Source organism: Triplophysa dalaica, chromosome 18 (assembly GCF_015846415.1).
Source record: "Triplophysa dalaica isolate WHDGS20190420 chromosome 18, ASM1584641v1, whole genome shotgun sequence".
NCBI lineage: Eukaryota > Metazoa > Chordata > Actinopteri > Cypriniformes > Nemacheilidae > Triplophysa > Triplophysa dalaica.
The window spans coordinates 3848383-4324616 of NC_079559.1; the positions used below are offsets into that span (position 1 = coordinate 3848383).

The 476234-nt window shown below is 38.0% G+C and overlaps 13 protein-coding genes and 2 non-coding genes across 31 annotated transcripts; 4 read left to right on the top strand and 11 right to left on the bottom strand.

The window, feature by feature from the left end:
- Nucleotides 1-661: 661 nt before the first annotated feature.
- On the bottom strand, nucleotides 662-22974 carry fnbp1a (formin binding protein 1a). Of its 3 annotated transcripts, XM_056772476.1 has the most exons (17): nucleotides 22679-22974; nucleotides 21406-21521; nucleotides 19348-19404; nucleotides 18336-18483; nucleotides 16579-16641; nucleotides 15847-15951; nucleotides 14699-14713; nucleotides 11741-11869; nucleotides 11472-11618; nucleotides 10306-10485; nucleotides 9729-9911; nucleotides 9457-9471; nucleotides 9006-9115; nucleotides 7138-7270; nucleotides 6788-6912; nucleotides 5780-5922; nucleotides 662-5685 (listed from the first exon to the last, which is right to left on the bottom strand). In XM_056772476.1, exons 1-17 carry the CDS (start codon nucleotides 22751-22753, stop codon nucleotides 5507-5509), a joined length of 1923 nt encoding a protein of 640 aa, XP_056628454.1. In that variant the 5' UTR covers nucleotides 22754-22974; the 3' UTR covers nucleotides 662-5506. The 3 variants fall into 3 exon arrangements, with proteins under 3 accessions (XP_056628454.1, XP_056628455.1, XP_056628453.1); XM_056772477.1 differs by lacking the exon at nucleotides 14699-14713; XM_056772475.1 differs by lacking the exons at nucleotides 14699-14713; nucleotides 21406-21521; nucleotides 22679-22974 and adding an exon at nucleotides 19919-20435.
- Nucleotides 22975-23501: 527 nt separating this feature from the next.
- ift81 (intraflagellar transport 81 homolog) lies at nucleotides 23502-44750 on the top strand. Its single transcript, XM_056772473.1, has 18 exons — nucleotides 23502-23943; nucleotides 25325-25428; nucleotides 25639-25819; nucleotides 26170-26259; nucleotides 26373-26438; nucleotides 27280-27390; nucleotides 27497-27581; nucleotides 27701-27864; nucleotides 36144-36239; nucleotides 36661-36807; nucleotides 39046-39195; nucleotides 41110-41238; nucleotides 41980-42069; nucleotides 42188-42274; nucleotides 42526-42597; nucleotides 42670-42755; nucleotides 43263-43308; nucleotides 43863-44750. Exons 1-18 carry the CDS (start codon nucleotides 23800-23802, stop codon nucleotides 44043-44045), a joined length of 2031 nt encoding a protein of 676 aa, XP_056628451.1. The 5' UTR covers nucleotides 23502-23799; the 3' UTR covers nucleotides 44046-44750.
- A 768-nt stretch (nucleotides 44751-45518) lies between these two features.
- atp2a2a (ATPase sarcoplasmic/endoplasmic reticulum Ca2+ transporting 2a) lies at nucleotides 45519-65683 on the top strand. Of its 2 annotated transcripts, XM_056772605.1 has the most exons (22): nucleotides 45519-45767; nucleotides 45859-46016; nucleotides 46651-46668; nucleotides 46759-46841; nucleotides 49517-49621; nucleotides 50188-50326; nucleotides 56416-56496; nucleotides 56579-56664; nucleotides 56918-57382; nucleotides 57939-58027; nucleotides 58110-58212; nucleotides 59320-59451; nucleotides 59529-59648; nucleotides 59737-59955; nucleotides 60054-60389; nucleotides 60532-60752; nucleotides 60852-61054; nucleotides 61144-61229; nucleotides 62887-63020; nucleotides 63114-63231; nucleotides 63581-63701; nucleotides 65041-65683. In XM_056772605.1, exons 2-22 carry the CDS (start codon nucleotides 45899-45901, stop codon nucleotides 65052-65054), a joined length of 2991 nt encoding a protein of 996 aa, XP_056628583.1. In that variant the 5' UTR covers nucleotides 45519-45767; nucleotides 45859-45898; the 3' UTR covers nucleotides 65055-65683. The 2 variants fall into 2 exon arrangements, with proteins under 2 accessions (XP_056628583.1, XP_056628582.1); XM_056772604.1 differs by lacking the exon at nucleotides 65041-65683 and having other exon boundaries at nucleotides 63581-64712.
- Nucleotides 65684-65741: 58 nt separating this feature from the next.
- anapc7 (anaphase promoting complex subunit 7) lies at nucleotides 65742-70238 on the bottom strand. Its single transcript, XM_056773113.1, has 11 exons — nucleotides 70017-70238; nucleotides 69277-69466; nucleotides 69045-69164; nucleotides 68786-68897; nucleotides 68535-68688; nucleotides 68322-68464; nucleotides 68113-68230; nucleotides 67840-68036; nucleotides 66811-67035; nucleotides 66513-66663; nucleotides 65742-66437 (listed from the first exon to the last, which is right to left on the bottom strand). Exons 1-11 carry the CDS (start codon nucleotides 70115-70117, stop codon nucleotides 66248-66250), a joined length of 1701 nt encoding a protein of 566 aa, XP_056629091.1. The 5' UTR covers nucleotides 70118-70238; the 3' UTR covers nucleotides 65742-66247.
- Nucleotides 70239-71479: 1241 nt separating this feature from the next.
- On the bottom strand, nucleotides 71480-91916 carry rapgef1a (Rap guanine nucleotide exchange factor (GEF) 1a). Of its 3 annotated transcripts, XM_056773452.1 has the most exons (25): nucleotides 91756-91916; nucleotides 88035-88180; nucleotides 87704-87882; nucleotides 87048-87204; nucleotides 86051-86139; nucleotides 85794-85940; nucleotides 84159-84279; nucleotides 83777-83957; nucleotides 83222-83593; nucleotides 81799-81995; nucleotides 79520-79684; nucleotides 77323-77409; nucleotides 75763-75839; nucleotides 75580-75685; nucleotides 74864-74939; nucleotides 74518-74606; nucleotides 74333-74421; nucleotides 74024-74209; nucleotides 73779-73863; nucleotides 73592-73686; nucleotides 73430-73508; nucleotides 73233-73334; nucleotides 73047-73144; nucleotides 72827-72955; nucleotides 71480-72686 (listed from the first exon to the last, which is right to left on the bottom strand). In XM_056773452.1, exons 1-25 carry the CDS (start codon nucleotides 91781-91783, stop codon nucleotides 72536-72538), a joined length of 3231 nt encoding a protein of 1076 aa, XP_056629430.1. In that variant the 5' UTR covers nucleotides 91784-91916; the 3' UTR covers nucleotides 71480-72535. The 3 variants fall into 3 exon arrangements, with proteins under 3 accessions (XP_056629430.1, XP_056629431.1, XP_056629432.1); XM_056773453.1 differs by lacking the exon at nucleotides 79520-79684 and having other exon boundaries at nucleotides 91756-91914; XM_056773454.1 differs by lacking the exons at nucleotides 77323-77409; nucleotides 79520-79684 and having other exon boundaries at nucleotides 91756-91914.
- An 11620-nt stretch (nucleotides 91917-103536) lies between these two features.
- On the bottom strand, nucleotides 103537-143007 carry med27 (mediator complex subunit 27). Its single transcript, XM_056772288.1, has 8 exons — nucleotides 142797-143007; nucleotides 142125-142269; nucleotides 130826-130956; nucleotides 120120-120213; nucleotides 111468-111575; nucleotides 108559-108600; nucleotides 105686-105763; nucleotides 103537-103826 (listed from the first exon to the last, which is right to left on the bottom strand). The coding sequence occupies exons 1-8, from the start codon at nucleotides 142997-142999 to the stop codon at nucleotides 103692-103694; spliced, it is 936 nt and encodes a 311-aa protein (XP_056628266.1). The 5' UTR covers nucleotides 143000-143007; the 3' UTR covers nucleotides 103537-103691.
- Nucleotides 143008-143623: 616 nt separating this feature from the next.
- On the top strand, nucleotides 143624-195173 carry ntng2a (netrin g2a). Its single transcript, XM_056773069.1, has 8 exons — nucleotides 143624-144179; nucleotides 144770-145352; nucleotides 151832-152475; nucleotides 174130-174302; nucleotides 174718-174741; nucleotides 188892-189059; nucleotides 191438-191572; nucleotides 193562-195173. The coding sequence occupies exons 2-8, from the start codon at nucleotides 145122-145124 to the stop codon at nucleotides 193777-193779; spliced, it is 1593 nt and encodes a 530-aa protein (XP_056629047.1). The 5' UTR covers nucleotides 143624-144179; nucleotides 144770-145121; the 3' UTR covers nucleotides 193780-195173.
- Nucleotides 195174-196786: 1613 nt separating this feature from the next.
- endog (endonuclease G) lies at nucleotides 196787-198742 on the top strand. The gene is made up of 3 exons (XM_056729557.1): nucleotides 196787-197436; nucleotides 197803-197912; nucleotides 198138-198742. The coding sequence occupies exons 1-3, from the start codon at nucleotides 196909-196911 to the stop codon at nucleotides 198415-198417; spliced, it is 918 nt and encodes a 305-aa protein (XP_056585535.1). The 5' UTR covers nucleotides 196787-196908; the 3' UTR covers nucleotides 198418-198742.
- trnag-ucc (transfer RNA glycine (anticodon UCC)) lies at nucleotides 197600-197671 on the bottom strand. Its single transcript has one exon. It is a non-coding gene; the product is annotated as a tRNA-Gly (tRNA).
- A 2044-nt stretch (nucleotides 198743-200786) lies between the features above and the next one.
- Nucleotides 200787-200858, bottom strand: trnag-ucc (transfer RNA glycine (anticodon UCC)). The gene has a single exon. It is a non-coding gene; the product is annotated as a tRNA-Gly (tRNA).
- A 1266-nt stretch (nucleotides 200859-202124) lies between these two features.
- Nucleotides 202125-279387, bottom strand: dab2ipa (DAB2 interacting protein a). Of its 12 annotated transcripts, none has more exons than XM_056772964.1 (18): nucleotides 278841-278966; nucleotides 278180-278301; nucleotides 277671-277797; nucleotides 252958-253064; nucleotides 245549-245667; nucleotides 227536-227689; nucleotides 225248-225346; nucleotides 224143-224697; nucleotides 216987-217131; nucleotides 215610-215754; nucleotides 215271-215507; nucleotides 214986-215187; nucleotides 212374-212552; nucleotides 210135-211023; nucleotides 208736-208888; nucleotides 205902-206104; nucleotides 205428-205515; nucleotides 202125-204570 (listed from the first exon to the last, which is right to left on the bottom strand). In XM_056772964.1, the coding sequence occupies exons 1-18, from the start codon at nucleotides 278890-278892 to the stop codon at nucleotides 204403-204405; spliced, it is 3744 nt and encodes a 1247-aa protein (XP_056628942.1). In that variant the 5' UTR covers nucleotides 278893-278966; the 3' UTR covers nucleotides 202125-204402. The 12 variants fall into 12 exon arrangements, with proteins under 12 accessions (XP_056628942.1, XP_056628941.1, XP_056628944.1 ...); XM_056772963.1 differs by having other exon boundaries at nucleotides 227536-227692; XM_056772966.1 differs by lacking the exons at nucleotides 277671-277797; nucleotides 278180-278301; nucleotides 278841-278966 and adding an exon at nucleotides 275160-275312 and having other exon boundaries at nucleotides 227536-227692.
- Nucleotides 279388-279884: 497 nt separating this feature from the next.
- phf19 (PHD finger protein 19) lies at nucleotides 279885-302623 on the bottom strand. The gene is made up of 15 exons (XM_056773091.1): nucleotides 302427-302623; nucleotides 299993-300192; nucleotides 299637-299718; nucleotides 299455-299550; nucleotides 296248-296342; nucleotides 295981-296129; nucleotides 295020-295115; nucleotides 294176-294244; nucleotides 293520-293640; nucleotides 293095-293162; nucleotides 292555-292704; nucleotides 292317-292383; nucleotides 290383-290468; nucleotides 287551-287646; nucleotides 279885-281762 (listed from the first exon to the last, which is right to left on the bottom strand). Exons 2-15 carry the CDS (start codon nucleotides 300164-300166, stop codon nucleotides 281429-281431), a joined length of 1683 nt encoding a protein of 560 aa, XP_056629069.1. The 5' UTR covers nucleotides 300167-300192; nucleotides 302427-302623; the 3' UTR covers nucleotides 279885-281428.
- Nucleotides 302624-304041: 1418 nt separating this feature from the next.
- Nucleotides 304042-310777, bottom strand: traf1 (TNF receptor-associated factor 1). The gene is made up of 10 exons (XM_056729605.1): nucleotides 310427-310777; nucleotides 310057-310138; nucleotides 309816-309914; nucleotides 308534-308695; nucleotides 307997-308056; nucleotides 307838-307906; nucleotides 306448-306867; nucleotides 305423-305600; nucleotides 304742-304890; nucleotides 304042-304533 (listed from the first exon to the last, which is right to left on the bottom strand). The coding sequence occupies exons 1-10, from the start codon at nucleotides 310630-310632 to the stop codon at nucleotides 304315-304317; spliced, it is 1644 nt and encodes a 547-aa protein (XP_056585583.1). The 5' UTR covers nucleotides 310633-310777; the 3' UTR covers nucleotides 304042-304314.
- A 4582-nt stretch (nucleotides 310778-315359) lies between these two features.
- On the bottom strand, nucleotides 315360-409668 carry fibcd1a (fibrinogen C domain containing 1a). Its single transcript, XM_056730076.1, has 7 exons — nucleotides 409046-409668; nucleotides 385740-386219; nucleotides 373062-373227; nucleotides 372661-372797; nucleotides 349738-349834; nucleotides 324324-324503; nucleotides 315360-317171 (listed from the first exon to the last, which is right to left on the bottom strand). Exons 1-7 carry the CDS (start codon nucleotides 409115-409117, stop codon nucleotides 316909-316911), a joined length of 1395 nt encoding a protein of 464 aa, XP_056586054.1. The 5' UTR covers nucleotides 409118-409668; the 3' UTR covers nucleotides 315360-316908.
- A 57215-nt stretch (nucleotides 409669-466883) lies between these two features.
- On the bottom strand, nucleotides 466884-471432 carry slc2a6 (solute carrier family 2 member 6). Its single transcript, XM_056773059.1, has 10 exons — nucleotides 471248-471432; nucleotides 470995-471142; nucleotides 470672-470878; nucleotides 470094-470193; nucleotides 469324-469535; nucleotides 469018-469167; nucleotides 468826-468934; nucleotides 467957-468133; nucleotides 467546-467691; nucleotides 466884-467360 (listed from the first exon to the last, which is right to left on the bottom strand). Exons 1-10 carry the CDS (start codon nucleotides 471304-471306, stop codon nucleotides 467199-467201), a joined length of 1470 nt encoding a protein of 489 aa, XP_056629037.1. The 5' UTR covers nucleotides 471307-471432; the 3' UTR covers nucleotides 466884-467198.
- Nucleotides 471433-476234: the final 4802 nt, after the last annotated feature.

Here is a 476234-nt window from a genome sequence, read left to right on the forward strand (position 1 = left end):
TGAAACTTGATAAAATCTACTTTCTCTAATTATTAGACATAGCCTAGTTTCAATAAAATGTGATAGCTATAATTTTTGTTTCAGGACGAAAGAGTTCCTAAAAATGTTTTTGGAAAAGAGGACAAAGACTTTCAGAGAAAGACTTTTTATTAATAAAATTTGCTGGAATTTTTGACTAAACCAATAAATATACAATTAAATTAAATATTATATACTATTGGATAACCACAAACCCAGTTGGGATTGTCCAAAAAACGCTTCATACATGACAGCAGTTATTTGGATGTACATCTGATGCCCTCTTGTGGTCATACAAGATTTACCTTAAACACTGTCAGTATCAGCATATCTCAACCAGTCTGTCACACTCACAATCCAAAAAATACACACAAACTAAATAAAGTACATGTTTCCTTCTTCAAACGACAGATGGTTTGTGCTGACCTTTTCTGCTGTTGCCTATAGAGATTCATACTTTAATAATTAACACTTTTTTATTATATTAAAACAATTACAATATCATTTAATTATTAAGATTTATGGACATTTAACTTTTGTACGATAAACAATTTTTGTACCGTGTCAGCTCTCGACCAATTCAACATTTTCAAATCAGAAACTAACAATGAAATAAAACAAAACTAAGACAACTAGGATGGTTTAAAATGACCTTTAATTTGTTAAACTTCTACATAAAAACTGCCCAGTTTGGCAGACATACAACTTTGTCTTTTACAATATGAATGATTCGACAACTCAAAAGTTTATATACTGCTTAGCATTTGCAAAAAATGCTAAAAAACAAACAAACAAGCCTTTCGCACTTCATTTTGGCAGTTTTATGTTTATGAGGTCTTTCAAGGAAGAAATCCAGCAAATTCAAAGCACAATATACAGAAAAACACACATGTCAGCTCTGCCGCAGTGTTTCTTTAGAAATGATAAGACAATATTAGTCACATTCAGAACCTATTATTATAGAGCAGCCCAAATCTATCTGGAATGAGGTAAATACTTGTGTTTAACACCAAAAATGAAATCGGAATGATATCAACAGGGTCCAAAATTAACCTTCGGTTATGAGTGAAATGACTACATTTACCACAAATGTAAAATAAAGTATGAGTCAAAATAAAGATTTCTGACTGGTGATGACACGAAAAAGAAAAACATTTTGTCGCCATGACAATATAAATATTTTTGCTATTTTATTCTCATTGTACTGTACATGACACAGGTCATTGTGTTGCACATGAAAAGCTTCTTGTCTTATACAGACATTTATGTCATTTTATTAGGGCTGTCAAATTATTATTTACGATTAATCCAGAATACAATTTTATATGTCTATATATATAATATATGTCTGTGTCCTTTGCATATTAACTTTGTATTTATTGACTTACATATTTATGAAATATTTATCTAAATGTATTTCCATTGACCAACCATTCAAATTATATATAATTTTTTTTAATTTTTAGATTTGATAGTTTTCTTAAATATATGCATGTGTATGTTTTTACACCAAAAAACAAATACGCACATTACACAGACATATATTATGGAAACACAAACTATTATTCTGGATGCGATTAATCGTGATTAATCGTTTGACTGTCCTACATTTTATCAATATTTTCATTTCATATACCGTATGCCTCTGAAGAAAAACAATCTTTAAGATGCTAAGTAATAAGACAGATAGATTCAAAACAGTAACGGATCAATTAGAAGAGCATTTTGTCTAAATAGAATAGCTTGTGTCATTGATATTAACGTTGAATGTCATATTATCATTCTTATAATGCAACTTAACTTAATTTGGGTTTTACTTCTAATAAAATTACTTGTCGGCAAATTTAATTTTGGACTCTTGCACATTAATCATTCAGAAAATCTCAAAAGAAGAAAAACAGTGTAAACACTTCAAAAAAGTAACTCGAGGGGGTGTAGACGAGTGATCATGCAGATCTTTCAAAAACTAAAAAAATAATAGTAATAAACACTCAAGATACAGTAGAATGAAATAAAAACAGGCACAAACACAGTTTCCAAAGCTTAAGTTCAACCGTCAGAAGTCGAGAGCTTGAACTTTATGGAGAGAACTGGACCCCCTAAGACTGGCACACACACAAAGAGACAGGGCAAGCATGCATGCGTCGAAACACAGCACCAGCTGAGGACCACCATCAACATCTACTGAATCACTGCACCACTACAGCTACACCACACACAGCCACGTCCACTGAGATGAGAGAGATGAAAAAGAGAGAGAAAAAAGGGAAGAACAGCAAAGAAAGAAAGAAAGAAACCAGTTTTCGTGAGTGAGAAAACGAAAAAGCAAAATGAGATTTGGAGAAAAATAGAAACCTGCTGTTGTGACAGCGAGAAACAAGTTGCAAAGACAATAAAGTGAATAAAAAGCAAGAGAAGTCAGTTGATAGAGAAAAAAAATTGAGTAAAAAAACTAAAATCTTATGGTGAAATAATAAAAAGCAAAGAAAAAGTCCATTTGCTGGAGAGTAAAAGAAAATAAAGGGGCACAGATGTCAGGTGTGAAAATGAAAGGGAGAAAGAAAGAAAGAAAGAAAGAAAACAGTTGATATTGAGAGAAAGAGAATAAAAGTAAAAGAAGAGACTATTCTAAAATATAGAAAGGAAATATGCACTATTCAGACGGGATTCATTTCTGATGCATGAATGATCCATTTTAATTTTCTTAACATAGACAATATGAACATCTGACACTAAAAAGCCAAATGTACCTATATTTACAGTTTTTGATAATAGTCATTACAAAGAATAAAAAAGGTATAGAATATACTGCAATCACAGGCATTCCCTACTGAGATCTGAGTTATTGTACTAAGACATGATTAAAAAGTCTGCAAACTGTAAATTTAAACATGAAAGCTAGTCCCATCTGAATAGAACCCTGGTAAAACAGGAAAGATGCGAGAGCAGAAATAGAGAATATGTCTGAGAAAGCCTAGAACCGAAAGAGAGAGCGTGTCTGAGACACGTGTGAGACAACAGAAGAGACGGTGTGAGAGTGTAGGGTGCGGCTGTGGCGTGTGCACACATCGCAGAAAGAAAGTGTGTATGAGTGAGCGAGCGAGCGAGTGAGGTGACAGTTCTTTCTTCCCCGGGAGGAAAGAGTGAGAGAAGATGCTTACCGCTTCACCTGCCATGAAGAACTATTCATCTACAACAGCACCTCACAGAACACTCACACCAGATGAAGGGGGAATATATGCATTCATTAGAATACTACTACTAATCATTAAATCTACATTTACATTTCCTGATGGAGAAACCAGTGCTTGCAAGGCAGGAAAAGCAGTGTTGAAAGTATATAAATACATATACAGTATACAGTGAGAAAAATAATAATGCAAACATTACATTGATATAAATGTTTTATTTTGAATTCTGAGCGTTTGGCTCCGCATAAATCAAAAGACCTCGTGAAAACAAAAACAGACTTTTGGGACATCTACATATGTTAGTGTACTCCTAAAAGTTGACAAAAATGACTTTTAATTGAAACGCATCATTAAGAAGTCACCGCCGGGATGATAGAGTGTTCTGAATGATTATATTCAAAAAGCCCAAAATTTTGTCTTTAAAAAAGACCTCCCGGCCCAACGCCACGGGTTCTACGTTGATGGCATACTTTTTGTACGCAGGGGGATAAAAAACTGCACGGATCAGGAAGTCTTTATGACTGCAAAGATGATGATGATGTCATCATGATGAAATTTCAGAACATTGCTGCCTTGCAAGCACTCCATTAACTGAACAAAGAAAAGCGAGCCTAATGCGTATCAAATCAGTCCCCACATTTCCCAAGTTTTAGGATTTCACAGAACTCAAGAGTCCGCACTGACAAATATTTATGAAACCTAAAATCTTCACGAGGAAACTCCTCGGGGCTCCGAAGCAAAGCCAGGCAACAACAAAACATGTACATGGCACTTGATCTGTGCCTCTGCGAACAAACCTAAGGGCTCTGGTCCGACAGCAAGCGGCTACGGCACGAGGCTAAATATTCTAGGTCCATACGAGAAGCAAGCGTTTGCAAATAATCACCACGCTAGGCATGAAAAGTCAGGATTCGTTTTGCGGCGGAGGAGAGGGTTCGTGTTAAAAAGGGAATCTCCCGTCCCCCACAAGCCATTTCTCTGACTACAGTAACAAGAGGAAGATGTTTGACGCAAGGACGCTTGCCCTGCCACTCCTGTGCCAGCCAAACACTTTTAGGGATCTGCAAGAAAGAAAACAGAAACGAAAAGCAAAGAAAAAAACAGAAAGAAAACACCACACAAGACGTGTTAGACGGGTTGCATTTGAATTGAATTCTATGACAGTCGTTGACAACAGACCAGATTCACAGACAATGAAAGTACAGTATGGGTTAAAAACATTCAGTAAAAGCACTGAAGGGAGTATAAACCCACAAGGCTTGTGGGAATTAAAGACAGGGATCATAAAAACTATACAAAACTCTTCGTATTTAACTTGCAGCACTATTGAGCAACTGATGCGTATTTAATAGCTGCAGATAAAGCGCGTGAAGAAAAAATGACACCGCGATTAAAAGCCTGACATGCATGTATTCCTATCAAACACTGCGTTGTGATTTTCTGTCCTAGAAATCTCTATTTAGACACAGAACTTCATATTCTGTTAGTGGTTCATGCTGGTCAATGTACGAATAACATGCAAGCACTTTTTATTTCATTGCGTAACTACACAGAGAGGCTCATAACTGTATTTTTTACTTCAAAACATGATGTTTGTACAGCGGTCACTGCAAAGCTAGAGAAAGCCTCATAGATACATGCAATCATTTTTACAGTTTTATTGATACGCCTTGAAACCGAAGGCGATTCGCTGCGGGGAAAGAAAATCCCAGATATTCATGAGGTACGAGCATTTACGGTAAAGTAAATGTACCTGAGAAATTATTATTCTATTCATCTCTCATGCAAAAATCTCTTAGTCTCTTAAAAAAAGGACAATTAAAAACTAACTAATCTGTAGTTTTGAGGCCACGTCGCAGGGCAGGAAATATTTCTTATTGCCAGAGTTTCAAAGTAATTGCTTTCTCTGTCAAGACATTATTAATTAGGTCTTAAAACATCTTGTTGGACGTAAAAATGAAATCTGAATAAACCAAAAGTCTCGCAGAAGTAAACGGATATGCTAAATATGTTCGCGAAATATGTTATATCAACGTGATATGTTGGTAAACCAGCCATTTCCATCTGATATCAAAATGACACAGCAGCTGTGTCTTTATTGCCTAATATGCCCGTATGATTCCAAAACATATCTGAGGGTGAAATAATTCAAAAAATAAATACAGACCAGAACTGTGCAATAAGCTATATGGTATAAAAACAGGAAGAGCTCTGCTTCCTCTTTTATACGAGTACGATGACATTTCACGGTCTCGTCTGCTGTACTGTATGTACAGTAAAAGCACTGTGACGTGGGATTATATGTATGTCATAGCACCTTTGGCACCGGCGTCCAAAAAGAGTTTGATGTATGATGTGGGCACGTATCCTTCCTCGTCCTCGTTTCTGCGCACACGAGTCCAGCCGTCACCCTTGTCCTCCTCGATCACGTACAGCATCTCTCCCTCGGCCATGGATATGGTGCCCTCGTTCTGGCCTACAGACACAAACAGAGATGGCGAGCGACATTATCCAGAGGCCCGGAAACCACTTTTTAGGCCTTAGAGAGATTGTCTGGCTTGTGCTTTTACCTTCAAATGGATAAAGCGCCTTGCAGGTTCCAATGGTGGGTAGAGGTTCCTCATCATCAAACTCTTCATCAAACTCAGTGCTGCGGGATTTGAACTGCATGCCGGTCTCGGTGCTGTGGTCTTCCGTGTAGCTGCCATCCGGACTATGTACAGAAGACATGCAATACGTAAAACAGACCAAATTACCTTTGACGTTACATTCAGATTCTACTTTATTTTTAAACTTAATTTAATGTCCGAATTTGGGCTATTACATCTATGGGATTGTCAGTACAAGGTTTCCCTGACAGCAAGTTGCCAGTCAGTACCAGTATTTTAGGATCATTTACACAAAACTTTCCTCAGAATACTTGTTGTGCGATTATGCAAACATATAATATAAGAGCCTCTGCTTTTAAATAAACCACCCAAACATTTTTTTTCATTGATTCATTTCTTATGTTAATGTCGATATTTTCATAAAGAAAATAACTAAAAAGCAGAGAAATTGTGTTTTTATCATAGATCGAATTCAGAATGATGAAAAAAATTAAGAGACCTTTTCAAAATTGTTTTACATTTTTCTGCATTTACGTTTTATAGGTAGCTTACTGTATGTGTTTAGGTAAAATGCTCATTTTTGTTTCATTCTGTGAACTGCTAACTGTCATGGTTCCGCCATCTTGTCTTGTTTATTCTTGGTCCTGGGGCAATACAACAGTAATCTTTGTACATGTTTTAGGAAAAGTTTCAAACATGATTTTTTATGTGAAAACCTTGCTTCATTTTTGTAACAGTTTTCATGTGGTTTGTCATGCTAGTCAGTCGTTCTCATTGCTGTTGGATGACTTTGTCACAAACACTGGACTGCCCACAATACATCTAGAAATGCTAATTCAAAAAAAATTTGGAATGGTCTCTTAATTTTTCCCCGGCTGTAAATATAGCTTTCGCTTGTTTGGGATTTGACAGCTTGATCTTATTTATTACATCATCTTCTGTGGCCCTGCTGTCTAGGGACTGAAGTACCTCTCACGGTTTTGACCGTAGTTGTTGGTAAGAGGCGTGTTTCCCTGCGAGTCAAAATGTCCACTCTGTCTCTGAGGCTCGGATCCCTTTTCAAGTAACTTTCTCTCCACTTCCGTCAGCCAGCCCTGAGAAAACACAAACAACATTCTCATTTACTCTAACCGGTCACGTCAACCACTTTATGTCCCATCATCCCTCAACAGAGGCCTAAAACTACTAAATATTCGACATAATCCTACATTAAACATCGATACATATATTCATATTTTTTAATAAAACACTCAAAATATGATGAATCTTTTGAAATCTTATCATGAAAAAACAGAAATGTTGGTAAGTAGACAGATTACCTCAAATTTCTGCCCTTCAAGCTGCAACTTTTCCAAGCTGTGCATGATCTCCTCTAACCGTGGATCTATACTGTCTGGATCCCCTAAGTGAGGATTCTTAATGTAAACATCTTTCATTTTAGTCAAAGCATCCCTGCAGGAATCACAAGAAGAGAGTTGCACAAAAAAATCAGAAATCTTGTAACTAGTGGTGGGCATAGATTTTTTTTTTTAATCTAGATTAATCTAGATTAATTCCAAGATTAATCTAGATTAAAATGGCTCATTTGAATTCTGCCGAAGGCATTCAGAATATGTGTGCTACCCAAATAATGACTAAAAGTAAGTCTTTGAGAACGGGTTTCTCAAGCCAGGTGGCGCATTAGACCAGGGGCTCATCTCCTGTTTCCAAAATGCATCACAAACTGCTTGAGAAAGCTGTTCTACTATGATAATTGGTGATGAAAATTAAATTATGTTCAATAAGATGAACTTGTGTTTACTTCCGCATTAGCTAAGGGATGATTTGCGTTTAGGTGGTACTTGAGACTGGAAGAGCTCCTACAGTACATTTACATTTAGTCATTTAGGAGACGCTTTTATCCAGAGCGACTTACAAAGAGTGAGGGAGCAACAAGCGATATGTCATACAGGAGCCATAATACATTAGATCTCAATACAAAGTTACTGGTTTCAACTAAAGCTAGACCACTACCTGTTGAGAGAAAGTTTTTTTTTTAAACCAATTCCGCATTGCACAAGGTGCAAACAACCTTAGTCTTGTCGATGTTTCTATTGGGAAGCTTCTTAAAAATCAATTTTCCCTGAAGCAAACCCGGCGGCTTCATAGCTGCATCCATGTTAGCCCGTCACGTTTGATGCGGTAATTTCACAGTAACGTTATGTTGTGTTCAGACCAAACGCGAATGGCGTGTCAAGCGCGAGTGATTTATATGTTAATGAAAAGAGCCAATAGACCTACTTGCTGCGTGAATCGCGCGAATGAAGCCCTGGTTATGAGATGATGAGGCGGCTTCTGCTTACGCGAATGACGCGAATCACGCGAGTTGAAAAATCTTGTTCTCGCCCCGTACAGTGCAGTTAAGCTGGTATACATCCGCGCTAAAATATCAAGGTGAAAGTCATCATAGCTTGCGTAGTAGACCCAGCTCCCAACCCAACTTTGAGAATAGATTAACGGCGACATTTTTTTTATCACGCGATAAGAGTCTCACAGCGTCGCCGTTAACGGCCCACCACTACTTGTAACATAAAGCTTGTTTCATTTGTGTCGTGTTACGAGAGACAGTATTTGAGGCCTGAAGGGAAAAGGTGGTTACCAAGATGTTCCAAGCGGTTGCTAGGGTGTTACGTGGTTACCCACCATGACACAGAAATATAACTCTTCTGGTGAAAAAGAGCCGGCTGACAATTCTTTAAAGGCACAGTTTCACCCAAAATTAAAATTCTTTCACTATCCGCTCAATCAAAACTGTGTGACTTTCTTCTGCAAAACACAATTAGATATTTAAAAAAAAATTGGCAACCAAACAACATTGGACCCCATTACTTCCACTGGATGGGCAATTTCTCAAAATAGTATTCTTATCTTATTTTGTGTTCCACATAAGAAAGTCACATACAGGTAATGAATGATATAAAGGCAAATAAATGATGACAGAATTTAATATTTTTTAGTGAACGGCTTTATCCCTTCGATAAGAAATGTATTAAAACAATTTGCTGTAATAAGACAATAACTGAAGCCATGAGTAGTATAAACAAACAAAAAAAGTGCATTCTAAACTGTTTTGTACAGTAAGGTGCATGATGGTTTTGGCAGAAAGATTGATGCAGAAAGCCAGCACAGCAGCTATGGATTGATTTACCTCTGATCCATCTCTTTCTGGATGTCCTTGTTGATGTCATTGAGTTTGGCCTGAAGTTTTTTTCTTCTCTGTTCGGGTGGGAGATGACTGTAGTCCTCTTGGCCTGTTCCCTGTAGATATGAACCGCATTAAATCAAATACTGCATTGAGAACAGGGCTTTCAATTGAAGACATTAATGCACTGCAATTGATTATCCTGAAAAAGTCAATAAAAATAAATGCCTTTTCAATGGTGACAAACTTTACGTGTCGTCTTAAATAAACATAATTCATGGCACAAAGTTTTAACAGTGTGTTGTCCGTCTGCATAGGCTTAAGATTCAAATAAATAAAAGTCTCTGCTGCGAGATTGTCAGACTATGTATTATTTTTTATAAGCTTTAACGTTTTCAGTACTATTATAGAGTTTTGAGGATTTTGATAGCACATTTTAATAGCAAATTAAACTTACCAGCTTTAGAGAAAGCTGTGAACGTTAAGACAAAAAAAATGTGTTAGAAAGCACAGTTAATACACAAGAAAAGATTTATGATGCTGTTAAGACAAACAGGTTTAAGATGACGCTGACAAAGCGTGAATAAAAGACAAACACCTTCACATGAACCCGAAGGCACACTTCACAACTTTTTAATCAAACCGAGTTGATGCTTTAGTTTTAGAGTCGTCCAATCAGAACAACCCGTAGGAAAGACACACAGGTGACATGGAGGATTGTGAACTCACCCCTCGCTTCAGGCTCCGCAGGCAGTGCATTTTGTGTTTGGTGCTCATGAAGTCATTGAGGCGTTGGCTCAGGGGCTCCTTGGGCTGCTGAGGGGACTGGGGGCCGTTCGGGAGGCCCTCAGGGGACGGGGAGGTGGGAGGAGGGGGAGGGGGCTGACGGGGTGATGCTAACAAAGACATAAGCTACAGATGAGGGTGTGATGGAGCCACATTGAGAAATGGAATGGAGGAAGAGAGGAGATGAAGAGAGAAAAACATTCAAGAACAAAGCCAATGTTCAGCTGTAATACAATGTGACCAAAACAAAAATCCTATTAAAGGAACAGTTCACGGCAAAATGAAAATTCTGTCTTCATTTACTTAAGTTGTTCCAAATGTTCCCAATGGTGGTCCCGAGTCTCCTTCCAAATATCTTTCTTTGTGTTCATCATTGATACATTTGAAACAACTTGATGATGAGTAGATGATGACAGAATTTTCATTTTTGGGTAAACTGTCCCTTTAAAATAGTTTCATGCTAAATTGTTAAATGCATTTAATAAAAACTCCCACGTGCATCCTGGTGGTGGTGTTTTACCTTGTTCCTCTTGAGTAAAGGCCACAGTCTACTCCTGCTCCGGCGTCTGTTCTCTCCTCGAGCATTTAAGAAGCTTGATTCTGACACCGCCCTCTTCATAGACACGCTGTAGTCATCGAACTCCACATCGCCCGGCGGCTCGAAGCCCGATTTATACGACTCAACCACTTGTTTGCTGTCCTGAGATTAAAAATAGTCAAACACAAAGAATGGTAACTGTAGTACTGTACGGCATATACTATCGCCTATAAGATTCACAGTCACCATAGAAATACGACCCCTGATCTAATCCATCTACTGCAGTTCAGATTAAGAGTCTGTTTCTGGCACGTGTATGCCATCCATAACCACGATGAACAAAGAATATTCTCTATTGTTTTTTTGTGTAGGGCTGCTCATATGGGCGGCACTCTCTCTTAAAGAGCCACAAGCTCATGGCTCAAAAGCCACAGAAAGGCTTAAGAATTTGTTGCTAAACCACTTTAAATCTGCAGCGAGACGCAGCTCGTACGAGTCAATTAATGCTGCTGCAGAAATCAGACTCCCCATCTGTCACATCTGGACCGCATAGCGCTGGTCCACGTGAATGCTGAAAACAGGATTTAGAAGGCAAAGGACGAGCACGTCAGCCCGTTCGCTGCCAAAAATCCCCTGCATCTGTAAATTATATATCTTAACCTGTGTGACGATGCTCAACACTGATCACTGCTCAATAGCAGCGATCTAGTCGGCATTTTGCATTTGTGTCATTTCAAAACACAAAAGTTCAGTTTATTGCAGATATACAGGGTTTGACTTTGCATCCACTTAAATGGATAGTTCACCCAGAAAATTATATTCACCCTCATGTCATTCCGAATCTGTATGACTTTCTTCTGCAGAACACAAAAGAAGATATTTTGAAGAATGTGGGTAAACAAACAACATTGTCCCCCATTGACTTCCATTGTATGAACACAAAACCGCCAAGAGATTTCTCAAAATATCTTCTTTTGTGTTACACAAGAGGAATGAGTCATATACAGGTTTAAATAATATGAGGATGAATAAATGATGACAACATTTTTATTTCGGGACGAATTATCCCTTTAACTTCAATATTTCCGATAACATAACACCGTTCGCTCAGTAGAGGGAGCATTTATAATCTGTTAAACATTACCTACCATTTTAGGCTCAATGGATTCAGCAGCTTTGGTCATGCCGTCCAGACACTTGCTGACGATGGGCAAGACTTTCCGCTCGACCTCGCAGTACACACGCATGCTCTCTCTCACTCGGCCCACTCGCCGCTCCTCCATCTCCTGTATCCTCTGCAAAGAGAAAACGTGCAATATTGCAAAATAACCAAAACTGAATACACAGTTTGTTGATGTGTATTGAAAATAAATCACAAATTATTGGTAATTCCAGTAAATGTGAAGAAGACGTTTACCTGAAAGATATGTGGTATGAGAGTGTAGTAATGCTCATGCTGATCTTTGTTGAACTTCTGCAGGTAGGTCAGGTACTCATTTTTACTGTCCTCGGCTATCTGATGTCTCAACTGAGCTTGCTGTTTCGCCTAGAAAGACAGAAAGCAAGAGAGACAAAGAGAAAGACATGAAGATTTTCTTTGAGAACGAATAAAACGAACGCTTCCCTAATATGACACGAGCGAACCCTGAGAGTCAATTAAAACATTACATAAAGATACAATACAACTGTGCTGTGGCGTCAACTTCAGATCAACACAACCAGCAATCTACACTCTTAACCGAAGGCTCTGTGCGATAGTGAGGTGAACACACAACGCAAACGATTCACACATAAATACAGTCATATGATGTGTTGCGTAAAAGAACGTTGATTATCAGGAATTCATTCAGCACCTAGAAATTGAAGGGCTGATGCGTGAAGATGATCAATTCTTTTACTTTTGTAGAAAATATCTACATAATGTTTGCCATTTGATAGGAAAAATTGTACGTTGGAAGAGCTGTAGGTTGAACTGCCACATGGGGGCGCAAGTGGCTGATGGTTTGAATGTAGAGGAAAAGGTTACTGCACATAGAGTGGTGTAGAGATGGCGTATTGTTGTAGGTCAACCCACTCGAAAGTCCAAAAGACTTTTGGAAGATCGCAAAAAATAAGCCCACTAGTGAAAAAAGGTTTATGATGCATGTTTATATTATACGTCATAATATTTGCAAATTAACACAATATTTGCTATTTTTGAAGCATAAATATAATCGAATTAATAAATATTAAAAATTAAATTAAAAAGCTAACAGGATGCTACAAACAGACTACACTTCAGTCGCTCAAAAATCAACGTCACGATCAAATTTTACAAAAATTGTGTTCCCTGATTAGTAATTTCTCCGTAAATGAATCTCCATCCACATTTTTGGATTTTTGTGTCCATATTACATTATTTGTGATGTCTAACATCCACGCCCATGTATGATGTCGCATTCAGCCACTTGTTAGCAACCGCACTTTTAAGGCAGAGAAATGTGGATGGGGATTAATTTACTGCTTTTAAAAAAACACGAGCAGGTTATTACTGGTGTGTTTTATGTCATAGATTAAAAAGTGAAAATATTTGGAGCTTTTGTTAACAACTGACCTTATTTTGGGCATTTAAGCCTAAATTTTTTTACAAAACAATAGACTTTGGTCGATGGACCAGAAGTGCTTAAATGCTAACTCGCTTCCGGGTTTTCCATACAAAAATATGTAATCTCTGCACCACTCCATTCAATAACAAAGTCATATTTCAAAGCAAACTCAACACTATTACTGAAATATTTCATTCAGAAACTTTTGCTCTAATAATATTGTCAAAAGAACGCAACGTGCACAGACTAAAAATGCCAAACAGAATGCAAATTGTAAATATTTTTAAAAGTAGTGTTAGTACGTGGCGTGTTTAATTATTTTGTCGAATCAGTTATAATCTTTGTAATAACAGTTAATATTTTTATCCAATTTTGTGTTTCATTCATAACAATGGAAATGGAAAGTTATGCTGAACACACTGCGTTAACCATACAGTAAATACAGAAAATTAAACACGTTACACTTCGGAAATACTATTATTAAGGTAATATGTTATTCAGAAGATGAGCCTGTGTAACAATGATGAAAAAAGGTAAGAAATGGTTGATGGTAAACTGGTTGAACTGGTTCAAAGTCAGATCTAACAACATTTACAGAATATTATAACATATCCTAGTTAATAAAAGCATTCTGCTGATGCTCATAAGACAGCCTGTAAGCTAAAATATTTTGTGATATCAGTGAAATACTGAGAGACAGATGAGGACAATGAGAACATAATGGTTCCAACAACATCATGTGACAAGACAAATACACATACACACACGATAATGGCAATGAATGTTCCAACTTGTACATAAGATGTTAAAATGAATAATGACATTAATTTTTTTTACTGGTGTACACCACAGACATCCATTCATCATGCTTTCTAACTAAACACATACAGCTGCTTTTAAATGTATTTCGGCACTTGAAGTCACACTTAATGCATGAATGTCATTGCATAAGATATCAAAATATCAAACCACTGGCTCCTGTAAGCAAATGATCAGGATCCCAAAACTAACAGCACTTTTTCAGTCCTGGGTAATATTTGCTGAATGTATGAAGTTCACATGGTTTTCCTTACAAAGTACAAATCACATTAACCATTAACATGTTCTGATCATGTTTGACAACCAGAAAGTGTCCAAATACTTTTGTCTTAGTATATCGATTGTTTTAAGCTTAAAAATGTATGTTTATGGTATCTAATTTACTGTATATTTAAAAATAATAATACAAAATAGCATGCACTTGTTGTACTGTGACAATACCTAACCATCCTTGAAATAAGAGAGGTAATATTTACTTACGATTTTAAACTTTGTTTATAGAGAATACGATTAGGTTCAAGTATTTTCTTACCCTGCTGGCAAATGTTTTTTTTTTATTTTAAGCATAAATTCTACAAAAGGTTATTAGGTGTATGCTTGAAAGATAAAGGATTTTTTGATTTTTAAATGTAAAACTAGACTTGCCACTTGGTTTGATATTTTCTTATATAATGCAATAAACATAAACCACACAGTGTGCACATACCCATGTGGTTGACGTTAAACTGTGCAGAATCACTTTTGATTTAGTCTTCACTGTAACCCTAGAAAGTATTTTCCATAACATTCCCCAAAAAGTCTCATTCTGTACGAGGTGACTACAGGAAAGATTCAGAGGTACGCTGCAAGCAAAGACGGAAACGTAACAAAAGCTAAAGACGAAAACAAAATTACGACAAACACTCTCGTTGATATGGTTATACACCGAACAAACGGCCCACCGACACAGACGACTCTTGGTTTAAACCTACCTTGAGAGAACACCGCTTTAAGACATGTTAAAAAACAAAGACACAGTGAATTAATGTCACAGTACTGATAACAGCAGGTACTTCAGAAAACATCTACACATGGGCATCTGCAAAAGCACATCACAATGCTTTTCGCTTGGATTTATATTCATGACAGATTACAAACAGATACCTTATCATTGCTGTTAAATGTTTTTGCTTCTTATCGTTGAAAGAAGCGTTTATTAAAAGGGCCATCTAACCAAACTGCTATTATTGCCAAGTAGATAAAAAAAGGTTGAGAGTAAGAAGTCAAGTACAAAATCTAGTAAAAGTTGTGAGCATGTTTTTAGTTGAAAGGGACAGTCCACCCCAAAATAAAATTTCTGTCTTCATATACTCACCCTCGAGTTGTTTTAAACCTGTGCACATTTTTTTATGATGAACACAGACAAAGATATTTTGAGGAATGTAGGAAAGCAAACAGTTATGGCCACCACTGACTACCATAGTAGGAAAAATTACATTTGCAGTTAAAAACGTGTTGCTTTCCTACATTCTTCAAAATATCTTCTTTAATCTTCAAAAGAGCAACAAAATATATAAAGCAATTTTTCCTACAATGGTTGGTCAATGCTGGTCAAGAACCGTTTGGTTACAAACATTCTGCAAAATATCTTCAGAACAAAAAAAATTATACAGATTTGGAACGACTTGAGGTTGAGTAAATGAAGACAGAACTAAAGTTTTTGGTGAACTGTTCCTTTAATATTGCCAGAAAATTATTGTGGATTTAACATTGAAATGATCAGCTTCAATCGTTTCAAAGAAAAGATTATTACAGTTTTAAAACCTGCCTCACAAAGCTATTAGAAATCACTTGGTTTTTTTCTCTCTAATATGGGCCTAACAAAAACATTTCGTGCATATACCGATATGTACTGTACATAATGCATCTCGGATCCAACCTCCCTGTGAACTGAGCAAGTATTTTCTGCAGTGCAGAGAGCTGACAAGAATGAAAAGAGTGTCCAACACCCCCTCCTCTCTCTCAACAGAGGGAATCCTCAGTGTCCACACAGACTCACAGCAGAATGACAGCAGTGATGGAGAATGAGGGGTGTGACAGCAGCAGTCTCTCTCTCCTCACACACACAAAGGCTTCATACCTTCTCCACATCCGCCTTAGTCACGTTAATGTCGGCATCCATCTTGTCGAAGTAATGCTGAGCCCGATCCGCTTCTTTACAGTCCCGTTCGAATCTTCTCTTACTCTGAAAGAGACACAGAGGAATTAACCTCAAATTGAGGATGTTCTTGACAACAATGCATATTTTATTTTATTTAAACGCCCTCAGCATTGGCGCTAGTATTTAGCAGAATTCCTCAAGCACAAAATCAATAAGGTATTACGGTGACAGCATTTGAACAGATCGATTTACACTATAAAAGGTTAATATAAGACCAATTATACAACATAGCAGTTACAGTGACAGCAGCATGTACATTTATAATAATAAATATATAAAACCATGCAAGGCGATTTTGTTTTTATTATTTTACCGACTGAATGCTGCATATAAGAAAGACATTTCATGTGGACATATTGCCTTAATTCACAAAGAAGTAAACCTGCATGTGCCAGTACTCTGACAAAAATATAGCAATATACAGTAGTGTTTTGCAACATGCAACTCACTGGAAAGGCTGTAATATTAAAAACAATATAACTACTTACTAATTTATTGAAACCAGTAGCAGTGAGTTGTTTTTTAAATAAATGTCTACTTTTATTTCAGATAAATGTTATTCTCACACACGCAGGTTTAGTGTAACTATAGAGGCCATCGGTAACATGATTTGAATATTCAAACTATTTCCTGTTTAGTTTACAGACTCACCGATTCCAACTGCTTCCAGGAATTTTCAATGTGTTGCTGCGCTCGACGCCCATCATGAAAATGCTTTAAGGACAGAAAGACAAGCACAATAATTAAAACAATTCAAATAGCATAATTCTGCTCATTATACTGGTATGGCTAACATCATATAACTTCAATATTTTTTTTTTGTCTGTATTATTGTTTGATCAAATGTTACATTTGACTTCTCATCCGATAAGACACATATTTTGAGTTATTGTTTGTGTCCGTCGTATAAACAGTAAAGCAATAAAGTCTCGCTAATAGTGTCTGCTCGATATCTTAGCAAGCATGTCTACCCTAAACAATTTGATCTGAAAAGTAGCTTCTGTTAAACTCTTCTATGTCATATGCAGGGCTCTATCTGAGTGGAGATGCGAGGGGATGGCATCCCCCTTGCTAAAAAAATGACAAAAAGCATCCCCTCCCTAAACCACCATCCCCCTCACCATCCCACTCATAATGGAATTTATTTACCATAATATACATTTTATAATGGAAATCGTCAAATATTTGACCACATCATCCCCCTTTAAATGTTTTTCCAATCGACCTCTCGTCATATGTACAGTATAGACAGTTTCATCCGACGCACGCACCTTGCCCGAAGTTAACTTCCGGTCTGTGTTTAGTTATAAGATAACAATTTATTTGAGATTTAATTATATTATTGATACGCTATATTGATATTTTATTGTATATTAATTGTATTAAATTTTAAAACTACTCAACACTACAGCTTGACTCAACAGTTATAGATTCTTTGCGAAAGTTTGGGCCAAATAACATTTGTTTATGCTGTTGCCCCTAAAACCGTCATTTTCAATTTTTTGTAATACAGTATATATAATAGATCGGGATTCAATTCATTGATTTTTTTTTTACGACCAACACCTAAAAAATGCCAACTTGGTGCTTTTGTACGTTTTAGGGGCCTTACTCTGAACTTTGGAAAGCAGTTATGAATAGTGTGCTGAAAAGACATTTACCGTAATTGAAAACTAAGCTGATTAAATGAAAAGCAAGACAATCATTCGGGACAGCAGCTGTAAGAACGATTATAGTCCAGTGCTACTGCACGATCCAAATCCCTCCTCATTCCACAAAATTCAACAACAGAAGCAAAGACGTATTCTTGCACAATAAATATTAATTAACTGCAAAATTCCTCCCTGGTACACAAATCATTGATGTAGTAGCTCTCATTAGTGACACAGGCCATTGCTTGTGTCTGCCCACTCACGACACAGCACAACTCGCTTTATGAAAAATACATAAAGACCACTTTCTCTCAGCGTGACATTTAGACACAAAAGGCCGACAAAATGCATAAACGGAGGACGGGGGGAGAGCGGAGGCAAACGAAGCCGGGCTAGACCTCGTGTCGTCTTTTACGCCGCTGTCGTATTAGTTCCAGCCACCGGCCTCAGACACTGGCTTCCAAAACCTTTAGATGGGAGAGGGTACGAACGGGGGAGGGTGACCTGCTCAAACTTCACTGACCTCAATACGTGACCCACATCGGGTATGGCTCTATTCCACAGAGCTGGCAGGAAATCATAAACAAAACAACATATTTCTAGACGATTAACATGGATTTGTAAGAGGTTAAGGGAGTCAGAACGGAGGGAATTATGTTTGGGGTCTTCAGGAAATGTTTTCGACCGAAGATTTTTTTAATCTACAAAGACGAAAGCAGGATTAAAAGATACAATAGAGTCATAAAAAATATATACCGATTTGCGTTCCGCCTTCAGTTCTTGAATGTACCGAGTCAACTCTGCCATGATCTGAGAGGATAGATTCTCAGCGATGACCTCATGCTGACCCGCGTAGTCGTTCAGTTCATTTAAGGTCATGAGAAAAGCTCGACATGACGTGTACCTGAAGAAAACATAAGAGAACATAATAATGCAACATGTGAACTGCGTCAGGAAACCTCCCCTTTCAGCTACATTCTTACTGTCGATTTTGAAAAATGCAAGTAAAATGGGTGTGAATGCCGTGAGAAGAAGAGAAATGTCTTCTCATTGGTCAGGAAAACAAAATCTCACGAACAATAATGAGACACCGACGCGTCATCTATAGTACTATAGTACATCGCCACAACTTTTGATGTTGCTAGATGAAGATTTAAAACTAGAAGGCTTAGGTTGCGTCGCGCTTTAAAAAAAGGTAAACACAAATATATGGTAAAACAAAAAAAAGCTCTCATATCATTTTGTAGTTTATAAAAGTCTTAGTCAATTTAAACCAGGTAAACTAGTTAAATGGCAACATATTGCTGCCACTAGCGGCATCTAGTGGTGAGGTCCTCTCCACACCTCCCCATCGAATCAGTAAGACAAAGGACAAAGATGTCGTCACGTTTCCGCTTCTTTGTCGAAGGAGATTTACAAAACGCGCTCTCTAGAGCAAGGGTATCCGCGGTGTATGTAGATAGAAATAGCTCATTCTACGATAATAAAAACATAACGCACGTTTACATAAGGTCTTTATATACCTCTGAAGACATAGTAAGATACAATATAATATATTGCATTTCTATCAATAGCTCTTACAAAAAATTACACACAGCACCTTTAAAAACCATGAAAGAAAACTACAAAAACCATGAAAGAAAGAAATTACCCTGAAAATATTAAATAAATGTTAACATGCAGTGAGGATAAACATTATTTTATGTACTCTTGGTCCTGAAGCAAAACCAGTCAAATCAACTATTGAAAGGACTTCTCTGTTACTCACTTGAATTCATCTTCTTCTTTGGAGTTCTTCTTAAGCTGATATTTCTTGGACAGATTCCTAAATTTAAACAGATATAAGACATTATTTTTACATTTTACAGACACGAATGAACGAAAAAACATTTATTCTACCAAAAATGTGATTAGGAGAAATTACAAACTAAATAGATTTGATAGTTCTCAAAGATATCTTTGTCTTGCTATGTTTTGAATGAATAATAAAACGGCGTGCGTCAATGACCAATAAGATGGAATAATGGTGCTCGCGGTGCAATGAGACCCTTGGGAGCTAACAAAAGCTAATATTGTCACCAACAGAATAATCATATCACCCCACTGAACAAGGCCTGCGATTCACCAGTCTGAACCTCACAAAATCAGAGCGAAAATCCAGCTGCCGGACAACGCGAAATAACCCAGAGAAATGGAGAAAATAACTGCTGCGTTGAATGATTCTTGATGAATTTCAAGAGAGCCTATAAATGGCTTAAAATCAATTATCATTGTGACAGTTCCGCCCCTTAACACATTTTTCTACAGCCTTTCCTCATTCTCTCTCTCTCCGCACACACCAATGGTTGCTCCCAGGAGTCTGATGTGTTGCTAGGCAGATCCCCATCTTGCGGTTTTCTTGACAAGACCACACCAATGCAAGCGCTTTACCGTCTCCTAGTTTCCTTACATCGGACCTAAATGGGCCGCACCCTGCGTCAATACGTAACAATAAACGGGAAACGGGTTGACGTAAATAAATCCTCATTAGAATAACCCATCCCTCCATTTTATTTCTCCACCAGACAGGTCCACGTCGATGTTGCTTATCTGCTAACATGTGTTTAGCACTTAATAAATCTTTCACCCGTTGCTCGAATCTGTATGAAACAAACACATTTTTGAGAAAAAAATACAGTCCGGCACATGTCTTAAAAATAATAATGTGCTGATTGACAAGCAGCAACAAAGAAAATGCAAACTGTAAGGCCTATTTGTCAAATCGTTGAGCGATGCTGCTGTGAGCTCCAGCTGTGTGGTTTATTATAAATGTGTGTGTTTGAGCAGGAGGAGACAGTGTCCTTAGGGTCTGGACATCTATTGCAAAATGCTGCTGAATAAACTTCCAAAACACACAAAAAGAAATATTGCAGAATCAGTGCAGGACAACAGAATGTGGGTCAGAGCCGGTATCCATGGTAATATACGACGAACATGTGACCTGTTTTATTTTGCTCGTTACCACTGACATAACATATTGTCACCATAAAATAACATTGTTATTCAAATTTGAATACTACAGTCTTATTAAAGCATTTGATATCATATTCTAAATTGAATATTCACCACATAATATTAAAATAGCATAACGTTTTATGTACATCTTGTACATTGTATATTCAGTCATCTTTCTATTTAGAAAACAATTAAATCAAATTATTTTCGTACTTTACATATGGCTAACATACACCTTGTGAAAAATTTGACACTCGCTTAATAGCATTTTGAAAAGAAATGTCTTATAACAATTCCACAGACTATTATTTTAAGTCAGTTCATCAATGTTATTATTATGTTTTCACCTACATCTGACAGTACTATTTGTATATGTTTTACTGAGTAAACTGTAAAAAAACGCTATAAAAATGTTCTTGAAATAATAATAATGAAAATGAATTGTTGTCTTAAAATGCTGTACAAAACATACCTCCACATACAGAATATTTACACAGCTAGTTACAGTAGACAGGACAGTTCTATGCTATTTTCACCTGAGCATTACAAGAAATAGGAGACGTGTCCCAGACAAGTCAAGAGGAAGAATAACTTGTTGTTGAGAGCTGTTTCCTAGTAGGCACATTAATAGGCCACATTAAAATAGTATTCAAATAATGTGCAAACACAAGTCTGTGTGTGTGTTTATAATAATTTACAATGGCTCAGAATTTAAAATCTATCTGTCAAAATATTAGCTTCCCTGTTTTGAGTCTTTCCTATAAACTCAAGTCTCACATAAAGCACAATATGTGATTTATACAAATGCAACTGATCCTTAACATCATCTTACCTCATCTGCTTGGCGTAGCTCAATTCGATTTCAGACCGCTCCTTTACAAATTTGGTGTAGCGTTCCAGAAACTCAATGCCCCATTGAGTGTGCTTCTCTAGATTATCAAACTGATCCTTCAAATGAGAGAAAAACGTTCAAGCCCGACAAAATCACACAACACTCTCAAGACTCAAGTTTAGAGTTCATCACAACGAAATCTGATGTAACACATCTGAAATACGGTTACCTTGCATGCATGCATATACACTTATATATATTGACTGCTTATGTTATTACTTTCATAGGTATTACTGTGTGTTATTTTAAAGAAAGGGCCCGAGGGACAGATATGAAACACCCTCGGAATGCCAGTCATCCTATATAGTTTCATGACTTTGCATTATCTGCTGACATTGGCAGTATGTCAGATCTATCATTCAGCACTGTTGGCCTTCCAGCTGTAATATATACACATGCTACAAAAACTGTACAGATGCTATTGATCTTTAAGCAATCATTTACCTGGCTTTTGAAACCACAGATGGAAACGTACATTTAAGGTAGAGTATTTTTTACACAATTCAAACAGTACACATTTTATTACAGAGTACCTACTATATAACTTGGTGTAATTTAACTAAAACTTTCAATATACTTTTATAAATGGCCTTAGTAAGTAAACTTTAAAAACATCTGATACCACACACAGCTATGCAGTATCTATGTAAGTATATTTAACAATTTCCAACAACATGCACTCATAATGAAAGACAACATGAGCCCACAATGGAAGCCTGTTACATTCTCACTTTAAGTAATAAGTTTCTTCGATTGTTACTTTGTTGCAACATTAGGTCTGAGAAAAGAGACGTGCATGGGAATGATCTGAACACCTGCTACACTATGACCACACGTCTCGTCCTCTTGGCATGTTGTAAGGGAAAAGCATTAGACTGGGATTATTTCCATCCAGGGTATTTAGTCAGCGCTTCTAATAATTGCATGAAACGCGTTTTACGAGGCAATTGCATGCATTAACATATCTGGACGTGCATGAATAAGATACAATGCCCAAATCGGATATAAAACGATTATTTTAGCTAGAAGTCATGCAATTTGCGAGACTGTAAAATGGGCGGTGCGGAGCATTTCACCTAAGCGAGGTGGGCTATTGATCGCACATTCTGGTTATTAATGGAGACGTTTACGTATTTTGTGTAATAAAACGCTTAATATATCGCAGATGCATGCGCTTGCATGCACATCAATCCATGCATCGGGCTGTACTCACCCACAGCTCCGTCCCCCAGCTGCAGTTCATGGTTTCGAGGCAATTCCTCCGCGATAATCCTCTATTTGAATGCATGCGTGATTCTTTACCAGCAATAGCTTTCAGATCAGTAAAATAATACTTACTGGTATATTACCAGTGTGTACCGTCAAGGGTTCGTACCTCGATCGGCGAGAGCGCGCGTTTTCACCTCCGCATTGTACAAATTGCCGATGAAACTGGAAATTAAGGTAATGCCTCTCTGTTCTCGTGCATTCACGCGCCTGAGACAGGACTAGACGGCCACGCGCAGAGCACCGCGCAGCGCCAAATCCCACACAACACTTACTGAGATACTGTATATACTGTTCCTAATATGTATGTTAGGTGTGCGACGGATAAATTATTAAATGGTAAAACCAAAGACAGATAATAAAGAAAGATTATTTATTGTTTTTTTTTAGTTCTGTCTAGTTTAAAAACAATTTTAGTTACCTAGTTATAACATGTCGATTTTAAGCAAATGTATGCATTAAAACGCACAACTGTGTTATTGTAGAATAAAGAAAACAGTCCTTTTGTGTTAACTGCGTAGTGTAAGAAAAATTAATAGCAAATGTATGTTTTGGGGATTGCAATTGAACTTGCGTTTTCTCATAATAAAAACGAACATATTTTGCGTAAAGTCTTCATAAACAAAGCTTATTTAATATAGCTAATGGGTCTAGTGTATGTGTTCTGGGGAGTTACTGTTACGCACTCAAATTTGATTGTTGCAGTTGAAAAGACTTTTAATTAAAAGATCGAGACTTTTAAAATGCTTTTATTTTGGAAGAGAAAAATTCAGATGACCAACTTCCCGTTAGCAACCTGGCCTGGCGTAACGGTTCCTATGCAGGATTTGTTGACGTTGCAGTACTCACCGTTTCTGTATGTAGCTTATACAATTAATTATCATTTTTACCGAAAGCATTTACTACGATTAAATAACAATTATCGTGAAAAGTGCTTTAAGAAGGATTACCGTAATTCGCCAAATAGCTAACGTTAGACGAAATTTTCCGTCTTTTTAGGCGATTTTGCATTCTCGTAACTGTCAATATTAGATATTTTTGGGGGATTCAGCTAACGCAGTTTTCAAGATGAGCGAACAACTGAAGTTTATCGTTGAGCAGCTGAACAGAGAGCCTTTCAAGAAAAATTTCAATCTTATTACGTTTGACTCGCTGGAGCCGATGCAGTTACTGCAGATTTTAAATGATGTTCTGTCTGAAATCGATCCAAAGGTAAGACATTCAAACTTCAGCAATACTGATGCAGAATATCAGCACTTACTCTGACATGACATCTAAAAATCTGAAACCTCAATGAAAATCTTGGATATAAAAGTTTTAAATGGCAAAGTTTTAAACCTACCAATGATATGACATGAAATGAGTAGGAGAATATAATATAGATAGCATATAGATAATGATGATAGATAGATAGATAGATAGATAGATAGATAGATAGATAGATAGATAGATAGATAGATAGATAGATAGATAGATAGATAGATAGATAGATAGATAGATAGATAGATAGATGGTTATAACATGTTGCCAATATTAAGCAAAGGTATGCATTAAAATGCACAACTGTGTTATTGTACAATAAAGAAAACAGTCCTTTTGTGTTTACTGCATAGTGTAAGAAAAATAAATTGCAAATGTACCTTTTAATGATTTCAATTAAACTTGCGTTTTCTCATTATAAAAACGAATATATTTTGAGTACATTCTTCATAAACAATGCTTATTACCTCAATGAAAATCTTGGATGTAAAAGTTTTAAATGGAAAAGTTTTAAACCTAGCAATGATATGAACTGAAATGAATAGGATAATATATATAGAGAGCATATAGACTAACCTAAAGGATTATTAGGAACACCACACTAATACTGTGTTTGACCCCCTTTCGCCTTCAGAACTGCCTTAATTCTATGTGGCATTGATTCAACAAGGTGCTAAAAGCATTCTTTTGAAACGTTGGCCCATATTGATAGAATAGCATCTTGCAGTTGATGGAGATTTGACGGATGCACGAAGCTCCCGTTCCACCACATCCCAAAGATGCTCTATTGGGTTGAGATCTAGTGACTGTGGAGGCCATTTTAGTACAGTGAACTCGTGTTCAAGAAACCAATTTGAAATGATTCGAGCTTTGTGATATGGTGCATTATCCTGCTGGAAGTAGCCATCATAGGATGGGAACATGGTGGTCATAAAGGGATGGACATGGTCAGAAACAATGCTCAGGTAGGCTGTGGCATTTAAACGATGCCCAATTGGCACTAAGGGGCCTGAAGTGTGCCAAGAAAACATCCGCCACACCATTACACCACCACCATAATTGCATTAATGAGAAATTAAACAGGTGTTCCTAATAATCATTTAGGTGAGTGTAGATAATGAGAGAATAAAAAGATAGATAGATAGATAGATAGATAGATAGATAGATAGATAGATAGATAGTCTATAATAAAAGATAGATAATCTAGTCTATTGCGTTCATTGGTTTCATTGAAGCACAAGATTCAGATTTCACACACCGAACACGTGTATTGCTAAAACTATAATCTTTACATGTCATCTTATCTAAATCTATGAGATTTGTTGTGTTTCAGCAAGCAATTGATATACGTGAGGAGATGCCTGAGCAGACAGCCAAGAGAATGTTCACTCTTCTGGGGATGCTGAAATACAAACCTCCTGGAGGCATTTCTGAAGTGTAAGACAAGGAGTGAGAAATAATGTAGATCAAAGATGCTTTGGTCAATCAAAAACAAATGTAGTGTGCCGTGAAATGCATAAAAATGTGCAATTATTTTCTTCTCATACAGCCATCCGTTTTAATCATCTATAGATGAGTTAGGAAGGGCTGTACTGGTTGAAACTCTTTACATATCCAGTCACATTTTACATTTGTATGGCTCAACAGAAGCAGTTTTCGGCAGGGTTTAGTGATAGGCAGTAAACCAGCAGTGCACCCCATCCTACACTGGCTGCTACAGAGGATTCCCGAGCTGAAAAAAAGGGCATACCTCGCTCGCTTCCTAGTCAAACTTGAGGTGCCTGCTGAGTTTATTCAGGATGATGTCATCGCTGAGACCTACCACCAGGTTTGTCTGCAGAACATTTGCCTTAGTGTTTACAATGTATTTTTACAAAGCCAATTTTGGTAAGTAATGATATATTCTGTAATTTATGAGAAGTATATTTTCATAATATCAACAAACATTTGGTTCTTAAGTAGCTAATTTAATTTGATAATTATAAGTGCTTATTATTTAATTTATCTACACAGCAAAACAATCGTGCAAGTCAGGGGCACTTTTCTCTTTTCATTGGCCCTCATATTTGACCCACCGTGTTTCAAGGCATGCTTTAGAACTATGCACTTAGATCCTGTAATGTGTTTTTAGTGGTACTAGAGGGTTCATCAAACTATTCATATTCCATTGTTTAACAGTATGAGGAACTTGTGGAGGCATTCAAGAATATCCACAAAGAGTGTGAACAGCTGAAGAGCTCAGGTTTCTCCACAGCTGAGATCCGCCGGGTAAGAGAAACAGCATTACCGGTGACATCTTGTGTGGCCTCATCTGGCCTGTGGCCTTCCATATTAAATAAACAATGATAATAATAATAATAATAACAAATGTGTCGCTGCAGGACATTGGGACTATGGAGGAAGAGAAAGACCAACTCATTAAACGGGTGGAACGTCTTAGGAAGAGGGTGAGGATGACTTATAATGTTCAAGGCTGTCAAATGATTAATCGTGAGATTAATAGAAGTTTGTGTTTAGGTCAGGTTAGCTTTATTTGTATCCGTAGGTTGACTTGATTTGCAGTGTTGTGAGTTCACATATACAGACATCACAAACATTAAACATTGCAAAAATTAATAAGTTTGTTTGGTAAAAATAAAAAGACCAATGATTTCCTAAAACCTGTCCTTATTCAACTGAGTTATAGCTGCTGGCACAAAGCTGTTTTTGGTTTTATGTAGCTGTTTACATAATATATGTATGTGCATTGTGCATATACATTTAGTATTTATATGAACATACATTAACATGCATATATTTAAGAAAAAGATAAAATGTAATAAACATTGATATATAACTTGAATTATTGGTAAATATAAACAAATACATGTAAATATTTCCTAAATATGTATAGATTTGTGCGTATGTGTTTATAAATACAAAATGAATGTACAGTACACAAACATACTGTATATTACCTGAATGTTAACACAAATTTTTTTCTTGATGTGATTAATCGCGATTAACCGTTTGACAGCCCTTATAGAATTACAAACAAATTATAATTTATATAACTTACAATTTATAACCTATTAGAAGGCAGTTCATCCTGACTCTGCACCTGCAAAACTCTGAAAACTTTGCATCTGCTACACTCTATTAAATGTAAAGATTTTGTTAAATGAAAATAAATTTGATGGTATTTCTTTTAAGCACAGTTCAGTAAAACACATTTCAGTGTATTTAAACAATTTTACAAAAGTTCCCTGTCGAATAAGGACAGAATGTCGTTCTACTTTTGTCCACTAGGTGGAGGCGGTGTCAAACCACCAGCGCATGCTGGAGCTGGCCAGACAGTTAAGAGTGGAAAAGGAGAGAGAACAATCTCTAGCTCACCAGAAACAGGAGCAGAAGAATCAGGTAGAAACTATGTGTATTCATCTGTGAATCTGTTGATTTTGACGTAACAAAACCTGTTTTTAAGTCCACTGGATGTTTGATGGCATGTGATTTCTTTTTGGTGTAGCTCTTTCAGGCAGAGCAGAGACTGCAGAGATCTCAGCTCCAGCTCAAAGACTTGCAGCAGGCGGCCGCAGATGCAAAGCCAGAAAGTAAGTCTAGCAATGTCTGGAATATGTCCCGATCTTATTCTATAATAATTTCCTGTAGTTATAAATGTGTTATCATTGCAAATGAATGAAGGGTAAAGGTGATGTGATCGTACTCACAGGCCTAATGAAGAGACTTGAAGAGGACATCAAGTTCAACTCGTACATGGTGTCCGAGAAGCTGCCCAGAGAGGTGGAGAACATGAGAAAGGTGGTAAAGTACTTACAGAAGGTGGCATCTGAACCAGCGATGGGCCAAGCAGAACTGAGAGAGCTGGAGGGGAAGGTCAGCACATATCTGTCCCATCACAATTTCTTTATTTTTGTCTATAACTAAGAAGGTTTAAAGCAAACCTACAAACTTTTACTTTTCATCTGCACAAGGGCTTATGGGCAGGGATGGGCAGTATTTCAAATACATGTATTTAAAATACGTATTTGAAATACAAAATAGTATTTTGTATTTTGTATTTTAAAGCCTTTGGAAAAATCTAATGTAATTTGTATTTAAATACATTTAAGATGAGTATTTTTGTATTTTCAAAATACTCAAAATACTTTGAGCCAGTCAACCTTTTTATTAGGGGGTTTTCGTGCATCAACCAACATAATTCAGGCCAGACACGCCCTTCCCCCAGCAATCATGCACGTGAGCTTCAGCTGTAGATACAACCCAGCATTGGATCTGCGACTTTTCTAGAATAATGTGAGGATTTCATGGTCAATTTTATTTGTGTTTAAAATATTAACGTTACTGCGTGTTAGGTATGGGTGATGTCATGACAACATCAACATGTCGTAGATTCGTAGCGATTATATAAATTGATTTAACTTTTTTTAAATAGTTTATAGAGCTATTGGGGTAAGTAAATATTTATGTTTACCTTTTAGTGGGCAGGAATAATTGGAACATGAGAGTGGAAAAAGAAACAAGTGTGAATGAATAATTGTGATTTGTTATTAAAAGGAAAGGAAATTCTAATTCTCACTTTTTGTGCACTCCGAGACGGAGAGTCACGTGTGACGCGGTAAGCGTTGGAATAAGCGCACAGTTGCCGCTTTGTCTTGTAGTTCCCTTTCTGTCGGTCTCTCGACGTTGTGTCGAGAACGACAGATGGGGTTCGCCCTTGAGAACCAATCAACTCTGACTACTATAGAAAAGGCCAATGAAATTTGGCGAATGCAATTTGCATGCCGGGCTCCGCCCCCGGAAATCCGGTATAAAAGGAGGCCGGCGTGCAGCATTCACTTACCTTTTTGTTCTTCAGAGCCATCGCTCATGAGTACAACTCAGGATTCAATCCTCTACAACTACACGCTGGTGCTACGACGTGTTACAGCGGATCGTCCCTTCCTGCAGCGACCTTCCCCTGGGCGTCTCGGCGGTTCCGGAGGTGTTAGAGATTTTTTTCTAAAAGTCCTTTTCAGGACTGACTGAGCATTCTCCAGCGCGGCATGTCCCGCTGTTCTCTTGGGTGCGGCACCCTCATCGAGGAGGGGGATGGACACGATCGCTGCATTAGGTGTCTGGGCGTCCAGCACACTGAAGCAGCGTTCGTTGACACATCTGCCTGCACTGCGGGCAGATTGTCATTCAGAAGTTGCGGTCACGGGTGGCTGTCTTCCTACGGGAACCAGCCACCATTTCGTCTGCTACCCGGGCTGTGACATCTGTGGCTACGGCCCCGATGACCACCCACGTTAGCAGCGTTAGTGATATGGGGAACTCTGCGAACGTAAACCCGCCAGCCAAGTGCTCACGGGCCGATCGCACCCCGATTCGCTCTTCTGAACGTTCCCCAACCGGCGGTGGCATACCGTCCGGATCCTCACGCACACACTCGGAAACGATGTGTGACGTAGATGAGATGTCGCTCGCAGCATCGGAGGGAGACTGGCATCCGACTCTGCCGAATCCAAACTCCACCCCCAGCGGTCGAGTTCAGGAGGAAGCAGAAGTGATGTCATTCGTGCTAACCCGGGGATACGTGGTTCCCGTGGTCGGTGCGCGGTGCAAACCGCGCCCACCCAGGGTGCCATGTTTTTCCCGGAGGTGCATGAGGAGCTGTGTAAAACTTGGAACGCTCCACTCACGGACCGTTCCAGTGAAACCAGCTCTGGCTCCCTTACTTCCCTCGATGGTGAGGCAGCCAAGGACTGCGTCGAGATCCCCCGGGTGGAACGTCCGCCCGCGGTGCACCTGTGCCGCGGACGGCTACCGCCTGGGGGGGGATCGACCACTCCTACCGTCCAAAGCACGTAAGACTTCGGCATCACTGGTGTCGAAAGCTTGCGATGTTGCGGGCCAGGCTGCCTCCTCTCTCTATGCCTTGGCCATCCTGCAGGTCCGCCAGGCCAGGGCGTTGAGAGGGCTCCACGAGGGTAAGGCCGACCCGGGTATAATGCAGGATCTCCGTGCCACCGCTGACAGCGCTCTACGGGCGACTAAGGCGGCGGCACGGGCCCTGGGTCGGACGATGTCCACGGTAGTGGTCCAGGAGAGACACCCCCGGCTATACCTTGTGCAGAAGAGTGACAGCAAGGAAGTCCGCTTTCTTGATGCACTCATCTCGCAGGGTGGGTTGTTGGTAACACCGTCGAGGACTGCGCTCAGCAGTTTTTTGACGGCGAAGCAGACCGTGGCAATTAACCACATTTTTTTCACGCCGCGACTCGGCCGCCTACAGGCCTCCGAGATCTCACGTGACGTCTGCTTCCCTGCAACCCAGGACCCTTTCGACATCGGCTCCGGTTCCTGTGCCCCCACAGGCGGCACCCCGGAAGCAGAGGTCGAGGGGGAAACCTCCACCCCGTCAGCAACCTCCTTGCGAGAAGGGACACTGACGGGAAGACCCCAGGGAGAACAACATCGGGCCCGAACCTTCACAGCCACGGCTCTGATCAGGTCGGTACGGGACGACTCCTGCCTCGTCACCAAAGCCGGGCCCTTGTTAGGGCTTGGCGCCCACTTACTCACTGAGTTTTCTGTTCTCCCCGGGTTTACTTGCAGCCGATCGCACACTCCACTGGACTGTGCTCGGCGAACCGACCTCACACCCTGGCGAGGCGTGAGGTCGTACACATACGACAGCCGTCACCACTCTCAAACCGACAGTGCGTGCCGTTGTCCCGCCAGGCAGGTAAGTAGGCGGAGCAAACCTTCCCTCCAGGGACTCCCCACGACATGGTAAGCTCCGCCAGCCGACGAACCACCCACCGTGGGAATGATGAAGCAGACCGTCCCCTTGGTCACCCTGTCACAGTCCCTGGGAGCTCGAGAGCTGCCCACACTGTCTCGCTGGCTAATGAGGGCGGTCCGTCTTGGTTACTCGATCCAGTTCGCCAGAGACTCACCCAAGTTTCGGGGCATCATCTCTCCCTCTGTCAGAGGCAGGGACGCATCCGTACTTCGGGTAGAGGTCACCACCCTTCTGGCAAAACAGGCATCGAGTTCGTCCCTCAAAACCAAGATGTTCAGTGGGTCACCACCCGCACTTCATCGTTCCCAAGAAAGACGGCGGGTTGCCCCCAAAGGCTGCGTACCCTGAACAGAGCACCTTCACAAGCTGCCATTCAGGGTGCTCACACAGAGGCGCGTCCTGACATCTATGAGGTGTCAGGATTGGTTCGTGGCAATCGACCTGAAGGACGCTTACTTTCATGTCTCGATCCTCCTCGACACCGGCCGTTCCCACGGTTCGCGTGCGAGAGGCGGGCATATCAGTACAGAGTCCTCCCTTTCGGTCTGTCCCTGACCGCCCTTTCTCCCTGAGAGGAGGAAGGCGAGCGGGTACTAAACTATCTCAGCGACTGGCCTATCTTGGCACACTCGCGAGATCTGTTATGTACACAAAGGGACCTGGTGCTCCGGCACCTAGGTCGATTGGGACTCCAGGTCAACCAAGAGAGGGGCAAGCTCTCCCCAGTGCAGAGCATCCTCTTTCTCGGTATGGAACTCAACTCTGTCACCATGTCGGCACACCTGTCTGCAGTTGTGCCCAACCAGTGTTGAACTGTCTGAAATGAACATTTTAGGCAGACAGCGGTCCCCCTGAAACAATTCAGAGGCTCCTGGGACACATGGCGTCCTCGCGGGTTAATACCCCTCGAGTTGATGCACATGACACCGCTCCAACACTGGTTTCAGAGTCGAGTTCCGAGGAGAGCGTGGCACACCGGCAGCAGGCGCATGGTGATGCCGCCCTGCTGCCGACGCACCATAACCCCTAGTCTTTATGACTTTTTCGACGGACTCAGGTCCCTCTGAGCAGGTTATGAGGCAGGTCGTGGTGACGACTGAAGTCTCCCTGCAGGGGTGCGGTGTAGTGTGCAACGGGCACGCAGGTGGGGTGTTGGACGAACCCCCGCCTGCGCTGGCATATCAATTGCCAAGAGTTGTGGGCTATGCTACTTGCACTGAGCAGGCTACGGCCTCTCGTGCGAGACATGCACGTGCTGTTCCGAGGACAGCACTATAGCTGTAGCGAATACAGATCGTCAGGGTGGCGTTCGCACACAGCAGCTAAACACAACTTGCTCGACGCCTCCTCCGGTGGAGTCAACAGGTGACTCGTTCCCTGCAGGCCACACACCCCGGGCAAACTGAACTAGACAGCCGACGTGCTTTCTCGCCAGTTTATGCCTCGTGGATAGTGGCGACTCCACCCCCGTGCAGTCCAGCTCATTTGGAGGCTGTTCGGGTAGGCCCAGGTAAAACCTGTTCACCTCCCGTAACACCACCATTTGCCCGCTTGATAGTCCCTGCCCTCGGCACGGATATCCTTGCGCACAGCTGGCCGCGGGATGGGCGGAAGCACACCTTCCCCCCCCCCAGGAGCCTTCTTGTACAGACTCTGTGCAAGGTCAGGGAGCAGGAGCACCAAGTGTTATTGGTTACACCACACCGGTCTAACCGCACTTGGCCTCAGAGCCGATGCTCTGGACAGCGACTCCCCCTGAACCATTCCCCTGACAGAGGACCTGCTCTCTCAGGGGAAGGACACGTTCTGGCATCCCAGATCAGACCTCTGGAACACCCATGTCTGGTCTCTAGACGGGACGAGAAGATCCTAAGATGGCTACTCCCCCTATACGGCTGAGACCATCACCCAGGCTAGGGCCCCATCTACTAGGCGGTTACACGCCTCTAGACGGTGCCTCTTCTCGTCCTGGTGTCTTTCTCAACGAGAAAGACCCACTGAGGTGCTTGATCAGGATTGTGTTCCCCTTCTCACGAGACTGGAGACTAACATCTCCCTTCCACACTGAAAGTGTATGTATTCGCTATTGCCACTCATCACGACTCAGTCGGTGGAAAGTTTCTAGGGCAACACGACCTGGTCACCAGGTTCCTAAGCAGCGAGAGGGCGGAATCCGCCTCATCTCCGCTCCATACCCTCTTGGGACCCTAAGTGGTCCTGGGGGGCCTCAGGGCCCCCCAAAGAGCCCCTCGGAGGTTCCGATCTTCCTCATAGAGTAAGATGGCCCTCCTGACGGCGCTCACTTCCTTCAAGAGGGTAGGGGACCACCGAGCATCCTCCGTGTCCCTGGATTGCCTTAAACTCGGCCCTGGAAACTCTCACGTTATCTTGAGACCCAGGCCCGGATGCGTGCCCAAGAAGTTCCCACTACTCCCTCCGGGGCCAAGTGGTGAACTTGCAGGCGCTCCCCATAGGGGAGGAAGACCCAACCCGACTAGTGTTGTGTCCAGTACGTACTGGACCGCACGCAGAGCTCTGAAGCTCTGACCAGCTCCGTGTCTGTTGGAGGACAGCAGAAGGGGAAGGCTGTCTCCAAACAGAGGCTGGCGCACTGGGTCGTGGACGCCGTTACGACGGCATTCCGATCTCAGAATCTCCCATGCCCATTGGCAGTGAGGGCTCACTCCACACGGAGTTTAGCCACCTCCTGGACACTGGTAGAAGCGCCTCTCTAGCAGACATCTGTAGAGCTGCGGGTTGGGCAATGCCCAAACACCTTCGCAAGGGTTAACAACCTTCGCGTAAACCCGGTGTCAGCCCACGTCCTGCGTGGCGACATGTAGGACTGGCATCCGGGGGGGCGTATGCCTGCGAAAGCACCTTTCCACCCTCTAACAGGTTGGGTCAGTGTGCTATTTACCTTTTCTTCTTACCCGAACACATCGCTAAGAAACTGGTACCTCACCAGCCTCCCTTCTTACCCAGACACTGGTTAAGAATAGGCATTCCATCCATCACCAAACAAGCACCCCCTGGGGGCTGGCTGGGCAGAGCAGCCTTCCCCCTTAGGCCGGGATACCATGTGAGCTATCACAGATAGCTCTAACCGGACCTAGTGCTACCGGACGTCTGTAACACCCCCTCCGTGGGCTGTTCCGTCTGATGTATCCTCATGAGAATGGTTCCCACTCCTGGTAACCCATGAGCTTCCCCAGGTGGGCCTCCACCTCGCGGTTAACTACTCAGTCCGCACGTTCCATGCGTTCTCCTCCAAGGACGAGACCATACCTATATCCACCATATTCCTCCCCACGGGTAGGAGGTGGCCTCTGTAGCGCTTCCCTGATTAAGAGTCGCGCTTACCCGGTGTAAACTGATCTGGACGGCCTCTCGCCTATAGAGAGCTAAGGCCCCGTCCGTGAAAGTTACCGGTCAGGGCTGTACCCATCTTTCTCCAAGAAAGCTCTGGAACCCCCCAACCACCACACTGGAAGGTTACAGTCTCACGAAAGCTTCGAGATGACACGCCCAGGCTTGTTACCGTCGCTTCGCTAGAGATTGTGACGCGATACAGCGTTGTGGCGTTTTCCATAGGCAACCCCATCTGTCGTTCTCGACACAACGTCGAGAGACCGACAGAAAGGGAACGTCTTGGTTACGTATGTAACCTCAGTTCCCTGATGGAGGGAACGAGACGTTGTGTCCCTTATGCCACGAACACGTATCGTATTCTGCTGCAGTTTGAGAGGTCTCAGGCTCTTCAGAACAAAGGTAAGTGAATGCTGCACGCCGGCCTCCTTTTATACCGGATTTCCGGGGGCGGAGCCCGGCATGCAAATTGCATTCGCCAAATTTCATTGGCCTTTTCTATAGTAGTCAGAGTTGATTGGTTCTCAAGGGCGAACCCCATCTGTCGTTCTCGACACAACGTCTCGTTCCCTCCATCAGGGAACTGAGGTTACATACGTAACCAAGACGTTTTCTGCAGTTGAAGCCTTGTTTATACTTTACAATTCACATAAATACTCCGCGAAACTGTTTACTGCGCGCACTCCTCATTAAACCGACGAGGCTTTTATGCTTGACGTCCTCTCCGTTGTATAAATCTGTGAAACGACGGGCAGCGACTCTGATAAATTCTTCTCCAAATCATCAAAAAGGAGCGATGAGAGAAAGTCATTTGTTTGCCGAATAATTTGTGAAACACTCCTCTCGTGATTAATGGATTTCTTCACATATAAATTGATTAGATTTTGGGTCATTTTTAGGTCATTATGTGAAAAAGGTTTTGAGTACACTTCTTAAACCCTCAGTAAAACCCAGTTAACTTCAAATTGTGACATTATAACAAAACATATCAATATATGATAACATTAAACACTAAATTGAAAAATACTGTCTTATACATTTTTAAATGCATTATTTTCTTTTAATTAACGATTGTATTAAACAAAATAATCTCCATCAGTTTAGTGTATTGATTGTGTGCATCTGTGATGACACTGATGAATGATACACAACACAAAATCTTTATCTTTCAGTAGAAAAAAAACAACTTTGGGCGAATAATGCCAAATTCTAATTTTATTTATTTTTTATTTTAGACAAAATTTCTATTTTTGTTACTGAGTTCGAAGTTATGATGTTGATAAAACATAATAAAATAAAAACATTTATAAAGTGTCTTTTTTTGTAGATGCGTATTTCCTACCGGGCAGGGGAAGGGAAGCGGTAAATAAAATGAAAACGAAAGTTTCTTAGCAGTTAAACACATCATGCTTTTGGCATTTAGAATAGGCCCAGAAAGATTTCAGCCTAATAGGGGTACCTGCACTGAATCACCAATTTCACATGTATTTTGAGTATTTTCAAAATACAAAATACTGTATTTGTATTTAAATACATTTTTCCACACAGTATTTTGTATTTGTATTTAAATACACTTTTCCACTCAGTATTTTGTATTTGTATTTTAAATACATTTACATGTATTTATGCCCATCCCTGCTTATGGGTAGTGTTAGTGTACTATTTTCTTGGGTGCGTAATTTGAAAAATCTACTAAAATAATACAAAAATATTAGGGAATTTCACACTTGGATTTCTAGGCCTGAAGATGAACAATTGAAGTTAGGCTTAAAATATTAGAAATTGATCTCTGTGAGCGCTGTTTCCATAATCTGTGTTCAGCAATGGAAGTTTGTTAGTAGCCCAAGTGAGCTGAGCATCCGCTGTGCTAAGAAGTGTATCTAATTTAAATGTCTTTCAGTCTCACATTCACACAGACAGCTGTTTTCATCTTACATCACAGGCTAGTTTGGTGCTTTCACTTTGTTTAAATTGAAAATGTTTTTATGCTCATTAGATCAAAGAAACCAACACTGAGATCAACCAGCTCATTGAGAAAAGAATGGTGCGGAACGACCCCATGGATGATAAACTCTCTCTCTTCAGACAGCAGGTCAGTTGCCATCATCATCGTCACCTTTTACCACCTACTTAGATGTCTCTGAAAACTGAAACAGGTCTTGCTCTTCACAGTTTCAAACTTCTATATTCTATCTTAAATCACAGAGAGGTGAGTAATGTGTAATTTAGTGTTTGCCCCTTCAGCCTTGTAAATCAAGGTTTCCCAGAATGGAAACGCGGGGTGTAGGTGAACATGTGACCACTGGCCTTAATACCCGTATGGAAAGATGTGCTTGAACTTGTCCTGTCTTTGAACTTTAGAATTATATAATGAGACGAATATCAAAGAGTAAAAAAAAATTAAAAATAGAAAGTTTTATTTCCTTCAATATCACTGACATTTTAAATTAAAGATTTTCAATTTCAGAAGCTTCAAAAGAATAATTTATCATTTCATAACTTGTTGATTGTAGGCTGCTATTATAGTCCGTAAGAAGGAGAGCAAAGTGGAGGAGTTGCAGGAGGCACGTGAGGAGCTGGCAGCTGTGGAGAGAGAACTGAACATGAAGAGCAGTCAGGCTCAAGAACAGGGTGGAGCGGAGCTAATCCGTGGAGATGAGGTACAAAACGGTCACATAGAAATACTGGGCCGTGTGCTTTAATGTTCACTGCCAAAGTGTTCACTATTGGACTTTGAAGTCTCTATGATCAAGAGTCTTTATATTATATAAAAATAAAACATGTATTTTAAAGGTGCAATGTGTAATTTTTTGGAGGATCTATTGATAGAAATGTGTTTTATGAGGTGTATAAAGACCTTACGTAATTAAGCGTTATGTTTTTATTACCTTAGAACAAGATATTTCTATTTCTCTTGGTTAGTTTCCAACATTCTTTAAAATGTCACATTATTTTGTGTAAATAATCAAATAATTCGTTTTTTTGGGATGAACTATACCTTTAAATTTCAGCTATGTCTCTGGATGAATTTAGCTTTAACTGTTTTTCCTGATATGTTCCACTTTGTCTCTGACACCTGTTAGCTATCTTGTCCTTGCTCTTCTCTGTCTGTTTGCATGATTTTTGTATGCACACGTTCCATCCCTGCCTGCCCTTGTGCAGAGATATTGGCAGTCTAAGCAGATAGAGCGGCACCCTGCTAAAATAGACTCCTGCCCCCCTCCCCCAATCCTGGACTTCCTTCGATTTTATCAGCATCCCCTCGATAACGCTTACTTCTGTCCGTGGGCCATCCGCCTGTGAACAGCAAGTGATGGATAGCTTTAACAGTGGACAGAGTGTGTGTATATTAAATGTGACAGGGATGTGCAGGACACTGAGATAAACAATATCCATGTATGGTCAACCTGTTGCACAATATACAGAAAGAAAAGAAAGGGAAGGGTTTGAAACCAGTGAGACAACTTTAAGGGAAAGATCCCAAACAATGAGAGTTCTTTAATTATTTACTCACCCATATGTCTTTCAAACCTGTATGGCTATCTTTCTTCTCCAGAACACAAAAAAAGATAATTGAAAAAGAAACACAATGTTTTCTTTGTAAATCATGTGAAATTTGTGATAGACAAACCCACACATTCACAGCCTGCTTAACTCAATGCATATAAATGGGCATTTGTGACTACTTGGAGTGTTTATGATGAAGACGCTCAAGAGAACACCGCCCAGTGTTATTGCTGCCCCCACCAATCCCTCCAACCTTGTCTGCCCTTGCCATCCAAAAATACACAAAGCATAAATTCTCACACACAATCTCTGCATGCTCCAAATGACATACGGCACATTGTGTGCGTGCTGGGGTTTCTTTTGTTGCCATCCACAGAGACGTCCCAGCGGCCACTTGCCCCTTCTTCGCGCGCCCTCTCAGTCCTTAAAGCCGTGTTCTCACGAGGATTTTCATCGGTGCCGTAAAATGAGCCAATGCCACAATGTTCTCCTGACTTTGTCTCGTTACACACGCCACAATGACGTGCTGTAGGTTTTATGTGCGTCAGATTTCCTGTCTAAGATGCAGCTCTGCTATGTGTGCTGTAATTATGAGATATATTCACTGAGCCGGGGCACATTGTATTGGTGATCTGTGATTTTCCCTTCTGAAATATCCCATCATCCCACTGTCTCTCCTCTTACCTCAGCAGATTCTTCTGGGTCTCTTGTATGAAACTGCTTGTATGAAAGAATCTCACTATTTAATGTTTGTGAGTTTCTACCAAGTCTTTGTTCCAAGAACTAGCAAGAACTAGCTTGCAAGCTATGGAATTGCACAATCTAAATTGATCTATTGTTTGTTTTGTAACAGGTCCAGTGTGTAATGTTTTGGAGAATCTATGGACAGAAATGCAATATAATATACATAACTATGCCAAAGACCTTACATAATGAAGCATTAAGTTTTAATACCTTGGAATGAAGTATTTCTATTTAAACACACAGCGGGTCCACTTGCATGGAATTCGCCGTTTTGTTTCTACAGTAGTCCTTAATGGACAAAATGTGCATTTTGTAACTACGTTATCTCATTTGGCAAAGAAGTGAAAACGTGATGACATCTTAGTTCTTTGTCAGCCACCAAAGTGCTTCAAAAGTGAGGGGGGAGAGGTGGAGTGAGCCATTGGTTGCAATTCGCAACCTCAACGCTAGATGCCGCTACATTTCATACACTGGAATACTGGAAGTATTACAGATCGGTTTTCCAAATATTATGAGTGTTAAATATTTCCTAACCAAATTTATTTTTTATTTTTTTATTGATGTACTATCTGTGCTTGAGTATTATATAACTGCTTTCTGTCCATGTGTTTTTTATATCTTGTCAAATTTGTTGTGTTTTGTTGTAGTTTAAGCGGTATGTGGCTAAGATGCGAGGAAAGAACAGCACTTACAAGAAGAAACGTCAGGAGATGGCTGAGCTGAATGCGGAGTATGGTGTTCTCCAGCGGACTGAGGAGATCCTGAAAGAACGACACACAACTGGACAACAGCAGCTGGTAAACACGCAGTCCCACACGCCCTCATGAATGTCCTTTAAAGTTTTCTGATGTATTTACACTACACATTTTCTTGACCTATTTGACATTAGATTTAGGGTTGTTTGGTAGGTCTAAGAGTGTTTTTTCAAACATGGATGTGTACCAAATATCTGACACTGGTACTTAAGGTGGTACCTGCATTGGTGACGTAAACATGTCGCAATACTATAAAGTGAATTGTGGTGAATGGCTTTACTTGACTGATTTCTGTTCTGACAGCCTGGAATAATTCTCCCACCCAAATCTCTTTTCTTAGAGGGCCTAATGGATTGTGTGTGACCACAGCCCTTTTACATTCGCTGGGACACGATCTGCCCTCCTCCTACCCATCTCTGTCCATTCAAATTGCATTAACGCTGAAGTTACTGCATCTTCCTGGAAATGATTTCACACCCCTAAACCGTCCATGCCTCCGACTCGCCGATAGCCCATTTGACGCAGAAAGGCTGAGCTGGAGCTATTTGTGATCGCGCCATTTGCTCGCTGTCTGGCGCTGTTATTTTTTTCATAGGGGGAATTTTCTTCCTTCGGATTGCGGTTGGTTACACGGGCATGGGCCACCCCTCCTCTTGGCACCTGATGTTTAGTTTTCCTCACTCACTAGAACAGAGGTGGCAGTCCGGCCATCCATCAAACCCCTAACAAGCTCTCCATTCACCGTTCACATGTCATGTCATAGCATGTGCCAAGTGCATCTATATAAAGAGCATCACAAATGCATTAGCCAATAAACATGAAATTGCGTTGAAAGACAGACCGACGCCTTCAAGTATAACAGAGTTTGGCCGGTACAAATCAAGGACCTTTTTGGCTGAAGGTGAACTATTCGATATTTTATATCCTCTATATTTTCACTTGTGATTTCCAGACAGGTTTCAAATTGTCAAGGCACTGAGGCATAAAAATATGATTAGTCATATAATCTCCACAAGATTTATCGTGCTCAGCAAATTCCTACCTTACAACAAAGACATGCGTAGTCCCTTCTGTACCTGAAGTGCTTTACACTGCAGTTTGTGGCGCTGAGCCCTGGCTGTCGGCGCAGACACAAGCATTCAGATTAATGGTTCAGTTAAAGGTCCAATGTGTCATTTTTTTGGAGGATCCATTGACAGAAATGCAATATAGTATACGTAACTATGTCTTCAGAGGTGTATAAAGACCATACATAATGAAGCGTTATGTTTGTTTACTTTAATATTAGCTATTTCTATAATGTACATACACCGCTTGTTCACATCATGGAATATACTCTGTTGTTTCTACAGTGGCCCTAAATGGACACACTGCTCTACAGAGCACGTTTCGTAAATACGTTTTCTCCTTCAGCAAAAAAAAAGAAACCTGACAACATCTTTGTTCTGTGTCGGCCTTTGTAGTTCTTCAAAAGGGTGGGATGGAGTGAACCAATGGCTGCAATAGGCAACCTCACCATTAGATGCCGCTATATTTCATACACTAGACTAGGAAAGTCTTATGATTTGAAAACATTGAATATTTTGAGCTTATTTAGCAAAAAAAACACAAGTGCACTTAATTTAAATATTGCACTATGTCGATAACTTAAAAAATGAATGTTTCTTGCATGTCTCGTGACAAAATAGGATATGACAACTAGTCTGAAGAAGTCAGTAATATATGAGGAGATCTTATTCCTTTAAACAACACATTAAGGATATTAAGAAGCTATTCCATTTCAAAACATTTGTCGGCTGAAACTATACTGCTTACGGCTAAAACATTTAGCAGGTTTGCAATAATGAAGATGGTTTACTTTAAGCAAACTAAAAGGCCTTTCAGTAAGCGAATGTAATTGAATTTGCGAGGGGAATATTTGTTTTATTTATTCAATGCTTATGTTCTGGTGTTCAGCAATCTCTGGAGGCCCAGCAGGGGATCTCGGGATACAGCGATACTCAGGAAGAACTGGAGAGAGTTTCAGCTATCAAGAGCGAGCTGGATGAGATGAAGGGACGGACGCTGGACGACATGTCTGAAATGGTGAGCTTGGGTGAAAGAATATTCGCCGGCACAGCATGAAATGCGACATGTGTTTTTCTTAGCATTCTTTCAGTTTTGTTTGGGAGGATGTCAATATACATATTGTGCTGGGGAGCAGTTGGATGGGCTTATTTGGTCATGGGTTGCTTGATTTCACTGATACAATTCTAGATAGACCCCCCATTGAGATGTACTCGTATGTGTTCTTTAATGGAACCTGTTTTGATCACAGACGGAGAAGACGCAAAAGCAAAAAGAGTCTAATTAGAATAAATGTTTTAGTCAAGAACACCTCTTGGGGTCCTTCAAAACTTGGCCTAATAATGTGATATATAATAACGGCGCTATTTTTTTGTGGGTGTATTTCTTAAAGGGATAGTTTACCTCGATAGTACCTTTATTTACCTTAATGTCACTTTCTTCAGTGGAACAGAAAAGAAGATGTTTCGAGAAATGTCTCAGTGGTTTTGTGTCCATAGAATGAAATTCAATGGGGGCCATGTTGTTTGGTTACCAATGTTCTTCAAAATATCTTCTTTTGTGTTCTGCAAATAAAAGTAAGTCATACAGTTTGAGAATGACATGAGGTTGAGTAAAAAGTAAATAATTTTCCTTTTTTGGTGAACTATCTCTTTAATTATTTGTACACAATAGAATCAAGTGAGTTTTTAGCTGCACCGTGAATGTGATTGCCAAATGGAATTTGGGTTTGGTAATAAAGAACACCTGTGTTTATTTCAGGTAAAGAAGCTAAATTCAGTAATCGCAGAAAAGAAGTCTGCACTATCTCCTCTGATAAAGGACTTGAGAGCTTTGAGACAGCAACACGCGGTGCGTGCACCAGGACTGATACTGGAAATACAAGCTTTTTGTTTCTGATTCCCATACTGAGACGCTATCAAATACAGCGGGCATTTAGCATATCAGATAATACTTTTTTTTAAAACAGGAACTCGCTCCAGAGTACGAGCAGAAAAAGGCTCAGTATGACAACTGTGCCGCAGGATTGGAGAGCAACAGGTCTAAGTTGGAACAGGTACTGGGGCAGTCTTTAAAATTATGATTCAGTTTCTAAGTTGTAACTGATATATCAAACAAACTTCAAGTAGACGTCTTACAAAATATTCCCTTTTTTAATTTTCTATTCTATTCTATTATTTCTATTCTAATTTTCTCGACAATTCCAACTTTTCAATTCTTACTCCATACAAAGCATTTTGTGAAATATTACTTTTCATATTTCAAAGCACAATCTGGTAGAAACTGATTGTCATGATTTTTTTACAGGAAGTCAGGACTCTCCGGGAGGAGGTGGCACAGGAGGAAAGCCGATATCATTACCTTAACTGCACGAAAGAGGTAAAAACATCTTCCTTGAAACCTCAGGTCACATGCGTCCGTCTCACACTTTTCTTGGCTTCTCCTGTACAGATTACTGAGAGTCAGATTGAGAGAGCAGCCAATCAGAGTGAGATCAATCAATCGATGGACCTGCAGGTGCGGAGGACGGCTCTCAGGTAAGAAACTGGTGATACATCTGCTTTAAAAACAGCCGTGCCAAAATATGTGTGCTCTTCTGTTTTTCTAACCGACAAACACACGTTCCCGAGAGACTCTTTTGAGCTTGTAGCTCTCAGCATGCCTGCCTGCTGCTGCTTAGAAACGTGGGTTTTTCTTCATCCCTTTTGTTTCAGGATTGTTTGAAGTAGCTATTCACCCATTCCTGATCCGTGCTGCCTACACATTTGTTGCAGTATTTCTGTTAAACGTGGGGGTGGGCGGTGGCCTTATGGTTAAGAATCTGAGCTGCTAACACAAAGGTTGCGGGTTCAGTTTCAAGTAGGAGTGACTCAGTAGCTTGTGATCATGGGTCGGCTCTTTTACCATTATATGACATTTGCTGTAAGCTCTCTTTTTAGAGACGTGTTTAATAGAAAGCAATTTAAAATGAGATTACAGGTGTAAATAATAATGAAAGTTCTTTAATTTTGGGGTAAACTAATCCTTTACATAATCCTTTACAGGGAGAAGTACATTACACACACAGCAGAACAGGATTCCTTGGGCAAGGTGAGAAAAGCATCTTCTGATCATCTGTGGTACATAATCCACCAAGTCCTTCGTACTGGCCTTAGCTCCCATGTCGGGAATCAACTCGCTGTTAGTTACGAGTGGGGTCTTGCCCCTGTCATAGTCCTCCTGCCAAACCGTGTGAAGCATGCGATCGCTGTCAAGGCACATTGTGCCAGTGTTAATCAAAGCTTGTGAAATCATCGCATTGATGAGTGAACGGTGGTCCAGCCTCTTAGCGCTATGCAAGGAGAGATGACGGTATTCCAAGCTCTCCCATAACTCCTGGCACTGCATTTGAACTTTTCACTGCTGATGCTCTAGAAGCCCTTTAAAACAACAACATTTGATTTAACATGTCAACAACGAATATAATGGCTCGGCAAGAATTTAAAATTCAGATAACGGCTCAAAGGTCAGATTTTGTCAGCCGTGCTTTGAACTTATGTAAATGTTTGTTTTATCTTCAATTAGCATTGGAAAAGGCAGGGCTGTGAATGGTTTTCAAAGGTGTTATGAAAGACGACTTACATTGTGTCTCTTTGGGCTCACAGGTTCTGCGTCAGCAAGTGAAGCAGGTGCGAGAGAACCAGGAGTCCAATATGAAACAGATGAAGATGTGGAAGGACCTGGAGAAGCTGTTGGAGTGTAAGAAACAGTGCTACCTCAAGGCTCAGAGCCAAGCGCCTATTGGACACATCATCCAGGATGTTGGCAAGGATATGCTGGTTCTGTAAAGCTATTTGTCTAGTAAAAGTGATTTAATAGAACCTTGCGATTTCAGTCGTTCGACACTGTATATATGCATTAATGGTCATTAAGATACATATTTTTATTGCATATTTAACCGTCTGTGTTTGATCCGCAGAAAAAACTTGATAATTTTGTATCCTTCTCTTCAAGTTTTTGTATTTACTATATTCCAATTAACAAATATGCAGTCTAGTATTGAGATACAGGAAAGATAACCTCAGAGTAGTCTAGGTATAAGGGGTTAAATCTCTCAGGCCCACTAACTTCAACAAGTTCATATTATTGGTTTTGACACGTCTGTTTGTCTAAAGATAACGCCTTACAAAGTGTTACACTTTGGATGCACCCGCTGCAAGTTATTTTGGGAAACAACAGACATGACATTGAACAAAAGTGCTGTCCATTTTAGGAATTCGACTGGATCTCCTTTTCTTTCACCGGTCAGCGTAGAGCTTCAGAAGTAAACCTGACCGGCCTCTCTTTCGACAGTTTTGTGATCTGTGACCTTTGTTTAATTTTATTACTGTTTTTTTTTCTTATCTTTTCTACTGTGATGAAAAAGAGCAACGACTATGAGTTTACTACCCAAAGTTCAGTTTTGCTGAGTTTGTTACTGTTCTTACATGAAGCTTATATTAATGATTATTTGTTATTGAATATACAATAAATAATACACTGTTATAAATGTTTTCATGTTTTGCAAGTCATCATAATCTAAAAGGTGTTTCTTTCTGCATTTAACTGACACTTTTTCAAAGTGATTTTCATTACATTGATTGCATTTAATAACTATTGTATTAGTTTCTATTGAAATTGAACAGATGGCCTTGCTGTTGCAAGCATCTTGCTCCATCAATTGAGCTGATGTACAGGAACAACTTTTTCTCATATCTGCAGTTATTCTATTTAAACAAAATGTGATGTTGAAATGTGAAAACACAGATGATGACATCTTCACATTAGCCTCAAAATGTCTCTTTAAAAATGCATACGCTAGAGATCTAGGGTAGTAATTTATTTATGTGTTGGTAATACGATAATATGCTAAGTCACCCTGAAAAGTTGTAAGCAACGCGTTCTGTATGCTCTTCATAGGAATATTTCATATGATTGAACGTAAAATATGTAAATTATAATAGTAGAAAACTTTATTATTTTGGCATATAATACATGTTCGTTTTACTAATAGATACAATCCGTAAAAAACGTTCCAGGAATAACGTGTACCTGTGGGTTCGAGATATGCTATTGGTGGGTTCAGGCGTCTACCTGCGCTTGAGGGGCGGGGCAAAGCTCAATGAGCCGCACTGAGTGACGTCCCTTTCAACCACTGAACTAACGGCTCCGCCATTTACGTCAGCGCCCTCCGTGCCAAGGAAGATCGGTTGGATCTTCGCGGGCTCCCAGGACACTCGCTGTCCAATCAGAGTCCTCCACATGCGGTAGGGAGGCAGTAGTGAGACGCTTGCGATAAAACAAGAGTAAACGCCGTTGCGAGTCACCACTGAACGGCAGAGAAACGGGTCCACAGTCACATTTCCAGGCAGGCAGAGGTTCGGACGGCGGGTGAATATGATGTACTAAGCAAGGCTCTTTTTCTTTTGGCTTCCACTGATTTCCAGTTCTTCGGGGAAGATACCAGCCAGGGTGATCTGAACTTCCACTGTTTTCCGCATTTGGGCGCTCGTGGATAAAGCTTCTGGAAGGTGCATATGCTCATCTCAACTTTTCTCGCATGTTCTTCATTGTCATGCTTGCTTGATGTCAATGCACCTGTCTTTTTTTTGACCATGGCAGATTTCTTGCGGGGCATCGGGGTTCTCCTACAGTCTTGACCATGGAGAACGCTCACATGAAGAGCGTGGATGAAGTTTATAGTCATTTCGGCGTCAACGAGAGCACGGGACTGACTTTAGAGCAGGTTAAACGCCAGAGAGACAAATGGGGCTCCAACGGTACGTGTGACACTTTGTATCCTTCGCATCCACCGGCGCGAGTGAAGTTCATACAGAAATGTTACATTTGTTGCAGTCGGTTCGCTGACGTCACCACGCGGGATTTTGACAGTCGGTGTGAAAGACAGCCCGTTTATGAGCTAAAAGAAACGTTTGACGGGTACAAAACGCATGCTTGAAAATCGCTACCCAAAGCCCGCGCCCATTCCTCTCAGTTTTTAGTTAAACGGTACCGTGTGTTTATGAATGACGTGGATAAAATATTCATGTCAGCGGCATGAATATTTTTCATTACCAGCTGCATAGACTGTAAGAGATTGCAAATGTTTTTATATGAAATGTATTTAGCATGAATCTCTTGTCAGCTTGTCATGTTGACAAGTACTTTGACAAAGGTTAATACTTTCTAAAGTAAAGTTTGGCCTTTTTATATTCTCTTCTTAAGCAAGGCCAATTTAATGTATGTAAAGTGAAAGTGGTAATTCCTTGAAATATTTGTAGTATTCATTTATAGTAAAAGTAACTAAATGTGTGCTTTAGGCTGTTGAGACTACTTCTGTTTTTACATGTATTTACTGTGCATATGTTTAACGCTCCTTTCTCTCTTTCATACTCTTAAATAACCCCCACACAGAGTTGCCTGCTGAGGAAGGTAATCTTATATTTTAAAACTGTCAAATTGAATTTTGGTTCCTGCACTTTATTTGATTCTGACACATTCGCATCGGTGTATTTTTGACAGGAAAATCTATATGGGAACTCGTCATTGAACAGTTTGAGGATTTACTCGTACGAATTCTTCTACTGGCAGCTTGTATATCATTTGTAAGTACATGTCTTGGCAGATTTATGCCATTGTTATTTTATAATAACATTCAGTGGAAATTTACACTTATACAACCTGATTTCCGAGATGATTTGGTATTGATACATTGCAGGTGTTGACTGCTTTACACTGGAGACAAACATTGCATGGGTTAAAATAAACATGGACTGTGAGCCAGAGGGGTCAGCAAAGTGCCGATGTCTTGTTAGCTCTTTAAATGTTTCACACCTCGTCTTGGGTTACTCGCAGATCACAGTTTAAACAGCTGAGAAAGCTGGACTACTTTGGAATGGTGACAACAGCATTCATTGAGATTGAGTGTCTGTCACTAACTGCCGAACAAGAAGTGTGATCACTCCGCTCCTGTTTCACCGCTTGTCCAATTAGTCAAAATATATGCTGCTGAAGGGAAATGTGCATTGTTGTTGTTTGCTTTAAATTAGTTACCAGGCCGGTTGTTAATCTTTAAGGTATACTTTACTAGCAAATCAAAATTTCCCCATGTTTCTCACCCTCGGGGCATTCTAACTGAATATGCTTTTCTTGTTGAAGAAGAATGTAGTCGGAGTTATAATGCCACATATAATTTTACTTCCAAGCTGTAGAATGGGAGTGAATGGGTGTTGATTTTTTTGAAGCTCCAAAAAGTCAATCCATGGAACAAGGAACTGCTCGACATGGCTCCGTAAAAGGTCATCTGAAGCGTATCTATGTGTTTGTTTAAGATAAATATCTATATTGACATCACTAGTAACATTGATGTGTAGCATCCGGCATCTCTCGGATGCACGTGAACCAGAGGCTTGTTTTTCTGGCAAATGACTGTGACGAAAGCTCCCACCAGAGTAGACGCTATCCTATTAGAACAATGCAAAAAATGCAGCATTCGTCACTGGAAAAACAAACCTCTGGTTCACGTGCAATCGAGAGATGATGGAAGCTAGACATCGATGTTAAAAGCACTGTCAATATGGATATTTCTCTTGAACAAACGCATTGATTCGCTTCAGAAGACCTTTGTTAAGACCACAGGGCTGTGTTGAGAAGTTCTTTGATCGATGGATGCACCTTTGAAGAAGAATACCAAATTCAGTTAGGATGCCTTGAGGTTGAGTAAAACATGGGGAAATTTTCATTTGCTAGTAAAGTATCCCTTTAAACCCCACATGAAGCAATCCCTAAACAGTTAAAATAGTTAAAATCTAAACGACATCTTCCCGTTAAGAAATCTACGCATGCCGAGATACACATTTCGAGCAGTATGTAGAACGCATCCACATAGCTCAGGGAATGAAAGTGGCCGGCATGGTGGACGGAGAGAGCTATGCCAGCATTGTCCAGCCGAGTGATACTGAGGTGTTAGAGTCCGGTTTGACGGCTGTCTCGTGGTTGGCTGTGAGAGAGGACGTCTCTGCAGGCCAAATTAGGCTGCTGACCTTCAATTGCAAGCCACTCATTACTGTAGACCTTTTACTCCACCGTCTTTTAGAGATGGACTGGAGTTTTTAAATCTCTCTATATGATGTAGGTATGACCTTGATGAGATGGATTACTTGTAGGACGATGAATCTCAAGTTTTGCTCAATATAGCAGTTATAGGAATGGAATGACCCAACCGCTATTTATGTGTACATTTGGACCAATCTGGGAATATAATCCTTCCAATTTGGATACCATCTGTTCTAAATAGTACTCTAAATTATTATTCGTGTGCCAAATTCTAGTAGACTTGAATGCGTGTCCTATAAAGTACCCGGATGGGCTACTGTTTTAAAATGGGTTCATTTCGGTTGAGTCTTATTATATGCATATTATTTTGCCATACGTTACTTATCCATAACAAACACAACATAATGCATAGTGTGGTAAGGCAAATTGAGATGCCGATTGTTTTGAGCATCTTGGTAGTATTGTTTTATTAGTTTTGTAAAGTTTTCCCCATTTAAATACTGGACTTTTATACCCATTTTCTTCACATAAAATAACTGGTGGCATTGCCAAGTTGGCTGACAAGTGAACAGCCACGCCATGCATTATGTTATAGGATGCATCCAACAACGATTGATAAACAAAAATATCTCGTATATCACCATTTTAAGGGAGCATTGCAATTTGAATAAACTTGGGTGGCTCACATTGAGGAGGGACATATTGTCTTTGTTGTATTGAAGATGCTGTATTACCGAACAGAATTATGTAATCATCTCTTATGTGCAGAATAAAACTCCTGATGTGCTCTAAAGTCTGTTGCCTAATGATGTGAGGACGAGGAAAAATGTTATAGAATCTTCTTTTAGAATGAGTTTATATTTCTTTCTCATTTAGATGCACATATGTCGTGCTGTGACTGCAGCGAGCTACAGGAGTTTTATTTCCAGTCATTAAAAATGCTGCTGCGTTTGGCTTTGTCATGCCTCTGTCATGTCATTTTGCTCAGTTTGACTGTTGTTCAAAATATGGCAGTTTACACAATCCAAACAGACTCGTATATGTAAATGGGTTGTGCGTGGCAAAACGGCATATTTGCGTTGAATCTGTTTCAAGGCAAATGCCAGTGGCAGATCGCGCCTATAATCTTGATTTACTGGTCTTGTAATAGGAGCAGTGTGTTTTGAATGTGAAGGACTTGATGAGATGTAAAGGCTTGTCCTGACACGACTCCGTTTTTCTGCAGGTTTTAGCCTGGTTTGAGGAGGGAGAGGAAACCATCACTGCCTTTGTGGAGCCTTTCGTAATCTTGCTAATCCTTATAGCCAATGCCATTGTGGGTGTATGGCAGGTGAGTGAATGATGTATATATTATATACATGTGTATGTATAATGACTTGTTTTCATACAGTTGTAAACTCTACCCATCTGCTGTTGGCCAGGAAATACGGCCGCACCCTTAACTCATGCCATTGGTTAAACTAGTATTTCTGTGTCGTGTTGATTTTGATAGCGCCACAGTATTTACACTTAAAGGGGAAATTAACTTACAAATGACTTACTTCAATATTTCTGCTTCTCCATTTTACGTCGGGTATGAAATTTAGAAGGATAGTTCACCCAATAATAAAAATTCTGTTATTTAGTGGTAGTCAAAAGTTGCCTCTGAACTGTTTGCTTTCCCACATTCTTCAAAATATCTTCATTTGTGTTCAGCAGAACAAAGAAATTTATACAGATTTGCAAGTAAATAAAGACAGAATTTTCATTCTTGTGTGAACTGTCGCTTTAATACTAAAAGTTCATTCCAAAAATACTACGCACTTCACTTTTAACAAGAGTGAAGTGTCTTTGTCCGCAGAGCTTTTCCTCTTATTTTACGAATATATTTTTCATGTATGATTCCATCCCACTCAGGAGCGCAATGCTGAAAATGCCATTGAAGCCCTTAAGGAGTACGAGCCTGAGATGGGCAAAGTCTACCGCCAAGACAGGAAGAGTGTGCAGAGGATCAAAGCCAAAGAAATTGTGCCTGGAGACATGGTGGAGGTGTCTGGTAAGATGTCCACCTCTTATATTTGTCAACTAAGGTGTCGTGAAAAACACAGATTACCCTAACATAGTGCTTTCGGGATTGACAACTGTATACCAATAGGTATAAATTAAACTGTCCACTTTGTTAAGAAGCTTTTGTGTTATTCAGCAGTTATGTAATATATTTTTCCAATGGAATCCTATAGTTCTTGTACTGTTCTCTTTTAAAGTCGAGTTACTTTTAGGTCTTTTTTTGCACCTGTTGCTGTGTCTCAATAGACTGTTTGCATAAATCATCATCACTTCATATCCATCGACTTTGTTAATACTCAGCACCCACCCAGCTCATAACACCACACACAAAAGATAAAAAAATGTTTTAATGTGGAAATAGTAAATGAAAATGTCTCGAATTGTTTAGATATTGAGAAATTAATATTGGAGCCTGGTTTTGTTTTAAATTTTTGTGAAATTACATTTTATGCGTTCTTGAGTTGAATGCATAGAAACACATCATTCCTTCTGTTTCACTGCTAAGAAAATGTGTCTTCTCTTTATTTGGGTTCTAGGGATGGATTTGATATCATTTTTTTTATAGTGGTAGAGCTGTAGTGATTGGTTGTCTAGATTATGGAATGGTTTATTTATAGCTCATTGTGACACTGGTTTAGATAACAGGTGTCGGCTCTGGGCCCAACCCCTTCTTAGATTTCCACCAAATTGCAGCATGTGACGTCAGATATGATCCAGACATCAGAGTCACCTTGAAAGAGGTCACTGGTGGAATGAAGCTCTGTTGCATTTGATATTATACATTGAAATGCTTTTGTGAGGGCATTCTACAGCAATACAATAATACAAAATAATGTAGAAGAATGTATAAAGAGGAGATCACAGTTAAGGGAAGAAAAAAATTTAATATATATTTACATCTTCTAGAAAGCTGCACACCTTTCATTATGAGAAGTCAGACCTTCTGTCCTGTCTGAAGCTTTTCTTGCACATATAATGACAAGATTTTCCACTGCACAAGATCTTAGTCTCGGGGACGTGATTTGAGCAGCCGACGTGTCTCGATGTGATTAATTTAGGAAGATCGAGTCACCTGGAGCTTTTTGGCTGAATCTGGACAGTTTTTAGTAGCGCGACATCTGCGCTGAACGTTTAAAGTGCGGTCTCTCTCTCTACATCTCTGCTTCTGCTGTGGGTCGAGAGGATGACGCAGTCTGAGCCACGGCTCAGCACACCCGCTGCAGAGGACTCTGGGACTGTTTCGTGAGCAGAATTACAAATGCTGCCAGAGGCCCCCCTGACAACCTATCGGTTACGCACAGATCTGAGCTCAGCATGTGGGGCATCTTGCAGTCTGCTCCGTGCACATTCGATGTTTTAATTAGCATAACTTGCATAGCTTTTGGATATTTACAAGCGTGAAGCTTTGATTAATGTCTAATTTAAGAATAATTCTTGAAAATAGGAGTCGTTATGCTAGTTTTGCAATGCCTCTATTTCAGAAGCCCAGCAGCACCTTAAAGGGACAGTTCACCCAAAAATGGAAATTCGTATTTATTTATCCTCATTCCAAACCTATTTGACTTTCTTTCTCCTGGAGAACACAGAAGAAGATATTTTGAAGAACGTTGGTAACCGAACAATTTTGGATACCATTGACTTCCATTGTATGGACACAAAACCCCTGAGGCATTTCTCAAAATATCTTTTGTTTTCCGCAGAGGAAAGAGTCATATACAGGTTTAAATGACATAGGATGAATGAATGATGATATAGAATTGTGATTTTTTTTGAGGGAGGTATCCCCATTCCCAAACTGTTTCAATCTAATTCAACTTCTGACCAATGAAGGAATACTTAAACCCCAATTTAAGCTTTGAGTTATACTACATGCTTTGATTGACAATTGGAAGGGTTTGTAAGGTCAGATCTAACAGCTGTCTCCATTGTTCTGAGAGAGAGATGTCCTTTTAGGGAAGTGACCACAGTGTTCCACCCCCTTTACCTCTCATGATGCCACTGCTCTCACATGGAGCGAGATCGGCCCTGCCCGTCGGCATGCTCTGTACTTTGGGAATTCAAGCACCCAGGATGGCATGCCACATTCTGCTGGACCTGGTAACCATCGCCTATCACTGCGAAGTGGCAGAGGTCCGCAGGTGTTTGTCAGCGAGGATCCACAAGTTGCTGATTTGAAATGAATGAGGGTCAAGAAGATACCAACCATTTCACTGTGACCAAGGTGGACCAGATGTTCCGTAAACCCGGCCACGCTTCATCGTTCCTGAAACCACTCAGTTTGTCAAATGGGCATCTCTAAAAGTGTGTATCACTGCTTTGCAAACATAAATGGAATTCATGAGTACCTTCACCTCGTGAGAGTTCTCTCGCCTCGTGTGAGTTCCCTGCCAATCAGACCCCTGTTGTGTGATGCTAGGTCACGTGTGTTCATTTGACATAAAACAGGAGGAATAAAACACGTGACAATGGTGTTGCTGGGTGAAGTGATGGTTGCATATACCAGTAAAACAAAATGGCACCACATCCCTCCCTCCGACCACCCACTGTGAAGGATTGTGGGTGAGCTATTTGTCTTATGATTGATTCATGTCAAAGCCAGTTAAATGGGTGAATGATTATGCAAGCTACGTCTCAGTGCTTCTCAATTCAGACTGTGTATTGAGGTCGATTTGCGATGAGTCCTTGTGTGGGTGCTGTGTTGGGCTCTCTCGCAGGTTTTGTTCAGGGTCCTCGTGCTGTTGGAGGACAAAGGAGGGGGCGGTGTGTGTGTACAGTGGGTGGATTGATAACTCCAACAACTCAGGTTCAGAGGTCACGCTTGTACCTATAGGCCAGATACACCATAAATAGCTCACAGCAGGAGCCTTGAGTGCGTATACTGTATGAGCGCTGATAAGCACTGCTGTGTTCTGGACAGTGTGGACGTACTTGTGAATTCCACCATCGGGCCTCCATTAAAACTCAATGAATCAGCTCTCAGCTATAGATGCGTCATTCTCACCTCGTTGGACAAATCTACATCGCTGGTTGACTCATTAGCTTTTTAAATAGTGTTGATTTTGAATGTAGATTGTTAATACATTTCCCAGATGTGTTTTAAAATGGGGGCATTTTATAGAAACGCAATCAAGAGGTTATTTTTTTGTCTGGTTAGCATATTGTGGTAGCCTCTGTTAGAGGGTAGACATTGCATGCTATGGTCCGTTATTTACAGATGCTCTCGACTCTACTTTATCACAAATATGGTATGGAAGCAAGATCTAAAAATAGTCAGACGGATTATGTGGTTATCACTTTAACAGTTCACAAAAGAAGTTGAACTAATATAAATGGTGTTGTAATGCATTAGGGGTGTAACAATACACTGATTCGACTTGTGATACCGGGTTTCACAGAATTTTCAACAAAACGTTAAGTTACTCTGAAGTTGAGAACCAATTTATTTTTAAATCATCAACGGATATCAAAAATACTTGTACAATATACATTTAATGTGTAATTAATATAATATAATATTTATATATTTTTTATTTCATGTTTTTTTATTTTTTTACATTACAAAAGGTTTAATTAAATTTATTTTTATTGTTTAAAGGAATAACAACTGAATTCTATTCAAGGATACAACATTCTATTCTATTCGTGAAATGTTCAAGAAAAAGCTGAATTTTAACATAATTCAATTTCAATCAACATGAAAGGATTTTAATGAATTAAATTAAATTCAAACATTTTCATCATTTCCCTACCTCATCACCCTCATGCCATTCAAACCTGTATTACCTATTTTATGCACCTCACAGAAGATATTTTGACGAATGTCTCTGAGATTTTGTGTCCGTACAATGAAATTCAATAGAGGTCAGAGACATTTCTCAAAATATCTTCTTTTGTGTTCAACAGAAACAAGTCATGCTTGAGCGACATTAGGGTAAATAAATTAAGAACCTTTTCTTTTTTTTTCTTATTTATTAACTATCCAGTTGGTGATCTGTACTTCTAATCTTCCACACATCAAGCATCTTCTCTAGCCCAGCTGTTTGCGCACTTTTCTAATTGCTCTTGTTACCAGTCAACAATTCCGAGTGACCTTCTGAGAACTGGACCTCATGTGTAACATTTGTTCCCTATTTAGACGGCTGAAAGATGGGAATGACCACCATTTAAGTCTTTCTGAGAAGAGCTGCTACGATCTCATTTTGTGCTTGCCCGCGTAGCTTCTCTCAGGGTTCACAGGTCCTGGCGAGAGGCCGTGTTAATACAGAGCTCGAAGATCGTGTTGTGAACAGATGTGTGACGACTGTTGCCAAGGTCATGCAGCGACCATTGTTATCATGCCCTCCCATTTTTTTATGCTCCCGTGGATTTGCTGGACTGTTGCTCTTAAGACACACTAATGTTTAACATCAAAGATGCCAACAAAACGCTCAGACTGATGCAAAGCTCGTACTTTGAAGCCTCACAGGTTGACTGACAGCTGGGGGTTAACTCTCGTCACTCTTCCTTTCGAGGGCAGGGGCAGCTGTTCTCATGCCCCTGTGTTTAAACCAGATCAGCTCATCAGAGGACATATCAGAATAGTTTTTCCATGTTTGGCACGGTGCATTGTCGCCAGTGCTATTTTCTTCTCTCGCCCTCGGGGGGCTGATGATTTTTTGTGTCTGTTTTGTTCTTTATCGCCCTATAATTTTTTTTCTGCACCGCTGGATTTAATTTGATATGATTTGGGTTTCTATGTAGTTAATCTTGACAAGATTTGTAATCACCTCTAATGTCTTTAGAAGTCTCTGAGACTTTTCCAAAGGACGTTTCCAGCAAACCATGTGTGATGCATTTGGAGTTTATAGCGTTTACAAAAACGAACAGGTTGAGTTAGATGGGCCCTGTGTACTGATTCATAGTTTATCTATAGTCTACTCCATTATAATATAATTGTATATTATATGCGTGTTTTCCCATGTTGCCTCTAGCACCTTAACAAGCAAGTTAGACATTGTGTGTAAAGCTAAGCATAAAAATCATTTTAGGACTGTTTTTTTGTTTATTTTATTTCTATAGCACATTGCAAAACAACCACAGGTTGCCCAAAGTGCTGTACATACCAAACAAAGCACCGAATAACAGATCCTTACAAAAGGCTTATACAGTAATATATAAAACTCTCTTAAAGGTTAACATAATGAAACAAGAGCATGGCATCTCCATTTTAGCTAGTCGCAATTTTTTCCAATAAGTACAAATTCAACAGGGGTCTAATTTTAGATCTTGAAGATGCTGTACGGATCACAATCGAAAGGTTATCCCATAACATAGGGCCGGCAATTGCCAACGCAGGTCACCCCGGAATTTGAGTCTAGACCTTGTGACCGACAACATTTTAAGTGTTATTGACAAGTTATCAAGGGTAGCGTCAGTTCTGGCAGGTCACGCAAGTCAATTTTTGCATCAGCCAATCACATCAGGTGCTCCTAATCAACGTTAACCAATAGTTATACATCACACACTGGACTGCGTTTTATCTATAAGCTGCTTAATTGTACCGCACTGAAAACACACCTCCTTCCCCATCTGTCTTCATCTGTCGTTTATTCTAATGTTATCCTGTTATGCATCATGAGCGGTTTCTTTGCCCAGAACAGTTTTATTCCGGCAAACTTAAATATTGCTATCGTTTAAATATTTGACGACAGTGGTCCTGACATAAGTGTGTTTATTATACAGTTGACACCTTTTGTTCAAAACAGTTTTCCTTTGTATGGCCATCTGCTTGTTCGTGTGTTTACTAAGGACATATATACACTGTAAAAATGATTTAAGAATGTTTACAATGCGATTGTACGTGATTTTGTGTTGATTGTCTTGTTTTCTGGAAAAAAATGATAAAAAATCCCATAGTATATCATTTTTTTTTCCTTTGAATTAAGTTTACCCCAAATTGACCTAAAACAATCACTTCAGTGGTAAGATTTAATCTTAGATTTCAAGAATTATTTTTTTTTCGAATTCATTTTATGGTATTTTGAAACAAAATATCTAAATTTCGTTGTGTGTTTCATTATTGCGTTTCTTTTCGTCCAGTTGGTGATAAGGTGCCTGCAGATATCCGCATCTGTTCTATTAAGTCCACTACATTGAGAGTGGACCAGTCCATCCTTACAGGTAAGAAACCACCTGTTCCATTTGTATTTAAAGTATCATGCGTTTTGTCTAACCTTTGGTTTACCTTCTGCTTATCCTGCAGGTGAGTCTGTGTCTATCATTAAACACACGGACCCCGTCCCTGACCCTCGGGCTGTCAATCAGGACAAAAAGAACATGCTGTTCTCGGTAGGAACAATGTAACATTGACCACTACGGTTTAGGTCGGAAACACTTGAATCTTGTTAATCATATTTATCACAAGATTAAATAAATAAGACGTACCTGGTTTCAAGTTACAGAAACAACCCCCACTTGATCGGTTTTGTTGACTGCACAAACCATTTTGGTTTTCATACTCGTGCTAAATGTTTCCAGAGTTCATTTTGCAGTCCACCTTTGGTCTCAATTTTGTACGTAATGTTGGACATTTGCATTTCAGGGAACCAACATTGCAGCAGGCAAAGCAGTGGGTGTGGTGGTGGCCACGGGCGTGAACACAGAGATCGGTAAGATCCGTGACCAGATGGCCTCCACTGAGCAGGAGAGGACTCCTCTGCAGCAGAAGTTGGATGAGTTTGGAGAGCAGCTTTCCAAAGTCATCTCTCTCATCTGCATCGCCGTGTGGATCATCAACATCGGCCACTTCAACGATCCCGTCCACGGGGGCTCGTGGATCCGCGGAGCCGTTTACTACTTCAAGATCGCCGTCGCTCTGGCCGTGGCCGCCATCCCTGAGGGTCTTCCCGCCGTCATCACCACCTGCCTGGCTCTCGGCACCCGCCGCATGGCCAAGAAGAACGCTATCGTCCGCTCGCTGCCCTCTGTGGAGACTCTTGGTTGCACCTCTGTCATTTGCTCTGACAAGACTGGAACCCTCACCACCAACCAGATGTCCGTCTGCAGGGTAACCCGCAGTTTTTTTTTGTCCGTCTTGAGATCTGTTTATTCTCAATGTCTGGATGTGTTTTGGTGCAGCTTCCTGTTCTCGGATAGAAATCTTAGTCGTTGGGCTGGAGAAATGCAAGAATGTTCGCTGTGAAAGATGGCTGTAGTGTCTGTAACAAAACATTTTTATGTGGTGTCAGTGGGGGGGAAGGAAGGGGAGCTTACTAAGGTTTCATCTTTGTACTTCTTTTTGCTGAAACACAAAACTTCTGCCTTCCTTCCACTCGCTCTTCTGCCAGTTTCTTATTTATTTCAACAGGAAAACACAAAGGAGCCCAAAACAGATAATCTTTTTACGTTAATACTTTTTATGCTGCATAAATTCCTTCTAGACCCGAAACATACTGACATAGAAAGTTTAGTTGGCTAAACCAAAAATACAGTTGTCATTTCTTGCTCCTCATGTCATAACAAACCTATCTCATTCTTCTCTTGTTGGAGTTTTGCAGAACAAGCATTATGAAATCATAACCCAAAAGAAACTAACCAATGAAATTAAAACTATTGTCTTTCAGATGTTCATCGTAGACAAGGCCGAAGGCGACAGCTGCTCGCTGACGGAGTTCACTATCTCTGGCTCCACCTACGCCCCTGAAGGAGATGTGTGAGTTGACTTGTGCTTAAGACGATGTCTTGTTTGACCATTTGTTGTTTTTGTCAGCTCTTGATGTTGTTTTGTTGTGCAGGTTTCTTAATAACCGTTTGGTGAAGTGCTCTCAGTATGATGGGTTGGTGGAGCTGGCAACCATCTGTGCTTTGTGCAATGATTCCTCCCTGGATTTTAATGAGGTGCGGTTATTGTTTCTCTGTGCAGGGGTGGGTGATGGGAGCAAAATTATTGTCGCAGTTTTTCCAAGCTTCATATCGATATGAGACCAAATATATTTCAAAAAAGGATTTTCTGATTTTACATTTACTATTTATACAGTGGGTATGCGTTAAAGTAAAATAGTATTTTTGTTTTTGACTACTAACAATATTTGACGTCTTTCAAAAATCTTGGTTTTTTTATTATGTTATCATTTATTATGTTTTTCTTGTGTTATTTAGCTGTATTTTTTTAGTTATTGTGGCATAAATCAAAACAAAGCAACAGCAGTTTGATTGATTTTAATTGGAATGCACAATAAAATACATGATTTTTGAAAGATTTTAAAAACATTATCTCATTTTGGAAATAAACTCTTCATCACCATTTGCATTTATGTGCAGAAAATAAAAACTGGTACAAACTGGACAATAAAATAAAAGATGCTCTATATTTTTTCAGACCTCAAATACTGCAAAGAACACAAGTTCAAATTCACTTTTAAGCAATATAACAGTCATATGTATTCAGAAAAAGTTAAAATATGAAAAATGTGATAAAAATCCAGATTATTACAAAAACTCTGGTCTTGTCCTGCTGTTAGTCTTTCACATTGCTGTTGGATTACTTTGTTGCATTTCAACAAAATCAAACCTCAGTTACACTGGACTGGAATAGCCACAAAACACCTTGAAATGCTGATGAAATTAAAATTTTGAATAGTATCTTAATCTTTCCACAGCTGTATGTAAAAACCATACAATAAAGTTTATAAAATTGCTCTTACTTTAAAGACAAAGATACAGTGGAACATTATCATTGTGAACTCGCTTTCTTTCCTAAGTTCTTCTGCGTTTACCCTTACAATAAACATTAAATAAATGTGTCCACACCAAGGGACAAAACAGTTATTGGATGTTTTAAATAGGCCTTTAGTCAAGACTTTGTGTTCGTTCTAACAGTTTTGTGAACTGCCGTGCAACAATTTTATATGAAGAACCGCGTTTGAAAACCTTTCTTCTTTGCCTGATTTAATGTTTGGATGAATGCGTACAGGAAGTAATGAAGGATATGCAATGTTTTTTCAGTCTAAAGGTGTTTTTGAGAAGGTTGGTGAAGCCACAGAGACGGCTCTCACCTGCCTGGCGGAAAAGATGAACGTTTTTGACACTGACGTTAGAAGCCTGTCCAACATCGAGAGAGCCAACGCCTGCAACTCTGTAAATATTACTATCATTATTTAAAGAATGTGAACGTAATGATGATTTCGGAAGACAACGTGTGTGTGTGCTTGTAGGTGATCAAACAGCTCATGAAGAAAGAGTTCACGCTGGAGTTCTCCAGAGACCGCAAGTCAATGTCTGTGTTCTGCACCCCCAACAAGGCCAAATCAAGCTCTGCTAAGATGTTTATCAAGGTGTGTGTCTCCACTGTTATACTAGTGAGAATTGATATTTGGTCAGCCGTGTGTCAGTCTCGCTGCTAAACTAGAATCTCTATCTCAGGGCGCTCCGGAGGGCGTGATCGAGAGGTGCACATATGTACGTTTGGGCGGCTCCAGGGTGCCCTTGACTCAGGGCATTAAGGAAAAGATCATGACTGTTATCAAGGAATACGGCACCGGACGGGACACTCTGCGCTGTCTGGCGCTGGCCACCCGTGATAACCCGCTCAAGAAAGAGGAGATGGTTCTTACCGACACGGCACGCTTCGCAGAATACGAGGTGACTATCAGAATTACTTGATTCCAGCTCTAGAATAAATTCTTGCTATTTTTAATCGTGGTCATTATTTCTAAACGTCATCTCCTCCTCTCTCCCAGTCTGATCTGACCTTCGTGGGCTGCGTGGGGATGCTGGATCCTCCTCGTACCGAGGTGGCCGCTTCCATCAAGCTCTGCCGGCACGCTGGCATTCGGGTCATCATGATCACGGGCGACAACAAGGGTACTGCCGTCGCCATCTGCAGACGGATCGGCATCTTCTCGGAAGACGACGACGTCAACCGCATGGCCTACACGGGTCGTGAGTTTGACGACCTTTCACCCCAGGCTCAGCGAGATGCTGTCATGACAGCCCGCTGCTTCGCACGTGTGGAACCTTCGCACAAGTCCAAGATCGTGGAGTTCCTGCAAGGTTTCGATGAGATCACCGCCATGGTAGGTCACGTTACTGTGGAGATCTCTTCAATATTACAAGAAGTTCAAGCTTTTTTTGGGGGGCTGTTTAAAAATTACATTTTGGTCGAACTACTTGAAAAGAGAATTACTGGACATCAGATTGACTGATTTGTTTGTACAGACAGGAGACGGCGTGAACGATGCCCCTGCCTTGAAGAAGGCGGAGATTGGCATCGCCATGGGCTCTGGGACTGCAGTGGCCAAGTCAGCCTCAGAGATGGTCCTCGCTGATGACAACTTCTCCACCATCGTGTCTGCTGTCGAGGAAGGCAGAGCTATCTACAACAACATGAAGCAGTTCATCCGCTACCTCATCTCATCCAATGTAGGAGAGGTCGTCTGGTCAGTCATCTTTCCCTAATGCATTACAAATGAATATCATTTATTTCTACCTTCATCAGTTTTTGTCATCTGAAACATCTTTTATGATTTCTCTACTAGCATTTTCCTCACTGCTGCGTTGGGTTTCCCAGAGGCTCTCATCCCTGTTCAGCTGCTGTGGGTCAACCTGGTCACTGACGGTCTACCTGCAACTGCTCTGGGCTTCAACCCACCCGACCTGGACATCATGAACAAACCCCCTCGCAACGCTAAAGAGCCCCTCATCTCAGGCTGGCTCTTCTTCAGATATATGGCCATTGGCTGTGAGTCATTCTGTTTTCTCCCAATAACACTGACGTGTGTCGTTTTCGCTCCAGTGTAACTCTGGTTTGGTGTGTGTTGTGTGATTTAGGTTATGTCGGTGCTGCGACAGTAGGAGCCGCGGCGTGGTGGTTCATCGCTGCTGAGGATGGTCCAATGATCACCCTTTACCAGCTGGTAAACCATGTCTCCGTTTAAATTTCTGATGCTGCACGTTTAGGACACTCGTAACCCTCTCGGTCAAATTTAAATTAATCTAATTATTTTTTTTCTTTAAATAATTATTAATTATTGCATACATATTACATAAAAATATGATAGAATAGAATAGTAAAATGGTAGGATTGGGGACATTTTTCTGTGGCAGTTAGTAAAATTGTCACTTTTAGGACTATTTGCCTTTCATTGTGAATTTTGTGGCATTTGCTATGTGAACACAAATCAATAAAGTATTGTATCATTACAGTAATAGCAAAAATCTATCAGACACAACACTTTTTCCTGTTTCCAATTTATTTAATATAAGCAATCAATTGTCATCACTATCAATTAACACAATCATGCAAATAATATACATACAGTTAAAGTCGAAAGCTTACATACCCCTTTACAGGATCTGGAAAATGCTGAAAATTTTGTGAAAATAAGAGGAAATTACAAAAATTAACATTCATTTTTAATTTAGTCCTGCCCAGAACAAGTTATTTTACGAAAGAAATGTTGCATTTATTTACATCTATGCATTTGTCAGACACTTTTATACAAAGCTACTAACATTGCATAATGCGTGCAATCCCTGGGAATTTAAACCCATGACCTTGCCGTTGCTATCGCCATACTCTAACCATTGAGCTACAGGAAAGCTATATGTTAACATGAAGTTCACACCAAAGAATAATAACAGAATTTCTAAAAGTTGATCAGGTCAAAAGTTTACGTCCCCCTGATATGAATACTGTTGTTTAAGAGTTTCTTGTTTGTCCTGAGTCATTAAACTGTCCACTGATCTTCAGAAACATGATCCAGGTCCTCCAGAATCTTTGACTCATGAATCTCAACATCAAACTGTTACTGATGGACATCTGTTTACATTGAGGACAATAAACAGACTCATACACAACTATTACAATTGACAGAAACATTCAGTGATCCTCATGATGGCAACACGATTAATTCAAAACCTCTGAAAATGTTTTTTGGTTTAAATTGTCATTGTTTTGTCAACACTTACAGTCCACCTGACTTTAAATTAATTGTTTTCAAAACTATTTTCTGCATTTTCCAGATTCTGAAAAGGGAAATGTAAACTTTGTGCACATCTTAAGGAAAAACAGATGAAGTCAAAAGTTACTAAATCTTTTGAACAACTGTTTTACTTCTCTTTACTTTCTTAAATTCTGTTTGAAATTATTTTGTGAATTTATGATCTATAGGGCATTTTAAATTGGCTTAGTTTGCATCATTACTGTTTATTGGCCAAAGTCACATCCACCTATCTTTGACTTATAGACATGAATTGTCTTTTAGTTTGATGTTAAAGCAACAGTTTACCTAAAAATGAAACTTCAGTCATCATCTACTCACCCTTGAGTTGTCTCAGATCTGTATAAATTTCTATATTTTGATGAACGCGGAGAAATATATTTGAAAGAATGCTTGTAACCAAATAGTTCTTTGTCATTTTTCCTACTATGGTAGTCAATGGTGGCAAAGGTAGTCAAAAGTGCCCCAGAACTGATTGCTTTCAAAATATACTTTGTTCAACAGAACTATGGTAGTCAAATTTAGTGATTTATCCAGCTGTGTCTCTGACTGTGTGTATCTCTTCTTTCAGAGTCATTTCTTGCAGTGTTCTCCTGATAATCCCGACTTCCAGGACCTGGAGTGCCATCTGTTTGAGTCTCCCTACCCCATGACCATGGCTCTATCTGTACTGGTCACCATTGAAATGTGTAACGCTCTCAACAGGTCAGATCAAAAACAGGTCACATCATCCAGGTTCAGACGATCGGCCTTGAAGTCTTATATAACTCCAGTAAACATGTGCTCTCTCTCCTCCAGTCTGTCCGAGAACCAGTCCCTGATCCGCATGCCTCCCTGGGAAAACATCTGGCTGCTGGGAGCCATCTGCCTCTCAATGTCTTTGCACTTCCTCATCCTCCATGTGGAGCCCTTACCGGTACGCCTGCTGAACTTTATGTAGCATTAAAGGATGGTTCACCTTAAAAATTCTGTCATCATTTACTCACCATCATGTCATTACAAACCTGTGTGAAAAGATATTTTGAAGAATGTTGGTAACCAAACAAAACTGGCCTCCATGACTTCTTTTAAATGAACACAAAACAGAGACATTTCTCAAAATATCTTCTTTTGTGTTAGACAGAAGAGACATATACAGGTTTTGAATGACATGAGGGTAAATAAATGATAAGAGAAATGTCATTTTTGGGAACTATTCCTTGATTGTAGAGCACAAAAATAAAATTGAGTTTTACTCTTAACGTCTCTGTCTCTCTCCATTTTAGGTCATCTTTCAGATCACCCCCCTGAATGTGACCCAGTGGATGATGGTGCTGAAGATCTCGCTGCCTGTTATCCTATTGGACGAGCTCCTAAAATTTGTGGCGAGGAACTACTTGGAGCCGGGTAAAGATGAGGAGCAGGAGGCCGACAGGAGAGGCTGGTCCCTCTCTGCATGCACCGAGGGCATCTCCTGGCCCTTTGTAGCTCTGACACTCCCCATAATGGTGTGGCTTTACAGCACAGACACTAACATAAGCAACCTGTTCTGGTCGTCCTGACTGATCTGAGACCTGACGTGAAGCTACTGTAACCGTGACTCCAAATAACCCGAGAAGCAACATTAACAAGGAACAACACTTAACCACGTTCACATTTGCACACGCATCCGAGCCTAGTTTCAATTTTTATACACAAATGTTGATCTACATATGGCATATTGCTGTCGGAGAATAGTGTTTTGTTTTTTAACCATTAAATTTTTAAGCAATTTTTTTTATCGGTTTCGTCTTATTAAAGGTGTATATTTTCTCAGGTCCCCTTTTTTCAATGTATGAAAAGTGCCGAGATGCAATACTATTTATCCGATTGCTTTAGATATTTTTGGCTCAAAGCACTGAGATGAGATTTATCTTTATAGAACGAATGTGCAGTTGTTTGTTTTCCACTGTAACGTCACAATGTATCTTATTTCATTTTCGGACACAAATAATTTTCTCTCTGCCTTTAGTAGACTGCAGCTACCTCAGTTCTGTCGGTTGCTTTCGTAGGTCCTCTTAACAAACTTAGTTTTTTCGCTTGATCAAGGACTAGCCAAATGCATTAGTTCCCTTGTATACTTAATCACTTTAGTGAATCTGGAAAATGTTTAATGGTGTTTTTTATCATTTCTGAAAGATGCTTAAACTGAAAATGTTTACTTTAGCATTTTTTTTGCTGGATGCGTTTATGGGGACAATACATGCTGATTAACAAAAACATTTGTTTATATTGTAATGTACATGTAAGTGTGTATTCAAGGTGCCGAGTGAATGAACTGAGCACAAAAAGTAAAGGCTGTGATGAATTCTGGGATCAACTATCCTGACATTAGCACAAAAGTGTTGCTGAATAAAGTCTCTTTAATTCTGTAAATACCATACGGATCTATATAGTTTGTCTAATCAGTTCTCTGTAAGCGTGCAGGTGACCCCAGACAACACGCATGATCATTTTGTCCTGTTTGCATCAGAGTGAGTAATGATCACATGACACACTGAATATACTAACACATCACAACCTCACGTTTGTGCGACTGCAAGTCTGGATCCAATGAAGACTGATGACACTTTACATCCTAAAATAAAACGTATCACGTTTGCATGATGGCACATGTTTGTATTTGTACACTATAGCATTTATATTGAAGTTCTTCGTTCATATTTTGTCATTTGTATTTTTACATCATCTCTCTTTCTCTCCTCAGCTCAGGCGGAGTAAACCAATCCGCTCTTTGTGTTCCCTGCAAACCTGTGAGGTTTTCTGGATTTTAGTGCATGAGATTGAGCAGTCCCGACATCATTCTAGGCCTGCATGCCAACTGTGCTACATCTTAATTTTGAATCATTAGTGTAGAGAAAGCTCAGATGTTAGTGAAATTACAGCTTTTTTTAGACCTGACAGCCAGGCTTGATAAAGCCCAGCCGGGTCCAACCCCTCTCTTTCCAATGAAATTCTAAACAGTTCAAAAATAATATTACAGTAGTTTAAATGGTGCATGTCCCCTTAGATAGTTTAAAATGTTGTGTAGAACAAACTTTTGTATAGAACTGCAATACTCAATTTAAAAAAGAAAAACATAAGATGCCATTACTGACAATCCTTAAAGGCACCTTTCTCTAACGTTTTGTGATATGTGTACATCAACAAAAAATTGTTATTGTTGCGTTGCACAGGGATGTGCAATATGTTTAATGCAGAGGCTCATTCAGGTGTGAGGTTTGTGTGACATTGAGCGAGACCGACAGTCTTTACTGCAGTTCCCATGATAACCAGACGATGGTCGCTGCTGAATCAGTGTTGTAATTATTACAATGACTTGTAATTAATAAAATATTACATGTTTGCTTTATTGTCTCTACAATCTTTATATTTTATGTTACTGAAACATGAAAATTTCCAGATATCAAAACTTTATAACATGATTTTATTTCCAAAACATTCAAAAAGTCTTATTTACAATACACGACATAGAAAAAAATAACCTGACATAAAAGCTACACAATATTGACTTAAATGATCATTTAAACACTGGTTTGAAAAAATACTGAAGAATTGTTACATTCCAACCCAACAAGGTATTTTGCAGCATTAAAATGAAGGACATATATTAAGACCATAACGTCGTTTCACGTGTAATTTTTTGCCATGTTTAGAAATTTGCAAGATTCTATAGGACCCACACGTTACCTGCAAAGGATTGAGAATTAACAAAAGATCCAGGGCTAAATGTATGAACAAAGTCAATCCACCCAACATTGTGTCCACCATGAATCCTGTTAGTCTAACAATGTGCATATCTCACCACCAGAGGTCAGTTTTGAGAATCCGCACACAAAAATATGGTTTGGATGTTTTTTAGCTGATCACACAGAACTCAGAAGTGCTGAAAGTCTATTACAGCGTTCTGAGGGTCACTGCATGCCGAACCATTGCTCTTGATCGGCCCACTGCGCCGCTTCGCTGTCACTGCCCTCCAGGTCTCCCTCCTCCCCACTGCCCTCCATATCATCACCATCCAGCTCGACCGTGGCATCTGTGGGACTTTCTTCCTTTTCCATCTTCTGCATGCCCTCCAGAGACTTCTGATCGTTTGGATCGAGGCTGCAAGAATATAACAGTTATGTAGGACTTTAAACTGTCCGATGCAGTTACAACATACAGAAGAGACTTTGTTACCTTAGTGCTATACTGTACTGATCCATGGCCTCCTGATAGTCGTTAACAGCCACGAGAAAATCTCCCAGCATTCTGTGCAGCACACAGTCGCTCTGATTGGCTAAAGTGTTTCTAAGAAGTGCTATCCCTTCATCGTATTTCTGTTCCCGACCTGAAACACAAATCCATGAGTATAAAAATAATCAGAACAGCCTTCACTATATACCAGACTTTATGCCACAAGCCTAAAGGACACAATATACAAGCCTAATACAAACTATAATGAATAAACTAGAAACACATTGAGCGATTGACATACTGAGGAGCTCGGCTTTCTTCACGACAGCTTTGATGTAGTCGGGTCGTTGAGCGAGAGCTTTGTCCAGCAGTGTTTTCGCTTTCTCCTGCGTCATGGGGTCTTCTAGACACACTGTGGCCAAGATGGTGAGAGTCTGGGCATTAGCTCCGAGGGTTTTGTAAATGTTGTTGGCCATTCCCATCGCCTCCCGGATACCATTTGACGCCAGGTAACAATCGATGAGACCTGCAAACAAGCAACGAATACTTGATTCTAAAGGTTGAGTTTTAAAAATAGCTTACCTGCTTTGCCCAACATATCAAAAAGTCACAATATATTCCCGAAAACAAATGTAATGAAACAAAAAAAAAATGCAATTGCCGGACGAGCAGAGTTCAAACTTTGATATTTATGTAGAAAAAGTGAATCGCAAAAATATTCTTTGAACATAAAATAAGAAAAATTGTGTGAAAATATAACCTTGATGCTTTTAACATCGCCAGAGTAAGACCAAAGATTAATCTAAATGTTTAGGCCGCAAACTTTTAGTATTTTTGGGCAAAAAATTAAAACATGGGGTCAATAATTTTTTTATTATGTCATTTAAGTCATATTAGAAATGAAAAACTGAATATCTATAATTTTAAGTCATTGCATGACTATAAATACCTTGATGCTGCTTTGATGATCTCATAATTAGGATTTTCAATTTAAAGGCTGTGTGTCCGATTTCGGAATTATGCTCGTTTAGACAAAGTCGGGCCGAGTACCAAAACAACCTTGTAGCCAATCAGCAGTAAGGTGCTCAGTGCACAGGATGGACATTAGTCGAGCCGAGCGCTGACGAAAGCAAATGATGGGGGTAGGGGTGTGTCTGTTTTGGTGATTTGAACATCAACACCGGCTATGAGAAATCGGACATCCCACCTTTAAGCATGGATTTTACAAACGGGGTCCCATTTATATCACTAATCGATTTTAAGCTTTTTTTTTAAAGCTAGATCTAATTGAAATTAAACACAAAAAAGGAAAAAATCGGGAAACGTGTACCTTCATAGCAGTCCAGACGACAGGGAGCCAATCGCATGGCTTCTCTGAAGTGTATAATAGCTTCCTGCACTCGGCCCATGTTACGCAGCGCTGCCCCCTTTAAGAGAAGTGCCTGAACACTGTTACTATTCAGCTGAATGGCTTTAGCTCCCAGATAGAGGGCCCGAGAATAACGTTTGCCGTAAAAACTGTGACATCTGTGGAAAACAAGTGACAAAGGATTTAAAGTAAATGTTTCAGTTTTCAACAAGGGTTCATGAAAATCAGACTCACCCTGATATGACCCAAGGCTCGGCATGCTGGTCGGATATGTTGAACAGCCGTCCTCCAAGAACTTCCACATCTTCTAGGTGACCCTCCCTGGCCATAAGATACCCATACACGTCCATACCTACGAAACGATATCGATTAAATAATCGAATAAACTTATATTTTTGCTGCGGATCTACAGTTCAATATTATAGAACCGTTTTCCAACGTACCTTTGATCAGGTAAGGATCGAGCATCTGTGCCTGCTCAAACTTCAAGATGGAGTTCTTGGTATCTCCAGCCCGGAAGTACACATCTGCCAACGTGACCAACAGATCGACGTTATCCCTCAGGAGAGACTTCTTCTCCAAAGAGCTACAGGAGATGCATCGGTCATTCGACGGAATCAAAACATTACAGATGTACAACACACACAGATGCTCACCAGATAGTGTTGATAGACCTCTGATTGTCTCCTCCATGTAAAAAAGCATGCGCTTTAATCCACACAGACAGCCAATCGAGATTGGGGATGCTCTGAATCACATCCATCGTCATGGACGCGACCTCCGCCCCCTTCACCGACAGAGACAGAAGCCCTGCGATACATCAGCGGGAGACACTTGAATGTTTAGCGTGAACTTTCAGAACAAAGGCAACAGAAACTGTATCACAAGAGGAAGAATTCTAACTAACCAATAATAGCATCAAGAGCCAGTGGACACTGTCTTAAAACCTCCTTGTAACTTGTCACAGCTGAACGTTCTTGACCCGCCTTTCTGTACAGATTCGCCAACATCATGTTGATCTAAAATTAAAACACAATTAAACGATGAGTTCTTTTCGCAAATATTACATATTTCAACATCGACCAATACTGTGATTTGGGGGGTGGGATTATCTATGTGACAGCCAATAAGAGTGTTGTTTCAGGAATTACACGTCTCATACGGACCTTTGGCGTTCTCTGGCGAGAAGGGATTCCATCCAGCACAGATATGGCGTCTTTATCCAGCTTCAGAATCGTGTAGCACTCTGCGATTTTATATTTCACTTCAATCTCTGATGGTAAATTCTAATAAATAAACAATTGTTAGATTTCATTGACTACATAATTCGAAGCATCAGCGCATCATAGAGACAGAGAAGGCGCTGACAAATTTGTGCAAAGGTTTGGGAGAGCTCACCTGTGCTTGGCCTGCAGATGTTGTGCCACCTGTACTGGACGGCCGCACTTTGGATGTTTTGCTGAGCACTTTCTTTTGCTGCAAAGCCATGTTGTATTTGCAGGCGGCGTTCCTGTACTCTTTATCATGGAAGATTGAGTCCGCGTGATACACCAGCAGCTGGTACTTCTGAGCCGGTGAGAACAACTCCCTGCAAAATGAATGACATGGGGGGGATGTCATGACAGAATTTTCATTTTTGGGTGAACTGTCCCTTTAAGAAAATGACGTTTCACAAACGGACTCAGTTTGTAAAATATACTGCTGTGTTTTCATATGCCATGGTACTGAATCATTTCCCTTCTGAAAAAAGACAAATTTTGATCATTTGCATTACACATATCATCGTAAATAAAACATTGAAAGTTCGCGTTGTAACCATTAAACCAACCAGCATTTCTCTGATGGTTTCTGTTGTTGTTGTTGTTTTTTTTTATTTATAACACACCTGGAATAACACGGTAGCAAATGTCGTGTTACTTTTTGCTACTGGAATAACTGTCTTAAATGATGATGTATTATTGTTACGACATTGTAAACATTACTGTAAATCAGCTTTCACAAAACACTTTCCGCTGCGATTTAAAGGCACCATGTTTAAAATGCATTTAAAAGCTCATCGGTGAATAAATGCACACTTCTGTTTAGACAGGTGTCATTTTAAAGACTTTAATACAGTGAAAGACACATTGGAGACTCACGGGTTGTTGGTACTCATGGTTAGCAACAAACTGCTAAGGATCCGGACATTAGAATGGAGTCCGGCCGCTGCCATATCCCGCACATGATCGATCACATTCATATTCACTTTTTTTATTAAATTTCAAACAACAATAATAGATTATACACGAGCTGCGACACAGCGGAAGTTACTGCGTTGCTGCAGAAGCGAGTAGCTTGCGAGTTTTTAAAATGGCAGGAAATAATGCGCTTTCAAAATAAAAGTCGGGGGAAAAAACTCGCCAAACGAGAAGTCCATACTGTTTTATGAGAAACGAAATATGGAAAGCTCATAAGGTGGATTGTGGTTGAACCACAAATCTTCTCCATTTAACGTTTAGCAATTAAATGTTATCGTTTTAGGACAGAAATCGAGCAGCATGAGCTCCCGCTATAACGTTACGTCAAGTGTGTCAATTTTCAAAATTAAAGTCTAAGAATGAACTATTAATGTATAAAAAGGTATTTTTTATATTTAATTATCCACCTAAATATTAAACCTTTATTGTTTATGCATTGTACTACTGACTCCTATGGTATTCGCTGTGACATTCATAAAAATGTAATGAAATTACGTCTTTTAAAATGCCAGAATTTGCATTTCCGAACTGATATTGATGTTCTGCCGTCTTTATTTAATAAGTAGTATAACTACCACAGCTTTTCCTACTTTATAAAAAACATCTAACACGTTTTGATTATTTTTATATGTAGATATGGGATGTTCTCTGTATTTTTATAGAGAATATTTTGGTTATTCTTAACAGTTTACAAAGCTGATTTATTAATTCTGTATTATGGTCTGTTTGAATACTGGTTTATGATTGGCTGGAAGGTGTGCATTAAAAGCCTTTAATGCAGGGGTAGCTCCAGTCAGTTTGATCACATTTAAAATTAACTTACAAAATAACCATCACTTTCACCTGTTTGATCTAAAATGCCACTGTTAACATCAAAAAAATGCTTTAACTTGGCAAATAACCATGGTATAAGTGGGATAATCAACGGCTATCTGTGCATTAAATGATTTTAATGCACTTGGTGGTTCTTCGCCTCCACATCGTGCAGTAAAATCCTTTAATGTACGGCCAGCCATGGATTATCCCTCACGAATTCACGCCTTCCGAACTTTACGTTATCTTAAATAACCAAAGCTGTGTCCCTAACCCAGACAAATATCAAACCAATAAATGACTTGTATTATTATACCAGATTTCAAAGGATCACCTGAATAGAGGTACATATCAGCTGTATAAGCAACTGAATTGCTATCATGTATAAACGAGTGACTCTTTGGGATTCTGAATGATCTTCAGTCCAGTTTACAGGTAACAGAAGATTCCCACAAAAAGGCTCAAAATCACAGGGCTTTGTGAGGATTTAGCTTTATATGCACAGCTGTCCTCTTTTCATTTCAAAGTGTTACCAAACGTTCATCCCCAAACGACTTCAAAGTGCACATTTTATTATGTCTCACACAACAGAGAAAATCTCTCAGCAAATGTCCATGAAAAATCCTTTTTAAAAACAAAAGGAGAACTGCATTATATATTTAAAAAAATCACACTGACACCACTACACCAACAGCCTCAAGCGCTTGATAACAGGTCACTGTTAGATCTCTGCGTCAGACATAGAAAGAAAAAGATTGTAATGTACAACAGTTACAACTCCCAAGACCTTTCTCACACAAACAGACACATCTGAAGAAAACATACTTTCCAAGTAACGCTAATGATCTTGTTACATAAAGCAGGTTTTCATCCATGTGCATAAATAAACAAATAAATAACATACATGGTTAACATAACAACATGGGTTTCCCTGATAAATAGCAATACTTAATTGTCATTGGAAGACATGTGATTTTACAAAGACCTCAGGAATGATTAACAGAAACACAAGTGACCATAAATGGCTTTATGCAGATGAAACTGACACACTCTTGTCAACAAAAATGAACTTGTGACCTAATCATGACCTTTTATCATACATGCTCAAAGCTGTTCGACCCAGCTTCTAAACATACATCATTCCCCCCAAACCCCAGAGTCTATATGTGCATTTTTTTTTGATAAAAAATAAATAAAAATATCAGTCTTCAAGGAGCATCAGCATAACAAAGTCAATTCGCTGTCCGAGTCATTTATTTCCAAACGGAGCTGCAATCATCCAGATGGCGAGGTGGAAAATCCTGGAATATCACCTTCGATCCCAGGTCACAATCTCAAACCATGTAATCTCGCGTGTCCGACGTTGTGTTCAGTCGTTTTCAGTCTTTTCTCTCTGCACTGTTACACTCCAAATGTACACACGGGTTAAGCTGCAGTGCAATTGCAAAATAAAACCTAATCATGGTTTAAAAAAAGTTTCTGTAAACCATCACAGAAATACAGAATTTCCAGTCTCGTAGCTGCCGTTACGGTAACTTTCGATCGCTGTGTCTTGCAACTTCGTAGGGGCCGGGGTTTAACACAGTTTGTTCGGTGGGCCAAGTCAGCTATGTCTTTTCCTCTCGTTCTGTTTTTCGTCGCGTGATGTTGCGGGGTTTGATCTTCAGAGACAGCTCCCACAAAGCCTCCTCGGCTAGATGATCGCTGAAGTCGTTAAAGAACGAGACAATGTCTTCATTGTGTTTGAGATCATAGTGCCTGTGAGAAAGTAAATACACACTTTGAAAAAACTGAGCTCTTGTCATTGTATTGGTAGAACATTATGTTTTGGAAAATACATGTAAACAAATAAGCTACATCAATAAATGAAATACTTCATATTGTCTATATATACTCACACTTGCTGAAAGCGCCTCATAGTATCCAAGATATTAAACTGCTGCCAGCGTTTGGAAAAGTTGATTTTTCCGCCAATGTGATCAGGATTCCCGAGATGTACAAAAGTTAAGTCCTGGAGTATAAGACCTCTGTATTTGGTGGAAAACAGTGTTATACACGAAATTTGACATATCTATCACAAAATCCAACAAAATGTGTTCTTTTAACATTCATCCTTACAGATACGGTATACACGGAGGATCCACATCTGCTAAAGCAGCCCTGTAAGCTCGGAAGGAGGAGGAACTGTCAATTAAAGTGCAATATTCCTCCAAACCCTGTGAAGATTATAGCAGTAAACGTGAGAAACAGATCACCTAGCAACTGAGAGCACAGAAAAACAGCATCACATGGTGTTTGATTTACTTCTGAAGTTTGTTTCTGCCATTCCAGTCTTCTAATGGGTGCTGAATCCAACGCTGACAATATTGCCAAGTAAGAATTGAAATTATTGAGTTTTCTTAGGTGCTAAAAAAAGAAAGAGACACAAGTTAAACCATTCTACAGAACCCAGTCCAGATTGTTCGATTTAGTTCGTAAAACTCAAACAAATCAATTTGTACCTTCATAATTTTAATAAATTTTAAAAGGAGTTTTTCTCGATCCTGGGCTTTCTCCTGTAAGATTATTAAGGACCGAACCCTTAAAATGAAAAGAATGTCATTAGACTTTGCAAGTTTTGAGCGTTTCCGAAAGTTTCAAGTTTGAGAATCATATCTTTGTACCAGTAAGACATGTTGTTGAAGTGCTCCGTGAACTGCGTCAGATTAGGACTCTTCTCTTCGTTCTGTTCCTTTGCCCAGAGTAAGACCTCGGGGATCTGCAGACAGACAGGAAGAACGTGTCAGAGACTCCTGAACGTTTCAGAGGTCAGGTGAAGGAGTGTGATGAAAGACACAAGACAAACAGCACCTCTATTTTATAAAACAGCTCTGCGTCGAGAAGAGTGAGCTGGTCTGCGATCTCGTGACTACGGAAGTCGTGCAGAGTTCCGGGCCTGTGAAAAGAGTCAAAATCAGTATGGATTGATTCTGCAGTAAACATCTGTATTTTTTAGGGTCCAAAATTAGATGTAAGCGCTCATGTTTCAATGCTTTAAATCAGTAATGGGTGAGTGGAAGTCAATACGTGGCTTCAATATGACACGTAAATGTTACCTGGCGGCCACTCCTCGTGCAGCCAGCGTTTTGAGGGAATTAGTGTACTGCAGCAATTGCTTCTGCTGGACTTTTTCTAGAATGTTCTTGCGCAGAACCCGAGCCAGCGAGAGCTCCCCGTTACGCAACAGATGGAGCACAAGATCCATAAGTTGCTTCAGGATGTCCTCTGTGATTTCCACCAAACTGATGAAAAGACATTTCAGTTCAACAATGACACAAACAGATTTTACTCTCTAGAGGAGATGTATAACAGTGTCCCATGTGATTGTAATGTGTGAATGTGATGTTCCAGTTTTGAGCTCTCACCAGAGCTCATCCACGACCCGCACCAGAAGGAAGAAGGCGTTTTTACTAACACGCTGTTTGGCGCTGTCAGGGCTGTGAGAATATCTGTTATATGTGTTCAGAGTTAAGGCCAAAAAGAGGCTTTGGAGTGTCAAAAGCAAACGTTTGTTAGCAATGCAAAACTGTGTAAGCTGTCCTGAGAAAGGATATCTATAGCGAAGCTTTTTAATGAGGTCCTCTGGGGTTAAAAACGTTCTGTATGTGGTCAGGAAAGCCTCGCAGTACAAAACTCGATCTAAAACAGAGAACATTGTTTAGAATGTGAAACACTTAAAATGATACGTTTTCTTTACTGCCGTATGTAATATTGCAGTGATATGTTTGTTTACATTTGAATATCACTTTGGATAACTTAAATGATGAATGCATGTACATCTCTGGAGCTTCAACACTCATATTCGGGTGATCTATTCCTTTAATAAACTTGTCGTCTTTGAATACAAAACAAGTGACCCATCCTCACAGACACAGGTTGGAAGGGATTAGTTTTACCTTTGCGATCCGCTTCAGTGGCGTGAACTAATAAAATATTCCCTGATCCAGCTCGAACATCAGGCCCGTCATCATTCTGACAGAGAGAGATTGAGATTATACAATTTACATGCAGTTAGAACTGAATCGACAGCTATTTAGAGTATTTTAATAAAACATTATGCAGTCGTTCATTTGTAAACTTTAGGGGTGTCATGAAATCATTTATTCCCAATAGGCCCAGGAGAATGAGTTATGTTGTTAAAAACAAGAGAGGATTAACAAAATGGTAATTACTAAAATTGTAATCAACGTATGATTATTTTCTATGCATTTTTTAGTGCATTAGAAAAACCCTCATTCCCTGATACGCTCAGGATTAGAATATTCAATGCTGTCCAGACTCCAGACATCACTTTTGGTCATGGCTAAATGTAAAGTACAGTCTCTGCACTGCAGTGCTTTGAGTCACAGGCAGATGGCAGCAGAGAGCTCAACTAATATTCTTGACATCTACATTTATGGATTTGGTAGACGCTTTGAAGCGACTTACATTGCATAATACTACACAATTGTATCTAAGTATGTGAAATCCCCTGGGATCAAACCCAATCCCCTGGGCTCTAACCACTGAGTTACATGAAAGCTGACTAAATGGCCTGACTAAATGAAATTTAACATATAAACATCTGCTCTATTACTCAAGATAACAAAAATACATAAACACATGTAGTCACCTCTTGCTTTAGTGTTAAGTGAGACATGATCTCATCGTGATCTACCAGCGAAAGCTGGTCCAACTCCTCTGAGCTCATCTCGGACTCCACACACTTCTGCTTCCATCTGTGGAAGTGACAAGTTACACAATTTTCATTTTTGCATGAACTATTCCGCTACATCGCTAAGTTCAGACATGTTACCCTTCTCTGTCGACCGGGTCTTTGTCGTGTTCTGACGATGAATCTTGGAGGGAGTCCTCGGGTCCACAAGAAGAGTCCTGCGATTCACAGCAAAACAAAAGCACACAGGAGTTATTAAATGTCTTTAAATATCACTTTCGCTGCCATGACTGTCTCAATCACACAACACAGCTGAAATGAGTCACAGGGTTAAGCTGAACAGGACAGCTGGGGTTGACATCCTATGATCTCGGTTCGGGAGATGCAGAAGGGGAACAAATGTTTTCTGCATTGCACTGACCAATCAACACTTATTGATGCATTCGCAATCAACTTTATAAAGCAGCGATACAGAAAACAAAATTATGATCATATAGCGACACCGTATGACCATTAGACATGAGGTTAGGTGTATTATTAGGGTACGAGTATTATTATTATTATGAAAAAAAAAAAAAAATTATTAGACAAAATATACTTTAAAGGGATAGTTCATCCAAAAAAATTAATTCTGTCATCATTCACTTTGAAGACACTTTACGTTTTTTTCTTTTTGCTAAACACAAAGGAAGAGATTTGGAACCAAATAGATTTCATCCCTCATTGACTCCCATAGTATTTATTCTCCCTACTATAGGAGTAAATGGGGGATGAGATCTGTTTGGTTACTGACATTTTCCCAAATGTCATCCTTTTTTTTTGAGCAGAACAAAGAAATTTGTAACGGTTTGGAACAATCTGAGGGTGAGTGAATGATGACAGAATTGTCATTTTTGGGCGAACTGTCCCTTTAATGTCATGATTAATGTTATGATTGTCAGACATCAAGCTTGTCTAATAATAATAAATTAATAATACAAGCACTTGGGACACAATACCCCAAATGATAACTGCAATGATCTGTTGCATGTAAAACATAATCCACGTTCAAATCCAAGAATATTTGAAAACCAAAATCAACGTGCATTTTACAAAAATGTGTCATGGCAATGTAGCATCACAATACCTGAATGTAAACAAAGAAATGACCTACATTTGAATGAACCGCAACACCTCTTGAGAGGTTTCATAAGTTAAGTACTGCAGGCAAAACATCCTGAGTAGTTATTTATAATAATGATTCCTCTTTTCGGTTCTCAAATTCACTCTTGGTTTTGCAACAGAGTCTGCATTTAAACTTATCCACAAACTACACAAATTTTATTTTCTTCCAACAAGAGCAAACATTGCTTGAGAAAATTGTATTTTTCCCCCCAGATTTTTCTGCCCACTCCAAAAGCAAAACACTGCATTATTTGGCAAACATCACAAATAATGAGAGCAAACTTGATCTTTAAACCAATCAGATTTCACTGTGGCGGGGTTATCCAAAACAGCAACAACAAAGATAATTAAAAAACAATGATCCCACCCAGTCCGGGCACTTCATGCAGTATCGCACGCGGCATTTTTGAGTGTCAGTTGTCGGGTATAAGTATTTGCATGATGCAAAGCGAAGCATTACAGTCACAAACGGCACAAGCACAGCACGTGAGGGCAGAGAAAGGGTTCGGCCGCAAACGCCGACAGGCTGTTACTTACTCCATTAGAGAAAGTCACATCTCCATTGGGTTGGTTGGATGAATACAGATTAACGTATTCACCCTCCCCACCTTCATCGCTAAGGCTCTACAGGAGAGAAGAGGAAGGACAGCACAAGCATTGGAAAAGCATCAAAAGGTTCTCGTGTGATGCGTTACTACAATGTCGAATTTGAATTCGACTTTTTATTTGCTTAAAAAACGATGGCAAACATTGTGTGCAAACCACAGAATTATATTTCCAATAAGACCCAAACACACAATGTCACACAAAGCATCGTCACAATAACCAATTTCAAAATTTCATAATCTACGCATTGAATGTTTGCCGTCTAGTGGAACCATTGGACAGTTTTACACTCCTACTACGTTACATGGTGCAAGAAACATGATGCAAACTAATTGTTAGCACAAACCAGACAGGTCACCTAGGTAGTAATCACTTTCCCAAAAAGAGGCGTTGCTCAAAGTCTCCTGTGACTGTGCACACAGCTCAACAGACATAACGTCATAGCTCTGACACCTGACAGCGGGCGGTCCAGACGGGTCCCTGCGGGCTGATGCGTGTTCAACCCTGGATTCTCAAAAGGTCACAGTTGCAGCACCCCTGCGTGTTACACGTCCACGAGTCTTTAGATCAGTGTGCCGGAGGAATTTCTAGTAACTTCAATAAGCTGTTAATTGAGCCTGTAAACTATTTGTCGCCTTTGGTTGTGATACGCGGCCCTCCTACTGCTCTAAAGCCGGATGAAAGAAGGATTTGAAAAGTAAAGCCGCAATGCAGGAAAACACTATATAGATATGGCTTACACAGTCTGAATTATTAGTAAAAAATTCAGTTCTGCAATTCATTTATGCAGAGAATCTATTTATGCTGTGTTGATACGACTTGATTTTCAAGTCGCGACTAATCGTTTGCAGAATAAAGGCTTTTGTTTACATTATATTTGTGTGTGTATATATAAATACATACACATGCATGTATCATTTTAAGAAAAAATGCATTTATATATGAAATACTTATGAATTTATAATTTCTAATATTTATAAATATATATAAAAATGTACACATATACACATGCAAATATTTCTTAAATAGCCCTGGAATGGTGTTTGATGCATTCTGACTTACACTCTCCCAATGATCGTACAGGTTGTGGAAGTTTTTTTTCGAACATATAAAACTGTTTCGTAAAGTTTTTTTCTCAGTCCCTTAATGGACAATTCTCTCGGAAAAGCACGCGGTACGAGAGCAGGAGAAGGAGCATGCGCAGACGTCACTTTCACTTGTGTTCAGGATAGAGAAAGAGCAAATGCTCGTCAAGTTCAGGTGGTTGTTTGTTCACTGCATTTGGGTGATGAATGTTATATAAACGGTGTATACATAGCTGGATTTGGAGATCGTTTGAAACTCACATGGAGCCGACCAGCGCTAGAAGATGCCGTACATGAACCGCATGCGGTGAGTGAAACTGATGTCTGTGTTTTGATGTAAATGGATGCTTTAGTTCGGCCTACCCCTCTCCCCCCGCACGCGCCATATGTTTTCGGAAAACAATCGTACAGCTGTATCTATCTTTTATAAATGTGATCAAACTAAATACTCTCCGAAGATAAAAAGTATGCAATATTACTATATAGGTACTCAAGATTAATATGAGATTGGCAGAAACCGCGTGTGTAACTATAAATATATAAATGCATGTGTGTGTGTTTATATAAACATAATTATTATTCACAATTCACCCATACATATTACGTAAACAAAAACTTTGAATTTTGGACTAGTGTGTTCGCTTCGTTTCAGTTTCACTAAATAAATTCACAACATTCACTGTTTTCTCACACACACCTATCTTTTCTCTTCAGAAGACATTTATTGAGCCACTGGATTACTTTAATGATGGCTTTTATGATGGGTGTGTGAGTTTTATGGGGCTTTACCATATCCCACATATTCCCGATAGTGATGGCATTGTAACATAAAACTCTTTGTTTATGTTTATCTAAAAAAAGGAAGTCACACATGTGGGATGACATGAGGGTGAGTAAATAAATAGTTCAAGAAATATTCCTTCACTGTTTTCAACACATCACTACACATTTAAGAAAGAAATCAGAGATGAACAAGTGCTGTTATTAGTTGAAGAGGAAAACATGGAAAACACATTAGTCAGCGTAAAGAAGCGGAGACTCACCGTGGGAGCAGGCAGGGAACCCTGGCGACTCAGAGAGGAGTTAGATGCAGACAGAGTGAGAGCAGCTTCTGTCTCGCCGGGGCCCGGCCCGGAAGCACACTGCTGGAGGTGACACGAGATAGAGGAAGAAGAGGAGGAGGAAGGAGATGCAGAGTGTGAGGAGGCCTAAGAGGAAAGAGAGAAGCGGAGGTAGGAAGTGAAAAAGGCCAGAGGTCATGCAGATTATTAAACTGAACAGGGGACAGACTGGAGAGTAGACATCCTATTTCATTTGTTTGTGAACATGTGTGATTGTTAGACAGCAAAATAAACTGGACTTCTTCACAGCCATGCTTCATTCATATTCAATAGAATACGGTGTCTACTCCGAGTAAAAACTTTTGTGATGTAGGAAAGCAGCGTTATGTGCAATTTACTGCAGGTATTTGGACAAAAGGCTTCCATTTTTAACTGCTTGTTTTTTTGACAGCTGGTGTGTAGTTTCAAATGGTTGAGTTCACTCACTATCACAAAGTTTTTGTTGTCTGCCAAAAGAAAAATAAGTAATAAAGAACCTATTTATGGTGCGTTCGGGTGTATTGCTTTAATATAATACTGTATAGGACAGCTCAGAGAGTAGAGATATGAAGCAGACCTGAAGCACTTAGCTTGTCAATTATTATGTGATGATGTCACTGATATGCATATTAACGCATGACATCATCTGGTGACATTTAGCGACTTATCGGGCAGGCTTTAGCTACTTTCCATTGAAAATAGTTGGCAAGACTGGCTTGTACTGGCTAACATTATGTTTGGGAACAAAAAGATGAAATACAAAACAAAAAGACAATAAATAAAACAAATAAATGACAAGACAGGCGTGTTCTAGCACAAACCCTAAACTTAGATCTCTAAGCAACACACCTCTGTGAATCCTTTTGCTTGGTCACACATGAATACTAGAAACAGTAGAAATCAAGTCAAATGAAATGAGGAAAATGAGTCAACAAGAAACAAAACTAAGAACAGATGCAAGAATGACACAAAAGATCGAAAAAGCTACTTAAGTAATCAGACCAGACTCTAACAAATAGCACACAATCTACAACATTTCATCAAAACTGTCCCCACTTTTACTGTCCACATTGATAATATGGTCTTTCTGGGGAGTGGAAGATGTTCTTGGTTTTGAAAGGTAAAGTATAAAAATGAACGTCAAGAAAAATTATGTTGACTGTCTGCCATCTTGGAACAGTCAACACAAAAAAATCTATATTTCAAAATATAAAAAAAAGTTATATATCTATAACTCGGAGGGTGACCTTTTACAGCTAAGCATATGTTAGTTTGTGTTTGTATACTGTATGTATAACATCTAATTAAATGAATAAAACCTTTATACTGTGTTAGCTAATGCCTTTCTTTCATTCTAAATGCCATTCCACCATCTAAAGCTGTATTCATGGCGAGAACAAGTCAATCTATACAAAAGGTGACAGCAAACCCCTATGTATTGTTATATTGTTTTAGTTTAGCCATTATAATGTTTAGGTCTAGAAAACACCATGTAACATTTAAAATTCTTATATGTATAAAATCAACATAATCTCTCGGCAAAAACGTAACTATTTAACGATGTAGCTAATTTTGGCTAAGTCGTATGATCAAATCCATAAAATTTGCGGCAATTATGTTTAGGGGCAAGATTAGGGGTGCCGCTTAAGTTTTTTTTCTAGTAATCATTCATTTTGTATGACTTAAAACATACAAATTCATACCAATTTGCCACCTTGTGAAATAGTTACGAAATCCCATGAGATCAGGTCGGTGCAACCAGTTTCGAGCCCGTTATTGGACCGTTCCAATAGAAAATACCACTAAGGCATCTATTGATATATATATCTGTGCCACTGGCAGTAAGTGATAATACTGGATGTTGGCAGGTCCATTAACTTAAAGAATCCTAACTTTAAAACTAGTGAGACAGCAGCTTAAGTTAAATAAATACGAGACAGACACACTCAACACAAGCACAGAGACTGAATGATGTAAGACTGAAAAACAACTAACAATAACCAACACAATAACACACAGATCACTCAGAGCAACACTTTTAATAAGCACTGTGCCGCAAGCTATTTAATCTATGTAATAACTGCTACTTGAACACTGGGAAATACAATACCGTGATGATTAATCCAGAATGTTGGTAGAAGGAAATGCTTGTGGGGGGTGCGAACGAGAGAGAGAGAGAGAGAGAGAGAGAGAGAGAATGTGTGATACAGTATTGGTCTCACCAGCTGTCTCTGTTTGGGCGGCAGCGCCGGAGGAGGGAGGGGCTCGTCGCTGCTGCTAAAGGAGTCGCTGAGACCATACACTTCCTGAAAGCGTTTCCGATTGCGCTGCTCATAAATGCGTTCGCTCTGCGGCATCTGGTAGAAGACTGAAGGCGTCGGCTCAGAGTAATCCTCCATAAACTGCATGTACTTCAGGACTGTGAGCGGTGAGAGAGAAAGAGATCAAATGAGGCTACAGGTGCACAACACTGCTCAACAAAAGCCTGACACACACAGATCTGACAAATGGCCTCTATATTAGCCAGGGCAAGACTGACCTCTGAACACATAAAAGTAAATGGAGGAGATAAAGTTTTGGCGTTAACACAAAAATCACAATGATGCTTACACACATCCTTAGACACAAATGTGTAGTATTATGCAATGTATGTTGCTTTGAAAAGCGTAAATGATAAAATGAAATGACATTTCTCAAACGATTTTAATGTGGGCCTATTACTTATAAATGAATTTTTTTATCTACTATAATTTAGAAATGGTTATTACTTAATTAATAAAATAAATAAATAAACTAGTCACAGTATTTGTAGTTAAGATGGATTATAAATCATTGAGAAAAGTACCTTTTAGCAAAAAAAAAACCATACTAATATTCTTTATGCCAAAAGCTTTGTGTATTGTTCACTTTCCTTCTTTTATAAAAGAAAGAAAATCTTCAATAAAAATATCATCCAATTTAGGGCTGCAAGATATATTGAAATTATCAAATTATCCTGTTATATGTTGATTGTTACAGTTTTCAGTTTTTAAATCTATTTTGACCAACTTTAAATATTAATTTAATGCCATTTTAGAACCACCCCAGGCCACGCAAATACTTTTTACACAATCCTTTACAATGTCACTAAAATCATTCTGACTCACTTAAAAGTAAAAGTCAACATTGGCTCTGTATCTCTGCCCGGCCTACTATAACCTTTTCTGTCAAGACACAATCTATGTCAGATTACTTCAGGATTCAATGGCTCCGCCCACCAACGAGTCTTTCAGCACGAGCTCATTTCCTGTGGGCTTGGGCGAGGCCATGACTATTCATCCAGAGATATATCCAACAAAGGCATTTATTCCATCTGACCTCACACTGAATCTGACATCACCGTTTCCCCACCCCTGCCGTCTACCGAGGGGCTTTACAGAAGAAAAACCTGCATGTGCTCTGTTGCGTCAAATATCGCACACAAGGATTTAAGTAATTGTGCAAACAGAAGCAGAAAAGCCATGGCTTAAATTTATGCTTTGATAGTGAGAATAAAAAGCATCTTTATTTTTAACAAAGAAAGACACAAACCTCTAAGATTTTAAAAGTCATCCACTTCTGCTATTCGCCTATTATAAATGACACATTTGAATTGCTCATACTCACTGTGCCGACTCTTTTTCTCCGGCAAGGGTGGGGGGCTTAGGGGAATTTGCGCGTTCTCAGCGGGACTAAAGTTTGGCAAAAACACTCCACATTTCGAAGATGCAAAAAGAGGGAAGGGAGGGGTGGGCATGTCCTCATCTGGAACATTGTCATATTGAGATTGAAGCCGTTCCACCGGAGGCAGAGGGGCGCGGCGTTCCTTTTTCGGGAGAGCGGGTGGTATCGGTTGGAGCTGGAAAAAGGATGAAGGCGATTCGTTGTTGGACTCGGGAAGGGGGCTTAGACAACCAGTGTGAGCGGTGGGTATCTGCTCGACGCTAGATAGATCCTGATGCAGGAAGTCGTAATCGGGGTCGTAGCTTTCTGCTGTGTCTGAGTAAACAAGATGACAGAACAGAGGCCACAAATATTATAATAAATACTATAAATAACAAAAAAAATTTAGCAACGCTGCTAGCGTGACAATAGTTTAGCTGTTTTCCAAACTTGCAGGAAAATAACGTGTAGCTTTCGAAGTAGTTTTTACAAAACTGATCCAAGCACGGTGTGTCTCACCCAGAGTCTCACAGCTGGTGTTACGAGAACACTGTCCGCTGTCCTGTTCCAGAGAGGAAAGCTGCTCGTCCGATTTACTCAAAACGCCAATACTGCCGCAGGGGGAGAGTCGCGGAGAATCCCCTCCATAAGAGTGACTGCCGCCGGAAAACCGCCTTTGTAAAGCATCTGCTTCATAATCCTGAAGATCAAATAAGAACCGTGACACTCAAGATCAACTCAATAGTTACATCTTACCAAAACCATAAGACCTTAGCCAAGTCAAGAGCCACTTTCTACTAGTGTCCAAGCTATCAACAACAATTTTATAGCACAAAAGCAAAAATTTTATATTGCGTAACTGACCACAATGTCGGGTATCAGAAAGAAAAAATCATCTTACCTGTCGACATATGCCAATAGGAAGACTAGATCCGCTTGTGGTGCGACTCATGGGGGCTACAATGGCGATCCTAGTTGGGGACGGCGCAGATTGACGCTTCTTTGGAGGAAGCGCCGGTGGACTGCAAGAGAAAGAGTTGTTAAGCAGATACTAGCAAACAGAACCATTGTCACACAAGTTATGAAGTTCACTGATCAAAAATGAGAACTGAATTATAAAAATATGCAACCCATCCCAAGCGTACAGATGCAGATTTTGTGGAGCGAACCAGCCCTGGAATCACAGGCCGCGACTTCATAAATCATACAATCATGTTTGTTGCCCAAAAGCAGGTGGTTAACAGAGCAGACACTGCAGAGAGACTGACTGACTCACAGCTAACGGCGGGAATTTCTGACTGACATTTACTTATGCAGAAAGAATATCATCAGATTAACCAGTCATAACATGCCGGGTAATAATAAGATCAAGAGAGATTTTTATGGTAATGATTTGACCAGACGAGAGGTTTGAAAAGAGCGAAAACAAATCTCTTGCTCTGAAGGGAAACTACACCTGTGAAAGCTGTTGCAGTAGAAGGTCTTTCATTTTAAAAGGTCGACTGATGTAAACCAGAGCTGCTGGTAAGGAGCTGAGAAATCTTCACAGCTGTGAGTTGAGTAATTGTTGGCCAGGAAAGCATCTACATGCCATTTCTGTGAGCTAACTGAGCTTCAAAGTACTTCTGGGATGTTAGGGCTCTAACAACATCGTAAAATAATCGTTGAAAACTGATAATTAAAAGAGTCGACAATAAACTTTACTACCAATTGCTTTGAATTTTGTGATGAGGTTCACAGTTGTAAAAACGATTTCCATATATGTTTGACCATTGTGCACGTGACAACAAATGACAGAGAGATTTGCAAAGAGATTTGGTGGTGAGCAAATGAATGGATATGACTTCTAGGTATCCGCCTGAATCATTAAAAAGACCAACTATCCAACAAATATGACGGTTGAAGACACGGTTTTGTTGGCCGGCTTGAAGCAGATCAATCACAGAGCTGTTTTATGCCAGCGGCGCAACTTAATCCTCGCCCGTCTAGACTCAGTATCAGAACATACTTCTCTGTCTCTTCCCTAATTCTCTATTCACACAAGAGCAGAGTTCATTTCTCAGAAAACAGCCGTTTGTCAACGACACTCAGGCAGAGGAAGCCGAGGCCTGTGCTGCTGTGCCGTAAAAGACCATAGTTCTCAAGAACGCCGCTATTTATATCTCTCTTTGACACCTTTGCATTTAGACTTCCTGCAAACAATCAAAAGCGATGGGGCTGTGCGATCATCTGGAGCCGAGCTCTACACCTAAACCATACTCTGCTTCAAAACACATCACCGAAAATACCCAGATGTTTACTGCATGTAACCTAGATAAGATGAGACGATGTGATAACTCGACACACTTTGTATTTCCTCCTGTAAACTTCTCTTCGCTTTTCTACAATCGTGTTTTGTTTCACTCTGTGAAGCTTGTAGAGCTAAATAAATATGTTTTGCAAGCCGATTCTGTTATCAAATCTAGCATTTCAAAGTATCCTATGCTGGTAATTTCTTTAAACAAAATTCATACTTTGAAAAAGTTTTAAGCCTTACAAGTGTTCAGGCACTTTGAGTCCAGGTAGAGGGGGTTTAGGAGGGGCCAACTCCTCATCGGGGAGATCATTTGGAGTCTCTGTGTTCTCAGCCGGGGCAGGGGTATCTTTCACAGCTTTTTCCTTTGTCACAAGTGGATCTTGAACACTACAAGTATAAAGAGATCAAAATGAATGACATTATGTTCTCACGTGTCACCCTCTTTTGAAAGAATAATTTTAAAGCCAAGAAATATTCGAAAAAGCTTTTTCAATTACCGTTGTGGATTGGCGACCGGGGGCAGGGGTTTGACAGGCGTAGTGGGTGAGGGATGTTCCTGCTTCTCGGTGGTGACTTTAACAAGCTCCTACATGAAACCACAGACACGGTCATCTTTGCACACAACGCTATCAACTCGAAACAAATACAGCTGGAATATGTGCAGAGAGTAGATCGGGAAGTCAACAGATGTCAGACAAAACAAAGGAAGCTGTGACAGAATTCTGCTGAATGTTAAATACAATTTTGTGCAAGCTGGATGAATCCTGGCAGGCGTATTTAAAGGTAAATTGTGTCATTTAACTGGCTCTTGCTCAGCTGTGAAATTCAGACAAACAGAGTGATGCTGATTTTGCTAATTCAGCCAACAAATGACTCATTATACACGTCTCTACATTTTAAGATGATCTTTTGACATCAAATCACACACATCACCTTTAAAGGGGGGCATATGACACAGTTAAAACAAATATATATATTTATATTTTTTTTAATGAAATCCAATGTGTATACACCGTGCATGTTTGTATCTCCTCTTTGCCCCTCCTCTCTGAAACGTGCAGACTTTTTACAATGCTCATCGCTCTGAAAAGTGAGGTGTGCCCTGAATGGCCAGTTAACCAGTGCGTAGTGATTGGTCGAATACTGCAAGCATGTGACGGAAATGTAACACCTCTTACCATATTTGGAACGTCGTGTTACGCGTGCTTGTGCACATTTGGCCGGTCTTTGTCAAATCATACCACGAACTGACGTAGATTTGTGGGGGTGTGGTTACAAGAGGCGTTTCAGCCAGGTCTGAGTGAGCATTCCCTTTTAGATAGAATGCATCTTTTGTTCCGACACTTTCATTTTTGCAATTTAACGTGTCTCATACCGGCATGGGCAACTTATGACACACCAAAGACACAGAAAAACACGTTTTCGCGCCACATGACCCCTTTTAATCCCACCCGCTTACAAACAGACATATATGGGTAAGAGATGAAACGATACCTTTACACCATCCAGCACTGCTTTGATCATATTGGTGGCGGATGTTATCGTTTCTTTATCTTCCAAGTTCACGCCCTTCAGCATCACCTTGTCCGACCAGCCGATGAGGTTTGCTAGACTCTGATAGAGTTCGCTTAGACATGATGACACTCTTGAACTGGGGACAGATGAATGAAGAATTCAGTTAAATATTACACAGTAACACTTCGAAGGTCAGGACTCCAAAAGCTCGAAGAGAAATATTTGACATTTTGGCATCTTTTGTACCAAAGTAAGTTGTGTCCAAGTAAGGCAACAGCTTGTTTGTGTCTTTGAAAGTTTACACATCTATTCAGTGTAAAGTGTATGATCTGTACATTTGAAAGACACTTATCTGAAGCGATTTGCAGTGCATTTAACATATACATTTGTTCAGTTAGTGTGTTCCCTGGAAAACAAACCCACAAGCTTTGTGCTGCTGATAAAGCAATACTCTACCGAATGAGCTACAGGAACATGATACAAAAAAGAACATTTACATTCAAATTAGGAAACAAAACCCAAACCGTAAACTATAATTGCTCAAAACACCTATACATGTGAACCCTGTTTGCAGATCTTTAAAAATACTTTTCTACCTCTAAGAGAGTGACTTTAGATAGAGAGGGCAAGTTCACCTGCTCAATATCTTGCTATCGAGTTGCACCAAGCTCATGATGGCCTCCAACACTTTGCTTGCAGAACCAGGAAGCATCTCCAGGACCTTCTTGTCCACCACCATTTTGTCAGTTATTGTCTTGAAGTACCGCAAAGCACTGACCACTTCTTTTTCGTGCTCCTCTAGTCGACTCAGACTCTAAACGTGACAGAGTGAATGTTATCGTAAATATTGTGCACATATTTGCTTTCACACCCACTCTGCATGTTATCAAACAAAAAGCCTGACATCAAAGTCTGACAGAACTTCAATCACTGAAAAAGAAAAACGTTGGCAGCGCCACTACTTACTTTGGTCACAGTCTTTACAGGAGACTTAACAGGTTGTTCTGGTTGTGGTTTGGACTTTTTGTTTGATGCCGTCCTCTTGATTTTGGGAGAGTGGAATTTATCCTTTAGTTTCATTGTAAAGGACGTCAGGTGTGAACGCTGGGACTCTGAAGAGAAACACAAACAAAAAGAATACAGATATCAAGTAAAAAACTGATGCGAAGTACCTTTCCTTTATAAATATTCAGTTAATTGACAATAGTTAACGCAGACAGTGTTCACAATTAGACCTTTTTCTGTCTCCCAGGCTTTTGTGTACAGTGAAATACTCTCCAATACAAACTGTATTGGTCTCAGTGGGAATTAAAGAGCTCTTGGAGCGTGCCACGCTGGAACGTATTCTGGTGATTACACCATCGTCCACAGGCAAAACCATTTAGGAGAAATTTACTTTCTCACATCAGAGGAATGAAGCGCATATCAGACCTTTCTAAGGATATAACACAAAATCCTCGACATTCAAAAACGAGTTTAATGAGTTTTGTCTCATTTATTACATTTTGTGTCACAATGGACGTGGATGCTAGCTTTAAGAGTCAGGGGTGAGTGAATTAGCCCTTAGCTACTGTAAACCCGAATAAGTTGTGAAAACTAAAAAAAATCAACGTAATATCAGTTACCAATTTTAAGTAAGCAGAACTATCAAGTTTTTATTTTGTTGTACTCACGCATGTTTATTCCCTTTAATTTTGAACATTTAGTAAGGTAACTTTTATTATTTACAGTTAAAAAAAAGAAAGGTCTAATTAAGACTACCTAAACAGTTCAGTTATTTTAACAACTTACAAACAGTTTTCATAGAAAGTGATTTAACACACTTGACTGCTAGGTCACCTCCCGCAACGTAAACAGAAGCAGCACTCTTCTGAACTATGGTGACCCCAAAATTCAAAATACAACTCTTCAAAATATCCAAGATAAATGAACATTCAACATCAACAAGGCTTTTTCCTTTCTAAAAACTCATAAAATTACACTTTTTTAAAAATGTACTCTCCAGTCTCACGCAAAGCATGATGGGAACTAAAATGTATCTCAACAAATCAGCTTGAATTAACTTAAAGTAAGAATTAGTCAAAGGAACTCAAAATATTTATACTAGTAAATTTACTGGGGGAAAATTAAGTTTATCCTACTACTAACTGTTGAATTACTTTGAACATTCGGGTTTACAGTGACAACCATATATGAAAGATCAAAGCTTCTGTTTCCATTGAAGGACACTGGGTGGATCAAAAAAGTCATCCAGTTGTTTAGTTTATGAACCACGATTCGCTACTTGACTGTTGGAAGTAACATTGTTATTCTAGAGAGCGTTTCATTGGGGAAAAAAATGGCTACATCTAAACCATAAATGTCTGAAAACATAAATCAATATGTGAAGATCCATTCCTTCAAAAAACTGTAACTTTTTAATGGGTATATCTGCTCAAATTTGTGATTATTTGGCAGAACATTAGCATACAGACAGATGACACATGACATCAAAGTCATTTCAGTATCAGACAAAGTTATTACCTTATATTAAATTAAACTAGTCGGAACATTCATTATGACAATATACTTTACTTGAATATTCTCAGTCATTTGACCTCAGCAACAACTGCTTAAAATATCTGACTCAGGTTACGAGAGTAACCACAAATAAATGCCATGGAGAAAACAGAGTATCTAACCTGTCTCAGAGTATGTGAATTGCTAATCGGAACATGTTCATTTGACCATAAGAGAGCTCCCTGAATGACTGTCTTTGAAAACACTACCAAAAACACCATAAACCATGAGGGGGTATAGACGGTGCTGCACATATATTTAAATCCTCCATCTTATTTCCTCTGAAATTGGCTTGACCTCAACTGCTGAACAGGCTTGTTTCTCAACCAGGTCATATCTTAAGCCCATGTTTCCTCCACCAAGAAGTGAAACAACTAGACTTCATCTGACTAGACTAGAATTCAGGAGATTAGGCACTTTTAAAAACTCAATCTGCTGATATTACAGATGACTGTATAGGAATCGATACTGCTCTGTTTTCACATTTGCATTTGAGGATATTGCAGATGCTTTTATCCAAAGAGCAACAGTGCATTATTCTATTCATTTTTTTATAACGATGTTTGTTCCTGGGGACCGAACCCATGACCTTTGAGTCGCCAACATGACGTTCTACCAACTGAGCTGCAAAACGCTTGCTTGTAAGATTAAAATATAAAGCATCAATACAAGCTTTCAATAAAACAGATTTATGCAAAACTGGTCTCAAGAAAAAGTTAACATAAAAACTTTAAAAATACTGAAACAGATGATATTTAATGCGAACCTTTGAACCTGTTACAACAATGTCTTAAAGCTAAAGATGATGTGTCTTGAGCAGACCACACTGACCACCATCCTCCAGTGTAACCCGGGGTCTACATTAAAAGACCTCTTAGAAACGAAGCACTGAACTGAATTGAAGAAGTGAACCGCTTACCCACAAGCGATTCTCTGAATTAAACCCTCAGAGAGGGAAGTGACTGGTTGCAATCTCACAGTGTAGTTTACGGACACGTATTTGCAAAAAAAACTGTCAAGCCACTGAATGTGTGAGGTTAAATGCGTGACTGCGTTGTATTATTTTATCACCAATTTTTTTGATTAATTGAGATATGAAAGAATTCACAAACTAATTATTTACAGTAAATAACTATTTTACCTTCAAAATGTCTATCCTCTATTATTTTATCTATATTCAATCATAATTTTAATATTACCAATATGCCAACATGACATGTCAAATACTTCTTACCAAATGCAAATGATTGCAACTTCTTCAAACCATCAAAAATGACTTTCTTGCTGTTGGTGTTGTGTTATTTACACAATTATGTAACAAACCAACCCTTTTATCACAAAAACCTTTAAAGTTAACAAAAAAATTGTGTTTCGCTATATCATGATGATCCTTATAGGCAATATTTTGTACATTTCTACAGATCGCTGAAGATAATTTACGCTTTGTATATAGTAAAAACGTTTGAGCTTCTATTGATCTTAACTGTACCTTCTATGTATGTGTATGTAATGTAACGTAGTCATTAGATCCATATCGTTTAGATCTCAATAAGTATTAATGATATATAGTTAAGAACACTTTTTATCTACATATACAAAGCATGTCATTTGTTTGTTCAGTATCTGAACAAATTAACTACAAGACCATTCAATTATCTCCTATGAGGACTTTTATACAGATAACGTTAAATCATAGCAAATGATGATAATGATATGACCAAATACACATAACTAGTCCATTTAAACCCAACACAATAACATAAAAACAGCTGTAAGCCAAACTCTGTACAGGTAACGCAATTTAAAAAACATATATTAAAAAAGAGAAGTGTCAGTCAGCTGAAGTCTACAACAGAGCTAACAGACCCGTCCACACCCAGCCACAGCTGTCTGAAGCAAATACATCTTTAAATTACTATCATACAATCTTACAAATACACACAATTAGCAGACGATATGTTTTACGCTTCTAACATGACGTGTTTAGTTGTAAAAACGAGACAAAGATAAGATGCTCTGATTGTGTCGGTGGCCTTGAACCTTCCGTCTGACGCTAACGCTAACGGCTAACGTTCACTGAAGTTCAGCCTCAGATTGATCATATATGTGAATAAAAATAACCGCTCACCTTGCTTACTGTCTATTTTTCCAGACATGGTGGAGACTGCGAGTGAGCTAGTCACGATGAAGAAGCGAAAGATGGTCGTTTGTCGCCGTTATTTCAGCATCTTCAGGAGACAGACCGGTCGGTGTGGTCCTGCTCTGTCTATGATGTGTCTCGGTTTGGCTCTCTGCCGCCGCCTCCTCCTCCTCCACACACACACGCGCACACACACGCACGCGCACACACACACACACTGTGTAAACTGAATAAACTGTCCAATGAAGTGACAGCAAAACTTCAGCAAAATTACAACCTAGATAAACATATTATGCTAATTATATTATAAAACAAATACCAATAATATAAAATAATATCATATTGGGCTTATTATGTGTGCTGTCACTCCATATAAGTAAACAACTACGCATGCATACCTATGGACACATTTTCACTATATATATATGTTTGCATTCACATCTATGTATGTACAGTGTACATACAGAGATACACAACAGCGGATGAAAGTGATGAGTGGGGGATTTATTCAGTAATGTCGCCCTCATGTGTTCAGATTGGGTCATTGCAGCTTAAAGATAGACCATAAAACGCGCAATTCAACAATGCACTGATATCGTGTTGAAATGTAATTATGTACTAAACTGTACTAAGAAGATGAGTGATATTTAATATAGGGTTTATAGATATCCATCTCATTATTAGGAACAGGTTAGGGTGTATGAAAGGTAATGACTGTCATAAATAACCAATCTTAGAGGCTCGTTTGATTTAGATTTGACCTCAGGACTGTCTCGGAGAAACTGTTGAGAAGTTTAAGCGATCGCTGTTCATTTTCTTTTCTCTGGGAAGGAGAATACCTAAAATAACCCGATGTCATTTCACTTCATTGCCACTAGAGGGCAGACCTTCTCCACTTCTACGTTCTTTCAAGCGGGTTCACATTTACATTTAGGCATTTGGCAGAAGCATTATCGAAAGCGAGTTACATTGCTTTTATCTTATACATATTACATAGGTATTTGCAATCCCCTGGGATCGAACCCACAACCTTGCGTTGTTAACGCAATGCTCTTACCACTGAGATACAGGAAAGCTGTTTCAATAATGACATCATCTATGATCGTTAAACTGTGTAACATGTGAGGTGATGCTTTAGATTATAAATTTATTTATTTATGAATTGGAATATAAACTTTGCATAAAGTGAACCAATGGTAATTGAAAAACAGTGTGATGATTAGCCTACCTGCAACTAAATATGACAAAACCACAGGGCCTGTAGAAACCTTTCTGTTTATAGACCACTTCACAACATGTAAACACATGTCCAGCAGAACTTCCAATTTCAGTTTTATTAAAAAACAAAAAAAAAAACATTACATGTGTAATTTAACCTTTAAGTTAAACATTTCGATTTGGTTATAAATGTTCTCTTGGTTGTTTCCTGTTCAAACGTTTGTACAAAACCTTCACTTTTCAAAACCAAGGTTGGATCATGCAGTTTTGTTTACGTCTTCTGAAGTGGTCTATAATATTTGCTGATTCATACAGTAAAGTACAGTATACCTTTCGAGAAACATCTCTTGCTTCATCCTTTTACTAATGCAATGAAATATTCATCAGAATAAAATAGGTTCACCATTAAATGTTGCACCTGCTGAGAAAGTGCTGTACGTGTTAAATCATTATTACATTGGCTCTCATAACCGATTATAACCCATCATGTAAATGTTTAAAAAAGAACTGCTGGTGGTTTAATGAGATGTCGTCCTCTGCTACACTTTGAAAGGCAGACAAGATGCTCATACTCAAAGGTTGCCCGTGCTTTCACTGCAGTGGGAAATGTCTGTCAGAGCAAATAGACAGTTGGCCTGTATCGCTCATCCATCAAGTGCTGCCACGGCCACTTTGCAAATCTTGATAACAGGGGAATTAACAGCAAGCCCAGAGATCAATGCATTATTTAAGAGACGGCGTGCTGATTGCTGATGAAATTGAATGAAGAGCTCTCTCCCCCTGCCCCCTTTCACTACGGTGTCCCTTATGTACCTTCCCACAAATCCTTTGGAGAATGTAAAAACATGGTTGTATGGATTCCGATGCATTTATAATAAACAAACTTTTTTGACATGATTTGAAATCTGCTTTGTCTGTGTTTTGGTAGCCTCTTAAAGGTGCAGTATGTAAAAAAAACGCGGCTAGGGGGCGTACATCAAAACAACAACAATGTCGTAGCTTGATAACACTGTGAAGGAGGGTGGAATGATGGGATCTGTTGTCTTCAAATCCACCGCTGACGGGTGTCAATCAGACGGGAATTAGAAATCATGTTAGCAGATAAGGTAAAGTTTTATAAATGTTGCGAATAATTATGGTCCATAAATAAGTGTCTGCTCGAAACAAGTTAGTTGCTTGCTGGACACAAGACACTACTTTTACATTTGTCCACGTCACAGTTGTCATGCGGTTTCTACATCAGTAAAGGCAGGTAACAAAGGGGAACGCGGATATGACGCCATTGACAGGCGACTGCACTGCCCGTGTCACTATTTAGAATGCCAAATTGGCGAGTTGGAAACATTTGAGATATTGTAAGTACTCAGCTGAACAAAATATATAACACCATCTTAGTGGTTCTTGGAGAGTTTACTGCAAAATTGTTACCAACTGCACCTTTAACCCATATCAGATTGTTTTTGTTTTTGGTTAACCACCCGATTTATTAATGCAATATATCTTCACTGAACATTGTTGCTCCACCGCAATGACCTTGTCTCCCACCACCGTAGACTTAAAACACTTCAGAACACTTCACATGTCATTTTGTCCCTAGTTCATTTCAGGCTGCACAACATCTTTACTGTCACTTTCTTGAACGCGGTGTGCATCGAGCACCATTTGGTCTTTCAGCTTGAGGAATGGCCCTACGGTGATGGTCCTAAATGGGCTTTTCCCACGAGGGTCTGGAAAGATGAAAGGCCGTGCTCTTAAAGATAGATTCAACAGGGTTTGATATGCAGAGCAGATCAGCTTCTAAGGTAACTCGGGGAAAGACGGCGAACGTTTGATGGATCCACAGGGCAGCTCATTTAAACAGAAGCACGCAGAGAAGGTGCCGGAATACTGATAATTTATAATGATCAGGTCTCCAAAAAAAAAGATGGTCTGTGGCTCCAGACACCTAAAAATCTTTTTTTTTATTTTCATTGAATTACCTGTTTGAATGAAAAAAAACTATTTATAATAAACTATGTGTCAGACCTTTAAGACATTTTTCATGTACTGTATGTCATTTTCGTTTTGAATTCAACTTGACAAGGTCTCTTTTCGAATACGTTTTTGTGTTGTGTTAGACTTTGTGCATTCCCAAAATCTACATTGACATGGGCAATGACTGCTAATATGTCCCCCCAAAAAAGCAAGCAAGACAAATGATGTCATCCCTGCTCTCCCCATCATGCTCTCCCAGTGCTAAACAGTAGCTAATGTTTTATTGCTGGCATCATTTAGAAGTTGATTGTAAAGAAAAACAGCGCTAAAGATGACAAGAATAGACACATGGCGAGAAATTCATTCCAAACACCCACAATGCCACATTTCATCTCCTAAAGTTTAAAGTCACAGTCGGAGACGGCGTAGGCGGGAGCGCTCACATCATAATGATATTTCTAAAGCGATGTATACAAGGCCAAAAGTTTTTTTCCTTGTTTGGAAAATGCTTGTTTAGCGTGAATTCTTTTTATAAAATAACCCCCACAATGTCAAAATTGAGATTAATAATATGAATAAAAAGGGGGGAGAGTGGGACAGCTTGAAAGATATTCAAATACATTTCCTATCAAAAAGAATTTGTAATGACTCCCCCTCATTGGAATGCCATCACTGCAGGGCTGCTTTCCTGCCCTGTTCGGTATTCAATATGAATATGACAGAGAACACAGTGTAATCATGGTAAAGAGTAGAGCAAAGATGTTCATCTTAAAAAAAGAAGATGATCCATGATGCTGCACTTCTGGTCGAGCGGGCACAGTTTGTGCCCATTCTAAACTAACTAGATTCTCGAGGTAATGTAAAACATTCATTATGTATCTGTTCGGTCTGTCTCATCTCTAGGTTTCTCAAGAGTTTTAATCTCTTTGGAGAATGTTCGTTTCAGAACCTTGTTGCATACGGACAAATATATACTCTCTAAAATAATGATGTTACAAAGGGTTATTAGCACCAATGCCATAAGATCTCAACATTTCAGTCATGCGTTCTTATATGAAGAACCCTTTTCCACTTCATGACACTATACAGCCAAACATACCTTTTGCTATCAAAGATAATAAATTTATATATCTTTACAGACATCGAACTATATGTTTTAGCAGTAAAAAAAATATACTATTTAATTATGAATTACTTAAAAAAATAAAAAATAAAGTAAGTATACAAAAATAAAACAAAACAATAAATGGCGACTACACTTCTACTATTAAAAGCACGGTTTATTTTCATAAAAGATTAAGTTATTTAACAAAATATGAACATCGGACAGTACTGCAAACGTAATTTACGTATTTTTACAAACTAAGGGATCCGTCATGTTAATATTTCTACAAAATCCGGGGAAAAAATGAAAATGTACAGTTTTTACTGTAAAATTACACCGCTCCCTGTTTTTCTTGTAAATTTGCAGTATTTTTCTGTATTTGACGTTTTTTGACCATATTTAAAAAATACTTGAAAAAAATTATACAAAAAACAGTAAAATTCATTAAAATTACATTTTTACATTATAGTTATTTCATTTCTTGGCGTATAAGCTTTGAGAATGCACACATTATGACACGTGGATGTGAGCATCAAGAGGATCGTGGTTAATTTTTTGCACATATGCGTAAAATCAATGTACAAATTGCTTCACAAACAGCTGCAAACTGGAAACACGCTGTATCTAGTTGTCATAACTGGTGGCAGGTTGAGGGCCGCGGCTGTCAGCTCTTCAGCACAACTCTTTTATTGGAGAAAAAACCCTGACTCGGCACGAATTCGTAAACGGTCTCGTTTCCTTGACAGTCAGGCTGCGTTTTAAAGGGTTATAGATTAGTTTGTTATGGGATGTGACTGCCTCTCTCACACACTTTAACAAATGTATGATTACATTCAATAGCGCTTTGCAATTTCATCCCAGTTCTTCAAAGGAAGAAAGGGGTACAGGAAACACTCGGCTGCCAGCGAGCGGTCACCACCAAGCTGATTTTATTTGTGATCTTTCTCCCAGATTAATTCATCGCTTTTCTTCTCCCGCCTGTCAGGGAAGGGATTAGGCCTCGTTCCGTACGTGTTCTCGGTTTTGTCTTCACGTTCTCCTTACGGAAGGCTGTGTGGAAAATGCCACATCAGGCCACATCATTTTCTGAGAGTTTTTAAAACAAGGATTAATGCTTTGCCCGGAATCGATCAACGTGTGTCTGATGGAGTTGAACTTTGAAAAAATAAGAACAACAAAAAAAATGAGTGATGAAGGAATCCAGGGATGTGAAATTGGGGAAAAATGAAGTGTGTTACAGCGCAGAGGTCAAGAGGAGTGTATGAGGGCTGGATGTACAGAACCAGAAGGTCAACAAACAAACTTTACATTTATTCACCCAGAGGAAAACTGTTTTACTTTCAGGTTGCTCATTCATAGCTCAGGGGATTTAAGGTTTTATTTAAGTGGAGTTGAACTTTGGTATAAACTAAAATGAAACATCTGTTAAAACACACAAGCATAAAATCAATTTAGAATGTAAACGTTAAATAAAGGTAAATTTGATGAGTTAATTTATGTTTATTTTGAAATCAATAATATTCATTACTGATTCTAGACTTGGCAAATCTGAGCTCAGTTATGCCATCTCTTCTGAAACTCTAATGAAGACATTTGTGAGGTCTCTAGGTCTTTTTCTCACACTAAATATCTAAGACGCGAGCGACTCGAGACCATTTGCTCTCCATTTAACCTCATTGAAATATTAAAGATCTCATATGTGAATTTTCTTATATACACCCAAAGCATTCATTCTGCACTCATTTATAATAACAGTTGATCATTTATAAAATTCATCTTTCTCAAAGCAACACAACACCACTGAACAACAAAAGCCACCCGCGTATGTTATAAATGCAATACAGCCAATCGTTCAAGAATACTAGAAGGAACGCTCTTTTCTATTTATTATTCTTTGTCGTTGTAAAATGAGCGTCTCCTTTAATCGAGAGTGCAAAGAGAAGTAGCAAAGTATAAGCCCGGGGCAAGAAGTCTTCGAGTTTCTCACGGCGAGAGGTTCTGTGTGCTCGCAGCAAACATCGATTGGGTGATTAAGCACAAATTGATTAGCAGGGTCTCATTAGCATCCTATTAGTAATGACCTATACCTACAAACATACAGTAACACACTCGGACTCCAATGGATTAACAAGCACAACAATTCAGCCACAGACAGAAAATCAGTGAACACTCGTCTAACAGAGAGAAATCGATGGAATTTGCATTATTAACCCCCGGCGGACATAAAACAGCACTCTTATGTTGTATCATGGGCACAAAGCCCCATTTTAATATTTGCATTTATTTACATTAACAATCAGGCAGCTCTGCCCTTCTAAAGTCCAAACATCCCGCACAGCTGCTGTTTCAATATAACAATCATCAAACAATCAACGAGAGTTGTTTATTTTTTGTGCGGAAGGGCGAGAACGGCGTACCCGGACGGTGCCTGCTTTTTGAACAGACAGGCCTCGGGACTTTCATTTGAATATATTAAATGAAAAAACAAATATTGGGGAGGACAACAAGCCAGGACTGATATTTTCTCTCACTTGTGAAATGAATGTTCTAATATGCAAAGGGATGACGGGTCAGCCGCTGTCTAATTGCTAATGTTATTATAATCTGATTCTTTTAGAGCTTCATCCAAGAGGAATCGTACGCTCCTCAATGACCAAAGCGATGGTTTTATGAAAAAGGAAGTCAGGACGTTGGCTTGTGTCATGTGATCCAACATGCCGACTTTCTGCTGTGGAACACACAAAAAAAGATATTTCACGAAATGTGACAGTGGTTTTGTTCATACGATGGATGTCAATGGGTTCCAATGTTGTTTGGGTACAGACATTCTTCAAAATATCTTTTGTGTTCTGCAGAAGAAAGTCATGTCATGACATTTTAGGGTAAACTATCCTTTTAAGGCAAAGGTAAATATGCAAACAGTTTTCCCAAAATAAGGCACAAAACACTACACTAAATAACTTAAACTCCTCAAGTCATTTAACCTTGAATTTAATTCATTATCAAGTCAATAATCATATCAAATTCTACTGAAAGCATGACTAATGCTGGCACTACTGTGCCTGGACTCAGAGCGTGTTCGACTTGAGTGCATGAGAAACTTGTCACCATCTGCGAAAAGCTGGTAAAAATTCTGTCTGCATAAGTGCTAAAGTTTTCAAGCATCTGATACATAGTAGGTCTTGTCACCAGTTTTAGTGGGTGGTGATTCAACATGCCAAGAGGGTGAGCTCTATCATTTCAGCCTGAAGCGTGAATCTTAGCTTCCCAGCTCGGATCAATGACACATCAGCGCAAAGCGACACATCGATGCCAAAGAATCGTGCGTGTAGATCGTCGTGTGTCTTTGTTCTTGTCAGTAACGTTTTGGCTGTCTTATAGACTCCTGGATGAACTGCGAGATTGGACACATTGTATGAAAGAACTGTGTATTTGTTCCAACATTGATTTCTACCTTCCTGTAGCTCAATGGCGCTAGCAACACCAGGGTTCAATTCCTGGGATTGCAAATACTCGCAAACAAATGTAGAGTAGAATGCAATGTAAGTAGTTTTGGATAAAAGTGTCTGCATAATGCATAAATGTAAAAGCTGTAATGTGATTTATTTAAACCACTGAGGCAAAATCATGCTTGTGGATTTTTTTATAAAGCTCAATTTTAGTTTTAGTTTTGAGTTATGGGCTGCAAATGCACCCAGCATAATATAAGATAAGCAGGAAACAGATGGAACGTGGATGTGACCAGTGACTGAACATGGTGCCGATGTACACACCTCCTACATAAGCCGGGACTGTTAGCATGGAGATCTTCCAGAACATTCTTGGCATCAAGTGGATCTCATCACCATCTGTCTCTCAGGACAACCTCCCAACATAGACCTTCTCCGCCTCCTGCCGCCCTAGCACGGCGACACGCGGACGCCTGTCAATGCAATTCACGGGCACTTCGAGGCCTTGAGTGAGCAAATATGACCATAAGACAATTCTATTTGGATCATTTGCACCACCTGTTGGGTCTACGAAAACAGATGACTGAGCGCTATTGTTAACACGAGACGTCCATTTTGCCAGACTTGTGTGAATCAACAGGCAAAAACGACGGAATCCAGACACAAAGGACAGCCAGGGACGAAGCTATCGAGGAACAAAGTAAATTCAGTTTCAACATGAATGATTTAAACCCTTTGAAAAACAAATCAAACTTGAGAGGTGGCTTCTAATATACCTGTGGAAATTTATAGAAGCGAGTTGATTTTATCCTTATTTTGCGTTTGGATTTTACCAACCTCAGACTTTGAAATAACAACTAGAACGGTGTTCGATGCTGCACAAACATCTCTGAACTAGGGGCAGATCAATCCTGAGCTATGGGAAAGGAGTCAGGTCCAACATCCTTTCAGTGAGATTAGTGCGCGCTACCTTATATGAAATGTAACAAACAAACTACAATGTATTTTCACAGCACGAAATGATAAGAAACAAAGTCTCTTCTGCAAGTTATTTTGCTAAATTCAAACAATGAATTCCATTTTGCACTCTTGTGGTATTGTATTTATCTGCTGCATTCACGTGCACTCGGAATTATGAGAATAATGAGTTTCCTAGGTAAAAAATACACATGAATCCTCTCTGATGTCCTGTTTACCACTGAGAAAAAAGCCTTTATGTGCTTTTTGTACATATGATAATCATTTTCCGATAATTCAGAGAGAAGGCAGCTTTGTTCTTCGTCTCGCACCATTGCGCAGTCAAAAGTGTATGTCGAATGTGCCAATATTTAAAAATAGTATTATTTTTTTATAAATCCTGAAATGCATAAAAATACAGGCCTACAACGTATGCAACGTTTACATCAGGCTGTTTTCACACATCAGTCTGCGATCAAAATCTAATAAAATAAAATAAGAAAAATATATATTTATGTTGCTTGCGACGGTAAACAAACATGTGACTTTCTTCTTGAAGAATAATGCAGTCGGAGTTACAATACCACGTATACTTTTACGTCCAAGCGGTAGAATGGGAGTGAATGGTTGTTGACTTTTTGAAGCTCCAAAAAGCGCATCCCTTGGCGAGTACCACTAGCGTTTGTCTGCGATTATTCGATCTCTTCTATATAGACTTAACATACAACATTCTGTGTTGACTTGAAATGGGTCAAATATATTAAATTTTCTTAGCGGATTTGCACGTATGATCGACAACGGATATGATAATGTCAATGGTTAAACTGTCTGGATCATCCCCCATCACCCATCGAGTGCATTATGCATCATTCACCATGTAGGACATAATAATTGTGCGAACAAGTGACTGATATGAGGCGCCGCTTCCGCAGCTCACATAGTGAAGGGGGCGGGACTCTTCCGATTTGAAAGTGGATTCGATTGGACGAGAGGCTGAAGTGTGTCGTGATGTGATGGAATTTCTAGATTTTTTGGAGCGCATGACTGTCAGTTTTGAACGCTTATAACTTCTAAATGGGAATTTTGTCAGCACGTGGGAGCATATACATTTATTGACATCCTTAAGACTAACTTATTTTAATAAAAGGAAAAACCATTCATATTGATTTCACTGGGGCTTTAATCATCATTAACAGTTAGGATATGCCATACATTACTGCAATTCTGAAAAAACCCACATCACTTTAAAAAATAATCCAGTGACATTAAAATAGAGACAAGAAATAAGATCCGTGCAGAAAAGATGAATATGAACCTTAAAGCCCTTTCACAGCCTTGGCAAATTTACACTGGGGCAAGGACCGGGACTACAACGCGAGGCACCTGGTATAGAAATCAATCATAAGCTTGGGTCGGGGGCGTAATTATGCGTTCATGAAGGAGCGAGTGGGAAGAGGTGACGGGGAACAGTTAATGAGGCCACGGGCTGGGGAGGGTGAACGGCCGGCACTGCTTGAAACTTCACAACCACGCCGCAATTATAAGACACGATACACAAACATACGATTCAACACCGGAGGAGGTCAGGCTGAAAAATGTCCTGTTGTATACAGTACACGAGAGTCTAACAAATTGTTTATATAGGAGGCTATTTTGGTCTTTTAAGGCAGTCAATGTCCCGTTTATTTTTTCACGAGATGTGAATTGGTTATACCTGTAAATAGTAATAATACATCAAACTTAATTTTGCAGAACAATTGCTGCAAATTGATTTATATTAGTGCTGCTCAAACAGGAGGTCAGGTCCCTCGAGGGAACCTCAACAAACTACCAAGGGGCTTCGTGATGACTTAAAATTATTACATGAAAAGAAAAAAGAACTAATAAAAATAATGTAACTCAAATGTAATATCAACATTGCTTAATCACTAGGAAAAACAAAACACACAACTATTGGCACAACGGCTTCGAAAACCTAATTTAACAACAAGCAAAACTCAACAAATGTTTTGAGGAACAGGCGCGATGTTTACTTTGGAGTAGGTGTGTGAATTAGCTTTTGAGTTGAGAGAGATAGATAGAGAGAGAGACTTCTAAGGGTAACTGAACTCACATTCTGCTGAGTGGGATCTGAAGGCAATGGCGGTTCTAGTCGACCAAAGTAGATCATGGAAAAAGCAAAGCTCTAGGAGTTTTTTTAAAGCTGTAAATACAGAAAACCGAGAATCTGCTCAGCAGGTCTGAACATCCAATCTGTTATACTGTATAAGGATTAGACGATTGAACCATTTTAAAGATGTGAATTCACCTTTTAGGGACTCCTACAGAAATGTACAACTCCTCATACAAAAAAAATATTCAAAAAGTAAAAACAAGCTTTTGAAACGTTATTGAAAAACTTTACACAATACTTAAAACTGAGGAATAGGATTTAAACTTCCAAAACCCAGATATGGAATTTTATTTAAAAAAAGGCCAAGGACACGCGAGTACCCATAAGGTCTCAACTTTGTTTTGATTTCTGTAGTCCCATTTCTGTTTAGTTCATTCATTTATCCTTATCAGGACTCATGGTCACTGTGCTGACTTGTGTTTACAAAATGCCTAAAACAAATAAGCTCAATAATTCAAGCTTGCATGTACATTGTGTCACGGGCAGAAGTGAAGCCACATCAGGCAAGGGTAGAAAACAAAAGTCAACCTCCCAAGCAAACACGCTGATTGAAAGATTTTGTCATCGTCGTGTTAATATTTCATGACAGGAAATAAAAAACAACTGTGATTTCGAGGTCATACATATTGAAGAACGCTCCAGCAGCTGTGTGCTTTGTATTGCAAATTGAACCGCACGCACATTTTGTATATGTTACGTGCACATTTAAAAAAAAAAGAAGTTTGCACGATATTTTTGCATTAAACAAAACCAACCTGGAAGATTTATTGTCAACAATTGTTTTTAAAATAATGAGATTGTTTGGAAAAAAATAAAGAAAATGGAACAAAATTGATAAAAAAATGGAAACATGGTTTTTAAACAGAGAAACCCACCTAAAACACAAAACATGATTGAAGTTCTTGTGCTAGATTGCACGATTATGAAAATATCTTTATTCAGTTTTTTTTTATAAAAGTACAATATCCAGCTGGAGAAAAGTGTGTGTGAGAAAAGATGGGACAGTCTAGTTTTCCAAGGCAAGCTATGGAACACTGTGAGGTCCGGGTCACTGCCTGCAGGTGTCATGGAATGCCTCCAGAGTTCGGAAGTCCCTCCATGTTGGAGGAAGACCGTCCTGCAGGTACTTGCCACAGCGTTGACACGGAGTCTGAAAAAGCTTAATGTAGCTTCTCAACCAGGTCTGGTGAAAAAAGCAAAACATGAGCTGGAGAGTAATTTTTACAGAGCGTGTCGCTATGCATTCTGGGATTGCTCTATTAGCGGAAAGTATATGCAATGTCAACCAAATTATAAAGGTCTGCTATTCAAGTGTCCCTTCACATGGTAGTGTTTCTAGAGAACAGTATATACCCTAAAGTGTAGTCTAAAACACCAGGTTCATCAGTCAACGTAGCCTTCCATATCTAAAATAGAGGTTTTTGTGAGTCTGTCTGGCATCATTGCATTGACATCGGAAGTGTGTTAGCAGCAGGGGGGGGGGGGGGGCTGGTTTGTGGGGTCTCACAGCAGTCATAACTAGACATTGATTAACAGCTGGAGAGGTACGACTGGTCCCGTCTCTAACCCATCTTCAACGGCCTCCTCAGCACAGCCGGGGGTTTACCTGCGCCTGTCAGGACAAATTGACTTTCCTAATTTATCTACTGGCCCAAACCTCTCCCCACTGATGACCGTGTTATTCATACTCCAATTAGCACGAAGAAGGGTGTGCATGAGCCTGTTTACATATACTGCTCTTTCTTTCTGTCATTCGGTGGGATGGGCATGAGAAACAGGTGGACAAAGAAGTATAAACAATAAGATCAAAACATGAAAAAATTCTCATGTAAGCAAAAGACCAAAAGTTATTCTAAATATGTTGTTATGGTTTAAAAAAGCTTGCCTTGCTTTGGATTAAGGAGCTTTAACATTGCATTTCAGCCGTGATCAGAACAGCTTTGCATTGATCTTATGCAGAAGAGATCAATCTCGCTTCAATTTCAACACATTAAGAGCAGAGCTCAGTCGACTGTTCAAAGACAAACCAGACACAATGCTTTTAACATTAAATAAAATACTAAACTACTTTATATAATTTTTGCAGAGAATAAATGGGTTATTCTCACAAAATCTTGGTTTGAAGATGTCAGACATGTTTTTCTTAAAAATACTTCTATCAACAAATTTCCTTTATATTTATTTCAAACAAGATATGACACGTGTAAAGGCACGTGTTTTGTCAAAAATATGCCTTAAAATGTCAATCTCATAGTATGTTTAGCTAAAAACAAGATTTTATTAATCATACATAAGACATTAATTGATTATATTTAAATGGAATATTAAACATGTAACATTTCTGTGGAAAACTACATGTATTGGTAATGACAAGAGAAAATTTAGCTTTTAACTAGAAAAATATAAAGTAATTTGTTTAATTGTTAACCATTTAAAAAGGTACTAGTTGATTTATACTCTTAAAAAAAAGTTATGGAGGATATGAATATTAGGCCTGGGCACTTTTTTCTTCCTTTTTTTTTTCTTTTTACTATTTATGAATATTCTGTCAATCATTTTTTTTGTAATTTAAGAACATCAAGTAGAACTGTAGAATTGTTTTTTTCACAGTGTTTTAATTGTACTCTGTTAAACATAATGCTCTTAGAAAAATCCGGACGTGTCACGGTTAGAGAATTTCAGCAAAAAAAGCAATAAAATACCAAAATAATACATTCTAGTTAATTTCTAAATTATGTTTTGTCCGAGGTAGAAAGTCAAATTATCTTTATTATGATTATTTTTTGTCTAACCCAATTTTATGTTTAATAATTCAAATCTTTACAGCCATGATGATTCGGTGGTTTCGTGAGAATCACCCAAATAGGGTAATCTCACCTAAATTTGCTATATTTTCTTGTCTTGCCCCGAACATACAACTGTAAGAATTTCTTATCACAAAATAGGCGCTTGTTAGAGCACATAGCCAAAGGCTAAATGTGGTAACTGCATGTAATCATTACTGCAATGTGTCTAATTTTAAAAGCAACATACTGTACCCACCATGAAAGAACGAACCACAACATCAGGCATCTGCGGGAGCTGGTAATGCAGGAGAGCCGTGGTTGCATGATCAGTGACCTGAGAAAACACAGCCAAAAATGAACACAGAAATTTGGATATTTAAAAGGTGCAATAACATATAAATTCTTGTACAATATACAAAATTATACCACATTTACTAAAAAAGCTATAATATAACATGGTAATGGTCAATGACAATAATCATCGTTAGGTATGGAGACACGTCTATGTATTTATGTACCTGCCCAGTAATGGATTTTTATTAACATTCATCAATGTATTAACTAACAAACTAACAATGAATAATACTTCTTTAACAGTTACAATAGTTAAAGGAAAAGTTGACAAAAATGAAAATTCTGTCTCCATTTATTCAAACACAGAGAAAGATATTAGGAATAAGGCTTGGAACCAAACAGTTCTTGGTCACCATTGACTAGAATAGAAGGAAAATTTCTTTAATTTCTTTAATCTGTTGAACACAAAATTAGATATTTGTAGGGATGTACAAAGGCTAAAGTTCTGGGTCACTTTTGTCCACCATTGTCATTTTTCTTACTATGATAGTCAAATGGTGGCCAATAACTGTTTGGTTTCAAGCATTCTTCCAAATATCTTTATACAGATTTGGAACAATTCGAGGGCGAGTAAACTTAAAAAGTTTAGGTGAATTGTCCCTTTAATGTATCTGCTGTATCTGTTAACATCCGTTCAGTTAATGCAGTGAACTGACATGAATAATTGTATCGGCATAACATTTACAAATATTAATAAATGCTGAAAAACAACATTAAATAATGCATTTACTAATGTTAACAAATACATCCTTATAGTATAGTGTTACTGATTATTGAGTATTTGTATTATTGAATATATTTGTATTATTAAATATCTTTATTATAAATGTACATAAAAGTTATTTTATTCCTACTGTAAAGAAAAAATGACAGTGTGCACATAACTGTCCCCCTATTTTTTTTAATCTTCTTCTGATTTTGGACTGAAATATGATCGGCACATGTCCTTGACGGATTCGCCCGAACTCGTGGGCACACGCTTGAAGAAATCTTAATTACAGTCCATTTTCAGATCAATCTACCTACACTCAGATTAACTCTAAAGTCCAATTTTGCAGAAGAACACCATAACCTTATTACTTCCCCCAAAATCCCATCTTCCATCACTAATGTAATTACAAAAAAGGAATAAAAACCAAACCACTTCAATCTTCAGTTACGGCTTCATTAGACTGCCAACGTTGTCCAAAGAACTCTTAGAAAAACTGGCCAGTTAATACTTCTCTCAACAGTCTTCCATCATGGAAAGTAACTCAAGTAGTAAAAATTGGAGAAAATGGTATTTGGGGCAATCTGAAGAGCGACGACGATTAATTAAGCGCGCACAGAATACTGGGAGACAGAAGTGACATCTGGGAGGGGAAGATGACAGGCGGCCCATCCCTTCAGTTTGCGGCAGCCCGGGCTCCAGTGAGCGTTCACAGCCAGAGAAATAAAGGGAGTAAACAGGTTGGCCCTTTGATCAGATCGCATGGATGTGGGGTGCTCCGTTAAAATGTGAACGGCTTCTCGAAACCTCTCTCTTTAAGTTCCATGCGGCCCGTCACACGGTGTTCTTTACACTTTGAAAGGAAAGCGAGTTTCTCTCTCTCTCTCTTTGAAAGACCCAGAGTGCCTCTGAGACTTACTGCTCTTTAATTTCAGTGTAATGAGAATCTGGGAGGGTGGTCGTGAAGGCAATGAGCCCAGATGTTTAGTGGGCTGACAAATAATGCCGGAGAGGCTCGGAGTGAAACGGACCAAAAACATACGAACAAAGATGCCTGACGGATGAAAGGGAGTGATTGGCAGCAGAGAGGTGATAATGCATGTGACTGTCTGTGAGAGAGAGATGTACTTCTAGACTTCAATCTGAAAGATAACCATGACAATATATCCGTAAACATTAAACATTAAAGAGAGCCATGTTGGAATTTGGTTTTGCATCAGGATCCAAATGTTTGAGCGTGAGGAAAAACCTATATTTTACATTAAAATGGTTTTCAAATTTTGTTGTGAAATTCAAACAATATTTTCTTTGAAGAGTACATAGCTAGGGACTTTTAAGGTCCTACTTTTGGTTTATGGAGTTTCCAACAACAAGTTTTTGTACATAGAAGGTATAAAAGCACTATTATTTCATAATAATAGGCAGGTAACCTTCCTTTACTTCTTGACTGACTCTCATACGATTCGTTCCACGATTCATCTGTCTAATCCCCTCGTTTCCGCAAGGCTAGTCTGATGTGAATGATCATATTGTCTAGTCTGCTGTGATTGGTATACAGCGAATGAGGCTCACAAGCAACAGTGTTTGGGGGAGCAGTCCTGGCAAAATATTGAGAAAATCGCCTTTGAAGTTTAACTTTAAGTTATTCAATATCCATGTCTAATGATGAAAAATAAAGAGAGCAAATAACAAAAATGTTAAATAAATGATTAAACATGCAATATATTACACGTATAATTAATGTATATTTTGTGCTTAAATAAATGATCTTTACTTAACCAGATATTTGCTTAATTCATTTTTATATTTTCTAAACGTAATGCATACAGGAAGATATATAAATTATTGATTGCATGCATCAAGAAAATTTCCTCAATCTGTCAAAAAATGGCTAAAAATGGTCTGGAATCCGCTGAGGTCCATTTTCTCAAAAAGAAGGACAGCTGACACGTTAACATGACTACATCTTGGCAAGACAGAAACAGCGTTACTGGGGCAAAGCAACTGAAAAGCTCCATCAGTTGAGATCTACTGCTTAAATATTGAGAAACAAAACAGCTACTCACCTTCTGAAATACTTGATAGTTGGACTTAGACCAGATGTCCAGCTAAAAAGAAAGAAAGATAAAAATGTCAACTCAATTTGACATTGCAAAATATATCAGTTTTCCTGGTTCTTTCAAACATAAACTCTTACGTTTCTAGACAGTATTCCTGCAGTCATGCAAATTTAAATTTATGCATTTGGCAGATTCTTCTTTTTATCCAAAGCATTCAAGGCATACATTTTATCGGTTTGTGTCTTCCCACAGGAATTAACTCATGACCTTCAGTCAAACAAAGCTATCACAAGGCCTCAAAAGACTAGGAATATAATGTAAAAATCCTATTGAATAGCTTTATGCTTCTGGAGTTTGACAGCACTGGGCACTGCATGTTTTCCCTGAACTAAATAAAGCAACATAAATGGCTATTTTAAAACCGTGCGCCAAACATTCACCCAATGGCTGCTGTTGGAGGCGGGATACTCATCCACACCTACAAACAAAATCCTAGACAAAACAAAACAAAACCTACAGTGAGACGGCGCAAATAAACATATGAACAAATATTTGACGGTTCAAATGTCAGTCGTGGCAGGCCTTGTGTCCAAAGCCAGGCCTGTGAGGGTGAAAAATACTCGCCACCAATCACTTGATCGAAGGTCATCAGAAGAGTTTTCAAAGACACAACGAATCAAAATCTTCTCTGATTCTAATATCAAACAGGCCCGGTGTCAGCATTTATCAGAGAAATCTGACTCCATCTCCCCTCTGTCCTCGAACCCACCTCTGTACACTGCTGCCCTTTGAAGTATAAAGAATGCCGGATCGCAAATTACCCAAGAGATGTCTCGGATATTCTTTGAAGCCCAACTTTGATAGCATAGTTTCCCTTCTCCTACCCCTTCTCGCTCCCTGTCTTTTTGTGTGCTCGGAGGCTTAGATCGGCTCTGTTATGACATGCATACGGTTATGATAAGTTTTCTGGCATTATTTAGATCGTAAGGCCTGGAAAGGCGTTTAAAGACAAATCTGTCAATATTCAGATGTGAATCCATATCTCCCTCACTCCCAATATAACCTTTGAGGTCGATTCAGAAGCCCAGGTACTGTTCGTGGGCTTCCATACAGATAGCTGTCACATACCATTAACTTACATTTAGACAAATCTCGTTATAATTGACACAAAAAACACATCCATTTAGATTTATATGTATTTCTTATATCTTAGATTCTGTATCCAAGGGAGTACGCACGCTGATAAAAAAATGAATGTAAGTCGCCTTGGATAAAATTATCTGCCAAATGCATAACATGTAAATTTAAAAACAATTTATTATAATCTATGTTGATATTAACTGGCACACTAAAGGGAAAGAAAAAAATCAACAACCATGTAGAAAACCATGTTCCTTTTGCACAGTGCTTTCAATAAATAAATAATGGAAGTCAGCAGAATCAGTTTCACATCTGTTTCTATTTGTCCAACATTCTAGATAAATGTCTGTTTTAACGAAAGGCAACGTTACATTATAATAAATGAGAATGAAACACTGTGTGTTAACTTGCTTTTTAAGGCCACACTTGAACTTGACAAGTTTTTGTGTTTTATCCTTTTCAGACATTTGAGCTTAATTCTATTTTGTTTGTACTCCCTTTATTAAGAGACGGTTTAAAATGAATCTCTACCCAGCATTTAAATGAAATGTTCTACAAATGAATCCTAAACATTAAATAAAGAGTCAGATAGAGTTTTATTATAAATGACATGGCTCTCTGGAATACTTGATTCTGATTGGTCATTAAATTGATAACTGACTGCTCATCTGGGTTCTTCAAGTTAATATGACTGGTGCAGTTTAGTACTTAAAAATAAATTAAATGGAAAATAAATATAAATTATTCATATATGAGATTAGATTTATTAATGATCGCACTGCATGTTAGTCATGTTTGAACTTTTGTGTCTTTCTAGGTATTTCCTTGAATAAGGTCTGGATTTGTTACAAACATCATTTTTTTGTATTCATTTACAATATTTCATGTCCAATTTTTGTCATCGCAAAAGTACACAACAAAGAAGAACACTGCACAAAATCCTGTGTTCCACAATGCAATATATTAAAATCTTGTTTTTGACTAATTTGATTTGACAACAATGAAAACGTGTACTGTACATGCTCAAATGACAATGAAACCCAAAATTACAATTTACAGCATTATACTTTAACTTATTATTTTCTTGTGTAATGTTGCACAATCCATTTTATAATACTATTTAAAAAGACAGCCTGTAATAAATCTTTATTTCCGCTATACTGCATTCCATCCTCATATATATTCAGCAATAAACAGTAACATACCCGCCATAATGAGAGAGGTTTACAGCACTGTTACGATATCCTGGTGCAAGCGTTGCTCCGGCTGTCAGTTCAAACTTTGTCGCGATCCGACGAAGGTTAATTTGCGATTGCTCACCACACGCATTTGTGCGCAGAGGCCCAGCGGCGTGCAGCAGAGAGCATCATCCTGGCACGCGCTTCAGAAGATTCACATTCGCTGCCATAATTATCTATGATCAAGCGGACCGGCAGCTTTGATGGCCACCTCATATTAGCGTCACTGAAGAGCGTTCAAACGTAACTGCTTTTGGGAGACGCGCAGAACGCTTCAGAATGTGAGGCCGCTGCTCAACCTGACAAGGGGGATGTGAGAATAGAGGGTCTTTCACCCGTATATGCTTTTCATGATCAAGAGAGAGCCAAACACATTGTGTGAAATATTAAAAAGCTGCGAAGAGACTTTTAGCTTGACATCCAGGGATTGCACAACTTTACCTAAGCTATGAGCACCAATGCTAGTTTTAAGGTTAACCTAGAATAAAGTGACGAAGATGGGTCCATAACAATGAAATGGTTACATAAAAGTTTTACCTTTCCGTCTTCCATGTACAAGTTCTCATGGAATCCGCGGACAATCGTGCGGTCAATGAATAGGCTCCGCATCACTACAATGGCTTTCAAAACTTTTCCCAATGTGACCTGCACGGAAAGAAAGATAAAGAGGTTATGGTTTCATTTCTTTGGGGGAGTTTTTCTGACAGGAGAAATAAATGCACTGCAACCTCTTCTGACACACTCATTTATTAAATTTGTATATTAACATTATCCAATCGCCCGGGCATCACATAATTGCCAGAGCATTGCATTGGCAGCGCAAAGGTTTTGGGTCCGATTCTCAGAGAACACACATGAAGTACTTACTTATGCATCGTAAGTCGCTGTGAATAAAATTGTCACATGCATAAAATGTAAACAAATGGCATTTTAATAGGAATATACTTTAATATTATTGTGATGGATTATATTTTTATTGGCCCTGCCAGACTTAAAAAAATAATCTACACAAAATGCATTGGAAAATTCGATAACGATGAAGGCAGTTTTGAAATGACCTTGTGTAGAAAAAACTAAATTGCATTCGTTAAAATCTGTCAATAAGACATCCCTCCGGAACTTAAAAGTTCCTAACTCAATAAACACACATTCATTAATCACATTTACTCAATCCAAACAATTTTCAACCCAAATTTATCTTGACATGGAAGTTTGGGCAGTGCTTTTCCACCATTGAAACAAACATGGCAACTCAACTTCACTTCAGAGACAAAGTCTCAGTCTTTCGCCTGAAGCGTCTGCTGTCAGAAAGGGTTTTGGTTGAGTCTTTAGGCTCAAAATGGGTTTAATCTAAGGCAGAAAATCCCAGTACAATTTCTTCAAATCCCAGATTCACTTATGTTTCGCACACTTGTGGCAGAGAGGGAGAGAAACATGGACAGGAGAAGGTGTAAGATCTCTAAACCCACCTCTGTTTTATTTGTCAAAGCTGTTCAAACAATATCACCGTCCTACGAACAAAACAGCGATGTTTTGCCAGAGCCCCGAATCCTGAATAATTGATGTATCAGCACAGTAAGAGAGAGACACCAGAAACACAATCTGAATAGACTCACAGTTGCGATGGGTCTCTTTGTGGCCGCTCTGAGGTGTTTAGAAAGCAGCGGGTTAGACCCACCGCTCACTGTGAGAGGGGAACATACTCAGGTGGTCTGAAAAACCAGAGGACAATACAGACCGGCGTGATAAAGTTCAAGTGAAATAACTCCTGAATGACAAAGTTTAACAATAAGAAAACTCACTTGGGAATTAAACGAGTGTTAAGGTTCCTCAGCATCATGTTCTTATAAATGCCAAACCAATAATAAAATACGAGTCTGAGGCCATCAAGAGGAATTTTAGATCGGAAGACTTTCTCTATGTTTGTTAAAATGGATATGTTACAAAGACCAAAGGAAAAAGAAACGCATTACAATGAAACTTCAGAAGCATTAGCACTGATGGATTGTCTTGCTGCCAATGAAGAGAAGCAAACAGATCGACTGAAGTCCAGTGACAGAATCGAGCGAGGCTTCATGCATATATGAATAAATGCATGAATAGTAAATCATTTGTTGTTTTGGGTGAAACAGAGGATTGTAAACAAAACTAAAGGAGATGTCATAGACGTCTCGGGCTGCTGCCTGGAAAATGTTTTATGAGAAGGACTGAGAGAATAAAGTTTGAGTTTTTTCTGAATTATATAATATATGTATTTTTTGGATGAACTACCCTTTAAGATCATCACATGGTCAACAAACAAAGAACAAAGAGTATTGTGCATGGATATAAATAACAAGATGCCACATTCAAGTGTGATTGTGATGAAATGTCAGCCGTTGTAAATACGACAGCTTATTTCTTCGATAAGACGTCTTTGTGTTGTTTCAGGCAGACCGCTAAAGAATGCGACATGCACGTCTCGCGGAAATCCTGTGAAATTCAACCAATCAGGTGACGGCTTCGAACGTGCTGAAGTGCTTCCAGAAAAAAGTCCCTTACGCATCAGACGATTAGCCAACAGTCTGTGGACGCGAGAATAAGAATGCCATAAAACTGCGCTGCGCAGCCATGGTTATGAAAACCACAGGGATTTAAATTCCTGAAAAATGGGATAACCTTTCATTGTGTTCACGTGTTAGTGTAGGAGATATAATGTTTGAGTTTATACAACAAGAAATTTGTTTTCATAATCGTGCACATTTCGTGAATCGTGAATTTGAGTGTAAACAGACCGGCTCACACTGTTCCAATATGGCGGACGACCTACAGTGGCACCATAGGGCATCTGCCGATATATATCTATAGTATAGTGTATGAACTAATACACACACACATGCACACTTAACATCATGTATGCAGAAAGTGCACCACAGACCTGACCAATCATGTCAACATTCAGTAGAAATACTCTGTGAGCACTCGCAACACATGTTTTTCCCGCTTTGCTTATCAACTTCAGTAACTGAAAGCCTGGCCTCTGCCCAGATCCCCTCTGCGCTGGCAGAGCTGACAGAAACTTTCACAGCCTGAATCCATTACCCCTGATAGCCTTTAAAGTCAGAGTTCTTCCAAATATAAATTGAAATATTATTTTCTTACCACTGGGAAAACTTAGAGGGTGGCCATAAAGAAGAATATCTTGAAGTTCACTGATAACTGTTGCCTTATAAACGTCCCCGTTAGTCTAACAACTAAAGAATTTTGCGAAGGCACAAAACATGGGCCCCCATTGGCTTCCATTGTATAGACACAATAACCACCGGGGCATTTCTCAAAATATCTTCTTTCAAGCGAAACTAAAGAAAGAGTCATTTATTTTGAATGACATGAGAGTGAAACTATTGTGCCAACATTGTTATTTTGGGGTGAACTGTCCCTTTAAGCTGGGTGGTCCCGGGCCGGGTCACAAATGAATGAAATAGAAACAAAGCAAAACTAGGAAAAATTAGGAACGTCACTGGCAATGGGTGAACAAACATAAACAATACAAAAATATTCGTAACATTATGTCATGTTTCAAGAATAAACTAGAGGAGAACAGAAGTAGAGCATATATTCAAGTGAGAAATTAAAGAAAAATGAATATATGTTACAGAAATATTTATAGAAAGTGCTTCTGACTATGGTAGTTGTTTTAATCAGAGAATGTTTACTGGGAACTAATTAAACAAAACAAAATCAAAGGACAGAAACAGTGGTAGAAAAGTTTGAGATCTCCCGTCGAGTAAATGTGCCTTGTGGATTTTCAGGGAGTCCCGCTGAGTGTTTCTCACTGATGAGCGGCCGGGGGAAGCACACAACTTCACACAGACATTTTCCACACACGCTGTGCTTCTTTTTTGTCTTATTTGACCACAAGATAATTTCTAGAAAGAGATCTACGCAGGCTGCCAAATTAAATAAGACTGAATGCCGCTTACTGATTTTGTTTGCTCATGTCTTTACCCACAAAGAAAAATGCAAGACAAAACAGATTCAAAACAACAGTTACTTTTCTATTAGCTTGATCAACTAAAAAGTAATAAAATCAAAGCACTCTTGAAAGACAATAGCAGCTTTTCAATTGAACATTTGGGTATAGATACAGATGGATGGATGGAGTGATAGATTTGGATGAGTAAAAAGACACCTATTATGGCTTTTCCCTAAAAGCAGATTTCGGCAGTTGATCAAAGTCTGACACGGCACTTATAGTGCGTTTTTTATAACTCTGCTTCCTAAAGTACACCGCTAATGTCAAACTCATACTGGCATACTGGCAGAAAAATCAGCCTAAAAAGCCTAAACTTCCGCTCATGAAATCTGAACTTTTCAGAGAATTAGCAAAAGTATCTCGCCAAAGTGACTCAAACCAATTTCTCCTGAAAGGAAGAAACGAGAAAAAACAAATCCCCCGCCTCCTAGGTGTGAAGTCAGTTCCCACCGTCAAAAGCTATACTGGGCATGCTTTTCAACTACGCGGAAAGTAAGTCGCTGGCCCGCAGCCAGAACTACATAAATACAAAGGGGGTGAAAATAAGTTGACTTAGAGTGTGGTAAACGCCAGGGCGTCTTGGAAAGGTTCATTGGCCGATCTTAAGTGCACCCCCCGACCGACTGGATCGCGATGGCGGCAGATGGCACTTTTTATTTGAGGCGAGAGTGGGCCGTTGAGAGGGAGGGGGAAGTGGCGAAAACTGTGAGATTTCACAAAAATGAAACAGTTTCTAAGCAACAAGTGAGATCTCGAATCAGACGCGAACAAGTAAGGGAAAAAAGCCAGGCGCCGGCGTGGCCAAGCGTCCTGCCCTGTACAACCCACCGAGATTCTTGGAGAAAAATGGATCCTCACTGCTTGAGACTAAAATAAGTTCGGATGAAACTCTCTGCTCAATCCTTTTTACTCTCTACATGCATTTCTGAAACACGCTTATATTCACTTTCGCCAGGAACAGGGAAATAAGTCTCATCCAAAAATCTTTGTTTTAGCCTCAGACGACATGCCCAGTCTGCTAGCAAACCGTATGATGCATATCGCAAACAAAACCAAGGATTTAATAGTTACCGCATTGAACAAAGTTTGACAGGATAGGGACTTAAAATAAACACCATAAACTGAACAAAACCTAGGCACTTGTCAGTCAATTGGTCATGTTGGATGGAGCTGCCTTTCGAAAACTGTCAGTTCATCAGATTTTAAGGTACATGAACATCATTATGCACGATTTTGACAATCTTGGAAACGTTAATGCCAGTGCTGAGGTCGCAGGAAGCGGCCACTTTCCCAGCAGCTTACTCTAGCATCAAGCAACATGAGGAACGAGCTGACACAATATCACGTCCCTGACTGCAAAGAGGGGTGTTTTCCAATACCCTGTACCACCTTTCTAAATATGACCCGCTCTGACCCCTCCGCTTCATGCCGCTTCTGTCCTCATCAGCACAATCCAGGACTCAGGAGGTCATTGTGGAATACCGTCAATATTGTGCCCATCCGCCCCCGATGTATGGACTGCGTGGCAGCGACCTTGAGGCGGGAAAATATATATTTCTGTAAATCAATAGCAGTACAAGGTGACTTTAAAATTCAATTAACAAGAAATTGTTTAACTTTGCTCTGGCGTGAACCTCTGAGGTGACCAAAACCAGGGACAACAAACCGGTACGTTTCAGTCAGGGTGGAAACATCAAGAAGAGGAAAATTCTGGTTGCAACATTACTATACGGTTCCAAACAAATCATATGAAAGTAGCTTAACTGTGTGTTCAGAACAAACTCGACTTGCGCGAATGAATCGTGTCTGAACACAAAGTAAGTCCAAAAGTAAAGATAATGTACGACAGGGTGAATTGAAGAAAGAGGCTCTTTTATCATTCTGAAGGGGTTTGTTTTGCAAAAATGACCCTCTGTCTGTACACAAACCAGATTATTATCTGGCTCCTTATCAAATGATCAGAAACATAAACAAGAAATGTTGATATTATTGGGAAAGAAATGGCATATATGGGATGAAAATAGCACAGCTATATAGAAAAAGTCCATTCTAAAGCTTTGTGGTCATTTTTAGCTTCGGATCACTCAGAAGCAAGTATTCGAGAAGGTCATGCAAGTAAATAAAAAGTACAAATATCAGCCAACTGATACGTGATGCTACCCACGTTCTCCAAGCATCCAGACCTTTCTATGACCTACAGCTCCTAAAATTTGTTTGTTCCTAAAGAACCTTTAACGTTCAGAGAACCTTACATGCATTCGGTAAGAAAAAAAGTGGTTCCATTATGAAAAATGTTGACTGAAATGATGGTTCATCCATATAATTGTAAACAATCTTTTCCAGCTTTTTTTTTAAGAATGTACCGATCAAAACCCTTCCCTACCATCAGGTCACAGCATTAAAAAACGCTACATTAACTGAAGTCACTTTAAAGCATCGTTTCCCAGCAAACACCCATACACAGGTTCATTTCCATACTCGCTCTACATCTGTAACTCAGGCAAGCATCCTGTGGGATGTTTCACATTGGTAACTGGCTTTGATCTGAACCGCTGCAGGAGCGACGAGCTCCAGTTTGAGGCAGCATATTTAAAAGTTGGTTTTTAGATCTCAAAATCTCTCTTTCCTTCGATTAAAAAAAGTGTATCATATTTTTGCATTTAATTAATAAAAGTCGCAAAGGTTAAGCTATCGGTAATACAGGGCGATAGAAAGCAGGTAAGGGTCCAGGAAAGATGGGTTATCCGTCGTAATTAACATCCTCTAATTATCGTCCGGCAACATTGTTAGACAGAACGTGCCGTGGAGAGCCGCCTCTTCTGGCCCAATTAATGCCGCCTCACTCTGAACAGGCCTGCCGGTTTACTAACTGGCTTAAAGCGAGTCAGTTGTCGAGCAGACACCTGTCTCTTGTTGGAAAAGGCAGATGTTTTTAACCCTCCCTCACGTTTCCCAACATTAGTACTGCTACAAGAAAGAAAGATGAAGCAAAATTGCGAAAACATCCATTACTAACACACCAAGGTGCTCCAAAGCAATTAAATGATAAAACGTCTGCCGTGTGTTACAAATGAATGACTCCGTGAAAACTTTTATTTTGAAAATCAGAAGGTGCGATCTTTAATTTAATAATCTTCACAAACCGTCCATCAGGCTGAGACAAAGGACACTCCTGTCTAGAGGGCCGTCAAGAGCGTGTCCAGAGAAGGGCCTGGCAACCGAATCGGACCCTATGGTGACGGATCACTTCGGTCTGCCAACTGGGCCATCTGGAAGCGCGTGCCCTGTGGGTGTGAACCAGTGAACTCCCACTGCTGGGCATTTGTAGTCTTCCTGGCTCGGCTGCCAAGATACCTCAGTCTATCTTTCCTCTCAGTCAGCGTTGCCAAAAGACATGACGACAGTAGGAGAAGTGTCAGAAGATGTCTCAGAGGTATGTGTGAGGGCGGGTAACCGTTGTAAATGACCCAATTAAAAACGTGCAGGCCTGATCAATGGTGCATCATCTAAGAATGTAATAAATCAGACCAAAAAACTATAAAATATGGTCTCGGTAGGGAGGAAGTATTTCTAGGAGCCATGATAAACATGAGCCCATTGACCGCACTGAGATGATGACCAATTCATATATTTAGGTCACAAATACTGAATGATACATTGTGACATCTTAATGATGATGTCATACATTACTGTATTCAATAACAAACATAAATGGACATTGTAAAAGACGGCTAAACTAGGGCTGTACAACGATTTGTTTTTTTTACATAATATGAGTGTGTGTGTTCTCTGTATAATGATTATGTATATATAAATGAAGAGTTTGGCCCCAAATGAGATAACTTAGTTTTTATATTTTTTCAAAAATCTTGTTTTTTTTTATTGTGCATTCATGTTCAAACTGGAGTTGGTTTGTTTTGATTTTAGCCATAATTACTCAAAAAAAACAACTAACTAACACAATAAAACAAAATAAAAATATGATAACATAATAAAAAACATGATTTTTGAATTCATGTAGTTATCTAATATTACAAACTCTACAAATACACAAACGTGCATGTATACATCTGAGAAATTTTACTGACATGTGTTTTTATTATTTACACACTTTTATGTTATATATAAATATTTAATGTCAACATTTATAAATGTTGTTCTTGAAATTATACATGCATGTGTTTGTATTTATCTACATAATTATAATACACAGTACACACGTTTATTATGTAAACCAAACCTTGTATTTTGCATACAATTATTGCGACTGATTGTTGTACAGCCCTTAATCTTCAATTACAATTTTTTGCTGTGTTTTAGTCAGGTCAGACAAACAAAATATTTATTGCAAACCAGGCAAAATCAACATATTTAAACATTTAGCATTGGGATCTCAATACTTGAGACCCCACATATAAAGAATAGGATGTCAAACTCCTCTTGACATTGGGTTAAAGAGATATCTCACCCAAAAACCAACATGTGTACATAATTTCCACACCCTCATGTCATTCCAAAGCAGTATGACTTATTTCTTCTGCAGAACACAAAATATGTTTTTTTAAAGAACGCGAGCACCAAACAACATTGGGTTGTGGTGTATCACCCAGTCAATGAGCTTCGCAGTAACACTGGCCACACACTTCTGTCTGTCTGCCTCTCTATTATCATGCATGACTCCTCCAAAAACTTCTGGAGCAACTCCTCAAAGAGACAACAATACAAGCCCCTCTGGGATGTGCTACGGGACAGATCTCAAGGAGGCTCGCAGAGATTACACCCAGAGTACAAGGGTATCCAACGTCAAAATTAAGTCTAATCATACACGTGTCATTAGTTCTCATGTGGGTGAACATCAGTTTTTGATTTCCTCCATTAATGCAACTGGAAATGTAAAATTTAAAATTGTACACTTAAAAAGTGGAAAAATGTTACCAGGGGTGTAAAGTAACTGAGTACTTGTACATGAGTACCATTTTATCAAGTTTGTACTTCAAATACTACTGAAACTAAATACTTAGTAAAATCATATCATATTAAATTATATTTACTACTCTTTACAACATAACTTTGATTTATTATGTGTAAATAGTGGCACTTCTAAATGTTCTTATATGACATCTCAAGAATATGAAATTGCTATAAATACTCTGAATTGCTGTGCGTAGTCTTACCATGAGAACTGCTGACGTCCCGTTGGGCCGGAAGAGCTCGATTGACATATCAGGAAACATTCGTCCGATTCTGGATATGACATCATCCACATATCTGAAACGAGAAAGAATATCTGAAGTAGAACAGCTGCTGACCTTTTACTTTAGGCAGAAAACGTCCTTGGGTCACGGTCACTGTCAATACTAAATCAATGACTTTTCATCAGGGGCTCAGTTTCGAAGAAAGTAATTGTTGCTTTGGATACGACACTATCGACGAAGCATAAACAGTCGAGGTGGTCCGTGTCAGCAGGTGGTCACGTTTGAGTCAACTACATTAAACATCGATCTTGACCATTTCTCTCCCTGCATTTTAATGGTTTACACACAACACACACACAGAAATAGAGCACCACCCAGTACCTTACAGATGGTTTACAGTACATTTTTACTAAGCATTTCAGAACCATAATTCTGCCAAAAAGAAAAAGAGAAAAAACAGCAAGACGTGTAATGCATCATTATTTTTGTAATTGTTTTGTTCCAGTGTTTGATTTCACAACAAACTAATACAACAGAATTTTTTATGAATTTATTTTATACCTTTCAAATACCTTATGTAGTGGTTCATTGTTTTGCCCTTCAACATTTTTAAACTATACAATGTTTTTTTTCCGTGGTTGTGTGTCTCAATACATCGTAACTGTGTGTATTTTAGGTACAATAGTAGATTTCCAAAATGTTTAAAATGTGATTTCCCAGCAAAGAATGCTATTAAACGATATTTGCTTTTAAGATGTGATGGAAATATCTTCCTATTCCTAAACAACATTCAGGGAAAAAAACTTTAAGATAATTGACTGAATTACATTCCCTGTTGTTAGTAGACAAACTAAATTAAACTACAAAGAGTATAAGGTTTGTTTTTAAGAGATAATGTTTTTAGAATTAAACCGGGCTAAAACCAAAATTAGTCCATAGTTCTAAACATAAAACCACAGCTCTAAACATAAAGCCTTAACGCATTGATTTACGTCTACCCTCAACATCAAGGTTCCACTGCACATATCTAACGTAACCTTCAATGTTTCAGAAGAAAATGAATACTGAATACTTAAAACCCTGCCAGCGCTGCTCAACATCCTCGTTAGACATCAATAAACTGAACTCAGAGAGCCGAAAGCCTTCAGCCATCCCTCGAGTCAGCAGAACAGACCCCAAGAAGAGTCGCCCAACATGTATTGTAGGGTCAATGCTAATAAGGGTTTAATGAAAATCTCCGTTGCCATCAGCTATCAATAGACTTCGGGGACCAGCCCCCGCACACAGAGGAGGAAAATAATTCATTAAAGAACTGATGGTGGGCGGCTGGCAGAAGGATTTGTTTAAAAGTCATTTGAAAGTTATTGGACCAACGGAGCCATTCTTTTTTTATGAAAGCTTGTTGTCGCGGACAAGTCGAGTAAACCATATACAGGTGCAAACAGGGACAATGGAGCTGTAAAGATTGACACAATTAAAGTTGTTGCTATACGTCGAACGGGACTGGTATAGTTCTTATGAAGTGATTTTGTGCCTTCTCTCTTCCCAGATGGAAACATTAGCATTTACATTTAGTAATTTAGCAGATGATTTTATCCAAAGCAACTTACAAAGAGTTAGGGAGCAACAAGCGCTATGTCATACAGGAGCCATAATACATTAGATGCCAATACAAAGTAACTGGTTTCAACTAAAGCTAGACCACTATCTGTTGAGAGAAAGTGTTTTTTTATTTATTTGTCCGGTATTCACAGAAAAGTTGGGTTTTAAGTAGTTTTTTGAATGTTGTGAGAGATGTGGTTGACCGGACAGAGTTAGAAAGAATGTTCCACCAGGAAGAAGTTGTGAAACATCAAATGCAAAGAGAAATTGTTCAACATCTCACTGTTTGTTCACTATTTCCCTTGTGGCTCCACTAAAGTTCTACCTTAAATTACATCTATTGAATAGAACAAGAACATAACTATAACAAGATCAGTATTATCTCAATGTAGGCTTATTAAGATTTTAGTATAAATTCTGGATATCATGACTCTACAAAGTCTGTTTTACATTTTCAGAAAAATGTGCCTGTGCAAATAGATTGTGTCTTATGCTGGGCCCACACCCAATTTTTATCTTATAAGAGTTATAAAAACGGTGAGAGACCACTAACATGAGAAAAAAATCCTACATTTAATTGTTTTGCTCCTATAATGTGTGGTGCGCCGTGATGTGATTAAGACAGCACACCAACAGATTTTCAAACAGATTCCTGACTGTTAACAAAGGAAATCTCTCAAATTCTCTCGAGATTTCAGAATACAGTTTATTATTTCACTGTAGGCTATATTTATTATATTTGCGGTTCTTGAGAACTGATGACTGTGGGGGCCATTTTAGTACAGTGAACTCATTGTCATGTTCAAGAAACCAATTTGAAATGATTCGAGCTTTGTGACATGGTGCATTATCCTACTGGAAGTAACCATCAGAGGATGGGTACATGGTGATCATAAAGGGATGGAAATGGTCGGAAACAATGCTCAGGTAGGCCGTGGCATTTAAACGATGCCCAATTGGCACTAAGGAGCCTAAAGTGTGCCAAGAAAACATCCCAACCATTACACCACCACCATAATTGCATTAATGAGAAATTTAACAGGTGTTCCTAATAATCCTTTAGGTGACTGTATAACGTTGTATGTGATCTTAAAAAATATATTTATCGTTGAGAAATTGCTCAAGCAGCCTCACCTAAAAGCATTTAAGGTGGAACAGGACTAGATATAATTTGTCAGAAGGGAAGAATTTGGCTGATTATCTTGTGCTGAAGCCCCGGCATAAGAAAGAGAAATATAAATGTTGATGCATGCCTTAGCAAGCACCACTTAAAAGTACATTTGCATTTATTACTTGAATGACTCGTCAAATACTATAAACACAAATTCCACCTTCAAATATCCTAAAACGCTTAAAAAATGATGTTAAATGATTTAAATTGAGTGGACAGTTGTGAAGTATTTGTACATTATCAAGTATCTGTACTTATATACTTTTCCAAAGTAAGAAGAAATTGATATAACTTTTTATTCCACAGTTCTTCTTAAAAACACGTTTTACCATTCATACTCTATGGCTGGAATACACTACAAGACTTTTACAATCTGAACTGTATTTTTTTTACTTGATATCATACCCTTGCAGACTTTTTGAAAGTTTTAGAAAGAAACACACTAATGACTGGATCAGATAACAGGGTTCTCGGATAGATTTTACCCCAATTATACCCTCCTGAGAATCTTTGAAAAAATCGTATCCATGGCCTTGATCGGGTCCGATGTTCGGTCCAGATTATCACGTAATATGAGGCATTCGCTGATCCAATCTGCAGACTGGCACATACTTTCTGCAACAAGTCAAGGCTGAAAATGTGCAAAATCTGAGCAAAATCTTGTAGTGTATTTTGTTAGTATCATTGAAAATCTATTGTTCTTAGATTTGCTCAAGTATTTTGAGTAATAATATAAATCAGTAAAAGTTTTAGATTTTATTGTACATACTGTAGTTATTAAAGATAAAAACAAGAAAGTAAAAATTTACTCACTTTAACCCTTTATATTTGCCCATCAAGTGGGATATCAAAACAACAATGAATTTCTATATTAATCGAGTGATAATTATTGCCATCACTGAACTCCACACAAACAAAAAACTAATTTCTAGCCAATCACATACATATCAGCCACAATATTATCTTAACTTTTGGCATAGGTAGGCTATTGGCATAAGAATGGATGTAACCATAGGGGGTTAGCAATTACATCTCCATCGGCACCACAGCGGTGTGTTGGCCTGTCACAAGACAAGACATGTTGTACTTTATCAATGCGTCATAATTCATAATCTCTGGAGTGAAAACTAACTAATCTCAATGCAAACTAACTCATCATCTGTGGAATCACATAAAACTCGGATTGTGACTAAAGCAAAGTCAATGAACAAATGTATACAGTGATTTCAATCTGGGTGAACATTTTGATTTTGCTTGGCTTAAACTTAAACAGAAAAACAGATACAGTATAACAAAATAAATATGTTAAACTCATAATTCTGCATATACTCATGATATATTACTGGTCTACGGGTTTTTAGATATTTCTCTTATACTAAATACAAGGGGTCTTGATTTGTTAAACCAACAAAAAAAAACTTAGTTTAAATTCAAATAGTTTGTCAAAGTAATTAGAAACAACTAAAATTATATATTTTTCTTCCACACAGAAGTACACACTTGAAACCTGCCTTATGTTTATAGCTCCTTGTGAAATTGACTCCCTATAGCTCTGCCCCAGGCTTTCTCTCTGAACAGGTTTTTAATTGCCTCCCTCCCATCTGCCCCTTTACACAAGAACAGGATGAGAGTGAGAGGTCAAGGAATCTAAGGAAATTCCTCTGGCATTGTGATAACCGCATCATCGTTGCATACAAATGCCCGTCAATTAACAGTACATTTTTAGAAAACATCAACAAAATATTTTTGGGAGATTGACCACAATTCATAGTACAAAAGGATCAAAATAACCAAGCAACTAACAATAGAGAAAAGGTGGTGCTTGGGACTGGTCACATTTTGGTACACTGTTATTCCTTATCATTTATATACCTCCTTTAAAAATCTGCCCTAATTTACACAAAAAATATATATTTACCTCCTTGAAAGACACGAGTGATTGATATTTAATGATGAGAATGTACAAATCTGTATAATGTGACGTTCTGACACGCTCAAGTCTCGTTGCTTTTTCAAGCATTTATTTTTTGCCTGTCAACCTTGTAATCTAAATGCAAAGTTAATGAATGCTCATTGGACATGCAGGTTCTGCACCACAGTTTAAAAATCCGCTCAGTAGTGTGAATTGAATGTTAATGCATCAGATTATCATCCGGGTGATGAAACGGTTTCAATGGATTACACTCACACGCACGCACACACACAAAAACAAAGCGGCCACAAAAAAAGGGCATCTATAGAGACCCAGGGGAATGATGGGAAGCTGGTGTCGGAGGACCGCTGAAAAGGAGGTGCGTGTACTTTGTTCATCTTGATGTAACGAGGTAACATTGCTCCCCAGCATGATGGATGAGACAAAGTGATCAAATAGCCCTTTCTTGTGACTGCATGTGAGAGTGAGATGAATACTGATACACCAACATTGGCTTTCCTCTAATCAGGGATCAGCGATGACCGAAATTTTCATAATGCTTTGCTGTCTATGGTTGCTGCAATGCAGTACAGGAGCAAGACCCATACGGACCTGCTCTTACTTCAATCTGGAGAATTAACTTGACTACTCTTTGTATACTTCTGATACTACAATACATTTAAAATTATTATAATAGTATTTAATATTTGTATTGTATGTGGTAGTCAATTAGTCATTCGATTAATGCTGCAATTTTTTTAAATAAATAATAAACGCAGAAATAGTCAGCATTTTAATTTGAGCTGGAATTTTGTGATTTTTTGACATCTAAAATTAAGTTAATAAAATAACATGCAGTTTGCTTTTAAACGGTGATAGGGATTGAAAGGATAGTGGCTTTAAATAGTTTTAATGATATAACATGATATGCCTGTTAATCATACATCTTAACCAAAATATAATAAAAAAATATGTATAATTATTATTAAGAAAAGCAAAGCTCTACTTAAAAAAACGCGCTTTTGGGGTCAAATTTGGCAATCCATGTTCTAAAAACCTACTCTAATTAGCTTTTTTCAAGGATTTGAAAACACTGTGCTTTTTAATGATTATGTTGACAAAGCTGACAAGGAATTTTTAATACTTTTTATTGGTTAGATATTTGTAAACAAAAGGGTACCTTATGATTTAGGGCAAAAAAGAAATCACAAAATATGGAGATACAAGGTTACAAGTACAGCAGCAATATGTAAAATAATAAGTCACACATGTAAATAACACATTGGGTAAATGCTTTTTAGAAAAACCAGCAGGTCACATTCGGAGAACGTAGTGATGCGGTCCTAACCCATCTCGCTGATGGGAGCAGGCAGCAGTGAAATGACAACAGCACTCAACATTGATTCCAGAAGAGCTTTCAGAAGATTCCGATGCAAGAGAAACTCCATCTTTAGCGTAACAGATGACAGTCACCACGATCGTATCAGCAGGTCACCTTGAGCTGTCAGCAGTGACCAGCATCACGACCGTCCGTGTGTATACTGTTACATAGGAACATTTTTTTTCTTTGAATGTGCATGTCAACTCTATGGACATTAATAAAAAACGGTCAACTATTGATTTCTTGGAGTCAATAGCGGAACAGTGATCAATAGGAAAGCTCTTCCTAAATTCAGGTAGGGATCAGTGCATAAATCTAATTTTAAAAGGGGCATACTTTTGCTGTTTTTAAGGCTTTTGGGGGTTTAACAATGGATGTTCATGTTTCTCATTTCCAAAAACGCTTTATATATCACATATTTCAAGTCTATTGTTCACCTCTGTCCCTCTTCTAACAAAATGACTGGATTTCTTCCGGTCTCTACAAAATCCCTCCTTCCGAAAACGCTGATTGATAAAGCTGACCCGGTCTGTCGTGATTTGTTCACCGCTTAGAGCATGTGTATGAAGAGGTCGCACCTATACCATATCAACGAGCTTCCACTTCTCAGGCTGTTGTGATTGGTCGATGCCCCTCTCAGTGCACGTGTATTCATAAGCTTTGGCTTTCAGCAATAAACAGTAACAATGGCAACAAATTCAATTCTTCACGGGTCAATCGAAATGTAACAGAGCTCTGATAGTGCATGTGCTAACGTCTATCTTTGTTAGAGATCAATGCAGTATCACGTATCAATGCAGTCATTGGTCCAACGTGACAAAAAACGTTTCTGGACAGGACTGCCTACTCCGCCTTTAAGCGCTCAGCTCAGTCAAATGTTTACAATCTCTGATAACCAAACACTTCTCCAGCGGCTCTTCCTCTTCTCTAAGGAAGGCCTCGCCCTTTTTTGGCGTATTCCTTTAGGGGGAGGTTTTTCAAAAACCAGGAATAGTGACATCATTTACCCAGGAAGTAAAGGGCTGTTGTCGTTTCCAGCCGTTCTCTGTAGTCCTTGAAAAGCTAATTCTGTTAAAGACAATATCTCGCTTGGCATTGAACTTTGAGCTTTATCATTTTGCAGATATTGTTTCTGCTCTAACAGCAACATTACACACTAACTAAAGTTTGAAAATTGGCATCACAGGGAAGCGCACCTTTAAGTCCAAAAATTACAGTTACAGACACAACTAAAGTAAACCCACAGTTACTAAAAGCTTACTGTACATCCAAAGTGCCTTACAGTGCTTTACAATGATGAATCAAACCCATGACCTTGGAGTTCCACAGGCAGTTCCTACGCAGGAAAAGCTCTAAACAAAGCCCTGACATAATCTGATTTACAAAAAGGCTCGATTACAGAACAAAGATCCAGATGTATTTCTCACATCATGTTGCGTAACGGCTGTCTGCATAGCAGGTGGGAGAGGGATCAAGCAGAGCGCAATCACTTTCAGTCAGATTATATGACTAAATGCTGTGTAATTCTGTTTACAGGATTAATATTGTGATGAATGCAGAGGATGAAAACAGCGATCACTGAGAGTCTCCTCTGGGCCTCAATTATCACAGCAGTTTAATATGCCGTTTAAAACACATGAATCATTTTGTGCATCTCTGCACTACAACCAAACTCACGCTGGTTCATTAATATCTACATCTGAATGATTACATCAGACTGATGGTAAAAAATGGATCGATAGAACGTCTTGTTTCCGTCATTCGATTATTTTGAAGGTTCTTCAGGCTGCTATTTGTTTCATCTTATCGCTATAAAATATTTATCGCTACGACCGGGCATCCGTTTGCTTACATGTTACTTAGGGCATCAAATCTGGGCCAATTATCACTGTAATTATTTATCACATTATGATTTATTTACATGGTAAACATTTAAAATGCATTTAGAAGCTTCTGGACGGCATTCTTTTCCATGGTCGGTCCAGATGAGAACGCTATCAAAGAAAAAGGAACATAAAAGCAAACTTGCATGAAGGTTGCGCTGCATAATTCATGCGCCTCTCTTTTTAGAAACGGCAAATTCATCAGGACACTGACGTTTGACAGAGGAGCCACCGGTCTCTGTTGACCTTGCCCGGTTCGACATCCTCTCCCATCCGAGAAACATCACAGCCATTAAAGATCCACAATGCATTGCAGACTGATGGCACAAGACGCTCGAAGCAGATTTATCAGAAGCACCTAACTTCACTTTACTCAAGACAACCGAGAACTGGCAAAATGCCATTGCAGGAAGTAGTCTGACATTTGTGGAAGGCGCTATTTCTTGTACCGACATTATGTGGGAACTCCAGGTTAAGGGGTATATAGGTGGCATTTTGAAAAACCAATAGAGACAACCTGCTCCACAAAGTACAGTGTAGGATATTGTATAGTATGTGGCTCGAACTGATTTGCCAAGTGAGATGTTTTTAAGGTAAAAATATATCTCAAGCCCAAACCACAATTCATCCCTTAAATCAGAGGGAAAAAACGTTTGTGTTTACATAAACTATGTATGTGTACTGTGCATATTAATTTTGAAATGTATAAACACAAACAAATTCACATACATGTATACATATTTAGGAAATATTTACATGTAGGTATTTATATTCACAGATAATTTAAAGTATATATATATATAAAATTGTTAATGTAGGGAATAATCACGGCTAGCCGTGCATTAAAGGATATCCCGCTTAGAACATGGTTATTTGCCAAGTTAAAGCTTTTATTGATGTTTACAGTATGATTTTAGATCATATAGGTTATTAGGGTTATTTTGTCAGTTAATTTTAAATGTAATCAAACTGACTGGAGCTACCCGTTAAAGGCTTTTAATGAACACCTTCCAGCCAATCAGAATCCAGGATTCAAACAGACCATGGTATCATTTTTTATATATTATATTTTTCTTAAATATATGCATGCATGTGTACGTGTTTATAAATACAAAATTAATACACACAGTACACAGACATATATAATGTAATCAAACTTTTATTCTGGTTGTGATTAATCGTTTGACAGCCCTAAATAGGAAAGGTGTAGAAGCCAGCATACTGGTCAAACTTTACATGAACTGTAATGTATCCCTCAAATCGGATTGGTCGATTGCAACGTCGTCCCAGGATCAACAATGACGTTGACCCAAGAGCATCTCTCACTTGGCAAAATCAGGAAAGCCATAGTGTCGCATAGTGTACTCCATAAGAACAAAAAATTTAGCAAATGCACAGGTGAATTTAAATTCCTTTTAAATAATAAACAGATTATGAACTTTATCCAAGATGTTACTTTCAATACCCATAATTTCATTTGTCTAAATTGACCTTATACAAATCTTTAAAGTAAACATTAAAGTTATGAGAAAATTAACTATATTAACTATAATCAGAAGTACAAGATAAATGAGATGCTTTGTAAATCTAGTAGTTAGATTAATTAATACAAATAAATAAGAACTAATAAATATTATGAATACGGACAATACCCCACAGTATACATGTGTATGATGAATAAGGAATGATTACGGGACACTAGCCGTATATACATCCAGGACATTTTATGTGGCACATGTTTGTGCTTTCTTCTTGTCCTTCAACCTCGGACAGAACATTGCGCTACAAGTACCCATAGCAAAGGAGACCACTGCAACTTGAAATAAATGAACAATCACTTTGAAGAGCCTTGGAAAAACATAAAAACGTCGCAATAGAATAAGATTAAAAAGAGCCCATTTGCAAGGAGAAACACAGGAGTGCTATCCCATCACAGGGCTTTTCATAGGAAGACAGACCACCTGGGCTCCGCTCTCATCTGTTCCATTCACCATCCATACTTATTTCATTCCATTCGTCTTTCATCTTCCCTCCTGAGTCCGTGCTCTCCTCGCCGTTCTCCAAATCTCGCTCTCGCTCCTTTCTTATTAAAGCCTACGATCTACGACCTCGGTGAGACCACGCCAGACAATGAGCTATTCTACTCTGTCTCCGTAACCTGACAGACCGGCAGAGAAGAATGAATCAATGGTCACCTCTGACTTCATGCTTGAGGGTCCACAAAAAACAGATGTGTGGGACCTCAGTCTTCATGAATGTTGCTTGTATTGTGCTTCTTTCAACTTGCATGCGCAGTAGGGCCCAAAAGTTCCTGAAAATGCTTCTTTTAAGCGAGGTCGAATTTAGTATAACATTTGTATTTATATTACTTGATTTCTGATTCCAAATGTTTATTTCCATCTTTAAATTTAATTTAAATTCCAGATTTTTGACAGGACTTTGCATTAACAAGCAGGATTAGATGTGTGTTTATCACCAAAGCATGGGTTGGATTTCCAGTGAACAAACATACAGATGAAAAATATACATTGAGTGCACTTTAAGGGACTTTGAATGAAATCACCTTCCAAATTCATAACTGTAAATGCAAATATTCAGTCACAAAGTTCTGAAGGTCATGATGCAGTTGACACCAATACAAGTAAAAGTACAGTATCAATGTAAACATGGAATGTAAACAATGTATTGCCATGAATGCATCAGAAACCCCTAGAGGAAATATGAAGCGATACTCACTGTGTGGGGAGGACAAGAGTGCTGGGCTGGACTTTGGGTCTTCTCTTGGCAGATGTCCCCATCTGATTGGCTGATCGTTTGAGTGACTGTTGGTTTAGAAGACTGGAGGCCAGGCCAGCATGGTATTGTAGCTATGGTGGCAAAAACAACACTGAATGTACTAGATCTGCTGTGATTATTTGTTTCACATTACATACCAATAAAAAATGTATTTAGCAATTCAATTTCACTGTGCATGTGCATTCATTCACTTTATTAAATGTTTGTAAATATTTTGGGCCACAATCAAAACAATTGATGTTTTGATGAATTTATTCTCATCATATTAAGAAGATAGAATAGCAAATTAAGACAATAAAAATAAACATAAAACACAATGAATGCTTGTATAGAATTTGAGACAGAACATACTGGATAATAAATAAATGATACTATTGAAAATAATAATAGCAAACTATTTGAAACAATATAAAATGGGTTTACAAAAAGGATACCGATTAAAAAGTGAGTGGATCAAAACAAATATATTCATACGTTTGTAAATATTTCAACATTTGAAATACTATAATGGTCATATAAGTATTTGTTTATAAAGACTGAAAGGTGCAATAGTAGTTTATCAATGAAACACGCTGTTCCTAAACTTTGTAAACAACATAAAATGAGCCTGAAAACTGGCCAAACAGAAAAGCACTCTGTCTGTCAATCATTCATTCAATCTGGTCTGCTGGGACTGTTTTTATCACTCTTGAAAGGTGGGTTTTGGAGAACGAGCATGTGGTTATAGTAGCAATTATTTATAGAATTTCAACAATCATAATAGAATTATTATATACTCATTAAGTGCCAGAAAATCTGTACGCATCACAATCTGTTCGTTACGGATCTATTCAGCACAGTTTTGGACGACATGTCCAATTTTAGACTGCTATTGCCATTTAAAAATATCTCACGTTGAATTACAAATCCTGCACAAATTGAATTAGAAACAATGCAGAACAAGCGCTGAGAAAACTCTTGCGTGGCTTTACAAAGAGCAGCTGAAAATGTTAAATAAATCATAATAGGCTAATTGGACTTTTCTCTAATGTTTACCCAACGCACAGTTCTAACCTCGTCAACAATCTGTTCATCTGGGATAAAGCACAGTTGCTTGCCTATATGGCTCCATCATGTTTTGTCGTCTCTTCCTCCTCCACTCATGCCCACTTCCCACATCGAGCAAATCTTTCGCTTTGATGTTTCTGTACAGCAGTAGCCTGTCAATGGCTTTACTGCTCAAGTGACGAAATCATGGGAAAGGTGTCCACTACCCAGAATGCACAGGTGTAACTATGTCACTCCCGTCAAGAAAGCTGACGGATGTGACAAAACTATGGAAGCCAAGTACTCGATATCGCAACACATCTCACCAACATCTGGGCAAAACAACAAAACAAATGTAGCGTAAACGACATCACGAGTCATGACTGACCAATCAGAATCTAGTATTCAAAAACGAACGAAAATAAATGATCTACTTTTATACGCAGCTTGTCAAACTACAAAGTAGCGTCTCAAACGCATCTGCCCAGGGTAGCCGGCTTGCTGGGAATTTCCAAGCAAATCAATAGTCCGTGGGTGCCGCTAGCAACACGCTGCTAGTGAGCGAGGCAGATCGTAACCCATCAGGCCCACTTTCTTCGCTTCAGAATTCATCGGCATGCTCTCCCACGTGCGGTGGGCTCTTAAATTAGAGCTCGTACGGACCCGTGTCTCATTAAATGCTATTAAAATATTCCTCCTATTGAGCTAATTAGGCATGTTCGGAAGCAGCGGTGCGACGTTTGCCGAGAGAGAAGCAGACGGAGGAGCACACCCCCTGTTTAATTTGGCTGACCAAAGCAGCTGTGTTAACAGGGAATTATTTTAATTAACCGAAGCTCCGCTTCGTAGCTAATGAGCCTGCTTGGTAAGGGCCAGATCCTGTGTGAGCGTAGCGTTAGTGCTGTGAAGATGCGCTCCAGCTGTGTAAAGAAGTGCTTGCTAATAAATAAAAAGGCCTAGATAATAAGATAAGGAAAACTCACTCGCTGGATGCAGTCAAGACGGCTCAGGTGCCGTTGAATGTCAAGTGACTTGTGCAATTCGATGTATTTGAAAAATTAACAATCACCGTTGCTTTTGTTCAGTTTGATTAGTGTTTCTTAAATACTAGCAGTCTAAAGCAAACAGCACTAGAGTACCTTTTAATATTCTTCAAACTTCACTATAATTCATGACGATTCTATTCTGTCATACAATGCCTTTTTTTTACAACCCAGACCATTTCTGGTTATCACAGAACAATCAAGTAACATCCGAGCATGGCTACAACATGATGCTTTGGGTAGACCGTAGGCAGAGAATATGGTGAAAAGAAAGTGTCAGGGGACAAAAGACGAGCAGGAAAGCAGAAGACGGGGGTGTTAGAGAGAGAGACACATAGGACAAGATGGACATTGCCCAGAATGCTGTCAGGCAGCTGAGAGCGTCATCTCATCGGGGCAGTTGAAGATTAAAGCGCGGGATCACGATCTGACTCGGGAGAGGAAGCACGGGACATGCACACACAATCAATGTCTCCGTCAAATGGAACGAAACAAGACAGCCTCTTTTACTGGAACCAGACACAATTATGGAAGTGCAGAAAAGCCATTGCATCGTGATATAGCGCATTACCGGTGCCATAAACAGACCGATGCTGCTACACGGTCCTCAAGATGGGTCTGTAGGATTGACCACACTCACACAAACACACATAGATTGCTATAGTAAAAGTCTTCATGTACAGTATATAATGTATTATAAGGGTTATTTTTGTAATCTACAGTATTCAATTATTTAAAACAATGTGATACCTACAGTAGCTATTCATGGTTAAATCTTTAAAGGTGCAATGTGAATTTTTTTTGAAAGATCTTTTGACAGAAATGCTATATAACAAACATAACTGTGTCTTCAGAGGTATATAAAGATCTTGCATAATAAATCATTATATTTTTATTACCTTAGAATGAGCTATTTCTACATACACCGCGGACCCCCTTGCATGGAATTCGCCATGTAGTTTCCACAGTAGCCCTAAACAGACAAACTGCTCTACAGAGCGTGTTTATTAATGTTATTTCCTTCGCCAAAGAAACGAAATGATGACATCTTAATCCTGTGCCAGCCACCAAATTTCTTCGAAAGGGAGGGAGGAGAGAGCCGCTATATTTCATATGCTGGACCTTTAATGGAGGACAATCGATAACTAAGAATGACACAAATAGGTCAATTATGGATAGAATTGAATATCATACTATTGTATGTATTATAAAAAAAGAAAAAAAAATTATAAGACACTATGAACAAATGATGATGCATATAGACCTGATGTGTCAACAAACATTTCTAAACAAGATACTTCTAGTCTCACCTCCTAGTCACAACCCCCGGCAAAGGTCCGACCGCTGCACGTGGTATAAGCAGAAATGCAGTACTAGCATTCCTGCATTATGGCATGCAACTAATTGCACACCCTCAATCAAATCCAATATCTTTTCAAAGGGGCTTTGCAGAGCATAGAACAGCCAAATCACGTCATGAATATTAAATACAAGTACAACAACTCTCTTTGATCATACTCTGGATGAAATTCTCTGCCCCCACGAATGATGAAATGCCTGTTTAAAGTGCTGTTTTACCCAGAAATCCCCCAAAAACTTTTCCTTGAGGAGAAATTGGCTAAGTTTGTTCCAATCAATTTTGCATTTGAGAGACACTGTAGGCTACAATAAAACAAACTGAGAAATTGTACATTGATTTGTATTTGTGTGGTTACAGCACAATGGAAACTATTCAAATTCCTAATTTACTTGTGAAATAGTAATCTACTTTTGACAGGCAACATAACTAATTTGGGCATAAAGGAATAGTTCACACAAAAGAGCTGAAAGACATGATACAAACGGACTGAAAGAAGACAAACATCATCATAACTTAGTGAAATCTTTCCTTCCACTGGAGCTCCCAAATCGAATATGGCTCTTTCAGACATCAATGCCAGAGTTTTGAGCTGTCAGATGCCACCCAAAGATGCACATGGGACATGTCTTTCCAAACAATCCACTACATGCAAGCTTGGATAAAAGCATCAAATCAAAACAGATCTTTGGGGAGCTCAGAAAAATACACATTGAAACCTTCTGCACATTTGCTCCACAAATGACAAGAAGCTTTTTCCTGTGACTTGAACAAGAAACCAGTAAACATAAAGAAGTACAGCGTCGACCAAACACATGACATAAATGCCATCCATCCATACACATAATCTATGGTCTCATTAAAAACAATTTAGTCACAAGTGATAATTAAGATATTAATCCCCACGCGAAGAGAGAGACAACGGAGACATGGAAAGTGGGAGGAGGACAGCGAGATTGGCGTGAAGGGATGAGGAGGCAGCGATGCTGCAGTCAGGGGGTTAATTAATTTTTAAATATCAGCCAGGGGTCAAGAGGTCGAGGGTATTTTCTGTGCCTGCTTCTCATAAATCAGGGTTATGGGTAACGCAAATGAGATCAGACATATTCCCAGCAAGGAACCCATTTGGATTCAAACTAGTTTCTACAGGGAGTGATTGAATACGGAGACAGAGGTACGCCACATCAAAACAGTTTTAATAAGATCCAAAACCTGCTTCCGGCGGCGAGACGGGCGCTTTCCAAATCAAAGTAAAACGTCTTATGCTTTTGTTGTACTTATGCTGTCCCAATTGCTTCCATTGCCTACCCCACCTGTAATTCGCTTTGGATAAAAGCGTCTGCTAAATGACTAAATGTAAATGTAAGTATTGTATTCATTAAAATGGGCAAATGCTTGTTAAAGGATTACAAGCCAACAACTGCAACCTTTATCAATACTCAAACCACACAGAAACAAGACATCAAAACTATGTTGTAACAAAACTAGACAGACTAAAGGTTTTTGATTAATTATGTTTACATTTCTCATTTTAATTTAAATCTAACACAATTTATAGTAAGGCTGTCAAATCGATTAATTGTGATTAATCGCTCTCCTCCCAAAATTTGTTTGTGCCTTTATATTATATCGGTGTATGCTGTGTATGTTTATGTTTGTGTATTAACACATAAAATATACATGCATATATTATATAAACACATTTATAAACATTGAAATTGGAATTGATTCATCGCGATTAATCGATTTCGAGTACACTGCATCTACAGCAAGTAATTTAGATGACATCTTAACCAGGCTAAAGTTAAACCCTTCATTATCATCATTGTTTATCTAATTTAATCATCATTCAGAAGCTTAACAGAGTAAAACAAAAGAACAACATGACAACATCATCCACATCTCATACATAAACTATTTCTAAATGAAAACGCTCCTGTACTGAAAATAACAGCGATAAAACTATAAAAGGCTGTAGGACGTCCTTTGCTCTTTTAATGAGGAATTACCAGGCTGAGGCAACCACAGACCGCTATTCTTTCAACTCCACACTCCTTTCTCTTGGAACTAATAAGGAATCGAAGCTTGCTAAAGTTACAACATCAAACATTTTTCTCTGAGCAGTGCATTTTCAAAAGGTCGCTGCTTTTTTCCGCCCCTCTTAGCTGTTTCTCGTTCTCGTCCACCCTTTATCGTCCCTTCGCGCCACGCTGATCTTTAAGACTGACCAGGCTATTAGTCCTCCCTGGCACAGAAATTGCCGGACACATGCTCCATCATTAACCGCGGGGCTGAAAAATGTTGTGGTGGCAAGTTTGTTGCTCTCTGATCTTATTGTGGGCTCCGGGTTTGAGGTCTGCCATTTGTTTCCTGTGACAGCCTCGTTCAAGACATGATTAAAGCGCCTAACCAGCTGTACGGTTTCAGGACAGTGTCGAGTGTGAAAGCCATTAGCCTTTGAAACATTCACGACACTCTTTTGATTAGTTCGAGGGCAAAAAAAAACTGGAAACAGAAAAAGTTGTAGGCTGGGGTGATTATAGAAATATCCATAATGTAAACTCTACAACAAGGGATTGACTTATGACTTGGATCCCGTGCTGGAGCCTGACCCTAGCGCAATCTAAACGACTGATACGATAACATACGGCCTCTGAATGTGTAAAGCGGATACTGTTCTGTACCTGTATAACTGTGTCCTCAAACCTGATCAAGAGTGTGGAGGTCCCCGCTGGTTTGACTGTATGAAAGTGATTTGGATTCGCTCTGTGCATTACGATGATTTCTTAGTAGTCAGTGATTAGATCAAAGTAGGTATAATGAGGAGATTGCTTATGTGAAAGTCTATATCTAAGACGGGGAGATTCTTCTGTGATGTATAAGCAAATTACAAACTTAGCAATTTCACACGAGTGGGACTTATTTCTGCTTCTTAATCTTTTGATCTCATTACTCGTCCAGGTGTGCAAGCTGGTTTGTTAAGTGGAGAAATAGAAGAGTGCCGATGGCAAAGTCACCTTGCATCTGAGCTGCACGCAATCCAAACCCGTGTCTAAAGTTTTCGTCAATGACAGAATATGTTCGCTTGTGATGGTTGCACGTTATTGAAAGGAAACATATTCAGCCCCTGGTTACAAGTTGTCACTTATCATCATCACTTATTGTCTGATGTGGTCCTGGAAATCTCAAGGTGCTTCCTGAGACTTTGCCCTTAACAGGACAGAAAAATTCTGTCTTGCCTTTTTAATATTCGTGTTTTTCTTTTGTGATAAATTACATTCGTAACATAACATTGTTATACAATTGAAATAGTCAGCCCTCATGTTTTTTCACAGCCCTCTTTTCTCTATTTTATATCATAATACATAAAAAGAGATGTTAGATAGAATATGTAATGTAAAAGCTTGCTAAAGTGGATGACATATTTGTTTTTGCACTTGCTTAATTTCTCGCGTGCAGTGACGTCACCATCCACAGTCCATTTTTAATTAAAAAGGCTGCGGGAAATCAGTCAGAAGCTGTATTTTTAGATTCGTTTTAGATTTCGTTTCTAGATTAACTGCATGATTAACTGATACTATACACCTTTTTGCACTCTATAACTATTCCTTGCTTTTTTTGTCCTTAAAATGACATAAGAAATAGCACTTTTATAGTAATTAGATTTCATGGACCACACGATAATAAATACTTAATTCCTTTTTTCCCACGCTTTATGATAGTAAATCTGATTCTGGACTGTCCCTTAATTCATCTGTCCCATAATTCATCTGTTCCTGGCAGTCCAAGGTTTGCTGGCCCTAGCAGAGCTCTGGCAATTATAGCTGACACAATAACAGCTTGATGTCTTCAGTGTGTGATGGTACAAAGATAAGCAGGTGCTTAAACGTCTCTGTTCGCCTGACACCTCTACTGACAGTCCACAGCCACCCGTGTTAAATACAACAATGTCTGCTTAATGATACAGAGACTCTCAAATGATTCAATAAAGATCAGGAAAAGCCTATGGTATTGTAAATACAGAAGCACGTACTTCTACAGTGAAATATGTATTTCTTGCAATATTCATGCTGCCATGCTACAATTAAACTGGTTAGCAGACTCCTAAATTGAAAATGTTCAAATGTATAATCCTTTGATGAATGAATCGTAATAACCATACAACATGTACACCATGGTTTTTTGATGGCTTACAATGTCTGTTTGTTATGATATCAACATCGTAAAAAACCTGACGGTTTCAAAATCTCAGGCAAGCGAATTTTATAATGAGCCAATTGTTGACCGTTATCAGCGTTTTGTTGTACATGTGAACTGCTCATTATTTCTAGCTTTAGGGCATCTAGGGATTTTCCTGCTGTTTTCTCAGAATCTAAGTACCGCTATGCAAGAAGAATTCCCATTTAATAAAATTGAAGCCTCGGGACGGAGTGGACCTTGAGATTTCCGAGACCAAAAACATCAGGAAATAATGACGATGAATGACAGCTAGTAGCCAAAGGCGAAGCACGTTTCAATTTAATGAAATGTTTTTTTATTCACTCTTGAATCCAATCGAACCACCTTAACAGGCTGTCGTTCCTGAAAAGATTACATTTGTACTACATTCTACGATATAAAAGACGTTTCTTTTTTTTTTTAAAAGGTGAGACTGTGAAACTCATCGTGTCAATTAAATCTGTTTCTTTTTTATTCTTAATAACATAATGGTCAAATCAAAAAACTAAAGTCCATCCAACTTTAAATACCAAAAGATTTCTGAAGCACAACAGGTGGATGAGTCAGTTCCAGACTGAGATACAGACTCCAAGGAGACAATGGCCAAAACAGCCCCACTAAAAGCACCCTGTGCATTATTCTGAGGTCATTTGCATGTCGGAAACGTTAGTATTGATCGGGTTTACAGTGGGGTAGGGGTGCTGTCCGAGGCAGACAGTGTGGAAGCATCAACATTCTGAAAGAGAAGCTTGGTTTGGCCTTACGCCCATGTCCGCCTCAACACCATCCATCCGAGACGCACCTAATCCTGCTCTAATGCTCTTCCCATCGGAGTGTGGGAAAACAGCTGGCTGAACACACGTAATGGGATAAAGCTTGTGAACTCGCTCTGCCACAGTATCGGATTCGGACCGGAACTAATGAGAACAACAGAATTAAAACATTTGGAGAAGAAAGTGGGGAAGAAAATTAAGTTTGGAATGATCAAAGACGACATCAAGCTGACAACAATGGTTGAGACAACAATGGATGCATATAGCTGTACATATATATATATACACATATAGTAGTCTCTAAATATAGGAAAAGTATTTCAGCTTCCAAAAAATGGCACATATCTTTAATCAACCTAAACCATTTTGTTGATGCGAGCAATATTGTATGGATGAAGCGAAACAAAATGAAACAGTAATATCGCAGCCTATCATGTCTTCTAAATGCACGATCCAATCAAATCCCAATCAATAAAATAAAATCCACACTATTCCCATAAATATACAGTCTCAGTCCAAAAGTTTTTATATTGTCTTTACAACGAACCAGAATAAGTCAACAAAAAAGGGTGTTCAGGTGTCTGGATAAATGCTTTGAAAAAATTAATAGAAATGCACGGCCACTATATTGAAAACAAATTCAAAAAAGATTAAAATCCTGCGTGACCCCAAAAAAGAGTTTGATACATTGGAGCTTTTTTCGAATAAAGACAACCGAAAAATTGATGTTTCAAGAGCTGCTGCCACAGATGAAATCCTTTCTATGCAACAGCAAAGCTGAAAAGATTTAGTTTTGTTGGAGGAAAAAGACCTGTGTCCACCTACCATTATGCAGAGCGTGGAGAGACCAACGGATCAGAAGCTGCTATTGATCGAGCACTTTCACCCAGTCATTCCACATCAGTACAAAAAAAGCCTGTCACATCAAGCAATTCATGCAAGAATACTGAACAAGTGAAATAGCACCGCAAAACAGTCTTCACCCTATAATAACCTATTATTCAAACCATCCGAGACCTAATCGCAATATCTCATAATAAAACAAATTAGGAATTGAATCACAGATACTCCAAACACAGAGTAAAGAGGCTGTTTCCCATCGAAAACATGAACCTAATCCGATCCTAATGCCACACGCATCACTTGAGGCCAAAGCATCAAAGAGCGCGAGAACAGAGCGCAGACGTCCAGTGAAATTGCATTTACAGTAAGAATAGCAAATCTTGTTCAATAACACTTAGGACAGAAGACCTACTCAAGATCAAAAGAAGTCAAAGCACTCAGCTGTAATGGATATTGAGCAAATGTTGGTTCTGCCGTGAGAACACCCACATCTATTGAATCTCAAGTGCGAGCTCTTCGGGCCGAGACGCCGCGTGCTTTCTATCGAAATTTTTTGCTCACAGACCTTGTGTTTACCCGGGCCAAAGAGAAATCACTTTCACTGCCTTTTTTGGAACAAAAGCAAATATAACAGATTACATTGACAGTAACGCAACTTTGTTTTCTGGACAAGCAAGCAAGACAACTTTTGGTACGTTTCTACTTTTGGAACATCTCACATTGCATTCATTGAAGCTAATCACAGGGTAGAATGCCTCTGATGGGCTACAGAGTTGAGAATTAGATCATCAAAATGTAGACCTGCTTCCTCTTGATAATAGACTAACAGCGTTATTAGGAGTCATGGTGTTGGTTTACACTAGTACAATGATTCCCTGACTCCATTAAGTCTGATGTCCATGATAGTGAAGAATGATTCATGTTAATCTGGAATTTATGAATAGTTCGTTGGCCACATTTTAAAGAGACAAAGGCAAAAGTCCTACAGTTGTCATAAAACTAATTGTTAAACACAGAGGAAACAAAAGCAAAAATATAGAATAAGTCATGTTTTCCACAAACTAAACAACCAAAAATTGAGGGATAGTTCACCCCCAAAATAAAAATTCAGAATCTCTCATCATTTACTCACTCTGAAGTCAGTAACCAAACAGAACTCATCCCCCATTTACTGCCATAGTAGCGAAAATAAATACTATAGGAGTCAAAGGGGGATGATATCGGTTTGGTTCTTCCAAATAACTTCCTTTGTGTTTAGCAGAACATAGAAATATATGTAAATGAAGACAGAATTTTCATTTTTGGGTGAACTATCACACTAATCTAATGTCAAGCTATTGGACGTCAAGAAAGCTGTCAGTCACGATCAATTATAGATACAGCTGTAAGATATCACATGTCAAAATGATGAAACACTGAGAAGCCACTAAAGAACAGCTCTTAAAAACACAGACAGGAAAAAAATATATAGCAGAAATCTGAATGTACACAGGTCAAATGCGAATAAATATAGGCCAGGTTTTGCAAGTTAATTTCTCACAAGCTGAAGGTAACTTGCAGCCCTGAAATATACATAATTTAATAACAAAACTGACAACAGCTTAACAATAGTCCTTGCTAAGTGATTCACAAACTGTCAACTACATACATCATGTGTTATGGCAGACGCAATTCAAGAACTTTCTATCGTCTAGTTAACCATCAGACATCTACACAAATTTCCCACATAAAGGACACCATTATGCTTGATCCGCAAAAACCAAACTCTGTGTTTACAAACCAAACAAGCGTCATCAATAACAATCCCTAACATTATGAAGGTGACCCTTTAAAATGTCAATCCGTATTGATTTTCTGGACTGATGAATGGTCTGTTTAAATTGTCTATAATGCCCATTTAACATGTTCACAGCAATTGTATTCTATTCCACTTGTTCACCTGTGGGTTAAATATAGTCTTTTAAACAGGGTAAACTTACTTTATTGGACCATTTGTATGCCTGGAGCAGTTGGCTGTACAGAGGGGTTTTGTCCTGTACTGGGTCTAGACTGAGCAGCCCGCTGTTGTGTAAGGGATGGCTTTCTGACGGCCTACCGACCAAAGTGCTGAGACGCTCCAGTTCACTGTAGAAACCAAGAGAAATGCTTTAAGGTTCATTGTTCAATGATGTATGTTACTTAGAGAAGCACACACACATTAATACTGCACAATGAACATCCCAGTTTACTCATGCATACGTGTTTCAAACTATTATAACAGTGACAGTTTCTGGTCCTGGATGCTGATTCACGTGTGCATCACCCATAGGTTCTGTTGATGTGGTAAGGACTACAAAGTCCAGCAGAACATCACCGACTGAACTGGATTGCTTATGAAATTAATATTATATAAGAAACCAGTCATCGCTTGCAAGCTCACCATGGCAACCACAGCCAGTCAAAGAACCTCATGCACATTATTGTTACCGGTGTAAAATCTTAAATTAAAGTAACTGTTAAATACGGGATGACCTGATACATTATATACAACCAGTCACATGTTGTCACACACATTTTAACAACGATAATAATCGTGATATTTGGGAAACGACTGTTTTACGTAAACTGTAACATTTTATGAAGGGGTTTCATTGCATCGGCAACTGACTTACTTTAAATCGCGATTGACTGACTGCAAATTATCTTGAAAATCACTCATAAAGACTTTTTCCCGCCCCTCAAGGGTTTCCTTATTCTTCATCCCATCCTTAAGAGAATCAAACACCCTGGTGACGCTCGATCGAAGAGCCTGGATGGCGTTAATCGCCTGCGAGAAAGCTTCCAGATTCACGCCGACATTCATAACATCCGCCATTGCTGCCGCTCGCACTGCACACGACGACGCGCGATGACGTCATCGACTCTGACGGGATGACGGTATTCGTAGTTTTCAGGAGGCAAGCGACGATTGCTCTTTTATTTCAGTCGTCGTTTTGAATCGATGTAATACATATTGTATAATAATACAACGTGTGTCTAAATATTGTAATAATAGTAATTATCGTAATTGTATAACACAAATGACATATTAACTATATATATATGTAATTATTTGAGCTTATGGAAAGTAGTGTGCGCGTCCTCGGGTACCCTGGACAGCTCCATTATCCGAAACACGTGTGCACTATTCAAAAAGCTTCTTTGATTCTGTGAAAAATAACGTTTTGTCACAAATACAAAAAAAAGCGTACAAGTAAACAAAAACTATTGTTGCGATACTACAGCTATTTCCAATATAATATTTGATATATTATTTTCAAATATGAAATTTTGAAAACATATATATTGTGGTGGAAATAAAATAAATAAATAATGTAAGTTATTTCTTGACAGAAACATCGAACAGCCTGGAAAAGAAATCTCTGCCTTCTGCATCTTCTGGCTCTGATCTGTCCCTTTAAGCAGGGCGGGCTGCCTGTTCTGCTTGTGGGACGGTTCTGCTCTCCGAGTCCGTAGATAAACTTATGTTTCACATTACTTCTACCAGTCAACGCAGGCAGTTCGGAGTAGCCAAAATCATTTCGGACCCTTCAGTATTTACAAGAGGAAAGGGATAATGGGATATTAAGATACATGCACAGATAGTAAGCGTGCGCAAAATAGATTGCTAGATAAGGCACAGTGAATGGAGCTGGACCGGGGCAGGTATAAGATAGTCAGGAGAGGTAAAGATGGGAGGGAGAGCATTATGAAGGACAGAGAGATCAGTGAAGGCAGGAACAGAATCGCAAACTTTGAGTGTTTATTAGGCAATGTGTGGGTTTGCTTCGGAGCGATCTGGATCTAGGGCATTTATCTAGAATGCTTTCCAACAAACTACGCGGCAGCCGAGGGAAGCACGGATGGGAACGCGTTCACTGTGATCATTAGACAGAGAGGAGTAACGTTGGCATCTCTTGTCATCTATCTTAAGAGATGTGTCTGACCGAGAAAGAGTTTTCAGAGGAGAAATTAATCTGGGAACAGTAAAGGTGCTGATCTTTCTGGACCGCAGGGTGAGTTTACGCAAGTGTGTTACTTTTTCACTGTAAATACTGTTGTTACTATTATTATGATTTTTTTGTCATGGAACATGCCGACAACTCTGTATGCGTTTCAGTCACGAGCATCATCATTTTTAGACTTTATGATTGATCCGCTTGTATGCTCGTTTTCTATTATTTTGTGGTTTGGAAAAGTACTTAGATCTAAACTTTTGTGTTTTCGAGAGATTTTGATTCAGTTCTGTTTGTCCCGTTGTTTTATATCATTCTTTTACGCAGACCTTAGGGTGATTTATGGTAAGGTGCAAAAAAATTTGTCAATGAAATTAACGGAAAATGCGCTTTACCGCTTTTAGCCTTTTGCGCACATTTCATTTTACGTTATTAGACATATAGTTGTGTATCTTTTGAAGCACAGTCCCTTATGACCTGAACCTTAATTTAACTATCGATAAAGGCAAAAACATATTAAATGTCTATTGTAATAACTCGAGGTGGGAAGTTAGAAGGACGCAAATAAGTGCTCAGCGCGCACGGAGCAATGTTTTAAAAGTTCATCCAATCGTGGGTGTATAAATTTTGATTCTTTTCTATTTCTCTAGGCTAAATGTCTGAAATGAAACAGCTCGTTCTGTATTCACACATGCATCTTGGACTGGACTCTGACACCAGGCATCATCTTGCGCAAAAACCCCAACGTCTATTTCACACCTCTGAAGTGACATTCAGCCCTGAAAAAGTTCAAGTTACTGTCACCTACAAAAAGTGAACATTGAATTTAAAGATGCAGCAGAAGATTTGAGAACCACACAAAAATCATACAGAATTTTTATATCGAAGATCTGAATTTGCCTTTTTCGAAGAAACTGACACGGCAATGGATTTCGCAATCTGAATCATTTCCATGCTGATATTGCTAATAGCTGTGGCACCTCTTGCCTTTCTCTCACACCCATGGACCCATCCAGTGTCATGCTCTCACAGGTGATCCTGCTCTTACAGTGCATTATTCTGACTCTGGGCCAGTACGATATCTGTAAGTCGCTGGTTAGCACAGATGATGGACCAACATGGGAGTACTACGCTTGCCAACCCAAACCTATGTCCATGAAGGAGTATATGCAGATTCGAGTGGAGCCTCCTGATATCACATGTGGGAACCCGCCCGAGAGATTCTGCACTTTGGTGAGAAATAAATAAACTGTTTTGGGACTCTAGAAGGTTCATGGCAAAGAGAGCCAGCACTTCAAGCCTATAGAGACAATGAACGCAAAGTTTGCAAATATAAATTATGTCCTTTTTCTTAAAATAAGTTTGGAACCCACTGCATCAGCCATAAGAATAGTGCATATGTTTAGACTTTTTAGAAAGAAAGAACAATAGTTCCATTTATGTCTTTATGTGATCAGAGAGTTATCTTTTAAGGCCCCAAGAGACACTGAAATGTCCATATACATATTACATAGAAATCAATGTGACGTGTTGGTCGGAGATACAAAAAAGCCAATGTGTAAATGTGCACACACAGCTGTCCACAGCGTAGTTCGCTTCCTTGCATGAGACATCAGTCACCGGAGGATTATACATGCAAATCATCTCAGGTTTAGTAAAAAGCGTGAGGTCGCAAACGATCTGCGCCTTTCCGGAACACATCTGGTGACCAAGGAATGTGATATTTGGGTGACCCTTTGAAACAGAAAGAGGATTAATACAAGGATGCTTTTTATTTTATAGAATACAATTTTCAGGAGTAAATATTATGCAATGTTTGTAAGGTAGTAGGATAGCAATTAGTCTACATCCACGAATCAAGCAACCAATGCTTTGGGCTTTTAGCCAGAAGCTTGATTTCACAATAATCTGATCAAGGATTTGTCCAGCTGGACTGACACCACGCATGGGGCCCGGAGACGGAATAATGCGTCTGACAGGGTGCTAATTCACACATTTAGAGTGTGTGCGGACAGAAAACAGGATGCCGTGGGGGGGACATTGCTTATGACATCATTCTCGCACCTTAAACTGTGCGTCTGGCACACTGAAATCTAGCGGGTAGTTTAGGGATTCTGAATTCAGACACCAAATTTGTTTTCAACAAGCAAACAGTGCCGAATAATAATGATGGAAAAGTGTTTTTATTTAAGAGTTAGCAGTTCTTAAATTCTGTCTAAAGGTTCTGGAAGTTTGTATAATTGATGATGTTACCTTGTTGTATTTTTATATTTGTAGGGATGACAAATGACAAATAGTGGTTGACTAGGTTGTTAAATGATACGCAGTACGCAGGCTGGAAAGGGGGGAACGCGGGGGACAGAGTCCTGGGAGTCAATTTCAAGGGGGGACAGAGTTGCATTGCATATTTCATATGTTAAGTTCATAAAGTGGCATTTTTTGCATCTATCGTTTAAAAATACAAAAAGTATCTATAGTCCTCTCATATATTTACATAACAGTGGTTATATAAATTTAACGCTAGCAAAATTATACTGACGCAAACATTATTCGAAAGCTATTTGTATAGAAAGTAAAAATTTATTTCCTAAGTGGGTATGACTACATAAGGTAATTCTAATAAGTATACCTGTGTTTACACATACACGCACACATGCACGCACATACTGCATATAAACACAAAAACACATATACGCAAATAACAAAACTAGTGGACCAATTTTATATAAAAATTTGGAAACAAATCCCAGCAAGTTTTTCCAGTCGTAATAGAATGCACCGCTTGAGAACTACTCCACTTCATCACTATTCATACAACAACCCATCACAAGGGCGTATATTTCGTGCATACTGATTAGAGAATATTTAGATGTCGACCTCAGGCGGCTTAGCGAGCAAAAGAAACTAGATATGAGTTTCAGGAGAAGGGTGTAGTCATGTCCTTCCCTGTCAGCACTTTCTTCTCAGATCAATAAAAGCTGACTGTTCACCCACTGATCAGCCCGTTCTGCATTCAGATCTTCAAAGAGGGGGAGGGAGGGAAGATGGGCCAGGCACTTTTAAACTGAGGAGACCTTCTGGCATTCACAAGATCAAACTGGCTCCACGTGAGAATTACTCATCTGCCTGTAGTCAGGTGGTGCTTGGGTGCTTGGGTGCTGAGGTTTCACGGCTAAAACTTTGTGTCGAAAAGAGGTTTTTGCGCACTTGTTTACAGAAACTCAAGGAATGTAGTGGGAGATGTCATTTACAGAAAATATTTGGTGTGTGAGTTTTAGTATCGTATTGTTTATTGCTTTTGAGTGATTTGCGTTTGAATGATGTCACACTGTCATGTACGGTATAATAACATGAAATACTGGATAAAAATGTATCCAGGTCAGGTTGAAGGCATTGTTCACCCAAGAATAAACATATATTCACAGTCATGCTGTTCAAAACCTGTATGACTTTCTTTCTTCTGAGAAACACAAAAGAAGATATTTTGAGAAATGTCTGAGGTTGTGTCCGTATAATGGAAGTCAACGTGGGCCAATGTAGTTTGGTTACCAACGTTCTTCAGAATATCGTCATTTGTATTCTTGAGAAGAAATAAGTTATACATGTTTGGAATGCCATGAGAATGAGTAAATGATGAAAGATTTTAGGTTGAACTATTTTTAGGTGAACTATCCCTTTAACACTGACCTAGCCTCTCCATTCATCTCAATGACAGTTGCTCGGGTGGTGCAGGCTCCCTTATAAAATATTATAAAAAATAAAACAAAATGTGTAACACATTCAAATGTGGTTAATAAACATACAAGGTGTAGGGAATATGAATAATTTTGTGAACTTTCACAGCAGGCACGGTGCTGTGAGACAGCAATACAACACGTTCATTTAATCTTGACAACCCAACGGCAAACATTTATTTGATATAGTGAACGTGGGACTCCGTTAAGTCGACTGCAACTGTGTTTACAATCAGCTGTGTTTTTTCTTCACGTCGAGTTAATTGATCCAAGTAAGCCCTCTAGATTTGGCAACTTCACGTTCTTTGGAAAAGCTTTCCGGCTCATTAAAGATTTAGAGGAAATTTCAGTCACTCAGCGCCCACAGGAGATACTACTGCATTTTTACTCAGCGCTTTACTCTCTCTCTCTTTCACATGATGTTAGCTACCGCTCGAAGCTCTCGTTGAATTGCTCTAGCTAATGAGAGAGAGAATGGGAGAGAAAGGAGAATTAAGAATGGGGGCAAGGAAGGTTTTAGCTTAGCTAAGCAGAAAGGTGACCCATTACTGCATACAGTACACATCTGATCGCAGTCTGTGTTTGAAACGGGACGCAAACACTGTTGTTTACCACCTTCGCTCATATTATTTGAATGAAACCTCTCTCTTTAGTCTTAGAGGCATTTGAGGAATAATCCTATTGGCCCGTTTTAGAAACACATTAACTGCCAAGACTAAATTTAGAAGATAGAGTAACTGCACCTTCTTGCAATGCACCATGGGACAACAAACACCCAGGTTGAAAAAATATAAAAAAATGCGCTCACGTTGTTTTTGAATTTGTTTGTCACAGGAAATCCTGTAGCTAGTTTTTTTACCATTCTCATGAATTTTCCATGAATCCAAAGCGCATCCTTCACATCCGGTATTCCCAAAGGGAACGGGGTCTGTTCCTGTGTGTCTACGCACAATAATCCCCACCCGCCTGTCATCATGCCTCTGTTCTCAGAGCTTCAAATCTGCATGTCTTCATGTAGTCATTTTGACTCCTTTAACTGTATTGTGTTTGTTTCAAAAACATCAAAACATATGCATACTATTTTCTTAAAGGCACAGTTCCCCTAAAAATGAAAAATCTGTAATTTACTCAACCTCTTGTCGTTTCAAACCTGTATGGCTTTCAAACAAAAAACAAAAAAGAAGATATTTAAAAAAATGGTTGGTAAATCGGCGGTACCCATTTACATCTATGTCACCAACACAAAACCAATGCCAGTGAAAGGGTACTGCTGTTGTTTGGTTACCAGCATTATTCAAAATATCTTCTTTTGTGTTCTGCAGAAGAAAGAAAGTCATACAGGTTTGAGATGAACCTTAAATAGAACTCTGAAAATCACAAGACAAACAGTCAGAAAACATATAGACAATAAAAGACAGCATTATATAATGTAATATTAAATACAGTATTATGTAGGCAAAGTCTTTTCAATGACAAGAACAAAGTCTTTTTATATCAAATCTGAAATTGTACCGAAGTGGTAAGAAAGTGAACCAGTATCAATGACACCAGTACACCATGCATTTCTCATTGGTGCTTGTCTATAAATTCATGTCTGAGATGCATTTGAAAAGCACTCCAAATCCATTAGACTCAGCAGAAAGTACTGCACAAACATTACTAAGTTGAGTAAATCGGCTAAAATGGTTTCATAATGTATTTGCATATTAAAGTCTTGTTCTGACACTCGGCGGGACAGTTGGAGCTCTTGTGCAAGTCACTTTCTGGCTGGTATAATTAGGCGAGTGTTTCCCTCTGAAGCTGTTCAGCACCAGCTGTTATATGACTGAACGTCCGGCGGGACCTGCCTTCATTGTAATTAACACGGCGCTGAAGAAAGAGGGCCATCTCTCCAGGTAGAGGTGCAGTCTCCAGCATCACAGCCCCGGATCTTCAGTGCTTGTTAGCCTCGGTCAGGACATTTTACTTTGCTACTAAGCACTTCTGTCGTGAATGACTGCTCTTACGAAACATGACAAAGTTCTATTTTGGTTAACAGAAAAATCCTATTTTAAGAAACACGCCGCCTCTCTTTACATAACCGACCCCTGTAAACAGGCTTACTGCAGTGTGTGTTTCCCAAGGCCATGTCATTCTATATTTGAAGCGTGCAATACGACCGGACTCATTAAGGCGGGTTGGGAACTTCCATGGAAAGGTGTGTGAAGCTAATGGGATGGAGGATTATTCATTGGCTTAATGTTATCAGAGGAGTCAGTGACAATTGTACTGGAAAATCTAAAATGTGCCACGTCCTATAGGAAATCATGCATTTTACCACCTCTGTTCCAGGGCATCTGACAACCTTCGTGGTGCTTGCTATATTAATTTTTTATTATATTATATAATGATATTAGGTTGTCCGGGGTATAATGTAATAGCCAGCATCGCCACAGATGTCTGCAGAGTTTATGAAAGACCAATGGTGTCCAAACAGTCTGTTTATTGAGCATTGGGTCATGGGTTCGAACCCCAGCAAGTACACATACTGAAAAAAGCATGCATTTACTTTATAGTAAGTTGCTTCGAGTAAAGGTATCTGCACAAAACAAGTGCACAAACATTTCATTTAGGTTTACGCTCCTCTTTATAGTGACGCTACCATGGAGGAAAGCTGGAGGTTTAGTCTTTAGAGCCACCTGGTGCAGCAGTTGGACTGGATTTGCGTTGCAGGGAAAGATGGCAGGATTGAGGCAGAGGAATGAGTTGGGTTAAGGTGTTGGATCCGAGCGTAATGGTGCTCCAGATGGTTGGGGCAGGTAGCCTCAATTATTTCTTAATGGAAGCTAATGGAGCATGAAAACACTTGGCCAGGGAAACTTTGAAGTGAGCGGGATGTAAAACAATAACTATCGGTGGAGATTGAGCCGTCAGTTGTAAGGCTGCAGCGTGGGCAGCTTTCCTCAAATGCGTGTTGTCCAGGATGGCTGTTGCTTACTTACAAGGGAATTAAAGGTTCAAGGGTGACCAGATGGTAACCGGCGAGCTAATCCGTACACCTGGTGTGTCACTAGAGCAAAGGTTTATAGGCTGAAATTATCAGAAGTCATTGGAACATTAAAACCTTTAAATACAGAGGCGTCTCTGTCATAGGAATTATATTCACACACGATTGTCGGAGAAACATATGTTCTGCTCATCTCTACCGTGACTATCTATAAAAAGTGACAAAAAGCTCAGAAGTAAGGAAATATGTACATTATGACATATGAACCCCTGTTTGGATTTAGATGATGTTGTATCTGAGTTTATTTTGTGGACAGTCAGCTGACTGTACACGATCTCATTTATTGCACAGCTACTAACTAAAAATAATTAAATAAAACTGAAGTAAAATATCGACATAATTAAAATAATTGTATTATTACTATTAGTGAAACAGGAGCACAGTTTGTTGGCAAGGCTATTATAGTATATATATAGCTAATAATTGACTTCAAATAAAACATCAGCCTTAATATTAAAGTATTAAAAATGTTATTTATTATTATTTGAAATATAATTTAATATAACAAAATATTTAAAAACATAAACTAAACAAAAAATGGATTATTCCGAAAAACGGCACAATTTTGCAGCTGACCAATCAGAGATAAGGTAGTAAATAAAGTAAATTCTCCTACCGATATTATGATTGTCTATTTAATTATAAATAATATCATTTTTTGTATATAAACTGTATTAAATGACAATAAAACTACTGTAATTAAAAGTTATTGGGCCACATAACGTTTGTTTATGCTGCTGCCACTGAAACCATCGATAAAAAGTTTTATGACGTCAGTCAACAGGTACCCTTTTTTAGCTGCTCTGGTTTTAAGCAGAAACCTGCTAGAACATCAATCCAGTTTAGACTGGTTAAGACGACTTCAAAGCACAGACTGTATGACACTCTACATCATGTTTCATTTATCTGTTTTTTGTCTTCTTCCCCATCAGGAAAACCCATACCTGTGTAGTGATGAATGCGATGCCGCCACCAAAGAACTCGCCCATCCTCCAGAACTGATGCAGGACCGGGAACGAACTGGACTCATCACATACTGGCAGACGGTGACATGGAGTCGGTTTCCGGAGCCTCTTCTTGCCAACATCTCCTTATCATGGAACAAAAGCCTCGAGTTAACCGATGACATCCAGATAACCTTTGAATACGGGCGGCCCACAATAATGGTGCTGGATAAGTCCCTGAATTACGGGCGAACCTGGCAGCCCTTTCAGTACTACGCCGACGACTGCATGGACGCCTTCGGGATGTTGCCCAAAAGGGTTCAGGATTTGACGGCCACCAACGTGACCAGGGTAATGTGTACCGAGCAATACTCTCGTTGGGTCGGTTCTAAGAATGAAAAGAACGTGCGCTTCGAGGTCCGGGAACGCTTTGCCATATTCGCGGGGGCCAAATTACAAAACATGGACAACTTGTACACGCGCATGGAGAGTATGAAAGGTCTTCGGGACTTTTTCACCTTCACAAACCTGCGTCTTCGGCTGCAGAGACCAGCGCTCGGAGGAACGTATGTGCAAAAAGATAACCTGCTCAAGTACTTCTACGCCATCTCTAATATCGAAATACCAGCAAGGTAATGTTGCACAACACTGCGTTTTGTTACTCATGAATGTCTTGCTTGTATGCATACACAAACTCTTTTCTTTCTTTACATCTTTACATCTGCTATATTTCAAACCAGTTGTTCTTTACATTGAAGTAATCTGTTGGCAAACACAGACATTACAAAAACGTCCACCGCCGAGGGGATCAATGCACGGCCCGAACCTCCGGTAATGTAATCCCTCAATCAATACTTATTCTGGTATGTCAGGGAGGAAATTGTTTTAACGGCGACAGGGTACAGGACGGGTTAAGTAGACAAATGGACATGCGGAAAGCGGCCTATCAGAGGCTGACTGATGTTTCACTGTTTCATAATGAGACAACTGGTGAAGTGGAAATGTTAAGCTAATACCCAGCGGAAAAACGTTGGGGGATATTTTATTCATTCCACAATATTGGGAAGCGTTTCAGCAGAATTTGAATAATAAAAATGGCACAGCCTCCCTGATGGCCTGCCCTGTGCGTTCTCGTCTAGATGGAGTCCACGAGGTTGGCGGGGGGTGTCGGACGGAGTAATCGGATCAGACCCGGCAACAGCCGGCCGGTGATGTTTTCTCCATCATAACCCATTTCCACCGCCATCAGACATTCACTGATAATCATTGCTGATTACACTAAACGGCCTATAAGCACATGAGCCAAGAATCTTAATTGAGGAAGATGAAGTGTTACGTGTTCAAAGCAATTAAGGGACGCTGTTAATTTCCTTATTTACCTCTGTGTTTTGCGTCTTGTTTGGCAGAATAAGTTACGTGAGCTTCGGTAACATGTTCGGCTTCGAAGCATCTGCGGCAGCTAACTAATATTCCTGCGGAAAGCTGCTAAATATAGCCCGGCTAAACAATGAGAACACATTCCTCTGTTTTATTGCTGCTTTGATGCCATTCTAGAAAAATCTTCTTGTTCACCCCATCTTAAAATGCGATGTTTAGTTTGACCTCCACATGCCAAAGAAGATCAAGTACAACAATCACTTTCTCTCTGAAGCTTCGTCTTTTCTTCTTCTGAAGATAGACTTCATGCACACTTCCTCCACCCGGTTTGGTGCAGTCTGACGAGAGAGACAAGACTGTAAAAACATTTCACAAACAGACGTCCCAGAAGATGGAACGGATTTGGATACGGCGGGGGGCGGGAGGAGGTTGGGGGGTTCGTTTTCCATCAGACAAATATCCCAAAGACACTGCTTGAACCTTAATTAAACCTGGTAGGGGAGGAAATAAATAAATAAACCAAATTCCCAGGAATCATGTTAATTTATGCAAAGGCTTGATCGGATGCATCTCTTCTTGTACTCTGGTCCCGGTTTAATTTTTCCTGTATCTTCCCATGAAAGCAGATTTAAAATCCATACAGACTTCCCTGCAAGCACAAAATGTTCTCACAAAATGTTTCACAACGTTGGAAAACATTTCTGAAGCAATATTTATTTCTTTTGATTTGAAAAAGAAGCCACTCCATCCAGGGTGTATCCTGCCTTGATGCCCGATGACTCCTGAGATAGGCGCAGGCTCCCCGTGACCCGAGGTTGTTCGGATAAGCGGTAGAAAATGGATGGATGGATGAAAAAGAAGCTCACAAACAATAGTAAAATGCTGGCTGGGTTAATACAGCACATACAAAATGTGAGAAAACACAAGAAATGTACAATCTGAGTGGAAGTAGTTTTATTAATATAATCATTCATTTACCCTAAAATCATAATTAGCCAAAACATTGCTTTAGACTATAGCTTTATAAACTGACTAAACTTGATGTCTGATTTGCAAACAAACTATTAATTTGAGTCAAATCTTTTAAATGAATACTTTTATTCAGTATCTAAAACCAATTTTAAACCTTTTTTTCACGAATTGGACTTATCCAGTTATTCTTATTCACTTTCGTTATATGGATAAAGTAAGTCTGTACAGGTTTGGAATGACATGAGGGTTAGTAAATAACAGGATTTTCATTTTCGGGAAACTGTTTCTTTATTATACAAAGAAACTGATAGGCCATTAAAGATCAAGGTCGACCAGAAGTAAAATGGCTGTGTGTAAGCCTAACTCGAGGTCTCCGAGATGTCCTTGGGCCTACGTTGGCAAAGAGACAGAAGCTGTGGAAGGAAGGTGAGATGTAGAGAGCAACAGAGGTGCGATGAGGACAACATCAGGATCATGATGTCTTTATCACCAACGTGTGGGAAGAAACTCTATCGTGAAGTCTTACATGAATCTTACATGAAGTGGTGTTTTGTAAAGAATCTTCGGTCACTTACAGATACACACCCACGCTTGAATTGTGCCATAGTCATCTTGCATTAAAAGTAAGTGCTTGTGATGTCAAATGAAATAACTAAAGTGCACATCCAGTGTTTTTTTTATTTTCCAAATTAAAGGTCCAATGTGTCATTTTTTGAAAATCCATTGTAATATAATATACATAACTATGTCTTCAGAGGTGTATAAAGACCTTACATAATGAAGCGTTATGTTTTTATAACTTCGAATGAGCTATTTCTATCTACATACACTGCGGGTCCCCTTGCACGGAATTCGCCATGTTGTTTCTACAGTAGCCCTAAACGGACAAACTGCTCTACATAGCGTGTTTTGTAAACATGTCCTTCAACAAAAAATAAAAATGTGACGACATCTTAGTTCTGTGTCAGCAACCAAAGTGCTTTGAAAGCGAGGGGAGTGAGCCGTTGGTTGCAACTCGCAACCTCACCACTAGAGGCCACAAACTTTCATAGACTGGACCTTTACTGGATATGATACCCAGTGTAATGTACTGTTGGCGATTTTGGATATTTGCATATGATATATAATAACTATTATTCACCGCATGTACAGTAAAAGTAAAGTAAGAGAGAAAGAGAAAGTTAGCATCAACACTTTAGTATGTAACATAAGGCTTGACATGCATCTGTGTGAGGGGTCTGATGGGTAAAACATCAGCAGTCCGCTTTAGCCTCACGATCACTGACAGACAGAACTGTTGGATGTATGTGTGATGCAGGCGCCATCATTTATTCACACTGACCCTTGTTCACCTCCTTCATCGGTCCCATTAGGAAAACGTCAGTCTGTCACAACGGCGTTTCCAGGAAGAAGTGAAATCTCCAGACATCAGGTAGATGAAAGATAGATGTGATGGCATCTCTTGATTCTTCGTGGTGTTTTGTGCTTTGTGAAGGGCACTGAGACTTATATTTAAGGTGTAACGTCAGGAGATAGTGTGAGAGGGCGCGTCTCACCATCAGAGAACTTCAGATGACAGTTTAGATTTAGGCATTAGCTGTCGGGCCGTCTTATTCAGTTTCAAGGTCCAAATGTGCTGTGAGGAAAATATTAAACACACAGTAAACAGCACGTATAGTAAATAAAACATTCTGACTTTTGATGGATTTCTCTGCTAGTCCTTGCTGGTTTATGCTGGTTTGAGGCTCGTATTGGCAACTTTTTTTTCTTTGTGCAGAAGATCCAAACATCCATAAAACAAACATCAAAACAAAGTAGATTAGCTCTATATGCACACAACGGCCCCACGTGGGCCTGCGAGTCTTCACGGTGGTCAGAATCCATAAATCACAGAAGTCACTGGTCATGTTATCAGCATAGCTTTATTTGATATGAGGTCTTGTTCTGCAGGGATCTGTCAATACTCAGACACGCTGACAGCTGCTTGGCGTCTAAAGTGCACTGTGCCGTGAACCACCTGACAGACCCCACCAGGTCTCTTAGAGTACCTTTCCTAACCAGCAAAACTTTTATATTTTACCAGCTTCACTAGAAAGACCGTTGCATATTCATAGGATCGGTGTATACTAAATAGTTACATTCAAGCTATTTTGAAGCAACAAGAAATTATTTTTACATGAAAAAGTTTAAATATGTCATATTAAAGGTGCGTTTGAAAAGATCAAATTTACAACTGTAAGGAGACTTTTTACACAACTTTTTTGTTTTTAAAGTCTTCAAGGGCAGTCATGTAGTAGGCTCGGGGGGCAACAGAGCTGTGTCAACAGATCAATGAAGCCCCCTGTCAGAGCTAAGCATGAGTTCCTTGGACAGAGCCTTGAGCGTGCTCGTGTGCTGCGTTTGAAGTGCACCTGTATGTAGCGTTGCATTTTAGCACAGAGATGGTTTCATCTTACATTCCCTTTATTCCGTCTTATTTGTATCACGAATCAGTAAGACCCTGAAAAATAAAATATATAAATAAATCACAACTTTGCTGCAAGGTTTCAGATATACATAGGATAAAAAAACATAGGACGTATTAATATTTTTGTTATTTTTTTGTTGGAAATTTTGCTGAGATTATATTTATTAAAGTAGATTTTATCTTGGTTGTGAATAACGCTTGCCTATACACAAAAGTGATTCTGGGTTGTTGCTAGGGTATCCCTAGGGCACCATATAAAAAAGTAAAATCTTTCAACAGGCAAAAAATGTGAGAAATCCTTGATGTTTTAGAACACATTATGGGCCCTATTTTAATGATCTAAGCACATGGTCTAAAACGCATGCACTGAAAAAAAGGATCTTTGCTGCCTGTCCAATTTGATTAATTGAAACTAGTTAAATCAACACAAATTTTTTATTTAACTTAATCCATTCATGTTGGCGCTACATAAATGATTTGTGTTGTGTTTACATTTGATTCTTACAACTAGGAAGAGGATTTATATTGTAAGACTGCATTTTGAGTTTTTTTTTTATTACGCGGTTTTAAGTGTTTTTCAGTAAAGAGAAACACTTGTTAGTGTTTAATGTGTATTTCTCTTTGAGATTTAGAGGAGCTTGTTATATTTATTAAGATTTGTGGTAACCATTGTTCAGAAAAGTGTTGCATTTGCTTAGGTAGTGGGCGGTTACATCATACAATTGAATTTTTGAAAAGCTCTGTTAACTAAGTGTCTTGTTTAAGAAAAATTGTCACATTTGTCACAAAAATGGAGTACTTCACTTTCAAAATAAATTTTCATGATAATTTACTCATGGTCCAAAAGGGTTGAACCTATTCTCGTAATGAGTCATGTGTGTGTTTTGGGCGTAACGTGTAATAAACCAATAAGAGTCTCATCTCCCATTCCCTTTAAAAGCCAGATGCGCTTGCACCATGGCGGATTTGATATTTTCATGGCAGAGTATGGCACGAGAAGACCATCCAAGGGACACACCAGATATTTATATTAATGCACACAATAATGATCCTTTACATTTTAATCCTTGAATTCATATTCAGTTATAAAAATGTAATATAAAATGTTTGTGTGCTGCTGCACGTCCTGTGTGTATAATAAGCAGAGTGCGACCGCCTATACCCTGATAGCACACGTACATGTGGCAGACATCTAATTGATAACTGCATTTTCATCTGCAAGACATCTGGCAGATGCTGTTTGCTCGTCTGCCCTACGTCTCTGAGACGTCTGCTGTCAGATGTCATATAGACCTCTAGAAGATGTCTGTAAGATGTGTACGATTTACAATGGATGTACAACAGCTCTTGATGATGTTTAGCAGATGTTTTTACACTGCTCATGTTTTCCAGATCTCCAGATCTTTAGCAGACATCTTACAGATGTACCTGTGCTATCGGTTAGGCGCAGACCACTAATGCAGTAACTTAAGAGAAGGTTTCATTTGGTCAATAGGGCAGTCTATTTCAGCTGCCTCTAAATAGGAACGCACCAGCCGTGCACCTGATCACACCTTGTTTTAAGACCAGCACTCCCATGGTTGCACAAAAGAGTGCAAGTGCATTTGCTATTTAAACAACGTGGCGCAGAATGTGAAATGATAACTGCGTCAGGCTGAAACAAGCAAAATTACGATAGGGCCCTAAAAGCTGAAGTTTATAACTTAACAATAATTTTATTGACAAACATAGACAATGTGCATTTAGAAGATGTGGGCATTCAAAAAACCACCAATACAGATCAATGATTTTTATGACATCATTCTGCACTTCAGCTTCATATGAAGTTCAAAGATGAAAGTCAATTAAACGCTACTGGTAATTTTTTAAAGGGGGAGGAGCCACTGCCCTGCCCTAACTTCCGATTTTAGTGGAAATGGAACCCCTCATGGAACAAAGCTTCACAATTTAAGGAACTTCAGTTGGTCTATAAACCTTGGTATGAGTGATAGTAACCAGGCCTGGATTGGTACTCGTGAATACCAGAGTACCAATAAGGGGCCAGAATAAGGGGGAACCCCACGTAATGCGATCACGAAGGAGCGGGAAAACCCGGAAACACAATTGCGTACAGACAAGCTGATAGGTCGCTTGGCAAAGAAGTCCTGGGCCGCTTTTGCTCCCACTCCAGCCCTAAAATAAATTACTTAGTCTTAGTACTAAAGTTTTTTTGCTGCAATCAGACATGATGGATTCAAGCCAAAGTGAGAGGAATCATTCATACTCAATTAGAGCTACTTTCTCAAGTTCTAAAACAGTTCACAAGCAAACTACAAAGACATCCTATATAATCCCATCATTGGTTTATTTGACCACAATTCTCACCACACTGCGTCGCGTGGGCACATGTGCGATCTACAGTTTTGCCTTTGTCTGCAGTTCCTTTGGTGTGATATAATACCCGCCCTAGTTTCAGCGAGATTATGCCAGCGATACACTGGTACAGTGTGAAGCAGAACGGAGAATGTATTATAAATGCCCAGGTCCAGGCAGAGCTGCTCTTACTGTATTCCCACGGGGGCTCCTTGGGTTTGCTTCTAAAACACCATCAGTGCTGACCATCAAAGTCCTTGGCCCAGGATCGTCTTCTGCTTAGGTTACATTAGCCAGGGCGCAAACTCGGGTTCGCTTCCTCTTTCTCTGCATGCTCGGCGCTGTAACATATGCAAAGATATATTATTAAACACACACAAATGTGCTGTGGGTTATTGGCAGTGCGGATATTCAGATGGCGCTCTCTTCAAAGCCCTGCGGTATATCTGTGTTTGTCAGCTGTACATGCATTTAATTCATAGATATACGTTTCTTTTTGTAACATCAAAGGAAAGTGTTTCAATATTAGCAGTTTATATTCCCGCTATACAGATCAGCATTCGGGGTAATATGTGCATAATATCCACCAGCTGAACCAGGATCAAACAAGCAATGCGCCAGCAAGAACGTATTAACTAGTGGTGGGCATAGATTAATTTTTTTAATCTAGATTAATCTAGATTAATTCCAAAATTAATCTAGATTAATCTAGATTAAAATGGCTCATTTGAATTCTGCCGAAGGCATTCAGAATATGTGTGCTACCCAATTAATGACTAAAAGTAAGTCTTTGAGAACGGGTTTCTCAAGCCAGATGGCGCATTACACCAGGGGCTCATCTCCTGTTTCCAAAATGCATCACAAACTGCTTGAGAAAGCTGTTCTACTATGATAATTGGTGATGAAAATTAAATTATGTTCAATAAAATGAACTTGCGTTTACTTCCGCATTAGCTAACGGATGATTTCCGTTTAGGTGGTACTTGAGACTGGAAGAGCTCCTACAGTACATTTACATTTAGTCATTTAGCAGACGCTTTTATCCAAAGCGATTTACAAAGAGTGAGGGAGCAACAAGCGATATGTCATACAGGAGCCATAATACATTAGATCTCAATACAAAGTTACTGGTTTCAACTAAAGCTAGACCACTACCTGTTGAGAGAAAGTGTTTCTTTTAAACCAATTCCGCATTGCACAAGGTGCAAACAACGTTAGTCTTGTCGATGTTCCTATTGGGAAGCTTCTTAAAAATGAATATTCCCTGAAGCAAACCCGGCGGCTTCATAGCTGCATCCATGTTAGCACGTCACGTTTGATGCGGTAATTTCACAGTAACGTTATGTTGTGTTCAGACCAAACGCGAATGGCGCCTCAAGCGCGAGTGATTTATATGTTAATGAAAAGAGCCAATAGACCTACTTGCTGCGCGAATCGCGCGAATGAAGCCCTGGTTATGAGATGATGAGGCGGCTTCTGCTTCCGCGAATGACGCGAATCACGCGAGTTGAAAAATCTCGTTCTCGCCCCGTACAGTGCAGTTAAGCTGGTATACATCCGCGCTAAAATATCAAGGTGAAAGTCATCATAGCTTGCGTAGTATAGACCCAGCTCACAACCCAACTTTGAGAATAGATTAACGGCGACATTTTTTTTAACGCGCGATAATAGTCTCACTGCGTTAACGGCGTTAACGCCGTTAACGGCCCACCACTAGTATTAACGTATTATACTGATCGAAGATGTATTTTGCAGTCCAGATCAGTATATATATGTACATTACCTGCATATATGCAATAATTTATTCAATGTTGAATATTTCATTACGTTACAGAGGTTTAAAGGCAATGAGAAGCTGAAGTCAAATTGAAATGTGATAAAAAGTGCACCGTGAATTCAGAGCCCAGGCAAGACTTTGAAAAGAAAATACAATATGCGAATGCATTTTGCATCAAAGCTACAGAAGAAAGCTTTGAGATAAATTTGATATTTCAAGATTTTCACCCAACCTATTGACATTTCCATCTGATATTCAAAAGGCACCTACAAAGCCAGCGTGTAGATGTATTGAACGTGAAAATTGAATGAAGCCAAATCCCGAGTCAAAGAACCAGAGGAACCAGCCTAAACATCCTCATGCGAGTTTGCGGCTGCACGCTTGTCTGTTTACATGCATTGATCCTGCTAACCTGTGTTTCCAACGGAGTATGTTTTCTTGCTGCTCAAAAGTGGGTATTATATGACTAATGATGCACTCTCTCGGCTGCGTGTATGATTAAATTAACCCGTGCCTTTTACCCTGAGCCCAGCCATCACTTTTTATGATGGATGAAAATCGGAAACTCCTATCCCCCCACCCTACGACACTCAGAATGTGTCTAACGCGATTAGCAATTTACAAAGCCAGAACACAACTACAGTGGGATTGGAGCGTCTCCAAACCTCAAATGCCTTTAAAGCTCTTGCTGAGGGTACACTGTACAAAAAATAATTTTACAGAATTTTACTGTTTTTTTACAGATTTTTCCCGCATAATGTCCAAAACACTGTAATTTTATGAAATTTTACCATATTTCACATATATTTTATGCATTTTTGAACAAAGTAAAAACATACACAAATGTAAAAAATAAAAAAGGGAAAACAAGTAATTTTACAGGAAAAACTGCCCCAGCCCCAGATGCCAGAGTCTTTTCTTTACAGTTTGTATATATCGAAATCATCATATTATGGCAAACGTAAATTGCAGAATTTCATTAAACAATTGTTTGCAATTACTGAATGATGTTTAAACTTCAAAAGTTATGCATAGTCAAAGTTTTAGGTCAATGCCAGATAGCAGAGACGTAAATGTAAATGTCCATGTTTCGATCCGAAAGAATGCGATATGGTTATATAATAAAAAAATGCATTTAATAGTTGCACTTTATTTCACAAACTTATAGCATTATCGTATTGCATATTGTATGTCATTGTTTTCTATTATGCAGCAGTAGCTGATGGGCCAAATGATAATCTTTATTTTCTTATTTTTTTGCTTAGAGAAATAGCTTTGAAAACTCATACACCCGTTTACATGATTGATTAATATTGACAATTGATAAAATTTGATGATTGAAATTTTTTTTTTATTTAATGCATATCAATTTTTTCTTTCCTTTCTATAGTTCAACCCACATGGTCACTATGAACCACCGCTGTAAAAAATGCTGGGTGAAGGTTCATTAAAATAATTTTTCATCTTTTGATGAAAGCGTGAGCAAACAATGACAACTTCTTTGCGTGCTTCGTGTCTTTAAATAACCACTCGGCATAACCAAGTAAAGGCATCGCGGCACATTCATGTTTCTTCTGAATTACATCATACAGTACCATGTCATAATCACTTTGTCTCATTACTCCATATATCCTGTTAGGCTTCAATCACGCATCCCAGACGCCAAATGAAAGCGTGCCAGCAGCCTCTCTATGAGAAACAGAGTTAATTGTGTAAAGCTTATAGTGTAACCTCATTATAACAGGAGATGAAATGGTGTCTTCAAACGACAGATTGTTGTGGTTGCTTGTTAGGAAAAAACTAAACGTAAGGAATGTCTCGCTGTTCTGTCACTTCACAGATGAAGGCCTCTATTCATTTTTTCTTCAGTGCAGCTTTTTTAGGTCCTGATTACAGCAGTTAGCGCACCTGGGAATGCCATAAACCTTAATTATTGTGTACACAGTAAAAACAGCACATAAAGGAATGAAAAGACACAATGTGTAAATCTAGGAAGCTGCGTTTATGCAGCATTTTTAAAAGGTTATCAGAAAAACAAGAAAATATCCTCTGCCAAATTTTCATTTGCAAGCTGATCTTTTGAAATTGTATTAGGGTTGTTAGGGTTCTGTAGAAGTGAGCACCGCGGGCATAAATATCTCCGCTGCCCAGATCCACACCCTAGGGGCTCCGAATAAAAGCGGGTGTCCCAGGAAGGCAAACAGAATATTTCATCAGAACGCCGTCGCTCATCAAAATTTCATCTGGCCATCCTGTATGAGACTGGATCTGGATCCACACCATCACACCGGGACGTTCCCGTTCAGTCCACTGGTCCACTCTCCTGAAATAAAACATGTTGTTCATTAAAGTCTCGCATCTTCCCATTAATGATATCATAAAGATCATAATGCTGAAATGTTTGCAGAAGACAGATTTCGGTAACACTTTACAATCAGGTTGATTTTGTTAAAGGGATAGTTCACCCGCCCAAAAAATCTGTATATCTGTAAAAATTGGAATTTTACTTTTTTTCATCTGTGAAACACAAAAGGAGATTTTCGAGAAATGTCACTGGGGTTTTGTGTCCATACAATGGAAGTCAATGGGGGCCAAGATTGTTTGGTTACCAATGTTTGTCTAATATCTTATTTTGTGTTCTGCAGAAGAAATAAAGTCATACAGATTTGGAATGACATGAGAGTGAGGAAATTATTAAAGAATTTTCTTTTTTATGTGAACTATGCCTTTAGCATTAGTTAATACATTAGTAAACCAAAAATGTACAATACTTGCATACATTTACATCTTTAATATCTGAAGTTGTACATCTTAACATTACTTAATTCACAACTACCTTAACAATTACGGTGCCATTGACTAACATTAAGAAAGATTAATAAATGTAAAAAAACCTACAGTTTATACTGTAGTTCATTGTTAGTTAATTTTAGCAAATGCCTTAACAAATGTTAACAACCTTATTGTAAAGTGTTTGGTTTACATTTTTGATGAAAATGTGAATCTTCCAAGCCAGAGTTGAAATGCATGATTTTGTTTTTGATTCAATTTAATTCTTTAAAGGGGCCATTTGACACCACTAAAATGAATATTAATCTATTGTATTAGATGTAATGCAATGTGTATACACGATGTAAGGTTCAAAAAACGCTGTATTTCCCATGTTTGTTTCTCCTCTTTGCCCCGCCTCTATGAAACACGCAGATTTTTCACAAAGCTCATCGCTCTGAAAACTGAGGTGTGCTATGATTGGCCAGTTAACAAGTACGTAGTGATTGGTCGTATACTAGCGAGTGACGGAAATGTAACGCCTCTTACCATATTTGAAACATCAGGTTCCAGAGCAATTGTACTAACAGGTACGCCCACCTTATGTGCATATACTGTAAATTTTGGGGTTCTAGTCAAATCATTCCAAAAAGTGACGTAGATTTGTGGGGCAGTGGCGTTTCAGGCAGGTCTGGGTTAGCATTCGCTTATAGATAGAATGCATCTTTTGTTCCGACACTTTAATTTTTGCAATTTTACGTGTCAAATACATGCACGGGCAGCTAACAACACACCAAAGACACAGAACAATATGTTTTCGCGCCATATGACCCCTTTAATTATACTGTTCATTTAGTCGAACTGAAATACTGCTGACTATTCAATCATGTTCAATGAGAATTTTAAAACACGCTTTTTTGTAATGTCTATTCAAAACATTTATTTGATTGGCATCTCATGTAATTAATACATTTAACACATTAAAGGATTGACCGTCCTGCTTTATAAGTAAACATATCAGACGTCTCCACCATTGTGCTTCTCATTGTTTGATTGTTAAGACTTCAGAATAAATTCTGTAAGTGTGATCTAAAGCGTGTGCCCGAATATGCCCGTATTCTGCATGGGATGTCTTGAGGATAGAGCTCTACGGACAGTTACGCAGCAGGCAGCAGAGTTGCATTCTGGCAATAATTGGCCCCATCGCGATGTTTCCGTGGGGGGGAGAAATGAATTATGAAGGGACCACCCTTATTCCTTCTCTCTGAAACTCCTTCAACTTTTTTGATGTGCAGAGGCGAAGGAGCAGCCTCTCTCTTTCTTTCAGCATCCCCTTCCCTCGCCGTCTCCGTGCCGTTAATCCGCGTCTTCCATTTGAGAAGCGGCAAAGCTTACGGTGGGCTTCCGCCCATCCGTTCGGGAGCGCAGAAGAAACCCTTTCCTACATCCTGTGTGAATAATTTACAGGAGCGGCCGGTGCCAAACCTTTCAAGGTCGTCTGCAATTCATAGCGAAACAGCCATGAGCTGTGATACAGGAAAGGCCTTGGGCCTCATGGGGAGGGCATTCTCTCCCCCGTCTCTCCAACCTTTCAGCTTCAAATCCTCCAGGTTGTGGTGACACTAGAAGTTTGCCACCACCATTCAGCGCTTCTTTTGTGTAGCCAGCTCTCGGAGCTATTGGGGGAAAACAGCGGGAGGTTTTTCATTAGCAGATTCCCCAGGCCGATAAAAAAATAAATAAAAGACCATATTCAGAAATGAACTCCCCGTGACTGCCTTCTAAAAGACGGATATGCTATTGTAAGGCTGACCTTTTTTCACAAGTTATACTTCCAAAAAAATTCAGAGAGGGGTCAGAAGACCGATAATAGGGAATATGGACATGTGGATGTCTTGCAGAGTGAGCGTTTTGGAAGAGGTTCGCTGCCGGAGAAACATGAATCAGCCATGGTTTGCGGAGGTCAGGGCTTTCAGGCTCCTTAGAAAGGATTAAGATGAGGAAGAGAGGAAAGCATTTGAAGCCAATTATCAATGCTGGTCTTAGCCAGGCCCCTGCGTGATGCCGTTTTTATAAATCAATATTTTCTTCCTGAACACGGTGTAAACTGAATTGACAGTTATTGCGGAAGAGCTGTCATGTTCAATTTATACTTTCAATGAATAAGATAAAAAATGCAAGCTCTTGTACACTACTGGTCAAAAGATTAGGGTCACTTACTTATTCTTCATTATATTCTTTTCCACATTTAATAATAATAAGCAATAAAATAACACAAATGGAATTTTGGCAATTGCATCGTGAGTGCAAAGTCCAAAAAATAAATAAATAAATACGATTTTCATTGTACTCACTTTTTAAAATCACTTTAGAAACTGAAATTCTTAAGAGCCTTAAATTTGGAAAATTGCAAAAAGGAACAATAAAATACACTTTATTTGTATTTAAGGTGCTATATTTTTACATATTTTGTTCTTAATATAAAAAAAAGAACATCTAAGTGTATTCAACTATTTTGAGACACCACTAATAGAAGTACTAAAGACAATATTTTTAGTATATTAAGTACAAATTTAATGTGTGAATATAGAGCACTTTAAGTAAATGTATGAAAGAGTACTAAGTGTAATTAAATAAAGTGTATTTTAGTGCATTCTTTTCATACATGGGCATCTTGAGGTACAATGCTTTTAAAAATCCGATCAAAAAGTTTGTAAGATCATGAGAAACCTTTCAAAGATAACTGTTGACCAGTAGTGTAATGCATTGGAGATACTAAAGCCCGCTGAATATGAATTCCTCAATGTACATAAATCTTAAAGAGCTGCTATACTCCATAAAACTTTTAACTAAAATCTTGAAAGAAAATGGAACAAAAATATTTATAACTCATTCAGCACAGATCAAACGCTTTCTGCATCCCTTATCTAATATCATATGCAACCAATTAGCATGTCTCTAATCCTGGTGCACAGCTGTGATGTAAATCCTATTGACTATTTCATAAAAGGCCTTTGTGAAATCACCAGCTAAAATGCATCCCAACACACTACAGGCACTGACATTTTCTGGAACAGGCCAAGTCGGTGGTTTTCTCCGAAAGGCCGTTTAAAAACACCCACACGTTACTGTTCCCTAATGGCCGATCTTTCTCACCAGTTCTTTTCTTGTGCTGTTCTTCAATCCGCTTCAAAATGGAGGTAATAAGTCAGTCGGGCAGTGGTGATAATGACCAATCTCAGCCAGCCCGAGGTGACTCTCCGGGCACCGATTGTCCTCGTCTTTCCTCCATCCGTTTTTGTTTGCGTAAGTGCCTGATGATGAGCCCGGCAGTGCTTCTGTGCAAATGAGAATAAATAGTCAGTGTGTCTCGTGAGGGAGAACTGTGGGAAAAATAAATCAAGCGCCCATTAACAGCAGCTTCCAGCTGCTTGGGAGTAACGGACTCCAGTCTCAGCCTTTTATCTGTCTGTCTGTGTTTGTTTAGTTCGCCTGCAATTTATTCAGCCGACTGAGCGCTCGCATTATTTGCACCAGGCTTTTAAACAAATTTTGAGAGAAATGTTGCCGTTATGTCCAATTATGCCATAAACGCTGGTAATGATTCTATAAATGTTCTTTAACGATACTCTGGGAATTCTGCCTTGTTCTCGGGGCATATCTAAAACAAACCTTGTCGCCTGAAGAGAATTATGAACACCGAGAAAGAAATTTGAAAGAATGCTTGTAACCAAACATTTCTTGGCCATTATTGACTACCATCGTAGGAAAGATTGCTTTATAAATTTCTTTGCTCTGTTGAACACTTAAGAAGATATTTTGAAGAATGTAGGAAAGCAAACAGTTCTGGGCCACTTTAGACTAACATTGTTTTTTTTCCTACCATGGTTACAGGCATTCTTCCAAAAATCAGAACAAAGAAATTAACACCGATTTTGATCAACTCGAGGGTGAATCAATGATGATGAACCGTCTCCTTAAAAGGCTGCTGAATTATTTACTATATTATCATGTGTAATATTAACTCAAAATCTATTATCATGGTTTTTAATACCACGGTTAGTGTCAATAACGGTATACTTTAAAAATACCAGCTTTTAAACATCTGCGTGGATTACCAAAGTAAATCTTAAAATTCCAGTCTCGAGCTTTGAATCCACAGCTGAATAACAATCTGTTAGTTACTGTACTCAATCTCTCCTTTGAATTCTTCTGCTGTGCCTCAGCATTAAAGGCCATATGTTAATCTCACACTCCTGATTTTCAGCTACAGATGGCCAGATAGGGGTTTGATCCTAACCCAACAGTAGAGCCTGGCACCAGCCGTACCCATGAGACCTGTTCCTGTCCCAACCGGTGGGGGCTCCAGTCCTGGGGTGGCTGGATATAGATGCCCTGAATCGAGTGCGGCTCGTAAAGACCTCACCTCACACCCCAGAAAAAAGATGCTGGTGCTCCAGCCCCCCACTGAGAGTCAGGAAGCCCCTTGCTGTTTTCCTGCAACCTGCAGTGAAGTCGAACAATTCTCTGGGCTAAAACGCACCTACAGGCTGGTGCAGAAATTACTTTGGCCTCTCTGTAGCCTCCTAAACTGTGGCAGAAAACGATTCCTTCTGTCCTTGGTTTTTTAATCGCAAGACTTTACTGTCTACTTGGCACTTTTTGTTGGTGAGGTGTCAATAGTTTAGAATATTCATGATGACGAGGAACGCATACCAATCTGGGTATCGCTTTCAGTTCTCACACTCGCTATCCAAGCACATTTACAGAACGCCAGCAGGCATTTATTTTGCTGTCAAATCAGACAGAATTTTTTGGAGCGTTGTTTTTACCGTGCAAGAGCTTATATCACTCGCCTGATACTTGCCAGATTACTGCAGCTATCATAAAATGCCCCCTATTCTGTTCTAATCTAGCAAATTTACAATTCCTGATGTAACATGGAACAAGAGGGTTTAATCACAGTAATGAAGGGTTTCATGAGCACTTTTGGACTTACAATACATTTTCTTTACATAATAAAAGTAAGGTAATAAAAATGTTTTTTAAACAAGAAATATGTACACTGTAAACGTTTTTGCTGTAGCTATACAGCTAGTTGCCAGTTACTAACTGTAGATTTATAGTTATCTAATTTATTGGCAACAGTTTGTTAAAGATAAATTAATATTAAACATTAACAAGTCTTTATCTTTACAGAAAAAAATGATAAAATAATCGCCTCATGCAAAGCATTCTGGGAAATGACTAAATGTAAGAATGTATATGTGGATTTCTGGTTCCCAGAATGCTTTGCATGAGGCTCTAAATTGATAATTTTCTGATTTTTTTATTTGGGTTCCCAATATGCTTTGCATGAGGCTGTTTTATATAGTTTTTTTCTGTAAGGATAAAGACTTGTTAATGTTTAATGATTATTTATCTTTGAACAAACTGTTGCCAGTTAATAACATAAATATAGATCTACAGTAGGTTACTGGCAAACTGCTGCCAGTAATACTGTAATTTCTACAGACATTTATTACAGTGTACCTTGATTTTGTTTGGTTTATTCACATGGCACGTCTTTAAGTTCACGTTCAGCTTGTTCTCTGCTGATGCCGTGGTCTCCTCCTCGCCCAAATAAAGTAATTTGGGAAAAAATAAGATTTAATAATCATGATGTAAATAGTGGCACAAAGTGTAAAAATTGGTGTTGTGACACACTGAATTCACTTAAACATTACCATCATTTTTTAAAAACAGTTATTGGAAATATTTATAAATCTGATAATAAAAAAACGTCTGGGCCTGTATACGGGTGAAAACGATATACTATTATATCATATACAATATGCATTCAAAAAATGACAGAAAATATACTTTGTTCATGTTTTCATCAGCTTGAAACAGCACAATGAAACAAAAAAATGTTTTAATAAAAATCAACCCCTGGGACATAAATGTGCCTGCAGATGAAGAAACATTATGCAACACAAGCAGAATAAGCAGATGGAACAAGGCGTCTCAAAGCCTGCTCCAGCTCCAGAACACCTCCATATCTGCATAGCACTCGTTCTCATCTCATCGCCCCTCACAGGATGGGTCCAAAGTCCAATCTGTACATGCGCTGGTTAAGAGGATTTTAAATCGTGGACTTGGTGAGAAATTGACAAGTGCCCGTGTCGCGCTTTAATTGATTAGAGATGAATAGCGCTCAGTCTCAGGAAAGCTAAGAGGTCTCCCCTAAGGCGAAGATCTTTGGACTGAAGTGGTCCGACGCTGATTAATTTGTCATGATAGGAGCTTGATGGGCACTTGGTTCTTGAGAAGCAGTGGAATGAAAGAGGCCGGGATTGACATTGGGTTTTAATTATGGCTCCGAGACCTCCAGAGGGTGAGAGATGTCTGACTGTTTCCTCTGGCTTTTGAAAACACTTAATTAAAATAAATGAAATTGAGTCAAATCGCAAGATGTCCATCCTTTACTTTCGACTATCAGCTGTTTTGAAATGTGGGAAATGAAAGGGTGTGGAAAGAGACTATAGTTCTCGTGATGGAGGTTTGGTATTGGTAATGCATAAAGACCCGGGTTTGAGTCTGGCTCGCGTCATCGTGTTTCCAATCCCTTTTCTCTGTCTGCCTTGAGTGTTCTACATCAAATCATGAGAAAACAAATAATGAATTTTTTTGTTCCATACAATTCCCTGTTATATGCACTATGAATTACTATAAAAAACTTACAAACCTTAAAACTTATTTTCTTGCGAAAAAGACTTGTTTTTTTGTATTTCCTCTACTTTCTTATACTTTCTAATCTTATATGAAATATGAAATATTTAATTCCATTAAAATAACTGCAATGCTGATAGTTAAATGTTTGAAAATCAATTAAAGCTTCTTTTGGTTTTTGTAGTAAAACATAAACTCAATACAAAAAAAAAATGTAATATGTGACTCTGGACAACAAAACCAGTCTTAAGGGTCAATTTTTTCGAAATTGAGAATTATACATCATCTGAAATCTGGATAAATAAGCTTTCCATTGATGTATGGTTTGTTAGGATCAGAAAATATTTGCCCGAGATAATACCATTTAAAAATCTGGAATCTCAGGGTGCAAAAAAATCGAAATATTGATGAAATCGCCTTTAAAGTTGTCTAAATCAAGTCCTAACCATAAAACCTTACAAAGGTTTTATAAATTTACGGTAGGAAACTTTAAAAATATCTTCATGGAACATGATCTTTACTTAATATCCTAATGATTTTTTGCTTAAAAGAAAAATGTATCATTTTGATCCATACAATGTATTTTTGGTAATTCCTAAAAATGTTCCCGTGCTACTAAAGTCTGCTTTTGTTCTCCGGGGTCGCATATATAATTATAACAAAATATGTGGTTGTATTACACAAACCCAAAACTGTACAACACACTGTTCAACGATTGCACAATTTCTTTTAAATCTGATTTTAAAATCTGATTAAGATCCGAATTTCATTTGAAGGAATAGCTTCACAGCAATCTGGCACGGCACTTGACAGCATTTTATTCAGGAGTTTGGTATGTTTAGCTGGAATTGCTTTCATCAGTATCTTCAGATGGCGAGCACAAGGTATGACCTCATTATACGGCAATACGAGGTTTGGTTGTGTGGAGTCCACGTGGAAATGGGTCAGCTTTATAAATATTTCATGCTAATGGATAGCTGTTCGCTCTGGTGGGTACGGAAAAAATCCAAAGCATTGGGATTTACACCCTCATTTGATTAGGGAGATTGTAATTGAAAAAGTCTTGATTTCCATACTAACCCGCTTTCCTCTCCAGACCTTTAATCTCAACTATCCTTAAAGTCGGCAGGAAGATAGCCGAAGCGTTCCTCATGGACTCACAGAGGGGAAGAGGCATTTCTCTGCTGGCTTTTATTATAAGGAAAGACAAAGCCATCTCAACATCTCCCATTCTTTCTCATTATCGATAATAATCATTACTCACTCTCTTTCTTGAGATAGCCCTCCAAAACCCACCCACCCGCGCTTGACGGCAGCTATATTTGGAGTAGAGCAGACAGATGCTGTTTACTGTCCTCAAAGATCTCAGAGTTAAGTCTCAAACATCAGATACTAAGAGAAGCAAATTTTCCTCTACTGTACAACAAACAAGAAAAGCGTACAAACATGAGAAGCCTTTTGCTAATCTTCAGAGATTTTCAAGAGTTTTGTGATTTAAATATTATCCAACTAATCTCTCGTAGAGTGGATGTAAAAGTTTCTGGGCACTGTTGCCCAATGGAATGAAAAGTAACAAAACAAAACAAAAAGCAAAGAAAAGCACGAATAGCCCTTTTTACACTAGTAGTGGATGCAACAAAGTGAAGCAAGTCATTCATTTTCAATGATAGTTGGTGGTTTTCGTGGTGGAATTTTACATTAAATGGATAGTTCACCCACAAACTAAAGTGATTACATAGAAGATATTTAGAGAAATGTCTCAGTGGTTTTGTCTTCATAGAATGGAAGTCAATGGAGTCCAGTGTTGTTTGGTTACCAACGTTTTTCAAAATATATTATTTTGTGTTCTGCAGAAAATAAATAAATATTAAATAAATATAAACCATAATATCTTCTATGAACGTCTCAGGTGTCAATGCAATGATGGTACATACTACCTGCCTGTCAACCTTTTTAACTTCATAACTCCACACACCCTGCTCGCACATTAACAACATATTTCAAACAATAACTATAAATAAGTTAATTCAATTCTTTAGTAATGTAATGGGTAAGACTTTAGAATACTGTTTCTTACTTAATGTGTAACTAAGAAGGAATTACTGCAGAACTAATAAGTAATTCCTCATTAATACTGACATCTTCTCTATTAACTACTGAGGAAGATGTGTTAACTAATCAGTATGGAGTAGCATTTTATCATTTTGTTAAGTAGGCCTAACAGTTTATAAAACAATAGCTTTCAAGTTTACCCATTCCTCCATATGAACTACTATTAGTTATCTGCTTATTCAGATCCGACATAAAGAACTATGATGTAACTACTAATAAACAGTCAATCATATACACAATTGACCATCACAATAATCAAGCAGTTGACATTTCTTCTTATTTAATATTGCAAGTACTACTATTATGAAAAATGCACTACTATTACCACTTTTACTATTACTATTGTAGAAATGCAATACACATTTCATGGACAATTGAATTACAGCATAATTCCCTACATAAATTCCCTAAATTTCTACTTTAGAATACTGTTCCAGGTTCTAAGTAATTCTCTCAGAATTATATAGTAATTCTTCATACATTAATAAGGGGTTCCTTGTATTTTCACTGCCACCAGTCATTGACTTACAAACAGGGTCATCTCAAATGGTAAAGTTACACATTAAGTAAGAAACAGTATTCTAAAGTGTTACCACGTAAGGTTATGTTCTTTATATCATAATGTTGTCTTTGGTGAATGAAAGTTACGTAAATGACACGTGGATCTTTTTATACAGCAGCAGAAAAATATGAAGAGACCGCACCAAATTTCATGTAGTCAGCATTTCTAGATGCATTGTGGCTATTGCAGTCCAGTGTCTGTTGAGTATCAACAAACTCAAACCTCAGGAGGGACATAAAGTCAACCAACAGCAATGTGAAAGCGGCAAGACACATGAAAACTGTGATAAAAATCAAGGTCATCGCATAAGACATTATTTTCGATTTTTGGGTTCGACATAATACAAATTTTAAATAAAAGAGAGAGTGAACTTGTTTTCTTTGCGTCTTTGAGGTCTGAAAAAATACAGAGGATTTTTTTCTATTATTTTTTAACATGTTTTTCCTTTCCATTTTCTGCACAGAAAGAATATTTTTATTTGAGTTTAAGATAAATATTGTAAGTAATTAAACAAAAATGATCATTTAACCTAAACACATTCCTATAAAGCGTTGATTTTAAAATAAGAAAAACTGATTTTTTCTATGGCTATATAAATGACTAAATGTTAATGCAACTTGCTGTTGTAAGCTTACAAAACTGCCTACTCTGCCCCAGAAAAGAACTCAAAATGAATTTTTAATTGGAATTGGAAATGTTCATCTTATAAAAGGTGTACTGACCTTCAAGGTCACTTTTTGTACAAACTGACGTTATGCAGCAGCACATTTCTTGGCTGATGATTTCTGTGTAGTTGTGCTACTGGGTAGCCCCGCCCACAGGCAAATCTCACTGATCCAAAACCTCACCGAACGGAGCTGAAAACAAAAACAAAGGTTTTAAAAATACCACTGCTGTATATTAAACATCAAACATCTTCTGATTGCCTATATGAAAAAAATAACGTGCCTCATATTGCCTCCCATAAAGATCCACGTTATTCCCTACAGCTACTGTTATCAGCCATGCGCTACTGCAGCTAGCTCGACTAATTAGCCAAACTCATTTCATGAGCCAAGTAGGTGAGCTAATGAGCAACCTCAGGTGACCCTCACAAATAAAAGAGGGCAACTGTACACGCTTACGCACTCGCCCGTGGCCGCGATGTAACTAGCGTGCTAATTGCTCAACGTTTTCCATCTCCACAGATGTAAATGTAACCTCCACGCCGGCCAGTGCTCCCTCCGTGACAGGACCCTACAGTGCGACTGTGAGCACAACACGACGGGGCAAGACTGTTCAGCCTGCGAGAGGGGTTTTAAAGCCAAGTCCTGGAAGCCCGGATCCTACCTGCCCACCCCGAACGGATCCCCGAATATTTGTACGTATAATGCACCCGCTGTGTTCACTACACGCACACACACCTAAGCTGAGGTTATGATTTACGCCAGCCGTAAAAAAAACTGGGGCACCTGCGCTCGCTAAGAAAGGCAGAACAGCACTTTCATGTAAACTTTAGTTGTTCTCAAGAAAACGAAGACAGATATATTGAATAAAAGAGGCGAACATAAATACAAACACAGCGGCGCTCATTTCTACTGTACTGCACGCTCATCGCCTGCGAAAGCGAGGCGGGTTTCTGTCTTTTACTTTTAAATGTGCTGCCAGATGCTTCCAGATTGATAGATAAATAAATAATACCAACTCACTTTAGTGTTTTCAAAAATAAATGAGTAAAGCGCTGCCGTTTGTTTCATCTTCCTTCTCAACATTCTCCGTATCTTTTTCTTTTGCAGGTGAGGCGTCGGGGACATCAGGCAGTAAGTGGCATGCTAATGGGGCGCGCTGGCTCCCGTTTTCATGTTGTTGTTTGCATGGGTTCTGTCGCCATCGCTCTTTCTGGCCTGTTTATTTCATGTCGTTAACAAGACGTCGGTTATTATCCGTCACGGTGAAGTCTGATGCCGCGATGCATTTTTCCACAGTTTTCTTCTCCATTAATGTTTCATGTGATGTAAGATGTGGAGCTGTGATGCACGAGGTTCTCCTCAAGGTTACGGGAGGTTTCCGCAAAGCTACCTGGATGTGGTGGTGGTGTGAGGATGTTGTGTTGGGATTCTGAAGTGAGGGCTTATTTTATGAGAAATAATTGAGGTTTTAAGATTATATTCGAGGTGCAGTAGTACATTAGTTTTAAGAGGGAAAAGTTACAAAAATGACTGGCAATGGCGAGTGAATTGTTTCCCATTCAAAATTGTATTAAAACTAGGTTAAAAATAAACACATTTCAGTTATTGGGGAAATACATTACTAAAATCGACTTGATCCGTCGGGTATGAATTTGCAGTTAGTGTCGGAAAATGCAATTTCATGTTTTAAACAGAGGTGGTGATAGTACAACAAAAGTCATAGATTGGACCTTTTTTTACACTTCTAACATATTTTTCTTACATATCCGTGACAAACAGTACAGCTCATTGTATCACTGTCAGCATCATACAGTATCTCTTGACAAAACTGCATCTAACAAGATCCACACAGTTTATACTTCTTAGGGAAATAATTCTATTGATGTTTTTTCTTATTGATATTGCTTTGAATATTAAGCTGTGATGTTTGAAAATATTTTAATTTTAAAATCAGCCAGGATAAGTTTGCATTAGTATTGAGTTTTGACATGCCCGTTTTTCCTTGTTCTTCATTGTCCGTTCCAACACTAGCAGTTTCGCTTGATTCAGTAACAGCACCCACAACCCAACAGACCTCAGACTCCAAACCAGCCACCACAAGATCAGTCCAACCAATCACAACATCACAGATACCGGCTTCAGCATCATCTGTAGACACATTCACAGGTTCGACAATAGAGATTATAGCAGTACTAGAGTGTAGATAATAGATCAGATAGATCCCCTTTGTAATCGACCTCGGACATAGACTTTCATAGCTGAAACGTTTAGATTCCTTAGAAGGTGTTCATTTTCAAGATTATATGTTATATAAAAGTAACAAAAAATTCCTTTTCCAAGTACCTTAATATATTCTATGGTATTTTTTTACTGTTTACTATTTTATATGGTAGTTACCAAAATGCTGTATTCGAAAGGGAGTTCACGTTTTTCATCACTGATAATCTAGTTTTTGTCTTTACTACTATTGTTCTTTTTTCTTTTTAATGATTCTAAATGTATAAATATTCCATGTCATCCCCAAATTATGCAAGGTCATAGAAACCGCAGCAGAGGTTACAGTATCGTATCACAGCACAGGATGTTTTTACGCTTTTTTGACAGTTTCTTTCATACTGTATGCTGCATCCACACGAATAGTTTTCATATTATGTTTATTAATGCTGAAGATCTTGAAGTCACATCACGGCGTTGAATAAATGAATGTGAGATTAGTTTTACGTAAACAATTAATAGTAGGATGTAAAACTCTTCTTGTACTTTGACTAACAAGCTCAAAGTCTTATTTATGTTTACTTGCAGTCCTGATTGTCAAGGAACCCCTAGAGATTGCCTATTTAAAAAGTGTCGCTCTGTATGACTTTTGATTTTAAAATTGTATTATTATTAAGTAAATTCATGACATGACATTTTTTGATCAGACTCCAATTAAATAATTTCTGCATTGTTAATTTTATCACAATTAATGATCCAGACAGATTCCACATTTCTCTTGTAACTGATAAGAATTAAAACATAATTTGAATACATAATTGTACGCTGAAACCCAGATTAATCCCAGAAAAACAACATTTTGACAACATGTCACCACATGTTTTACATGTAAACCATGTTTTTGCAAATTCATGTGGCTTTTCTGTCAGAAGAATGTAAAGAGACAGCATTAACACAAAGAGCTGTCTTTTCTTAAATGAAAAATTCATGTTATGTTAACTGCTCATATACGAAAAACATCATGTGGTATAATTCTGATAGCATCGCTGTACCATGTACCGTTACTGCAGTTTCGCAAGAGTCCCGCGCATACTACTGACCAATGAGAAACACTTACTGGAGTGAAAGCATTCCATCACACGCTTGTGTCGGGCTGAGGAGACTCACACCCCCTCAGGGTCCTGCTGCCTGCCATCAAACGTACATGCAGAAGACATATGAATACATTATTTCTCTCAAAGTAATATGTTGAAATAACTCCATAATTCAATATTATTAGGGCCTGTCAGAGCGGCCTGATTTTGGAGTTTGCGATGCCATTTTTTTCAATCATTGCCAAGATGAAAATATTTAATAACTTTTGGTGGAAGGAATTGAGATTATTTGGAGTGCAGGAAAATAATCTGTCAAAGGGAGAGGAAAAAATGATCAGCGGTGCACTGCAAATTTTAGAAGGTCTGTCAACATTCGTCCCTAAAAAGTAACGTTTTATCCGCGCTTTATGAAGTGTGAGAGGAGTTTTTCTCCTGAGCTTTTGGCGAGATGCTCTTTTAAAAATAGACAGCAATATGTGCGCTGTTACGGAAAAGAACCTGTCGTGTGCTTAACATTTCATGGCCACTTGTAATATTTTTAGACCTTGGAAAAAATCTGTCTGTTTTAAATTTAGCATTCGTAACCTACTAAACAATGACATGTTTCTGTGTTTATTGAATGATTAAATATTTTGACGCATAACACATAGGACAGAAGAAATGAAAATGCTAAACATATTAAAGGGTTAGTTGGAATACATAGCAAAATCAGTGAATAAAAAGCAAAAAAATACAAAAATGGGACATTTTAATGTGAATCTAGATGGAGTATAGCGCAGTGACCTCTCAGTACACTTGACGAAAGGTTATCATCATTCAAGCTTCAGTGAAGAATTAAGGCATCATAACCTCCAAAGAGTCCCGAAATTGAACCCTTCACTTACCCAATTTATTTGTCGTTATTTTTATAAGATTTAGGGGTTTGATAGGTGGACAAATGAAATATTGAAACGCCATCTCTTCTATTCCTTGTTTTGTTTGATGCTGTGAAAGAAAGTGCTCCTTCGGGAGAAGATGACAGGCAGGAAAAAAGAGAGAGAGAACAGGAATTTTGTGGAAATGGATGATGAATGTTTATTAATATTGTGAGCCTCCCATCACGCTAAAAATAACTTGCACATTTATTCAGCAAGGGCGGGTTATTGCGCGTCCCAATGCCCCAGCGTTTCAGGCGGTGCGTGGGGAAAAACATCTTGAAGATTCAGTGAGCAACTGTACAAAATAAAGATGAAATTATTCATAATTACTGCGAGATATTGACTCTCCTGGTCCAGAAAATAGTGAGCTTCCCTTCTGTCTGCTGCCTACATAGACACCTGTCTTCTTAAGCAGCGTACTATCTGAAATGAAACCTCATAAGTGACTGATATGTAGTTAAAGACCCATTACATTGCCTTGAAATGCAAAGCTTTTTTCGATCTGTTTAAGTAATTTCACCTGAAACAGGAAGCTTTTAAAATGTAAAAAAAACCCAGTAGCGTTTAGTTTACCTCACAGCCTGGAATCTGATGAGATGCTGAAGTGCAGAATGATGTCATAAAATTGCAAAAGACTAAGTTTTGAGTCTTCTTATAACTTCAAAATATGAATTTGATCTTTTTTGGAGCACGCTAGTTTATTAATATCCTTAGGTTAATATATTCTTACTAAAAGCCATAAAATGACATGATTTGATTTCATGGGAACTTGACAAAAAAGCAAACATTGCTAAGCTAATATTGTTTAGCTTATACTTTAGATCCTTTGTATGAATCAATTAAGCATACCTCAAATCAATGCTTTTTTTCTTTCTTTGCCATTTTGCATGAATTGGTTTCAATAAGATTGTGACAGTGCATTCTGGGATTGGCTTTTATCTCAAAGATGCCTTAGAATACATACCAAAAGGTTTCTTAAAAAGACACAAACTCTTGCTCTGTCTCTCTCTCCAACCTTTTGCAATAAGGAGAGCGGTTTGATCTGTTTTATCTAGTCTATATGTTCTCTTTTGATTTTGTTCTGATTCAGTGGCAGATGGCAGGATGGGGGGTGGACACGAGAAATCTGCCCGTGTTCCAACTCTCACGTTAACCCCCCGTGGCCATATGCCCTGCCCTCCTGTTACCAGTTCCCTGCTCACTGCCGTACAAACCTTCTCACCCAAAAAAGCTGCTTTATCTCTCTCTCTCTCTCTCTCTCTCTCTCACACACACAACACAAATACACTCTTTGTCTAGAAAGCATGACTTCACTGCGAGAGACTAATTCGATTAGTAATCTGTTAAAGGCACTGGATGATAATGTCTCACTGGACGCCACTGCTGTTCATTCTGTATGGAAATATGTTTAACCTCAGATATATATTTAGAGCTGAATTTGTAAATAAAATTGTTGAATATGGACCGGCTGTATGTAAACGATAAACATGGGCATATGTTATCATGCACATGGTTCTGACATCAACCGCACAATGATTCAGACAAGTATCGGTTGCCTTTTAAAAAATATAAACTAATCTCCATGACCGCATTAGTACAGGTAGGCCATGAGAAACAAATTGTGTTTGTCCACTCAAACACAACGCCAAACAAAGCATCTATCCGTAACGCGGAACATTTTTCATTAGCCAAGCGAATAAATAAAATCTAGTCTATTAGTTAGACACGCGCGCTGGTGGAGCTCACGGAATTAAAGCGCGCCGTCTTCAGCCATGCTTTAATTATGAAACGCTGGGGAGGAACGCTGGCTTAATAAAACATCAGCATGCCTGAGAGCAGGAAGCGCCGGCCTGCTGCGTCGCTCACCGTGGGCTGCCTACGCTGAATCCCAAAGCTCCCATCAGCCCCGGCGCGGTGAGAGCTGACATGGTCATTCCTCTTCCTGAGGGAAGACACCTGCTCCCGCTGAGACGGGTGGACGACTGCCAACAGGCAAACCGCCCGAGAGACGCTAAATGCCACGTTCAGTGTTTGATGTAAAGAACTGGGAAAATTTGCATGTTGGGATTGAGTTCGGTTTTTAGTTTAGTGCTGTGACCCCCTGTAAAGTGTGTTTAGCCGTGCCCTTTATTTGTGGTCATCGAAGTAGCTGAGATCAGGCCGATTCAGGCTATGATAAGCAATACTGTGGTGATATTTGATCCGTACACTGGAAAGCTCATCTATCTGTCTGCTGACTAGATGCAAGCACCTCTAGTGACACATCGACTGCTCCTCTGGCCCCGACAGACAGCACTGCCACTCCTGACCCCCTCACCAACACACCAGGTGATATGCAGAGAGTGCATTAGTTTAGAGTAGATGCGCTTGTGGTTAGATGCTTTGTCTTGATATACTTAGGCAGGTTTAGTGGAAGTGGTTTTAGTTCCATGTTTCCTACAGTACTTTATGAAAGAAACTGTGTTGTTTTAGCCCACGGCTGGGGAAGATATGGACATTTTCTAGGTCAATTTAAACTAATGGTTGGGTTTGTCCGTATTTTACCCAACCGTGGGTTTAAACAACCCAAAACATTCATGTTTTTCATAGAATGGAACCTTTTAGACTTGAATTAAGACAATTTTAGATTTGTGATAGAAGTTATTTACATGAAATGGATAGTTCTTCTGAAAATGACTTCCTTTCAAAACACAAAAGATAATATTTTGAAGAACATGGCAACCACTCGACACTGGACAAAGTGTATGGACAATACTGAGAAATATTATCTTTTGTGTGTCACAGAAGAAAGAGATATATACATGAGGGTAAACAAATAATGATTTTTTGGGCTCAGCTTTCCCTTTAATACGTTGATAAAAAAGAATCTGATCTTCAACAAAAGTACATTTAGGCAAACACAGTCTGCTTGAACAAACACACATCATGTAAACATTCATAGAACTGGTTGGAAATAAGTTAAGTATGTAAAACTGGAGGTGTTGGTCAGTGCCAGTCCTATAAAAAATACACACATTTTAAGTTAAAGTGGTCAAATGGCATGGCTAAAACGAATGTAATCATTTGTTTTAGATGTAATGCAATGTGTATACAAGATTTAAGGTTAAAAAATGCTGTATTTTCCACATACCGTGCATGTTTGAATCTCCTCTTTGCTCCGCCTCTCTGACACTCTCTCAAAGTTCAAAAGCGAGATGTGCTATGATTGGCCAGTTAACCAGAGTGTAGTAATTGGTTGAATACTGTAAGCGTGTGACGGAAATGTAACGTCTCTTACCATATTTGGAACATCAGGTTCCAAGCAATTGTACTGACAGGTAAGCCCAGGGGCGGATTTAGTGATTTGGGGACCCTAGGCAAATCCATTTAGGGGGCCCCAACTATGCGCCATTTTACTTTCCTGCAACCCTTATTTTTCTTCCTACTCAAAGCATCAGCATAAGACATGCAGAAATCTCTGGTCAACACTCTCTGAACTAATATCTCTGCAGACTAAACAAGAAGAGTGTTCATGAGAGACATCATTGAAAAAGTATGAATAACATAAAAAACTGCTGAATGTCAGAAGAAATGTTCTGTACATTCAGTAGATTAAACCAGAGTTGAGTTGTTTTTAAAAAAACAAGTCTAAAAAACACAGAAAATGTGTGGAGCAAAAGGTACCAACTCGTAACTGAAAATGAAAGGGTTTTTAAATACAGTTTTTTAGGAGCCATCTGTCCAACAGCTCAACAGAATTTGGGCGATGCAAATGGACAAAAAACTCAAAGGAGTAAATCAACAACAGAACGGCTTCAGCAGAACTCGAAATGACCTCCAGCCGACTGAGACCTCCAGATAGCGATCCACAGAATATTATTTCTGACCGCTGTGCTTGATCTGTATAGGAGTTATATAGGAGACGTCAAGGTCATTGTTGCTTTTTTGCAACCGGTTATTAAATCAAAGGGTTCACATACATATTTCCACCCTACACTGAATGTCTTTGTGTTTAAAGGAAAGACACGTAATCGGTTGTTTGGTTTGAGTTCGAATAGACTGTGTTTGTCTATGTGACTTGAATACCGGATCAAATTTGATTGCTAATGTATGCAAACATCAAAGGTTCACACAATTGTATATAATAATATATGATTATAAATTCTAAAAAAAACAACAAAAATGAGCAGTTCAACATTTCATTATAGAAAAACGAAACCTAAGTGCAATATTATTTAAAAACAAACTGTAGCAAGCTTTGCATTACACCAGCACTGTATTTTTCACAGGAATTGCATTATTTTACATAAGTCTGTTTTTCCGAATCTAAATCTAAAATAAGAGGTGTTACCAGTAGGAGGCAGTTGGCCCTCTTTGCTTATACTCTCTCGGCTCGATGCTGTAATTTTACTGTCCCAGTGCTACTTGTGACGAGCGATCAGCCCACCATGCCAGCTGCTACCATCTCAAGCCAGACAGACACATCATCTACTACACTGCCATCTCTATCCGGTCCAACACTGACGGAAATGTCTGCCGCACCTGACCAACCAGGTAAGTGTGCGTGCCAGAGAATATTTTATACGTAGTAATATATTCTCTAAAAATTAAAGGATCGATCCAGATCGAGGACATTTTTCGCAAAGACATTTTAACCTTGACACGAGCTGTAACGTATGCAAGAATGTGTCCATCTATTTAACTTGCGATTCTTCATTTATTCTGTCTTACTTGTGTTAATAAGTGAGAGGTGATGTATTCGACAGTTATCGTGTTTAAAGTCATACTCTGAGTTTTGTGCCTTGCCCGGCTGGCTGTGAGAATGCATACATTACAGTTATTCTATTAAAGGGATTTATTTTTGACTTTACAAGCTCCTTGTGTTAAAAAGAGTGTGGCTTGTAGGTTTAAGATTCAGAAAACGGGTAAGGTAATAATAACGATACAAAAAAATGATAAAAAAAATAAAATGTTGGGTTATTTTCCACCCAGCGTTGGTGAAAATTGTGAATTGCTGAAGGAAGTTTGTATTTGACCCAACAAAGTGTTAAAGCAACTTTAGGTTGAAACAACCCAGCTATGGTTAATTTTAGGGATGCACCGATACCATTTTGTAAAGGGCGGATACAAGTACCGATATCTGTTTCTGGTACTCGCCGATGCCGGATGCCTGCACCTTTTCCCAACACAGTGAGCCAAATAAAAATAGAATAGCTCCATAATTACAAAAAACTCCACCTTAAACACATTATGAGAAAATAAATTGTGCTATTCACAAAATGTATCAGGCCCGATATCTAAACTGGTATCGGTGCATCCCTAGTTAATATACACACATACAGAGTCTGCCATTGGGTTTGTACCCTTTTGATTCAACGCTGGGTTGAAAATAACCAAGCATTTTCTAATGTAGCATCTCCTAGCACCTGTTACAAGAAAAAGCAAATCTGAAAAGAGGTGAGTAGGGAGCAACTAGAAGATTTAAATCCTTCAGAGCTAATAAAAATACATTTTGGTACCCTGCTTTCCACTGCGGTACATTATTTTTGTGGGACCTTGCGAAAAGCAGTGCATGCTGGGAATATTCCTGTGTAATTCCCGTCATGATTGATGGCAGTAATAGAGCAGTATTTTTTGTCCTGAGGTAGAGCAGTGCGAGGAGATTAAACATGATTACTGCTGTGCTAAATCACTCATTAATATATATGGGACACGGTGCCAAGTAACACACTGTGTGGCGGCTTAAACTGCACGTCTTCTTGATTCGAATGCGGAGGTCAGCAGGTCAAGTGGAGACCTCCTTTAAGCTTCAGGAAGTATCTTTTATCGGTGGCTGGGTTACGTGATGTTATTATGGCGTGAGGATTACATTATGGTGTGTAAGCGGCGTGTAAAATGTTGCTTTTGATACCTGACAAAATATTGTCAATGTAATTTTGTTTACAGCTGTAAAGGAATTACTGATAATAAAATTTTCAAGGCTTTAAGATGTTGACTGATGCGCAATAAGATGTTACTCTTATGGTATGTTTTCCTGGAGAAATTTCAATGAGAATTTATATAAAAAATTATTTTATTTTGCCTGCAATTGAAAGAAAAACACCTTTATCATAAGACTACCCAAAATATGATTTTATGTTATTTTAGCATTGAGTTTCTAGCAAATCATTATATGGATTTGTTGTTGCTTTAAAATGCCAAACCAAAGCAATGTTTTCCTTTTACCAAGCTGGACGATTTTGAGTCGGACGTGATAAACAGCAGGTGTTCAGTTCTGCTGACTGTGATGAAACGGCATATTCAGCTTCGTTTGTGTAATGTAAAACAATATTCCACCGCCTAGCCTATCCCACCATTTCAGCCCCCCCCCCCCACGCCAGGTGTTTTCATCGCCCGTCTGCGCCTTTCGAACCAAAAGCTACCTGTGTCAGGAATCAAGGCTTGCCATTTTCACAACTGGCTGCCTCGGGCAATAAATCATTAAATACTCTGTTATTGTGAAACACAATCACTTTGAAGAGCACATGGCGTGGCGGTGGGGGCTCAGCTGAAGGCCGGAGCTCCATTCGTTCAGATCTATTTTTGAATAGCGATTGAATGAACGGCTGCTAAATATTTCATAAGAGAAAAGAGAGCGGGTCACGGTAAGGGAGACCAAAAAAGGGCCAATTTATTGAACTTACGGAGAGGGAGATAGATACATGAAACTATAACAGGAAAGAGTCCCGTCCTTGAGGGGGTTGGACGAGGGCAGAAGTTGGGGGAAGTGATTCTATCAGGCCAGTGTATCCCGTTTCTGCTAAACTGGAAATGGCGAAAGGTTGAATCGGTACGAAAGCATCCATTATGTACGGTTTGTAAGCCCACAGTGCAGCGAAGGCAGCATCTTTACTGCTTTTGACAGAACGTTTTAGATACATGACTCCTTATGCTCTCTGCACATTACAGTTTCCTCAGCACCAGATGTGACACTTGATGCGGTCACCGCGGCGACCGACAGTATCGAGATGACAACCGGCTTTTATACTTCAGTTGTTGTAACTGATGCAAGCAATCCATCGCCTGTTCCTCCTGAAATTACTCTGACTGATGCATTCTCCCTATCAACCTCATTTGTAACCATAGCAACGTCTACAACACCTCCAACCATAGCAACTTCAGAAACAATATTTTTTGCATCAACTGCTTCTACTTCGATACAAAAGCCAGCATCCCCGACACTTGATGCAGTTTCACCCGTTGCAACGAATAACGCGGAAACTGTAGTTACAAATGGAGCGGATGCAACAACAGCTGGTGGAAAAGCTCCAGACATTGATGCGGTTGCCCCAGCAACGGAGGTTCCTGTAACTACAGTAACTAACGGTAATGCTGCTACCACTAATGCACCTGCAAATGATGCTGTTGCATCAATCGATCTTATTACCTCAGCAACTAACACAGCAGCGATTCCTGCGACTAATGCGATGGCAAACACAACTGAAGCATTTACACAAACCAATGAAGAATCAGATGAAATTAAAGCAAGTCCCGATGGTCCAGGTGAGGTTGTGAAAGATGTTGTGACAGATTCAAGAACCCTCACCACCTCCGCAGTCCGGCCTACGTCCTATCCAGCTCTTCCAACAAACAGCCCATCGATTGGACCTGAGGCAGCCGTCCCAATATCTCCAATCACTACTTCTGTACCTGCCGCTGCTCCTCAACCTGAGCTTGATGTTAAGACTGACAGTAAACCTTCGTCTGGAGTGGAAGAGAAGAGTGAAGGTCTTTCTGCTGAGAGAGAGGCGAAGAAAACACCAACAAACTCAAAGAACAAAGCTGCAGAGGCCCCAGGTATCACCACTTTTCTCATCTCACACTGTCAGGGAATTTAGAGTACAGAGATATAAAATGCATTGATTTTTTTGCATTATTATAATGGAAAGTGCTGAAGTGGCACATTGTTGCTATGGTTACATTTTGATGTGAACCAAACTTCTGTTTGTGAGCGTACATTTGGCCCCCAGAAGAAAAATGCCTGCAAAAGAAACATGATGTTAAATCAAAGAAGAATAAAACTGTGTTAAAGCAATATATATATTTTTTAATTTACTTATCCATATTTCATTTTTCCACAAAAGAAGATATTTTGAATAACGTTGAGGAATGTTGTTAACCAAAAAAACCCATTCACTTCCATTGTATGGACACAAAACCACAGAGGCATTTCTCAAAATATCTCCTTTTGCGTTTCACTGAAGAAAGACTCCTACACTGATTTTGAACGTCATGAGGGTGCATAAATGAAAATGTTTATATTAAGGTGTACTATCCCTTTAAGAGGCTTGCGCAACAATTTCTTTTGGGTTTGAGCACCCCTCTTTGGCTCAACGCTGCAGCCAAACAGACCTCATGCACTAAACAATGCTCAAAAATATGCAGAGCAAACATTTACAACGCATAACCATTGAATAAAATCAGCTGCAAACAGTAACATGTCTCCTGTTTTTCTCCAAACGTTCACCATGTTTATTACAGTATCAACAGACAAGAACAATGATGCTTGGAAAATGAGAGAAAAGGGGAAGGCCAAAGATGAAAAGGCCAAGGAAAAAAAGAAAGAAAAAGACTATGAGAAGAAAGACTATGAGAAAAAAGGTTTGAGTGTGTGGATAGTAGCTGTAGATGACTTTGTGGTCCTCAGATGCTCCTCTCATCTTTAATTATATCTTCTTCGATAGCTTTAAAATCTTTCAATTTAAAGATGTCAAGCATTTCTGCATGACATCTTCCAGTAATGTTTCTGTGGATGAAATGGGCTGTTTCAGAGCATGTAGAGTATTGACTGGTTAAGCTGCTATTAGATCCATAGATAGAAACTCTAAACTATTATTTCCTTTAGTTTTGGCTTGTTTTGTGTGCAGTATCAGCTGTTAAAACAACAGTAGCATTATTGTGATGTGCTGTGAATGATTTCCGGATGATTTGTAGCAACAGTTTTATTCATGTCCTGTCTATCCCATAACTAATATCCACCAGAGAATATCAGTTTAACAGTCCACGCTTTTATTTCAAAGTTGTTGCAAAGCTTTTGATCCCCGGGGGGCCAAAAACGCAGCTGTCAAGGATAGCGTACATCAGATTTCGAGGTAAGGCGATACTTAAAGTCAAAACAGCAGCGAAACAAATAACCAAGGCTTATTTTGGTCTCTTGCAGACCTTCATTGATATTTTATGTGAGTGATGTATTTATCTGCATTAGGGCTCCTGTAGGCTATGTTTATCAAAAGACAATTCCATTCTTGATTTGCGTTTCCAAGAATGTGGACCGACACTAATAAGAAAACTGTGGAAAAATTGCTGCCTGCATGATATTCATTTCCTGTCTTCCCTCCTGTGCTTTCTTGTCTTTTCTCTTTCTTTCCACTCGCGTGTTTTGTCTTTCGCTGCGACTCATAAGGTAAGCCGCCCGTGATGTATTGTGTTTGCTAGAAAACTGAAGGATCTCCCCTAGGCCGTATAATCAAAATTGTCCTCTTTCGGAAAACAGCTCCTTTGCATTTTCAGCTGTGGAGTGGTAGACAGCTGTCTGTTGAAGATGCACGATGATTTGTGAAACATTGCTCCATAACTCTACCAATCTGGGGAGTAATTGAGCATTTATATTTAATTATCCATCAACCCCCCCCCCACATCCCACTGCTCAGCTGACTGTGACACAGCAGGCCCCTACATCGCAGCATCTTTAAAACATCACATCAATTATTTAAAGCCCCAAGCGTCTGTACAGCAAAGAATTGAGAAGAACAGCTTTTCACACATCAAAACTTTCACCTGCAGCGTATTAATGCTCATATAAAGCTTTTAAAGGTGGATTTATTTACCCTGGTTAATAACTGTGACCTTCTATTGTTCAGTAAGTTGAATCCTAATCATGAATCGTTTGCTTTCTCAGAAAACGAGTATGTTTGATATTAAAAGAAGAGCAAATCCAACACAATCTAATGGCAAGTCGTAGGCTAATTATTTTATGAGATGGCTTATTTGTGTAATCTATTTAATTTCAAGAAAATGTACAGATATCAAATAAAAATAAAGAAAATAAAGTAATCAATGGAAAATTTAACAAAAATAAAAAACGGCGATTCATACTATAAATTAAGTTAACAATTTAACATTATTGTTAAGCTTGTTGACAAAATGTAAAAGAGCCTCTCATTGGACTGGATAAACGTGTCTGTTGCATGAACAAAATTTACATTTAAACATGTTCTTTCATACATTACAATCAACACTGTAAAACTTTGCTGTAGTTTTTGCAGCAGGTTTGCCAGTAACTTACTGTAGATTTAATAACTACTTAATATACTCTCCAATTAGTACCGTTTTCAATTACTTTAAATGTGCAAGAAGAGACTGGCATTGGCAGCAACCCTGAAAAAAATTACATTCGTCCCAAGCATTTTTTTCTCTTGTTTTCCTTAAAAATATTTAATATTTATAACACATGACTTATATTTGGTCTTGTTTTATGAAAGAAAAATATATAAACTAGGTAAGTTTATGCTTAAAACTAAATTTTGCATTAAATCTACATTAAGTTACTGCAAAATTACAGCAAAGGTTTAAAGTGTACTTTTGCACCAGTAACAAATAGGTTTGTTGTTGGGGCTTTATTTTTGCTTATTTATATATTATTTTTTTAATATTCACATTATACAAATTCATAGCCATCTTGCAAAAACGTTACAAATTCCCATGAGATTAGGCTGTCAAAATCTTATTTGATCAAATGATGGTCCGCTAGATCTGTTCATGAACATGTTAGGAACATTCAAGTAAAATTTTATCTGATTAGTAAGATTTTTAAGTCAGTTAAATGATTCCGATAACTGGCATTCGCACGCAGGCCACTGAAATTTTCATACAAGTCTTCAGGCTTCAGAAGTGGAATAGTTAAGCTTGTAGATTTTCTAGAATACTGTCTTCTCAAAGACTAAATGTTATATCCTCACCCCTTCATCCATATGTTTGCTGTGATCCCCCCTCATTCTCCTCCCCACAGACTAACACCTGTGTCCTCTCTCTCCATCAGACTGCGAGTGCAACGGTCACTCAAACCGCTGCAGTTATATTGATTTTATCAACATTGTGACTTGTGTGAGCTGCAAACACAACACTAGAGGACAAAACTGTCAGCACTGTCGCCTCGGATACTTCCGGAACGCTTCTGCCGAGCTGGACGATGAGAATGTTTGTATAGGTCAGTCAGATATCGCCCCATGAAGAATACTTTCTCAAACAGTATTTTGGTCTTATTTTGCTTTAAAGACCATCTAAACATCCATTAATTATGATATGTGTACATGAGAAGCAAAATGCATATTTTGAACAATAAACCGATTTTTTTATTAGAACATATATAATTCATTTAGTTTATTTACAGATTGTTTTAATCCTACAAAATTGGTTGTTTTAACCTGATAAAACAATTCAAGATGGAGTAATAAAAAATGAATGACATTGTATTATTTTCAACATATTTTGCTTGTCAAATAAAGTTATTTAGTTGGGAAGATGTTTATATATTTTTACCGCAAAACAAGACCAATAACTGGTTTTACTTTCCCCCCTTGATGTATTCACAATACACTGCACTGAAATTGTCTTTTTGGCCAAATGATATATTCGGAAAGATCGAGAAATCTGTCTTTTTCTTTCCTCATGTCCATACAGTCCAACATTTGGTCTCCTTTCCATACATTTGACAATTTCTGTCCATATTATTAAGGTGAACTGTGGGTCAGATGTGTTTGGCAAATAAATAACGATTTACCAACAAATATCATGCTGACCATCCCTCTCTACATTAAACTGTTTCACTGTGGTCAGCCAGGAGACCCTTACCCTTTATACTGCTAAAGGTGTAAGAAACTAAATAACCTTGCATTTCCAACCTTCCCGCCTGTATTCCAGAATTATATGCGTATGTTATCCGAGTTGAAATTTCTCCAGAAGTGTCATAATAATGTAAAGCAAACACAGTTTCGCCAACTTCTGCTGCAATCTGGTTTAAAGTCAACATGAAATGCCACCTTTCAAGTGGGGACAGCATTGCCTTAAAGTGTTTTAAATTGTTTGTAAACTTTGTGTTGAAATTTATATTACAACAAAAATAATGATCAACAAATCACGAAAATAGAGTCAAAAATGATATGAAATAGGCCTAATAAGAGTTGATTTTTCAAAGGCAGGACAAGGTGATAAAAACGTTTAAAGATCATTTGTTTTATTTGGAATAATGCACTCTTGCATAATAAGACCAGGATCAAGTGTTCAGAAAATATATAAAGTCAATTTTGATTTCATGCTGGCTAGAAAAAAATCAGGGCAGGAGGTGAATCAGAAATCCTAGTTAATCCCTTTTCTTTCTTTTGATTAAAACTACACAGAGCCGCCAAACAATCTGTAAGAATAATTTGATAATGATACAGTGACCTCTACTGGAAAACGACACGCACATAAATCATTGTGCTGTGACTGACAGCTGCTCAGGGAGGAAATATATAGCTTGAGTAAATACTCGGAGCAAACACTGCTGTGTGACAGATGAACAACTGTCGTTCAATGGTCAGGAAGTAATGAAAAATATAATAGACACCTCACAACTCAAACAGAATTTTAATGCAAAGACATACATTTGCCTACAGGCCTAACAACCTTTCCTTCAGGAAAAAGAATGCAAGAAATGAAAAACTGGATATTGAGATACGTTTAATTTTAATAATACTATTTACTTCTACCACCTAAAACGTTATTACAATTTTTTATAATATAAATGTCCACATTTATTTTATATGATAACTGTATGCCCTCTTTCTAAATGTTGTATTGAAAATGTCCCTTTTACCTGCTGTGCAATGAATAGTTCACCCAGAAATAAAAATTGGGGATTTTTTTTTGCAATCATGTTGTTCCGGATCTGAACATTCTTGCTTCTCTAGAACACAACAGAAGATATTTTGAAAAAAAATCACTTTTTTTATGTCCATAATGAAAGTCAATGCTGTTCGGTTGTCAGTGCACAGCAAAATTGGTAGTGTTAAAAAAGGTCAAATTAACTCTCACAGTGTATATGCAATCCACACTTTGAGAGTGTGGATTATATATACACTGTGTGTGTTCTTTGATTTTTTTAACACTGGCGATTGTGCCGTGTTGTTTTGAGTCCATATAATAAAAGTAAATGTTGTTTGGTAATCAACATTCTTCAAAAAAAAAATGTGTTCTTCAGAAGAAATCCAGATCTGGAATAACATTAGGGAGAATAAATGACTACATCATTTTTATTTTTGGATGAACTGTGCCTTTAAGACTTCCATGTGAATATATTATGTAGGCCTATCTTGATATATAAAAAGAGATTCAACACTTATCTACACAAGATGTTTATGTGTCAAGGCATTTATCTGTCTGACATCACAAAATTGCAGACAAGCTTTTTGTACCTTTGACTAAATGTATTGCAAATATAAATATCAGCTTCAACTTTTACTGCAAAAGACTCCTCCTGATATCACCCCTTAACCTGTTATTAGATCTACAATCTTAACCATCATCAAATGTTTTTTCTATACACAGAGTGTAACTGTAACCAGCTGGGCTCTCTTCACGCCCGCTGCAATGACACTGGTTTCTGTCAGTGTCGAGACGGCACGTCAGGGCAGAAGTGTGAAGACTGTCTCCCTGGTTACACCTGGAAGCAAGGCTGCGTGCGTAAGTCACACATCTTATACTGCTCTTCTATAAATCCAAGAATGACAATAGGCTTAGTCATTAATGACAGTCTGTAATTGATGGCGCCACTTGTACAACAAATAAACGCTGTGAATGAATAGCATATGGGTGTCATTCTTCTCATTTTAAACATGATTAACACTGTTGTACCTCATGGAGTTCCTTGTTGTTGTGTTACTAAATAACAGCCTGCTGGTTTGAGCAGTTGTGAATTGTAAATGCTTGTGGGTGGTACGACACAGCGGATAATACTTGGGGTTCAGTAAACACAAGGTTGCTGGGTCGAGCTCTTCAAGCAAAAAGCAGAGACTTATACCGTCGTGCACCTGGGCGAGACATTTTAACCTCAGGTTGCTTCAGATGCTGGGTGAGGGGGCTAAAATACTTCCAACAAAATATTTATGACCGATTTAAAAAAATATATATCTTTAATTAGATATGTAAGATTGAAAAAATACTTATAAGAAATGAAACAGGAAGTAATTCTGGACCATAGTTGACATCTTGCAAAGTAGTCTGTATTGATGTATTTATACATTTCAAATTTTTATTTCACAAAGATTTAAATTGCATGAATAAAAACATTCCACTCTTAAGTGAACAAGTGCTTTATCAAACTCAGAAGAGTTGCATGTAGTGAATATAACTGCAGTATAGTGAATCAGTCAGCTGTTTAGGACACAATGTATCAGCAGTTTTACACACAGTATTTTGCATGAAAGTGTAAATAATGCATCGCTGCCATCTCTCAGGTGCCGTGTGAGCCGTGAAAGACGTGCTCAAAGAGAACGTTTCCAGTTGTCTGTACTCTCTATATACTGACAGTTACTGTCATGTATTGTATAAGTTAGTCTCTCTTAGACGTGCTGATGCTTTAGTCACTACTACACCGAGCACTGTAGATACAGCAGATAATGTCTGAACAAAGAGATCAGATTTCATCACTTACAAAATGACTGATCCTAAAAACTGGATATAAAACAGTGTGTTGAGATAACTATTTCATCAGATGCAAGCACCTGCCCCGGAGTTAACTTCCACTCTGCGTTGGGTTATAATATAACAATTTATTTCAGATTTAATTTATTATAATAATAATTTATATTAATATTTCATTGTACATTCATTCTTAAATCATACTGATCGGTTATACATTCTTCCTGAAGGTCTACCGGAAGTTACTTTTGGGGCACATAACATTTATGTTGTTACAGCTGAAGCCTATAGAACCTATATCGCACACTTTCAGATATAAAACATCATTGCTGGAAATTTGACCTTCAACTTATCAACAATTTAACCAACTTTCTGTTCAGAAATTCTTGAATTTGGCATCTAGCAGAACTAGCATTTCTTGACACAGTTTTACAGTTGCATCCACTATGTTACCAACTATTTAGACTAATTTAATAGAAGTAGAACTATGAATATAACGGTTTTATTACAACATAAATAATATTTTTTATTAATGTAAACTTCAGTATTAATGCTAATGTACATCTTATCTGTACATCAGTATCTATAGTAGAGGTGTCACAATGAACCGGTATTGACGATAAAAATAAAATTGTTTGACTGATTATTTTATTTAATTTAATTTTGTTTTAATATTTATATCTTTAAAAATAAAAAGATATTGCGATAACATTAGTATCATTAATATGATTCATTCGGTTTTAATATAACTAACTTTTCTTTTTATAGTTATGGCTACTATTTGTAGTTAACAAATAAACCGTAAATACGGCCTGTGAACATTCTTAAACTAACAATGAAGATAAAACTCTTTTAAGCTAGTATTTATATTAAGAATATTAGCATTAATAATTAAAAATAACATATTACTAACACTTTGTTTTCTCAAATTTAGTTGTCACAACATAGGACACATGAACAGCATATTTCTCAACTAAGATGTTTTCAACTAGGCTTATTTAAACTGAACTTTCCTCTGTTCTCTCTATCTAGCAAACGTTTGTGATGACGAGCTGTTCCTGTGTCAGAACGGCGGTTCCTGCATCCAGAACCAGAAGTGCGTCTGTCCGCCCAACTTTAAGGGCGTTTTGTGCGAGCAGCCGCGTTGTCGGGGCCAGAAAGGGTGCGACGGTGCATCGACCTGCTACCTCAGCACCCTGACGCTGCTGCTCTGCCTTCTAGCCAACAGCCTGCTTAAAGCCAGCGCCTAGAAACCCATCCTAGTCCAGATATCAATCCTAGTCTACGCAGGCCAAAGGGCTGAACCCTGGGAATTGAGAGAGCGCGCGCGAGAGAGAGACCTGAATCCCGTAGAGACCAGGTCTCGCGGTGCTGAAATCTATATGGAGAGGAGCTGAGGTCAAAACACCTTCACAGGATGAGTAGCTAGTCGCTCATCTCCTCGCATCACTGATCGCCTGAACTTTATACCAAAAAATAAGGAATCACGTTCGGTTTCAACTCACTCTACACGAGACTCTGAAGAAAGAGGACTGATGTATAGATGAGCTTATACGTTTCTTTTGCATTTCTACTTTCCTGTATAGTTTTGACGCTCACTGAGATACAAGCACTGCAGTTAGCCTGCTTGTTTAAAGGAACAATGTTGATATCACGAAAGCCTACTTATGCCAAGTTATTCTTCTCTGGAAGGCTCGTTTTTACATTTCCTTTCATTGCTGCATTTCATTGCATTTTATTGTCATCGAGGTTGTTAAAGTAGATGAAAAGATGGAAAAGATGTTTGAATCGTCGTCCTGCTAGTACAATGAAAGAACGTTCCTATAGCTAGTTTGTGAGATTAAATTATTCTGGAAGGTAGAGAAAGAGAAGTTTTTAATTGTTACATTGAACAAATATATAAATATATGTCTATCTGAAGGGAATTATATTAATTATTGTATATTATGATCATTATTTACATATTTTTTGTAGAAATTGTTATTTTTGTTCCGAGTAAATGTACCATTGGAAAGACATTGCAGCCTTTATTGCAGCGTCTACGGTATTCATGCCATGGTAAAATTATATTTGATGATACAGCATCTCTAATATATTTGAAATATTTCTTCATTCATGCCATAATGAAACATTAAATAAAGCATTAAAACAGTTCATTACATGCACAGCTTTAGCATTATATAACCCGCACGCCATCTTGATACTGGCATGAATTCATCTGTGCGATTTATTCATGAACTGAGCTGAACATTCAGGGCTCTTATTTACACACTTCTACGATGATTTATCTTGAGTTATACATGGGTGTTTCTAAAGCACAATGTCGCACAAACAGGAATAAAGACAAAAGTGTGTACACAAAGCACATTTCTTAGGACGAAAGACATCGTCAAACCTGGCAGATCAGAAGATTAATTAAGAAAACATAATAAAAGTCAACACATCACATATCATGGAATCAAGTTATTTTTCCAACTCTCCTGCGTGAGTCTCAGAGAATGCCAAAATCGTAGTGGCTCATGAGCTTTTTGATGTATTTCAGATTTACACATGCTTTTCATTCATAAAGAGCCAGGGTAAATACAATACTATGAATAAATAAATATTATAAATGAATAAAACCTGACAATCAGAAAGCATATTACAGCTTGAGTGAATTGTCTTTCTTTAGACTTTGTCCATTTAATATACTGTATATCGCTGCAGTCCTAATGAAGCCTTGTGTCTCCTATGATTTTTATTTTTTGCCATGAATCATTATTATTAGTCACCCTTTATGTTTGTCGTGGGTTTTGCAAATATCTATTGATAAAAAGTATTAAAAAGCGCTCATCAACTTTGACGTGTTTTTTCAACAGTGTTTATTTTCCTAAAATGGACATTTGGACATACAAGGTTTCAGAAGGACATGCATAGCCTATGATGCTGTAAAAGCAATAGATGCTTATGTGCCTGATGCAGCATCGCATTGCATTTCACGGACACTACAGTCACTTCAGCTAATATATTAGTAATTAATGTGAGACCATGTCCACAGAACAACAATCCAATGTGCTGAGCCATTTGCATTGCTTCCACCTGCACTTAAATAAATAAATAAAGCCACATAGCTTGAGTCAGCAGTGTTTATGCCAGGTGGAGACTTTTGCTTTGTGGAAAATAAATCAGGCCCTACTCCAGACGTGTTTTAAATATAAACTACCCATAGAACTACACTCAATTCTTATTTATGGAAGCATAATGAAAGTAACATGAATAGAGAGTCACATGTGGTTGGGTCCAGGATTCCCTAACATTGCCTTGTATTTCCTTTAATCTTCCAAAGAAAGTCACATAATTTTGGAACAAACTCACAGGATGAGGTAGTAGTAAAGGTCATTCTGATACATACTTAATATGATTTATTTTATCAAACTAATTTCTGTCATTTTAAAGTGAGACAAACCCCAAAACAGACTTAGAATCATCAAATGCATTTACTTACTGTTGTTTGTTACATTGAATTCCCTCCAAGGGTGATGTCACTTCCTGTGCGATCATGTCATTAAGGGGCTTGGTTTGTTAAAGACTTGTTAAAGCCTATATTATTGATATGTTAGAATTTTCTATATACTGTTTATTAAATTAAAAGGGGTATTTGTTTGATTCATTTAAAGAACAAACAGTCACAAAAGTTCTTATTAATCTGACTTATATTGATACATTAAATCTGAATAATATTTACCTATTTTAGAAGTTCATAACAAATAGGACCTTCTCAAACGTACCTAAGTTAAATAATTGAACATCACTATGTTCACAATTATTATCAAATTGTCATAAATGAAATGATATTTAGTGATATTTATAAGATAAAGACACGGGTGAATTAGTGTAAAGTGGACCATATAATTTTAACTTTACCCCAAGTATTATTATTTTTAGTTATTTAATATCTAATATTTTAAGGAAATACTACACAATGGCTTAATTGAGTTAGAAACAATTGAAGGAATATAAACAAATATAAAGAGAGATAAATAAATTAACTGTAACTAATAATACAGAATTAATCTTCTAAACACAAAAACATACATGCCAACGAATTCTAAATTACAACAGGGCGATTAGCTTCCTATTATATATTAATTTATTATATTTATTACATCCAGAAAAATCTAATTTTATAGTTTTTTACAGGGCTTTTAGACAATACAATGTACAGTATTTACATGACACTTACGTCATTAGCTCGCGACAAGACGTCACATGCGTCAAATGAATTGCCGGTGCATTTCACCACATGGGTTTTGTAAATACGGTGTGTAAATATTACCACATCATTCTTAAACTGCAGACACTTCTTTAAAATACAGCTAGCTATTTATTAACAGCGAACGATGCATCGTGTATTTTGCTCGAGGTGGGTAGTATCGGGGGTGTCTTTGACTGTTGGCATCGGTGTTGGTGCCACCTTGACCTGCGATCGCCATAACGAACCTCAAGACGGTGGACTTCTGGACCGTATACCGATCATCCCGATACCAAGTGTGAACGCAGCGTCCGAGATCAGCCCCTATCAGCCGGGACAGATCGCTGTAAATAAATCCACCGCTGCGATGAAGTACGGCTTCCCTTCGCTGTCAAACATCAAGACCAGAGAGTCTTACGTGACCTCGTACGACCCCAGAAACAGGACTGCAGCGTGGGTCATAGAGCAGCTCAACCCCGAGACTTTAACCGGGACATCAGACAGAAAAAACTGCAATTTCAAAGAGGACGAAACCGTTCACGTCTACCATCGGTCGACCAATTCGGATTATAAAGGAAGCGGGTTTGACAGGGGTCACCTGGCCGCAGCTGCCAATCACAAATGGAATCAGAAAGCGATGGACGACACCTTCTATCTAAGCAATGTGTCGCCACAAGTGAGTCCCATGATAAAACCTCAAAACCTGTGTTTTTTACATTTCGCGGTTTAATCCATGTAATGCATTATAATTAAACCTGGAAACTGACATAATGTTGGTTTCATGTCTTTTCCTGTAACAAAGTAAGAATAAATATGAACAAACGAACGAGAAAAGTGTTTGCGTTGGCCGGGAATCGAACCCGGGTCAACTGCTTGGAAGGCAGCTATGCTCACCACTATACCACCAACGCCGATGCGTTTCAGCTTTTTCAGGAAAAAGTCAAACGAGTTGTTTCAACCCCACGATGAGATATGTGTGCATTCATATTTCATCGCTTAACAATCGGAAAAAATGTTTAATCGTGCACTTCTTTTCCCACAGAATCCTCATCTAAACCAGAATGCATGGAATAACCTGGAGAAATACTGTCGCTCGCTCACTAAGCATTACCAGAATGTATTTGTCTGCACTGGACCACTTTACTTGCCCCGGTAAGGATCTAAATGTGCTTTAAAATCTGCATTCTGTGTCTAGTTTTGCACATTTTTCATGTGTTTTTAATACTTTTTATCGTTATTTTGAATGTGTTTGGTTGCTCTGTAATGTCCAGTAACAACCATGTCAACACGTCCAGAATAAAGTTTGAAGATGTGAAATGCTTTAAAAATGCTTAACTGATTCAATTCTGAACTCCCCCCCCTTCACTCCACCTACAGACACGAGCCTGATGGGAAAATGTACGTCAAGTATCAGGTTGTGGGAACGAATCATGTAGCTGTGCCGACTCACTTTTTTAAGGTGCTGATTCTGGAAAAGCAGAGAGGAGATGTAGAGCTGCGGTCCTATGTGATGCCCAACATGCCTGTGGATGAGAAGATTCCACTGGAACGCTTTCTGGTCCCCATTGAGAGCATTGAGAGAGCGTCCGGCCTGCTCTTTGTACCCAACATCATGAAGAGAACCAGCAGTCTAAAAGCTATCACTGCAGGGCCGTGATGAGTTTACTGTCATTGTACTACTGAGACTTATCATGTATGTTACTAGAAGAGGATGTGAGCTGTAATATTTGATGTAATGTCTATATCCCATACATACCATTTTTAAATTTTAGGCTATCTTTTTTAATGAATCATTTATGCGGTGTCAAAACTGAATGTGAAAAGGAATTTAACATTAAACTGTGAAATGTTGCTTGTAACTACTGTTATTAAAAAATTTGTTTGGTGACTCCTGTAAAGTAAAAATCTGTTCATCAACTGCATTATTATGTACATACATGGATTATTTATACAAATGTCTCGATTGTCTGTCACAGTATATTTTCATGTATTAATAGAACAAGTGTGCAGAACAACTGCAGACTTTCAGGGAGACGAAACAGCTCGTCTATGAACTCCCAAAAGTGGACTGCAATGGCGCTCGGTGAGCACTAGAGGGCAGTATGGTACTTAAAGTTTAGGTGTGTGCATTATAACTTTGATTTTATTTGTTGTTTTTAAGAATCGAGCAGCAGTCTAAATATTTTTTCGTCTAGGAAAACCCACCAGAAAACATATTTTTGTGCTGTTCATGCATTGTTGCACACACAAACCAAAGTTTATAATAGTAGCATAGATTTGAATCACTTAAATTTATATCCTTTTGAGGTAAAACCATGGTTATACAAATGGTAAGCAATAAAGAAACATTGCTACTATAACTATGATAAAACCATGATTCCTTGTTCAGGGGTTTTTAAAATGACTGAATGACTAAAAATGTAAAATACTGCCCACTTTGATAAAGCTACTAAACAAGTAAATTATGGTATAAACAATCTTAAAGATCAGATATGTCATTCATAATCATGACTGAGGATTCTATGAGAAAAACATAACACTCATAGACAAATATTTCTTGAAAGTGCTCTCATCTTGACAATCTATACATAGTTGACGAATGCATAGTGTGTGTTCTATGGTGTGTTTTTTAAGAAATTAAGAATATTACAGTGTTTTATATAATTAATATGTATTATTTAAAAAAGCATAAGAGAGATTTATCTTCATTGGTAGTTTTTTTCACACCACAGAACACATTTGCAAATAAGTCTGTCAACTACCCTCATTCTGTTCATAGCATTTACTACGATTTCTCTTAAGTCAACAACAGTTTCGATTTGAGCACAGACATTAAAGGTGTAAACACCTTCACCCTTATGCCAAATACGATGTTAAAACCTCATTCATTAACTTAGAAAAAAGTTTGTTTAGAAAAGAAAATGTTTGCATGAAATGTACATTGTACACGTATCAAAAAAAGTAAATGTAAAGTGGTTCTGGCGTATCAGAATATAAAATCAAAACCATAATAAAATAGAGTTTATGCAGATAATTGCACACGTAGGAATCCCTCAATAGGATTTTTATCAGCATGCTAACTTTGAAAGTAAGTGTACAGTTCATTATTAGGGTGATGTCAGGCAAATGGGGCCGTTTAAGGTTTGAGTGTCTTACCTCTTTAAAATTTAACAGCCAACTACTGCAAAGAATTTCAAACAAGCCATAACAGTAGTTGACATTTAGCAAATTATTTTATTGGCCCGAGGTTGCTAAGGGGGCTTGGGGCAATACATCAATTTTAGACAGTGCCAGAAAAAAGTAAGGTGAGTGGCCAGACATATTCAATCTTACTTGTCAATGATACTGTTGATAAATCAACTAACAAATGCACATTTAAACACAATGATTCACAACTCATGTCTTGTTTGCCTCTGTGAGAAAAAACACAGATTTTGCTTAACGATCCAGATTTTATATAAAAAGACTTTTTAGTTACCAGCCCAACTAACCGGATTTGTTTGTGTCATGATAAAATGAGCCATTAATTTCAGTTAAAATAGTCCACCAGTTTAATCTGGTGGTTACTCTTTTTTTAAAGTATTTATATTATTAATATATTTTGTATTATTGCATTACTCACTAAAAAAGGGATGAAAGAGACATTTTGATATATAAGTCATAGGTACTGAAGTAAAGTATTTATACTAGACAGCATAAAAACAGAAAGGAAAGAAACAGAAGAGAAAGGATGTCTGCCAGGGATGCTGCAAAAATAAAATTGGTGTTCATCTGATGCCACAACACTACTTGTTATTGTTAAAAAATCATGAAATTTGTTTTATTGATAAAATTAGTAGAAATGTTTAAGTGTCTTATCTATTCTCTTTGCAATTATTTGCAGTTAATTTTTTCAATTTCGCGGTTCAATCCATGTAATGCATGAGTATTAAACCAGTGACCTTTCACATTGTTGGTTTCATGTTTTACATGTATCAAAGTAAGTAAATGTAAAATAAATATGTACTAACGAACGAGAAAAGTATTTGCGTTGGCCGGGAATCGAACCCGGGTCAACTGCTTGGAAGGCAGCTATGCTCACCACTATACCACCAACGCGCTGATGCCTCAAGAAGTTTGCTTGCGTAACGTCCCGAAAGCAGACTATGAGAACTATACATGCATTTCTGTGTTGTCTAGCTCTATAATGTCCAATAACAAACACCCATGTAAATTTGTCCAGAATGAATTTTGAAAATGTGAAATGCTTTAAAAGTGCTCAACAGAGACAACATTTCTACCCTCCACCGACAGACAAGAGGTTGTGGGAAAGAACCATGTTGCTGTGCCGACTTACTTGAGATGTAGAGCTGCGGTCCGATGTGATGCCCAACATGCCCGTGGATGAACGATTCTACTGAACGTTTGAGAGCATTTGTACCCAACATCATGAAGAGAAAATAAATAAAATACCTCGAAGTACTTAAGTCACTGTCAGACATTCATAAGCGTATTATCAGGCATATAAGGATGCATTGAAAAACTACCGAGTGTAGAAAGTGGACTGCAATGACGTTCGATAAGCACTAGAGGGCAGTGTGGTGCATAAGGTTTGCAGATATGAATGACATTATATAACTTTGTTTTTATCTTTCATCTTTAATGTAGATGTATCAAGAGTCGAGGAGTCTGAATATTTTTACTTTTTTCGACACTCCCTGAGAAAACATATTTTTGTGCTGTTCATCCATTGTTGAACACACAACATAAAACTAATATTTATTGTTGTACCACTGGCTTTACTCACATTTCCATGTAGTCCGTTGATCACTCCATCTGTAATAATCTTATATTACATATCTTCAATATTGCTAAACATTTAACAAAACCGGCTGTTAGCTTAGCTGTGCTCTTATCAGTAAATGTCATGGCAACAATGTCAATCAGTTCAATCGTCACGTGCATATTTGATTAATTACAATGTTAAAGGAAATGTTCATACTATATGTTTCATGACATTATTGCCATAATTGTGGTATATCTATAACGTGGTATGATGGTTAATGCCATTTCACTTTTTGAAGAAAAAAATATAAGTCTGACATAAGTTAGCAAGCTGTCAATTAGCTTTGATTTTAAGGTGGTCAGCTATGGTTAAAACTATGGTTTTGCAAATGGTAATCAATATGACAACAAAAACTTTGCTGCTAACTATAATAAATAGATGATTCAGTGTTCAAGGGTTATTAAAATGACCTGAATAAATACAAAATGTGAAATACGGCACAATTTAATAGGTACCCCATAAAGGTACTAACAAAAGATCATAACAATCCTAAAGATCAAATATGTCAAGGATTCTTTAAAGAAAAACATACACTCATGGACAAATACTTTGCTTTTATTTCAGTGGCTCTTGAAAGTGCTCTCATCTTGACAATGGCATTCTACATGGATATATACATTCTGTTCATAGCATTTACTTAACTTTACACAAGTGAAACAATATATCTTTTAGTCAACAACATTATTTTTCTTGGACTGTACAGTAAACGAACAAATGAAGCCTTGAAATAGCTAAATAAAACTTTAACAATTCTAGAGGCAATTGTACATGAATTGCACAGAATGTTTTCTTCAACACAAATTACTTCTCATATATCGGCATTTCTTTTCGTTCACATATGTACATGTGGAGAACCTCTATCTAAAACAAAGAAAACAAGATTCAGAGTTTTTGCTTTTTTATTCTGTTATTGCATGCCAATCGAGAATTTTGTTTTATTCAAATGTTCAGCCCTTTGACTTCATCATGATGTATATTAATGGAGGATAGGCTCTGTTGTAGTGTTTTAATGCTAATGTGACGTTTTATTCACCTGTTTTCTGTTTGTCTGTATTTTGAGAAGATCAAAATGTGAATTTTGTCTGTCTTAAAGGTGAAATTTTTCATTTCTGTGCCTCTAACATTCAAAAGATGTTTTGAAATTCGACTTGGCATTTAAAACTGGGATGTGAAAAAGGTGAAAATTTAACCATCTCTTTAATGTTGGATAGCTTCGGTATTCAAACATCAACAAGTACGGATAATCCTGGGGATGTTAACAAACAGTTAAATAAATGAATGAGCAGAACATAACTGAAAACATAAATAAAGGAAAATAATTTTGGGAAATGGAGACGTTCAATATGTAACACATCAGAAAACAGATGTTTTCTCTTGTAAATACTCAAAATAACTCCTTTGCTTTTGCAAACATGTTTTTGTGTGTTCTTTAAAAATGCCTTTGTTTAAAATTAGATTTTTAACTAAACACTGTTAATGAATCTTTACCTCTTGACGAACCTGATCTAAGTTTAAATGAAGTTACACCGACCAATAACAGGCTCGCTTAATTTGCAGGGTTGATGCAAGTATTGCCATGACGCGCGGTCTCCTAGTGCTTTTTAGACACCAATTGTATTTGAAGAGCATGAAAATATCACAAACTTTCAGAAAAACAACAGTTCAGATCCGATCCAATATAACAGGTGCTCACTTCAAACTTCACACAGCATCTCAAAGCCTTCTCGTTCAGTGTAAGTGCTGAATGCGACACACTCTGAAAAGCCTTTAGAACAAGTCCACAGAAGAAGGTTTTGGTTAAAGGGTCCAATCTAATGCTATAGAAAGTGCATAGAGCGGAAAAACGACATCGTGGGGGACAGACACTGATTGTACTGTAGCCATATAGCCTACTGTTATGTTCAGTACGGAGAGTAATACTGGCCACGCATACACAGCAAGCGGCGATGACGTCTCTATACGCATCTTTGCAACGGCGTCGACAGTTTCTGATATTGAGCGCAGAACGTTAAAAGCGTGTAAACACCTTCGCCCTGTCTAGAAGCAGCACCTGAATGTACAATCAGAGCTTACGTTGATTATTTTTCCTGTGAAACGCTACAGCAGACTTCACCAAATACACCGTACGAAGAAGAAAATCTCTTTTCTCTGAAAAGTCGGTTTAAAAAAACTATATACAGTAATCAGGCGCATCACCTCCATAGATTAAAATGTAATGCAATTATGCAACTAAATGCGATGTTGAAACCTCTCTCTTTAACTTACAAAAAACGTTTTAAAATGCATCTGGTAAGAAAAGGAAATGTTTACATGAAATGTACAAACGTATCAAAAAAGAAATGTTAAGTGGTTCTGGTGTATCAGAAAACAAACTCAAAATAACACTAAAATAGTGTTTACACAAATAATTACACACGTAGGATCTTGATCATCATGCTAACTTTGTAAATGTGAAGCGTGCATGTACATGTCAAATCTATAGATGACATGAAACCGGGTCACAGTTTGACATCAGTGACCATGCGCTCTTTCATGACGAGGGCTATGAATGAAGCATCATGGGAATATATCGATTGGCTAAAAATCTCAAATAATTTTAAAAGACGCAAGAGTCTTAATATAGATTGAAAAATCAGTTTTAAAACATCCTCAATATGGTGAATTATTTCTAATCCAGTTCTGAGATCCAACGCAAAAAACTTTGAAAGTAAATTTAAACCCATCGGAGTGCCGTTTTCTTGTAGGGTCATATTGTAAGAAATGAACCATAGCCCTTGTCCTCCACTAGACCCGTAGGCCCGTGTGTTTACGTTCACGCTAGCAGTTGCTGCTGTTCCTGAATTCTCCGTTTTCCGTGATCTGCAACTTGGTGGGGTTGGTGGGAGAGATGCCGTTCCTCGTCTGCATGCTGTACCGATCCTTCAGCTGAGACAGAGCGCTCATTAGCCGAGCGTTAGCCGCATCCAGAGACCCGATTCTCTTTTCCTGCGGGGAATGACCATCCATAGAGGTCAGATGAGAGATTAACATTGCGCAGTTTCTAATGTTTGATTAAATTCTATCTTCTTTATAATGAACACAAGGTGACCGGTGCGCTCTTAAATATTACAGACTAATTACTCTGTCATTTCAGCGTGAAAACCACTCATGGAATTTAAATTAAAATTCATTCTGTGGCAGTCATAATCACTCCTTGTCTTGATAAAAGACATCTATGATTGAAAGTTATTTGTCTATGATTTTAAAACAAGTTCTCTTGGGCTGGTTTTGTCGCTTATGAAATTAATTATAAGAAGCTGATTTGCCAATGAGGTAGCGGATGTTCATCATCAAACTATTAAATTCACTTAAATCTAAATTCGGTGTATTTTTATTTTAAATAGAAACTGTACATTAAAGTTTAACGTTAAAGTCACCGTGAACTGGAAATTGCATTCGTGTTTACTTCCGTATTCTGACGCATTTCTGAGTGCAACGGAATTTCGAACAAGAAAAAAATGTGGGTGTGGCTTGTTTTTCCCTGCGATTTAATTGGATGTATAAAAACAGCCGTAGCATTTTGAAATAGGACTGGAGCAGACTGACACTTGAAGGGGAGGAGTTAACAGATGCCCCACCCAAGCCGTCTAACTTACATCATTTAAGATGGAAAGTCACTACAGGAGTGGATTTTCAGATTTTAACTGAAGATTATGAGGACACATGGATTTTAAATAGAGAAGGACCCACATTGGTAAGCTATTTATAATAAACGCTGCAATATTCCATGAAAAAAAGGATTTGATATTTTTAATTTCACGGGGACTTTAATGACCAGCAGTTTTCATGCATTCATAATTTACCTGGGCGTCGATGATCTTCTGCTTTGAGTCCACGATGGCCTGCATGTCTGCATGATCCTTTTTCAGCTCCTCTTCGACTGACATTAACCTACAAAAGTTATTTCACATACATTGTTAAACCACTGCAACCGTGTTAACAAAACACCCCAGAAAAGTTCCCGTTAAGCAATTGTGACCTCTTGCTTAAAACTGTTACTTTGCCAGGAAATGCATTAGGAGCTGCAGCATAATACATGTTAAGTAAGAAGGTTCTGACCGTGGCTTGTGTCTTCTTACATTTAGTATTCAAGACATTTATCCAGCATGTTTATTGCAATAAGCCACCAGAAAATTCAAGATTTTTGCTCTCCCCATATTTTGTTACAGGTGCAGAGAAACTAGCTGCTCTAACACAATAACCTGCACTGTTTGACACTGATCAGAAACCTACAATCTTTTGGTTCACAAACACAAACGGCAGTATGAGATGCTCGCCTGGTGATGATGCTCTTCATCTGAAGCTCCTTGTCGTCCTGCTGTTTGCGTAACCGGTCCTCCGTGTCCTCCAGTCGAGCCTGGTACTCCAGGAGCATCTTCTGTGTCTGCTCATCCTGGCTCTTCATGCGACATTCATACTCCTCCAACTTCTTAGCAGAAATGCGCAGCTTCTCTTGCAGGATGGCGATCTCCTGCTGATACTGAGGAGAGAGTGAATGAGAGACACACCATGTGGGTTATAATTATTTTAATTCCAAACTGTTTGTTGCCATTGTGCTACTCTGTTTTTACAGACAATTATGCCAATAAAGTATCTCGGTCTCTTGTTACCCACCCTTTTACTTGTTTGTCAATTTAAGTGAGGCATAGACGGTGACAGACCAAAAAAGAAAGAGCGAGAGACAGAGAGGCTGTGTGTTTAAAAAAGATGGGAAGGGAAGGAGAGAGAGAGAGAAAAGAAGAGCCAAAACAAAGTGTTAGAGAGAGAGAGACAGAACGAGTGAGACTATGAGAGTATGTGTGTGTAAGTGGAGAAGACTAAGAGAGAGACAGAACACGTCTAATATCAGGATTATAGGACAATAAAGCTCTGTGTGGATGAAGAGTTCACAGCCGTGCTCAGGTCTGATATGAAAATTACATGAATAAAGTCTTGGTAATCATCTCTTATACTTCTGCTAATCTTGTGAAATCCGGCACAACTACATACAAATTTGTTGCAACCCACGAGCTGTGAAAGTAAGGCGCTAAAGATGTTAAAGGGGTCATATGGTGTTATAAATTCCCCATGCAGGTATTAGAGACGTTAAAATGCAAAAATGAAAGTGTCGGAACAAAACATGCATTCTATTTAAATGCGAATGCTCACCCAGACCTGCCTGAAACGCCTTGTGTAACCACACCCCCACAAATCTACATCAGTTTGTGGTATGATTTGACTAAGACCACCAAAATGTACAGTATATACAAGTAGGGTACACCTGTCAGTACAATTGCATTGTAACCTGATGTTTCAAATATGGTAAGAGAAGTTACATTTCCGTCACAAACTTGCAGTATTCGACCAATCACTACGCACTTGTTAACTGGCCAATCATAGCACACCTCGCTTTTCAGAGCGATGAGCTTTGTTAAAAATCTGTTTCAGAGAGGCGGGGCAAAGAGGAGATACAAACATGCACTGTATGTGGGAAATACAGCGTTTTTGACCCTTAAATCGTGTATACACATTGCATTACATCTAAAAGACACCATAATATTCTTTTTAGCCGAGTCATTTGAAACCTTTAATATATAAGGGCAGTTGACAAGTTGTGTTTATTCGCTTTATTGTTAACATATACTTGGGCTGCGATGGATTCCACAAGTTTGTGTAGACCCAGGTAACACAATCTAACACATTTTCTAAAAAAAATGTTTTGTTTCTTTTTGCAGTTTAACATAATGAATTTGAAAATAACAGATACTTATTACAATCAACGGTACTCACAAAAAACTGTACTTTTTTAAACTTTTTTTATACATTTCTGTGTTATTACTCATATGCAGAAATGACAAGGTACTTGCATAACACTGATCTTAAAACAACACTTTAACAAAATGAATCTTCCCAAACTTTAGAAGTGTACATTTGATTGTTTTTGTCTTTTATGACTACTGTCCTCACGAACCAAGTTCCAGACGGAGTAACCCATCATCCCTTTATCCCACTTTCCCTGTGCTACAGAAATTTCAGTGACAATTGGAAAAAACATTTTAATTTAAGTAACAATTTGTAAAGTTTTTGTTTATTTGGAATATACCGATATATTGTAATCAATGATATAAGCTCAAAATTAACTTGAGCCAACTATACACTAAAACATTGATGCTACATATAATTAAATATTTCCACGATAATTAGCACCACAGAATTGTAAAAGAACTATAAAAAGTTGTTACACAGTGTAATTCAATTTATCAAGCCACGATAAAAGAACGGTTCAGAGACGTGTGCTTAACAGAATTTTAAATATCTGAAAATGTTAACAACTTAAATCTCGATCTTTTTTCTTTACATGCTATTAAAATAGTTGAAGATGAAGTACATTATATGTTGCATGGGTGTACTGTGTGTGGCTGTAATTGCTCCACATGTCATGTCAACTACACATGTGAAATACACACATATTCAATATCATGACTGTACTGTCAACAAAAAAAGACTGTTTGTAGACTGTTTCAAAGAATTTCTGCGATGAAATGCTTCAGGCGATCCAGAAACTACAAACGTGTTTTATCTAATATTTTATGTTGTTCAGACAGACAGACAGAATTTCACAGAGCCTCGACATCCGCATTTCAGATTCTCCTTTGTCAAGGGCTTAATAAATACGCGAAGACTAAGAATAATAAGCAAAATGACCAAGATGTTTTTTCCCCTGGCTTTGCATCCAGACTAAAAAGTCACAGCGAATTAAGTCTCGGTTCTCTCACGAGGATTCCTCCAATCTTCAGAGCAACACTTCCATTAACAGCTTCAAACACAGCGGATGTGAGTTCTGCTCGGGGAGAGAGAGAGTGGAGTATGTGGGTGTACAATCCGCCGGGCTTAGCATTCATTAAAGAAAATGAGAGAAACAGCAGACGGGGCTGAACCAGTCAATAGATCTCTTTCTCTCTATAGTGATTTGATCTGAATGCTGGGAAAAAGAACCCTAGAATGTTCTTATTTTTATTTTGGTTTGGAGATAACCAATAAACCTGCATTACATCCTCATATCATACAAACCAGCACTGAAAACCTGCATTAAAGAAGCTGTTTTGATACAAAGGCTGAGCTCCATTATTACCTTTTCAGTTTGTGTAAGTTCTTCCTTGTTTGTAAAATCCTCTCGGTGTTTTGTATCCGGGTCCATGCCCTCCTGATCCAAATACTGAACGTTCATATTCAGCAGCCACGCAGCAGTGCGGTCCAGAGCATTTGGGTTCACAGGTGATGGAGCCTAACGAAAGATAATAGAAACGCAGATGCACATACACATCAGCTTCTGAATCTGGCTACTTATGTCTTGATGTCCACCAATAATTCAGTTCTGCACCCACTCGTTGACTAAAAGCAACACTTCTCTTTTCAAGTGTTATTTTCAAATTGTGATGTTTTTATTAATGCATATTGGACATACGTATAATTGGTTATATAGCATTTGATGAACAAAACAATATAAATGTTATGAAAATAATAGAAATGAATGTAAATAAATCATTAAAAAATATTTTCATTCGCTCATTAGTATTTTTATGAACTTATTTTATTATATGATTATATTTATAATTTGAATATATATATCCTTTTATTATTATATAATATATACTATATTGTTTTTTACCAATTTATTTAATTGTCTTCATTTTTATGGACCACTGGCTAGTTGGATCTTACTGTTATCATCCTTGTGGGGACATTCAGTGTATAAGACAATGTTTTATATACATTAATAAAATGTATAATTGTATAAAGTGTATAAAACCACACACATATATATTTCTTACCTGTCTGCTGTAAATGAGGACATTCCATAGATTTATTTATTGTTTTTTACACAGCTAGTGATAGATACTAACATACACTTAACCCTAATAATAACCTTTTAAAAATATTACATTTAAAAAAATATCTTTTCTACTGTATATTTCTAGGGCGGTTTTACAAACGAGGACCACTGTTGAGATTTGTCAAGTTTTGCTCACTTTTGGCTACAAATTGATAAACTCACACATACAGCAAAGAGAAAGAAAAAGCAGGTAAGAGATGGACAGATGTATTAGATGTTGTCTTAAAACTTTTCAAGGTGACAACAACACTAAGAAGCTCGCTCAGAAAAAGGTTTGATCATGTTTTAATGAAGATTCACTTCAGCAGACATCAAACAAAGAGTTCTGACAATCCGAGCACTCAGCGGCCATTTAATCACAGTGCCGTGCGTGCGCTCCCACAATTAATTCTGCTTGTCTGCTTCGTTCCCCGAGAGTTTGACACGAGAGGGTACGATCATCTCAAATCAAGAGCTCTGTTTCATTCTATTGATGGACCAAACTCTCAGGAGATCAGAGTGCCAAGATGTTTTAAGGATGTGTGCCTAGATTAGAGATGTCCAAACGAGCCAGGGAAAATAAAAATGAGGGTGCCATCAGCATCATGATGCTGGGGTGTTGCTATGCGGTTGCTAAGGGGATAATGTGGGCACTCACCTGTTTGTGCAGGGTACGTTGTTTGGATTCCGGACTGTCCCCTTTCGAAGATGATGACTGCTGCCTTAGTCTGGTGCCACTGCTTGGCCAATCCGGAGAGGATGACATCATACTGCCACTGGACGGGCGGGGATAGGGGGCGGTGTTAAGCATGCTGGGTGGGGTGCGGCCCCTCGTGACCCCTGGAGGTGGCTGGTCTATCCGGCGCTGCGGCCCGGCGCTGTTCTGCCTCGGCACGTTTGTTTGTTGTTGCGTCTCCGTAAGCGAGAGCTGTCTACGGGTGAACTCTCCTGAACGGCGAGCAAACTCATCCCCGCTGCTACCCCCTCCACCGCTGGCACCCGCGCAGGACTGGGTCACAAACGCATGCTTCGGCCCCGCATCCTCTGCGTTACTCTGGGAGCTGATGGAACTCTGGCACTCGGATCCCGAATCGGGCACAACGCGGGGCGACACGGCCAATCCCGCAGCCATATGGTACACCGGGTTCTGGAAAGACAGTGGGGCGAGCAACTGGGACCTCCCCGGGATGATGTCCGAGCTAGGCGTGGTTGGAGTTTGGGCTGGTCTTCTAAGGGTCGGGCCGGCAGGCGTGTTGACCTTGATCGTGCGGGTGGTCCACACTCCTGTTCCCTGACCCACAGACGTCTGGCTGTCATTGATGGGATCACTGAAGGAGGTGTTGGGAGCACTCTCCAAAGAACGGCTGTCCTGAAGGTCCACCATTGAAAGGCTCTTGCTGCCGTTGGGGATAGGAACGTCGGGTTCGTTGGCCTCGGAGTAACTCGAACTGCGGGCAGGCGATGGCTGAATCATGGAGTTCCTCGTTACGAAAAACAGATCTTTGTTTTCGGGGGTCGGCGAGGGCAGGCGAGTGAAATCCACCAACCTGTTGATATGACATTTGGTCAGAATTAAGATCTCAGCTCTTCTTGAAACCATGTGTGTTCGGGTCTGTGGGACACATTTTCAATGTTTACGACTAAGATGCAATTCGATGCTTTTTCTTAACCACCAACTTTTATATTTAAGACAAACACATGTCATAGAGATATAATCTGTTTTTGTTGCATACATATTATGTGGGTGCACCAGAACTGCTAACAAAAACATTTCACAAGGGTTTAAGGCAAAATGTGTCATTTCTGTCCTTCTACCTGTCAGTCTTGACCAAATTAACAACATTAGCTAAACCAATAGTTGAGTTTGGTGTGGAACCAATGGCAGATGTGGGTGGTATCTGAAAGGATCTTTATTTTTGCAATTGTTTTGGTGGCTCTTGTGGTGCAGTAATGACACACTTCACCTTTAATTGAAATCAAACTCATTAACGGCCTATTAGCCAAATCTAAATATCTAATAGAAGTGGGTGCTGTGAAGTGGGTGAGACAGCAGCTCAAAGCATTACATTACTCATCACATTAAAATAGCCTTAGTTTCAGAACAACATTAAAAATATATATTTGATATCTGCCATTGTACTGAGAAACACAACTACAGCTAGAGGGGTTGATATTAACAAAAGAGATAGACCAAAAAAATTATATTAAGTCCTCTACAGTCTATGCATGGATAAAAGCTCCCTTTATAAAATGTACACTTACTCATTTGGCTGATGCTTTTATATAAAAGGACATTTATATTTTATAATTCAGCAGATGCTTATATCCAAAGCGACCCAATTTATGGTTTTCAAAACATGAATCATCAAACGCTGGTTTTATTCTCTGCAAGTAACAAATTAAACTAATGTAGATTTGTACTTTTGTAAAGCTCTTTTTATATTAACGGTTTGTATTATTGAATTGCATTATTGTTTTCCTCACTTTTGCAAGTCGTTTTAGATAAAAGCATCTAAATATAAATGTAGCCACACTGTTCAGGGGTTCCTCGGATACAAGCGTGACACTGTGTCCTAACCACACGACACAAGTTTAAGCCACAGGCAATTTGTCTGTCTGGTTTTTATTTTGTCAAGTCGTGCCCCATTTTCACTTCAATCACAAATCACAGCCACAGAGTGTGTGCAACGCACCACGCAGCGCACAACTACCAACCACGCTTCAATTTCAAGATTACAAGAATTTTTGTAATGACTATATCTTCGTGGAGGTTGTTCTTCAATAGATGCTAAACTGGTACACCGTAATGCACAGCAGGCTTGTATTTGTTCTTGCTGGTACATCGGGAATTTCATTCAGGAGGAAAAAACTCTTGAACAAATGGTGTGTATACATACCCTGTAATCTCACTGTCCATGACCATCTTCTGTAGGCCGGTGGACAGGCTGCTGCTGGGCAGGCTGGGGGAACCCACACGCTCGGTGGGAGATGCCACAGGAGCCCCGGTGGGATTCGTCAGGGCTGCGTTCACATCCCGCAGGATCCGTGCTAAAGGACCCAGTTTAGTGACTGTACTCTAGATCAAAAGATAATTATATATAACCTCATTAATTCAATTACAAAACTTTAAGAAAGATTAGAATGTCATTCCTATTTATATTCCCCTTAATAGATGGGATGCATCTGCTCATTTTGCATTACAACAACTGTCATCAAAAGTATGACATACTAGGTCAGGCAAACCAAGTAGTCAGCATGCATGAAAACTCCATAAATATTCTAGGGGGCTACTTTAAAGAAAAGCAAGTTTTGATTTGTTCAATTAATATTTTGTTAACTTAATAAGTGCTTTCATTTTGTGTAGTTTACTGTTGACTTCACTTTTATTCAAAAAGGTGGAAATAAATAAACAATTAAATAAAAGAGTACCTGTATATATCAATAAATAATAAATCACTATCCAAATCTTAGGCTGTGTTTACATTTGTCATTAACATGTGACCTGTATCTTGATGTTGTCCACATACACACTGAAAAGACAAGTGTAAACGCGTTTCTGATCGGAATGTTATCGGATCACAGTTTAACGTCAACGAAATCAAGGCAGTTTATCCACTTTAACCGGTACAACTTCACAGAAAACCCCACCCGCTATCATTACTCTCATTCGTCTGATGACAATTACAGCGTAAAAGTTTACTCTTGCTCCTGAACGTTGCACAGTCTTTCATTTTCAAGTTTTTTTTAAGTGCATCACAACTTACATGTATGTCAAATCACACAAGACATCTTCAGCTGTATCATCACATATTTGTGACTGCTTCGATCAGGTTTTACTCGCACACACAGCGGTGTTTTTAAACGCACCATTTGTTTCTTTTCATGTAACAGACACGAATAGAAACACTATACCAGCTTGTTTCTAACAAACTTGTTTGTATTTACTGTATATGAGGCAATCAACACTCCGTTTCCAGCTGCGCTGTCCCGAGGGATGCTGAACTGCTGCCAGGGGCCAGTACGAGACACAAGCGGCAGCCACGCAGCTTGAAACGGAGGTCTGAATATACTGTACATATCATTAACACACAGAAACAAGCTTGTATAGTGTCAATGCACTGTCACTTGAAGCCGAACCAACCCAAATAGACGAGAACAATGTACGTGATAGCTTTTAACCATAGTAACTTACTTGCGTGATTTTTAATGTATCTGTGACATTAATAAACAAATGATGTGTTTAAAAACACTGTTAGATTCTCCATGTGTGTGTGTGTGTGAGCAGCTTGAACATGTGTACATATGAAGTAGCTTGTATAATTTCAAATACTGTACATCCTCTGCTTATACTTTCAAACATAAGATCACAAATCGTTTTTATAACTTCAGCGTTGTAGTCCAAACAATTATACTTTTAAAAAAAATGGGTGGGAAACCAGAGATCCGATCCGATATCCAGATGTGGAAGATCTTGACAAGTGTAAACGCACTGTGTCCTAACTGTCTGAACATCCGATCTGCTTGTTCGATCACAGAGATCGCATGTTAATGACAAATATGAACGCAGCCTTAGACTACCTGATAGACTACTTTGATATTGCTAAAAAATAATGTGGTTAAGCCAATAATGTGGCTAAAAAATAATGTGGTATGCAATCACTTAATAATGTGATAAGAGATGCAATAAAGCTTTACGTTCGTAAAATCTATTTTAATTTTAAATTGTTTTAAATGAAAGCATCACTACAATTTCTGAATGTCATTGCGATAAGCACTAGGGCTGTCACTATATCTGATTTTCACATGGTTATCGTGGCAGAAAGAAGTCATGATAACGATATTATCGCATTAATCAAAAACTTTCATTTTGTTGATTATGTTTTATTTTTTATTAATATGTGGTCGTGGACGACAAACCAGTCTTAAGGGAAAATTAGATTTTTACAAAATCTGAAACATGAAGAAATAAGCTTTCTATTGATCCATGGTTTGAAAGGATAGGACACTATCTGGTGGAACAACAACCGTTTACAAATCTGGAAAATATTGCGAAAACCACCTTCGAAGTTGTTAATCTAAGACACTGTAGCAGGCCATCCATAAATAAAGTTTTTGTAAACTTACGGTAGGAAATTAATAAAATATTATCATTTATTTTTGTGAGATCTTTACATAGAATCCTAATGGTTTTTTGAATAAAAGAAAAATCTGTCATTTTTACCCATAGCCTGTATTTTTGGCAATAACTAAAAATATTCCTGTGCTTCTTAAGACTGGTTTTGTTGTCCAGGGTCACATATGTTTTATTAATTATGTTTATTTTAATGAATCACACTCAAAACAGAATTGTAGGGAGGCAGAAAAAGGCTTTGGGATCTTAAATGTTAAATAAATTCAGAATTTTATGATATGTGTGATTAATATTAGCCCAATATTAATATCACAGTTATTGTGATAACCCTAATATGCACCCCAACTACAAAACAAACAAAGAATCTCAGACGCTCACCTGGTCGAGCTGCGAGACAGCTTCTGACAATAAAGACTGAAGAGAAGACAGTTCACGGCCAAGATCAACGTAGCCCTCGAACCCCGCTGTATTTGAGATAGTCTCTGGGTTGGAGATCTCCAGTAAGAAACGCTGCATGTTGGTCCATTCGTGTTCCAGGAACAGATTCATGAAGGACATGTACTCCTCCTTACTGCCAAATCTATAACATACGACAGACTTAAACAACTGTACTATCAACCGCGTTCAACAATTTCTATCAATGGTTTGGACACATGCACTCACTTGGTAAAGTTGGCGAGGTTTTGCGTGACTTTGGCGATGAGAGTGAGCGTGCGGGCGGTGCGATCGTCGGGATACTCTTGCATGAGACTGAAGAGAGAGGGCGACATGATGGCAGGACACAGGAAGCGCAGGAACAGAGACGCACTGATCAGACGCTCGCTGATGTCCGGCCGGCCTCGGTTACTGCACTCCAGCCTCCACGACGCAAACACTTCCTTGAGCTCCCGAGGAAACACGCTGTTGGTCAAATATAAGATAGAAGGAAATCGGAATGAAACGAATCAAACCACTGTTGGCACCATGTGATGTTGATAACAGATGTGAATGTGATGCCGTTACCAGTAGGAGTTGATGATCTTGCAGAAAGCAAGTTCACAGCACATTTTCAAGTTGCTCTGGTGCTCATGCAGGTCACTGGAGGAGCATTTTGATGAATCCACCTCGCAGTTCTCGTCTGACTCGTACAGGGCTTTGATAAACTCGCCTGCGACAAAGATCAAACAAGGCAGCAAGATTAACGACGTGTAGGAGTCTGAATTAGTTCAGCGTACAGGGTACATCAGTTCTGTACTGCTGGTTTTAAACAAGAGATAATGTTAAAGGTGCAATCATAAATGTATCTTTGTTAAAGGAAGAGAATAGTACGTAGACCTTCACACTCATAACAAAAACGAAAAACGTTTGATTTTACATGAAGCAGGTTTATCCTGACAACATCACGATTTTTGGACACGTTCCTTCGTGGATTCAATTATAAAAGTGCATTTCTACGATGGCATCGTTGATCAAATGTTTGGCCACATTTCACTTACATCACTTGTGTCATTAATGCCTCGAAGGATAAGATTTACCTAATCGATGGCTTGATTTCATTTCCTAATGCTGAAAAATGAAACAATTATTTCGTAGTGCAGAAAATTGGCTTGATTTTATAATAAAGATTAAACTACAGTGTGTTTTTAGTGGCGCGGAACCTCGGTAGGTTACTTGTATTTCCAAACAAGAGCCAAGAAATAGTGGCTGAAAAACAAACTTTTGAAATGGCCCTTCACTCCTTTTCACTGGATTTGTGGGCATTTTGTCAAATGGAACGATGTGACATGCATTCTGACTTCTTTACAATGTTAAATGTGCTGTCTTCTCATGCTTAACATGGTCAACTTATCCAAAAAATTGTTGGGCGTATTACGTAGTATTTCTGTGCTCGATACACTCCCCCAGCGATTGTACAGGTTTCGGAAAGTTTTTTTTCGAACATATAAAACTGTTTTGTAACCATTTTTCTTAGTCCGTTATTGGACAACTCTCTCGGAGAAGCACGCGTCACGGCCACAGGAGAGCAGGAGAAGGACTATGTGCGGACATCACGTTCACTTGTGTGCAGGAGAGAGAGAAAGAGCATATGTTCGGATGCCGCACATGAACCGCATGCGGTGAGTGAAACTGATGTCTGTGTTTTGTGCTTTAGTTCAGCCTACCCCTCCCCCCTGCACGCACTATATGATTTATGAAGTAATCCTACAGCTGGTCCTCAAGATTAATATGAGATTGGCAGAAAACCCATGTGTTAGGGCCGCTTTAAATAATTAAACAGAACGTAAAACACACACAAAAAAGTAAATTATTTATCTCTTATTTTCGCAACATTTTTCAACCGCCAAAAACTACATGAGAAAAACACAGAATTGCACTGAAATTCTCAAACACTTTTTATACCTAAAGCGTCCTGCAGGTATTTCTGTCCGACTAGTTTCAGGTATTCCTCTATAGCTTTCGTAGCCAGTGTGTTTTCACGGAATATGAGATGCTCGTTTTCTCCGCATCTATCCACCTCGGACATCATCAGATCTGTCAGAAAGTCCTGAAAGAGAAACATGTTAAGATTTATATGAACATCTCTGATGTAGATCTTTAGTTTAATTTGAAAAATGTTCCATAAATTTAATAGGGAAGTGCTTCATTTTTACAAACCTATCGTGATTGTAAAAATAACAACCTTAAAGCAACGTTATAACGGCGCCACTGTATTTAAACTTAAAACAACCTACTTGCTTCATTTGACACAAGAGAGTTTTTTGATTAAAAAAAAACTAACATCACTGCTATAGCACAAAAGATGAAACGCTAGGAAATATGCTGTTTATATGTCTGCTGTGCTACTACTGGTCTTTCCCCTTCTGCCCTTCTTTGATCACTGTTTTTGAAGTCCTACTTTTGTTGTTGAACCATCCAGAGCCAGGCGTCTCACTAGATGACCTGCAAATAGCAAATACATCTGACGGGTGGATACAATGGCTTTTCATTTGGAGTCTGGGCACATCTCTATTGACTGAAGAAACACTGCAGCTGTAGTCACGGTGTGTTCCAGATTGAGACGGTTATAGATATCCCACGGATGCATGACTCATGCAGTAAAAGCGTATCGATTGTGGGATAATGGACGCTGTGTATCCCAATGAAATTTTCCCTTGGTTTTACTGTATTATTCTTCCCCTCACTTCCTGTTTTTCTTCTCCAAAAGCATATTCCACTCTGACTTGAATGTCTCCATGATGAGTTTCAGCCGAGTACATGCACCAGAAGTTCAAACACAGCACGTAAACATGCTAGTGACTATATAAGGATTTATAAACTTAACATAAAAGTAGACACAATATTAAAAATGTATATGGATGTATGCATGTCAAAAAAGCACAATACAAGAGGCTCATTCCACTGAAACATTGATATTTCAAGCTATGTGCGATGTGTGAAACACCAAAATTTTCATCAATATTAGCCGAAAGTTAAGGAAAAAGGCAAAGCCTTTAACTTTCTTTTTATTCTAGAATGGAACCGTAATTAAAGGTCCACGCCAATATGAAAATCCAGAATAGACGATGAAATTAAGAAGAAAATGGGAGATTTTCTTCAACATACATAACTTTTAAATAGTAGCGAACAAATTAATGCACTTAGTTAAATGCATTTGTTAGACAAATTTTCTTTAATATTATACATATATATTCAAATATTAATATAATACAATCTTAAATTATACTTTTTAAATACTTGATGTTGACATCAAGGAGTAAACTAGATTATTCTAGATTAAACGTGTTCCTTCACTATGCTTTCTAAAATTATAAAGATATTAGGGCTTTCAATTAGATTTACCGCTTCCAAAATAAATATAAACACATATCCGTCCACATCTGTATACCTTTCTTTTTTCTGTAAGTTTCAAATTGTAAATATCATATGCTTAAATTGTAAATATCTATGTCTGATCCTTAAATTAGTTTTATTTGCTCTTGATTTTTTATTTTATATTCTTGTTGTTTTATGTTATGTAGCACTGTAGATTGTCTGCGGCTCGCAACAAGCATTCCGATGCACATTTTGTCACTAAAATTGTACACTCAACAAATAAACTGGAAACTTAAAATGGTCTATAACAAATAATACAGTAAGCAACACCGTAATTATAGCTGGACTCAAATGGCATGTTGTCCGGCATGGGAGTCGGGTGCCTTAACAAGGATGCTAAAGGCCTCTAGAGTCTGTCATAAGAACATCTCTTGCGGTCGGGGACGGAGGACTGCACAGTTCTGACAAACTGGCTGACCTCTGTTACATATGTTTTATATTTTCCATTTCATTAAAAGTGGTTGTTCCAAACAATAGAGCCAAACAGATTTAAAAACGACATGATAAAGATGATATTACATCGTTAAAATTTTGGTGAAACGTTTGTTTAATGCTCAGTAATGGAGAGAGAGATGAGGAACATTTCTCCAGAGATCAGTGTGGGTGGTGCCGCGCTGCTGTCAGCTGAATGTCTGTTAGGGGTGCAGGCGTGCGCGCACGTCTATAGCTGGCCCCGATTTCTGCTGATGCTCTGGCGTGGGATCAATGCTTTGCAGCAGATGTATGTTGGTGTTTCGAGAGATAGAGTCAGACTCATTATTTCACGCCTCAACGAGCGGCAATCTGAGGATTCTGTCTTCCAAACAGGTGTCCACAACAATCTAAACGTTCTCGGACACGTTTGCATTATGTAAGACGGGAAACAATGCACAACACAGAAAAAATGGTTTTGCAAAACACACCACATACAGTAGCTCTCCCACCATCACCAGCGGGAGCAGGTGATAAAGGCATATCTGAGCTGTTCGAAGGGAGCAGAGGGGCATTGTGGGTATGAAACTGAGAGGATCAAATGAGACCCACTTGGCAGGCGCCACAGAGCTCGCTATTCAATTAGGACACGAGTGCTTAACACAGCGTGCAGCACAAGGTCTGCTACACCATGACACTTTTCCTTAGTTTTACCATGAATCAGAAACTGCCTATCACATCACACATGTTTTTAGCTCAGTGCCACAATCAGCACATAGCAGAACTCCACAGAGTAGATTGTGTATGGAGGCTTGTGGACAACTTTTATTTAAATTGCAAATGCATTTATTAGACATATGTTCAAATCTATCTTTAAGTATACATTTAAATACATCATAAAAATATTTGATTTGACTGCCCTCAAAATGCTGGGTGTAAACTAGAGCGTTCTGGGAAAAAGATCCTCCAGAAGAGAATTTGGGTTTTGCCTGTGTCCCACACATATTGTGTGAAATGTATTGCAATGATTTTGTTCACAAATCATATTATGAGAAAAGTATTTCAATGATTATTGTACATGAATTATGTCTAACCTAACTTGAGTTCAAGCGCTGACCAAGTTTACAGAATGTTCAGAACATTGTGCTGCCTTTTGCTAAAAATACTAATGTACAAGGAACTAACTCATGTGAATAATATTAATAGGTCAATGAAATAGTTTCAATGATATAATTACTTCCTCTTTTATGAATATAAGTATTGGAACTATTTTCATTAAACTTTAAACTCAGATTGAACTGCACTTCTGTGTCTGTGTCATTCTTGGTTCCCGGGCCTGCAACTTTGTGTGTTCCATCGACTAGACTCTACAACCTTAGAATATGAATACCTAGACCAGGCTACAAAAAGTAATATTCTTACAACAATACTTCCTAATATAATAAAAATATGAGGGCACTCAAAATCGATTTATCGTTCCAAAATACATGTTTGTGTTTATATAACATATGTGTGTGTGCCGTTTATGTATACTCAAATACACAAACATCTATGTATATGTGTAATATATTTATACATTATAGAAATTATATCATTAATAAATACAGAAAAATAAATGTATATGTTTATGTGTATATTTACATGTATGTTTTTGTGTATAAATAAATACACAAAATAATATACACGGCGCATACACATATGTTATATAAAGCTATTAATCACAATTAATTGATTTGACAGCCTTAAAACTATGTATAAAATATCAATAAAATGTATAATTTTTTATTAAAACTTATTTTATATAATAAAATTAATATTTCCTTAATATTATTTTTATATAAAATTAAATTACTGAGAAAAACAGGCACACTCTCTCACCTAACTGCTGCAAACATTAAGTCACTACTGAATTAAATACCAAAAAATAGACACAAACAAAGTAGGAATATTACATTTGAATTTTTTGTCTCCTTCTCAATTGTAAATAGCTTTGGGTAAAAATGTCTGCTAAATTTAAATGAACAGCACTTTACAAAGCTCAAGTTAATGGTCCTGTTAAAGTAAGCATCACAAAATATTGCTCAATGTTAGGAATGGAAACATCCATTCGGATATACGGCTTGAGCAGACGTGTGCTTTGAAACGCTTAGCACTTATGATTCACACTTATGATTCTAGCCTGGATAGTTATAAAACAAGTAAAACAATCTAATAAACATATCAGACAGATTTGTGGTTAAATTCTTTTAATGTGGACCAGCATGCCAATAGAAAACCACTGAGAACACCTTTGCCTTACACTGTTATTTGTCTTCTGTCTTTTCACAGCAGCCAGCTACAAAGATTGTCTGTCTCACGAGAGAAACCAAAGGTACAAAAATATAAATCAAAACAGCTCATCAAACCCGATACGATGCAAAGTCACTGTAAAACATCACTCAACCTATTCTGATGTTTATTCTACCAAAATCTATAAACCTGAAACTGGTGGACAGCTTCAAATACTGCACATTTAAAATGGCTTTCACAAGCAAATGCCATAACCATTCACATGATTTCCTATTCTTCAGTAGCCTGTGGAGAGGTTGTGAAAGTTTTGGTCAAACCGAATGCACGGCGGAACGAGGCAGGCATGAATATGTAAGTAAAAGCTTGTTAAAATGCCATTTTATGCATCCAAGCATCTGGACCTCCTTTTGGTAACCTGCTAATGACCACCTGCCCACAGGACCCGTTCCCATGAGCACCACCCACACCAGTGCACAAGCCTACTGCTGATAAATACACTTGCACATTTAATCTCCATGTGACCACTTGAACCAGTGGGGTCCTTAAACCAATGCCTGAATTAATATGAGCTGATTAGGATGGGGCCTGACAGCTGGAATTTCCCCCGGGCATGCCGAGGACGACTCCCGGGCACACACCATCAGTTCCATACAGGGGGGCTGAAGCATAATGTCCAAACACCAGCCATCAGAATGATCAATATTCAATACTAATACACAGATGGACCTGTAGCAGCGCGTATTTAATTATTTTTATTTATTGTTTACTATAAACATGCTGAATTTATTTTACAACGGCTTGGATGCAGACCATATTATTTACTAGTGACCAATTCGTGTAGAAATGAATGGTAAATTCACATTCCTTTCATATGCAAATCCACCATATGTTCTCCGACAGCTGTACATTTCTTTATATAATATAGATGGTTTCAGTCGCAACAACATAATCAAATGTTATATGGTCCATACTTAAATTAAATATAAAATAAATGTATATGTTTACCAAACACAGACCGGAAGTTTACTTCGGGCCAGCGCGTTCGTCCAATGAAACCGTCAATAACTTGATACAATTTATCGCTTCCTCCCAAACAAAACGTATGCTTTCTTTCAGCTATATAGCAATCCTCATTTATTTGGTAGGGACTATGGCTGACAAGGCTTGTTCGAATGGGATTGTCGCGCCGCATTCATAGTGGACAAATGTTAAATTATAATGGGTTCTAATGCGTTCTATTTTCTTTCGTAGCGCCGGGTCTGGTGTAGACATAGTGTGAGAGTTTGTAACCATTGTGGATCTTAGGGCAAACTAAACTAGTTTAAACTAGTGCTGAACAATTTATGATATTATCATTTGCATGCGTGTGTGCGCGTAAAATAAACACAATATCAATAATCATGTTTTTTTATATCACAGTTAAGCGGCGATCTTTATGTAATTGCAGGTTACATCCTTTTCTTTACCTGTGTTGAAGTTAAATAATGCCTGGCACTTCTTGGGAAAAATCGTACCCGACAGCTTTTTTTTTGATCATTTTCAAGCTTACAGTTGCACATCAGGGTCAAGTTACGAGACCTTTTTTTGAACAATACATTGTTATGTACTTCCTTCTGATTTTAGTCATTTGAACCCAACCAAAAGTGCTGAGTGTTGTTTTTAGTGCTCAAAAGATCATATTTGTCATAGACGCCTGCAGACAAACACAGGAAGCATACAGGAGCTCTGGTATGCAGAGAACATCAATGGACTTTATATAAAGAAACCAGTCTAATGAAATACAATACACTTGCAAACCAGCTCTGACCTTTTAAATGAAGGTCAAAGCATTGAACGACCAATTAGCTTTGCCATAATGAAGGACTGTGGCTTTATGGATTGCTAATGATAGATCAGCCACAGCAATTCTCAAAAAGAACCCATTATGATTTCTGCAAAAACAACAGCTAAAGAGCTTGAATTGTGCATTGTGGCAGAGTACATTGGAAAACTAATAGCTATGGGTTGCTAGTTTTTCATTCCAAGCAGGGTGGCACATACTGTAAGTAGATCTAGTAACAAGTGCTCTTGTTCAAGCAAATCTAAACAGAACAGACCTTGTCTTTTGGAGTTGCATCAAAAATCCTAAATAAACTCACAGTGCACTCTACAATAATGTGAAACCTGAAAAACAACGAATTTTGACTGTTGTGCTGGTCCACTATGATGCAACAGTGGCCCAGACTGCCGCCAAAGTGCTGCGGGACAATAAACAAATTGGAAGCGCCTCATTCTCGCAGGATTTGATCGATAATGACAGAAGAGTGACAAAGCGTCAGACGGCACAGTTTTGAGTGCGATGTCACCTGATTTAGGGCTGATTTATGGAGACGGTCTGAGCCGCCGGACTGCTCCGGCTTGAGTTAATGAGGAAAATCAAAGCGCTCGGCACTCGCATGATTAAATGAGGAACGGCAGGCCATGTCTACATTGTTCTTCTCTAGCAATGATGTTAAGAGTGAAACATTGCTACACATTGAGCAACTTCTGATGCCAAAATTGAGCCTACTGCTCGACAAAACTCTTTGTTATAGTTTTTAATAAATAGTTAAATAGGGAACTAAATATAAAATAAATATTATATTATAATATAATAATAAATATAACATGCAAATGACTTTTTTTTCTTTTAAAGGTATTTTGAGAAATGTCACGGTGGTTTTATGTCAATACAATGTAAGTCAATACGTGTTAATGTTGCTTGGTTACCAACATTCTTCAAAATATCTTCTTTTGTGTTCTGAGAAGAAACAAAGTCATACAGGATTGGAATGACATGAGTAAATGATAAGTAAACATTTTTGTGTGAACTATCCCTTTAACTCAATGCCTAAACAGCAATCTTGCTATAGGTTCAAGTTATTTTTCAGAAGAAGGGAAAGTTCTCATATTCCCTTCAATAAAATATTAATTTTGCCATGCAAACATCAAATGATTATCTTACCTTTGCTTTGCCGGTGCTTTGCAGGATATGAACAAGCGCACACGCCATCTCTTCCTTGTTCTTCACACTCAGTGCCGGCTCCAGCAACGAACACATTAACATATAATTATTGGTAATATACTCTGCAAACTCCTTGTACAGCTCCATGGGGAGGATGCTCATGCTCTGATATCGTGATTTCATTCGGAGCATGGGTCCTGGACTCTTGCCTTTATTGGGATTCGGCATGCTCACGGAATACCATTTCTCCATGAACTGCCTCCCCGTGACCGCCGCTATGGGGATATTGACGAGGCCCACGTAATTGTTTTTGTCCTTCTTTTTCTTTTTGTCCGTTTCTTTATAAACGTGCACAGTGATGCTCTTGACGGAGGGCAGGTTGTTGAACTCAAAGTGTTCGCCCCAGAAAACGTTGTCCGTTTTGAGTTTGCAGGTAGTCCGTGCGTATAACGTGTCGTCCAGACACAGTTCGCAGAAATATTTTTTCTTGGCTGGCAAGTCCTTGGCCTCGATAATCCAACATTTCAGCATGTTTTCCACTCGACGGGTATTATCCTGTAAACAAAATAAAAGTACTTCTGATGATGAAAATACTTCTCACCGTGTGTTTATATTTACACCTAAAAATGTTATAAAATGTAGTTTCACCATACAATCAAAAATCTTTTTAACTTAGTGATGTCAAACGATTCATGGCAAATTAATCACATCCAGAATAAAAGTTTGTGTTTACATAATATATGTCTGTGTACTGTGCATATTAAGGAAATATTTACATTGTTTATACTTACCAATAATTAAAATTATATATAAATGCTTATTCATTTGTTTTGTTTTCAGTAAAAAAATTTGATTTTTGCCATTGATGCATCCTTTTGTCTTATTGACAAAAACAAAAAACCTGTCCACAAACATTTTCGTCAGTAATTTCTTTGACAAGATTAAACCAAAGATAAACCCGTACATACTCAAAAAAGCAATGCTAGGTAAATACAGACAAGTCAATCAAAAAACATCAATATAACAGACAGGTAACATGCTGACTGTGGTTTAAACCTCATCTCTTCTAGAATTACCCAGAATTACGATCAATCCTCTGATTTACCTTGTTGGGATGCACAGCGCGTCTCAAGTTCTCCATCCATTTGTCTCTCTCTGCAGCTGAACGACAGGAAAAGCATTTGCTTCCTGTTGAAGTAGTTACCTGCAATTACAGATTACAATGATCAGATTTGCGGATAAGGGCATTAATGGAGGCAGAGAGGACTGTAGTGTAGATCATGGGATGGTGGACGGCAAAATCCACGGAATTACAGCACTCAATCAATCAAACGATTTGCAGAAGTGGAAAACCATTACACACGGAGAAAAAAACTCACACAAAGGCGGATAGAAAGAATGCACTTTGAATACACTTGTAGCATCACATGTGAAATTTGTTCTACGCTTGATAGATCCTTTGATCAAAGACGACCTGTTCTTCATCAGTATGTGTGTTTAACTCCCAATTAGTTTTGCATTTTCCGTGGAGTCCATGAGCCAATCAGACCTGATCCCAGTGTCCATATCTGTGTCCGTACCCACCAGTTGAAAACCACTGGTGTAGCCAATGGCAATTTAACTTCCCCACATCTCTGTACTGATATTCCAGTCTGTATAACAAATGCCTGATTAAATTGAGCAAATGGAGCATAATCCATAATGGACCTCTGGCTGACCCCTGTAATACTCAAACTAACACTCATGTCTCACTCTTTCCAGCTGGCATCCGAACGCAGCACGGAGGTCAACAGCTTTAGGTGAAATGGGCTGGTGACACTCACCTCTGGTGAGCACCGAACGGGAATATTTGGAATGTGTCCCTCAGACCAGTGGGGCCGAGGATGGTTGGATTGAAAAGAAAATCTGCATACTGATGTCTGAGCCTTATGACTCGGCTATCGAACAATAAAAGTTGGGCATTTTTTTGTTTACTTGCTTTTAAAATAATGTTTAAATTATGTTGTGGGACTAAGACTGCAGTCAGATGTTTTTAATTTGTTAAATCAACTTTTAAATCAACTTTTAAACAGTCTGTCGTGACAGCCTTGCGATGCGTTTTCTTGTGCTCTGTTTAGATGTTTCTGTATGCAAACACAGTTTTAACCCCCATTCCAAACCTCACATCTGCATGCGGATAACAGATCACAGTATAATTCAGGTTCCCTCTTTGCCTGCACCCTATGACCCAATGATTATATAACCATCTGGTTAAAGCGAGTCTTCCCTGTAGCACACGTGGAAATCATCCAGTAATATGATCTGTGGCCCCTCAATGATCTAGCCGGAGAAAGGCAAGATAGCGCTGCTATTTCTGCTAACTGTTTGATCTTGGCTAATGGCCCTAATGAAGTTTTAATGAGCCTTTGCAATGTGCTATTTTGAGACTGGACCCACATTAAAACTTCTTTCAGAAATGTGTACAGAAATCTGTTTCAACAAACAGTGCGGCGACTGACCCTTTGTTGGTTGGAATAACATTGGCATAAAAATTACTACAACAAAAAACTATGCAATGACATGAATAAAACTATCAAGTGAAAAAAAAGGCTAAACTACTGAACATTAGTTTAAGTAAACAGAACAGTTCCTAATGTTGATAAAAACGCACCATGAACCTAAATTAATATGTCAATGAATTAACATGTTATTAAAATTTGTTTTGAAGCAAATCACTGCTTTCCATCCGAAACCTCGGCCTCCATATTTTGTCTTTTAATTTTTTTGCCATAAATCGTTATTAATATTTTGCCTTTTATGTATGTCGCTAGATTTTGCTTATATCTATTCAATACAGAGTGCTTGTAAACTTTCAACACAGTATTCATTTAAAGGAGTATAGGCCAGGTTTCATAGACAAGGCTTAGCCTTTAAGTCGCTTTTAATAAAATGCCTTAGAAACAACATTACCGATGTGCATCCTAACAGTGGCACTGACATATTTTAAGATATGTCAGGGAAAGATAATTTCAGTTAAAATAGCTCAAATTTCCTTTTAGTATGGGACTAGCCTTAAGGCTTTGTGTTTTTCCTATTTCCTGAAAAACAGCGAATCTGGACATCCGAGGTTTCGGAAAGGCACCAACAAAATATAAGTGTCCCTTCCTGCGCTATACATGTTTATTTGGGAATGCGTGCAGAAACCAGCTTCGGACCTGGCTCTCTTTCTCTGGAAAAAGAAAATAGCTACTGTCCCTAATGTAAGTTTTACGGATAATTTCTATAAATTGATGAGTAAAACACAGCACATTAAAAAAGAGCAACAGCTCGTCTCACTAAACATGCCGAACAGCATCAGTGATAAAACCAAAGCAGAGGTTAGCAAAAGGCAGATGCAGAGGTCAGCCGACTCACCTCGAAGCAGAAATCCTGTCCCAGGATGCTGCTGTGCACGGGTTTGATGAGCACCTCCTCCTCCATACTGAGATCAAGAGCTTCTACTGCACTGCTGGGACTGAGCAAAGACTCGTGAGACCGTGATTCCTTCAGCCTCGGCATCAGATGGGATCTGCTGGAGAACAACAGCAAGAACACATTCACTACAGGGATCCATAAAATAAATCTATCAAGCATATAGTTTAATAATTGGTGAATACAGAAAATCCAAGTGCTCCAGATGTTTGTCCAGGTTTGAACACAAATGCTGTGTTTTATGAAGAACACAGAACACAGTCAGACCAAGTGGTGCACAAATCCAGATAAATCTCAAGTGTCGTTCACACCGAGAACAAAAACTATTAAGATAACTATGTTTGCATTCACATCAACGGATGTTAATGTAATTTATTCTACGCTTGCTAATGCGTTAAATGTATTTTTTGATTGGCTGTCTGTCTCTTATCATTCACAAACTGGGAAAAAATTGCTCTCAAAGTAAATATCTGCATTTTTTTGTATAGTTTTGTTGTAGACTCGTATTCTCTGAAGCAAAAATTCAAAAATCTTTAAAACGTTAAACTTGTCATTATTGTGTAAAAAGGCTTTGACGGCTGTTAGTGAGTTGAAGATCTCTGGAGTGTCACAGTGAGGTGTTGACTTCTCACTGCCCGACTACTCAACGCTTCAACTTTAACGCTGTCATGTTAGCGCACACATACGCCAAAGCTTCCAGGCGTCATTATGACAGTATAATAAAGATCAGTAGGGTGGTGACCTAAAAAGTTACGGAGCCATGAGGTGCTTTAAGCAAGCTGTGATTAACCATCAAAAAACAGCACTATTTAAACTGAAGTGAGGTGCAGCTCATACGGGAAGCGGAGAAACAAAGTTAGCCCCTCAGGCGGTTGACCTTTAAAAACAATGATAATTAAAAAATGAACACAGCTAAGGGTATGTTAAAATGACAATGAAAATATTCACAACACACACAAACATAACGTTAAATGGAGTATTTACATCGTACCATTTTCTTCTCCATATTCACTTAGGAAAAAATCGAAATCTCAATTATTTATACAAACAGTCCGATCTAAATCATAGAAAAGATCTCAACCAAATACATTTTTAAGGTTTAGAGTATTGTCATATTGTGTCCGAAATGTTAAAATTTGTATTTAAACTTCAGGAGAATGAGACAGATGTAATATCTAAATGTTGTTTTAGTATGCTATATGAAAGAGCAATCTCAGAGCAATATGATTCTTCTTTCTGCTCATCTGACATAGACTGTACACTAAAACAGCTGCCGTGTTATTGCACAAAACAATGTTCTTTCCTTTTTAACATTTAATTTGCATAGAATAAAGACAGAAATTGAGAATCCTACTGCTAGACAAAGCTACGATGCATTTTTATTCCTGCTCTATGAATTAAAGATGGCCGTCTCCGTGCTCGTGAGACCAGATTTGATAAAATCTTGAAAGGTGGAGGTCTTTACCTATTATTGCGATTCTTTTGTGGTCTCCATCACTGAGGATATAACAACCAGAAACTCACATGGCACAATTTAGGTCCTGTACAAGCCAAAGAAAAACAATATATATATATATATCGAGCCGAGATACCAGACAATGGAATTACAATCCCTCCAAGGCACTTCGGCTAACTGAAATTAAAGCTGGCAGATTAAATTATGAGTTATTAAATTAAGCACCAGGTAAAAACTCCCTCTGTAAGACACCAAAGCGGACTCATTTAAATGCCGGTTCGTGTCAAAATGAAAACTCACAAGCCTCAGCGGAGCATACACAACATTATTCATGGACAATAAAACTCCTCTCAGCCAAATCTCACAGGAAGTTCCCCATATTACCCTTCTGATGCCCGAGCATCACTTTTCATTTCTCCTCCGACATGTTAAAGTCGACAAGCCACTTCTCTGCTCTGTCTTGTGTCGAAAAGATTGACGGATGACACACTGCGGACAGTGAGCTGATATTAAAACTCATACAGCCTCTCAAAAGCGACTGGCTGTTTAGTCAGCGAATCCGCGAATGACCCGAGGCATATACATGCTGTCCCGAAACAATGCCAAATATAACAAGAAAACAGCTTTGTGTCTTTTTAAAATGTCCGATAAACACAGCGGGGCTGGGAAAGATGTGCCATTAGACATTTTTCCAGTTAAACTTAGCAAATCTATATGAAATGTTTAATAGTTTTTTTTTTCTAAAATGCTTATAAACAGATAATTTCTTTAAATCTATGGCCTCGTAAAGTATCAAATTAGAACTCCAATCACTTTCTTGAGCACCAATTCTCAATCTATATGAGCCACAGTTCTGGGCAAAAATGAAAACAAAAAGGCAAAAAATGACTCATTAGTCGAGAAAGGCATGGCTAATGTATTCACACCATTAAATAATGCAAAGGTCAAGCAGACAGCTGCATGAGCACAAAGTCATTTTATAGGTGCTTGCATTGGCTCATCGGATCAGAGGCTTTGTGATGAGTCATGGGCAGGATAGGACACAAATGCACATTTGCTGTGCAAATGTTTTATCCGTGGGATGGATTTTAAACATGATAAAATTTGTTAAACACATCTAATCGTGTCACACTGTTAATGGCAGCAAAATACATGATTAAATTAAACAAAATATTACATAAAGTAACATGCCAAAAGATCTTGTGAGTATGTAGTCGATGAATAAACCATACCACGTGTCCAATGGTGTGACAGCAAGTATGTTGAAAGCAAACTGTTAATTGTGTATTTTTATATTATTAATATTAATATTTTATATAGAATAGGAGATATTTATCTTAACTGTTAGTTTCTACAGTTTTGCCTTGTCACACTATTGGACACGTGTGGTTTATTTGTCAACTAACCGTGTATGTACTGTATATATGTGTACTGAACATACACTTGGAAGATCTCAAGGTTTTCCTAGTCCTAAAAAATTAAACAGATTTTTATCTCGTATTTTGCCACGGTCTATATTCCCAGTTAAAAACAGAAAACACAGGTCTACAGTTTTGCTTTTTAGGTTTTGGCTTCACTTATAAATAAACAATGACGTTGTATTTGTACATGTAGACAACATTTGCAGTCATATTTTTTTTACTAAACAAGGAGAAGATACTCTTTCAATCTTAACTTAACACTGTATACAGTATTCGTTTTACTAAAGCACATTCAAAAAACAAAACCACTGATAAAGCGTTTACACAAACAAAGCCCGATTTCAAAAAGCTATCAGAAAATATGAAAAGCATTTCGTCTATGCTTCCTGCAACAAAAACGAACGTTGTTTATTGAGAAACAATCATTAAATCCAGCTGATCTGTTAATCTCAACTAACGATGTGTCAACAAAGAAGTCTGCACGTAAAGAACCAGAACAACAATTCTCTCACTTACTTCTTACTGTACTGATTCAACATAGTCCCACAGCAAACAAAACAAGTCCAGAGGCTGCACCTTCAGTACGCCAGTGTAGCGATTATCCTCAATCTTCCTGCGAGATACCAGACGCCAGTGTTTAGAAATCGTGCCTACTGTACAGCGCTTTGCCGAAAACATTTAGGGCAAGGGAGTGCCTTGGTTTCCAAGCACTCTAGGGAACAATCTGTTGCATCTTGAACACACCCAAATCCATATTCAAGGACTTCTATTTAAAAATGCATGTCTCGCTTTCAGAGGAGGGATTTCAGGATGGCTGTCTCAGGTTTCAATTCTTGCAGGGTTTGCATTGCTAATGTTTTAGAAAATGCACAATGTACATGATTTTACAGAAATAATCAACATTTTTAGGAAGTGTGGTAATTAAAAATACCAAAATCATATGGGACTTGCAACTGAATGAACAGTATGCTCACTATAAATGCATAAGACCTAATAAAACAACAAGCATTCACAACGACAGCATTTTTATAATACGACTAGCAAATAAGTTTGTCTTACGGATATCTTCATGAGCCAATAATAAGCGAGGGAGGATAGACAGCACCATATTGTGGACTCGGCAGACCTCGTATGCTGTAATTAAATTTGTGTTGTGGAGTGCAGCATGCCGTCTGGTCTAAGTTTGTGTCCTATATCCAAAGCGTACTCCGCCTCCGACAGTTCCCACACTCCCCAACAGGAAGCGGCCCTCCCTCGAGATCTCTGCTCCAAATAGGAAACGACTGCCAAGGAATCCAGCCATACAAGCAAGGTTTTTGAAGAGAATGAAATGACTCGGAGATGCAAGCGGTGAACTTGGCATCCAAGCGCGTTTCATTGGAAATTCAAATTCGCCCTGTAGCGCAGCTGGGAAATATGACTGCACTAATGTTGTACAAGATATCACAGGGTTGCAATACGAATACACAAGATGCACACTAAATTAAAGAGAAAAAACAGCCTTGCTGTGAACTAGATCAGTCAGCCGGCAAAGCTATCGGCTCCATTATAAAAGGAAGGCACAATTTTATCATCGGAAAATCATTAGGGGCCGGAGGAACAATGTGATTATTCAGCATCCCTTAAGACCCGACAGAACTTGTTACAGCATTTCAACAGCTGCGTGTCGTGCGAGTTCACAGACTAAACGTTATGTAACGTAACCACCATTGACGGGGTCGCTTTTTAAATCTACAAGCTTCTTTTCCAGGAGGCTTATTCGGGTCCTTTTTGGGGCATGGGAAAGAAATGAGTTTTTGATAAAGGCTACTTTGTTCTGGAAGTTTGTAAAATGTACTAAGATTATTGGACAGAGTGCTTTCTAAGATAAGCTTCCTAACATGAAAACTGCAGCTCTCACAATAATGTAATAATGTAAATGCACATACTAATACCACTTTCAGCGATCATATTAAACAAGATCACGAGCCCCTGATGTGTACCCTGGCTTGACTCACAAGTGAGATTTGTCAAGCGGCTATATCGACCATTTCTAAAGACAGATGGTATTTTAAGAGGAAAATTGTTTTGGATTTATTATGGAACGGTTAGCTGTGTAATTCTACATACAGTATGCAACTTTAGCAACTTTTTTGATTTACCAGCCTTTTTTCTTGAGGACCTAAATAATTGGTCATGCAACTTAGTAGGTTAGATGGACTTCATCCCCAATTAAAAATTCTGTAATCATTTATACACCCTCATGTCATTCAAAACCTGTTTATGACTGTGGGACACAAAAGAAGATATTTAGAAAAATTTCTCAGGGGTTTGTGCCCATATTATGGATGTCAATGGGGGCCAATACTGTTTGTTACCAACGCTCTTGAAAATATCTTCTTAAAAAGAAAGAAAATCATACAGGTTTGGAATGACATGAGTTAATGTTAAAATCTTTCTTTTTTTGGTGAACTGTCCCTTTTTTCTTGCTCACCAGAAGCTACACCTATGGCAGATCTTGGGGCAGGCACTCAAAAAATATGTTTTTTTTTACATTTGCGACCATTAAGAACCATAGCAAATATTTGAATATCACCCTGCACCTGCATGATCAAAAGAAAGAACTTTAAACAACACGCGTACATGCTGCTTTTAAAATAACAATGCTGAGCTACCAGCTAAAAATCAACAATGCATGCCAACAGCATTGGTTAATGTACGAACAGCATCTCATGCTTATTGCATAAACCCCAACAGGATGATCAGAACAGTATCCAGATGATCAAATAACTAGAAATAATACATTCATTTTTTGAAGAGATTGCAGTGCGCTAAAAGTCACCAAATTTACTTGTAGTGTAGGCAAATAAGAATGAATCAATCACGAGAATACTTTCTCGAACAAACACGCATACCATAAACACTTAATAATGTATAATGCATCATGTTGTGTCATTAATCTCGGTTGTAAAAATGTTCCCCTTGTTTTCATTATTTGAATGTCTCATGAGATTTAAAAAAACATATGACCTGATGTATCCAGCATGCAGCATAACAAATGTATAAAGGCTATAGAAGACATTGATTTATTTTTGTTGCATAAGACGTGCAATCACAGTGCAAAACAAAGCTATACAGATAAAAAAAACTAACATAAGATTTTCAAATTTACACAAATAATCGGTTTTATTTATATTCAAATTCAGCTGCTTTGATAACACATCTACACAATCACACATGCACACAGGAAACCCAAAGGTGCCAAGAATGAATCTGTGACAGCAAACATCTATCATGGCACCTTATAAGAACAAACTCATAATCACATCCAGCAGAGAGGAAGAGATGTCAATACCACCTGCCCCGGTAACAGGGTGCCATAATGGATTGCATTACATCAATACACATCCTCACACTGCCCCTTAAATGTTACCAAACCAATCGTAAAATCCAACAACGACGATTGGATGTCAGCAGCACGGGAGCCGGTAACACGGTGAAATAATAGATCTCATTAATGTACAACAATACGCAATATAAACAAATAGCACTCGTGAAGACTTGCTTCACATGATCCAAAAACACCGTGTGTGTTCTTCAAACAGAGTGTGTTTGTGTGACATCTGTTCCCACACAAAGGACAGAGCTTTGAGTTAAAAGCTCTGATGTATGCATCGGCACCGTACCTCAGTTACTGCCCGCAGCGCGCGCACCGCCAGCGCCGTTTACCGCCGCGTAACGCCGACAAAAGCCCGCTGTGAATCTGCCCGTTGTCTCTCTCTTTTTGATTCAGCACTGGGGGTTTTAATGAGATGCCATTCAAGCACAATGCGTCGGTGCGCGCAGCGTTCCTCTGAACGAGCTCCGGTCCGAGCGGCTGCTAATATATAAATGTCTTTCGGGACCGCGGGGATTCCGGGACGGAATACTCACCGGGCATGTCGTCAGGATCTCCGATAACGTTAACGCGGCGATGAAAGCGAGGATGAGAGCGAGCTCACTGCTCCATTCTGCACGGCTGGGCTGCGGCCCGACGCCACTGGGAACGGGAGACGGAAGCGGCGCGCATACGGAACGCGCGCACACACAAAATCACACGGCCCCGCCTCCCTCTTCTCTCCTCTCGTTCAGTCCTGCTTGTTTTAGCTGTCACACTCGTAGAGAGGAAGGCACGGGCTGCTGTAGACCCCCACTCGTGTTTAAAGTGGGCCAAAGACAGTGGGCTGCGCAAATCTCTCTGCTGTGCGCATGGGAAGCGGGCTGAGCCTGCATGGTGTGAGCGGGCCCCGCCCCCTTCCTTGTGGCTCTTCTGTGTGTGTGTGTGTGTGTGTGTGTGTGTGTGTGTGTGTGTGTGTGTGTGTGTGTGTGCGCGTGCGTGCGTGCGCGTGGCCTTTGTCATGAGCTCTTTGTGTGTTTTACTGTGAAAACTGTGCTGGGCAAAATCTCCAATGGGGACAAATTATAACAGACCATACTTCCAAACATGCATGTTTGCCAGTGGTCCTTTACAAAAATGAGTCATGTTCTTACTACAGTAATCATGATATTTGTAGTAAAAATGTAGTACAAAAATGGTAACCAATCCACCAAAGGATGATGCACTACATTACTATAAACATGGTTTATAAACCATGTACATATTAGAAAGTGTGGAAATGCATGCTTTTGTTAATAGTAGTGCTTGTTTTGACAACCATCATTATAAAAGTCGCTCAACAAAAACCTAAATATTGGCAATACCTCGTCATCATGTGCGAGATCCAAGTTTTAAGACATACTACAGAGACTTTAGGGCACCCTATTTTGACCAGGAAGGGCCACAGGTTATCCGTCTAGCAACATACATAACCTCCTAGCAACCACAAACTAATTCTAAACTGTAAAAGTGAGATATAAATATAAATGCCTTGCAAAGGTCTTAAAATGCCATCATTTTGAATCACTTGCAGGGCAGTTTGTGTCTTTAATACCAGTAATGGCAATCAATGGTGAGATTGAGATCAAGCTCATTGCTCAACCCCCAGGTATTCTGCCATTAATACCAACTAATTAAGAAAATTTAGCCTAAGTCATGATGAGATGAAGAGGGGCTGCACTACCGCCTACAGCACGCCACTTTAAACTATTAGTGTTATGAGCTTACAACACTGATTCCATTTAATTACTGCTTATCTCATTCTCAAAAAAAAGATAAATTAGCAACATACAGTGGGGGGTTTAAAAAATCTGAGACCACTAACGAAAATGCTTTGTCTGCTTTTCTAATTAAATTAAATTACAAATTATGTAACTAAACATTTGTGTTTATCTAAACACCCAATTTTCAATCCCAATTTTCAATATGATCTCAAACCTTTGGATAGGTTAAATCATTTTATTCTCTAAAAATGCAAATATAACACATACTTTATGACTTTAGGCTTATAATAATGGCCTCTGTCAACACAAACATGTCAAAAAGACAAATTACAAATTTGTTAAGAGCTCTTCTTATCTTACTCTTTGTACGTTTTATGTCCTTCGCATAATACAGCGTATTTTGAGACAAAATAGGCCTGTGCTATCATAGATTTACTCCAGCGCAGAAAAGACTCTATACATCCATTAATAAACATCTATTCAGATGAAAAGGTTTGTAAAGGTCCATTAGGTATGTTAAGTCTATGAATGCGATATCGAGAGTTCTTGTTTCAAAAGGTTTTCAAATGCAGCTAAAAAGAACAAACCCATTTAGACCTTCATCAATGCTTTCTGGCATTAAAAAGCTTTCTGGCTTTCCGGTGAGAAACAAAAGTCGGTTCCATGTACTTCAGGGCTGAAACAATGAGGTCATGTCTTTGTCACAAGCTGGAAACAGAGGCGTGATATGACAGACTACTCTCCGCGTGGGCGCAGGACACTGAATTACAGACACATTTCCAAAACAGAATTCATCAGACGACAAAATATTCAAAAGGAATGCACAATGAGTGGAGCAAGGGAGGGATCAATTTCCTACCACGAGCCCACAAACTCAACCTTTAACATAACACAACGCATAACGCAAGTCACTCGTCAAATAAATTCATGACATATGCTACATCCGCTCTCTACTCCGCAAGGCTTCCCCCTACAGCAAGCCTGTGATTCATTTTCCACCGTCACTCTTTAAACTTTATGTACAGGTGTGAGAAAACTACAAGCAATTACTTGTCATCTGGTAGCTTCAGCTAATGGTGCCTGTCTTATGGAGTTGTGGTAGATTTTTAATAATAATTTGTATTCCTCAGAAAGGACTTTTCAAACATATGCTCCCATGAGTATTAAAGCAGAAGGAGGTTGCTTTGCTTTCCCTGCTCATCCACTACATTGTCCGCAGACTAAAAATAATTGTGAATGCAATAATGCAGATGTGGTTATAGCTGTCTCTCATATCCATCACATAACGGCTCTGCTATTTCATTACAAAAAACAGTCGCAATGAACACTTAAATGCAAAAAATCTTAATCTGTGAATTAAAAATGGTTAATGACAATTAAAAACTTAAACCAATAAATCCTTGATTATGATTGATTAAACAACATTCAATGCTGTTGTAAATACTCAACAAACATACGCCTTTGTGACATCGTTACGTCAACATTATTGCACCACTGCGTTTGTGTGTTGCTGAGCCTGTGTTGCTTGGCAACCATCCGCTTCTGAAGATCTCCGTTGCATGTGTATTCAGAGGGGGGATTTCCACTTAAAACAACTCTCAGTTACTCAAAATTAGCTGTAAACCAGGAATTATTGGGGATACTGAATTATATATTCATCGCAAAGCCTCAGAGGATTTAAGTCGTTAAGTCGTTTTAACTTATTAATTAAAATTTTGATCACGAGTTGCTGTCACAAGTTAAAACTTATTTAGGGTGCGTTTATATTTGTAGTTCGGTTCTTTTGGTCCGGACCAAATAATAAAAAAATAATTGAGTCCTGGTTCGCTAAGTGTTCAGACTGCCATTTTAACAGCGAACCTAAAGATATCAAACCTAACAGCTTACGTGTAAAGTCACAACGTAATTGGACAGATTTTATGATTTATATTTTGAAACAGAACTTACCGGACATCTAAAACAATGCTGTGCACTGGGTTATACATGCTTAGTGTATGACTGCTCATATGCGGGTAATAGCAAGCCGGTTACTTGCAAAGACCTCATGAAGTGTTGGAAGCATTCAAAACGGCACCAGGAATTCCTCCGTTACATGCGCAATCGCAGATCTAATAAACACAACTTTTATTTTACCAAATCTCTTGATTTTCGGGTTGTATATTGTTATCAGTTCCTGTTTTTGCTTTGGTCCGTGTTGCATTCATATTTCGTTTGAAAGTGGAACGAGACCCATCTCTCGAAAACGTAGGGACATTTTAGTTCTGTGTCAGACACTGTAGTGCTTCAAAAGGGAGGAGTGGAGTGAGCCGTTGGTTGCAATTCACAACCTCACCACTAGATGCCATCAAATATCAACACTGGACCTTAAATAAAAGTATTGAATGTAATTTATATAAATGTTATGATATGTATATTTTTTATTTCTTCAAAAATACATATTGCAGGTTTGAGCATGAGGGAAATGGTGACAGAAGTTTTGAGTGATTCCCTTCAGAGGTTAATTTAGAGGTTAATATGCAGCCTAGAATACATTCCCCCAGCAAAAATAATATTCTCCTCCTCTCTTAGTTACAAATACAGACCACTGAACAGACGCACAACCATAAACCGCCCCCCTTTTCACATGATCTTGCTTACAGGCTAGAATTATGATGCATGATATTGACCTAGTTTCCAGTAGCTATGCTAACATCCCACAAGGACAATGAAGAGTTTCAAACTGCCATGTTAATTATAGACGTGTTGGAAGACAAAGTCAGGAGCTTCATTCGTCATAGTCACAGCAAACCGTAACCCATGAAGGATGTTAGATTGGCGCCACAGGTTTTAGAACTTAACCATACACTCAAAGTTAGCGAATGTTTATGTTCATTAAAACACATGTACAGGCTTCTTGCATCCCACCTTATATTGGTCTTTGTTGCTATGGCAACCTGTGAGGATAAAAATGGCCTTTTGTACCCTGCGACTGACTGACTGCTTTCATAACCGGAGCAATTTCATTGGTAATTTCCCTCCATAGACTGCAAGTTGTCGACACAAATTACCTTGCCATTAAGTGAAGTCGACTGCTCAAGATGTTTTGAGAGCCAACAACGCAAAATGCGCACATTGTGTACACAGCGACTCGCATCTCAATAGGACTGTTTGACAAACAAAGTGTCGATAATGAAAGCGTACCTCACAGAGGTATGAGGAATCGCTTTAAATGCAAAATAAAGTTTCAACAAAAAAGACAAAGAGCCTGTCCGAGCATCTCTGTAAGAGTGAGATGCACTGAGCCCTGAAAGGGAATGCCAATTTTGTGCACATGCAAGTGTGGCAATTTACGGGGCTGAAATTAAAGTGGCGTCGGTAGAATACAGAAACAACAGGGGTGGCCAGAAGTGCTGGGTAAGAGATTACTGCGTATTGTTATAGCAGAGGCTTATCCGATAATTTGATCTGTCATTGATCCATGAACCCCAGTGAATCCGCCATACACTGTTACACACTAAGTGTGCTTTGAGCTTGTTAGCTAAAACTCTGAAGTGCATGTCTGCATTCAAATATTCACAGATCGCTGAATTTAGGAAAACGTAACGCAATCCTCGGACAATGATATTCATTTGCTTATTCTCTGAAGTGAACAGATTTTTTATATGGAAACCAGGGGTAATTTAGTGGCTGATCGATATATATATTTTTTTATTATTGTCCTAAAATAAAAAATACATCATAAAACTTAAGAAGCGGAAAATACGTAACACTGTTGAGTAAAACAAAATCCAAACTGCTAAGACTTTTTGTAAAACACAAACCTTTAAAAAGCCAACATTCAGACCAAAGAAAAATTCTCAACATTACAGTCTCAAGGAAACTTGGGTAAAGTGATATTTTTTTGTGTTTTATGACCCACAGCATTGGGTCTAAAATGGTTTGGTTGAAACAACCAAAAATGTATTCGAATGTCCATTTTTGACCTAACACTGGGTTGAAAACAACCCATCGTTTTTAAAGTGTATGTTACTATAGTACATTTCACTTTGCAGGATGTCGTAAATGCAGAGTAAAAAACAGGAAAATTACCAAGGACAGTCCTCTAAAACATTTATTGTCTCCGGAAACGGGGATGTCTGGTCAACCTGTTATGCTTCCTTAAAAAAAAGACTACCAACTTGAATGACAACGTTTGGCTTATGTGTTTTTGGCCATATCTAATATCTCACATTCTATAGCTGAATAAAATATTGGCAAACCATCAAATATGAGCATGGGATATTCAACAAGTTGACAGGCTGTCATGACAGGATCTATGAGATGTAGACAAGCCGTGAGTGACAGCGATTTAATGACAGGTAGTTATGTGACTTCTGATCGCTCACCCAGCAATGCATCATCCACCAAACAATGAGCAGAGAGAATCAGGTGAATCTGAGTTCAAACTGTTCCCATCTCTGTTGTACTCCTGGATTTGGATGTAAATTGGACATAAAATGTCTGCTGGACTAAATCGATCTGCTTAGGTCACTGTCGTTTTAAAAAGACCCTTTACTCGTCTAATAATAACAGCATTCTGAGTGTCAAAATAACATTGCAAATTGAATGTTGTGATTCAAACCAGATAAAAGGCTTGTTCATTATCTGTGGGGCAACAGTTTAAAGATCTTTGTTAAATCACTTACTATAATTTATCTTATAAAGATGTTTTAATTACATGAATCATGTCATCTAGCAGTATATTAAAAATACTTTAAACTGTGTGAAATATACTGTTAACATGACAGAAATTCACAGCAGGATTTAAATAATGAAATGACAAAAGCATGCCAAAACTGTATCTAAAATTAATATAAAAATGAATAAATCGGGCTATGTTAAAACAAGACAAAATAATGTCAGTGGTTGTGGACCGTTAATAGATCTGAGGTCTGATCTGAACCTGTTCTGACCCTATACCACTATTTGAGTTTAATTCCAGCTATACTCCTTTGAATTAAAATTCAGAAGCTGTTCAGCCAAACAATATTTTATCAAGAAGGTTATTCTGTCCTTTAGCTCTAGTATCACTTCACATCATAACAATGAGATTCGGCGATTGCTCAGAATAACGAATTGAGGGACAGACACGGGTGACCTTCCTTGTCCATGAAGATGTCAAACATCACTTCCTACGACACAATGTCATCAACGTTTATCACTGGAAAGCTCGATCTATAGAACGTACCATGGCAAGCATTTACAATGAGAAGGAAATGAAGACGAGGAAAATAATCAATAAACCATGTCATTGAACCAGCCGGTCAAAGCGAAAAGATTACGCAACACAGAACTGCTAAAATACTCACCAGATAGATTAATCATCGCCTTTAGTCATTGTAGTATGAGTTTGAGGCGGACTGATGTGTTTGTCTGACCAATGGCAGACAGGTTTTAAATGAACACTAGTGATATTAACATCAATAAGCGATTTCAGAAAGAGAAAAAATGGATGCTCAATATGTATGCAAGTAAACATCCTGAATCCATGCTACTTCTAAGATTAACAAACCATGCACCATAGCCCTTTGAAAACCAGAAAAAGGTTCATAACAACATTTAAGCCATAAAAGAACCGCTAAGCATCAATATCCATAGAACTACCAAGGTAAATAACCCAGAAAGCTGACTTAGTTTACTTTTAAATGAAGTCCTTGAGAAATAAAGCCTTTGTCTTGCATGGAAAAACATAACCATCATTTAAATAGGCAGTGAAAGCTCTTCTTCCGTCCATGACCAATCACAGTAATGCTCTGAATGGGTCATGCTCAAAGCTGATATTTGAGGCTGCTCGAGGGTCAAAAGCAGAAATACGGTGCAGGTTAATGTGAAGTACATACACAAGAACGCAATAAAGAAAATAGAGGGGATAGAGAGCCTGACAGATAGATGGAGTGTTGTTAGAGAGAGAAGGCGAAGACAGAACGAGAAGGACCGACGTACTGATCGAAGCGCGAACGTGCAGTACTACCATGGGAGTTTCTTTGTGAGGGATGCGGGTTTGCATTTAATGAGGATAATTTACACAGAGATCTCACATCACGTCTTCACACCACAGCATCATCCAGCACTCGCCTCCAGAACCCTTCCCCCATCTCATGGGACAATACATGCTAAGGGACAGTGGATTTCAGGATGTATTTGATCAACATGAATCAAAAGTGACAACTCGGTCATGTATTACTAAAGAGATTAGCTTGATGAAAAGCAAAGCTCTTTATGAAAGCAAAGTCCACGGATGTGCTATTAGAAAGATGACCGGGGCTAGTTGTCACACAAAACATTAAAGCTGTTTTCTTTAGCTGTGGTTCTATAAATTCATAGTTCAAAACTGCATTTTTCCTTAAAATCTACATTCCAGAATGTAATGACTACACTAGCAATAGATATATTGCTGTGAGCTGTTATGTGGGGTGTGTGCTCATTGGGATAGGCTATCAGAGATTTCACACATCAGTAGCGACCACAAGAAGATCTGCATCGCACTCTACAGGTCACTAAATAAATCATACAACATAACAGCTTTTGATGACGACCTTTGTCAGAAACACACTAGCACACACACATGGAGAGAAACGGAGGCAGTTATCTGTGACGTAGGGTGTAGACAACAGCACTGGCACGCCCTGGGCGAGTATGTCTCTTGATATGAACGGAGTGCGGTATAGCCGTGCAATCTGTCCGTTACACAGCTCTCAGGCCTGTAATTAATTGGGACAAGACAAAAAAGCTGAAAGCAAGAGGGAAGGGTGACATGGAAACCTCACTATGTCCAGTTACTGTGGATGTAAACGTAGTACAGTGTTTCAAGCAAGGCCGTTATTTTTAGATAAAGCTAAAGTTGTTGTTACATCTTATGTCATGAACTGCAATGCTTCAGGAATAATATCTTTAGTAAAAACACAGAAGTGTTAGGCAGCGAGGAAAAGAAAATGGAGTTCCACTTTATTTTACAGTACGTGATAGATCCTGTGGTGTAGTTCCAGCCTACTTACCTAAGAAAGCACTGGGCAGTTTAAGGTTACTACACGGTATAAGTTTAGGTTTAGGGGTCGGTTCCGGGTTAGTACCTAGTTGTTACTCAGTTATAACATTTACTGTAATAAGTACACAGTATGTACATGGGAAACAGGACTGTAAAATAAAGTGCTACCGAAAACGGGCCCTGTTTTGAATAGCCCTATTCATCACAACACCCAAATGACACGCTTTATTTCTCGTTCAATTACACCAGATAAAGAGATCTCACTGCTGTTGTTCTACAGAAAATGGTAGTTGGAGAAAAGGATGAAAAAATCAATAGTTTTAGCCAAATGTCCTTAACATTTAAATTTAGGCATTTGGCAGACACTTTTATCCAAAGCGACTGGGATTGAACCCACAACCTTGCATTGTTAACCTAATGCTCTTACCACTGAGCTAAAGGAAAGCTTTCTAAAGGCCACAATGTAAAGGGATATTATGAGGCTGAATGTAATGTCAAAGTCTTATAGTGTCTCTGTTTGATCTGTCTATCTGTGATAAAAGGGATGTTTCTGCCAAACATGACAATTCTGTCATTATTGATAAGCCCCCTAATGTCATTCAAAACCTGTAAATATATACAAGTAATTCTAAGTAACATCTGGTTTTGTGTCCTTATAATGGAAGTCAATGGGGGCCAATGTTTTTTGGTTACCAGCATTCTTCAAAATATCTTCTTTAGTGTTCTGCAGATTAAAAAAGACATACAGGTTTGAAATGAAATGAGGTTGAGCAAATCAAAACTTTCCATTTTGGGTGAACTATCCCTATAAGGGCAATTTATAACTTTCTATAAATACCATTCACAAACATTATTACCAGTAATGCATAACACCCCATCAATTCTTTTTTTATATACAAACTTTCATATTCAAAGGTTTATCGAGTATTTTTCTGACATTTATATGTAAGTGTCTTAGGAATGAAAGTTATCAAAAAGCACTCCCAAATTGAAAAAAATAAAGGAGCCAATAGGTCATGTAAAACATTTCAGCACTTCCTCTATGAAGCAAATCAACTTACCACGTCCTGTTTATACGTTTCAGCTTATCAATAAACCCTTCAGAGAGGCCAGTTAGATGCTTAAGAGCTTATTCTTCACATAAAAGGACATCAGATATCTAAATGGAAGCATTTATAGAGTTATCGCTGAAAAGGTCAAATATGCACAGTAATGGAGTCCATAATGCACAAAACCACAGCTTCTTCTCTGATGCTGGGCATCGCTGTTCCCAACACTGCTTTCTGCAGGCGGAAGGTGCTGCTATTCAATGCAATGATTCAATCCAATGTCTTGTCTTTTTGACATCTAAACCTGGGACTGGAGAACAGAGTCTGTAACGCAAAGCCCATTAGGCTGGAAGCCTGCAATTTCAGCACCATTAGCAACACCAAAACCTCCAGTGAGATGCTGTAAAATATAAGTAAGTTGAAAGACCTTATCTGAACTATTGGACTTGGGCAACCTTCAGGTAAAGGCAAGCTGAACAATCAGGAGAAATGACCCACAACCGACTGTGAAAGGCGGTACGGCTGCTGCATTTGAAAAAAAAATTGTGTGTCACACCTTACTGCCATGAAGTTGATGGTCCCTCTCCCAGGATAATAAGCTGGTCTAATGAGGCATAACATCTCTGGATAACCAAGGCCATTTTTCTGCTAACACCACAGCAACAGACGCAAGACTGCCGTTGAGCTTAGAGGAAATCTTTGGCATAGCCAATTTGTTTGACTCAACAAATTCCCATGTCAGAAAATGTACTCTTGAGATTGTTTATGGGAAATGGGAATACTTTTACAAACACGGACCGAAATGACAGGGGAATGGGAGAAACCAAGACAAAACCTTCAAAGTACCCAGTAAACAGTTCACTTATTCATGTGTGGATTTGGTTGATTGTTTAAAGGGAAAATTTAAAGGGAGAGTTCACCCCAAAATGCAAACGGTCCAACTCCTTCCAATGTTGCGCAAACCTGTATCTCTTTATTTTGCATGATACAAAACCTAAAAAAAAAGACATACAAAGATTCATTCTTGATTTAAGATCACTTTTCATCCCATTTAATCAAGGGAAATGGGACCGGAGCTGTCAAGCTTCAAAATCTTTTATCAGATTTGGAACAGCTGGAGGCTGAGTAAACGAAGACAGAATTGTCATTTTAGGGTGGACTGTCCCTTTAAAAAAGCACATTACAAGCATTATGAAAGTTAATAGAGAATACAACAATATACATTTCGCTCCATGCTTTATTCAAGGCTGCCCTCAAAACAACATACAGACCCAGAACCCTGGTGCCTTATATTTCTTCTCTCGACAGCCCGAACAACTTTAGTCGGCTGAATATTTCACAAGCAATCTCTCGCAAATTAGACGGCAGCCAAACCATTTATCCTCAGACTAATCCAATAGGCTTCTTCACTCCGTGATCCCAATTCATTGGGGGGAAAGATGACTCAGATATTTCAGCACTGCAATAAGTGACTCTAAACAATCCTAATAGAGACGAATAGAGATGCTAAACACTCGGAGAACAACCTGATAAGTGATTTAAGGAAAAACGTGAGCTGTAAAACAAGATGCTTCCCTGTAGTTATTTGTTACACATGAACAACTCGATTAAAATATTCATGTAAACGATAAACAGTGCAGGTAAAGTCAAAATAAAAGTAAATTGCATTCGGGTTAGTGTTCGAACCCCCATCAGCACCACATGTTGGGATTTTAGAGCATGCGTGATCAACCAGGCCACATATTTTTACACATGAATTGCTCAAAACAAAGTATATAACATCGACATAAATGCTCTAAGCTGCACAGATTTCAAAGCAGCGGCTTTCACATGTTCACACAAACAAAAGACAGCGCACATACAAAACAAACGCACACATGCACAGATCTACGTGTTGACTGTACCGTACCTGTCATTCTCCGCGCTCTTGAAGCCCGGTAGGATGTTCCTGAAGCTGCTGTGCCGGTCGAGCTTCGGTTGGCTTTTCGTGCGTTTAATAGACCCCTTCAATTTGCGGCTTAAGAAGCCCTGAGAGGAAAACAAGACCAGAGGAAAATATTACACTCACCAAATTTCACGAGACAGTCATGTCTACACGTCTGCATATAAAAATCAGAGCTGTGTTTTTAATCGGTGGGTTTGCCGTCTCCCTCTCATCTCAGCCGTAGCGTTCGGTTGAGCAGCGCATAGCTGTGCGATTGGCGTGGCGCACACATCTGCTCACGGCGCGATGGGCTGAAGAAGCCCCGCTGATGTGATACTCCCCTCAAAGCCGCTGTTACCATGGAAACTGTTGGCTGGCATGAAAAGGGGGAAAATACTGGTGCACTGCAACTGTGTGGAAGAAGAGCTGAGCTGGTGCTTTCGAGAGGCTGTAAAGATTAGGACGAGATTAAAAGGACCTGAATTATTCTTGAGAGACCAACGTCTGTCTGACGTGAGATATTTGACTAAATCAGAGGACAAAGGGGATGAGGGCAATAGATAGATTTACTGGAGGGTGGTGGTCGGGAGGTGAATGGAGATCTCCTGCACGAATGAAGGGCTGATTGAATTTAAATTACTTAATGGTTGTTGTGGCACAAATAATAATCAGGAGAGCAATGGGAACAAACACAAAGGCCAAAAGAGGCACCAACATATGTTGTATTTTGGCTGCTGGTTTTCACAATGGGATGCTGGTGTGCTGGAATACTTAGAAGGTTTTTTAACAAGGTTCACAAGCTCTTGAGACAGGAACGACAGGGAAATTGAGAAATGGTCACACGTTTTGCGTGTAATTTTTTTTAAAATAAATTCTAATATGTGACTTGTTTCTTTTTTATGTACATTTTTTTTATGTTTTATGTACAAAGACCGTTATCTGGTGCAGCTTTGCATTAAATGCACTGTTCTCCCATCTCAATAATTAATAAAAATCATGGCCATTATCATACCCATATTATATTACAACTGAGACAATAAAACTGCACTAGTAGGAAAAGTTGCAACGTTCCTTATTCTCACACCTAAGTGAAATGCATTGTTACTATTCGGTAAGGATCAAATTATGTTTTTTGTGCATGTAAATTGCTTATGTTCACATCTAGAAAGCAGGGCTGCTGATATAATGCTAATTGTACAATACAATGACAGCAAAATAGACACAAATTAAAAACTAAAATAAAAAAAATTATCTTCACATATATAAAATATACATAAAATTAAATTGTAAATGAATAAGTTTATTACTATTATTTTTGAAGCCTTATCTGGCAAAAATTCTGTGTGTACATTTTAGAAACAACAAAAATACTGTGGACCTTCAATTAAAATACAAATAAATTTACCATACAGGCAAAAATTATATAATCATATAATTAGTCTCAAAGTTAATTTCTACATAAGTATTGCAAGTTGTAAACATCTTTTGCCAACCGAGACTTATTTAAAAGAGATGTGCCGAACCTATAGTGCATGTGAGGTGAGTTGTATATCATCTTTTCCAAACATATCTTTCCTCTCAAGAGTAATCAAAATGTTCCAGCTCCCCATTTTTGGATGCATCCTCCGCATAACATTTGCCATTTGTTTACGTTCCAAGTGGAATTATTCATGGAGCGAGTGAGGGTGAAGGAAGAGAGCTGTTTGATGATACTGTTGTTTGGAGCAGACATGCAACTACAGGCTGCAGCCGCGGTCTGGATCAATGACGCCTCAGATCAACTCAAGAAACAAAGCTGGAGTATTTTATGAAACTACAAAAAGAGATGCTTTTATCGTACATTTGCATATCGTTTATCATTTGGTTCAGAAAGATTCTGCAATTCTAAAAATCCCTGAAAAACAATCAGTTGTATAAAACAAGCTTTGCCGCATACATGCAATGTTCAAATAACGGGATATGTATATATTTATTTTAATGATATTATATTTATTATCACTTGCGAGGACATGAACAGATTTGGAAAGAACTGGGATCTACTGAGGTAGGAGTGGGTTAATATCTGGGTGTGGCCTCATAAAGGTCATGTGACCAGGATGTATCACAAAACACATTAAAAAATAGTGAATTATACAGTGGAGTTTAAAATTTTGGGTCCATTTGAGAAAATTTTTGTTATGCATTTTGTATTAAATTTGATATATTTCCCACTTAATTTTGTAATGACAGTATTGAAAAATGTACATCAATTTAAGAATTTCTTGTTTGACATTTGGTACGTCAGTGTGACATTTCAACCACACCGTAAAAACATAATTGATTTACATAAATAATTTAGAAATTCAACTTAATGACAATCGTACCTCTCATTCCTAATATGCAGCTAAAATAAATACAGAATTTTAAGTTTAACTAAAGATACATTTTACTGAAGATCAAAGGTAATTTTCACAGTAAACTTCACAGTTTGCATAAGAAACAAACTGCTTGATGATAATGAAATTACAATAAGAAAATATGTGTTATGTAACACATTTAATAATCCATCCTAATTGGACAAAAGCATTAAAATATTGATGTTTCTGGCAAACCAGGATGAAGTTTTATATTTTCCCAATATCCGCAGTGGTCCTTTTTCTCTCTAATAACACACCATTCCATCCCCGACCAGCCTAACATGCATTTTTGTTGCCATCTTGTCTAAAAAAATCTGTCAGCCGCCAAAAGTCTGAAGGTCCTCAAATAATTGTATGTCTATTGTGTTCATGGACTGAATTCTTGTAATGCTTAGGTGCTGATGCTGCATTCACCACCAGCCTCTCATCTCCCCCCTCTTCAACCTCTTACCCTGCAATCTTTATGCCTGGCCTCTCTCTGCCCTCTTGTGTCCGAGTCTGCCAGTTTATGTCTGACAGCTTTAATTGTGTGCCTGTCTGTTTGTATGAGCTGACAACACCAGACACAGCGTGAAACGTTCTGAGGCCGATGCACATGGATCTGAGCCCTGTCTGAATTTGTCCTGGACTTTACCTTGTGAGAAAGCAGAAGGTTAAGCTCTGTCATGACCTGCTCTAAAGGAACTGCTAGTCACACCGGGCCTAGTGGCAGAGAAAATCTTGGTCGCTGTTTCAAATTCTAGTGCACTACCTACATAGACAGCATTGTAAGGAATACTAGAGCAGGGGTTTTCAAACTGGGGTCCAAGGGCATCCATGGGGCCACACAGGAGTGATAGGGGTCAGCAGAAAAGTCTTAAGAATAACTTCTATTTTTTTTTGTAAAGAGTAAGATTAAAATTAAAAGGGTACATTAGATCCAAGTAAAAATGTGATTAAAATACCAAACTGCAATGTATTCTTTATGTCATTGATTAATTATAATAAAAAAATATACTAGGGCTATAAGTATATTTTGGTTATTAATATATATTAAAAATATTACATTTAATTTAAGAAGACAAATTAAAATGAAATTATGAGTAAATACAAAATATATATTATTTTAATTCAAATAATTATTTATTTTATATATATACAATTAAAAAAAGTAATCTGTCGTTACATATTATATTTTAATGATTTTATTATAGAAATGTATTATATTATTAAAATTATAACTTATAATATGCACATATATATATATATATATATATTATCCATATTTACAATCATAATATAAAATATATATAAAAACAATACAATATATTGCTACTGTTTAGTGCCAAGAAAAACATATACTTAATAGAAACTATTATAATTTTATTGTGAAATAATACATTTTACATTAACTCATATTTATAATATTTATTATTTAAGTGCATAAAAATGCCTTTTAAATTTGAGGATGGGGGTCCCTTACATAAGGATCATCATCCTTGGATTTCTATCCTTACATTTTACTTCATAGTTTTTTAAATCATTGTCTCAAAAAGAGCTAATCAAATCGTGGTTTATGAAATATCTTTGTTTCAACATTTCTCCTCCTTATAGGACCCTTGAAGGGGTTAAGCATGCTTTGCTCCCTGCAGTTGTGTCTTGACAAGCAACAAGTCAATCCTGCCACAACCGGTGGAATGAAAGCATCAAGTTCTCGCCCTTATCGTGCCAATGTACCAAGGTTACAAGATAAACATTCCTGGAAGACATCTCATTTAAGTTGACTATAACTCAAGAGGCCCCTTATGCCAAGTCTTCCAGATGTCTACCTATCAAGACCTTGTTATAACTCTGAAAACAACGTTTTTTGTGCCAAGAGCATGAATTCTTCAATGAATGCACTAAGCATAACGTCCATTATCAGACAACCAACCAGTCTCCTAGCTCCAGCCTTCGCTAAAAGCCTGAAGCATCTGGTGAAACAATACATCTAATATCATTATCAGTTCTGATCGCAGCCAGACAGTCTAGCCTGAGCCGTAACACAGAGGAGTCCGCGGTATAAAGCTGCTTCCTCTGCGAGACAGCCGGTGCCTGTGGGAAAATCTGTAACCCTGGGCTCCTAACGATCGCGAGGTATCGAACGTCTCCCAGGGTTCTCAAAGTAGTCCGCACAGTACGGGGGTCTTAATTTTGCCCTTCCTCCTTCTGCTCCGACAAGCTCTGGATCCTGTTCAATTAACACAGATCCCGGTTAGGCAGGCTTGCGCGAGGCGCATCAGATTGCAGGAGACAGCGGGACTCACTCCTGGCCCGGCAGGACTCAAACAAACACACAACTCATTGACATGCACGAGGGGCGTTCACGTTCAAACGTGCTTACAAACACGGAGTCATTCTGTGCCTATTCAGTTAACAGATCCTGTCATTAGGTTAGCACTGTAATTAAACCATGTGGGTGAGCGGCAAACATGGAAATAACTGTTTATCTGAGGTTTCTAGTTGGGGTAAACAGTAGTGAAGGAATGGTGTTAATGGAAATACAACACGTCTTTAGGGGAATTATGGACAACAGTACTGAATGAAAGTAAGATTACAGGGTTGCACGCTGTACCGGTGCTTCGATAGCATCGCGATGCCGCTCTATTGTTTTATTACCGTTAGTAGGCTAATGGCTGGAATACACTACAAGACTTTTAAAATCTGAAGAGATTTAAAAAAAAACTAGACATCACACATTTACAGACTTTTTGAAAGTTTCAGATAGAAACACACTAAATGATAAAATCTGCAGACTGGCACATACTTTCTGCAACAAGTCCAGACTGAAAATCTGAGCAAAAGTCTTGTTGTGTAGTTTAGACTTGATGTTAGATATGCGCCTTAACGTTCATTTGAACACAACCCGATTCACGTTTCCCCTCTTTTGCATATTGGTTATTTTAAATGTAGACACACGGCGCGGCACGTTTTTTTCATGCGGTTGTAGGCCCGATTCAAAACGTGCCACTTTCTCTCTTCAAATGACCCGCGGTGTGGCGCGGTACTCTGAGAAGTTGAACTATTTCCATCTCGATGCAGTGTCGACGTGTCTAGAAAAATGTACCGCGTCGCCCCCTTTTTGCGCGTGTATGCCCTGCGTCTACATTTAAAATAAAGAATATGCACACAGAAAAGACGCGAAATGTGAATTGGCCCTTAGACGCGGAATGTAAATCGGGCCATACATCAGCCTTTTTTTCTGTGCTTTTCTCCTAAATTAATCTGTGTTTTGAACGACTCGGACTAGATATGATTTCGTGAGTTCATCAAGACGATAAAATAGCTTTGAACGAATTGGATGATTGATTCACTGACTCAGCAATAAATTGCCCACACATACTGGCCGTTTTAGTTAACATTTCTCTTTAAAAACATTGCTGTAAACATTAAATACGTTGTACATTTGAATTAGTTCCAATGTGAAAAATATTCCGATGTAATTTAGTATTATTTAATACAGTAAACTTAAATACAATTCCTAGACACTAGTGTATGCTACAGTATTTGCTCCGATTTATCCGATCACTATTGTTAATACTAAAATGGCCTCCACAGTCACTAGATCTCAACCCAATAGAGCACCTTTGGGATGTGGTGGAACGGGAGCTTCGTGCATCCCACAAATCTCCATCAACTGCAAGATGCTATCCTATCAATATGGGCCAACATTTCTAAAGAATGCTTTCAGCACCTTGTTGAATCAATGCCACGTAGAATTAAGGCAGTTCTGAAGGCGATAGGGGGTCAAACACAGTATTAGTATGGTGTTCCTAATAATCCTTTAGGTGAGTGTAGGTTATATATATACATTAAAAAGAAAAACTTTAAACTCATATTAAAATAAACCAATTGTCAAATTAATCATTAGTTCTAGTCCCACTCATCAAATAACAATGATCTGGATAGGCTTCTGTCACCATGGTAAACATTCCTAAATGTGTTGTATGTCTAGTTAGACGACAGCAGTACGTAATTTGAGAAATTGTACCTCATACCTCATCAAGTGTGAGTGACATGAGGGGATAGCACCGCCCTTCTCAAGAGGGCATGAAGCAAGCACAGGAACAAACTGGCAATGCCAGCTGCGCCCGCGGCTTTTTAACATCCCAGTTAACCGCATCAATATTCCCTTCCCATCTGTCTCATTTACATCAGGCAGGACTGATCGCATCTCCTCCCAGCATTCAGTTCTGTAAACCAATAACTGTACTCTATCAGGTCGAGTAATCCTTCACTCCTCAAAGGCTGACCCCGGGCGTCACAAATAGCCTTGACCGGGTTGCTCACTTATCTGTGAAGAGAGACATTAGGAGAGGTGATTCTCGCCCCAGGCGGGATACGTGCTGGGTGGCGAAGGAATACACTGACAACCTGCCGTCTATCATCAGGCTGTGTGATGACACCTGCGTTACTCGACTAACAACAACTGGTGGGATTAACCGACTGCAACTTCAGTCGAGAGTTAGCCGACAAGTGCTTTCGAGTGCCCTTTGCTCTTCTTATCTCGCTAAACAGAGTTCTAGATATAAGAGTCAATAAAAGCTAGGAGTGTCACCCGATTGCAGTTATCCAGAACAAATAGAACCTGACTTTGTGTTGTAAAGATGCTTGTTAGAAATAAATACCTCATTTATCAACTTTCTCACACAGGACATCTGAAATGTTTTTTAAAAGGAACATGGACAAAGCACTGTAATGTTGCATTAAGTTAACACAAATTATATTATGTGTCTTCATCCAAAACCCAGAATGACAAAGAAAGAAAATAAAAAATGTTTTGAAAAATTTGATTCCATTTGGAGATGAAAGATTAAGAAATTAAAAAGCATTAGTTTGAAATACACTAGAATAAACATACACTTATAATAGATGGCCGGCTAGATCAGCTAAATGTAGAGCTTGTGAATTGGCAATAATTGGCAACTTTAAGCTGTGTGAGAAATTTAAATGTATTTCTGTGACGTCATAAATGCGTACCGTGACTTTAAAAGGAGTCGACGAATCTGCATCCATGGCGCCCACCGTTTTGTCCATGGTACCGCCGGGCATGCTGCGTCTCCGGCCCACCCTGTCAGTGTGTGACTCTAAAGAGGAGAGAGAAAGAGTAACCATTAGCATATAGACTAGATTCATGTCGTGTACATTTAAAGAGGGCAGTTTTTTGTCAGATCTACACTTTCATATTTTAAAGAATAAAGTATTATAAGAGTTGCTGATTTTGGATAAGCCATCTTGGATACTTTGGTAAAACCAAATGAACTCTAAAGTGAGAGATTTCCTGCAAACATTGCTTCAAACCAAAAAGCCAACCCCAGGTTTCAATGATATTCTGTTTCTGTGATAGCTTCACTGTGTCAGTCACACGATTTATTCATAGCCAGATGGCTGAATTTCTGCCTGAATCAGGCTGTCAGACGCTTGGCATTCACCGCGCGCCCATATCTCTGTCTGCCCGATTGATGGAGAGACGGAGAGAACAAGTGTTTGTGTGGGAAACAAATGAGAAAGTCAACTCAGCCAACCTGAAAGACAAGATCTATGAAACGCATCCCACCGCCTCTCTCTTTGCACCGTTCGGATCATTTCAAAATAAAAAAAGGGCAGGAAAGGTTTCCGTGCTTCGCTGGTTTTCATTCGGAAGGAGGCATCGCTAACAAGATCTGGAACCCTATTTTTGGTCCCTACACCTATCTGTGCCTGAATGGGTTGAATTAGAAAGCCTCCCGTTCTGCAGAGAGGATCACATTGACTCAGGGTTTGGGGGCGAACCGTTCCCCTTATTAACCAACTCCGGCATGCTTGCTCTCGTGTGCGTGCATCTACTTCTACAAAGAGCATCAGAGAAATCAATCACTACTCAAGCAGCCTGCAGATTAGAGGACGTCGGCTCAGATCCGGTCCTGAGTCATCGTATAGTCTTGGCTAAGCAAAAGCAGACGTGATCTGACAACATGGAGGATGAATGATTAACCACCCTGCAGAGGCATCGACATATGAAAATTCAGTCTGTGCGTGAGCGTGTGGGTGTGTTAGTAATTTCATCACTTGCCGCTGAAAAGATGAACAGATTGGAAAGCATGGGAGGGAAATCTCAAACGCAGGCTTTTGCTTATACTGTTGATACCACAACATACTGATGCATATGTTCAGCAAGATCATGATCTGTGGCCTAAATGTAGTGTTTGTAAACAAAGATATACACACAGGTGTTACAGGCAATGAAGTTTGTTTGTTAGTAAGCAAAACATTATAAGTAAAGCATGTTATGTACTGCAAGCTTGACAGATCAGTTCATGTAAATTTGAAAAGAAAGTACATAAATCATGTTTGATGGCATTTCCTTAAGTTTACTAATCTTCGCCTGAAACTGCAATCTGTAACGTTTGTCTTTCTATGACATTCTTAGTTTGAAATCTATGAAATTTAGCGACATCTAGCGGTGAAGTTGCAAATTGCAAGCAATGGCTCACTCCACCCCTCTCTCTCCCGATGCATTACGGTGGCAAAAAAAGACCTAATGATGCGTTCAGATTATAAGCGACTTTGTCGCTGCAAGTCACCACAGTCACTCGCTGCAAGAGTGACGACATCCACAGATCACATTAGCTCTACCATCTTAGTTTTTTTTTTTCATAGTACATGCCCACTGTATAGTATTTTCCTAATATTGTATTCTGTATTTATTAACACTGTATATCCTGCACTTGCTAATTGCACTTCTGGTTAGACCTAAACTACATTTCGTTACACTGTACTTGTATATGTGTAATGACAATAAAGTTGAATCTAATCTAATCTAATCTAATCTATTGGCTGTCGCTTCTGAAAATCGCTCTTCATTTGCATGAAGTTGAAGATTTCTCAATTTTTTTGCTTCGCTAGACACGCCCATCCGGTCACCACCGGTTGCGACTGCTCGTGTCGCCTGAAGTCGCCGGCTCTCCATTGAAATGAATGGGATCATGTTGCTTTGTCGCTTGTAATGTGAGCGAGAAGTAAGATATCGTCACATTTTCTATTCATTGTCAAAGGAGATAACATATTTAGGAAACACATTCTGTAGATCAGTTTGTCCGTTTAGGGCTGCAGTAGAAGCATGGTGAATTCCATGCAAGGGGACGTGTGGGGTATGTAGATCAAAATAGCTCATTCTAAGGTACTAAAAACACAATGTGCTATTGTGTAAGGTATTTATACATCTCTGAAAACATAGGTATTTAAAATTATATTGCATTTCTGTCAACAGATCCTCCAAAAAATGTACACAAGGGACCTTTAAGAAATGAAACAAGGTCATCTTCGATTTCAAGTTGTCTGTTACCTTGCCTTCATGACAAACCTAAGCAATCTGTTACTGGATCCTATGTATCAAAGTAGTGAAAACATGCTGGGCATATATCACAAAAAATGTAATCCTCGCTTTTACTCAACATACTCCACTGGTTGTAGTTACTACAAACAAAAAAAGCACATTTTGCTCTGAATGATAAACAACGCCATTACAACCCACAAACTGCTAATCGATTCTGCTATTATTTCATCACTAAACTGCTTGCTCACGACAGATAAAATGCAGGCAAATAGAAAACCATCAAACAGCAATTTGGAGCCGGCTCCCACAATCCTCCACTCAGAGCCAAGTGCTTGTGAAGAGTCGAGACAGTAAAACGCTTTCATATTGAGAGCACAACTCGAGGGGCTGGAGGAAGCTTGAGAGCCGAGTCTGAACTCTTGACCGCTCTGCTGATATTTGTTCTGAACAAACATGCTGCCAAGACAACAGAAGTTGAGCGTACGTGTTGCTGTGGAAATGTTCTCGCTGTACTTACAAGATAGAGAAGAAAGATCACAGCAGAGGACTCATTAACTGGTTACGGCAATGAAGCCAGCTGTTGTTGTTCATCTGTTATACTGTATGCAAATTTGGTTATGTCAAGCAAGATTTCAGATCAGTGAGATTTTATAATAGACAGGGAGACATTGACACAAAAATAGTAACCAAGCAGCCTTCAAAAATCCTTTAAATGCTTATATTTTTCATGTTACTGTCTGGATGTGGAGTTAGGATGGTCGAGCAAAACAAGTTATGACTGTTTTAGTGCAAGTAACTATGATTAGTATCTGGAAAAAAATTAAGAAATGATATGAAAATAAATAAATCTTGAAATAATATTAGACACATAATTAGCTAAATATTGTGATATGCAATACAATTTATTTAAATTATAATACAATTTATTGGTGATGTGAAAATAACCAACGAAGATTCTTTCTGGGAAAAGAACCACTAAAAGTTAAAACTATGATTTAATGCTGAAAAAAAAGAAAATCAAATCTGTCATTTTAAAAATGCGAAAAAACTTTTTCTTTTCAATACGATCTATTTACTATCTACATCAACTTTAAACTTACTATACAACACATTTTGAAGTATAGAAAACATTCAGTAATTGCAAACCATTTCAATGTGCTCATCACAACAAGAAGGTTTGAAATATTTCAGTAATTTTGATAAATCTTGCTTCCTGCTCGAAATGAAAAAAGAAAACATTCTCGACTAATAAGAACAAACAAGCAAGCAACATTGTGTGTAAGATAATCAATTCAACCCCATATGTTGTGAAGGCTAGGGGGTCACTCACTCACCAGAGACCTTACAATACACCACAAATGCTGAACGCTAGCGGCCCTATTAATCAACACTGAACAAGATACATGACCCAGGCGTGTGCGAGACGGCTGTGCTGTGGTCCCGTCGTCCTCCATCTTATCTAACAGAGGACTGTGTCATTCCTGAAAATTACAAAGAAGTGCTACAGTCTCATTTAGCATTCAAGCGGGGCTATAACTCACAGATCCGTCTCATTTTCTCTTAATCTAAATGCATGTTCCTTTTCTCACGTCTGGCTCGACTTGTCACAGCAGGACACAATGAATCTTTACAGGGTGCTCGGTTTAGTTAGATGAAGGCCAAGGCCACAATGTATTTCTGTTTCCTTAGCTGCAATGCTTTCGGGAGTTGTAAAAGCAAAATAGATAACATAAGCACGACTGCTTTGAATAGAGGAACATTTATGCATTGGTGGATTCATGTAGACTATCAGGTTGTTCATTTAGTATAAATATACATTAGAGTAAATATTTGGTAAATATTCCAGACGATAAATTGCTTGATTTAACCAACCATTCTTTTTGTGTTCATTCTGTAATTCTGTCCACCCACCTAATTGAATAGTGATGTTCACCACGTTTTACTGTGTTTGCTGAATGCAAAAGATTAGCTATACAGATAAATAACAACACACATCTGCCACATCTGGTAAAGGCATGGGATACTTTCATTGTTTGGTTTTTGAAAAAAAAAAGTTTTTTGTCTCTTCATTGACTTTATGTGGCAGTTATGCCGGCCTTTTCTTTCAGGCCAGAAAAATCACCAGCTCAGTCATAGATGATGGCATTTGATCGCTATGGTTACCGCTACTACAGGCACAACCGAGGCAGCTAACAGCTCATCATAGGACCAGGGGGCGAGGTCAGGAGTCGTAGCTGGCTACTGATGTTTGTCGCCTTTCGTAGGGACAGTGAGGTGGACGGATTGGGTCACTATGTATCTGAGGGCGTCATGTCCCCCCATCCCTAGTGGCATCTGTGTGCCTGGATCCAGACAGGTATTTGAACAATATTCGAGTTCTATGAAATCTGTAAAACAACTGCACAACTTTTAGACAGGAATATTTTATGACACTGACGGTTGCAAGTACGTACAGTAGACTGTAAATGCGGCGTCAATCCCTGCATACGTTATCTTTGTTCTGTGAAACAGACACAGAGCCGAACTCTTGAGTGCATCTGTCTCTGGAGGTTCTGGATATGTCAACTCACAGAACTTCTTTGGTCTTCGGCTGATGAGTTCAGGTAAGGCCCTGACAGACTGCAGATCTCTCACGTCAGCCATTATCTCGTGTCTGCCAACCCAACAGTACCTTTCATCTCCGAAACTTCCTCAGCAGGCCTTTATCAATCGCACCAGCTGCCCAAACTCACAGTGTCACTCACAGCGAGACATTTCGCAAATCTGAGCATCGTGCTGTTTCCGAGTAAAACTGAAACGATACAGGATTTCTGCAGAAAAAAGTGCACCCCAGAACAGGCCATGATTTCCAGAAGACTCACCTTAAACTAATCATTTGTTTCTTTATTTGAGATGTCATGCATATTCATAGACTATAATGTTTCTAACTTTCTAACTTAAAGTTAAAAACAAATCCCTGACCCTAAGTGTAAGCAGTAATAAAAGCGATGCTTACCTTAGCAGAGAGAAGAAATCAAGGACAAAATAGTACAAATTGTTCAAGGAAGTAGTGTCTTGCTATGTTCAAACCTGAGTTAAAGGGGAGGTGGCAGTTTCCTCAGTATTGCTAGAACTCCGTCTCTCTCTCTTGCTCCCACACAGATATACAAAAACACAGTATAAATCCTTACTTGTATTAATCAGAGCAGGTATTCAGAGGAAAGGCCCCTGGAGGCTGTAGTTACTCTAGAAGCTTCACTTCACCACAAAAAGAAAACAAAAATACTTGTTTATGAATTCAGTTGTAGCAGGCAAACACAAGAGCTGCAGGGAAATGGGGAGATATTTTTCCTGCAGTATGACTTTGCTATAGTGTTCGACAAAACACGTTCTTTCTGCTTCAGGCTGGCTTAAAGCGAAGCTGTAGTCATTTCAACTCAGAATATAACTTTTCTATATAAACTGCTTACATGAAAAGGATATTTTGGCTTTTGTGTATTTTAAACCATTTAAAAAACAAGTTGCAAAATATTTTTAGACAGTCACAGAGCAACCTTTCAAGCTGGTTTTCTTTAAAGATTGGAAAACGAATTATTAATTTGCATGGCAAGGTTGAGTCACAGTAAATTCATTAAATAAATTAATTTTTTAATTCTAAATATTACTTAATTTAATTTAGTTTATCTTCATTTAAAAAAGTGCTAGTAGGTGTGATGGAATAAAATGTCAACCGCAACAGGTATTTTGATCAAACTAAAGTGAATCACTCCTTCACGTCAGACCAAATGAGACAAAGAAACACGAAGAGAGATAAACACATGAATCGAGAAGCGACAAATCCTGAGAAATACATGCTCCTTATTAAAAAAAGATGCAAAAAGTTAAAGGGATGGTGTATACAAAAATGTAATTCTGTCATGAATTACTCAACCTCTAGTTGCTCCAAACCTGTATACATTTCTTTGTTTGGTTGAACAGATAGAAAGATATTTTGAAGAATGGCACTGACAGTTCTGTGGCACCATTGAATACCAATTACAAAAGTGCTCCAGAAATGTTTGCTTTCCTAAATTCCTCAAAATATCTTATCTGATATCAAATATCTTCACCGCAGAACAAAACAAAAAACTAAAAAATTATACAACAACTTTTCCTACTATGGCAGTAGATGGTGCCACAGAAGTGACACATACTTCCAAATATCTTCCTTTTGAATTCCACCGAACAAAGAAATTGATACATGTTTGGAACAACTTGATAATTCATAACAGAATTTTTTGAAATATCCCTTTAAAAAAGAACTTCTGTGGTGTGGACATGGATTGGGTTTATATCAATTTAAAGGTGAATTAACACTGATCCAACAAACATCAACAAACACTGACATTCCATAATCGTATTCACATTGATCCATCAAACGACAAAAGGGTTGAGAATCCGCCTTAACAATACTACACAACACTACAAATTTAACAAAACTGTATTGGTACTATGAAAAAAATACATCCATAGTTTATTTGCTTTTATTTCTAAGGACATTTTAATAATAGGTCACAACATTCAGTCATCCCAATATGGATGCAACATCATGTCAATGAGCATCATCATAATAAAAAAGACCATGAACCACACAAATCAGGAGAACATTTGAAACCTGGACGCTCGTGTGCCATCAAATACAGCACACTCCATTCTCCTTATAAACTCAAGTCATTCAACCAAGTGCTCTAGATAAATTGTGCAAAATATTGAGTCACAATCATCAGACACGTTCTATAACTCTGCGTTAAATAAAAAACAAATAAAATGAATTCACCCTTGTTAGTGATGCGGAAGCGACTTCGTGACCATTGTCTGTGTCTGGCTGGACCAAACAGTCTGTAGTAATACCACCTCCTCCCCAAAACTCTCTTTACTGTCCCTGACATGCTGTCCTGGTTTCTCTCTCTGTCCACGATCAACTTCTTATGTCACAGTCTCCAGAACAACTGAATTCAGAATCCTGTGCACTAGAAGGAACGCAATCCCTGGCAGACAGGTAGAGATATTTTTATGATTCCTAGGCAGATCCTACAAGTCAGGACTGCTCCTGAAATTATGGGACAGAAAGTTTCAGGATGGGGAAAAGATAAAGAGGGGAAACTCCTCCCCACAAATAACTGTTGTGATTTGGGCATGACACAACTATGAGGTTGTACACATTTTGAAAACACTTAACATTCTTTCCACTATCCCTGTAAACCCAACAACAAACGTGTTTGTAACTTGTACATGGTTATGAAACATTATGGATGAAAAGCAGGAGGTTAGTCTCCCATCCTCAGCTAAACATCCAAAACGTTGACATGTTTGCTCAGACAAGGCATTTGACCCTGTGACCTCCACGGCAACACTAGACGGTGATATAATAAGATTTACGAGGCCGTCTAAGATCATCTCACCTCCCTGTGTCCTGTAATGATGCTGAGAGCCAATGTCAACATTCTCCTAGGCAGGGATGAAAAAGTTCAACAGGAATACTGAATCTTTTATAATGGAAAGGAGATCAGTAAGAACGTTCTTCTAAACATCTCAAATCAACTCCAGACCCACTGTATGGAACAATGGAAATCAAGATTTATGTTGTGACTAGAAACAAATCTTTATATACAACATTTTGCCATCTTCAGTTTTTCACCCTGTGTCCAGAATTGGCTGAAATCTCATCACTTGGCATTTAATTCTTTTTTAAACAGTATTGATGGAGTTACCATATATTCTAGACTTTTACTGGCTGCTTTTTGTTCATCCTTCATTCAAAGTCTAAAGAGAATAAAGTAGCACATTTTGTATCAAATACAAGTTTAGTTTTGTGATCTAATGATAACAGAATTAGATTTTAGTCTTCTAAACTACGTTCAGACATTTAAGCATACGCCTTCAGATCAAAAGCATTGTAGGATGAAGAGAAACATTTCACATAAAATAATAGTACACAGAAATAGTATTTATACACCCTCATGTATTCAAAACCTGTTTATGATTCTTTCCTCAATGGAACAAAAAAGAAGATATTTTGAAAAACGTCTCCATATGGTTTTGTATCCATACAATAGACGTCAATGGGGACCAGCGTCTTTTTGGTTACCAAAATCCTTTAAAAATATCTCTGCAAACAAACTAATACATGTTTGAAACGACATGAGTGTGAGTAAATGATGCATTTTTTGGTGAACTTTCCCTTTAAGTGACTAAACTTTTAAACATTAGTCCAGGTGTTTGGAACAACGTGAAGGTGAGTAATAAGAAAAAGTGAACTGTTCCTTTAAAACTCAAGTGACATGAAGCATAACATCCGGCATTGACAACTTCATTATTCTACAAAGTCACCGATTGTCAGCACTTCTCCAAACTTAGAGACATTAGAGCTACAAAGTGAACAGATTATAAGGAATAATTGAACAGCTGAATTTAAAGTCAGATAAAGTCTGCGTCTGATAGAGAGACAGCAGGGGAGATGATGAATGGGGGTGTGGTGATGAGCTGGAGGCTTGATGACAGAATATTCCTAAAGTGAGGGGGAAGAGAACCTGTCTGATGCATGCTGGGTCTTTGCAGGGGGGTTAACCAGTAATAGATGCCAGAGGAGGCGGCATGAGCCACTTTCAGTCTCTCCTGACGCTCAGATACTCGACCTCGGTGTGAACTTACTCATTGAGAAAGACTGCTTCAATCTGTCTCTTCAGCTGCTCTTATAAGCTCTGCGCTGGTATTATTGTGGGTAATAAAATGTCTGATATCATTACCCATAATGCGGTTCCCATACTCCACCTGAGCCTCCGAGTTCAACTATTGGGAAGAGGGAAATAAAAGTCACTCTGTTTCTGAATGATAGATGCCTCTGATGCTGCATACTTTCCAGAAAACATAAAAAGAAAGATTATGTAAACAAATGTTTTTTATTATAATAATGTGCTTTGATGAATCGTGCATTTTAAGATCAGTAACATTTTCAACGAAAGGAAGCCGGATCCGTTTTTTTACATCTCGAAAGATCAATGACAGGGGAGAATGTACAAGACAGACATTAAAAACCTGTTACGTTTAATGTCTACAGTTTTGCATCAGTTTATATGAAATCCTACGTTGGCAGATTTCACTAGAAAAACCAGCAGCGTGGTTTAAAGATCCTGTAACGGAGGGGCTGGAAAGGCAAATACATCAAAGGGAGGCGGGACATACAATAAAACGTTCCGACTATCAGACCTAGAAGGAATCGGCATGCATCACTTCACATTTTCTGCTGTGATTTGATGGAAAATATGCAGAATTTAAAAACCTTTAAACATAGCCCAATGTGTTAGTCTTTCTCAACCAGTGGACCTTTAAGATGACTAAAATATGATAAAAAAGCATTAAAGCACATGCAAAAAGCAGATTGAACATATATATATAAAATTGTGAATGACAAGTGTTTAGATTCAGCAGAACGTGGAGCTTTACATTGAGTTCATGCAGATTCCATGAGTCTGTTTTTTATGTTATTTAGAGCGCAGTGGAGATATCGGACAACTATTGGTCAGTCAAAATGTATTGTGGTAGGGGGCCCAGAATATATATTATTGCGTTCTCCAACCATCCACATTCATAAGCATCTTTCCCTCAAATTACTTCTATTAGGCAGACATGGCAACCCTGCTTTAACTTAGAAAGACATTTAGTTCATCTGTGTTCTTTGAGCAGAACTCAGGTGAGAGGTTTTTACAGTAAGTATTCCCAAATTGCCTGAGCCTGTTTACACACTGAAATATTTAAAGGTGGGATGTCCGATTTCCCGTAACCGTTGTTGATGTTCAAATCACCAAAACAGACATGCCTCTACCCTCATCTTTTACTTTCGTCAGCGCTCGGCTCGACTAATGTCCATCCTGTGCACTGAGCACCTTACTGCTGATTGGCTACAAGGTTGTTTTGGTACTCAGCCCGACATTGTCTAAACAACCTAATACGGAAATCGGACACCCCGCCTTCAAGGAAGAACAAGGCATATATGTGACCCTGGACGGTAGCACAGGAATGTTTTTAGTTATCGGCAAAAATACATTTGTAGGGATAAAAATTACAGATTTTTCTTTTTCAAAAATCATTAGGATATTAAGTAAAGATCATGTTCCATGAAGTATTTTAATTTCCTACCGTAAATGTATAAAAACTTTCTTTTTGTGAGCGGGTGGCCTGCTACAACACTCAATATTCTAGGCGACTTCTATATTTTGCTTTTTATGCACCCTCAGATTCCAGCTTTCTAAATTGTTGTTCTGCCATATAGCGTCCTATCCTAACAAACCATATATCAATAGAAAGCTTATTTCTTCAGCATTCAGTTGATGTAAAAATCTCAATTTTGAAAAATTGTCCCTTAAGACTGGTTTTGTCGTCCAGGGTCACATATGTAAATGTAAAAGGTCAGCCTCTCACACCAAACACAACACAGAAAGTACGCAGCTGGTAATAACAGGGATCTGAATGTCCAGCAAGCAGGTGAAAACAATCTGTAAATGACTTCAACTCTGCCATGGTCATCTGTCATAGAGTGGACAATTACAGGGAAAATGTTTACATGTAGTGCCCCCTTCTGGAGATAAATGGTACTGTTATGGCTTGGTAAAAAATGAGGTATTTATAAATGACACTTGTCATTTACAGTATAAAACATTTGGAAATACTTTTCATATCCATTTCTTTCATTAGAAAACATCTCAAATTAAAAACTATTTTTGGAAAAGGATATAGACCAAACAATGAATAAAAAGGTGACAATAAGCTCAGAATAAATTGGAACCGCAAGAAGCTTAATTATAAAATGCCAAGAAAACGATTTCGCTAATTCAGATAAAGGGTAGCCACTTTTAAGATGGTAAATTAGTTATAATTTATTTTAGATGCTTTTAGTCACAACATAAATCCCACAGTTGGAGCTGTCTTACTCCAAAGTTTGGAAGATTCCTCTACAGGAAAAACAACTATTTTAAGCATTTATTTAGTATCCTTACATGAGATAAACCAAGGACTAAGTAATATAATCCATCAAAAAATAAAAAAATAAAACATTTTTATGTTGAGCTACATGGAGACCACCACATTTTGGGATCAAATGACTAACATTCATCCCAAATGAGAGGTGGGAAAACCTCTCCAAGTTCAATTCCATCCAGGTTCCTTCCACATAAAACCACCGGGACGATAAAGAGCCAGCAAACCATAAACAAATAAGTGGATCTTTAATACATCATTCAACATGCAGTGATTATGCCACGTATTTACTGCTTAAAAAGCCTACTTTCAGAGTCTGTGTGCCAGCAATCCTGAGCGTGCAGGGTTCACTGAAAGCCACATCGCACAATAACATCCTTGTGCGATTTCGCAAAGAACTAAAACCTATGTATGCAGATGATTTAACACAAGCTGTCACTAAACCTTCTGGAATCTAGAATGGAGAGCAAGACACAACCGCCAAAATGATGAACACACATAATGCCATTCTTTCTGTGACAATGTGAATTAAAGGAGCATTGAGCGCTGGGTGCACAAACACATAGCCGCAATGAAGTATGCCAGAGAAACAGTGTTCCGGAAACCCTTAACTGGAGCGTTTATGGCCCTGAACGAGACACAAGAACGAGTCCAAATTATTGTGCAATAATCGCAATGATGCCAAGATTGGAAAGAGACGTTTCCCCTAAGTCGAAACAGCAATTACACCCAGTTCTTTCCACTTAACGTGTGAAAATACTGAATTAGTCATGTTAGGGCAGTGTGAGGTTTACTTATTTTTATTATGTTTTGCAAACTGTAAAAAAGCGACCAATATGGCAACCATACAAAACCAAGAGGCCACAGTAAGAGCAAGCAGCATAACACACATACAGAGATACTAGTGCACCACATAAAAAAACAGACGTTAAAATTGAAGTCGGTCTCTCTTGTGCAGTAAAACGCATATTTGTGCAACATTTTATAGAACCCTTAAAAATAAAAAATTGAATGAGAAAGTAATTGATGCTACAAAAATGTTAAGATCTAGAGATGCATGTAAGCCAAATCTTTATCAGTGACACCATCAAATAACTATGAAAAATACTGTAGTAATGGAAACTTTTATAAACCAGTTTAAACTAGATGACAAATCCAGCCTTAACAAAACCATGTTGACAAACATGCCACGTAACGTCTGGGACTTCGATTCCTGAGCTACACAGGGCCTTGTTTTACGGATGCTCTCGGCTATTTGCCGCTTGTAAGTGCGGAGACCTTTGAACATCTGGATGTCCCCTGGACAGCGAGAGGCCCTCCGTCACCAGACACCATTAAAAACACGCTACTAAATCCCAGTCAGTCACGCCGCATTTCCTGCAGCAACATCAAGAACCTCATGCCTAACACCAGCAGTCTGAACTGTCACCAGGACATTGAGAACAGAAAGAGTCTCTCGTGCTTTCACACGTTTCGTTTGCAGCATTTACATGGACCACGGCGGAATATCTGTGGTTCATTTAGCTACAGACGAATTATACTATTCCTGGGAATAAATCACTTTAAAGAGCAGCAGCCCTTGTGGGGCATTTAAAAACTTCATTGGTTTTTCTCCTGAAAGTCTGTTAAAAGAAGGCGTACTGTTTCTTTAAGAATCCGCTGGTTTGTTTCCAATCCACAAGTACATAAAACAGATCAAATGATATCTGGCAGAGGATTCTAAAATGCTTTATGGCTAAATCTAATCCCATGTTAAACACAATCACGGCCACGATTGCTTTCGTCAAGCTCACTCCTCTTAAGCAATTATCTAAATTATAGAACAAAGTACAACAGAACTAAACTAATCGTTTTTGAAGAAAAGAGCACCAACATGTTGCCGTTTGTTTCGAAAATGAAGTCATTTACCTATAGGCTCAGTTCCAGAAACAAGCCCTGGGACTGGTCGGATCTCGAAAACACGTGTAGCACATTTCAGCTTTGACCCAGTTTGATTCCAAATTCCTAATCAAAATAATCAGAGACTTACATGTTCAAGGGCTCTTAATCAAAAACAAGGCAGATGTTCTCTTTTTTTTATTTACGGTCCTACAAATCAAGATTTTTAAGCAGACATTGCTTTGTTGAAAGGATATTTTTCCTTCAAATACTGCATGAAAAGTATGTTGTCAAAACATAAGCGTACCGTGTATTGCATTTATAGTCAGGCATCTGGCAACTAACTTCTAATATTTCGGCATAAATATAAAAACTATATATATATATAAGGCTACAAATAGCATTAGGTAACAGACTAACTAAAATGAGGGCTGTCAGGACATTAAATGACTGATGTCAATAACTTGGACTATCTCATATTTTTGTACTTTGTTTGTTAATGCATTCAGCATCTAAACATAATATATATAAACACGCATATACAGTATATATAAAAACAGCATATACAGTATATATATAAATATATGTAGATGTCAGATATAGTATACACACACACATATACATTATATAGACACATAGAACAAACAAGGTTTTCAGCTCATGAAAGCGTAGACAACTGTTAGCTGTGCAGCTGTGGAGTGATGTAGACTGTACTAAATTTAATACTGTCTGGAGTTGCATATACACCTTAGGAATCTCAATGCTTTCTGGCACGATATCTGCTGTCCTTCAGTCTAATCTAAAACCACAGGGCCCATCATCACGGCAGAGGGTACGCACACACGCTCAAATAATGTTATTACATTTAGATCAGGCGTGAGGTTACTTCAAACAGGAAACACATCAAAGCAGGGCATAGGTGGTCCGATCCTGGGGTCTTCTCCCTGGGGCAAACGCGGCAGGTTATGGTGAACATGAGAACTCGCCGTCTATATATACGATCTATAAAATGTGCCGTGAGAGAAACCTTCCCCATTTATAACTCCTTGAAAGTGAATAAGACAGCATTTTTCTGACCAAGGTTTTGAGAACAGGCAACCGTGAAAATATTTACAAATTTTTGCGCTCAGTGGCAGACCTCGAGCCCGCAGCTCTGTTAATTAATCGTTCTTTGGCTTTTTTGCTTTGGTATGGTAATGAATGTCTAGCACAATGGAGTCCATGGCATCAAAGAGCTATGAATAAAAATGCCAAACAACACCTGCTTCGTCCAACAGCTCGGTCACGCGTGCCAGGGTCCGCATTAAACATCAGCATATACCCAACGCTGGCATTTTACGCGATTGGCATTATAAGTTACAATTTGAGATTCATTGTTGCATCCCAAAAACTAGATTTGCTTTCCTAAAGGAAATACCAATGCTTGCAAAGCACTCTCCATAAAAATGTCTGATTTAATAAGGTTGTATTTGTTAACATTAGTTTATTTTTACAATGAACAATACTTCCACAGGCTTTATTAATGTTAGTTCAGGTTAAAAGCAAATGCAAAAAGACATCCTATAAAAAGGAATAGTTCACTCAAATCATCCTGTTGTCATTTTAAATCTCTTTGATTTTCTTTCTTCTGCAAAACACAAAAGATGATATTTTGAAAAATGTTGGTAACCAAAACCGCTGACATCTTTTGTATGGACACAAAACCAATGCGAGTCAATCTGGACCAATGGTTTTCTGTAAACGACATTTTTCAAAATATCTTCTTTTGTGTTTTACGGAAAAGGGGAAAATCATACAGGTTTGAAATGACAAGAGGGGGTGTGAATAAGGACAGAATTTTCATTTTGAAGGTGAACTGTTTCTTTAACAATCAGTGCCATCTACACGTCAAGATCAGCAGCCTGTTCTGCCAGACGCACACAACCATCTCCCACAATGCTCAGGGCCAGCAAAGACCTATATTTAACTGTGCACAAGAAAGGTCTGTGATTTCAGAGCGTGGTTTGCTCGGCTGTTGTCACAGGTTGCCAGGAGACGGGATCAATGGCGGTACTACATCAGCTATTTCTAAAGCAGCAGAGCTTTAATAGTTCAAAGACAGGCTTGAAAAACTCGCTTTGGAGTACAACAACATCCCCACAAACAGGGAGCATATATGAGCGAGATGTATGAAGACAGAGGTAAAAACAAAAACAGAAGCGAGACGGGATTCATTAACTCAGATCGTAGAACAGCACAGCCTTCATCATAAAAACAGAATTGCTGACACAGCTAAGATTCAGAGTTCTGGAGGCTGGCGAGTAATTCCCATGTTTCCATGTGAATTTATTGCCTGTGTAACGCGTTTTTAAAGTGTTGGAACATCTTACACCCCACTGTCCCATTAACAGAGCACACACCGTCATTAACACCAATCCAGAAATCATCATCTTAATCTCATATTGTACTGATTTTCATTTAGAGTTTTGACTGTAGAATCGCTTTGTGTTTCACTACACGCTGTCAAAACGGGCCCAACATCTTATTGGAGCCCAAAACAGCTTCCTCTCACCTTGGTTGCCCCCAAGGGATCTCTCAGAAATAGGCCAGTTTCTCAAGCAGGTCAACTCATGCTGGGACGAGCAAAATCAAGAACAGAGAGCAAGACTTCAAGTCAGGATGCGCCCTGTACTGTTTCGTCTCTTATTGAGAAACAAGACTGCAAAAAACAGCCCGCCTGTTACATCCATTTGCAGGCTGCTCGCCTCCGCAAGAATTCTAACACGCTTTTGGAAAGAAAGGAGGGTGAAAAAAGGGGAACGGTGGTTATTTTTTTCCATCTTCACAAGCGGTAGAGGGGCCTAGTTACGGTATTTTCTCTTTCGCTCGCTCGCATTGTGCACCACCATCTTTTGGGAGGACGAATCCCTTTGGAGTCGAATTCCTCAGGAACGTCAGCCAATCAGAACGCAGGCTCTAGGGAGTGTGTTGTGGGAAGGCCCGTCTGAGCTCTGGCACTTTAATCTCCCTGTAATGTGAAAAAAGCTTATATACATACACAGCAGCTCTTCATTATTGTGCACCAAAACACACATGCAGTTCTTGTTAAATGACTTTGGGTGGGAGAATGCTGTTTATTTACCAGCCAAAAAAGTGAATATTTGTTTATTTTAGTCGCTTTTCGAATCAGTAACATCATCAAATTGATGGCAAAAAAGTGTCAAAACAAACTTTGATATAGTTTTTCAGTAATATATTATTTCTAAGATATCTACTATCTCTTAAGAAATTAAAACATGGTTTTATTACAGTAGAACTATATTTTGGCAGATTGATTTGTATTACAATAGTTTTCCTACAAATATCATGGTTAAATGAATTGTGAATTTGTGGTAACTGGTTTTACTACAAAATAAAACCGAAAAGCTATGGTCATTGGTTTAACCAAGGTTCATTTTAATAAGGGATTGGGATTTTGAAACAGCTTGTAAAAGTTTATTTTAGACATTTATTTGTCTGTTGCCAACTAAGAGTATGACTAAAATAGTTTCTACAAACTGAACTAGTTCTGTAAGAAACAGTATATCAAAGATAATATTCATAAGAATTACGTTCAAAACAACCCATCATATTTCTTTAAAAAAACAAATCAATAACAATTTTAATGTTTGCCACAAATCCATGTCTCCAAATAAAATGCTCTTCTAAAGACCAGGCACCTAAAATAGCTTTTGCTGATTTGTGTGAAAAACGCCTCGCTGACATATGTTTCGAATAACGTAACATGTAAAAACACATCAATTTGATGTGCTGAAAGGGGGATGGGCAAAACAATGTTTCCACGGTGATAAAAGCTCCGGGCACAGGACATCCTAGCAACAGTTACGGCGCTTCAGCAATTTGCGGTTCAGTGAAGGGGGCGCGATAAAATGCTCAACTCACAATGAGTATCTGCTTTACTTCAAGCCACCTAAAACAAGCTCTTAAGAGTTCCTACAGCACTGCAGCAATAAAGGACATCAAATTATCAGCGTCTGAAAGCTGTCTGGCTGCCCAAACACATAATGCACATCAAGATAGCTATTCACAGTTTGTTGGTATTGTTTTTGTGGTAACTACTGTAGCTATTAGGGAGGCACAAAAAATTCAGTTGCCGAAATTTTCGGCCGAAAAACAGTTTTAGACCAAAATAATAAAAAGCTTGAATTTGAGTGTTTTTTGTGTGTTAAAAGTCTAAAATTAATATCGATATAGTACGTTTTTAAAAAGAGACCTAGCTCATCCTGAATTTTCGGTACTGGGCCGCAATTTTTAATTCGGTGCAACACTAGTGCTGTAGCTATAGCTATACTGTTTCACGTTTGCTGTTAAGAGAATGTTAAGAAAATTCAAAATGGGGTAAGTAGAACAATGCAAGTTTTAATATCATAAAAAATAACATAACATAATTATAATAAATTACAAGTAAAACCGTAATAAATAAATATATATATATATATATATATATATATATATAAATATAATTGATTTAATCTAAATAAATACAAAAATATTTTATTTTAATTTAATAATACATTATTAAAAATAATTGTAATAAATATAAAAAATAAATACATTATATAATAAATCTTGGTTTAGGGATGTTTAGATATTTTATAACTATATTAAAAAGCTATATTAGCATCTTCACCAAATACCGACAACGTTATTTTTATTTTAAAGCTAGTGTGCTGCAATCACATTCACACAGCCCTTTAAATTATTATTTAATATTTAAATTTAAAGTTTGATTTGCTGTCAACGTTATATCATTCATTGCAACTCTCATGAAACTTTATAGCTAACATTACAGTCCTTGGTCTAAACGGGCCTCAATTTCGGTAACATTACTGTAGCTTAACAGTTTTCTGCTCTCCAACAGCGTCTGTGAACACATCATGTGCTAAACAAACAGCCGAGTATCTTGACATGCAGTTCTAGCCTAAACATCCTGCTGAAGTTCTCCAAAACAACTAAATGATAGAGAGCTGGAGGTGGACAGCTGCTGTTACTGACACAAAGGCACTTCTGTGAAACATGAGGTGAGAAAATAAGACGGATGCATTAACAATCGTGTTCACATTAAAAAAAGATCAAGAAATATGCCCACATGGATATGTGATCCCAACCACGTCAAAGACCCTTCACATCTCAAACAAACAAAGAGACTCGTTACCATTGAAATAGAGCTGAAAAGATCAGAACATTTTGAAAAAAGCAGTTTGTCAGTGGAGTAAAATGTTTGGATATCTGTACAGCACAAAAAAAAACATATCAGTAGAACGGCATCACAACCTACGTATTGCTATGGTCATAATGGTCTTCCAGTTAAACCATCATGCTGTAAAACCAACTGGTCGAAGCTGCTCTTTTCAGTGGGGAAGTTTTACAGATAAATGAATAATGAAATTTAAAAAGACAAAACCGTCAAGAATCGTTCACTTCACAATGACCTTATTATGTACATCTTGAATTGGAAAGCTGTTCCACCAACCTATTCCCCATTCTGACGCATTTTTACAACTGCCCTTCTAAAAAATGTCCTTTGCTTTAATGACAGCCATTCAGAATTTGGTAAAGGTCAACTGTGTGTGTGTCACATGAAGCTTCAGCGTTACATCGGGATCAGGGAGTAAACTAGACTCACTATAAACACTGAGGGGCTCAAACTGCTAATTTAGATTTTCTTTATAATGTCCATAATCTTATTTGAAAGCTAGAAATTAAAACTCCTTTAGTGTATCTTTAAGTGATTTTTATTATTATAGATTCTATTATATAACCAAAATAAAGCCCTGGCTCGGAGAGCTTCGTTGTTTTATCTTCCCTTCCAATAAACCTCTAATTCATTCTTATAATACTATGCAATTAGGACAGAGCCTTTCTCTAGTCTACAGGCTGAATAAAGACTCCAGTTGACTACCTTCAATTATAACCTAAACCCAGATTTCCCATCAGTGATAAAAAGCCTGGTTGCGACAAATAACCGTTCAGCCTACCCAAGGCATTACTAGCTGGTATAAATGCGTACAGTTAATATCCAATGAAGAAAGACTGGATATTTCTTTTTATATTTATATATTATATTTATATTATATTTAAGCATTTGGCAGTTGCTTTTATCCAAAGAGACTTACATTGCATTATTCTACAAATGTTTCTAAGTATGTACAATCCCCGGGTCGAACCCATGACCCTGGCATTGCTAACACCATGCTAAAACCACTGAGGCACAAGAAAGCTTACTGTATTCGATAACACTTGTATTTAATTATTTGCAGAAAATGATAACCGAAGAAACAGGTCAAAATAACCGTTTTTTTTTCATTTTGTTCTGTATATTGTTCAAAATTCATATTCACTTTTAAGCAAATCATCAGTAATATTAGTAAACTTAATTGGGAAAAGTGAAAAAAAAATGTGTCTTGTTGTGAGTCATTGACACATTGCTGTTGGATGACTTTATGTCACTCCTGGGGTTTGATTTTATTCAAATTCAACAGAGACTGGACTGGTATGGCCACAATACATCTTGAAATGCTGATGAAATGAAGAGAGAGAGAGAGAGAGAGCGAGAGAGAGAGAGAGAGAGAGACAGAGAGTGATTTTACATAATTTCACTGCAAACTGCTATTTAATCTTATGTCATCAACAGATTGGCTTAAATTTTAAAAGTGACACAGTAATAGACAAACTGCAGGGGTTACAATTATACAGCTACAGTACGACAGGACTTTATCATAAATAATACAGCCCTGCAATGAAACAGCTTGTTTGTAAGTTGATTGAGTATTGTGTATCTGGAAGACAGCCAGTCCTCATGCCGGCGAACTATAGTGGCTGATGGTCTAAACCAGAATGTTGCCAACCGCATTTCACGAAACAAAAGCGGACGATTGTCCGCTCTGACAATGATGCTACAGTCATCTGTTACCGCGCCAACCAAACCAAACAGCCATAAAAGCACAAGATGGAGCATCAGGAACATGATGGAGGAAATTATGAATGTTCATCCTTACATCCGACTAAAGGAGATTACCTCCATCTTGAAATAAATCAAGGATTATGTTCCTGACTCAGACTGTCACTATCAAGAACCATGTCTGGGACAAATAATCCTTGGCATGTTGCAAGCAGAATTGCTTTGAGCATTTGTTGAAAGACAACTAAACCGCATAGTCCTTACTAAAGCAACTCACAAAAATCATCAGATGTTTCTTTTGCTTTTTATAAAACTGTCGATTTTTTCGAAACAGCTGTTTCTTCAATACAGACCTATAAGGAAGTCGAAGGAAACATGAGCTGTGTATACAGAAATATATCAGTGTTATAAATCTTTAGCTCTATATGCAAAAGAATCTATTCAATTATTCATTCATTGAATCCAAACATTTAAAGCGCACGCTGAGACGCGAGAAGATTTTCACAAGGGATATGCTGAAGAAGATCTGAACGAGTAAGCGATTCTGTTTGATTCTTTGTGAATTTGAAAGAACATGGCATCAAAGCATTTCCGTGTCATTACCAACATAAAAAATGAACCGTAAATGGACCCGCACAGATCCTATTTTAGTAAGAGCAGCCTTTAGTCAATAAAAATGTGGTCTTTTAAAGGTAAAACAGTCTTAAAAAAAGTCAAGAGAAAGTTTCTTTGAGGATAAAAGTTGCACGGAAAACTTGTAAGATAGCCTACATGGAGTGTCCGCATTCATGTGGTGGTATGAAATGTATGTTTCTTTTTACTCCTGTATTCCTTTTTGTGCCTTTCAACTCCCAAAAATCACTTGACACGATAAAAAAAATGTGGTCTGACAAGCTTTGAAAGTTTCATGATAGTTTGCTTTAGGGTCGGTGATACAGAAATATTAAAGTTCATCTCACACGACTCTCACATCAGTTTTTAAATAGACAAAATAAAAATCTGTCATGAGGGTTTACTCTTGTTTTTTTATTTAAATAAGGTATTAAACAACGTAGCACAACCAGAATACAACCAAACGCAACAGCAGATCATTTTAAACTGACTCATAAGCTTTTAATCCAATTCATTGCAAACTTAAAGGGACATTTCACCCAAAAATGAAGTTGTTCCAAATCTCTATAAATGCCAGAAAAAATATTGGGAAGAATGCTTGTAACCAACTGCTTGTAACCAAACTGTTATTGGCCAACATTGACTACCATAGTAGGATTTTTTTTAAATTAATGTCTTTGTTCTTTTTATCAAAAAAGAAGATATTTTAAAGAAAGTAGGAAACCAAACAGTTCTGGGGCACTTTTATCTACCATTGTCATTTTTCCTAATATGGTAGTCAATGGTGGCCAAGAACTGTTACAGGCATTCTTCCAAATATCTTTCTCTGTGTTCGTCCAAACAAAGACATTTATACAGATTTGGAACAACTCAAAGGTAAATGATGACAAAAAAATATTTTGAGGTGAACTGTCCCTTTAAGCTTGTCAGTTTAAAAGGCAGATTTGTTTTAGTATTTAAAGTACTGCTCCATTCGAATACTTCTGATGAACAAAAGCAAAGCTTTTTATAGATTTTAAAGCTGTAAGTAATGGTTTTCATCGCTGTCAGACACAAATGTCAACTCACGGTCGCTTTAAGATCAAATTTCAGGTAAGATGTTACACATCTGTCAAAATTTCTGCCTGCGTTGAGGTAACAGTAGCTAACTGTGCATACACACATCTGTTCATGTAACAGCATTCACATGTTCATGCCAACACAACCTCTTTAAATACTTTAAGATAAAACACTTTGGGCGTTTATGACTCACATTCCGTACACATCCCAGTTTTTCTGACAAAGTCACAGAAGTAAAAACAGAAAAGTGTTTTATAAATGAGGACAAACCTGACAACCTGCGCTAATCTGTGTCACAGCCCCAATGAAACTCACAAGCTTGCATCACTGTCTGCCTCGCAACACTTTACACGCTTTGTTAAAAGTGATTTCAAGTTCTCTTCTTACCATGGTGGCCGTCCAGCACTAGTTTGTTGTCCAAGTCCATAACTTCAAAGAAAGCTTAAATTACACATGTTCGCAGCGGCAGGGGAGTGAAGACAGCAACAGTTCACGGGGAGGGTGTTTTCCACGGCACGTCACCCGTTTGCCAGAGGAACGCTGCCCAGGCAGCTGCCTGCACTCTGTTCTCGCTGGAGCTCGGCATCTGGCAGCCGGAGCGGATCTGAGCTGGGCTGAGCCACTTCTCTGGGCCCCACTCACTCCCACATGAGCGCATGAGCTCTTAAAGATACAGCAGGGTGTTTTTTTTGACTTGTCACCTGCATTCCCCTCTCTCTCTCTCTCTCTCTCTCTCTCTCTCTAGATATATCATACAGCTCATTTCTGTTAGGCAGAACCTCTTTCCTATCGCCTATATTTACTACATAATGTTAAATATTAAAAAAAATTAAGTTTCAGTTTTATAATCAAATCACAATTAAAGGAACACAAAAAATGAAAATTCTATCTTTATTTACTCAACCTCAAGTTGAAGTTCCAAATCTGTATGCATTTCTTTGTTCTGATGAACACAAAGAAAGATATTTGGAAGAATGCTTGTAACCAAACAGTTCTTGGCCACCATTGACTACCATAGTGGGAAAAAATAAAAATAAAGTGTCCCAGAACTGTTTGCGTTCATACATTCTTCAAAATATCTTCTTTTGTGTTCAACAGAACAAATAATTTTATAAAGCAGTTTTTCCTAACATGGTAGTCAATGGTGGCCAATAATTGTTTTAGCTTCCAAATATCGTTCTCTGTTAATATGTTGTGTTAAGTTGATTTTTTCTTTTTACTTTACATATAAATAATTTGAGGTAATTCATCATTATTTCCTTCTTCTAAAATGTTCAGACTAAACTATTTCAAAAGTTTTAACACAGCAAAACCACATCCAAAGATAAAGTTGCCGCTGTAATCAGAAAAACAAAACTTTTGCTCGTGTTCAGACAGATTGTGATGTCATTTGATTGACAACTCATGAGGCACATCATACTGCATAAGCTTCAAAGGGACTACCGTTCTATTTACTGTACATTACTGTACTATTTTCACATTTATGCATATGCTCTGCCCTAAACCACTCACTCAACATTCAATACATCGTAAAAGCCGCATGATAATGTAAAGTAATGAGAGAGACACAGCTGTAAACTCTTCTGCACTTTGTGTATTGCTGCATCCCAAAGGAAGAAAAGACAATCTGAAATATGAACCGACAGCTCAGACTGAAACGCATGTACTAAAATCCAATTTAAATTGCATTAGAAGTCACATATGGATATGGTTTGGATCAGATTAGCAAAAAATCGAATTAAATCTCTCTTTTTTTGCTTCTCTGAGCATTTCCATTCATCATTAAAGCAGATTCTCAGCTAATGCAAGACCACCTGCATATTGTCATGTGAAATCTGCTATCGTGGCCACAAATGTTTTGAGCCAAACAAGAGCTGTAAACATTATCAAATCCTTCTGGAGCCGCAGAAAGAGACTTTAGGGGCGAATACGGACGTACTGTACTAACCAACAAATGTCTTGATTCACACTACGCAAGACTAAATGTATCTGACTTACTGTAGATATACCTGTTTAGACCATGCTTTAGTTATAAAAACTGAAATAACCAATTCCAAACTTTATAGAAGTGAGCTATGTGATTAGATGCACAGGAGGGTCTGCGGGGGTCTGGAGTAAACACACAGAAATATTTACAGAGTCAGCAGCAGTCATGCTTCAACACCGCCGGAGAACACACCAGACAGACACTATTACAAAGGTATACAGGCTTTGAACATGTTTTGACCAATGAAAATATCATGATATTTCCACCTTTAAAATGAATGCCTTAAACTAAAATAATGTAATTTATATCTGAATGAAACTAAGTGAGCTGTACTGTAAGATAGCTTTTGCTTAGTGTAAAGAATTGTAGCAAACAGACAGACAGTCAGACGCCATGATAAGTAACTTTTAAGAAACCCGTTTACACATCACCAAGTATCTAATTAACAGCGATGACCTATTTAGAACGAGAGTTCTTTTCAACTCGTTCACAAAGCAGACATGTCTGCATAATGCAGGTCGTCTCCGAATTCAAAAGCACTGTGCACCAGAGCTCTTATTAGGCAAATCCAAACAATAGCTGTCCTGTAACACCGTCATAATTATGCTTTCCACTTCAAATGACTGCGTCTGAGATCTGGACCAAAATAAACCAGCTGAATGGAGTCTACGGCATCTCCCATCACGGTCACTTTACTGATCTGTCTTCCTGCATCACATCTGAACTTTAACGTTAGCAGTACACTTCATTGACAACAAGAGCAGCTGTTACTTTACACCAAAATCTCTGATTAACAAAGTTTCAAATAAAATCAGTATGAAGATTCCAGTGTGACAGCAAGACTATTCTCAAAGTTTTTAAGTCTGTTTTGACTTCGTTATCTGTAAAGATGTGTAGAAGTGTAGACTCACTGCAGTCTACAGTTTGGGTGCTCTGGTCCTTGCGGAGCTGAACTTCCTGTGGGATGCTGGTGCTACGGCGCAGGATCCACACGGTGCATGACTCAGCTCGATGCTCTCGAAACAGCTGTGGACTGATCTGAGGACAGTTGTAGAATGCTGCTTACAGAGTTATGCTGTTGGTGGCCAAAGGCCTACGAGACTTCAAACATGTTGGAGGAAAAATCATCCTCTCAGCTGTGACCTGTTCCTGTGAACTTGTTGATATGTGCTGCCCCCTGGCGTTCACAATGTACTACAGGCTACAATCGAGGATTCCAGACTGATTTATTTGAACAGCCCTTAGCAACTAAGATCAGTTGGCCTCTGTGTTGTCTAATGTATACAAAACACATTAGGTATTTTCTGTTATATTACCTCTATCTCAGTATTGTTCAACAATGCTGCCGACAACTTATGTACATTATGCGTATTCTTAAATAATCCTAACGACAAAACATAAAAAGAAAAGGATTAGATACCTCCGTCTTGTCAAGAAGAACTAGTTGACATTCAGCAACCAAGCAAAACTTGACTTTCCATCCAAAAGGCTGTGAAAGTGGTTGTCCACAAGACATCCAATGAACTGATGAGCCCGTCATATCTGGGAATAAAGTATATATATATATAAATATAAAAAAAATTGTGAGACATGTTTTTATTGCTCTTATGCTTTTGTTGTCCTAATGTTTGACCCAATTGCCTCCATTGTTAACCCAACTTTAAGTCGCTTTGGATAAAAGCGTCTGCTAAATGACTAAATGTAAATGTATATGCTTTGGTTGAATTAACACTGTGTAAAATGAGGAAAGGAAGATAAATGAGTGGGTTGACATACATGTATCACCATAATAATAATAATAATAATAATAATAAACAAAGAGGCAGCTAGAACTTTCACTGATTGGCCAGTAAACAAAATCCCGGGTTTTAATGATTTTTTTTCATTATTTTTTGTCTTTGCAACAATGCACAGTGTGTCCTACATAAATTAAATTGAATTAAAAAGTATTCTCATCAGTCAAAAAACAAAGGAGTACACACAGCACAAATATTTTACAATGAATTTATGCATACAAGCCATATTTCCCTCCTAATGTATATAAATGAAGAAGTTACTACCCTAAACAAATGTTTACTCACCGGTCACCCTCATCCAGCCCTGGTGCCGACAGCGCGTCATAGATGCTGCCATAACTCTATAACAACTTCAGCTTGCACGATTCATTGTCAGTTTCACAGCGGATAGACCCATCCTACTACGAATTACTTTTATGAATGAAGACGAATGAAAGACAATGGGTTCAGAATGGTGACCTGTTTAGCTGCCTGAGTAATCGGAGCAGAAAAGTACGCCATCTAATACCATAATCAAATTAACGGATTAAACGACAACAAATCTCCGTCGACAAACACTCTCTCTTACAAAATTATCTTAAACAGAAAAAACAACCACTTGGCTAACCAATTTTATTTTGAGGTTTAAATATCTTATACTGAATTTGGAGAAGAAGGACAATGTTAGATTGAAACAAAAGTAACAAATTTTGATTCGCAATCTCAGTAAATATACCTGTACCTGAATATTGATCACCTGTCGTGACGTAGGCCCAGATATTTGATGTTGTACGTAGGCCTTCCATTGTCGCCTTATATTTTGAATTATTAATCTACACTTTTTGTAAGGTGTATTTTGTTTTATTGTTCATTAATTCATTTTAGAAGTAGAAGCAGTTACTTAAATTTACGAGTTTAGACGTGGCTCATGAATATTAATTGACGTAACATACGTGACTGGGCTTGAGGGTGTTAAAGGTCAAAGGTTTAAAGGATCAAAAACGTCAGCGTCATCATCTCATTAATATTTAAGAGTTAACCTTCTGCGGAAGCTGGCTTTGTAAAGTTTTTACATTATGACTGCGCTACGAATTTACGGTATGCACGTGTTTAATGTAACACAGGCATATTGTCTATTAAAACCCGATTATGTCATTCATGTCTTCTGAAAACTTTTGTACGCAAATATACAAAAATATTCATCTGTTACATGTGTCCACCAACAAATATTTAAAAGTATTTAAAAGTAGTTTTTACGTCTTCTTGAAAAAACCTTATGTACCTCGCAGTGTTTCAATCCCTGTTTATGAAGAAACGAGAATATCAACACATCAGAGGGCACATTCAAAATATTGATGACAAACTGTTTTAATGATTTAAAACATTAATGAATGAATAACAATGTCACATGCACATTTAACATATTTGAACATAGTTTTAAAAACATGTTTGTCATTGTAAGACATTAAATGTGGTAGAAATGTGATCATAAAAAAGTAAAAAATCACTTTCATCCTGGCACAGACATGATCAGAACCTTAAGGCCATAACCAATATATAAAACTCTTGAAACAGATTGTGACATTATTTAAAGCTTACAGTTGACTTAAACAATATTTCAAGCATTGTTTGTTGACAATGTTGCAATCTGTATTTAATTACACAAATGCTTTTATTTGGGGAAGTATGATTAATAAACGTATCAAAATTTTCAAACAGTCTTTTATACAGTTTCCTTTAAACATAGATTAGAAAATATGTCAATTTATCCAATAGCTTGCATAGCTGATAAAACGTTAATAGTGCAATAATAAAATGGGGGCTAATCTTATATCCAATTATATACATGTAAATAATAGAGTATATTTATGTGCTATACTTTTTATAGAACTATAAACCTAAAGTCCAATTACAGAATGATACAACTTTGAAAAACATTCCAGTCAACCCAAACATCTGTTACTGTGAACACATCCACTTCCAGACTCACATTATAATTGAATAATCTTTGGAAGTCCTGTAAAAAGTTTGATTCGACTGTCATCTGTGGGTACATTTAAAAAAAGAGCCTAACTTATATTGCAAATGAAATGGTTTCTCTACAGCTTTCCATTCTTCAACATCTGCTCTGTCAAAGCAAGTTTTATCTAATACAGTATGATATGCCGAAGCATACAAAATAAAAAATACTTTTCAAAAGTCTTAAAACAGTATTTGCATCACTTTGGTTATATAATTTCCTAAACAAATGTAAAACTATTGTTGAACAGGAGAAAGTGCAGACTAACAAGTATTTTTAACGCGACTAAAGTACCGCTGTTACTGACACAACTGTTAATCTCAGGTAAACAAACGTGTACAAACCTCTATATAGACCTTCTGCAAAAATACTGAGTGAGATGACGAAAGATTCAAGGTACATTCAGTAAACTATTGTTCGGAAAAACAATCAATGGCTAATTCAATTTAAACTGAGCATCTGCTGGAATTTGTATGAAAGAGAAACAAGATGCCATGTGGCTTTGAAGGCAAGGACATCACAAACCGATACTCCAACTTCAAACTTTTTGGGTCCAACAACTAAACTGAAATGTTTAATACTGTCCTTTATCTAATAACAGTTACACACCATTATACGGTCTATGCCAAGTATACGTCTCTATACTGAATTAGACCTCTTATCTTCAGGATGTTTAAAGTGCCCTAGCCAAAGGACACTGGCAATGACTTTGAAATGAAAATACTTTATTGTCCCATATGGGACAAGACCAAAATACCAGGAAAACAATGTGTTGATGTGGCTGATGGAAAAAATTAACAAAACCAACTAGAACTCTGACACATGTGACACCTTCTTGTGTGGCTTCATCTCTTTCACACCTGTTCTGTGACTTTCAGTAAGGTGTAGTTCCCTCCCATTCCACCAAATACTGCACCTTCCCTTCAGGTGTGATCCTACGTGCCAACACCTGATACTTCTCTCCGCAGGTGAGCCGACCAGCTGCCCCAAAATAGCTGTTGATGGAAGATTTAAGGTTAGAGAGAGAGGAATCGTCTTCACTGATGCTCTCAAAGGTGTGGCTATCGATGCTGTTCTCCATCATAACGTTGCTCTCCTCTCCGGGCATGCTGATGGGGCTGAGCTCCCTCTCCACCATCTCTCTCTTTGTGGCAAGCACGGTGTAGTTAGAAGAAGGCAACTTTCTCTTCCGACTGCCCACATTTTTCCTGTGAAGAACAGAAAATATTTTGGGGATGAGAACTTTTCATGTTGATTTTGTAGGTATCAATGGATTTATACATTCCATTTATAATCAATGCTTCACGATGTCACAGAAGCGATTTTTGGCTAAGTGGTTCTATAAAGAACACTTACATCCAATGAACATTTCTGTTTAAAAAAATAAAGGTACTTAAGATTACAAAAGAAACGGTTATTTTGAGAGCCTTAGACTGAAAGGGTCTTTAAAAATTGACATTGTTTTCTTTCTGACTAAACATTTTTATTATGCAAATTTATCAAAGCACATTTGTTAAAAATCCTTATTGTCTGTAGGGCTGTCAAAAGACAAATTGCATCCAGAATAAAAGTTTCTGTTTACATAATATATGTCCATGTACTTTGCATTTTAATTTTGTATTTATAAACACAAACGATAATTGAAATTATACATAAATGTTTCGATTTTTTCATTTTTTTCTTAAATATATGTTTTGTGTTTATAAATACAAAATGAATATGCACAGGCATATATTATGTAAACACAAACTTTTATTATGGATGCAATTGATCGTTTGAAAGCCCTAATTGTTTGTTTTCATAATAAAAGTTTAAATTATAATGTAATAATATATATTCCCATGAAATTACTTTTTGCTGCTGATCAAACAGTCTTTTATACAGTTTCCTTTAAACATAGATTAGAAAATATGTCAATTCATCCAATAGCTTGCATAGCGGATAAAACGTTAATAGTGCAATAATAAAATGGGGGCTAATCATATATCCAATTATATACATGTAAATAATAGAGTATATTTATGTGCTATACTTTTTATAGTACTATAAAACTAAAGTCCAATTACAGAATGATACAACTTTGAAAAACATTCCAGTCAACCCAAACATCTGTTACTGTTACTGTATTTATAAACACAAAGAATAATTGAAATTATACATAAATGTTTCGATTTTTTCATTTTTTTCTTAAATATATGTTTTGAGTTTATAAATACAAAATGAATATGCACAGGCATATATTATGTAAACACAAACTTTTATTATGGATGCAATTGATCGTTTGAAAGCCCTAATTGTTTGTTTTCATAATAAAAGTTTAAATTATAATGTAATAATTTATATTCCCATGAAATTACTTTTTGCTGCTGATCCAACTAAGGCATAGTGGATTTTTGGATCTTTGTATGCGTGTTCCTTGGGAATTGAACCTATGGCTTTTGTGTTGCTAACACAATATGATAGCAACTAAGCTACATAAACACCCCAGCCATCTTATCACGATCAAATTAAGCTTCGAGATCAATATACATTTTCACACAATAATGCACTGTGCCATTGCAAAATTGACAGTAAAGATTTCAATTCAAACAAATGCTATACTGCTGCCTCATTACAATGGTAAAGATTTTGCAAATAAAGTTATTTTGCATTGGCTGATAGTGTTTCAAACATAGCTTCTTTGGTCAAAAAGGTGCACCGCAAATGTCCACTAGATGTCCCTCTTCATCATTTTTATCGCTTCCTTTCTATCCGTGTGGGTGTCATGCCGTTTAAAGGTCATACAGCAGAAGTGGACTTTTTGGTACTTTTTTCATGCTGCGATTCTTTTGGGGATTTTCCGAATCTGCATTCACTTCAATGACTGAACATTTCTGCCCAAGGACAAGTGTAACTTGGGAAAAACACAGCACGACAAAAATCTCACAAAGAGATCCTCCAATTGAGAATCGTTACGGCTTCTAAAATAAGACAGAGAGCTAAACAGTATTAGGACATGAAAGCAGATCATGGAAAGCAGATATACGGTTGTGGAGTGTTTGATCTGGCCCTGAACTAGCATGCACAGCAGGGGACAGCGATCTGTCCACCCTTACAACTTCTTCAGAGAAAACCGTAACCCGTGTTTATTTTTCTCCGCCCTCTCATGCTCTCCCCACCCCACAAACACCCAAAGCAGGAATATTAATAAGCAGTCATATCCTAAAATAATTAAGACATTCGACAGGGAAAGATATCAAAGAGAGAATGGGACTGCTCAGTATTTTATAGCGAAGCTCAGTGGGTAAAAAATAATTAGGAGGAGAAGAAGAGAAATTTAAGGGAAGACTATGTGTGGCTCCTATAGCAATTCCTGTAACTGCATATCATCGCAGTCCTTCTGAAACCTTGTACGTCTAAATTTGCTGTTTTGCAGGAAATGGAAAAAAACACTACTTTTTAAATGATTAAATACTGTGATGTCAAAGTTGAAGACCAGTTTTTAATCCTTTTTTTAGATATTTGCAAAACCCAGTGACATATATGATATATATAGTGGTATATATTTATTTATATATATATAGTTTAATAAGTAAACAAGCCTTTTTTTAAACAGACTCACAGTTAAGTGAAAAGTCAATTCTTGCCATTTCTCATCTGCTACACCGTCAAATAAAAAAAATTCTATAATCAAAATGATTTGCCGGTCAATATTATTGTAATAGAAAATAAATGTATATATTTCTTGCGTCAGGTACTCTATGTTTGTTGTTCAACGTGATGATGACAAATTACTTTTACATAACCATTTAACCACAAAAAAATGCATGACAAATTTATGCGTCATGCATCAACACCAGGAATCCGATGAGCTTCAAAAGCAGTGGTGACTTACAGGAATAAAAAAATAACAAAGACACAAACAAGCTCTGTTGTAGAATGGCAATAATACTCAAAGTCTGAAGAACAAAACAAAGCTTTGTGAGAAGACCAAGCAGAAAAGAGACAAGAAAATGACCTTCAGTATCTTTAATAAGTAGGAAAAAATATTTAGAATCAGGGCTGTACAGTGAACCATACATGCCATGAAAAAAGTCTGTGCTAAGAATAAATATAATAGTGTAGCACACGTGGATACAGTTTTGAACGTGCATTAGACAGAGCCGCTTGTTTGTGTGAAGTGCGTTTGTATTTATGCTTGTTCGTATGGGATATTAACTAATGGCGCAGCACTATTTATTTACGTTTATATTTTTGTTTTTCTGGCAGCACTGAGTCTACTTATCTAGAACCCTATGATCAGCGATGTGGGAAAACATGGAAGGAATCACGCAAGCGGGGTTCTACTTTTCAAATATGTCATCTGCATGTGTACGAGTGAATGAGTTTCACACTTTAACACGTTACAAGCGTGAAAGTAGTGAATCTGTCTGTATCTCACTATACGAGGACATGAACCCATGAACTTCATGCAAAGAGCTGTTCCGAGTTTATTTTACGAGCATTTCACTTTTTGAGTGAAGCTACCGTCAAACACACACTGTACCTCAAGCATCTTTGCGACAACCCGCCACAATAGAAGTCTGCTTAATTTGAACCAAATGAAAAAAACAATTGCTTGTAGGAAATGTATAAACTGTTGTAAACAGTATAGTATACTTTAGTATTCTTTAACCTTGCTATAGTAAATATTATAGTAACCAATTATTTTACAATGATGAAATAATTACTATACTATAATTACTATAGTATACTACAGTTTTTTTATGGACAAATGTATTTTGAAAAAACAGAACTCGGAACAATTAAAAAGATCAAACCAAATTGAGAAAAACAAGGAATTATATGGCCCTCATTTATCCATCCGTATGTAAGATTAATGTCCTTTGTCATTTTACAGCCTATTTATGTGATGAATTGTTTTTTATAATTGTGCTACAACTATTTGGCCTGTGCTAAAAAACTTCAAACCTCTGTAACACCAGTGCTATGTGCAAAATTTTTTAACGTACAGTCCTGGTTTTAATAGAAAAAATACTTGTAATGGAAGCCAAATAAGTGGTTAACATATTGCTGCTGTCCTTCTGAAACATTGTATCTCCATATTTAGTTATTTTTTGCCATAAACCATTATGATTCGTAACCCTTTATGTTTTTCACTAGGTTTTGAAAATATGCATTCAATATAGAGTATTTAATCATTAAAAACTAAGTGTGTTTTTTCTATTTCCAGAAAAACTATTTGAGAGTTTAGACATATGGAGTTTTTTAAGAACAGTGATGATATTAAACATCACATTTCTCAAGTCTTATTACAACACAATAATTTATTCAACAGTCTGTCTACAGGTACATACAATATAATTGCTGAAAATTAATATTAAAAATTGTGATTCAATACCATTATTAAAAGGTAATGCTTCAAAAAAAACCTGGTTTATACAACAAACATAAAAATTCCCATTTAACTAATGCCACTGACAGTACTTTTTCTGGACATTTTACTGACTGCATCCCTAAAATAACAAGGGCCAACAAGCACCTATAACCATAAATAATCCATAATCTTACACTATATTTCTCAGTGAGCTGTCAGGTGGTTTACACACAACATCAAGTGTTGATGGACGGCTGTTATTCCTCTTTAACTTGCGGTCGGTCAGGTGCAGCCCCAGCAGGCGAGGTGAAAATCGACAGCGACAGCCGTTTGGCCAAATTGTTCCACTACGGTGATATTGATCACACTGCGGTGTAGTTTTGAAGAGGAACCTTGTGATTGAACTAGATGAATGTGTAGGAGATATGAGCTTGGATTCGAGCAAATACGTCAAGTTGATTCAAAATCATTCATATTTATTAAAGCAGAGTGGTTACGGGCGGTTGCTGACCCGGTGATCGAGCTGGAATCAGTGATGTCACCACTTCATACTGCCTTCCTAGAATCCCTCAGGCTCGTATCGAACGGAAGTGACAGCCTACTTGTTTGCACTCGGTGTGGGTGAGCCACCTGTGGTTTAGCATTATTGGTTTCCATGACAACAGGGTACCACATGGTCAGGAGATATAATGATATGTGACTGCACCGCAGGTGGACTTCAGGCTGATGGTGTGGCACATCCATAGATTTAACCTCACTGATTGCTAATTGAATCAAACCTTTGCAAAAATCCTCCAATGTATGAGTGATTTCCAGCAGTCTGTGGAGGGTTACATCACACCAGAGTTTGCTGAATCTACAGTGCCATGACTACAAAATTGTATTTTATCTTAACTAGCTAGGGAGGGAGCTTTGCATCCTTGCTTTTTGAGAGTGCTTATTGTAATCGAGCTGCCTAGGTTTTTCAGTTTGCGACTTCGAAATTGCTACGATCCTAATAGAAGTGAATAAATAAAAAGGTTCTTCAAAGGGTTCTTCGAAGTGATGCCATAGAAAAAACATGTTTGATTCCACTTATAAGAACCTTTTGTGAATCAGAAAGTTTCTTTGGATGCTAAAGGTCCAATGTGTAATTTCAGAGGTGTATAAAGATATGAAGCGTTATGTTTTTATTACCGTAGACTGACGTTGCTATCTACATACACAGTGGGTCCCCTTACATGGAATTCTCTATGTTGTTTCTAAAGTACCCCTAAACGGACAAACTGCTCTAGAGAGTGCGTTTTGCAAATACGACATCTTAGTCCTGTGTCAGCCACGTAGTGCTTCAAAAGGGACGGGGGGAGTTAGCTGTTGGTTGCAATTCCCAGCCTCACTGCTAAATTTCATACACTTTAACAACATAACACTACTAAATACTATTCATGACAACCTTAGTCATGGTATCTCAATTTTACAAAATAATACCAACAAAAATCATTTATAAAAGTTGTATTCTATGACATAGAGCATAGATGGAATGAGTTTTATCAAAAACATTACATTTTGTTGTATCTGTTGATTATTTATCACAGACGATGGGGAGGCAGCAGATCTGAACATGGAAACAGGGGATATGAGCAAACGTGGAAGTCGAATACCTGAAGTCGTACGAAACGCTGGTGGTGGCGGAACCAGAAGTGCTGGCGGCATCTGTGGAGTCCTGGTCCAAACTGAACGTCTGTCCTGAGCTGGTGCTGAGAACGGAAAGAGAGAGATCAATGAAAAAATGCAGAGACAAAGAAAGAAACTGACAAAAGTTTTCAATGACACAAAGCTGAATCCAAAACCATCAAATGTAGTCAACATGAAAATTTCAGAAGCCATTTTACTGTTATCTGTATTAGGAACATTAAGTGGTGCTTGATTCAATCCTTCAGGAATTTACGACATTGTGAAAAGTGAGTTTTAAATTCCAGAATAAGAAAAAGAGGGATTGGTGACCGCAATACGATAAAACATCACAAAAACAAATGACGTGCACAATATGACATATTTATTAAAGCTTCATTCCGTAACCTTTGCCACTCTATAACCATACCATACCGTTTGAAACATTACATTTCAGTTACTTTAGGTTCTTATTGTATGTTGGTTGAAGTTAAGACATGTGTTTTTGGTGTGTTATAAATTGCCCATGCATGTATTAGACACGTAAAAGTGCAAAAATTCAAGTGTCGGAACTAAAGAGGCATTCTATCTAAACGCAAATGCTCACACAGACCTGCCTGAAACGCCTCGTGTAACCACACCCACACAAATCTACATCAGTTCGTGGTATGATTTGACTAAGACCGCACAAATGTATACGCAAGTAGGGTGGGCGGACCTGTCAGTACAATTGCTTTGGAACCTGATGTTCCAAATATGGTAAGAGGCGTTACATTTCCGTCACAGGCTTGCAGTATTCGACCAATCACTACGCACTTGTTAATTGGCCAATCATAGCACACCTCGCTTTTCAGAGCGATGAGCTTTGTTAAAAATCTACGCACTTCAGAGAGGCGGGGCAAAGAGGAGATACAAACATGCACGGTATGTTGAAAATACAGCATCTTTGAACCTTAAATCGTGTATACACATTGCATTACATCTAAATCTGACGATAATCATTTAAGCCGTGACATTTGACCCCTTTAAATGAGGTTAACCTCATCTGACCTGATTTTTTCCCTCAATGAAAAAACATGTGATGTCCATTTCAATGGATCCAAAGTCTGAGAATTATATTTTGCACAAAATTGTACAGACGGCATAACTTATTACTTTTTAAGTTCTTGTTCATAACTGCTAGATTCTTTATATCCCCCCCCCTAAAAGTTACCGATTGCAGCTTTAAAAGAAAATATGTATTGTAATTTTTTAATACAAGTTCTCTTAAAAAAACAATGTCTTATTAAATAACTTATCACAGCCACAATTCAAACATCAAGGCTAGGAAAGTAACTCTAGAATACAGAAGAAAAGACTCTGTTCAACTTGCCACCCGCTATTCAACACATTATACTCCACTGGGATTGTGACTAAACCAGAATTTATCAGTAGAGCATTCAAAGCATGGCAGCTATTAACTACACTTCACAGCTTTGTGACGAAACCCAACATGCCCTTTTTATTACGGCCAAAGCCAACTCTGAGTTCTTCTTTCACGGACTTCAACAATTCCTCTCAGACACCCTCTCTCGCTTCTGAAAGCCTCAATTGCCCCAGTAGTGTTTACTATTCTCTCATTACTCAGGCCTGTTTGAGAGCTGATAACCTTTATAGAAAAGTATAATTAAATCGCTTGATAAAAATATATTTCCGTGGGGCGGGGCTGTGATCGGAGGGTGTTGGGGGAAACAGTAAGAGACCTTTCCCATTTTTCTAAGGGAAATAGATGCAAATGAGCTTGATTGTTGGAAGGCCAATAAATACATGTTTAATCATTGAATTGAAAAGGTAATGAGAAAAGGTTAAGCGAGCCGTCTGTTCTCGTGAGAGAGGCTGATGAAATGTCTGTGAATTTGATTGAGACCTCATTACAGTCATTATGTACGTTGATGGAGAGGCAATGATTAATTTCTAGACGTTTTAGCACAGGTGAGGTGATTTTATCAAAAAATGAAAGGGCAGACGTATTAAATGAGCCATCAGAGCTGGAGCGCGCGGACATCAGCGTTATACGGTTAATAGATATAATGGGCCTCTGAGTACTAATACATTAAGAAGTTGAGGTAAACTAACGTACTGGTTTCCAAAAAATTTATTATGCTTTAATACAGCCTAAATAAGAGATATTTCCAATTTAAGATTTATCCCTTTTGTTGCTCACATGTTAAATACTAAATACGGTTTCAGAGTTAACAACATAAACAAATGCTATGTGGCCGCCTAGTAGTTGTAATTGAATAAAATAAATATTAAATTAAATTAACATATACATTAATATAAATGATATATAAAATGAAGTTATATTACCATCACAAACTGGAAGTTAACTTTGGGCTAGGCACGTGCATCCAAGGAAACTAACTGTAGTTAAAATACAGACTATTTTATACCTTGTCTTTATCTGACATAGTATGAATACTTTTAAGGGAAGGTTCACCCAAAATTCTGTAATCATTTATTTAACATCATGCCAAAATCTATACCAAGATTAAAACAAGTGTCTATACAATGGAAGTCAATGGTGGACAATGTTGTTTGGTTACAAGCGTTCTTCAAAATATCTTCTTTTGTGTTCTGCAGAAGAAAGTCAAAAACGTTTGGAATGACATGAAGGCGAGTACAATATTTTATTTTGGGTGAACTATCCCTATAACATATTTCTAATCTAAACCCTACATATAACAAAAACTTTACAAGTCCCTAACCAAATCATAAACCTAAACCTAATCCTACAACCTAATTGGTTGTAGAAATGTTGTCCCAAAACCAATGAAGCCCACCTCTTTAAACTCTGCAGCTCATCCAGCGTGAAGTCAAAGATGTTGGCCATGTGATGATTGGAGCTCCAGGTGGAAGTGAGGTCATTCTATATCGGTATATCACAAACACAGAATAAAAAAAATACAATGTTACATTTATAAAACCGCAATGATTCACTGTCATTCAGATGATGACGGTAATCTTGTTTGTGCCGATCACAACAGTCACGCTCTAATGGCGTCTTTGAAGTCGCTCACATTATAATTTGCTACGCTGCCTTCAGTGTCAAGGGTGGGCCCTTAAAGTCAAACACGTCTGAGGACCAAAACTCTCACGAGGATTTGTCAGTTAAATTCTTCAGAGGGGGAATGTAATCCTTTTTAAAAAATGCAGACAGGCAGAATGAGATGCTATGAGCGTGTGTGTGAAGAGAGAGAGAGAAGCAATAAAGATGAGAAACGCGTGGTCTGTGTGGCAGCCATCAGAGGAATAACAGAAAATCACCACAGGGCCGCGGAGAGATGCAAGGCCGAGATGAAGGAGCGCAGGTGAAGATCCAAGAGTAAACTTCAAACTAGTCATATTTAAAATGGCTTTAAGTCAATACTGTACATAAGAAACCCTGTGGAAAGAGGAATCAAATAAAAAAAGCATTTCGACAGTCTGCATGAAAGCAAACCACCGAGAGATTGACGAAGCTTCGGGAAGTAGAACACAGAATCTCAGTGAGGGAGGTTTAGATGTGCATTGACAAGTCAAAAAGCATCTCTGCAGTCCGTCTCTTTATTCATTTGTTTTTCATCTGTAATTTCACATACAAATGGAATTAGGTAGTTTTATCTGAGCTTTAGTTAATAACCGATATATCAACTAGACCCTTTTAAAGTCAGTATGAAACGGAAGTAGCGATAATCTTTTTTTTCTACTTCTGAAGTAGAAGAAGGGACTTGATTTCATCCACCGACAACTGATTGGATTGTTAAAAGGTGAAAGATTTAAACGCCAGTTTGCAATCTGTCATTGCAGCCCCGTCCTCGCGCCATTCCTCGAGACAAGACGTGAAGACAGGTTGTTTCGAGAAGGGGAAGATGTTACTGTTTTTTTGATTAAAAAATAATGATGTGCCCGGATAAACAATTTAGAATAAATACTTCCCCACTGTGTAAAACAATTTGAATCGTCACTTTTCATGCCGATCCTAACAAGATCAAATATTGATACTCAACTGGTCAATTAACAGAAGTGTTGTTTGAAATAACGAAACTGTAAAGTAGTTATCAAAATATGAAATTTTTCACATCATTTACTCACACTCATGCCATTCCGGATGAAGATGACTTTTAAGTTGAACAAAAAAATAATTGTATAATAAATGACTGTCATTTAAATTGTCTTTTACTGGGCTAAAACATTCAAGTATATGGATCTATCATGAAAGTAATCCAAATCATTTTTGTGGGTTAATAAATGTCTTCGGAGGCGAAATGATACGCTTGTGAATGATACGTTGTATCTCACTGGTTCTCACTAGTTGTATCTATGCTTTATCACGATACAAGAGAGAACCAATAAGATTCCACGTGCCGCCATATCTGCTCTCACCGGCCAAATCCGAGCTCAAAATATGACTTATTTTCTCTCACAAACATGTCATTTTGGTTTAGAATACATTTTTTAACCTACTGGTGTTGTTTGGATAACTTCACTGATGGATCTATGTATCACTTTAAGGGGATGCTAGACTGGAACTGGCCATCATCACTCCACCTTTGGAATGCAGAAAACCAAATTGTCCTTTTTAAAAGTCTATGGTTTTGTATTACTGATTTGGGATTAACAAATCCTTGAGAACTTTAATTTCTTAAAGTTTAATAGCATAGAAAAAAACAGCTGAAGTGACACTCTTGTTTGGGTAAAAACTGTGCTTTATCAGCATAACAGGTGCAAATCTTACATTAGGAATGGCATCCTCCAGCAGCCATTTAGACCTCTTTCTCCGCTTCTCTGCAGGACCGGAGTTACTGCAACAGATAAAAATCCCTACATTTCAACATAATGACAAGACAATGCATCTAAATCAACTGTCAATCAATGCATCGTCTCCGCCCACTTAACATGTCATAAATACTGATGTGAATAATAGCAAGCGCTCACAGAGAAAACAAGGGCATGCTCGAGAGGGCATGACTAACCTGTTTCTGCTGGTTCCTTTCTTGCTGCCCCTGTGGCCCTCACTGTTTTGGGCCTTCTCGGGGAAAAGTTTAGAAGGGGGGTTAGGGGGAACCCTTGTCCTTAATCGGAAAATGCATTTCCTCTTCTTGATCTCCTTCCCACAGAGAAACCTGCAGTAAAACCATCAATCTGTTTTTGAGTTGTATTCAAGTTTAGCAATAGGTGTAAATATAAAATACAAAAAAGAAAAAATTATAATTAAAGACATATTCGGGTTGTTCTGATATGCATCCATCTGAATTTCATCAGTCAAAGCTTTGTCATTTTAGCCATGTGACTGATCAATCTACATTTACTTTTGCAGCAGTCATGAACAAAACAAATCTTTCTAGCTGTTAAAATCCACCCTTCATTTATTTCCATTTCAAATATTATGACACAAAACCTTGAACCACTGGTCATATTGGTCACCTTAACATAAAAGCTGAAACATCCAATTTTTCATGATCAGACCACACTACTACTTCAGGTTAAGAATAGAAAGAAGAAATTTGTCTTACTTGCTTTTATAGTTGTTGAGGGCATCAAGAATATATTGGGCCCGTTCGGGCGGCGGGGTATTTGAGAGCTAAAGAGGTAGAAATCGGTAAGAGAAAAAAGTCTGAGAGAAACGATTCTGTGATCGTATCTTATGAGAAGCCTTGAGCTGTCATGTTTCAATGAGGACAAATGAAGCCCATGGGCTTTGCTGTAGTCAAGTCTTTCATACACTGAGCAATTTAGCAACGCTGTCTTCAAAGATTAGACATGTCGGCAAATGAGGGGTTGGAACGACAAGAGAGAATAAAAAAATAAGAAAAAGAACATACAAAACAAATTGAAAGAAGAATGTACTGACGGTTATAACAAACTGACAGATAAACTTCACTTTTAAATCTATTCTTAAACAAAATGTTGGATTAATGAAAAAGTTTGGATATATAACCTTGCCTAGCTGGAAATGTTCCCAGTTGTTGCTGATGAAACCAAGAATCTCTTCCAGTTCAAAGTATTTTTTCTTACTTTGGACTCCCAGGTTATACAGAGCAAGATGGACCACATCAACCCTGCAAACGAAACATGAGTTGATTTAAAAACAAATAAAAAAAGGAAGTGTTATGCAAAACAGCACTTAAAGGTCTGAGACTAATCTAAAGCTGTTTTAGATTTAAAGCAGAAATGCTTTTAGATCAAAGAGCACATTAAATGTCACATGCTAAATGTTTCATGGAGACAAGGCGAGGTCCATTTCAACACAGCCGACTTTTTAAGAAGGATAAAGCTTAAATCTAAACTTAGACTGGCTTCACACCTAAATATACAGTAATCCGCTGCAATCATACCAAATCCTCTCAACACAAACTCTTTGGTTTTAACGGCTATTTTCTGTTCAGGTCAAAGAGCATCAGCTAACGTCCGGACAACTCTACACTAAACATGAATAAACGCCATGCACCCTATTTACTTTCAAAGATAACTCGAGAAGAAGCTTGGATCGAGTGCTTCGGCCAGCATCAATCACAGCCGACACTTTGACTAAATAATTCTGACACGGATGTGGGAGCAATCATTGGTGAGGTGAACAGAAGAGGTGTCATTTACCATCTGAGAGCCAGCCGCTTGATGTATTCCACTCCTTTATTGCACACCGCACAAATGAACAAGTAAAACCTGAGAGATAAAGGCAGAGAATGTGATTTAAACGACACCTTCAAGCTTTAAAATGGCACTGCGTCCGCAAAAAGATGACACTCAACGCTGTCGTTACGAGGTTTCAGTATTCTCATAATGTCATCTTCCGGATATGAACGTTTGTAAAAATCACTGATCATCAACGGATGGATATTGCATATGTAATTTTACATTAATGTCACACTTATTGATCTTTATAAAATACAATATGGTCCAAAATGTTGTAATGTGAATTAAGTTACGGTTCATCAGTTTGGGGTCACTTGACTGAAATGTAATTTTAAACATCTTTTGATCTGAAAGTTATGTTCAAATTTTTGAAAAAAAAATTCTTTAAGCATATTACATTTTTTCATTAGAAAACTAAAATAAATGTTTTGAAGTGTTTGACTTCGAATGAAGAAAAAGCAGCGAATGGGTGCTCAGAATAGATAGGAACTCCTTTAATACTGTTTAAAAAGAATCTGGTTATACACAAAAGAGACGGTTGATAAAATCCCAAAAGTACATTTGAACAAACACTAAAAAAAGGATGAAACAATAAATATGCTAATATATAACATATTTTGATATATTTTGAATATAATTCCCTAGTTTAAATTTATGTTCTTTTAAAATGTAGAAAAATATGAATAGAGATAAACAAGGTGACTGCCGTGTAGTCGATCCTCACTCTATCAATATATTTAAAACAATGAAATACACAGAAAAAAAAAGTGTATATTTCAAAGAGGTTGTGCTGGTTTTCTCATACCTATCTCCAAACATCATGGACTCCTGAAGACACTGTGTACACGCCTCATGAAACCACTGCTCACAGCGAAAGCACTGCAGCATTTTCAGGTACCACCTAATGAGAAAATTAGATGAGATTTAAACCACGTTCCTATCAAATAAAAAACACAAAGACCATCGGACCTTTTAATTCAGAGTTTACAGAAGAGCAGTTACAGCATCACTGTTAGACTGGTATTAACTGGATGTTATTAATGTAATTTCATATATTACATCATTTGGGATGCATAAAATGTTAAATTATTGTGAATGAGCTAATGTAACATTATAAAAAATCATTAGGAAATTAAGATCATGTTCCATGAAGATATTTTGTAAATTTCCAATCGTTAATATATTTAAAACTTTATTTCGGTGAGTAGATGCAGCAAAAGATAAAAATAATGGCCTGAAACAAGACTACACACATCGTTCGCTGCAGCGCACTTTTTGGGAATTACCAACTCAACTTTGGTATCAATGTAAAGCTTAGAATTTTCACTTTCGGGTTCATCAACTAATAAAGAGCATTAAAACAAAACCTGCTTCTTCTTAGCAACAGTCTACTTAAGCACCTCTGATGGACAACTGATGGATTTATTGCACCCTCAGATTTTAGATTTTCAAATAGTTATATCTCGTCCAAACATTGTCCTATTCAGCTTTCAGATGATGAATTACAAAAAACTTTTTTTAATTCAATTTTGACCCACTATGGCCCTTATGGTCCAGGGTCACAATTGTGTTTTTTCTTTCTTGTTAAAAATCAAACAACTTATTTGTTGTAAACAGTATTTATTGGTCAATTATTTTCACACTAAATAAAAAATAGATTTTTCCTGGCACATAAATTTAATAATGATCATTTTTGTGAGAGGCTCGGCAAATCTATATTCAGTAGATGAACCGGACAAAAAGCCTGTGAGACGAGGTGGACTTACTCTCCAGGTCCTTCACAGTAACAGTAGCACTGCTGATGGTTCGTGCGATGCAAAGAGTCCCAATCCAGCTCCTCTGGATTATATGACATCACCTGCTTCATGGCCAGAAGCGCTTTAGCGACCGGCCCTTTCTTTAGAGCGCCCCCTTTCTGTCCGAAAAAGAAACACACATTCAAAAACAGGGTGGAACAGGTCACATTTATTCAACTGTGAACAAAACGCGCCTTGAAAGAACACCTACAGAAATTGACATGGTCTCGATCTTACCCTCACAGCTAAGGCAAAAATGCACTTCCTGCAGAACCACGGCGACAAATCCTCTGAGCTCTCCACCGGGGGCAAGTGGCAGAGCTGGTGATAGCCTAAAGATGCAAGCCAAGCATTTGGAAGCAAGGAGGACAAATATTAGCACGAAAACAGATCGAGTAACACCCAATCAGATGTGTAAATATGAACAGCAGAGCTGCAGACTACGCTAATCCTCGGGACTTCGGTGAGACACTCAGAGTGTCCCCAATGAGTCATTACTGTAAAACTGTCGGAGTGCAATTATTTAAAGTGACAGTTCACCCAAAGATGACAGTTCTATCATCTTTTACTTACCCTCTTGTCATTTCGAAACTGTTTAAAAAAAATTGTTCTACTAAACACAACGGAAGATGTTTAGAAGAATGTCAGTAACTAAACAGATCTGATCCCTCATTGACTCCCATTTATGTTCCCTACTATGTCAGTAAACGCAGTGGCGTAGACAGGGGAGGGGCCATGGGGGCACTGGCCCCTCCTGAAAACTGATTGGCCCCCAAGTGTGCCCCCACCCTTCTACTTGTCTGTCACTCAAAAATTCTAATCATAATCTTTCAGCTTGTAGTAGAATAATTTATGATTCCGCGTCGCGATGCTTCTCAACGAGGACCAAGACTAGCAAACTGTTTTCCAACGGAAAAAAAAACACACGGTAAGTTGATCTATTTTATACAGCTTATTTTCTTTCGATTAGCGAGTTGTTGCAGTGCTAGAGTTTGGTAACGTTACCGTCTTTCAGTGTTAGGACAGACCAGGCTCGATGTATTCTCTTAGAGCAGACCAACATAATGCTAATAATTACATTTAACGTTACTATGCTCCTGAGGCTCAATGTAACAGGGTTTTCCTGCGTTATGATTTTTTTCCCAGCCGATAAGCAAGTGATATTGCAAGCGAGATGCCGAAACAAATCGTATGATGTTTATCTAAGGCTAACGCTCAACACTTTAAAAGCTAACGTTACGTTAACTTTCAGAGGTGGAGGTCTTGAGTTACGTTACTACACTCTAAATAAAGAAAATTAAGTTACATGACATTGACTACGAGTCTCGAGAACGAATATTCTAAAGTCTCGACCTGCATGACTTGATAATGACTTGTTTTTTGGGGTTTAAACATTTTACCTGTTTTTAGTTTATAATTTTCCAGCTGGGCTGGTTGTGATAAAAGGTAAAGTTTTTGTCATCCACCAATAAAACCATAGCATTTAAACAAATAGTAATTTCCTCCTTTTTACCTCTGTTATCTCAGGCAGTGTAACAGGATGAAAAGGCAGGGAGATATTCAAGTATTTTTTTGCGTTAAATATGGATGAGTTTTTAAACCGTTTTAGCAGCAACCATAAAAATCGCAGAATTGTACTTTTTTTAAATGAACCAGATACATAAACCTATTATAAGCCACATTATAATTAGAAAATGAAAATTTGTTTGGTCAGTATTTACAGTTGTGAGGCTAAAATAGAGTTGTATGTAATTTCTATATCTTGATGTTTACTTTTCTTGTTGTACAAGATATTGTGTTGATAAGATATTGCTGTGTGGCACAATCTGGCGAATCGTGTGTCAAGCAAAGTGAATAAAATGAGTCTCAAATTTGGTGTGTAGTGTGTACTGTGTTTTCAGAGAAGTGACAAAACGTCCTTTGATGACATCCAGAAACATTCTCAAATAAAAAAAAATCATAAATAAATAAAAATGCATGATTAAATAGCTAAATAAATAAGTAATACTAAAATAACAATGGATTAATTAAGCCATTCTAAACTGTTTCTATGATCCACATATTTTACGTTAAACTAAAGCTACCTTTTTGAAAAAGTAGCTACTAACAAAGTATTGATATATGATATTTTACAATCAATATGCTCAAGACTAATTAGCCTTCCTCGACATAAGTAGATTTGGTCTATTCATCGAGGCGAATTTACTGCAACTGCTGATATGTAAATTGAATAGGATGTCGGATTTTTTTTACTTTTATTACAGTTATTTGAATTAATTAATTGTGTATTTAATTATTATATGAATGATTAATATAGGCTTATTATGCATTTATATAAATAAGGCTGTTCTATTATTATTTGTGAGTTGTACACTAATACATTGGATTATTTTATTTATTACAGTTTTTCTTTCACTTTTGTAAAGTGAAAAGTTAATATAAATTGTATTTTATTGTTTTGATTTAGAGCAGTGAATAACTGCTATTAAAAGATAATAGGGTACCACTGTTTATTGCTGATTTTAAAGCTTACTGAACTTGAAATGATTTGGATATCTACAGTTCTACATAAATACACAACATAAGAATGGCCCCTCTATATTCAGTTGAAAAAATCCTAGAATCTCCCCTGAATAAACAGGAGATGAAATCTGTTTGGTTACTGACATTCTTCCAAATATCTTCCTTTGCGTTCAGCAGAACAAAAACAGGTTTGGAGTAAATGATGACAGAATTTTCATTTTTGGGTGAACTATCCCTTCAATCACCCTGATATTGTGTCAACCCTGTATAACCTTTTTCTGTGGAACACAGAAGAGACCGAGTTACACACAGCCTGTACGTGTTGTTCAAAGGAAAAGTGTCAATACTTTTCAACAAGTAATCACATTTTTCTTTGCGTTCCAGGGAAGAAAGCCACAAACGTTTGGAACAACACAAGGGCGATTAAACATCAACAAGCATTATATTTTTGTGTGCGCTGTTCCTTTAATCATTTACATCTGCAAGAGGATAAGCTCTCCAAATGATGCTCTGTGTGAAATGTTATAGCAGGTTCACAGCTCATTTTTATTTTGAGCTTCAACATTCTTGGTAGTGTGTTCTCGAAGTGTGCCAGATGGTTGCTAACTAAACCCAAGCAAAAACCTGCCCCACATCTCTATGATATTCTGCTCCCTAGAAACGGCTCAGATGGTTAAATCTAATATGACTGAAAAATCCTATTCACAGTTAAATCTATTCCTTTAACACTTAAATATTTCTGAGCAACAGTGAAAGTGACACTTCCCTTAGGAAGCACTAGTAATACTTTGCACTTTTTGAGTCAATATTTCATTATTATGAATAATTTCTCTTCCCAAGCAAAAACATGCCGTTTTACTGGGAAATATTCAGGTTTTTGTATCTTATGAGATGAACTGGATACCGGCTGGTTCCACTCACCTATTCCACATTTTCCACAGATGAGAATTTTATTACTGGGAACCAGAGACATGTCAGAGCACATTGAACATTTGGGGTCTTCCCCAGGGACTCCAGCTGAGAGAGAGAGTCAAACTTTAGTTAGCACAATACAAATTCTCACCCTGGCATCTCATGCCGTATATTTGTATTATGATGTATACCGTGTTGTATATCTTTCCAAAGCACCCAGAACTTGGAGTTGTCTTCAAACGTCACAAAGCAGCTCTGCTTTGAGATGCTCACCTATTAAAAAGACACAACGAATGAATTATGCATGATTTAGAGAGAATCCTCACAATTTTACTTCTAGAACCGCCAATTTGTATTTGCTCTCCGCAGACGGCATTGTTTTCCTGAAAATTTCATCGTGTTTATAATGCTCCAGGCACTACGAGGTCAAAAAACTGCATTCCAGACTCTTTTTCTGCCTGGATCACAAGAGGACATACAGTGTGTGTAAGAGAAATAGAGGTGTAGATTACGTCTGCGCTTCAGGTGTATGTAGGGAGCGACTCACTCTTTGGATCTTGCCCAGGTAATAAAGGCCATCAGACCAGCGGCACAGCACATACTGGCCCACGGTCAAGTTGGTCTCCTGGTCACTGCAGGTATTTTCTCTTCTGGGAAGCAGCCGCTTGGGTTCCAGGGCTTCCGCCCCAACTGTCAAATAGTCGTCCAACGATTCCAACATGCTGACAGGAAATGACCCTACACTTCCTGTGGAACAGCAGTAACATGCTAAATCAGGTAAATGATTCAATAATAAGCAATTATATCCATACCATCCACCGTTATAATGTTATCAAATGCCTTAATGTGAACTTTAATGTTGATCAATGGGTAGAGCGTTAGCAATGCAAAAGACTGTGGGTTGATCAAATGTTAGGGAGGTAACGATTCACTGTGAGCCGGTTGAAAATCAATTATAATCGATTCAAGTCGGTTGAGATGTTGAATGAATCGCAATACATGTTTTGAACAGCAGTGGCTCCTGTGTTTACTGCAAACTTAGTAAACGTGGTAATGCCAGGGCACACGTCGACCTGCGGGCTCTTTGATCATACCCGCCTCTACATGTAAACAAATTGGACAGCCTAACTATAAAATACAATTATACTTCAAAAATTTTTCCAAAGCCGTTTTATTTAATTTTAGACAGTTTTTATCACGTTGATGTATGTCCAGGTGTTCTTTTTTAACAAGTTTTAGTAAGATGTTACAAAAAAGAGGTGCGGTAACATGAATTTTTCGTTTACGATTGAGTCACAAGGGAATATGGGCAGGACCTTGATACCGCGCTCTACTTTGTGCTCAATACTGCGCAGACTACGTCTCTATTGACGATTCCTTCTGCGCATGCCCAGGCTCCGAACTGAAGTTTTACCATAACATGTCAGCGCCCATCATTGGACATTTTACGATCAGTTCATTACAATGTAAGGAAGTGGTGTCACGCCGTCCAACTTTTTTTACAGTCTATATGGCATATAGCATATACTGATTTGTTTTTTTGTAAAAAAAAATTTTTTGTAAAAGCACGGAAAAAGTCTTAGTTTGTTTACATTAAAAGGCTTGCTATTATTATAGGTTTTTTTTGTATATTACAATACTTTAAATTGGTTTTAAAATTCCAATTTAGTCAATATATTTATTTTACAAAGAAAAGTGCAGCATTTGAGTATAACAAAATTACACTTTTTTTCTAATTTGTCTAGACTCATTTTGTAAAAATAATTGTATCGTGAGATCAGAATCGTGAATCGCATCGCGAGCGGAGTGAATCGTTACATCGTCGCTCTATAAAAACGCGAAGGCTGTGCCAAGACTGACATACTCAGACTGACAAAGGTCAAATTTTAGAATTACAAGAGTTAAAAGCCAGCACATGACAGATTATCCAGCTTTAAAAGCTTGTCTACATGTATGTCAGTTGTTTTTAAAACACCTAGTTACCCAAAATATATTTACACATGAAAAAACGCAACCTTGCCTTGGGCAACTTTAATCGCTTGCGGTTTAAATGAGGTAAACCTCTCCTATGATTACCCTTCAGATATATTAACCATGAATGCAACACATTCTTAATATACCCACCGGGTTTTATAAGAGAAATGTATCCATAAGTGGAAATACAGAGCACCAGTCATCTACATGCATGGCTCACAGAGCATCATTTCAGCTTTAACCATGACAGTCTACTGCCTCATACTATATTCCACTGCTGGTGTGGCTTTAAAAATAGGAACATACTCTCAGGAAGCTGTACTGTCATGACAAGCCCACAAAATTCCTGTAGCACTCGTCCAACCGCAGCAGTGCACATGGGGACTGTTGCTTGACTCAGTATATCAACCCTGCTGAGTTAAAAACAGAGCCGAGAAAAGCAGATCGTTGACTCATCGCCAGGATGTGAACTTCAGACTAAACCGTTCTCGACCACTTTTCCCTCCGCTGCCATGAACTAGTATTTTGCATGCATATATCCAAATCAATCGAAACCAAAAGGCTAATAATCGCACATTTGTTCTCTGGCTAGAAAAAAAGACGCATGCGTTCGATGCATGCCACTGTATCGGTTTTAAACGCATGCACGCCTGCTTGACAACTCTCAAGTGACTTAAACCCCATGCATACTTCAAAAGTCTGTTGACTTGGTTGATATTGTACATAAAAGCAAGCGATGAAACTTTACACGCATTCCTCCCTATCTGAAGAAGTGCAACATCACAACTGCACGCTGGTAGAGTTGCGCACTCTCAAAACTTCTCTCTGGGAGCCAAACGAGTTGACATGTCGCCAGTAATCGGACACAACATACATTTCAATAAAGTAACGCGACTGTTGTCTGACATGCACTACACAGATCAATGCAACTAACTGTTACGCGCTACAATGTTGCAGTTTTGAATGAGTATACAGTTACAGTCAAACGCATCTCGCGCTGAGATTACCGCTTTGATTTGTCTCCTGTTCCGGGGATAAAATGCGCCAAAAGTGTTGATGTCCCTCCTCTGGATGCGCGATATCCCATTCGCGATGTTTATAAAAGTTTGGGGAGTGTTTTTAGAGGAGAAGAGGCGCAGAAATGCAGTCAGTGCGCGTCGCCATTTTTTCACCTTTTCCCGCGAATCATTTACGTTTTGCTTATGTAATTAACATAAACCCATCATCATCATCCGCGTACAGGAAGTACAGCAGCAGCGGGAGGGGCGTACAGAAGCTCGTCCTGTTACAAAATAAAGCTGATAATGATGTGTAGTACAATGAGATGATATAAAAAATCTGTGTACGTCAGAAAAGAAGATCAAATATGAAAGGGTATTTATGCGAGTATTATTCAGATAGATAGAGAGAGAGAGAGAGAGAGAGAGAGAGAGAGAGGGAGAGGGAGAGGGAGAGGGAGAAGGTGAGGTAATTATTAGTACAATATATATATATATATATGATAAATAAAATACTTATAAAATAGAAATTATCCAATACATAACATACTAAAAAATGTAATATAATAGGCCTATATATAAAATTATATTTACTTTGTATTTATATTTATGGATTATTTAGCATGTTTTTGACCACCCTTTAGGTTAAACCGTCAAAATGCATAGGCGTATAATAACCTACAAACGTAACAAAAAACTAAACTGTTAAATTGTTTAGTTCACAAAAGTCTTGAATGGAAATGCACAGTATGTTTTTTTATATATAGAAATATGTTGGCGTATTTCAGATCTATTTTGTCTTGTAACTATAGCTTTTTAGACTACGTTCATTGCTGGCTCTCTAAATATTCAATGTTCTGTCATATATTCTGTAAGTCACTTGGGGATAAAAGCTAAATCAATGAATGATTATAAATGCAGTTCAGTCTTTTTAAGTGTCAACCCATATTAAATTGCCTTGCCTGTTTTTTATTTATATTCATATATTTTACAGTCTTGAAATGTATGATGTTAACATTGAGAGTTCTCTCGTGACTGTGTGATAACAGTTTAAGTTATTTTTGACAGTCGCTGTAAAGTGTTACCTTTTGTTTTTGTAATAATTGGGCAGAGTGAGTGAGCATATCAGCACATGCTGGCAATGCAACTGTCACACTATGCCAGTTACATTTTTAACTCATAGTGGTTTGTACTTGCTGGCATACCAGGAATATTCTTACAATTCTGTGAGACACTGACTGTGATTCATACAGACACTGAAAGGTCACAGCAAGCTGACGAAAATATTTGTCATATAAACATAACTGACCTTGGGGGGCTCTTCTGTGGGCCATGTGACATTGAACATTGTAGATTTGTAAAAACTGTAAAGTGTTTAAAGCATAATTTATCTAAGGACATGTCTTAACAAGGGTGACAACAACCTATTAGGAAAGATTAATGGGTAGCAAACACCTTAATGTATTAAACTGCAGAGATGGTATAACAATACAGAACTAAAAAAATACAAAAGTAAATAATAAATACAAAAGAATACACCCAAAACAAAGCAGGAATTAATCCATAATTGAAACATTAACAGTCAGGTACCAAAACATATTCTTTTATTTATGATCCTAAAGAAACAAAAGCGTTGCAAATTAGATTTTATTTGAAGTACAAAACGCAGCTTAACAGAGCCCTCAAATGAATTACAAACAGAGTGCAACAGAGAAAAGGTTTTGTTTATGAATATTCCAAGGAAATTTGCCTCATTCTTCACCCAGCTGAAAAGGATGGGGTTTGTTTTTTCTCCAAACTCATTTGGTGCGAATCATCTATAATGTCTACAATCTTGTAGTGTGGCAAGGATGCTCTCTTAGATTTCCAGTCCTCTTTAACAGCCAGGCCGTTAGGTTCATGAGGACGTGTCCACCACGCACTTGATATAGATCGTGTCATCCTTGCAGTAGGCGTGCTTAGGCGACCTCAATTTCCCCAGTGGGAAGAACAGGGGGCAGCCGCTGGCCACATTCATCTCTGAGACGGGTTGGTGGAAGGATGCAGAACAGAGGTCTGGACGGAAAGCGTCGATGACATGCTCCCTATGGTTCTGATCTATGAGGAAGAACGTTACCTGCCAGATATTTGCAAGAGAGGTCAGTAGGAGGTCATGGAAAATGCTGATGACACATGACTGAGAAAGAGAAGCAATTCGCTCCTTAACCGAAGCTACTAGGGCTCATAATACAGTATGTCTGCTTGTTATGTTAAATAAAGGATTAGAATTCTTTTCAAAAACACATGCACAAAATAATTGATTCATTGATTGATAATTGTTTTACCTTGTGTCTGAATGGCCATTGAAGAATGCCGTCATATTCTCCTTTCATTATAACAAAGAAAAGAGAGATGTGTGTCCCCTTTCCAACTCCATCTCCGTTTAGATAAAGCCGCATGCATACTTTAAATCCATACCTGGCAGTGTAGAAAGCTAAAAAACAATAATGCATTGTCATTTTCATTGCATGGAAGCATGAAACAAGCTCTTAAAAACAGCCAAAGATAAACCATGCAGCTTCTTTTATTTATATAAAAAAAACAGTTGTAAGTGGAAAGGTTATTTTAATCTTCTATTCTGTGAAGATTGGACAAAAAACAGGCGAGTGAAATTGTTTCTCTTATTCTCTGTTTGTCTGTCTATGGCTGTTGTGCTCAAAGAGACATACAATACGCCAGTCGCCCACCAGGCAAACAACCCTTTTTAAGCCTTTATAACTGCTCCACATTTTCTGAATCATTGAAAACTTATTTTTTACCCTTAACTAGTTCCAACTAGCACTGTTTTCATTAATATATGAATAACAAGCAATGTTATCCACACATAGATCACCTGATAAGAGTCTTATAAAAATTACAGCAGCAGATTTCATCAGGGCCGATAGGACGTCCCCAATTTCACGTGATTTACTTTTCGAAAAAAAATCAATTGTTTAAGTACAAACAAAGTTACAAAGCTCTGGTACCTGGCGAGTACTGACTGATCTTGTGGCCAGTCGCTGCTTCTCTCAGATTCTGTGTGACATCACACAAGCGCCAGAGAAAGGTGCCATCATACGAGACGTCCTGCAGTCCACTGATGCACTGCTGTAAGGAGGTAATGTGAACGTCCTTTCTGATAAGCCACTGCTGTTGCTCCTCTACCTGAAATGTGATGGAAAACCATTATGATGGATGAATAACCCAAAGGTACAGATTGGCCGGCCACTAAAGCGCAATATTAATGTATAATAATGGGCCTTTGGTGCTGGTTGGTGGCACTGTACGAAACATTTCGACAAATAGAAAGATGCGTATCCATCCTATTAGATGCATCTTTTTCCACACCGGTACTTGCCGAATTGTCACACAAATCTGTTTTCTACAACTCATTCCATCAAAATTTTTTCCATAGCCTCTTTTCATTTTCAACATTTCGAGAGTGTCACCACAGCTCCCATGTGTTAAATAACTATTCCAGGTCGAGCTTCAAAAAGCAGCCGCAATCATTTTTTAGCACTTTACAGTGTGAGGATGAGCAGAGGGACAACATGATTAGGTCATCTTAGTGAAGTTCTATTTATATACATATAAATATAAATCTATATATACAGTATGTATGTACAGTATGTATTTATATGTATATGAATGTATGCATGTACCTCAAATTGTAATATAAAAAATAATTATAATAAATAACAACACATTGTAATAATAAAATTTACATTACATTTAATCATTTAGCAGACGCTTTTATCCAAAGCGACTTATAAAGAGTTTAGGGAGCAATAAGAGATATGTCATACAGGAGCAATAATAAAGTAGGTGCCAACTCAAAGTTACTGGTTTCAACAAAACCATTATTAATTGAATTAATAATTAATTAAAATTATACCATATACATAAACATTAAATATATAATAAAATTAATGTTTGTATATAATGAAAATATATATTTACAAAAATGTTTTTTTGGTGTAAAGTGCATGAAATATTTTTTATCTGATCTGACCTTGGTTTCAAGGTGCTGAATGATCTGCTGATTATTGAGGTTGTCTCTCTCCAGTGCAACCACATTGATCTGTGTCTTCTCCACCTCTCGGTTCAAAGCTGAGATGATGTTCTCCATGACCTGCACTCTCTGCTGCAGGGTGTCCAGTTGCTGCCCCACGGCAAGTTCAGCCTGGTCGTCATGGAGGCTGGAAGCCTTATCATTGAGACCAGGTTCTCCGCCATCTGTCTCGAGCTCATTCTCCTCATGAGAAAAAAGAGAAGATCCAGTCTGTCCAGGCTGCAGAAAGTCAAGGTTTTCAGGGATGTCCCTCTCTTGAGAACTTAAGTTGCACTGAAGTCCCCTGATGACCTCCAAGAGAAGCTGCAGATGGCCCACGTGACTGCACGACTCATGTTCTTTGACTTTGTCTGCATTACCCTGTAAAAAGATTTGCATTGTCACTTAATGAATATTGTACTTGCCTCTTCAACATTGAGATGCTTTACAATGGAGCAAACATTAAAGGAATAAAGCATGCTTTTCAAGCACAACATTTAAAAAGCATATTTTTTTGGATTAAAATGATGCAAAAAGGTATATTATTCAAAATGAGAAAAAGTATGGGCACTATCTGGTTGTTAAACATCACTTGAACACATGGTAATGAGTTTAAAAGTGTTCTTGGTGGTGAACGTTGATGTGCACGGGTGGTATAGATGTGACACCCGTGGGAACTGATTTCGTACAGCTACTAAAAAACCACAATGATACCAGTTTGATAAAGTGGTCATAAGACACAGCTAAAACGAATATTATCATTTGTTTTAGATATAATGCAATGTGTATAAACGATTTAACGTTAAAAAACGCTGTATTTTCCACATATCGTGCATGTTTGAATCTCCTCTTTACCCCACCTCTTAGATTTTTTACAAAGCACATCGCTCTGAAAATAAAAGTGTGCTATGATTGGCCAGTTATCCAGTGGAAAGTGATTGGTCGAATACTGCAAGCGTGTGATGGAAATGTAACACCTCTTACCGTATTTGGAACATCAGGTTCTAAAGCAATTGTACTGACAGGTGTACCCTACTTGCGTATACATTTGGAACTGACGTAGATTTGTGGGGGTGTGGTTACACGAGGCATTTCAGGCAGGTCTGGGTGAGAATTCACTTTTAGATAGAATGCATCTTTTGTTCCGACACTTTAATTTTTGCAATTGTACATGTCTGACACATGTATGGGCAACTTTTAACACACCAAAGACACAGAAAAAACAGTATTCACGGCATATGACCCCTTTAAAAATATTCTTTGTCAATTTTTCAAGACTCCTTTTACTGAGCTTTGCAATTAATGTACAATACGGGAAATATTACGTTTATTTTAAACATAAAATACCAACCTTAAAGGGACAACCAACTTCTGAGAAAAAACATGGCTCTTTCTTTTTGGAGCTGCCGAGAGGATTGTTCTATAAAAGAAATACAGACGTACACTTTAGATTTGTTCTCATTTACACAGATTTCAGGACGCGATATTTCAAGATTCACCCAAAATCCACCTTTTGGCGCTTTTCTGCTTTGCCCGTCTTCTTGTCGACTGAGGTGGGGCATACGTGCTTCTGTAAAAACAGAAAATGTCACATTTACTAACAATGTGAAAATACTAACATAGAACGTCATCTATCCTAGTTCTGTAAAATACTCATTGCATTTGAGGATATTCTGGGAAACATATATCGTTTGAGGCTTGATTTCTAAATTCACTGGATTACTGCTTTTTTCTCTCTTTATTTCTCTAATCCATGTCCCGGAGGGCAGGTCCCGAAGGGTGAAACAGAAAAACTATTGGGACACCAGTGGACACTGGAGACTGACTGTGGCTTAAAACTCGAGCCACGGGGTTTCAACCAAGGGCACGCTGACCCAGAACAACTCGAGAGAGAAAGCGAACATCTAATATTATAATCAATATGTACATATATGATTTCTATGTATATGATTTGATGCTGTTAAAGACCCTATATATCCCTTCATTTTTGGATTGACACTTAAGTCAAACATATGTAGGCTTCAAGGCACATTCACACAGAACTTACTTGGAGCTCTCTAAGTGTCAGGACGCCTGAGCAAGAGGTGCATGTAGTCTTGTTGTTAGGGCAACCTCTTTCCAGATGTGTGGCCAGTGTTTTCCTCTGAACCATAATGCCACAGCCAATGTTACAAGGAATCAGGGCATATTCACACTGAGTCTGATGGTCCTGAGGAGACAACCAGTAAATAAATGCTATGGAGGATGGAGATGGGTTTTTAAAAAAGTCAAGGATTTAAAATTGCCATAGGAACAGTTAAAAAAATGAAAAAACACATTTATCAAAACATCAACATTTGTGTTTCCAAATAGGTACCATTTGGATTTATGATCAAAATTTGGAGACGTAAAATTGTTTCGTAAACTATTCTTTTCAACAACTGTGTTTCCTAAAAATCTAAGAAAGCTTATGAAGTTCACTAGAAAAATATAATATCTATAGTACACCACAGCCACAACCTACATGTTGCCATTATAATGGGGTGTCGGGAACACTATGATATTCTGAAAGTCCTTTCCGATTCTCTTGGGTACTCAAGGTAAAAACACAAAAGACGTCCATTAAGCAGCCATGAGGGTCAGAGTCATCGAGCCCTTACAAAATCCTGACCTCTAAAAGTTGTATTCAAGGTTTTCAATGAGTTTCTTTTAGATTATAAGAAGGAGAATTAATTCATTACACTTGGTAACATCTGTGCAACAGTTTGTAGTGAAGACCAGCTGTATGATTAATGTCTTAATGGCCGGTTCTTGTTTTGAAATAACCACAGAGCTACCATGTTAGAATTCCGGGAAAACGGAGTCTTGTGGTTGTAACCGAGCACGATTGCCTAACCCGAACATCTTAGATTTAAAAAAAAAAGATTTTCTATGATTCAACAATGTGATGAAACAAAAAGCAATGGTCGCTAATGTGATTAATACAAAACTATATTCCACATTGATTTGGACTCAGAGTGTGAAAGACATCCGAGAGCATTACAGTTTTCCCTATAGTATAAGTTATACATGGATGTGTATCAGTTTGTGAACATCTTTAGAATTCCCGAATACATATTGTAAATTATCAAACTGTTTTAATCTAGACCAAAGCAAAAATCTTTATATGACAGCTCGGGAAATGGGTTCCTAAAAGATTCACACTCCTACAGAACCACCACAAGGTCATAAAAGATGCTTTGAAGCACACGATTGACTCAAAATGAATCTAGTCCGAATGTCACTCGTATTGGAAAATTATAGTCCTATTTTGAATTAGCACTAAAGCAAACTTAAAGGTAGAAAAGTACCTCAAAGTTTTTCAGGGTGCTTCTCCACGGGCAGCCCTGGTTAGCGCAGTGAACTTTCAGGTCCAAAATTTCCTTATTAATAGCCGCATCATTGAAAAACTGCAAAGTGAACAATAGGGGAAATTATAACAACTTTCCAAACATGAGTCACGATTCCTTTCACTCTGTTCTTTACTGCCTTCATACAAAAGGTGAACTTTAACATATTTGATAGACAGACAGAAAATATGCGTTTTATTACTTGGTCAAGTGTCAGTACACTAGTATCACTTTCAATGCTTTGATCCTCTTTACATTTCGTGCACACGAGGTCTTTGTTGTTTCTGTAAGAGAGAACAAAACTCATTCATATTTAATTTAAAGCGTCCAGAAACATTCTTAACAATTTGAGCAGTTTTAGTTTCACTTGTGACCATGGTCAACATGGCTAAAGTTATCTTCAGTAAACAGTTACCTGCCTTCTACTTGTACAGGTTTTTACTCATTTAGTCACAATAATACTATTAAATTACCATAAAATTACGACTTAATCCTGAAATTAAACATTCGAAATCTTTGAATGGCATCAAGCTGATGAAGTTGCACTTGTTCTGCTTTGATGTCTCTCTTACCTAAGCAGCCAGTTGACGCACGCCAGGCAGTAGCGGTGACCGCACACCGTTTGACGTGCTCTATTCAGCACATTATTGCAGTTACTGCACAAAAACTTCTCTTTCGGGACCTCATCACAGATGCTCTGAGGGAAACCCGACGGGTATTCGTTTTCACCCGGGATAGACGAACCCCCGTTTATCGACGGCTCTGATCCTGAAGCCATTGAGTTTTTAAAAAGACGCCGTGTCTGTACAAACACGTTATGATGACATATTGATATGCTTATGACTTTTTGCTATGTACCCACGATAGAACAAAAATTCACCACGGGGTTCCCCCACATCACCCGGAAATCTGAGTGGTTCGTGTGAGTAAAATTGTCGCGCGATCTTTCCGGTCCTTTTTTTACCGTATTATCATGGGTTGATCGTGGTTAACAACATTTGATCGATTGGGCAACTGGGAGTGAATAAAACGGTTTTAAACACAACGTGGATGCGTTTCCAAAACCTAGTGCGCTGCCTACTTAGTGCGCACCTATGATGCGCATTTGCGCAAGAACACTGTAAGGGTAAGAAGACGTCTTGTGAGTGCATAACGTTACACAATTCACACGTTTTGACACATACTCGCACTTCTGACTCTCTAGCTCTCTTTCTTAGAATTTGTTTAAAGTTCACCGTCATATCCGGTGACGCGGAAATTCCCTGTAGAAAAGAAACTACTTGCGGTTCTATGCGGTGGACAAGCGTTTGTTATTTTTCATGTTCATTCGCGCTGTTAACCATAAACCTGATGAGTTGGACATGCTATTGTCGTGTAAGTTAACCACTAAAAGATGTAAAACCAGTATGCTCTGAATTATAATTTATTGCGTCTATTAATTTATTTTCTTTATATCATTATTCCCACATAACACCATAAAGCAAGCTTTCGTGAACACTAATGACGTTTTTGTCGTAATGTTTAAGTCTAGAATCTTAAAGGTTGCGAAATGAGCACATAGATTAGAATCTCGGGATGGAGGTTTGACCAAACCGGCTGTTGTTTTGCTCTGAATGGCACCGAAACCAAATGGGAAATTAATTCTCTGTAAAACCTTTTATGTTTGAATCACATCTATGGCTTTGACGACTGGATCTAATCGACCTAAAGAGTTTATGCTTCATTTACAGTACATTGCCTCACATTATTGAAGCACTCAGCCAGATAACCCTCACACAGTATATTATTGACTGTGTTAATTGTATGTGCATCATTTAGTTTGATGAGAAAATGGAAATAAATGAATCCGCTCCCTTTCTATCGAGCAAAGAAAACTTTTTCAATGTTTGATCAGAGACTAATCGTGAAGAATAATAATTCTTAAAACTATAAATAATATTCCAATAATAAAACTATAACATGCAACATACGTTAATTTATTATGCTTATGATTTTTTATTATAATTGAAAATAATTGTACTTCTAATAGTTTTTGTTTCTACATATTTCCCCCCCAATGTGTTAATGACGAACATTCATTCTGAAAGTAAAATGACGTTCTGGTGTAACACTGTGAAATAATGGGAACATAAAAAGCAGCATATCGGAGTGTTAAATGAGCAAAATCAAAACTATAACAGATTACAAAACAAGTGTGCAGGGGAACGAGAGAGAGAAATAGAGATCATTTTTTTGCCAAAGAGGGCGGTCAGGGGGATTTCAATATCTGGTTGAGGGGATCAATGACTTGGGTAAAACTATTCACCTCTACGAGGCACATTCTTCACTTCAAATCAATTATCACATAATAGGAGACCAGGGCCTTACTGGCCTGTTTTTCATTAAACAGCAATCACAAGAGGGACCAGTGCATCAAAATGACTAGAGCAGGTGGCTTGCGAGAGGCCTGGGAGGTTTCCGCGGAAAGGAGACGATTTGCACTCCCATGAATCACCGTGAGGAGATGCAATCCAATAATACCGAAACTTCATGATGCAAAAGCCAAAAATGCATTGGGGCTTATCGATCGGAGGCCTAAACGATGTCTAGCAGGCTGAAAACAGAGAAGCAGAGTGTTCAGGGAGCATCTTCTGTAAATCTGTCAGGCCGGCATGGGCGTTTAGGATATTGGGGGAGGCGGATAAGGGCCCAGATGTGTTTATGACTTGCTGAGTGTTGAATATCTGAAGTGTTCAATCAGCACAGCTCTCGCTTGTGATGCATTGTGAGCTTTATTTTGATTCGTAGCTCTGCGTTCAATTGCTGAGCACACGCACATTTCCTGAAACATACTGTACATACTCTTAGTGTCGTTCCTTGATAAACCTTTATTGCACATGTGTGCCTGAGTTAATGCCACAAAACCAGTCAGGGACATGCCATGGATATGTTTCAGCTCAAATAAGTAAATATTAAATAAATAATAATCCATCAAATAAATGTTATAGTTAAACAAGAAAAAAATATTTTCAGTATTTTTAATGTAATAATGTAATGTTTCTTGTGAGCTTGTATTTGAAAGTTAATCATTAGCCTATATTTAAGCAGTTTTGTTTATTTATTTATAATCAGATGGGTATTTTTCCAACCTTGTCAAATCCAAATGCTAAATGTCTAGATTAAAACCCTGGTTTTAGCAGTAAACATTAAATAACAATAAGACCTTTTTGCAGTGTATACAGTATATGAGGCTGCTGTCTCCTTACCGTAATGTTGCGTGATTGCTGGTAAAAAGTGTTTCCTTCGTTATTCCTTAACAAACCAAATCAATCCTCTTGTCTATTTAATGCCATATTTCTTCACCAAATCCCTGAAATAATGAGCAGTTGAGATGCCCATTATGCCATCTGGGCTGTGCCACACTTGTAAATATTTCAGTAAGACTGAATATTCACATAAAAATGTTAGAGATCTATTCTTGGCCTATCTAGTCCAATACCAACTAATGGACGGACCCCAGCTGGCATTCACTCCGGATCTGTTAATGTCCATATGAAATCATAATTGACCCTACTTTGTTAGCATGTTACAAGTTAGGCTGTGAGTTAATTTCTGCAAGTCAATTCATATTTTTTTATACTTTCAATCAAAATCTGAAAATGTGATTTTTTATGGATATCAGTTTGTCGACTTGCAGAACATCTGTTAACCCCTCCCATCCAACTGTCAATCTGCTGGCTTTTCTAGATCCAACCAATTCCTATAGTGAAAAAAACAAGCCATACTTTTGGCATTCGATATTACATTTTTTGTCACAACAATGAAGTGGTTCATGACTTTAATGGACTTCAGGGAGGAATGAGTTTGCTCGTCACAGAAACCATACAGTAACCAGATTAAAGCATGTTAGAAATTGAGGATGTTTATTAAATGTCACTTTGAACATCAAACACATCAAGGATCAACAAAAACAAGGAATAATTGTACTGTTGCTGTCAGACCTAAGAACGGCTGGAATACGAGCACATAATAATGTAATGAAGCATACCAAATGTTAACCGATTGGACTTTCACATTGTTCTGAGTGAAAAAAGTCACTTTTTTATAGCTGGCCAAAATGAATGGGGTTGGGGATGACAGAGAGTCAAACTCTGTTATTTTTATGATCAATTATTTCTCCTACAACGTGTCGATGTTTACTTCTCTGAAAAAAGTTAAACATCTCAACTCAAAAGTAAAAATCTCAACTTGTTTTCACGTTCTACAGAGCTCAACCAATGGAATGAGTTTAGGTGGGACTTTCTTGTTTGACCAATGGCAGGTGCGTACAAAAAACCTGATTTAATAACTGATGCAATAATGTTTGATGATGCTAGTGGCACAGAAATCACACTATGATTTCACTGTTAAATCATTTACAGAGATAGATGACTTGTAAGTACCCTCAGTAGATAGCTGTAGTTTAAAGAGCCAACAGCAGGTGTTTCTGGGTTCCAACAAGTTCACAATGATCAACTGGGGTCACCAACTGAGAATCAGTGATTTGCCACAAGCTCATGCTGTCTAGCACATCCTATCCTTTAGCACAACAAAACAGATAATCTCTCTCATTGCATTCCATCTCACATCTATCGGTTTCACCCCCTCAGAAACCCACATTTTTTTAATATACCTGCAGAGAGCAGGACAACATGGCATAGTGGGGTGTGATGATGAATTTTAAATGTGCATGCTAGTATATGAGGACAGCATTTAAATCCCTCCTATGGCTTTCCTTCGGAATCGACTGTGAAACTCCCGCAGACTTGACCTTAAACAGTTTCATCTCACAGAAATTTCTTTGCTTTGCAATAGCTGCGGTTGCTTTCAATGAATGAGATAATGTGCCAGCTCGGTTGAGCACACGACTTCTCATGGGGCTGTGACATCTGTACATTCTGTTGTAGTTTTAAATTCCTTCGACTTTGGCAATTTGTTTTTTTGTATGAGGTTTTTCCCAATATAAGTAAACCCTTTAATATGGATAAACAGCGAAGCAAGCCGGCTTTTCATTCTCAAAATATTACAGGAAAGTTTTCCTATAGTACATAAAGCTACGTCTTTGAATTTCTTCTGATAAAAGTGATTGTAAACCTTTTTCAAACAGAAATTACTGTTTTTGTTCGTTTTTTTAAAGTGCAGACAACGTTCATTTCTGACAGAATAAACAGTGTACAATCACAACAAATATTAAGATACAAATAAAGTTATGAAACCGATTTTGACATTTTAAACAATGCAACACTAGCTCTTGAGATCATTTTACATACAGATAAAACAGCAGGCTGATACAGAAACATGTTTTAAAAGGTGTTCATTCTCAAAACTAATGTAATGACACAAAAATGATAACAAGTAAACGGGTAACACCGTAAGGTGAGAGTTTGGAAAAAGATCAAAACGCACCTAGTCAATATTGTAAATAAATAACATATCCAGCAATGTGAGTTTGGTTGGGACTGCATAGCTAGAAAACAAGCAAACAAAACGGGGCAAATGTTTTTAATTTAATTTTTTTAAACGAGCAGGAGATAAAGGAATAGTTCTACAAAATACATAATAATAATTTGCCCTTAAGCTCGTCAAAACTTTGACAATTTTCCTCCTTTTACAGAACACAAAAGAAGATGCTCATGGCCTCTATGACATTTTAAGATAAAATATTTCATTCAATATTTAGTCAAAAACATCAAGATTTGAGAAAAAAATAAAACGAATAGAGCAAGAGATCATACATTGGTGGAAATCCGATGTAACAAAATGACCTGTAGGATGACTTTACTAACAAATAATGGTCCAACCTCAGTTCTCTTCCAAGAATTCAAACTGTTGATCCGTCTCTTTGACAACTCCGGTCATTCTGGCCTTTTCAGACCTATTGCCACGCGTGCCAACCAGAGCATAAGATAAAGTCCATCAGCTCTCCTAACAGACAGTAACACCAAAGGGTTGTTGTGTTCGTTTGTAAGTTCTGCTTCTTTGTTGATAAACCATCCAATGGCGGGCACATCCGCTTGCAACCCGCCTGTCAGAGTGAATAATGTGTCTGTGTTGGTCCATCACTTTGAAAGCCCCCACAGTGACATATATTCTCTTTGTGCATCCCTGCTGGCTGGTCAATAACGTATTTTACCTTCCAGGTATTACAGCAGTGGTCGAACACAACAATGCATCCCTGTTACGTTAGCTACAAGTGTTTGATTTAAGGATTACTTCACCCAAACATGAAAATTCTTTCCTCATTTACTCACTCTCGTGTTGATACGAACTGGTGATCTCTTTTTTATCTATGGAACATTTTCTTTTCAAGTTTTCTCTTCAGATTCAATGAATGAAGATGCTGTTCAAGACTTTAAGATTTAAAAACAAACATAAATACAGGCCTTATGACCACATCTCAAGTGTTCAGAAACTATATGGTAATGTAAGAAACAGAGAATAAAAAAATCTTAAAATCTCGCCTTGCTGGTGAGGATCTGATGAAAGCTTGAGTATACGTTCTAGCATGGAAAAGAGCGAGATGCACTCACATTTTTTCCTGTTCTGTGGAAAAACAAAAAAACAGACCGTTTTGGAACTACACGCCGGTGAGTAAATGATGTCATTTTTGGGTGAATAATTCCATCAAGCAAAAGACGAAAATAACACAACACTGCCTGTCGTACCATCAGATGTTTGAGAGAAGTTAAAAGTATTCATTTTTATGAAAAGCTACACGTTCTTTGCTAAATTTCACAGCTACAGAAAGTTTTTTGTTGTATTTTTCCCTTTTTTTAGACAACAACTATTTTTTATCCATAAGTACTTTTTAGACAATACCTGCAAACTTTCATAATGATATTTAGAGATGCGACCAATAGATCGAGAGAAAAACAGCGGCCCTCCGGGCGTCAGCACAAACACTACAGGATGGAGAGGGTGGGGGAAAAGGGATCAAACAGAATCATGACAAGAAGTTCTTAGTTTTCTGCGTTTAGTGTCTCTAACACCTACAGAGTTCCTCTTTGCGCTTCTCCTTGAGTTTTCCAGTTCTCGCTCATTTATTCTCCTCCTTCGTAGGCCTGATCTTCATCTCCGTGAACTTCAGGGAGTACTGCCAGCCCGTCCAGGACGACCACTCAATGCCGTCGGCGTAGGAGGTGTGTTGGCCGCGCAGATACTGTCCGTTGAGGTTGGAGGTGTGGCAGTTGCGGTACCACCATGCGCCGTGGTAGAAGGACGCGCAGTTATTCTCAGAGTGGTCGTTGTCTTTGTCCTTAGTGGTGAATTTCATTCCGTTGTGTTTGAGCAGCGAGTCGCCTGCAGCAACAGATCAATGTGTGATGGGGAGAAAGGTTGACAAAGACAGGGTGAAAGAGCGAGTATGTGAAAAACAGAGATGTAGGAGAAAGGAGACAGAAACAGAAGAAAGTCACTCAACTGTAACAGCATCAAGGACAGTTTATATGACTATGAAAATATATTGTGGCATACTCTACTAATGATAACCATTCACTGCAAAACAGTTTATTGTCAAATAAACTGACGCAGGCACTGGGCTATTAATGTCAACGTGAACTAATTATTTTGACAACAAAAAAATTTACAAACAGTTTAAGTTGGCATACTAAAATGATTAAACTGGAAAAACTAAACTAAAATTGAAATATTAAATATGTTTAACCTATATAGCAATATAATAAATAAATAAAACGACAAAGCGCAATACAGAAATGTTAAAACTCATTAAAATTCATATAAAAACTAAAATCAAAATATTATAATTATATATTTATCATATTTATATATAAAAAGAAAAAAAATCCACTTCTATATATTTATATGGTTGCAAATGAGTTTCATATTGAGTTACTATGCAGAAACTTGGCTGCACTGGATGGTTTGCAGGGGCGTTGCTGTGAGAGTTGCTAAGGATCTCTGGGTGACTGAAAAGGGCGTTCTGTGTGGTTGCTAAGGTTCTCTGGGTGACTGAAAAGGGCGTTCTGTGTGGTTGTTAAGGTTCTCTGGGTGACTGAAAAGGGCGTTCTGTGTGGTTGCTAAGGTTCTCTGGGTGACTAAAAGGGCGTTCTGTGTGGTTGCTAAGGATCTCTGGGTGACTGAAAAGGGCGTTCTGTGTGGTTGCTAAGGTTCTCTGGGTGACTGATAAGGGCGTTCTGTGTGGTTGCTAAGGTTCTCTGGGTGACTAAAAGGGCGTTCTGTGTGGTTGCTAAGGTTCTCTGGGTGACTAAAAGGGCGTTCTGTGTGGTTGCTAAGGTTCTCTGGGTGACTGAAAAGGCGTTCTGTGTGGTTGCTAAGGTTCTCTGGATGACTGAAAGGGCGTTCTGGGAGGTTTTTAGTTGTTGCTTAGCAGTCGCTAAGGAGTTCTGGTTGGTTGTAAGGGTGTTGTTGCTAGGATGTTTAGGAAGGTTGCTGGTTGTTGCTATGGTGGTTCTGGGAGGCTCCAAGGGTATCTTGTGTAATTGCTAGAATGTTCTGGGAGGTTGCTTATTGTTGCTATGCAGTTGCTAAGGTGTTCTGGGTGGCTCCAAGGGCGTTCTATGTGACTGCTAGGATATTATGGGAGGTTGTTTGTTGTTGCTATGGTGTTCTGAATGGTTGCATGAGCGTCCTGTGTGGTTGCTAGGATGTTCTGGGTAGTTGTGTATTGTTGCTATGTAGTTGTGTTCTATGTGACTGCTAGGATATTATGGGAGGTTGTTTGTTGTCGCTATGCATTTGCTATGAAGTTATGGGTGTATTCGTCAGTCTTTGCAAAATATGTATTCCACTTAGAAAAGTAATAGGACACCTCTCCTGAAAAATAGCAATAATGCACTGAATTTTAATATTCTTCTAAATGTTTAACCTTAAGCACTGCATAAGCATTTACAATAACAGTGTTGAAAGTAATGGCTACAGGCTCATGTGCTGGACTGGAAACATATTACAAATCACAATCATCTCTGTATGCTTACAGTCGGATATGCCAGTTGTTGTGGGGAGAGACAGAGAAACTGCAGAGCGGCTGTGCATCTAATGTGGCCTTATTAAGCTGTGTGATGTATGTCTCACAGATGTAATGTTGCAGTGCAGCTAGGCTAATCTAATCCCAGTTTTCTGCCTCCGTTCACTCAGGATGCGCTGGGTCTGCACCACCGACAGGATCAGCTTTTTATTGCCAGGCTTGCAGTAAAACCCTCCTGCCTTCTACAGCTCTAATTCTGCTTTGCTGCAACATGCATCCTGATAGGCGTTTTATTGGTGATCCAATTGATGCTGTTATGTCATGTCGTAAAGTTTGTTCCACATCAGAAACCCGTTTCGGGCATCTAGTACATTCATCATCGCGATCCGCAAGATAAGGAATTGGCGAAATGACGGCTGGGTAAAATGACAGCACCTGGAGTCTTAAAGGAGATCAAAATGAACAGCTGTGGAGATGGAATTGTCAGAAATCAACCCGTCTGGAAAATGGACCTTAAATTAGCGACAGTGCCGTCAGAAGCTCGCTGTACATGCATTTTCAAGATAAATCAAGTTTATGATGGTAGATGGATTTAATGGAACAGTTCATTCAAAAAAATTTTTATTTACTGACCCTGAAGTTGTTTCAAATTTGTTTACAGTTCTTTGTTCTGATGAGGACAGAGAAAGATATTTGAAAGAATGCTTGTATTTCAAACAGTCCTCGGCCTCCATTGACTACCATAGTATTGCTTTGTAAATTTCATTTTTCTGTTTAACACAAAAGAAGATATTTTGAAGAATGTCGAAAAATAGGCTTGTTGCGATAGTCGGTGTCACTGGTTTATTTATTTAACATAAAAGTTTTTCGTTTCGTATTCCCTTTCTTATTCGTTTCTTATTTATTTGTTTTTGCACAGTGTGTGCCGCGATTACTGGTTTTGTTAATACAGGCAACTTATTTAACGTAAAGGTTTTAAAAAAAAATTGTATTTATTTTTTCCTTGATTTTTTGGGCAGAGTTCCCCTTTAAGAAAGATATTGACCCACCATTAATTCAAGCAATTGCCGTTCCCGAATTGCCGCTAATTCATCATCTTCGATCACCCTTAAGCAAACCCCTCACTCCCGGTGTCAACGGTATTACCGGTTCTGCGGCACTTATGACTACCATTGCCATTTTAATAGGTTTTAATAGGAAAAGTAAACTTCTCATACCTGGAATTAAAATAAATGTAGATTGCTTAGGTAAAATAATCTAGATTTCATATATTTAATAAATAGTTCATATTAAAATGTTTGATAATATTGACTTTTGCAAGCATGCATCACAGACTTTTATGAAACGTCTTGGGACAGACCTGCTAAAGAGGGCGCTACAAGTCATTAAGTATGTGCATGAATGCGTAATGGAGTTAATACAGACAACACCGCAACATCACAAAGAAATTATACACCCCTCTAACTTGGATAAGCGTTGTTAAAAAATAATCAAACGCTCGCATGCAATTTCGGTTCGTACGGCGGTCTCCCTAATGGCGGTGAAAACATTTCTGTACGGATGCAAAACTGTCATTAGCACACTTTGAAGTTGCCAGTGTATTAGTACTCAACGTGTTTACAGAGATCAGGGCATCATGGGTGTAAAAACTCATCTCAGGTAATTATATCTTATCAAAGCTCACTGCTGCGGCTCAGCTCTACTTCTCGACGCTATCACACAGGCCTTTTAATAAACGACTGCATGCTCTCCTTATATCCACCGAAGGCAGTTTTCATATGAAACTTCTGAAATAATTTCTTTATGAGGTTGTTTAGAATGTGACATTTGTAATGTTCTTATTTTATTTACTTAAATACTCAAATGTATAACAACAGGATGCCACAGAAGTAACAACTTACAAATATTTTGTATAGAAAATGTTTCATTTAATATTTCTTCATTTGAAAAAAATATTTAATAAGAATATATTCACATATCTTTTATATATATTATATATATATTTATTTATATATTCACATTTTTTTCACTCCCGCCAACACAACACACCTCCACAAGTCCACAAATCCGATTATTCAAATCACAAACTAAGATACTCATGCACTCACGTTTTTTGCTACAATTACTGCAGTAAATATGCTGCAAAACACACTTTGGTTTAAGTTGGTCATGTGCTGGTCATGTGCTCGTTTAAGATGGTCCTAAGCTGGTTTAAACTGGTTTTAAACCAGCTCATGACCAGCTTAAACCAGCAAATGATCATCTTAGACCACCACAAAACAGCTACCATGCTTCAAAACCTACCTAACCAGCATGTGCTGTTTTTTCAACAGGGAGATAAAGTGAGAATATATAAAAGCCGGTTGTTTGTTGAACTTTAAGCTACCTGCCGCATTCAATTGTTTTCACTGCTGATTTCGTGACCACAATGTGCCTTTCATTCGTAACCTTGTGTCACAATTTTTCCTTTCTAATTTCTGTGATGGTTGGACTCTGAGGACCGTCTTGCAATTTGTCTGACAAACCATTATTAAAGGTGTCAAAGATGTCTCACAATCTTGCCCTCCAGAAGCAACAGTTTGGCCCTGAGAACTTCTGCGTCACATGCCTGATTTCTTTTGTCTTTCTTCGTTTGGTTTGTTTCAGACTTGTTTCTTCTCTGATATCTCTCTTTAAAAGAGCCGGTTAAACCAAAATGGGAGGCTTTCGTGACTGTCAGTCCACATCTGTTAGATCTTGGAATAATAAGGTTCTATCTGCATTCTGAGCAGTCTTAAGATATTCTTGCATTCCATTTGACGATAAACCTTGTTGGTTTCTAAAAAAATACCCAGAATGTAAACAATGTGAAGAAAAAAAGAATGTAATGTAAATACATTGTCACAGAAAAAGAATATGCGATTACCTCAATTTTGACAAAAATATGATAAAACCTTAATTCCAAGGTGATGATTTGTCCTCTTCCAGAGGAACAAACCACAAATATTTATGAATCATACAAATAAGCCTTCTATACAAATTCCCATTAAAATTCTTTCCAAGATAAGAATGCCCATCGCTCTTAAAACAACCTGTCATCACGGTTCACAAACTTTGATGCAAAAAATGACAACAAGACAAACAATATGGCACTCATCAAGCGGCCTCCCGCTATTTTCAAAACTGCTTCAATCCATTACGCAAGAATAAGCTGTGCAGCTGAATTTTTGGCATTATATTTGGACAAATAAAACTTGGATGGGCTTGTTTCTTAAAATGGGAACCAGCTCACCTCAATTTGATGTTTGTTTTTATGCATTTGGCACATGCCTCTATCCAAAGCGAATGACAGGACATTTAAGGTAAACATTTGGCATTGAACCTAGAACTCTGGTGTTGGATGTATACGATACAGTAATGCTTTAAACAATGCCGCATGCGTTTTAAACACGCATCAATCACAGCACGGCCACAAGAGTCCAAAAGCAAATGTAATTGATAAGGCTGGGAATCAATGTAGCGTGATTTCTCCAGCACAGTCTGGCTAATTAGATGCGTGGAGGCAGTATTCTCCTCTTGATTTATGTTAATAGGTGTGTTTGTTTATGTCTCCAATAATAAGCGGAGTGTCTGGTTTATTGGGATGCCAAAGATGTATTCTACGGCTTCATTATCTGTGCCCTTTCCGGCAGGCGGCGAAGGTCACGCCTGCGTCCGGCCCCAGCGAGGAGGGCAGTGCTCAGGGAAAGACACCTGAGAATAATGGAGTGCGGGACCCAATTAACGTTAAAAAGAGGCCCCGGCGACAGCACAGGTGAAGCATAGAGAATTGCTCATCACTTTGCCTCCGCACAGACGATAACCTGCGGACCCGTTGCTTAGCTTGCCACAGGAATATATATCTGAACGGGCCAGGAAACTTTAAATTAGTCTTGCGATCCTCCTGATAGATTATATTCTTGGCTGATCTTTTTGTTTTGCTGGGTGCGGTTCAGGGCAGTAAGTTTGGTGCGTGTGTGTGAGCGTTGATGCGGTCTTGGTTTTAACACAAAAACTTGCAAGCTTTGCTAAATGCTAAGTTTATTTTGTGATTAAATATTATAGTAATGTATTGCTTAGATGAATTTTTGACAACCAAATATTTTTTGACATTCAGATGGGTTTAAGGCCTGTTCACACTAAGGACAATAATGATTTAAATGATGCAAAATAAATAAAACATTCTAAATTTAAGAAAACAGCAAACGCTGCAACAGAACTACTGTATGATACTGTATGACTGTATAAACACTATAGAAACCATCACAGAAATTATAATGGTTTTCATTAAAATAACAATATGACACATTCCATTTTCCATTAATACCATTACAAAATTTCATTCTGTAGTGTGTTTTGGACATTATTCCAGTATGATTAAATGGTGTTCTATTGGTTTACATCTGCCTGATAACATCCCACCAATAGCATTCATTGCATACCAGTAAACACCATCAAAAGTTTCCATAAAAAAAAAAAAAATCTCATTATAACCATTCAATAGTTTTGTTTTCAGCAGGGTTAGTATGAATCACCCTTTAAATTTGCTGGTTGTCTTGGTTTGACTGTAATGGTGGCTTCACACATTATGCGGCAGTTGCGATTGTCTAGTTCATTTTCAAAGGGAAATATGCGGTAAGTGGCAAAACGTGGGCCGTTTCGTTAACGGACCGTAGGCGGTGCTTGTGCATCCAAAATCATGCAACTTCAATGGGCACAGCACTTTGCGACAGGCGCAGCTGAAGATAAAATATTTTATCTTTTTGTGAATGGCAGCCACATCGGCTTAAAGAAATTGCTGCCGCGCAGCAATTCCACCGCTCGCCGCGTACTGTGTTAATATCCCGTAAATCAAGAAACAAATACACTGTCTGTGTGCAGAAAGCATAACCTGGCCAGTTTAATTTATTGTGCATTAAAGATATAAAATGACCTTAAAAATAAAATAACAAAATGATATTTGTGAAAGTATTGTAATACATTTTTATACATTTTGCTGCATGAAATTCTTAAAACAATGTTTGTGAGAATATTGGACAAGTTAACTTACAAAAACAAGTTTCAAGGATCATATTTTTTAGGATATTTTCATGTTTTATTGTGTTTTATTGTGTGTGTCAGATGTAGCTTTTGAGTTATTATTACTAAATCAAAACAACCAACTGCAGTTTGATTGATATTAAAATGATTTGGAATGCATAATACAAAAACAAAAAAAAATTCATGCTGAGAAAGGTAACTCTTCATTTAATTTAATTTACTCACCCGCGTACCAATGCTACAAACATTAATGCAGCTCCATTACTGTGTTTCTCAATATCTTATATCATAGATATAATGAGCTTACAAAGCCATACTCTCTATAACCTATCTACTCTCTGCAATAAATGTAACAATTCTTATACTAAAAACATGGGGCCCGCTCCACACAGCAGGTTAACGCTAGCACAGGCACTCTTAGACAAAGACAGACGAAAGCGTGCACGTACCTGCAGTGCCCGAGTAGTCAGAGAGGCTCAGCGGGTAGCCGTCCTCATCCGGATCAACCGAGAACAAACCAACTCCAAAAGAACCGTAATGAGCAAAAGAAGTGCTGTTCTCAAAGTCCTCCAGGTCAATCCTCAACTCATAGTTGGCTTGGATGGTGAGTGCATGGATCCGTTTCGTGCCTGTAAAAGATTTAGATGAACTTTATAACAAGGGCTTGAATAAACATGCGGGCAGGAATGTATACGTTGCAAAAACAGAAAGGGCAACATTGGCATATTGTATGATGGTTTACTGATGTAGGGATGCGTAATTTCATAAATGATAAAATCCTTTTTCTATTTCTGTTAAACGTATAGAGAAAATATATTTAATTTATTAGGTGAAGATCCTACAATACAAATCATAAATGTCGCAACTGATGTAATATTGTAACGGTCCAGTGTGCGTGTCAAAGAGGCAGAGCTATTAAAGACATAACATCTCATTCTTGACTGGGCTCGTCTTGAAGGACTCCCAGGGATCAATATCCCAACAGGACACCCCAATTCCAGTAAATTCTGCTCTTAATATTCCACCCGGTCTTCACCGAGAGGTGGAGAGGCGCTTGACAGGAAACTAATGTGCTTGCCTACAAAATGAATTCCCATTGTAGCCCGTTCACTGGCATATGTCTTGCACCCTCAGGACAGAAAATCAATACAGTTGAGTTTTGCTAGTCCTAAACGTATCTTGCTGCCGGTCTTCAGTTACTGTGGACCGCAACACACGTTTGGCTTGGGCGTTAGGTGCAGGAACTTTAGCTTCATGTGGCCATATTTACAATACAGAGCATGTGTCGCTTAAAAAACAGCATGATGTGTGCAAAAGATGTCAATGGGCCATTGGATATCTACAGGGATTTCAAGAGCTGAGATTTGGAATAAACAAAAAGAGCTTAATGAGGTTGTATTAAATATAAAACACTCTAAGCCAGTGACTCTTAAAGGGGTAGTACGTCAAAATTGTTTGATACTGTCACCAGGTATCACCTTCATGTGGTTCAAAACCTGTATGTGACTCATTCTTCTGTGGAACACAAAAGAAGATCTTTTGAGAAATGTTTTTGTTGATACAATGGAAGACAAAGGGGGTCAATGTTGTTTGGCTGCCAAAGATCTTTAAGATATCTTCTTTTGTGTTCTGCAGAAGAAAGAAAGTCATACAGGTTTGGAATAACACAAGGGGGAATAAATGGTGACAGAATTTTAATTTTGGATAAACTATCCCTTATACTGGTTTGGTCAAACCACAGTAACAAACTTTTTTATTATACAGAAAATGCCTGATACATTTATGCCAAGGGATGGAATGGATGTATGAAATTTGTAGACACCAACAACAGATATAGAAACCTCACAAAAAATAACTTTCTTACCTCTGACTTTTCTTGCTTTCCAGTAAAAATGTCAGAAAAAAAACGTGAATCAAGATGCATTTTCTTGATGACCTAAAATGACCTAAGAAAATAACTCTTGTTTTTGGGTAAACAATATGAAATTTCAGTGAATTAGTGCTTAAAACAAGCAAAAAAATCTGCCAATGGGGTAAGAAAAATAATCTTCACAAATTCACTGAAATTTCATATTTTTTTGCTAAAAACAAGACATCATTTTTCTCGTCAGTTTGCTCATTAAGAAAATGCTTCTTGATTCAAGAATGTTTAAACATTTTTACTTTGAAAACGAGAAATATTCTAAGCAACAAAGTCATTTTTTTGCAGTGCATTTACTCCTTCCTGTCGAAAGTTGATAAGCCTCTTTATAAGCATGGTTAGTTGCATGTTTTTTTCTGCAAAACCATTTCACGACAACAGACTTGCAATGCATGCAAACCAAAGAGATCAAACAGATTTCAGATCCACTTTGAAAACTCAAGGTTTGTAAGAAAGTTTTGCTATTTAAGAATGACATGCAAACTGTCCCTTTTAACAACCGATATTACTGAAATATGTGTCTTGAATAACACATCTCTCTATGTTCTAGACTCTATAATCTTCAAACAAAAAATGTGTCTGTCCTCAGAATCCTTGATAGGCCAATCTGAACACTTTAAGATCCTTTCTGCCTACAAATCATTCCCTTAGTGCACTGGAAGGCCATATTTGGAAACCTGGAATGTTAAACTTACACAAGCTTCAAAAGGGGGCGTGTCTAGTGCATCCAGCATCTAACATGTCTATCATCACATCTATATAAGCCCAAGACCCAGCGAAAGAAAACAACCGTTTGAATCTAATGCTGCAGAGAGAAGCAGAGATTTCATTCCCTGCGGCCCTACAGAATAGACCAACATTTGTTCAGAAGATATTGGCATAATGGCAGGGATGGTTATGATGGCTCTGAATGGAAGTGGACTGGTGTTGTACAGCTTCAGCGGCAGTGGAGCACGACATCAGGGTCTATTAAGCACGAACACCCTTCTAATGGCCTCGGCGCAGAGTAAATGGATGGGCCATTTGCACTCGAAGGTCATTTCAGTTTCAACCCAGGGACCAACAAATGCTACACAGCTGAGGCACAGAGGTGCAATACATCAGGACTGGCACGTTATGGACGGCAGGCTGTCCGGGCAGTTTTACATGTAAAGACTAATGTGCGAATGATCAGTCTATGCTTTAATGGGTCCCCATTCAACCGATACAAGAACTGTGCTCTGGGTGATATGATCTAAAATCTGTACTTGAAAACATTTTACCCACTTTTATTTCACAATGAGTGCCGTAGTCTAGCCAGTTTTGGTCTCTTTATGACGGAGTTCGAGTCTTTACTATGGTTTGGGTCAATGCTACTGTAGATGTAAAATCCGGGATGGGAATCCAAAACAGATGGGAACTGGGGGAACAGGAATGATTTGAAAAGTGGAGAGGACACATTACATTTATGTTACATTTATCCATTTGGGTTTTATCCAAAGCAATTTGCAACTCTCCATGAATCGAACCCATGACTGTTGGCAGGGGCGTCACTAGGCCGTTTTTAGGAGACTTCAGCCCCCCTAAACTTCTGCCCAGCCCCCCCCTAAAATATTATTAGATTAATTAATTTGTAAAAACTAATTTGAAACAGCGGCGCTGCGTCAAGTTTCGAATCCTCCCCTGATCTAAATCTGCATGGATTCAGCGCGTTATTCAATACGCAGGGGCGCTGAGCGGAGCGAAAATCAGAGAGTACAAGATGTTTGTGTGCATTTATTCATAGATTGCTATGGTATGACATCTGCACCGGTGCAGTTCTTGTAATTGCAGTTTACATAATGTTATTGGACCAATACACGGTTCGGTTTCTCATCCAATACCTGTACGTCTTCTCTGCGTTCACCTTCAGCCCTTATCACAGTGTGATAGTTGTTTTTTCTTCAAACAAAAATTAAGGGATTAACACCCATGAAAACATACTTTAGAAAACGATCATGATTTATTTTAATTTACTTTTTAAAATTTAAAACATATTATTGTGTATCTCGGCATTACAATATGCAGCCATGCACAGAAAAATACACACATTATTGTCTGAAAGCAGAGAAACATCATGTGGAGTTATTTTGTTTTGTTTTATTAAACACATTTTTTGTATTAAGTAATAATGAATCATTAGTGTATCATGATGATACATTAGAGTAAGAGTAGAGTAAAGGGATTTGTGTTTTATTTTAAGTAATTGATTTATAGAAGTGGCAAATTGATAATTCCTGTTGTTACTTTTAATGAATATAAATAAATATAGAACAGATTAAACATATTGCCAATAGACAATTACATTAATACATGTTTTGTCTATATTCTTAATGAATATTAGCTGGTTAGTTAAATGATTTGAAATGAAATACATTTTCAGGGGGTGACTTGATGTATAACCAACTGTATTGTTGATTATAAAGGCTAAAAAGCTAAAAAAAATAATAATTTATATTTCAATGTAGGGGGGGCACGGTGGCTTAGTGGATTTCACGTTCGCCTCACACCTCCAGGGTTGGGGGTTCGATTCCCGCTTCCGACTTGTGTGTGTGGAGTTTGCATGTTCTCCCCGTGCCTCGGGGGTTTCCTCCGGGTACTCCGGTTTCCTCCCCTGGTCCAAAGACATGCATGGTAGGTTGATTGGCATCTCTGGAAAAAATTGTCCGTAGGGTGTGAGTGCGTGAGTGAGTGAATGAGTGAGTGTGTGTGCCCTGCGATGGGTTGGCACTCCATCCAGGTTGTATCCTGCCTTGATGCCCGATGACTCCTGAGATAGGCGCAGGCTCCCTGTGACCCGAGGTAGTTCGGATAAGAGGTAGAAAATGGAATGGAATGGAATTTCAATGTAGATGGATATACAACATTTTTTCATGTCGTACGGGAGTAGGTCTGCAAATGAGCAACAGTCAGGTGAGAATAGAACGTAGACAGCCTCTCACACACAATACCACTGTGTTCCCAAGATGCAGTCATTGAACCCTTATGTTTTTTTAATTGTCAGCCAATTTCCACGTACATTTCATAAGAAACAGCAGTGGTATCGTCAAAGGATAAACATGAATGTCCTGACATTATTGTCACTCAACAAGAAATTATAAATTGTCTTTCAGTCAACTGAACTGAAACAAATGTTTTGGTTTCTCAGAAAAGTCAGTGCAAAAAGAGAATGAAGTGGAGACAGAGCAGATTGAAGAAGGCACAACAGAGAAAAGGCAAGATCATGATCCAGGTAAGAGAGTGAACAGAGATGTTTTGGAGAATTTGTCTGGTAAGTTAATAAATACAAACGAAGTCAAGATATCTCTAGTTACCAAACTCCTATTTGTACGTGATTGTCACGGTACAGGGACAGAGAGAGCATGAAGAAGAGGATGACATGAGTCAGGAGAGAGAGGACAGACATACAAAGAAAGAAATGTCAGATGAAGCACAGACAACAGTTGCACCTTTAGATCAGTTTGACTGAGGTGAAAAGGACACAGGCCCAAAACAGGCAAAATTACACTATTATCCCCAGGAGAACTTTGGCTTACAAAAACGATCATTCCAGCCAAACTGGTTTCAAACTTTTGCTTGGCTTGAGTACTCACAGAAGACAGATTCTGCCTACTGCTTTGCTTGCCGTGTTTTTGGTAATAACTTGAAGTATGATGTATTTGTGAGTAGTGGATACAAAAACTGGAAAAAGGCACTTAAAGCATTTCACAAACACGAGGAGACTCAATCACACAATGATTGTATTGTCTCCTGGTAAAGTTACAAGGCTAGTGCATTACAGGGAAATGTTATACAGCAGATTGAAGCAGCAAATGCTGATGAAATTAGACAAAGAAGGGAGTATATGCGACGTGTTGCGGCTGTGACCTGCATGTTGGGGAAGCAAGGGCTACCATTAAGGGGTCATGATGAAACAGCAGAAAGTCATAATAAGGATAACTTCTTGGAATGCATGGGGCTTTTGCAGAAGTTTGATCCTTTCTTGCAGCATTACACACCCCCATCAAACAGCACCTACCTCTACCCTGTCAGTCAGAATGAAAGAGTAGAGTGTTGCTTGAAAGAGGTGACAGCAACTTTTATTAAAGAAATGCCTGAGTCAAAAATGTTTGCCATTATGGCAGACGAGGCCAGAGATGGACACACTGAACAGCTAGCAGTTTGTGTGAGGTATGTCACTGAGGGAACAGTTAAAGAGAGATTCCTGTCCCTGACAGAGCTGAGAAGTTTCGACGCAAAGTCAATAACAGAAGCATTACAGGGAAAATTACAAGAAGAAGGAATTGCTCAATTGAAGTGTGTTGCTCAGACATACGATGGAGCAGCAGTTATGAGTGGAGCAGCTGGAGGTGTTCAGTCTCTTTTCAGGGAGAGGCACCCTGAGGCTACATATGTTCACTGTTATGCCCATGAGTTGAATCTTGTATTGTGCCACACCTGCAGAGGGATTACGGAGGCCGCAGAGTTCTTTAGCCTGCTGGAAAGTCTGCATTCATTTTTTTTGTGTATCCCTGGTCAGCCACCACAAGTTTAAAGAAGCTCAAACAAAATTAGGATTGCAACCATGTGAACTGTGTAATGCTGTTGAAGAGGCGGGCTTAACGCACCTGTCAGTCACCGTAGGGAGTCTGCGGAAGGAGATAAAAGAAAGACGTGGCCACGATCCAGGGAAATTATCCTTACCTTTTATGGGTTTCTGTGCATCTTTGAGTGATTGTAAGTTTACGTTTTATTCATGGACAAACCCTTCATAGTTATAGTATTGGGTTTTATATTTCATTTGGTGTTTTGCCGCTGTTATGACGTTAGTGTATCCCGCAGTGCTAAGGCTATGCTAGCGCATTCGGTTCAGTTTGCAATTATGATAGCTAATTTGTATTGTCACCCGATGACAAGTTTATGCATGTGATGTAATTTAATTTACTTATTGTTTATTGTAGAACCACACACATCGTAAAACCCATACCAGAACTTAATAAACCCCTTTTTTGGAACTTGATCCGTGAGTACCTCTTGTGTTCTGACCAACATACAAAAAGGAAGGCTGGAGACATTTAAACCTCCTTAGAACTACAATCCTTAATCAACTACTATTCAATAGGTGCAGATGTCCAACTGGTGCAGCTGACCTTCCCTAAGCAGTGGCATACAAAGATGCTGTGTGTGACTCCTTAAAGCAGAAACGTAGTGATCCCACTGCTGCAGATATATATGCTAGAGCAAAGGCAGTGTGTGAAGATAATCACATTGTAGTTGAGGAGAAACTTTCTACCCAGAGACAGAAGGAAAAAAGGATGGAGGATTTTGTTGTTGAAACAACGTATGGTGCACATAGGAGAATCAGCACAGATGCCGAACAAGCCAAAACAAAGTTACTATATCAATGTCTGGATAGAATGATAACTGAACTGGAGAACCGTTTTTCTGCTGTAAATGCCGCATTGCTTCAAGGTATTAAAGCATGTAGTCCAGTGTCCGAAAACTTCCTGTCTGAGCCATATTTAGAAGAACTAGCACATAACTACAACATTCATTTGAAGACAGAGGAAGTCATGGTAGCAAGGCACTTTTTGATTCATAAAAAGCAAGCTGGTGCAGCTCCACAGGACATGGTTTCACTTTATAACCTGCTGGATTCTGAAATGTTTCCATCACTGAAATCTGTCATCCAGGTTGCCCTCACTGTACCTGTTATGAGCTGTTCGTGTGAGAGGTCTTTCAGTACTCTTCGTCGTCTCCGCAACTGGCTAAGGAGAACAATGGGTCAGAGCAGGCTCCTTCAACTGGCAGTTATGGCCATTGAGAAAGATGTAGTTGAGCAATTGGACCATGATAAAATTATCAACAGGTTTGCTACTCTTAAGGAGAGAAGACACAGGTTGATGATCCCAATGAAAGACCAGTAACTTGGGCTGCAAAAACTTGTCCTTGTGTTTCACAAGCTACTTCATGTTCACTTGTTTTTCATTCCTTTTGATAGTTAACCACAGACCCCACTTAATCCATTGTTCAGCCTCATACCTGTGTTGTTTATATTGCTGATATGGACAGTCAAAGTTTATGGCTTTTATGTTATTTTCTGGTAAAAATGTATTTTATTTTGTCAGAAAAGTTCCTTATCTATGGTTTCAATGTGAGCATAGAATTGCAAACAGTAAAATGTTGTGTTTGTACTGGAAACGTGTGTACTTGTGTTTGTACAGTGAATAATGAATCAGGAAGTTTTCATTGTAAAAAAAATCTACATTCCACACTTTTCTAGTGACTAGTCACATCTAAATGTTTCCATTTTTTTACAGTGTTGTTGTCTCAGTCAGTACTCCTACTCCCATATATGAAATACAGGGAATACAATGACATAGTGGATAGCAATAAGGTTTGTAGTATACAAAACCCTACCCTAATAGTCAAATAATATTTTTTTAATCATACCCTTATTAGGGGCCGAGCCCCCCTAAAAAGAAAATCCTAGAATCGCCCCTGATCGTTGGTAGTTGGTAGCACAATGCTCTCCGAAATTGAGCTACAGGAACACTATAACATGAACCATTCAGACCTTATCAGACATTCTTTCTTGGAAGCCACAGTAATGTACTGGCCATGAGATGGACACGTAGTTTTAAGAATATGTATGAGTTTGACTCCAAAGGCATGTGAAGTGTTCTCAGGGTAACTTTATATAGCTGCCAGCGTTGACACAAAGCCAGTTTGATCTGGTTTTGGGATGCATTGATCTACTCTTAAACGGCGGTGCGAAAAAACCCTGCAGGGTGGAGTTTATCTGACATTCGCCACACAGCAAACACAAACCCCTCGAATGGTTATTTCTGTGGCAAAATATGGTACTAAATAAAAAAAAATAAATTGGTGATGTGGTTTAGAAAAGTAGCTTGATGTTCCCAAGGGGGAATTGAATAAATAAAGATGTTTCTATTCAAACACTTACTTTGCATCATAATGGACGGTGTTTTGTTTGATCCGCAATAACCTTGTTCTTGTAAAACAAATCTTGGCCTTGTTTTTACTCACACAAAAAGAACGATTTATGTACCTTTTTCACAAACCAAAAATCCCTTTAGAAAAAAGAAAAATGTTTTTGAAAAATTAAGTGTTGTTTAACAATATATGTGCTTTTCCTATATGAACCGATGTATCACATACCACATATTTCTGGTCTTTGTCTACACAAAACACTGAAACACTTAAAATACAACAGCTTTTTAAGAAAGGAGGACCCCTTTACTCACATACAGTCACACAAAGAATACTTTGTGCATGTATTGAACAATATTATATATCAAAATTAAAATAATAAAACATTTAAATTAATAAAAACACCCTTAGGTTATTTAACAAAATCATAGCATTTTGAAAAAAAAGACAAATGGTTGACTGTTGAGAGAGTTTTCAATTCGTTCCTACAGAAGTCGAGCGGCACATTCTCGAGGTGCATCAGAGGATCCACAGGGAGGAAAATGTACTGACATGCCTCAAAGCTATAGCAGTCTGCGTCATGAGTGGAATTGGTTTTCAATTTTACAAGGAATCACAAGAGAATGTGTAGCGAATCTAGCTATTTTTTACAAATGAATAAGATATACTGATTTTCCATATTTTGATTTGCTCCAGACTGTTTATTGAGTCGTCCAAGAACTTCTTTTGGATTTTATTTTAGTCTTTTGCATTTAAGTGCATTCGTATCATCACCTTATATACCTCTTGGGGAACTCTTAGGCCAATTTGGAAACAACTGATGTAGGGGAATGTCTTTTGGCTATTGAAATGAAAATGTACTCATCTCCAAGCCAAAAATGTAACATTTGCTGACATCAAACACAGATGCAACGTAAGTACAGTAGTTACGTTTAAATTGTGAGCTTCCTCTGAATTTACATGATTACATACAGGGCTTTAATGTAGTCTCGAGAGATTCTTTCAACCCAAGAAACAATCATTTTTAATAGATGCAGTACATTAAACAGTGAACATGTTTCTCTGAATCAATTCAAAGTGCTTACAGTAGGTGTAGGTGGTGCGTTACATTAAAAGTGCCATTTAACTTTAAATGACTTTGTATCCGGCATAAACCATTTCATTTATAAAAAAATATGTAAACAGTTGGATTAAAGAAATGATTCATTTAAAAAACAACTCCTATCATCATTTATACAGTGTTATGTTTTTCTTCAGATAAAACACACAAGCTTGTGTTTCTATTTTTCAATGCCACATGAATGCAGATGGCGATATACTGCAACGCTCTATTCTTTGTGCAGAAAAAATTATAATGCAAGTTGATATCGCATAAAAGAAAGAAAATAATAATTCCATAAAGAATCTTTGGCATCCTAAGGACGTGTAACATCAAAGTTCTTTAGATCATAAAAGATTTAAAAAAAATAGTTCTTGAACCATTGGCTAAATGGTTCTTTAGAAAACTAAAACTGCTTTTTCTCTAGCATCTCTGTGAAGAACCGTTCGTTGCATTTTTTGTAAGAGTGGGCTGGTCTGAAACCACATGAGAGTGCAAAAACAAATGACGTTTATTTTGGTAAAATATTCCTTTAAGAAATGGCCAACACAAACCGTTTTCCGAAAAACTCCTAAATTATTCAATGTTTTGATTATCCTGATGCATCTTAAAAAGAAACCAATTTCAATTAAAATTGAAGGATGATGATCATGAAATGGAAGGCTCTCACACTGAGCTGTGCCAGTGGAGGACGGAACTCTCTCTGTCTGTCAGGCTACGCTCATTTTCCCCTCGTGCAACCTTCCTCTGCTATTAATTTTTAATCAATGTGCTCCATCTGTGTTTCAGCGAGGCCTTCGCCTCTCCCCGCAACCGTTCTGTGATGCGTCTCGCATGGGCGCCCCTGCACTCTGCTGTAGTGAGACACGAGAAGTGCAAGAGAGAGGTTTAAGCTTTGTGCATGGGCTTCCCAACAACGTTTCCTCTTATGTTTGTTATCATTGAGCAACATTTTTATTTGAGAAACTGAGCAGATAAGCCAATAGTACCAACCTGTGCTATTTGAAAAGAACAACACAATGAGAAAGCAATGGATGATGACAACACTGTTTTAGCAAAGCTAATTTATTGCTGACAGTGTTATTGAACTGAATATCGATCATTATTTTCCTGTTTTCATGTGTTCTTCTTTTTGACTTGTATAAAAGCTATACTGACTGCAAACCCATTTGCTGCAGTTATGAATGTAAAATTTCTGATCTTCCATGGTACTTTGTTCCACAAATCAATCACTGCAATGTTTCAGTTCCATACTAAAAATCAATGGACGGTTGAAACGATGCCTATTAATTTAACTCTGATTTAAAAAATCAATTTGAGCTCTCCATTTGCGACTCTTTTATGTCTTTTCTGCAGAATCAGAACATCAGAAGATCTGGGAACACTGCAGAGGGAACACTGCACAGGTAAACACCCAAATTCACCTTTCTCCAGATGTGAATGTACCACCCCCTGTGCGCCCGAGGTCGTGGCGTAGAGGTCTTTGAACACCTGCCAGTGGATTGACACAGCATCTTCAGTTCACTGCGGGATGAATCATCATCACACCCAACACGCCTGTCCCTTCCCCGGCTCTCCCACATCAAAGCGCGTACACAGGCTAATTTTCGCGACACTCGTCTGCATAAGAAACGCCGGGTGAGAGCTCTGTCTGTGCCATGCTTTCTTGGAAAATTCCATTTTCAGACACTAAGCTCAATTATATGCAAATCAAGAAAAATAGATTTAATTAGGCCTGATGCTGCTCTTCTTTTTCAGTTTTACATTTTCAGTGCAGAAAAGCAGACTCTGAGCATAGTGTGAGGGTAAAACAAGTGCAGGGGAATAATGTGATATCTATAAAGAGAAGGCATGGATTGAATATTTAATATATAGACTTACTCATTTTTTATTTCCATTTTAGATGAATCAAAACTACGTTATATTTTAGCATATTTAAAGCAGACGCTCTTTGAGTAGAATTTGCTAAATCATTCTCTTGGCATTTTAGCTTCTTGAGGTCCCACCCTGGGAAGCTTTTTTAAAAGAATTAAAGGAGTTCACTTCTATTTAGGGCTCTAATTGGCTGCTTATTCATCCATTATAAAAATACATATTTTTAATAAAATCTTTGTTTTCTAAAGAAAGAAACTGATATGTTGGCACAATTATACTTTTGTCTACCAATTTTCTGTAAATCTGACTCCCAAAAAAGACATTTTGGAGGCACATTCTTCTCAAACTTTTCAAAAAATAATAATATTATATTGTATTATATTATACTATATTATATAGAACTTAACAAGATGGTTAAAATAACAAAGCAGAAAAATCATTTTTGATACTAAAATAACATTTTTGAGCCAGATTTTTTATTTCATGCATCATATTGCATCTATATTTTATCTTAACAGTAATGTTGTTTTTATTATATTACATTTCAATTCACAGACACAGAATTTTCTTTTTAAGTGTAAAAACTGAAAATGTTTTTTATCGAATGCAGCGAACAATGTAAAAGTACTGGTTTAAGTATTGAATTTAAACTGATCCTAGATCAACAGTTATAAGCCACTTTACCTTTGAGCAACAATCAGAAATGTTATCTACAGTTTATGTATACTTTATGCACCCACATCATGTCTGTGGCCTGAGGAAGCCAAAGCTGTCCTAGCCTTACACAAGCTCCGCCCATCTGTCTGTGGCTCGGGCACAGACCTCCAGATGGGATGGAGGGACACTAACACCTCTGTGGCTATAACGGCCATGAATCTCAGAGCTATAGAGACACAAAGGCTGAAAAACATCTGCTAAAGGTGTTCAACCTAGGGCTGAACATCTGTACACAGAGCGTTTGCTATGCATCTGTAAGTACACCGATGCAGTTGTTTTAGTACTGATAAGAACATATGGAGACCTCCCTCCAGAGTTGATCATGGAAACCGTGTTTTCAGAAGCTGTAGAACAAAAAGACTGGCTTTAATATTACTGGCCATTCAAACAGTCTTGACCGATCCAATTAAAGACAATCATAATGAGTTCTGTGGCACCAGTGAAGGGTAATCGCCTATGACTGCCTTTAATGTGATACACCAAATTAAATGAACATTTCATTAGAACGACTTCTCATTGCCACGCTCACTAAAACACGTACACCTCATGAAGCGATTCTAACTGATGTTTTTTTTTCCAGCAATTTCCATCTCCTATCTCCTTTACAATGTAATCGTATTTAACATACACGGGCAATGGCTGTGATGTCCAACTTTGAAAAACAACATCGTTGCTTTTCAAATATACAAATATATTATTGAAGATGTATCAAAAGCTTACATTTAAGGTGTCTTGGCAAGAAATTATAGAAACTTTTCACTGATTCAAAGAGAATGGCTATAGAATATATTACCACTTGAGTAGGTGAATAAATATTAACAATAACAAATAAAACTGTAGTTATGGTTAGCTTTATCTCAGCAAGCTTACAGTTTTTCTATGCATTCTACACGTTTTCCTGATATGCTGTTGTTTGCCTTTTTGTTTTGTCACATCATTTTGTCCAATAAAAACGTTCCCTTTAAGGCGTTATGTCCCTTTTGTACCATGCACCTCATATTATATTGGTGTATTGTACAAATACGAAGCCCCCAATCACAGCACATGAAATCTAAACGTGTCACTAGCACACGCTTTATCATGGCTTTAAAAGTGATTTATTCTATTTTCGGACGTGATAACAGAACATGTTTGAACTAGCACTGATAAAGATGGAGGAACACGACTATTGCCAAATCCATCATGATCTGAATCTCATGTGGGGACCGACACAACACATAACAATTCACGAACATTTCATGTGTGTCCACATCACATTGTTGGGATACTACGGTGCACAGGAGCAATCTTTTCACTCGTCCCACTATACATAAACCATCTTACCCAATGCGTTTCTAAAGGTCTAATTGGATCTAATGTGCTACAGAAGAGCAGCTGGACATTTTCTTGCATTTTACTGCAGGTCCCAGAGAGAGTCGGCCGAAGCGGCTTTAATTTCCCACACCAATGAACGACCACTACTTGTATTATACACACAGTTCCCGTGTGTTTTTTAGCACAAAATTAATCAGTGTTGGGCAATAACGTTGCCACAAACAAGAGATATTTAGCTTTTAAGTAGCGTTCAGTAAAGACGGTGACGTTTGCCTCTCCAGCCATCTCTGTTTACAACATACAATTGGAGGTTACTTTACGAACTTATAGTGGGTTGAAGACAAATGTTGTCAAACTGACATCAAATCTGACAAGAAGGGATAAACCTGTTGGGTCAGAAAGGAACGAACACAACCGTTGTTTTAAATGAACCCAGAGAAAGTCAATATTTGACCCAACAATGAGTTAAACAACCAAGCATTTGGGGTTGAAATAACCCAGGTTCATTTTCAATCAAATATTTTGGTCCGTCTCTTTTTGACCCAGTAGAAAAATCATTATTATTTAAAAGCTTACCATTGTTTTTCAGGGAAATATATAAGGAAAGACGTCAATGTACTTTGTTAACAAAAACAAAGTTATGGACTGCAGCTTTGAGTGTCAACACAACAAACAATAGCCTAAATATTGCCTCACAATATTTAAGAAAGGAAATAATGTGTCTGGTATTTTCTGTAAGCTGTTAAAAATCATAACTCTGGCCGACTGATTCCAATAGATCTGAATTTTTCTCTGCAATTCAGTTTCGAAGATAAACTTTATTAAAATTCCAGGCAGCTTAAAAGAATAGTTCACGCAAACATGAAAAGTATTTCATCATTTACTCACCCTTAGGTTGTTCTAAACCTGTATAAATGTCTTTGTTCTGCCGAACACAAAGGAATATATTCGGAAGAATGTCAGTAACCAAACAGATCTACTAGCGATGAGAACTACTTGAGCAATTCATAAAATTATAATCTCGCTTTTCTGTTTATATCCCGAATTATGAGATGTTGATAGCAGTTCAGTTAGCGCTGTGAAATTAGCTTAAGTACTTTCACAGATAGCATCAGGAAAGCTCTGCGTTGCCGTCAGCCGAAATCTTATCAGGGAAATCACCGTCCTATCAGCGTGCTGACCCGCTTTCATGTCTACAGCTCATCGCCCGACTACTTCTCTGAAACGCTTGACAAGACACACATTACAGCTCATTACCGAATTCAGGTTTGCCTAAATGAATAAACACCACGTGACAGACAAATATGTGGAATATCTTGAAGGTTACAGACACAAATTATCAAAATAATGTCTTCTATTAGCAATATTAAGAATTCATTAGAGCGTTGCTAACACTTTAAATGGATCATGTTTTACACTCACAAGATTTACATGTTTTCATATGCTCCAGAATATAACGCAAACTTTGGTCAGATTCAATTTGAATAAGATTTCCGTGGGACATCAGTATAAACTCACAGAAAGAAAAAATACATTTGATCTTTTAGACTTTTAAGAGATTTCGATTTTTGACTAGTTGTGTTATAGTTTCTATGGAAATTGTAATACAAACTGAAATGTTTCACATTTATTTTTCTCCATGTCCAAATAATTAATCTGGCCAGATGTATACATGAAAAATATAAACATATTTCCTATATACATTTCTTTACTTTTCTTTAAGCTGTTTGCAATGAATTAGCAAATCCTAAAGCTCCAATATCATCGCATTAAAGGAAAAATAAAGAATGCAAAAGATAAGCTAGGACAGAAGGAGATTAGAGGAGTTTCAATTTTACCTTCCATTTCCTTCATTAAACTCAAGGCCATCCGTGCATGGGGCACTAGCACTATACGGTTAACCCGTGGTGAAAGAAAAGTAGTCAGTCTAAAACAATCCGAATGGCGATTAACGGAATGCTTTGTGGATGCTGAGCAAGGCCATGTTTTATTCAGAGCCTCAGGAGGGCTATACTCACAGATAAATCACGGATAAAGACCCGGTGAAAATTGCCAATATTTTCATAGTGCCAAACAAGTCAGTGGGGACCACGTTGATTTGATATCCATCTCTCTCGCTGCATAGATTCATTTCACCAGGCCTTAGACACACTGCACCGCGCTGAATGGAAGGAGGGAATGTTTACTTCTTCAAAGACCTTCCTTATTTATTCTGTCTATCCTTTATTTTCATCCCTCCGAGTTATCTGGGAACTCACCTATGGACCTATAAGGCTATTATGCCACTCGCTTAGAAATGTGAACGCCAGGCCGTTCTCCATTACCATACGTGACACGTGTGAAAATGCCACAAGTCTCTCAGGTAATCCATGAGGAACAACATGCATTCGCATACAAATCTCACATGTACCTCACATATTCCTCACGTTTTTTTGTGTCCGAAATAGAAAATCATATTTAAAACATTTTTCACTAGTGTTCAATGGTCACATTTTGAATATGTAAAGACAGTCATTGTATTATTATTCTAGTTGATTTTGTTCTATACATATTCTTTTATCTAAGCAGAAGTGATGAGGAACAACTTGCTAAATCTAGAAATGCTACTAACATCGTTTTATCAGCACTGTGACAGTATCTGTTTTAAAAATAGTAAATCTCCTCCAGTAACAAGCTGTTTTATCAGACAAGAAACAGTGCAGTGGGACAAACCCAACGTCTCTGTTTTTGACACACTGACTGTATTGTGCAGTCTTACAAGCAAATGAAGAATCCTTATACCCCAATGGTCCTCTTAAAAGCCTCTGCGTGAATAAATATTGTTTACTTATTTGTGTTTTTATTAGCTGTACTTTGTATACATTTATGTGACCGAGTTTGGTGCTCTCACCCTAACGGAGATTCTCACTGGTTCTCAGGGGAGGTTAAACCTTAACAGAATGTTCTTCACATCATGTAGGGTGATTTTATTTAGAAAACATGAAATCACAAGAAAATAATGTAGCTTGGTTTTCACATACTGGGTCACATGTATATTCCCCCTACAATGAAGTCTATGTGTACTGTGAGTATTAATTTTGATTTAAAAAACACATAAACATACATGCACATGTATTTAAGAAATATAAAAATGAATAAGTGTTAATATCACATTTAAATTATTGGTAAATAAAAATAAATACATCTAAATATTAACTAAATATGTACACATGCATATATTCTGTTAACACAAACTTTTATCCTTGATGTGATTATTTATGATTAATAATTTGACAGCCATAAAATAAACAAACAAAGAAATATATATATGTATTAGGGGTGTGACGAGATCTCGCAAGATCCAATGTGTCTCGCGAGATCCAATTGGTCTCGCAAGAACAAAATTTCCTTATGCAATTGGCATGATGAAGTGCTGGGCTCGAAATTGCAACCATTTTAGTCGCATATGCTCCCTAAATTGAACCTGTGCCACATCAAAATATATTTGGGAGCATTTGTGTGAGTGCGTGGTGCGACCTGTTTTCATTACTGCACAGAACACGCTAATAACTGCACAAATGTATGTGCGTTCTGTAAGCTACAGTGAACACAACAGAACATCTGTCTCTTACATATGTGCAATGTAAACATAAAACATGATGCATTTATGTAGTTTTAACTGTTTAAGGCTATGAGGGTTCAGTCAGTGGAGGAAGGAGGATTGACAGTGTGATGTGATCCCCATCTCTGCTTACACAAGCACTATGCAAAAGCATATAGAGAAAACAAGCACAGCTCTTTACTAAAAGCTACTGTTAAGAAAACAAAGCATACATCTTGTGCAATTACTGCCTGTCATTTAAGTTGTGACAAAACATGTTTTACATATTTTAAGTTGAATGTGTAAAATAAAGTACAAGTTGAATTTATAATGCGTTTAATAGAACACAAGTTGTGTTTTTAAGGTGAATACATTTAAAATATTCCCTACATAACACATTACGATAAATGACTTTGACTTCATTGTTTTTGCGCCATAAAACCTCTTGTTGACATTACATAATAAAGATTGTGATGAAACTAAAAATCATTTACCGTTATATTAAGCAGCTATTTCAAAAGCAGTGCTTGAGAGTAATTGAAATGATGAGAACCTTGTCGGTAGGCAGGCTATAGTTAGATACGGCTGTGTGCCAGTGTTGGCATACTGTATTTTCAATTATTGCTCCAATCAATACACAGTCATCTCATAAACAAAAAAAACTATTAGAAGATCACCTACAAAAACTTGTCACGGCATGCAAGATATTCAGTAAAGGATTCTTTCCCCCATCTGTGATTGAGCAGACTACAGCATCAACTGCACTTTAAACTGCTTAAAAATGTACGTTGACAGAAACATTACGCCGGAGTATCTGTACAATGGAGAGCCGCTGTATTGACTCATGTTCTTTGAAATCCTCCGGTCTTTAAACACTGAAGAGGTCACAGCAGTGAATTCCTCCGTCGTGTGGAAGTAAGCAATAATAGTGTGATTCAGAAGGGAGAGCTTACACACACGCGTGATAAAATCCAGAAGAGGAGACATGCGGCGAACTGAAAATATGTTTGTCAGCAGTATCCCGGCCATACATCTTAATGTAACATCCAGGGGATTTTGGGAGTGTAATACTGTAGCGAGATAGAGATAGAGAAAATGAGCGACTGAGAGAACAAACATTGCATTAAAGAGGTAGGGCTGCGATAAAGAGGGAAACCAACAAAGCTTTCATTTACATGAGTCACGAGAATTAGAAGGGGTTTCGGCGAAACAAATGTTGAAAATGTAATATGAGAAGCATTAGAAAGAAGTCCACAGCACGAGCTCCTATCACAGAGTGGTTCATTCTGGATGCTGCCCGAGTTGTGGAATGCATAGCAGTCTATTAACAGAGGTGGTGTGTTGAGTAATGAATATAGAGATGTGGAGAAGCACCCAGGAGAGGCGGCCATCTTTTTAAACCCACTTTTTAGAATTCACTCAGCCAGACGCGGGGAACCTGCATGCAGCCCACATCAGCGGTGAGAAAATGCCAGTGACTAAGTCTATTGAAATCAGCGGGAGTTTGACGTCTGAATAAGAGAAGGGGAAGGATAGATTGAGAGAGGAATCATACTGAGACTCTGAGTGTACTGATACAGTAATTATTGGAATACATTCGTTTACAAAAGATGATGTCATTAACCAGAACACAAACAATACATAATAAAAAAAAAATACTGTCAGGCACGATTTTATGAGAAATGGCAGTTTGACGTAGTTGTACGGGGAGTTATTATAATTTTGCTTTTAATTGTATTAATATTTATTGATTATAAATAATATTTACTATTAATATATTAAATTATCTTTTATTTTTATAAATTTTTAGTTTATATTTTAATTATGGTCAAAATTTTAGCAATTTTGTGACATGCTTTTGTCATTTTAGTATTTTTTCGTTTTTTTATGATGCTAATAAGGTTGATATATTGTTTTTCAGCTTTATTTAATTTTTTATTTTGTAATTTAAGTTTATTAATGAAGTGACATTTAAGTTTTTCATTTAGTTAGGGTTAGGGTTAGAAATTTTGGCACAATATTTTCTATTTGACGTCAATAAAGGAAAACTTGTTCAAAGTTTTAATTTGAGTAAACTAAAATAACCTTGGTTGTACAGAATTCGGACTTCAAAATACATAAATATAAAACTTAACTACGTTAGTTAAGCAATCTGAAATTTTATGTTGAAAACATTAAAACGTCACGCCAAAGCATTTCAAAATACAGCTACATCATACGCATAGACTAAACATATACTAAAACTATACTATTCGAGAGAAAACTGACCTAAATTACATATATACAGTATGTATATCAAAAACCCCAAAATGACTTAAATATGATATTATCATATAAACATTTCCAAAATATGAAATATGACTAAAATAAAAACTGTGATAGTGACACAATAAGCTGAATTCACAAAGGAACAAACACAACAACTCCACGACTTGTTTCTCCCGCGACCAGCCTGAATGCTCGAGGCAGAAACACATTTTTTCTCATGCCAAATATGAAAGTTACATGCTCACATCAAGCACCATAAGGAACCTAGAAGCCATCAACACGTTTTCTGAAATTTTGCGCTGGTAACTAAGTCACTTCACATTAACAGCATGCATCCTTTCTTCCCTTCTTCACTTACATGACACATCTGCTCTGTTTCCTCCACAAAACGCATCGGGTCAAAAAGCCCTCAAGATAGCATCTTCACTTATCGCCTGCTAAAGCAAGAGCTCATACATCTGAATGAATTGCAATTGAACATGACTAAGATGTTGACAGAAAAGTGTTCAGCATAAGTGCAGAATGTAATTGAACAGTGCAGATGTCAACTGGAAGACTGGGTTAAAATGAGTCATCCTCTTAAAGGGACAGTCCACTCAAAAATGAAAATTCTGTCAAGTTTTAAAGAAGTAAATTTCGGTAGTCACTGATGTCCCAGAACAGTTTGGTATCCCACATTCCTCAAAATAGTTTAGTTTGTGTACAACAAATGGGTCTTATTTTTCTGCATAGCATTCTATATATAGACTGACAGCATTTGTCCCGACCCCTGTACATTTTTCTTGCCAAAAGAATGTTCATAGGGTCAGCCAAAACAGTCTGTTGCACTTCTCAAACATTTTCATTGAATAATGTTTTCACATATCTGAGTTAATACCTGTCAGGGCATTGAGAAAGCATTTTAACTCAGAAAAGCTAGGAATAAGTGAACAGCATTACAAAATCATATATATATTTTTTTATGTTAAAATACTTTCCTGTACACACAGCCACATTTAAGTTACAGTCATCAAAATGTTAAACTGTACCATCTGATCTTTGACAAATAAAAATGTGTCCAGTAAAACGAAAAGCTGAATCTGTGCTGTAAAAAACTGTGCCAACTTATAACTTCTGTCAGGGCAAATTTGTGAAAAATTGAGGCTTGTGCAGATCGATGAGATTATAAGTTAAGATGCTCGTTTCTGCTGACTGCAGGCTGGACTGGATTTCGGGAATGTGATATGATGACATCAGGGATTTGGCTGGATTGAAAGCATTCTTTTCTACTGAAAGAGAATGCCGGAAAAAGATTGCTTAAAGTAACTGCCCAAAATGATTTTAACAAAGCTATGACAAAAGCCTATTTAACCAAATCATTTTTAGCTTTATTTTGAGTCGTGTAATATTTCATCAAAACAAAAATCAAATTACTCTGCTTAAAAATAATGCTTGTTTTCTCATTCTGCAAAAATGCAGGAATGTTATGAACTTCCATGTTGAGATTTCTCGCCTTTAAAGGCGCAGTTTGTTATACCCGCCGTCACACATTCAAAACAGATATTTTCAAAACAACAACAACGGCGTAGCTTGATGAAGCTAAAATAAAAAGATCTGGCTAAATCAAAATGATTGACGTGATTTCAGGCTTATTTTTTGTTTTATTTCCTTTGGGCCAGTGAGGGTCTATTTTTTTTTGCGCTGAAGTAAATAAAAAGAATAAAAGATCCGGCCAATCAGAGGCCCCTAAACAGGTGGGGCAGTAGCTGCAGCTGTGTTTTTGGTCACGCGGATATGATGTTATTGACAGATGACAGCCAGGCACGAACCTGTGTCACTGCTTAAAATGACAATTTTCACACGATTTACAAATTGTTGGAAACATTTGAGATAATGTAAGTACTCAAATAAACAAAATATATAAAACTGGCCTGGTGGTTTTACAAACTGTATCTTTAAGTGGAGAAACCAACAAAAAAAGGTATTCTCTGTGGTATAAGGAAACATTTAAAATAGTTTCAAGTAATATCTTCATGAAAAAAACAGCCTGAAATGGTAGTCTGGTAGTAGTGAAGTAATTAAAATGAACTTAATTTAGGAAGAACAAAAGTCTAAGCGGCTCCTCACAAGTCTACATGCACATGTTTGGGTGCGTGAGCTTTTGATGCGCGCTAAAGTTTTTGTATCGGCAGTGTGTAAATATCCTGAAGTTTTAGGGTGGGAATGACTTATTATAACTAATTCAACAGAATTATGAGGAAATCACTGATAAAAGGCTTATTTATAGCGCTCTGGGAGGCTGATCATGAATGGATATGCTAATACACTACAAAAGAAAAATGATGGAATGGTAATTCGAACCTCTCCTTTGATGACACAAAAATACACTCTTGTGCATTAATATTCATAACCCCCCCTTAAAATTCCACTTAAATTTATGCATAGCCAAGTATTTCATGCAAATTGCTAATGGGCCACTAAAAAGATCTCTGCGTGAATCGCCCCAAAGAAGCTCGCGAGTTTAAGTAGCTCAGAGAAACTTCTGATTGGTGAACTGTGCTCCGGATCCTATTTGTCTGAGGTGAGAGGCTAGATTGTCTCTTGCTAAAGGGCCTCTGCCCTCACTGGTTTACCTGTCACCTTATTTTTGATGAGTCGGTGTTGTCGATGTTCTCTGGAACTCATTTCGTCAGCCCTGGAGGTTAATTGTCTCTGGTTTCCTCGGTTCTCTTATTGATTAAGAGCGTGGGTTGGTCCAGCTCACCTCTTTGGTACCAATGGGCATCCTCATCACAAAGCAGTGCCTTGAACCCTGTCACTCCAGGGAGGACTGTTCCATCCTGGACTTCCCCACAGGGACCGAACCCCTGAACACTAACACAAGTAATATCCCATGCTGAAGGGCCTGTGGGATTGCTCAAGGCTGGACTTACTCATTGTTAGGAGTAAAAAGAACAGGCCATGGGAAAAGTCATTCTCAGCCACAGTGGGTGTGATAGACGCTGCTAGCCAGTGCCGTCCTGCCCTTTCTGAAAAGCTGTCAATCTTTCCGAAATGACACTTTGTAACAGACCTGCCACAGCCAATCAGTGCTGACTGAGACACGAGCTCCTGAGCGCGCAGTACAGAAAACAACGGCGGGAACTGGACCCATCACATGTCGGGATCTGACATGATTGTCAGGCGAAAAACAGAAAAACGAAATGCATTCCGAAAGCACTGTCATCACAGGAAATATTTTCCTTTTTCTACGAAAGTAAAGCGACTTTGCGATAAATAAATGAAAATAGATCATAAATGAAAATGACGTTTAGGCAAGCACTTGAACGTGGCATAAAAACATACAAACCACAAACTTTTTCTTAAGGCTATAACATCCTTCAAATTCAAATGCAGTTCACACAAAAATGAACATTTCATTGTTTGCTCATGTTAAGGGTTCAGATCCGTTTGCTGATTTTGACATTTTTTGGTAAGTTTTTATTTTTGACTTTTTTATGTGTATAAGTTGTTAGAATACTTTTTGGTGTTATATTATGGTTTGGTGTTATAAAGTAAGGGCGGGTCTCACCAATAGAGTTTTGATATCTCTTTTATATTTGTTTGAAGAGTTTCAAACTGTGAGACCACTAACATGAGGACAAAAAGTCCCAGATTTTATCGTTTTGCTCCTAATGTTAATGTGTTGTGCGCCGTGATGTGATGGAGACGGCACACCACACACCAACAGATTTTCAAAGAGTCCAGACTGTGAACACAGGAAATCTCGCAAATTCTCTCGAGAATACTTTTATTTCACTGTACGTTTATTACATATGTGCTCATTATAAACAAATGTGTGCATAACCTTTGATTTGATTTTCAAATACTTATCTATGAGAAATTGCTCAAGAGGCACGTGCTCAAGCATTTAAGGTGGAACAGCACTAGATATAATTTAAATGCAACTTTCAAATATTGTTCTATTTATGTCTTCACCGTAATTAAAAAAGAATATTAAGACTCAACAGTACAGCAAAAAAATATCTGTTATCATCTGAAAGAGTCCACTTGCTCAATCTCCAGTGGACCTTTCTTCCTGTTACCTCAAAGCATCATCACACGGACTCCTACCACTATTGTGATACAGCGGATCACTCGCCCATAACCTGATTCTTTTTTTATTATTCGTAAATGCGATGATAGGAATGCTTTTGGTTTGGAATGCTTTTGAGAGAAAATTCACAGGAAAAGAAAAGGGTTTGGTTGAAGTCATGACTACGCTTGTTATGCTTCTCTGAGCCGGCTTTCTGATTGGATATCGTTTCACACCACTTGACAATCAACAGAGTTCTTGTGCGTTTGTCCTCTGAGTTTCCTCCGCACATCAGGATTTCTGATTGTAAATTTTCAAAATGTTTAATACGATTCGCAATCGGGGCGGCTGCGATGTTCTTCTGATCAGGTTTATTCACTATTAACACAAATCATACTACAGGAAAATCTAATAAAATAATCTGTTGGCTTGTTTAAGATCATCAGGAATCTACACAGGAAGGGGAGAAATTGGCCCGATTATATTGTGGTGAGGCTCGGCATTAGGTGTATTAGGTGTATTTTTTGCCAATTTTAAAGCTGCAAATTGTAAATTAATATAGTTAAAAAAGAACAAAAATCTGTGCTTTTTTAACCTTAAACATTTTTTGTAGTCTGAGTTTTGGGTCAGATTTTGCAATACCTTATTATATGGTTACAAATACAGTTATTTTTAAAAACGTTAAGATAAGTATTTAAAGTAAAATGCTATTTTGTTTTAAACAGAAATGGCGATTACGTTATAAATCAAATCTGCACAATAAACTTCATTTTTTGCCTATTTTAAAGATGCAAATCGTAAATTAATTTTGTTTAAAAGGAACAAACATCTGTGCTTTTTTATTTAATCTTAATAAAAATTATAATCTGAGTTTTCGGGTCAGATTTTGCAATAATTTATTAAATGGTTGCAAACACAGTTATTTTTAAAACTTTAAGATAAGTATTTTAAGTAAAATACTATTTTGTTTTAAACAGAGATGGTGATTACATTATAATAAAATCTGCACAATGTACTTTACTAATATGAAGGAATTTGTCGTTTTAACTGTATTTAAAATTTTGCACTGCATTGAATTACATTTTGGCATTGACGTAAATGTCAGTAAAATAAACAGTTAAAGATCTGGTAGAAATTTACCAGTACATTTTCCGTAATTTTTTTAATGTCCATGCAAAAAAAATGTCATTTAGGTACAGTAAGCAAATAACAAAAACAGTTTTAATTTTTGGGTAAACTATCTCTTCAATCTGAAGAAACTCATAAGAAATTATGTAGAATTCAGACTTGGGATAGAAACAAAATCTGGTTTGTTGTATCACTGGACACTGTGATGAGTTTCCTCACTACATTCAGTCTCTTTAACAAAGCATTCCTCCCCGTACACCCACAACCATCTGCTACTGTACGCTCGGCTCTGGACACACAGCTTGGCATTTGGTCCGAGCTGGCAGCTCACCGTGGCAATAACTGAATGTGCCCGTGTTACTTACAGTTGTCAGCACTAAGGAAAATGATTTAAAAGAGTGACAAGCATGTATTTGTGGGCTGAAAATCTTCTCAACAAACCTTTAAAAACCGTTACTGCCATTCAAAAAGCAAAACTGTTGTGTGTGCATTTTAGTTGACATAAAGCCTTTGGAGTTTGACACTTTGTGTATATCACAGATGAGCTACCGACTCTTATAACTGTTATTTGTTCTTGTGATTACCAATTTAAATGAGTTTCATTTGTGGTAGAAAACATAATTGTGATTTATTATTTATTTTAATGATCTTTTCAATGCACACAATCTTTTCAAAAACAAATGTAATTTTGTATTATAGATTTCACCTAATGATTTCTAAATGCCAAGGACTGGACGCTGAATATTTTTTTTATATATATTCCCACAGCACGCATTGCAAAAATGTTTTATTTTTTACCATGCAGCTATTTAGGCTTTTCATAAATAAACAGGTTTTTTTGTAAAGTTTCAGAAACCAGGTGGATACAAATGATGTACTATAAGAACAATTTTAACTGATCTTCAAATTGCTATTCAACAGATTGTGCTCTAGATAGTTATAATTGGAGGTCTTACCAAGCCAATGTTCTCCTGTTATCTTGCCAAAACCCTCACGGTACGCTTCCCAGTCCCGAAAAAAATTCACAGAGCCGTCTTCTCTGCGTTGAATCACCTGTAAGAACAAGAATAAAATATTGAGCCACAGTCAAATCTTTATTATAACTAAATCCATGAATCTGACAAAATGAAAAATTAATTTATAATATATATTGCACTTATAAACAATGTGCAGGGCAGGTACATATTATACAAAGTATAATATGTATACAAACAACCACTGACTTCCATTGTATGCACAAAACACAAAACCATTGCAACCATTTCTCAAAATATATTCTTTCTCCACTTGTTCCACAGAAAAAAGAGTCATATACAGGTTTGGATTGATGGAAGAAATAATGATGACAATTTTTTATTTTTGGGTGACCTATCCCTTTAAGGCTCTGTTCCAAACTTGCTGCATTATGCCAACATAGACAGCTGCTTTCTTAGTCAGTGTCTCAACGGTCAAGAAACCTCACAGGTAATTGATTTTGATGCTCTACATATTATACAAAAACCAGAACTCTGAATCTTAAATACTAAGACTTCTGATATCTGTAATCTTAAACACAACAAAGCACACACAAATAGTGGCTACATTTGTTCATTTTTAATTAAATTGTCTGATTTCTCCGGAGAAACTTTTCAAACCGCTATCTAGGTAAGTACCTCGCACGGCTTTGAAACAGAGAGTTAGACTTCACATGACCTTATCAGACAGGAGAACACAGCACCAGCTGTCATTGTTCTCTGTCAACCAAAAAAAAAACGCTGAATCTTTAGAAACCGGATCTAGTCTGGAGGTAGGTAGCACACTCATCCATTTCTTGCAGGTAGATCCTTTGTCTTTGCTATGCAGATGTATTCCTTACACTGGGAGAAATGGAGAGGAAGCGTGTAAATTGACTGGCGATGGATGTTTCAGGTGTGCTCGTGTAGAGCGTCAGGCTTCTCTGGGGAAGGTGACACACCTAAAATTCCGACACTAATTGACTCCTGATCCTTTTATAGAAGATTAATCAGGCAGCCCGTGGATCAATGGCTGCTGAAAATGCCAGCAAAGGAGAAGTCTTGCCATCAATGTAAATGAGCAGAGCACATGCTCACCAATGCTTGCCAAGAAAACACACACACACCACGTCTATTGGGAAAGAACCCAGAGGCCCCCGCGGCCCCCCGATCGAAATAAGACGTAAAACTGTTTACATAGAAAGAAAAACACATTCTGACCTGAATACTTAAGTAATATAAAAATAAAACACAAATGTTCCTGTTAATGAAGTCAATGATGATCTCAATGTTTTTTTATGCCTCAAAAATGTTAAATGTAACCCGACACAAAAATCAATCTAATAAAATATTCTTGATCTTGGCAAAACTACATGTGTTTTTGTTATAAAAATATCTAATCACAAAAAAATCTAGATTTTTTTGTCGCTTTAGCATATTCTAATGCACGTCTTATTGTAATACATAATTTAATATTTATTCATTTTAATTACATTTTTTTAATGCCAGTAACATACATTCTAGATTTATTTCGTTATTGAGTTGGAACTAAATTCTAATTAATTGTAAAAATTGAATTAATTGTATTAACTAGAATAATTATAATTATAATATAATTATAAGACAACACAATTTTGTCTTGCAATCCGCAGAGCAACCGAAACGATTTTAAGTATTCAAATTAATTTCATTTGTACAATTATGTTAATACAATTAATTAAATTTGTACAATTAATTAGAATTTAGTTCCAACTCAATAAAGTTGTCAACAAAGTGCAATGAACTTTTCGCTGCATATTGTAACCTCGGCACCACTTTATATTAAACTTCAAATTTTATGGCTGCAATTAAAGCTTTCAAACCTAATCATCTGCAACCTCAACACATCTCTGGATGCAACAACAGCGTATAAAATCAAGTATATATAGCTAGAAGGATTTGCATTCTTGTACATTTTCGCACCCACCAGAATTCCGTCCATTCCTCATTACAGCCAATTTCCATCCAGCTAACAGAAAGGGTTTCATGTGTGATGACACACAACATACAGATTCTGCAGAAAAAGACCTTTGAGTGGGACCTCCCGGGCATGTGGTTTTGAAAAACACAGACGCAGCCTCAATAAAACATGCCAACGCTCAGTTCAGGTGCTTTGGGCTACATTCAAAATTAATGGCTGTGGCTCGTCTCTGAATAAATCCCTTCACCGTTTCGTCTTGCAATCCGCAGAGCAACCGAAACGATTTTAATTATTCACCGTAATCACTGTAAATGAACACAGAGTCACTTTACAGCGCCGAGCTCACTTAATCTTGTACCTCGAGTATAAAATAGGTAATTAAAATACAGGGAAATTGCGTGTCACGATACATATTTCATAAGCTCGCCTTTGAATATTCTCACTGGTGGGGCAGGGCCTGATGAGCGTTTAAGGTGGTAAAAAATCCGTTTCGCATTCATGCAGGCACATCTCGGGGCACCCTTGAGGTTCAGAGAAGGGATATTGAGAGTGATTGATATGCATGGCTGTGGGGCAAACAAGTTTACAAAAGCTTACAGTGGAACCACTGACTTAAAGGAATATCTTGCATAAAAAAAATCAACATTATTTCTATATTTACTCATTTCTAAAACCCGTTTAACTTTCTTTCTTATGTGTAACACAAAGAATGTATATAAGAGTTGATTTAATAATATGGTGATCCGTTCCTATAAATAAAACGGGAATGTACTCAAGGAAGATATATAAAAATAATACCAGAATCAATATGTCATCATGATCGCTGCTGTTCTCACTATTGTGTTCCTCCATCTCCATGCCTCTAATTCCAATGAGATGCACTCCAGCCGATGTGTCCCAAAAGCAATTCCTCCCGTTACAATGAATCTCCAGTGCCAGCGGAGCAGACAACAGCAGACGCGAGACCTTCACCGCAGATGAGGCTCAGCTCCAGATCACAGCATAGGGCCGTGAGTGGTCGTGCACTTTGTCTGACAGACTAACACAGACGGATGACCTTGTTCCACACACGACAAGATGTTCTCGAATCACAATTGTCAAAGACTCCAGGTGTGCAACCTGAACTGAGGCTCAGTACGAGAAGGCAAACTACTACTGAAGTGTATAGTTTGAATATTGTGCTTAGTCTGTAAACTATTGAATGCATAAAATACCTTCTGAACTAGACTTAATGAAGGTCTTTAAGCTATATTTGTGGTAGTTTGATTGAGCACAGATGTTTCTCCTACAATCAAAAAAATCTGCAAATCTTGTTGACATATGGTACGGTCAGAGATTTCAAAAATGCTCTTATGGGTCCTTTTTTAAAGATCCAAGCGCGTGGTCTAAAGCGTTGGGTCGGCACGTCCGGGCACATGGTATGCAGGTTTTCCCGATTCTCTTAATGAGTAATGGGTGTTTTTTGGGAGTAATGTGCAGTAAACCAATCAAAATCTCATCTCTCATTCACTTTAAGAGCCATTTGCGCTCATGCCATTGCGCCATTTATACTCCGAAGAGCAAAGACTGACGCTTCTCCATAGAGGAAACACATTTGCTTATGCGTGAGGTTAAAGCGTGCGAGCAGGAAAAGCCAGATTTTTATCATTATGTACACAATAATCATTTTTAGTACTTAAAAAAAGAAATTTGTGTTTAAAAAACGTTTGTGTGCTGCTGAGCTTCCCTCTGTCTAATAAGTAAAGTGAAAGCGCATTGTGGACCCGCCCAGAGGCGCATTTTCTACTAAAGCCTCTTTAAATAACAAGAGAAATACTCCGCCGTTGATTTAGACCACGTTTGAGGTGGTCTATGGCGCAGTCTATTTTTAGTTTGTCAAAATAGCAACGCACCAATAATGCGCCTTAAAACACCTCTCTTTTAGACCAGCACACACACATGGGCGCATAAATGAGTGCAAATGCAATTCCTTATAAAACATTGCAGAGCAAGACAGGAAAAATCAGAACTGCGTCAGGCTGAAACTAGCAAAAGCACTTAGGCTGCACCTTGCACCGCACTACGCCGTATGTACGATTGGGCCCTATATCTCACAATGCAATGCTGGATAAAACATGCAAAATTAAATTTACAGATGAGCTCCCTGTAACATCTCAATTGTGACAACAAAACTAGTCTTAAAGGCGGGATGTCCGATTTCTCATAGCTGTTGTTGATGTTCAAATCACCAAATTACGCTCATCTTTTACTTTCGTCAGCGCTCGGCTCGACTAATGTCCATCCTGTGCACTGTGCACCTCACTGCTGATTGGCTACAAGGTTGTTTTGGTGCTCAGCCCGACTTAAAGGATCAGACACCCCGCCTTTAAGGATCAAGTGTTCAAAATTGAGATTTTTACACAAGCAGAATAAATTGGCTTTCTATCGATTTATGGTTTCTTAGAATAGGACAATTTTTAGAGATAAAATTCAAGGAGTGCTTATACAACGTTACAAGTTTTTATGATGCTGGAACGATACTTGTTGAGAGAGAGGGTTCGTTTTTCACTACTGTAAGTTAATAGTAGTCAACATGTTCCTGTCAAGAGTTCACTGAAAATGTTTTTAATTGTTTTTTTAATGTGAAATACTGTACATTGAATGTTGTTGGCACAATGACCCGAACTGGTATGCGTTTCCCGAACAACAAAATAATTTGCCGCTAACCACCATAGCACGTTGCATCGTTTGCGAAACTAACTAGCTTATCACCGCTGTTTCCCCAAAACATTGTAACTTTGTCGCTCATCTGTCGTTTGAACCAAATTGGTTCAACAATATAGTTGATGCCGTCACATACAGTAGATGGTGGAGAAGTAATACCGTCTTCTAATTAATCTGATTGATCGTTGGAACGATGGCTTCAGGAAACACTTACCTTGTTGAACTATGCTGGAATGACGAAACTTGCGACCATTGTTGGCTTACGATTCTTTTGGGAAAAGCACCCCTGATCTGTTAATGCAGTTCACATGAGCCACATGCTCAGCAAGAGCAAACCGTACGCATCTCCTTGTTCTCTTAATTATCTACATTTGATTCACGATATTACGGCAGACAGCACACAGAGAGACTGAGGGGAGAGTTGAAACACCTCTAGTGAACTGATAAAAATTTATAATTGTTCTCAAAGGCTGAACCTCCTTCATATTAGCTGAACTATTTCATTTTCTTCAGTTTCACTCAATGTAACCGAGGCAGTGTGTGAAAGATTAAAAGAAGAATTATGTTGAATATTCAGACACGACGGAGCGTTTTGGCTCCCCTGAGAGAATTATATTACGAACTTATTTCACTGAAATGACGCCAGTGGCTGAGTTTAATTCCGAAGGTAGAAAATGTGTCTTTATTGCTCTAACAACACTTCTATAATATCTGATTTATCTCTTGGAGTGCTGGAAATGACCTCTGTAATTTCTCAGGAGATATTCTCCTTAATCTGACTCATTTTTCATTGTTGTGCTTTGTTGGCTGGAGGTGAGCACTAATTCAATTGTTCACAGGATAACCACAGGCTATTCGGATAAGAAATAGAGGAGGCCGGGGATAGTTGTCATGCTTTTTAAACTAGTGAAGATTTTTCAGAGTTATTGCCCAAGGAAAAAGATTTAATTGAACGCATGCTGCCCTGTTGTGATAGCACAAAGTTGTCATAACTGTGAAGGGCCGTTTAAGAACCTGTTGCAGGCATTTGAGCCATATTATGACCGTAAAATAAGTACGCAGCACACAATTTAACAGTGTACATCCTAAATGCTGGGTTGTTTCAAAACCACACTTGGGTAAAATATAGACAAACTTTTAGTTTGCTTCAACAAATTGGTTCAAGCCGGGCTAGGTTTGTGCATTTTTATCCGACCATGGATTAAAGTATTTTTTTTGTGTGTAACATACAATAATATCAGGCCAAAGTTTTGGCACAGTTTATCAAATGACAAAAACCTAACACTTCTTTTTAATCCTTAAACCAAACTTTAACAATTTGGTTAAGAATTTGTTTAAAATGAGTCGCTTAAAACCAACATTAAAGCTTTTGCATAATGTAACTTTTTCTCTATGTAATAGAGACTGTTTTATAAACGAAAAAAGAATGAAAAAATATATCATTATTATGATTTTTATTAAATGTACACAAATTATCTGTTGTATTAAAACAGCGTGTACAAAATAGCCAAGAACCGAAATAAAATGATTATATTTGATCACAACCATTGACAAAAAGCATTTAAAATGAAAGAAAGATACTGATATGGAAATTTATTGATAAGTAGGATTGTAATAGGATTAAGCCATTTAAATGAAATGCATACATACAGTAGACACACTTCTGAATTTAATAAAAATGGATCTGGAAAAAAATGCTTTTTCAAAATGCAATTTAAAAAAACAACCATCAATAACTTCAACAACACTCTCTGCATCGCATCTATTTAACGCAGGTGTTTGCAAAAATAATAAAGTCACGCTCCTCAGGTAAACAGACACTCTGAGCTTGTAGTGGAGCATTTATGAGCTATAAATGCTGGCGAGATGTGGGCTGTTTTTCACAGGAGAGACGTTAGGCAGTGGCAGGTCTGGTTTCATATTGCTGAGAGCAGAGAAAACAAGCCTGCTGCAAAAATAACTGAAATCAAATCATGTTGTTCGCTCATATTCCCCGTTGAGACCCCTCCCGCATCCAGCAGTTGCACAACAGACTGTTGGTAACAATCTGCTGGTTTGGAACAAGAGACGACGTTCGGTGCCAAAAACACGGCTTCCTCCTGTCAATCTGACAGGAAACAGAACCTGACCACACACTGGCCAAAGGGGCAGGGGATTTGACAGTGGTCTCCCCAAGGGCTGTCAATCAACTGAGGTATAAAGCAGTGCCATCCGCACCCCTGGTTGTACTGGAGGAGGGTCCGGCGCGTACCCGTGGAGACTAAAAGGAGGCTGTGCCTGAGCTCTACAGATGTGTCCCTTTTTAGTACAGCAATGATGTCTTCAAGAGAAACCCAAAACAAAGACAAAACCCGCGGCAGTGACACGCATTAGCTTCAGAGCAACTCAGTAGACCTGAATATTTCAATCTATTAATATATTACTGATTTATTATAAGTCATGTTTTTTAATTAAAAAACAATTAGGGACACATGTCTTTGCTTGAATATCAAACAAACAAAGTGGCATTTATGTAAAAGGAGGCTAAAACCCATTTCTTTGCAAAAACGATATACTATTGAAAAAATTTGCCAAAATGTATTAAAGAGATACTTCACCCAAAAACTCCAATTTGCTGTTTATTTACTCACCCCCAGGTCATCCAAGAGGAAGGTGACATTTTTTCTTGAGTAGAACCATAAAGAAGATTGTTTGGAAAATCCGCATCCCTCTTTGCTTCATATAATGGGAGTCTATGGGGTCCACCTGTCCAAGAGTCCCTAAAGCACATAATTCCAAAAAAGCAACTGTCGCTCAACACTCCCTTTCTGCAGGTGGTGTTAAACGCACAAGATGCTGGTATGCCATCCGCCACCAGATACTACAAGAAGAAGATCATGACGGGGCGTGTGCAGAGGCTGCACAGTATGACTAATATTATAAGAAAATAGAAAAATATTGAACGATTCGCTTCACAAGACGTCAACATTTTGCCAGGAGGTGCTCTTTTGGAATTATGTGCTTTAGGAACTCTTAGACAGGTGGACCCCATAGACTCCCATTATATGAAGCAGAGAGGGCTGCGGATTTACCGAACAATCTTCTTTTTGGTTCTACTCAAGAAAAAATGTCACCTACATCTCGGATGGCCTGAGGGTGAGTAAATAAACAGCAAATTGGAGTTTTTGGGTGAAGTATCCCTTTAAATGTAGCTTAGTTTTTAAATGTAAGTTAATCATCTCCACAGTTAATGTGATAAACTGCACATGTAAAACATTTGAGAGGAAGTCATTTTGAAGGCAGTTTGTTTAAAATGTTCCTAAAGTTACGCTCTTCTAAAAAACATCACTTGTGTGCAGATGCCACTATTAAATCACAATGATACTCATACATTTTGAAATGTGGCTTTCGGGTCCAAATACTGTTTGATGCCGATGTACATTTGTCAATGCAATGCATCAAGAACTTTTACCTGTGCAACAACAACACAGAGATTAAATTGAATCGAGTCTGGAATAATAGGATGAAAGTAAAACAATTCTTACAATACCATTTCATGGTGCAGGTTCTCTTCTGCATTCATGAGCAGTCAGATTCACCTGTAACAGCTAACCACAAACCACAACGTCTGTGAGATACTTCTTAATAAAAGCCTTGCAGTCTGAGTGGTGACCCTTTCATCCTATATGCTTCCGTCCAAAAAAAGGCTCCAAATTACACAGAAAAGAAACTTTCTCACCGTCAAAACAGATTTCATACAGGTGCATTGAATAACTGGTCCTATATGAGTCAGGATATAAAGCCTGAGTATGACTCACAGCCCCTATATTCCATCTATCAGTGAATAACACCTTCAGTCTGTTCCTCACATAAAGCTCTCGTACATTAGACTTACATTAGATCACACCGCAGTAGTACAACGTTTGTGCTCATTTAATGTTTTTTTCTAGTTTTAAGGTATGATTAACTTGTCATTTTATAGAAAAGGACCACATAACCATTCAATGATTGAGTTCTAACAATTTAACAGGAACACTTTACAAAAAGGTGCTATTATTTAACATTAGTAAATGCATTAGCTAACATTAGCTAACAATGAACAATTTAGTTTGGCAGCATTTATTAATCCTTGTTCATATTGGTTCATGTCAATACAGTTATTTAGGTTATGGTCCATTAACTATATAATGTTAACAGTGACAACATTTGATTTTAATAATGCATTAGTAAATGCTGAAATTAACATGAAATTACATTAACAAATGCTGTATTATTATTGTTCATTGTTAGCTCATTTTAGCTAAAGCATTAACACATTTTTAATAAATAGTCTCTTATCGTAAAGTGTTACCATTTTAACTTTGTGTGTCAGACAGATGTATTGGTATATAGTAGAATAAAATGAAATCAAAATTTTTGGGTGAAATATTTCTGGAATGTATTATTAATGAGTGTGGGTGTATACTGTACACTCAAGCTTGTGATTGGATAAACTAGGGTTCGCGATTGTATCATGATAATTTCGATAAAATGTAAAAAATTTAATTCCTTTATCAGATTAATTTCCAAAACATGAACAATATTTTTTTATTATTATTTTGAATAGAAAGAACTGACAACATTCAACATTTAATTGAACCTTTCGTAAAAATTTAATAGATCTGTCATTGAAAATTAAAACTAAATTTCAATTAAAATTAAATTTTAAAAAGCTTAACCCGAAGAGAAAAGATCTTGAAGAAGTAAAAGCACAAAATTAAACAAAACATTAAAACATTACATAATGTCATGTTGATGCAGGTCACATAATGACCGTTCAATCAATAGGATAAAACAGATGCCATATTGTAAAACAATTGCCTTAGCTCTAAGATGCATGCATACAATTTTATGTATTTATGTATAAATGAAAGGCATAGGGAGCTTTGGAGGCATCTTATCAATTGGGAACCCAAGGATAAAGAGACCATAAACATTTGTATGTCTCACTTTAGTTTCAAATGACCCAAAAACCATCCACTTATCAATATTCTTCCCATCTGTTCCACAGTTTGCTACTGGCCCTGATCCCTGATCAGGTGATTAAGTTGAAGTAGTTAAGCTGCTTGGATTACATCACGTCATGAAGTTTAAGCACATGAAATGAACAGGCTCGGAAATGATCTGAGGCACCTGTGAGAGAGCACACTTCCCACCTCTACAAATCACAGCCATGTAATCCCGTCAATGCTGATTAGCTTCCTAACAAACACCCCTAACCCGATCAGAGCCCAGCTTTACTTAAACACCCAATCCTCACCTCTTATTGGCCTGTGAAATATTACCCTTCACTTCGTCTCTTGCACCAGCTTCCCGAGTTGTGGTCACATAATTGAGAACTTCTGAGCATCGTGTTCTGGGTGTGAACCTGTGCAGTGTAATGAAGGTCAGGTTTTGACCTTTCAAATACAAAAAATGATCAATTTGAAAAGCAGCCAATGTCCAAAATGTACCGCAATGCATGACACAGCTTTTTGACTACAACTTTTACATTCTCTGTTGAGACACTGCAATGTTCTTGCAAAGAGAGAGAGTCCTTCAAAGACAAAGAGAGAGAGAGAGAGAGGAAAGAACACTAAAGTCCCAGTGAAATTAATAATTAAAAAAAATAACACGAAATATTGCAGCGTTTACGGTAATACGCCTATCAGTGTGTCATTTTCTTTTTAAAATTCATGTGGCCTCATGATCTTCATTTAAAATCTGAAAATGCACTTCCGCCCTGAAATGACTATTCACCTCGAATGACGCAAGCTAGACGGCTTGGGCGGAGCATCCGGATACTCCTCCCCTTCAACTGTCGGTCTGCTGCAGGTTCATTTCAAAATGCAACGGCTGTTTTTGTACATCCAATCAATTCGCTGTAAAAACGCAAGCCACACCCACACATTTTCTCATATGAAATTACTTTTCACTTGGAAATGCGTCAGAATACGGAAGTAAAAACGATCGCAACTTCTGGTTCACTGGGACTTTAAGAAACATTGTAAGCCTTTCTCCATTTTCTACTTTCTATCACATGAGTGAAGTTCAAAAGTCCTTTTTTTATTTGCAAATCCAGGATCACGTATCCTTTGTGTGCAGCTGACCCACAAACGTTCATACAGTGGAACACTCCAGCAGCCCAGTTTAAGTGTTCACCCAGTGGAGGTCAGCATGTGGCGAGAGTAGCGAAGTGTGAGAGGAAGAACATTAAATGGTTGTTAACAGGACAGAGGTCATAGTAGAGGGTAGAGAACGCTTTGAAAGGAGCTGCAATGCAGTAAGTTGCAGCTCGCTGAACAGAGAGAGGACAGAATCCATTTAGTTATTGCATTTCATACTAAACCTTAAGTAAGTGTGACGCTTCAGGGTAAAGGTAATACACTTTTTAAAAAAAGGTGCTTCAAAAGGTTCTTCGATGACACGTAGACCCTTTAACATCTGAGGAACCTTTCTGTTTCACGAAAGGTTCTTTGTGGTGATAAAAGGTTGTATTAGTTAATCAGTTTATATGTCTAATTAGTTTTAGTTAAAAAAAAAGAGATTAGGGTTTTTTGAGAGAATGATTCTTTGTGGAATCCAAAAAGGTTCTTCTATGGCATCGATGTGAAGAACGTTTTAAGAACCTTTATTTTTAAAGGGGTCATATTGCCCGAATACATGTTTTTCTGTGTCTTTGTTGTGTTATAAGTTGCCCATGCATGTATTAGACACATACAATTGCAAAAATGAAAGTGTCTGAACCCAGACCTGCCTGAAACGTCTCCTGCAAATCTACGTCAGTTGGTGGTATGATTTGACCAAGACCGCCCAAATCTATACAAGTAAGTTGGTGGTACCTGTCAGTACAATTGCTTTGGAACCTGATGTTCCAAATATGGTAAGAGGTGTTACATTTCAGTCACACGCTTGCAGTATTTGACCAATCACTACACACCGGTTAACTGGCCAATCATAGCACACCTCGCTTTTCAGAGCGATGACCTTTGTAAAAATTCGCGTTTCAGAGAGGCGGGGCAAAGAGGAGATACAAACATGCTTGTTTTTTAACCTTAAATCGTGTATCAACTAATCTGCAGCTTTAAAACAGTAACTTGAGTGTGCCACACTGTCCCTTTAATGTCACCGCATTTTTAAAAATCCCTAGATCCACCACTGAGAGAGACAGAAGGACAGCTTAGACAAGGGGCCATAACTTTAAATCGGCTGCAAACAACCTTTAAAGGATCATGACACTCCATCCAGTGCACTCGTTGCTGCCATCCGACCTGCGCTTCTGGGTTCGGTGAGTCCAGTGGTCTTGAGTCATTGTCTTCCACTGTCGGAGTGTAAATTGATACAAACACACAATACTGTCCAGAAAATACACTGACACTTCAAAGGGCCGGGCTCTCACAGGCCAAAGAGCCATTTCACACCTAATCAAGTCAGCCCATAATCCAGGCTGGGTCTGTGCAGATAACACACTTTGAAGTAAGGATGTCCGTGTGTCAGGAAACCTAGAAAATTGGGAAATGGAACGGATCGGCTCGGCTCTATTCAGTCTTGTACCTACTTATTCCACTTTGCTTCATGGTTCAAGTGTGTGTCAGGCTCTGGGGTCTGACAGCTATACAGGTATAAATAAAGTGTTAAATGTGCTTCTGATATGTCGTTTTAACCTTCTTCTCTAAATTCAAAAAGGCCCAAAGAAAATGACAGTTTAATTATTATGCTCGAGATAATTATTTGTATACCAAGTATAAATAATCAGTCTCTGTGATTCTAATAGCAGTAGCCAACCCAAAACACATCTAGTATTGAAATGAGTCTCAAATGTTCCTCCTGTGATCGGATTTTCATAACATGAGGGTTTCTGGTTTCACAACCACATACAATTCATGTCTATGCACGTTGATTTCAAACACAATGAAAATGAACCCTGAAGTCCAGGGTTGCCAGATCTGTGTAACAAAACCAGCCGAAATGGCCACTTAAGACTAGCCCCAGACTAGAACCCCAGACCAAATACCCAAACTCAAAATATACACAATTCGGGTTCATAAATAACTTAATCTTACAATGAGAATGACCACTGATGAACAAAATCCTCCTACTTTTAGCTTGTGGAATAAGGAACAACTTGTGGCAGCAATTTAATAGCAAATTCTGAAGGAAAACCACAGACTTGGGAACCCTGCAGAAGGCTACATATGTATATATATTCATCGACTTTTAAACTTTATTGTGAAACCAACCTAAGTAAAGTATGCTATCCACCTTAAAAGTATCCCAATTTTGCAGGAAAACCGCTGACCTGGCAACCTTGCCGAAGACTTGCGCATGTATATGCATGGGCATTTAAACTTTATTAATAAAAAAATGATCTGAGCTATGCTTTCCACCAAAATGTATTTTTCCTATTTTCATTTTTTATTATTTTATTATCACAGAAAACTTTGAGATTTAACATTAGCTCTAAACACTTCCAACGGTAATTTGAGATACTGGACCATTGAGCGCATTGTACCCAATTTACACTGGTATTCTGCGCTGTCCATTTGTGATCACATCGCCTGAGACAGATATTAATGCCGCATAAACAAGGCCATTTGATAGGTTTATGAGCCAAACATCATTTCATTGGTCACCGACGTTCACATCTGATGTAACTTTAATTTCCAGTTTGAAACTTTGGCAGTAAACATCCAGTAAAAAGCCTAAAGGTTTATGAATTCTCGTCATAATTTCGTAAATACACATTAATGATGTTTAATATGCGGATCGCACTGCTAAATCAGACCAGAATGAGTCCCCCATTAAAATCAATGGGACCATCTGCAGCCCATCAGCGATTTTACACCCCCTAATGTGGTTCAAATTGAACTGTGGCACTGGACGTTCACACTTCCAACACCAGCAAATCAATAAAAGACAGTCGTGGCGTGAAAGATTACCAAGATAGCATCTGTGGCACACTTCTGTTCCCATCCCAGCTGTGCCACGCAACGCTTTCCCAGAGGAGTGAGTACTTGAGTAAATGTGCTTATTACTACACTTAAAGTGACAGTTCACCCAAAAACGAAAAGGAAAATTTCATTTACTCATAGTCATGTTGTTTCAAACCTGCAAGCTGTCTTTTTTCTGTAAAACAACATCGTAATACCTTATCTCATACAGTGGAAGGGAATGGGGACGGAGATTGTCTTTTGTGTTCCTCCATCCCTTTAAATAACATTTTGTGGATGATTTGTTGTTTACTTAAGTGATTTCGAAAGTAAATACTTGTAGTTACTCAATTACATTCAAAAGGACAACAAACAATTTCTAAATACTTCATGCACTTCTGTGCCATCACAATAGTGTACTATACATAGAAGCACCGTTTATGGCCCATGTATACCAGGAGGGATGCAACCCAGGTGCCACGTGTTTACTTCAGGCGTTTGATAAACTTACAAATCCATGACTAAATATCTCGGGTGAAGGTCACATAGCCGGACAGGTTATCTTTACAGTGCAAGAATGGGGCCAGTTTTCAAGGGCTTACCCCCTAATTCTCAAGGTTAACATTGACCTGCTCCTGTTCTCTGAACCACATTAATCATTATAAGAGTCGTGAGCTATATTAGGACTGTCATTGTGTGTTTGATCATACTCACAGGACTTTAAAAAAGCACAAGGGTGTTTTTATTCTCTTTGTGAATAAGAGAACATAAGTCATAAATGTTGGATTCGTTTTTGTGCGAATTACATAAAAAGGTATGTCATTAAAGGGTTAGTTCACCCCAAATAAAAAATGTGTTTATATTTCTTTCAACCTCATGTTCCAACATTACACAATACATATTTCGAGACATGCCGAAAATTATACTTTGGTGGAAAAACATTTTATAAAAAAAAGATAAAATCTATTGAAGCATAGACTGCTTGACATTGCTAATGGATAAACTCAAATAACTAATTATGAAAAGTATGAAAAGGGTGTATAAAAAGTATTTAATAGCAATTGTATTTTTTAAACAAAAAATATATTTGTAATTTGGGTTGCAAAGACAGCAAATCTGCATCTTTGCAAACCACGCAAATGCGTAGGGCCCCACAAGATTGGGGGCCCCCTAATGGCCACAAGCGGTTATATCATTTGATGATTGCTTTTGACACCAATTGACCTGCATGCACGGCACCGGACGCACCTAATAACAGACAGATCTGTCTCGGTTGATAAACCAATCAAAACTATCAAAACTAGGGGGTGGGTAACCCACGCTTTGACACTCATCCAGAGGCGCAATCGTCGGTTCATTACATGTTGCTAACATTTACAGGAACTACATTCTTTATGTGTATTAGTCCTACAAATAAAGTAAGTCATGCTGGAGAAAAGCTTAGGCTGCAATGGAGTGAAGTGACACAGCGAAATGTCAACATGTGATTTTTAAAGCGTCTTACAAATACTGCTGTCTGATATTGTGAATTAAATTTTGCTGTAATAAGACGCATCTGCGAAAATGATATGATAATGAGATGCTGGCTCCATATAGTGTTAAAAGCAAATATATGGTATATGTATTAATGCATAGTATATGTATTATTGACAAATGAGTCATGACAGAGAAAAGATGATTTGAGACCTATGCCTTGAACTCTGGTTTCCCTGGAAACAGACAGGTTGCTTGTAGGATCAGTTCAAATACCATCTAGCAATGAATCTGTTTACATTTGCCCATTTCTAAAGCACATAACTTGTTGATTTGTGTTTGCTTGAAATTATGTACAAATTGCTGTAATTGCCCAGTTTAAGACAGTCTTTAGTTAGTTAGATCACAGCATCTGTCTTATGTTTTTTTCGGGAGGAAAATATATTTGATACACTTAAATATGTGTTAAAAATTCTTAAATATTTTAAGCAATTACATTTTTTATGAGTTCACCATAGTCTAGAATGCAAACACGGAAATCTTGAGGGTGCTTTAATCAAATTCATTTCTATAATATTTACTTGATTTGTTTTCATGCCATTTAGTTGAAATTAATATTGATAACTCAAATTACATTACATTTTAAATCATCAAAATTTGAAGCGTGCATATCAAATATTACATTCCAAAACATTTTTTTTATTCTTATACCAAACTGTAAACAATTGTGTGTGCTGTTATCACACTAATGACATATACTCGATAATACTGTTGTGCAAGTCGAAGAAAAAATGTAAGTATGCATGTGTCTTGACTTTGCTTAGGGCCCCCAAAATGGTAAACAAGCCTCTGTAGGGTTGACAACATATAAATCAAATACAAATAAACACTTAAATATTGAAAGCATTGAAGCACTCAGTTCAATTTTAGTGTAGCCAAATGAACTGCACACTGTAGCCTTCACTGCGGCTGTATAATACAAACAATCGTCACATAAGAATCACTGAATTTAGAATCTAAAAAATAAATACTAGAATTTTTTATGTTTAAGAATAAATAGAGCTGTAAACAAGAGACAGAATCAAACTCGTTAGAAGTCAAGAAGAGTGAAGCAGATATAATCAAACAGGACAACATTTCCATCCTGAAGTGCCACAGAACACATGAATGAACACAGAAGGGTTTTCAGGAAATAAAAACACTATACGCATGGATTGTTCACAAATTTTAAAAAAACATCAGTCCTGCTGGGCTGTGTTCTGAGTATGGAGAATACCAATGATTTGGCTGGAAATGTGCAGGCTCTTGGAGAGAAAAGCGGCCTAATCCCTCTAACCCAGAAAAAGCACAAAAAAAACATGCAGACAAACGTAAAGATTCACTTCACAGAGAAGACGAATACTTCAACCGAAGCACTTTATGTACCATTCTCTTCCTACTGTATGTATAATAGATAAAGCATTTCATTTCAACCTCTTGTTATGAAAGGACTAGAAATCGTAATAGAACAAATCATGTATTTCCAGAGCCATACAGAGATGTTGTGATTATGCTCGAAATTTTCAGAAAAGGACGGCACAATCTGCATGGAGAATAAAGCGTTTTTACTGTTCCCTATTGAGACTAGCCTCACAATTCCGGCCTGTCTGTAATCATGAAAAATCATTACTCTCTGCTAGATCTCTGTCAGCAGAAAACCCGTCTGCGGTGGCACGTCGCGCCCGCCACCCGGCCATTTTCGAAACAACCTACGGTATGCGGTGGCTTTCTGAATATAAATAGGGCGAGTCTGCAATCGTTAGACCTCTGGACTTTTAGTGGTCATGTAAAATTCAAACTGTCAAGATGGAAAAAAGGTAAAGATGTGAGACTTTCCCCCCTCGGACAATAATGTAACTTTCATCACCTTTTGTGACCTGACGTCCAAACGGAGCCTCACCCTCATCTCCAGAGTTACGCAATGAGATAAATACAGCAATTAGCAAAATTCCAGGACAGAAGAAAACGATTCCTTTTTTTGGAGCTGAGAACACGCAGCAGCAGTCATGTAGGTTAAAACATTCAGGGTTTAAATTGAAATCAGATTGATATATTTCATTCCCCGACATGCCAACAAGTAAACGCTGTCGCCGGAGCAATTTCCTCTCAGATGTTCTGATTGCCGCTTGTGTCAGAATGTCGCACAGAGACCGATTCTTGATGGACTTTCCTGACTGGAGCTTTTAAAAATGACTTTCTGCGTTCTGCTTTCTTAATATCCATTGTTTTGAAGGATATTGTGTTCAGTATACGGCTAAAAACAACTTTAATGTACAACATGCTGCCTCTTAAGGTCAAAGTGCGTTGAAGACAGAGTAATGTGAAAATCTTACAGATTAAGGTGCTGATCTAAAAGGCATGAAAAGAATGATCAGAAATTACAAATACACTTTTTGGGGTGGGTTCCTAAAAATAAAAGCAATTCACTTTGTGTCCCAAAACGGCAAAATAAATGAAGACCGGCAACACTGCTTACTTAAAAAAACCTCAGGGGACTTTGGTTTCCGATATTCTTGACTTTTTTGTCTAGGAGTGCATTGTTATTTTTGACAAATTGTATTGTGAGAAAGCTTCGAACAGAGGGATGAATTGCACAAGGAAACAAATCAATGCATTCAAGTGCAAAATAATCAGAATTTCTTGAAAAACTGCTGGGGGGGGTAATTGTGGGGGGAACAGTATGAAACCCTCAGTGTTAAATGAGCTTTGAAGATCCAAATGTCATCAGTGTCATCCAACAGCTCTGCGTGAGATGACTATTAGGGAACTAGCGGAAGTGCAAGGCTGATGTGCGGCTGAAAATCGAGAATCGAGAACCATTTATCTTACAAAATACTGGAATAAAAAAAAAAAGATATATCCAATGTGTTTTTTTGGAGGATATATCGACAGAAATGCGATATAATATACATGACTATATATTCAGAGGTGTAAAAATACTTTACATAATGAAGCTTTATGTTTTTGTTAGATTGAGCTATTTCTATCTACATACACAGTTGGTCTCCTTACATGGAATTCGCAATCTTGTTACTACAGTAGCTCTAAAGGGACAAACTGCTCTACAGAGCGCGTTTCGTAAATACAAAATCTCCTTCTGTGATTTTGTGTGGCCGTCTTGGCTAGGACTCCCTGGAAGAAGATCTCAATGGGACCTTCCTGGGAAAATGAAAGATAAATAGAAAATAAGAGAAGCGAAAACGCGATGACTTCATAATTTGTTCATCCAATCAATATCCATTCAATTAAAAGGGCTAGCACATTTAAAATGCAAAACTGCCCATTGGTGCGAACGCAGATATATTAGAGCAATATAAACCAAGCAATATTAGAGATTTTTTTTCTGTAAATGTCAACTTTTGTGCATCATGTGTCATGCAAAGCAAATTTCAGACTTGTTTGACAATAAAGTATAACATCATATCATCATATCATTTCATCATATCATTATGTTCATCTTCATAGTTATTATTCACAAATTTGGAGTAAAATTGTCAGAATAAAGTCATTTAAAACTATATTAGATGATATGATTCATTCACTAACATGAGATAAGAATCTCATAGGAATTGTTCACCCAAAAATAAAAAATTCTGTCATCATTTACTCACCCTCATGTCAAACCTGTATGACTTTCTTCTGCAGAAAAACAAAAAAAGGATTTTGAAGAACGCTGGGGAGCAAGGTTATTTCGTTTACTAAAATTAAAACTTTGAAAGCGTTTTTGTTTATTGAAATCAAATAAAATATTGGCCTCAAATTATTGAAATAAAATAAGAATTGAAATATTGCCTCAAAAATAAACTGAAAAAAGTTTAAAGCACTCAAATTGTAATAATAAACAAAACTAAAACTACAATTAATTAATCTTATTTAGCAACATAGAAAATAAACAAATTAATAATAAAATGACAAATGAATATAACAAATTTGCTTTGTATTTAAATAAAATATTTATTTTTTTAATTTAAAATATAAATAAAACTAAAATCAAAACTATCATAACTGCTGGGAAGAACATTGTATATTACTGACTTCCACTATATGGAAACAAAAGGTTTTTGGTTGAACTATCCCTTTAGCTATACTTAAGTGTAGTAAGCTATTTATTTTAGAAATCCTTTCAAACAAGTTGTTAAATAATATAAACAAGTAAAAGAAATAAAAACAAAAGGTAGCTTGAACAACACAATGTCATCAGGTTCTGAGAGCTGATTGAATGTGTGAGGGTGTGAAGTTGGTGACACTCCACTTGTCTGTTTCCTCACCTCTGCACTGACATTTCATGCACAAGCTTCTGACAGTACCACACATCACCCTGACTCGTGTCACAGTTTTTTCCTCGATGCTGCATCGACAGTCAGGTGTCGAGGATTAAGTATTGTAGTAGGATTTGCTAAAATGATGGCATCACACGAAACGAAAGCCCAGGACTGTTCCAGTTCTCTCTGCCGCTGTGGTGTTGTGGTATTGAGTAAAGTGGTGTTCATGAGCGTTTATTCGGGGAGGGGGGTTGCACCTGTGTGCTGCTAAAGGTAGAACAGAGGCCATTATTTCCGATGCGTGTGACAGCCACAGCTGCCTTCCAGATGTTTATACATCTGATAACTGCATAAATGAAGTATCTGCTCCAATTAACCACAGCATGCTGACGTGATCTGTAGTTTCTCAGGTTTTTTACACTTTCTTCCGTGGGCAGTTTCTCCCAGTGGCCTCTGCTGTCAAAAGTCTTGTTTTTACACATGAGAGCAACAATTAAACTGAAAGCAATTAAAGAAGTAGTTCATTTAGTTATTAGTGAGCCTGGTGTTTTTCTAAAGTTGTATGCTGCCCTTATACAGTACTTTTAAAATTAACCATGGTTTTACTATACTAATACATCCCAAAAATATGGTTAATAGTAAAATAAACAGTTTAACCATGGTATTTGTAGTAAATCTACGACTACACAAATGGTAATCCAACAAAAACACTAGATTTGTATACACATAAGAGGATTTTTTAAAGGATCCTCACTCAACACTTTATAGTGACCATAGATGCACAATAGGCTCTTAAAGGGACAGTTCACCCAAATACAAATTACTCATTATTTATTAATTATGTCATTATTTAGTCTCCCTCATGTTGCTTCAAATGTCTATGTTTTTTTTTCTGTGAAACACAAGAAGATATTTTAAGAAATGTCTCAGTGGTTTTATGTTCAAACAAGGAAGTCAATTGTGTCCCAAAATATCTCATTTTGTGTTGCGCAGAAGAAAGAAAGTCGAACAGGTTTATTTTTTTTAACTTGGTTAAACTCAGATTTCAGTCTGTTGGCCACACGTAAAGGCCATTGCACATAGAGTCCGAAATTCCCGCACGTTACAAAATAAATACGACTTCACGTTGTGTCAATCACATTTACATAGTACCTTCGATATTTTCATCCGTCATAAAAAAATTCGGCCTGGGTTCGATTTTCCGCGTTTTCGCATCTGTAGCAAGCATTTTGAGAGGCGTTCTGACCATTCAGAGTCACCGTACAAAAGAGTGCCAAATACATTTCGGACTGTATGTGCAAAGACCTTAAGTCTCATAAGATGCATGGGATACAGCACAGAGTCAATGTGATCTACATACATGGCCCTTTTTCTGTGTCTCTACATAAAAAATACTATTCTCATCATGTTTCACTGGAAAAATAACAGCGTGAGATCGAAAAGACATGTGGCCTGGTAAACAACAACAGAATTTACATTTTTAGGTGAACAACTTCTTTAATAAAACACAAGAGACCAGAAGCGTGTTTATGTGACTTGCACAGAGAGAGAAAGAGAGAGAAATGACAGCTCATTGCATCGCTAACAGGGCATGTACTCGAGCAGAGACCGTGTGCATGTCCGAGCATGTGAAATTACGACCTCGTCCCTCCGTCCTCTCTCTCCGTGACCCCGATGAACTTCTGATCTACTCCGGCAGTAGCAGAAAAGCCCCACATCCTCATCAAAAAGTGCCAGAGGCATCAGATGATGAATAGGAGCGCTGGATCTATTAATTCCCTGTAACGGTTCCTTTCTGCCTCTTCAGATTCCCCCCGCCGCTGGCACGCTTAGGCGATGTGCTAAGCTAATGCTCTCACTGCTGCAAAGCAGCTTTGACTGTAATCAGGGAATACAATATGTCACCCTTTTTATCACCATGTCTGCAAGCCAGTGAGAGCAAATACGGAAAATATGTTTCCTGGCACTCATAAATCCCAACGGTTTTCTATCTGAAGGGAGGCTATTGGGCGTATGGTCTTACAGAACGCGGCAACTCTGTAGCGTCGTCTCCTGTTCTCCTCTGTTATACTGACCTTAAAGAAATACTCTCAAACGCATGGCCATAAAGAAATGACATCAAACATCTTTTCTTGTACTGCAGATGTCTTCCTGGCCTCCACTCTGTCTTTATCAGGATGTACAAAGTCTGGCTTACACCATCTGTTAGTTTAAAATATCTCCTTTTCATCACAATAGCTTAGTGATACAAACAGCGTACAGATACACAATGCAAAGCTTGTGGTGTTGTGAAAGTACTGCTTAAATGATGTTCTGTGAAGATACAACAGTAACCTTGTTTTTTTTAATGATCCATGTAACAAAGAAGTTTACAAAATTTCTTTCCATACCCTTGCAGATATGTTGAATAAAACATGCAACAACCGTCATCCGTCAACAACAGCCTTGAGATGTCTTCCCTTTGATAACAAAACGCTTCAACTGTAATTGCAATTTCACAAGGTGACTTCATTTTAATAATGGTGATGGAAAAACACCGCACATATGTATTTTTTGTGTACTCGGGATGAGTAGTATGAACAAAATCATAAAAGCATAATAGATATTTTTGCTCTAAAAAATATTTAGCAAAAATTGTTTATGTATTGTCGCAGATTGGGCAGAAATTCTATTTTTTGGAAAATTGATAAAAAATATATAAAAAAATACACTACTAAATACAATTGTGTATTGCATATTTATTAAATACATTAATAAATACAAATACAATACAATAAATACATTGTATTGTAAGAGTTGTATCCTTAAATAAATGCATTAATATTGTGCATTTATAAAAATGCATTAAAAGCTATAAAATCATTAAAAATAAATGAATTGTTTTTTATTAATTATCCAAAGAAAAAAATACCTTGTAAACCTTGACGCTTTGACACGTGTGCGTCCGATGAAACCATCTATATTGCTCGGCAGTCATAAACAACGAAAAAGTATTTACACAAACAAAGCCGTGTCCCCAAATCTGTTTATAAAAAAGCTGTACACGCTGATGGAAATGGAGAGGACCATTCTCCTCTTTATTATTTGAATATATCAGAATCTCAATGCATTCCTACCATCATACCTTCCCAACCTTACGTCTTTATTTTATTTAAAGGTCTATTAAATGAGCAAACTTCAGCAGGTATGTATCAAATGAAGAGTCAGTACTTCCTCATGAGGCATTTTGGTTATCCTAATCTACATGCAGCTGTCATAATGAACTGTACACTTGTGATACATCGGTCTGAAGCGCGTTTGTGCATGCGAATGTATCCGCGCATACAGCTGTGACCTGCCTGCCAATGCACGAACGAGCGCGCTCAACAAGTCACTGCCTAATGGAGTGACTCATTACGAGTCATTTCGATTCCTGTGGCCATTCCGTCGATTCAGAAATATAAAGCACAGCTCAGAAGTACCCAGAAACTACATCTGACTGATGCCCTGGTGCACCGGGGGAAATGACACCTAAAGGACTCACCGTCCATCCACCCCCATCCGTAGTCATATCGCAGTACACCTGAAAGCCCGCCGGGTAATGTGTAGGGAACACGGAGTAGATACCATCTTCTCTTTGCCCATTAGCATAGATGTCAGCGCAGTCCCTGGGTCTGGAACCTGTCAGAAGACAGAACATCACCAAAACCACATCAAGCCACGGCACGTCGCTACATCATTTTCGTTTTTTGAAGAACTTGTTCTATAGGTACAGTGAAAAGAATCAGACTTCAAATCTGTCATCTCACACCAGCTGTCTAAGCGATGACAAATCTCTCTCACACTGTTAGAGAGTTTATGAGGGAATAGGTGTGAAACCATCCAGGGCTCATTAGAGCTGCCTGGGAAGAAGAAAATATTTGGTTAACAAGCATGTTTTTTTACCTTCTCCACCGGCGCAGCCCTTGGGCCGGAGAGTGCGCACCGGAGCCCTCTGGAGATCTGCCTTGAGACGGGTCTTGATGTTTCCCGTTTCCTTCTGCATGGAGCTGAGGGCGTCGCTCACGGAGTTCACCACCTTCACCATGTTGATCTGACTCTCCGACAGCAGCTGGAAGAAAGTTGGAGAAAGTATGAAAGAGAGGGAGAAAGCAGAGGCTTAGTGACTATTCACAGAAATAAATCACGGTTAAAGGGCGGCACCCATTGACTTTGCATTCGTTTTGTGTCCATGCAATAGAAATGAATGGGTACCGCCATTGTTTGGGTACTAACATTCTTCAAAATATCTTCTTTGTTTTTTCCAGATGAAAGAAAGTCATACAGTTTGCAGTGACAGGAAGGGGAGTAAATAATGATAAGTCATCATAAATGCACTTTATATTAAGAAATATATGTACATTATTCAATGACATGATTTATACTTTTTTGATGATCATCAATCTTTAATTCGTGATAAAGAAGGAGGTGAGTGTTACAACCAACCATAAATTCATGTAGTTTACTATACGTGGTTTGTAATTTTTAAGTATGCTAGATTGAATGCCAGATTCTGCTGCGCAAATCACATTCAAAGTACTTCACTACTGTATTTAATTATTAATTTGCACTTGACTTGAGTATCATTCAAACGGAATACTTACAAGTTAATTTTGACCTTCAGGAACAAAGTGTATATTTTACTGGTCATCATTTTTTAAATCTATCTTTATAGTGAAAGATATTTTTCAATCTATTACTTTGAGTTTTCCTCAAATACAGGCAATGAAATCTATTTCAATGAGATTTTGATTTAATTACTGAACTACAGAAACTATGGTGTCTTTAGTCACCACAACATAATAAGTTTGATTAAAACATTTTAATACATTAAATGATTAAATATTTAGATCTTTGTTGAATACGTACCCTATAATCAGTTCTATCCAAATGTGCAAAACTACAATTGATCTTTCTGTTTGGAAATAAATGGATAAATGACTTTAAAATAAAAATTGTGTCTTCATTTATTTGCCCTCATGTCATTCAAAATCTGCCTAAAGAGATAAGAAGATATTTTCAAAAATGTCTCAGTGGTTTTGTCTTCATATTGGAAGTCAACGCGGAACGATGTTGTTTGGTTGCCAATGTTCTTTAAATTGCTTCTTTTGTGTTCTGCAGAAGAAATGAAATCATACACTTTTGATACGAAGATGAGTCAATTATTAGGTGAACTATTCCTGTAATCTTTTACGTCAGGTCACTGCAGGATATAGATGCTTCACTATAACATCAGACCTTTACACATTCATTAAAATCTATGTTTAGTTTGTTCATCCACATTGCTAGAAAAATCCTCATCACTGTCTCTTGACTTCATTAATCTCTTTTAGTGGCAAATGAAAACAAGTGCTAAAACAATGCAGACAGTGTGAATTGACAACGCGATTAGCAAGCTCAATTCATTCTTAGTAAATTCCCCCCAAGACTCACATACAGCTTCCAAGCAGACATGCGAGGAGGATTAATTCACCAATGCATTGTGCTTCTCAAACTGCTCTAAATCAATCCCGAAAATGTGATCAATTATTAATAAAACTAGTCAAACATCTGCAAAACAAAACATAACAGATACAGATAAGTGGCGTGCGGTCTGCAACGCATCAAGCGACATGAAGGTAAGATCTTAAAGGGGCGGTTCACTGAAAAAGAAAAATTATTTAATCATTTACTCATCATCGTGTCATGTCAAACCTATATGACTTCCTTTCTTTTGCAGAACAAAAAAGAAGCATTTTGAAAAATGTTGGTAAGCGAACAACAACGACCTCCATTGATTTCCACTGTATGGACATACAACCACAGAGACATTTCTCAAAATATCTTCTTATATATTCCTCATAAGAAAGAGTCCCATACAGGTTTTATACGACATGAGGGTGAATAAAGGATGAGAGCCTTTTTATTTTGGGGTCATCACCCTCATTGTTCCAAACCTGTATAAATGTCTTTGTTCTGCTAAACACAAAAGAAGATATTTGGAAGAATGTCAGAAACCAAACAGACTGACTCCCATAGTCTTACGTATTTTCCCTACTATGGCAGTAAATGGGGGATGAGATCTGTTTGGTAACTGATATTCTTCCAAATATCTTCCTTTCTGTTCGACCAAGCAAATAAATGTATACAGGTCTGAAAATAGTAAATTTGGAGTAAACGATGGCAGAATTTTTAGGCGAACTATCCCTTTAAGATACATTGGCTCTGTGCAAACAACATTTTTTGGTTCTCTTTCCTAATAGCTCAGGTTAAACAATCAAAGTCTGTGTATCAGCATGTATTCTGTTGCACAATACTGACAGAGCTTCAGTTTAGCAGCTTTATGGCTAGCGGGGCTGGAAGTCCCTCGGTTTGAGTTTCTCAGACAGCTCTTTATTGCCTGCATCAGCAAAGCAGCTCAGGTCACCCCGATGGGAACCGACTGTTCTAGAAAAAAAAGCTTGACTGTTTGACTCTGGCAAACCTCGCCATTCTCCAAGGACGAGTGTTCGTGTTTCAGACATCAAACATCACGAGTGAACGTGGTACCCGAGTATGCACCAACTCAGTAGGCGGCCGACAAAAATTAGCTCTAACATTGAGACTGTTTTCCAACGGCATGCGAAAGCGCAAAGTTCTCCGCCGAGGTGTGAACGAGCAGCAGGTCCTTCAAGACTGTGTCGCTAACAAGTTTGCACGTGCACATATGTCGGCATAACAACACCGTGAGCCGAACGTGTGAGGGGTGAGCTGGAGTTGATGAAGTGTGACGCAGCGAGTACTTTCTGTGCGGTTGCTCGGAACATTATCTCTTGAAGCTCGAGGCACGCTTTCTCGCTTCAGTAGGCTGCCATAGCAACAACACCTAAATGTCTATCATTATGAGACCAGCCACCATAAAAAAAAAAAAACACATTCATGAAAAATACATGCCCTCAAAAGTAAAGTGCTCTAACCTTTCTCTAACCCCGTTTCTGAGATGAATCCAAACTCTTGACCTACCCTCCACGTGTGACCTCGGACTCCACGTGTGCTCGTCTCCGTTTCATTAAATCACACAGCAGGACCAATTAGAAGACTGAAACCTTCAAACTCCCCTTCAACTTTCAATCTCGATGTCACGTTATGAAGTATAAAGCCCACCGACTGCACATCCACTCAAGGCCCGTCTACCGTAATCTCTGGAAAAAATGTTTTCGAGTGCAAAAAGTGATGATGGGGGGAAATGAACCGAGGTTAAGAGTCTCATGCCAAAACATTTTAGTAGATAAAGAGGCACGGATAGGCTGTCTTTTGAATAAGAGCTGCACAGCCCATTCGTCATCTCAGCTATCTTCAGCAGGGACTGGGACAAGGATGGCATAAACATTATTTAAAAGAAATTTGCTGCCTGTTTGGGGGGTTTTCATTAATCACGGGCATATTCCGATGCGCTTCCTCTGCAGGACTTTGCATCATCAATAATCTCGCCAACAGAGTACATGTCCAAGTTTGGAACACAGCTCTCAGTTTTCGAAATGAATGATGATAGATCTGAGACGAAAGATTAATCAGCACAATCGAAAAGGAGAATCGCAAACGTAGAAATTGAGCTACACGCTGACACACCGAAATGCTCATAGTATACAAATAAGTTCAGTTGCGAGTAAAATTCCTTTTTTGAAAATGTAAAATTTCCAGGTTTGCTTGTAAATAATATCGCAACAGTTTATGATAATATCCATCAAATTTGATTGGTGTATAAAGAAAATTAACAATAAACTGTAAAATAAAAAATATAAATTACTAAGCAGTTTTGAGATATTGAGCTTCAACGATTTTGGATTCCATTTGACTTTGTAGGTAAAAGCTACAAAATAAAAGAATACGAATATGTGAATTGTTGAACTTTTTGACGAAAATATCAACTAGAACCTTATAATTCCAAGGTGACAAAATGTCTAAAAATTACTAGATCAAGATACATTTACTTGACAAGGAAACTGACCTAAGATATTAGAACTGTTTTATGGAACCAAATATAAGAATGAAGAGAGTTTATTCTTAAAACAAGCAAACTAAAATCTTTACCCAATTCTTTTCCAAAGTACCTTAAGTTTATTTCTAAGGTTCTTAATTTTTTCTTGCGCCATTGGCAGTTTTTTTTGCTTGTTTTAAACATTAACTTAGCTATTTCATTTTTATATTCTCTTTCATAAAACAAAATTAAATACCTCTGGCCAGGTAAATGTGTGAAGATATTTGTCCTAAAAACAAGACCGAAATGCTGAGTAAGAAATTCCTTTTTTGTTGTGTTATACATTCATATAACCACATGCACAATACAGGTTACGACTTATCAACATTGACAACATTAATCATATTTTTACACTTAATACATTTGCGTATCTCCCAAACACAGTTTCTTTTCAAAACTTTTAACATAATCAACATGCTTTTATCCAAGATGACTGAAGGCTTGGTCACACCAAACTATATTAGCATACACATCAATGGACAACAACATTATGTTTATTCAAATTTTAAATGCATGAGCCCTATAAAACCATATTGATTGGTTGTCAATGTTTTATCGTTCATCAGCTATAAAGAAATCACTATATTAACAAACATTCATTATGAATTATCTTTTAATAGTTATCGTTCTTGGTGTGAATGTGCCTTTAACAGACATTCAAGGTATGTTTTTTATCAGCATGTGTATTGATTAACCAATCGAGCGGCAGAAAATGATCAAATAGCTGACAAATCTGCCATTTTCCAGGTACAACAACAATCACAAAGGTTGCGCGATACTGTCAAAGTCAAGCTGGCCATACTTTTCTTTCAAACGACAGATGCGGTTTTGCCAGGAGAAAAGAGAAACTGTCAGCATGTATTAATTTCAAAGTCTCACTGACAGATGAGTCAACACGCTCTCCCTCCACCCACCTACCAAAGTAAAGGGCAAAAGAAAGTTGTTTCTATCAAGGAAGTTTATGATGAGAAAAAAGATCTGTTAGCTCCGCCCACCACTAAGCAATTACCCCGGCAACCATTCTAATAAATCCACTCTCATCATTAACAAGAGGATTCTAATAAGACTCTGCAGAAAGACTAATAGGATCTCCCGCTGGACCAAACTGCTAAATTGGTATAAAAAGGATCTGCAGCTGGTTCCTGGCCCTCACTACACCCTAGGTGTCATGACACACTGATTATGAGTGTTAAAGTGAGGCGTGAACTACTTCACTAAATGTGTGCCACTTGTCTCTTCTGCCATTTCACATGTGCTGCCTGCCAACTTTACAGACGTGGCGGCGACCTAGTTATGTACTCTCCGGTCTGAATGAGAGGCGGAAACAGGTCTTGTGCCGGAGAAGAATTTGAAATTTTGAAAGTCAAAGTGGAAATAATTGGGTAAAAAATGTATGTCTTTTCATTAGAGCTGACTTTGGAATATAAAGTCTGGTTGTAGAGAAAGTTATGATGTATGGGTAGAGCAACACGCTAACAACGGCAAGGTCATTGATTTATTTTCAAGGGAATGTACAGTACTGATCAAATGTAAAGGCTGAATGCACAGAAAGTCGCTCTGGGTAGAAGCATCTGACAAATGAAAAAAATGTTAATAAATTGACCTAGAAGTTCATGTTTAGGAGTGGACTGTATAATAAACAGTGGATTCCAGTTTATGATTAAAATATCAATCACTCTTATTTTTCAGTCATTTCAATCCATATTTTCAGTACGTCTTTGTTTTGAAAACTTTTATTTCATTATTTCATCTCTGACTTTTGGACCGCAGCATGTTAAATTCAAATTTTCCTTTTAAATCTATGTGTTTGCCAAATTATTTTATGTAAAGTACATTGGATAGCATGTGCATTCGCTGCATTGCTAAGAAACACATGTACATTCACATATGTTTGTCAGATGCCTTTATCAAATGAAATTTACAAACCTCACAAGGTATACAGTTTTATCATTATGTTACCTGGGAATCAAACTAACAACCTCTGCTTTGACATAAGATTTATGTTTTGTAAATGTTCAGTATGTATCTTGATTTAATTCTTTTAGATATTTGTATGCAATGAAACAATATTTTAGGTTTTGTAACTAGATATTCTAGATATTTGTACTGTTAAACAAGACAAAAATGCCTTTTCATAAAAAGCAAGAGCCTGACATAAGACATTGAGCCTTGGAAATGTATCTTGATTAAGAATTTCTTGATATTTGAACCAACAAAAAGACAGAAATACTAAGCAAAACATTTATTTATAGTGGCGTGGGACTCAAACCCATGACCTAGGTCGACTGTGTATTTTTTTGGAGTATCTATTAACAGAACTATGTCTTCAGAGGTGAATAAAGATCTTACAGTACATAATGAAGCTTGATTTTTCCTACCTCAGAATGAGCTATTTCTGTCTACATACAACACGGGTTCCCTCATATGAAATTCGCCATGTTGTTTCTACAGTAGCCATAAAAGGACAAACTGGCCTACAGAGCACGTTTCGTAAATCTCCCTCCACAAAGAAGCGAAAACCTGGCGACATCTTGTGTCAATCACCGAAGTGCTTCGAATGTGAAGGGTAGAATGTGCCTTTGGTTGCAATCTGCAACCTTACCACTAGATGCCGCTAAAATCTACACACTGCTCCTTTTAGCTACAGCAAACAAAAAAAACAAAAACCTGAGCTACTTTCACAAACTTGTGCAATGTTAAAGTTACACAGCAGTAACATAAGAAAGTTGTGCTATAAAAGTAACACGTTCACTCTAATGCAACATTACGTTCCGAGTGTTCTAGTTTCTCAGGAACAGTGAGGTGGGATAATGACTAAGAAGGCCTGGATTCAGCCAACCTCATTAATGATCCAGAGCTTTTGCAGAGTCAGATCGCTGGCACTCCGGGATCCGCAAAGGAAACCTTTATCCAGCCTTCAAAGACACCCAGAGGAAAGATTTACTTAGCGTCTATGCGATTCCACTGTCATTGGAAGAAATAAGACTTCTATTGATTAAAGGTAAAATGTGTAATTTCTGCAACACGAGTGACATCAAACAGAATAACAAACATGTACTTTTCCCACTTCATCTTCAAGTTCCTTTTACAGTGTCCCTATGTGTAATTGGGAGGTAATTTCAGACAAACAGGAAGTAATATACTGTGAAAATGTTTTTCTGATTTCATATTTTTGTCTATATGTTGAAAAAAAAAAACTAAATATTGTAAAAGAAGATAAATTTACTTAAAAAACTATGCGAGATAAGATGACTTGTTTTCAGATAACACACAGTATCTTGGGTTTTATTTTCTAAGCCCATTTCCAAACATCTTTCAAGCTTAAACCTCGCTACAATTTGTTAGATTTATTCTTTAAACAAGAAAAGACTATTTGTCAAAGTAGTTTTCATAAAAACTTAAAAAAAGACACTCTCTGAAAACACGTCTTTATATCTTATGCAATGTTTGCTTCAGAAGTTTTAGGCATGTTAAGATATTTTGACTAAAAACATGACAAAAAATTTAAATATCTGAAAAAATATAAACACTTCACTTTTAAGAAAAAACATTTAATAAATCAAATCCAGTGTTTGCTGGTTAGCCACTAGGTACATATTGCATTTCATTTCAATGAGACGCAGGTAAACGTCGGCTACAGACAGAAGGAATCATATGAGCTCATGATATCACCGTATCCCCGTAATTAAGTTTTAAAACTACCCTCCAGGAATCTCATTCTGTATTCCACCAATTCACCTCAATGTCCTCATATCTCCTTTCATATTTGTTTTCAAGGACAGAGAGTGTGCAAACCGGTTTATACCCCTTATCAACTTAACCAAGAAAATATGTGTCTCTCGGGGTGGGAAATCCATCCATATCATAAAGTTATCTCTTGACTCTATGATAAATAATCAAAAGTCCCACTATGGCTGCATAGGCTCAAGTCTGCACGGCTGCGGAATACAGCGTGATGATCCCTATTGATGCGGCTTGGTTTTTATTGTCTTGCTGAGAGAACCTAATGAAAGCAAGGCCCTGGTTTGCTGGCTGAATTCATAAAATACTCATCTAAATGTAGAGGCTACGGATCCCATCTGTTTCTAATTCTGTCTACTGCTCTCCAGGGCCAAATCTGAAATTATGCTATCACAACTCAAACACGTCAGTTACCTTCGGTACTTTGATAAACATTTAAGCATATGGACAATTACAATGTAGTTTATACAATTTAACGGATAATATTCAGCTGTTTAGTAGCCTGTAAAGACAATCATGTGATTCCTGAAGAATAAAGTGGAACTCATGATGTTTATTATTATTATTTCAACCCTTTCATGCATTGAGGTCACTACAGTGGACAGCTATTCAAAACGCCATTTCTTGTGTTCGCAGGGGTGTTGACGGTATAGTTACTCAAAGACCACTATTAGTGCATCATCCTTTGTGTTGTGTTGAACAAAGGAAAATGGAAAAAAGTTCAAATCTTGTTTTTCATGTTATGTGAGTAATAAACACAGCAGAAAATAAAACCGTACCACAGAGATTACTTATTTTTGTAGGCCAACCCAGAAGTTAGCGCAAAACTGGTTCCCTCGACCGAAAGCCTGTGCATTTTTCCTACAGAGTTTTGGAAGATCATAAAAAATAAGCTCTGTGATTAACACTGGTTTATGATACTTACACGTTTTGTCAATCATGATCATCTTTACAATGAACACAACATTTGTTACTTCAAAAGCTTGAATACAATTGGCAGACGTACAAAGCTAACATGAGGCTATAAACAGACTGCAGTACCGTCGCTCAATATCAACGTCCTCACCATCAACTCCCAACAACTTTTTCAAACTTTCTTAAAAACGTGTTCCCTGTTTAGTTATTACTCTGTGAATGAATCCCCATCCACTTTTTTCGAGATTTGTGCCCGTGTTATTTGTGAGATTGGTTTGCACGATGACGTTTTTAAGGCACGAAAAAGCTTTAAAAATCACGGTGGTTTATAACTGGTGTGTTTAATGTAGTGGTGGGCATAGATTGATTTTTTTAATCTAGATTAATCTAGATTAATTCCAAGATTAATCTAGATTAATTCCAAGATTAATCTAGATTAATCTAGATTAAAATGGCTCATTTGAATTCTTCCGAAGGCATTCAGAATATGTGTGCTACCCAAATAATGACTAAAAGTAAGTATTTGAGAACGGGTTTCTCAAGCCAGGTGGCGCATTAGACCATGGGCTCATCTCCTGTTTCCAAAATGCATCACAAACTGCTTGAGAAAGCTGTTCTACTATGATAATTGGTGATGAAAATTAAATTATGTTCAATAAGATGAACTTGTGTTTACTTCCGCATTAGCTAAGGGATGATTTGCGTTTAGGTGGTACTTGAGACTGGAAGAGCTCCTACAGTACATTTACATTTAGTCATTTAGCAGACGCTTTTATCCAAAGCGACTTACAAAGAGTGAGGGAGCAACAAGCGATATGTCATACAGGAGCCATAATACATTAGATCTCAATACAAAGTTACTGGTTTCAACTAAAGCTAGACCACTATCTGTTGAGAGAAAGTGTTTTTTTAAACCAATTCCGCATTGCACAAGGTGCAAACAACCTTAGTCTTGTCTATGTTTAAATTGGGAAGCTTCTTAAAAATTAATATTCCCTGAAGCAAACCCGGCGGCTTCATAGCTGCATCCATGTTAGCATGTCACGTTTGATGCGGTAATTTCACAGTAACGTTATGTTGTGTTCAGACCAAACGCGAATGGCGTGTCAAGCGCGAGTGATTTATATGTTAATGCAAAGAGCCAATAGACCTACTTGCTGCACGAATCGCGCGAATGAAGCCCTGGTTATGAGATGATGAGGCGGCTTCTGCTTCCGCGAATGACGCGAATCACGCGAGTTGAAAAATCTCGTTCTCGCCCCGTACAGTGCAGTTAAGCTGGTATACATCCGCGCTAAAATATCAAGGTGAAAGTCATCATAGCTTGCGTAGTATAGACCCAGCTCCCAACTTTGAGAATAGATTAACGGCGACATTTTTTTTATCGCGCGATAACAGTCTCACTGCGTTAACGGCGTTAACGGCCCACCACTAGTTTAATGTCATAGAATAAAACGTGAAAATATTTAGAGATTTTGTTACTCATATCTTGTTTCAGGCAAATTAACAAAATCCCATAAAAAAACATACAGGCTTACTGGAAGAGCTAAAATGCTAACTCGCTTCTCGGATTTGCATACAGAATTACGTCATCTCTGCGGTGCCCTTTATAAACTATATGATTACAATAATAATTATTTCTAGCAGCTTTGTCATTTCAACATCCATAAGTTTATTGTGAATTCCTTGCCATATGAATGGGGGTCATTATCTTGGTGTTTTTGCTCACAAAACATATTTTTTCACAACTCAAGAAGACTATTTTTGGTCAACAGAAATCAGAGCAGAAATGTCAGAGCGTGAGAATGAAACTCCATAGCTCTGACACTGAGATCTCGGTTCCTTAAAATATATTTGTGCATTTCTCATTATAAAATACGTGCAAAAAGGCGAATCCGTTTATGAAGTGAGAAAGTGGTTAACAGCACTGTGTGCATTTGTTACAATAACAAAAGTGTTAAGATATAATTGCATGTTGAATGATCTTTTTGCTCTCTCCTTACATCAAATTAAACATTGTCAAATATTAAAATGATAACAGGTATCATGTCCCCAAATCTACACTGACTGAAATAATTATTGTATATTGTTGTTTACTTATATCCGTACAGAGAGAGAGAGAGAGAGAGAGAGAGAGAGAGAGGGAAAGAGAGAGAGAGAGAGAGAGAGAGAGAGAGAGAGAGAGAAAGAGATTAATGTTAAGCGGCACAGCCAGCAATGCACATTTACAGTAATAGGTCTTTCTTTATCTTATACAGACATCATTTGGCCGTATGAATTCTTTACTATAAAATCCTTGCGCTGTGCCACATCAAATAAAGTCCTCCACACTGTGTGACAGCACTGGGATCCGGTGCGCTCTGTCATTTCATCTTCAAATGCACTGAAGATGAGGTGCGCCTGGTGGGAATGTTGCCATACGGCTCCTTAATGTGAATTCGCTCTCCTGCTAGCCAGTCATTCGCTCAAGCTCCAATTAGAAAAAAGGCGTTCAACTAACTCGATAAGCTCGTAAAGGGCTTTATGCCAACAACATACTGTTGGGAAAGTAAAATTGACAAATGGCATCTTATGAAGATTTACTGAATATGACTCAAATTACTGTCAAGTGAATATCTATTAATTCAGCAACTGTTGCGCTTATAAATAGTCAAACGTTGGAGAATTGTAGGCTATTATGTGCAATAGTGCCTGTGATTTTGTTTCATGTTAACGTCTTAACAATTCAGACCAAGTTGATAAAGGCTTTCCAATAACGGCTCGACCGAAGGAGAGATACTGCACTGTAATTTGTTTACTTTAGGTTAAGCAATTGTGCAAACTCGTTGCCTTGGTTCAATTAAGTAAGCTTAACTAAACTGTATTAAAAAATGAACGTTTAACTTACTAAAATAAGTAAAATATTTACTTTTCTAACTCAAATTTACTTAAATGAGTTGAAATGACTACATTTTGACTGTAATTTTATGTTAACTACACTCAATTCTTTCAGTATCTTAATTTTACATATTTCTTAGTCTTGAAAATGAGCAAGAAGAGACTGATGGCATCAGCACAGTTACAGTCACTGGTGACATAACACGTTACACGTTACATGTAACCTCCCTCCCCCTAAGTACATGCAACACTCTTCTGAACAATGGTAAGCACGAAACTGAAACATATGTCAAACTCTTCTAAATATCTAATATAAGTGAACATTAAACACTAACAAGTCTTTAACTTGACTGAAAGACAGATCAAATATTCATATTCTTTCAAATGTTCTCTCCTAATGTAATCTAACGCATGCTGGGAATTGGAAATCCTTCTCGACCAATTGTGTTGAATTAACATGTTTGAATAAAGTTAATAGAACAAGGAGGAAATCATATTTTTTTAGTTTTAGTCAAAACTTCAAGTTAACAAAAAGAATCATAAGACTGTACTAAAAACTAAAATTGTGTTTCAGGAACTTAAAATATTTAAGTTAATATAACGTTTTAATTCAATTAAGTTTACATTACTTAATCTGTTTGATTATTTAGAGAATTTGGTTTTACAGTGTGTAGTAAAGGTATACTGAATATTAAAGATATTGGCCAATAATCAAACCGGTTGACAAAAGCAAATTTTCACACTATCGGCCAATAGTTTAAAAACAGCCAATGATCATGGCCGATATCAATGATAAGACAGGAAAATCCAATGAATTTGTGCTCTTTATATGAAAAGTGTTAAGATAACATCACCAGTTTCATGTTCAATATTAATCGTCATTATATGAACATTCAGGAAGTAGTGAAATATACATTTAATCGCTAGAATCAGTATGGGCAGATATCACTCTGAATAATCGGCAATTGATATTGGTGAAGAAATTTAGTATTCCTGCATCTCTACTAAATATATCTAAGTTCTGCAAACAATAATAAATTAAAACAAGAACTAACCTGGATGAGCCTGCCCTGTTCTGACTGAAGTGTACTGAGCTCTTGTCCGATGTTACCTTGGCCCTGTCTAAGGGCATTATATTCCATCTTTAGTTGACTGGCGTGAGCGGACAGTTTGGCCACCTCCTCAGCCAGTTTAACCAGCAGAGCCCGGTCTTGTCCCTTCACTGACTTCAGATCAGTGTCGTGGTCTGTGAGAGAGTGCAGAAGAGAGGTCTGCACGCCCTCCAGACGCAGGAAGTTATTGTTGTAGTCGGGGCAGTTGGGGTCAATGAAGATGTTTATGCGAGAGCCGTCGCCTCTCTCGATGGTTACTAGGGCATTAGCCTCATCCTGGTTGGTGCTGATCAGAGGGGGCCCGTCGGGGCCGGCAGGCGCTTGGTAATGATTCATCAAGAGAATGATTCCGGTTACCGTGACAGCCAGTAACACTGCGACAAAGAGCAGGATGGTGCACAGGAGATAGCTACAGCTCATCCTCTGTAAAGAGATAAAAAAGAGTAGTACATAAGTACATAGATAAACAAGATATGGCTTAAAATGTATCAAAATAACCACTCGGAGACAAAATCACAAAGATGGGAATGTTTTTTTTTCCACTTTAATCTATAATATATCTTTAAAAGGATGATTTCCAAGATACAAGCGATGTTTAAACTAGAAGAATACCATATCAAAAGACATCTCGTGATAGCACAGATTCAGAAGTAGGTTTCCCACATTTCCAGCTTACACGTTTCACATCTACAAATACCTGTTGAGCATTAAACATGTATGGAGATGGTGCTGAAAGTTGTACCTGCTATTATGTAACACCTGGCGACTGAGACACTTGACAGTGCATAAATCTAGACGTTTCATAAAGATGTTCATGAAGATGAAAAGAAAATGTATCTGTCTGGTTGCTTAAACATGTTCACTTTCTCGAGCATCAAGTGATGTTGCCTTCATGTCCTGTACATTTCCCATCATTCTTTGTGGCTGCAGCAGAATAAAATACAAAGATAAAGCATATCTACGCGGCGCTGTGCTTTATTAAGTTAAGAAAAGAGAAAGAAATTCATCAATTTTCCTACATCTTCCAATTATCTTTCTCTTTATTCATCAGAACAAAGACATTTATAGAGATCTGAAACAACTGGAGGGTGAGTAAATGATGACATAATTTATATTTTTGGATGAACTGTCCCTTTAAACGAAACACTACTGAGAACTCCATCAACTCTCCTGAGCTCCAAAAATGCAACCACTGAACAATTCATTTCATCTGGGTCACTTATGTGTACAAGCACGTGTTCCTCTTGTTCTGCATTAAAATGTAATGTAAAACACATAGCTATTGTACATTAGATGGTGGGGCAGCAGCTCATTTATAAACACTTTGTAGGGATTCTGGTGATTGCCCAGGGCTCCAGCAGTGGGCTGGAATATAAACGACAAGATGAGCAGTGTTTCCTTTGAGGATCTGGGAAGGCAAATCCCCACCGGGCAGAAGACTAGAAACTACAGACATGAGCCTAACAGCTCAATATTACGGTCTGGTTAAGTGCCCAGAGTTGACAACTCTCTCATCTCCGAGAGCGCGTGCGGGTGTTTGCGTCCGCATATGGCAACAAACCCAGATATAACAATAAATGAAGAGCATTTGATGGGAAGCTGTGGGAACGGCACGCAGGGACTTAGTTATCTTTTTCTAGGTCTTTTTGCGCGGTGGGAGCTCTTTCTACGCCTGCGTCGTTCCCCCTGCTGTTTTACAAGTGCCACTTCAATATTCCACTCGACAGCGGGTTGCGCTCCCCCACACGAGGTCTGTACGCTTTGTACATTTTCACTGACACACTTTTCCATATACTCCAAAGTGACTCCTGCGTATTTAAATTGAAAATAAAAAACACTCGTGAGCTTCGATGGGCGGCACACGTAAACGCACACCCCCAGAAGCAAAAAGACACAACTCCTTAGAGGTGTTGATTTAACAGTCATTGTGCTGAATAGCGGCCCCTGAGCTCACACATGCTGTAAAGACTACAGTAAATCTAAATTTACAATGTTTGTGTTGTGTCGCTCAGTGATATTATTCTGCTGAGGTTTTATGTTGTGTTTCCGTGCTTGTGTGGTCGTCTCAGCCATGAACAAAAAAGCAATCTGGATACATAAAAAGAGCCCCGCCGCATCCACCGCATTGTCATATTTATTTTAAAGATAATTAATGTGCACAAAAGCCTAATTCATCATGCAGCGGCAGGCGAAAGCGCACTCCGATCAATTTGTTACAATAAAACAACAATACCCGCTGTCTGCTGGAATTAGCCGGGCTTATATCTGACCCAACGACAAGAACGCAGCGCACACAGCCGCGCGGCAACAAAGACGCAGGCCAGACCCGAATTTTCCCTCCAGAGAGAAATCCTTGCCTATACAATGAGGTAGCTGGCTTGTCTATTCTGTGAACGTGCACCCCATCAATCTTGTTCTTCTTTATTGTGATAGAGCCTCTCCACGGACGTTTAGAAGAAAAATCGGGGGCTCTCAAACATTTGGCTGTCGTTTCACGGCCTGCATCTTAACTAGGCGGCGGACCTGTTTCTAAAGCATCCCCGCACACTCGCTCGTCTAGCGGGCAGCGGGTATTCAGGTGCCCCCGGAACAGACACAGGTTGAGATTAGAAGGCCACGCTCGGCTGAGCGCAGACAATATTTGATAAGAGCTTTTATCTGTCGCCGGTGAGATGAGGCTCTCGAAGGAGCAGAGGTGAAACGGAGGAGCCACCGAAACAAAAACAACACGGTATTCTTCCCAGGGCACTTTTAAGACCTACGAGAGCCACAGCGGACTGACACCGATACCGGCTGCAGGAGTTGAAAGAGGTCGAGAGCGATGACATGAAAGGAACATCACTTGACCGTGCCCGGTTTGCTTATTCGGGGAGTGGTTGGTGTCAGGTTCTTCTTGACATTGGCCTACAAACATACAAAAATTCATAAAAGGGAAACCAAAGCATGCTACTATGAAAAATTGACACAATTTTTACACACGACGGCGATAAAAGTCGATGAAATGTTCGTTTGAAAGTGTCCTGCACTACGGAGGAATTGGTTTCAGAGGAGATCTCCACAATATCACACCGATCCTTCAATGTTAACAACCCGAGACACCTCTTTCACAAGCACTGTACAACCTTGATATACTCCTAAAATTAAGAATGCTAATATACTCTCTGCATATTAAATTGCTTGTGCTTTCTTCATTTGTACTGTAAGTGATGAAAGTGTCTGATTAATATTTAACAAGGTATGCAATCGTAAATCAGAGATTTCTCTTTTCTTTTTCCTCCAGGACCGAATTATCTGCGCAATGCTGGCCATATAATCTTTACACTTTTACTTTGTCTAATTTGTCTATATTTATTGTATATCCACCTGAGACCAAACTGACGCTTAATAAACATAACTGCAGAACTCCCTTAAGTCTCTAAAGCTGTGAAAGTACAACTGCACCGAGCAATTAAAAGAAAACAATTCAGTGAGGCTTTGCACAGAACTGCAGTTTATCTATAGTCACATTTGGAAACACCGGATGTGTAAATGAAAAAAAAACACCATACTTTTTAAATTATGAAATACTGCGTTGTCAAAGTTGACAAGCACTTTTTAAAATATTTTTTACTGGTTAGGTATTTGCAGAACGAGTGTAATATCAATGATTTATGGTAAATAAAAGAAAATATGGAGATACATGTTTTCAGAAGGACAGCAGCGATAACATGCAACATTGTTTTTGATATAGTCATCTATCTGTTCTTGAGAAAGTACCTTTTGGTACAGTGTCCTATCCTTGAGACCTTTCCTGTAGCTCAGTGGTAAGAGCATTGTGTTAACAACGCAAGGTTGTGGGTTCGATCCCAGGGGATTGCATATACCTAAGTAAAAGTGTATAGGATAATGAAATGTAAGTCGTTTTGGATAAAAGCGTCTGCCAAGTGCATAAATGTAAATGTATAAAGTGTTATCCCAACTCATCTTATAACTAAACCCGTACATTCTGTTCTGTTCTTATGATCTTTAAAAGCCTCACTATATATTACAAACCATGAAAACAACCATAACATGGCTTTTCATATCGGTCACATGTATAACAAAAGGCGACAAGGTGTAGGCGACTTCAATAGAGATGCATGGACTGAGAGTCAACGTTGTGAAGTCACTTCTTAAGACTGATTCTAAAATGCACAATTACACAGCAGTGTAAACCTTGAAACTACAAAATTTCAATTCAGTTTAATTTCTATAGCGCTTTTCACAATTTTGCATTGTAGCAAAGCAGCTTAACATGCATACGGCAAGATGTTAGTGAAAAGTGAGCACTGCTAAGAACTAAATGTTCAAAGGCCGACTCGAATAAACCCAGACTGACTAATAGTCTGCTCACCTTCTCTAATAAATCAAGCGGCGCCCGACATGTCAATATTTTGTCAACACATTGTCAATACACATAACGGGATACAGAACACCAGGTCTGCTAAAAGAAACACAAGACTTGTTTCGCACATACCACAAAGTGTGAGCGACGCAGCTGCGTTATCACAGGTGCATGTTAGCTGCGGAATCGAGGTGAGGCTCCAACAGGTTATCACAATTAGACTTTCCCTTTATTACGCCCATAAATGACACAATAAACACAAACTTGATCAACATAAAACCTAACTGACATTCACTTCCCAAGTACAAAGTTAAAAATACGTAAAAAAACCTAAAAAGCAACACAACAGGAAGTAGTTTAAAAACTAAAAGTAGTTAACTGCCACACCGAATCCTATTTCAAATAAAACGGTGTTGATGAGTAAGTGCACAGTGCATTCATTGTGTTTTCTGCTGAGTTCGGTGCGTAACGCATGCCAAAAATAGGCTCGGAACCAAAAAACGTTGAAATATGAATGGGTGCACAGACGCATGTGTGAAGCAGCTATTGTTTGCATCCAGACCTAGATGGATAAACAGATGGAAAGGCTTTGGATATAAAAGACATTTTAATGCTAGCAGATGGACAGCGTTCCCAGTCTACATCTGCTAATAGACTCGATGATGTATAACACAACATTCGCCTTAACTCACGGGCCCTTTATCGGAGTACGTAAATCTGCACAACCTGCTGAAATACACGGGTGTCTTAAGGCTGTATCTAGGCTCGACCTAATCTTCTTATAAGAGCTTAAACCGGAAAACTGCTCGCCCAGCTGTGCACACACACACTTAGTGGTTAGACATATGCAGTTGTTTACTCGTCCTGGGGGTCCTGGGGTCTATTAATTAACCACCGTACGAGTAGTGATGAGTGACCTTAATGTTCTAAACGTCTCAGCAGAAAGCCAGATACACAGAAGAGCATCTTCATATGCAACTTGACCTACATACATTATATATTTAACAGGTTTCCTTACATCAACAACATATTCACAGACAACGTCCTCATCCCAAGGCCCCCTCGAGCACTCTTAGGCCCTGACAAAACCGCAAAAGTTTAAAATGTGGTCAAGCTCGAGTTGTTTAACAAATTAGACACTTGTAAGGCCAAATGCCCGAAAGCAACACCAGTCAGGCCGAATTAAGAGATCGCCACGCTATTCGCTTTGAATTACGCAGCAACCCGAGGCCAAAATAAAATCTCACAATAACGTGAGCGTGGAAATCCCAACAAGTAAATCTTGATGTAGGGGATTTATCTTAATCTGCAAAATGGCCCCACCACTCTTCTCTAGTTCATTTATCACTAACGCTGGATGGCAGTAAGATGCGGGGACGAGAGAACCGACTCGCTGCTGAATCCGGACGCACACACACGAGCGCGTTCACACTCACCGGCACAATTTGTGTTGGCTCAGAGCGTGCAAGTTCATTAGCTGGTTTGAAATGATAAATAGTTTATTGTGCGTGGGGGGGCCGTGCCCGGGGCTGTCAAAAACAGGCTGTTCCGACGCCTCCCTCCAGCTCCGCCGAGGCTATTAAAACGCCATATTAAAACTGCTTTTCTGAGCCACGAGGTGATGACATCCTCAAAAGGGGTCAGTTGGAGCTTGTTGTCACCGGCCCTCTGTGTATCTTTGACATATCTCATGAGCGTCCGGGTTTCATACGCTGCAGATAATGGTGGCGCATTGTCAATGAGCGTTCGGAGGATTACAAGTGGGTCAAAGCATCGCATCGCAACCCACATGCTGTAGCTCTAGGTAAATGACACAAACATCTACTTGGTGTGTATGATCTCACAAGGCAAAGACAGGTAAACAACCAGTGGATATGAATTGAAGAAGCCTCACTGTCTGCTCTCAGGTAAAGGAATAGTTTTGAAAAATGAAGATTATCGCCATCCATGTAAATGACCACTCATGTCTTTATCAACTTTTTGGTGACTTTTTGGTACACTTTGGGATTTCTGTGTTCACATAAAACGAATGAAGAATCTGTCAAAATGCAATATGAAGCATTACAATAGGTGTGTGTGATAAACGATCCTATTTTTTTGCTTTTTTTAAAAGTGCTTAATTCAGATATGACAACATGTCAATAAAATAAAATTTCATTGGCTCTTGCGTGATTAGTTATATATTTTGTTAGGAAACATACAGGTACCAATGAGAAGTTAATGAAGTGTCGCCATACCACTTCAGAGGACGTAAACAACGTTGGTTCAATGCTGGTCTGGAAGAACTTTATGACACAAGCTTTTGAACAAAACACAATCAACAAAACATTATTACCCGAATCAAAATGTTAATGAAATAACTTTTAGATTTATTTATATGTAAGATTTAAAATAGAAAAAAGTAAATAAGAACAGATATGCCTCTGTATAAAGCGCCGTATAGGGTTTATATATATCAAACTTCGCTTATGAATAAATATATAAAACGCGCATACACATATATCACATATATCGGATGTTTAAGAAAATACATGTGAAATACATGTGCATTCTAATATGAAATCCATACCAATACATCCTATGTTATTAATGCGTGCATATACACTTGAGAATGACTTGGTTATACAAATAATCTTTGTGCACACATAAACCTATAGACACATATTTAGAATACATATAAACTTGATACATGCATAAACATCTAAAACATTGCATTTGCGTTTACATACTCCCCATGTATCTCTAGCTCCAAATTAAAAGTTGAAAGTGATAAGACTTTAAAATCTTTTGCTGCTAAGAGATTATATACATTGTATATATACATTAATTAAAAACACATTCATATAATTATTATATGAGTTGATAATTAATATTAAATAATTGATATTAAACATATTATTTAAATTAAAATTGCTATATTTAACATTATAACTAATATATAAAGCATTTTAAAGTAATGAAGCATACGTATTATCTCTTAGTCTTATTTAAAAACTATATAAATGATAAAAAATTCTGTATTGATGTAGTGAGCAGCTGGCGAGTTTCTATGTAGCCTTTACGTGAGTTTATATACAGTAGGTGTATGTGTGCATGTTTACATGCAAATGCAAGTTAAAGTATGTTAGTATGCACATGTATTTCACATGTATTTGCTTGAACATCCGATAGATACCTATATACTGTATGTGAGTAATTTATATATGATGGATAAATATAAATTTACATTTGATATATCTATATCATTTTTTTAATTCATATCATATTTCAATAGTTATATATTTTTTTTTATATAATAGATTTATATAATTTAAAAAAGCTATATAGATTTAGCACCAGAGTAAGAAAAAATTATGAGTTTCAATTTCATGATGTACTATTCTTTTAAAATAAAAAGAAAACAATTCTCACAGTTAAGAATTCTAACCGAGATCTACAGAAGCACGGTTCGAGAACTTTCTGTAGCTGTACGGTGTGTGAAGGGATATTTCCAGGAGGTCCTCATTCTCCAAGCTCTGCATTTCCTCACCATCTCAAAGGAAATAAGCAGGCGCCACCAAAAACCACGGAAATCAACACTACGACAGCACACGCTTCTTTGTGAAATTGTCGCCGTTTGCAGCTAAAGTGGGTCTGAATTCTCTGTCATCATTTTTTAACCACAGCCCTTTCTCTGTTTTGAGAGACTATGTGATCACACTGCAGGAATGCAAAAAGTTGAAAACCAAAGAACCAGTAACAGCATGCTTTTTATATACATTTATTTATAAATGTGGCTTAACTGTCAGTATGGTCGATATAGAGATCTAACCATTAGAGTCTGGGATTACATGAAGAGACTGAGAAGGCCTTAATCCATAAGAACGATGGCAACATCCAACAGAAGTTCTGTAAGACTATGTTCACCCAAAAATTAACATTCTGTCAACATTTCTTGGCCAATGGTGGTCAAAAAGTGCCCCGGAACTCGTTGCTTTCATACATTCTTCAAAATATCTTCTTTTGTGTTCAATAGAACAAAGACTTCTTAATCTTGAATGTTAAATCTTGAATGTTGTGTTGAATAAAACAGTTAATGGACATGTTCTTCTTCATATATTTTCTGTTATTTACAAGACAGTGCACTTTGATTGTGTCCACACAACGGTCTGTTGACATGATTTAACCTCAGCGTGTGGTGTGTGCTCATGTGTTTACGTGTGTAACCCGCTCCAGTGGCAAACAGCAGTGACAGTGGCATCTCTGCAGGAATGCCTGTCAGTGCACTCCAAGGACAGGCAGCCATGTGTGCAGGCAGCGATTTGTCTTTCAGTCCTCTTCTAGGCTCCAGAGAGGAACTTCTGCAGGGATGCCATAAGTCACCATTCACACTCTCTTCTCCCTAATGGCTGACACACATAAGTCAGCACTGGCTACGCTCCGGCACGCTGGATCAAAGCTGCGGGGGATAACAGATCAGTCGATAGACACAGACACGCATGCACACGGATATATATGTAGTGTATACTGACAACTCTTCACAAAATGAAATGCCATGTGACAGATGCAAGTGTGCGCGACTTATGCATAAGACAACATGGTTCACAAAAGCCTCACAAGTACTATTTTTTTATCATCTCGGTTGTTTCCCAGTGACTCCGATAAAGGTATTTACTTACTTTTGTTTGGTTCATGAACCTTTGAGACCACAAGAGATCTCAACAATGTATCAAACTGTGCTCCAAAAAGTCAGCAAATTACAGATCCAGTCTGTAATTTCTTTGGATCTATTGACAGAAATGCAATATACTATACATAACTATGTCTTTAGAGGTGTATAAATTCATAACATAATGAAGCGTTATGTTTTTATTAACTTAGAATGAGCTATTTCTCTCTAAATACACCCCTTACATGAAATTCTCCATGTTGTTTCTACAGTAGCGCTAAACGGACGAACTGCACTACGGAGCATTTCGTAAATACGTTATCTCCGTCAGCAAAGAAGAAAAAAAAGGCGACGACATCTTGTTTCTGCGCAGCCATCCTAGTGCTTCGAAAGAGAGGGTTGGAGTGAGCTGCTGGTTGCAATTCGCAACCTCATCTCTAGATGTCGCTAAATTTCATGCACTGGGCCTTTAATACAGTAAATGAACCGTCACAGAGATCTCCGCAAAAGTTCGCTGAGATTTGAAAGCGCAACCTCTGAGCAATAACAAACTTCTGTGCGGCGCATCAGATTTCTATTTGTAAAGAGATCTCAGATGATGCCAGCCCGGAGCAAACACAACTCAAAATGTTATTTCGTTGCGTGTATTTGAGCAGTAAGTACAAATGGGATGCTGGTGTTGTCTCGCGCATGAGGAGAATACAAGATATCTTCTGCCTCTTCCATGCGGAGGTTCAAAGGATTATAAATTACCAGGAGAAATCCATTTGTGACATTTAGTTTGGGAGTCTAAACAGAAAAAGATGCCGGAAGAGCTATATATAATTTGACTGGAATGCTGAAGCTTTTGCTAATTTTAGGGTCCCTGTAAAAGACACAGAGGGTTTGGAGGAAAACAGAACGCTGCGTCCCACAAGGCCAGAACATTTTTAAAAGCACTCCTGTACGGAGGTAACATAGATAGTTTAAGCTCAGCAACTGAGAAAGAAAAGGCAAATGGAAGCAATTTCTCACGAACAGCGAGTCTCAGCATGTTGCGGGTAATTGGGGTCGGCCATTTTTAGTATGTTTTAGCCGTATTCAACAGACTAGTTTTTCCTAAGGTAAATTTGAGTCGTGCAGACGTACTTTGCGATTTCAATCTCGTCCGATTTAAAGTCTGTTTTTCTTTTACACAACCTTGCAAAAAATTACAGAACAAATTACCTTCTGTTTGTTGGCTAACTCGGGCTTCCTCTGAGAAATCTAAATCCCGTCTGGATAGGATTGCCTGTGATTGCAGTATATTAATTTTCCACAACGCTTCTTCTTATTTATTTTTTTAATTCATCAAATGCTGTAACTATTACTACATTTCTCGCTGTGCTGCCTGGTGCACATTCATTATGAATGTTGTTAAGTTTATAGGTGAAATGACAGGTACTTCAGGCATCCAATCTGATAAAAACGAAAATTAAAAGGACAGTCTGGTTACAAACAGATCAGAACAGACACTGTGGTATCAGGAATAATCTGTGACGTAAAACTTTACTCCTCCTAATTATATTTAGACACAATTAACTAAGTTTCAAGATGCGTGTCATTCAGAACATGCGATCGTCCATAACACCTACAGTCTGACAGCAGGCACTTCCAAACGAAGAAACCGATCCTGTCCAAATCCGTGCATTAAATCACAGATTGGTCATAAATACATTACATACTGTACGGATTATTTTCTTAGTCTTTGCAGAGGTCCGTTCAATATCCGGGCTTTCACGCACTTACAGACATCATCACTCAACGCACTTTGCTTTAAAACAAGAACCTTCAAGAATTAGCCGGTAATTTGCGCACAAAACCTCTGAATTGTGTGTTCTGAACCCTGGCATGTGCTGAGCATTTAAAGTGACACAGCCTGTTAGGGCTTCACTGTGCAGAAACTAATTCGATTGTCTATAATGGATTCCATCTCGCTTCCTGCGATACGACTTGACAGCTGCCAAAACCGTCGAGAAGTTTCTCGCGTCCTCGCACGATAATTCTAGCCTCTTTTTCCTCTTTCCTCGCACGTGAATTCCTGGCAGTCGATGACCAGCTCTCCATAGAGGTCGAATCCATTTGCGCCTCATGCAGGGTGACATCGCAGCGGCTTGACCCCGGGTCACAGCTGCATTGAAAACAGCACTTTAAAAGCCTTCAGAAATCCCTCGTCACATGCACAAACTGTAGGATGTTATGTCAAAGCACATGCACAGCTGAAGTCAAAGTGGACTGGGGTTAGAGGTTCTTTCATAGCACTGCTTTCTAAAGGAAACCCAGTGTGACAACTTGCCCCGGTTTTGAATTAGCCATCTATCTCTCTATCATCAGCATCTGTGATTGAATATGTCATTACAATACGATCATGATGACGTTCTGGACACACCACTGATGCAGCGGAGACAAATTTAATCAGCATCGGTCACACGGGAATAAATAAACATTGTATTGTGTGTTGTACCATTAGTGAGGTCTGCAAAAAAACAAGAACAGAAGTCGTAATTTACTGTTTACAATTGACAGGCCCGGCGGTGGTGATATTTAAATGATCAGTTCATTAAAACGATCTCACTTCACACTGCTTGCGTTCTGCTAAGTCTGAAATGCAGTGCAGCAATCATCTACAACATGTGGGTGATTTAACAGCCCTGGTTTTGTTGGATGGCAAATATTCTGCTAATGGCCACAAAAGCGTAACAGTTCACTGGAAGTGCTTTATAATTACCCAGAAAAGCAAAATGGAAAATGATTTTCTAATGATGACACTGGATGATGAGAGACACAGTCATAAAACTAAAGTCTTTCTGTGGCAAATGTGCTTTCTCTGTTGCCATGTTGGCATCTGCGCACGCATGTCAAGCTCCTACTGTATGTACTGTTGTGGGAAAAATCACCAGAAGAAAATTCAATATCATATCGCTGATGCCCTTCTAAAACCTCCATATTTCATGATCTTCATTTGACATAAATCATTATTGTTAGTCACCCGTGTGGAAAGGGAGGCGTGGTCTAGCACGGTCTGCGGCAGAGGGGCGTGTCGGGAGTATGACGGTGAGTAAGCAGATCAACGCTAGACCACGCCCCCCTTTCCACAACCCGTTATGTTTTTCACTGGGTTTTTGCAAATATTTAACCCATAAAAGTATTAAAACGTGCTTGTCAACTTTGAAAACACCGTCTTTATTAATTTAAATAGAACTGTGTTTTTCCATTTCCTGAAAAACAGTAAATTTGGAAATCTGAGGTTTTGAAAGGAAATCAATCAATCTTTTTTGGCTTTTTATGAGATTTGCAGCACAATTCATCCTAGAATTGGCTCACTTTCTTACATCACTACTTAAATGATATGAATTATATTAGCATTATTAATATTATAATCAAAGTCACATTTGTAAAGGCAAGTTGTTTTCACCAAGTGGATAATTGAAAGTGTGTACAACTGTGTTCCAGGAAAATATTTGTAATGGAGGTGAATTTATCATACTGTTAATTTACCAGTTTGAAATATTACATTTTTAATTACTGTGTTTTTTATTGACAAAGCAAAACTCACCAGACCATACTGATGGCAGACATGCAAACAACTGCGACCACTCTGCAGTCAAACAGGTGCACATGAGTTCATACACTGCCTCCAAAGACCGAACAAAATGACTACATTTTCAAGTTGAGCACACATAAATGACAATGTCGTATGTACCAGAAGCTAATTTGTTATTGATCATGAAAAGTTTTTATGTGAATGTTGACAGAACATTCAGTCTCTACACATTGAATGCACTGTTGATGAAGAACGCTAAGAAAGCTAGAAACAAAATATGAATAATTTAGCCAGCTTACGAGGCCATAGACAAGTGCATAAATAACATTTCACATCATCCCTTGTATCATCACAAGCACAACATCACAATATAGATAAAGCAGATTACAAACCTAATGTACATCCTTTACTATTCTTTATGCTAAAGATGTCTTTGTTATGAAGTGAATCCCACCACAACCCCTGCAAACAATATCAATGTCTAGTTAATTCTGTCTCTGTTCACATAAAAAATAAAACTTTTATCCAGTTAGACATGTGATATCGCCATTGCTAAAGGCCTGTGCTGAATTCTGAACAGGTTTTGGGCTAGCTAACAAGAGGCTAAAATAGATTGGGGGACCTGAAAATGCCTTGTTTACTAAACCTGATTGACAGCAGTTTTGAGGAAGGCGTTAAGAAACAGGAATGGCATACTACAGGAAATCTATAATGGCAGTCGGTGGGTGGTTGGCAGTGTGTATGCAATGCTGGATATCTTAATGAGCAATGCCGAGACATAACAGTCTGAGACACATTACACAGGACAGAATGGCCATTACCATCCTCTCAATATAGCTTCAAGCAAAAGAAGCTGTCAGCAAGGTCCACTTTCTAAATTCAGACACTATCATACGGTACTGTATATGCCTTATTGGTGTTTCTGAACTAAAGCTGGAATGCCAGTGACTTCCTACTTTAAATTGGTGAAAAAGTGTAAAACTAGTTTCTGGTGTCTAATGGGATACTGTTACTAAACTGTTTGATCTGAACATATGTATATGAGTAATTGAATAGCCTTTGGTACGGTTTCACAAGCAAGTAAAAATATCAATTTTCTTGGCAAAAAACTAAAACAAAACACGCCGCCTGAAACTGCTTGTCTTACTTGGGCAGTGTAAGACAACGTCCCAAAAACAATCCATTAAAAATCGTATTAAAACATTGTCCCACACTGACTACAGCTGAATGACCTCAGCAATTCATTTCAAGAATGAATGTTATTATTTGTAAAGCTGTTGCCCAGCTACCAGAAACTGTGAGTTTCTTGATGTTGAAAGATGAATGGATTAATACAAAACTACAGATTGCCGTTCAGTCAAAAAACATATGTCGCATCAAATACAGTATGAATCATTTTGTTGTCACAATGAAATCACTTCTTATGCAAGACCACAGGCAAACTTTTCTGACTTCCGTCTTCTGAACATAAATGATATTCTGCATGATAAAAGTCACCATGAAACTGACTTCTTTTCCGTATCGTTACGTATATCCGAGTGAAACGGCTTCTGAAATTTATTTTATTAAAGAAAAATGTTCCCTTTTTGATTGGTTTGTAGGGCATGGAGGGGACGGCTATAAATGCCTGGCCATTGGAAAGTGAGTCCTACCTCTTTTTTGGTGCTTATGTCATGTGGTGAAGAGTTCTCGTTGAGAGAGGAGAGGAGCTTAATGTTTTAGATTGAAGATTACAAGTGCAAATGAATTAAAAAATAATAATGATGTGCACGGATAAATCATTTTGAATAATCACTGCACCGCTGTGTAAAACGCTCCCAATTTTCCGGTTTGGTTTCATGGTGACTTTAAACAAAGTTCAAAAACAAGACTCAGAAATAGAGCTGAAACAATTATGTCTATTTTTAAATAGTTTGACTATATTTGATATACATTAATGTACCGTATTTATGAATTAGCTCTGCAATAGCTTTAGATATTTTGTTTAATGAAACCTGTCTATTGCTCTCTTATACTTAAGAATCTTAACTATATTACAGGGAATGAGCTAGCGGTAAAAAGCTGCATAAAAATGATATAATCAAGCATAAACATGATGTTTTTTAGCAAACTAAACTGAAATTTACACAATGTCCCAGACATTTTAAAACCTAAAATGTAAATGTAATGAAATACAAAAACATCAACAGTCTGTGGAGGGAAAAATGGATTTGCATCAGCGGTTAAAAGCACACGAGGCTTTCAGGATTCACAGACTTTAGAACAGCTGAGTCCCGTTTCACACTGAGTTAATCTCTGTCTCTACATTTAAAACCGCTCGGCTTTAAAATGGCCACCACACTGGAGGAGAACAGAAAGGGAGGTACTGTATCATGTCCAGAATCATTATTGTACCGCTCTCTTGCATTTATTCTTTCTTAAAAGACTGCTGATATCTCATATCAACTCCGAATGATTGACAGGGAACATCATTTACCTGTCCTCTTACACTGCTGAAGTACCTCCAGGTGACATTATTAGTGTCTGTCTAGAAATCAACAGAAATGTGATTGATGATCTACGAGTGCAGGCTGGATCTCTGACGGTTACATTACACACATACATCCACTAAAATTTACAACCAGAATATACCCATGAAGTGTTGCATAACGCCAGTAAAAATCGAAATAATATCAAAATAAATATATGTGTAAATCGAGTAGTTAGTAATTATATTAATCGTCATTAAAGCTGCAATACAAAGCATTTGCGTCTTTATCGCCATCTATGTTTGAAAGATGACAAAATTTTACCCAACAACTGAATTTAGAAACCATTATAAGCTTACTACAGGGAAATGGTAATCCAATTTTTTTTTACAGACACACACTGACTGTAAGAAAGTCAAATTTAAAACCTAAAAATAATTTGGTATGCTTGGGCATGGACACGCCACTTTGGAAAACGTGAAAAGCGCTGATTTAGCAACGGTCAAGAAGAATTTCAGTTCACTGTACAGTGTTAAAATATAACAAACTCACCAAATTAAAATTGCAAACAATATCTTTAAATTTAATTGTAGATGATTTAATTATATAAGATTTCAAAATAAAATAAACAAAAATTAAACCGGAATTGCTCCTTTGAAGTGCTCTATAGCAACTGTCTAAAATAGGAGAAAAAATAGGAGACCATTTAAAAGTCTGATTTTAGAATATACTAATTATAGGTATCTGTTTAGGTAAAATTATCTTTTTTGTTACATTCTGTGAACTACTAACAATATTTATCACATATTTCAAATAAAAATATTGTTTATTTTAGCATTTATTTGCACAAAAGATACTCTGTATTTTTTCAGACCTCGGACACTGCAATTTACAATGTTTTGGAAAAGTTTTTATGTGAAAACCTGGATTCGTATCACAGTTTTCATGCGTCTTGTCATGCTGTCAATATTTCACGTTGCCTTTGGATGATCATGTCACTCCTGAGGTTCGAGTTTGTTCAAATTCAACAGACATCTACAAATTCAAATTGAATGAAAAAGTCTCCTAATGTTTTCTGCAGGTACATATACAGTATGTACACATGTGTGTGTTACAAAATGCTCAATGACCACAAATTACATTTTTAAAAACAATTTTTCTTAGTTTCAGTTCAGTATAATAAAACAACACTTCACAACCCAGAATGTTTCCTCTCTTTGGTTTAGCGTTCACACTGATCTAACAGCAAGTGCAGAAATCCTTGGCTGGTTTGGAATCCTACAGGTCTCAGATTAACTTCCCTGAGGCGTCCTGATAAAGACAACAGCAGCACATATGCTACGGGAATTCCTTGCAGACCTTGTGCAATATGAGCAAATGAACACATTTTATCGCCGCACCAGAGGACATGTTCTTATCGGCCTTACCAGGGTCTCTTATTACTACACAACGGAGGGACGAAAGGCCACTCAAGGATCAATTTCGAACACCACCGCAAATTGCATGTTCTGCCCTTCCCATAAACTGAACAAATCTTCGGCAACCATTGTCATGTCCAAATCCTTGATACTGCAAGATCCAGTCCACTTAGATCACAATCTATCCTCCACAATTGGGCCTGTTAGGAGATTCTGTCTCATAATAACACAATCCGCTACATTCACAATCAGCTTTCATTCCCCAGGCGATAAAAACAAGAACAGACTGCCTTAAGCACTTGTGCGTTACATGATTATTTTTTCTTCTAATACATTTACCTAATAGGATTTTTGGCTATAATTGTCACACTCGCCTGCACATAATAATACGGTGAACGTTTCCGTTTATTTCACAATATATGTGGTTCTTTATTGGATTATTTAGAGTGTATTTAATAAATGCTATTTGTGCAAACCATTTTGGATTTGTATAATTTGTCATATTATAAGATCAATTCGATATCCTTGGGCATGAAAAATGGCATTGCATTATCTTTTTCAAAAACAAAGTGGCATTATTTCAGAGACAGAGAGAATAAGAACCGAATCTTGAACTCACCTGGTCAAGCAGGCATCAATGGCTATGTTCATTGCTCTGGTGGGAGTTGTTTTGCTGGAGAATTATAGTGGCACTTTGAGATGGTAATAAAATCTTTCCTTGCTTTCTCTTGGACGTTCCTGCTCAGAACCCCGAGAGCTCTTTACAAACACTTTAGGGTAAATTCACAGAGACTGCGACCACTGGTTACCTTTATTATTTTAGCACCGGATTCACTAAAGGAATCATGCAAACGCCCAGAAAATCTGCGCAAGCGGTGTGATTTCTGCTCATTCAAGCTGACTAAAGATAGACATTACAAAGGTTCTTCTTTCCTTTCTTCAGGTAATCACTCAGAAAATAAAGAAGAAATGTCAAACGAAAGACAAATACCAAAAGGTGCGTCTGCGCTTCTGAATTAGATAAAAGGTTGCTTTTGGGAAATGTCAACAGATGTGACCCGTAGCAAATTAGACTGTTTACTTCAACACCCCGTTGTCTTTAAAATTCTTTCTTTCTGAAGGCGAGAAATAAAAGATATGATATATAATCCAAATAACGTCCGCTTCGACACACAACCGCGACATTAACAAATGCTCCGGGTGACAAACTGAAAAACGATCAATGACAGTTTGATATACACATGACATCTAGGAGGCCCATTGATAGCCTATAATTATACAACTACTTTTAGTGTGAGTCCCTCCGCTGTGGGACTCCATATATCAGAATTCATACGCCCTCAAATGGCCCCTCGATCCTGTGATGGATATTCTGCGCGGATAACAGTGGAGAAGGAAAAGCCATAAATCTGCCGCAATTTATGGCTTTCACATCTATCCGTGGTCGATGTGCTACAACCAAGGCCAGAAGACTTTATTATGCATACAGGAGGGCTTGACGAGGAATAAGGTGTGGTTGAAAGGATCAGGATGAAATTCTGATAGCTATGCTACATGATGTTTGGCCATGAAAAACATTTGAGCATGGATCAAAAGATGGTCACAAGGATGCTGCTTAGCTTAACCACCAAACCTTATTTGATCAACCAGCTTTATCATAAAGACTGTGAAGGTTGCGCAACACTTTTTGGGGCTACAACAGCATCAAACCAACTAACCAGAATAAACCAAAAGGGCGCTGGGAATGGGCATTAAGGGATAGTTCACCCAAAAATGAAATACTTTCATTATATGCTCAAACGTATGTCATTTTGAACCTGTACGACTTTCCTTCTTCTGCAGAGCCCAAAAGAAGATATTCTGAAGAACATTGCCAATATGTAATGAGTGTTGTTTGTTAACACTTTTTAACCGCAGAGTACCCCTTTAGCGTCGTTTTTCTACGTGCAGGGCGCACAAATTTTACCATCGTTAAGAAATTGGATATTGGATATAATTCGACATAATGTGTTAGGGTTTCATTTAAGTTTAACGGCCAGGATAATTGCAAATGACGCTATTCATACAGTTTTTTCGTTCAAAAAAACTGTTGTTCCAAGGGTACCAACGCGCAACGAACGATTTGTTCTAGGAACAGATGCGATCACCATCCGCCGTAATTCTCAGATCCGGTGAACCACAGATGTTCAAAAATTACCGCCAGAAGAAGAGTTATGTCAGCTTCGATGCCATTGGCTCTACTGTGTCTCCTGACCGATCGAGTCATTAAATTGGCTTTGAAAGTGAAATGGTATTGCTCCTGTGATCGACTGCATCTAGCTTTTGTTCCGGTTTATTTTGAATGGGAGCTGACTGAGGGCATTTGTTGAAACGGCATCTGATAAAGTCTTTATAAAGTTATTGTACGGATACGGTGCAAAAAGGTGTTTGTAGTAATTTGACACTGCTTTAGGTCAATTTGTGCAATAAATACCCGAGACTGTACTTATATTTGCATGTTGTGTTTTATATGGTTGAGAAGTGGTTATGTTTAGGGTGGGTTGGGGTTAGGTGCTCCAAAATATTAAAACCACAAATAATTATGAAATGCTTATAATTGCACGCATCTCGGTCTGGAGCACTTAGTGAACAGTAACACAGTTCACCGCTCATCGAAAAATGATGCCAAAGGGGAACCCTGCGCGTTAAAAAGTGACTCAGAAGGATGCTGACTGAGCGTTAATATGTGAGTCGGGAGTTAGAGCGGGTTGTAACCAAACAACATTGGCCCCCATTGACTTCTATTGACTTCTACCACAAAACCACATTTCTCAAAATATCTTCTTTTGTGTACCACAGCAGAAAAAGTAATATATAGGTTTTGAATGATGTGGTAAATAAACAATGACATATTTTTTTCTTGAATACCCATATGCAGTACATTTCCAAAAACCATAGTTGGTTTCTGAAGCAACTGTTCTGAAACAACCCATCACAGCCCAAACCACATTGTCTAAATAATAAAAACAAAAGGTTCGACTCTGAGAGCAAATAAACAGCTATTACAAGATAGTGAGTAGGTCTTCTTCCGTAATAAAGGACTGAATATACGTGGACATTATGATAGGGGAAAGTGTTTTTAAATCATCATGGCTACACAAGACATACTTTGTAAGCATGTGGACACGCTAGGCATTCTGTGTTTTATCTCGTACCCACATAATGGCTATGTTCAGTCATGCAGTTACTGCCTTCATTACAGAACAGCAGGCTTCCAGATTTGGAAGAGTGTTTAATTGGCAGCACTGCGTTTGACAAGCATCCCAAAGAAATGAATTTCAGCCCACATGTTTGGACTTTATATGCCCATTGTGTCCAGAACAAAATTGGTAAACATCTCTCACATTGTCTCAGTTTGGCCATGTACAATTGCCTTGTGTGTGCCGCGGGAATTGGTGGACAAAACAGACAGCAGCTGTGCTCGACTACAATCTTTAGAAGACAAAAAAATCTGGATGTCTTCCTCGTCTAGACATTTTTACGAAACGCATCTCATCAATCCAGAAAACATTCAAGCTTTGGCTCTCTATCGACACCTGTGGTTTAAAAATAAATGGCACCTTTTTGTTTCTTTAAAGGTGCCAAAGAATTCATTGAAACAATATGTTAAATTGTTCCTCTGATGTCTACATAGAAGGTATGTGGCTTTATTAAGTGCAAAAATTATTCAGAAACAGATTTCCATTTCCATTTACAACCCTAGGATTTGTCCCTAGAACGAGAAGGTCTGTTATTACCCTATTTGGAATGGTCATGAATATTAATGTTGAGCTCTGCTCTGATTGGCTGTTTCGCTGCGCTCACTACTGCTTGTGGCAGTGGTCTTAATGCAAATATACTCGGAACTGCCTCCTTCTTAAGTATCAAAACACTTAGCGAAGCCTAAAGCTTGATGTGGTCCCAGGTTCGAAAAACTGTCCCTTTCACTTTTGTCAAATGGCTCTCACTGCTCGTCAGATCAGACGAGCATGACTTTATAATTGTGCTGCTAGAAGACGCTCAGCTTGTGGAGACCCGCCTGAAAATATAACTGTCACTCCCCAGCTAGTGCCGTATAAAGAAGACGTGTCTCTGCGCGGATCGTGCCTAGACGCGCCTCACCTCATAACGTTGTGGCATATTTAAAGAAGACAACGATGTCAGCGTCTATTGCGTGGTTTCACTGTATCAGTGACACACCAGTGTTGACATTTTCCGATGCCAATTTGGTAGAAATTGCCCAACCCTATTCACAATACCTGCAGGACCTCCGGTGATTCGGCTGTTCACGTCCAGCTGGCCTTGAACATGGGCGGCGGTGGGTATATGCAACGTTGGGGGCCTTCATCTCTACTGTATTGTCACAGTCTGTGTTATTTTGGGATTGGCCTCTTTTTGAGTGGTCTTTTGCATGCACAAGGTTTACACAAGAAGTAGGAAACAAGAGTTTTTGAGGCTCACAAGATGTCATTTCCATGTACAGACCTCTTATTATTCATCTATGCCTAGATAAATACAGTTCCCATTCTATAGCAAATTGTAAGTGAAGAAAACAAACTGATAACACGATATGAAACTTTACCAGGCCGCTATCATCCTGTGCCGGTGTGATATCTGCAAGTTACTTCCAATGCTTTTTATTACCGCTCCACGGGATGACAAATGTCTCCCACTGCCATCGGAATCTTCAATCCCACCAGCCTTTTACAGCTAAAAGCCAACAAGTAAATCAATTACCTAGTGTGAAAAACAACTCACCATGAGCTGTTTTCTGTGTATGAACACAGCTGCTCTGCATCGGGATCTAGGGTTAACAACACAATAGCATTTTAAAGGGATAGGTCTCCAAAAAGGTTCTGTTATTAATGGAATAATACTCAACTCATGTTGCTGCTGTTCACATATGCTTCCGATGAAAAATTCGCCGCTGATGAATCATTTTTAGACTTTAAAAGCCATACAAAAACGTTGTGAGAGACAGTAGCCTAATGAACTTTATGTCATTTTTGACATGACAGCATTTGATCATATTGGAAAAAAACAACGAACTATATTGAAGCAACATGAGGGTCAAAATTACCTTGGATTAACTAACCCTTTAAGTTCATAAAAACAAGATTTTTTTGTTATTTGAGAGTTCTGTCATTGTCATTTGTAGGAACAAGAAGCTAATCTGTCCATATACTATAACCACCCTGTCTACAGCTTAAACCAAGCTAGACATCTACGCATATAACATCACACCTCCCTCCTCTTTAACAAAACTGTGTGGGTGTTGAGTTTTATGCAAACAATATTATGCAATGTAAACATTGTATGTCACCGCTCAAGGAATGCTGAAATATGTAAATTATTTTACCTTACATACAGTCTCACCAAACCATTAACACCACTTTAAACCGACTCTCTCTCTACCGCACACAGGCCACACGCATGCCCCATAATACCCAACCGGAAAAATCAAGTCCTAAAAAGTGCAGCACTGTAAATTACAAATCACGTTCCAAAACAGCAGGTGAGCGGTTTAATTCCTCCCACGAGGTCCCCATGAGAATATTTTATTAATAAACATCAGTCAAACGAATTCACTTTGATTAATTAACAACACCTAAAATAACTTCGGCAGTGCAAAACAAACAAGCCCGGGCAGTTTGGATAAACTGGCACGACTCAGCTGTGCCGTGCGTTAAAATGACTCACACAAGATGAGCAAATAAAGAACTTCAATTAAAAAGGCAAAATCTCACGTACGGCGAAAAAGCTCAAACACAAAAATTCTCCATATTGTCAACGCTGCTCACAAAGCGAGGCTTGGCATACTGAAAGGGCATTGTATTCTGGCCACTTCACACCCCTATTGAGAGAAAGGTTAAAGGACGGACTGATAGCTGCAATAGATACACATTACGGCTGCGATCTGATCCTTAAGCTATAATCAGGATGGCCATGAAGAGCATGTACAGTACATCCATTCTACATGTTCACAACCAATCATAAAGACTGTTAAAAGCAGGCAACTGCAAGATATGTATTTTTCAAACAAGCACTGAAAAAAGGGTAAGCGAGATAGGGAGAGATGAAGGAAAGATCCAACATCCTTTAGCATGCTGGGCTTCACCGTCAGAGCGTCTCTGTGGTGTGCTTTCTTTCTGCAGTGAATGCATGAACTTCCAGGCATGAGTGAGATTTTCTGGCAGACATGCAACCCCTCACACATAGAGGGCTGAGCATAATCTCTTAGTTTGGTGTGAGCTGCATAGAAATCTGTTTCTTTGTGAGCAGAGGGTATGGAGAGGTATTAATCCAACCTATAGCTAAATCACCCAAATGCTTTGTCCTCATCCTTATCAATTGACGATATAAATGCACAACATATTTGAATAATAATAAATAAGGTTCATGTAGAGAGCTAAGTTCAATTATTCTTATACTTTGTATAGCACATATTTGTCATACAGTTTTGGGTAAACTGTAAGGTGCTCACCCAACACTTTCCGATTCAAAGCAATAAGATACAACACAGAAACCATGGAGAACAAATAATTACATTCCTCACTTTAAAATGAAGAGTATCGTAAAAGGTTTGGACGCACGGCACATGGGATTTATTAAAAGTGGGTGTGTTTCAATTGATTTGAGACCGCGAGGACATATCCCACCGCATTATGCCTCTCGTATAATATTTAAAGTTTCTAAGCAGCCCGAGCATCATATGCATCAAACATGATGCGCTCGCATCTTTCCATCAGCGAAAAGCACGACACGCACATACCTGCGATTTGTGCTGCTGTCCATCCTCGAGTTCTGAAACACTGTTCATGATTTTCCATCGATCATTTACCATTCTCCGGAATCCTGACCATCGGCGAGTTCGGTTTGCGGGCAGGAGGAGAAAAGGGGATCAGTCTTGTTTAAATTCCACCATCCGACAGAGAAAAGGGGGGAATGAACACAACAGTCTACAGAAACTAAAACTACTTCACAGATGAGAAGCGGGGCTAAGCACTAAAGATCACAGATCCACAGTCAGTTGACAAAATATACATACTTCTAGGGACTTGTCCCTCGCCCAAAATAAACGAAAAAAAGAGAAAAACAGAACGAGACCAGCTCCGAGCTCTCAACACTCAGATATGAGTTGCAGATGATGCGCGCGCCGCGGGTGACCGCACCGTTCGTCTGTATCCAGACACAAAACTTTCCTCGTCCAGTCTGTAGGGTATTAAAAACGAGACGTGTTTAAATAAGCAGGGCCAAAGTTGCGGGGAATAAGTGCGGGTCTGTCCGCTGTGCTTTATTCCTGTGCTCTGTGAAGGAGGTTTGTGGTGGAGAGCCGCTGAAATCCGCTCCCTGATCCTGCGCTAACACCGCGTCCACTGAACGCGACCGGCTACGCGTCGCGTCGCTCCGGCTTGAGGTGTGGAAGATCGAAGCGTCGAAGTTGCACGTCACCGTAGAACGTTAAATAACCAATCAGCTTTGAGCTCGAGGGTATGGCACGATAGGTAAATTGCGTTTGAAGCGTATTTGCGCAATGGATGGAAATACGCACAAAAATGACTTCGTGTGGGCTGTTTAATAAGGAATGTACTCTTGGTCATTTAATGCTCCATTTAAGCCATATGCGCATTTACACTACAAAACGAGCTGAAATCTGATCTACTCTTTTGGTGCTGAAGGAAAATGGGGTTATTGATCTTAAAATGTTTGCGAAATGTGGAGTTTTCCGTGATTGTTCGCTTACGTATGGACAGTTTGCAGGGTCTCCTGATTGATGACGTAGTTCCTGTGCAGCTCAGATGTATAAAAAAGCCTTTGGAAATGAAGCCTGTTAATGATGTTAACGTCATGTTTTGCATTGTACATTAAAGGAAGGATATCAATTCTTCTTTGTTGTGCTTTATTTTCGTTTTGCAAAACAATTTTCTAGGTGTTTTCATAAGATTCAGAAGGTCTTGATAAAAGTTAAGAATGCCCTTTTAAGTTTTAATTGTCATCTTATTTTTAAGATGGGTTGAAACAGAACTGTACAGAAAAGGTCATACAGTACCTCTATATATTGATGGAAAGTGTTTCTTTGGCTCAGCTGGTGAGTTGCGCTAGTAAAGCCAATGTCCAATGGGTTTGATTTCCTGGGAACTTATAAAATGTATACTTTGAAACACGCTGTGGATAAAAGCACCAGCCAATGAGTTGTTCTATTTGTATTGTTTTACAAATCTTTTTTTTGTGTTATTTTTATACTTATAAAAAAACAATGATGATACTACTGGAATACTTTCTACATTTTGTGCTGGTCAGTAATATCCTCTCATGTGCAAATCCATCAAAAACATAATAGATTAGATTCAACTTTATTGTCATTAGACAGAGTACAAGTACAGAGCTAATGAAATGCAGTTAGCATCTAACCAGAAGTGCAAGAGTACAGTGTTATATATACATGAAAGTGCAGAGTAAGTGAAGCAAAGATTTACAGAATGTACAGTGGAGTTGCTATCTACAGTATTGAGCAGAGTATATACAGAATATAAATAGGAATGCAATGTAGAGATTGTATGTACATTATGAACAGCAACAGTGGTAATAAATACAGTTGGATGAGTGTGAATAAGTATTGTTAAAACGTATTCTATGCAAATAACAGTAGTGCAATGATATTTTTATAGAATAGTTTACTGTGCTTTGTACAATAACAACTTAAACAGTTTACAGTGCGCTAGTTAGAACAGTGTGCAGTCTGTGCAAAATATGAGAAGTGCAAATAAATGTATGTAGAGTACTTTGACCAGTGCAGTAATGAAGCAGGTGGGTCTGTAAATAAACAAACAACCTCAAATAGAACATGTCCATTATCAGTAATGCAAATGTTTTACAGACCCAACATTACTATATGTTTTTAAATACCTGGAGGATGTAAATACTATGAAAATGGAGCTTATTCAGTGTCATGATTTGAATCAAAGTACTGCAACGTGGTAATACCATCTGATACTTTTCCAGGGCATTGAGAATGGTGTGTGAATAGTAAGACAGACTATTCGCTATCAAGGCAACTTCTGAATGTCAAAAATATAACGGGCTGCTTTTGACAAACCCACATGGTAAAGAAACAATGAGAACCTTTTTTGTCAGATGGTAAACACTGTACCATTTCTGCTGTGAAAACTATGCCAGGAGGTAATCAGAACACTGAAAAAATGATGCCCGTCTTTCTGAGAACTGTAACAAAACAAGTCGTGACTTTTTCAAAAAACAAAAGGAATTTCATTTCACATTGAATTTTCAGGTAGAAAGAACTTCAAAAGCTATTGATATTCTGCTGTCCTCCTGACCACAAGAGATGCTGCAATAACACTTATGCATTTGGCATGTTGCTTTTATCCAAATACTTTTGTAATTGGTATCATTTAAATTTTTGTCTCAGTCCACGTTTTCTCTGTGAATCAAACCCATGACCTTGCCTTTGTTAGCACAATGATCTGCCGGCTGAGCTGCAGGAACGCAACGCTCCAGAAAGGCTTCTGGTTAATGTACTGTAATCATTCGCTATGAATCGCTCTAATTTTAGTCATTCTGAACATTTGAGAATGTGCTACAGTATGTTGCATGAAATCTGCAAGCTGTAGCAGGGTGACAGCCCCAAATGTCAACGCTACTCCAGAAACTGAAGAATAATGAACATCTGTTTCTCTAGTTGCGTGTGCAGTGCAGGGGAAGGGAAGAGTAACCTGCTCCATGCTGTCTGCTTGCTATGTAAAGTTGTCAAACCACAGAGTTAGCAGAGCTGGAAACATAAGCCACCGAGCATTGCCGTCTGTCAAAAAGCGGCCTTCTTCTGTATAAAGAGGCTCTAAATAAGATACTAAAAAAAGTGAAGGCACAAGTAGGAGCTTGTTAATATAGGCTACAACAAGACACTTCTCAATGACATCTCAAAGAGGCTGAGAAACAGTGGCGTTTTCGTTTTTATGCTGAAGATAAATAATGAGCTACCCCCGAAATAGCCAAAATGAATCAGAGATGGCGAAGGAATGAGAAGAAAGCATCTTCTGACTCAAGGAAAGACCTAAAAAAACACACAATAAATCAAGCTGACAATCAATAGACCAAACGCTTTGTCAATAAGTTGCTTGTCTACCTGTCCATTTACCTCAAATCCATCACTGCTGTTATGAAGTTTGTGCTTTTGTGTCTCTGTCTATCTCATTTCATTTTTCATTCAATTAAGAGATATATAGGAATCTGATTTATATACAGTATATACACAGTATATACTGAATTACGTCATTAAATACATATTGGTAATAGATACTTATAGTAAGTCATGGCTGGCACACATGAAGATATTTAAATGGAAGTTTGTAATTAAGGGTCACCATTGACTCCAATAGTAGTCGTTTTGTCCTACTAAAGCAGTCAATGGTGACCCAAAAAAGCTACAGTTTCCCTGTAGCTCAGAGATAAGAGCATTGCGTTCAATCCCAGAGTCTTGCAAATACCTAAGTATAAATGTATAGGCAATGTAAGTTGCTTTTCTGCCAAATGCAAAAATGTAAATGTAAAACGGCTTAGTTAAAAAACTTTCATTAAAATATCTTCATTTGTGTTAAGCACAACAAAGAAATGTATACAGGTTTGTAACAACTGGGAGGTGATCAAATGATGACAAAGTTTTCATTTTTGGCTGAACTATTATTTTAAATGTACAAATATCTTTTAACAATACAATACAACGTTTATTTGTATAGCACATTCAAAACAACCAAAGTCGACCAAAGTGCTGTACAGAGTAGTCAGGACAAAACGGGTCAATAAGATTCAAACAAAAATACACAAACTTTAAAACAGACTGTGAAATGGATAAGGTTCATCATCGAACATCTGGTCGAAAAATATAAAATTCCAAAGATAAGACATTTTAACAGTAGACTAAAAAACTTGAAGCCGTTCTGATATGAACTGGGAGACTATTCCACAACGTAGGGCCAACAACAGAATAAGCACGATCACCTCATTTTTTAAGACGTGCCCTGGGAACTTGCAGTAAACCAGAGTCAGCGGATCTGAGCGCTATTGACTGAGTATATGGATGTAGTAACTAAGATAGGTACTGTTGAGCCTGATTATGAAGAGATTTATATACAAACAGGAACATTTTAAAAATAATTCTGTATTTGATTGGCAGCCAATGCAATGAAATCAAAACAGGTGTGATGGATTCATGTTTGCGCTTCCCATAAAGACGCTGACTGAGGAGCACTGATATACAATGAGTTGCAGTAATCCAATCGAGATGCAACAAAAGCATGCATAACCATTTCAAACTTCAAAAATGGCTTCACGTTCGTCAGAAAATGAAGATGATGGACTTGACCAGCACTTATCTTCTTATCAAATTTAAGATCGTTATCAAGTCAAACACCTACGTTTCTTGTATGTACTGCTGTATGGAGAACAAGATTCAGATTAAAAATCATATGCAAAATCATGTTGTTTTGTATTGTATAAAAAAATATATAGTATTTTAATAGTATTTTCACAAAAAAATGTACGATTATAATTTTTGTATCAGAGCCCGTATCACAAATTCAAGTTACAGCATTCTGTTGCCACTCACACTGTGTCTCAGCAGTCTAGACATCAGATCTTGACAGCGTAATTGGCAATTACTTGTAACTTTGCTTTGATCCACATCTTTAACCTTCCAATATGTAACATTTCCTGCAAGGTTACTTCGCTCCGATCCGCCATAAACGAGAGGATGCATGATTTCTGTAATAAATCCTAACCTTAGAGTGAACTAAAACCACACCCTATCATATCATAAACCTTAACTTACAGTAGATGTATCTGTACATTTCATCTTATGTCACTGACGTCAAGGTTTCAGTTGCATTAATATCCCTTTTTGAAACCTAATACAGGGTAAATGTGCTTTAGGACACCAAGCAAATCACTGTAAATTCATATTTCATGAATGTATCTGATTTTATTTAGGGCCTTTGGCTATGTAATATACTGCTGGATGCTATAGGACCGAAGTAAAAATCTTATATCACAGCATGAGTCACTTTGTCAAGGGAACAGCATAGGTGAGACTGGGGATAGTGGTCACACTTCTTGCTTCTGTGAATATATATAAGGGTAGGTTAATTTTGGAAGTTAATACCTGTATAAACACATACCTTGAAGTCTTGGCTACAAACTACCAATACAACAAACTGTCTTTGTTATTGTACAGGAAGAAAAGATATTAGATAATCTTGACCTTTTCTGACCAATGTTGTCACGGGGTAAGCTGTCACAATAGAACCTGCAATACGCTTGTGAAGACTGACGACCTGCACCACCGAAGGTCATATACCGTTTCCAGGTCCAAAAACTCATGCCCTATGGTCTTTATCAGATGCCATAGGCAAAAAATGTTGATGTACACTGATGGAATGCTGAAAAACTATTAAAAAAATCAACGACCCTACCTATAACTCTATTGCAATTCATATTTTTTATTATTAAAATATTGATTCTGTGACCCTGGTGACTACAGTACACAGTGAGTTTTTTAAAATGTTCGCTCAAAGGTCCAGAGTATGAAAATTTTGCAGCATCTAGTGGTGAGGTTGTGTATCGCAACCAACGGCTCATTACACCACTTCCATTCGAAGCACTACGGTGGCTGACACAGGGCTAAGATGTCATATTTTTGCCCTGCCTTTAATATCACACACTGCACTTTCTGTGAAATAGCAAAAACGAAGCAATGTACAAAAAATATTGATCCACTGTTCTGGACGACAAATGTTATTGCACATTTAATTATTAAATACTATTTAGAATAATGGGATTACTTGACCCACTAAGAATGTGCCAACCTGACATTTCTGTGGAAAAAACATTCTGACATTTTCAGAAAAAAAAACATTGTTTAGAGATAGCAATTCAACCTTTCAATTAAACTCTAGCCAAATTATATACCTGAATGTATTCTGGCATGGTTCACTTGTAGCAAAAATAAAATAATACTGAAATTAAGCGACAGAATTGACTTAAACTGTGTCTGAAACAATCACACAAAGCCTAGAGAAAACACTTTTCTGTCCCATATTTAAACAAGTTACAAACTAATATCTTTATTGTAAGAATCCCGTGTGACAAGTAGCCCCGTTGGACCATGCCAGATAGCAATCAGACATATAAATGCCTATATAAATGATATGGTATGAATTTAAGCCATGTTTTACGCTTAGTATTAACAAGGTGTAAGCAGGGCTTTAACTGTCTTGTGTTATCCAGTCACAACTGGGATTATGTAACGTGTCTCAAATGCATCTCTCATGAGGAATTGGATTTCGTGACTACATTCATTTCTTCATGTCAAGGTGTTACTGCCATTTGAGAATCATTCATGAATATGTTTAATGCATATAAATAGTTTTTCCTATTCAAACTAAACCCAAGGTTTAAAAGTCTTGAGTAAGAACTATAGTATCTTAATATGAACATAGGCAACAAAAGACTGAAAACCACAAGTAAAGAAAGCAGTTACAGGTCAAACACTACTCTGTGTTATTGGAACTTATTTTTTATTGAGTGCGTTGTATTGGAACGCCCAGGGAACATACGGTACAACGCTCGCTTATTTACCGCATTAGGTGAGGCTCGAATGACCAAAGCAGTAGACAGTATTGCACCGCCGGCCTGTTGCCCCGCCACCTGGGAATACCATAATAGTTCTGTGTTTCAGTTTCAGGTATGAGGGTAAGAAAAACAGCCAAATTGTGAAAATACCCATCTGTCAGGTCGCTATGTTTATCTGCCAGGAAAAGAGAGCGGCTTAAGAAGAGACCGAGAGATATACAGGTAGAGAGGAGATAATAAAGCAGGAATTACAGGATAGACATGGCCGGTTTTAGTACAGAGCTATTGGATTACTACAAGGATAGCTACTCAAGCGGTGAGTATCATAGATCTCTCTAAGTGCCTCTTACAGCAGTTATCAGAGCTAAATCATCAACTATTAATGAACCATTAACCGCTAAAGAATGAAAAATAGGGGGCCTCTGACACGGAGAAAAGCCCCAGTCTTCAGTCTTTTAAAAATGTTCCTTGTATAAATAAAAAAGCAAATTGCAGATGAGCGAAGGCAAATAGGAAGATGAAACGGGTTATATTGCATTGGGGAGGCAGTGGCAGATATTTCATGAGTGTAAATGAGAAGAGATTTGGATTAATCACTCGACAAGAGTCGAGTAATCAGTGTGCAGGCGCAGTGATAGTAGGTGGATGTGGTACATTTGGCCGCGTTTCCTGCGATTCGCAAAGAGGACACGTTCAATTTTAAGAGTGTCTTTCTTCCAGAAGCAGCATGCGACCTGACAGATTTTTAGAGCCAAGAGGATTTGCAATGCAACTTCCAATAAATAAATAAATAATATAAGTGTCTTTCATAATTACAAGAATAGTTCCCACAAAAATGACTTTCTGCAGTTTAACACAACGATTTGTCAATACATTGGATTGGATTCAATTTATTGTAATTACACATATACAAGTTCAGTGTAACGAAATGGATTTAAAAAGAAAAATACAGCATAACATGAGGAAAGTGGTGAGAAAAACAGATACACATAACACAACATAGACAAGACTTGCAACAGGGTAAAATAATCCAGCTCCGGCAAGCAGCCATCCGGTCCAGTGCCATTACGGCACCGTTGACAGACCTGCTTGTCATACATATAAGTCTATTCGTAATTTACATCACATTGAAGCTCCAAAAAGCACATACATCCGTCTAAAAAGTATTCAAAACAATACAATACGTTAATAAATGTTTTCTGAAGCAAAACAACATGCATTTGTGACCCTGTCTATGAAATGTAGGCTAAAGTCATATATCTGGGATTGCATGAGGGTGCGAAATTTCATATTCCTTTCGGGGTGAAATGAACAGTTGTTTTATGATTTACTCAACCTCTTGTCATTTAAAGTGATACTTCACCCAAAAATGAAAATTCTGTCATCTTTTACTCACCTTCGAGTTGTTCCAATTGTGTATGCAATTCTTTGTTCTGATGAACACAGAGAAAGATATTTGGAAGAATGCTTATAACCAAACAATTCTCAACCTCTATTGACTTCCGTAGTAGGCATCACAAAATCACTTTTTGTTGAACACAAAAGAAGACACTTTGAAGAATGTAGGACATCAAACTGGTCTGGGGCACTTTTGACTACTATTGATTTTTTCCTACTATTGGAGTCAATGGGGGTTGAGATCTGTTTGGTAACAGAATTTTCTTTTTTGAAGTATCCTTTTAAAACCTTCAAAACACAAAAGAAGACATTTTGATGGTAACCAAACAATGGCTGTATACCGATTTACTTCTATTATATACAAAACCAATGTAAGTCAATGGAACCTCTGTTGTTGGGTTACCAACATTCCTCAAATTATCTTTGTGTTATTCATAAGAAAGAAAGTCACGCAGGTTTGAAATGACAGGAAGGCGAATAAATGATGGCAGGATTTTCATTTATGGGTGAGCTATTCTTCTAAGTTGCATGATAACTAGATAAAAGGTGTCTGTTACCTCACGCATTCTATATTTGGCCCGGTTAAATTAATACATTTACTGAGCGATGTTGTAGGCAAAGGCACTAGCAAATTATAAGGCTTTCACAGACTGCATTCTTTCTGAAACTTTGCAATTTAGTTCAGACGCTTTTATTCGCTACTAGTGAGGTATTAAACACTTACAACGACATGGCACAGGTCTCTGGAGGTTAATGCTGTTTTCAGTTCTGCTAAACATCAGAGTAACTTTCAGAAATAGCGCTGTGCCTCAAACTAATTTTCGCTGTTTAAATTAAAAGGTACAAATAACGCCCCCTAATATTAAGAAGGTGGCAAACAGGAACGCGAGAGAGAGATGGCGTAATGCGGCAGTCGTGTGACAATTCTCAAACGGGGTGGCGAGGGAGGACTTCGGTGTGCTCGCTGCGCCATTGACAGGCCTGACATCACCTCATCAGGCTGGCGTTTTATACGCTATTTGTGCCGAAACACTTCAGTGGTTTTGTAAATAGGCAATTATTTCCTAAAGCAGACACAGCCAAGGATTTCACATTGACAGCAGCATTGAGTTTATCGAGTGTATTAGCGGAAAAATGTCAAGCGGATGAACAATCGTGTGATGGTTCGAGGTGTCATAATGACCTGGGACTTCACCTGCGTCTCAGGTCTGAAAAAACAACCAAAGGTGTGCTCGCAGCATCCGAGAGGGGATTCGTATGCTCATCATAATATTGCGTTTCGCAGGCCATCCCTGATGCATTTTAACATGCGGGGGGGGGGATTTAAACCTAGTTTCCATTAATCCCCTATCGACAGATCCCATCTGCGAGAATTAAGAACCGCTAAAACTCTCATTATCAAAGAAGACAGGAATTCCGGATGTTTATGACTGCGTGTTTGTGTGCACGTCGGTTTTCTCTGGCTAGCGTGTCAGCTCTTGGCTTGGTATCAGTGAGTTTTATCGTAGCTTTTCGGTTCTTCCCCCGTGGCTTCGGATCACTTTAACCGGAATACCTCACAAAGGAAATTTATCAAATATCTTACGGCTTTACATTTGACAGGCATCTGCACAAAACCCCAGACTGCATTTAGTCATGCTGCAGTGGAGATTAGGCATCGGATTGTGCCCCTGGATGTGGTGGAAATTATCATCTTCAGCATCTTTGTCGAACAGGAGGCAGGAAAAAAACAGGAAAGAGCTTACCACTGCAAAACCACAGCTGTTTGTGAACCAAACGGGGACCTTCTGAGATTAATAACTGAGCTGGTATTCATGGCATTAAAGCTTCGAGTTAAAAATTAAACAGAGACGTTAAAAGGCCGGAAGGGGTTTCAAAAAGGAAAAGATTTACCAAAATCTCTGCATTTACACAAAACTTTTTTTCTGTACAAGATTATATTTAATGAAATATCAAATTAGAAAACTGAGAATGTAAACTCATAGCTGGCCAAAACTGCAGACTCGTGCAAGAAATTCTAGGTTTCTCAATGGCCCCATGAAAGGGCTAAACACGTGCAGATTCCTTACCTGTGTTGATGTATTAATGCAGAAAAATGGGACAGGACATTCAGAAGGGCATATGACCTTTTCAGCTAGTTGGTGCCAGGTTGCTTTAGGGGGAAGGACTTTCTCATTTCAGAAAGCATGCATGCAACAAAATGGTATACATCTGCATGTGCCAGATGAGTCATCAATACTTTCAGGCCTTTTTTCCTTGAAGAGAATGAATGTACTTCCTTTAAATGTAGCTGGTAAAAGTAAATAAAAAATATATACATTTAACTAAGTCTGTACATCCACCCGTAATGTATAAACCACACAGCATCTGACAATGGATCGCCCGTTCACATGTAACACCAACAACATCTGTTTGAGATGAAAATAAATACCATGAGAAAAAGAATTAAAAATGTAGAATTCAAGAGATTTATTGTCATATGCATACATAAATAGTATATACAAATACACAAATATACCAAAATGTGCAAAGACGTCATGCAACAAATAGCAATTATTTTTTAACGCCAAGTCAACTTCTATGGCTAAGTTCATGGCAAAAGTCATGTTTGATTATACAAAATAAAGGTGTTTTATATAATTTTTTTCTAAAAAACTAAAAGACTACATTAGGGTGAGGAGGATAGTTTATGATTCATATGACCAGACCTCAACATTAAAATGAACTGTATGTTGATCCAATGTACAGTATGTATAGAAAACGCTTATTCCATGTATGAATAAAGATTGAATTTCACATGTGATACAGTAAATAAATAAATTATTTATAGATAACTCCCATTTTCCTTGCACAGAGCTGAAACCTAAGCCATCAAATCATATTAATCTGCAGTTGTAAACACAGTATCACAGACATACAAAAAAATGCCAGATATTTAGCTCATGATAAATTTAGCTCAGTTTGAGACTGCTTACCTGTTGATAGGACACAGGGAGCTGTGGTCTTTCAACCTCCACAGGTAATGAGAGGAAAGGAGCAGATGGTGCCCCAGATGGAGACTTCTCTGCTCCGGACTGGACATTTCAGCAGGAGGGAGAGCCTTTTGTGTCAGCTGATGGTGCATATGAGAATATTATCCGGGAAGGCAGAATATCAGGCAGTGAGATACTCAAACATCAGGCAGTGCTTCTGTAAATAATGACAGGCTTTTCCATAATGGCTAGAGTCTGTCTTCTCGTGCTCAAAAACATAAAAGCGTGGATATAAAAGGGTCATGTTTTTACAGTGTTTGCATGCACATACGTGGACACACATGCACACGCAGCATGACATCTTTATATCACCACGAGGTTTGATGTCACTCTACAGTACTGAAGCATTTATCTTCAGGTAATTGATTAACTTTTACTTCTAGGCCATTGAATGTGATACAAAAAAGAAATCTACAAAAATAAAAAAGACAATTATAGAAATGATCTGATCATCATTTTCATTCCTAAACTGTCCCTGGTCTTTCTTCATACATGTATTTGCATCCTGCTTATGTTTTATCCTCTGTGCATACAATTCACTTTTAAAGCTGTCTTTACACTGCACAATAACAATGTGTTAACTCTTGTGTGCAGCTGATTGAAAACAAGAAGCATGCTGAGAGTTATAACAACAGCTATTGCTTTGATGCATTTCATTAACACTTCACCAAAGCCTAAAAGCTAAACCCAACAATTCTCTTCCTGTTCTGTTGTTTTCTGCAAGAAATCCTGTTGTAGGCCAAAGGTGATATAATTGTACATTTTCTTAAGTGCAAGATAAATAAGAATAAGGGGGAACATAATGTTACGGTTTTCCGGACAGGGATTATTTTAAACCAGGACTAGACTTTATGTCTTGAAATGTAGGAGAGAACTCAATTGTAGGCAGAGGGGATTAAGGGGTTCTAACAAAGACTTTATTTAAAACAACGAACCAAACAAAACCAACGATGGGGAAAACAAGACACGATAAACGGCAACACAGGAACATAAACTGACTACACTGACACTAGACTAAAACACTTTACATGATTACAATAAACTAACACTTTACTTACTTACTTACTTACTTACTTACTTACTTACTTACTTACTTACTTACTTACTTACTTACTTACTTACTTACTTACTTACTTACTTACTTACTTACTTACTTACTTACTTACTTACTTAGACTTGGGATAATCACAGGTAACCAATGACACAACGTCATCCAGGCATGGAACAAAACGAACTAGCAAAGGACAGAAGAAACAAGGGTATTTTAAAGGGGAGCCTAACAAAAGAAGATAACAATGGGCAGGTGTGGGTAATGGGACACAGGTGGAAAGCTATACAAGGAACGAGAGGGGCGGGGCCAAACTGGAGAGAACGCATTTTAAGTCATGATCGACAATAATATGATTCTCCACAAAAAAATTAAGGCTTTGTCATGACTCTGCCACAAGATCAAGAAAGACATGACATGGGGAGGCAGAATCATGAGACCTTAGTTTAATTATGAAACTTAATTGATTTAGCAAACATGTCACACTAAAAACAATACTTGTGTGCATTTCAAAACAAAACAAGGGCACTGATGTATTTTGAGATACAAAAATTCGTATAAATCCGTGCCCGGGAAACCAGCCCAAAAAGTTTAATTGTTTTAAAGTTGCACTACATATTTTTCCACCTTCAAAATGATTCACACCTAAAGAAATTTACATTTTGTTTTGGGTACAAATTTATCAGATCACCTGTCATAATATAGAGAATATGTTTTTTAGGAAAAAATAGTTTAAAACTAAAAATGTAAAAATAGTTATTATAGGCACAAAGATTAGCTCGTAGCCTATTTGTTAAGAACTATATAACACTGTAAAAAATTATGTGTTGACTTTACTTCAAATATATGTGCACCATTTTTGAATCATGGTTTTTAAGTAAATTCAACTTAAGGAGATTTAAAGTAAAATTACGTTTACATAAAAATATCAGTTCGCTTGACCTTCTTTACTTAAAAAATTATGTAGCACGAGTTCAATCAACTTACAGTGCTCATGTGGGCTGTACTTAAATATTTCATTAATTTACCTTAATGTCCATATACCATAGTGAAGAACATTTAAAATAATTAATGACTGATTTGATGTCAGTCATTGAATGATTCTCCACAGAAGCAAATAACATACTGCATTTCTGATGTGTGTCTTACTGATTGTTGTAAGAAACATGATGGGTTGAACAGGGTCTATACTTAACAAAGCAAACACGAATCCCCTGAATGGTAACTTCACAGAAAACGATTATTCACTACAAAACAACATCAATAATACTAAATACATCTTAAATTTTGTTATACTTCTTAATACCATCTATAAATGCCCCAAAAGTGCTTTTTATTTAAAAAAGCATGAATAATAAAACTTTCAGGCGCAAGGGCTTATGGTTATTCCTCACAGCATTTGTACTGATAATATTAAATTCATTGTACTGGAAATGTATCGTTAGGTTACATTAATTTTAACTGTAGTTTGCACACCTCAAATTTTTTCATACACTTCATGCATACTTTTGAGCTTTCTTTGTAATGTATATTTTTGTGTTGCATGAACAAAGGATGTTAAGGTTAGGAATGTTATAAATTTGTTTTTTTAAGTAGAAGCTACTTAAAATGATACAATATGGTTGTTGAGAAAACAAATCACTTTTTACAGTGAAGATTGATACTGAATGAAAGATCGTATCGAAAGATTAAAAGTATAACAATATCTTTGTAACACAATTACTGTTTTGATTTTATAATAAATTAATCAAAAATGACAAACATGTGTGTAAGCTATTTGTCAATGTGTCTGTATTCAAAAAAGTCTGCTTTTGCGTGAAGCTTTATACACACACAGAAATTAAAGTTCAGATCACTGTTGTATCACACGACAAAACAAATTGCTTAGTGCACCTTTAAATGTCAACACGGTGGCACCTGCAGTAAGAGATGACAGAGGTGTGGAAATAAATATATTGATATTTCAGCAATCTGTGCGTGTGTAACAGCATGTGAATCAGATGAATCTAACAAATTACCTGAGGGACTGAGGGGGATGTTGCAGTCTCTCCTGTATGCTATTTTCACTTTTCGGTGAAAGAATTCATGCAGTTTTACGTGATTTCAACCTTAAAAAGCTGAAAAATGTAAATTAGCCCAAACCTAGAAGGCTTTTGGCTCCTGCTAGAATATTGGGGGACTACATTAACATACTTAACAGGTAAGTTGTTAAAAAATAATTTGTAGTGGATAAGTGCTATCGCCTAAATCAAATAGATTTGCTTCGCATAGCAACCCTAATAAAAATAAACTCATGAAATGCTAATCCAGAAATAGGAATCTTGGTAAAATGCTCATGAAATTCTGTACACTAGCCTATATATTTGTTATAATGAAATAATAACTGAACACAAGGATATTCTTGCGCCGACTAACAGGTCCGAACAAAAAATAAAACAAATCGATGATTTAAGAAAGAAAACTGGTTTCAGATTGGCTTCCTTGTCAAAATATAGTCTAGGATTTAGAACAAATTTAAAGGAACTTTGGTTAAAACTAATGACGAGATTGTTAGAAATGTACCTAATATTTTGATGTTTAAATTGGCAAAATATAATACGATTGGTATTCATGAAAGTCATGCTAGGTTATAACCTATTTGATCCTATCATGTTTATGATAACTTTGACTTAATAGTAACCAGTGGTGGGCATAATTTATATTGTATGTATATAAATACACACCATATACATTCTTATTTAAAGTAAATTTCCATCAAGGCCCTTGTCAGCTTTAAAAAGTAATATGCATGTCACCTGATAGACTGATTGTTATGCATGGCTTGAATTTGTTAGAAGAGGCAGTGAAATGTTCACCCACACATACTCTGAATACACTTTATAACCCAAGTCCTTGTAGACCCGGCCTGTATATTTAGCGAGTGATTTAGAGCATTCTGTTGTGTATTTAAATACCTGGGGGGCAGAAAAGGGAAACAAATGAGTCAGAGGTCACTGACTATTATTAGTTTCTCCCATAATCACTAACACAGGCAGCAGTCATAAGTCCACTCTGGATATTTTAACCCCACAGCACAGTGACAGAATCCTGCTTTCATACGAATGGAGGCTATTCTGAATCAATGAGTCACTGAGCAATATTCAAGTCTTTGATTTTGTGTTGCCGGTCTCTCTGAAAAATACAAATAGGCAGATTTAAAAGAATGAGTCAATGATATAACTGATGATGATGCAAACAAGATCTGCATTCATAAGAGAAAGAATCTCTTAGGCCTATCTTTCTCCACTAATAATATATGTGACTATCAATACACTAGTATAAGGTTCAAATAATAAAACAAGACGGTTTTGTTATCAATAAATGAAGAGTTTGCTTCCAAAATGAGATATCTCTGTTTTTCAAAAATCAAGTTTTTTATTGTGCATTCCAATTAATATAAATCAAACTGCAGTTGGTTTGTTTTGATTTGAGCCATAATAACAAAAAAAATAAAGCTAACTTACACAATAACTACAATAAAAACATGATCACACAACCTTTTAGATTTTGTTTCTAAACAGAGTTTGAACCTCTTCAAATAATAATAAATACAAAAAATGTTTTATTAAAAAGCAACTGATGTGCGTGTTTGGTGTTATCGTAAACGAACAGCGCTAGAAAAATGGACATTCTGTAAGCAGGATTTATTCAAGCTCAAGCATCCCCCCAACACAACTTCAGCCCACGAACGACCTTCAATGTCTTTCTTTGGCTTGAGGTGCGAGTATTTTACTCTATTTACATACTTCACAGAAGTCAGCAGGGAAAACTACACTTTCTCGGGTTGCCTTCCCTCTATGAGAGGCTAATTTTTTTTGTTGATTCTCATAGAAGAGGCCTTCTCACGGTTCAGGACAAGACATATAATTTTGTTGAGTTGTTTATGTAGAGGTCTCAAAGGATGGATGATGGAGAGAGAGAGAGCGAAAGAGAGACATGGAGCTCACAAATAACTGAGAGAACAGCTAGAAATAAGGGATAAATGCATATGGGGAACATTTTCAAAATGACGTTTGAATTACAATTATTATGGAACATCTTATATAATTTCATATGTCCTGGATGCGTTTAAGAAAACAAGACTTAAATAAACCTACATGCAATTCATTCATTCAGTGGGTAAAGTATTAATGTGAGCGTCATACCAAAGTCTCGAATCATACTCTCCTTGTTCATCTCAGTTATTTTTAGTCTCTGTGCCAGTGTTTTCCATGAAAATTCCGTTAAAATGGGCTAAATCCAAGGTGCACTGGGCAAACAGATTTTTTTTCCCTTTGGTATGGTGATCGACAAAGGTCAAGATAAATGAGATGCCTTGTATATTACGTGACGAAATCTAGATAAAGAAAATTGAAATGAACATCACATTATATTAGGTCAGTGACATACCGCAACTCTAAAATTATAAAGCAAAAATATAAAATCAAAACTTACAAAGACTTAAAGAAATCCAAATAATTGGTTTCTAAACACTTAAAACTAAAAAATGTTTTTAAATAATTTAAAATGTTAAACTGCATACGTCCCGTGACCCGAGGTAGTTCGGATAAGCGGTAGAAAATGGAATGGAATGGAACTGCATACGTGTGTACACATTCTTAATGTTTAAATAATTGCAATAAATATATATTATTTGTAAATCCTAACACTTCAGTTACACATTTTAATCTGTTTACCCATTAAAAATAATGATATTGGTTTACTTGTGTAAATGACAGTTGTAAAAGAAAAAAAGGGTAAAATATTTTTACTATCATAGTAAAACTTTCACAGTCCATACAGAATAAGTTTCAGTGTTGCACCACCATTAAAGTATTCAGCTATTCCTGATACTGAACTGCACATAACAAGTTGATTATATACCGTACATAAATACTAATGACACTGTTATTGTTATCATCAACCTAATGACTGTATAAGCAGACCCAATGCTTGGCAGCCAGAACAGATATTTGAACACAGGAGCTGATTAAGTGCAATTCATACACAAGCACTCAGTGGAACCAGAACCTTGTTTATCAGACTGAAATCTGTTCATCTATTTGTGCCAGTGGGAAGCAGGCAAGCAGAGCGAAAGAAACGCATCTCTGGAACAGTCACGCAGATGCTGCGAGTCCTGGAATAATACAGCTGCAAATGGAAGACCGAGTGTCCCTCTGAGAGCTCTTGTCGTGGAGTCTTTATCTCAGAATAATCTGCTTGGATTGGAAGCATTTCATGACGTCCTGCAGCTACATGATGGAGTGAAAGTTTGGAGAGTGGAGGTTGACAATCAGCCACATGGCGCGCACAGCGGTGGGGCCGTCTCCAGGGGCAGGCCTGGAGGGCGAGCACATGCACCCGCGCACAAACACACGCGCACGCACGTGATGCACGACTGGCATTCCCGCACACTGCAGATGAACATGTCTCTCTCAGCGGTGGTCTTCAAGTGGTCCATTAGTAAGTGCCTCCCCAAGGAGAGGGGTATTTGACCAAAAGAGCTGGGCTTTCAAGATGAGCCAATCATTGCTGGGGTTGACGGGGGCTCTCTTTTAGACAGAATACATTGCCACTTTTAAAGCGATCGTGAAAATTCATTTTGCTGGTGTCAACAAAGCTGACAGTTAAGATCAGAGAGCAGAAAACAGCACTTTTCGCCACGGCTGATTTAAAGAGATTACTGAAAGAATTACCCACCAAGGGCAAATTTAAAAGCGCAAAAATGAAAATGCTGTCATTATTTACTCACCCTCACATTGATTCATAGTTAGTTTTACATGACTAATTCCCATGCTTTTTTATTGACAATTATTTACAGACGAATGTTTTGATTTGGGATACTTCTCCCTCAGAAGTTTGCCATATATATATATATATATATATATATATATATATATATATATATGTATAAGAGTATGATTTCATAGTTAAAAAATTATTTACAAATAAAAGAAAAATCTGATTTCCGATTAAATGACTTTTAAATAGAGCTACTGAATGATACCATGTTGATCATGAATTATGATATAAAACAACTTAGTTCGAAAAAACATGAACTCCATTGGCCCAGACACCAGTGCACTTAAGATGTTTGGCTGCCTTGACTGTCTGGAGTAAAAAAGACATGTTTTTATGGTGCTTGTGCATTTGCCTCTTAGCGATACCAAATATAGAAATGCATATAATTGATAGGTGAAATTAAAAGTTCATTCTGGGTAAGGTGCACCAACATAAAGAAGTAAATAGTCTATAACTATCTCCATCATAAAACTCTGAGGTGGGCTCATTGCTTTGTTTTCTTCCTCACATTTACTTAGCCATGACAGTGTGCAGTAACGGGTGTAATGGGTTTAGTTTGTCTTCTTCTCATTTTCATATTGTTATGACTTTGAGAATGGCACATTAGCCATTTGCTGACCATTGCCGTCTCACCCACTGTGACAAGGCGGTAGTAATATCCACAAGGTTTATGAATAGTTATGGATAGGAATGTGCTTGATGCCTCAAATGCTAAAGGGCCGCAATCCCAGAAAATGCACTTTTTAATGTTTATCTACCAGAAATTGAGTCGCCAGCCTGTGTGCAGAAACAACCTGTAATTACACAAATCCATCTTTTCTTCTTTTTGTTATCTCCTTTAAACCACAACTGTGACAGAAAACAGGCTGTTTGGGATCCCGTAACAATCTGATGTCACATTGTTTACACCTGCCCATGACCACTTGCAGTCTCCGCCTTATGAGCAGGTACACGCCTTTTGCCAGAGACACGCTGTCAGCCATTTTCAGGTAAGAGCAGATGTAGCCACTTGCCAGTGACAAAAACGTTTAAAAAACAACAAATGTGTGCTGTTGTTGGCTGTAAAATGGAACATAAGAGGAGGCCAGGAGGAGACCTTCCCAAAGAGCCTAAGTTTGGCCCGCTGCGTCCTCGAGAGCGGATGTTATTGACGATCGAAAGTCCCGGGCGGGACGCCAAGAACTCTCGGCAAGAAGCACATTCACCAGTCCGTATCTCCGGTCCGGAAAGACATACAGAAATGAGTCAGGACTGGAAACGTCTCCCCTGGGGTATTCAAACGACGCTGACCGCGAGTCGATGCAACCCCTAGGTCGGGGGCTAGAGCTCCCGGTAGCTGGAAAGGTTAAAAAAAAGAAGCTCCAGGACCCTGTGGGCCAGCAGCTCGAAACCCTGCGATCCCGGCTCGTTGGTCGGGAACGCCTGGAAGACCAGGCTCTGGTCAGTCGCCTTCCACCGAATGTATCTCCGGCTCCCGGGGTCGCAGCGCTCAACGCGGGTCAGTATTGCATGGGTTTCTCCAAAAAAGTATTCTCAAGAGTGGATCAGTACCAGCTGATCGCGATCAAGATTCATCTCCAGAAGAAGTAAGTATTACTCATAGTTTTCAAATCGCCTTTCTTAAATAATGTGTTTAGCATGTTATTCGCTAAATCTGAGACTTTACTTTGGTCCAAAGACAGGTGTTATGTCGTTACATTAGTGGTAAAACGCATTGCGCCCATTGGTCAGAAGACTTGTGACTGACATAATTTCTGTAAATATATTCATTACAACGAAAGAAAGTTATAGCAGTGTCTTTCTCAGTGAGTTCAGTGTTTTCTCGTATGTCCAAAGTGCGACAATACTAAGAGCAGATGGAAACTGAGTTCGCATTTGTAAGACAATGAGGTTACGGAAAAATTGCTGCTCGTAATGAAATAACACCTGATTGCTGATCTTTACATACCTATATACAAGTACCCTGAATGCATGTTTATGCGTATATCCGTGTATATGTCTGTTAGTAATACGCATGCACATGATTAATCATCAACAGCCAACATTCAATACGGCAAATGGTCAGCAGTTGTTTTATCTATATTTTTGTTTTTTTCCATTTAATTTGTATTTATGAACAAGGCATTAGGGTGATATTTATTGCAGTTAGTGTATGGTTTTGGTTGGGAAGGCCATTACAGACGTAATTGCACTTTCCGCCATATTGCTTGTCTTGATGTCATCCAAAGAACATGTGTAAGCGCTCTACCTCGTATTTTGCATACGGGGATGGTAGTAAAAGCTTGTTTGCATTTAATGAGACACACACAAAACGGCACGTTTTCCATTGCAGCCAAAAAAGGCCATGTTCAACATATTGTTATGAAATATATGTGGTGTATTATGAGCTGAAACTTTACAGAGACGTTCTGGGGATACCAATGACTATTTTTACATTGTAGAAAATACCTGGATTTGCAGCCCTTTAAAACAACTGCAAATGGGACAGTATAATATAACACTGGAGTACAGAGATCATTACACAATGGATATTTTACACGCAGATACCAGAAAAGGCAGCAGCTAATAACTAAATATCTAAGATCAGCCTTGGCTAAATGCAAGAGCAGGTGAATTTAGCATTAATGGAGTGTAACATTGAGGTTAAAAGGAAACCAAGATGAGTTCAGCCTTAACCACTTTGCATTCATCCTGCACTTCATATGAACCATTTAATGTTTAAAAAATCCAATACGATCTCCATTTGCCAAAATACACACAGTGATGTCAAAAAGTCTGTGACCACAAGTGAAATACATTTTGCTAATGTAATTATTTTTAAAAGTTCATATGTCCCTCTTTTGCTTTAAAGAGCATATTTACTCATACCACATTGGCCCTTTGATATGAATCCAAATTCTGCTTATTAGCCTTAAGTCCTTTAGAATATCAAATATTTCTTATAGGTCCAATGTGTATTTTTTTGGAGGAACTGCTGACAAAAATGCAATATGGAATACATAATTATGTCTTCAGAGGTATATTAAGACCTTACATAATGAAGCGTTATGTTTTTATTACCTTAGAATGAGCTATTTTCATCTACACACATAGCGGGTCCCCTTGTATGGGATTCGTCATGTTGTTTCTAAAGTAGCCCTAAATGGACCGACTGCTCTAAAGAGTGTGTTTCATTAATACATTATCTCATTCTGCAAAGAAGCGAAAACGTGAAGACATCATAGTTCTGTACACCCACCATAGTGCTTTCGAAAGGAAGAGGAAGGGGTGGAGTGAGCCATTGTTTGCAATTCGCAAACCCGACCACTAGATGCCGCTAAATCTCCCCATTGCTCCTTTAAGTTGCAATTTTGCACAAATAAATGTACATTTTACTTATTAGGCTGAATTTGATCCCAGCCGTTTGGCCCCATGCGTCTGTATTTTATATACAAATTGGCAATGCAAATCTGCAACACAACAATGCCAACATTTTGTTCAGGTTATTCAGGATGACTCTCCATCAAGTGAAACGGCTCTTTGTTTACCTCTCGAGAGGATCAAGTTTGAATAATTCATGGACATGCATGCAGGAATGATTCGACTCATCAAGCACATTGATTTGCCAAATAGAGCCAACTGAGAAGCACACACTCAAGGGCCAATCAAAATACTGGAAAAGAAGTATCCTATTGAGATATATCTTACGTTTGACCAAACAACCAATAAATCTGGATCGATATTCCACAAACCTCCATCACGGGTGAAGTGAGTCTGTTCTGTCTTGTTTGTGACATACGTTACATTTATTTTTGGTTCTGTTACAAAAACCTGCAGTTGGTTCGCTGGCAACACACAGCCAATAAGCCAGTGGTTCAAATGAGACTATTATCATGCTCTTATAGACACACCTGCATGATGACGCAGGTGTATTAGCATTTCTTCATTCTCATATCAGATTAATAGTGCATCTTGCTCCACAGGAAAGAAATATCAAGTTTAGTGATAAATTCAATTAAACAAGACATGTGTTTGTCAAAGACAACTATGTGATTATATAGGTTTTCCTGCTTTACATAAGTCTCCCTCTTAGAACGAAAACAGATCTTAACAATGTAACAAAATTAAAGGGATAGCTCACCCAAAATTAAAAGTCTTATATTATTTCTCATTGATAGTGACTGGCCATTCTAAAGCTGTGTTCTTCTGTTAAAGACAAATGGTGATATTTTGAGAAATGTCTCAGTGTCCATACAATGGAAGTTAATGGGGTTCAAAGTTGTTTCATTCTTTAAAATATCTTCAGTTGTGATCTGCAGAAGGAAGAAAGTTATACAGGTTTGGAATGACACGAGAATGAATAAATAAAATATTAAATTTTCTTTTTAAATTTTCTTTTAATCTTAACTCAAGACATTAAAGTCTGAAATCAAAAGTAAAAATGTTCAATATGAATTTACATGTGATTATACGCCAAATGATATGTGGTGATACACCAACAATACTATATAGTTCTGTACTGCATATGTCTCTTTTTGTCTCATTGTTTCTATAGAATTATAGAACATCCCATACAAAAATGACCTAAATATTCATAAGACACAAATAAGAACTCCATTCAGTCTCTTAAGCTAAATAAAGCTCAACTTCAGAGCAACAAAATGTCATTCAATGTCATTGGGTCTCCACTCTCAAGAGATGATCTGAGGCTGATTCCAAGCCTGCATGTAATGATCAATAAACCGTGACCTCTGATGTTCTCTTAAATGATTGATAACATATTTCACTAATTAAGATTCATTACAAAAAAACAATGTCAAAAGAAACCAGTGGAACACAAAACGAATGTGAACACGACAAGTTGAATTCAGAATGTAAGGGACACAATAATTAGACACAGGCATAACGAGGGACACCTGCTGTTGTGTTCCCTGAGGCCCCCAATCTATAACTTTATCCATCTGATTTGGTTGAATAACTACATGTAAACCACACAACTAGGGGGCCCTGGGGAGAGAAAGTCTCAAAGAAAGTCTCACAGGACAAGTTCCACATAACGTTTCATGGTATTGCATGATGCTTTGGTTTAATATTGAAGGCGTCCCTGCGATGTGAACGCGCTGTGGAGCTAATTTAATTATCTCACTGGATTTCTGCTGTATCATGAGTTCAGAAGTGATCTTGACTAATTTGTTTGTCTTCTCTTCTGCATGTTGAAGGAACAAATACTACTCTGCATTAGCAAACAAAGTCCTGCATATTTTAGATGCTATGTGCATACAGCAAAAGGTAATTTAAGGCCACAGGCTGGAGTAAAGAGGCTACACACATACTAATGAAGTGTATTCACCTTAGGCAACACGGTAACCTGGATGTCAGCGGATACTTCTGGCGGTCGTGGCTTCAATGATCTTGTACATATAGAACGCGGCACTAATTACTCCAAGAATAATTTCACAAAATAATAGTATCTCATATCTCCTGGTTGAGTCGTCATCCTTCAAGGATGCAATACATTTGCACCACCGAATCGCCACAGCGAAGAATCTGTTTATTTTAATGTCATTCATGTCGGCTAAAGAGTGCAGACACAACGTATTTTTGTAACCCAACCAGGAAGTTAGCGCCACGCTAGTTCCTTCGACAAAAAGTCTTGCATTTTTCCCATACACTTTTGTGCGATAGCAAAAAATAAGATGTGTGATTAACAAAGGTTTATGACACTTACACGTTTTACAATCAGCAGAAGTAAAAAGCTAACATGAGCTTACGGAATACAGAATACACTACGGTCGCTGGATATCAACGTCAGCATCACCTATAGCCTCCGACAACACTTTCAAACTTAATTAAAAACATAGTCATCGGTTATTAACTACGCCGTGACTTTGGTATCCATGTTGCATTATTTGTTAGATTTATATGCGCGATGATGAAAAGGATGTCGTCGCTTTTAGCAACTTGCTAGCAACCGCCATTTTTAAGATACGACACAGCTTTAAATAATCACGAACAGGTTATAACTGGTGTGTTTAACGTCATAAAATAAACCGTGAAAAAGAGGTTATGCTAACCCCCAACCTTATTTTAGGCGTTTAATCAAAAACCCATTCAAAAAACCCGTAGACTTTGCTAAAATGCTAGCTCGCTTCAGGGTTTTGCATACAAAATACGTCATCTCTGCGATACTCTGTTATCAAAAATGAACTGCATGTGTCAACAGGTCTAAAATAGCAAAAGTGGGTGTGGCTTCATAAGGTGAATACCTTGAGTGCACTTTACATTAACATTTAGGCATTTTATAGCAGATGCTTTTATCCAAAGCGGGGTAAGCAATGGAAGCAATTGGGGAAATGAAAACAATGCATCTCAAAAAATTATAAAAAGCATGCGTTACACCTTAAAATTGATGGAATACGTATAGCATGAGCAAAAAAACTCTGTTAACCGAAGATCCTCTTCTAATTTCCAGGAAGTGTTAAGTTTATTTATAGATAGAACAAAATCCCAGATTATGCATACAACAGCATTAAAGTGATCCCGAGTCGACACATGGGTCAGAAGGTCTCAAGTAAACCAACAGTCTCCTTGTTGCGCTCCAAGCTTTGCTACCTTACGAAAAGCATGTTTGATTCAGTGACCTATAGCCCCATCAGTCTTAACAGAAGCTAAAGATTAGAAACTGTGCACCGCATTAATTAATATGGCTTTATTGACAAATCCCATGTAAATCTCACATCTTTGATTAAATCCTCTGTTTAAAACTCAACCTGACAACCCTGAGCCCCTCTGGACCAATTTAGGAGCGTGTCTACCAGCCAATGGTCTGAGCCCAACACTCAGTCACAGCCAGGTGTTTAAGCTATAATACTGGCCCGGTTGGCCTCTCGGTGCTCGCGTCCAACAGAGAGTCTTAAGAGCAACAAGATTCAGAGCGCCTGACACGAACACCAGACATCTTTTCGCACATTTGGCTCCACAGCTGTCAGAGTAATTATTGGGGTTTGAGAACCGACAGGATATAGAGGAGCTTTGGTGGCACTTCTAAGAAGGATTCTGATTAAAACTCATAATCTGCAACAGAGAAATCGCCAGCGACTGGAGAGGAATTTCTAGGACAAAGCCCTCAGGGGGTGTGAGGATTCTGGGCGAGAGTTCAAAAGTGAATCCCGACAGGCACCACTCACTGTCTCCTCATTATCGCACCTCGTTTCTCTCGGAAAATGTTTAATTTTTCAATCAACCGACGGCAGAGATGGAAAATTTGCGTTGTAACAACTGATGGGGTTTAAACAAATCGGTCCGAAGAGAGAAAGAAAGCCTCCGAGATAAAAACCAGCAATAAACAAAATGAGACTATGAATTTTAATGAGTGTGGGTAAAACTTTGGCTTAGCATCCTTTTGTAGTGGTAAATCAATACACCTTTCAGGAGGAGACTAGGGTTTGTTGTTTACGTCTCCAATTTGAGACAAAATCCGTCTGTACGAGCAAGCGCAGCTCCTTTAGAGCATGAATTAATGCCACTTCTCAAGTCCAAGCTCATTTTATTAAAGCTCTAGCGGAAAAGGCGTTCTCTTTATAGTGTGACGGTAAATTGCAAAAAATGTCCTACTCTGTCGTGTATCATTCCGATGAGGTCAGATCAAGAAATATGTTTTGCTGCAAGAGCTTTTTATGGGTAAATATGAAATATAATAAAAATGTTTAGTACTTAGAAAGGCCACGGTTAAGCAGTATGAAATAGATAATATACTTTGAAAGGGTGGCTAAAAGCTGGAATTTATAGGACAGACCTAAGAAGCACCACGCCTCTAATGTAAAGCATAAAGCATATGTTTATTGATAGTTCATCCAAAAACGAAATTCAACATCGACTCGTCGTTCCAAACTTGTATTACTTTCTATCTTCTGCCGAACACAAAAGAAGATATTTTGAAGAACCTTGACCAACCTTGGTCTCTATAGGCAACCGTTGACTTACATGGTATGGACAACAAACCACTGAGACAGTTCTCAAATTATCTTCTTTTGTGAGAAGAAATATACTTTACACCAGATGAGATTTTAAGGTCATGTTCTTGTATCAAATTCACACAGATTGAACACATGGCGATGGCACTTAAGACATGGGTTTAATTCCCAGGGAACATACAGACAAAACACATTCCCTTAAATACACTTTAAGCGCCTTTGGATAAAAGCACCACCAAATCTCTAAATGTAATTGATCTAACACAGGAAGTGACTCAAAACCTGTGAGCTATCTAAGACAAAAAGTTTCGCCATCATAAGCGTGATCGATTTAAATATTCCTATGATGCCCAAAAATGCTGTTTAGGGGTAACTCATACGATCCAGACCAAAAAAAAAACATATGTAGCAGATTAGCCACATGGTGAACTCATCAAGTTGGTATTGCGTGTTTGGTTTGACACATTGCTAAAGTGTTAAAAGGATAATCTTTTGATAAGATTACATTTTAGATTAGAGGAAGATTTACTCAAGCGACAGAAGCTGTCCACCACAGGTGTGAAGAACTCACAGTATTAAGACTGGATCACCTCGGCTGGCTCTGTAAGAAAAATCTATGTATCACATGCAAAAAGTGTCCTGATATGATTTGGTTGTGATTCAGTTGTTTCCAAGTTTTGATTACGACACTCGTGGGATCTTCGTTCCGTGAGTCATTCAAGCAGGTGTTAAGTAATTGAACAGCGCTCTTCTGTGTTGATGTTGTTTTGCAGTTCCAGTGCAAGTTTGAGATTACATCTTAACGCTCCGGCAATAACGTAGAGGAAATTGATGTGGATGATAACAAGGAATTTCATTACTAACATCAATTTGACTTTCAAGTGTTTTTGGCAGGAGTACAGCAATCATTATGCAAAATTCCATGTCTCTAATTTCTGTGTTTATCCCCAATACCTTTAGGAAGATAAACAATGACTTTGCTTTAATGTGTCCCCTGCCTTTTAAAAACACCATGTTACTGTTTTTAAAATGAGCTGCAGCAGAATGTGACTCTTCGAAATAAATCTATGAACTCAGATTTTTTATAAAAGAGACCTCTTATTATAAAAAATGGTTACATTTTTATCCCACTTAACTAACCTAACGTATAGGCGCAGATGGTATTGGAGAGAGACTTTCGACTGTAAATTTACAGTCATGAACATTAAAATATTTCAACATATTTTTATAAAAAATAAATAAATAATTGACTCATCGTGCTAATTTGCTTAAAGTAACATTATTTAAAATACTAATGTAAGTAGCCTACGAATGAAATTATGTGCATTTCTGTTGTACGTTCCTTTTTGGGATCAATTTAATGCATTTTGATGTACAGTTGATATAGTTTCTACTAAAAAGATAGCTAACCCAAAAATGATACTCATTTACTCACCCTCTTGTCATTTCAAACCCGTGTGACTTTCTTCCGCAGGCAGCAAAAAAGATTTGGAAGACTTCACTTCTGTTGTATGGACACAAAATCAATGCTAGTCAATGGGTCCCGCCATTGTTTGGTTACCAACTTTGGTCAAAAGACCTTCATTTGTGTTATGCAGAAGAAAGAAAGTCAAAAAGGTTTGAAATGCTAGAGGTAAAGTAATGATGTAATGATGAGAACATTTTCATTTTTGGGTGAACTATCCCTTTAATATTCTTTCAAAAGTGAGTATATACATTATGCATGTGACATTTTCAGTCAAAACATGAAATATAAATTTCAGAGAATATATGTATTAACAATATATTGAAGCATCTGTTTATATTTTAATAAACTCCTGATGATATAGTCCAGACATTAGAAAAACATCTGTCTAAGCATACGTTTTCTATTTTAAAAGAGAGAAAAATGCATGCGTTATGGAGGTGACAAAAAAGGGACACAATTTAGACAGCTACAACATACTTTGTATGATTCCTGTAAATTAAAATGTACAAACCAGAAGGAATAATTTCCAACTATTGGAGAAGACCACAAAATAGTTATTTTATATTATTTATTTTATTTTCATATGCCCGTTTGTGAGGAATGTGGACCGTTATAGATATCACAATTCATTTAGACAACAATATGGAAAATATGCTTGGGGACTTCACATGGATAAATATTGACATCTGACCTTGTTTTTATAATATTAACGTTGACATCTGCATGAAATTACCCACATACACAGTGACAGCACCTATTATTACTTTGAATATGAATTTCAGATTACAAACAGGTAAATTTCATTAAAGGAAATAACACTGGAAAAAAAAACAATTAAACCATGTACTATGTGCTATAATGACATATTCTTATGTCTTTATAAAGACTCAAAAACATCATATATGTCCACTACCCTTGAATGTTCCTACTGATACAGGGTAGATTAAATTAGGAATAAAAGGTTTTGAAAGTGTTTTTCTATAATACACTGTTACACAAGATTTCTTTTTTGCTATAAATAAGCAAGCTGTTTGTCTGTGCGTAAGAGCTGTCCCTGATGCTTATATAACAGGAAATGGCACACTTGGGCGAAAATGGAGTAGAAAAAAATATTGGCTGAGGATATCAAGCATATCAGAGTCAAGCAGAAAACAAGCTTTAACCTCTCTTTAAGTTAGATCATTTAAATGTTATGCTGCGTTATAAAAATTTGGGTTCTGGAAGACTAGCTGTTTTACCATTAAATCACATCACCATATAAGACCCAACTGTGACTCAAGTTACACTGAAAGACCCTTCGCATTTGGGTTAAGTTTTATTTGTGGGTCACAACAGCTGTGTGTTGCATATAGACTTGAATTTGCATCCGGGCTTTGTTGATGCTTACCAGTAATGTAAACTTGCCAAATATCGGTTGCATTCATTAACTATCCACGTTATGTAAATCAGGAAAAAATCCCGCATTTTATATACTTTTATGTACAAACATACACACCATTCAGTCAAATCTTCTTATAAGAACCATTTCTACCATTCTATCTCAAGAACCTTTTGTGAAACACAGTTTCTTTGGATGTTAAAGGTGTTGTTTATGGACCCATTCAGCCATAAAATTCATCTAAGCATCATGAAGCAAATACAAACAAGATCACCCTAATGTTGATTCTGTACTTTTACAGCCCTTCCACAGCCCTGAACTAAAATAACTCTCTTGTGTTTTTCACTAAGCCAATGTTGTGGGGTTTTTTTTGTCTAAGCGCGCAACCTGCCACGGGTAATTACAATAATAAAACCTCCACACCGGTTTACCTGTGGGATGCTGTTCCCATAAAACGCCAACTTTAATGCGATGTCATGGGGGGCCTGAGTTCACTTATGAGTTGCCTGCCAGTTCTTTATTGGATCGATATCCCGCAACCCCTCCCGTGCTCCAGACGGGCTGCTGCTCAGTGCCCTCTATCCAGGGTAGGGAGCTTTGGGACCTGGCTCCCCCGCAATTTGGAACATTCTCCGCATGTGGGAGGGAGAACATGACGGACGTTAAACAAAATGTCTCCTGGATTTCTGAATCTATCTCTGGCTTTGAAAGCAATAGAGAAGTCGTTTAAGGACTTTCTGAAGGATCTATGTAGTTCAGCCAGATATGTGTCAACAAAAATTTTATGATTACTTATACACCCTAGTGATATTTGTAACTCATATAACTTGATTTATGAGGCAGAACACAAAAGGGATATTTTTAAAGAATATGAAGGTTTAGGAACTTGACATTGATAACATTGTATATACATGTAATTTGGAATAATTTTATATTTTTATGATACTGATAATGTGCTTTTTTGGGTCCCCAGAGAGACAAACATAATGCCAAAAACAACTTAAAGGTAAGTAAATAATGACATAATTGTAATTGTATGTGTGCACTGTTTCTTTAAATGAAATATGACATGTCCAAAGAAATAAGGAATACAGCTCTGTGCGGTGAACAGGGGAATAGGGGAGGTCAAGCCTGCAAACCACAGTCACTGTTGACATATTTGGTAATAAAATTGGAATCATGCTGGGCTGTTCTGTCTACGTCTGTTGTGCGCACGACAGCTGAGTAAGCTACTCTGCCATCAAAAGACAAGTTTACCCTACGGCCTATGAGGCCATTCTTTAAACTGACTGTTTTTGCAGCATAACAGCCAAAACTATCCTTCATAATATGTCCATTGGATTTAATCTGAATTTTTGATTGCGTGACAGGCATGAAATGATTACTAAAAAATAATCAGGTACAAATGACTATACATAAATTAATATTACCACTAAATTAACATAAATATGACAATATTATTAAATCAAGGCCTCATTTTTCACCCCCAAAATGTATTATTAAAACAACAACGCCTATTTTATGAGCGTTCATTTGATGAATATATTGCTTTTTGACAATGAAAGGGATAGTTCACCTATAAATCTACTCAACCTCATGTCTTTGAAAACGTAACTGACTTTCTTTCTTCCACAGATCACAAAATAATATTGTTAAAGAATGCAAAACAATACTGGGCCCCATTGAATTCCACTATATGGACATAAAACCACTGGGACATTTCTCAAATTATCTTCTTTTTTGTTCAGAATTGAAAAAGTCACTTACGGGTTTTGAATGAAATGAAGATTGTTGTAGAGTAGGCTGGGCGAGACTGTGGTTCGAGTCCGGTGAGTATTTGTGAATGAGCGCCAGCGGTGCGCACACCGGGCACGAATCACGTAGGAGATAGGGAGCATATAAAAGGAACGAGCGACCGGACCGTCGGAGGGAGAGGACCGGGCCCGAACTTGTGTCATGTTTTTATTTGTATTTATATTTATGTTTATGTTTATGTTTTGTTCGCTGGTGGTCGTCCGTGAGGGGCCGCCGGCTGTTATATTACTTTATTAAATGTTTTGAAATGTCTTCCGGTTCCCGACTCCCTTTTATGGAGAATTATTACAAAGATGAATAAATAATAACAGAAATTCTACAATATGGTTATTCTGTTTTATGATGACAAAATAAAATAGGAAAATAATGTCACACACAATGCAAAACAATCTTAATTGTTCTTAATTTAAAAAAAACACAGCCAATTAAGTGCTGCTGACTTTTACCTTCTTCATCTCTCCGATTCGGCATCTTGTTTGCAATTGTCACCAGGTTAAAAGATGCATGCTACAAAGAGTAATTCAACTGTAATGATCAGATGCATCTGATAGATCAAAGTGGCCACTTGCCGATTGATTAAAAAGCGACATGCTGAGTTGAAACCAACCATGTCTAACAAATCACAGTCATTTGCATGAAGGGTATTCTCAGAGAGAGAGAGAAAGATAGAGAGAGAGAGAGAGAGAGAGGGAGAGAGAGATCTTCCCACCTGCACACATTAGAACGGCTCTTTTTCATATCATGTTAATTACCTAATTCTGCTGATAATTAAATCTCATCAATGCTTAAGCCAGTAGCAGTCAAGGAGATGCTTTTGAGACGTTTCGAAGACTCCTTTATTGGAATTAGCTTGTCTTTCATAAATATACTGTTTGGGGAGTTAGTGAGGGAGTTCAAGAATAAATTGAGTCCTCCGATAGGGCCGTTCAATGCATGTGTTTTCTTTGCTATTTTAGCAGTCGTTCAAAGGAAAAAATTAAGAGACCATTTCAAATTTTAATTTATCAGCATTTCTATATGTATTGTATCCATTGCAGTGCCTGAATTTCAAAATAAATTTCAACAATATCAAGCATTAGGAGTGACAAAGTCATCCAACAGCAATGTAAACCCAACACTGACAACACGACCAGACACATGAAAACTGTGATAAAAATTGAGGTTATGATATAAAAAATATTTTTTTAAATAACTTTTCCTAAATACGTGTGCATATTTCTGTTGTATTGCTTCAAAGTGAATCTGTTCTGTTATTTTGATATGTTTCTCCTCTTTTCATTTTCTGCATATAAATGCAAATAGGAACAATATTTTTATATGAAATTTTGGATGAATATTGATGAAAAATGGTAATTTAACCTTAACACGTACAGTATCTACTATAAAGAGTAAATTCAGAAAACTGAAAATAAATTTGAAATGGTCTCCCATTTTTTCCACGCAATGATCAACTGATGACTGATTTTGTGGCATGATGACCGAATGCAACGCACCATTACAACCAGTCAAGGTTTACCCAAATAGAACTGCAGGTTTTTATAGCCAAAAATTACGTATTAAAGGGACTGTTTAGGTAATTGAATTTGCTTCCAACACTTATGCGTCACACTGATAGTTACAACAGTACAGCAATTTTCACACCTTAATTCTCCTCTTTTATGCGTATTGACTAATCGCCCCCAGCGTGTGCTCGCCCTTAATTTATTGAATTGATTGTACCCCACCTCACTTACAAATCACTCAAAAACAATGTCGATGCAGTGATTCTCTTGGAGGATGGCTATACAAAATGAAAACCAGCAACTATTCTTGGACCAGATGAAATCAGCGGTAATTCATTATTATTCTTCTCTAATGACTTCACAACAAACACATTGTTTTCTCTTCCCCGAATCTAATCAGCAGCTCATAATTGATCGCTTAGAGCTGTTACAAGACGCTTTCAACAACAAAGAGCATGTGCCAGTTGTTTGTGTGAGAAATGCACCGCGCTGCGTTGCAGAATAAGCAATGTCATCAAATCCATTAATAATCATGGAGGGTAGCAAGATTAAGCCATCATGCACTGCACATAATCATATCTGGGATTTTTGTAATATTGTAATGCTGCAATCAGTATGACTTTTGAATCCACCAAACTCAACATTACAAAACATGCTTAGTATTATTAAAGGGATAGTTTGCCCAAAGGTAAAAAATATTGTCATTGTTTACTACCCCTCTTGTATTTTCAAACCTGTATGAATTACTTTCTTGTGAAGAACACAAAAGAAGATATTTTGAAGAATGCTGGTAAACAAAAACCTTTGGTCCCTATTGACTTGCGTTGGTTTTGTCAATGGGGACCAACAGTTTTTTGCTACCAACATTCTTCAAAATACATTTTTTTGTGTTCTGCAGAAGAAATAAAATTATACAGATTAATAATGTCAAAAGGGTAAGTAAATGATGACAGAATTTTTGTTTTTGGTAGAACTATAATCCTTTAAGTCAAGTATACTGAACAACGCTATAGGTGCAAACAAACATTAGAAGAGATGTCACCATCTATTGATGTGTTTGACCCAACAGGTCAAACACCAGCAGTAACAAATCATTCCAGATCCTGTGGCCATGCATTTTATTTCCGAGGTAACAGCTAGTCATTATTCTGTTATAGAATCAAACAGCATGTTCCTGAAACTTATTTTTCTCCTCGCTGCACCATGCTGGAAAAGTCAAATATGTATGTGATTTTTATGCACCATGAAAGTCTTGTTTTTTCAATGCAAATCTGGCAAATGGAAAAAGGCCGACAGGTGTTAATTCACAGCTGACTCCGATTCAGAAGGAAAGAAAGGAATGTGTAGATAAAGCGGCAGCCGCATTCACACCTTTACCTTGAATCTCGTCCTTGTGCGACTGACTGCCGAAGCTCTGACATCTCGCACCTGAGACATGTTTTTTTTGCTGGGGAAGGCAAGAAAACAAATCAGACTACAATATGGCTTTATCAGACAATGACTATAATTCAATGGGTGAAGCAAATGCATATGGGCTTCAATCGAAATTCCTTTGACTTTGGAGGAAAAGATTTCTCATCGGTTCTTAAAACTACCTCTATTTAAATGTTTGGTAAGTGACCCTTACCTGTCTGAATGGGCGGTCCTAGGTCACAATAAAAATGTTTAAATCTATAGAATTTATGAATGCGGTAGGAACAGGTGCACTCAAAAGAGATGCTGTATCAGTAGCCAGCCCAGTGGGATACATCTTTTCCCTTTACACAAATGTAATGAGCTTCTCAAGTGCATTCCACATCAGAGACGAGTAAAACAAGACTGTTCTGTTGTTGTTTCTCTGCGGTGCACAACCGAGAAACAATCTGTGCGAATACACACAATACAAACTGGGTTGAGATTGGAAATGGATTGAAAGGTAAAATGAAAAACAAACTGTGAGAGCACCTTTTGCCAAAAAAATATATTGAATATCTGCTTGAAAAAACATGAGGGGGCACATATTCAATCTTTGAGCTGCAAAGTCACACCTATAAATGTGCGAATTTCAATTCGTCAGAAACAAAATATCAAAGCAAGCGGCATCTGCTAACAGTTTTCTGAGCCATTTTCGCAATTACTTTCAACCCGCTGGCCTCAACTTGACTTTCAGTGAATGCTCAAGTTGTTTCAAATTCCTGGAGATGTCCACAATATTTCCTCAAAATGCTTGAAGAATGTTCTCTTTATTATATGACCTGACAACATTTATTTTTGAAACATCAAATATGTGATCATATGGCTTTTATGTCCAAATAGGCTACTTTTTCGGGGTACTGCTGTATACACTTAACAAAATAAAAAAGGGTTAAACAAGAGCACTGGATTCTGAATGGTTGTAAATGTAATAGATCACAATTAGCTTGCAGGACCCTAAGAAGACAGCATTTCCAGGCTTAAAAAGCAAACAAATAAAACATGAATCAAGCGTCTTGTCATTCCACTCGGCGTAGCACTTACATCAGACAGGTCAAAGGTGGAGTCCATTGAAAATACCAATGAGCACACAGCAGTCCCTCATTGGGCGGCTCTGTGTCGGTACCAAAAGACTCTTGTAGCCTTGGCCATTTTTTCTTCTTTTGAATTCAGTGCATTCATAATGTATGGAGGTCAGGGGGGCAAGGATGGGTTGTGCTGGCTGTGGAAATCAAACATCCTTCACTGTCTCGAACTCTCTGTGAGCTCCATACATTTATTAAACAGCCATCATGATTTTCTGTGCAATCAGGCAGCATCATTGAAGTGACCGGGAGTTTTTATGTAGGGGGCGGGGCATCTGTCAACCTTTTTTCGCTTTTGCTAGTAGCGCACAAATACATTTCCAGAAGTAAACATCCTATTCATTGATTCATTTATACACTTTTAACAATAATGTCTAAACCATTCCATTACTAGGAGGTTAAGTGATGATATGTGACCTGCTGCATCCTTTTAAGTCACATTTAGTCATTTAGCAGACGCTTTTATCCAAAGCGACTTACAGAGAGTTCAGGGAGCAATAAAGCAATATGTCATACAGGAGCAATAATAGGTGCAATAGCAAGTTTCTAGTTTCTTTTGCCTGTCAAGCATTCACAGAAGAGACTTTGAATCAAAAACACAGTTTAATGCACTAAAGTAAAAGCTAAGTTTATAATTGTTTATTTAAACCATTCCCAGGATATAATAATTGAAATGTTCAATGCTTGTTATTAAGGAAACAGACTTAGAAAATTGTTTAAACACCATTTAACAAAATTGGAATGTACATAAGGTTTAATTATTTTAATGCAAATGAAAAATAAGTGCCGTAAATCTTTGAATCCTTACTAATTCATTGAGGTGAAAATGTTTCTTTATGAATGGCCTATTATGAGTCATGACGCAAAATGACAGGACTGGTCACATATGCTTTTGAAGAAATTGTTCAGCCATTTTTTCTGATCTTTTGTTTTGCGTTCAAAATTGTCTTTAATGATTCAGAATAGAGCTACACAAGAGTGAAGAGAAATCCAACCTCCAGTCACATTTTGAGAGATCAGAAAAAAATCCTGGATGGAATCCAAAATGAGCGTATAAAACTTGTGAGGTCAATTGAGTGCAAAAAATGTGCAAAAACTAAGATGGAAAACATTGACTGAATAAATTCCTTGATGTCAATAAAAAAAGAAATGTGACCTTTGTGGATGGTATAACTGAACCTGGCTGTTGAGAGAGAGAGAGAGAGAGAGAGAGAGAGAGAGTGTCACGAACATGGAAGTTCAGAATTCCCAAGCGTTACGTGATTCTTTTTTTTAAATATTTTATCCTTTAAACGACGTATGTTCATAAATGTGTTAAAGTTAATCTCAATCGGCCTGTTCTTCTGCAGCTCCATGCGTTGAGAGGCTCCATGAATTGACATTACTGTGTAAAAACTGTTCCATTGAAGTGAATGGAGTTGACGTGTCTCTCTTAGTGGCTCTGAACTAGACTAACCTAAGTAAGCATCCACCTCTGAAAGCTATGCAAGTAATGTATCTCCATATTCTGCAATAAACTGACTGATTTTATAAACACGTGAGTTAGAAGAGCACGTCTGTTTAGCAGCGTGTCTTTTGTGTCCTTACAGCAAGCACTGCGTTCCTCAGCAAATATTACCGTCAGCTGTGACTTTGATATACATGCTGACTGCCTTTAAAAAAATCAAAGAGGATTTAAAACACTATGACCATTTGATAGAATTGTACAGGTTTGATTCAACTCAGCAGAAACCTATTCGGTGTCATCACACAAACGCCTGTCAAACAGATAGCGAGAACTACCGTGGAATAAAAAGTGACTTCATCCACAAAACCCAGAGGCTACAATTACACACTGGGAGAAGCAACTGAAAAAGCACAAAGTGGAGGAAGCTCAAATGTCACGTAACACTCAGAGTCTGGCGCAGAAGAAACATGGCAAACGCTATAATTAAGGGGTCGGAGATTTCAAAGGACTATAGTATCTGGCTCAGAGCATTTTGTGTAGGAGTTGTTTGCATCAGAACCTGTTTAGTTTTTGCTGGGGTTGTGTCCTGTAAATTCACCTTCGCTTGCTTATGCGTTCCCTGGAGGTCAATGGAAGAACGCATAGGGTGATGCTTCAATATAGATGATGAAAAAAATACTTTACTCACAAATCAATAAAAAAAGCATTGCTTGCCATAGAAAATGTCAGAAATTATTAACAAGAACAATGCAGGTTTAAAGATCACCAATTGAAAAACATGCATCTTTTAATGATACCAATCTGGAGCGGAGCGCTTATGTCCTAAGGCTGACAATGCCATTCAAAAATTCAGCAGGGTATAATTGATGGTGTATTTTGTGCAGCTTTGTACGTAATATTCTTTCTTCGCTGTTCATTTTCCCCACAGTCTACAGATCCTCTGAGTCAGGCACTGAAAACAGAGACAGTGAGGAGCGAGATAAAGCACAAATCTGTCAGATGAACGACAAAGAACTCAGACCTTGTACGAGCTGGTGTTTGAAAGGAGAGAAGAGACAGTGTACAGTGTGTTTATGACAGGAATCTGAAGACGTAAATAACATGTCAGTAAAAGCTTTTAATGAGTTTGTTCTAAAGCTGAACTTTGACTGAGCCGTGAAACCGTTCGGCTCAGCTCCACTGAGATTTGAGTCGATTATTCCCACGTTTAAATGTATGTCAATGCATGGGGACTTTTGTCTACTTACATAATGTATGGGTTATAAAATGTGACTCAGCAGTAAGGCTGCAAGGTCGGACATACAGTATTGAATATAACTATTATCGAAATACAGTGACTGTGGAAATAAACTGAAGAATATTGTGAAATATTTGTATGTGCCAATGATGGCATCAATGGACAATTTTACACCCCCTGCACACGTCACAACATTTTCAAAATGGTGACAGCATGCGATACAGGAGACCAGGGAATCAATGATATACTGTATTGGTCCCTGAAAAGAACATACAGTGGCTGTAATATGGGAATTGAAAGAGACGCTAAACATACTATCATACGCTGTAATACTATCATCTGCAAGGTGCGCAAGAAGACGTGATCTTGAGAAAGTCAGGTATCTTTTATCACCTCAAACAGTATTTTCATTGAATAAAAATAAAAATCATCTACTGTCAATTTATTCAACTTATATAAGTAAAACTGACAACAACAGTTTATATAACATATTTCATGTTACAATAATCCTAGACTTTCATAGATTAATAATGCACATTAATGTCTTTCTATGATTACATTTACCAGAAATTCAAATAAAATGATTGAACGTGACTTTGGAATCTGAATTTCTGGCCATTTGCGCGTCTGGCCAGAAGAAAAGTGAGTTTAATTTGGGAGATTTGGGAGCTGTGATTATCTGTTCTGCTGGCTTTAATGAGCGAGTGAAAGCTCCAATCGATACATTCCCTCAAGCTACTCTGACACTGTGCTGCACGGCTTCCAAAAGACCAGTCAGAAGATACCGAGCCAGTGTCGATGGACTCCCAGATCTCCGTAGAGGGAACCTGCCTGCAAGTGAAATACTGTACGTATATGTCCTAGATGTTCTAGAGATGAACGGGACGTCTCTTCATTCTGACATTTCATCGGGGATGTGCAGATTCACACAAAAATCTGTGCACTTAAACGCATCAGAAAGAATTAAAAAAATGTCATTATTTACTCACCTTCATTATAATATCAAAAATTCTGCAACATAAATCTCACCTAAAAAATAACCCAAAAAAGCTAAATAAACAAAGTATGTCCCAGTGCATAAAGCTGAAACTGAATTAAATAACTGGCTTGTGTATGAAACCACAGCCAGTATTAACATGCATGAATGAGCCTCAAGCAAGCAATCTGGAGGAGGAAGACAAATCTATTCTCTCTTTAATTAATTAGCATGTTAAACATGGCCATTTAAATTACACTTCAGTCCATTTCTGCTGCTGAGTGGTCAAGAAAGAAAAGCCTGAGTGAACTTTGGGGCATTTTTTTATTAATAGCAATAGTTCTTGTAGTAGCGGCTGTATAGAAGTATATTTACAGGTGTTCTGATTGTCAAAGTAAAAAGAAAACAAGATTCACTTGCAAGCAGAACCCGAAACATAAAAATGATCCCATCCATTAGCAAGACCTACTTTGATTATATATCATATCATGTATAGCCCTTACTTATTGACATGTATCTCTATGTGTTCTAAATGATCTGGTGAGAAACACCACCCCACAGCAAAGCACACAATCTTGGCTTAAACTCAATGGGACAGACAGTTAGTCACACCATTAGGAAGGAACTGATTAGCACAAAATTAAGTTGAAACAAACCAGGCTTGAAGGATCTGATGGTAGTAGGTGAGCTATGGAAAGTAAAGCAAGTTACGGTTTGGAGCGTTAAAGGGATACTTCACCCAGAAATTACAATTCTGTCATTATTTACTCACCTTTGAGTTTTCCATTCTGTATAAATGTATTTGGTCTTATGAACAGAGAGAAAGATATTGAGGAATGCTTATAAGATTTTATCTTATAAGATAAAAGATTTTGCCCCCCATTGACTACCATAGTAGAAAAAATCTGATGGTAGTCAAAAGTGCCTCAGAACTGTTTGCTGTCCTACATTCAACAGAAAAAAGTATTGTTTCCCACTATGGTAGTCAATGGGGGGGGGGCAGAATCTGTCTGTTTAAAAGCATTCTTCCAAATATCTCTCTGTGTTCATAAGAACAAAGACATTTATACAGATTGGAACAACTCGAAGGTGAGTAAATGATGACAGAATTCACATTTTTGGGTGAAGTATCCCTTTAATAATGTGAATAGATACGGGGCTTTATACGCCTATCTAACGTTATATCTAAAATCTTAAATAGCTAAATAGCATTTAATAATCAAATTGCCTTAAATAAATTCTTGCACTGCGGCCAGCCCTAAATATTTGTTCAATGATTAAATAATGGAGAAGTCACACTGCCCCTGACAATAGCTCCACACAGATGTATTTCCTGAACTGCGTTTCAACACAGAAACAAATAAACAAACTTGATGGTGTGTCTCAATCAGCTCAATCCATAATTCTCTTGGTGGTAGAACCCTATGCCAGGGGTGTCCAAAGTCAGTCCTGGAGGGCCTGTGTCCTGCAAAGTTTACCTTCAACCCTAATCAAACACACCTGAACAGTTATTCAAGCACTCACAAAGCAGACTAGAATCTTCCAAACAGGTTTGTTGAGCCAAGTTGGAGCTAAACCCTTATGCTATACAGCATATCGCGAGAGCGACATCTTAAAACATATGAACCAGTCTGCTCTTGCGATACTTTGATGTCACACTCCGATTGTGCCACGCAGCGCCGTGTAAAGTCACGGATAATCCTGCGAAGGTTAAAAACGAGACCACTGCTACAGTGTTTATCAACAACAGGTAGTACTAATATTTTATTCTTAGTGCTCAGACATAACTTTGAAATAGTATGTTCAAGCTTGTCGAATCATAATCTGAATGAGTCATGCTAGTCTGCTGTTGCTGCCCTTTGCATACACTGATGAACAAATAACGCCCTTGCTATCGGTGGCAACTCAATTTGACGTGACTCACGACGTGTTTAAATCGCCTTCATAATTCTGGAGCACAAAACCACTTATCTGCTAATGCTTATCTTTAATAAGGATATTAAAGCACGTCAATATTTCATTCGTGGAACATTTCCCATGGTGATCAACTCGTTTTGGTTGTGTGGAAGCACGAGGTTGTATATTCTTGGAGTCAGACTTGTATCATTCCCCATCGACGTAATGCAGAAGTTTAAATAATAATGTTTCTGAAATAGATAATAATGAAAGCACCCGGTAAGAGCCCAGAATAGATGGAATCTCTTTCCATTGTTTAAAAACACTTTAGGGCGAGAACTCATGATGCATGTTGATGAAATGTTAAGTCAACATTTGTATATGTATGTGTGACTACTCTGAATATGATAAAATATATAATAGTCTTTATTTAAATTGTTTTATTTATTCCCATAGTTGTTTTTTTTCATAGTAATATATATGTGATACATCAAACATCACTATCTTTACTGTGCAGTATTTACTACACACTTTACCTGCTTTGCATGTATTATCATATCAAGATCTGTTTGTTTATTGTCCTAAAAGCAATATTTCCCCAAGGTCAGGTATTATGGTGAACTTATTCTTTTTCAGAACGCATAGAGTATGGCTTAATTGTTTTCATAGTTCTTGCAGTGCTAGTGAAGCATGTCTTTCAATTAGATTTGGGGGCTGGGAAATTACAAGTGCCAGTTTCAATTAATGCCAAATACTGCACACAAAAAAATTGCCAGTTACTCTTATAGTTTACCACTTTGTTAACTTCCAAATTAATAGGCTTTTGTTTCAAGTGCACAAGATTACTACCTATAGAGGAAGTCCAAACTCGAGATCTCATTAGTGGCCCTGCATTAAACTGCTTTGTACCTTCATTGTTCTACTCTTATAGTCTTGTTCCCATCAATAATACGCTTTTCCCTGACACGGTTTTTCCAAAGTAATCAAAAGGATATTTGAAGACAAGTGTTTGTTTCTTTGCAGTTGAAGAGAGCGGAAATTACCAATAAACCCTCATGACTCAGTTACCCAGACTAAATAGGTATGACAACAGGTTTAAATTCTGCTCCCCCATTACTACCATGCATACATAATACACCTAATAAAAGACTGATTTAAAATGCAGATGAAACTGGAATTACACCGTTTATTTTACATTCGTAGATGTTATTTTGCGCTGCCGGCATTTCACAAGTTTATCTCTTTATAATCCCAGAGTCTCATAAATGTAAACAGGATCCGGTTCGACTTGACATCCAAAATAGAAGGTTGGTGTTTGAAATGCAACTATAAATACACAACTTGGACTACTTTATAATGAAGCTTAATATTTATAAATAGAATTGAAATAAAGGTGGAGTAGTTGAGCAGTAATGTCAAAAAAGCAGATGTCTGTATACAGTAATCCTGGGTTATGATTGACAGGATAAAATGGATAAGCTCCTTAATGTAGCCTTCACTTTCAACAGGACTCTTTGTAAGAACTTCACAGACTGTCATTGTTCTTTATTTCTGACACCTTGTAAAAACGTTGTCAGGCAGATCAATAGCAGAAAAATATATGTCCACCCCCATTAGCACATCAGGTAGTTCAAGGTGGTCTTGGCAGTCACTATTTATAGCACCTAATCTGCCTGTTTTGTTTGTCTATTAACCATTATCCATTAAAAACTATTTATATTCCACAGGAGGGAGCCAAAGTAAATCACAAGCACTCTTGACTAGAAAATGGGAATATTATATAGACTTAAGTTATTTACATAAAGTTTTATATTAGCCCAGGACTTCATCCAATTTGAAACCGTTTACGAATATTTACATTTTTATTAAACATTTCAATGGTTTGGTCAGATTTTTTTTACGTACCATAATAATTTATGTTACTTTACTTTAAGTAAAGTACTTTAAGTAAATGATAACTGTATGAATATATTATTAGTTGCATTTTAGTTTTTTACACTTTATTACCTACAAAAGTTTTTCTCTGAAACATGCTATGACAAAAGACAAGACCTGTTTCATCCTCTGGTTTCACATATTTTTTTTAGTTTTTCTAGTTTAAATGACCCTTATATGAGTTTTTAGGTCGTTTTTTCTGGTTTTACTTCATTATTCCCTTATAAAGATACCACACACACTATGAGTGATCACTTTTCCTCCTGTTCCTGGCCCATCAAATAGACAGAAAGAGAACGCACACCACACACCTCATTAGTCAAAATACTTTCCTTAAGGCTTTCCAACAACTGGTTTAGTTTCAGCCTATATTTGGAAGATTGTGTGCTTTTTCAATCATTTAATTTACGATTTGAAAAAAAGAAAAATAATCCTGTATATTGTTCCTCGTTTGTAATTCGCAGCACTGTTTTGTTTTTACACCGAGGCGAACGTAACATCAACACTCAACTGGCAGGAGACACTGGAGCTAGGGAGGAGAGTAAATTACCGCCATATGAGATATAAAGAAAGTGTATTAGAGAGTATCTGAGCATACCAAAGGGACCAATAAATGGTCTTGATCTTAACTGCCATCTGCAATGAAGCCTGAGAATTGCCTGAGAGCCGATGCCTCCCCAGTCCTCTGGAGGAAGATTTTTGGCAGCGTGTATGTAACAAGCTTCTTCAACAAGCCACAAAGCTCTCCGAAAGCAGCCAAGTTTTCTGCTTCTTCACGAATCATCTAGAACGCTGTCAGATGCAGTTTACATAATGACTTGTCTGCACTATAAGGCCGTGGCCAAAGCCAACTTACTTCAGGCCACTGGGTTTTTTCTCACTTAGCATACAGCTTTTTACATCTGCTCTGATCGTAATATGGACTAAAAGAACTAGGATTCAGGACCACACTGTGAGCAACAGAGAAGTGTCCTGTTAGCATACAACTAGAGATGAGAACTTGAAAAACACTGAATCCATTCAACTGTTTTTATTACATTTGGACATAGATGCTGATGTTGTGGGTTCACACAGTGACATAGATACAAATTCATAGCTTGAATGCATGTTAAGTCGATTTAGGTAGAACATCTGCCAAATGCATGAACGCAAATGTACATCTGCATTCTTCTGCAAAGAAAGAGATGGGGTTTCACTGTGCCGTGAATTTGATGAAACTTAACGGGACAGTTCACACCAAAATTGGAAAGTCATCATTTACTTACCATCATGTACTCTCAACCTGCTTTGCAGTACACAAAAGAAGATATTTTGAAGAATGTGTATGCAAACTACATTGGCCTCGATTGATTTCCATTGTATAAACACGAAACCCTGAGACACTTCTTAAAATATCTTCTTTCGTGTTCCACAGAAGAATGAGTCATATACAGGTTTTTAATGACATGAAGGTGAATCAATAATGACAGAATTGTATTTCTGTGCCTTTCAGTCAATATGTACCTGTAAAAGTTAACAAAACGTTTGATTTAAAACATAAACATTTTAAAATTGCCTTCTTTTTAAGAAAAATATTGCTAAAATGTAGCAACCGACTTGCCATTAGCAAATCGAGGCGTGTGACATACATAAAGCCCAAACGTCCAGTTTAAATTGGAAATATATCAACACCAGAAAAGGAAATTGCTACTCTCAAGTGATTTCATGAGGTTTTTAAATCTTCCTCAAGCACTTCTTCAAGTACTAAAAGAATCATAAACAGAATCATTAAGGAATCATTAGATTCGATTGGATTCACATCTCTGTGCAGAGCACATTCTGAAGAAACAATGCCATAGTCTTTCAAAATGTGTGAGCGACTGTTGTTTGCTACTGTGTGCTCTTAAAAAGGATATTTGGTTTATTTTAAAGGGCACACATGGGAAAAGGGATATATGTGGAAAAGCCTGAGGTCAAGCTTATCCTTATTGTCTTTCCTGTGCCCTAGAAACAATGCTATTCCTTAGACGCCAAACCCATGCCCTCGTGCACCGTTCTGTAAATGGCGACCGTAACAGCAGACGGCTTTGGTGTCCATCGAATGTGACATCGCAGTGAGGTGTGCAGCGGCGATGCTCTGCCTCGGGCTAAAGTTGGCTGAACCAGGCACGACTGGTCTTGAAAGGTGGGTCGACAGAAGTTGAGATCTGGAGGACACTAATAGGGTGAGCCAGCTGAGGATGTGACAAACGCACCGCGACCCGTGGCGATGGCGTGTCACATCGCATCACCACGGGTGAGTGACACATCACCTTGACAAGATCCAGAGGCCCCCAGATAGCAAAGAGAAGGAGCAAAACTCTGAACATGTCAGACTGCCGGGCAGAGACGCACGAACCTCTCTTTTCCCATATTCCTCTTTTTGTATTTTTATCTCTCCATCTCGCCTCCTTTGACTAGCTGTCTATCTCGTAGCCGAGAGCGTCTGCTGGGAAAAAAATTATTCTGTTGGAATTCACGTCGGCATGGCGTTGCTTGTCACGGTTAGGGTGGTATCTGGGATCAAAGTGTTGGGTTGTTAAAGAGACATTGATTTCATGTCTGATGTCTATCAAACATTTTATTTAATGATGGAGGGGAGCAATTTTCAGGTTTGTGCACGTGTCACAGCATATCTAGTTTGGTATGCCCACTTTTTATATTTAGCTTGTTCTCAGAATCAGAATAAAATTTGTTTTAATTTTAATTTAGCAAAGACACTCTGATATGCCATTTCAAACACTGATGAAAGTCATATTAAAGTTTGTTGGTAAGCAAACAATATTGGACAATATTGAATTATCTTTAATTCGTATATAAGTTTGAAACAACATTTTTGCTATTATCGGAATATCGGAATATATCAGACATACATAGTTAGAAAGCAGCTTTACAGAAAACATGGATTCTCTCACATACTTTATGGGCTTCAGGATAAGAGGAAATTCAGTTTCTTTGCTAAATTTGTTTGCCTTTGCTTTGCCAACTTAGTTATTTTAGGAACCGCCAGATGCTTCAGCAATAATATTGGATTGTGTTCGAGGGGGGAATACAAGAGTACAAAAGTTCTGACACCTGGTTATTGCATTGCCTTACTATTCTGAAATCACAGTTTGATATCTTATACAAACATTTTCAGACCTCTGGCTTTCTGTCTGGTGAACCCTAACCCGGTACCTGCTTCATGGAAAATGTCAGATTCAATTTTTCGTCTATCATGATGGCTGCAGACAGCTGTGCAAGGTAAGCGAAGTCGGCAAAACACAGTGTCAGGTGCCTCTGGCAGGTGGCTTACCTCTTAATGTTCAAGCACAATCTTATACAGCATTTCAACGCAATCTCATGGCAATTCGTAACTTTTATGAGATGGCTACTTCATACAGTTTTATTTACACCTGTTAGTACAAAAGTACCAACTGCTTTAACTTGGTAAATGACCATGGTATAAGTGGGATAATCCACAGCTAGCCGCACACAGCACCCTGCTCTTGAACGTTTATAATGTCAAACTTAACTGTTTCTGGAAACGCGGGCAGTTTTATTTTTAATAAACAAAGCAAAAACAAGAAATACAAATACTGAAATCGAATAAGTTAAATAAAAAAATATAATTCTGAGTCCGTTCCCTCTAACAGAAATGAGATCCGCAAGAAAGTAGTCCTACCATCAACAGCATTTTAAAGAAGATTACATGACAAACATTGAAATTAAATATTTGGACAATGTCCTGTGATAGCCGTGGTTTAAGCGGAATAATTGACTCCGGTCAGTTCCGATCCACCTCTGGGTGTGCATTAATTTTCGAACAATTGAACAACCCGTCGTCAATTATTCCTTACTTATCCAACTCGTAAATTAGTTACGAATTCCGGTGAGATCAGGCTGGGCATTCTGAAACCTTAACACACCACATAATGACCTCAAGCAAAGCTCTGTGATACACTCAAAAGATGTTTCATTTATACTGGTTATGCATATTTCATAAGGTTTGGGATTTGAATTGCGTTTATACCTAATTATCTCTGACTGATCCCTAGGCGCAGAGGACAAGTTTGTATGCATTTTTTCAGACACGAATATAGTATGCTTTCCATATTCTGTTTTGATTATAACCCAAAGGAACATTTTCTAACTCAAACGTTACTCCTTTACAGCTGAAGAGAGTTTTCAAACATTTCTCCTTAAATTCCATAGATGTAAAAGTTAAAGAAAGACATTTTTTACAATCTGTATTAATATATAAAAGTAATACTTACATAATAAAATCTGATGAGAAATGTTCTTATTCTTCATTGAAATCTCTTGCTTTAGAATGCAAACTTTGGTAAATTGGCAAATCTGAGCATAATGTGTGACATTGTTCAGATCTCTTCTTCTTAGGGGAGACATGACACTCCAAAGAAAATAGGGTGTGGCACAGGTTTTAAATGACATTGGTGAGTAAATAAAAACAGAATTAACATTTAACTATTTCTTTAAGCAAAAAATGAATTCGCTCGACTGTGATCTCATTGTCTAAGAGATATTAAAGAAAACAAAATAAGAGGCTTTGATTGTTGGCAATCAAACAGCATTGCTCCTAATTGACTTGTTTGGACATAAAACCACTGAGAGATTACAAAATTTCTTCTTTTGTGTTCCATAGAAGGAAAAAACTCATTCTGTATGTAAGTTTGGAATGACATGAGGGTGAATAAATGATGACAGAATTGTAATATTTGAGAGAATTGAGAATGTTATTAGAGTGGGTGAGAATTCAGCATGTGAGGTGTTCACAGAAGAGATGTTTGTTTGTTGGTTGTTCATCCAGATGAATGCTGGACAACAGTTCAGTTTACAGCATGGAGCTTGAAAGGTTGTGAGGATCTCTTGTGGAAAGCTTTTAAACTGTACTAGACATTCGGAAAACTGGAAGTGGCTGCTGTCCAGACGGGCGGCAGAGACATATTAGTAACGCACACGCCGAGTGTGACGGTGCTCAAGTGAGCGAGTGATTTATACAGACCTCTACTGTGACCGATTCCCCTAGAAATCTGCTCAACCCCAGTTTCTGTCATGTTTCCAAATCAAAGGTTATTTGTCTCAGTCAGTGGTCAAAGAGAGGAGTGTTAGTGTGGGTGAAAACATATGTTCCTTTCTGGCTTTTCGATTTTAGAGTAAGCAGTGGAAGATTTGCCAAAGAAGTCAAAACCTCAGATAATCACTGTCGCCAGTTACCATTTGGGTGAATCGTACAAGAATCACCACATGAACACACATGAATCTGAATGTTGAAGAAAAGAAATTCATGGTAATTCTCATCGGAATTTTCATAACTGTTTACTAAATGTTCTGAAAGGGTTCTTTAAATTTTCTAAAAGGGTTCTTTCAACATCCTCAAAGTGCCTTTCAGTCAAAGGGACCAAAAATAACCCTTTCTTTCTTACTTTTGTATAGTCTATGGAACCTTTTTTCCACTAAAACGAACATTTGGTGCAGTAGACATGGATGTTAAAATGTATGAAAACCATACAGCCTGTCAAAGAATCTTTTGGGAACCTTTGGGGACAAAGAACCTTTTTGGGAGTGTATCCATCCATCCATTTTCTACCGCTTTATCCGAACTATCTCGGGTCACGGGGAGCCTGCGCCTATCTCAGGAGTCATCGGGCATCAAGGCAGGATACACCCTGAATGGAGTGCCAACCCATCGCAGGGCACACGCACTCACTCATTCACTCACGCACTCACACCCTACGGACAATTTTTCCAGAGATGCCAATCAACCTACCATGCATGTCTTTGGACCAGGGGACGAAACTGGAGTACCCGGAGGAAACCCCCGAGGCACGGGGAGAACATGCAAACTCCACACACACACACAAGTCGGAAGCAGGAATCGAACCCCCAACCCTGGAGGTGTGAGGCGAACGTGCTAACCACTAAGCCACCATGCCTTTTGGGAGTGTAATGATGCAAAAAACAATGATCCAATGGTTCTTAAAAATAGGTTAAATCTCGTTTTAATTATACATTTAAATAATTATGCATTTATGGAAAACTCCACCCGAAAATGAAAAAGATATTTGGAAGAATGTTCCAATTCTGGGAGATCATTGACTACCATAGTCGAACAATTTAAAATGGTAGTCAAAGCTGCCCTAGAACTGTTTGCTTTGCTAAATTTCTCAAAATATCTCTGTTTGTGTTTAACAGAACAAAAATAATTATACAATATTTTTTCATACTATGGTAATCAATGATGCCGCAGAATTGTCAGTTGCCAACATTTTGTTTAATATCTTTCTTTGTGTTCAACAGAGAAATGTATATAGATTTGGAACAACTTGAGGATGAGATATATGACAGAATTTTAATTTTTAAATGTACAATATTAATATAAGTAGTAAAATAAATAATTCTGAAAGCTATTCATTTTAGTTTTAGAGGTGAAATCTGGTCATGTCTATGTGAGATCAAACCATTTTCTCTGTGCATAGTTGTTTCTGGTTTTTGTTGAAACTAGTAACTTGGTATAAGCACCTATTGTTTTATTGCTCCTGTATGACATATCGCTTTATTCCTCCCTGAACTCTCTGTAAATCGCTTTGGATAAAAGCGTCTGCTAAACGATTAAATGTAAATGTGATGTAGTAACACGTTCTGTAGACACACCACCATGCACATGACAAATATATTTGGCAAAATATAATAATAATTGCAAACGTTCAATCATTATGCTGTAGTGATGCACCCATAGGCTTCTGAATAAAAAACTTTTTTTTACTTTTGTTGTATCTGTAATAAACGGTCCTAAAGTGCCCAAATGTTGATTGAAATAAACGGAGGTCTGTGGCTGTGTGGTGAGCTCTCTGTAACTAGGCAACCGTTGCAATACGTCTTTGAATTATAATAGGCTGAATTACCGATCATACTACCAGAACGCTGCGGGGTAGCCATGCTGTTCACAGTGAGAGTTAATGTGATCCCACTAAGGGAACATCTACAGCCTGCCCACAGGAGGAGCGCGGCTCTGTTTAAAACCTACGCAGGAATGCTTGAACCTGTGGCTAATAAGCAATGCGCTTTAAAGGACCTCTGTAATACCACAATAATCAACTTCTCATTCCCCTGCTGCTAATCTCAGGAAGCCCTGTTATTCCTCTGTAATGAGATGATCAGTTTGAAACACTTTTTGTTGTTTTGCGCCGTATAATCTGTTTACTGTTGTTCTGCTCACAAAAAGTGCCCCCCTTCTGCTGACAGTGGGAAAACTCTCTGTAATCCTGCAGCACGCTGGGTCTTTCCAGTACCAAAAAAGCTTAATGGCTATTAAAAGGCTAATCTGTGAGCATTGTTTCGGTCACAAGCCGTGATTACGACTGTTGTTTTTGCAGAATTCACATTTAGCATTAAATGATAAGCAGACTGAGTCAGTGTATTGTTTCTTGTTAAACGGACAGTTCAACCCGAAATGAAAATTCAGTCATTTATTAACCCCTCATAGAAGAAGATATTTTGAGAAATGTCTTGGTGGTTTTGTGTCCACGCAGTGGAAGTCAATCAGGGCAGTTTTCTTTGGTCAACGTTCTTCGAAATATCGTCTTTTGTGTTCTGCAGAAGAAAGTAAGTCATGCACATTTGGAATGAGGCAGGTACGTGATGACAGAACGTTTATTTTTGAAAGAACTCCCCCTTTAAAGATCCCTCTGTTGAAAGGGGTCCTGGTTAAACAGGGTCATAGTGCTAAATATGCCTTGTAGTCCATTTAACAGAGCCAATCACCTTTGTGAGAGAGTCATTGCATGTCTTAACAAATGATTTAACACATCAATGATCTGATCACAATCTACCAATCTGCATTTCTATATGACATGCGAGGACACTCAAAATAAAAACTCGACTCAGGCAGACCTAGAAATGATTGTACCATCTAGACTAAGAAAAATCTTTTTTGTTTTTCGGACACACCCCAGACAGAAAAAGCTTTAAAGGAAATATGTTCCTTGTTGAGCATGATCAGTCAATAAGCCCCAAGGGAAGCTTGTTTGATGTGAAGCCGAAGAAAGAAGAGGTTTGGCTGAGCGATGACTCAACGTCAACAGAAAGACTCACGACTGTCAGGACAGGTAGTGCTTTTTTATTAAACTACTGCTGCAGTCTGAACCGCTGTGTATGATGCCATATTTATGGACGCGCTATTAAATAACCTCAGAGCTGAAATTACGCTCAGCATCACCTGTTGGGAAATTACATCCCCCAGAATGACTCACGAAGTGGGACAGAATGAATTATGAATGATCATTTCAATCTTAGAAGGTGAACAGTTCACTGTCAAGCATTTCCCATTCTCAGTCAGGTGTTGTAGTGACGCCACTAACAAACCTTTTTTCTGCTACAGTATGCTCACCTCTAGCACAGACACATTTTCCAAAACGTCCCATAGGAATGAATTAGAGATTTTGGTGCAATTTTTCAGTGAGATGTACTCAAAGTGTTAAAAACTAAATGCATTTTAAGAAGAAAGTGTTCAATTATACAGTGTTAATGCGAAAACTGTGAATCTGGATCGAGGTAAACAAAAAATGAGTGATAGTTCACCCCACAAATAAATATTCTGTCATCATTTACTCACCCTCTTGTCATTTTATACCTGTATGAAACACAAAAAAATATATTTTGAAGAATATATTTTACGGGTCCCATTCACTTGCATTGGTCTTGTGTCCATACAATAGAAGCGATTGGGGGCCAGTGCTGTTCGGTTAGCAACTTTCTTTAAAATATCTTCTTTTGTGTTCTGGAGAAGCAAGAAATCCAAAAAGGTTTGACATGACAAGAGGGTGATTAAATGATGACAGAATTTAGATTTTTGGGTGATCTGTCGCTTTAATAAGGTCAATTGAGAGGAATTAATCTTGATTAGATTACAACAGATAACATTAGTGTGAGTGAACAGAGCTGATCCGAAGGTTCACATCATATAAACCATGTTTCTGTTAACAGAATAATTCAACCAAAATCACAAATTCTATACATCATACTGACCAGTGTTAAATGAACACTGCTGGGGGTTATATGTGTCAACCCTATAGGGTGTTAAAGTAACATTGAAGCAGTGTTAAATATAATGAAGTGTTTATTTCAATAATGATTGGTCATTAATGATGAACACTTGCTGTTAACAAACACAATCACAGAAGAAAACATGAACAAGAACAGTTGATTTCGAGGTCACTATGGTGAACAGTGTTACCTTTAGTTAGGGTCTTAGGGTCTTGTTTTATGACATCTTCAGTGTTGTTGTCTTTCTGAAATTTGTATGTGGTTGAAAACCAAGAAAAGCTTAAATTATATATGAGGCTGAAAATTTATTGTGGAAGTTTTACTGTAAAATGCTTTATATAACACATAAATAATGCTGCTGTAGGAGAAAGATCACTTAAATCAGTCTGGAGAAACAATTACTTGCCCAAAGAATTAACAATGTCACTAAGACACATCTAGACATAAAAACACTTCATACAAACCTCAATGGTGACAAGCAACTGAATTATTCAGATAAACAGATCAACTGCAATACATGCTGGGAGTCAAAGAGGAGTTTTGTACTATGATGTTACCCAGTGTGCATTGCTGCATAAAGTTTTTTTGTTGTTGATTGTCAGATTCTTGATGTCCGTGTTTATAGTAATTCAACAGTAATATTGTGAGGGTCAAAAGACAAACTAAAGATCATCAGATCTTTTTCAGGATAATGTTTGCTGATATTTACCATATACCAATATCATAATTTGGCTTCTTTTTACTTTTCTTTCGACACCCATGAAGCACAATATTTCAACTGGAGAAAATTACTAGAATTACTAGAAATCGAGGATCAAGAGTACAACTACAGGAAACACTAAACACTATCCGGTTGACTTCTTATTGTTTATGTTTTTTTCATTGATTGTGTTTGTTATCAGCAGGAGTTCATCATTAATGATCAATCATCACTTAATGAAACACTTCATTATCTCGTAATCTTCAACACTGTTTCAGTGTTACTTTTAACACCCTATAGTGTGGACAAATGTGGACACATTAAACAGTGTTCTGTATAGACACCCAGCAGTGTTCAATAAACACTGGCCAATTTGCTGTCATTCAAAGTCTGGATATGACTCTTTCATCTGTGAAACACCAAAGAAGATATTAAAAACTAAATATAATGGAAGTTAATGTTGTTGGTTACATCTTTACAATATACTGTTTTTGATATTGGAAGGATTGGTTAATAGCACTTCTAAGGGAGAAGGGTAAATTGTTGGCCTTAACCAGCAGTCCGTATAATCTAACAGGAAAATCGCTGAATCGGATTCATGTGCCATTAAACATCAGCAGTTGTGGAGAACACACAAATCTGCCTCCGATCGAAAGGACACAAATGGATAGGTAGAGCATGTGGCACAAATCACCAGAGATCAATTAGAAGCCACTCGCTGTCATAAAAATCCATGACCTTGTGGTGGCCAACTACGTTGTTGGCACATCCATGCTCTGATTTCCATTCATTTTGTCAGGTCGCATGGAGTATCAAAGAGCCATGAAAGACACCACTTAAAGGAGCAATTCACTGAAAAATATGGACCAATTTTGAATCGTTTTCCTACCTCCCGAGTCAGAAAATGACCAGCGGGGAAATAGAAATAACGTTCAGAAAAACAGTCTGGCACAAAGCTGAAATTGTAGTTGCAACAATTTTCATTCACTGGCTCTGAATCTAAATGTATGACAGTATACTCAAGATTGATAATATACTCCGTTACAAACACAGCGACGTGATTTAAAGAATGTTTATAGATGACTGCGGTTCCTCGCTGTCTGCAGTGAGTGAGTCTGTATATGTAATGTTTGTGTTTGAAGACCCTGTTTGAAGGAACGGTTTATCCATAAATTAAAATGTTATCATCATTTATTCACTTTCCTTTAAGTGCTAAATATGACTTTTTTTCTTCGGTTGAACACAAAAAAGTTTTTTTGAGAAATGTCTCTTCACGTAATGGAAGTCAATAGGGTGAATGTTGTTTGCCAACATTCTTCAAAATATCTTCTTGTGTGTTCTGCAGACTAAGGAAAGTCATACAGGTTTGGAATGATATGACGGTAAATCCATGATGAAAGACATTTTATTTTTGGGGCGAGCTAGCCCTTTAAGGGCTTCGTCTAAATGTCTCAAAATTGTAAAGTTAGCACTCAGGTTCAAAGCCATTCAAGTGGGGGTACAATACAATAGTGTTGTGTTCTAAATGAGGAGTAAATGTAGAATATTTTCTATAGCAGGGCTCATTTATCATGAACAACATCAGCTGTAAATGCTTGTAAAACATAGCATAAAATGTGGAAACTATCTTAGAGATATCAGTGATATCTTGAGAACTCAAGCTCGCCTCTGCGCTGTACCAGACTATGCAAACAGAAACAAAAGCTTAAGCGTGCAGCCCACACGTGCTAGCAATTGAAAAAACAGTCTGTCAGTTATTTTGTACATTCAGGTTTGCTGGGATGTGTTTGAAGGACAGGGTTTTAAAAAGAGTGGGTAGGTTATTTTCAGGGGAGGAAATGTCTTTCTTGGGTTGATGGATTTGCTATTGAAATAAGACGTTTAGGGTATTGAAGGGCTCATTCTTTACTTTTAAATAGCCAATAGATTTTAAATCATAACCATGACCCATATTTGCTATGTGCTATCATAGGCAGGGGATATTGGTGGATGCGGACATTCTCATTCCAGAGCATCTTTTTAGCTGCAAGTGGACAATGAGTCATCAATGTATTTTTCAGAGAATGTTTTTTAAACAGAAATACTGTACATCTCCTAAAACGTATTGTCCATTACTGGTGTATGTGATTATTATATGTATATTATTAATAAATATATAATCTAATCCAGCAAATCCAGAGTTTGATTTTGTATTATCATTAAGGAACATTTTTACTGGAGGTGTAGGAGTCATTCTGACATGGAGGGTCATACGGATGTTTACATTATCTTCTAAATATTTGCTTTCTTCCCTTTGTTCAAGCTCAACTAGTATTGTCTTGGCATTGCCTCTGGCTTGACTTTGCACATCTTTTCTTTCCTGAGCCCCGAAGTAACAGTAAAGACTTTAATCTGATGGAGATTTGACTCAGCAGTCCAAGTCATTTTGTTGTTTTTATAGTGAGGTTTTGCTCAGTGTTGACTGAGGTTATAATGGACCAAACTGTATAACAGAAGTTCTATAGAGAGTTTATGAGCTCTGCTTTTAACTTGAAGTCTATGGTCTCTTAGTACAGAGCGCCATCCAGTGGACATTGAAAATACAACAAGATGCCATAACTGAGATGTTGAATCAGATGTGCAAAGTTCTGGGCAAAGTCGGGGCTGTAAACTTCATCTGCATGTTTTAAAACAGTTTGTGAGGGTTTTTCTGGGTCTTGTTAAATCAGACAATACAGTCTTTCCTGGAGGAATAAAGTTTAAAGACTGAGTAGGCAGGGTTTAATGGTTTCATGATGTCATTTTATACCCAGTTTAAACCATTGACAAGTCTCTCAAGTCTCTCTTGTCTTTGATTCATGGGAGATTTGGCATTTATTTCATTGTACTTTGAGTATTCTTTCTATGATCACGTTGCAGTTTTGTGTTAAGTTTCTCAGTTTCTTTTTTCTCAGTTTCTGCATCCAGGCGACATCCTGGTCCACCAAAACCCAAGTTGATTGACTTTGGCTGTGGACTGCTACTATAGACAGCTGGCCACAAGAGCAGCGAATACAATGGTGAACTGGCATCTTATGTTGCTGATGCATCTTGAAGACACCCACCATCTACTTTTAAAGCCAATCGTTGGGTTAAAAAAAACTCATCATTGACAAAACAACTGTTGAACGTATTGGTTTCAGTACGTTCGTATGATTGTCGTAAAATTAAACAAAGATGTGGTGTTTTTCATTTAGATGTGGTGAGACAGGTGAAGACCATGAAGATGTTCATGCGCTTATGTCACCAGTATGGTCATCTTATACAGGATATAGCGTCCTTAATTGTGGAAAATCATCTTGGCTGGTAGTGTTGAAGAAATAGCTTGATGTGGATTGAAACACTGACGGGTTATCTATATTTCTCACAGATGGTGAGATGTTTGCAACATATTCAGATGACTCACCACTGCTCTGCTGCTGAGGACAGATATGATTTTATGGTAAAAGAAAGACAGCTGTCATATCAGCCGTCAAGGTGAGAACCAGATCACGGTATGAATGAATCTTTTAAGTTGTTCTGTGAACAGGATTGATTCATTCATTATATATTTTTAACCGGTTACTGCCCAGGGGTCTCATTTATAAAACGGTGTGTAGATTTCACCCTTAAAGTGTGTTCCTGTTGCTTAGTGGTAAGAGCATGGCGCCAAGGTCGTGGGCTCGATAATATTGGAACAGAATTTTGGATCTAGGACTAACATTTTCTAGCATTAATTCTAAGGGTATTTCACATTTGACCTGTGTTGATGTTTACTAGAGCGACTTACAATCAAGTGTACATATAGACATTGTCATTATTTAAATTTAGATTCATTATTTAGGAGGAACAGTTGTTGAATCATAAACAGTTATCTGATGGAAGATAGTATATACATAATAGCATTCATAAATAAATCCATAATCCATCCGTAATAGAAAACATTTATTCTATTACTTTTTGCATTATTAAAATAATAGTAGGCATGACTAAAACTGTGAAATAACTCAAATGGAACTAGGAAATAGATTAGTTTTCTGTTCTCAATTTGTATTTTTCTACAACTCATTTAAAATAATGTATAAGCCTATAAATCAAACGTTTGAACAAGTTGCCAGTTGTGTCTAGATGTTTGACTGGTTAACTCTTTCCCCGCCAGCCTTTTTTTTTTAAGTTGCCAGCAAGTGCCAGAGTTTTTTTTTTGAATTTTCACTCAATTTTGATGGCTCACAGTACATTTTCTGTAATTCATTTATGGACAGACAATGTATCAAATGAACGTCTCTGCTTTCAAACAAAAGAAACTGTATTCTTCTATCTTCATTTGTTCTCTTTTTAACAACCCTTAAATGTGGGTAGGTTTCTTAAAAAATGCATCACTTTGATAAAACAGGTGAGATAATTAACATTTTTTGGTCAAAGACTCCACCCAGATTGCACGCGGAACAAATATTAAAAACAGATAAAATATATATGTTCTTGGTTCAGAGATTCTGTACTTTTTCCATCGAAGTGTAACATCGCCACCTGCTGTATAACAGTACAAACACTGATTGCCGTAATAACTCGTCTTTGGCAGTGTAGAAAAAATGAGACATACATTTATACACAAATTTATTCATGAGGAATCATATATGTAATTACCTTCTAATGAAAGGTTGTATGTGTAAAAATATCTTCATATGAAATGTTATATATGTAAAAATATCTTCATTGGAAAACTTATATATGTAAAAATATCGATTCAGCATCAGACTGATATACAAAATGTAATGTTTAACCACCTTATACTGCACATATATCAGCCTACTACTTGTATTCCTCTTTTTGCTAACACAAATAGCATGTTGCACATACGTATAACTACCTATAACTGTCATTGTTCATCTAAAGGAAGTGTTATGTTGTAATGTAAAGCCAAAAAGAGGAACTGTGTCTAAGCTCTGAATGTGAGGGTAGACTTTTCTCTGAGAAAAAAAGAACTGCTTTTGTTTGACTCCTTTGAAAATTGTGCTTACAGTTGAATAACACAGAGATAGGCAAAATGATGATGATGCATTGTTTAACAGTGCTGCAAAAATATTTTATATCTGCATGGAATTTATTTCTGACTTTAAGTTGATATTGCCAAGAAATATTATAGAGACAAGAGTCTGGATCAACCTGTACGTAAGTGCCATACAACTCAAATTCTGATTTCTAATGGCTGGAATACACTACAAGACTTTTAAAATCTGAACAGATTTTTTTTTAAAAAGACTTTTTGAAAATTTCAGATAGAAACACACTAACTGATAAAATCTGTAGACTGGCACAGACTTTCTGCAACAAGTCCAGACTGAAAATCTGAGCAGAAGTCTTGTTGTGTTTTGTAGCCTTTAAGTACAGCAATTCTGGAAGAGTATGTGTGCTTTCTTGTATGGTTATTGTCTTTGAATTGGAATAAAATGAGTTCCTGTAGCATTGTTTGTAGAGCATTGTGTTATCAACAAAACGGTTATAGGTTATATGATTCCCAGGGAACAAACATACTAAATAAATGTAGACTTCACTCTGTAAATCACTTTGGATAAAGGTGTGTGCAAGTGCTTAAATCTAAATGAACGAGGCCAGCTAAACACATGTATCAGGAGTCCACACCCTTGTAGAGGAGATGAATCACAGACATTTCTCTAAAACCACATTTATTTCTGGACGAACACATGTTGTGCAATACAGCTACAGATTGATGGAACCAAAGCATGAATTAAAGAGAAAAGACGTTTAAAACTGTATATTTATTAACATTTTACATTTACATAGACACAATGTGCATTCATTATAGTGCAGCCTGTACTAGTTTCCTAGAAAATGAAAATTGATAAATTTTGCATTTACAGATATGTATTTTTTACACAATATCTACATCATATTTACAATTAATTGAATAGGGCTATAAAGCAGACAGAGATCTATCTTTGTCTGTCTATCTGTCTATTCCTGTATCTCTCACAGTACACAGATTGACATCTGAAATATAATGTGTGTTAGTCTAAAATGAGTATCTATCTCACAAATAAACATATACTAGATGAGAACATATGTTAAGGCTCAAGAATGGTGAAGCTTCGGCCAGTCTTGAAGTAGTTCTCAATCTCCTCCAGAGTTCTGCCTTTAGTCTCTGGCACACACTTAGCCGTGAAAATGATGTTCACCACTGTGATGACACAGAAGAACAGGAAGGGCACATAGAGTCCATAGGCCTGCTGTTTGAGGATGTTAAAAATGAAAGTCAAGTTAAATCCAACCACACAGTTTTTTGTTTATAATGGACTTGTGTTGAATTATCAGACGCTTATATTGTTTGATAAATCACTCACAAGTATCTTGTCGTACAAGCTGAAGTTGTAAGAAGGAAAACTGTATATTAACAAAAAGACATTTGTCTCACCACCACGTGCATGAAGAGTTGGGTCAGAACAAAGGCTGTGATCCAGCTCACACCGACGCACAATCCTGATGCAACTCCGCGCGCGCCCAAAGGCAAAATCTCAGACATCAGCAGCCACGTGATGGGACCCCAACCTATAGCGTAACCTGTGTGGGAGAGATGTTACTTTGCATTTTTTATGCAGTCCTGCTTTAAGCACTGAAAATAATGTGAATATTTACAATATTAGAATTAATTTAGCTGGTAATATGAAATTAAGATCTTGAAAATTATGCTCTGTGAATCACCCTTCAGAGCTATTTCATAATGTCACAATTCAGTGTTTGGTCCTTATGTCATATGTTTATCGGTCATGGGGCCAACAAAGCAAAAGTCAATGATGAATCTCTATCATTATGCAAGAAAACTCACCAAATAAAATAAGCATAGTGCTGATGAGAGGAATGAGAGTGATTGGATAGAAAGCAGGACCCTCAGAAACACCATGGATTGCGCTCATGCCCTCTGTTAAGGTTAGATTGCCCTGGTTGCACGGTGTTCGGTGGGTGTACATGGTCATGGAGAGCATGGCCAGAAACATTAAAAATCCTAGAAGGTTTCAAATGAATAAGTCTTAATTTATCTCATAAAAGTCTTTTTAAAATTTAACATTAAAATGGGTGAGATGTGTAGTATATAATATAATGTACAATGTGACGTAGAATTCAAAGGTTCAAACCACAAAAATAGATATACAGCCGTGGAAAATTAAGAGGCCATTTCAAAATTATTTTCAGTTTTTCAGAATTAAAGTGTTTAGGTAAAATGACCCTTTTCTTCCTGTGAACTACAAAAAATATTTCACCCAAATGTCAAATAAAAATATTTTTTCTATTTTAATTTATTTGCAGCAAATGAAAGCTGGAGAAACAGGTCAAAATAACTAATATCTAATATGTTTTTAGAGCTCAATTAATGCGAAGAAAACAAGTTCATATTCACTTATAAAGCAATACAACATAATATTTGTAGATGTATTTCCAAAAGTTAAAAACTATTTCTTATGTAATAACCTTAATTTTATTTTGTCTTATTATACTTTCAGTCTTTCACAATGCTGTTGGATGACTTTGTCACTCCTGAGGTTTGATTTTGTTGAAAAAAACAGACACTGGACTGAAATGACCACAATACATCTAGAAATGCAAATTAAGTGAAAATTTTGAGTGGTCTCTTACTTTTTTCAGCGGCAGTATATATGCATGTAGACTATGTATTTTGCTCTGTAGTTAAACACAAACCTGATGTGAGCAGTAGAGCTTTTCGACCAGCTTTGTCCATCAAACTAGCTGCAATACTCACAGAGATCAATCTTACAACTCCAACTAATGCAGCGTCATAGCTTGGTTTCTGGATATCAAGAAAACATAAAAAAATGCTTTACCACCATTTATTCACCCTTAAGGTTTAAATAAATATGCTACTTGACATACCAGCGATATAGCCGTCATGTGGAAGATGGGTTCTAGATACACCAGAATTGGGGTGATACCGGTCATCTGCTGCAGGAATCTCATAAAGACAGAGATAAGGATCGGTTTGTAGTATAACGGCGTTTTAAGATCGCTCCATTTAGCGCGCCCCTGTTGAAGAGAAACCATGTCATTTAATAACCTGAACTACTTCAAACACTAAAATCTAAACCAATAGTCACTTTAGCTTGTCCTCAGATTTAGGGATGGATAGTGTCTTCATTTCGTTTGCATACCACATCTATATCTGCCGTAACAGCCATTCACCTGTGAGTTGATGCTTCGCTCGATTTGATCAAACTCAGTCAAGTAATCCGAATTAGGGCCCCGGAGCCATTCTAGAGATTTAACTGCTTTTGCTTTGTTCCCTTTCATGATGAGGTAACGTGGAGAGGTTGGCATGAAGCAAAGCAAAACGATCATTACAAAGACAGGCACCTCGCCAGCCACAGCCAGCCACCTCCACGGCAAAATCAAGCCTGGAGAATAAGGATGAAAAAAGCACCGGTCATACAAAACCTACAGGACAATGTATTTACAGAATGTGTGTCCTTAGGGATCATATGACACGGCTAAAACTAATATTATCGTTGTTTTAGATGTAATCCAAATGTGTATACACGATTTATGGTTCAAAAACGCTGTATTTGCCACATACCGTGCATGTTTCTATCTCCTCTTTTACAAAGCTCATCGCTCCGAAAAGCGAGGTATTGCAAAGCAATTGTGTTGACAGGTACGCCCACCTTACTTGCGTACACATTTGGGCGGTCTTAGTCAAATCATACCACAAACTGATGTAGATTTGTGGGGGTGTGGTTACACGAGGCATTTCAGCCAGGTCTGGGTGAGCATTCACTTTTAGACTGAATGCATTTTTTGATCCAACACTTAATTTTTGCAATTTTACGTTTCTCATACATGCATGGGCAACTTATAACACACCAAAGCAAAGAAAAAAACGTGTTAGCGCCATATGACCCCTTTTATAAATAGCTGTAACAATGTCTTAAAAACAGTATGTGAAGATGACTCACCGAAAGCGTAAAGTGCTAGACTTCCAAAGACAGCCGTAATCTGAGGACATGAGCCCAAAGCCCCCCTCACCGAGGGGTGAGAAATCTCTGACACATAGACCTGTGTGTAAAACATCACCACAAGTCGATAAAAGTAACACTTACATAATACATTTCAGCCTTCGTCTGTGATGCAAATTCATTTTGACGCTCGTATTAAGATAAAGCATTATTAAAATGCTTATACTGTACAAAGAATAAGATATTTTATTTTATATTAAAATGCTGTCATGTTATTTTCTTATTTAGTGGTTGGCAATTGAGATTAATGATGACCCGTATAAAATGATGATGACCATGATGCCATTTTAATATAAAATGATTTGTTTTAAAGATCATGCTGACCTATAAGCAGCTCTGAAATTTGGAAGCTACATTTTTGCCACACCTCACATAAACTTTCTGGGTGTGTTAAGAGTCATTTAATTGCATTTGGATGTAAATATGATCCCACCAACAGAGGAATTCTATTCTTCAATCTATATATTCTTCAAGGTCTTTTTAATATGACGCCTTGGCTGATTTGATCGGCCACTTACGGGAATGCAACCAGAAGTGATGCCACCAGCAATGCCAGTCAGAAATCGGCCACATAATAACATCCCGAAGTTTTGAGCAGATCCCATCACAAGGAGGCCAAGGACGGATGGAACGCCTGACAGCATGATGCTTAGCTTTCTTCCGAGCCTGTCATTCATAACCATGGCACTAAGCCCCCCTAAAGCTGCTCCAATGGTGAAAATAGACTGAAAAAAAGACATAGATTTCATAACATTTGTCATAATGTACTTTTTCTGTATGAATACCTTACAACATTTTTTACTTATGCATTCATAAGGAGGTAATACTTTGATGTGCTTACGCCAAACCATGATATCTGAAAGATGTTCATTTTAAGTTGAGGATCATTCTGAAGATAAGGGATTACGGGGGAGGGAAAGACCAGGGCAAAGCCGAAGTTGAAATTGCCCAAAACAGCTGAAAATACAGCAAGGAAGAGCCTTCCGTTTCTGAGAAGAAGAAAAAATGTTTTAAATAGGCTGTGAAATGAAAACAGATTCCCTTTAATGAATGTACAATTCTGACAGTAAAATGAAAAGGAAAAAGTATCTCACCTGATTCGAGGTGTTTGGTTATTTGTTAGTGGAGTGGTTTCATCTGGATGATGTGCCATCTTTCCTTCAGATCACATTCAGACTGAAGTGCTTGAATAGTCAAACGATTACCCACAAAATCAAAGACAAAGCAAAACTCCAGTATTAAGCCATTTCTGCAATCCTGGGATTTCTTGACATGGAGAGTCTACGGAGAAAGGGAAGCAAACGCCGAAAATGTCTAAACTCAACACTCGAGTGCAGGGTTGGGCAACCAGAGTTTCCCCTCAGTAACCACAAAAAGAGAAATAAACATTGTCCATATGACTGCACGATCATTGTGGAAATCTTCTTTTACTGTCACTCATAAATCTATCAGCTTGTACTAATAATAAAGTTTTTAATAAAACACAACAATTAGAGTATGTATGAGTGTGTATCTCATCACATACGCAGCACTAACTTTAGGGGCTGTTTTTAGCATATCAAATATATACATGGAATTTTCAGCCACGTTTAATAGCAGCCTGGTATATATTTGATAAAATTAGGAAATTATGGACATTGTCAAATATTCTGTTTGTTCAATTTAAACTATTGATCCCAGAAATGTAAGTGTACTTCACGTAAATGACCACAGTATGGCGCCATTCCGTCACGCTTCTCTGACTATGTTTATTCGTTTACGTAATTCCTTTTTGTGGTCTTTCCATTTGTGACGTAATGGTTAAACTTTTTCATTCTAATATTTAGTATACTTATATATTCAAGTTTTAGGGAACTGTCTTATTTTTTATTAGATTTGTTTAATATTATTTTGCTTATTATAACATAGGCTTACACATCACATCTAAGCCAATGTATATTATCTAAGATGTGCAATATTATATTTCTTTAGTCTAAGGTATATAATATTATTAAGATAAATTTTTTAAGTTATTGTTCTAATTAGATTATTATTCTGTGAAACTGTTTTTTACACATTTTTTAAGTGTGAGAACTAATTATTGATCATTCATTAGAGAAAGCATGGCCTCGGAAATGTCTTAGTTGTTAATAAGAATATGGATTGTTCTTCTATTTTATTTATTTTTTATTGACATGAATTTATTAGTCATTTGTGTTTTAGTGGTGCAAAGGACAGTACAGAGCTCCCGTTAGAATCCATGAACCATGGCAGTGCATCTGACTTAATACCCGGAGAACCACACAATTCAATTCAGTATCGCATTTGATCAGAGGTGTGAATTCAGATGCACTGAGCAGGACGTCCTCAAACTGATTAGGTCAAAGGAACTTTTGGCTCTAAAGGCCATGTTGTCCTGTATGTCCTCTTTATCAGGAATGTTTCAAAGCTCTCGCCAAAATGAATCAATGAACAAAATCAGATCTGGCAACAGTACTCCATTGAAGGGAAGACTGATGTTTACATGAGTGTACAAATCTTTTAAAAATGAATACAAATAATGCTGCTCTTTGTAGAGGACCTTATGGTTTCAAGATAAAAATGTGCATTCCACCTGTATATCATTCATAACATCAACGCATCGTTTCCTTAACCCTTCCTGGAATATGAGAAGTAAAGACTTCCTAGATTTTATTGATTATGAAACATATTACACTAAAATGTCCTCCTTTTATATTAGGCAATTGTTAAATATTAATGCTTACATGGCTCTTATGATCAGAGTTCAGAATTGTTATTTGCCTATTATGATCTTTAAACATGTATTTGTTTTCACCTATACTTTTCATTCTGATAACTGACGAGAAACAAACAGTCTGTTCCTTGATTAAACTCTTCATACCAGTTTTCAAGGATGCCTTGTTGAACATAAGCCTCTGTTTGTACAATAATAAATCGAGAATAGACTGAGATGTACCCTTGAGAGTGTATCACTTATTTGGTTCTCTTGGTACCGTAAAGAGACAGAGATTGCTGCAGATCGACTTGGCTGTAGAAGACTGTTTGTGTGCACAACTGATCTAACAGCAGTGATTTTTATTTTACTAATGTATACTTGTGAAAGATTTCTCCTGGGAAAATAAAGACAGATTTGAACAAATATTAAAATAAAAAAGTCATCGGATATTATTTTTATATAGTTGTAACAGAGGTATTGCTTAATTACTGTATATGTACTATACAACTAGATAGTTGTATAGTATAAAGTGTTTTGGGGTTTTTTTGTCTTTAGAAATTATAATACTGTGAGTTTGCCAAAAATAGACTTTGCTGCTGATATGATGTTAAATAATAAACAAACAAACAGATGCCATTGTTTCCAACGCCACTATAGCAGTAATTTTGGGTATGTTGTACTCAGCATGCCAGTTGCCAGTGGTTCTGGTTCTTCTCCAGCTCTACATACACTTGTTGGAAAGAGGCAGGCTAAAAGACCATACCATATCCGACCATATCATAAAAAGATTCCCTCCTGGTTTCAAACAACATGGAACAACAAATATGAAAAAGAATATTTTGCTCTGATTGAGCATTCCCTGTATATCATAAATGAGACATGATTGTAAACTTGATTGTAAACAAGGTTATAAACAAGATTGTGGGGATTTACATGTTAATAAAGTGTAAACCCTTGGAATTATGAAGGCAGACAAAGCTAGTTTGCAATGACACTATAGTAACTTGTGTATCTTGCAGACAGGAGTGCAAAAAGAAAAACTCCAGAAAAACTCAGCTCAGAGAATAGCAAAGTAAGAAAAGAGTGGACTTTTATTGGCATGAGCATCTCCCAGCTGCCATTCTTTGACACTGGCTTGCCATTTCTACATAGCTTACACTTGGTGGAAAGAGAGTAGAGTCATAACACCCCTCCCACTGTTGCGCGACTGAAACGTTAGGGGGCGTTGTGGGCTCGCAACACAACCGGGTTGTGGCTGAAAGGGATACAGCTACGGCCGGAAATCATGCAAAATCTCGCCATAAATTACAATAAATTACATTAGCTAATGCCTACACCTCCCCCAACCCTTAACATAACCTTTCAATAGTAATAAAAATAGTAATAAACTGTTGTCAGGGTGACAAAACTTGTGCGCATGCCCAGTGAGGCAGCTGTATCCCTTCTAGCCAAAACGCCACAACCGCCTCTTTTTCTTCTTTGTGCTGGAAAAATGCATTTAACAACGCATTACTGCCATCTATTGACAACTTGGGTTTAGAAACACAACTTTTCTTCTTCGATAACCAGCGATGTTCTGCTACAAAATGCTACAATAAAAATATCTGCTTTTTGGCTAGATGTTAGTCACGAATACTGGGTATAACTCCAATGTAGAACGTCTAACGCACCCTCAAAGAAAGTCGAGATATGGCACCCCAAATTGTCCAATAACCCAAAAATGCTACAGTAAAACTGTTTTCATGCATGACAGTAGACATCAAGACAAGATATAACCAGTTGTGGAACTTTTAACGCACCATCAAAGACATACTTGTAACACAGTTCTGTGTCAAAGTTTACTTAAATATATATACATGTAACTACATAGCAGTAATATAATGTGTGTATAATGCACTGGCTAAGACCAACAAGAGTATAATAAATTGTATAAGAACAATGGATCAGTAAATAATTAGAATAAGCTTTATTTTCCAATTGTGCACACACAGACAAGCAACGTGTTGTGGTTTCAGGAGCTCAGAATGAAAACATACAGTATAGACAAACAAAGGAAATGGAAAAAAATAAATATATAGAATAAAAATAAAATACGTCAATGATGAAAATAATTAATTTACATAAGAGGTAAGAGGGACAGTTAATTATAGATATGCAAAGTATAACAACACGGTATACTATGCTTTTTACAAATATACACGTAAATTACTTATGCATAAACCGTACTGCATGCTCTGCACCAGAATATTGCACTTTCAAACATGTAGGTACTTTTGGATGTGATTAATATTCATGGTGGAGATAGGCTGCCTAAAAAACTGTTCTATCAAAGTAATATTGAGGATGGTAAGGGGAGTGGGTGATGGAGGTTCCACGTGAAGTTCACGGTCATCTCAAGGGGCATTCAGTAGGTCATGACTTAGACAGCAAGCAGCAGCCCGTCCTCTGTGCACTCTCTCTCTCTCTCTCTCTCTCTCTCTCTCTCACACTCACACACACGCACGCACGCACGCACGCACACACACACAAAAAATGTTTTATTTTAAAAACGTAAAAGAAGGGAAACGCGAGATGGTCCCTAAGAAGCTAAGCGTGAATAAGAAACTGCGAATAAGAAGCTGGATTCAGCCTCGTCTCATTTCAGAACATCGCTGGATCAGCGTAGTTGACATCTCTTTATGTGTCTTGACAGTTTCAAATAAGTCTTTAATTAAATCAGCATATGATTCCAGTGCGGCCCATGGTGTCGATACGAAATTATTAAAAAAAATACTGAGTCAATCACTGCAAGATTGAGGTTTTTCAGGCTTCTTTTACCTTTTTGCCAATGCGGCAAACTTCCAAGTGCAACACACACACACACGAAGATAACTTCCGGTTTACCCAAATCGAACAAATTAAATCTCAAAATCTGTCGTGTCCCCTTTATTTCATATCCTATTTTTGATCTGAGCATTAAATCAAAAGTACGAAAAATGACCCGTTATTTGTTTTTTGGTATCACATTTATAAACGAATAACGAAATAACAAACCGTTTTTTAATTTTCCGATTTTGGAATCTCAATTGAATATGAAAAGAACGAATGATACACGGATTGATAACCCTACTCTTTTCGACCGCATGAGAGCTAAAAATCCAACCAGGGCGCTGTGTTCAGCTTCTCTGGTTTTTCTTTCAGCTCCATACAGTTTGGCGAAATCGCTTATTGCACTTTTAAGATACTAACTACCATTGAAAGGGTGCATTGCGAGAAGCACGTGAGAGACACGGTAAACATTCTGTTACAATGACATCAGCAGCATGCACAGTGAATAATGTGTTGGTTCGTCATCACATTTTGTGTAACAAAATAACTAAAGTGGC

Coding starts and splice junctions, on each gene's coding strand:
- fnbp1a (XM_056772475.1), bottom strand. CDS start 20,178: ATGTTAGCAGATAAGCAACATCGACGTGGACCTGTCTGGTGGAGAAAT. Junction 15,952..16,578: donor CCTGGAAGCAGTTGGAATCG/GTGAGTCTGTAA, acceptor TGTCTCTTTCAG/AGTAAGAGAAGATTCGAACG. Junction 5,923..6,787: donor TACGGTCAAAACCGTGAGAG/GTACTTCAGTCC, acceptor TTCTGTACATAG/TCCGGATGGCAGCTACACGG.
- ift81 (XM_056772473.1), top strand. CDS start 23,800: ATGAGCGAACAACTGAAGTTTATCGTTGAGCAGCTGAACAGAGAGCCT. Junction 42,070..42,187: donor CTTTGAGACAGCAACACGCG/GTGCGTGCACCA, acceptor TTTTTAAAACAG/GAACTCGCTCCAGAGTACGA. Junction 43,309..43,862: donor AACAGGATTCCTTGGGCAAG/GTGAGAAAAGCA, acceptor TTGGGCTCACAG/GTTCTGCGTCAGCAAGTGAA.
- atp2a2a (XM_056772604.1), top strand. CDS start 45,899: ATGGAGAACGCTCACATGAAGAGCGTGGATGAAGTTTATAGTCATTTC. Junction 46,842..49,516: donor TGGCAGCTTGTATATCATTT/GTAAGTACATGT, acceptor GTTTTTCTGCAG/GTTTTAGCCTGGTTTGAGGA. Junction 60,753..60,851: donor AATGTAGGAGAGGTCGTCTG/GTCAGTCATCTT, acceptor TTTCTCTACTAG/CATTTTCCTCACTGCTGCGT.
- anapc7 (XM_056773113.1), bottom strand. CDS start 70,117: ATGAATGTGATCGATCATGTGCGGGATATGGCAGCGGCCGGACTCCAT. Junction 69,467..70,016: donor ACCATGAGTACCAACAACCC/GTGAGTCTCCAA, acceptor TTCATTTTGCAG/GGAGTTGTTCTCACCGGCTC. Junction 66,438..66,512: donor CAGTACAGTATAGCACTAAG/GTAACAAAGTCT, acceptor ATATTCTTGCAG/CCTCGATCCAAACGATCAGA.
- rapgef1a (XM_056773452.1), bottom strand. CDS start 91,783: ATGTCTGGAAAAATAGACAGTAAGCAAG. Junction 77,410..79,519: donor GTTCCCTGCCTGCTCCCACG/GTGAGTCTCCGC, acceptor TCTCTCCTGTAG/AGCCTTAGCGATGAAGGTGG. Junction 73,145..73,232: donor GGCAGAAACAAACTTCAGAA/GTAAATCAAACA, acceptor TAATCTTCACAG/GGTTTGGAGGAATATTGCAC.
- med27 (XM_056772288.1), bottom strand. CDS start 142,999: ATGGCGGATGTTATGAATGTCGGCGTGAATCTGGAAGCTTTCTCGCAG. Junction 130,957..142,124: donor CATACAAATGGTCCAATAAA/GTAAGTTTACCC, acceptor TTGCCACCATAG/CTACAATACCATGCTGGCCT. Junction 111,576..120,119: donor GGACGTCAGCAGTTCTCATG/GTAAGACTACGC, acceptor CTTTCCGTGCAG/GTCACATTGGGAAAAGTTTT.
- ntng2a (XM_056773069.1), top strand. CDS start 145,122: ATGGACCCATCCAGTGTCATGCTCTCACAGGTGATCCTGCTCTTACAG. Junction 152,476..174,129: donor AATATCGAAATACCAGCAAG/GTAATGTTGCAC, acceptor CCATCTCCACAG/ATGTAAATGTAACCTCCACG. Junction 174,742..188,891: donor GGCGTCGGGGACATCAGGCA/GTAAGTGGCATG, acceptor TCTCTCCATCAG/ACTGCGAGTGCAACGGTCAC.
- endog (XM_056729557.1), top strand. CDS start 196,909: ATGCATCGTGTATTTTGCTCGAGGTGGGTAGTATCGGGGGTGTCTTTG. Junction 197,437..197,802: donor TAAGCAATGTGTCGCCACAA/GTGAGTCCCATG, acceptor CTTTTCCCACAG/AATCCTCATCTAAACCAGAA. Junction 197,913..198,137: donor GGACCACTTTACTTGCCCCG/GTAAGGATCTAA, acceptor CTCCACCTACAG/ACACGAGCCTGATGGGAAAA.
- dab2ipa (XM_056772963.1), bottom strand. CDS start 278,892: ATGGCAGCATCTATGACGCGCTGTCGGCACCAGGGCTGGATGAGGGTG. Junction 227,693..245,548: donor AAGAGCGCGGAGAATGACAG/GTACGGTACAGT, acceptor GTTGTTCTCCAG/CAGATCCCATCTGATGCCGA. Junction 217,132..224,142: donor AAAGCACCGGCAAAGCAAAG/GTAAGATAATCA, acceptor TTTCTCTTTCAG/GACTTTCTGACAGATCTGAT.
- phf19 (XM_056773091.1), bottom strand. CDS start 300,166: ATGTTGGAATCGTTGGACGACTATTTGACAGTTGGGGCGGAAGCCCTG. Junction 293,163..293,519: donor AACATTTCCAGCTAGGCAAG/GTTATATATCCA, acceptor CTACCTCTTTAG/CTCTCAAATACCCCGCCGCC. Junction 287,647..290,382: donor GAGCTGCAGAGTTTAAAGAG/GTGGGCTTCATT, acceptor TTCCGTTCTCAG/CACCAGCTCAGGACAGACGT.
- traf1 (XM_056729605.1), bottom strand. CDS start 310,632: ATGGCTTCAGGATCAGAGCCGTCGATAAACGGGGGTTCGTCTATCCCG. Junction 309,915..310,056: donor GTGTACTGACACTTGACCAA/GTAATAAAACGC, acceptor TTCACTTTGCAG/TTTTTCAATGATGCGGCTAT. Junction 308,057..308,533: donor TGACACTTAGAGAGCTCCAA/GTAAGTTCTGTG, acceptor CTGTTTTTACAG/AAGCACGTATGCCCCACCTC.
- fibcd1a (XM_056730076.1), bottom strand. CDS start 409,117: ATGGTAAATGATCGATGGAAAATCATGAACAGTGTTTCAGAACTCGAG. Junction 386,220..409,045: donor GACAGCAGCACAAATCGCAG/GTATGTGCGTGT, acceptor ATCTCTTTACAG/AGGATGAGCTGTAGCTATCT. Junction 373,228..385,739: donor AACAGGGCAGGCTCATCCAG/GTTAGTTCTTGT, acceptor ACTTTCTTCCAG/CTGCTGTCGGAGAGTCAGAT.
- slc2a6 (XM_056773059.1), bottom strand. CDS start 471,306: ATGGCACATCATCCAGATGAAACCACTCCACTAACAAATAACCAAACA. Junction 470,879..470,994: donor TTCAGATATCATGGTTTGGC/GTAAGCACATCA, acceptor TCTTTTTTTCAG/TCTATTTTCACCATTGGAGC. Junction 467,361..467,545: donor AACTCTTCATGCACGTGGTG/GTGAGACAAATG, acceptor ATCCTCAAACAG/CAGGCCTATGGACTCTATGT.